The following is a 576,716-nucleotide window of genomic DNA, read 5'->3' as shown; positions in this document are numbered from 1 at the left end:
CTTAGCATAAAATTTCCATTTTGGTGTTTGTGATGGAAATCTTTCACTCCAATGCATTGCCTCCAGTTTCTTTTCCTGTGGTTTGTAGAACAAGCATACTTCATTTGCTGAACCTTTTCAATTGTAGGAAAATACATACAGGGGAAGTGTGCACTTCTAAGATTTTTTTTTAAATCTCAAAGAGATTTTTTTGAGAAATAGAAAATAGAAAAAAGCATTACAGGTTCCATAACATTTTTTTTGGGTATACACACCTTGAATTTGTATCATGAATTTGAATCATGTAACATCAACACACCTGGCATCTATTATATACGCTCATAGACTACTAATGCCTGAGAATACTCATTCAAATGCAGACAGAGTAAAAAATAACCATTAGTGATGTTTATAGAAGCCTATTCATAATTAAATCCAGTGGAGACAGTCCCGTAGTGTCAAGCCATGGAGCCCATAATTTTTTAAACTTACTTGAGCATCCTCTATGTTGATAAATGAGGCGCTCAAGTCTAAGGGTATCACCCATTCTTTTAATGCGGGTGGGTCAGTGAATTTCCAATGTTTTAGAATCAATTTGTGGGCCTGAAAGAGTGCCTTACTATGTTGTGGGGAAGCCTTCAGCAGGGACAGGGAAGCTGGACAGAGTTGATGGGAAGATGGATGGAGCCAAAATACAGGGCAATCTTAGAAGAAAACCAGTTAGAGTCTGCAAAAGACTTGAGACTGGAGCAGAGGTTCACCTTCCAGCAGGACAACAACCCTGAACATACAGCCAGAGCTACAATGGAATGGTTTAGATCAAAGCATATTCATGTGTTAGAATGGCCCAGTCAAAGTCCAGACCAAATCCAATTGAGCATCTGTGGCAAGACTTGGAAATTGCTGTTCACAGATGCTCCCCATCCAATCTGACAGAGCTTGAGCTATTTTGCAAAGAAGAATGGGCAAAATTTTCACTCTCTAGATGGGCAAAGCTGATAGAGACATCCCCAAAAAGACTTGCAGCTGTAATTGCAGCGAAAGGTGATTCTACAAAGTATTGACTCAGGGGGGCTGAATACAAATGCAAATTTCAGATATTTATTTGTAAAAAAAATGTGAAAACCATTTATCCTTTTCCTTCCACTTCACAATTATGTGCCACTTTGTGTTGATCTATCACATAAAATCCCAATAAAACACATTTACGTTTTTGTTTGTAACATGACAAAATGTGCAAAATTTCAAGGGGTATGAATACTTTTTCAAGGCACTGTAGCTTGTGTTGGGTGCTCTTTGGCCTGAATATCATTTAGAATACCCAGGGTACGTTGTTTGGGGTCCTCTCGAATTGCAACCTGAAAGACCGTGTTAAGGGTGTTGATAACCCCTAGCCAATAGGAATGTAATTTTGGGCACTGCCATCAAAGGTGTATCAGATCACCATGGTGTCTACAGCATTTCATACACATTGGACCATTCCACACGCCCCTTACAATTTCAGAGTAGTGAAGTGAACTCTAATGCTGGCCATACATTATACAATTTTCTTGTACAATTTTCCTTTAGGCCCTTGTGCTACATAGTTGAAGGTAAATCTAAAGGAAATTGAACAAGAAAATTGTATAATGTATGTACAGCCTAAGGAGAATATAAAGTTGTGGGAGGCGCTATGTAACATTGAGGGAGCACTGCTGCACCACCTGCATTGCCTCCTCCCACTGTTCATCCTTAAAAACTCCAACATCCTTCTCCCATCTAGCTGCTGCCCTGAAGGGGTACTTCCAAGATATTTACTGCAATATTAATTCCAACATGGCTAAATTATTGCAAACAATACTGTTAGGCTTGCCTTAAAACTCTTGGGCTTTGTATGAGCACTTTCAGGTCTACATAACATTGCAGCCTATATTTATCAATCAGATATTACCATAGCCATATCAATTATTAGATGATCAGTTTCACTTCACTTAATTTTTCTCTATTACTCCTGTCTCTCCAGCTATGATGCTTCTGATAACTAAAAATGAATACATTTGTTGTTTAATTCAGAAAATGAAAGACCATCTGAAGTACCATACACAGACAAAAAGAAAAGAAAAAAAAAACACGTAATCAAAGAAATTGTTTTTGAACATCTCATGTCGAGGAAATAAACAAAACATCTGCAAATATGATCCAAATCACTTGAGAAAGTTCATTGATTTTGCTATAAATCTGTAAGTACTTCACTTCAGAGTAATTGTTCCCTTCACGCTCTTCAGGCTTGCACTTGAGCGGTAAGTAGGAACAGGTCAGGGCCGCACTGGGAGAGGAGACGCAAAATAACAAATAATCCTGGCTCAAGAGATACTTAATCATGAGCTAATTTGCAAACCAAAGCAAAACCAAATCATTTCATCTAAGATTATTAGAAGATCTGAATTCTGGGCTCAAATTACTTATTTTATACCATGAAAAATCCATTAGTTGGATAATTACATTTTGTGTTTTTTATTCCTTTATTAGTGATACACACATTGTAAGTAGTGGGTTAAGGTACTGCATATGGAATCAAACAACAAATCCCAAATTATCATATATACAAAGATTTCTAAACTAGAAATGTAATCTTTCTAGGAACAGGGAAGCCTCGTGTATACAATTACTTGTTTTTTTAACACTAGAACCTCAAAGCGGAATGCCATGAAACCCCACCAAATAAGCTTATCTGCTTTCCTTTTTTATCACATAGTGTTGTCATACTGTATGTCCAGTTTAAAACCAGATGGTTCAGTTCATGTTCTAAATCGGGAGTCTTCAACTACAACCCACAAACCACATCCTTCCTGCGACAGCCAAGGTCAGTCACTGTGATGGACTGCCAGGCACCCCGCCTGGGTGCCTCTACTAAACAGTGCCTCCTGACCTTCCAAACACTTTCAGCAGATCGAGCGCTAATACCAGCCCATTACCTCAAGAATCATACACAGACAAGATGTTAAGGTAAAAACCAAAGGAATAACTTTATTGAACAGAAATACAGGTTTTTATACACATCGAAAATTGGGGCAGTCACCACATGAACAATGCAAACTTCAAACAGTAATCCAATTAACAACTAACAGTGATCTAATTAAACAGTAATCTAATTAACAGCTAGGCACCTAGACAAGTCTTATCCATATGACTGGCAGGAATTCCCAACCCCAGACAGTCCAGAATCAGTTCCCCAGCATTCAAGAAGACCCAGCGCTGTCCAAATCTCATTAACCAGCTTTCTTTTCACATCCATCTTCTCACTGAGTTTCAAGTTGACGGAGACCATCATGGCTTCCTTGACTGTTAAATATGGTAATAACATGTCATCTTGCATTATATATATATTTTGCTGAAGGGAGATACTTGACTGAGCACCCTGGAAATTGGGAACCTCAATCTTATCAAAGGGATGTTTATTCTCCAAGGATGCTTCAAGGAGGCAACTGTTGTCAACAACCGGAATACGTGTCTAGACCTATGGGTCCAAAAATTATAATAGGGGAGATCAACTGTTTTTTCCCGGGGCTCCCAATCTAAAAAGATCAATAGATCAAAAAGGGGTTCCCGAGGGAGGAGGCGGATCCTCCTCCTTTCAGTAGAGGAAAAACGTGTTAAATCATGGCCTTAAGTTTGCCCCCTCCAGACCATTAAACAAATTCCAAACTTTCATTGACCTTCATAAATTAACATCAAAAGGTATATGATCACCAATCCCTTTAGGTCTTGTAGGATGGCGTCCACTGATGTCAAGTACACTTCACTGTCTAATGCATCCTTGTTCAGTCAACCAGGGACTCTGGCTCCATCTCTTACAGTCTTTCGGGATTTGGTGACCAAGGATTTGGAACAGTTACGCATTAGAAATAGTAGAAGTGACTATATGTTTAGAAAGGGTCTTGGCAGCCTGAAAAACCATAATGACATTGTGGTACGACCCGCCGATAAAGGTGGAGGAATCATGGTTTTGGATAGGGCAGCTTACCAGGCAGAGATGCTTAGATTGCTATCTGATCAGGAGACTTATATACCATTAAAAAAAAGAAATCCTACTATTAAATTTAAGAAGGAATTAGTGAGTTTGGTGGAGGAAGGTTTTGGTAGGAATTTGGTTTCTAAAAAAGAAAAGCTTTTTTAGATTCTGGTGGCTCCAAGGGTGCCTGTGATCTATTATCTGCCAAAGGTCCATAAGGATCCTGTGCATCCTCCCGGTAGGCCAATTGTGAGTGGTATCAATTCGATTACCTCCAGGGTTGGCAGATACATGGATCACTTTTTACAGCCCTTGGTTGCCCATACCCCATCCTCTTTAAGAGATTCCACTCTCACACAGGTTATAAACACCTTAAAATCGGTTAAGTGGAAGGAGAGCTACATATTGGCCACGTCAGATGTATCATCTCTTTATACTACTATCTCGCACCAACATGGCCGTGAGGCAGTGGAGTATTTTTAAAGCTCAGATGACCTGTCAAGTGTTCAGGGGGAATTTTTTATTAAAGCTCTTGGACTATGCGATGGGCCATAATTATTTTTGATTTGTAGGTATTTATTATTTGCAGAATAGAGGTGTGGCCATGGGGCAAAGTTTGTGCTGAGCATGGCCAACCTCTTTGTGGCCAAATGGGAGGAGGATGTCGTCTATCAGAGACCCAGACCGGAGTTGATCCACTGGAAAAGATATATAGACGACATCCTTCTTTTATGGGATGGCAATGGCGATTTGGAATCGTTGGATTCCTATATGAATGAGCTAAATGTTAATGATAGAGGTATCGTTCTGAAACATGAGGCTAGTAAGTACGAAATTCATTTTTTGGATTTATATATTAAAATTGTGGAAGGAGATATTATTACATCCGCGTACTTTAAAGAAACTGACAGAAATGGGTTCATCAACACCAACAGCTGTCATCATGCTGCTTGGTTGAGATCAGTGCCCAAGAGTCAATTTCTGAGATTCAGGAGAAATTGCACCAACAGGAGTGATTTTCTCTGGGAGGCCTCAACACTCAAGCTGAAATTCCTGGAGAAGGGCTATCAGGTACAGTATCAGAACTAGATGATGCAATAAAAGGTGCTGATGAGAGAGCCAGAGATGATCTGCTGGTCCCTAGAATTAGGGATCAGGTTGACTCTTTCAAGTTTGCCCTCTTCACTACCTATTCCAACCAACATTTTTCTGTTAAGCAAATTATGAGCAAACATTGGAGTGTACTTCACAATGATAGAGTTTAGGGGCCTCATCTCCCTGAGAAACCCCAAGTGGTGTTCAGAGGGGTCCCTCCAATATTATTGAACCCCCTAAAAAAAGTTTCATTTTTTCAGAATATGGGGGGTTTCTTTCCCTGCAGGAAGTGCCCCATATGTAAAATGAATGCACATATCTGTAGAAGGACAGAGTCATTTGAGTCCTCTTCCACCAAGGAGCAGTTTCCCATAAAACCCTTTATTACCTGTACATCTAGGAATTTTGTTTATGTTGTGTCCAGTATATTGGCCGCACGATACGGATGCTACATATGAGATTAAGTGAACTTGTGGCCAATATAAGAAAAGAGTTTGCGAAGCATAGCCTATCAAAAAATTATGACTTGTGTCATAATCGAGACCCTAAAGGCACTGTGTTTCTTGGAATTGATAGGTTTACTGGTAACTGGAGTGGTAGTAATAAAGTAAGAGAAGTATCACGTCTAGAAACAAAGTGGATTTATCAGGCAGGTGCTATGCCCCACTTGGTATGAACAAAGAGTGGGATATTAATTAATTTATCAATAATAGCTAAATATTTTATGGTATAACTCAATTCTGTCTCCTCCTCGCAAACACACTTAAATGTTCTTCCCAGTGTGTATGAAATGTTATGATTTATGTAAATTATTATCAATAACAGTTTGATTTTACATTGGTTTATGTATAATAAATTTGTACCACAAGATGGCGCTGCTTCCCGGTCTTGGTTGCTGTAGATTATAAATTAAAATAACCAATATGACCATCAACTTTAGGTTTTAGATTTTAATACCAGAGACAGGTGGTTACCAAGTATGGTGTACTCTTATGTAAAATTATCTAATGGTTCTATCTGCATATGGAACTCGAAGTTTTTTCTTTCCTATTGTTATTCAGATTATGCTTCCTGTCAGCGGAACGCATAGTACTTCCTGCTTCCTGCTTTTGGAATGCAAGTAATGTCTGCCCATCAATAAGCCATCCCCTATATATACTGAGCATAGCGCATGTCAAGCCACGCCCCTGATGACGTCATTGATGATGAAACGCGTAGGGAGACGTGTGAAGCAACTCGTATGCTGGGACAGAGCGGTCATTTTGTGGGTTGGAAATGCTGGACATTTCCTCTATTGTCTATATATCTCGCCAAAAATGTGAGTGGAATTGCTTTTTGCTGTTTTAATAATAAAACTACTGTCTGGATGTCTGCACTATGAGGAGTATTTTTTCTCTTTTAACTGGGTATTGAATACTGTGGAGGAGCTGCAGAGTATATCTCTGTGCTGCTGAGGAGCTGTCATTGATTCATATCTATGCTTGCTAATATCTACCTAAGGGTAAGAGGCAGTGTGTTTGGGTGATGGTGGCGGTCTCTTCACATACATGATACCTCAAGACACATCCTTCTGTTTCATCTATGGACTTTTTAATGTGAACTATACATACATGTTTATGGCAGTTGAATTAGTTTCAGCATTTTGCACTAGGTTCGGGTTGGACTTTTATAATTATTAGTGCTACACCATTTTCTATATATTTGTTTGCATCTTTCCATGCATATAGTGGTAGCTGCTTTTATTACTAATATTGATTTATGGTTTAATATTTGATCTCAGCGCAACTAATTTTGGTTTTTCTATATCTTGCCTTATATAACAGGACATATTCTTGAATGCTCGTAGTTCCCTAAAATGCAGTCCCCTCCAAAATACCCTGTCCCAGTTGGGTCTGTCACAGTAACGTATCCTTAATGTGCACACATTGAGGATTAAGGTCAGTAGAGGCTGTGTCAGGGTCTAGACCTGAACCCAGGACCTCTGCTGTATCTGGCATTAACTCTTCTCGCTGATATGAGATGCTGGACCAGCACCCTGTCTAATTCATTGGACAATCCGTCCTTGTGCCTTGTTTCCGCTGAACTTTGAACTCCTTGCTCCTCCCATGAACTTCCTTTTTAAGCCATGCCTTTGCACTTCCTGTTTCCCAGATTATTGTGCTATCACCAGCCAATATCGCTCTTGACACTCCTGTTGCCATCTGTATCATTGCTACCAGTTGTTACCAATCTTTGGCTTGTTGCTCGACTATACTTCTGCTTGATCCCAACCTGCAATCGCTCATTATTACTGACCTTTAGCTTGTTTACTGAATACGTTTCTGCTTATCACTACCTGCTATATGGGCTACTGGACCACAGCTTGCTCACCTTCTGGTGGGACAATCCTGAATACCGTGACTTGGTACTAACATGCAGCAAAACTTCTCCACCATCAGAAGCTCTCTTGAACACCGGCTAGCACTTAGGCTTAATGTACACGGAACATTTAAAACCTCTCCTGTATGATTTAACTTGACAGATATTAACTGACGTTTAAAAACGTCTATTTTGCCACGTTTACATGCTGCATTTAGCCGCGTTTGCATTTAGAAGCATTTTAAATTTTTTTTGCAAATAGTCAAAAATGAAAAATGCCTGTAAACGAAACGTGGCTAAACGTGAGTTACCGCATTTACACATATTTACAAACTGTTACAGGCATTTGGCGTTTCAAATGCCTGTGAACATCCATCCTCAACGCATTTTTTTACTTTCCAAAAAATGCTTCTAAACGTAACTGCCTAGAAACTACTATAAACGACCCTGTCTACATGTACTGATTCTTAACATAGAGAAGAGTTCAGGGGCAGCTGAAAAATACTCCCAACTGCTCCTAAACGTCCGCTTACCAGCAGCAGTGTACATGAAGCCTTAGACTCTGCACCTCAGATGAGCCCGCGTCATCTGCCAGGGTGACCTGCTTCTGTACTTACTCAGCTGGTTGGTGGGTGCCTTTCTTCTGCTATAGCTACTGGCCTCCAAGCCTGACTCCAGACTGTGACAGGCTGCCTATGGTCTTCAGCTCAATCTCCCCATGTAATAGGGTACTCTGTTGTAAGGGCACTCTGATGGAGACCCTGATGTAAGAGAAACTCAGATAGGGACCCTGGTGTAGGGAGGACTCTGATTGTGGATTCTTATGTAAGGAGGGCTGTGTTGGGGATATATGAAATATTTGTAAAATACTGTATGATGTGGCCCTTATACTGAAAAGTTTGGAGATCCCTGTTCTAAATCAAGTATTCTGAAGGTAATGACATTGTTGAGGAGGTCTGAGAGTTAGGAACTATTTTCAAAAGTAGAGAAAAACCAAAGCCATACCTGCAAAGAAATTATTCATTATTATCCCGATTGCCAATGCTTTCTTCAGAAGCTATGTTGGTTTAAACATTTTCTGCATTCAGCACAATTTATGCCCCATTCACACGATCAGACTTTCCGACGGGAAATGTTGGGTATGAGCTTGTTGGCGGAAAGTCCGACGTGTGTATGCTCCATCGGACAATTGTTGTCGGACTTTCGGACAAGTGTTGGCTAGTATGTTCTCAAATTTTCCGCCAACAAATGTGTGTTGTCGGACTTTCCGATCGTGTGCACACAAGTCCGTCGGACAAAAGTCCAAAGTAAAAACACGCATGCTCGGAGGCTGAAGCTGTTGGTCTTGTAAACTAGCATTTGTAATGGAGAATTAACATTCGTGACGTGGCAAATTATGAAATCTTCAAATGCAGCGCACAATTCTCTTCTTTTTTAACCACTTCCGGACTGCCGCACGCCGATGTATGTCCAAAGTTTGCTGGCGGATATCGTTGTTATGGCAGCAGCTAGTTGCCATAACCCCGGTATCCCTGTTTTCGTGCGGTGGCCGGCTTTCTGATAAAAGTTGTCCCTGTGGCGGATTCGCTGCGAGATCACTTTTATCGGTGGCGGGAGAGGGCACCCCTCCCGCCGCGATCCAGTGCCCTCCGCCGCTTACCAGAGCCGTCGGTAGCGCCGGAGGCGATCACGGCCATCTCCCTTCTGTGCCTAGAGACGAGTGAGGCTAAGATGGCGCCCACTCGACTCCATGACACTGCTGACATCAAAACGTCACTTCTGCCCATGCCTCTTAAAGGCATATTTTTTTCAATGTCATTTTTTTAAATGACTTTTTTTTTTTTTTATTGCATTCTAGTGTAAATATGAGATTTGAGGTCTTTTTGACCCCAGATCTCATATTTAAGAGGTCCTGTCATGCTTTTTTCTATTACAAGGGATGTTTACATTCCTTGTAATAGGAATAAAAGTGACACAATTTTTTTTTTAAACAGTGTAAAAATCAATAAAATAATGTAAAATAAATAATAAAAATAAAACATTTAAAAAAAAAAAAACCCCTGTCCCGACGAGCAAGCGTGCAGAAGCGAACGCATATGAAAACGGTGGTCAAACCACACATGTGAGGTATCGCCGTGACCGGTAGAGCGAGAGCAATAACTCTAGCCCTAGACGTCCTCTGTAACACAAAACATGCAACCTGTAGAATTTTTTAACGTCGCCTATGGAGACTTTTGAGGGTAAAAGTTTGACGCCATTCCACAAGCAGGCGCAATTTTGAAGCATGACATGTTGGGTATCAATTTACTTGGCGTAACATTATATTTCACAATATAAAAAAAACTTTACTGTTGTCTTATTTTTTAATTCAAAAAGTGAATTTTTTCCAAAAAAAGTGTGCTTATAAGACCGCTGCGCAAATACGGTGCAAAAAAAAGTATTGCAACAACCGCCATTTTATTCTCTAGGGTGTTAGAAAAAAAACCATATATAATGTTTGGGGGTTCTAAGTAATTTTCTAGCAAAAAAAACTGTTTTAAACATGTAAACACCAAAAATCCAAAACGAGGCTAGTCCGTAAGTGGTTAATGGGATAATAATAAAGCGGCTTTCCTGGGGATACTGATGGAGTTATTGCAAACAAATTTTCAAAGGTTTTTTTTTCTAGTGATATCAAGAATATTATTATTATGGGTTTTTTTTATTTGTGCATTAAAAAAAAAATTAGACATGCTATCTGCCAATAGAACTTAACCAAAAAGTGCATTCTATGCATCCAAAAATATAGAAAATATACCAAATCAAATCATTATTCAACCAAAAAAATAATGTCAAAGCAATAACTCCAAGGCCAATAATAAATAACACGCTATCTCCTCCGATTCCGCAACATGTGTGGTTGACGAACGGCCGCTCAGAAACTAACTGATAAGCACGAAATGAAAAACACGAAAAGAAAAGCGAGAATCAACACTCACCAAACTTCTACTAACACGAAATTAGCAGAAGAGCCCAAAGGGTGGCGCTAAAGAGCTGAAAAACCACGTAGTACGTCTAGTACATCACTGCGTTCATAATTGTTGGGCAACATTTGTGTAACCGTGTGTATGCAAGACAAGTTTGAGCCAACACCCTTCGAACAATATTCCACAGTTTTGTTGTCGGAAAGTCCGATCGTGTGTACGGGGCTTAAGAGTTTTGCCTATTTTCTGGCTGCCCACTGGGTTTGTAAAAACTCTGTACTACTACTGTATCCTGTAGTAATGTAGGGGCTGCAGAAAGGAACCACTGCGTTGGAGATGGAACCAGGCCTACATTCTGAGCCAATGTAGATACTGAAGACTGTGGCAGCCATGGCGTGGTAAGTCATTACTCTTCTTATTTTGCACGCATGGCTTTTGTTTGGGATTTGAGAATAGTCACAGGGTCTCTTTAAAGTAGAATTTTAGAAGATTGTTTACTAAACAGGTTCACAGTTAGAAGCAATGATGCCAAAGGGGTTCAGGATGACGAAATCATGCATATACTACAGAATAATGAAAAACTGTTTGAAGATAGTTACATAGTCAGGTTGAAAAAAGACACAAGTCCATCTAGTTCAACCAATAAAAAAAAATAAAATAAAATTATAAATCATACAATCCCATAGACACTATCCTATACCCACAGTTGATCCAGAGGAAGGTGAAAAACCCCAGGAAAACATGATACAATTTGTTACAGCATGGAAAAAAATTCCTTCCTGATCCCTCGAGAGGCCATCAGATTTTCCTTGGATCAACTTTACCTATAAATGTTAGTACCCAATTATATTATGTACATTTGTGAAGGAATGTGATGTAGATAAATAATAATAATAATCTGAAAATGTCTATTTTCTTATGTGCATACATATTTTTCTCCTTACTCATTATATAAGTATACAGGTTTGCTCTGTTCCTATATTTTTCTCAAAATGGCGGGTACCCCCTACATCCCACACATCAGAAGAACGCGGAACTGAAGATAAAACCAAGGACAGCCAAACCTCGTTATGAAGATTCTCCATCTTCTTTTTTTATCTTAACCAATGAGATGTACCTATTAGACTAACATAGCAATGACGTATTTTTGTGTATAAAACATTAGCACCGCCTTGAATAAATTAGAAGTGTAAGAAGTAACGGAGCTGAGCGTGTCTCAGAGTGTTTACTTTTATATGCATGCATATCCACACTTTTCAATTAGAGACAGCAGCAGATAACCTTGGGCTCGATTGGAGCTCTTAATCATTTCCATAACAGATGGTGCTGAAACCCGGGACCTCAGGCTACAGTCGAAGCTATACCGCGATAAGCATTCGGGCGTTAACTGATTGATGAGACGGGGGTTTGCGCAGCCCTAACAGTACCGGTAAGTCTTATTTATATTCTTACCACTGTACGACTTTCTCATCTTTCGGTTGACGGCTGGATTCTGTCGGTATGCTGAGACTGTCTTAGAGGCAGGTATTTCCTCGCTTGAGGTTGTTTTAACGAACCTGCCAATGGGTTTCTGCTGTCTGTATTTGTTCACTGTCTGCCATTCTTTGGGCTACGAAACTCAGCAGTCTAAAAGTGCTACATGTGTGTTCTCATCTCCAGATGAGCTGTCGGCCTCTGGAATGAGATGGGTTATTGTGGCAGTCGGTTATGGGACGGGTTACTCATTGGTTTGTCGAATCTTTGAGGGTTATCTCAGCCGCTGGCTTTGCAGTCTGAAAGCGTTACAGATGTCTCACCCCCAGATGAGCTGTCGGCCTCTGGGAGTAACTGTAATGACGGCCTTTAACTGGGTTTAAGGGGAGTTGTCTGCCCCTGGGGTTATCTTAGCCTGCTGAAATTTTGCAGTTCGAAGAGTGGCAGGTGTAATGTCCTGTCGTGAGTGTATTTGTGGTTTACTGTTTGCTATACACGAGAGGGGTTGGGGAATGGTTAAGGTCGGAGGGGGGGCTGCCTGGGGGATCTGTTGGTTTGCGGGCCGTTGCTCCTCACTACCCCTGACGTGTTTGTTCTTGTTCTGAGATTAACCGTACATTACAGGGTTATAGCAAACAGTAGAAGCTAGGAGCGCAGTCTTATGTGCCCCCACCGAAGGAATTTGTTGATAAGAACACTGAGAAAGAATATTAACCCCTTGGTTGTATGTATTCTTCTCTCAAGCCGTTAGCCGAGAAACAGAGAGAGAAAAGAATGTGATAGTAAAGAGGAGATAAGATGTTGAAATAGTTAACAAAGTTGAAAGAAGTGGCGAAAGTTATGTTGCTAAAGAAACAGGGAGAAAAATCCTGTGTGATAAAGAAAATTGGATAAAGGAAGTTAAGAAAGATGGCGATTGTATTATGTATGTGTATCACAGAGCTGATGATATGTTGGAACTTGAAACAAAGGAGGGGAGGGACAGCACTGCCCTCCGTCTAACAACCACTCCTTTCTCACCACCCAAGCACAACCCACTGTGACAACTCAGCCCGGCGGCCATCTTAGTGCACCCATGCCTTCACTTTCTACCCAGCCCAGTGCACTTCCTGCCGGCGGCCATCTTGGTACACCCAGTAAGCTTAAACAGCCTGTACCCAGCCCTCCCTGTTTTAAACCAAGATGGTTCATACCACACACCTGTCTTCCCCAATACGGGAGCATCACATTCCCAGGCCGGATATGTTAATGATGAAGAAGCGTCTGAGTGGGAAGCCCAACAGCAGGCAGCAAGGCCACCCACTGATTTAACCCCCAAGCCGGCTCCAGACTCACAGTTCCGAGAGGATCTCAAACACATGCTGGCAACCGTAAAGAACAGTGCCCCTTGCCAGATTTAACCCCCAAGCCGGCTCCAGACTCACAGTTCCGAGAGGATCTCAAACACATGCTGGCAACCGTAAAGAACAGTGCCCCTTGCCAGACCCCGCCCCAACAACAGTCTCGGTTACCAGAAGGGGCACCAGTGATGTATGTCACTTTTACTCCATCACAAGCAGCGGCCTTAGTGACAAGTCTGCCTGACCCAGAGAAGCAGCCAATTCCCTTCTACCACAGTATAGTGCAGATACAAGAAACTTACTCAGCTGCCTGGAGAGACTTGATCAGCCTATGCCGAATCAAAGCAGGACATGTCTTTTGGCCAGTCATGCAGCCGGCCTTCAATGATGCCAGCCTGACAAGTGCCACTTCCTACGCCTCAGGCGTGGAGTTCTGTGCACAACTCCACGACTGGGCAAAGGAGAAGTTGACGGATCAGAAGACCACAATCCAAGATATTACCCAAGATAAAGGGGAGTCTGAAGAAGTATCATACTAGACTAGTACAGGCCTTTGATGATCTGAGTTTCTCCCACTATGAAAAGAGACACACACGTTTCCTGCGTGGGAGTGGATGGGGTGCTCCGCTCCAGTCCATTTGTAGAGCCACTCCATGTGGGGACACTTCCTGATTTGCTTGCCAGATTTGTGGTGTCCCTTGAATCTACTAGGAGCTGATGTGTTGTCCGGACTACAGGTTTCAATCAGGACACGCCTGAAGGGGGGATGAAGTTACATACTCCCCTATCTTTAGAAGACTCATCTGCCTTGTGTTCTCTGCCTCTCCTGACGACACTTCATAAAGCAATAACTTCAAGCTCAATACTGCAGGAAGTACTTGACAGAATCCCTGCGTGCCTATGGTCCACAGGACCGGAAGACAACGGTCACTTAAAGGTGCCACCAGTTTCAGTCAAGCTAAAAGAGGGCGCTTCATTGCCCCGGAAACCACAATAACCCCAAGAAGAGAACCCCTAAAGAAGAACCAGGTACCTGCTGTAGATGCCTTTGACTGCAAAATAACTCACAGAGGTGGACCTTACAAACGTTTTCTTCAGTGTCCACCCTCACCCCTCCTGCTGGTACCTTTTCACATTCATCCACGGAAAGAAACGGCAACATACCTAAACAGTTGTGCCACAAGGGGCACAGAACTTTCCAAGCCAGTTTGCAAAAGCTATGGCTATCATCCTTGCCACATGACAAGAGGAACACCCGGAAGTGATTCTCTTCCAACATGTTGATGACCTTCTCCTTTGTGCAGCTGACTTACCCCCTGTTGAAGTCACCTCAGAAAGCCTGTTGTGCTATCTTGCCAACCAGGGCTGCAGAGCCTCAAAGCCCAAATTACAGTGGTGCTCAACACCTGTCATTTTCCTTGGACTAATTTCCTAGTCCAGTGCATGGATTCCAGAAGCCTTCCTACTGATGCTCTGCAATCAGATCCTTCCAGATGTCTCCTGAAGAATTATCTAAGTTTGAGGCCCTCAAGTGTGCCATCTCAGGCGCTAGGGCTCCCAGACTACGACAAAACGCTCAAGCTCTTTGTATCCGAACGTCTGGGACATGCTGCAGGTGTACTCACCCAATCACACGGCATCAGCCTACGCCCCGTAGGATATTATTCCTGTCGGCTGGATGCGGTAGCAAGAGGAGGCCTATTGTGTCTGCGAGCTGGCTTTGCTATACAAGCCTTGCTTGACAAAACTTTGAACTTGGTCCTCGGACACTGCCTCGTTCTGCTTACTCCCCATGACGTTGTTGCCATATTCAACCAAGATCCAGCCGAAACACTTGTCCACTACCAGACACTTGAGACTCCTGTGTTCCCTCCTACTGGACAGCATTACTCTATTATGTTGTCAAACACTGAACCCTACCACCCTTCTTCCACTTCTCGAGGGGGGAAAGGAGGAGTAGAGTCTTGACTTGTCACCCCATGACCACACAGAACACGCGGTCACCACTGAAAACACTGTTCTACAAGCTGAAGCCTTACCACCGGTGATGTCTGCACAGGAGGCAGAGCTGTAAGCACTTACTACAGCATGTAAATGGGCAGAGGGAAAAAGAGCCAACATTCATATGGACTCAAGATATGCTTTCAGCATTGCCCATGATTATGGTGTTATCTAGGACAGAGGATTCCTGACGGCTGCAGGAACACCTGTGAAAAATTGATGCCTTGCTTCTCCCAACCCAAGTGACTATTCTGAGTAAAGCACACGACAAACTGAACTCAAAGGAAGCTCGAGGCAATCATCTAGCCAATTCAGCTGCCAAACAGACAGCTGGTGGTCCACGGGAAGTGGACAGCAGGGTGGTAGAAGAAGACCACCCCATGCTTACCTTACAGACTTTCCCAGTGGACAGAGTTTATCTAAAATAACTACAGGAAACAACAAGTCCGGATAAGAAGGAAAGCTGGAAACGGAGAGGAACAACTCTCAGAAATGGACTATTTGAGTGCAACAAGAAGAATTGTCTACCCAGGAGTATGTACCCAGCCGTGGTGCAATGGGCACATGGAACTGCCCACTTGACAAAGATTTTTATGAACTCTCTTATCAACAAGTGTTGCACCAAGAGTTACTCCACTGACCGACAACTTCTGCAGATAATGCATTATCTGCACCAAATGTAACCCAGGACGCACAGAAAAAACACAGAAGAAGCACCTGGCAAAAGCCCTATACCCCATTCCAGAGGATGCAAATTGATCATTCTCAAGTGCCAAGAAGTGGCAGATTCGAAAACGCCCTAGTGGAAGTGGTCATGACTGCCAGGACCACAGCTAAGAAACTACTGAGTGAGATAGTATGTAGATTTGGGGTCCCAGAAGTGATATTGAGAGATCAGGGACCAGCCTTAACAGCAACCCTTACTAAAGAGATTTGGGCAGCACTGGGGGTTCAGTTGGCACTATACATCCCATACCACCCTCAAAGTAGCGGGAAGGTAGAAAGGATGAATGGGACACTAAAAACAGGATGTTAAAGATGGCCCAAGAGACTAACATGAGTTGGCCCATTGCCCTGTTCAGTGTCAGACACACCCCCGGGGGAAACATGCCCTATACCCTAATGAAATTTTGTTTGGTTCAGCTCCCAGACTTGGTTGTTACTTTCCACAACAGTTACAGTTGCAGTCTGATGTGTTGACTAATTATGTAACCACATTATCACGAGAATTAACCTGAATGCATGTCCAGGTGTTTTCTTCCATTCCAGATCCTGAATTAGATACAGGAACACACCAACTACTGTCTGGAGATCCTTGAGCCAAGTTATGATGGTCCATTCCAAGTTTTGCTGACCACAGCCACCTCAGTCAAGTTGGCCAGGAAGAACACCTGAATACACGCTTATCACTGCAGGAGAGCGTGTTTTCGGGTGCTGCATATCCTTTTTCTGTTTGATCTGGGGGGGAGGGGCCCAGGAGGTGGCCATCACAAAAATGATAACATAATTACGTTTTGGTGTAACTCTTCAGGTACACATGTGACCACCTTTACCTTAGATTACTGTGACATAGTACCTTGTCCGTTTGACCCTTCATGGAGATGCCATTGGTACAGTGATATCCCTGATGGTAAGGACATATATGTATGCCACACAGACAGTTACTGGGGACAGAGTTGTGGTTTCTGTGGGGGCCAGTGGGTTGGAACACAGGGCCAGACTGGGCGACCACAGAGTGCATTAGACAAAAAAGATGAAAATAGAAAGCCCCCATATCCTAACCAAAGATACCCCTGATACATACACTGACCCAGCACACAGTCAGAGGAGGAAGCGAGCAGCTCTCTCCGGAAGCTTTGACCCTCATGTATACACACATGTCATAAGGGTTACAAGGGGGGTCCCTGATCAGTTTAAAGCCAGGGATCAGGTAAAAGCTGGTTTTGAGTCTTTGATCCCCATAACAACTGTCAGCAAGAATGTAGATTGGATTAACTACATGTCATGGTTATGCAATAGAGTTTGTCGATCAGCATACCTGTCTCCATGTGTTCATCTCTAGAGACCAGCTGACCCTCACCTGACTGCTTTTGTAACCTCTCCTCTAAGCATGGCCCCACCCCAGGCCCTATCAGGGAACCCTATATTAACCTGTGCACTGTAAGCCAGCAGTGCTGATCAACCATTGTGTTAGCCTCTGTGTGTACTTGCTGTGTTTCATACATCTGATTCCTGTTACCGACTTTGGCGTGTTCCCGACCATCCCTGTTTGCCTGTGACCCTGATGTTCCAGCCTGCTGCCTCCTTCCTCTTCTCCTGTAGTCTACCGTGAGCGTGAGCTGTGAGACCCCGGGGGCCGCGACCTGGAGCCAGACTGCAGCGCAGTCCATCCTTACCATTAAAGGCTCTGGTGAACACCTGCTGGCTCTTAGACTCCGCGCCCTGGGGAATCTATACTCTAGCTCCCAGTGGGATCTGTGTCAGTGATCCAGTAGACCTGCTTCCCGAACCTCCCAGGGTTCAATCCGCAGCAGTCACCCGTAGGGTCCACTATCTTGCGGTGCACTCCTGATCCCAACGGTGTGCATCTGTCACCCAGCCTCTAGGTGACCTGACACTACACATATTATAATCAACAGAGATTTGTAAATTACACTAAAGATGCCCTCCAGGGAATTGCTGACCAGTTATCCCCCACTTCCTACATGACATTCCAGGACTGGATGGCCTTAGACATGGTGCTAGCTGGGAAAGGAGGTGTTTTGTAAAATCATAGGAAAAAACGGGAACCTGTTGTACATACATTCCTGATAATATTGGCCCAAATGGTAAGGTTACTCTAGCTATAAAGAAATTAGAAGATCTGTCACTGGAGTTGAAGAAGAACTCAGGTATCACAGACCCATGGGAACAATATTTTAGCTGGATGAGTGGGTGGCAGAAGGTGCTCGCCCAGATACGGGTAAGGGTATTAATAATCCTGGTTCTTTTAGCCCTGATTGTATACTGTATTCTACCTTTCGTAAAAAGTTAATGAGCAGGGCTGTAGACAATAGCACACCTACATTTCTCCACCAAGAAGAAGAGGACCCCCTTATGATGGAAGATGACAAACCCTTCACTCCTCTACAGTCACTCCCTGTCCATAATCTCACAGTCCTATAGGGTTTTAGGGATAGATAGCGCCTGACTGCACCTCTCCAGCTGTATCGAGGAGGGAAGTGAACAGTTGCTGCCCAATTCTATATACAGCCTAAAAGAGTTGCTGAGGAGAAGGGCCAGGCCAAAGTGGGACCTTTAGTATTAGGGACAGAAAAGAGAAAATAGTCATTTTAGGGGGGATTGTGAAGGAATGTGATGTAGATAAATAATAATAATAATCTGAAAATGTCTATTTTCTTATGTGCATACATATTTTTCTCCTTACTCATTATATAAGTATACAGGTTTGCTCTGTTCCTATATTTTTCTCAAAATGGCGGGTACCCCCTACATCCCACACATCAGAAGAACGCGGAACTGAAGATAAAACCAAGGACAGCCAAACCTCGTTATGAAGATTCTCCATCTTCTTTTTTTATCTTAACCAATGAGATGTACCTATTAGACTAACATAGCAATGACGTATTTTTGTGTATAAAACATTAGCACCGCCTTGAATAAATTAGAAGTGTAAGAAGTAACGGAGCTGAGCGTGTCTCAGAGTGTTTACTTTTATATGCATGCATATCCACACTTTTCAATTAGAGACAGCAGCAGATAACCTTGGGCTCGATTGGAGCTCTTAATCATTTCCATAACACATTTAGGAAAGATTTCATGCTTTTTTTAAAAACAATCTACTGAGCTGGCCAGAACCATCTCTTGAGGGAGTCTATTCCACTTTTTCACAGCGCTTACTGTGAAGAAACCTTTCTGTATTTGGAGATTAAATCTCTTTTCCTTTAGATGTAAAGAGTGCCCCACTGTCCTCTGTGATGACCTTAAAGTGAATAACTCAACACAAAGTTCACTATACGGACCCCTAATGTATTTATACATGTTGATCATATTCCCCTTAATTTCCTCTTCTCAAGAGAAAATAAATTCAGTTCCTCTAATCTTTCCTCATAGCTGAGCTCCTCCATGCCTTTTATCAGTTTGGTTGCACTTCTCTACACTTTCTCCAGTTCCCCGATATTCTTTTTGTGAACTGATGCCCAAAACTGAACTGCATATTCCAGATGAGGTTTTACTAATGCTTTGTATAGGGGCAAAATGATATCTCTCTCTCTGGAGTATATACCTCTCTTAATACAAGAAAGGACTTTGCTTTGGAAACCACAGCATGGCATTGCGTGCTATCATTAGGATTATGATCTACCAAAAACTCCAGATCCTTTTCCACTATGGATTCCCCCAGTTGTACTCCCCCTAGAATGTATGATGTATGCAAATTCCTAGCCCCCAAGTGCATAACTTTACATTTATCAACATTAAACCTCATTTGCCACATAGCTTCCCAATTAAACAGTGCATTGAGGTCAGTAAAAAATGCACCAAGCTCTGCTGTAAAAAAAAGTTCTGAAGCTTCTTTGGGACGATTGCTGCATGTAGGGCAACACATTCAGGTGGATAAGCTGCCCTATCTGTGATGAGTGAAAATGCTCCAAAACGCTCCCTCCCCCCAAAGAAAAAAAAAACGCATGTGGGAATGCAAGTTCCCGCTATGCAGAGATGTGAACAGGGTTTGACAGCTGAGAGTTTCTGTCCACTCCCTTCTATGTACTTGTATAAAGATGGCCATACACTATGCAATCTGATTGTGTGGCAGGTTGGCTCCCCTGGGCGAACCGACGTAACTGTACCGCGGTTCTCCTTTTGACCACTAGGGGGCGCGTGCTCACCGCCGTAGGTGTGCGAACGCACCTGCGGCTTGATGCCGGAGCCGATGTGTGTGCCCAGTGGTCGTGATGACCACTGGGCACCCACAATCGCTCCACACAGAGACAGAACAGAGATCTGTCAATGTAAACAGACAGATCTCCGTGCTGTCAGGGGTGAGGAGAGCAATCTGTTGCTCATACTAAGTATGAACAACTATTGCTCTCCTCACCCAGTCAGTCCCCTCCCCCCACAGTTAGAATCACTCCCTAGGGAACACAGTTAACCCCTTGATCGCCCCATAGTGTTAACACCTTCCCTGCCAGTGACATTTACACAGTAATCAGTGCATTTTTATAGCACTGATCACTATATAAATGCCAATGGTCCCAAAAATGTGTCAAAAGTGTCCTATCTGTCTGCCATAATGTTGCTGTCACGATAAAAATCGCAGATCACCGCCATTACTAGTAAAAAAAAAATAATACTAAAAATGCCATAAATCTTTCCCCTAATTTGTAGATGCTATAACTTTTGGGCAAACTAATCAATATACACTTACTGCGATTTTTATCACCAAAAATATGTAGAAGAATACATATTGGCCTAAACTGAGGAAAAAATTAGCTTTTTTTAAACAAATTGGGGATATTTATTATAGCAAAAAATACAAAATATTGTGTTTTTTTTCAAAATTGTCGCTCTTTTTTTGTTTATAGCGCAAACAATAAAAACCGCAGAGATGATCAAATACCACCAAAATAAAGCTCTATTTGTGGGAAAAATAGGAGGTTAATTTGTTTTGGTACAACGTCGCAGGACCGCGCAATTGTCAGTTAAAGCAATGCAGTGCCGTATCGCAAAAAATAGCCTGGTCATTGAGCAGTCAAATCTTCCGGGGCTGAAGTGGTTAAACTCTCCAGTATCTTCCTGACTATAGAAGTTAAACTAACAGGTCTATATTTACTTGGTAAAGACTTTGATTCCTTTTAAAATATGGGCACCACATTGGCCCTACGCTAATCTAGTGGTACTATTCCAGTCATTAAAGAGTCCCTAAAAATGAGAAGCAATGGCTTTGAAATTACAATAATTATTTTAGGATCCGTGGGTGGATACCATCTGGCCCAGGTGCTTTGTCCACCTTTATTCTGTCTAAATATTTCTGGACCATGTCACTTTTGAGCCATTGTGGATCATTTGGGGCTGTGTCAATACCCTCCCCATTATAGACATAAGTTCCCCCATGCTCCTTTGTATACACAGAGCTGAAGAAAGTATTTAATTAATTTGACTTCTCTTTGTCCCTAGTCACCCACTCGAGTTTATTTTGTAAAGGGCTTACATGCTCAGACCTGACCTTTTTTACTATTAATATAGTTAATTAATATAGTAATATATTAATATTGAAGAATCTTTGGGGGTTTGTCCTACTATCTTTGGCAATCTGTTGTTTGTTTTGAACCCCCCCACCCCATTTCATGTAAAGATATAGGGATGGAGGTGTATGGCTCTATATGCATCATTTAAAGTCCCAAAAAAACCTTTTCATTTTGAATTTTAGCATCCTTGATTTCCTTTTTACATATTCTGTTATATTCTTTGTAACATTTAAACGATGATAGTGTTCCTTCATTTTTATATTTTTTAAAAGCTCTTTTCTTATTATCTATAGCTTTTTTAACTTTGGCCGTGATCCACAGGTTTTATTTTTAGCCTTTTAAACTTTTTGCCCATGGGAATATACTTTGCAGTGAGTTACAGTCTTTTTCAAGAATTCCCATTTCTGTTCTGTGTTCATCAATGTCAATATTCCCTCCCAGTCTAAGTCTTGGAGAGCAGCCCTTATCCTTGGAAAATTTGTCCTTATACTTGCAATTATCCTCATAAACAGCCTCCCTCATAGTGAAGTCCAGGGTAGCTTTGGTAACACAGATGGATAGCTTGAAGGATCCAAAGCCCAATGGCAAAGGGCCACTGGGACTGAAGTACTCTGGTTGCAATTGGAAAAAGGGCTTCACACAGTAGCTGGGTCTTCTGGAGAAGCTGCATGCTAATAGGCTTCACCTACCTGTGTGCATGTTCTGACAGTGAAGGGTCTCTCACCCGGCTGCAGATTACTTGCTTGGCTACCTCTGCCAAATCGGATGTGGCCTCTCTGAGGCCACAGGGAGTTGTGAGAAATGCATTTGTTGGCTTGTTCCTGCACTTGGGCATGGTGAGTAAATGGGCACTCTGCTACAGAACTATAAGAGCAAGAAGAAAAATTACATATTTACTGCAGTCTGTCAATAGCAATATAATGGAAGTTTTTGTTTTTCTGAGTACCCCATTTTTCTACGTGTTGATCTCTGGTATTCCGGGTGATGTCAAAGGTCAAATATGGTCATGACCCTTTTTATAATTCTTTTTTTTTTTTGAGTCCTCCTTTAAATCCATATCAGACCCCTATCTGCAGGGCAAGTGGACTAGTATGTTTCAGGCCACGCTGGCTGCATGCCTGAATAATGGTCCCATATGGATTTTGAAGGGGACCCTATGCAAGAATTTTAAGGGTTACAAGCCAAAAAAGAGAATTGTGTGGGGTCCCCCCAAAATCAATATCAGACCCTTATTCAAGGAGACAAGAGCCTCATCCCCATATCCCTAGCCCTGTGGATGTGGGGATCTGAGAGGGAAGACTCACCAGAATCTTGAAGCTCTCTTGAAGTTAAGGAGACCCAAAGATATTTGGCTCTCCCCCTATGTGAATGAGTAAGGGGTACTTAGTACCCCTTGTTACTCATTCACAAAAAAATTGAATAGTAAGGAAATACACAATACACAGTGAAAAAGTTCTTCATTCAGATAATTAAATAAACATGGTCCTCCAATGTAAATTTATGTCAATTATATCATCCAGTGATGTAGATCCACATCTACAGTATCTCACAAAAGTGAGTACACCCCTCACATTTTTGTAAATATTTTATTATATCTTTTTATGTTACAACACTGAAGAAATTACACTTTGCTACATTGTAAAGTAGTGAGTGTGCAGCTTGTATAACAGAGTAAATTTGCTGTCTCCTCAAAATAACTCAACACACAGCCATTAATGTCTAAACCGCTGGCAACAAAAGTGAGTACACCCCTAAGTAAAATTGTCCAAATTGGGCCCAATTAGCCATTTTCCCTTCCTGGTGTCATGTGACTTGTTAGTGTTACAAGGTCTCATGTGTGAATGGGGAGCAGGTGTTTTAAATTTGGTGTTATTGCTCTCATTCTTTCATACTGGTCACTGGAAGTTCAACATGGCACCTCATGGCAAAGAACTCTTTGGGGATCTGAAAAAAAGAATTGTTGCTCTACATAAAGATGGTCTAGGCTATAAGAAGATTGCCAAGACCCTGAAACTGAGCTGCAACACAGTGGCCAAGGCCATACAGCAGTTAAACAGGACACTCAGAACAGGCCTTGCCATGGTTGACCAAAGAAGTTGAGTGCATGTGCTCAGCATCATATCCAGAGGTTGTCTTTGGGAAATAGATGTATGAGTGCTGCCAGCATTGCTGCAGAGGTTGAAGGGGTGGGGGGGTCAGCCTGTCAGTGCTCAGACCATACGGCGCAAACTGCATCTAATTGGTCTGCATGGCTGTCGTCCCAGAAGATGATGTACAAGAAAGCCCACAAACAGTTTGTTAAAGACAAGCAGACTAAGGACATGGATTACTGGAACCATGTCCTGTGGTCTGATGAGATCAAGATAAACTTATTTGGTTTAGATGATGTCAATCGGAGTACAAACACAAGTGTATCTTGCCTACAGTCAAGCATGGTGGTGGGAGTGTCATGGTCTGGGGTTGCATGAGTGCTGCCGACACTGGGGAGCTACAGTTCATTGAGGGAACCATGAATGCCAACATTTACTTTGACATACTGAACCCAAGCATGATTCCCTCCCTTCGGAGACTGGGCTGCAGGACAGAATTCCAACATGATAACAACCCCAAACACACCTCCAAAACAACCACTGCCTTGCTAAAGAAGCTGAGGGTAAAGGTGATGGACTGGCCAAGCATGTCTCCAGACCTAAACCCTATTGAGCATCTGTGGGGCATCCTCAAACAGAAGGTAGAGGCGCGCAAGGTCTCTAACATCCACCAACTCCGTGATGTCGTCATGGAGGAGTGGAAGAGTACTCCAGTGGTAACCTGTGAAGCTCTGGTGAACTCCATGCCCAAGAGGGTTAAGGCAGGGCTGGAAAATAAAGGTGGCCACACAAAATATTGACACTTTGGGCCCAATTTGGACATTTTCACTTAGGAGTGCACTCACTTTTGTTGCCAGCGGTTTAGACATTAAAGGCTGTGTGTTGAGTTATTTTGAGGGGATGGCAAATTTACAGTGTTATACAAGCTGTACACTCACTACTTTATGCTGTAGCAAAGTGTAATTTCCTCAGTGTTGTCACATGAAAAGATATAATAAAATATTTACAAAAATGTGAGGGGTGTACTCACTTTTGTGAGATACTGTATGATGATAAGCAAAGTCCTGAAGACCTGTGCAACAATGATCTTCTCTTGCCATAAACCTGTCACAAATCAAAGTAAAGTCAGCATCTCTGGCTACTTTTTTTTACACTAACCAGCTGGCCATGGATGCTGGCTGATGTCCTTGACTACATATGGTCATGACCATATGTGGTCAGTGATGTTACCCGGTTTGTTTACCAGCAGAAGAGAACAGGGAAGGAACTTTCATTTAATGACAATAATTTTGTTTGTCACTTTTGCTGGAGTACATCCTAGAGGTTTCTAAAAGCTTGCAAACTGTCCTTAAAAAAGGCCAGAAAAAGTAACAAAGTTTGGCTTCCATAGACTTCAGTGAGCTCTGGGAACTATGTTTGAGGTCCGTGAGGTTCGTACTTCCTCCACAATCATTGACTCATGCTTGGCTCACAGAGCATGCACCTATGAGCCCGATAAATTCTGTGTCCCCTGGACACAGCGGATCACTTGTTTAGGCAGGTGCAGTCTATTTTCTCCACTGTAGGTGGCACTCAACCGCAGCAGCAGTGCAGAGGGAGAGGAAGTCAGGAGGGACCTGGTTCTTGTATGGTTTCCTGGGTCACCGGGGCAGTTATCTGGATTGATGCGAACAGCCAATGTGATTCTGATGGCCATTTTGGGTCAGGCAGAGTTTTTTTTAAGACTCTGGCTCTTGGGTTTGGGGTGCATTTAGCATGTGGATGGTGTAGGCTCAGGTCACCTATCTGTCAGGGACAGTATTAGCAGCAGGGAAATGTTCCAGACAAGTAGGGAAAGCATAGAGATCTGATCTGCTCTCTTCCTGGAAACCTCCCCACTTGGGCTTGGACTGGCTAGGTGGCATTCTGCCCTTGATGACAGATGCTGACACATATCTTGGAGGTGAGCCTGATGTGCAGAGGGAGACCTCTCATACAGCCCTGGTTCCGGGATCACTGGAGTGGGGACAGTGACCGTCGGAGCACAGTGAGGTATGAGGGCCTGCAGGGTTCACTTGGCTGAAGATGATGTCTGCTGGCAGAGACAGGAACAGGCTTGATTGCTCTGGATGCAGGTAAGTGGATGCAGGTGCGCTGAGGAGCAGCAGATGCAGATGCGCACAGATGCAGGACAGCAAGCAGGAGCAGGTTCAGACTAGTCAGGTCATAAACAGCGGATCAATCAGACAGAAGTGGCAGGCAGAGAATGGTCAAAGTTCAGGTCAGGCAAATGGACAGACAGAGCAAGGTCAAGGCAAGCCAAAGGTCAGGACTGGAGAAAGCAGCGAGGTCAGGAAGCCGGGTAAGTACTGAATCAGATGCGGGTTCAGGATCAGGTCACAGGATAAGCTGCAGATCAAACAGCAAGCATCCATTCAAGAGAAACCGTTTTAAAGGTCACTGGACGCCAAGGCAGCGTCACAGTGCGCGAATGCACAATCTCCACGATCTGCACACGCGCATGCTCATTGGCGCAAGTCTGTTCACCGCTGGATGCCCGTGAGCTGGAACACGTCTCAATGAGCCTGTGATCCGTTGCAGCGCTATGCGCATCACGTCCATGACAGACGCTGTCAGCTTGGCTGAGACCTGCTCTGCTACACGCTACTGTCATCTGTGAGTATTACCGGTTGAGCCTCCTTCCACCTTTACTTTGTCTTCAATACAAGTTCCTTCAATTTCATGTTGTGATCACCACCACACCCCCCATGAGTACACTAGAGAAGCGAAAAAGAGGGTGCACCATCCTAGTGCATTATCTTTTTAAACTCTTAGGCTGGATTCACACTGCAGCATGGAGGGGCTCACAGCAGGAGTCCGGGCCGTCCCCATTCACTTTTTCAGGTCCAATTTCAGCCCAAATTTTTGGCGTAATTCAGACCTGAAACAGACTAGAAGACCCACAGGATTCCTGTGCAATTCGCACCAGAACCGCTCTGGAGATGTATGAACCGGCTCCATAGAGAGCCGGTCACAATCTCCTGACATGCAAATTGGATGTGGAGAAATCCGCATCCAATTCGCAATAGCATGAACCCAGCCTTAAACTACTAAAAAGAGCAAGATAGTTGTATACTTCCAAAGACTGTGTACCACAAGCTCATCAAAATCAACAAAAGACAAATGTTGCCCGATCCACTGCTCACAGTCCTTGAATTGGGAACATGCCATCTGGATCTAATTTGCTTATGCATTTCGAGTGTCTCTTGCCCCTCCCTCCCCCAAGGGGTGGGCTAGGCACAATATTTTTGCATTAGCGTATAATATATATATATATATATATATACATATATATATATATATATACAAGGGGGGCGGAAAGTATTCAGACCCCTTAAATTTTTCACTCTTTGTTATATTGCAGCCATTTGTTAAAATCATTTAAGTTCATTTTTTTTCCTCATTAATGTACACACAGCACCCCATATTGACAGAAAAACACAGCATTGTTGACATTTTTGCAGATTTATTAAAAAAGAAAAACTGAAATATCACATGGTCCTAAGTATTCAGGCCCTTTGCTCAGTATTTAGTAGAAACACCCTTTTGATCTAATATAGCCATGAGTCTTTTTGGGAAAGATGCAACAAGTTTTTCACACCTGGATTTGGGGATCCTCTGCCATTCCTCCTTGCAGATCCTCTCCAGTTCTGTCAGGTTGGATGGTAAACATTGGTGGACAGCCATTTTTAGGTCTCTCCAGAGATGCTCAATTGGGTTTAAGTCAGGGCTCTGGCTGGGCCATTCAAGAACAGTCACGGAGTTGTTGTGAAGCTACTCCTTCGTTATTTTAGCTGTGTGCTTAGGGTCATTGTCTTGTTGGAAGGTATACCTTCGGCCCAGTCTGAGGTCCTGAGCACTCTGGAGAAGGTTTTCGTCCAGGATATCCCTGTACTTGGCTGCATTCATCTTTCATTTCATCGATTGCATCCAGTCGTCCTGTCCCTGCAGCTGAAAAACACCCCCATAGCATGATGCTGCCACCACCATGCTTCACTGTTGGGACTGTATTGGACAGGTGATGAGCAGTGCCTGTTTTTCTCCACACATACCGCTTAGAATTAAGGCCAAAAAGTTCTATCTTGGTCTCATCAGACCAGAGAATCTTATTTCTCACCATCTTGGCATCCTTCAGGTGTTTTTTAGCAAACTCAATGCAGGCTTTCATGTGTCATGCACTGAGGAGAGGCTTCCATCGGGCCACTCTGCCATAAAGCCCCGACTGGTGGAGGGCTGCAGTGATGGTTGACTTTCTACAACTTTCTCACATCTCCCGAATGCATCTCTGGAGCTCAGCCACAGTGATCTTTGGGTTCTTCTTTACCTCTCTCACCAAGGCTCTATTCCCCCGATAGCTCAGTTTGGCCGGACGGCCAGCTCTAGGAAGGGTTCTGGCCCAAATGTCTTCCATTTAAGGATTATGGAGGCCACTGTGCTCTTAGGAACCTTAAGTGCAGCAGAAATTTTTTTGCAACCTTGGCCAGATCTGTGCTTTGCCACAATTCTGTCTCTGAGCTCTTCAGGCAGTTCCTTTGACCTCATGATTCTCATTTGCTCTGACATGCACTGTGAGCTGTAAGGTCTTTTATAGACAGGTGTGTGGCTTTCCTAATCAAGTCCAATCAGTGTAATCAAACACAGCTGGACTCAAATGAAAGTGTAGAACCATCTCAAGGATGATCAGAAGAGATGGACTGCACCTGAGTTAAATATATGAGTGTCACAGGAACGGGTCTGAATACTTAGGACCATGTGATATTTCAGTTTTTCTTTTTTGATAAATCTGCAAAAATGTCAACAATTCTGTGTTTTTATGTCAATATGGGGTGCTGTGTGTACATTAATGAGGAAAAAAAATGAACTTAAATGATTTTAGCAAATGGCTGCAATATAACAAAGAGTGAAAAATTTAAGGGAGTCTGAATACTTTCCGTCCCCACTGTGTGTATATATATATATATATATATATATATATATATATATATATATACTGTATATATTTTTTTCTACCAGAAACTCACCTTTATTCATTTCAAATATTTATTTATTCATTTTTTTATATCCTTGAATGATTTCCACCATTTGTGCTATGGCTTGATTTTTATCGCATTATGTTTCTGTGTATATACTGTTGGGCTATTGATATGGTGTACCCATATACGAGGCGGATTTGGATTTTGAGGGAATTTCAGGGACCTGGTTCAACAGCTCTTATGATTGGCTGGCAACCATTCAAGGGTATACCCTTTATCGCAGGGATAAAGAGGGTAAAAAAGGGGGAGGGGTATGCTTATATATCAAGACTAATGTAGAAGTGAATGTGAGAGATGACAAGATGACATCACTAAGGGAGCTAGGGAGGAGGTGGAATCCTTATGGGTAGAGCTAAAAAGGGATGAAGCCAAGGGGAAAATAATACTGGGAGTATGCTATAGGCCCCCTAATCTGAGGGAGGAGGGGGAGACATATCTCCTATCACAAGTTGGATTAGCAGCAAGAATGGGAAGTGTTATTATAAAGGGGGTTTTTAATTATACAGACATAGACTGGGCGGAGGGAATCACGCATTCGTCTAAGGCTCGCCAGTTCCTAAATGTCTTGTAGGACAATTTAATGGTTCAGATGGTAGACGCACTAAGTAGAAATAAAGCGTTACTGGATCTACTGATTACCAACAATACAGACCTGATCACGGATGTGGAAATACAGGGCAATTTAGGAAACAGTGATCACAGGTCAATTGGCTTCAGTATAAATCACACAAATAGGAAACATAAAGGGAATACAAAGACACTGAATTTCAAAAGAGCCAACTTCCCTAAACTATGAACCTTGCTAGAAGGCGTGAATTGGGATAAAATCTTAAGAACAAAGAACACGGGGAGAGATGGATTTGCTTTAAGAGCATATTAAATAAGGGCATTAGCCAATGCATCCCATTGGATAATAAATTTAAAAGAGCGAACAAAAGTCCTGGATGGCTTAACTCCAATGTAAAAATGCATATAAAAGCATATATCCAAAACTGCAGTGTTTATCCTTATGACACATCACAGGAAGCACCTCCATGGTTTACAGAGGACAGAATTAAAATTAGATTTGGGAAACTTAACATAAATCACCGGGACCAGATGGCTTGCACCCGAGGGTACTTAGGAAACTCAGTCAAGTAATTGCCAGACCATTGTTCCTAATTTTTACTGACAGTCTACTGACTGGAATGGTACCAGCTGATTGGAGAAAAGCCAAATGTAGCACCAATATTTAAAAAGGGCCCTAAATACATCCCTTGGAATTACAGGCCAGTTAGCCTAACTAATAGTTATTAGCCTATACCAGTGATGGCGAACCTTGGCACCCCAGATGTTTTGGAACTACATTTCCCATGATGCTCAACTACACTGCAGAGTCTATGAGCATTATGGGAAATGTAGTTCCAAAACATCTGGGGTGCCAAGGTTCGCCATCACTGGCCTATACTAATAGTATGCAAGCTCTTGGAGGGGATGATAAGGGACTATATACAAGATTTTAGTAATGAGAACGGTATCATTAGCCATAATCGGCATGGATTCATGAAGAATCGTTCTAGCCAAACCAATCTATTTACCTTCTATGAGGAGGTGAGTTGCCATCTAGATAAAGGAAGGCCCATAGACGTGGTGTATCTGGATTTTGCAAAAGCATTTGACACAGTTCCCCATAAACATTTACTTTACAAAATAAGGTCCGTTGGCATGGACCATAGGGTGAGTACATGGACTGAAAACTGGCTACAAGGGTAGTTCAGAGGGTGGTGATAAATGGGGAGTACTCTGAATGGTCAGGGGTGGGTAGTGGGGTCCCCCAGGGTTCGGTGCTGGGACCAATCCTATTTATTTTGTTCATAAACGACCTGGAGGATAGGGTAAACAGTTCAATCTCTGTATTTACTAAGCCACGCAGGGCAATAACTTCTCTGCAGGATGTGGAAACCTTGCAAAAGGATCTGAACAAATTAATGGGGTGGGCAACTACATGGAGAATGAGGTTTAATGTAGAAAAATGTAAAATAATGCATTTGGGAAGCAAATATGAATGCAATCTATACACTGGGGGGAGAACCTCTGGGAAAACCTAGGATGGAAAAGGACCTGGGGGTCCTAGTAGATGATAAGCTCAGAAATGGCATGCAATGCCAAGCTGCTGCTAACAAAGCAAACAGAATATTGGCCTGCATTAAAAAGGGGATCAACTCCAGGGATAAAACGATAATTCTCCCGCTTTACAAGACTCTGGTCCGGCCGCACCTAGAGTATGCTGTCCATGCCTGGGCACCAGTCCTCAGGAAGGATGTACTGGAAATTGAGCAAGTACAAAGAAGGGCAACAAAGCTAATAAAGGGTCTGGAGGATATTAGTTATGAGGAAAGGTTGCGAGCACTGAAATTATTCTCTCTGGAGAAGAGACGCTTGAGAGGGGATATGATTTCAATTTATAAATACTATACTGGTGACCCCACAATAGGGATAAAACTTTTTTGCGGAAGGGAGTTTAACAAGACACATGGCCACTCATTAAAATGAGAAGAAAAGAGGTTTAACCTTAAACTGCGTAGAGGGTTGTTTACTGTAAGAGCGGCAAGGATGTGGAATTCCCAGGCGGTGGTCTCAGCGGGGAGCATCGATAGTTTCAAAAAACTATTATGCTGCGTACACTTGATCGGAATTTCCGACAACAAATGTTCGATGGGAGCTTGTTGTCGGAAATTCCGACCGTGTGTAGGCTCCATCGGACATTTTTTGTTGGAATTTCCAACAACAAAAATTTGAGAACTGGTTCTCAAATTTTCCGACAACAAAATCCGTTGTTGGAAATTCCGACCATGTGTACACAATTCCGATGCACAAAATTCCACCCATGCTCGGAATCAAGCAGAAGAGCCGCACTGGCTATTGAACTTCATTTTTCTCGGCTCGTCATATGTGTTGTACATCACCGTGTTCTTGACGTTCGGAATTTCCAACAACATTTGTGCGACCGTGTGTGTATGCAAGACAAGTATGAGCCAACATCCGTCGGAAATAAATCCAGGATTTTGTTGTCGGAATGTCCGATCGTGTGTACTCGGCATTAGATAAGCACCCGAAGGACCACAACATACAGGGATATACAATGTAATACTGACATATAATCACACACATAGGTTGGACTTGATGGACTTGTGTCTTTTTTCAACCTCACCTACTATGTAACTATGTAACTATAAGTATACATATTAGAGTTGGGCCGAACACTCCCTGGTTCAGTTCACGCCAGAACTCTTGAACATCGCAAAATTTCGGACCCAAACTCTGAACCTTGTTAAAGTCTATGGAACCCAAACTTGATCAAAAGTGCCCATTTTGAAGGCTTATATGCAAGTTATCGGCCATTAAAAAGGTATGGAGGCCCAGGTACTGCCCTGGGGGACATGTATCAATGCAAACATTTTTGAAAAAGATAATTTTTAAAGGAGCAGTGGTTTTAATGATGCTTAAAGTGAAACAATAAAAATGAAAAAATCCTTTAACCTCTTGCCGACCAGCCTCCGCAGTTATACTGCGGCAAGCTGGCTCGGCTGCTTGAATCGCCGTAGGTGTATGTCGAAGGGAGAACACAGGAAAGTAGCTGTAAACACTCACAAGAGGAAGTAAAAACATAGGCTGATCTGTAATTGGATGGTGTACAGGCCTCTAGAAGGAGCTGAGCTCCGAGCGCGTAGCCTGTCTGCCCATCCCATTGAACTGTAACAGCGATCCTGGAAGTAGCCCAGCTGCCTGTGACGTAATTTCTGTGCGTTCTACGCTGGTTCCGGTCACATTCCTGGTGGCCACAGGACGTGCTGCTGATTCTCCGGCCACATTGGAGCCCATAGGATCCCTTCTTGGACACCTGGAGCCCCAGGATCCCACTACACCATCAGAGTACAGATGAGCCTATGTTTTTACCTCCTCTTGAGAGTGTTTACAGCTACTTTGCCATAAAAATTTGCTTGTAATACTGTACTTAGGTGGCGCTTCCTGTGTTCTCCCTTCTTTTCTGCATACAGAGTTAGCCCCCTCGGGGGACAGCAGCCGCCTTATCATACCACCATTCCGTCCTTCGGACTGACGAATCACCCACAGATTGTATGTTATTGATCCATCCTTATGTCCAGTCACTACGTTTTTTGAGCTAACAGTAAATTGTTACCATTGTTTGTACGTGTACGTTGGTTCATGCACGAGGTTCTGTGGGCCGATTGGCCAGCGGGGGAGCCAATCAGCACGTCTGGCTAACTCAATGTCCGAAAGCTGCCCGCGATTGTTCCCTGCAGAGACAGAGCAGAGATCTGCTGAAGCAAACAAGGCAGATCTCCGTTCTGAAAGGGGATGACACAGGATCTTGTGTTCCTGCTATATAGGAAGACGGATCTGTGTGTTGTCCCAGGCAGCCAATCCCCCACACAATTAGAAACACACAGAGGGAACACAGTTAACCCCTTGATTGCCCTTGATGTTGACCCCTTCCATGCCAGTGTCATTAGTACAACGTTAGTGCATATTTTTAGCACTGATCACTGTAATAGTTTCACTGGTTCCCAAAAAAGTGTAAAAAATGTCAGCTAGGTGTCCGATCTGTCCGCTGCAATGTTGTAGTCCCGCTAAAAATCACTGATCGTCTCCGTTACGAGTAAAATAATAAAAATAAAATAAAAATGCCAAAAATCTATCCCCTATTTAGTAGACGCTATAACTTTTGTGCAAACCAATCAATATACGCTTATTGTTTTTTTTTTTACTAAAAATATGTAGCAGAATACATATTGGCCTAAATTTAAGAAGAAATTAGATTTTTTTTTGTTTTTTATTGGGTATGTTTTATAGCAGAAAATAAATAATATTGTTTTTTTTTTCAAAACTTACAGTCTTTTTTTTTTATAGCGAAAAAATATAAAAACCGCAGAGGTGATCAAACACCACCAAAATCAAGCTCCATTTGTGGGGAAAAAAAGACATACATTTTACTTTGGTACAGTGTCGCATGACTGCGCAATTATCAGCTAAAGTGACGCAGTGCCCTATTGCAAAAAATTGCCTGGTCAGGAAGTGGGTAAATCCTTTCCGGTCCTTAAGTGGTTAAATGTAGTGCCTGGGGGTCTCCTTAGTCTGCCCGTAAAGTGACGTATCTGTACTGTGTATAGAACCCGCTGCAGCAAAACTGACATATATAAAGAAAAAAAAAAAGACGTTTAAATTGATTTTCCCTACAAGCTTTCTTTATTTTATAGACAACAGCTTGGAGAGCCAGGCTGTATCATGAGGCCACAATTTAGTGCACTTGGAGCAAGATTAGAGATTTTTTGGATAAATTCTGTTGTTTCTTTGGCAGACTTTGGATGGAAATAACAAAGTTTTGCATCACAGTGAGCAAGCCTTATGTGAAGAAGTCAAATTATAGTACACTCAGTCTAATGCCCTGTACACACGGTCGAATTTTCAGATGGAAAATGTGCAATCGGAGCTTGTTGTCGGAAATTCTGACCGTGTGTGGGCTCCATCGGACTTTTTCCATCGGATTTTCCGACACAAAGTTTGAGAGCAGGCTATAAAATTTTCCGACAACAAAATCCGATTGCGTCAATTCCGACCGTGTGTGGACAATTCCGACGCACAAAGTGACACGCATGCTCAGAATAAATTCCGAGACGGAACTGCTCGGTCTGGTAAAATTAGTGTTCGGAATGGATATAGCACTTTCGTCATGCTGCAATGTTTTAAATTGTTTAATGCAGCGCACTCTCTTCTTCTTTATAATGCTAGAAGAATGAAGTAGTTTTGCTGCTCATATTCACACAGACTTCTCACAAACTTCTTTCTTTATTATTTCTCATGATTTCATCAATAAAATATTTTTATTTGTCACATCTCCCGAAAAAATAATCTTTTTGGGATGTTTTTAGATTAAATAATTTTTTTTAAAGCCTGATCTTGTGTTTTATTTATCTTTTTTTTTTTTTTCTCCAGAATATTTTTGGGTGTGTTTTGTGTGTCAAGTTACCACAACACCATTATTATCTTGTATTATTTAATCTCAAGGAGATTGCTTGGTGTTGGTGTCTCTTGTTAATTTCACATTGTATTTTTTAAATGTACCTGCCTCCTCACAAAAAAAACTGTCCTTTTTGAAGGAAAACACACATAGGCGAGTATAATTTTAAAAAATCCCTTTATTAAGGGCTCATAACCAAACAAAGAGGGAGGCAACGCTGGATAAACTGCAGAAATTGGCGAAGCCTTTGGCCCCCAGGCACACATCAATTATTTTACTGCAAAATTGGTGGCCTGAGGAGGTCCATATATAAGGGAGTACAATCTGGTCCACAAGTCCAAGAGATCATGAACAGCAGCACATGACATGTATGTTCCCAGGCTGTGGTCATACAAGAGCCTGCATCTTTTGCCAGACCAGACTGAACCCAGGCCATCACTCTCTGGTCTTCCTTCCACGCTTCCTTCCTGGCTGTGGCTCTGGTGTTGGAGGTGTGGCAGGAGGAGGAGTAGGACCTGGAGGAGGAGGAGGAGGAGGACCATGGGTGAGCTCACAAATGTGGCTTTGGCATGTGAGTTGGCCCCTCAATCCCTTATTTAGTGCTTCTAAAATGAGAAACTCACATAAGAGGCGTTGGCCCTCCTCCATTTGCAGCATTTTGCATGCTGTTAGGTCAGCAAAATCCTCTTCAACACTGTGGGGGGTTCTGAGGGCCTCAGTAGCCTTCCAAAATAGGCCAATTGATGCCTCCTCCAGGTTACTCCTCTTCCTGTCACTTTTTGTTTGAAGGCGGAGGGGAGGGACCTGGGTATCGGGCAGCCTACTTGGCCCGGCCACCTCCTGGCTGAGACTTTCCTGTGTATGACAAAGGGACATTGTTTTAGTTTTTGGTTCATCAATCACAATCATAAATTAGTACTCCAAACTAACATAGATTTAACATCATTCATTTGACAACCAGAAATATTTAGAAGAATGCTATACCTGGCTCAAGCTGGGCTCCTCCACATGTTGCTGCCTGGAAGGCCTAGGTTGGATGTCAGAAGCCTCAGTTGAGGGGGAAGGAAGCGTTAAAGAAAGAGTGGAGAGTGCTGGCCTGGGTTCAGTCTGGCCTGCCAGAAAATGCAGTCTGTCATAGTACCACAGCCTGGGGACATAAATGTCATCTGCAGCTCCTGATCTCTGGAAATCCTGGACCTTCTTGCACTTCCTTAGATAAGTGCTCCTCATGCCACCAATTAGGGCCATCAAATATGTGATGTCTGCCGTGGGGATCACCGGCTTCACAAATTCCAGTAATTGATCCAGCGCTGCCTTCCTCTTTGTTTGATTCTTATAATGCGAGTGGTTTACCTGCCACAGACAGGGCAGCTCCCTGAACATATCAATGAATATGGTGATAAAGTCCTGATCCCTCAATATATCCATCTTCTCTGCAAGACACAACACAAGACAAACCCTAATGTCAGGCTAAACTCTCCTAATCTTGTCCCAATATAGGCCTCAATCTCTAAGCAGTATAGGCCCAAGTTTAAATGTTACCTTCGTTATCACGACCGGCGCTTCCTATACTCCTTCCTCTGCTCACAGATCGTACGTACGACGCACGTGTGTTACGCTTTATATACACTGTGCATGCGTGAAACTCCGCCCACCCCTGACGTTCTTTCTAGTCTATTCCCCGCCCTTTCTCGTTCCTCGCAGTGGGGGAGAGCACATGGCGGAGACAGAGCAGATGCGTGCTAATTACAACAACGAGGAGGAGGAGGAGGAAAGCCCGGAGCCAGAAACATCACGATTAGGGATGAGCCGAACACCCCCCTGTTCGGTTCGCACCAGAACATGCGAACAGAAAAAAGTTTGTTCGAACACGCGAACACCGTTAAAGTCTATGGGACACGAACATGAATAATCAAAAGTGCTAATTTTAAAGGCTTATATGCAAGTTAGTCGACTCAAACCTCAGCTGTTCGCAAGTTCGCGGAACAGCGAACAATTTGGGGTGTGACTTTAAAAGTCTATGGGAGAAATCAAAAGTGCTAATTTTAAAGGCTTATATGCAATTTATTGTCATAAAAAGTGTTTGGGGACCTGGGTCCTGCCCCGGGGACATGGATCAATGCAAAAAAAGTTTTAAAAACGTCAGTTTTTTCAGGAGCAATGATTTTAATAATGCTTAAAGTCAAACAATAAAAGTGTAACATCCCTTTAAATTTCGTAGCTGGGGGGTGTCTATAGTATGCCTGTAGAGGGGCGCATGTTTCCCGTGTTTAGAACAGTCTGACAGCAAAATGACATTTCAAAGAAAAAAAGTCATTTAAAACTACTCGTGGCTATTGCATTGCCGGTCCGACAATACACATAAAAGTTCATTGATAAAAACAGCATGGGAATTTCCCACAGGGGAACCCCGAACCAAAATTAAAAAAAAAAAAAATGACGTGGGGGTCCCCCTAAATTCCATACCAGGCCCTTCAGGTCTGGTATGGATATTAAGGGGAACCCCGGCCAAAATGTAAAAAAAAATGACGTGGGGGTCCCTCCGAAATTCAGGTCTGGTATGGATTTTAAGGGGAACCCCGCACCAAAATTAAAAAAAAAAACGGCGTGGGGTCCCCCCAAAGGTCCATACCAGACCCTTATCCGAGCACGCAACCTGGCAGGCCACAGGAAAAGAGGGGGGGGACGAGAGAGCGCCCCCCCCTCCTGAACCGTACCAGGCCACATGCCCTCAACATTGGGAGGGTGCTTTGGGGTAGCCCCCCAAAACACCTTGAAATGTCATTTTGCTGTCAGACTGTTCTAAACACGGGAAACATGCGCCCCTCTACAGGCATACTATAGACACCCCCCAGCTACGAAATTTAAAGGGATGTTACACTTTTATTGTTTGACTTTAAGCATTACTAAAATCACTGCTCCTGAAAAAACGGCCGTTTTTAAAACTTTTTTTTACATTGATCCATGTCCCCTGGGGCAGGACCCAGGTCCCCAAACCCTTTTTATGACAATAAATTGCATATAAGCCTTTAAAATTAGCACTTTTGATTTCTCCCATAGACTTTTAAAGTCACACCCCAAATTGTTCGCTGTTCCGCGAACTTGCAAGCAGCTGAGGTTCGAGTCGAACATGAGTTCGACTCGAACTTGAAGCTCATCCCTAATCACAATCCCGGAGGAGAAGATTTAAGGCATCAAATATGGCCTTTGTGGAGATGGTGGAGATGGTGGACATCTTGAAAAGGGACGACTATGAAGGGATGTATGGACCTTACCCAAAACCAAATGTCAGAAAGGCCAAGATCATGGCGAAAGTTGTGAAGCGTCTGCACAGAAATGTTGGGGTACGGCGATCCAAGGATCAACTCAGGAAGCGGTGGTCGGACCTCAAATTAAGGGAGCACGATCAGTATAGAAGGATCAGGAGAGTGCTGCAAAAAAGTAAGTAGTTGTCCTGTGTTCCTGTTCTTTATTTTTATTACGTTCATGCTGCTCCATGTGCTTTTCTTTACTGTTGTACAGTTTAAAATGGCAACTTTCATGTTCATGGACACATTATTCGTTCGTAGGAAACATTGTTCGTTCGGCCAATAAAACACCATGTTTTGTCCAGATGCAGTTCAATACATTTTTTCTGGCCTACGTCTCTTAAAATATTTTTGGTGTCTAGATGGGTTTGTAACTAGAATGAACTGCAGACTAGATTCTGTGTAAGGAGAGGACACTCTGGATGCTGGAGCACTAGTGTGGGACACCAGAACACCCTTTTTATTAGGGGGCCCCACACAGGTGCTCCAGTGTATACTGTAGGGGTGTCTCCATCTGTGAAGCTTGTACAAAACAGGTAAGTATTCAAGCTTGACAAAGGACAAAAATATTTCTTCATCTTGGAACTCTGCCAAAACAGACAATTGTACCCCACTTCCAAGCAATGTTTCATATTCCTATTTCTGCCATGAAATATCTGTGTGCTAAGTATACCTATTTTTTTTACATAGGGGAGAAAAGACTCGGAGGACACCACTCATCAGAGAAGACCACAGACCCCCCACCTCATGAAGAAGTGGAAATCCCACAAACACAACCAGAGGAGGAGGAGGGAGACGTGGTGGAAATTGTCACCACAACAGGTGAGTGTCTGCCACCACAGGCTCAGGTAAGAGATGTATGCCAGCATATTTATAATACATGGTGTGTTTTTTTGTTATATATTTTTAGGTGATCGTGATGTTGTGGATGAAGGATGAAGTGAAAGTGCCCAGATCCTGATCGGGGAGAACATCAAGCAAAACATCAATGATGTTCAAAACAAAATGAAGAACATCATTGATGTTTTAGGGAGAATTTAAAACCTCTCGAAATTCTGAATTATTTCAGTTCTTTTGTTCGGAAATGTTTTTTAACATTTTTTGACATATTCTCAAAAAGCTAAATTTTGAAGATGCACACAGTGTGTCATCATGTGCTATCTGCCATCACGGGAGATCAATGTATGCGTTTTGGGGGTGCAACCCCAACCTCAATAATAAAGTAGCTGAGAGAAAGGGGTTGCACTCACAAAACACGTCCCTTGATCCCCATGATGGCAGCTAGCACATGTTGACATTAGGCAATTTGTGTGCATCTTCAAAATTTGGCTTTTCCAGAGGTGACTTCACCCCATCTGCTGAACGCAATATCAAACACAGTTTATAAGTACTCATGTCTGATATTGCCTTCAATTTCTATAAAAGTTGAACTTTGTAAGTTGCAGATTTGTGTATTGTTGGTTTGAAACATGCCTGTTTTACCTTAAAAGGCAATTTCTACTTTTATTAACCACTTGACAACTGGGCACTTAAACCCCCCTCGTGACCAGACCAATTTTCAGCTTTCAGCGCTCTCACACTTTGAATGACAATTACTCAGTCATGTAATACTGTACCCAAATGAATTTTTTGTCCTTTTTTTCATACAAATAGAGCTTTATTTTGGTGGTATTTGATCACCTCTGGGTTTTTTATTTTTTGCGCTATAAATGAAAAAAGCCCGAAAATTTTGAAAAAAAAACGCATTTTTCTTTGTTTCTGTGATAAAATTTAGCAAATTAGTAATTTTTCTTCATAAATTTTGGCCACAATTTATACTGCTACATATCTTTGGTAAAAATAACCCAAATTAGTGGATATTATTTGGTCTTTGTGAAAGTTAGAGAGTCTACAAGTTGTGGTGCAAATCATAAAAAATTGATCACATCTGAAGTACTGGTGGCCTATCTCATTTCTTGCCACCCGAACAAGTCAGGAAAGTACAAATACCCCCCAAATGACCCCTTTTTTGAAAGTAGACATTCTAAGGTATTTAGTAAGATGCATGGTGAGGTTTTTGATGTTGTCATTTTTTCCCACAATTCTTTGCAAAATGAAGATTTTTTTTTTTTTTTCCCCACAAAATTGTCATTGTAATAGGTTATTTCTCTCACATGGCATGTGTATACCACAAATGACACCCCAAAATACATTCTGCTACTCCTCCTGAGTATTACGATACCACATGTGTGAGACTTTTTCACAGCCTGGCCACATAGAGAGGCCCAACATGCAGGGAGCGCCATCACGTGTTCTAGGAGCATAAATTACACATCTGACTTGTTAACTACCTATTACACTTTTGAAGGCCCTGGAGAACCAGGACAATGACATGTGACACTGACGTGGCAACTGATGACAAATGGCACTGATACGTGGCACTGATGTGGCACTGATGACAGATGGCACTGATACGTGGCACTGACACTGATGTGGCACTGATGACAGATGGCACTAATACATGGCACTGATGACAGATGGCACTAATACATGGCACTGATGACAGATGGCACTAATACGTGACACTGATGACAGATGGCACTAATACGTGGCACTGACAGATGGCACTAATACGTGGCACTGATGACACGTGACACTGATGACAGATGGCACTAATATGTGGCACTGATGACATGTGGCGCTGATGACAAATGGCACTGATGACAGATGGCACTAATATGTGGCACTGATGACACGTGGCACTAATGAAAGATGGCACTAATACATGGCACTGATGACAGATGGCACTAATACGTGGCACTGATGACAGATGGCACTAATACGTGGCAATGATGACACTGATGACAGATGGCACTGATACGTGGCACTGATGACACTGATGACAGATGGCACTGATACGTGGCACTGATGACACTGATGACAGATGGCACTGATACGTGGCACTGATGACACGTGACACTGATGACAGATGGCACGTGACACTGACAGGTGGCACTGATGACAAATGGCACTATGTGGCACTGATGACAGATGGTATTTATACATGGCACTGGGGACAGATGGCAGGACAGATGGCAGGGGCAGATGGCAGGACAGATGGCAGGGGCAGATGGCAGGACAGATGGCAGGACAGATAACAGTGGGGACACTTTTATTTTTCTTTTTTTTTTTTTTTTTACACTTACCGCAGCAGCGGTTCGCTCTCCCTCCTCACACGCTGTCTCTGTGTGAGGAGGGAGAGCCGGCGATGAGAGATGATCTCATATGTTTATATATGAGATCCTTTCTCATTGGTAGAGCGATCGCACTGTAAACGGCCGCTGTCATTGGCCGTTTACGGTGATCTGTGACTGGCCGTGTCCGAGGGACACGGCCAGCACAAAACTTCCACGTTGCGCGCCCGCGGGAGCGCGCAATGCGGAAGTAAACAGGAGGACGTCCAGGGACGCCCTCCCGGCAATTGGAGTCCGCGCTGTAGCCGTCTTTCGGCTATAGCGCGGGCGCCTAGTGGTTAATGTGACCTAAAAATTTGTTATACAACAAACATGTTGGTTTGTTTTAAAAACCTTTTAGAAATGCACATGTGATTGTGTTTGGATTAAAAAGATTGATAATCAACAATGTGTGGCTTCTTCTTTCAATCCTCATAAACATTTTTTGTGGTAAAATTGGTGTTTTCAGTGACAATGGGGGTTATTTCCTAAGGGAAAATCCACTTTGCACTACAAGTGCAGTTTCAGTGCAGTCTCAAGTGCACTTGTAGTGCAAAGTGTCTTTGCCTTTAGTAAATAACACCCAACAATGCTTTATAATTTTACAGAATCACGCCATTTTCACGACTCCCCAAATTTCAGTCAGGGTCAGCTAAAAGAAAGACAAGCAGTAAATGTAAGCAAATATTTGTTCAGTTTAAAAAAAAAATTTATTTTAAAAATGTCTCAGAAATTGTCTGGCATATTGATGGCTCCCCTACCCGCAAACTATTCCATGTATCTTATACGGACCTCGCAGGCACTCTGGGGGGCAAGCCAGGACGGCCAGCTTGGTTCATTGAGATTAATTCCGGCGTCAGGCCCAACTAAGCCAGCATAGTTTACAGAATTTCTCCTTAAAAAGTTGTGGAGAACAAAGCAAGCCAGGATGATGTGATTGAGTTTATATTCCGCCATGTGTATCAGTGTAAGAAATAGGCGCAACCGGCTGGCTATTATTCCAAATGTGTTCTCCACCACTCTTCTGGCTCTGGCCAGCCGGTAATTAAAAACCCTCTGGTCCGGGGTGAGGGTCCTCATAGGGAATGGCTGCATAAGATGGTCCCCCAGCATAAACGCTTCATCCGCAACGAAGATGAATGGGAGTCCTTCTGTATTGTCTTCTGGAGGTGGCAAGTCCAAGCTGCCATTCCGGAGATGCCTGTAGAACTCCGTGTGGGCAATGACTCCACCATCTGACATCCAGCCATTCTTCCCCACGTCCACATACAGGAACTCGTAAGTAGCTGACACCACCGCCAACATCACAATACTATTGAACCCCTTGTAGTCGTAATAGTATGACCCCGAGTTGGGTGGTGGGACGATGTGGACGTGTATCCCATCAATTGCCCCTCCGCAGTTAGGAAAGTCCCACCGCTGGGCAAAGTGGGAGGCCACAGTCTGCCATTCCTGTGGGTTGGAAGGAAACTGTGGAGTCAAACAAGAAAAAAAAATTAATCATTTTGCACATTAACATGGAAAGCAGATTAGACACAAACATTCTTGGCCAAACTTCAGTATAACATCTATTTTAGGGAGTATTTAAAGACAAAGGTATAAGGTCCACCGATCAGATCCCCCCCCCCCCCTCTCATGGGCCATTTAAAAAAATTTATGGGGGGGAAATGTTTTGGACAGGTAACCCTCTCCACTTCATTGAGAGATGAATGCCTAAATAATGTGTATTACTTTGGCCAGCTCCTCCTTATTTACACTAATGGCAGCCCACTGGACAGGTAAAAAGTGTCATAATACAAAGAGATAAATACACACTGTACACATTTTAGCACATTTTTACATTCTGCTATTACCTATCAAGATAATAATAGGATACAAAAACTTTAAACAGTACCATTTGAAAGTATTCAGGCAAGCCCTTGCACTACATGCTTTGGGGAATTCATCCATAAATCTGACCACAAAAGAGGTGGGTATAGTGTGTATGGGTTTGGCAAAGTCAGCAGATAGAGGATTGGTATCAGCTGAGTTAGCAGTTGGGGGGAGGGAGGGTTAAGCCTTTGGCACTCTGCCTGAATTTAAAGCACACATCACAATTTTCAACATTTTAGGGGGTATTTAGGGTAAAGCACTACTATGGAGCTGACAAAATACATTGTTAAGTGACTACACGAGGTGAATATAGGCCCAGGAAAGCATGCTGGGGAGGTAAGTGAAGGCAAATATGTATGAAGGACAAAAAAAATTACATAAAAATCCAGCATGCGTGAGGACAAAGGTGACATTCACAGCATATTACAATCATGGTAATTAGGGAATGAGGAAAGAAATACAATACATTATCAAACATGAAAGACAATAAAATGTGATGTTAAAGGATAAAATTCTTACCTTAATATACTCCTTCTGCAGGACCTGGATGATGGCAGCACAGGTCTCTGTGATAATGATCCCCAGAGCCTGGAGGGAGATGCCTGTCCAGAACTTGAGGTCCTGCAGTCTTCTCCCTGTCGCCAAGTCCTGCAGGGTGGCGACTAGCCTCTGCTCCGGAGTGATGGCTTGCCTCATGCAGGTATCCTGCCTGCTGATATAGGGGGTCAGCAAAGCCAACAAACGGTGAAATACGGGGCCCGTCATCCAGAGAAAGTTCCTGAAAACGTCAGGATTATTCTCACGGATCTCACGGAGCAAAGGCATGTGACAGAATTGGTCATGCTGGAGCAACCAATTATTGGTCCATGAACTCCTCTCCACCCTGTTCATGGACTGGGCTTGTGTCAAAGTAAGGACCCCAACACCAAGCCGCCGCACAGCACAAACTCTACGATGAGTACGTATACGCAACATGGCTAGAAAACGGTCGGCTGCTCAGAACGAAGTAACAAAACGCACTGAAGAACAGCAAGGCCTGTGAAGAGCGACCTGAAAATCAGTAATGAACAAAGAACACAATGACAAGTCAATGGTAACTCGCTGCATGCACTGAAGGACAGATACAAACCCACAAGCACAAACTGAACAGCAGAAATACGATCTGAAAACTACGTGTCTGAAAAAGCGAGAATCGTCTCTCACCAAACTTTTACTAACACGAGATTAGCAAAAGGAGCCCAAAGGGTGCCGTGCTTAGTACTGAACTGCCCTTTTATAGTCTCATCGTACGTGGTGGACGTCACCGCGTTCTTGCCGTTTGGAAATTCCGACAACTTTGTGCGACCGTTTAACGATTTTTTAAACATAAAGTCTGGTGCAGACTTTGGATAGAAGTAACAGGTGCAGAAAAACTGGGCCTTGTGTGTTGATGGTGCCTTCACACCATAACTCTTCACAGTTATCCTTGACAAAGACAGGATTGGATTTTGCTCTTAAAAATGTCACACAGGTGCGGGAAAAATTGGGCCTTGGGTATTGGTGGTGCCTGCACCCTGTAACTCCTCACAGTTACTCTTGGAGGTCGCAGGACTGACACTGTGTTCAAATATATCAGCTGACACCTCCATGCATTATGATGGGACTGTGGCAGCAGTACACGTGGACAAGGAGGCAGAATAGGCCATTCTGTCAGCTGCGGTGGACTGCAAACTAATGTCAGCTTGGGTGATAGAGGATGAGGAGGATGAGGAAGCCAGTCCACCACCTCCTCTGTATCCTGTGCCTGGATAGCACAGGCAACATCACTAAAGAGAGAAAAATGTGCCCTGCCTGCTAATGGACTACGGCCCGCGCAGCCATTACTTTAAGCACTGCTGTACTGCAGGGGTGGACTGACCTATCGGTACTGTGGGTCTCCATGACAGCCTCTGCAACACTAGTAATGGAAGTGACTGCAATAGGACCTCTCACAGCGTGCTGTTCCTCGCCGGCCCCCCCTTCCCTCCCGTCCACCCCAGGTGCTTGTACATGACATCATCCAGGACAGACGAGAAAAGCAGAGGGGCCGGCAGAGTGCAGCGCACAATTGAGAGGTCTTATTGCAGGCATCGGGTGAGGCTGTGTACTATCGCCATCACTGGGGAGGGGAGAGCAGAGGCAGCCAGTACAGATGTAGGGGCCCAGGCCCCAACAGGATCACAAGAGACCCCATGACACTCTTCTGTTCCCCCCCTACGCTGTCCCCCTCTGTCCTCCACCCCCATGCTGTCCCCCTCTGTCCTCCACCCCCCACCACCCACGGTGTCTACCTGTGTCCTCCACCAACCACGGTGTCTCCATGTGTCCTCCACCACCCACGGTGTCCCCCTATGTCCTCCACCCCCACGGTGTTCCCCTCTGTCCTCCACCCCCCACTGTGTCCTCCACCCCCCCACAGTGTCCTGCTCCCCCCCCCCACGGTGTCCCCCTGTGTCCTCCACCCCCCACGGTGTCCTGCTCCCCCACGGTGTCCCCTGTGTCCTCCACCCCCCATGGTGTCCCATTGTGTCCTCCTCCCCTCACGGTGTCCCACTGTGTCCTCCACCCCCACTGTGTCCTCCACCCCCCACTTTCTCCCCCTGTGTCCTCCACCACCACTGTGTCCTCCACCCCCCACTGTGTCCTCCTGTGTCCTCCACCCCCACTGTGTCCTCCAACACCCACCGTGTCCCCCTGTGTCCTCCACCCCCCACGGTGTCCAACTGTGTCCCCCCCCCAGTGTACCCCTGTGTCCTTCACTCCCCCCACTGTGTCCCCCTGTGCCCTCTACGCCCCCACGGTATCCCCCTGTGTCCTCAATTGCCCACGCTGTCCCTCTGTGTCCTCCACCCACCACTGTGTCCCCCTGTGTCCTCAAACCCCCCCCCCCCAACAGTATATATACTGTTTTTGTGTGTATTTGCAAAATTAAAGTGAGCCAGTCTGGATAAAGTCAAGGGCCACATTTCTGTCACAGTCCAGCCCTGGGCATGGGAACGTCTGCCTCTCCTTGTTGGCCTCCCAGAAATGATGGGGGGATTTAATAGATACTGGTAAATGTGTAATTGAATGCACTTTATTGAATAAACAATGGTGTTTGGTGGTCTTTAAATTGAGGACTGCTACTGACAGAAATGTAAAAACTATTAAAAAATTATAAATAAAGAAAGGGAAACAATAGTGTCGCAGTCAGAAAAACTGCGTCTGCCAATTTAAAAAAAGTGGGCACGGGACAGACCCCACCAAAAAAAGCAGCAAAAAAAAAAAGGGGGGTACACAGCACTGTATACAGCACATGTTATGTAATTGTCATGGTTTGGAGTCAGGCTTAGAGGCCAGTAGCTATAGCAGTTGAGCAGCACCCACTGACAAGTGGAACAGATATTCACACAGGTCACCCTGGCTGATGACATGAGTTCACCTGAGGGTCTAAGTTCTAACTGGTATTCACCAGAGCTCTGTCAGGGCTGGGCTCAGCCCTTCATCCTCAAAGCTGGCCGCTCAGATGTCGGCTAATTGCCAGCTCCAATCTCTCCACAGTGACTCACCTGTTGATGATATACTGCTTGTCAGTCCTGCCTACTTAAGCCGTCCAGCCCAGATGATCTTTGCCTTCGCCTTGGTCACATCCCTAGAGACACTCTCCTGTGTTCCTGTTAAAGACTTGCTTGGCTGCCATTCCTTCTGGCTCCAGATCCTGCTTGCTGTTCTACTACGCTCCTCTCTGGCTCCCTGACGCTTTGGCTTGTCTGACTATCCGTCCCGGTTCCTGAACTCTGGCTATGTTTTGACTACGTTTACTCTATTTACCTTTTTTTTATTATTATTAAACAAGTGTGATTTAACTGTTCTTCTGTCTCAGTCTGATTCATGGTTTCTGACAAGCTCCTGATGGTGGAGATGGGCTTTGCTGCATGTTAGTACCAGGTCCCGGTCCTCGGGATAACCCCACCAGGAGGTGAGCAAGCCAGGGTCCAGTAACAGATATAGCAGGTAGGGATCAAGCAGAAGCATAGTCTAGAAACAAGGCATATGTCGGTAACAAATAGTTGCAGGTTGGGATTAAGCAGAAGCGTAGTCGAGGAACAAGCCTAATGTCGGTAACAGATGGTAGTGAAGATACGGTCGGTAGCAGGAGAGACAAGAACGACATATTGGCTGGTGAAGGCACAATATTTTGCCAACCAGGAAGTGCAGAGACATGGCTTAAATCAGGAAGTTCATGGGAGGAGCAAAGAGTTCAAAGTTCAAGGCAAATAAGATTCAAGGCAGGATCATTCAAGGAATTGTTATCAGGGCATCCCCAGTCCTAAGAGGCCTGCAAAGCGTGGTGGCCTTGTTTATTTGGAGAAGTGGGTGAGTAAGAATATCGGGGTCTGAATCACACTTGTGCTCTGGAGATTGTTAAGTGGCCGGCTATGCCTTCCTGAACAGCTCCCCCATTCATAGCAGCTGTACAGGATGAAACAGGATCTATGAATGGAGAACAGCCAGGTGATTGAAAGGTCAGGCCCCCTTAATTCATAGATCATGTTTCATTCATAGAAGCTGTAGTACAGCTGGGCCATAGTAAGGCACTCTTGATGAGCACAAATGATAGTTCCCTCGGTTCTATTAAGCCCAGCTGCAGCAGTAAGACAACGGTAGCAGGGGTTGGGTGGGAGTCGATGGAAGATTATTTCATGGAAACCAGGAGTCTGAAGTAAAGGGACACAGCGCATTAATAGTAGTGTCATGCTCCTTTCTTGTGTTTTTTTTACATTTTGATTATACTTAGGCTTTGAGGAAACTGTTATGGTATGGACACCCTGGCCGTAGAACCATCTCCCATCGTGCCTCCATGCACCAAATTTATGTAAATGTTTGCAACTTGTACATGAATCCGTCTCAACTGGCGCTATTTGTCGCATCAACAAGAGACAGTTTTTAAGTGACTGTGATGCTCTTTATGAATTCTAGTGAATGGGTCTACCAATCTCTGTGACAGTTGGCAAGAGCCCACCTATGTTTTGCAGTGTACTGTATTACTGTGTTCAGTGATAAATTATAAAAGGGCGTGTGTCTCAGACTTGTATACAGTATATACAGAATTGGGTGCCATCATCCTAATAATGGTATATTGTGTGTGGCTAGGGACAAACCCTGCTGAGAACGGTATGGGCCATCTCGGTACCCAAGGACTAACATAATTATTTGGTAAAAGATTTTTCTACAATTTTATTGGTACAAAATCGTTAAATTTAGGACATAAATCCGTATATAAGAATGAACATAAATACAATGCTTGCCATAACATGTAATATTGTTACATCAATAGTGCTGGTAGAATAGTAACCTCAGGTGATCCTAAGGGTAATTGGTATGGGGCAAAATAAGTTTTGCGGTGACAACCACTTCTTCAGGAGGAATCAATTACTTTATCTACAATAAAGACAAAACATCATAATACCGTACATGCACAATTTTGAGAAAAGATTATTGGGAGAGGAAAAAGGGGTGAAAAAAACATATATTTTCTCAAAAGACATATTGTTGCTTACCCACGGAATACCAGCACCCGGAATAGGTGACAGCTGCAGGAGCACCTGAAGGTACTTCAGTTCAGCTCAGTGATGATGATGCCTACTTCTCATCAATGTCCTCTGACTTGAGTGGAAGCATCCTCCACAGTCTCCTCGGTGGTGCAGAAAGGATCCCACCAAAACCCTTATGACTGAAAACACTTAAGGTATAGGAGATTTCATTTTGTTGTGTTCAAACTAAAACATCATATTTCCAGGAAATACATGATAAAACTTAATTTTTTCCCTTACTCAGTTAAACTTACATTACAGCAAAGAAATTCATATCCATTACAGGTAGATAAAGCAAGGAACAGGTTGGAAGACTCAACATTGTCATAGGCCTTGTGAATAGAGGACAAAAGAGGAGCATTAACTGCTGAAATGTCCAGGCCTTCTCTCTTAGAGGAACAACAGGTGGAAATGGATAGACAGTTGACCTCAAGTGCTTGAGTTCTCCTGTTCCGCATCATTCACTGTTAGATAATGGCAATATTTTAATACAAACAAGTACCTGTTTATTATGACAGGGCAATTTCATTGGTCAAGGTAACATTATCTCTTTTCTTATTCAGACTGATCTGGGAAAACATACACATGGACACAATATAGTGAACAGCACGCTTCCCTTATTGTCATATCTTGCATTATGGAAAACTTTTTTTTTTTATGAATCAGTCTCCACTCACCTGAGAAAATGTATTCATCTGCGATAAAAAAACACAATGTCTAATTTCACATTTCCATTGTCCAAACCATTTAAAAAAAAAAATAAATAAATATATATATATATATATATATATATATATATACATATACACACAGTGTATAAAAAAGAAAGGTGTATTTGGTTCTATATAACATTGTGTACATAGCAAATGTGAGATGGTGCTTCAAGGTGATATAACGTGTATAGTTTATTCAGTCATCTCTTGAATAAAGACTTTAGTGCTCTATTATTATATATTTCTTATTTGTGTCTATTTATTGGTGCGTGTGTGTAATAGCCATCAGTGAGTACATGGTGCCAATCTGGGTATCAATTTGGTCTACTTAAATTTAGACTTTTTTCGCAAGGCTTTTAAACTTTTGTTTTACATCTTGATAAGTACGACCCACATGCCAACCACAGATTATCTTGCCGATGGCCCGCCGTCGGCGGCAGAATGGCTCCCCTGCGTGAATTGCCTTAGCTGTATGGCAGCCACTTTAAAGGGTATAGGGGGCACGCGCGTGCCGCCGCGGTACTGAGAAGCCGATGCGTGTGCCTGGCAGCCGCGATGTCAACCGGGCACACGTGGTCACTCCTGAAAGAGCCAGAACGAGGATCTCTGTGTGTAAACATAGGAACACTGATCAGTCTCTTCCCTCATTCAGTCCCACCCCCCCTACAGTTAGAACACACCTAGGGAACACATTTAACCCCTTGATCGCTCCTTAGTGTTAACCCCTTCTCTGCCTTTGACGTTTATACAGTAATCAGTGGCTATTTATAGCTCTGATCGCTGTATAAATGTCACTGGTCCCAAAAAAGTGTCAAGATCATCCAATCTGTCCGCCGTAATGTCGCAGTCCCAATAAAAATCGCAGCCATTACTAGTAAAAAAAAATAAAAAATAAAAATGCCATAAATCTATCCCCTATTTTGCAGACACTATAACTTTTGCGCAAACCAATCAATATATGCTTATTGCATTTTTTTTTACCAAAGAAATGTAGATTACATATCAGCCTAAACTGAGGAAAAAATTATTTTTTTTTAAAATTTGGGGATATTTATTATAGCAAAAAGTAAAAAATATTTAGTTTTTTTCAAAATTGTTGCTTTTTTTTGTTTATAGTACAATAAATAAAAACCGCAGAGGTGATCAAATACCACCAAAAGAAAGCTCTATTTGTGGGGATAAAAGGATGTTAATTTTGTTTGGGTACAGCGTCGCATGACCGCCCAATTGTCAGTTAAAATGACGCAGTGCCATACCGCAAAAAATGGTCCAGTCAGGAAGGGGGTAAATCCTTCCGGGGCTGAAGTGGATAAATTGTAAATTTTTTTTCTCTTTTAAAAAAAACAAAACAAAAAAAAAAAAGATTTTTTTTTTTTTTTTATTTATATTATCCCCTTCAGAGGATAATATTTAATGAAAAAAAAATGTATTGTATTCTAGCGCAACTGATGATGATATAGCACACCTTAAAAAAGAGTCCAGGTAAAATCTATATAAATAAGTGTATGATAAGTAGACCAAGTACTTACAATATCCATGAATAAAGGGAAGGCATATATAGGGATAAAGGAAAGGAATTAGGAATCATCTGAATGATGGCACCTACCAGCTGCCATAATCCATAATATGGGTGTTGAGGGAATCCAGCTGACAAGTAAGTAGAAACACAGATACAGGGCACAAACTGGGATAAGTGGTGATGAAAGCTTTAGTTATATGATAAAAGAACAATATCTACTTGTAGTCAGGTGCAGTCTGTACTCCCCACTGCAGGTGGCACTCAACCAAAGCAGCATTGCAAAAGGAGAAGGAAGTTGTGGGTAATCTAGCTCCTCCATGACTTCCTGTGACTGTATGTGACTCCGGCATCCATCTTGGGTGAGGCAGAGTCAATTTATTATCAAAATAGGGACAGGATCCATTTCTGGTCGGGAAAGCGCTTACAGGTAGAGAAAGGTTTCAGAAGAGTATGGACAGTGCAGGGACAACACCTATCTCTCTTCAGGAAACCTCCCCCTTGTATGTGGAGCAGCCAGGATGCATTCCACTCCTCATTGCAGATGCTGTCTTTTTCATTGCAAGTCTTCAGACCGCTGTCACTGTTCATAAGTGGCTCCAGGCAGGTGGGCCTACCCGCCGGGCCTGAATAAGTTGTGTTGAACGTTTGTACAATATAACTTTATTAAAACCAGTGAAAATGAAATATATATACCAAAGTGCATATATAGCAAAATTCACAGAAGCGCAACAATAACACCTAATTAATTCAGTGTTCGATACAAAAATGTAATGAACAAATAGATATAATATTTCATGTGCAAAGAAATTATAAAAAATAAAAGGTAATAAAATTAAAATGTCATAAACGAAAAAAATAACAAAAGTTCAATAGCAGTCCTCTTTAAACAAATTAAAAAATGTGTTGATATTCCCAATGATGTCCTAGTTAAGAAAAAACAACGTAAAGTATCCACCACCATATGTGTCGCATCAGACCCGTTCCCATCAGGTGGAAACTCACCAAACTTTTTTGCCTACCACTCTCATGGTTAGGCTAGTAAGCCAAAAGAATCAGTTGTTCAAAGATTTGTTAATAAGCCAATCCACTTCTCCACAGTTCCTTGTAGAAAAGGTGCATATCCATGGGTACATGAAAAAGAAAGGCTCCACTAATGTAATATTGTAAAGATCAATCTTTAATCTAAAAACAATACCCAGTCCACTCACATTTAAAACATTGTATAGCTCATGATCTAATTGAGCGATCCCCTTCAGTCTCACCACCTCCACGCTGGCTGACTTAAAAGTACTTGCGGCTAAATTTAATTTAAAGAGCGCCCCCTCTTTTCCTGCGGCCTGCCAGGTTGCGTGCTCGGATAAGGGTCTGGCATGGATTTTTGGGGGGACCCCCATGCCATTTTTTTTATTTTGGCGCGGGGTTCCCCTTAAAATCCATACCAGGCCTGAAGGGTCTGGTATGGATTTTGAGGGGGACCATCATGCCATTTTTGTTTTAAATTTTGGCGCGGGGTTCCCCTTAATAACCATACCAGACCTGAAGGGCCTGGTATGGAATTTGGGGGGAACCCCCATGCAATTTTTTTTTTAATTTTGGTTCGGGGCTTCCCTTAATATTCATACAAGATCCAAAGGGCCTAGTAATGGACTGGGGGGATCCCATGCCATTTTTTCCAATTACTTATTTTATCTGTATTGTCGGGACCGACAATTCATTATAGCCGCGAGTACTTTTAAATGACTTTTTTTCCTTTAGAAATGTAATTTTGTGCAAGGACTGTTCTAAACACAGGAAACATGCGCCACTTTAAAGGCATACTATAGACACCCCCAGGTACAAAATTTAAAGGAATATTTCACTTTTATTGTTTCACTTTAAGCATTACTAAAATCACTGCTCCCAAAAAAACTGCCATTTTTAAAACTTTTTTTTGCATACATGTCCCCTGGGGCAGGACCCAGGTCCCCAAACACTTTTTATGACAATACCATGCATATAAGCCTTTAAAATTAGTGCTTTTGATTTCTCCCATAGACTTTTAAAGGGTATTCCGCGGCTTTCGAATTTGCCGCAAACACCCCAAATTGTTCGCTATTCGGCGAAAACCCTATGTTCGAGTCGAACTTACATTCGACTCGAACATCGGGCTCATCCCTAATTGTCATCAGCCAGCATGGAGTTGGTGAGACTAAAGGGGATCGCTCGATTATATCATGAGCTATACAATGTTTAATACAAGATGTTATAAATGTGAGTGGACTGGGTATTGTTTTTAGATTAAAGATTGAGCTTTACAATATTACACTAGTGGGGCCTTTCTTTTTCATGTACCCATGGATATTCACCTTTTCTACAAGGAACTGTGGAGAAGTGGATTGGCTTATTAAGAAATCTTTGAACAACTGATTCTTATGGCTTACTAGCCTAACCATGAGAGTGGAAGGCAAAACAATTTGGTGAGTTTACACCTGATGGGAGCAGGTCTGATGCGACACATAGGGTGGTGGATACTTTACGGTGTTTTTTCTTAATTAGGACATCACTGGGAATATCAACACATTTTTTTTCGTTGTTTAAAGAGGACTGCTTTTGGACTCTTGTTTTGTTTTTCTTTTTATGACATTTTAATTTTATTATCTTTTATTTTTTTATATTTTCTTTGCACATGGAATATTATATACATTTGATCATTACATTTTTGTATTGAACACTGAATTAATTAGGTGTTGTTGCGCTACTGTGAGTTCTGCTATATATGCACTTTGGTATATATATTTCATTTCTACTAATTTTGATATTTATGGTTGTAAGTAGCAGCTTTGGTTGTAAATCTTCTATGTAATTTGGAGCGTGGGAGATCACTATTAACTATGACTTTATTTCCTGACCTGGACACTGAGTGTTTACTGCCTGCCACACCAAGTTGCAACTTGCGCACATACTTACAACATAGTTTAGTTGAACTGTGTACAGATAAACCTCCAGGAAGGTACCAGGGGATCTTTAGAGCACTGTACAGATGCAGGTATCATGGCCATCTGACAGACCCTCTGCTGTGAGATCAAAGGTTGGTTCTGGCATGCTAAGGTGCAGCAGAACGAGCTACCTGGAGATACACATGAAGGGAGTGGGTGGTATGGCTTTGCATTTCAGGGCTATCTGTCCCTTTCTCAAGCCTCCGAAATGAGTAGCCATACCGTGCACTCCCTCCACGTGTGTCTCCATGTAGCTTGCTCTGCTCTATCTTTCTCATGAGCTAAAGAGAGGAAAATTTAAAGTTATTTACAGAATAGTTATTGAATTTTAGTTTGATTTTGTACATCCAGTGATGTGCATGTCTTTTTTTGTTGAGCAGATCATTATTTTCACCTGATGAAGCAATTGTTGTGGTGAAACATATTGGCACGTTTTGTGGGATTTGGGTCACTTACAGTATCTGTAAATAACTTTTATTGCTATGCTGCCCAGAAGGTTATAATGTCAATATAAAAAAAGGGATTAAAATTATTATAATTAGCAGCAGTAAGGGGTGTAGGAACAGGAATCATTGCAGTAGCAGCTGCATCTAGTTCCCAGTTCCATAGGGACTAAGTGGGTTCCCAATTTTGGGTTCCCAAGCAATGCAGATAGGCAGGACACCCCAAAAAAAATGGGAACACTGCTGCCCGAAGAGGACAAACAGAATAACTGCACTGTATAGTTATAGAGCCAAAGCAAAGCCCAATGACACTTCCCTATGCAACCCCTATGCTTGGCTATGTGATTTTTGGTGGCCAAAAGAAGGCGACACAAAAAATTGACCTAGTTCTCTGCACAGGCTTTGGATTTTCCATGCACAGCTCTGTTGATCATGTCGTAACATGCTTAGGCAGAGCTTCTCCCAACTCCGTTGGCAAACTCTACATTATTGCTAATTTTATTCTGGGACAGCAGAACAGCACAGGGAAGTGAGGGGTGCACACAGTAAAGCGGAAACAAGTAGCGGACCCAGCAAAGGGGTTTTGAGGGCTGTATCCTACTCTTCTCTAGCATGTTCCCCTGCCTGCAAAGGGGACTTGTGTGGACATAGGGAGGTGAAGATGGCTGCAAAGGACGTCGCTGGAACAAACATACTGTAGGTAAGAGGAAAAGATAAAGTGACTGCTCAAGCATTTTAATGCCTGTTTATTCAAAAAGGTGCAATCAAACAGCTCAGTCACAGTAAATATAAATGTGAAAAACATAGATTAGATAGAGTATGAACAAATGCAAAAAATGTGAAAAAAAAAACTTATCAAATTACCAAGTGGTAATGTGTGTATCACATCAAGCTTATATCCCAGCACTATAGTGAGCCTTATTTTGTAAGTGGCTTTTCATTATTAGGAGGAATTAATATTTTAAAATAGAGTACACTATTGGTTGTTCCTTTATCTTTTATAAGTGATTCCTTATGTAGCACACTCTAGTGTGCTACTAGTGTGAGAGTAGTCAAACTTCATCCTGACTCATGATTAATCCAGTGAGTCGGTAATTGGGTCAGGGTTATTAGAGTTCAGGGCAGCATGACTCATGCAGACAGCTCTCTGGTGCTTCCCCCTGATTCTAGAATGTTGGAGAATGTTCTGGATACTAGAAGGCGGAGGCTAGAAGGGACTGTTCTGCATATTTGGGGGCCCTTAGCCAATCCCCAGGAGGTGGGCCTTGCAGGAGACTAAGTGAGCCCTTAAATAGACATGAGTCATGCTGGACAGAATCGAGTGGAAGATGGAGATGCAATGCTAAGGAGGCTGTCAGTTGCCCTTGAGGTGAACCCCCTAGTCTGGGGGATGTGCTCTGCCTTGGGCTGGAGCTCAGGTGCTGGCCTGGAAGGATCCTACCACAGGAGAAGTTGGAAGGAGGCTTTCCTGAGAGGCAGAGGGAGCAAGGAGAGACAGAGAAAGTACAGTACAGTGCAGGGACTGACAAGGGGAGAGAATGCCACATGTAGCAGGTGAGTAGAATTATAGGGGTCTAATAATGATGAGTATATATATATATATATATATATATATATATATATATATATATATATATATATATATATATATATATATACTATCACTTTAAGAATTGGTATTTTACTTGTTTAATATTTACTCTTCTAGATGTTCTCTTTTTTTTCTTCCTTCTCTGGTTTCAATTTCTTGGAAAACAAAACTACAGGATGCTGATAAGAACCCAGAATGCTGCTAGAAATGACTTCCTTATCAAAACTAGTCTGAACCGACCAAATATTGTTGAATTGTCTGTTTTTGAGAGTCACATGATGTACACAACCATTTAACTGTTCCCTTGCTACTAAGAAAATATGGACTTTGATTGGACTAAACTATATGATCACACCTATAGCACACCTAGAATACACTTAATACCCACCCACATCTTATGCATATTCATACGTATATATATATGTATAACCCGTAGATGTAAGTTCAGAGAAACTTTCACTTTTGCTCGCTTATAGTAGGCGAGAACTGTGTTGTATTTCTCCACTGAAGTGAATAAAAGCAGCTACTTATCTTATCTTAAGATCTGGACTCACTATCTCATCATCTTGTCTTGTTTGGAGACCCCTAAATCAGATTTAACAGCTGGTGCCTGAGCTCGGATTCGGAACCGGTGGACTTCCGACCAGAGAGACGGGAAAACCCATGGTGGGCAGAACCAGTGGCCATGGTAAGAAATTTTTATTCTTACTTATTCTGCCTACCACGGCAAGTACCAGTCGGTGTCTGAATTCTATTGGCTGACGTCTGATGTATTTGTTTTTTTCTTTTGATGAGTTGGTGAGATAAAATGAATGCAAACCAGAGTAATGTTAATGCTACACAGTTTGACTCAAACAACTCCTCTACTTCACTTGCTGCAGAAATAATAGAGACAATAATAATTATTGTTGGTGGATTGTTGGTGTCAATAGATTTATGAGACTTGTGAGAAGGTTTTCCCAGAGGACTGTAGTGGTATAGTAGCCTGTGTGTGACTACGTGACCTGTATGGCCAAGTGTAATAAGTGCCATTTGACGGCTACTGTGTGTAGCCCAGAGAAATATATATAACATTTTTGGGTGACAACCCACAAATTGATAGAGACTCGAGAGTGAGGACTCCAAGAATGGGAGCACAGTTCTCCTGTGGACCTCTGCATAGAGGGAGAGGTAAAAAAAAATGGTACAAGTAAATTAAGTCCTCTGACTGAAATGACAGACAGATATGGATAGTGGTTAAGAAATGACACCAAAACTATTATAGCCTGAACTAAAAATAGAGCAGATCCAATTCCAACTGAAGGAGGTCAAGTTGGGTCTCTGTGTATGTTAATTTTCATAGCAGATTGGCAGAGTTGGATAAGGGCATTAAATGTGTGCAGTATTGGATTTTTGAAAGTATGCAACGTGATGAAACCTTGACTAGTCATGAACCTGTTAAGATTTTTCTAACGCATATCACTGATGGGCCTAGCAAAAAGAAATTAGACCAGGCAGTCCAAGTTTTATCTAAATATTTAAGAAATGGAAAGATATGTGAATGAAATCTGACAGCGATGGTTGAAGCTTTACATTTGTCCTGGGACAATGCAAGTCTTAGATGAAGCAAGAGAGGCAAAGGTAAAAGGAAGGGGAAGAAAGCTAAGGAAGAAAGTGAGGATGAGGACAGTGATTGTGACCAAAAGGATATAAGAGAGACAAAGACCCTTCCTCTGTCTAAAAGGCCACCCCAAGCATCACCCTCTTATTCAGCTCCTCTTACTCCTCCTCCTAGTTACCAGCCGCACCCTGCACCTACAATTGCTGGGCAAGGACCTTATAGGGGGGCAATAGGGGACCTAGAGGTTATAACTGCACAGGAAGAAAATGAAGCTGAATTTGGCTTAAGATACAGTGCCTATCCTGTTCGCATAATTACTGATACAAGACAAGGACAGGAAGGTGTACAACCACCAATGATTACAACAAACACAAGTTACCAGCCCTTTTCTCCAGGAGAGATGCATGCTCTTACAAAGGACATTGCACACCCTTCTAAAGACAGCGCTGTCTTTATGCAGGAGATGAACAATTTGAAAGAAATTCAGGATATATGCTGGGCAGATATGGCTCAGATTAGTCCTTGGGTCTGCTGACTTAAACAAGGTTTCACAGATGACAATGCCAATGCCACTATGTGCCTCACAGGCAGGGGAAACTTTCCATTTTGGGATGAAGATAAGAACACAGATGTACTAGAAAGTACATGAAAATATGATGTAGGACGTCTACAAGTCCCTCCGGTTAAAGTCAAAATAAACGCAGGAGCTCAAATCCCACGCATTCCACAGTATCCACTGTCACCAGATCAACTCGCTGGTGTACGAGTACAAATAAAAGAATTACTTGAAGCAGGTGCCATAAGGAAAACAGAAAGTAGAGCACAGACCCCATTGTTTCCTGTAAAGAAAAAAGTCAAAAAGGGAAAAAAGCCAGTATATCGAATGGTACATGATTTAAGGGCCATCAATCAAATCATAGAGGAAGACACCCGTGTTGTCCCAAATCCCAGTACATTACTCAATGACATACCTATAGGAACACGGGTGTATACCGTAATAGACCTAGAAAATGTTTTCTTTAGTGTTGACTTGGATGAAGAAAGCCAAGAACTTTTTTCTTTGAAGGCGAAATGTATACCTTGACAAGAATTCTGCAAGGAATGATTTCATCTCCAAGTGCATTCTCAAAGACCATGATGACAATCCTAAACGGGTGGCAACCAGCCCATACAGGCACAGGCACAGTGAGCAAGGTGTACATTGACGACATCTTACTTGTGCAGATACACAAGAACATTGAACAAGACTCTCTTTCTCTGTTGAAATATCTCAGTGAACAAAATTGTAGTGTCAAAGGAAAAGGTACAATGGTGCAGACCTCATGTGAAATTTCTTGGTCACTGTCTAGGCCCTGGAACCAAACACATTGACATTGAAAGAAAACGGACAATAAGAATTTATCGGAAATGGTGTCATATGTGAGACAATGGATACCAGATGCTAACACCAAGTTGAAACCCTTGTACACTGCCCTGACTACACCCTTTGAATGGACAAAGGAACTGGGGGATGTCTTCAATCAGTTGAAAGCTGATATCAAGGTCGCACTTGCCCTCAAATTACCTGACCAAAATAAACCCTTCCAACTATATTGCTCTGTAAAGGGAGCCACAGGCAATGGAGTTCTTACACAAAGGTCACCATCAGGAACACACATAGTGGCCTATGAAAGTGTACAACGGGATCCAATCCTCCAGGGAACAGCAACCTGTGTAAAAGCAGTTGCAGCTGCTGCATTACTGGTCAAGAAGGATGCCATTTTAAGGATGAATCAGCACATGACAGTTTATACAACACATGCGGCAAATGAAATCTTGGAAAGAGCAAGGACCAAACACTTGTTATCGGCAAGGCTGAGCAAGTATGAAGCCATCCTGCTGGAATCAGGAGAAATAGAAGTGAAAAGATGCACCACAATCAATCCTGCCAGCTTTCTCCCAGAGAGAGAGGAAGACCTCGAAGAGGAGGGTGACCACAATTGCTTGGAACTCATGAAAGAAGAAATGCAGCAAATCTCTCCAGTAAAGGACACTCCTCTTGAAAATCCCGATCTGATCCTGTTTGTAGACGGTTCACGCCTGTACAAAGATGGAGTCCCAAAAATAGCATATGAGGTGACAACATTGGAGGAAGTGATTGAGACCCAACTACTCCTTTCATCACTTTCAGGTTGCAGGTTGCCGAGTTGGTAGCACTCACCAGAGCATGTGAGACCGCAAAAGATCAATCAGCTAACATCTATACTGACAGAAGGTATGCACTAGGAGTAGTCCATGATTATGGACCCATATGGAAGAACAGAGGATTCATAACTGCTGCAAGAGAACCGATTCAAAACTGGAAATATGTACAAGAACTTTTTGAAGCAGTCACCCTCCCAAAGGAAGTAGCCATTCTGAATGTCAAGGCACATGCCGAAGGACAAACCATGGAAGAAAAAGGAAACCAGCTGACTGATTATACTGCCAGGAAAACTGCTGAAACACCAATGGAAGCAATCATGACCTGTGTCACCGATTTTGCAAAGGAAGAAGAAGAAGCCTGTAAATTATTGAAGGAGAGAAGAGAACAAATACAGAAAGCAAAAGAACTGATTAAGAAATTACAAGAATCTGCACCCGATGACTGGTTTAAAATCATGGAAAGGAACGGAGCAAAGAAGGACCAAGATGGGCTCTTGTACCAGGAGAATGGAATATGTGTCCCACCTCAAACAGAGAATATGATCATGCAACTAGCACATGGCCCAGGTCATGTAGGCCCTAAGGCAATAGGAAGAAACATTGAAAAGGCTGGATGGTTTATACAATACTCCAGAAACGCATGTCAAGACTTTGTTGAGGGATACATAATCTGTGCTAAAAATAACCCAGGAAAACCCACCAGAGTAACACAAAGACATTTGGCCAAGCCAATATTCCCTTTCCAAAACACACGTGCTACTTTTTTAAAAGGACTGAAAGTTCTTAGCCTGTAAGGGGTCGCTGCTAATCTAACAGAGACTGTTGGTTTCCAAAATAAGTAAATCAAGTGGAGCTGTACAGAGGATCAGGACAAGTTGTGCAGGAGGATCAAGTGGAGCTGTATACAGGGCCGTCTTTAGCGCAGGGCAAACGGGGCACTTGCCCTGGGCCCAATCTTTGTTGGGGGGCCCGTGCTAGCCATGAATTGGGGCCCCGATCACAGCTTTGCAGAGCGCACAGAGGACACGGGAGGATGTATTCCTCGCTAGTCAGCTGAGAGGGGGCTGGGCCGGGAGCTCCACTGACGCTCTGACCCCGCCCACGTGCAGCCTGTGTACTCGGAAAAGAGCTTCTGTAGTGAGAGCCAGTGATCGGAGTGCGAGTGTCAGTGGAGCTTCTGGCCCCGCCCCCTCTATACTGGCTGGTGAATACAGATGTCCGGGGGCGGGGCCGGGAGCTCCAATGACACTCCCACTCCGATCACTGGCTCTCACTACAGGCGCTCTATACCCAGTACACAGGCTGCACGTGGGCGGGATCAGAGCGTCAGTGGAGCTCCCGGCCCCGCCCCTCTCAGCTGGCTAGCGCGGAATACATCCTCCCATGTCCTCTGTGCGCTCTGCAAAGCTGTCATCAGGGCGACAATTCACGGGTGATGTGGGCCCAGGGCCCACCCAACAAAGCATCAGTGGAGCTCCCAGCTGCTTTAGTGACAGCAGAGAGTGGAAGCCCCGCCCACAGTCCTGAATGTATGTAGTGAGTTTGGCTGGCCAGGTATGTCCTTACAACCATAAAATGCCTGACTGTTTAAATCCTGAGCTGTGTTATTTAACTGTAAAGCTGTGCATTGCTGAAAGTTCTCTGACCATCTCCTGTATAATGTCTGCAGTCTCTGATTGTCTCCTGCAGTATGTCCGCAGCCTCTGAGTGTCTCCTGCAGTATGTCCGCAGTCTCTGATTGTCACCTGCAGTATGTCCGCAGTCTCTGGTATTCTCCTGCAGTATGTCCGCAGTCTCTGGTATTCTTCTGCAGTATGTCCGCAGTCTCTGAGTGTCTCCTGCAGTATGTCCGCAGTCTCTGATTGTCTCCTGCAGTATGTCCGTAGTCTCTGATTGTCACCTGCAGTATGTCCGCAGTCTCTGATTGTCACCTGCAGTATGTCCGCAGTCTCTGATTGTCACCTGCAGTATGTCCGCAGTCTCTGATTGTCTCCTGCAGTATGTCCGCAGTCTCTGATTGTCTCCTGCAGTATGTCCGCAGTCTCTGATTGTCACCTGCAGTATGTCCGCAGTCTCTGATTGTCACCTGCAGTATGTCCGCAGTCTCTGATTGTCACCTGCAGTATGTCCGCAGTCTCTGATTGTCTCCTGCAGTATGTCCGCAGTCTCTGATTGTCTCCTGCAGTATGTCCGCAGTCTCTGATTGTCACCTGCAGTATGTCCGCAGTCTCTGGTAATCTCCTGCAGTATGTCCGCAGTCTCTGATTGTCTCCTGCAGTATGTCCGCAGTCTCTGGTAATCTCCTGCAGTATGTCCGCAGTCTCTGAGTGTCTCCTGCAGTATGTCCGCAGTCTCTGATTGTCTCCTGCAGTATGTCCGCAGTCTCTGGTAATCTCCTGCAGTATGTCCGCAGTCTCTGAGTGTCTCCTGCAGTATGTCCGCAGTCTCTGGTAATCTCCTGCAGTATGTCCGCAGTCTCTGAGTGTCTCCTGCAGTATGTCCGCAGTCTCTGATTGTCTCCTGCAGTATGTCCGCAGTCTCTGAACCTCTCCTGTAGTATGTGTATTAATGTGCCCCTTTACTTGCTCAATTATTTGGGATTGCTCCACTGCTCAGTGAGAGGTAATGATGTGCATGAACCTCTAGCAACCAATCAGCAAACAGTAGTGATCTGCTTTAATCTCTAGCAACCAATCAGTAAGTGCTAATGATGTGCTGTAACCCCTAGCAACCAATTAGTGAGCGATAATAATGTACATTAACCTCTAGCAACCAATCAGCAAGCAGAAATTATGTGTTTGTAACCTCTAGAAACCAGTCATTGAGCAGTAATGATAGGCTGTAACCTCTGGCAAACAATTGCAATCGCTGCGTGATCTGCTGCAGTAAACTGATTTTGTGTCAACCTGCTATTTTTTGTATGTCTCAGAATGGAGGGGGGGCCCCAAGAAATTGTTTGCCCAGGGCCCAATCAAAATTAAAGACGGCCCTGGCTGTATATAGGGAGGAGGTTGTCCCCGGGTTTTTGTGTTACTGTCAAGTTTGGGCATCCCATAATTCATATACCCATCCAAGTTATTATCCCCTTAATAAAACAACAAAAATAAAGCTCAGGGACTGTTTTCTGTGTCTGGATGCAAGTTGAAGATGCTATGTGGCTGGCTGTGCAGCAGTGGGGAACCCTGTCACTTGCAGCCCCTACGTGGATAGTGCTACACTTATGTTTGAGCTTCTGAGTGGAGGAGAGCAGGATACAGTTTGAAGTTTAACCCGTGAAAGGGTTTAATGTGTATTTGACCTACCGTAGGCTCAGTGGTCATATTCTGGAGGTGAGCATTCACTCACTATTTTGGTGACACAAACTGGTGTTATTTTATGAAGAATATTTTCACTAATCAATTCACCCTGGTGATTGGACTTTTTTAATTAAGCTTATCTATGGATTGCTTTTGATTCATGGACATTTACTATAACTCATGCATTTGGCTGTGCTGCACTATTTATGTTTGTATAATTCCTATTTATTGCCACCATTGCCTGTTTGTTGCTCATTTATTGTAGTGATTACTGTTTGCTGTACACATATTGTGTCAGATGCCTGTTTGTTGTCCACATATTGCCACCATTGACAGAATTATTGCTCATTTCTTGTCATGCTTGTAAATTGTTGCCATGTATTGTCATTATTTCCAGTGTGTTGCCCATGTTTAATAAATCAATTATTATGATCAAGATAAGTCTTGTTACTACAGATGAGGTTCTGGGAACATCTACAGTTTGTGAACTTTCCCATCTGTTGATGAAAGAAAGTTGTTCCCAGCTACTGGGAAGGAATTTTCGGGCTGCATTTACACTCGACCTGAACTTCTTTGCTAATTTTACAAGCTTTTTTCAAGCATTTGTACAGGCGTTTTTGAGCATTTTTGGGGGCATAAAGCTTGAGCATTTTTAAAAATACTTTTAGTTAATAGAAAGTTAGTTAGTAAAGGCGACCTCGTTGAAATTTATTAGGGCCAATGGGGCCTCAATGTTAGTGTTAATGTACGTCCTGCTGCAGCTCATACTTTTTTTTTTCTTTTTTTTTTTCTTTTTTTTCCCTTTCCTTTTTCTTTTTTTTTTTTCTTTTTCTCTGGGGAGAGGGCACCTAACCCCATGTCCAAGTATGGCGTGATTTCATACCAACAAACCTACCCTATCCCCAAGTTACCTTAACATGGCCGTTTTATATACAATATCCATTTTATCCCAACCCTGCCTTCCAACCCTTCCCCCCCTCCCACCCTATCCAGGATCACACATTCTTTCAACTATTCCTTGCAACCAATGCTTATCAACCAGGGGTTCCACATATTTTTGAATATTTTTAGGTTCCCTCTTCTAATATATAGGGCTCTCTCCTTCCAAACTGTCTCGTTTACTGTTCTTGCCCACTCCTCAACTGTCGGGGGTGCTACTGTTTGCCATCTTTGCATGATCGTCTTCCGGGCTTGATACAGACACCTCAAAACTGCTATTTTTAGTACTAACTCCTCTGATCCCCACACTCTGTATCCCAGGATGCATAATCTGACCTCTATATCCAAAGATAAACCCCACCTGTCATTGATGGCTTCAACTACCTCCCTCCAGTATCTAACTAGCTTGGGACATCTCCAGATCATATGGATCAAGTTCCCCTCCTCACCACATCTGGGGCATTTAGCATCTGGTCTTAATCCAAATCGAGATAATTTTTTTGGGGTGTAATATGCTCTATATATCAGCATTAGATGAGAGACTCTCTGTGCAGGGGATACTGAGACTAATTGCCCGGTCTCCAATATTTTCCTCCACTGTTCATCTGTTAATTTCCCAACATCCGCCTCCCAACCTTTCCTACAACCAAGATGTTCTGGCCTTGTGATACTTTTGCTACACAGTTGCGCATATATTCCATATATAAAACCTTTTATTTTCTCAGATTTAACCACCTTTTGGAGCAGAGCTGCTTCATTCCATACTAAGGGGCATATCCTAAACTGGGCATTCAACGCCGATCTCATTTGTAGGTATCTAAAAAAAGTTTGCCTCTGGATCCCATTTTCAGTTTGGAGTTCCTCAAAAGATTTTAATACGGTCCCTTTGTATAGCTGGGATAGTCTATTTATACCCCATCTCTCCCATTCTTTAAACTCCCCCATGGCCACCACTTCCTTTAGATTCTTATTATGCCACAAAGGGGCATATTCAGTAAACCCAGCGTATCCCATTAGTCTCTTTGTTGCCTTCCATACCTTTGTTATCATCCTACTTGTGGGGCCGCTGTCAGGGAGGGAATCTGCCTCCAATGCCTCCACCACTATTTTGTGTGGAGCCTCCAGAGTCAACAACCCCATATCTGCACTTCCGCCTCTTATATGCTGCAGCTGTGCCGCCAGAAAGTAACATCTTGGGTGCGGGAGTGCCATTCCTCCCTCCTTGACTGGCAATTGCAGACTCTGGAGGCTGATCCTAGCCTTGCCCCTCCTCCATATCAACTCCCTAAATAGTGTGTCAATTTTCTTAAACCATTTTTTATTCACCCACACCGGTGAGTTATGTAGCAAATACAAAAGCTGAGGTAGCCAAATCATCTTAATTAAGTTGCATCTCCCTGCTGCTGTTAGGGGGAGCCGGGTTCCAAATATCTATTTTGCGCTTAAATTTAACCAGTAATAGAGCTAGGTTATCCTCGATATACTGATTGGGATCCTTTGTCATGTTTATACCCAGATATTGTATTGTTGTAACTACTTTTAATTGGGGGATTCCCAGTGTCAGGGAGTTATTGGGGATGTCTATTGGCAGGAGTGCCGACTTCCTCCAGTTCACCACTAGTCCTGATAGGTTACCAAACCTCTCCATTGTATCCATTACCTGCCCAAGGGAGCCTGCAGTGTCTCCCAGAAACAGCAGGACATCATCGGCATACAGGGCAATCTTCTCCTCTCCTGTTCTTCTAATAAACACCCTCACCCCTGGGCAGGACCTGATATAAATTGCTAGTGGCTCCATGGCAAGGGCGAAGAGCAGGGGGGACAGAGGACATCCCTGTCTCGTCCCTCTTTCTAAACAAATTTTTTGTGAGCTCTCGTTATTAACCTTAACCCTCGCGCTCGGGCCCTTATACAGTATTTTTATCCATTTAATAAAGACGGGACCTAAGCCGAACTCTTCCAGAACCCGCCAGAGATAACTCCACTCCAGGCTGTCAAAGGCCTTGGTTATGTCTAGTGACACAATGGCTCTTGACCCCATATTCTCTGTCGGGGTCTGGAGATTCATGTAGGCCCTCCTTATGTTCATGCTGGTGGTCCTGTGGGGGATAAATCCCGTTTGGTCCGGGTGTATTAATTTGGAGATAATTTTGTTAAGTCTGGACGCCAACACCCTTGCCAGAATCTTGGCGTCCGCGTACAACAAGGATATTGGCCTATATGCCGACGGTTCTAGCGGGTCCCCCCCTTCTTTGTGAAGCAGAATAATAGTAGTTTCAGTCATAGAGTCGGGCAACCTCCCTGCCTCTAGTGCCCAGTTCAGAGTTTTAAGCAGTTCTGGTAACAGGATTCTCCCATACTGCTTATAGGTCTCAATCGGGAGTCCGTCGGGCCCCGGTGATTTTTGGTTTGCCATTCCATTCACTGCTTGCCTTAATTCAGCTAACGTTATTGGCGCGTCTAATCCCTCTTTATCCTCCACTGTAATAGTGGGGACTAGCATGTTCCTAAAAAATTTATCCATGACCTCCTCTCCGACCTTCCCTTGAGACCTGTACAGATTTTTGTAATACTTCCCAAAAGCATCCGTAATCTCTGAACTATGGGAAGAGATCTCACCATTTAGGGCCCTAATTGGAGGAATTGTCGAGGAGGAGGAATTGGTTTTCGCTAAGTAGGCCAACATGCGTCCCACACTTTCTCCTTCCCCAAAGACTCGTTGACTCTGAAAGAGTTGCCTATTCTCCCCCTTCCTCAATACTGCTATTCTATAAGACTCTTGTTTGTCCTCCCATAGTTTCTGCCTCACTGGCGTTGGATCCTCCAGAAATTGCCTCTCTGTCATCTCCAACTCCCTTCTAATCCCTTCCTCCCACTCTCTTGCTTTTTTCTTAACCCCTGCCACCCCCTGGATCAGTATGCCCTTAAGGAATGCCTTCAGGGTATCCCATTGTATACCCATTGTGGTTGAGCCTTCGTTAGATCTTACAAAGTCTTCTAGCTTTGTTATTATCCTCGCTGGTTCCCCCAATAACTCCAACCAGTATGGGCTCAGTTTCCAGAATCCCCGAGCCTCCCTACCCCCTATATTTACTGAGACTACCATCAGGGAATGGTCCGAAACCCCTCTCGGGAAGTATACTACATCTTTTATTATCGGTAGCGCTTCTACATTCCCCAGGGTTAAATCTATCCTAGAAAGGGTGGAGTGAGAGGCCGAGAAGCAGGAGTATTGCCTTATTCCTGGATTCCGAACCCTCCATGCATCTGTCAATCCTGCCTCTACCAAAAACTGGCCTAAGCGACCTTCTGCCAGATTAGATGTTTGAGCTCTCGGTGGGAATCTATCCAGAGCTTTGTTCAGCACCTCATTGAAGTCTCCCACTACTATTACCGGAATATCCGTTTTATCCAACATAAATTCCATTAGTTTATACAACACTTCAAGTTTAAAAGGTGGAGGGATATAGATGTTAGCTAAGACATACATTCTATTTTCTATTGAGCAATTCAAGAAAATATAGCGACCCACATCGTCTATACTGGTCTGCCGACAGGAAAACACCACACCTCGTTTCACCAGTATGCTCACCCCTCTAGCATACGTGGAGTAGACCGAGTGATATTGGGCCTGAAATCTCCTATTATGAAGATATTTCGTTGTTTCCTTTGTCAAGTGGGTTTCTTGCAAACAGACCAGCCCCACCCCCCTCATTTCTAGAAGCGAGAAGATGGCAGATCTCTTGTTTGGGTTCCCCATCCCCCGTATGTTCCAGGAGCCTATCTTAAAAACCCTAGACTGCATCGAGAAAACAAAGAGCAAGAAGTGGCACCTAAAGACCCTAGAGATCCAATAGTGCAAAAACCAAAAAGAAAAAAATAAAGAAATAAAAAGTTATCCAGTTTTAAGCTTAATACATTATATTGTGCAAAATACCTCCACACCCACTGTGACTCCATTCCCGTTGGGCAGCTAGCAAAAAATCCCACTTCTAGTTCCGTGAGGTGCATTAAAAAAAAAAAAAAAAAAAAAAAAAAAAAAACACCGGGGGGACATATCTATAATTGCACTCTGTGCTTTGATGTGCTTTGAAGCCTATAGGGCTTACCCTACTATTCCTCTTATTACTCTCTTATTACTATACATACTAGTGGATAACCCCAAGTGTTCCCCCTTAACTTGCATTTCCTCCTGCTCCCCCTTTTTATTTCCTTCCCCTTCCTTCCTTTTACCACACTTGTGTTCAATCCTAAATCCCCCTTATTTCATTACGTGATGTCCCCAATACTAAATCTGTGCTACTTTTGCTCTGTTTTAATTTTACTACCCCCCGTTCACCCCACCTCCCAGGTACGCCCAAGGGGCTTTAACCGTGACCGCCTCATACACTCCTGGTGCCATGCCCATTCCACCCATATTCCCCTCAACCACCCCTAAAGTGTACTCCTGTACCACATTTTTAGATATAATACTATCCCCTTCTCTCACTCCTATTAACCATACAAGTTCCCCAACCACCCTATGACAGGTCCAAAGTCCTCCCAACGTCCCAAATCATCATGATGGGTATCTTAACTCTCTTGCCTCCTCTCCTTGAATTTCAGTCTCTGTTTGTTTATTTCCTTCGAGCCAGCGTGTTGCTCCTGTCGGGGAATCAAAAAAGAGAACCTCCCCCATTGCCTCTACTCGCAACCTAGCTGGGTACAGTAGAGCGTACTTAACTTCATACTTTTGTAGGGAGCGCTTGATCTCCACAAACCCCTCCCTCTGGTGAAAAGTCCGAAAAAAACGAAATTTTAGCTCCTTTATAAGAAATAAACCCCATCTCCCTAGCTTTGCGCAATAATGTTATCTTGTCGCAGTGGTTCAGGAACTTCATTAATAGAGACCTGGGCCGACCTCCAGAAGGCGAAGCCCTGAAGGGGACATGATGGGCTCTTTCAATCGCATATTGTAAAGAGAATACATCTCTTCCGAACACTTCTATGAGCCAACCTTCCAAAAAAACATTAGGAGTGTGTCCCTCACACCCCTCTGGAAGCCCCACTACCCTTACATTGTCCCTTCTTAAACGGTTTTCCATTTCATCCATTTTTTCAGTAATTTTGCCCAATTGATCCTTCATGATTTTTACATCTTGCTGTAGTGGGAAAACATCATCTTCCATTTGGCTCACTCTTTCCTCCAGAGCTGTTATCCTCTCTACTGCCTTCTGCAATTCTTGCTTTATTGCTAACAGTTCTTCTTTAACCTCTTTAATTTGACAGCTTAGACCCTCCAGTGAAGTTTTACACGCATTGACTGCTTGCAGTACTTCCCGCAAGGTGGGTTCCGGATCTATGACGGGAGCATTGGGTGGTAACGATATATGTTCTTTTTCCGCCAACCCTATACCTTTGTTGTTATTGACACACTTAAGCCCCACTCCTGCTGCAGCTGATGAGGCCTGACCCTGACTTTTCCTATCCCCTGGTGCTTTGACTTGCATTGCTTGCCCATTTTTTGTGGGGGTTTGTTCAGGGGTATGTGCGAATTTCTCCAGCTTTATTGCTGCTGCCGCCTGACTTCCCTTTTCTTTTGCAGATTGCAGTGATTGAGGCCCCAGATTCTCCATGTTACCTGATTCCTCCCCTCTCTTCCTTGACATCGTTAACTTAAGATATTGGGTCACCCAGGAGGAAAAGAAATAAAAAGGGGGGGCACCGTGTGTAGCAGAACCCAGAGTGGTCACAAATGGTCACAAATGGCAGATGTCTGTAATAGCAAAAACAGTTCAAGTTCGAGTAGCACTGTGATGTTCAATCAGGCTATATTTAACTGTGGAAACTGTACCACAATTGCCCCCTCACTCCTCAGTCCCCTTGTCTTGTAATACAGGGTCACTTGCAGGGTCACTTGCACACCGTCCCTTAGCAGCAAAAACAACAGGCAGCAAAGAGCAAACTGTCAGGGACTATGCCCTGTTTCAAAAGTCCCGCTCACCTGTCCTCTCTGATCCCCAGACTTCAGTGGCGCAGCGTCTATTTACCAGCCAGCTTCTGTGAGGCTCCTCGGCTGACTCCCGGCAGGGACCCCCCCACTTTCGCCTCCAATGCTCCCAGAAGTTTCTGAGTACCTCCGTGTGCTTACAGCTCCCCGGGCTCCGGTTGTGCAAGCGCAGTAACGGCAGCAGCCTCAGCTTTCAAGTCGCGGGCGCCGGTTCCTCCGCCGGGGGATTCTTCCACACCCGTCCACTGCAGTATAGGGGCACCCCGCAAGGCACCGAGCAGTCTGGCGATGCCGGCCGTGTACTCCGTCAGCGGTACTAAGCCACAGGAGGTTCCCAGACCGCCGCTCGCTCACACTCCACACTCCAACGCTCCAACCACATCCGCATCCGGTCACGCCCCTCGGGGTCATGTATTTTATGTCCGCAGCTCATACTTAAAGTAGAACTTTACCTTTGTAAGCAAGAAGGCTTTTTATTGCAGAAGAAACATCAAGCTTCTTGTCTCGTTGTCCAGTCACAGGCTGGTGGCGGGACAAGACCTGTACTTGATACTTTAAGAGACATTGTGCTCCATTCACAAAAGGAACTTGCATGTGTTATTTAGGTATTTGGACACATTTTGCCTAAATATCACATGCGATCCTGTAACTGTCAATTCACCATATCGCTATGCGGTAATTACAGCAAAACAATGAAAATGCTTGGTAAATGCCGCATTAACAGGCGTTAAACCCAATTCACAGAAGGAAATAAATAATTAAATGAATGCAGTAAATAACCACTTACCGACTGGGCCATAGCCAAATGACGGCTACAGGGCAGTTGGATAACTCTGGGATGGCATACTATGACGTCCGTCCAGAACAGCACGCACATGGGGCTGTCCGTGCTCGCCGGGTTCACGGGACCTGGCGCATCACGGATCACGGTAAAGGGCCAATGACAGCGGCCCTTTACCATGTGATGCTCCATCCAATTACGGAGCAATCAATGTAAACAAACCAGCGCAACGTCCTGTTCTCTCCTCTGCTCACACCGATCGTGTGAGCAGAGGAGGGAGAAGTTGCAGCGTGAGGCTGCTTGAGGTTTTTTTTTGTCTTGTGCAAGTGCCCAGCAGTGCCCCATCTGTGCCATAGCAGAGCCCAGCAGTGCCCCATCCGTGCCATATCAGTGCCCGGCATAGGCCCCATCTTTGCTATATCAGGGCCCAGCATTTGCCCCATCGGTGCCATATCAGTGCCCAATCTGTGCCATATCAGTTCCCAGCAGTGCCCCATCCATGCCCAGCAGTGCCCCATCCATGCCCAGCAGTGCCCCATCCGTGCCACATCAGTACCCAGCAGTGCCCCATCAGTGCTCTACAGTGCCCCATCAGTGCATATCTGTTCCATGTCAGTGCCCAATTAGCGCACATCTGTGCCACAGCAGTGCTCTAAAGTGCCCCACAGTGCCACATCTGTGCTACATCAATGCCACATCTGTGCTTTACAGTGCCACTAAAATGCCCATTAGTGCCAATACAGTGCCCATCAGTAAGTGCTCATCAGTGCCACCCCACCAGTGGATCCTCATCAGCACCCATCCGTGCAGTAAAAATAAAATGCGTAAAAAAATGCGTAGAAAAATGCGTTTTCATTTTCTTTCCACATTTTCCAAAAACATGTTGAAAAAAGATAACATATTGAAAAGACTCATTATGCCTCATAAAATATACTTTGGGGTGTTTTATTTCCAAAATGGGGTCATTTTGTGAGCGTTTTCATTGTCCTGGTGCTCCAGGACCTTCAAAGGTGTGATAGGTTGTCAGGAAATTAATTGTATAATTTATGCTTCTAGCATGCCTGACGGTGCTCCGTGCATGTTGGGCCTCTGTATGTGGCCAGGCTGTGTAAAAGTCTCACACACATGGTATCGTCATACTCAGGAGAAGTAGCAGAATGTGTTTTGGGATGTAGTTGTAAGTATGCATATGTCACGTGAGAGAAATATCCTGTTAATATGACAATTTTTTGAAAAAAACAAAAATCTTAATTTTGCAAAGAACAGTGGGAAAAAATTACAATGTGAAAAAGCTCACCATGCCTCTTACTAAATACATTGGAATGCCTACTTTCCAAAAAAGGTGGCATTTGGGGGGCATTTGTACTGTCCTGACTTGTAGTGTCTCAAGAAATGAGATAGGCCGTCAGTACATCAGGTGTGATCAATTTTCAGTAATTGGCACCATTTTGGCCAAAATTTATGAAGAAAAATTAAAAATTTGCTAAATTTTATAACAGAAACAAAGAAAATGTTTGATCTTTTTATAGCCAAAAAATAAAAACCCCAGTGATGATTAAATACCACCAAAAAGAAAGCGCTATTTGTGTGCAAAAAAAAGGACAAAAAATTACAGGTACAGTGTTGTATGACTGAGTAATTGTCATTCAAAATGTGAGAGCACTGAAAGCTGAAAATTGGTCTGGTTAGGAAGGGGGTTTAAGTGTCTAGTGGGCAAGTGGTTAAGTAGTGGTCCAGGTATGCGGTATGTGTGGAATGTGTACTGGCTGTTAAGGAGCAGCCATCCGATGGCTTCTTAACAACCAGTAAACAACATGGTTGTTAAGGAGTGGGCAGTCGCCACGTCCTTAACAACTGATAAACCATCATCGCTGACGGCTGAAAGTTAAAAAAAAAATCACAATGAAAAAATATGGAAAAAACAGTGTGGGGTTCCCCCCTCAAATCCATACAAGCCCTCCTGGTGTGGTATGGATTTTAAAGGAAAGCCCCAGGCCAAAATTTCTTTAAAAAAATGGCGTGGGGCCCCCCAAAATCCATACCAGACCCTTATTCGATCATGCAGCCTGGCATGTCAGCAAAGGAAGGGGATGAGTGAGCGCCCCCCACCCCCCTCCTGAACCATACAAGGTCACATGCCCTCAACATGGGGGTATCCTTTGGGGCAGGGGGGCTCTACCTCGCCCCCAAAGCACATTGGCCCAATGTTGATGAGGACAAGGGCCTCTTCTCCACAACCCCGCTGACAGCTGATGACTCATCGGTTGTTAAGGATGTGATAGCTGCCCGCTCCTTAACAACCATGTTGTTTAGTGGCTGTTAAGGATGCTAGCTGCCGCCCTTTTAACAATGCCTATTACTGTTAATAAATACGCCGGCTACCGCCAGGTGTTATATTACTGCATGTTTTCACTGATAAAATACTGCATGACTTCATAAAATAACTCATGCAGTATTTTAGTAACGTTTTTTAGTAAATACCGAAAAACCTTTTGAAAAATATTGTGTGGCATCTTACCACATAGTCGGATGCGGTAAGATACTGCTTTGTGAATGGAGCCCCTTATCGTCCTGCCTACATAGGGCAAAGTGACAGGCCCCTTACCCCCTAAACTGCATACAGCTTGATTCTCTGCACAAAGCAGTTTCATCTCTTGTGAAATCATTTCAAAATCTTGCAGTCTAATTCACATGCTCGTACACGGTGAATAGGCCGTTTGTTTATGTGTCCCGAGCTGGCAGGTACTGTATGAAGGCGGCTAATGCAAGTCTATTATGATGCAGCAGCTGTGCAGACACACGCGAATGCAACATTTTGAGATGGGAATGAGGGACACCTACTTGCAAACGTATGTAGGCATAAGACACGCCCCCCCGACACACACCCTTAAAAGGAGAATTAACCAAAAAAAAAGGTTAATTAAGTCCAGAAGGACTTTTTTTACCACTACTATTTCTTTATATTTTAAAAATTACAAATGTAGCCATTTAGAATTTGGATGAAAGGTTTAGCACTGGGAAACACTTTTTGAAAAATAAAAAGTGCATTGTATATACAACTATATAGATCAGACCAAAATGAGATGGAAAGAGGGACAGAGGGACATTGCTCCAAATCAGGGACAGTCCCTCGAAATCAGGGACAGTTGGGAGCTATGCGCTGTTGTGTCCTAATAGACTTAAATAGGCTACCTACATGCAGCACTCCTGACAAGGGATGCATAAACAGCCCATTTGTGGGTGGGTGCAGCATAAACTCTGGAATATGTGTATTCCAGAGTTTAACAATCAGCAGCTAAAGATACTCCAAACACCTGGTGTTAGCGCTTCAGTCATCCCGGCACCATGGTTGTTATGGTGTCAGGATGATTGAAGCGCATTATTTCTATTATTACATTGTAATATAAAATTAAATCATTCAACTCACCATAATGCAGAATCAGTGGGACCCCTGAGCGTGTCACCTGCCACGTCGCCTGCCACCAGCAGAGTCCACCCTTGCATCAGGTGTCCCCAGCAGAGTCCGTCCTTGCATCAGGTGTCCCCAGCAGAGTCCGTCCTTGCATCAGGTGCCCCCAGCAGAGTCCGTCCTTGCATCAGGTTCCCCCGGCAGAGTCCCTCCTTGCATCAGGTGCCCCCAGCAGAGTCCCTCCTTGAATCAGGTGCCCCCCAGCAGAGTCTCTCCTTGCATCAGGTGCCCCCAGCAGAGTCTCTCCTTGCATCAGGTGCCCCCAGCAGAGACCCTCCTTGCATCAGGTGCCCCCAGCAGAGTCCCTCCTTACATCAGTTGCCCCAAGCAGAGTCAGTCCTTACACCAGTGTCCCCAGCCTTAGTTCTTACTTCAGTGTCCCAGGCAGAGCCATAGTTACCCCCTTGTACATAGTTACCCCCCCTGTACATAGTTATCCCTCTCCCCCTAGTTACCCCCCTGTACATAGTTACCCCCCTGTGCATAGTTACCCCCCTGTGCATAGTTACCCCCCTGTGCATAGTAACCCCCCCGTGCATAGTTACCCCCCTGTGCATAGTTACCCACCCTGTACATAGTAACCCCCCTGTACATACTAGTTACCCCCCTGTACATAGATAACCCCCCTGTACATAGTAACCCCCCCTGTACATAGTTACTACCCTCCCCCCTGTACATTACAGTTACATTGCTGGTGGCCTGTCCTGGGCTTTGGGAAAAGAACAGAGCAAACTCCATGAGCGGTGCCATGTGTTCAGTGGAGAGGGGAGGGGCCAATCTGTGCAGCTAACCCCAGCTTAAGAACTGTGAAGAGAGAAGCCGATTCATTGACTGCACGGATCAAGCCCCCTCCCCTCTCCACTGAACACAAGTGGAACAATCTAGCGGAGCCGGCGGCCATTTTGTTGGAGCTAGCTGCTGCAGAGCCAAACATTCCCGATTTCCCTGGACAAAAAAGGCAAAATCCCGAATCGGGAAGGCCTCCGATGGGGACGAGGGTCCCAAAATCGGGATTGTCCCAGGAGAATCGGGATTGTTGGCAACTATGAACCTGGGGGGAGAAGACCCACCCGGAAGCACTCACGAATACCAACAGTGTGAAGCGGAGCGGGTATCAGCCAAACTGACAGTGTCTGTCTGGGGGGCAGAATGCGGCCTGGCCTTCTCGTACCCTAACAGGAAGTTGTCCAAGGCAGTTGCAGGGACTAAGCTTTCCCTTCTTGTCTGGAACCTCTCCATGCCACTAATACCATCCCTGACAGACGAGTGATCTGTCCCTATACCATCCACACACTAAATGCATGCCATACCCAGGAGCCAGAGCCTTTAAAAAACTATGCCTGACCCAAAATGGCTATCACAGTCACACTGGCCGTCAGCATCCAACATTGTCCCAGTGACACAGGAAACCATACAGGAACCAGGTTCCTCCTGACTTCCTCTCCCTCTGCACTGCTGCTGCTGTTGAGCGCCACCTGCAGTGGGGAAAATTGCCTGCACCTGTCCCTATACTACTCCTACGCGAATGCGCCCTAAAACTTATGGAACGGGGACTTTAAAAGACTCTGCTGACCCAAGATGGCCGCAAGGATCGCCTGGATGCAGCATAGCGAACCTGGAAAGATGCCACCAGGAAACCACAGAGAAACTGAGTTTCCCTTGACTTCATCTCCAGGCTGTTGGGTGCCACCTACAGTGGAGGGAGCAGACTGCACCAGCCTATACGTTCACTATATAGGGGTATCAGCGCCTGTGTGAACGAGACCTACAGATTAGACACGTACAGTTCTCTGCAACTGTTCTTATTAAACACTGAAGCTGACCATTTTTCCAAAAAGGCACTGATAAAGCCTACATCAACTTTTCTAGGACAGTTTCAGGCTAAAATCTGCATTCAAGTTTTTTTAAATGCTTGCAAGATTTATAGTTTGTCTATAGAAGATTATTTTATTTATGTATTTATTTATTTTTTTCTTAACAAAATTAGGGGTTCACTTTAATTTATCCAAAGCTTCAAACAAAAAGGAAGAAAAAGTATATTAAATTCTAACCGAAAGATGATGCTAGGTGTTTTCTTAGGAGACATTGGTATTTTAGGTCATATATAATCAAACACCCGATTTACTGTCATGACAAATTGCAGCTCGTTAGATGAAATAAAAAAAAAAAAAAAAAAAAAGGTTTGTCAATGGCTGTAGAAAAAGAATTCACTCTTTTTCTTGTATCTTCTAATGATCTTGTATTGTCTGGGAGAATAGTCTTTTATTCCAGGGAAGACTTTTCCAGCATTATACCTGGCTTGGTGGCTTTTAATATGTTTTAACTCCAACCGGTAACAAAGGCCAAATTAACCCTTCTGTCGCTAATGACCGTATTAACGCAATTATCTTTTCACTGCGGTGGGCTGATGGACAGCAATTAGCTTTGCAGGTAAAGGTTGATTAAGTTGTATTTTTATGGGGCTGCATTATCAGAGCTGCTTGTAATGGCTATTGAGTAATTACGGGTGATGTTATTGATAGCTGTGTGTGATCCACGTGCTGGTTACACTGTAGCAGTGTTTAGACTTCCTTTAGTGTTAACATATTGGCAAGCAAAACGAGGAAAAGAACCCACGGCCGCTGACGGCTGATGCTGAAAAATGGAGCGCGGGTTGATGTATTTATAGAAATGGATGTGATATAATATAGTAAATGAAATTAGCCATATTTATGTGTGGCAAAATGGAAACCAGAAAGTCCCATTTGTTTTACGTTTTAAATCTGAAACAAATAGGGAGCAAAGGAAAAAGTTTCCTGCACCTCTTTCAAATCAGAGCCACAAGAAAATCGAATGGTGCTTCTGCACCATGCGATTTATCGCACCTGAAAATGTACTGCATTATCAGATGCATGGGAGTGAAAAAGTGAGCCTCAAGGCAGGCTGCTACTGCTATGATGTGTTTTTGGCTAACCTGTAACGTTTCAGTAATCCTATGCGCAGGGCCAGATTTACATCTCAGGAGCCTATAGGCAGAGAATTCTGAACCCACCCTCAAAAAAACAAACAAAAACAGCACTAATCATTATGCTCACCCCTAAACATAAATTCCCTCTGCAAGTTAAAGTTCTCCCAAAACAAAAATTCTCCATCCTCACAGTCCAAATACCCCTCCCAGCAGATATCTTTGCCCCCCAATCCAACCTTTCAGCTCAAATTCCCCGCAAATCACTCCTCCAAACACATGTCCTCGTTCCTGCCAAATCCCCCCTCCTGGCATAAATTCTCCCCTCAAATGTCCCCTCCTAGCAGAAATCCTCTCCCACAAATCCCCACCCCTAGCACAACCCCCCCCCAAATACTCCCCCTAGCTTAAATCCTCCCCCCAATTCCCAGCGTAAACCCTCCCACCAAATCCCAACTTCTAGCACAAATACTTTACCCCAATCCCCCCTCCTAGTACAAATTCTCTCCCTCAACATCCTCTACCCAAATCCCCCCTCCTAGGGTAAGTTCTCCCCCAAATCCCCTCTCACAGTACAAGTCCTCTCCCCCGAATCCCCCCTCTCAGCACAACCCCCCCACCAACCCCATCCTAGCATAAACCCTCCCCCCAGATTCCCACTCCTAGTGTAAGTTCTCCCCCAAATCCCCTCTCCTAGTACAAGTACTCTCCCCCAAATGCCCCCTCCCATCACAACCCCCCCCCCAACCCCCTCCTAGCATAAACCTTCCCCCCAAATCCCAACTCCTAGTGTAAGTTCTCCCCCCAAATCCCCTCTCCTAGTACAAGTCCTCTCCCCCAAATCCCCCCTCCCAGCACAAATCCTCTCAAATCAGTCCTCTTAGTACAATCCCCTCAAAATTACCCTTCTCCCCTCCTATCACAAATCTTCCCTAACTCTGCCCCTTAACACATGCGCCCCCCTCCTCATTCCTCCTTCTAGCACAAGCCCCCCCCCATTACCCTTCCCTTTCCAGCATAAACAGCCCCCCACTCCAATCTTACAGGGGTAGTAAGGAGGCATGGGCTCTCTGTGCCCCCCCCAGGTCAGCCCTCCCTTGAACATTGTACCCACACCCCCTGCAGGTCCGGACGGGAGAAGTGTCAGTGAGGAGAGAGCTGGGATAACAGTTCTCCTCCATACAACAGATAACACAGGATCCTCTTAGATAGGATGGTATACGGCTTAATTACCCATCCCCTACCTCCTCCAGGGACTGCACATCTCCCAGAAATGTGGGTAGGGGGTCTAAGTCTAAGAGGATCCTGTGTAATCTGCTGTATGGAGGAGCGCTCCATGGACAGGAGCGGGGAGAGCACAGAAAGCCCACACCTCTTCCTAGCTCTCTTCTTGCTGACTTTTCTCCTGTCCAGGCTTGCAGCGGGCAATGGTACAATGTTAATGGGGCGGGGGTGAGACCTGAATAGGCACAACTGAAATTTGGGGCAGTGCAGCCCACAGAAATGCTCTCCTGCGCTCGGGTGATATGCTTTGAGGCTAGTTTGTATCAACTCTTCATCAGCGCCAATATGTTTTGCTGCCCCTTCAGGACAATGAATATCCTTATATACAGTGCAAAACAACAACACAGAGAGGGCGCACCGACCTAGTGCATTACCTTAATAAAATGTATTGAGAATTGAAAAGCAACAGTAATTATACTCATAAACACATGACATAAACAGGCATGTCATGAAAAGCAAAGAGATTGTTTCCAGGTCTGCTATGAAAAACTGGCAAGGGAAGACCAGATAGCATCCTTAGTTACTGACACATTTCAAGGGAGAACACTCATTATCAGAGTCAAACAGCCCATCCCAGCACCCCCTAGATCCGGCCATGTACAGACGGGCGCCTGTAGGCACATGCCTACAGTGCCTAATGGCAAACCTGGCCCTGTCTATACAAGGTGTTAAAGCGGTATTAAACCCAAAATCAAAAATGTAATATATTACATCTTACCAATCATCACATGTGGTGACTGTCTTCGTTTTTCATTTCTTTAGGCTTTTTTCCCCTCTGTTTTCACCTGATGATCCAATCAGTAACACGCCTCCTGTATTAGAGTGCCTCCACTTTAGATGAAGGATCACAGGGGCACATTTGAAATACAGCGTAGTCAGTCTGGCGGAGGGGAGTGTTAGATGCACTAGTGGATTTAGAAACACAAAAAAATTTAAGCTGGTGGATGTTAGAGACCTTGCGCTCCTCCACCTCCTGTTTGAGGATGCCCCACAGATACTCAATATGGTTTAGTTCTGGAGACATGCTTGGCCAGTCCATCACCTTTATCCTCAGCTTCTTTAGCAAGGCAGTGGTCATCTGTGTTTGCGGTCGTTATCATGTTGGAATACTGTCCTGTGGCCCAGTCTCGGAAGGGAGGGGATCATGCTCTGCTTCAGTATGTTACAGTACATGTTGCATTCAAGGTTCCCTCAATGAACTGTAGCTCACCAGTGTCGGCAGCACTCATGCAGCCCCAGACCATGACACTCCCACTACCATGCTTGACTGAAGGCAAGACACACTTGTCCTTGTATTCCTCACCTGGTTGCCGCCACACACGCTTGACACCATCTGAACCAAATATGTTTATCTTGGTTTCCTCAGACCACAGGACATTGTTCCAGTAATCTATTTCCTTAGTCTGCTTGTCTTCAGCAAACTGTTTGCGGGCTTTCTTGTGCATCATCTTTAGAAGAGGCTTCCTTGTAGGATGACAGCCATGCAGACCAATTTGGTGCAGTGTGTGGCATATGGTCTGAGCACTGACAGGCTGAACCCCCCACCCCTTCAACCTCTGCAGCAATGCTGGCAGCACTCATACGTCTATTTCCCAAAGAGAACCTCTGTATATGACGCTCAGCATGTGCACTCAACTTCTTTGTTCAACCATGGTGAGGCCTGTTCTGAGTGGAACCTGTCCTGTTAAACCGCTGTATGGTCTTGGCCACTGTGCTGCAGCTCAGTTTCAGGGTCTTGGCAATCCTCTTATAGCCCAGGCCATATTTATGTAGAACAACAATTCTTTTTTTCAGATCCTCAGAGAGTTCTTTGCCATGAGGTGCCATGATGAACTTCCAGTGACCAGTATGAGAGAGAGCGATAACACCAAATTTAACACACCTGCTCCCCATTCACACCTTGTAACACTAACTAATCACATGACAGAAGGGAAGGAAAATGGCTAATTGGGCCCAATTTGGACATTTTCACTTAGGGGTGTACTCACTTTTGTTGCCAGCTGTTTAGACATTAATGGCTGTATGTTGAGTTATTTTGAGGAGCCAGCAAATTTACACTGTTATACAAGCTGTACAATCACTACTTTACATTGTAGCAAAGTGTCATTTCTTCAGTGTTGTCACATGAAAAGATATAATAAAATATTTACAAAATGTGAGGGGTGTACTCACTTTTTGTGAGATAATGTATATAAAGGATAACAAAAAATGCTGATATAATTTAAAAACCTATATCCTTAGAAATAAAGTAAACATTTTTGATCTATAAACATGCGCAGCAACTGTCATCTTTCAAGAGATCCTGGAACTCTGACATGCAAGTTGAACTGCCAGACTCAGATAAGGTTGTTAACCCTAAACAAGGTAGGAAATACACACTTTTCATGAGTAAGACTGTATAATTTTATTAAGTGAGGACTGAGGATATCTATTATGCATATGCTATAAATGGCCCTTTTGAGGGCTTATTTACTTTCTTCCTGGCACTTAACACACATGTAATAATGCGTTATGTTACGTGCTAAATTGTGTTGCATTAATGCATTTAAATGAACGAGCCGAAAATCAAACTTGACCTTTTTTTTGTTAGGCAATGCACTACATTGTGTTAGCATGTGTTGCAGAGTGCTACAATACAGGGAGATTGCTTTACAATGGAACTAAACCCCCCCCCCTATTAATTATGGCCAAGGAAGCCATCCTAACTTCTTTATGATCTGCAGTTGCCATGGTGTTGCACTTGTGATCGATTATGACATCGTACCAGCAATTTGATGGCTTCACAGTTCATTTGAGAGCAGCTGGGACAATTATAATTTGTGTAATTCCTTGAATATAACTGTTTTAGGCCTGGTTCACACCTATGCAGGTTGCAGTTTGCATAATCCAGGTGCATTTTGCATTTTTCAATACACGTTTTTGATCCATTGAAGTCTATGGAACCAAACACCAGAAAAGGTCCCTGGCCCTTTCCATAAAATGCACAAATGTGAACATGACCCATAGGAAACCATGTTAAATGGACTGTGATGTGTTTCTGCAAAACTGAAAATGCGTTAAAAAATGCATAGGTGTGAACCAGGCCTTAGAAAACAGTTAAATCCTTTTTTTTTTTGTTCACTTGAATGCATTGGGGTGCCATTCAAAATGAATGGTACTGCAATACAGTATTGCATGATATATGCATTATAGCACACTGCAGTAATGTGTGTTACCATGGCACATTAGGGCAAATGAACCCTTAAAGTGATTGTAAAGTCCCGTTTAAAAAAAACAATAAAACATGTTATACTTACCTCCACTATGCAGTTGGTTTTGCACAGAGCAGCCTGGATCCTCCTCTTCTCGGGTCCTTCTCTGCTGCTCCTGGCCCCTCCCTCCTACCGAGTGCCCCCACAGTCAGCAGCTTCCTATGGGGACACTGGAGCCATGTCACAGCTCTGTGTGTCCATTCAGACACGGAGCCCCGACCAAGCCCCACACCCTCTCTCCCCTGATTGGCTGACTGACTTTGACTGACAGCCACGGGAGCACATGGCGTTGCTGCTGTGTCTCAGCCAATGAGCAAGAGTGTCCCTGACGGCTTAGACAAGAGAGATGGGGCTCAGATAAGTAATTAGGGAGTTGCTGGGGTGGCTGCTACACACAAATGAGAGCCTGTTGAGCCCCTCGGGAAAGAGAGCCCTGACTGATGGGGGCATGGCCAGGGAGGAGTTACACTGAACTTGGTCTAACTCAGGATTGGTACAAGGGGGGACAAAGGGTTGGGCCTGAGCTCAGGAGTTTGGCACCCCAGGGGATTATGGTCCCTTTTCGGACGGAAGCATGGAAGAGCTGCCCACCCTCCCGCCCTAATTTTTGATGGTATGTCACAGCGTGTTGCGGTTTTGGTGACCTTGCCAGCAAATATGGAACCCCTTTTTTATGCCCTGATGGTAATTGGGAGATTGACGACCGGTCCAGCACTTATGGTAAGGACAGGCCCCTCCTTCATCTCCCTTTTACATTTGTAATTGAGTGCTCACACGTGCAACTGTGACTGGCACAGTCTAAAAGAGTTAATGTTATGTTTGAGTTAAATAAAGCTGTGGCCTTGCCCTTTCCAACGTTAATGGTTGTACGTGGTTTTTATTGGATGGGAAGAAGGGGTAAGGTACGCTAAGCGGTATGGTAAGTTGGATGGGACCTGGGCTTATTGTACCTCAGCAGTCAAGGTTTTTCATCTTAATGCATTGAATGCATTAAGACAAATAACCTTCTGCCTTTACAACTCCTTTAAGTGGAACCAAACCCTCCCATGTTTTTCAGGCAAAGAAGCTGCCATCTTAGCCTGTGTTTGATCTATAACTATTTGTAAAAACTGTTAAATCAATGGGTTTTGTTCTGCCTTAAAGCAAACTTATGGAGGAAAGAAAAGGAAGTGGAACTTGCAGCAGTTTGCAAGAGTCAACAAGTACCTACAGATGTTTGCGTGTTATCTTGCATCTGCAAAAAAACATTCCAGAACCCAGAGTATGCTGCTAATAACTGACCAAGCTTCATCTTCGTTGTAATGGTTAGCCTTGCTAAAAAATAGCTAAGCATTGCACTCCACCCTCATACCATTACACAAGCTATCCCCTATTCAATCTATTATGAATGCTGCTGTCCGACATTTCCATCTCACCAACCATCAAGTGTCCACAACCCCTCACTGCCAAACTCTTCACTAGCTTCTGATTGCCCAAATAATAAAATTCTAAATATTAATATATGAAAAAGAAGTGACCAGTAGCACAACCAGGTATCACTGGCATGCTTCCATCCCGGGTTAATATATAAAAAGAAAAAAGGGGGGCAAGTGGGACTTTAAATGAAGCATGTCAATGGAAAGTAAAAATGATGAATACATGTGAGTAGGTAAAATGATTTGGATTTAATTTAAAGTCAATAACCCCTAGGGGTAGTCCATGATTTTGATGCATACAGTAATGATAAAGTAATATAAATACAGATATTGTCACAAAAACTGATATATTGACAGTAACAATCATCAAGGAAATCAAGAATGCAAACAAATCAATGGACATACATGAATGCAGTTCATAACAGAAATACATGAATTAAAATTGCCAATCCAAATCATGAAATCACATGAAATAAAAACAAACTTGATAGAAAAAAATTGATGAATATCAGGAATAAAATTAGGCTTGATAGGGCATCCTTAGTTAAAGAACCTGACGCGTTTCTTGGCTTCTTGCCAGTCATCAGGGGTGGGATGCATAATTTTACTGAGAAAAACAAAAGAATATCATGAATATTGATACACGTGGAACCTCAGGCTAATAGAGAGAAAATATCAAAATTGTCCGCTTATTTGGAAAAGCTAGTTACAATATAGCCCAAAAATCAAGGAAAGTTTCCAGCAATGGGATCTGTTAAGGTCTAAGATATAACCGTCTCAACCGGGGTTGAGGCAGGGTTCCGACCATCCTCGCGACACATTGGAGGGCGGGCCTGGAGAAACAAAAGCCGACTGATTCCTAAGCCCTCAAACACTGATCAATGGGTTGTAAATGTAAAGGTCTGTAAAAGTGAAGAAAAAATTGTAATGTGTCAAAGAAAGTGAATGTAAGGTTGAAAGTATTGAATTAATGAAAAATTAAAAAAAAAACCTGAAAAGTGTATGTACTAAATACATTGAGGAAAGTAAAATGTGTGGGAAATGATAAAGTCAATAACCCCTAGGGGTAGTCCATGATTTTGATGTATACAGTAATGATAAAGTAATATAAATACAGATATAGTCACAAAAATTGATATATTGACAGTAACAATCATCAAGGATGCAAACAAATCAATGGACATGCATGAATGAAACGCGTCGGTTTTTTTAACTAAGGATGCCCTATCAAGCCTAATTTTATTCCTGATATTCATCAATTTTTTTCTATCAAGTTTGTTCTTATTTCATGTGATTTCATGATTTGGATTGGCAAATTTTAATTCATGTATTTCTGTTATGAACTGCATTCATGTATATCCATTGATTTGTTTGCATTCTTGATTCCTTGATGATTGTTACTGTCAATATATCAATTTTTGTGACTATATCTGTATTTATATTACTTTATCATTACTGTATGCATCAAAATCATGGACTACCCCTAGGGGTTATTGACTTTAAATTAAATCCAAATCATTTTACCTACTCACATGTATTCATCATTTTACTTTCCATTGACATGCTTCATTTAAAGTCCCACCTACCCCCCTTTTTTCTTTTTATATATTAACCCGGGATGGAAGCATGCCAGTGATACTTGGTTGTGCGACTGGTCACTTCTTTTTCATATATTTCTATAATTGGGTGGAAGACATCCGCTCCCTCGGTGACCAAATTACACCATCATTAACTATTTTTATCCTTAGTTAAATATTTCATTGTATTTACATCCAAATTCAGTTATAATCTCCTAATTTAGTCTCAGTTATAATAGCCCGTGTCTATATATATTTTTTTACATGTGCTCCCTTGAGTTATTGAGAACTATATTTTATTTGTTCCAGGGTTATCCCTGGAATCCACCCATTGATTCAATCCAGCATATGGGCTGTGGTTTTTGGATATTTTGCGGTCTCATTTTCCGGGGTTGCGATGCGTTCAGCTCCCTCCCCACCTCCCCTCATTCATTTCGGGGTGGTTTGGGGTTCGATCTCAACGCATCGGCGCCATGCCCAAACGGGCCCCTCGAGCGGCGTCAACAGACGCCGCAAGGCAGGAGTCTGTTTATTTCTTTTCCATCTGATGCCTGCAGCTGAGATGGGCGGGCATCCATTGAGGTATGGGTTATCCTCAGCTGTGATTGCTCTCTCGTCTTTCAGCTGCTATAGACATCACGCATGACGCTGGCGGGGACCCGCCCATGGGCCAGGGTACATCAGCTGGGACCGACAGACAGACGGTTCACTCCTCCACTGTGCCTCGTTAGGAAGGGACCACAGCATTCAACACATGGCTAATAGAGCCCTATTCATTTCTTTTTTCCTTTTTATGTACACACATTCTTATCCTCTCATACATTCATCGAGCGCACCACACATACATTTCTATACATTTCCCATCGGATGAGTTTGAATTTCCTTTTTCAATCCATTTCCACTTGCATTACATTTATCCAGTTCACTCCAATTCCCTCTTACTATTTCCCCCGTATCATTTCCCACACATTTTACTTTCCTCAATGTATTTAGTACATACACCTTTCAGTTTTTTTTTTTTTAATTTTTCATCCATTCAATACTTTCAACCTTACATTCACTTTCTTTGACACATTACAATTTTTTCTTCACTTTTACAGACCTTTACATTTACAACCCATTGATCAGTGTTTGAGGGCTTAGGAATCAGTCGGCTTTTGTTTCCCCAGGCCTGCCCTCCAATGTGTCGGGAGGATGGTCGGAACCCTGCCTCAACCCCGGTTGAGATGGTTATATCTTAGACCTTAACAGATCCCATTGCTGGAAACTTTCCTTGATTTTGGGGCTATTTTGTAAGTAGCTTTTCCAAATAAGCGGACAATTTTGATATTTTCCCTCTATTAGCCTGAGGTTCCACATGTATCAATATTCATGATATTCTTTTGTTTTTCTCAGTAAAATTATGCATCCCACCCCTGATGACTGGCAAGAAGCCAAGAAACGCGTCAGGTTCTTTAACTAAGGATGCCCTATCAAGCCTAATTTTATTCCCGATATTCATCATTTTTTTTCTATCAAGTTTGTTCTTATTTCATGTGATTTCATGATTTGGATTGGCAATTTTAATTCATGTATTTCTGTTATGAACCGCATTTATGTATGTCCATTGATTTGTTAGCATTCTTGATTCCTTGATGATTGCTACTGTCAATATTTCAATTTTTGTGACTATATCTGTATTTATTGTACTTTATCATTACTGTATGCATCAAAACCATGGACTACCCCTAGGGGTTATTGACTTTAAATTAAATCCAAATAATTTTACCTACTCACATGTATTCATCATTTTACTTTCCATTGACATGCTTCATTTAAAGTCCCACTTGCCCCCCTTTTTTCTTTCTAAATATTAATAGCTTACAAAGCCAACCACAACTCTACCCTCAGCAATGCACTATATTACCAAAAGTATTGTGACGCCTACGTTTACATGCACATGAACTTTAATGTCATCCCAGTCTTAGTCCATAGGGTTTAATATTGAGTTGGTTCACCATTTGGAGCCTTTAATAGCTTCAACTCTTTCGGGAAGGCTGTCCACAAGGTTTAGGAGTGTGTCTATGGGAATGTTTGACCATTCTTCCAGAAGCGCATTTATGAGGTCAGGTACCGATGTTCCGCTTGAATTCATCCCAAAGGTGTTCTATCGGCTTGAAGTCAGGTCAAACTCACTCATCCATGTCTTTATGGATCTTGCTTTGTGCACTGTTGCACAGTCATGTTGGAACAGGAAGGGGCCATCCCTAAACTGTTCCCACAAAGTTGGGAGCATGAAATTGTCCAAAATGTCCTGGTATGCTGACACCTTAAGGTTTCCTTTCACTGGAACTAAGGGGGTAATCCCAACCACTGAAAAACAACCCCACACCATAACCCTCCTCCATTAAATGATTTGGACCAGTGCACAAAGCAAGGTCCATAAAGACATGGATGAGTGAGTTTGGGGTGGAGAAACTTGACTGGCCTGCACAGAGTCCTGACCTCAACCTGATAGAACACCTTTAGGATGAATTAGAGGGTGGACTGCGAGCCAGGCCTTCTCTTCCACATCAGTGCCTGACCTCACAAATGTGCAAAGGTTGGGCCAACTCAATATTGAACCCTACAGACTAAGACTGGGATTCCATTAAAGTTCATGTACTGTGCATGCATCCTAATACTTTTGTTAATATAGTGTATAATTAACCTCATTTCAAAATATCAACCAAACCATCCTTTTCATTCCTTCTGATATATCCTGCTCTCCATCTTCCTTGTCACCTCCTCTCATGCTCGCCTCCAGGACTTCTCCAGAGCCTCTATCCTTCTTTGGAACTCCCTACACCAACCTGTTTGGCCATCTTCTACTTTGTCCACCTTTAGGCGATCCTTGAAAACTCATCTCTTCAAGAAAGCCTATCCCACCTTTACCCAACAACTACATTTTATTTTTCCGACCAACTTATCCCCCACACATTTATTACCTTTTGTATCACTTGCACCTCCCTTTTGATCTGCTTCTCTCAACCTTTTTATCCCAGAGGAACCCCTAAGATTATTTTAAGGTCTCTGGGAACCCATACTAAATCCATTTCATCACAGGTCAAATGGGAAAATGCCCCTTACATTGGTGGTCAGGAGGAAGGCTGCAACCCTTACACTCGTGGTCAGAATGGCACACTTAAAGACAGCCAACAAAAAACATTGGTGTCATGCTGCTTGCTCTGCCAAGTGGCAATGGTCCTGGAACTAGGCAGGCACAATCAAATAAGAGATCAGTTTACATCTCAAGGAACCCCTAGCAATGTCTGGAGGAACCCTGGAGCTCCTTGGTGCTGTGAACAAGGCTAAGTGCGAAAACACCTCAGCTGTCACATTTTAACTGCTTGCCGACCAGCACACGCTGATTTAGGTTGGCAGAATGGCACTGGTGGGCAAAAGGGCGTACAGGTAGGTTGCCTTTAAGAAGCGGCACTGCGCGCTGCGTTCTCCATGACCGTGGGTCCCGCGGACTCGATGTCCGCCGGGTGCCCGAGATTGTGTCTTGGAGAGGTAGAATGGGGAGATGCTTTTGTAAACAAAGCATTTCCCCGTTCTGCCTAGTGACAGGACAAAGATCACTGCTCTCGGTCATCGCTGTCATGTGTGTTGAAGCCCCCCCCACAGTTAGAATCACTCCCTATGACACACTTAACCCCTTCATCGCCCCCTAGTGATTAACCCCTTCACTGCCAGTGTCATTTACACAGTAATCAATGCATTTTTATTGCACTGATCACTGTATAAATGACAATGGTCCCAAAATAGTGTGAAAAATGTCTGATGTGTCCGCCATAATGTCGCAGGCCTGATAAAAATCGCAGATCGCCGCCATTACTAATAAAAAAAAAAAAAATTATAATAAAACGGCCATAAAACTGTCCCCTATTTTGTAGACGCTATAACTTTTGCGCAAACCAATCAATATACGCTTATTGCAATTTTTTTTACCAAAAATATGTAGAAGAATACATATCAGCCTAAACTGAGGAAAAAAAAAATTTTAATATATTTTTGGGGGATATTTATTATAGCAAAAAGTAAAAAATATTGCGTTTTTTTCAAAATTGTAGGGTTTTTTTTGTTTAAAGGGGAAAAAAATAAAAACTGCAGAGATGATCAAATACCACCAGAAGAAAGCTCTATTTGTGGGAAAAAAAGGACATCAATTTTGTTTGGGTGCAACGTTGCACAACTGCAGTTAAAGCGACGTAGTGCCGAATTGCAAAAAGTGCTCTGGTCAGGAAGGGGGAAAAATCTTCCGGGGCTGAAGCAGTTAATGGTCATGTTATAGTAAAAGATTACAGAAGAATTTCCAGAGTTGCAGGCATTTCGCTTTCTATTCTCAAGTATCTTAGTTGGATGGAAGGAGGACATCCCAAGGCTGAGCACCTGGAGTAGGTGTGTCGGTCTTCTATTATCTCACCAGAGGCTTCACAGTCATAGCGGTGGTTCTCTTGCATGCAGACGTAGAGCTCCATGGAAGCCTGGTTAAGAATGGCTGCTTAAGATTGTAAGCTCTCATGAGCTCCTACGCATATTGTATTGGACTGAATTGTAATAGTACTGTCTCCCTTTATTTTGTAAAGTGCTGTTCAAGTTGTTGGCCCTATATAAATCCTGTTTAATAAAAATAATAATAAAAAAGAACATTTAGCAGGAAGGTTCAAAATCAACCAAACCATTCAGGACTGCTGTAACCTGAAAGTTTTAGAGGAATTAGTGCATTTCCCAAATATTGTTTCCTTACTGAATAAGATCAATGCTGCTTACTGGAGTTTTTCTTTACATATTCTTCATGGAGCGCATACAGCCAGCTCTCTGCAGCTGATTCATGCGGCTTTCCTAGTAACCACAATTCTATTTCAATAGACCAGCTACGACCGCGACATTAAAATAATCTTGCAAATTACTTAACTTCTGATCCGTCCTTTGACACTGTTTTCATCACATGGCACCCAGTGACTCTGGGAAACTAAATGTGTAACTCAATACAAATCAATTTCTAATTAGATTTATGTCTAAATTAATAAATCAGTCCTATTCAGCTTCATGTTCTGATGAATAATTTCTATTATGGCGAATACAGTTATTAGATTTGGAATGTAATGAACCATATTGTTCAATGAAATTCTTGTAACAATTGGGAATAATGGAATATGTTAACCTATACTCCTCTCCTTGCGACACTACATTAGATGACAAATTGAGAGCTAATGGTGAGAACACCTTCGTGATTAGCAGCAGTGTGCTAGGATTCTGATCTAGCACATTATCAGTCATGTGGCCAAATGTTCAAAATGGTTTTGTTTATGATATAGGAACAACCTATGAATAATTTGAATCCCAAGTTATGTTTTTATTTGTTACTTATTGCAAGCTTTTCCCCTAAGTTATTGTAGTGCAGAGAGAGAGGGGTTGGGACTTTGAATGAGACACACGGCTTATATCCCTATTGGTTGCAAAAGAGGAAAGGTTGGGACTTTGAATGAGGTGCGTGCTAAGCAGTAGATACGTAATGAGTGTGGGACACATGGGATAACTATATGTATTAGGTCATACAGTGATTCAATGCAAAGTATTGATGTTAGAAAATGTTTAATAGTAAACAGCCTTAATAAAAAATGTTGAATTTGTGTTTACAAATTTCATACATGTATTAAACCCTTAATAAAACACTCAATGCAATCGTAAAAAGCTATAGCATGTAAATATAGAATTAGAGCTAATAATATGCGTAGATGAAACAATACAATAAATACAAAATGCGTGTGTGGATGTCAGACATACAACGCATCTTGATGATGAAATGTTTGCATCTAAAGACTCGACGCGTTTCGTGGGGATTTCCACTCATCAGGAGCAAGTGCATTCTGTGGAACTATAGAAGGTATAAAATAGTATTATTATTATTATCTCATAATTGGACAAACATGAATTCAACATTTTTGTTAAGGTTGTTTACTATTAAACTTCTTCTAACATCAATACTTTGCATTGAATCACTGTATGACCTAATACATATGATTATCCCATGTGTCCCACACTCTTTACGTATCTACTTAAAGCACGCACCTCATTCAAAGTCCCAACCTTTCCTCTTTTTTGACCAAAAGGGATGGAGGCTCTAGCCCCTATGTGCTGTGTGTCTCAAAGTCCCAACCCCTCTCTCTACATGATACAGGGATGGAGGTGTAAATCTGATGATGACCTATTGGCCATTATCACAGGCAGATCCCACATACAAGTGAGGATATATATATATATATATATATATATATATATATATATATATATATATATATATATATATATATATACACACATACATACATACATACATACATACATACACACACACACATACATACACACACACACACACACATACATACACACACACACATACATACACACACACACATACATACACACACACACATACATACACACACACACATACATACACACACACACACATACACATACATACACACACACACACATACACACAAATACATACATACACACACATACATACACACACATACATACATACATATATATATATATATATATACACACACACATATATATAACACATATACATATACATACATACACAATATATTTAATATACATATTCATTGTGTGGGCCCCTTATAACTTTTTTTAGACTCTACAGTATATCCTTCTACGTGTCACTATCCCTTTAGATACAATTCCATGGTCATATGTGGTTGTCATGTGCGGGGCCCTCTGGGTTAATTTTTGCTTCCGGGAACTGCGATGCGCTTCAGGTGCCCTCCCCTTCTCCCCTCCCGTTATTTACAATCTATTGCTTTTTACGATTGTATTGAATCTTATATTAAGGGTTTAATACATGTATGACATTTTTAAACATGAATTCAACATTTTTGTTAAGGTTGTTTACTATTAAACGTTTTCTAACATCAATAATTTGCATTGAATCACTGTATGACCTAATGCATATGGTTATCCCATGTGTCTCACAATCTTTATGTAGCTACGGTTTAGCGTGCACCTCATTCAAAGTCCAAACCTTTCCTCTTTTGCAAGTTATTGTAGTGCTACCCCCGTGAGGGCCGCTTAAAAGAATTTGTGCCCCACTAGTTGCCCTGACCTTGCAACTCCTCCGACACCTCTGACACTCTGGGTTCAGACATTCCTGGGATGACCAAAGACAACTATGCCCTGTACACACGATCGGACATTGATCGGACATTCCGACAACAAAATCCATCTGATTTTTTCAGACGGATTTTGGGCCAAACTTGTCTTGCATACACATGGTCGCACAAAGTTGGCGGAAAATCCGATCGTTCTGAACGCGGTGACGTAAAACACGTACGTCAAGACTATAAATGGGGCAGTAGCTGATAGCTTTCGTCTCTTAATTTATTCTGAGCATGCGTGGCACTTTGTGCATCAGATTTGTGTACACACAATCGGAATTTAAACAATAAGATTTTGTTGTCGGAAAATTTTATATCCTGCTCTCAAACTTTGTGTGTCAGAAAAAGTCCGATGGAGCCCATACACGATCGGAATTTCCGACAACACAATCCGATCGCACTTTTTCCATCGGAAAATCCTACCGTGTGTACAGGGCATTAGAGACACACACAATCAAGTGAAAAAGTTGAATCTTGTCTACTGTATATACTATACTATATTAAGAGCTCTAAGATTCAGTAGCATAAACTTGTCACTTACTGAAAGTTTACTATGACAAATAACATGGTTAAAAAAAGTCAGAAAGAAACAGTAACTCATTGCAGTATATAATGAACACTCACAAGTGATCAAAACTCTCAAAAAAGATGTCTTGTTTTTTTACTGCCCCACCTCCGGGTCACCCACCTACACTTAGCTCCTGGTGGAAAACCCTTGCTGTGGTCACTCGCAGCATCTGAAATCTAGATGTCATCTCTTTTAACTGCTTCTTGTGGCCTTGAGTTGTATCCAATTTACTTCTGCGTGAGTATATTTAGTCATACATTTTCTGGACTCTATCCACTGAAACTTGATGAACCGTTTAATCTAACTCTTTCTTATTTTACTATTTATCATGTTTTTCATCTATTGGCTATGTTGCTGGTGCATTATTTATTATGTGCACTAATGTCTATCATGTTATTCGTATTACGATGTGATCTACTAACCATGTTTTTCATAATTCTGTATCGTACATATTGGTCTACTATTAATGCTATCTATTGCACCATGCCCAATTGTGTTAATAATAAATTTCCTATCTACTATTTTTGTTTGATTCATTCTACCCAAGTGTTGTGTCTCATATAAAGTCCCATTCTCCCTCTATCCCCCTTTTTCCCCCCCTTATCATTATGTTCTCCATTAACCACTTCATCCCCGGATTTACCCCCTTAATGACCAGGCCATTTTGTTGTGTTACGGCACTGCGTTACCTTAACTGACAATTGCCGGGGCGTACAACGCTGTACCCAAATAAAATCGATGTCCTTTTTTTCCCCACAAATAGAGCTTTCTTTTGGTGGTATTGGATCACCTCTGCGGTTTTTATTTTTTGCGTAATAAACAAAAAAAGACTGACAATCTAAAAAAAAAAAAAAAATTTACTTTCTGCTATACTTGTTGTGATTGTAGCCGTATTAGTGCAATTGTGACAGAGAAAATGGAGTACTATCCGTGATACTTTTTATTTGCACTAACATACAATTTTTCAGGACAAGCTTTTGGGGTATGTCCCCTTCTTCAAGGTCCAAGCAGTACTGATTCACACATTTTTAAGCAGAATGTTAAAAAAAAAACAAAAAAACAAACACATCTCTGAGGGAAAGGAGGGAGAAAAAAAAAAGAGAAAAACAAACACATACAAATCAATGGTAATAAAGATAGCAGCAGAGTTAGTGAGATAAGACAGAGGGAGAGCTATAGACTGGAGGGGGGGGGGGGGATGCTAGTCACAGAGGGGGTCATAAAACTTTAGTATAATGGGTAAGGAAACCAATATCTAAATTCAGGCCATTATTTTTTGTGTCAAAAAGAATTATCATTCTTAGTTCAAACGTTTCCCTTTCATGGATAGTTCTGAAATTCCCTTTAAGAACTAAAACATTGAGGTCTTTTATAATGCGGTCCGGTTGTGAGAAGTGATGTCCCACAGGTGTGCATAAACTTATACTTTCTGCTATAATACATAACCAAAAATCTATCCCATAGTTTGTAGACGCTATAACTTTTGCGCAAATTAATCAATATATGCTTCATGGGATTTTTTTTACCACTGATTAGTTTGTGCAAAAGTTATAGTGTCTACAAACTATGGGATAGATTTATGGATTTTTCATTTTTTAAAATGTTTTTAATGGTAATAGCGGGGATCAGCGGGACTCTGACATTGCGGCAGACAAATCTGATCCTAAGTGACACTTTTTGGGGACCAGTGACACCAATACAGTGATCAGTGCTAAAAACAATGCATTGATCACTGTGTGTAAATGACACTGTCAGGAAAGGGGTTACCATCAGGGGCTACCAAAGGGTTAGGTGTGTTCCCTGCTAGTGTTTTCTAACTGTGTGGGGGATTGACTGACAGGTAGAACACAGAGATCGCTGTTCCTGATTACTAGGAACAGAAGATCTCAGTGTACTTCCCTGTTAGAACGGGGATCTGCCTTGTTTACATAGGCAGATCCCCATTATGCCTCTCTGCAGAGCGATTGTGTGTGGCCAGTGGACATCGGGTCCGTCGGACCCATGGATTGGCTCCTGCGGCATGCAGCGGGCACACACGCCCACAGTATCTAGTGCACAAAATGACATACAGGTACGTTGTTTTGCACAATAGAGCAACCCTGCCATAGTATATATGCGGTGGGCGGTCTTTAAGTGGTTAACTGTTGAACACAATCTCAATTCATTTACAGACTGACGTGTTTTTTTTTTCCATAGATGCACATACAAACCAACTGTAACTCTCTCCTGATGAAATGGGCGCTGTCCCACGCACTGAATAGAGAGTACAGTGTCTGCAAATGAAAATTGATTCATGAATTATGTTGGCATCCTGAATGTACATTGGCGAAACGGTGACCTTACTTTTGCACAATGAATGTGAACATGTCCCTGTTTTTTTATGTAAATCTATATAAATGTTGTATTTTTATACATTTGCTGTACTATTTTATCGAGCACCACTCTCTAAAGTCCCTTGGACAAAATGTCTTTTGGTTGTTACAAAAGATCAAAACTCTGTCTAGGTTAAGATCTATGGGTACAGGCAGAAGAAGGGCAGGGGAATGAACCTCTTTTATGTCAGACCACTCCCTTTTGTCAGCACCACAGGTCCAGAAAAAGATATAACACTGTAACTAACCACTTCAGCTACGTAATGTTTACTCCCCTTTATGACCAGCCCATTTTTTTCAGTACAGTGCTGCATTACATTAACTGACAATTGTGACGCCGTACCCAAATAAAATTGATGTCCTTTTTTTTCCCCACAAACTTTTGGTGGTATTTGATAACCTCTGCGGTTTTGATTTTTTGCGCTATAAACAAAAAAACACCAAAAATTTTGAAAAAAAAAAAAACAATATTTTTTACTTTCTACTATGAAACACATCCAATAAATGTAAAAAATAAAATCGAATTTCTTCATCAATTTAGGTCAATATGGATTCTGCTACATGTTTCTGGTAAAAAAAATCCCAATAAGCATATATTGATTGGTTTGTGCAAAAAAGTTATAGCATCTACAAACTATGGGGTATTTGTTTATTTATTTTTTTACTAGTAATGGCGGTGATCAGCGACTTATAGCGGGACTGCAATATTGCGGTGGACAAATCGGACACCAAACTGACCCATTTGACACTTTTTAGCGACCGATTACATCATGGACGATCAAAGGGTTAACTGTGTGCCTAGGGAGTGCTTGCTAACTGTGTGGGGGTACTTGTACTGTGGAAAGGCAGAGATCCATGTTCCTGCTTAGCAGAAACACAGGATCTCTACCTTCCCTTGTCACAGAACGGCGATCTGCCTTGTTTGAGCTATCGGCGCGTCCTGGCGGGCATCGAATCCACCAAACCCACCGATTGTTCAAACAAGGCAGATCGCCATTCTGTGACAAGGGAAGGTAGAGATCCTGTGTTTCTGCTAAGCAGGAACGTGGATCTCTGCCTTTCCACAGTACAAGTACAAGCAAAATGAAAAAAAAGTTTTGCCCATAGTTCTACTTTAAAAAGAAACTTTACTTTTAGGGCCTATTCAGACTATGGTTTAGTAGCAATGCTTGGTGTGATGGGGTACCATTCAATCTAAATGGCACCCCAATGTGCCACAGATGTACTTTGGTACGCTGTTCGAAATGTGGCATGCATTGGCAGCCTATTTGAAATGAACAATTATGCATGATCTGAGGTCCTGAGCGGTGTTATCAGTCTGAGGTCCTGAGCGGTGTGAAACAGGTTTTTATTGAGTAAAGCTCTATACTTTGCTCTATGCAGCTTTCCCTCAACCCTGGCCAGTCTTCCAGTCCCTGCTGCTGAAAAAAAACCCCACAGCATGATGCTGCCAGCACCATGCTTCACTGCTGGGGTGGTATTGGGCAGATGAAGAGTGGTGCCTGGTTTCCTCCAGACATAACATTTAGAATTGAGGCCAAATCGTTCAATCTTGGTTTCATCAGAACAGAGATACTTGTCCCTCACAGTCTGAGAGTCCTTCAGGTGCTTTTTTGCAAACTCCAAACGATCTTTCATGTGTTTTGCACCATCGGGTTCTTGGTTTACCTCTCTAAGGCCCTTCTACACCAATTGCTCAGTTTGGCTGGGCTACTAGCTATTGGAAGAGTTCTGGCTGTGCCAAACTTCTTCCATTTGAGAATTATGGAGGCCACTGTGCACTTGGGAACCCTCACTGCAGCAGATTTTTTTTGTAGCCTTCCCCAGATCTGTGTCTTGCAATAATCCTAACTCTGTGTTCTGCAGGCAGTTCCTTTGACCTCATGGCTTTTGTTCTGATATAGTATTCATTGTCAGCTGTGAGGCCTTTTATAGAGAGGTGTGTGCCTTTCCAAATCATGTCCAATCAATTAAATTTACCCCAGGTGGACTCCAATCAAGGTGTATAAACATCTCAGCAACGATCAAGAGAAATGAGAGGCATCTGAACTAAATTTCAAGGGTCTGAATACTTATACCAATGTGATATTTCAGTTTCTCCTTTTTAATAAATGTACAGACATTTCTAAAATTCTGTTTTCACTTTGTTGTGATGTGGGTACTGAGTGTAGAAAAAAAAAAAGAATTTAAACATCTGTAGTATTGGGCTGCAACATAACAAAATTGAAAAAAGTTAAGGGGGTCTGTATACTTTATAAATGCACTGTATATGTACATGACCGAAATAAATTGGATACAATTTGTGATTTCTGTAGATTATCAGATGAACAAATAAATACGGTAAGTACTTTATGTTGTTATATTGGCACAGAGTCTGCTGTTTCTATCTTTCTATTACTATGTTGCTTTACTGCACAGCACACTACCACGGTACTGCGCAGTTGAGAATCATGAGAGTATTTACATCACTTTACAATTATTCAGCAGTCGAAGCCATTCTATATATATGTGTTTGTATATTTAGCTCTAGGGATGGTGTGGCTTTTTAAAATATTAGCTCAAACTGTCCTTGAAGAGCACACACAAGTGCTACCTATGTCCTTGTCTTTCTCTATGAGATTATACTTGTTCAACTTTACAAAATGACACAATTTGTTTTGGTTGATTAGCTCTCTTGGAATTTTATCAGGAATTAAACATAACGCAATAAGCTAAAGGATTTAGCAGAACAAGATAAGGAGGTTACCTTCAACAATCTCTTAATTTCAACAACAAATAAGGATTTCCTTCATCTTTGAGAATTTACAGTCAACTGTTTTCCTTTTTTAATGTACTAGTTTGTAAGGTGGCAAAAACTAATCCACAGTTTATATATTATTATGTATGGGATTTATTCTGTTTGCTCAAGATGGCCAAATATGCGATAGACTTAATAATTCCGACAAATATTTGTGGAAACTATTAACTGTTTGTAAGATTTTTTGGAAGCCTTTGTCTAATGAGACTTAAAGATGGAACAGAGAATGTTATCTTGTGGAGGACTAAAAAATGTGTTCATAACCAGCAGTGACTATACACTATATTACCAAAAGTATTGGGACACCTGCCTTTATACGCACATTAACTTTAATGGCATCCCAGTCTTAGTCCATAGGGTTCAATATTGAGTTGGCCCTCCCTTTGCAGCTATAACAACTTCAACTCTCCTGGGAAGTTTGACCATTCTTCCAGAAGCGCATTTGTGAGGTCAGGCACTGAAGTTGGACGAGAAGGCCTTGCTCTCAGTCTGTGCTCTAATTCATCCCAAAGGTGTTCTATCAGGTTGAGGTTAGGACTCTGTGCAGGCCAGTCAAGTTCCTCCACTCCAAACTCGCTCATCCATGTCTTTATGGACCTTGCTTTGTTCACTGGTGCACAATTATGTTTCAACTGGAAAGAGCCATCCCCAAACTGTTCCCACAAAGTTGGGAGCATGAAATTGTCCAAAATGTCTTGGTATGCTGATGTCTTAGAAGTTCCCTTCACTGAAACTAAGGCAAACCCCTGAAAAACAACCCCACACCATAATCCCCCTTCAACCAAATAATTTAACCATATAAACATAGTTTGCACACAAAAATAGACTTTCAAAATTGACATATACTTACCAGAGGATAGAGTGGAATATCCATTCAGACTGTCACAGAAGGCTTCCAGACTTCGCTAACTTGGTTAACTTGATCCAAGGCAGCAGTCACATAGGCTGGTCAGTAGCAATGGTTGCAGTGGATGAGAGTACAAGAAAAGCTACCTGTACAAGAGCAGTGAAAACCCTAGCATGAGACTTATAGTAATGAAAAAATAAAACAAAAACTACAACAAAAAACTAAAAAAAAGTACCATAAAATGTAGCTGTATACTCAGTCCTGAGACTGTCACGAGAGTTTGTAGCAGTGTGGCTTATCGGCAGGCAGTTGACTGCACAAATGCAGTGACTTGTTTCAAGAAGGCAGGGAACAAGCAGGCTGGTCAATAACAGTGGATGAGAGTCCAGGCAAAGCTGCTTATACAAAAGAACGAGAAGAAGAAAAACCTAAAATGATAACATTGCAACAAAATATTGGAAAAAGAATACCAAAACAAATTGTGTACTTACCATAAGAGCTGTATATTCAATCCTAAGGCTGTCACTAAATGTTTCAAGAGTTTGCGAACAGCAGTGGTGCTTGTAGGCAGACATCTGAGTATTCTTGATGCAGCTAGCTTGATCCAAGGTGACAGTTAAATAGGCTGGTCAATAACTGTGGCATTAGTGGGTGAGAGTCCAGGAGAAGCTAACTGTACAAAGTTGGAGGAGGAGAAAAACCCCAGAATAAAATGTAATGCTAACTAAACCACTCAACATTCTTTCAAATATGAAGACAGATTTTCGTCAGTTCAACACAACACCTCCAATCTCTACCACCCTGAGCTGCGACCTGCAGACAAGTGAGGTCTGGCTGCTCCAAGGCTCCATCAATCTCCAATAGTCCCAGTCTTTTCTTCCTTGCCCCATGGACACAGTGACTGAGCAACTGTTTCCACAGAGAGATCCTAAGGCTGCCCCTGCCCCAAGAGTGACTGTCCCCACAGACCAGCTACAGAGACTCAGAGAAACTGTCCCATACTGCCCACACAGAGAGAGACTGCTCCACATTGAACCCACAGAGAGAGAGAGAGAGAGAGAGACTTCTCCACATTGTCCCCACACAGCGAAAGACTGCCCCATATTGACACCACGGAGAAAAACTGCTCCTCATTACCCACACATGGACTGCTCTACATTGCCCCCAAAGAGAGAGACTGCTCCACATTGGCCCCACAGAGAGAGTGACTGCTGCACATTGCCCCCAGTGAGAGACTGCTCCACATTCCCTCCAGAGAGAGAGAGAGAGAGAGACTGCTCTACATTGCCCACAGAGAGAGCGAGAGACTGCTTCACATTCCCTACAGAGAAAGAGAGAGAAAGATTCTTCACATTGCCCCCAGAGAGAGAGACTGCTTCACTGCCCCTTTCCTGCCACTGATAAAAGTGATCTTGCGGTAAATCCACCACAGAGACCACTTTTATTGTAAAGAGAAACGCACGCCGTTCCTGAAAATACCTTGGTTATGGCAGCTAGCTGCTGCCATAATCCCAGTATTTAACGTCAAAGTACCGACGTACAGGTACGTTAGTGTAACAAAGTGTGGCGCTAAACTAATAATACTCTACGTGTACTTCATTAGGCAGAACCAAACAGAATATCAATCTGAAAGGCAGTATGCGAAATGAAACGAATTAATGAAACACAAAAATGTTGATGTAAAGGCTGTTAGTTGACCCTAACAGAAGAAATTTAAAGACGTGGAAAATTGTGTCCTGAAGTGACTAGCTGAGGACAAACTAAAATGTTATATAATAAATAATAAAAAATAAATAAATAAATAAAAGGTGGAGAAAGGTTGCATGTATGTCACTTTCTCATGGACCAGTATTTGTATCAAAGCAATAACCCACTGTTAAATATGTGAAACAAAAGTGTAAAAATAATAGAATAAATAAGTGAATACAAAAATGGTGACAGTAATGTGATTATGAGTGACTGAAAAAGTGAAAAATGTCAACACTCAAAATCTCAGTAAAACAATATGCCTGACATAAATTGTGTACTGCTGATAAGACCACAAGTCCAACATGAATATAAGACCACAGATGGGTTTGTAGCTGGAACAACCGGCAACGACCAGGATGAATGGTGTGGCGTCCTTGACCCCAGGAAGGGCATACACAAAGTCTGGAGTAAAACAGATGTATGAATGGAATAGGCAAATGCACCCTTACCGACAGTGGTGGACTCACTAGCCAGCGGCTTGGGAGTCAAACAGGCTTGCAGTACGGCTGAAGAGATGGCCCGCTATCACCAACAACGGACAATGGAGGAGGGCTGCGGCACTCACCAAACAAACTTCTCTGGTCTCATCAGTAACCGATATCCATGGCATGGAAGGGGGACTGCTCACAGGGATCCAGCTTCATATGTTGGAGGTAAATCCTCAAATATAGTAGGGCTTAAGAAGAAAAGAACTCCCCATAGTGTGAATCAGCTAATTATGAGCTTTTATTAAAAACACGACAATAAAAACAAGCTTTGATTCCAGGAAAGGGAGCCAAGTATAAAAAGCGCTTGAATCAAATGGTGGCAGGACAGGCAAAACAACCCGACGCGTTTCGTCCTATGGGACTTCAACTGGGGTATGTGCCTGTCTGCCACTTATGCCTGTATATATCACTATTCTTATAATGACCAAATAATTACACCTGTTTGCGCCATATATCGCACCACTTCCGGGTAGCCGAAAGAAGGCCATTCCTTTGGAATGGAGATGTGACGCCCCTGGATATATTAATTGGGGAGTTGAACGCCAATGATAGGGGTATTGTTCAACAAATTTCCATAATTTTTATCATAGGTATATTTTAAATGATAGAGATGATCCAGAAAAAACACATGATACAAATGTTATAAATTGCAGTGAGTAAAATAAGTATTTGATCCCCAAGAAAAACACAACTTAGTACTTGGTGGAGAAACCCTTGTTGGCAAGCACGGAGGCAAGACATTTCTTTTAGTTAGTTACCAGATTTGCACACATCTCAGTATGGATTTTGGTCCACTCTTTTTTACAGATCTTCTCTAACTCCTTAAAGCGTTTGTTAACCCAAAAAAAAAATTGATCCTGTTTCTTTAAAGCATGTTATATAGCACAGTGCTTGTGCTCTTTAATTTGGCCCTCCAATATCACCTGAAATATCTGGGTGATCCTGCCTGGCTATAACCTCCCCCTGTAAATTGATCACGATAATCAGGGCTGCTGAGCCTGACACCATGGTCAGAGTACGCAGCCTGCTCTCCTGTGTCTGTGTCTCCCTCTGTCCTCCTCCGCCTCCCCTCTCTGCCTGTCAGCTCCCTGATCCGCCTAACCTGCTCTAAATATGACAGCGTTTTTCTTCTATAGTTCCCATAACTAGATAGATAACACTAAGCTCCCCAGTGCATGTCATTAATAAAGATATGCTGTATAATAGTTTACTTCAGAGCACCATTTGGTGCTCATGTGACTGGCCGCCGGTCTCCTCCCCTCTCCTCGTCTCAGCTGACATCAGCGGGGGTTTCCCAGCACCTCTCCCTGGAACTATTGCATTGGAAGAGGAGACCGGCGGTCAGTCAGCTGAGCACTGAACGGCGCTCTGAAGTAAGCTATTATACAGCAAATTTTTATAAATGACATCCACTGGGGCGCTTAGTGTTATATATCAGCGGGAACTATAGCAGAAAAAAATGTACCTTAACAAACACTTTAACCACTTCACACAAATTAACGTACCTGTACAAAAAAATCTAAAAGTAATAATGCGCCAACCAAAAATTAAGGAGCAGCCAACACAACAATCAGACAAATTGCAAAATAATATAGTGTAACAAAGTGTGGCGCTAAACTAATAATACTCTACGTGTACTTCATTAGGCAGAATTTCAATCTGAAAGGCAGTATGCGAAATGAAACGAATTAATGAAACACAAAAATGTTGGTGTAAAGACTGTATATATGTTGGTGTAAAGACTGTATATATATACACACATACACACACACACAGTACATACTGTTTATATATTTATATAATGTAATAATGTATATGCGCACACACAAAGATATACCTTGCATTTCTATTTTAAACAAAATGGGTTGTTAAGATTCATTTCAATTTTTTTAAAAAATTTGCTAATTGGTAGATATTTGTTGGTAGAGCAGACTTTGTTTGCCTCTCCTACCAAAACACTTTTCTTATTCTTCTAGCAATTGTTTTCTGCACTGCCTTCCAGTGCTGCAGTGGTTAATACAGCCATTGGACTTGTCATAGGCACTTGTCAAATGTTCCAACTATGCCTGCCCTTTATGCCCCTCCTGCATTTCTTAGAAGCTGCACTACAGATTCCATTATTGAAAAACAATCTACGAACAGAAGAGGTGGACCTTTCAGTTATCTTCCCACCCTTCGTTCATAGAGTGATTTTCACTGATGGAAGCTATAGTTCAATTTCTATCAACGGAGGAGGGGGCAGAAAAGGCGGGCATAGTCGGCACTCTTAATGAATGCCTATGGCAGGTGTCTGTATTAACCACGCAGCATCGGAAGATTAGCGTTGGGGGGGTGGAGGTGAGGGAGGGTGTGGCAGAGGACCTAGATTTCAACTAAGACTGAAGCCACCAGCACAAGGGGCACTCATAATTAAAAGTATCGCCCCTTTTGCTGATTAAAAAAATAAATAACTGTTGGCTTTAATTTCATGAAAACCGTATGTTTACAGTTGGAGTAAAAATGGTAGCAGAGGGTGTTACATATGACTAGGATATTAAATATGGCTTGTCTATTCTGCTCAGACCTTCACCCCATCATATTTCCAAAAAAAAAAAAAAAACACACCACAAGTTGGAGTTAAATGGCCATAGCAGTCTTTTATTAACCAAAATATAAATAACATTTTAATAACTTATAAAACACTTAATACCACAGTGTAACAAAAAACATGGAGCCCCCAGGTCCTATTAGGCATCACGAGAAAGGAAAGTAACTGCATATCACGTAATCAGGCCCCCAGCTGCAAAACCACCAACTTGGAGACAACAAGCAGATACACATCCCAACAACTGGGAGCTGTACCTCAGACGGGCCCCTACAACATATCTTTATACCCACCCTGACCTAAAAAGGACCTTATACCCCCTGCTGCATGACAGAGAAAAACACAAAAACACAAAATTCTCCATGCCGCAAAACCACAATTACAAGGCGGGAGGGCGGGAAGATTTCCCATATTCTTCAGACGACTGAAGATCTTCCCAGACCAACTACCAGACAACCTCCTGCAACTCCACCCAACCCTGACCTTGACCCAATCAACTAAGTTCTGCCGCCTATATTCTTTCAAACTGCAACTGAAACCCCCACCTAAACCCAAGCCCCTTTAACCCCTGTCATGCCGGCCCTCCATCCATTTTCTTGTGCATTTTACTCTGGGCCTCTCTGATTTAGTGCTATAAGCTAGGGCTCCTTCACACCAGCCTGCATGCTAAAATGAGGGGGTGAGGGGCCATGCTTTGCATTTTTACAACACAAGGCACTGTTTACCTTGTTTAACTACTTTTAACTTTATTGACGTGCAGCATGTCTACTTTTACTCAGCATACCCCAACACATCGCTGTGGTGTGAATAGAGCATGATGTTTTCTATGTGCCCTCTCATTGAACTTGTGTTTATTGATGCAGATCAACACAGCTCAACGGAGAGTGCACACGCGCCTTTATTCCACATTTTGGGAGGTATGCAAACACAGCCCAGTTACTGCTCAATTATTTCCCCCTATCAAATACAGTGTGGGTGGTCTACAAGGTTTAAAAGATTCCTTAATATACAAAAATATCAACGTTCCTCTCTTTCCGCATCTAACAAAGCTTTACTCAGAAACACATTTACCTGTACAAAAACTCTGTTTTCAATAACTGTCTTCTAACATGCCTAAAAAATATCTACACTCATCAATAAAAGGTTAAAGATATATACGTGAAATGTCAGGTAACACACAATTATTCCTGCGGCTTGCGTAATGTGTACTATGAATTGTTTGTATTAAGGAAAATATTTGACTTATAGCCAACAGGTCCCAATATTACTGCTGAAAACAGTAATCTTTGTCATTTAAAAGGCAGCTCCATTAAGGGTCCTTGACATATTCGTAGCATTCAGAAGCGATGCCTTTGTATCCCACTTTCCCATTTGTTCAGAAAATTCATAGACAAATGGCGCATTCGTGAATCTTCGGCATTGCTTAGTACTTACCCTGTAATTCAAAACAAAGCCGGTTTTGTACTAATAGGTTTCGTCTTTCTTGTTTGACAATAGTGTCTGATGATTTCTAGAGACCCTATTTGACTTACCTGTAAGTAAATCGTACATGCCCACCCCAAATGCCATACAATATAGTTTAAGAGATGGAAAAGTCAAGATTGCAACCAGCTGTTCCCTAAGCTCTCCCGTAAGATGCCTCTTTCATGCAACATGTATTTCAATTGCTGTGGCATATTTGTAGACAATGCAGTTAGACACACTTAGCATTTATGGCGAATCTGGCATTTTGCTTTGAAAAGTAAGGAAAACCACATTTATCAGCAAGAGAATTATGTTTTTAGTTTGGCTCCTGGAACCCCTTACCTCAAAGTGGAAAAGTAGTGACTTGTCAGGATTTTAAAACCTGTCTGATTGAAATTTCATGCTAAGAGGGATGAACTGGGGATGACTTCCATATGATATAATTCCCCCCCCCCCCCCCCCCCCCCCCCAATGTTTGATATTTAATTTCAATGGCCAGCTTTACCCAATCTCTTGCCTTTTTGTTGCTACAAATTTCCCTTTACATTATAAGCTTGTAGGGTCAGAGCTTCCTTACTGTATCTTAAATAGGGATGAGATGAACTGCCCTGGGTTCAGTTCAAGCAGGATTCCACAAACTTCAAAGAAGCTTGGATGCTGAACCCTAACCTTATTAAAATCAATGGGTGCCCAATCTGTCAAATTAAAAATGCCCATTTTATTGGCTTATAAACAAGTGGGTGTCAAAAATGGCTTGATGGCAGGCACTGCCCTGGGGAACATGTACCAAAGAAAAGAAAAAAAAACAAGATTAAAAGTTCCATTCTGCCAGGAGTAGTGGTTTTCTAAATGCTTAAACATTAACAATGACAATTTCCTGTAAATAACATGCCTGGGGTGCCCTAATCCTAATTCCCTAAGGAGCATATCTGAGCAATGTACAGAAAGTGCTGCAGCAGCACTGACATTTATAAAGCAAAACGTGATAAAATTGCTGGCAAATTACATTTAATGAACAGCTTCTTTGAAAAAAAAAAAAAAAAAAAAAAAAAAAAAGCACGCAGACCCCTCCAAGGATCTGCTATGCATTTTGGGGATCTTTTTAAGAGGATAGCAATGAATTTCATATGCCAGCAATGTTTACTCCACCTCTGGACCTCAAGATGCCTCCCTGCTACAGAGGTAAGTAAGAAGCCGTAGTGGGTGTCATTAGTGCAGGTTAGCTCAGGAAAGATGGATTAGAGGACTTCTTTTTAGAGCTATAGTTGTCTGTTAAGAGTGCAACATGGTTAAAATAGCTCTGAAAAAAACAAAACAAACCCATTAGAGAGATAGCAAAAACATTAGGTGTGGCCAAATCAACTGTTTGGAACATCCTTAAAAAGAAAGAACGCACCGGTGAGCTCAGCAACACCAAAAGACCTGGAAGACCATGGAAAACAACTGTGGTAGATGACCGAAGAATTCTTTCCCTGGTGAAGAGAACACCCTTCACAACAGTTGGCCAGATCAAAAACACTCTCCAGGAGGTAGGTGTATGTGTGTCAAAGTCAAGAGAAGACTTCACCAGAGTGAATACAGAGGGTTCACCACAAGATGTAAACCATTGGTGAGCCTCAAAAAGAGGAAGGCCAGATTAGAGTTTGCCAAACAACATCTAAAAAAGCCTTCACAGTTCTAGAACAACATCCTATGGACAGATGAGACCAAAATCAACTTGTACCAGAGTGATGGGAAGAGAAGAGTATGGAGAAGGAAAGGAAATGCTCATGATCCAAAGCATACCACCTCATCAGTGAAGCATGGTGGTGGTAGTGTCATGGCATGGGCATGTATGGCTGTCAATGGAACTGGTTCTCTTGTATTTATTGATGATGTGACTGCTGACAAAAGCAGCAGGATGAATTCTGAAGTGTTTCGGGCAATATTATCGGCTCATATTCAGCAAAATGCTTCAAAACTTATTGGATGGCGCTTCACTGTGCAGATGGACAATGACCTGAAGCATACTGCGAAAGCAACCAAAGAGTTTAAGGGAAAGAAGTGGAACGTTATGCAATGGCCAAGTCAATCACCTGACCTGAATCCGTTTGAGCATGCATTTCACTTGCTGAAGACAAAACTGAAGGGAAAATGCCCCAAGAACAAGCAGGAACTGAAGACAGTTGCAGTAGAGGCCTGGCAGAGCATCACCAGGGATGAAACCCAGCGTCTGGTGATGTCTATGAATTCCAGACTTAGGCTGTAATTGACTGCAAAGGATTTGCAACCAAGTATTAAAAAGTGAAAGTTTGATGGATGATTGTTAATCTGTCCCATTACTTTTGGTCCCTTAAAAAGTGGGAGGCACATATACAAACTGATGTAATTCCTACACCGTTCACCTGATTTGGATGTAAATACCCTCAAATTAAAGCTGAAAATCTGCAGTTAAAGCACATCTTGTTTGTTTCATTTCAAACCATTGTGGACCTGTATAGAGCCAAAAAGATTAGAATTGCGTCAATATTTATGGACCTGACTGTACATAAGACAGTTGTAATGAGCAATATATCCTAAAATTATACATACCACTGCTCACTCCCCAATTCTTATGAAAAGAAAGGAGTAAAACTAATGCCGCGTACACACGGTCGGACTTTTCACCTGCAAAAGTCCGACGGACGCCGCCGGACCAAGTCCGGCGGACAATCCGACCGTGTGTGGTCTCCATCGGACTTCCGACGGACCGTTTCAGGCGGAAATCCGACGTACTTTAGATTTGAAGCCTGCTTCAAATCTTTACGTCGTACCTCCGCCGGACTCAGTTCCTGACGGAAAGCCCGTTCGTCTGTATGCTAGTCCGAAGGACCAGATACGACGGAGGAGCAGGTTACTGCATCTCGCGCTCGCTGCAATAGGAAAAACTAATTTTCCCATTGCGGCGAGCGCGGGGGGCATCCCAGGCCCTTAGGTCTGGTATGGAACTTTAAGGAGAACCCCCTACGCCGAAAAACCGGCGTGGGGGTCCCCCCAAAATCCATACCAGACCCCGATCCGAGCACGCAGCCCGGCCGGTCAGGAAAGGGGGTGGGGACGAACGAGCGCCCCCCCCTCCTGAACCGTACCAGGCCGCATGCCCTCAACATGGGGGGGTGCTTTGGGGGAGGGGGCGCCTTGCGGTGCCCCCCCACCACAAAGCACCTTGTCCCCATGTTGATGAGGACAAGGGCCTCTTCCCGACAACCCTGGCCGTTGGTTGTCGGGGTCTGCGGGCGGGGGGCTTATCGGAATCCGGGAGCCCCCTATAATAAGAGGGCCCCCAAATCCCGGCCCCCCCACCCTATGTGAATGAGTATGGGGTACATGGTACCCCTACCCATTCACCTAGGTAAAAAGTGTCAATAATAAAACACAACACAGGTTTTTAAAATAATTTATTAAACAGCTCCGGGGGGGGTCTTCTTCCGTCTTCGGGGGTCCCTCTGGTTCATCTTCTCCCGGCGTCCGGTTGGTTCTTCTCCGCTCTCCGGCCTCTTCTCCCGGTGTCCCAGGTCTTCGGCCGGCCCCTCCGCTGTCTTCAGGTAGCTCTATTGCCAGCGGAGGTCCGGACTTCTTGGCTTCTTGGCTTCTTGTGTTCTCATCTCTTCTCTTCCCCCAGATGTTGACACGACGCTCTCTCCGGCTGGACTGGTCTCTGAGGGCTGCGTTGTGACTTAAATAGGCGGAGACCCCGCCCCCATATGATGTCACAGTCCCTGGGCATGCTGGGACTGTGACGTTTTAGGAGGCGTGGTCGACCACGCCCCAGGTATCACCCAAAAATAAAAGAAAGCGAGCTTCCCATAGTGTAATACTTGTATATACGTTTAATAAAAAAAGTAGAAAACACACTTACAACAAATGGAATTTCTAACAGCATGGATAGCCGGCCGGCTTGCGAACGCCCGTTCGTTCAGAAGATCAAACGCGATGACGTCAGCACGTCCTGTCCACCCGACGCGCGTTTCATCATAAAATGACGCCGTCTAGCGTGCCCCTAGTTAGGGGTATCAGAGTAAAGAGGGCTAAATACAAATGCACGCCACACTTTTCAGATATTTATTTGTAAAAAAATTTGAAAACCATTTATCATTTTCCTTCTACTTCACAATTATGTGCCACATTGTGTTGGTCTATCACATAAAATCCCAATAAAATACATTTATGTTTTTGGTTGTAACACGACAGAATGTGCAAAATTTCAAGGGGTGTGAATACTTTTTCAAGGCACTGTACGTGGATTATCCTTGACCACAAGTTCCTCTACAGATGCTGGTTCCATTGATTAACAGGAGGCTGATCTACTGTCACACTGGTGGAGAAGGGGGCAAACACCATTCCAGGGCTTCCTGAGCCAAAATAGCTATATATATATATATATATATATATATATATATATATATATATATATATATATTTATATATATCTTCTGCCATATTGGCAAAAGGTGGAAAGGAAGGGGAAGGTGCAGCCGGGAAGTAGTTACTGAACACACAGGTTGAAGCAGATTACAGATGTTACTGTTTGTGGGTTCCATCTCACACAATGCCATACACTGGTTATTCTGGAAAAGGTTGTTGCTCATCCCGGAGACTAACACATCCCTTACCTCTGCATTCCTTTTGCCGTAGCGTGTCTGAGAAAAGTGCTCCGAGACAAGGTTGCCGTTTTAGCATCCCATTATCTTCCTGGCTGTCGTTGGTTTAGCTATGGCAGGTGGGGAGGCAGGTCGGACCTCATAACTAGATTTAGAAAGCACTTAGTAACATGGGGCAGAGTACTACATCTAGTTTGTTACATAGAAGACAAAAAAGCAAAAATAAAAATATGATAAATCTTTCTTTAAGGCTTTTAAAATTGCAGTTCTTCGTAAACCTTGCAGGCAGCTATAGGTCCTAATGTGATATATAATTAGCAGTGCACAGGACAAATCTTTTTTTTCACAAAGTGTCAGTACTGACTGAACTCGAAAGTTTTGTCATAAACTCTCTGCCTTTTTCTACCTTGTTCTTAGAACTCTTTAGCTCAATTTCTTATCAGCAGATGCTGTCCTCAGAAATGTAATTGGATTTGAAGGCAGCAGGAGTTCCCCTTGCCTTTCCTATGATCAGTACATTCTGTTTTCTAAGATGAACAATAATCTGTCACGTTACTTTTTCGGTTAACAGTTAGTAACAGCTCAGCATAAAGTTTTTAAAGCCCTTTTTCAAAACAGAATAGTGAGTTTAATTTTTTTTTAAATATATGTTGTTGTGTCCTTTATATCCCAACTCTGAGCTCCATGCACCCCCAAAATTGCTCCACTGGTAGCATTTTTTGATTTTTGTGTTTTAATACTTACCTTTTCCAAAGTCTTCAGGCCCATCATCTGATGCTGCAGGGTCCTCTTCTTCATATCCTCTTCTTTGGGATGGATGGCCCTTACTGATGCAGAAAGTGTCACTGACCTAATGATGTCAAACCCTCTGCACCAGTTGTGAATGAAGTGTGCCATGTCCCTCAATACAGTTATCTAGAGTAGCAACCACAGTGCAATCAAATATACACTATATTACCAAAAGATTTGGGATGCCTGCCTTTACATGCACAGAAACTTTAATGGCATCTCAGTCTTAGGCCATAGGGTTCAATATTGAGATGGCCCACCCTTTACAGCTATAACAGCTTCAACTCTTCTGGGAAGGCTGTCCACAAGGTTTAGGAGTGTGTCTATGGGAATGTTTGACCATTCTTCCAGCAGCGCATTTGTGAGGTCAGGTACTGATGTGGACAAGAAGGCCTGGCTCGCAGTCTCTGCTCTAATTCATCCCAAAGGTGTTCTATCGGGTTGAGGTCAGGACTCAGGCAGGCCAGTCAAGTTCCTCCACCCCAAACTCGCTCATCCATGTCTTTATGGACCTTGCTTTGTGCACTGGTGCACATTCATGTTGGAACAGGAAAGGGCCATCCCCAAACTGTTTCCACAAAGTTGGGAGCATGAAATTGAGCAAAATGTCTTGGTATGCTGATGCCTTAAGAGTTCCCTTCACTGAAACTAAGGGGCCAAGCCCAACCCCTGAAAAACATCCCCACACCACAATTCCCCCTCCATCTAATGATTTGGACCAGTGCACAAAGCAAGGCCCATAAAGACATGGATGAGTGAGTTTGGGATGGAGGAACTTGACTGACCTGCACTGGCTTGGCCCCCTGAGTCCTGACCTCAACCTGATAGAACACCTTTGGGATGAATTATAGCTGAGACTGCGAGCCAGGCCTTCTTGTCCACATCAGTAAATGACCTCATAATTGCACTTCTGGAAGAATGGTGAAGCATCCCCATGGACACACTCCTAAACCTTGTGGACAGCCTTCCTAGAAGAGTTAAAGCTGTTATAGCTGCAAAGGGTGGGCCAACTCAATACTGAACCCTGCGGGCTAACACTGGGATGCCATTAAAGTTCAGGCAACCCAATACTTTGGTGTATGCATGAAAATAATAGAACAATGAAAATACATATAAATAAATAGGTATGCATCATCAATCATAGAACAAACTCATTGCCACTCAGTGCCCTCTACACACAAATGTGCGATTGAGGGCAAAAACATTTATGAAATGTCAAACCAGCATAAAAGACAAATACACTGCTAAATCCAGTACAGATAACAAGCTAATTTCAACTAAAGTGTGCCTGTTCGTAGTGTATCCCAACTGCCCACATCTGCCAGTGCTACACACCAGGCATTCCAATATAAACATGAATATCAGTAAAATAAATATTGTAGAATCTGCATAGATACTAATGTGAAAGAGGCAAGACCTGGAATCTGCAGCCATGGATCACATAGCTTGTGAAAATTGGGAGGAGTGCTCCGATCCGGATGTATCTGAATCTCCGAATGAAATAGTAAGGAATGTTTGTTGAAATTCATTTAATTTATTCATTTTCCCCTCCTGAACATACCAGGCCACATGCCCTCAACATGGGGGGGGAGCTTTGGGGCGGGGGGCTCTTCCCCACAACCCTGGGCTGTGGTTGTGGTGGTCTGCGGGCGGGGGGCTTATCAGAATCTGTAAGCCCCCTTTAATAAGGGGGCCCCCAGATCCCAGCGCCCCCATGTGAATGAGTATGGGGCACCCATTCACCAAAAAGGTGAATAAAGACAGTACACGTTTTTGACAATTTGTTTAAATAATTAAAAGCAATGTCCCCCGATGTAGATCCCTCGTCAATCACCGCCTGACCCGAAAAACAAAAAAACCTCCGGCCAAGCGAAGGTTCCCTGCCGGCTGCCTGCTCCCCGCCCCCTTGTGACGTCATTGAACCAGCATGCCCTGGTCGGTGCCAGCAAGCAGGCCAGAGTTTTTTGTTTTTTTCTTTTTCGGGTCCAGCGGTGCGGCGGGCAGTGTGATTGAGGATGGATCTACATCATGGGACATTAATGAAAAACAATGTCCCATGATGTAGATCCATCCTCAGTCACACTGGATCGGGGGACATTGTTTTTTATTTTTTAAACAAATTGTCAAAAACATGTGTACTGTCTTTATTCAATTTTTACATTTTTTTGGTGAATGGGTAGGGGTACTCTGCACCCCATACTCGGTCACATGGGGGGCCAGGATCTGGGGGCCCCCTTGTTAAAGAGGGCTTCCAGATTCCGATAAGCCCCCACCCGCAGACCCCTACAACCACAGCCCATGGTTGTGGGGAAGAGGCCCTTGTCCCCATAAACATGAGGAAAAGGTGATTTGGGGCGGGGGGGCAGATCCTCTGCCCCAAAACACCCCCCCTATGTTGAGGGTATGTGGCCTGGTATGGTTCAGGAGGAAGGGGGTGGTAGCCCGCTGATAGCTGATTATTCATCAGTTGTTAAGGATGCTGTGGCCAGCTTCCTGGCCCCCTCCTTAACAACCGGTTATTCTTCACACAGAATGCAAATCGGTCGCTAATAGGGATGAGCTTCGAGTTCGAGTCAAACTTATGTTCGACTCGAACATTGGCTGTTCGCAAGTTCACCGAACAGCGAACAATTTGGGGTGTTCGCGGCAAATTCGAATGCCGCGGAACACCCTTTAAAAGTCTATGGGAGAAATCAAAAGTGCTAATTTTAAAGGCTAATATGCAAGTTATTGTCATAAAAAGTGTTTGGGGACCTGGGTCCTGCCCCAGGGGACATGGATCAATGCAAAAAAAAGTTTTAAAAACGGCCGTTTTTTCAGGAGCAGTGATTTTAATAATACTTAAAGTCAATCAATAAAAGTGTAATATCCCTTTAAATTTCGTACCTGGGGGGTGTCTATAGTGTGCCTGTAAAGGGGCGCATGTTTCCTGTGTTTAGAACAGTCTGACAGCAAAATGACATTTTGAAGGAAAAAACTCATTTAAAACTACCCGCGGCTATTGCATTGCCGACAATACACAAAGTTCATTGATAAAAACGGCATGGGAATTCCCCAAAGGGGAACCCCGAACCAAAATTAAAAAAAAATATGACGTGGGGGTCCCCCTAAATTCCATACCAGGCCCTTCAGGTCTGGTATGGATATTAAGGGGAACCCCGGCCAAAATTTAAAAAAAAAATGACGTGGGGTTCCCCCTAAATTCCATACCAGACCCTTCAGGTCTGGTATGGATTTTAAGGGGAACCCTGCGCCAAAAAAAAAAAAAAAAACGGCGTGGGGTCCCCCCAAAAATCCATACCAGACCCTTATCCGAGCACGCAACCTGGCAGGCCGCAGGAAAAGAGGGGGGGACAATAGTGCGGCCCCCCCTCCCTCCTGAACCGTACCAGGCCACATGCCCTCAACATTGGGAGGGTGCTTTGGGGTAGCCCCCCAAAACACCTTGTCCCCATGTTGATGAGGACAAGGGCCTCATCCCCACAACCCTGGCCGGTGGTTGTGGGGGTCTGCGGGCGGGGGGCTTATCGGAATCTGGAAGCCCCCTTTAACAAGGTGATCCCCAGATCCCGGCCCCCCCCTGTGTGAAATGGTAAGGGGGTACATAAGTACCCCTACCATTTCACGAAAAAAGTGTCAAAAATGTTAAAAATGACAAGAGACAGTTTTTGACAATTCCTTTATTTAAATGCTTCTTCTTTCTTCTATCTTGCTTCATCTTCTGGTTCTTCTGGCTCTTCTGGTTCTTCTGGTTCTTCCTCCGGCGTTCTCGTCCAGCATCTCCTCCGCGGCGTCTTCTGTCTTCTGTCTTCTTCTCCTCGGGCCGCTCCGCACCCATGGCATGGGGGGGAGGCTCCCGCTCTTCTCCTCTTCTCTTCTTCTCTTCTTCTCTTCTTCTCTTCTTCTCTTCTTCTCTTCTTCTCTTCTTCTCTTCTTCTCTTCTTCTCTTCTTCTCTTCTTCTCTTCTTCTCTTCTTCTCTTCTTCTCTTCTTCTCTTCTTCTCTTCTTCTTCATTTTCTTCTCCGGGCCGCTCCGCAATCCATGCTGACATGGAGGGAGGCTCCCGCTGTGTGACGGCGCTCCTCGTCTGACAGTTCTTAAATAACGGGGGGGCGGGGCCACCCGGTGACCCCGCCCCCCTCTGACGCACGGTGACTTGACGGGACTTCCCTGTGGCATTCCCCGTGACGTCACAGGGAAGTCCCGTCAAGTCACCGTGCGTCAGAGGGGGGCGGGGCCACCCGTTATTTAAGAACTGTCAGACGAGGATCGCCGTCACACAGCGGGAGCCTCCCTCCATGCCAGCATGGATTGCGGAGCGGCCCGGAGAAGAAAATGAAGAAGAAGAGAAGAAAAGAAGAAAAGAAGAAAAGAAGAAGAGAAGAAGAGAAGAGCGGGAGCCTCCCCCCCATGCCATGGGTGCGGAGCGGCCCGAGGAGAAGAAGACAGAAGACGCCGCGGAGGAGATGCTGGACGAGAACGCCGGAGGAAGAACCAGAAGAACCAGAAGAGCCAGAAGAACCAGAAGATGAAGCAAGATAGAAGAAAGAAGAAGCATTTAAATAAAGGAATTGTCAAAAACTGTCTCGTCATTTTTAACATTTTTGACACTTTTTTCGTGAAATGGTAGGGGTACTTATGTACCCCCTTACCATTTCACACAGGGGGGGGGCCGGGATCTGGGGGTCACCTTGTTAAAGGGGGCTTCCAGATTCCGATAAGCCCCCCGCCCGCAGACCCCCACAACCACCGGCCAGGGTTGTGGGGATGAGGCCCTTGTCCTCATCAACATGGGGACAAGGTGTTTTGGGGGGCTACCCCAAAGCACCCTCCCAATGTTGAGGGCATGTGGCCTGGTACGGTTCAGGAGGGAGGGGGGGCCGCACTCTCGTCCCCCCCTCTTTTCCTGCGGCCTGCCAGGTTGCGTGCTCGGATAAGGGTCTGGTATGGATTTTTGGGGGGACCCCACGCCGTTTTTTTTTTTTTTTTTTGGCGCGGGGTTCCCCTTAAAATCCATACCAGACCTGAAGGGTCTGGTATGGAATTTAGGGGGAACCCCACGTCATTTTTTTTTTTTTAATTTTGGCCGGGGTTCCCCTTAATATCCATACCAGACCTGAAGGGCCTGGTATGGAATTTAGGGGGACCCCCACGTCATTTTTTTTTTTAATTTTGGTTCGGGGTTCCCCTTTGGGGAATTCCCATGCCGTTTTTTATCAATGAACTTCTACGTGTATTGTCGGCAATGCAATAGCCGCGGGTAGTTTTAAATGAGTTTTTTCCTTCAAAATGTCATTTTGCTGTCAGACTGTTCTAAACACAGGAAACATGCGCCCCTTTACAGGCACACTATAGACACCCCCCAGGTACGAAATTTAAAGGGATATTACACTTTTATTGTTTGACTTTAAGCATTATTAAAATCACTGCTCCTGAAAAAACGGCCGTTTTTAAAACTTTTTTTTGCATTGATCCATGTCCCCTGGGGCAGGACCCAGGTCCCCAAACACTTTTTATGACAATAACTTGCATATAAGCCTTGAAAATTAGCACTTTTGATTATTCATGTTCGTGTCCCATAGACTTTAACGGTGTTCGCATGTTCGAACGAACTTTTTTCCTGTTTGCATGTTCTGGTGCGAACCGAACAGGGGGGTGTTCGGCTCATCCCTAGTCGCTAATATATCGACCGATCCAAATTCAAATTGTTCTGAAAATGTAAAAATCGTTAGAAAATTTTTTAAACAAAGCGAAATTAAATAAAACTAAATGAAACTAAATTAATTCTGAAATGAATCAACAAAACAAAAATTAGTAACATAACAAATCAATTTGAAATTAAATTAAACTATTTTTTTCATTCTGCACATGTCTAATTTAGGGCATTTCCAGAGCATGTGTATCAGATCCGCAAGGGATCCTCCACATCTATGATAATCCAGACACTCTTTACGGTGCCATTGAAATAGTTTATGTGGGGTTCTAAAAGTCCTATAGAAGACAAATAGATAGGACAGTCATTGTGTTGGTGATAGACGGGGGATACAGGTAGTACCTGTTCCAACACAGCTTGCCATCTCTCCATCTTAAACCAGCAATATCCCATCCTTTCCTGCCAGGAAGCTGTTGATTACCATTAGAACTATCCAGTAATGATTTATACATTGAAGAAATGAGGCCTCTATGGTATTAGCTAACATTTCCATAAGTGGTGTAGCAATCAGTCTAATGCCCCGTACACATGATCGGACTTTCCGACAACAAAACCGTGGATTTTTCTTCAAAGGGTGTTGGCTCCAACTTGTCTTGCATACACATGGTCACACAAATGTTGGCCAACAATTACGAACATAGTGACGTACAAGAAGTGTGTGATATCACCATTACGAACGTTAGTTTTACAAGACCGAGCGCTTCGGCTCTTCCTTGATTCCGAGCATGCGTGGACTTTTGTGCGACAGACTTGTGTACACACAATTGGAAAGTCAGACAAACATTTGTTGGCAGAAAATTTGAGAACCTGCTAGCCAACATTTGTTGGTGGAAAGTCCGACAACAAATGTTCGATGGAGCCAACAAGCTCACATCCAACATTTCCCATCGGAAAATCAGATTGTGTGTACGCGGCATAAGAGTAGTCTGTTTAAAAATTGGACTGAAAGGGCATGACAGTTGGAGATATTGGAAAAACCTATGAGAGAGGATACCAAAATTCCCGTTGTATATCTTGGAAGGATTTTAAGTGGTCATTAGCATATAATTGAAAAAGGAACTGAACACCCCTAGAGTACCAGTCATCAAAACCCTGCAATTTATTTATTTTCTCTAAACCTCTTCCCTCCTAAATGGGTAAATAATGCGAGATTCCATCATACCTCAATATGGTAGGATAATGAGGACAGTCCCAAAGTCCGCCCACCTCCAATTGCACCAATTGTTTCACTCCGCCCCCAGAGGCTAATCATGATTAAGCTTCGGGGCGGAGTGAAATGCGTTAGAGGCATGGCCTGGATGGAACCCGAGCTGAGACTGTCATACACCTCCTTAAAGGGTTTTGCTGTGATGTGTGACTTTTAAGACTTACTTTCCCTACTGGATGTTTTGAGCTGGGATGAGGTCTGTCCTTGTTGGTACTCCCAGCGGTTTGTCATGCAAGAGGACCTAGTGGAGCCTTGAGCGGCACCTGTCATTTTTATTGAGCCTAACTCCAGAAATGCTATTCCAGGAATTATTTCCTCTATTGCTGGAGTTAGGTTTTAATAGAGATACACCACCACTGCATGCAGGTTCAGAAGAACAAACTGTACAACAGTAAACCTTGGGTCCCTATGCAAACAATTGAAGCACATGGCCACAGCAACATATTAAAGAAAAAACTATTTTATTAAGCATAAGTACACATAGAAATGATACAAATATATACAACCTGTCCAAGGACATTTATTACAATATGAAGTGTGACCCTGACCCATAAAATCAATAAATAAAATAACAAGTGCAATTCAGATATACTGCTCCCAGGCTATTCAATACATATGATTGTATGTCTTATATTAATATCATAATAATAGAAGCGAGAACTCTATAAAATTGGACACAAATATAAAAATGATCTAAAGCATCAGAACAATAAGGGGTGAATCATTCCTCTCAGTTATTCAAGCACCACATTGATGAAGAACCAGGGCCCTATGTATAAATCACAAAAGACAGTGCAGATATTCATTACTCATAGGTGTGCCCAGCCTATTGCATTAGGGTGTGCACCTCAAAGCTCAAACATATTTGCGTTTGTTTGCAGGTGTATATACAGTATACTGACTGTCACGGAACGTCCCACACTCCGCTTGAGTGTTTCCATCAGTATACCACTTCCTTGTAGTCTGGATACAGATATCAGATATTCCAACCGCTCATAAGCACAAAACAAGACGACACTTGTTTCACTGCTAACATGGACTAACTCTTTATTTGAGATCTCACACAAATATATACACAGCAGAATGACTAAAACCTAACCTAATTAACATGAGCTAATTATCTAATCCTTTATACAGCCTAGGTGACTGAGACATGAACTTTTGCCCAGTCTTGTGGTCACCGAGCTTCACACAGTACATTATACTCACAATAGCAGGAGCTAATTACAATTAACAATACAAACAGTGTTCTCCCCCACTCCTCAGCCTAGTCATCAAGAACTATAGTAGGAGTAGACTGTTCGTCTCCTAGCCAGTCCTGGAGGCTAATGTGATCAGCTCACTCAATTAACATGTTGAGTTCAGAATCAAACAAACCAATAATAGTCTTTACATATATATCCTGGGAGATATTGGGGATAAATATTACTGTCCCATTTAAAGCAATCCAAGACATATTTTCTCACTCACCCTGTGCCAGGATAGCACAGGGTGACTTAGACATAAGAGGTGTATGGGGAGCTGAAACATCCCCTACTTTCCAAGGGATTCTGAGTTCCATGGGCCCTCCCGTCACACTGACAGTGTCAGAAGAGCAGTGGATGGTGTCAGTAGGGCAGAGATTAGTGTCAGTAGGGCAGTGGACAATGTCAGTAGTTTTTATTTTTATTATTTTTTTTACAATATTTTTAGGAGTCCCGTTAAGAGGCTTTGGATAAAATATCAGGGGTCTTAACAGGGGGAATCTGCACCACACCTGATGATTAGCGTGTACCCAGACACACCTGGCACACCCTGTGCGCAAGCCGATGACATTACTGTATAAGCAAGAAATATAGTGCATGAAAGACATAACCGATAGGTATGAAAATACTAAGTGCAATAATAATTTCCTGACAGACTCCATGGCAGCATGGCAGCCACTCCTCCCCTATAGCACCCTACTACCATAAATCTTTGCTCTGAGCTAGAGGCCACGTTTCTTTTTTTGTCCTCCTAAGGACCAGAATGGTTGAAGTCTTACCTTGGATAAAGTGTCCACGATCGAGGCCTGTTTGTTCAGCAAGCTCTGCCCCAGTACACAAGTGGAGTCTCCAGCTATTAGTGGGGTGGAGAAGGGCACTGGATGCGGTGCCATGTGGAGTCTCCAGCAGTCCCCAGTTATTAGCGGGGTGGAGGATGGCGATGGATGCGGTGCCATGAAGAGCTTAAGCCTGGCCATTGGCAGGCAAAGCAGAAGTACAGCCAAACATCCCAGCTATTAGCGGGAGGCCATAAATGCCCTGGGCCCTTGCAGCAGCCTCTTCTGGATCCAAGTGTGGTCGTGGGGGATGCCATGTGCGGTGATGTATACTTTTATAGTACAGTTTCCATGGCAGCAGTTTTGTGTGTTTGTCTGTTTTCTTCCCTGGCTCTAGTGTTTTTCAGCCTATGGCAGCTGGAGCACATTTGCGTTCCAAGCCGCTGCTCTCTCTTCCGGCCCGGCGTCCCTGGGTTATTCCTGCGCTGTGGGCAGTGGAATCATTGCAGTGGAGAAATACATTCAGCGGTCAGTACTGCTGATATTGGGTTTTCTCTGTGGGCAGCTTGCAGCAATTTCTCTAAATGCTGTGTGCAATCATCACAGGTATACTGTATGTTCTGCTGCCTGTGTGTGCTATAATTTGATCACCTGTGCCCCCTCTTGTGGCCAGCCCTTGTGTAGCAAGTATGAGGTGGTGGGCTTGCTGACCTGGCTATGCTATTTTGAGTTTATTAATTTCCTTTCTATCCTATTTTGTTTTCTTTTTTTTTTTTTTAGCCCTTCTAGGTCAGATTGACAAGACATGGCACGAATTGATAAAGACCTCATTAGTTCACAACATTCCTCTTCCAAATGTTTTTGGCATATGGTACCGTCAAGGTCCAGCCTTCATAGTAGAAGCTATGAGTCCTCCTTTAGGCACCCACCACTATGTCAGCTGCTCCAAAAAGGGAGCCTTCTGGGGATGTGGGACTCCGGTCTCAGAGGGCAAGTTTCTGTGGGAGCTATGCTAAGCCCAGGCAGTTGGAAAAGGAGATGGTGACCTCAAGCAAATGGAATCTCTGGTGAGGCACGTGGTCCAAGAATCCCTTAAAGAGTGGAATGCAAGCCACATGCAAAGTTCAACAGCCATTGTGGCATATTCTTCTGCTAGGATGACCAGGAAGAACTGGAACTGTCCCAACCAAGCCATCCATCTATGAAGACCTCAGACAGTGAGGCAGAGGGAGATGAGTCTCTTTACCCTCGTAACGCCTTTTGGTTAAGGCAATGAGGGGTGCATTTACATGGATGTAACCTGTAGATTCTCCTGCAAAGCAAGAGGAAGTTCTGTTAACTACTTGGGCTTCGTTTTCCTCTAGTGCAACTTGTCATGGAAGGTTGCAGCAACTCTGGAAAGATTCCGGCAATACTTTGGTCCGACCTTTGATGCAGCTTTGATCCAGAGACTGCAAAGTTGGTTCGGGGGCTGCACTCAAAATTGTATCAAGGTCGCACTCCAAAGATGCACTCTAAATCGTGCGACTTTGGGGTCGCAATGGTGGAAGACGTAGCCTTAGAGAGAGTGTTCTATTTTCCCCATTTCCAACTAGGGGACATCATTTTGGATGAGTGGAACAAGGTCGGGAGGTATACCTTCCATCTGAGCAAACCTGTCGCTTTTTCTTGGAAGATGCACTGAATAGCACGAAAGTCAGCTTGGGCTCTTGTGGCCATGTTGAAAAGGATGAAAATGTGGATGGAGAATGTGGATGCAGTATTCAAGAGCATTTTTAGAATCTCTAGTTCAGGAGCTGGTGTCGGTTTCCATAAGGGCGGCTCCAATTGACATCATCCGCATAGTGGTGCGGGTTATGCTCTCGTCATTTACGGCAAATGAGCGCTATGGCTGAAGTCTAGGCTTGCTGATCTCACCTCTAACAGGCATAATATAGCATTCCCTTTGATGGAGCTTTATCTTGGCCAAGCTGGATAGCACCCGGACCACAGTTGGCAAGTTGGGGTCCTGCCCCAGAAGACGACAGTCTAAAGAATGAAGTTTGGAGCGTGCGTTTTACAGACCAGGTTCAGAAGTTTAGGAAGAGCTGGTGTGGAGACCAGACTTCCCCTCAGAAGTATGTTAGAAGCTTGAACTCGAATATAAGAAGCTACTGAGTTTGGGCCTCAGACTATTGGGTCGTCAAAATGGTCTTTTGGGACATGCATTGTCCATCATATGTCCTCCTTACCTAGGATTCATTTCAATGGTGGTTTCCTCACTCTGAGATAAGGAAGCTTATACTCATGCTTTACGTAAGTCACTGGTGTCGCAAAGTGCTGCCGTGCCAGTCTCTGAATATGAGAGATTTCAGGGCAGGTATTCGCCCCTCTTAATGGTCGTGAAGAGGAACAGCTTACGGAGGCCAGTTTTAGACCTTGCGCACCTGAGACAATTTTCAGCAAAGGAGAAGTTCAAGGTGTAAACATTATTCCTGACTCATAGGGGGTCCAGCCATGTAACTGCCTTGTTTCCAATAGACATAAAATGCTTACTTTCCGGTGCCCATTGTAGAAGACTTCCAAAAGTTCGTCCAGTTTACTGTAGGTCAAGACCATCTCCAACTTCAGCCATTCAGCTTTTAACTTCACCCCGTGTATTCTCAGGGTCTTATTGGTTGTTATTGTCTTTATCAAAACAAGGCGCATACGCCTGCATGGTTACATGGATGTCCTTCTCCTACTGTCCCAAAACAAAGGGGAGATGCCGGAGACCAGAGCTCAGGTCTTCGTAATGCTCCTCAAATTCGTATGGCAGCTCAGTCTCCTGTGTGCCTCAGGGCTCAGTTTAATATAATCAAGAGGACCATTGCCTTGACTCTGGAACAGAATACTCCTGGCCCTGTCTTCCCACCTGCGCACCTTTCAGTGTCTAAAATGATTGCCACTATGGGGTCTACAGGTCCAAGGGTCAAGTGGAAGCCAGGGAAGGTGGCCCTTCCAGACGAGGTTCCTCCAGCAGTGGGAGCCAGGAAGCAGAATTCAGGTCATCTACATAACCTCAGTCATGAGAGCGAGTCCCCTGGTGGCTGCAATCGAAAACTGGCTCATTTGCCATTCCATTGCCCCATTTCCTGGTTCACAATCACGTCTAATGCTAAGCAATATGGAATGGGGGGGGGGGGGGGGCTTGCTGCCTGTTGGGGATAGCTCAAGGCAGGCAGGGCTGTCAATTTCACAGATTGTGTTGAACATTCTGAAACTACGGGCAGCCTTCTGCACCCTACAGGCCTTTCACCATATAACAAAGGGAGTATCAGTGCTCTTAGGTTAGTCAACACTGCGGCGGTCTCCTACATTAAGACAAGGGGGGACTCACAGCCTGTTCTCTATTACAAGAAGCGGAGCCGATATGGTTAACCCAAGCGGTTAACCCATACGTATGCTGCCATGGAGTCCACCAGGAAAGGAAAATTTTAGTAAGTATTTGATAAGAAATTTTCCGTTTTTATACCTAGAAATCTACTGTGTCCTACCACAATTCTTTGAAAGAGGGTTGAAACAAACCATTTAACACTAACGGGTGCTTGTGCTTGACAATGGTCAGCATTTCTTCCTTTATGTAGGACCTTTATCCCCAAAAAAAGAAGAAAAAAAAACAAACTGCTGCTGTAACTGCTTAAAAGTGTTAGCTGGAGTTCAACTTCTATTTGTTAGTCAAGTATCACTAAAACTGTAAGTCTAGCAGTACCCTCTCCCCAGACTGACAATGCTGCTGTCCAAAGGTGTCTCTGTGACTCCTCCATCCAAAGGGGAGACACCCCAAGACAGGAACTGTATAACTGGCTGGTTTACCCGGTGAAAATAAAGAAAAAAAAAAAAAACACAGGGCCAAACACAGTGGTCCTATGCCATATGATAGCTGTGGCTAATCACAACAATCACAACAGTAAACCATGGGATCATAATTGGATGCCATTCATGACAATAACATGATTGCTTATACAGTGATCATCACTGTAATAAACACTCATAGTGTATAAAAAAAATCCTGACCACGCCCTCGGAGTAGTATAGTGTCTATGGTGACACTGCACTATTCTGGTGACACTACTGTATGTAAAAAAAATTGTAAAATAGTTTTTTACTTTTTTTTTTTTTTCTACATACTGTCAGCATGTCACCCTAATTACCTCTGCCCCAGTTACAGTGTGCCTGATCACCGCCACACCAGTCCCAGTGTCCCTGTTCACCGTCACACCAGTCATATTGTCCCTAATCAATGTCACACCAGTCTCAGTGTCCCTGATCACATCCATAACAGTCATAGTGTTCCTCATAAGGACTTGTTCACATGTGCAATGCTCTCAGAAGAGCAATCCATGTTCGAATCACTTTTCAGTGAGCATATGACAGGCACAGCGGAGGCATTGTATCGCCTCCTAGTGTTGGGAACACCAAATTTGCAGGGTGTTCTGCGAAAAAAAAAAATTGTGACAAAAAAATTACAACTTCAAAAAAAACTCACCATGCCTCTTTTTAGATACCTTGGACAATCTACTTTCCAAAAAGGGGGCATTTGGAGGGGTATTTGTACTGTCCTGGCATTTTAGGGCCTCAAGAAAGAAGATAGGCCATCAGGATTGATCAATTTTCAAATATGCAGTATGTATCATAGTTTGTAGACACTATAACTTTCACACAGACTAAATAATATACACTTCTTTGGGTTATTTTTCACCAAAAAAAGGTAGCAGAATACATTTTTGCTTAAATTTATAAAGAAAAGATTATTTGTTTGCAACAATTTATAATAGAAAAGTTTTTTTCAAAATGTAATTTTTTTTCATTTATATAGCAAAAAAAAAAACAAAAACAAAAAAACTGTGGTGATTAAATATCATCAAAAGAAATATCTATCTGTTAAAAAAATAAAAAATACAATTTCATTTGAGTACAGTGTTGCATGTCTGAGTAAGTGTCATTCAAAGTGTGACAGCGCTGAAAAATGGCCTGCGGAGGAAGGGTGTGAAAGTTTCTGGTATCGAAGTAGTTGCTTACATCTTTTTTTTTTTTTAATCACTTCCCGCCTGGCCTATAGCAGAATGATGGCTGGGCGGTGGTTCAGTTATCCAGACTGAGGCCCAGCGGGGGCGCGCATCGCGGCGATCAGTGGTGTGGTGTGTCAGTCTGACACATCGCTACACCAATCTCGGTAAAGAGGCTCTTTACCATGCGATCAGCCATGTCCAATCACGGCTGATCACGATGTAAACAGGAAGAGTCATTGATCGGCTTTTCCTCACTCGCGTCTGACAAAAGCGAGTAGAGGAGAGTATATCGGTGGCTCTCCTGACGGGGGGGGGGTCTGCGCTGATTGATTATCAGCGCAGCCCTCCCCGCGGGTGCCCACACTGAACCACCAGAGACACCACCAGGGATGCCCACAACAGATGGATGACCAGGGATGCCACCCTAGACCCCCAGGAATGCGAGTAAGTACCCAAATAATGCCAATCAGTGCCCACACATCTTGCCAGTCAGTGCCAGTCAGTCAGTGCCTGCCAGATGTCTCCTCATCAGTGATGCCCAGCACTGCCATCTATCAGTGTCCATCAGTGCCACCTATCAATGCCCATCCGTGCCCACCTATCAGTGTCAATCAGTACCTACCCGTGCTACCTATCAGTCCCACCCATAAGTATCCATCAGTTCCACCTATCAATGCCCATCGGTGCTGCATACCAGTGCCACGTATCAGTGCTGCCTATCACTACCCATCAGTGCCACCTATCAGTGCTCATCATCAGCGCCCATCAGTGCCACCTCATTGGTGCGCCTAATCAGTGCCCATCAGTGAAGGATAAAACTTGTTTAATTTACAAAATTTTATAACAGAAACAAAGAAAAACTTGGGGGTTTTTTTCAAAATGTTTGGTCTTTTTTTATTTGTTGCGCATGAAATAAAAATGTCAGTAGTGATCAAATACCACCAAAAGAAAGCTCCATTTGTGGGAACAAAATGATAAAAAATTTGTTTGGGTACAGTGTAGCATGACCGCGTAATTGTCATTCAAAGTGCGACAGCGCTGAAAGCTAAAAATTGGCTTCGGCAGGAAGGGACAAAGTGCCTGGTATTGAAGTGGTTAAATAACAGACATGCAATACTTAACTTTTGTTTTTGAGTTTAATGCCACTTTAATATGGAGAAGTGGCACTGCAGGGCACAATTCCGGATTAAAGGCAAGGCTTTGGTGCTTTTTTTAATACTGCCTGGGGACCTTTCTAAGAAACAATTTGTAGCCGGGTGCTGCCGTCTATTTGTCTGCCCGCTCCCTCTCCTGCCAGGTGTGCTGCATCTGCTGGCTTGTTCATCCCCTGCCGCCCCACCCACTGCTGTGCTGGTGAGTGTTATCTACCTGCTCAGTCACATCAATACCTAAACCAACCACCTGATAAATACTTTGGGCTAATAGCAAAACAGGACTATACTGGGAACATGCGAGTATCCTATGACTGGTTGAATGGATGTATGCGCAGCTGTGATTCCTCTTTTAATGACAACGTTGTCTTTTTAATAATTGCTCTGAAGGGTATATACTTAGATTTTTTTGCTAATAACATGGTGTGTTTTTTCTACAAATAAAATTTAGGGAAATTAACCATAAGTGTCCTGCAGTAGTGGCCTTGGAGAATCCTTCTCTTTTTGTACCTACACTGGCTCCCGATCGCCCAGTGAATTAAATTCAAAATACTAACCAAAACATACAAAGCCATTCACAACTCTGCCCTGAGCTTCAATCTTGTCTCCAATATCACCCAAACTGTCCCCTTCATTCCTCTCAAGACCTGCTACTCTCAAGCTCTCTCATCTCCTCCTCCCATACTCATCTCCAGGATCTCTCCAGAGCCTCTCTCATCCTCTGGAACTCGCTACCTAAACCTGTCTGGCTATCTCCTACTCTAGCTGCCTTCAGGCAATCCCTGAAAACTCATCTCTTCAGGGAAGCCTATCACACCTCCTGCTAATTTTTTATTACTTCCATCAGCTCATTCCCCACAGTTACAACCTTTTGCAGCACCCTATTAGTTTGTAAGCTCTTCTGAGGAGGGCCCTCTTAATCCTATTGTATTGTATTGTAACTGTATTGTCTCCCTTTTAGATTGTAAAGCGCTGCGTAAACTGTTGGCGCTATATAAATCCTGTATAATAAAAAAAATAATACCCTCCAACAGGTTTACAAGAACCTTACTGGGCGTGTGTACGGGTACCTGACTATGCTTTGTACATCCTCATGGCTCTTTGTGCAGTCTTACTGAATGTTTCTTATAATGAGAATAGAATATCAATAGAAAATGTTTTCACTTTAAACCTGAGCTCTATATTTTATGTATTCCCCCGTTTGCATGGGAGGGGCCACAAAGCGCCAACAACAGCCTTAAATCAGAGCTTTAAACTATGTTTCAATGATGTGTCTATTATCCAGCTGGTGTTTGAATACATTTAATATTCAGATCGGCAGAGAGCGTTCTGCTGTTGTGCAAACAACTGTCAATTGAGGAAACAATGATTACTAGGCAATATCACTTTGAGGTGTATGGAGAGCTGCTTTCACCTCTACAGTGTGTACTTTAAACATCACAGAAAACAATGCACTGGTGACTACTTCCATGTCTGCCTTCGATGCTTGTATATAGCACTACGGGAGCATTTGTCAGATTGCTCACTAAGCTCTTGTTTCTTTCTTGGTTTCTGCAGACCTGCCCTGAATACAAGCAATCTCTATTATGTTCTTGTATGGCAATTTATTGGTAAATTTGTCCTCAGTGCCGGGAGCGTGTCGCTGGTGATTTTCGCCACTGGTATCCTAGGGCTGAGAACCAACATGATAAGTGTAGCTGGTGGGAAGCAATGCAGCAACAGTTTGCAACAATCCTGTTGGAAAGACTGCACAACCAAGTGCACTTACAGTTATGCCACGTACACACGGCCGGACTTGCCAATTGGCTAAACTCCGTCGGCATTTTCGAGGGAAAGCTTTATGCAGCGTACACACGACCATTATATGTGAAAATATATATACTAAATATATACGCTCACGCTACTGGTGTATCAAACAACAAAAAAACCGTAAAAAAAATTGTGAAAAATTGCAGCTGCTATACACAAAGTGCTAATCAGTTGAAAAAACATATAAAAATAAATATAGCGCTCGCAAACAATAATAAGTGAAAATTTGTTGACCAAAAGAAAGTCCAAAATACAATAAGTGGAAATAAATTCCAACTATATTGACTAAAGGTGCTCCAATCCATACACCCACAGCTCCATTTTGAGGCTTGTTTTTATCATACTTGTTGTAAGTACCCACTCCCTTCTTTATTAAAACCTTTTTAATGGTACTTCACTATCAGTTTCCTTCTATTTTTACTTCTGGGTACCTGCTGTGTTATGGCTGAGAAACATTAAAGGATTTCTGGACCTGAAGGCATATCATCTTATCCGCCATCCCAGGATTCTTTACCAAGCTTTAAATGACCCACCAGACTGAAAAGCTGGGGGTCGTTGTGATCTGGTGAGTGGGGATAGATGAGGGCGTGATGCACACCTGAATTTCTCTGAAGCACTTTATATTTACTTCACTGTGGATTGGAGCACCTTTAGTCAATTTATTTGGACTTTATTTCCACTTATTGTATTTTGGACTTTTTTTTTTGGTCAACAAATTTTCACTTATTGTTGTTTGTGAGCGCTATATTTATTTATATATGTGTACACACGACTGAGTTTCAGAATAAACTCCGAAGGTTTCTCCGACGGAACTCCGACGGAATTCCATTCAAGCGGTCTTGCCTACACACGGTCAAACCAAAGTCCGACTGTCCAGAACGCGGTGATGTACAGCACGTACGACGGGACTAGAAAAAGGAAGTTCAATAGCCAGTAGCCAATAGCTTCCGTCTCGTACTTGCTTCAGAGCATGCGTCGTTTTTGGTCCATCGGAACAGCACACAGAGGACCGGTTTTCCCGATAGGAATTGGTTCCGTCGGAAATATTTAGAACATGTTCTATTTCTAGGTCCGGCAGAATTTTCGAAAAAAAAAAAGGTCCGATGAGGCGCACACACACACACACACACACACACACACACACACACACACAATTGGAATAGATGATAAAAAGCTTCTGTCGGACGCCGCCATTATGACGTCCGACGGAAAAAAAAATATATATACTTTTTTTTTTTTTAAATGTTTTATTGCTTAAAATGTTTTTTTAAATGTTTTATTGCTTTTAAGTGTAAATGTGAGATCTGAGGTCTTTTTGACCCCACATCTCACATTAAGATAGCTGCCATAACCCCGGTATTTTTATTCATGGCGGGTAGTCCGCTTTAAGATAAAAGTGGTCTCCGCAGCAGATTCACTGCAAGATCACTTTTATTGGTGGTGGCAGAGGTCTCTGCTGCTTTCTGGAGCCGTTGGAAGTGGCTGAGACGATCTGGTCCTGTGGTCCGATGGGCAGGAAGTCAAGTGAGGGCATGATGCCCCCACTCGGATCTATGCCCTTGGAGGACCAGAGTGACGTCAAACGTCACTTCCGCCCAACGGCCTTAATGAGACAGTTTTTTTTTAATTGAAAAAAAAATATACACTTTTTTTTTTAAAATGTTTTATTGCTTTTAGGTGTAAATGTGAGATCTGAGGTCTTTTTGACCCCATATCTCACATTAAACATGTTTACATTCCTTGTAATAGAAATAAAAAAGTAATCCAAATTTTTTTTTTTTAAAGGGACAGTCCCTCTGTGATCAGGTGCAGAAGCAAACGCATACGTAAGTCGCGCCCACATATGTACACTACACATGTGAGGTATCCTGACCAAGACATTTGTGCATTGCAATAAACACATGATCACTTTGAACTTTTTTAATCATTATTAAAAAAAGAAAAAACATTTTTCAAGCTTCAATCGGTGGTCATTTAAATAGATTATTACGTTTTTTTAACATGTAACACTGTCTACGGTACCAGTCAACATTTTGTTCTATTTACAGTAATGTATAGAAGGTAGGGCCCAAAAGTGACTCAAGCCCAGGGGCCCCCAACACCCTAAGTCCTGCCCTGCCTACACCCCAGATGTTTTGGAACTACATTTCCTGTGATGCTCATGCACTCTGCAGTGTAATTGAGCATCATGGGAAATGTAGTTTAAAAAACATCTGGGGTGCCAAGGTTCACCATAAATGGTCTATGGGATGTGTAGTATGCATAGAGCAGTGCCCATGGCCACAAACATGCACTGCACATTCAAAACAAATGGAAGGGAGGGAAAAAAAAGACTGGAGAGGAGCTCACAAAAGCATAGTCCTAGTAAGCTGCAATATATTAGTATATGTGGTGGATGCATTTGTTATCTTTTGTTGTCTTTTTCCTTCATTTTCCCCAGGTGGGGATGTCCATGAGCATAGCATAAGGGGTTGCAGGGGTCACAATCGCAACCCCGCCCCCTAGCTCCGGGGGGCCCATGCAGCCTCCCTGTCATATTATAATATCGTCCACAAACTCCAGCTCCGATCTGCCCTAGGGCCCCACAGCCACGCTCCAATACTGGGCTTCCACTTTGCCTTCCACAGTCCACACCCCTCTGTTCTCATTGGCTGGGGAGAAGCTGTGAGCCATTTCCTGAATGGAGAGGAGCACGGGGTGAGAACAGCCCAGGATGGGGAAGTGTCTGTGCTGTGTGCCGGCAACATGGAATGGTAACCGAGTTCAGCAAATTAAGAGGAGAAGAGTGCCATCCTGTAGCCACGATGGGACGGATGTTACTGGCGAGGTAAGATACCGCTCAGCGTCTCCTAGTCACCAGCTGGGATTCTTTGTACCCCCCACCTGGAGATGTCTGCTTACCCCACTTCCCTGACAACTGGGGAAAAGACACACACCTCTGGGAGCTGACCTTCCCCCAATACCTGACAACACTGACAAAGAAACCTTCAGAAATTGCTAAAACAAATCCCTTAACACCTTCTGAGGGGCCCCTGAGGGGCTGCAGGCTCCAGATTTTGTGTCACATGGCTTTGCCCCCCCCAGATCTAAGTTGCGCCCCCCCAAAGCCCCCTGACCACCCCCTCTGCCCTGGATGCTATGCCCAGTTGCTGAGCTCCTTTCCCATTACGGCACTGTATACTGCTCCTCCTCCGCAAGGGCTGAATTCACATTCATTTACAACACAGCCAGTCAGCCACAATCTTCACAGGATGTATCTGCCTATTGCAACTACACTGCCGTTCCGACCAGAGAATTTCACAGGTCAGAACAGCAACATAAAAGCCAGATACACCGTGTGAAGGCTGACAGGATGTGTGTAAAGGAATGTGATTCCAGCCCTGTGTAGTGGGGGGGGGGGGGGGGGGCTGTATACAGTGCTGGGATGTGAAAGGAGCTCTGCCAAGTGACCTGCTAGGGGTTCTTGTCCTCTGATTCTCCAGCGGTGATACCTGTCCTCTGATTCTTCAGCTGTGATCCCTGTCCTCTGATTCTTCAGCTGTGATCCCTGTCCTCTGATGTAAGGAGGAACTCTAGGAACTCAAAACTCTTAAAGCGGAGTTCCACCCAAAAATGTAACTTCCGCTTTAAGCACTCCTCGCCCCCTTACATGCCACATTTGGCATGTAATTTTTTTGGGGGGGGAGTGGGGGCTACGTTAGGAGGGTGGACTTCCTGTCCCACTTCCTCCTTCCGCCCAGGGACCGCCAAGGCGACTCCTCCTTTCGTCTTAGGCAGCCCCTTCCTCTAGGTGATCTCCTGGGACACGTAACAGGTCTCAGGAGATCGTCTGTCCAACCCGGGAGCACAGCACGCCTCGCGCATGTGCCCTGCTTGCCCAGCCATAAGGCCAAAAGCTGTCACGGCCGGTGCCCAGAGTGGCAATGGAGGAGAGGAAGAGGAGCGACGCTCCAATCGGTCGCATCACTGAACCGTGGAACAGGTAAGTGTCTGTTTATTAAAAGTCAGCAACTACACTTTTTGTAGCTGCTGACTTTTAATAAACATAAAAGCCTGGAACTCTGCTTTAAGCCACTTTGATAATCTTGGCATGCGGTGGGTGTATCTGCAGGCACGGTGGAAGTGATGGGTGGTAGTGGGGGGGCCCATGTCAACAGCTGTGCCTCTGCTTCTGTCCTATGGTGACGGCTCATACAGCTCACCAGGAAAAAACAGGGGGGGGGGGGAGATGGGAGGCACCGACCTGAGTGTAGTATTAAAATGATGACTTTAGTAGGATGAGATTAAAAACACTTACAAGATGATAGAAGATGCATGCTCATCAAAGTAAAGTGCAGTCCCGGCATTCCACATGGCTCTGTGGGTTCCAACGCTGTTCCAGATAGCTGGAGAGGATTGAGCAGCTGGCTGGAATGGATCACAGTGTTTCTCCAGGAGCAAAGGAACCAAGCAGCTCCACACAGACCAGCATGGACTGTGGAACAGGAAGTGATGTCACCGGCGTCTGATTGGACCTAAGCAGGGCTGGAATCTTTCAATCAGGGCTGCGGTGATGACAGGCTACGTGTTCTTCAGAGCTGACTGCTCCTTCTATTGGCCTGCTGCCATCTAGAGGAGGACAGCTATATATACACAATGGAGAGCATGTGGGTGTGGCCGTGGAACTGGAACTTCCAGCAGACCAATCAGTAAACAATAAATTATAGCAAGGGGCAAGGTGAAGCAGGGGTTAACAGTCTCGGATTGACAAAAAATAAAAAAATATATATGTAATTAAAAATCATAATAATAATAATACTATATGTATATATATAAAAAAAATTATATAAAATAAAATAAAATTGAAAAAAAAAAGGAAACAAATTTTAAAAAAGAGACACGTGAAAATATTTGAAGCATAGTTCTCTTCTATATGTATAGAAGCCCATTAAAGAGGTTAATGATGTATGAAGGGCCAACCAAGTAAAATAGAAAAAAAGGGGGGTTGTATGCACGTAAACATGAAGAGGTGATGGAGGGGGAACAGGCTGTAGTGTAAAGAATTAATAATAATAATAATGAACAGTAAAGATAAAGTTGGTGCTGTGTTCCCCCTAGTTAGTATACAAGGGATGTATATGTGTGTGTGTCCCCTCATGGTGTGGATACCAAGTGGGGTGCACCTAATGATGGATCATGCAACATGCATATATGTCTGCACATACACATACAGTATATACATACACACACACACACACACATACATATATATGAAATTAATATAATATATTTACTATACCACTCCCCACCGGTAGTGCAGAGACAGACCTGTTTATGGGGGGGGGGACAGGGGGTAAGGGGAAGGTAGGAGAAACAAAGCAGAAATGGGTGTGTGATCTGTTATAACAAGGTGTATGCGTCTAACTCCTCATTGAGTCCCTATGGCGAGAAGGAATTGAGGGAATATATCCAGAAAGTCTCCCGCTGGCAGAGTAGTTTTAAACGCTCCGCAGCAGGCAAACCTCAGGAGATGGCCTCTATGACCCACACCTTCAGGCCTTCAGTGGACTTTTGATGTTCAGTCAAAAAGTGTCTTGGCACACTGTGCTCATCACATCCCTGTTCGATGAACCGCCTGTGCTTACCAAACCGTTGGCGGAGGGGATGGATGGTTCTGCCAACATATAGGAGGCCATAAGGACAGGTCAAACAGTATACTACATGATTACTGGAGCAATTGTGAAACTCTTTTATAGGGTAAGTTTTTCCTTTTGTAGAGAAGCATACTGAATCGCATGGAGTGTGGAGCACCTGTAAATTGGATCAGTTTGAACTTTGGACAGTGCACTTAAGCACTTTTCTATAATTCCAGTATTTGGATCTATTTAGATTTTCACGGGCTTATTTGCTTTAATATTTTTTATCACTATATGAATGCACATTGTCACTTTATTATTTGGCTATTAAGCACGTGTCTTTTTATATATTTTTCATCATATATTTAATACATTATTATTACCAAGGTGTAGAGGATGTATTTTACCAGTTCTGGGGCTTTTTGCTTATACCTTTGATAGCGCTGCGTTTTCAATGCGATTGTAGTACTTTTACATGGTTTATGAGACATGTTTATCGCTTGCTGCTGATTCAAAGACAATTTAATGGTTTATTATTGTTAGTGGAGGCTCACAGGACGTTTTATATAATTTTAATACCTCCACCCTTGTCTGCAGCTTTAATGATGATGTCCTCATTGTTGGCCAGAGTGTCTAGTGCTGTTCGTTCAGCCTTGGATAGGTTGGATATTTTCTTGGAGTTTGGGTTGGTTTGGCACATCTTGATGAGGTCTGCATACACCACTTGATAAAAGGTGTGTACGTAGGGACCTTTTTTGTGTACTGGGTTGAATATTGATTTTGGTTTGAAGTGGGTATGTTGAACTGGGGGGGGGGGGGGGGGGGGTGGTAGGTAAATGCTGAGTGAGACAATCCAATTTTAAGAAATGGCTCTCATCATAAAGTTCTGCCAGGTCATTGGTGATAGAGAGATCACTGAGATCTAGCAGTGGGGTATCCTGGTGTGGGGGTTCTTTGCCAACTTCTGGGAGATGCAGGTTTTTTGAAGACTGTATGTTGTAAAACCTCTTCACTGTGAGATCCCTGATGAATTTTTTTAGATCTTTGAATAATGTGAATGAGTTGGGGTGGGTGCAAAGGTGAGACCCTTGCTGAGGAACGAGGAGTCTTGTAGCAACAAGGTGTGTGAGGAGAGGTTGAAGATTTTGATAGTCTCTGCATTTTTTCTTTTGGGGTGTCTTCCTCTGCCCCCCTCCTTTCTCTCCTGTGTGTTGTCTTTTCAAAATGCTGGATGGAGGGCATACAGTGGGGATGGAAAGTATTCAGACCCCCTTAAATTTTTCACTCTTTGTTATATTACAGCCATTTGCTAAAATCATTTAAGTTGATTTTTTTTCCTCGATGTACACACAGCACCCCATATTGACAGAAAAACACAGAATTGTTGACATTTTTGCAGATTTATTAAAAAAGAAAAACTGAAATATCACATGGTCCTAAGTATTCAGGCCCTTTGCTGTGACACTCATATATTTAACTCAGGTGCTGTCCATTTCTTCTGATCATCCTTGAGATGGTTCTACACCTTCATTTGAGTCCAGTTGTGTTTGATTATACTGATTGGACTTGATTAGGAAAGCCACACACCTGTCTATATAAGACCTTACAGTTCACTGTACATGTCAGAGCAAATGAGAATCATGAGGTCAAAGGAACTGCCTGAAGAGCTCAGAGACAGAATTGTGGCAAGGCACAGATCTGGCCAAGGTTACAAAAAAATTTCTGCTGCACTTAAGGTTCCTAAGAGCACAGTGGCCTCCATAATCCTTAAATGGAAGACGTTTGGGATGATCAGAACCCTTCTGGCCATCCGGCCAAACTGAGCTATTGGGGGAGAAGAGCCTTGGTGAGACAAGTACAAAAGAACCCAAAGATCACTGTGGCTGAGCTCCAGAGATGCAGTCGGGAGATGCGAGAAAGTTGTAGAAAGTCAACCATCACTGCAGCCCTCCACCAGTCGGGGCTTTATGGCAGAGTGGCCTCTCCTCAGTGCAAGACACATGAAAGCCCTCAGTTTTCTAAAAAACACCTGAAGGACTCCAAGATGGTGAGAAATAAGATTCTTTGGTCTGATGAGACCAAGATAGAACTTTTTGGCCTTAATTCTAAGCGGTATGTGTGGAAAAAAACAGGCACTGCTCATCACCTGTCCAATACAGTCCCAACAGTGAAGCATGGTGGTGGCAGCATCATGCTGTGGGGGTGTTTTTCAGCTGCAGGGACAGGACAACTGGTTGCAATCGAGGGAAAGATGAATGCAGCCAAGTTCAGGGATATCCTGGACGAAAACCTTCTCCAGAGTGCTCAGGACCTCAGACTGGGCCGAAGGTTTACCTTCCAACAAGACAATGACCCTAAGCACACAGCTAAAATAATGAAGGAGTAGCTTCACAACAACTCTGTGACTGTTCTTGAATGGCCCAGCCAGAGCCCTGACTTAAAACCAATTGAGCATCTCTGGAGAGACCTAAAAATGACTGTCCACCAACGTTTACCATCCAACCTGACAGAACTGGAGAGGATCTGCAAGGAGGAATGGCAGAGGATCCCCAAATCCAGGTGTGAAAAACTTGTTGCATCTTTCCCAAAAAGACTCATGGCTGTATTAGATCAAAAGGGCGCTTCTACTAAATACTGAGCAAAGGGTCTGAATACTTAGGACCATGTGATATTTCAGTTTTTCTTTTTTAATAAATCTGCAAAAATGTCAACAATTCTGTGTTTTTCTGTCAATATGGGGTGCTGTGTGTACATTAATGAGGAAAAAAATGAACTTAAATGATTTTAGCAAATGGCTGCAATATAACAAAGAGTGAAAAATTTAAGGGGGTCTGAATACTTTCCGTCCCCACTGTAGGTCTAAAAAATCATCTGGATGGGAAGTGGGGGGATGGGTGGCCGCAGGATCCGGTAGTGGGTATGAATTGAATGATGTCTCTGTCAGGGCTGGGCTCAGCCCTTCCTTTTCTGAGCTGGCCGCTCAGCTGTCGGCTAATTGCCAGCTCCCATCTCTCTCCACAGTTACCCAGCTGTTGTTGATTCTGCTCGTCATTCCTGCCTACTTAAAGTCGTCCAGCTCACTTGATCTCTGCCTTCACCTTTGTCAACATCACAGAGACTTTCTTCTGCGTTCCTGTCGAAGACTTGCTTGGCTGACGTCCCTTCTGGCTCCTGATCCTGCTGCTGTACTACTACGTTCATCTCTGGTTCTCTGACATTGACTTGGCTGACTACCCGATCCGGTTACTGAACTCTGACTTGTTTTGACCACACTTACTCTGTTTACCTTTTCATTATTATTATTAAACAAGGGCTGCAGTGATGGTTGACTTTCTACAACTTTCTCCCATCTCCCGACTGCATCTCTGGAGCTCAGCCACAGTGATCTTTGGGTTCTTTTGTACTTCTCTCACCAAGGCTCTTCTCCCCCAATAGCTCAGTTTGGCCGGATGGCCAGAAGGGTTCTGATTGTCCCAAACGTCTTCCATTTAAGGATATTGGAGGCCACTGTGCTCTTAGGAACCTTAAGTGCAGCAGAAATTTTTTTGTAACCTTGGTCAGATCTGTGCCTTGCCACAATTCTGTCTCTGAGCTCTTCAGGCAGTTCCTTTGACCTCATGATTCTCATTTGCTCTGACATGTACAGTGAACTGTAAGGTCTTATATAGACAGGTGTGTGGCTTTCCTAATCAAGTCCAATCAGTATAATCAAACACAGCTGGACTCAAATGAAGGTGTAGAACCATCTCAAGGATGAACAGAAGAAATGGACAGCACCTGAGTTAAATATATGAGTGTCACAGCAAAGGGCCTGAATACTTAGGACCATGTGATATTTCAGTTTTTCTTTTTTAATAAATCAGCAAAAATGTCAACAATTCTGTGTTTTTCTGTCAATATGGGGTGCTGTGTGTACATTAATGAGGAAAAAAAATGAACTTAAATGATTTTAGCAAATGGCTGCAATATAACAAAGAGTGAAAAATTTAAGGGGGTCTGAATACTTTCCGTCCCCACTGTAGGTCTAAAAAATCATCTGGATGGGAAGTGGGGGGATGGGTGGCCGCAGGATCCGGTAGTGGGTATGAATTGAATGATGTCTCTGTCAGGGCTTGGCTCAGCCCTTCCTTTTCTGAGCTGGCCGCTCAGCTGTCAGCTAATTGCCAGCTCCCATCTCTCTCCACAGTTACCCAGCTGTTGTTGATTCTGCTCGTCAGTCCTGCCTACTTAAAGTCGTCCAGCTCACTTGATCTCTGCCTTTGCCTTTGTCAACATCACAGAGACTTTCTTCTGCGTTCCTGTCGAAGACTTGCTTGGCTGACGTCCCTTCTGGCTCCTGATCCTGCTGCTGTACTACTACGTTCATCTCTGGCTCTCTGACATTGACTTGGCTGACTACCCGATCCGGTTACTGAACTCTGGCTTGTTTTGACCACACTTACTCTGTTTACCTTTTTATTATTATTATTATTAAACAAGTGTGATTTAACTATACTTCTGTCTCGGTCTGATTCATGGTCCCTGATAGTCTCAGATCTTATGAGGTGCAGAGGGATTGGAGTGGGGGACACTGGGGGAGAGGGGGATTGTTGGTGAAGAATTGGGTGGGGAATAAAGAGTAAAAATCATCTAAAATGTTACAGCTCACCAGGCCTGGACTGGGACAAAAAATAGGCCCGTGCATTTTGGATTGAGCAGCCCATGACAAGTTAACTGGCTCCTTCCCCACTCTCCACCCTGACAGAACCCCTGAGGAGGGGGGGGAACCCAGCAGAGGTGTGTGTGGGGGGGGGGTGAGGTGGGACCAGGAAAGAGAATGGGGGATGGAGAGCACAGGGAAGAACCTTGAGAACATGGGGTAGGGCAAGAGCACAGGGGAAAGGCAGAGAACACAGGGAGGAAGAGGAGAGCACAGGGGGGCAGCGGAGAGCACAGGGGGAAGGTGGAGAGCACAGGGTGGGTGGCAGAGAGCATGGGGGGAGGTGGAGAGCACAAGGAGGGCAGCGGAGAGCTTGGGGGGAGGTGGAGAGCACAGGGAGGGCGGCGGAGAGCATGGGGGGAGGTGGCGAGCACTGGGAGGGCGGCGGAGAGCTTGGGGGGAGGTGGCGAGCACTGGGAGGGCGGCGGAGAGCTTGGGGGGAGGTGGAGAGCACAGGGAGGGCGGCGGAGAGCATGGGGGGAGGTGGAGAGCTCAGGGTGAAGGGCGGAGAGCATGGGGGAGGTGGAAAGCACAGGGGGGCAGCAGAGAGCATGGGGGGAGGTGGAGAGCACAGAGAGGGCGGCAGAGAGCATGGGGGGAGGAGGAGAGCACAGGGGGGCGGCGGAGAGCATGGGGGGAGGTGGAGAGCACAGGGAGGGCAGCGGAGAGCATGGGGGGATGTGGAGAGCACAATGGGGGCAGCGCAGAGCATGGGCAGATGTGGAGAGCACAGGGAGGAAGCGGAGAGCGTGGGGGTGATGTGGAGAGCACGGGGGTGGCAGAGAGCATGGGGGGAGTTGGAGAGCATGGGGGGAGGTGGAGAGCACAGGGGGGCGGCAGAGAGCATGGGGGAGGTGGAGAGCACTGGGGGGGCGGCAGAAAGCATGGAGGGAGGTGGAGAGCACTGGGGGGGCAGAGAGCATGGGGGGTGGTGGACAGCACTGGGGGGGGCAGAGAGCATGGGGGGAAGTGAAGAGCACAGAGGGGCAGCAGAGAGCATGGGGGGAGAAGGAAAGCACAAGGAGGCAAAGAGTATGGGTGGGGTGGAGAGCCCAGGGGGGCAGCATAAAGAAGCAGGATAGGAGGAGCAGTGGGGGCGGCTGCATATAGAAAAATCATTCTCTCCATCTTCCTCCTGCAGTCCTGGAATGCCTGCTTCTCCTCTACCTCTCGCAGGCATTCTGATACTGCAGGAGGAAGATGAAGAGAATGTTTCTTCTATATGCAGCTGCCTCCCACTGCTCCTCTTATCCAGGTTACAGGGGGGGCTGCACTCACGTTTTCTGTTATCCCGAAGGTGTCTGCAGCAGGTGTCTGCTCTGGCTCCTCCCCCTTCGCAGTCACGCCCCCCGGCACCGACGGCTGACCTATACGGGCGCCGTGCGGCCGCAGAGAGGCCGAAGATGTCTCATCTAGCTCCTCCACGCGGCGCCGATGGCTGAGCTTAACTGGCAGCCAGGCAGCCACGGAGAGGCTGGATGAAGAGCGCAGGCTCAAAAAGCAGCCCAGCTGCCTTGGGCCCCACAAGGACTTGCAGCCTGGTGGCCCTGGCGGCCGCGACCCATGGCCAATCCGGTCCTGCAGCTCGTATTTTGCTTTATTTTAGTGTTATTATTGTTATGTGCACAAGACATTCCTATTAAATAGAGGGATGAATCCCCCCAGTAGGAACACAAGCAGCAATATAAACTTACAAACATTCTGGATAAAATATTACAGCCAGTGGCGGCTGATGCTCAAAATTTTTGGGGGGGCGCAAACAAACTGAAAAATTAAACTGTTAATAATGCAGGGCTGTAAATAGCCATTTGTCAAATGATTATGTATCACTACTGCTAGATAAAACTGTGTCCATCATATGCAGCCTCACTGTGCCCATCATCATATGCAGCCTCACTGTGCCCGTCATATGCAGCCTCACTGTGCCCATCATATACAGCCTCACTGTGTCCATCATATGCAGCCTCACTGTGCCCGTCAGTTGCAGCCTCACTGTGCCCGTCAGTTGCAGCCTCACTGTGCCCATCAAATGCAGCCTCACTGTGCTCATCAAATGCAACCTCACTGTGCACATGAATTGCAACCTCACTGTGCAAGTCAATTACAGCCTCATTGTGAAAGTCAATTGCTGCCTCACTGTGCCTGTCAAATGCAGCCTCACTGTGCCCATCAAATGCAACCTCACTGTGCACATCAATTGCAGCTTCACTGTGCCCATCAAATGCGGCCTCACTGTGCCCATCAAATGCAGCCTCACTGTGCCCATCAAATGCAGCCTCACTGTGCCCATCAATTTCAGCCTCACTGTGCCCATCAAATGCAGCCTCACTGTGCCCATTAAATGTAGCCTCACTGTGCCCATCAATTGCAGCCTAACTGTGCCTATCAATTGCAGCCTCACTGTGCCCGTCAAATGCAGCCTCACTGTGCCAATAAAATGGAACTTCACTGTGCACATCAAATGCGGCCTCACTGTGCCCATCAAATGCAGCCTCACTGTGCCCATCAAATGCAGCCTCACTGTGCCCATCAATTTCAGCCTCACTGTGCCCATCAAATGCAGCCTCACTGTGCCCATTAAATGTAGCCTCACTGTGCCCATCAATTGCAGCCTAACTGTGCCTATCAATTGCAGCCTCACTGTGCCCGTCAAATGCAGCCTCACTGTGCCAATAAAATGGAACTTCACTGTGCACATCAATTGCAGCCTCTCTGTGCAAGTCAGTTGCAGCGTCATGGTGCCCATCAATTTCAGCCTCACTGTGCCCGTCAAATGCAGCCTCACTGTGCCCATCAAATGCAACCGCACTGTGCCCATCAATTGCAGCCTAACTGTGCCTGTCAGTTGCAGCCTCACTGTGCCCATCAAATGCAGCCTCACTGTGCCCGTCAAATGCAGCCTCACTGTGCCCATAAAGTGGAACTTCACTGTGCACATCAATTGCAGCCTCACTGTGCCCATCAATTGCAGCTTCACTGTGCCCATCAAATGTAGCCTCACTGTGCCCATTAAATGCAGCCTCACTGTGCCCATCAAATGCAGCCTCACTGTGCACATCAAATGCCTCACTTTGCCCATCAATTGCAGCCTCACTGTGCCCATCAATTGCAGCCTCACTGTGTCCGTCAATTGCAGCCTCACTGTGCCCATCATATGCAGACCCACGTTGCCCCAGCCATGTTCATTGCACAAACTTGCAGGGTAGTTGTGGTGCACCCTATTCATGGTGAAATGCCATTTAATTTTTGCCATTGAACAGCACTGAGTGGCTGCATCTCTTTTCAGGTGGGGTGGTCGGGGGGGGGGGGGGGGGGGGGGGGTGGTAAAACTTCGGCTCAACTGCCTGCTTGTACTGCACAGCTGTGTGAATGAGCCCCTAAGATCTTCTTTACAAGTGTGGTCTTAGATCTGGGCATTCCTCTCTAAGGGTCCACATATTGACTGTCTGCCTGACACCCTTTCCATCCCAGATTACTTTTTATCTCTTTTATCTGTTCAGCAGCTCAGTACATTCTCTGCACTCATTTAAGGTGGCCATAGAATAGATGATTCCTTTAATTATTTCATTCCTAGTATGGCCACCTTAAATGACTGCAGAGAATGTACTGAGTTGCTGAACAGGTAAAAGAAATAAAAAGTAATGTGGGATGGAAAGGGTGTCATCCAGTGATGGAAATGGTCAGATCTGACACCTGAGGATGCAAGATGTGTGGGAGCAGTGAAGATATATGTGAGGGGAGAGCAAACAGCAGAAAGTGAAGGAGGGGGGAGAGGGGATGATCGGTGTGATTGGGAAGGTGTACAGACTTCCATTACAGTGAGAGAGGGGGAAGAAAAGTTGGAGGTGAAAGGTGTTGCTGTAGCAGGAGTCAGGACAGTGACAATAGCATAGCAGGTGCCCCCCCCCCCCAGTCCTGGCCCTGCATGTACTGTACCTTCTCTGTGTGTTTCCAGGGATCCCTCTGTGTGCACTGCTGGCTGCCGAGTCTGTCACAGGGAGATGGATGGAGGACATGGACTGCTGCACGGACCTGAGCCTGCCACCATTCTTCTCCTGCTTATTCCCTCAGCACTTACTTGCTGAAAGAGGCAGGCCATGTGTGAGCCGATTCACTCCTCCGCCAGCAGCAGAGGGACTGAGAGAGCCAGGACTTTAAACTTACTATCGGCAAATGCGGCCAGTGTAAATCCGCATAGGAGCTGAAATAGAAAACATAGTCCCTCCAGTTACAGTCTCCCCGGCTCTCCCGATGAACTGATGCCCCTCTCCCCCCAGCCCAGGGGTCCCCCCTTATCAGCAGCCCTGGCTAGAGCACTGGATGGATGGCAGCGATTGCCCTGGGCACTCCACTGTCTAATCCTGTGTTCTCCGGGCTAGTTAGCAGCAGGCAGGGAGGTGTACAGGAGTGTCTGATGGCCGGCCAGCCGACTCAGAGAGGCTCAATCCTTTTGTTCCACCACCATGGGACCGGGAAAAGTTGACCAGCTAGACTGGAAGTGAAGCAGTTCAGCTAAAAACACCGCCCTATGTTCTCCACGGCTCTGCCAATCACAAAGAATAATTGTATAGTGGGAGTATTGGGGTGCACGGCTCTGCGCCCTGAGGAAATAATAAAGTAAGCCAATCAAGCTTCCCAGCTGCAATCACATGACTGCAGAAACATCATGCTTCCCATAGACACCTGTGTGTCCGGTGCCCGCAGGCACTTAAAGGAGCTTTTTTGATTTTTTTTTTTTTTGATCACTAGCTTTGGGGGGGGGGGGTGGCGCCCCTGCACTTTTGGAGGGGACTAAATGCCAGCCTCTTGCCTACCGATTATGGGCCCTGGCATTTGGGGGAACAGTGCTCTTTGTGAGCTGTATGCCTGGGAACCCTGGAGGTGGTGTTACTTTAGATTCAGGTCCATGTCCCCAAGACACACAGACTCTGGGGACCCTGGATATGCCATTGTGACGGGAGTCACTAATAGGGGCACAAGGTGAATGAGAATCCCACTATGATCTGTGCTAGTCAGACTCAATGTTGTATGTATGTATATATAATGTGTGCTGTCTCATTATGTTGTGTACTATTTGCTGTGATGGTTGGAGTGTGACTGTATTCTATTGTCCATTATGGCTGTCTGCTTCAACTATTATGGGATGTCTAAGTGTCTTGCTGTGAGGAAAGAGGGAGGGGGGATTCCTCCAGCAGCCCCCTGTTAAGACTGTTTACTGATGAGAAGTTAAACACACCTGCCCTGTGTCTCCATTGTCATTGGAGAGTTTAACCCGCCCTGTTTTCCAAGGGTGGGGGGAAGTGTTTTGAAGTGGGATCTGTATAACATGTGTTCTAATAAAGATTCATTCCTGCTTGAACCTCAAGACAGAGCCTCGTCTCGACTTGGAGGAGAATTATTTGTATGGGTTCCTTGTTCGGCTGATTGAAGTGTTCGGTAGCTGCCTTTGTGTTTGGGTATGGAATGTCCTAAACGACTTTAACCCCTTTTCATTACAGTGGTCATCTTGGAGGTGTGTTTGGGGTCATTATCATGTTGGAATATTGCCCTGTAGCCCAGTCTTCGAAGGGACAGGATCATGCTCTGCTTCAGTGTGCCACAGTACATGTTGGCATTCATGGTTCCATCAATAAACTGTAGCTCCCCAGTGCTGGCAGCACTCATGCAGCCCCAGACCATGACACTCCCACCACCATGCTTTACTGTAGGCAAGACACACTTTTCTTTGTACTCCTCACCTGGTTGCCGCCACACGCTTGACACCATCTGACCCAAATAAGTTTATCTTGGTCTCATCAGACCACAGGACATGGTTCCAGTAATCCATGTCCTTAGTCTGCTTGTCTTCAGCAAACTGTTTGTGGGCTTTCTTGTGCATCATCTTTAGAAGAGGCTTCCTTCTGGGATGACAGCCATGCAGACCAATTTGATGCAGTGTGCGGTGTATGGTCTGAGCACTGACAGGCTGACCCCCCACCCCTTTAACCTCTGCAGCAATGCTGGCAGCACTCATATGTCTATATCCCAAAGACAACCTCTAGATATGATGCTGAGCATGTGCACTCAACTTCTTTGGTCGACCTTGGCGAGGCCTGTTCTGAGTGGAACCTGTCCTGTTAAACCGCTGTATGGCCCTGGCCACCGTACTGCAGCTCAGTGTCAGGGTCTTGGCAATCTTTTTATAGCCTAGACCATCTTTATGTTGAGCAACAATTCTTTTTTTCAGATCCTCAGAGAGTTTATTTGCCATGAGGTGCCATGTTAAACTTCCGGTGATCAGTATGAGAGAGTGAGAGCGATAACACCAAATTTAACACACCTGCTCCCCATTCACACCTGAGACCTTGTAATACTAATGAGTCACATGACACCGGGGAGGGAAAATGGCCTATTTGGGCCCAGTTTGGACATTTTTACTTAGGGGTGTACTCACTTTTGTTGCCAGCGGTTTAGACATTAATGGCTGTGTGTTGAGTTATTTTGAGCGAACAGCAAATTTACACTGTTATACAAGCTGTATACTCACTACTTTACATTGTATCAAAGTGTAATTTCTTCAGTGTTGTCACATGAAAAAAAAAAGATACAATAAAATATTTACAAAAATGTGAGGGGTGTACTCAATTTTGTGAGATACTGTATGTTTGAAACCACATATATACAATACCTGTGGGATCCCCCTGGAAGCTGGAAATCAGGGAAGTAGACACAGCTACTCCAGTGATCTCCACTTCTTCTGGGTCCCTTTCTGAGTGGCTGCCCTGCTACATTTGGGATGGGAATGAGGGACATCTATTAGCAAAAGTATGTAGGCATAGGACACACCCCCTGGCACACCCCCTTAAAGCAGAATTATACAAAAAAATGATTAGTTAAACCTACAAGTGATTATTTTTACCACTACTATTCTTTTTTACTGGCTTTTGAAATTTGCAAACGCAGCAATTTAGAAATTAGATGAAAGGTTTAGCACTGGGAAACACTTTTTGAGAGATAAAAAGTGCATTTTATATACAACTATATAGATCAGACCAAAATGAGGGACAAATGAGGAGGAAAGAGGGACTTTGTTCCAAATCAGGGACAGTTGGGAGCTATGCTGAATGTAGCAGAGCAGCCACTTGGCACGGGACCCTGCAGTAATTGGAGATCACTTTAGTATTGGTGTCTACTTCAGTGATTTCCAGCTTCTGGGGGGGCGCTCAGCCAGGTATGGTATATACTAAATAACTAAGGTATATACTACATTAGTCCAAGCTAGACTAATGTAACTGTATATAAAATATCCATACCTGGAATTCTCCTTTAAATGTGTCTGGTTAGTGGGACTGGTCCTGTTCTGGTTAGGCGGTTCTCATCTTTTTGGGACTTTGCAGGGTACCCTAAGTAGAATCCTATGGTGAAGAAAGTAATGTCATTGGCCATGTGACCATTTTAAGGCAATGATGTCATGAGCAACTCCGCCCCTTTATACACATGCGGCTGCAGGCCCCGCAATAACAGTTTAATTGGATTCTAAACGAACTTAAGCTCATCTCTATTTCCTACTTGTGTTTCAACTGTATTTGACTGTTGGCCTTAGGTTGCCCTTTACTTTTTTTTTTTTTTTTGTGTTCCATGATGTCCTGGCATCACAATTTGGTGAGTAATCACCAGAGGTATCAGAAAATGAATATGGATTTAAGGACAAAAAAGTTCAAGTCTTGTTCTGAAAAGATGTTTTTTCCCCAGAGATGGTTTTGAAGATTTTCTTGAAGGACTAATTTGGTAAACGACGGAAGATTACATAAAAACAAATGGATTAAAGTGCCCTAATTAAACAATGACTCACCGAGCAACAAGAATTCATATTATATGACACTTCTTCCCCAGTCTTAATGTAGGTGCTCAAACTGTTGTTTTTCCATCAAGACGAAAGGATTAATTGTGACCATGGTAACCAGGAGGGGTCATATGGAAGCTTACACCAAGATGAGGACACACACGCACATTGTGTACTTGTAGGACACAAAAGTCTTCAGTAAAAGGCTCAGAGAAGCTCCCCATCTTACATAATGCAGCTAATAATTATATATACTTGTTTTGTTTTCCATTTTTGAGTAAAAGCAGGATCTATATCGGTAAATACTGTATTTAGAAAACATTTTATTTATCTTCTTTGCAAGCTAGATGTTAAAAAATGTAAAATAACTATCATTCACATACTCTGTATGACTAAAAGCAAACCTTCCATCAACCCAGCGTAAAAGTGTATGTGCATCCTAACAATGAACATCTCTTATGCACCATTTTGATCTGTTATATACACTATTGAAAATGTTTTATGATATATCTGTTCAGTTCAGTGCAAAACAAACTCTAGTGATTCACTAACTTCCTGTACAGTCTGCTTGTGTTGTTTCCAGCTATCATGGTTCCCATCTCTCTCTGATGACCACAGAACACCTCCCCCATTGTTATGGAGGTAAGGAAAAGGGAGGTGGCTTGTAGTGTTAACACTCTTCCAGTATTACAGAGACAATGTGGCTCCTGCATGGATACAGTAGTGAGAACATTGTGACCACTTTAAGACCAGGCCTTCTTCTGACACTATTAGTTTACAAGTTCAAATCAGAATTTTTTGCTAGAAATTTACTTAGAACACCCAATCATTATATATATATATATATGTAGCACTAACTCACGGTGGAGCTGCTGGTTTAAAGCGGGCTGTTACCGTCACCTTTGTTACCTCAATTTCACTGGAACCGGGTCTAGGGTCCCGTTGAGTTTAATACCAAACAGTGTAGACACCAGACACTTGAGTATCTTTTGCAATGCTTTAATAAAGAGTAACTGAAGGAAGTAGCAGGAAAGAGGTAGAAGGCAAGTTTGCAGGGAAGTTCAAATACCTTTTCTTGATGTAATATTAGGAATTGGAATCTTGTAGATGAATGTACTCTCCTTTTAGAGTTGAATCTTTGCTCGCCCGGAGAGGTTTCTCTCACTAACCTAGCAACCGGCACACAGCACGAACAAAAGTCTCTGCCACAGACTTGAATGGAATAGAAACCTGTACGATCCTCTGCCACAGGATGCAATGGTTTACGATGGATAGCACACACAGCACTAGAACCTTTAAGCCGACCCGGCAGTACTATGCGGTATGTTAACTTTAGGATGCGTCCTCCAACTGAGTCACCAGGCCCCTCTCCAGACCAGCACTCTGCATGATCCTTCCATGACGGGTCCTCCTCTGGGATCTTCTCAGTTGTCCAGCTTCTTCCCGTAGGACAGACAGCACAGGACCATTCCCCTGCCGCTGTGGTAGGCCCCAGACAGGCTTCTGGCCCACCCACACGCTGCAGCAACGTGGTCCTCCCGGTTGGAGGACCACGCGGTAGTACTCCTAACACATACCTGTCGGCCAGGAAGGCCAGCAGGTGGAACGAAAAAGACCTTAAAACATGGCGTCTGTCCCATAAATACCCTCCCCCAGAATGCAACTCGGAGGACCACCTCCACCGAGTTATCTCCGGGACAGAAGAGCACCCATACACTTCAGCACATTGCCTTTCCAACACCGACCTATGGCGACAACGACACCCACAGGCACAGTGTGAAACTACATGCAACACAGCCAAACTGGAACAGAGGCAAATCTGACTATGTATGAAACAGATAACCCACTAAATTTACCTATAAGCGGTAGATGAAAATCTACCAGCGCTACATATATATATATATATATATATATATATATATATATATATATATATTTTAGCAGAGACCCTAGAGAATAAAATGGCGGTTGGTGCAATTTTGGTAGTGCACTTGGTAGGGCAGTCACTGTAGATCCGAGGGGGACATGCAAGGAAAATAAAAAACAGCATTTTTGCTTGTACATGATTGGATGATAAAATCAGCCAATCTTCCCCTCATTTCAGATCAGATCTTCCCTTCAGATTTACAGTGACTGCACTTCTTGTAGTGCAGAGTGGATTTGCCTTTAGTAAATCAACCCCATTGTATTTGTTTTCCAAACGCAATTTCATTTTATTTTTTAAATACACTTCAATTTTTACATTTTAACCACTTAAACCTCGGACCATTTGGCTGCCCAAAGACCAGAGCACTTTTTGCGATTCAGCACTGCGTTGCTTTAACTGACAATTGCGTGGTCGTGCTTTCTTTTGGTGGTATTTGATCATCTCTGCGGTTTTTATTTTTTGCGCTATAAACAAAAAAATAGCGACAATTTTGAAAAAAACGCATTACTTTTTACTTTTTGCGATAATAAATATCCCCCCCCCCCAAAAAAAAAAAAAAAAAAAAAATATATATATATATATATATATATATATATATATATATATATATATAAATTGTCCTCAATTTAGGCCAATACGTATTCTTCTACATATTCTTGGTAAAAAAATCGCAATAAGCGTTTATTGATTGGTTTGCGCAAAAGTTATAGCATCTACAAAATAGGGGATAGTTTTATGGCATTTTTATTAATGTTTTTGTTTTACTATTAATGGCGATGATCAGGGATTTTTATCGTGACTATGACATCATGGCAGACAGATCGGACACTTTTGGCGCAATTTTGGGACCATTCACATTTATACAGCGATCAGTGCGATTAAAAATGCATTGATTACTGTGCAAATGTGACTGTCAGTGAAGGGGTTAACCACTAGGTGGCGCTGTAGGGGCTAAGTGTGTCCTAGGGAGTGATTCTAACTGTGGGGGGGGGCTATATGTGACACGACACAGATTACAGGGAGCTGTGATCAGTGTCAGTGTCATTAGGCAGAACGGGGGAAATGCTTGTTTACATCAGCATTTCCCCGTTCTTCCTCTCCGTGAGACGATCACGGGCCCGCAAGCCGCTTCTTAAAGGCCAACGTACAGGTACGTTAATCTGCCTGTACGTGCCCTTCTGCCGACGTATATCGGCTTGAGCCAGTCGGCAAGCGGTTAAAGGAAAAGTACAGCCAAACGAGCCTTCTCCTGTTGATCACAGTTAGTTCTGCACTCCTGTGACCCGTTTTCCCCGCTAAAGCCCGCTGTCAGCTGATGTCACAGAGCCAGTCCGGGCTTGGGAAAGATTGCGACCATATGGTAGGGATCCGCCCACATGCCTGGACTGGCACCTGGTTCAGCCTCTCATCAAGCCGCTGAGAGCCTGAGCCGGCCGCAACGGCCCCCTTCACAGCACAGTGCTTCAGTGCGCTCTGGAAGGGCAGAGCAGACAGTCACCAGCTCTCTGCTCAGGGAGCTCTAAGAAACAAATGATTGTTGGTGTTTGCCTGTCCCCTGCCAGCATACTGCAGAGAGGGACTTTTACTCTCTGTGTGGAAGCAGTGGTCTCTCTGCAGATGTTTGACATGCGCCCCTGCTAAGTGTAATCTCTCCAATCAGCAAAGCTCATGTTTCCACTCATTGGAGAGTTCTGGCCTTAACTCAGCAAGTGGCATGACAGATCTTTGTAAAAAGATACCTGCTTTTACACAAATAGCAAGGTTCCCACCCAGATGAATTTTGGCAAGGGACAGGATTATTGGCTCCGGCTGTGGCTGCTTTCTAAAGAAAACCAAGCAAAGCTCTTGGAACGTATCGCAAGGATAGAGAGGGTAAAAAAGGGGGAGGGGTATGCCTATATATCAAGAATAATGTAGAAGTGAATGTAAGAGAGGACATCACTAAGGGAGCTAGGGAGGAGGTGGAATCCTTATGAGTAGAGCTCCAAAGGGATGAAGCTAAGGGGAAAATAATACTGGGAGTATGCTATAGGCCCCCTAACCTGAGGGAGGAGGGGGAGACAGATATCCTATCACAATTTGGAATAGCAGCAAGGATGGGAAGTGTTATCATAATGGGGGATTTTAATTATCCAGACATAGACTGGGCGGAGGGAACCGCGCATTCATCTAAAGCTCGCCAGTTCCTGAATGTCTTATAGGATAATTTTATGGGTCAGATGGTAGACGCACCAACTAGAAATAAAGCGTTACTGGATCTACTGATTACCATCAATACAGACCTGATCACGCATGTAGAAATATGGGGCAATTTAGGTAACAGCAATCACAGGTCAATTGGCTTCAGTATAAATCACACAAATAGGAAACATAAGGGGAATACAAAGACACTGAATTCCAAAAGAGCCAACTTCCCTAAACTTCCAACCTTGCTAGAAGGCATAAATTGGGATAAAATATTAGGAACAAAGAACACGGAGGAGAGAGAGGTTTTCCCCTTCCTCAGGCGGTGGTCTCAGCGGGGAGCATCGATAGTTTCAAGAAACTATTAGATAAACACCTGAATGACTGAAACATACAGAGATATACAATATAATACTGACATATAATCACACACACAGGTTGTACTTGATGGACTTGTGTCTTAAGAGTTTAATTGGACTTTAAAGTGGTTCTAAAGTCAGAAGGTTTTTTACCTTAATGCATTTTATACATTAAGGTAACAAAACTTCTGGGTACAGCCCTCCCCCCCTTCCTTAAACCTTACCCGAACCCCATCTCGATTCAACGATGTGCAAGAGAGCAGTGGCCCTTCATTGGCTCACACAGCAACAGGAGCCATTGGCTCCTGCTCCTGTCAATCACAGCCAGTGAGCCAATGAGGAGAGAGCAGGGGGTGGGGTGAATGTCCATTCAGAGAATCCAAAAAATACCCTTTATGAGATGGGAGTATTGTAGACACAACATATGTGTGAACTCGTGAATATAAAAATGATGTAAATACCGTATATACTCGAGTATAAGCCGAGTTTTTCAGCATATTTTTTTGTGCTGAAAGTGCCCCCCTACTCGAGTCAAGCACTTTTCTGCAGCAAAAAATTTCATTTTCCGAACTGAATTTGGGGCCCCGTATCTTGGGGCCACTTGGTGCTAGGAACCCCAAATTTGGTGTGCAAACCCAGTGGAACTAGTACCACAACATATCCAAAGCTGGTGTTCTTAACACTAAGTGGCCCCGAGATACGTGGCCCCAAAATCAGTTCAGAAAATGTCATTCTCTGCTGCAGAAAAGTGCTTGACATTTTCTGAACCGAATTTGGGGCCCCGTATCTCGGGGCCACTTGGTGATAGGAACGCCAGCTTTGAATATGTTGTAGTGCTAGTTCCACTGGGTTTGCACACCAAGTTCCTAGCACTAAGTGGCCCCGAGATACGGGGCCCCAAAGTCAGTCAACTGTGTCCATCTGCAGCAATGTCATTTCAGGACCCTTTGGGTCCAGAGACCCCAAATTTTGGCTGCAGGTAGGGGGTATCTAGGAACCCTTAATTACTGAGTTTGAAGTTCGGGGGACCTATGGCTGCAAATGGGCACAGTGAGGCATGCAAATGGGCACAGTGAGGCTGCAAATGGGCATTGTTGACCCTCTTTTCCACTTACAGTAGCTGCGCATTTCTCACCCTAGGCTTATACTCGAGTCAATAAGTTTTCCCAGTTTTTTGTGGTAAAATTAGGTGCCTAGACTTATATTCGGGTCGACTTATACTCGAGTATATACGGTAACTATATTGATAAAAACACATAAAAAAATTAATGTAGAATACAGTGCCTAGGATGCCTAGCATTTACTAATTAATGGTCAAGGTTGATGTCTGTAATCACTGCTATGTAATCTACACATGTATAATGTAGCCACACTGTATTTTATATAGATTGTTTTATGTGTTTGTATCAATAAAGTTATTTACATAATTTTTATATATCGTTTTTATATACACATTTTTCCTACAATAGTCCCAACTCATAGAGGGTATTTTTAAAATGTTATGTTAAGGGATGATGGCACTTTGCTACCATAAGCTAGATTTAGGTTGATCATAGACAGTTCTGAATCTCGGCCGGTTCAGCAAGAACTGGCCGATATTCGAACCATGTGTGGGCAGGCTGAATGTACCAAGTTGAGCGATTATCGATAGTGGCTGCTATAGACGCTAGCAATAATCACCGTCTTCTCCCGGAGGGGATGGCTTCCCCCACCCCCCTGACGGGAGCAGCCAATAGCTTGTCAGGTGAGATTCCCCTGTCAGCACTGTAGTTGTGTAGAAAGATCTGGACGGCCGCACACCGGGATAGGCAGATAAAATCTTCTTTATTCAATAAATGGAATAATAAAGTACATGACACCGCTGGAGTGAGCTATGAGTAAGCGCTCTGTATGAGTGTGAAACGCATTAGCGGCTAAGCTGTATAACTCCAGCGGTGTCATGTACTTTTTTATTCCATTTATTGAATAAAGAAGATTTTATCTGCCTATCCCGGTGTGCGGCTGTCCAGATCTTTCTACACTACTACATTTGTACCAGCAATTGCCAGCACCTGGGGCTCTCTCCCTTTCTTTGCATGTGGAGGAAAAGAGATTCCAGCTTGGCTTGTCCGGAGCGGTGATAACTATTCCCCTGTCAGCACTGTCTGTGCTGATGGGGGATTTGTGCAATTTTCTTTCCTGCAACCCCCTTGCTATTGGAGGCATTCGGCAGGGGGGAGAACCTGGACTATCGATGGGGGACCCAAGCAGAAGAAGATAGGGGCTGCTCTGTTCAAAACCATTGCACAGATCAAGTAAGTATAACATGTTTGTTATTTATTTATTTTTTTTACAACCTTTAGAATTACTTTAAATATTACATAAACCATGATGTGGGATGCCCTAACCCTTTTACCTTTTACTAAGGCACAGGGTAGACCCTGTAATGGCAGTAAATACAGGGAGTTTACAGGGTACATTACATTCCTAGAAAAAATATAAAAAAGATTTGCGCTAGGTGCATGTGCTACAAGTGAAAATAATTAATATTGTAAATATATTATAAATAAAAAACCGTGATGGGAATCCTGCCGCTGAACACTATAACCCCGATATAAGGGCACAAATAATAAATATACAAAGAAAATTGCAGCGCTGGAAATGTATTTTAAATAAAATGTGTGAATCCAATATGTCAACACAAAATATGATAAATGATGAGTTACAATATCAACAAGTGATAAATACCAGTGTACAGTTGATTAAACCTATTAAATAATATAACAGTGAAAAATGAGTGAAAAATTATTTTTAGAAGTCCCAAAAAATATTTTAGTCCCAAAGAATAGTGAGATTCCAACATAAAATCCTGGTTCTGTATTCCACCGCAGGTGCTGCCCACCACCTAAAGAGTAATGTTGAAGGCTTACCAGACAGCCTGCGACCGCCCTTATTCAGGGGGGTCAAAACAGGCTCAGTAGAGATGTGAATCTCAAAAGGTGTCCCGCAGGAAGCTCCGTGGATGTTCCTCCGATTTGCAAGAAGGTCAGCCTGCAATGCCCCGGCGCTATCCGGGAGCGTTCCTCTTATGGCAATCCAAATTCGCTCTCCAGCAAAACACAGCAAGAGTTTTCAATGGGTGCCAAAAAAGAAAAAACTCCAATAGTGCAGAAAGACCTTATTGTTTTATTAAAATTCCGTACAAAACAAATAGAAAATATCTGTAAAAACTTCTTGGCAGGGAAAACGAAAAACAAACTCCACCGCCGTTTAAAATAGAATCGCGCATGCGCGATACGTGCTTACGTTGTGACCCTACGGCCGTTTCGTCACAACTGACGTCATAACTGATGGATAGCGCCGGGGCATTGCAGAATGACCGTCTTGCAAATCGGAGGAACATCCACGGTGCTTCCTGCGGGACACCTTTTGAGGTCCACATCTCTACTGAGCCTGTTTTGACCCCCCTGAATATGGGCGGTCGCAGGCTGTCTGGTAAGCCTTCAACATTACTCTTTAGGTGGTGGGCAGCACCTGCGGTGGAATACAGAACCAGGATTTTATGTTGGAATCTCACTATTCTTTGGGACTAAAATATTTTTTGGGACTTCTAAAAATAATTTTTCACTCATTTTTCACTGTTATATTATTTAATAGGTTTAATCAACTGTACACTGGTATTTATCACTTGTTGATATTGTAACTCATCACTTATCATATTTTGTGTTGACATATTGGATTCACACATTCTTATTTAAGATACATATCCAGCGCTGCACTCTTCTTTGTATATACATTCCTCACTTCTGTTTGTCCTTTAACTGTGCAGAAAAAAATCAGAACATCAACGTGAACTTTTATTGTTGGTAATAAGTTCAATAATGGAGACTTACTACTCCCCTAGATTCCAGTCTTGTACAATGCATTGTTCCTATCTGCAATTTCATTTGACATGTCAAAGAGCATAATAACTGTACAAAGGATGAAGAACAGAACTGCAATAAAAGCCTGGTAAGTTGTAGGGAAGTTTTAATTTCTAGACATCAAAAAAGAAATCTGACATGAAAAAACTGAATACAGTATTGATCATATGAAGCAAAGTAGAATCGGGGTCCCAATTGTGAATGGAGTGTTGGATCTTAAAATCGCACACAAGTCAGACAGCGTACAAATTCAACATATAATCAATACATTGTTTTTATATTTTATATGCACCTGTGTGCTTTTGTTTTATCTGGTCCTTTGAGTGCAAAATGGATGTTTTCTCTTCCGATCATATGTGTTCTGTACAGGCACATTTACAAAGTTGTATCATCATTCAGGAGCTATTATATGTTTCAGAATAGGTAGAATTCTGTTGAAGATGTTTTATAGCTTCAGATTACTTCTGGAGCTGAAGAAGCGGCTTGGAGAAACTATGAAACCTGAATAAATGAGAACTTTGAAAGCCTTGAAATTTTCCAAATTTTGTCATGTTACAACCAAAAAAGTACTGTATTTATTGGCGTATAACACTCACTTTTTCACCATGAAAATCAGGTGCAAATATCGTGTGCGTGTTATACGCCAATACTTCAATTTCAGCTGCCTCGGAGGGGACAGGGAGGGGGGCGGGACGAGCGCCGTCAGATTACATACAGTGAGAATCTCCTGTTTACTTGGCGGCCTCTATAATAGGAAGTCCCGTCTCTTGGGCTGCCTTTGGACCACTGTCTATCATAGGAAATTCTCACTGTATGTAATATGTCGGCGCTCATCCCGCCCCCCTCTAGGCTGCAGATGGGCATCGATCAGGCTGCATTGTTGGCAATGGTGAGGCTGCTGCACTGATGGAAATGGTGAGGCTGCTGCACTGAGGCAATGGTGAGGCTGCTGCATTGATGGCATTGGATTGGTGAGGCTGCAGATGGGCATTGATCAGGCTGCATTGATGGCAATGGTAAGGCTGCTGCATCGATGGCAATGGCGAAGCTGCTGCTTTGATGGCAATGGCTAGGCTGCAGATGGGCATTGATCAGGGTGCATTGATGGCAATGGTGAGGCTGCAGCTGGGCACTGACCCTTATTTTGCTTCAAAGTTCCTTATTTCAAATTTTAAGTTTTTTCCTGAAACTTTCCTCCTAAAATGAATGTGAGTGTTATACGCCTGTTCGTGTTATACGCCGATAAATACGGTAAATGTATTTTATTGAGATTTTATGTGATAGACCAACACAAAGTAGCACATAATTGTGAAGTGGAAGGAAAATAATAAATGGTTTTAAGCATTTTTTACAAATAAATATGTGAAAAGTGTGGCGTGCATTTGTATTCAGCCCCCCTTAATCAATACTTTGTAGAACCACCTTTCACTGGAATTACAGCTGCAAGTCTTTTTGGGGATGTCTCTACCAGCTTTGCACATCTAAAGGATGAGATTTTTGCTCATTCTTCTTAGCAAAATAGCTCAAGCTCAGATTGGATGGAGAGCGTCTGTGAACAGCAATTTTCAAGTCTTGCCACAGAATCTCAATTGGATTTAGATCTAGACATCGATTGGGCCATTCTAACACATGGATATGCTTTGATCTAAACCATTCCATTGTAGCTCTGCCTGTATATTTAGGGTCGTTGTCCTGCTGGAAGATAAACCTCCACCCCAGTCTCAAGTCCTTTGCAGACTCTAACATGTTTTCTTCTAAGTTTGCCCTGTATTTGACTCCATTCAGCTTCATGTCAACTCTGACCAGCTTTCCTGTCCCTCCTGAAGAAAAGCATCCCCACAACATGATGCTGCCACCACCATGTTTCACGGTGTGGATGTTGTGTGTTTTCTGTCACACATATGCCCCGTACACACGGTCGGATTTTCCGATGGAAAACGTCCGATCGGAGCATGTTGTCGGAAATTCCGACCGTGTGTGGGCTCCATTGGACATTTTCCATCGGATTTTCCGACACACAAAGTTGGAGAGCAGGAGATAAAATTATCCGACAACAAAATCCGATCGCGTCAATTCCGACCGTGTGTGGCCTGTTCCGACGCACAAAGTGCCACGCATGCTCAGAAGAAATTCCAAGATGGAACAGCTCGTTCTGGTAAACTTAGCGTTCGCAATGGATACAGCACTTTCGTCACGCTGCAATGTTAAAAATGGTTTAATACAGCGCACTCTCTTCTTCTTTATAATGTGACAAGAATGAAGTAGTTTTGCTGCTCATATTCACACACACTTCTCACAAAGTTTTATTTTTGTTTTTTTATTGGTATTCCCTGAATATATTGTTATTAGTTGTCACATCTGACATAATTTTTTTTTTTTAATTTAATTTTTTTGGGGATTTTAAGCCTTTTTTTTTTTTTAATTTAATGTTTGTATTTTTTCAAAGGCTGATCTTTGTTCAATGTTATTTTTATTTTTACTCCAGAATATTTTTGTGTGTGTTTTATGTGTCAAGTTACCCCAACACCATTGATATCTTTTATTATTTAATCTCCAGGAGATTGTTTGTTGTTGGTGTCCCTTGTTCATTTCACATTGTATATTTGAAATGTACCTGAATCCTCACAAACAAACTGTCATTTTTGAAGTAAAACACATAGGAGAGTATAATTCAAAACAAAAATCCTTTATTAAGGGCTCAGAACCAAACAAAGAGGAAGGCAACACTGGATCAACAGGAGAAATTAGCGAAGCCTGGGACCCCCACGGCAGACATCAATTCTTGAACATCAAAATTGGTGGCCTGAGGAGTCCATATGTAAGGGAGGGCAGTCTGGTCCAGAATTCGCAGAGATCCGGATAGCAGCAGATGACATGTGTGTCTCCAGGCTGTGGTACTACAAGAGGCTGCATCTTTTGGCCGACCAGACTGGATCCAGGGTCCTCACTTTCTGGTCTTCCTTCCACGCTTCCTTCCGGGCTGTGGCTGTGCTGTTGGAGATGTGGCAGGAGGAGGAGTAGGACCTGGAGGAGGACTGGGAGGACCTGGAGGAGAGGGAGGACGAGGAGGAGGACCTGCAGGAGGAGGAGGAGGACCATCGCAAAGGTGTGTCTGAGCTGTAATTTGGCCCCTCATACCTTTGTTAAGAGCCTCCAATATGAGGGACTCACACATGGCTTGTTGTCCCTCCTCCATCCTCTGCATTTTATATGCAATGACGGCAGCAATGTCCTCCTCCACGGTGTGTGCTGCTCCCAGGACCTCTGTAGCCCTCCAAAAGAGTCCTCTGGCAGCCTCCTCTAGGGCACTCCTCCTCCTGCCACTTTCTCTTTTCAGGGGGGGTGGAGGGACCTGCAGATCAGCCAGCCGGCTCGGCCCGGCCACCTCCTGGCTGAGACTTCCCTGTGTATGAAAAAGGAACATGGTTTTATTTTTTGCTTCATCAATCACAATCCTAAATTAGTACTCCCAACTAACATCTAGGTAACATCATTGATTGGACAAGCAGAAATATTTAGAGGAATGCTATACCTGGCTCAATCTGGGCTCCTCCACATGCGGCCTGGAAGGTCCAGGTTGGGCATCAGAAGCCTCAGCCGGGGGGGAAGGAAGCGTGGAAGGAAGACTGGAGAGTGCTGGCCTGGGTTCAGTCTGGCCTGCCAGAAAATGCAGCCTGTCATAGTACCACATCCTGGGGACATAGATGTCATCTGCTGCTCCGGATCTCTGTAAATCCAGGACCTTCTTGCGCTCCCTTAGATATGTACTCCTCAGGCCACCAATTAATATCTTTAAATAGGTGATGTCTGCCGTGGGAATCACCTGCTTCACAATTTCACACAATTGCACCAGTGCTGCCTTCCTCTTTGCTTGGTTCTTGAAATGGGGGTGGTTAATCTCCCACAGACATGGCAGCTCCCTTAACATATCTACGAATACTGACATGAAGTCATTGTCTTTCAGTAGCATATCCATGTTCACTGCAAGACACAACACAAGACAAAGCTTAATGTCAGACAAAACTCTCCTAATCTTGTTACAATATAGGCCTCAATGTAGAAGCAGTATAGGCACAAGTTTGTCTCTTACCTTCATTCTTACGATCGGCTCGTCCAATGCTCCTTCCTCCGCTCACAGATCGTACGTAATACGCACGCGTGTTACGCTTTATACACACTGCGCATGCGTGTAACTCCGCCCACCCCTGACGTTCATTCTAGTCTATTCCCCGCCCCTTTTCGTTCGGCGCAGTGGGGGAAGAGCACATGGCGGAGTCACAGCAGGTGCGTGATAATTGCAGGAACGAGGAGGAGGAGGAAAGCCCGGATCTGGACACGTGCCGATCCAGAAGGAGACGTTTTAAGGCCACAAATATGTCCTTTGGGGAGATGTTGGAGATGGTCGACATCATGAAGAAGTCCGACTATGACGGGAAGTATGGGCCTTACCCCAACCCCAATATCAGAAAGGCCAAGATCATGGCGAAAGTGTTCAAAAGTCTTCACAAGAATTTCGGGGTACGAAGATCGAAAGATCAGCTCAGGAAGCGGTGGTCGGACCTGAAATTAAGAGCCAGAGCAGTACAGAAAGATCCGGAGAGTGCTGCAAAAAAGTAAGTAGTTGTGCTGTGTTCCTATTCTTTCTGTCTTTATTCCGTTCGTGCTGCTCCATATGCTTTTCTTAATTGTACAGTTTAAAAGGGCAACTTTAATGTTCATGGGCCCATTATTCGTTCGTATCAAACATTTTTCTTTCGGCCTCTAAAACACCATTGTTTAGGCCATATGCATTTTCCCACATTTTTTTTGGGCCTACTTGGATGCCAAATATTTGTTTGTGTAGATGGGTTTGTTACTCGAATGAAATGCAAACTAGATTCTGTGTAAGGAGAGGACTCTGAGCAGCTGTTTTCACATCTGGACACTGGAGCACTAGTGTGGGACCCCAGAACACCATTTTTATTAGGGGGCCCGCACAGGTGCACCAGTGTATACTATAGGGGGGTCTCCATCTGTGAATCTTGTACTAAACAGGTAAAGTATTGCAGCTTGACAAAGGGCAATAAAAAAAAGACATCTTGGAACTCGGCTAAAATAGACAATTGTACCCCACTTCCAAGCAATGTTTCCTATTTATAGTTCTGCCATCAAATATCTGTGTGCTAATTATACCATTTTTGTTTTACATAGGGGAGAAAAGACTCGGAGGACACCCCTCATCCGAGGAGACCACAGACCCCCCACCTATGGAAGAAGGGGAAATAACACCAACCCAAGCTGAGCAGGAGGAAGAAGAAGATGTGGTGGAGATTGGCACCACAACAGGTGAGTGTCTGCGACCACAGACTCAGGTAAGAGATGGATGCCGGCAGATTTTTGATACCTGTTTTTGTTTTGTTTCTCTCTTTTTAGGTGATCATGATCCAGATCCTTTCACATCAGAAAGTGCCCAGATCCTGATCGGGGAGATCATGGGGTGTAATGTAGAACTGCAAAACATACAGCAAAAAATCAATGATGTGATTAAAAAAAATAATAATAATTTAAAACCCCACAAAATCACTTTTTGGATTGTGGTCCAATCTTTTAAAACTTTTTGCAATGTTTTGAAAAGCCAAATTTGGAGGATGCACACAGTGTGCCAACATGTGCTATCTGCCATCACGGGAGATCAATGGACGCGTTTTGGGGGTGCAACCCCTTCCTCAATTATAAAGTAGCGGTGAGGAAGGGCTTGCTGCCCCAAAACACGTCCCTTGATCCCCCCTGATGGCAGCTAGCATATGTTGACATTTGTAAATTGGTGTGCATCTTCCAAATTTGGCTTTTCCAGGGGTGATTTCCCCCCATCTGAACGCTATATCAAACCCAGTTCCTAAATACTGATGTCTGATATAGCCTTCAGGTTTTACCTAATGTGAACTTTGTAAGTTCAAGTTTTTTGGCTTTCTTGTTGGTTTTACACAGGCCTGTTTTATCTTAAATGGACATTTCGATTTTTGATAACGCCCCCCCAAAAATTGTTATACAACAAACATGTTGGTTTGTTTTAAAAACCTTTGGTAAATGCACATGTGATTGTGCAGGTATAAAAAAGTTGGTTACTCAAGAATGTGTGGATTATTGTCTCAACACTACAACACTTTTGGGGTGATGTAATTGCTGTTTTCTGCAAAAATGGGGGTTATTTCCTAAGGGCAAATCCTCTTTGCACTACAAGTGCAGTTTCAGTGCAGTTGCAAGTGCACTTGTAGTGAAATGTGTTTTTGCATTTAGTAAATAACAGCCAACAGAGCTTTGTATAATAAGGTTACACAATCACGACATTTTCTGGACTCAACACATTTCTGTCAGGGTCAGCTAAAACAAACACAAGCAGTAAATGTCCATAAAGAATTTCTTTTTTTTTTTTAATTATAAAAAGGCTTCACAGATTGTCTGGCATATTGATAGCCCCCCTACCCGCAAAGAACTCCAGGTAGCGTAACCGGACATCATGGGCACTCAGGGAGGGCAAGCCAGGACGGCCACTTTCAAGCGCCGTCAGTGTGGTTTGATGTATCATTTCGGCCTCAGGCCCAACTGAGCCAGCATAGTTGGCCGAATGTTTCCTTAAAAAGTTATGGAGAACACAGCACGCAAGTATAATATGGTTCAGTTTATACTCCGCCATATGGATGGGTGTCATAAATAGGCGGAACCGGCTGGCCAGGATTCCAAATGTGTTCTCCACCACTCTTCGGGCTCTGGCCAGCCGGTAATTAAAAACCCTCTGTTCCGGGGTGAGGGTCCTCATTGGGAATGGCCGCATCAGGTGGTCCCCCAGCGCAAACGCTTCATCATCAAAGAACACAAATGGGAGTCCTTCCACATTGTCCTCTGGAGCTGGCAAGTCCAAGCTGCCATTCTGGAGACGCCTGTAGAACTCCGTCTGGGCGATGACTCCACCATTCTTCCCCACGTCCACATACAAGAAGTCGTAATTAGCCGACACCACCGCCAACATCACTATACTATTGAACCCCTTGTAATTATAATAGTACGACCCCGAGTTGGGTGGTGGGACGATGTGGACGTGTTTCCCATCAATTGCCCCTCCGCAGTTAGGAAAGTCTCACCGCTGGGCAAAGTGGGAGGCCACAGTCTGCCATTCCTGTGGCGTGGAAGGAAACTGTTGAGGAAAAAACAATAAACATTACTATTTTTACTCTGAAACATGGCAAGCAGATTAGGCACAAACATTATGGGGCAACCTCCAGATAGCATTTATTAAGGGGAATTTAACAACGCCAAAGTATAAGGTACACCTATCATATTCGCCCCCCCCCCCCCCCCATGGGCCATTTCTAACATTATAGGGGGTGTGTGGAAATCTTGGACAGGTAACCCTCTTCACTTCATTGAGAGATGAATGCCTAAATAATGGGTATTACTTGGAACAGCCCCTCCTTAGTTACACTATTGGCAGCCCACTGGACAGGTAAGAAGTGTCAGAATACAAAAGGATAGAAATACACACTGTACACATTTGAGGACATTTGGAAATTCTGCTATTACCTATCAAGATAATAATAGGATCCCAAAACTTTAAACAGTACCATTTGAAAGTATACAGGCAGGCCCTTGCACTACATGCTTTGGGGAATTCATCCATAAATCAGACCACAAAAGAGATGGGTATAGTGTGTATAGGTTTGGCAAAGTCAGCAGATAGATGATTGAGGATAGATAGAGAATTGGGATCAGCTGACTTAGTAGTTGGGGGAGGGAGGGTTACTAAAAATTATTTGGGGACACCACAAAAAAAAAGCCTCTGGCACTCTGCCTGAATTTAAAGCAAAAATAACATTTCCAAACATTTTAGGGGGTGTTTGGTGTAAAGCACTACTATGGAGCAGAAAAAATACATTGTTAAGTGACTACATGAGGTGAATATAGGCCAGGAGACACCATGCTGGGGAGGTTATTGAAGGGCAAATATGTATGAAGGACCTAAAATAATAATTACATAAAAAACCAGCATGCATGAGAACAAAGGGGACATTCACAGCATATTACAATCATGGTAATTAGGGAATGAGGAAAGAAATACAATATATTAGCAAACATTCAATACAATAAAATTTGATATTAAAGGATAAAAATCTTACCTTCATATACTCCTTCTGCAGGACCTGGATGATGGCAGAACAGGTCTCTGGGATAATGATACCCAGAGCCTGGGGGGAGATGCCTGTCGAGAACTTCAAGTCCTGCAGACTTCTCCCTGTCGCCAAATACCGCAGGGTAGCGACGAGCCTCTGCTCCGGAGTGATGGCTTGCCTCATGCAGGTATCCTGCCTGCTGATATAGGGGGTCAGCGAACGGGGTCCGTCATCCTGAGAAAGTTCCTGAAAGTTCCTGAAATCATCAGGATTATTCTCACGGATCTCACGAAGCAAAGGCATATGAGAGAACTGGTCACGCTGAAGCAACCAATTCTTGGTCCATGAACTCCTCCCCACCCTGTTCATGGACTGGACTTGTGTCAAGGTCAGGACCCCAACACCAAGCCCCCGCGCAGCACAAACTCTACGAGGAGTACGCATACGCAACATGGCTAGAAAACGGTCGGCTGCTCAGAACGAAGTAACAGAACGCACTGAAGAACAGCAAGGCCTGTGAAGAGTGACCTGAAAAACAGTAACGAACGAGCAAGAATACAATGACTACTTAAAGTCACGCGGAACTTGCTGCACGCACTGAGGAGCAGATACAAACCCACAAGCACAAACTGAACGGCAGAAAACAATCTGAAAGCCACGAGTCTGAAAAAGCGCGAATCGTCTCTCACCAAACTTTTACTAACACGAGATTAGCAAAAGGAGCCCAAAGGGTGCCGCGCTTGGTTCTGAACTGGCCTTTTCTAGTCTCGTCGTACGTGGTGTACGTGACCGCGTGGTTGGCGATCGGAAATTCCGACAACTTTGTGCGACCGTGTGTAGACAAAACAAGTTTGAGCCAACATCCGTCGGAATAAAATCCTAGGATTTTGTTGTCGGAATGTCCGAACAAAGTCCGACCGTGTGTACGCCCTAATAGCGTTTTGCTTTTAGGCCAAAAAGTAAAATTTTGCTCTCATCTGATTATCTTCTTCCACATGTTTGCTGTGTCTCCCCCACATGACTTCTCGCACAATGCAAACAGGACCTCTTATGCCTTTCTTTCAACAATGGCTTTCTTATTGACACTCTTCCATAAAGGCCAGATTTGTGGAGAGCACTACTAATAGTTGTCCTGTGGACAGATTCTCCCACCTGAGCTGTGGATCTCTGCAGCTTCTCCAGAGTTATCATGGGCCTCTTGGCTGCTTCTCTGATTAATGCTCTCCTTGCCCGGCCTGTCAATTTAGATGAAAAACAACAACAATACCCCAGCGCTAGTATGTGGAAACCTGAGGAGCTAAACTAAAACATGTACTAGCCAGAAGGGGGAATATGAAACCAGTGCAGCTGGAACAAACCGTAACTGGTGGAAACAGATTGAGAACAAAAACAGAAAAAGTTTTTGGATGGTCGCCGGGACATGTAGCATAGTGTCATGAACAGGTGTGACCAGATTGTGTGGACTGCAAAGAGGAAACCAAAACGCATGTAAAGTGAAATAAGAATAATGTTTATTTAAGATAAGTAATATAAATAAACAAACACCCCAAATACAAATAGTGCTCAACCAACCGACAGAAACCCACAGACAACAGATAATATATACAGCAAGGGGCAATACTGGAATCACAGATGTCAGCCAGGCCAGGGTCATACACAGCAGGTCAGCAGGAACAAGGGATATACCAGAAACATAAACGTAGCCAAGTCAAGGTCATACACAGGAGATCAGCAACTGAACAAGGGCAGGTTGGGAAAGGGAGATAATGGATGGGATAGGATACAGGCTCAGGAACAGGTGCAGGGTCCGATACAGGTTTACAGGATAACAGGTCAGGGCGCAAGGAAGAAAGATACCAAGGCAAGCATATGAGGGCTTGCCAGGTATTTATAGGACTGACTATAATTGACCTCATGTCACAGCTGATCGCAGAGTGTGCTGTTTGCTCCACACTGCCGGAGTGCACCCGTTGGTGGACACCGGTACTACGGCCCAAGGATGCAACAGTGCCACCAGCAGGAGAGACCTCTTACTGCAGGTCCCAGGTGTTGGAAGACACCCGCTGGTGGACACTGGTACTGCGATCCAAGAGGCCGATAGCGCCACCAACGGGTAAACCCTCTCATGACAGCACCCCCCCTAAAGGAGCGGCCTCCGGACGCTCTAACAAGGTGCAATTGTCCAAAGTTCATGGCCTCCAACCGAACAGATGAGGGCACATCAGGCTGGGCATCGGGTATATCAAACTGGACAGTGGGTACATCCGAGATGACAGCAGGCACATCCGAGATGACAGCAGGCACATCCGAGATGACAGCAGGCACATCCGAGATGACAGCGGGCAGGAATACACCAAGCTGGGCAGCGGGCACTTCGAGCTGGGCAGCAGGTGCATCAGGCTGGGCAGCAGGCACGGGCACTTCGAGCTTGGCAGCAGGCACTTCGAGCTGGGCAGCAGGCACATCAGGCTGGGCAGCGGGCATGGGCACTTCGAGCTGGGCAGCAGGCATATCAGGCTGGGCAGCAGGCATGGGCACTTCGAGCTGGGCAGCAGGCACATCAGGCTGGGCAGCGGGCATGGGCACTTCGAGCTGGGCAGCAGGCACATCAGGCTGGGCAGCGGGCATGGGCACTTCGAGCTGGGCAGCAGGCACATCAGGCTGGGCAGCGGGCATGGGCACTTCGAGCTGGGCAGCAGGCACATCAGGCTGGGCAGCGGGCATGGGCACTTCGAGCTGGGCAACAGGCACATCAGGCTGGGCAGCGGGCATGGGCACTTCGAGCTGGGCAGCAGGCACATCAGGCTGGGCAGCAGGCATGGGCACTTCGAGCTGGGCAGCAGGCACATCAGGCTGGGCAGCAGGCATGGGCACTTCGAGCTGGGCAGCAGGCACATCAGGCTGGGCAGCGGGCATGGGCACTTCGAGCTGGGCAGCAGGCACATCAGGCTGGGCAGCAGGCACTGGCACTTCGAGCTTGGCAGCAGGCACTTCGAGCTGGGCAGCAGGCACATCAGGCTGGGCAGCAGGCATGGGCACTTCGAGCTGGGCAGCAGGCACATCAGGCTGGGCAGCAGGCATGGGCACTTCGAGCTGGGCAGCAGGCACATCAGGCTGGGCAGCAGGCATGGGCACTTCGAGCTGGGCAGCAGGCATATCAGGCTGGGCAGCAGGCATGGGCACTCCGAGCTGGGCAGCAGGCACGTTAGTCTGGGAAGCTGGCACGTCAGTCTGGGAAGCTGGCACTGAGACATCAGGCTGGAAGGCAGGCACTGGGACAATAGACTGGGAAGCTGGCACATCAGACTGGGAAGCTGGCACATCAGACTGGGAAGCAAGCTTCGAGACATCAGGCTGGAGGGCAGGCACTGAGACAACAGACTGGGGAACTGGCACATCACACTGGAAGGCAGGCACATCCCACTGGAAGGCAGGCACATCACACTGGAAGGCAGGCATCGAGGCATCAGGCTGGAAGGCAAGCTTTGAGACATCAGACTGGGAAGCTGGCACATCCGTCTGGGAAGCTGGCACATCCGTCTGGGAAGCTGGCATATCCGTCTGGGAAGCTGGCACATCAGACTGGGAAGCTGGCACATCAGACTGGGAAGCTGGCACATCAGACTGGTAGGTAGGCATCAAGACATCAGGCTGGAAGGCAAGTTTCAAGACATCAGGCTGGGAGGCTGGCACATCAAACTGGGAAGCTGACATGTCAAACTGGGAAGCTGGCACGTCAAACTGGGAAGCTGGCACGTCAAACTGGGAAGCTGGCACGTCAAACTGGGAAGCTGGCACGTCAAACTGGGAAGCTGGCACATCAGGCTGGTAGGCAGGCATCGAGACATCAGGCTGGGAAGCTGGCACATCAGACTGGGAAGCTGGAACATCAGACTGGGAAGCTGGAACATCAGACTGGGAAGCTGGAACATCAGGCTGATAGGCAGGCATCAAGACGTCAGACTGGGAAGCCGGCACGTCAGACTGGGAAGCTGGCACATCAGGCTGGGAAGCTGGCACATCAGGCTGGGAAGCTGGCACATCAGGCTGGAAAGCTGGCACATCAGGCTGGAAAGCTGGCACATCAGGCTGGTAGGCAGGCATCGAGACATCAAGCTGGGAAGCTGGCACATCAGACTGGAAGGCAGGCATCGAGACATCTGGCTGGAAGGCAGGCATCGGGACATCCGGCTGGAAGGCAGGCATCGGGACATCCGGCTGGAAGGCAGGCATCGGGACATCCGGCTGGAAGGCAGGCATCGGGACATCCGGCTGGAAGGCAGGCATCGGGACATCCGGCTGGAAGGCAGGCATCGGGACATCCGGCTGGAAGGCAGGCATCGGGACATCCGGCTGGAAGGCAGGCATCGGGACATCCGGCTGGAAGGCAGGCATCGGGACATCCGGCTGGAAGGCAGGCATCGGGACATCCGGCTGGAAGGCAGGCATCGGGACATCCGGCTGGAAGGCAGGCATCGGGACATCCGGCTGGAAGGCAGGCATCGGGACATCCGGCTGGAAGGCAGGCATCGGGACATCCGGCTGGAAGGCAGGCATCAGGACATCCGGCTGGAAGGCAGGCATCGGGACATCCAGGTGGAAGGCAGGCATCGGGACATCCGGCTGGAAGGCAGGCATCGGGACATCCGGCTGGAAGGCAGGCACATCAGACTGGATAGCAGGTGCATTAGACTGGAGAGCGGGTGCATCAGACTGGAAGGTGGGCACATCAGACTGGAAGGTGGGCACACCAGACTGGAAGGCAGAGACATCAAGCTGGAAGGCAGAGACATCCGGCTGGAAGGCAGGCATCGGGACATCAGACTGGGAGGCAGGCACATCAGACTGGAAAGTGGGAGCAGGTTGGGTTACTGGCAGAATTGTGTGAGTGGGGAAGAACTTCCGTTTCTTCTTTGGCTTAACTGCTGGAGATCTGTAGGTGGCTGTAGGACTGTAGACAGGAGGTGAGGCATACTGAAAGGAAGGGCTGGGATATGGCAAGGAAGGGGGAAAAGTGGCCAGAGGGAGTTCTTGTGGGGAAGTTGCAGGTATTAGAGAAGAGGCAGGTGGGTTAAAGGCAGGATAGGTACAGGAAGTAGAAACAGGGCATTGATACTTGGTGGGGAGCAGGGTATATTGGACTGCAGCTGAGGTTGCCAGGGGTGATGGGAGAAAGGACATCTGAGCAGGCAGGTATTTAGTAGCAGGTCTGGTTTGTGGAGAGCTGACAGAAGCTGGGCATAACAGGTCTAACCATGCCTGAAGTACAGGTAGCACAAAAGTGGCCTCACATTCCCTCTGTCTGACCAGCGACTGCACTTCATCTATACAATCCTTCAACAACTGTTTGGGACAAACCGAATAATGCTCAAAAAAGGATGCAGAGTCATCCTCCAACAGCCATACTAAGGACGCAACCTGGTTAATGCTGAAGGGGGGAGAAAAGTCATCATGGCCCTTTGGGATACAAGGCAGAGCCAGCTCTGTACACATTCCAATCAAAGGCTGAACATCCTCAAACCGTATACTGCCCTGATCGACCACAGAGTGAGCTAAACGGATAATCTCCAGCAGCTGATCACTGGACCACCCTTCCAATGTATGGCGGAGATATTTAGAACTCTCTGTTGCCAGCAGAGCATAATAAGCAATTATATCTGAATTCATCCCAGTAATGTGCAACAGAACCGAGATGGTTCCCCTGTGCAGCCACTTCTGGTCAGAGATGGCCTTGGTATACTGTCATGAATAGGTGTGACCAGATTGTGTGGACTGCAAAGAGGAAACCAAAACGCATGTAAAGTGAAATAAGAATAATGTTTATTTAAGATAAGTAATATAAATAAACAAACACCCCAAATACAAATAGTGCTCAACCAACCGACAGAAACCCACAGACAACAGATAATATATACAGCAAGGGGCAATACTGGAATCACAGATGTCAGCCAGGCCAGGGTCATACACAGCAGGTCAGCAGGAACAAGGGATATACCAGAAACATAAACGTAGCCAAGCCAAGGTCATACACAGGAGATCAGCAACTGAACAAGGGCAGGTTGGGAAAGGGAGATAATGGATGGGATAGGATACAGGCTCAGGAACAGGTTCAGGGTCAGGGTCCGATACAGGTTTACAGGATAACAGGTCAGGGCGCAAGGAAGAAAGATACCAAGGCAAGCATATGAGGGCTTGCCGGGTATTTATAGGACTGACTATAATTGACCTCATGTCACAGCTGATCGCAGAGTGTGCTGTTTGCTCCACACTGCCGGAGTGCACCCGCTGGTGGACACCAGTACTACGGCCCAAGGATGCAACAGTGCCACCAGCAGGAGAGACCTCTTACTGCAGGTCCCAGGTGTTGGAAGACACCCGCTGGTGGACACTGGTACTGCGATCCAAGAGGCCGATAGCGCTACCAACGGGTAAACCCTCTCATGACACATAGTCAGACCACTAAAAAAGAGTTGCCTTGACGACCCCTTTTCGCGCTCCAGCGCTTTATCACTATGACAAAGCACTGGAGCGTGAAACGTGTCATCAAGGCAACTCTTTTTTAGTGGTCTGACTAAGCTACATGTCCTTGCGACCATCCATCCACCCTTGGGACCCCCACACTGTCTAGCATTGGCAGCATTTATCATCCTTTTTTGTGAAAAAGGTAAATATATGTTAAAGGTGTAAAAATATTAACAGACAAAGCAAATAAAAAAAAGTTTTAATTATTATTATTTTTAAAAATAGAAGTGAACAAAAAAAAAAATCAGCAGGAAAATAATAATTAAATGGAGGAGAATAAGGAGTTAATTAAGGCTGATTAGAATAAATTAAGGGACGTAAGGGGTTAAACAGAGGAACAAAAACAGAGGAACAAAAACACAAAACATTTTTTTTTTTACTTGAAAGGTTGCTTTGATCTGTAAATGTAGAAACAGAAAGATACAAAAAGAAACAATATTTCTTTTTATCATAGAGTTTCAGTGGCTGAGCAATGTTGTTGATAAACTACAGTTAAATAATAAAGCCAGGTCATTTTGTTTCCTCAGCATACGACTGGACAATGACTGAGCAGCAGCAACTCATCACTCTGACACGCTCTTTTCCCCATCCAGTCAAAATGTTCCTTCCGTCATTATACTGCGGCAGGTTGGCACGATCCTGCGAGCCTGCGAGCCGTCGTAGCTGTACATCGGCTCCTTTAAGCGGGATAGCAGGCGCTCGCATGTGCCCGCAGTGAAGCAGGCGCGCCCCGCCGCTCACGATGACCGCCGACCATGAGCAATCGCAGGCACGAGAGACAGAACAGGGACATGTGTGTGTAAACTCACAAATCCATGTTCTGTTCTGAGAGGAGATGCAGATCACGAGTTCCTAATAGCTAGGAACTATCTCATCTCTAAGTCATCTCCTATAGTCAGTCCCCTCCCCCTACAGTTAGAACACACAGTCAGGGAACACAGTTAACCCCTTGATCGCCCCCTAGTGTTAACCCCACCCCTGACAGTGACATTTATACAGTAATCAGTGCATTTTTATAGCACTGATCGCTGTATAAGTGTCAATCGTCCCAAAAATGTGTCAAAAGTGTCTGATGTGTCCACCGTAATGTCGCAGTCACAATAAAAATCGCAGATCGCCGTCATTACTAGTAAAACAAAAAAATAATAAAAATGCCATAAATCTATCCCCTATTTTGTAGACGCTATAACTTTTGCGCAAACCAATCAATATACGCTTATTGCGATTTTTATTACCAAAAATATGTAGAAGAATACATATCGGCCTAAACTGAGAAAAAAATTAGCTTTTTTTAAAAAAAAAATTGGGGATATTTATTATAGCAAAAAGTACAAAATATTGTGTTTTTTCCAAAATTGTCGCTCTTGTTTTGTTTATAGCGCAAAAAATAAAAAAACGCACAGATGATCAAATACCACCAAAAGAAAGCTCTATTTGTGGGAAAAAAAGGACGTCAATTTTGTTTGTATACAGCGCCGCACGACGCAATTGTCAGTTAAAACAACGCAGTGCCTACTGCACGTGCCCTCCATTCCTCTAAGCCTTTACCGCAAATCAGTTCTCCCACAGCTCTTAAATGCTGCCCGGTGTCTGATTCCTATACATTGGAAGTCGGCCTATGTCCCGGGGCGACCCAACTGGGTTTGTTTGCTCAAATCTATCATGGCGGCGGAGGAGTGGATGGCAAAGTGCAAGGACAGGTATGATAAATTTTATGCTATCTGGACCACTTGGATACATTATACGTCTAATATGACGCAGACACCATCTGCTGCCACCCCTGGGCAGGCAGATTAGTGGATGATGGTACATAGTTTCTTGGAGGATAAGACCTACACACCTCAATCCCATAGGTTTTCTACAACAGTTATTGACCCACACCTACTGCTGTCGCACTGTTTGATCGTTCTGTTCTTTGTTCTCAGGCATGCCCATCCCCCCTTTCCCTTTTTTCCCACCATTTCACTTTGGGTTATGTCGGATGCAACGCGTGAGGTGTTGTATCCTAAATATATCTATATCCTGATTTGATACAATGGTCAAAGCACAAGCCCCCATGTGGTTCGGGTTTAACTTGATGAAGTCATATGAGGCTAGCTATCTGAATGTATCAGGGGTTTCTATACGCTTGTAACCCATTGCCCTCTCTGGTCCCCATAATTGCCCCTTGGGCATTTACTGTTTTTTTCTTTTTTCTCTGCTTTGTTGTATTTTGCTTTTCTCAAAGTGTGTTATTTTGAAAATAAAAAAAAAAAGATTATACAAAAAAAAAAAAAAAAACGACACAGTGCCGTATTGCACAAAGTTCTCTGGTCATTGAGCAGCCAAATCTTCTGGGGCTGAATTGGTTAATAACACTAATTGCAATCATATATACATTTTGCTAATAAATAAATGACTGCATTCATTGGTGTTTTTTTAATCTGCCTGTAATTCAGTTACAATATGAGAATTATGCCGCGTACACACGAGCGGACTTTTCGACCGGACTGGTCTGACGGACCGAGTCCGGCGGACAATTTGACCATGTGTGGGCTTCATCGGACCTGCAGCGGACTTTTTCGGTCGAAAATTTGACGGACTTTAGATTTGGAACATGTTTCAAACCTTTACGTCGGAACTCCGCCAGACCCAGTTCCTATGGAAAAGTCCGCTCATCTGTATGCTAGTCCGACGGACAAAAACCGACGCTAGGGCAGACATTGGCTACTGGCTATGACCTTCCTTATTTTAGTCCGGTGTACGTCATCGCGTACGAATCCGTCGGACTTTGTTGTGATTGTGTGTAGGCAAGTCCGTTCATTCGGAAAGTCCGTTGGAAGTCCGTCGAAAGTCCGGCGGATAGTCCGTCGGACCAGTCTGGTCGAAAAGTCCTCTTGTGTGTACGCGGCATTAAGGAAAGTCATGAGATTCCAGACAAGAGAACTATGATTCCAGACAAGAGGAAGAATCATATATGCATACAATATATACCAAACAGCGAACAGTTTATAAAGATAAAGGGTCACTCCACTCAAAACTGATACTTTAGTTATAGGTGTTGTGTAGTGAGCTGAGACACTTTCCAAGTTTCTGCCCACTTTGGTGGTTGGATGTTCCCACTCACGTTGAGGTGTTCTTGCTGCTAATGCTGCATTCTTTATAATACAAAATAGTTACAAAAATCCAAGAGACTGAGTGGGACTTTTAATAAAAATGTGGTTTGGGTGCACTGATAGAGGCGAGACTCAGTCCCAGAAACATTGGATTTCTGTGCATAAAGTGAGTGCCCATGGGACATTTAAAAAAAGCAACCATGAATATATAAAAAGTTTTACATCTTTATTATTCACATTCCATATTGGACAATTAAAAAAACTGAATATACATTACATTTAAACAAGAATAAAAAAAAGTATAATATCATATAGCATTCTGTAATTATCATAGCAGCAAAAGTATATGCTGTAAACCAGACACTGATATAGTATTTCTCGATGTGTTTTGTGAAACAAAGTTCACTTCCTCAGGAGACAAGCGGAATTAAAGCTAAAAGGCAACATCTGTGGAGAGACCATGTCATTAAGGCATACAATATTGAAACTAGTGTGCCCAAATAAGGGAACACAGCAAATATATTCCGCTCAGATATACAGAGATTGCTTATCAATAAAAAATATGGTATGAAAAATTCTACTTACACACCATTCACAAAAAAGAAGGGATTGGGAGCATCTCTCACAGAAAAAACAGGTGCAATGGATGGGCACCCCTGAAGCATTCTTGCCTGGAAGCTGTGGGTGAAGCGAACCGCCAAGTGAAGGACGCACAAAGGGTATAGCAGAGGGGCCAGTTGATATAGTGAAAGTGGACTGTGACCTATATATAAATGAATTGAGTATTAAAGTAAGGAATTCTAATAGAACCTTGTATGAAATATCTTTACATATCCACTAGGGTGATAAAGTCAGTCCCAATGAAAAAAAAAGGGAAGTGGGAGCTTAGATGTAAGAAAGGTTGCAATGGGCATAAAAAGAGAAATACCACTTTTTTTGTGATTGGTGTGTAAGTATAATTTTTCATATTATATCACTGCCACTGTCACTACTCCTGTCAGCCTTGGAATAGAAGGAAGATGCCCCCATCCCTACAGTAAACCATTGTGCCCAGGGCATCCTCCCCTCCTGGCCACCCCTTGTCCCGGCCCTGTCTGAAGTGTTCAAGTGTAAGAGGTTTAGCCACAGATTAAGTCCTGCCTTAATGTTGATTTCACATGATCGCAGCTATTACCTGCGATTCAAGCATTAGCGAGTGTAGTTCCGCAGTGTCCCCACTAGAGTTCCTTAAGCCCTGCCCACAAGTGAGTTTACTGGACCCCATTTATTTGCTGGTTGGGAATCCCTAGCCATGTAAACAAGGGGGCATGAATAATGGCTGACATCATTGCCCAAATGTAGCCACTTTCATGTATGGGGGTGGTTTCTAGGAGTCCTTCCTTTTTTAAAGATTCTGATAAGCCCCACACTGGCAGGCCCCATTAACCCAAAGACCAGGTTTGTGGTGAAGAGGCTTTTATCTATATCAACATGGGGAAAAGGTGCCCTATATTGGGGGTGTGTGGCTTGGTATGTTTTTTTTGGGGGGGGGGGCGCACGTTTGCTCCCCGTTTCCTTGATTGTCAGGCTGCATGCGAGTGACATCTATAGGGAATGGGAACTCCATGACTTTTTCTTTTGGAGTCCCCCTTTAACATTTATAGTAGACACTAATCTAGGATAAGAGTCTCGTATTCTGTTTCAAATACTGTTTCATGCATTGATATACCTCAGTCTGTCTGAACAGTATGGTTGCCTGCTGACTGGGCACTATCCACAGTCAGCATAACTCTTCAATAAGATGCAGAAATTGAATTCAACATAATTTTACTATAAGACCCCTTTTACACCGGGGCGTTTTTCAGGCGTTTTAGCGTTAAAAAAAGCACCTGTAAAGCGCCTGAAAGAAGCCTCATCTGCAATCCCAAAGTGAAAGCCCGAGTGCTTTCACACTGAGGCGCTGCGCTGGCAGGGCGTCAAAAAAAGTCCTGCAAGCAGCTTTTTTGCAGCGCTTTAGGAGCGGTGAATACACCACTACTAAAGCGCCCCTTCCCATTGAAATCAATGGGAAGCGCCTGAAAAGCGCCTTGGCAGCGGCGCTTTGTGGGCGCTTTTAACCCTTTATTGGGCCACTAGCGGGGGTTAAAAGCTCCCCGCTAGTGCTTGAAAAACGCTGTTAAAGCGCCGCTAGTGCTGGCAGTGTGAAAGGGCTCTAATTGTTTACATACATAATACATTACATTTACCTACATAATACATTACATACATACATAAATGTGCTAATTGCAGTATAGAGAATGTTTTTCCAGTCTTTTTAAATGAGAACTTTCCTAAGCCCTGTCTCTGCAAAGTGCTATAACTGACAGAGGGAACATAGAAGAATAGATAGAATAGAAGAGAGAGTCTAACTAGGACTGAACTAATACTACACAGGAGGGGAGACCAGAAGGAGAAACCAATCAATTAAACTTTGTTGTAGTGGCCCACTAGATGTAAACATACATCAAAGCAATGGTAACTTGCAGTTGGAAGCAACTTGCTTGCGACTTCTATGCAACTTTGATGTTTTGAGAATTGGGCTTTGGCCAATCATAACAATACAGAGTGTGACACATATTGAACTTACAAAACCCTCTGATGTTACAAACAAATGAAAAACAAGTAAATTTGTTGTTTTCGTTAGGATTTATTTCAGATTCATTGAAATGTGTTACTATTATGATTTAGAGATTGGGATACATCCGAATCTCCGAATAATGAAAATTTTGTCCGAGTTTCAATTTGTAACAAAACAAATTGCACATGTCTAACTAATAATAATAAAGGCTGAAAATGGAATATTTTTTTATTACATATACACTACCGTTCAAAAGTTTGGGGTCACCCAAACAATTTTGTGTTTTCCATGAAAAGTCACACTTATTCACCACCATACGTTGTGAAATGAATAGAAAATAGAGTCAAGACATTGACAAGGTTAGAAATAATGATTTGTATTTGAAATAACATTGTTTTTACATCAAACTTTGCTTTCATCAAAGAATCCTCCTTTTGCAGCAATTACAGCATTGCACACCTTTGGCATCCGTCCACAACACTTTTTTCCAGTCTTTCTCTGTCCAATGTCTGTGTTCTTTTGCCCATCTTAATCTTTTTCTTTTATTGGCCAGTCTCAGATATGGCTTTTTCTTTGCCACTCTGCCCTGAAGCCCAAAATCCCGCAGCTGCCTCTTCACTGTAGATGTTGACACTGGTGTTTTGCGGGTACTATTTAATGAAGATGCCAGTTGGGGACCTGTGAGGCGTCTGTTTCTCAAACTAGAGACTCTAATGTGCTTATCTTCTTGCTTAGTTGTGCAACGCGGCCTCCCACTTCTTTTTCTACTCTGGTTAGAGCCTGTTTGTGCTGTCCTCTGAAGGGAGTAGTACACACCGTTGTAGGAAATCTTCAATTTCTTTGCAATTTCTCGCATGGAATAGCCTTCATTTCTAAGAACAAGAATAGACTGTCGAGTTTCAGATGAAAGTTCTCTTTTTCTGGCCATTTTGAGCGTTTAATTGACCCCACAAATGTGATGCTCCAGAAACTCAATCTGCTCACAGGAAGGTCAGTTTTGTAGCTTCTGGAAGGAGCTAGACTGTTTTTAGATGTGTGAACATGATTGCACAAGGGTTTGCTAATCATCAATTAGCCTTCTGAGCCAATGAGCAAACACATTGTACCATTAGAACACTGGAGTGATAGTTGCTGGAAATGGGCCTCTATACACCTATGTAGATATTGCACCAAAAACTAGACATTTGCAGTTAGAATAGTCATTTACCACATTAGCAATGTATAGAGTATATTTGTTTAAAGTTAGGACTAGTTTAAAGTTAGCTTCATTTAAAAGTACAGTGCTTTTCCTTCAAAAATAAGGACATTTCAATGTGACCCCAAACTTTTGAACGGTAGTGTATGTGATGTTTTTGTTTTGGTAAGCAGTAAGCAGTGGTTACGGTCACAGCATTCATGGAGATCAATGTAGATGGTACGCAAATAACCAGTAATCCATTTTGTAAAAATAAAGGAGTTAAGACAATGGTACATATTCAGTATTGCATTTTCTTATTACAACTGATAATGTAATTTGCTCTATTCAAGGAAGGATACAGATATTTAAATCACCATGTGTAAATGAGGAGAGTGTAAGGGTTCCCATCTTCTCAGGGGTCATCCTTTACCTAGACCTGGGCAGATAGGTATCAAGCAAGAGGGTTGGGGGGGGGGGGGGAGGGTATCCCTACCAGGGTATAAGGAGATTCAGCAAGAGCTTTGGTTGTACGTGTCCTATGGTGAACACTCGTGTAAGTGAATAGTACTCAACATAGTGAATTGTGGTGGTCCTTTGGTTCCAATCCCTACTCCAGAGGCAGCTGCTCCTCTTGAACCCAGGTCGCCCAGACCTTATCAAATTTTTTGGGGCAATTAGTGTCCCAGATAGGTCAGCTTGTAAAATGGAAGGGACGCATTTATTAGGGTTCTCCACTGCTGTATCGTCTGAGAGGAGGATCCCTTCCATTGTAGCAAAATCGCCTTCCTGGCATAAAAGGCCACATAGAATATAAATAGTTTCTTGGATTGGGGTCTTCCAATGTATTGACTATGCCAAGTAATAATGGTATCGGGTCACAAGGTACTTTTAGTTTACTTACAGAATTAATGTAATTGACGACTCCCTTCCAGAAAGTTTGTATATGCTGACAGGACCAAACAACATGAAAGAAAGAGCCCTCCTCCGAAGCGCATTTGGGACAGAGCGAGCTTCTATTAGGATATATTCTAGCTGGCCGCTGTGGAGAAAAATATGCCCTATGCAAAAACTTAATTTGAGTGAATCTGTCTCTGGCAGAGATCACCAGAGAGAGGTATTGCTGAATGCCCTCTTCCCAGTCATCAATGGCCAGTGTGAGAACATCTGCCTGCCACACTGAGAACAGCTGCAAAACTTTAAAGGTGTCTAGTCCCGCCAGGGCAGAGTATAGAGTGGACAGGGCTTTAGCTACATCCACCGCTCTCAGTAGCTGTTCGACACCAATGATCTCCAGCACAAGAGGTAGAGGGAACTGGGACTAAAAAGCATGGTGAAGCTGCAAATATCTAAAAAACATGTGGTTAGATAGCCCTCGTTCCTGTTTTAAATCATCAAATTGAATAAGCCATCTTGGGACACTATGTCCTCCGGTGTTTTAATTTCAAAGCTGGCCCACAGCACAGAATCTGGAATAGACTGGAAATGCGGCAACTGCAGATTCCCCCACAGCGGAGTGCTGGGGAACCATCCGTTGGGCTTCTGGACCTTGGCCCGAACAATTTCCCAAACCCTTAGGGTGGTCCGCATTGAGGGAATGATATTTGGGTTGGACCTAGGACCATGGTGTATTAGATTCTGCAATTCAGATTAGGAACCAAGCAACGCCACCTCCAACCACCATCTGAGCGTGACAAGAACAGCAGCCCAATAGTATTTGAGAAAGCAGGGTAGGGCAAGGCCTCCCAAGGTGAAAGGCAGCTGCAGAGTGGATTTGGCTATTCTAGGGATGCTACCATTCCAAATAAATGAGGTAATCAAGCTGTCTAATTTTTTGAAGAACTTCGGAATATGTACCGGAGTCTGTCTAAAGATATACAAGAATTTAGGCAGCGCAGACATTTTAACAAGGTTGACCCATCCGACTTGGGTAAGGGGCAGTGTTTTCCAAGCAGCGCATCTCTGAGTCATTAGGGACATCACTGGGTTCAGGTTGAGAGGGATGAACTGTGCTAGGTCCCTATGGATCACTACTCCTAAATACCTAAATTGTGAAACTCATTGTAGAGGGGTATCTGCTTGTATCGAAGCCTCCGAGGAGTGCAACGTGAAGATAACAGATTTTCCCCAGATAATGCATATGCCGGAGTATCTACAAAAGGTGTTGATAATTGATAGGGCAGCCCCTGGTGAATTTGAGGTGTTCCTAAGGTACAGCAGGGTATAATCCGCGTAGAGGGATATTTTCTCTTGGACATACTCGCTGACTAAGGGGGAGGAGCGCATGAGAGTCGCCATCGGCTCTATGGCCAACGCGAAGAGCGCAGGCGACAGCGGGCAGCCCTGTCTGGTACCCCTGTGTAGGCGGAAGGGTGGAGATAGAGTCGACCCAGTGCATACCCTAGCCTTGGGGGACTTATAGAGAGTCTGCACCCAGGATATACAATTAGGGTCAAAGCCAAACCAATGCAGGACCTCCCATACGTAATTCTATTCCTCCGAATCGAATGCTTTCTCCGCGTCCAGGGAGGCCACTGCATCAAATTGGGACTCCTTGGGACTGTATACAGTCTGCAGAGGTCTATATCCGTCCCCTTACCGAGCATGAATCCGGTTTGGTATTCATGTATCAGGGTAAGAATAACCTCATTAAGTCTTCTAGCTAGAACTTTAGTAAGAATCTTAGCATTTGCATTAAGCAGAAAGAAGGGTAGATAGGAGGTGCAGAGTTCAGGGTCTTTACCTGGTTTGGGGAAGACGACAACGATTGCTTCCATCATAGAAGCTGGGAGAGTGGTGTCTTTCTGGGTTTGGACTATCATCTCGTGTAGTCTGGGTGACAACTGTTCCCCATATTGCCTATAGAATTCCAGGGGGGAGACCGTCCACATCTGGAGTTTTCCCCGCCTGTAATTCACTGAGGGCCTGCTGTACCACCTTTTCAAGGATGATTGTACTGTCTAGATGAGTACGGGCCTCGTCACTAAGAGTAGGAAAGGCGAGCTGCCCAAGGAAGAAATCCAGTTCCTCCGCTGAGTAATCCGCCTTGGAAGAGTAAAGGGCACTGTAATATGAGGCAAATTGTGCATTGATGGCTACCGGATCTACCACCGCCACCTTTTCTGCATTTTGTATACGGGCAATGGTGGCAGTGGGTTGTTGTTCCTTAGCTAGCCAAGCCAGGAAACGTCCAGTTTTCTCCCCCTGCTCAAAGATGCATTGTGTTTGTGCCAGTTGCTGCTTTTTAGACCTTGCCATCCGCAGAAGCATTGCTTCTCGGTAGGCCGCCTGCATATCCAATTAGGTGATTGGGTTCTGAGTCAGGACATACTGGGATTCCATACCTTGAGCCTTGGTCTCGGCCTCCTCAATAGAAAATTTGGCATTATGCTGAGTTCTTGAGATAGAGGATTGGTAACACCCCCGATATATGCCTTGAAGGCATCCCACCTATTGTGCAAGGGAGTGAATCCAGCATTTGACACAACAAAGTATTGGGAAAACCGGGCCCATGGAAGGAGGGTGCGGAGCAGGGTCTCTGTAAAGGCTGTAGGATCTTGACCCTCGGCTCCCTCCGGCAGTCCAACCACCTTCAGGTTATTCCTGTGGCTCCTGTTCTCACTGTCTTCTGCCCAGGCCTTCATTTTCACCTGCAGGGTGTGAATGGAAGCACGGTGATCTCGGATGGAGTCCTCTGAGTCGCCCACGCACTGCTGTGCCTCACCCAGCCGATCCCGCATTTTATCCATGTCCCTTCGCATCAGCTCGAAAGCCGTTTGTAGGATGTCAATTTTCGCTGTCAGAGTTGTTTGGCAGCCGGAGATGGCCTGCATGAGGGCCTGGAAGCGATCCCCCTCCATCGTCACCGGATCTACAGGCGTAGTTTGGGACGCCATGTACAAAAAAAAAAAAATCACCTTTAAACTGGTTGTCAAGCCACTCTAACCTGTATAAACCATCAGCACTGCCTCCTATTGTAGTATCCCCTGTGTGTGTGTGATTTATAAAAATAAATGCTGCAAATACCTAATTTCACTGCTGAGATTGCAATCACATGACTTGCCAACTTTCTCTTTTCCTCCTCTGAGAGATGCAGCGGGCAGGGCTGAGATTCCTCTACTGATGTCAGTCTGGAGGGGAGGAGGAGAGAGCTGGCTGGTCATGTGATCACAATCTCAGCTCTTAAGGTATTTACAGTATTTATATTTATAAATCATTCACAGAGAGAGACACTGCAATAGGAGGCAGTGCTGATGGTGTATACAGGATATTGTGTTATGAAAGCAGCAGGAGGGGGGAGGGGGTGACTCACACACAGACAGAGAGGGTATTGGGGAGGAGGGGGGAGGAGGACACAGGAGCAGAGAGAAGAGCAGATAGCAGGCTGCTGATGACAGAGGCACGTAAACTGACCACGGTGTCCAGGGCTCAGCAGCCATGATACACCATGGTCAGTTTACAGAGGGGTGGGTAGAAACTGGCAGGATCAGCCAGGTTTTTAGGTGTTACAGGGGGCCAAATGACACAGGACAAGCACTGTGTCATATAACATGCTTTAAAGGAGCAGGATCCATTTTTATTTTTTGGGGGTTAACAAATGCTTTAGGTTACATTTATGCTTGCAAAGTACCTGCCCAGATAGCTAGCAATTGTGCTGCAAGTTTAAAAATGACTTGCTAAGCTATTGCTAGACTTGCCAAGCTTCACATGTTTTTTTTTTTGAACAATTGCAGCTAGTCCGCATTGCATGACTCCAGATCATCTTTCTTTGCCAACATTCTGCAAGTCTGCTGCAAGTTCTGGTTCAGTTATGTTGTGCAATAGTCATCCCGCCACAGGTGTCACTGTGGTTGAGTTTTCATGTTCTAGACTTACAGAGCTCTTGCTGTAGACTCATCACTGCAACTTTGCTCTTGCTAGAGACTTGCCACGCAAACTGTCAACTAGAACTTGTGCTTCAAGTGCTCTGCAAGTGTACAACTTGCCAGTGAAAATGTGCAGCAAATTAACAGACTGACAATTCAACACTGCCACAAATTTGTGGCAAGTTATACTTGCTATCTGGGTGATTGAATTCAGATGCGAGAAGCCCAGCGGGGTTTCCCAGCGATTAGCTGTGGGAGACAGCCCTATTGAAGGCTATGAAAGGCTGCCAGATCGCGAGTGCTCACATGTGATTGTATGAGCATGACTGATTAGATGTGACTGGTCGTGATTAGTTGCAGGAGCTGACAGCCCCCCATTGCTTTCAATTGCATTACCTCCTGCAGCTAATCCCCGGGAACCCTTGCTGGGGTTCCTGCATCTAAATGCTTTTGGGTGCATTCACAACAGTAAATGTACCCTTAGCCCATTGTTAGGATAGTGTTCAGGGCTGGATAATGGAGTTCTGTAGGCACCTTTTAGATCATCTTTCTAATGCCGCGTACACACGATCAGACTTTCCGACAACAAAACCGTGGATTTTTGTTCGAAGGGTGTTGGCTCCAACTTGTCTTGCATACTCACGGTCACACAAATGTTGGCCAACAATTCCGAACGTAGTGACGTAGAAGACGTACGTGATATCTCCATTACGAACGCTAGTTTTACAAGACCGATCGCTTCTGGCTCGTCCTTGATTCCGAGCATGCGTGGACTTTTGTGTGATGGACTTGTGTACACACGATCAGAAAGTCTGACAACAAACATTAGTTGGTGGAAAATTTGAGAACCTGCTAGCCAACATTTGTTGGCGGAAAGTCCTACAACAAATGTTCGATGGAGCTTACACACACATAAAACATGCTAAAACACATAATACAAAACGTGTGAATGTATCCTTGTCCTCATTTTTACAGCTCTTCACTTGGTTGTGACCCCACCACACACAAACACTAGACATGCACAGTGCAGCTCATAGTTGCCTTTCATTTCAAAGGTGCAAAAGTTAACTTGCATTTGAAGCATGTTTTACTTATTTATTGTTAACCGGCATTTGAATGCAGTAGGAGTCAGTTGTCTATGTATTCACTGTGTAAGCAGCTTCTTCGAAGCCCTTAGGCCGAATATGTAAATAGGATATGATAAAATCATTTATTCAATGTCTCAGCGGGATAATGCTGGAAGCATATGAATGTCTTCTATATTAAGGAAATTGTCCTGTTGCATGGGTTACTCACATACCTATTTTTCCCATTTTGTGAACATAATTCTTTAAAAAGGAAACATTAATAAAATAAAAAGTACCAGTTTGGATAATGTATCTTCTTATAACAATAAACAATGTTTTTAGGAGTAGGTATCGCATAAGGATCCTTTCACACGGGTGTTCCATATGTCTGTTTTTCCTCCATCCGTTGGTGGATGAAAAATGGACATACAGTAATAACTTGTAATACATAGCACTAGTATATCAAAACGAGTTTCCCCATAGGAAACTCAGATAATCCGTTCCACAGCCACTGCAGGTCTATGCAGTACTTTATGTGGCCAGAGGTGCGGGGGCGTCAGTGTATGCAGTTTCCTTGTTTCCTTGTATGCATTTGTCGGTGAGGCAGAGGGTCTAGAATGTGATCCGATTCTTTACGGTTAGCCAATGTAGGCTCCTCAGGGAAGGGGAGATGGATTCACAGGGTTTTTTTTCTGTTACCAGTCTTGCTGCCGTGTTTTGGATGAGTTGTAGATGTGCAATCTGATATTGAGATAATCCTATGTAGAGGGAGTTTGCGTAGTCGAGTCGGGAATTAATGATTGTTCCAACTACTGCTGCTTTGTCCTCTTCTGAATGAAGGGGATGAGTCCACGTAGCAGGCGGAGGAGATGGTGAGATCCGCTACTACTGATCCTATTTGTGCATCCATTGACATTTCTGAATCAAAGATGACTCCGAGACTCTTGGCTTTGGTGCTTGGAGAGATGGTCTGTCCAAAGATGGTGGGAGGTGTCCATGGGATATTAGTTTCAGAATTTCTGTTTCTTTGTAGGAGAAGAAGCTCTGTTTTTGATCCGTTGAGTTTGAGGGACTTAGTGGTCATCCAGTCGTCTATCAATGTGAGGCATTTTTCTAGTCGCTGATGATGGTCTTTTTTGTCCAGTGATGTGAAAGTAAAGTTGAGTGTCATCAGCGTATGAGTGGAAGCAGGGGTCCGATTTTCTGATGATTTTGAGGAGTGGGCGGATGTAGATGTTGAAGCGCACTGGTGACAAGGGTGAACCTTGAGGGACTCCACAAGAGATTGCACGGGTTTCAGAAGTGAATGCTCCTAGTTTCACTGTCTGTGAACGATTTCCTAAGGAGGATGCGTACCATTGTAGATCTGAATCTGTGACTCCTGCTACTTCTGTGAGGCGGATGAGTAGAGTATTGTGGTCCACTGTATCAAATGCTGCACTGAGGTCCAACAGTACCAGGAGACATGATTCTCTGTTATCTACTGCTTCAAGGGCGTCGTCCCATATTTTGAGAAGTGCCATTTCTGTGTCATGGCCTGGGCGGAAGCCTGATTGCAGCGGGTCCAAGAGTTTGTGTGTGTCCAGGTGGCATTGTAGCTGTTGTACTACTGCTTTCTCCATAACCTTTGAGATGGTGTTAAGGCTTGTTATCGGTCTGCGGTAGTTAGGGTCCTTAGGATCAAGGTTGGGTTTCTTTAGGAGGGGTTTGACGATGCCTTGCTTGAGGGAGATCGGAAGAATCCCTTCTTTGAACGACTGATTTATGACTTGTGTTATAGTAGGAGCCAAGATGTTATTCTTTCAGGAGTTTTGTGGGAATTATGTCGTTTGGTGCTGTCTCGGAGGCTTCTGATGATGTTTTTGCTGGTGTTAGTGGTGATTGGGGTCAGAGAAAAATTCGGTGATTGTGTGATGTTCATGTCGATTTCCTCTTTTTGCTTTAGTTGAATGAGGTTGGTTGTTTTTTTCTGTTGAATTGTTTTCCGAATGTTGTCAATTTTGTCGATGAAAAAATCTGATAACTCATTGCAGAATTCTTGAGTTTCGTTTGCTGGGGGCTCTAAGCAGGTAGGGTTCATCGTCTGAGTGACTATTTTAAAAAGTTCCCGAGGGTGGTTTAAAGCAGTTGAGATGGTGTTCGAGAAATGTTCTTTTTTAGCTTTGAAGATTGCTTTGTAGTATCCAGGGCCAATCCTCAGCGCTGCAATCTGCTGATTTAGTTGACTGACTGCACTGGTTGCTCACTTGCTAGAATCGCCGGCCGTCTGGCGTCTAGCTAGCAACCAGTGACGTCAGTCAGAGGCCGCGGCCGCCCCAGCATTCATAGCGTGCTGCCCCAGCTGCTAGTAAACAAGCTCTGCCCACCTCTGCCATGTTCTTCAGACAGCGTGGAGAGGGAGCGGAGCGGAAAGACGGCCCTTGATAGCTGGCGCTGCCTTGCTGCTGTGAGTGACACACTGTACTGCACCAGGCCGGCGGCCGCAAGTAAGTCTAACACTGCCTACTTAAGTAAGTTCAAGTTGTGCATCAAACACAGCCACTGTCTGTGCCCCTCAAAAGCTGCAACTGTGCCCATCAAACACAGCCACTGTGCCCATCAAACACAGCCACTGTGCCCATCAAAGCTGCCACTGTGCCCATCAAACAGCCACTGTGCCTCTCAAAGCTGTCACTGTGCCCATCAAACACAGCCACTGTGCCCATCCAAGCTGCCACCGTGCCCATCAAAGCTGCCACTGTGCCCATCAAAAGCAGCCACTGTGCCCATCAAAGCTGCCACTGTGCCCATCAAACGCAGCCGCTGTGCCCATCAAACGTAGCCACTGTGCCCATCAAAAACTGCCACTGTGCCCATCAAACACAGCCACTGTGCCCATCAAAGCTGCCACTGTGCCCATTAAACGCAGCTACTGTGCCCTTTAAACGCAGCCACTGTGCCCATCAAACACTGCCACTGTGCCCATCAAACTTGTGTTATATTGTCCAAAGTTATGTTAATGTTTAAACACTGATTTTGTTGGAAGTACCAAGAAATATAGCCTTATTGATAATTTGCATTTTTATTCTCGTGCGTGATTGTGTAGACAGGGCCCCAGTGCACTGTATTGCCCAGGGGCCTATAATGCTCTTAAGATGGCCCTGCTGCGTGTTTCTGTTTCTGGGGGGTGGTGTTGGTAGTGATTTTGAATTTGATAGCGTGGTGGTCCGTCCATGGTAGCTGTATGTTGTTGAATATGTTGATGTCCATATTTTGTTTGAAGATGAGGTCCAGAGTGTGTCCTGAACCATGCATGGATACATTTATCAGTTGCTGAAGACCTAGTTCTTCCAAGTGGTTAATGCAGGCGGTAGCGATGGGGTCTTGGGTAGAGTTTGCCCAGAGGTTAAAGTCCCCAAGTACCAGAAAGTTTTTGGTTTTCAGGGTGTGTATTGAAATGAATTCAGTTAGGGGTGTAAGGAGATTAGTATTCAGTCCTGCTGGTCTGTAGCATAGTAGTATGTGAATGGTGTCTTGGGGTGTTGTTTGAAGATGTAGAGTGAGTGTCTCCATGAAAGGCACTGAGTTCTGTAAAGCTAATTTGATGAACACAAGGTGAGATTTGAAGATCACTGCTAGGCCTCCTCCTTTTTTTCCTATTCTATGCTCATTTAGGATACTGTAGTTCTCAGCCACCAATTCGGTTAGGGTGGCATTGCAGTCGGGTGTTAGCCAGCTTTCCGTGATGAAGAGGCAATCTATGATGTTTTGGGTGATGAAGTCGTGGACTTCCAGTCTGTGCTTGACTGCAGATCTGGTGTTGATCAAGGCGCATGCTAATTGTTGTGGTTGAATTGGTGTCTTCCTGTGTTTTAAGGTTGGTTGTAGGTTGGTCCTTAGTAATTGTTCTTTTTGTAGTATTATTTGGATGGAGGTTGCTAATGTTGAGGTGGTATTTCTTAGCCTGTGGAGAGCGTCCGCTGAGTATTTGAAGTTGGACATGGCAAGGAAAAAAAGTTGATGGTGATAGGATTAATAACTATGATGATACTGATGTAGTGCCGATGATGTTGCTGAGAAGAAGATGGTCCTGAAGGATGCCGCTGGTAACAACGGTGCTGATGACAATGCGAATAGTCCTGGTGGTGGTGATGGATGGGGGGGCCCGCTGACACAACCGCCCTATCGTTAATCCAGAGGAAGGCGAAAACCCCCTAGCTGTGCTGGCCAATTGTTGCAGTAGAGGGAAAAAATTCCTTCCTGACCCCCAGAGGCGGTCCGGCCTGAGGACCCTGGATCAACTGCTAATGGGTGATGCCCCGAAGTGCTTACCTGACCAGAGATAGTCCAGAGAAGAAGAGAGAGAAGAAGAGGAGAGATGGGGGGGGAGGAATAAGAAGGGGAGGGCGCTAGGGGACCTAGGCCACTACTCACCAGTACTGCAGCAGCGTCTGGGTGGATCAAGATGGACGCCGGGGTTAGGCCTGAGCCGTGGTTATCCAGGCTCACTGTGTCACCCGGTGCCTCTGCAGTGAAGTCCGATAGCGAAGGAAGGGGTGTTCAGGGGTAGGAAAGGGCACGCTGGCCTGCTGAAACAGAAAGTGGAGGTGAGCTGGGAGGTAGGCCGACGCGGGCTGGAGCTAGGCCGCAGCCGCGGTCTGTTCCTCGTGTCTAGCTGGCTAGAGCAGAGGCGACCAACGGCGGCTGTGGATGGTGCCCAGAAGAGCTGGAGGCTGAGTAGGGGTGGGGTGGGACCGGGTCCCGGCTGTCTGGATCTTGGACTCCCAGGTGCTGCTATGGTCCCGTCCGTGGATGGTGGGTAGGGTCCGGTCGGTGTGGGTCCCAGTTAGAACCTGCTGGGGGGACGGGGGATGAGCTCCGGTGGCTGCTGGAGTGCTGCGGCCGCGACTGGGAGGACCAAGATGGCCGCCGTGCTAGGCCCGAGCCGTGGGCTGTCCGGATCTCGGGCTCCCCAAGAGTGCCCGGCCTGCCGATGAGGGCTGGGGGGGTGATGCTGCAGGCTGGCACTGGCCGGAGCTAGGCCGGAGCTGCGGTGAGTCCTGTGAGACTGCCCTAGAGGCTAGTGGGCTGGAATCAAGGCATCCAGATGGCGGCGGACGGTGCGATGGGAGCTGGGAGCTGGGCTAGGCGTGTGGGGTCCGGGGTGGTCCAGGGTGATCCCGTTCCTGTTCTTGGTACACGTTGCTGGGGGGGTCCCGGTTCAGTGCTGCTGGGGGTCCGGGGATAGTCCTGGATGGCTGGATGGCAGGATGGCCGGAGCTTCTGACGGAGCTTCTGACAATACGTCCGCTCTCTGCTCTGACAACCTCGCCTATGTTTTACAGAACTTCATTACCTTCATCTTTTTATGTTCAATCAACATCTCTGTTGTGTTTTACCTTGTAATAAAAAAAAGAAAAAAAAAGTGACTGGCCTGAACTAAAAAACTGAACGCCCACGTGAAAGGACCCTAATGCTGCGTACGCACGATCGGATTTTCCGACAACAAATGTTTGATGGGAGCTCGTTGTCGGAAATTCCGACCGTGTGTAGGCTCCATCTGACATTTTTTGTTGGAATTCCTGACAACAAAAATTTGAGAGCTGGATCTCAAATTTTCCGACAACAAAATCCGAGCGTGTGTACACAATTCCGAAGCACAAAATTCCACGCATGCTCTGAATCAAATACAAGACGGAAGCGATCGGTCTAGTAAAACTAGCTTTCGTAATGGAGATAGCACATTCGTCACGCTTCAAATTTTGTAATCTTTCAATGCAGCGCATTCTCTTCTTCTTTATAATGCTAGAATTATAAAGTTGTTTTTCAGCTGATATTCATACATAGTTCTGACAAACTGATTTCTTTATTATTTCTTGTGATCTCATGAATACATTTTTTTTTCGCCAGATCTCCAGAATAATGTTTTTAATTTATTTTTATAGTGATCATTTTTTATTTATTTTTTAATGAAGATCGATATTTATTTATTTATTTTTTTATGAAGATCTCCATTTATTTTAATTTTTTTATGAAGATCTCTATTTTTTTTATAGTGATCTACTTATTTTTTTTTATCAAGATATCCTGGTTTTTTTTAGATATTTTTTTTCTACTGATCACCATAATATTTTTTCGTTGTTTTGGGTGTCAAGTTACCACAACACCATTATTAACTCATATTTTTTAACATCAAGGAGGTTGTTTGTTGTTGGTGTCCCTTGTTAATTTGACATTGTATTTTTGAAATGTACCTGCCTACTCACAAACAAGCTGTCCTTTTTGAAGTAAAACACATAGGCAAGTATTTGTGAAAAAAATAAATAGCCATTTATTATGGGTCATAACAAAATAAAGAGGAAGGCAACGCTGGATAAACTGGTGAAATTGGTGAAGCCTTTGTACCCCAGGGCACACATCAACTATTTTACAGCCAAAATTGGTAGCATGAGGAGTCCATATAATAGGGAGCACAATCCGATCCAGGACTCCGACAGATCATGAACAACAGCAGGTGACATATATGTCCCCAGGCTGTGGTCTTACAACAGCCTGCGTCTTTTGTCAGACCAGACTGAACCCAGGCTATCACTCTCTTGTCTTCCTTACACGCTTTCTTCCAGGCTGTGGCTCTGGTGTTGGAGTTGTGGCAGGAGGTGGAGGAGGAGGATGGTCGAACTCACAAACCTGGCTTTGACTTGTGAGTTCGTCCCTCAACCCCTTATTTAGGGCTTGTAAGATCACTTCCTCACAGAAGAGGCGTTGGCCCTCCTCCATTTCCTGCATTTTGCAGGCTGCCATGCAGGCATAGTCCTCTTGAATATTGGGGGGGGGGGTTCTGAGGGCCGCAGTAGCCTTCCGAAATAGCCCAAGTGCAGCCTCCTCCAGGTTACTTCTCTTCCTGGGCCTTTTTTTTTGAAGGCGGAGGGGAGGGACCTGGGATTCGGGCAGGCTACTGGGCTCGGCCACCTCCTGGCTGCCACTTAACCCCGCCACCTCCTGGCTGCCACTTTCCACGGCCTCCTCCTGGCTGAGGCTTTCCTGTGTATGAAAAAGGGACATAGTTTTAGTTTTTGGTTCATCAATCACACACACAATTTTCAGCTCATGACTGTTCCAAATTGAATGTTAACAAATAGAAAATACTATCATTCTGACCCCAGCATTTTTCATTCTTGTCCCAATCATTTGTGGCCACTACTGTTTATTGATATGTAAAACACTTTGTTAAATCAGAAATTAGTGATCAATAATAACATCTAGTTAACATCATTATTTTTTGAATGGTAAGGTGTAGAAATGGCGCTATTCTCCTCTTAATAAAGTGCCTAATAATTTGACTGTATCTTTGGTTTAACACTAATTCTATGCAGAGATATTAAGATGTCAAAATATAAGATAGAAATAAGGATGAAGTGAAGCTGTAAACCCAATGTTGTACCCTCTGACTTATAGGGTCAGGCCCTAAGCCAGAAAGATTTATGCAGTGGTGTTACTCTCCTTGGAAAAAGTGATAAACTCGGATTTCAAACCAGCTTTAAAATCAGAAGATTTGGTGTAAGGTGTGTTACACCCCCTGCCTGTCACAAAGTTAGTGGATGTGTGCAAATGATGTTCCTAGTAAAATTAAGTTGTGTGATAAACTAAAAAATAAAAATGTACGCCAAAAATCACAATTAAAAAAGTGTGTTACACCCTCTGGTGGGTGTCAAAGTGATGAATTGCACCCATGTACTAATCATGCAGCAAACAATTTAATGTTCCTAGTAATATATAATTGTGTGATGGACTAAAAAAAAAAAATGTACGCCAAAAACCACAAATTGAATAGATGTGTTACACTCTCTGGTGGGTGTCAAAGTGATGAATTGCACCCATACAATAATCATGCAGCAAACATGTAAAGAAACAAAAAATGATAATAAACTAGAAGTGTTACACCCTCTGGGAATAGAGGATGTTTAAAGAAAACACTTTTTGCAAGCAAAGTAATAAGTGTGTTTGATCCTCTGTATCAGAATTCAAACCATAAACATATAACCACAGATGTAAATAGTGAATTATCCATAATAAACAGTTAGATATTGAATATAAAATACTAAATATGAAAAATAAAAAATAAAAAAATAATAGATATTAAAAATAAAAAATGTGGAAAAATAGTCCAACTGTTTTAAAGTGACTTTGTGCTTCAAACTGTGTTCAGTGACTGTTTAGGTTTAGTGCTGATTATTTTCTCTCAGGTGACAATAGTGCCAAGTGACTTTTCGGTGCTGGTAATATATTGCACTCACCAGATAGCACTACCCTCCAGGGGTATTAGACATTCACAGTTTTAGCCACTGTGTAGCTCTCTGGAGTGTGCTGGATGGTCTGCACATCAAAAACTGTCTTTCTCCCAAGTTGTCACATGCAGGTGAGAGGAATGCCCATAGCGTGATATTGTTTTATAAAAACCTTTATTTTTAATATAGGTATATAGATATATACTCACATTGGGTCAGTAATTTACATGCAGCATTGAAATAGGATAAAAATGGAGCCGGCGGTGTATACAAACGATCGCCGCTCCGACCGGAAGTGATGCAAAGACGTACGGTACCGCTCTATGCGTTTCGTCATCAAGACGTCATCTGGAGCATGATGCAGAGGATCAAACACACTTATTACTTTGCTTGCAAAAAGTGTTTTTTTTAAACATCCTCTATTCCCAGAGGGTGTAACACTTCTAGTTTATTATCATTTTTTGTTTCTTTACATGTTTGCTGCATGATTATTGTATGGGTGCAATTCATCACTTTGACACCCACCAGAGAGTGTAACACATCTATTCAATTTGTGGTTTTTGGCGTACACTTTTATTTTTTAGTCCATCAAACAATTATATATTACTAGGAACATTAAATTGTTTGCTGCATGATTAGTACATGGGTGCAATTCATCACTTTGACACCCACCAGAGGGTGTAACACACTTTTTTAATTGTGATTTTTGGCGTACATTTTTACTTTTTATTTTTTAGTTTATCACACAACTTTATATTACTAGGAACATTAAATTGCACCATTTGCACACATCCACTAACTTTGTGACAGGCAGGTGGTGTAACACACCTTACACCAAATCTTCTGATTTTAAAGCTGGTTTGAAATCCGAGTTTATCACCTTTTCCGAGTAACACCACTGCATAAATCTTTCTGGCCTAGGGCCTGACCCTATAAGTCTGAGGGTACAACAGCTTCACTTCATCCTTATTTCTATGTTATATTTTGACATCTTAATATCTCTGCATAGAATTAGTGTTAAACCAAAGGTACAGTCAAATTATTAGGCACTTTATTAAGAGGAGAATAGCGCCATTTCTACACCTTACCATTCATTTTGTATACTTCCCCAAGGTGGTAGTATTATGTAGAGGCAGCAATTCTCCTTTCTCCTTTATACATCTTTTTATATATCTCCTATCATTTTTTTATAACTGGGGCATCCAGTTACTGGACCTTACTACTAGGGCCACTTCAATTTGCTTGATAGATACCGTAGCGCAGGGTCAACTACTATTTCTCATCATTATTTTTTGGACAAGAAATATGTTGAACAATGCTATACCTGGCTCAAGCTAGGCTCCTCCACATCTTCCTGGCTGTAAGGCACAGTTTGGATGTCGGAAGCCTCAGCTGGGGTGGAAGGAAGCATTGAAGGAAGACTGGAGAGTGCTGGCCTGGGTTCTCTCTGATCTGCCAGAAAATGCAGTCTGTCATATTACCACAGCCTGGGTACATAAATGTCATCTGCTGCTGCTCCTGATCCCTAGGAATCCTGGACCTTCTTGCGCTCCCTAATATAAGTGCTCCTCATGCCACCAATTGAAGCCTTCAAATAGTTGATGTTTGCCATGGGGATCTGCGGCTTCACGAATTCCAACAATTGATCCAGCACTGCCTGCCTCTTTCTTTTATTGTTATAAAAGGGGTGGTTTACCTGTCACAGACAGGGCAGCTCCCTGTACATATCAATGAATATGGGGACAAAGTCCTGATCATTCAATAGATCCATTTTCTCTGGAAGACACAACATAAGACAAACCCTAATGTCATGCTAAACTCTAATAATCATGTCCCAATATAGGCCTCAATCTATAAGCGGTATAGGCTCAAGTTAAAATTGTACCTTCCTTATCACGATCGGTGCTTCCACTACTCCTTCCTCCGCTCACAGATCGTACGTACGACACACGCGTGTTACGCTTTATATACACTGTGCATGCATGAAACTCCGCCCCTGACCTTCTATCTAGTATATTCCCCGCCCCTTGTCTTTCGGCGCAGTTGGTGAGCACATGGCAGAGAGACAACAGGTGCATGAAGACAGCAGCAGCAACGACGAAAGCCCGGAGCCACAAACATCCCGATCCTGGAGGAGATTTAAGGCCTCTAATATGTCCTTTGTAGAGATGGTGGACATCTTGAAGAGGGCTGACTATGACGGGAAGCATGGACCTAACCCAAAACCAAATGTGAGAAAGGCCAAGATCAGGACTAAAGTTGTGAAAAGTCTGCAGAAGAATTTTGGGTACGGCGATTGAAGGATCAACTGAGGAAACGATGGTCAGACCTCAAATTGAGGGAGTAGGATCAGTACAGAAGAATCAAGAGAGTGCTGCAAAAAAGTAAGTATTTTGTCGTGTGTTACTATTATTATTATTATGTTCGTACTGCTCCATGTGCTTTTCTTTACTGTTGTACAGTTTAAAATGGCAAGTTTCAGGTTTGTGGGCACAGTAATCGTTCGTAGTAAACATTGTTTGTTCGCTCACTAATACAATGTTTTTGGCAGATGAACATTTGTTCAGGCCTATTTATATTAAAAGAAGTTTAGTACAATGTTGTCTAGATGGGTTTATAATTAGAATGAAATGCAAACTTGATTCAGTGTAAGGAGAGGACACTCAGCAGCTGTTTACACATCTGGACGCAGGAGCACTAGTGTGGGACACCAAAACAAACTTTTTAGGGTGTCCCACACAGGTACTCCAGTGGATACTAGGAGTGTCTACATGTGTGATACTTTACCAAAAAAGGTAATTATTCCAGCTTTGGAAAGGGAAAAAATCATGTCTTCAGCTTTAAATTCTGCCAAAACAGACAATAAGACTGTAGGCCACACCACCCAACTACAACCTAAACCCATTAAACCATCATAATAAAAAACACCAAACATTGAATTATGGCAAAAATATGGCCGCAGCACCTTTATTGGTTTAAACACATAAATATTTATTACTCTTTTATTAACAAACAATAACATCATTGATCAACCAATATTAGTTTATTATCTGCTCAGTTATCAGAACTCGAGCAGCCATCCACAATATGATATCAATAACCAGTCCCCCCTGACTTCCAGGGTGACCCTACCACATAAAAAGGCTCGCGACAAGGGCGGGCGGGAGGGGGCTCCTGTCTTCTCAGCTGGTTTCCCGGAAGAGGGAGAATTCCTTTGCGTAACCCCCTTATATAGCCTCTTCAGTATTCCAGAACCTTCCCTGATTTCTTATTGGATCCTGCGAGCAATCTGCTTTTCTTATCCTTAAAGGGGCAGTATCCTTCCTATACCTTTCATCCTATTTAGCTCTCATCCAAGTGGGCCCATATTGTGCCCCCTTTTCATTGTACGACACTTCCAAGCAATGTTTCATATTCCTATTTCTTGCCTCAAGTGGGCGAAATAGTGACCACAACAGGTGAGTGTCTGAAACCACAGCTTCAGGTAATAGATGGATGCCTGCATATTTATAATACATGGTGTGTTTTTTAATTTTAGGTGATGTGGATGTTGTGGAAGAAGAAACACATTTCACAAGTGCAAGTGCACACGTCCTCATTGGGGAGATCATGGTGAGCAATCGGGATTTACAGAAGATCAAGACATCAATGATGTTGAAAAAAGACTCAAACATCATTGATGTTTTAGGCAGAATCGAAAACACACCAACATTTATCAAATTGTTTCTATTTTTCTAACTTTTCTCAAAAATTTTTAAAGCCAAATTTTGAAGATGCACACAGTGTGTCAACATGTGCTATCTGCCATCACGGAATATCATTGTACGCGTTTTGTGGGTGCAACCCCGTCCTCACAACTCAAGTAGATGAGAGGAAGATGTTGAACCCCCGAAACATGTCCATTGATCCCCCATGATGTTAGCTAGCACATGTTGACATTAGGCATGCGATCAGGAGGGAAATCCTCATTTTGACTCTCAATTTGTGTGCATCTTCAAAATTTGGCTTTCACAGGGGTGACATCACCCCATCTGCTGAAGGCAAGATCAACACAGTTTGGACATACTATAATGTCTGATATTGCCTTGAATTTCTCAAAGTTGAACTTTGTAAGTTCCTGAGTTGTGTATTGTTGTATGGTTTAAAAACATGCCTGTTTACCACAAAAAAAGGATATTTCTACTGTCAAAAAATATATATGTTTTAAAAATATGTTGGTTTATTCAAAAACACTTTTCTAAACGCACATGTGAATGTACACAGAGTAAAAATTTTTCGACTCAACAATGTGTGGCTTCTTCTTTCAATGCTCAATAGCAGTTTTTTGCTTAAGTTGTTGTTTACAGTGACAATGGGGGTTATTTACTTAAAGGAAAATCACTTTGCACTACAAGTGCACTTTCAGAAAGTGGATTTTACTTTAGTAAATAACACCTACAGTGCAAGATAATTTGCATTAATCAGGCCATTTTCGTAACTCCAAAAAATAAATTCATGGTGCAGAAAATGATGAATATTTAAAGCATTAATGCATTACATACATTAACAACAAAAACAAGGTGTGCGTGTAGCAGACCCACAACTGAAGAAGAGATTGTCACCTCATGTATCAAAGAAATTACATTTGCACTATTGAAGAAAATGGGCAAAAAAACCCCAAAAACATTGGATATCCTAGGAGACAGTTAAAAGAAACACAAGCAGTAAATCAAAGGAAATATTATTTAATTTTAAAATACAAATTTATTTAAAAAAGGTTTCTTAAACATTTTCTGGCATATCAATAGCTCCCCTACCTGCAAAGTACTCTTGTATTCTAGTATTGTGACGGACCCCGTGGGCGCTTTGGGGGGGCAAACCAGTATGGCCAGCTTCAAGCGCCGTCAGGGTTTGGTCTTGAAATCTTGCCTCAGGCCCAACTGAGCCCACATAGTTCATACAATTTCTCCTTAAAAAGTTGTGGAGAATGCAGCATGCAAGGATTATATGGTTAACTCTATATTCCGCCATGCTGATTGGCATAAGGAATAGGCGGAACCGGCCGGTAGTTAAAAACCCTCTGGTCCAGGGTGAGGGTCCTCATGGGGAACGGCCACATCAGGTGATCACCCAGCCCAAATGCTTCATCAGCGACAAAGACGAACGGTAGACCAGCCACGTTGCCTTCCGGAGGTGGCAATCCCAAGCCACCACTCTGAACTCGGTCTGGACGATGACTCCACCATCCAACATCCTGCCATTCTTCCCCACATCCACATAGAGAAAATCATATGTCGCCGACACCACCGCCAACATCACAGTACTATTAAACCCCTTGTAGTTGTAATAGTATGATCCTGAGCTCTGCCGCAGTTGTGAAAGTCCCACCGCTTGGCAAATTGGGAAGCCACAGTCTGCCATTCCTGTGGTGTTGAAGGAAACTGTAGAGTGAAACAAGAAAAAAATTAATTAGGACTTTTGCACATAACATTACAAGCAGATTAGACACAAACATTCTTGGCCACCATCAGTATAACATTTATTTGAAGGAGTATTTAAATAAAAAAAATCTAAGGTCCACTTATCAGATTACTCATCCCCTCTGATGGCCCATTGTAAAAATTTTAAGGGGGGGAGATGTTTTGGACAGGTAACCCTCTCCACTTCATTGAGAGCTTAATGCATACATAATGTGTGTTACTTTGGCCAGCCCCTCCTTACTTACACTATTGGCAACCCACTGGACAGGTAAGAAGTGTCATAATACAAAAATATGAATACACACTGTCCAAATTGAAGAAAATTTTTACATTCTGCAATTACCTATCAAGATAATAGGAGAACAAAACTTTAAACAGTCCCATTTGAAAGTATTCAGGCAGGCCCTTTCTCTACATGCTTTGGTGAATTTATCCATAAATACGACCACAAAAGAGGTAGGTATAGTGTGTATGGGTTTGGCAAAGTCAGCAGATAGAGTATTGGTATCGGTTGACTTAGCGGTTGGGGGGAGGGGGGTTCCAAATGATTTTGTGACCCCCAAAAAAAGCCTCTGGCACTCTGCCTGAATTTAAGGACACAAATAACATTTGTACATATTTTAGGGGTGTTTAGAGTAAAGCACTAATATGGAGGTGACAAAATACATTGTTAAGTGACTAGGCTAGGTGTGTATGGGCCCAGGATAGCATGCTGGGGAGGTTAGAAAAGGCAAATATGCATGAAGAACAAAAATGGAGCATTAAAAACTCCCAGCATGCGTGAGGACAAAGAGGACATTCATAGCATATTACAATCATGGTGATTAGGGAATGATGAAAGAAATACAATACATTAGCAAATATTAAATACATAAAATGTGATGTTAAAGGAGAAAACTTACCTTAATATAGTCCTTCTGCAGGGCCTGAATGATGGCAGAACAGGTCTCTGGAATAATGATTCCCAGAGCCTGGGGGGGAGATGCCTATTGAGAACTTGATGTCCTGCAGACATCTCCCCGTCGCCAAGTACCACAAGGCGGCGAGGAGCCTCTGTTCAGGAGTGATGGCTTGCCGCATGCAGGTGTCCTGCTTGGTAATATAAGGGGACAGCAAAGCCAACGGGGTCCGTCATCCTGAGATAATTCCTGAAATCATCAGGATTATTCTTACAGATCTCCCGCAACAAAGGCATGTGAGAGATTCTTCGTTCATGAACTGCTCCTTGCTCTGTTCATGGATTGGAGCGGACAAGAACACACTGAAAATCAAATACGTACTATAAATAGCAAGCACTAAAAAACAGATGCAAACTGACTACACGCACTGAAAACCAGATACGAACCCACAAGCACAAACTGAAGAGCAGTAACGATCTGAAAAGCACGAGGCTGAAAAGTGCGAATCGCCTCTCACCAAACTTCTACTAACACAAGCTTAGCAGAAGGAGCCCAAAGGGTGGCGCACTGGCTATTGAATTTCCTCTTTATAGGGCCGTTGTATGTGTTGTACGTCTTGACGATCGGAATTTCCGACAACATTTGTGCGACCGTGTGTATGCAAGACAAGCTTGAGCCAACATCCGTCGGAAATAAATCCCAGGATTTCGTTGTCGGAATGTCCGATCGTGTGTACGCAGCATAAGTATTTTTAAACTCAAGAACAAACATGTACTATAGTCTAGCTTACCAATCCTTAGATGTGGGTGTTGCATTATTTTTTTTTTAGACTTTTTCCCTTTGTTTTTAACTGGTGATTCTGTCAGGAAGTCTGTTTTTTTTTCCTACTTTCTTTAACCGCTTGCTGACCGCCGAATGTAGATATACGTCGACACACTGGCACGGACAGGCAAATGGGCGCACAGGTACGTCGCATGCACACCATTGGCAGCGCGCGCCAGCCACAAGCTCTGTGAGTGTGATCGCAGGTCCTGCGGACTCGAAGCACTTCCCCGTTCTGCCTAGTGACAGGACACTGATCACAGCTCCCTGTAATCGGGGTTGGTGATCAGTGTCGTGTCACACATAGCCCCTCCCCCCCCACAGTTAGAATCTTTCTCTAGGACACACTTAACCCCTACAGCGCCACCTAGTGTTAACCCCTTCACTGCCAGTCACATTTACACAGTAATCAATGCATTTTTAATCGCACTGATCACTGTATAAATGCGAATGGTCCAAATAGTGCCAAAAGTGTCCGATGTGTCCGCCATAATGTCGCAGTCACAATCGAAATCGCTGATCTCCGCCATTACTAGTAAAAAAACTAAATATTAATAAAAATGCCATAAAACTATCCCCTATTTTGTAGATGCTAAAACTTTTGCGCAAACCAATCAATATATGCTTATTGCGATTGATTTTACCAAAAATATGTAGAAGAATACGTATCGGCCGAAACTAAGAAAAAAAATGTTTTTTTATATATTTTTTGGAGATATTTATTATCGCAAAAAGTAAAAAATAATGCATTTTTTTTCAAAATTGTCGCAATTTTTTTGTTTATAGCGCAAAAAATAAAAACCACAGAGGTGAACAAATACCACCAAAAGAAAGCTCTATTTGTGGGTAAAAAAGGACGTCAATTTTGTTTGGGAACCACGTTGCATGACTGCGCAATTGTCAGTTAAAGCGACGTGGTGCCGAATCGCAAAAAGTGCTCTGGTCTTTGGCCAGCCAAATGGTCCGGGGGTTAAGTGGTTAAAGTGGAAGTAAACCCTTTTTTGGCACTTGTACCTACAGGTAAGCCTAAAATAAAGCTTACCTGTACGTACAGTGAATATCTCCTAAACTTGCACTGTTTAGGAGATATTCACACTGCGTGCAGCCGGTGACATCACCTGCGCATGCACTCTGAGTGGACAGCATACCCGTGCCATCCCTTCAAAGCTCCGTGCCGCGGTCCGTCAATGCAGCACCGTGACCACGAACCTGGAAGGAAGACTGGGTAAAGATGGAAGCTCCTTCAGCGGTAACAGCGCCCCGCTGGAGGGCTTCGTTCTAAGGTAAGTATTTTATAATGTGTTAGTATGCGGCACATACTAGCAAATTATGCCTTTACCTTTCAGGGTTTAAAAAAAAAAAATTGGTGCGGTTCACTACCGCTTTAACAGACCAAGCTTTCCAGCAAAAGTGGCAGTTAGATGGGGTTAACACTGACAGGAGTGCGTACAATGATCAGCTTTTATCAATTTATGTAAAACCTTTTTACCAAAAGGAAAAAAAAAAACTGTTTGCTGTAACTATTTATAAATTGTTAGCTGAAGTTCAGCTTCAATTTGTTAGTTCATCAAACATTTTACTATCAGTTATACGTTTGTGAAATGGGCATCAATCTTAATTTAACCCTTTCATGACTAAGCCTATTTTTGAAATGTGGTGTTTACAAGTTAAAATCCGTATTTTTTGCTAGAAAATTACTTAGAATTCCCAAACATTATATATATATTTTTAGCAGAGAATCTAGAGAATAAAATGGCGATTGTTGCAATATGTTATATTACACGGTATTTGTGCAGCGGTGTTTTAAACGCAAATTTTTGGAAAAGGGACACTTTCATGAATTTTTAAAAATCCAAACAGTAAAGTTACCCCATATAATGTGAAAGATGATGTTACACTGAGTAAATAGATACCAAACATGTCACCCTTTATAATTGCACGCACTCGTGGAATGGCGACAAACTACAGTAACTATGAATTTCCATAGGCGACGCTTTAAATTTTTTTTATGGTTACCAGGTTAGAGTTACAGAGGAGGTCTAGGGCTAGAATTATTGCTCTCGCTCTGACGATCGCGGTGATATCTCACATGTGTGATTTGAACACCGTTTACATTGTGGGCGCGACTTCCGTATGCGTTTTCTTCACTGCGCGAGCTCGCGGGGACGGGGGCGCTTTAAAAAAATTTTTTTTTTTAAATTTATTTTATTTTTTTTATACTTGTAAATTGTGTTTAAAAAAACATTTTTTTTTTTAATTTTATTGCTGTCACAAGGAATGTAAACATCCCTTGTGACAGTAATAGGTGGTGACAGGTACTCTTTATGGAGCTATCGGGGGTCTAAAAGACCCCCGATCCCTCCTCTGCACTTCACAGTATTCAGATCGCCGAAAACGGCGATTCTGAACACTGTATATTGTTTTAAAACCGGCGCCATTGGCAGCCGAGTAAACGGGAAGTGACGTCATGATGTCGCTTCCGTGTTTACATTGAGAAGGCTGGAACGAAGCCGCCCACAGCTTCTTTCCAGCCCGCCCCCAGCCGCCGAAGGTGGCCGATTGGACACCGGGCTTCCCGATCGCACGGGAGGCCCGGTAAGAGCGGCGGGAGGGGGGATGTCCCCTCCCGCTCCTCCGGTATAACAGCTGAGTGGCTTTTAGCCGCATCGGTTGTTATATACGGGTAGCCGATCGCCGGCTCGAAACAACGGTACCGGGATGATGCCTGCAGCTACGGGCATCATCCCGGTATAACCCCGGAAAGCCGAGTACGCAGATGTGCATACGGTCGGCGGGAAGGGGTTAATTTTGATTTCTATAAAACAAACATTGACTTGACATGGAGTTGCCATTTCTCTGCTAGATATTTCATAAGAAATCCTTCCTGTGTCTATGCGGACACATTTTCTCTTTGGTATGCCAAGTAGTAGCAAATGCTAAAGAGAAGTGTAATGGCACTAGGTCAGTTTTTTGTTGTTTTTATAAATACCATTGTCTGGGCAAAAAACAAAACAATAAAACTGCAGCTTTCTCCATGCAAAGAAAAATACTGGTTAATATGTCAGAATTCCACTTCTAACTTCCTGTTGTGGGCTGACAACCCTGCCTCTGCAGCGCTGAAATCCCAAGCAGTGTTGTCTGCCCTGCCTGCTGTATTACAGTGCCCCACCTATCCCTGCCCCTCCCTGTCTCTCCCCATCCCTCCCCACATGCATACATTGATTTCTTTCCCAGCAAAACAATGCTGCTGCCTTAAAAGAGAAGTATAGCCCAAACCTTTTTGGCCATACTTCTCCTCTGATTCACGGGAGTGCACTTACTTTCTTCTCCTGTGACCCAGAGTCAGCTTATAGCAGACTATTGGATGCACCAGCCTAGTCGATTATCCCAAGTATTTTTATTGATAAAAACAAAGTTAAGAACTATTCAAACATGTGGAGAAATATCACTTATAAAGGCCACTTATAAAGGCCACCTATTCGTGGCAATCAGTCCTGAAATTGACAGTCTCCAGATGGCAAAGGAGAGGATGTCAGGGCCACTGCTGGCTGACGCGTTTCAAAGGAATACCTTCTTCCTCAGAGGCTCTCCCTCTTCCTTCAATACATGTCAGCCAGCAGCAGCCCTGATTTCTTCTCCTTGACCATCTGGAGACTGTCGATTTCAGGACTGATTGTCACGAATAGGTAGCCTTTACAAGTGATATTTCTCCACATGTTTGTGAGTAGTTTTTATCAATAAATACAGTATCTCACAAAAGTGAGTACACCCCTCACATTTTTGTAAATATTTTATTATATCTTTTCATGTGACAACACTGAAGAAATGACACTTTCCTACAATGTAAAGTAGTGAGTGTGCAGTTTGTGTAACAGTGTAAATTTGCTGTCCCCTCAAAATAACTCAACACACAGCCATTAATGTCTAAACCGCTGGCAACAAAAGTGAGTACACCCCTAAGTGAAAATGTCCAAATTGGGCCCAATTAGCCATTTTCCCTCCCCGGTGTCATGTGACTCGTTAGTGTTACAAGGTCTTAGGGGTGAATGGGGAGCAGGTGTGTTAAATTTGGTGTTATCACTCTCACTCTCTCATACTGGTTACTGGAAGTTCAGCATGGCACCTCATGGAAAATAACTTTCTGAGGATCTGGAAATAAAGCTCTACATAAAGATGGCCTAGGCTATAAGAAGATTGCTAAGACCCTGAAACTGAGCTGCAGCATGGCGGCCAAGACCATACAGCGGTTTAACAGGACAGGTTTCACTCAGAACAGGCCTTGCCATGGTCAACCAAAGAAGTTGAGTGGACGTGCTCAGCGTCATATCCAGAGGTTGTCTTTGGGAAATAGATGTATGTGTTCCGCCAGCATTGCTGCAGAGGTTGAAGGGGTGGGGGGTCAGCTTGTCAGTGCTCAGACCATACGCTGCACACTGCATCAAATTAGTCTGCATGACTGTGATCCCAGAAGGAAGCCTCTTCTAAAGATGACGCACAAGAAAGCCTGCAAACAGTTTGCTGAAGACAAGCAGACTAAGGACATGGATTACTGGAACCATGTCATGTGGTCTGATGAGACCAAGATAAACGTATTTGGTTCAGATGGTGTCAAGCGTGTGTGGCGGCAACCAGGTGAGGAGTACAAAGACAAGTGTGTCTTGCCTACAGTCAAGCATGGTGGTGGGAGTGTCATGGTCTGGGGCTGCATGAGTGCTGCCGGCACTGGGGAGCTACAGTTCACCGAGGGAGCCATGAATGGCAACATGTACTGTGACATACTGAAGCAGAGCATGATCCCCTCCCTTTACATTGTAGCAAAGTATAATTTCTTCAGTGTTGTCACATGAAAAGATATAATAAAATATTTACAAAAATGTGAGGGGTGTACTCACTTTTGTGAAATACTGTTTACTTGGGATAATTCACTAGGCTGGTGCGCCATCTTTTCTTCATTTTTTCTGTGACTATTAGGATATCCCCTATCCTGGAGGGCATCAAGGCCAGAGAAACCACCCCTTGAGTAATAGACCACCCAGACATCACACCAATGCGCATGAGTGTTTGTTTGCTCTTATAGCAGACTATTAACTGCTATTAGCTGACATTATGGAGCCACTCTAAGCTCTTGAAGGATCCCAGACAAAAAACACAAATCTCAATATACAGTCCTCAGCCGATCGATATATATATATATAGTAGTTGAATAAATCACATGATGTCTCAGACGCTGGATGCTCCTCCCATCCATGGGAGGGTACATTCAAACATAAATCCAGCCTCAAAAAATGTACACACAAGTGCTGACATATACCATATTGTCAAAAGTATTGTGACACCTGCCTTTACACGCACATGAACTTTATTGGCATCCCAGTCTTAGTCCGTAGGTTTCAATATTGAGTTGGCCCACTATTTGCAGCTATAACAGCTTCAACTCTTCTGGGACCGCTGTCCACATTGCTTTAAATACAGTAAAAGATAATATAAATAATATGATGATGAATAATGGGAATAATGTGTATGGTCAAAATGTACCGTTACAGATCATGAAGTATAGGGCCTGGCTGTGCAGTGTAAATGCCACCAAAGGATCCCAACTATATTATATATATTATTATATTTGATCCACCCAGCTGTCTAAAGCTAGCTGCACCCACCCCATACCCAACACAGTGCTCCAGTCAGAGCTGGAGGAGCATAGTGGAGAGCAGTGATTGGCAGTCACCAGCTCTCTGCTCAAAGTTGACCTAGAACTGGAGGCTTGGAGTCAACGGGGGACAGCTGCAGCATTCGATCGATGCTGCAGCATGGAGGTGAGTATGAATGTTTATTTTTTTATATAGCCCAGACTTTTTTTTAACTTCCAAAAGGCTGCCCGAACAATTAGTGTAGGAAAAATGGTTTTTGGAAGCTGTGGCTCTAAAGGGCATGCCTACATTGTTTGTAACTGACATAGGGTACCCTGCTGATTCCTCCTCCCTGTAAGATTTTTACTGCCCTGGTGATGATGTCACAGATGTAATAAAAGATTTTTTTTCACAACAAGAACAAGGTAAAAGATAACATTAATGGTTGGACATATTGTAGCGGATGATGTTTGGGGTTGCAGCCCTACTCCAAGTTCGTTTTTAGGCTTCACAAGATAAGGGGAAGAAAGTCCCCCAGAGTGGGACTTTAAATTTGGGTCATTCTTAGATATTACCTTTAAAGCATATTTACACATTTGCATTCAAATTTAAGAAAACCCCACTAGACATTAGATATGTGTTCTAATTCACACAACATGCCTAAAATCATTTTTAAAAAAATACTTCTTAGCTTTCAGATGTTACTCAGGAGGAGGTATCATGGCGGACTACAGGGTTTTTAGAACAATGTCAGAGTAAGCCTGTCCCAAGTCTGTTCTCATTAACATACACTGCAAGCAAGAAGCCCAGCCTCTACACCTTTAACCCTTTGTTAGAACAGACAATGTTCAAAGCTAGTAACAAATTTATATTGAAAATCTGCCTGCACGGGGGGCAGGAGGCGGAGCCTAGCAGAGCAGACATGCATTGTTAGAGCTCCACACCGCTGAGGAGAGAAGAGAAGGACAAAGCGGAGCCTGCAGGCTCAAAAGGTATCCATTTGAACCTTTTTGCCCCAGGGAACAAACTGTGAAAGTTTGGGCAGGAAATATGGTACTGGGAGGAAACCGTGGCAGAAATAAAAATCACCTCACAAAGAGCTCACAGGCACTCACTGCAGCTGAAGCAGCTCCAGTCACCTCACAAGATACTGCATCAGGGCACTCTCACAGACAGAAAATGTCACAGCAAGACTCTCCATTTGAGTCAGATACAGAACAAATCCTCTCACAAACTTCTCCACAAGCCTCCTCAGTATCCCCAGTAATATTATTACAATTTGAAAAGATGCTTCATAAGGCTTTAAAACAAACCTCAGACCAAATAACAAAAAGCCTAACCAAAGAAATAAGAGAGCTGGGAAACCGCACCGCAGCCTTAGAAATAAAAATGGATGAAATTGAAATTACAACCCAAGAAAATATAACAGAATTGGAACAATTAAAAAAAGAGAATTTAATACTTCAAACTAAGCTCGAAGATTACGAAAATAGAGCCAGACGTTCAAACTTGCGCATAAGGGGAATACCTGAAGCTGTGACAGACCTGCAATCTACTATTACTGCTCTATTACAAGAACTAAAGCCAGATATCCCTATTGAACGTTTAGAACTGGACAGAGTACACAGAGCCCTCACAGCCAAAAAGAAAGACGGACCCCCACATGATATAATCACAAAATTTCATTATTACAGAACGAAAGAACAAATACTAATTGCTGCAAGAGAAAAAAAGGAACTTAATTTTCAAGGACACAATTATCTAATTTTTGCTGACCTATCCCAACTTACTATTACTAAAAGACGATCCATGAAACCCCAACTAATGGAACTGCAACGCCACAACATTATGTATCAATGGGGCTTCCCCTTTTCAGTCAGATTTAACTACCAAGGTACAATTTACAGAAGCAGATCAGCAGATGAACTACAACAAACCCTTTTAAAATTAAATCTGACAGAACCCACAAGCAGCAACACTCCCACACGCAGAAGAATGGCATCATCTTCACCTTCAGGCAGCACCCAGAAAATTTCAGAACAAAATGGGAATCATCATTCTCACAAAAGAGGCCGTTATGCCACATCATCCATGGACCAAGAAGATTCAATGGACTGACATCCTAATTCCTGATATCTCTTCATTTATTATACTAAGAGATGGTTCTCTATAAAAAACCTATATTTATAACTGAATGTAACTGCATTCTGATAGTCACACACTGTGTGGGATCATGTTACATTCCAGTTATATTTCTTATTACTTCTGATTCATATAGCCTTAGAATATATAAGTGAAATAAGGAAATTCTTGTTCAGTTATATATTATCAGATAATAACAATAGATTTATTACTTTTTAGGACAAATATGTTCAATAATCCAGAAGTAATGGAAGCTTTTTATTTCTTTTCTTAAAACAAATATATTATTACCTAACTAGTTCCTAGAATTATGTGTTTGTTTATTCTAATCTGAAGCAATACAACCTCAATTTTATGAGTTAACATATCTAAACAGTTACATATGAATAAAATATGTAATTGTTTACTCTAAAAGGGTTAAAATCCCAAAATAATTCAAACTATCTTCATCAATACCAAAGTTATTCACAGTACCTTTCTAACTGAATTATTTAGCCTAGGGCAAGACTAACCCTATACAACCACCCTGGAATAAATAATTTCAACAAAAACTATATTCTGCACTCCAATTAATGAAACATCATTTTGATGTCTTTTGACATAGCACTTCTCTCCTGTAAGCGGAAGATCCGTGTACCCCCATTAGCCCTCCTCATTCTCCCAACCATATTATGTGGGAGTGTGACGAAGGCACTTATTCCCCTGAGAGAGATATTTATTCTCTTTCACGGGTAAATTGTGATTACTTGCAAAAAATAATTTATACAATGTATCATCTAATCTCATATGTTTTTTGTTTACACTTTACTCCAGAATTCACTGGTTTCTTTTCTATCTATTCATCTCTTCAGTCCACACAGGTTGATCTGCGCAGTCAGCTCTGCATAACAAAAAGTAAGTCAAAACTATTTGATCTATTGCCATGGCACCACTGAATATACTTTCCCTGAATGTTCAGGGAATAAATGTCCCTCAAAAAAGGACCAAAGCCTTCCGTACTTTCCATAACAAGAAGGCTCACATAGTATGCCTCCAAGAAACACACTTCACCAAAGATTCTACTCCAAAATATATTTCTCCTTTTTATCAACAAATTTACACGGCTTCTGCCTGTACCAAACAAAGGGGTACTCTAATTGCATTTCACCGATCCACACCATTCACCTTATCATCAGAAATTAAAGACCCAGAAGGTAGATACCTGATACTCATGGGTTATATAATGGATACAGCAATCACAGTGATTTCCTACTACGCTCCTAACAAACAACCTACACCATTCCTCTCACATATATTACAAGTGATTAATACACACAAAATAGGAACAGTGATAATGTGTGGGGATTCGAACCAGGTCCTCCTCCCATTTCTAGATAAATCACCTTTTACACCATCCAAAATAACCTCTAGATTACCTTTTTCTCAAATTCTTTCCAAATACAATCTGGTAGATTCATGGAGAGAAAGTAACCCAATGAAAAAGAAATTCACTTATTTCTTGCACCCTCATCAAACCTTCACCAGAATAGATCATATTTTTCTAACAATAGGAATGATACCAGAAATTATTGCATCAGATATAATTCCGATTCCGTGGTCTGACCATAATGCAGTATACACTACTATAGCCTCAGCCATACCAAAAGCGCATGACCCAACGTGGTACTTACCGGACATAATGCTCAAACACCCACTACATCAGATGGCCATTGAACAAGCTTTAAAGGAATACATATCAATTAATAATACAACAGACATCTCCCCAATAACACTGTGGGAAGCTCATAAGCTTGTCTTGCGTGGTACAATACAAAGACAAATGGCACTATTTAAACGGGAACGCAAAAATCTAGCAAAAAAACTAGAACTCAATTTTAATGCAGCCTACATATCATTTCAAGATAATCCATCTCAGAGTACAAAATCTCATCTGGAAAAATCTAGATTGGAATACGATCTATTTCTCACTGAGTCAGTTGATAAATCCCTCAAACGCTCCAAACACAATTTCTACATGAATACAAACAAACCAGGTACATATTTGGCTCGGGCATTAAATTCAACTAACAAATCTTTCAAACCAATACGTTTGAAATTATCAAAAAATGTTTACACTTGTAATCCAGTTAAAATAGTCCATAAATTTCACTCACATCTCGCAACTTTATACAAGACAAACAATGAATTTAATCCTACAGAGGCTGAATCCTTCTTCTCAAAAATAACCTTACCTGAGTTATCTCAGAATCAAAAAAGCAGTTTGGATGAGCCTATAACTATAGATGAAGTTGCTAACGCCATAAAAGACCTAAAACTTAACAAAAGACCAGGCCCAGACGGCTACTCGGCTTTATACTATAAAACATTCTCAGAAATACTCTCTCCCATTCTCACTGAAACTTTTAACAAACTTCTAGATGGACATTCTTTTCGGCAAGAAACACTAATGGCAATTGTTTGTATGATCCCAAAACCCCTTTCTGATGATACTTCCTGTGTGAATTATCGGCCTATCTCTCTGTTAAACCTCGATATTAAATTATTAGCAAAAATAATAGCAAAACGCCTCAATAGCATTATAGGAAAATTAATACATAGAGATCAAGTAGGCTTCATGCCAAATAGACAGGCAGGCGATAATGTACGCAGGGCAGTATTATTGGCACATATTGCTAAAAAACGGAAAATCCCTTTATGTTTTCTATCTCTCGATATTAAGAGGGCATTTGACACAGTATCCTGGCAATATATGCAATATTCATTACAAAAATGGGGTTTTGGACCCCATTTTTTAACATGGATCAAAGCATTATATAATAAACCCAAAGCCTATATAAAATATGCTGGATACAAATCTGAAGCCTTTAATATCGAAAGAGGTACCCGACAGGGTTGCCCATTATCTCCCTTATTATTTGCCCTTATACTCGAACCCATGGCCCAATACATCAGAACAAACCAAACTATAACTGGCATTGAAGTAGGAGGTATTACACACAAATTATGTATATTTGCAGACGATATATTACTTTTTCTATCATCACCACAGGTCTCTGGTCCTAACTTAATACCAGCTCTTGATGGATTTGCAGCCCTATCCGGCCTTATGATTAATCCTAAGAAATGCCTAGTGCTTAATATTTCACTCACAAACATGGAATTGATCACGGCTAGGGCTGCACTCCCATTCACATGGGCAGAAAAATCAATCCCATATCTTGGAATTCATTTAACAGCATCTCATTCTGACTTATTCTCAACCAATTATCCTCCTGTATTAAGACAGATCACAAATCTAATAAAACAATGGTCGCAACTTCCTTTATCCTGGATAGGGAAGATTAATGCAATCAAAATGACTATTCTACCCAAATTGCTTTATCTATTCAGAGTCCTCCCTATTCCAGTTCCTTCCTATTTTTTGAGAATAGTACAAAAAAGAGCAACTTCGTTTATATGGGGCTCTTCTAAACCACGTATACCTATACACACACTACATCTTCCCAAAAATAAAGGAGGCCTGGGATACCCTAATTTTACTAACTACTACAGAGCAGCACATTTGGCCAGTCTGTCCAAATACCATGCAAAACAGGAAATCCCATTATGGGTATTTATAGAGGTTTCAGAAAATGACCCTCTATTAATATCAAATTTATTATGGCTTGATCCTAAAGACCGCTTTAAAATTCATAATCCCATAACTAAACACTTCTTATCTCTCTGGGATAAACTAAAAACCAAATATCAGTTACAATCTCCACACAATCCTCTCCTTTCTTTTATCAGAAATCCGGCCTTTTATCCGGCTTGGATCTACCCAAATTCTTTTAAAGCTTGGACAACATCAGGCATTCAGACACTAAATGACTTCATAGCATCTAAATCATTCCTTTCATTCCCATCGCTTAGAGAAAAATATGATCTACCAAACTCTGAGATATTTAGATATCTCCAAATCAAAAATTTCTATACACCATTCCTAAAGGGGGATACACCATTATCCCAATTATCCATTTTTGAATCAATCTGTACAAAAGATCCATTTGCTAAAGGTACAATTTCATCACTTTATAATCAATTATATGGAGTAGCAAATCTTAATAGACCCTCTTACGTTCAGAGGTGGGAGGAGGACCTGGGACGAACTTTAGAAGACACGGACTGGTCTAACATATGGCTCACATCTAAGTCATCTTCACCCAACATCTTAGCACTGGAGACAAATTATAAAGTCCTAACTCGCTGGTACCTTGTACCCGCTAGAGTGGCAAAATATTCACCTAATACCTCAGCTCTTTGTTTTCGAGGATGCCCAGAAATAGGCACATATTTACACATATGGTGGACGTGCCCAGTAATCCAAACCTTCTGGAAGGAAGTCTTCGTGATTGCATCTAAAATATTTAAAAAAATAATACAACCAGATCCATATTTAACTTTACTTAATCTAAAACCGGAATGGTTAACACTCTCTCAATTCAAACTTATGATCCAACTAATAACGGCTGCAAAACAAAAAAACAAACAGTGGCCAAGGCATGGAAATCTCCTACATTGGTACTAGCAGAAACAATTCACAGAATGAATAATACAATGTCCCATGCTAAGATGGTAGCCATCGATCAAAATCAAATTCCAAAATTTGAAAAACTTTGGCATCCTTGGATAAAACAACAGTTCCTGTCAAACTTCAATGACTCTGTCCTGTTGCCATGGTAACAGATTAAATGACTTACAGAGACACCCATTCTAAGGCTTCAAAGAGAACTAAAAAGAATAATAAACTGACGAGCGGGACAACCTTGTGGACCATACCTCTACCTTTCAACCCTTTTTCTTCTTTCTCTTTCCTTTTCTCCACCTTACGATTAAAGCTCATTATCAGAATTTATTTGACCTATATACACTCTACTTGTAAACAATATGTATAGTAGGTATAAATCATTTAAATACCTACAAAAGTAACTAAGGAAATGATATATATCTTTAATTTAGGTTTACGTGAACCCAATGTTTAATATTTGAAATTTCATGATATTTACCTATATAAACACTACTGTAAAACAATGAGCTTACTTTATAGATCCTGGTAAACTTACTTTATGTATCTTTATAACATTGTATACTCAATAAACTTCTTTTGACAAGAAAATCTGCCTGCACAGTACACACAAAATGAATTATGACAAACACAGCCCCCCTCATAAACAAAAAGAACTATGTAGTATTTTTCTTTGCTGGAGGACCGGAATAGAGCACTCAAAAAGATACACTGCAATATTTAAGTTATGCTATCTGAATGGAAACATGTACAGTGCCTTGAAAAAGTATTCACACCCCTTGAAATGTTCCAAATTTTGTCATGCTACAACCAAAAACGTAAATGTATTTTATTGGTATTGTATGTGAAAGACCAACACAAAGTGGTACATAATTGTAAAGTGGAAGGTAAATGATAAATGGTTTTCAACATTAAAAAAATAAATATCTGAAAAGTGTGGCGTGCATTTGTATTCAGCCCCCTTTACTCTGACAACCCTATCTAACTATCTATTGGAAACAATTGCCTTCAGAAGTCACCTAATTAGTAAATAGAGTCCACCTGAGTGTAATTTAATCTCAGTATAAATACAGCTGTTCTGTGAAGCCCTCAGGGGTGTGTTAGAGAATCTTAGTGAACAAACAGCATCATAAAGGCCAAGGGACACACCAGACAGGTCAGAGATAAAGTTGTGGAGAAGTTTAAAGCAGGGTCAGGTTATTAAAAAATATCCCAAGCTTTGAACATCTCACGGAACACTGTTCAATCCATCATCTGAAAATGGAAAGAGTATGGCACAACAGCAAACCTACCAAGACATGGTCGTCCACCTAAACTGACAGGCCGGGCAAGGAAAGCATTAATCAGAGAAGCAGCCAAGAGGTCCATGGTAATTCTGGAGGAGCTGCAGAGATCCACAGCTCAGGTGGGAGAATCTGTCCACAGGACAACTATTAGTCATGCACTCCACAAATCTGACCTTTATGGAAGAGTGGCAAGAAGAAAGCCATTGTTGAAAGAAAGCCATAAGAAGTCCCGTTTGCAGTTTGTGAGAAGCCATGTAGGGGACACAGCAAACATGTGGAAGAAGGTGCTCTGGTCAGATGAGACCAAAATTGAACTTTTTAGCCTAAAAGAAAAACGTTATGTGTGGCAGAAAACTAACACTGCACATGACCCTGAACACACCTTCCCCACTGTGAAACATGGTGGTGGCAGCATCATGTTGTGGGGATGCTTTTCTTCAGCAGGGACTAGGAAGCTGGTCAGAGTTGATGGGAAGATGGATGGAGGCAAATACAAGGCAATCTTAGAAAAAAAAACTGTTAGAGCCTGCAAAAGATGAGACGGGGTGAAGGTTCACCTTCCAGCGGGACAACGACCCTAAACATACAGCCAGAGCTACAATGGAATGGTTTAGATCAAAACATATTCATGTGTTAGAATGGCCAGTCAAAGTCCAGACCTAAATCCAATTTAGAATCTGTGGCAGGACTTGGAAATTACTGTTCACAGACGCTCTCCATCCAATCTGACAGAGCTTGAGCTATTTTGCAAAGAAGAATGAGCAAAAATGTCACTCTCTAGATGTGCAAAGCTGGTAGAGACATCTCCAAAAAGACTTGCAGCTGTAATTGCAGCGAAAGGCGGTTCTACAAAGTATTGACTCAGGAGGGCTGAATACAAATGAATGCCACACTTTTCACATATTTATCTGTAAAAAATTTTGAAAACCATTTATCATTTTTCTTTCACGTCACAATTATGTGTGTCTCATAAAATCCCAATAAAATAAATTTACATTTTTGGTTGTAACATGACAAAATGTGGAAAATTTAAAGGGATATGAATACTTTTTCAAGGCACTGTAAACCCACTAAAAAGTCCACTGTAAGCAGTATTAAACTTAAAAATAAAAATGTTATGTATTGCAGCTTATCAATCCATAAAGAGGAAGTAAACTTCCCTGGATTGTTTGTACCTATAGGTCAGCCTATAATAAGGATTATCTATAGGTACTGTAAATATCTCCTAATCTTGCCTTGTTTAGGAGATATTTACTGTATATGCCACCGATGGCATCATCGGCGCATGCGCTCTAAAGGAACGGTCAGCCCTGTGCTGTGACCGGTGGCAGTGGCTTCGGCCAGTCACACAGCCGGAGTCTGCAGACCCAGAAGGAAGACAGGCAAAGATGGATGTGGCCTCCAGCAGTGACAACGATGGCTTCGTTTGCAGGTAAGTTTCACAAAATGTGCTAGTATGCGATGCATACTAGCACATTATGCCTTTACTTTGCAGGCCAGCAAAATAAAAGAAAAGCATTGTTTACTTCCTCTTTAAATGTTGGGTCCCCCCCCCCCCCCCTTTACTTTCACCTGATGATCCAATCAGTAAACCACTTTCTGTCTTAGGGTGTCTACATTCTGGATGGAGGAGACACCTTTGGAAAGTAGCATTGTCATTCTGGGGGGGGGGGGGGGACAAAGTCCCTCTTTCCCTTTTTCCTGCTCATTTGTCCCTCATTTTGGTCTGATCTATATAGTTATATAGGTATATAGTATGCACCTGTTTTCTTTCAAAAAGTGTTTCCAAGTGCTAAACCTTTCATCCAATTTCTTAATTGTTGCATTTGTACATTTCAATAGCTAGTATAAAGGAATAGTTGTGGTAAAAAAAAAATATATAAATAACGTGTGGGTTTAAAAAAAAAAAAAAGTCAGCAACTACAAACACTGTAGCTGCTGACTTTTAATAAGGGCACTTACCTGTCCAGTGAGCCCGTGATGTCAGCCCCCCGAGGCTGATCTGTCCATCGGATCGGGTGCCGGTGCCGCCATCCCAAATAAGGGAAACAGGCAGGAGCCTTGCGGCTTCACTGCCTGTTTCCCTACTGCGCATGCGTGAGTCGAGCGGCGCTTTGTGAATGGCCCTGTGGTTTTTCTGGGACACACACATGTCCCAGAAGACAACGGGGCAACTCACCGAAGAGGAGGAAGTGAAGGAGCAGCGCCGCGGAATAGGAAGAGGCAGATTAGGAAGACTGCCTAGCAACAGGCAATTTTAGGGTGGACCTCCGCTTTAAGGGGGAATTTTTGGAATAGATACACGTTAATGAATTTTAGTGAACACAAGCACAGTATAATACCCATTTTTTGTAAAATATAGAAGATGATGTTATGCCTAATAAATAGATACCAAACATGTCACAATTTAAAATTGCGCATGCCCGTGGAACAACAGTAAACTATGGTACATTAAATTATTTATAGGCAAAATTTAAAAGCCTTTACAGGTTACCAGTTTAGAGTTACAAAGGAGGTCTGGCCCTACAATTATTGCTCTTGCTCTGATATCATGGTGATACCACACATGTGTGATCGTCATTTAAATATGTGTGCAGGACCTGTGTGCACATTCGCCTTTGCACATGAGCATAGGGGGTAATTTTTTTTTATTATTATTTATTTTATTTACATTTTTTTACACTGTCTCTTGTTTTTTTTTTTCTTTTATATACTTTATTTCTATCACAAGGGTTGAACAACATCCCTTGTGATAGCATGAGCCAGGGGCGTTGCTAGGTGGTAAAAAGACCAGGGGCTTCAGCCCGAAGTCCAAGGCCGGCACGGGGGGGGGGCCTCTAGTGGCGCTGGATTTTTTTGGTTGGGTGGTTGTGTGGTGGGGGTAGGCTGACTTGCTGGTTGCTGCCTGGCTTACCAGTGCCCATCAATGCTGACCACTAAACTGACCTACCTGACATACACTGACCTACCTGACATACACTGACCTACATGCACTGACCTATCTGACACACACACTGACCTACCTGACACACACACTGACCTACCTACCTGACATACACTGACCTACCTGACACACACACTGACCTACCTGACACACACACACTGACCTACCTGACACACACTCTGACCTACCTGACATACACACTGACCTACCTGACTTACACACACTGACCTACCTGACATACACACACTGACCTACCTAGCTGACATACACAGACCTACCTGACACACACACTGACCTACCTGACACACACACTTACCTACCTGACACACACTCTGACCTACCTGACACACACACTGACCTACCTGACACACACACTGACCTACCTGACATACACACACTGACCTACCTGACACACACACTGACCTACCTGACATACACACACTGACCTACCTACCTGACATACACTGACCTACCTGACCCACACTGACCTACCTGACATACACTGACCTACCTGATACACACTGACCTACCTGACATACACTGACCTACCTGACACACACACTGACCTACCTGACATACACACATTGACCTACCTACCTGACATACACTGACCTACCTGACCCACACTGACCTACCTGACACACACACTGACCTACCTGACATACACACACTGACCTACCTACCTGACACACACACTGACCTACCTGACATACACACACTGACCTACCTACCTGACATACACTGACCTACCTGACACACACACTGACCTACCTGACATACACACTGACCTACCTGACATACACACACTGACCTACCTGACATACACACACTGACCTACCTACCTGACATACACAGACCTACCTGACACACACACTGACCTACCTGACACACACACTGACCTACCTGACATACACACACTGACCTACCTACCTGACACACACACTGACCTACCTGACACACACACACTGACCTACCTACCTGACATACACTGACCTACCTGACCCACACTGACCTACCTGACATACACACATTGACCTACCTACCTGACATACACTGACCTACCTGACACACACACTGACCTACCTGACACACACACACTGACCTACCTGACACACACATTGACCTACCTACCTGACACACACTGACCTACCTGACACACACACTGACCTACCTGACACACACACTGACCTACCTGACATACACACACTGACCTACCTACCTGACATACACTGACCTACCTGACCCACACTGACCTACCTGACATACACTGACCTACCTGATACACACTGACCTACCTGACATACACTGACCTACCTGACCCACACTGACCTACCTGACATACACTGACCTACCTGATACACACTGACCTACCTGACATACACTGACCTACATACACTGACCTACCTGACACACACTGACCTACCTGACATACACTGACCTACATACATTGACCTACCTGACACACACTGACCCACCCACACTGACCTACCTGACATACACTGACCTACCTGACCCACACTGACCGACCTGACATACACTGACCTACATACACTGACCTACCTGACCCACACTGACCTACCTGACCTACACTGACCTACCTGACTCACAATGACCCACACACACTGACCTACCTGACCCACACTGACCTACCTGACCCACACTGACCTACACTGACCTACCTGACCTACACTGACCTACATACACTGACCCACACACACTGACCCACACTGACCTACCTGACCCACACTGACCTACATACACTGACCCACCCACACTGACCTACCTGACATACACTGACCTACCTGACCCAGACTGACCTACCTGACCTACACTGACCTACCTGACTCACACTGACCCACACACACTGACCTACCTGACCCACACTGACCTACACTGACCTACCTGACCCACACACACTGACCTACATACACTGACCCACACACACTCACCCACACTGACCTGGTACCTGCCATACACACACTGACTGACCTACCTGTGTCCAGGTCCTGCAGCAGCTCAGCCTTGGTGCTGGTGTGTGAGGCAGCCAGAGGAGAGGAGGAGAGCCGCCCGCCCGAGCGCCAATCGATGTCGCACGGCGGCCAAATTGTAATTGCCGCCTTCTTCCTCTTCCAGTCACAGCGTGCTGGGAGAGGACTGATAGGTGGAGTACAGGCTCTGGGGATGCTTCTCAGGGTTGCGGTGTCTTCTCGCTCTCCCTCCTGGGCTGCTCCCAGCTGCCCAGGTATCCCCATCCCTGCACTCCATGGTGCCACCAGAGGGCCGCTCCAGTCCAGAAATGGCAGGCCCCATGAGCACTAGCGCAGAAGGAGGAGGAAGTGCAATCCTCCTCCGCTTTGAATGCTGGGCAGTGTGGACACAGTGGGCAGTGACGTCACTGGTTGCTAGCCGCTAGGCGGCTATAGCAACCAGTGACCAAGAGTAGAGTCAGGCGGGGGCGGAGCTGGAGCCGGAGCCAGCGCTACCACGGCTCAGTCCGCCCCTGTCCCCTGCATTCAAGGACCGGGACAAGAGACTCGGGGCTATTAGCCCCAGGCTCGGGGCTTTAGCCCCAATAGCCACCCCCTGATGACGCCTCTGGCATGAGCTGTGACTGGTCCTGTTTATGGAGAGATCTGGGGTCTATGAAATATTTCTCCTCTGGACACCAAAGCAGCCGATCAAACAGGGATCGGTTTCATCGTCCACTTTACAAGCCAGTAACTTCTGTTCCTTACACTCTTCACAATACTCCAGAGTGGTTGTCAGTCCTGGGCTCACTGGTGGGATGGGTGAGGCTGGGAAAGGCAGTGGTGGTGGTGGGGGGGGATTGGGGGGGGGGGGGTTGTAATCAAGAGGCTATACAACTGCATGGATTACATTTACCTTTGAGAAAATCACCAGCTGCATATTGATACGAAGATCATGGCTGTAGTTGCATCCATGATCCTGGTATAATGCCTCTATACAGGGCTATACATATATACCCACTTCCCACCCGGCCACTGCACATAAACAGCCGGGAGGGAGCTCCCTCCTTCTGAGTGGACGTTCCCGAACGTCCTTCAGAAGGAGCAGGATCGCGCTGCCGCGCGATCCCGATGCGCGTGTGTCCTCCGGACACGACGCATCTCAGAACGCCAGGAGGGCAATGTGATTTGCCCTCCTGATCCGCACGATGGCTGTGTCTAATCACAACCATTGTACTGTAAACAGAGGGGGAGGGGTGGCATCTGAAAGGGGGTCACGCCGCCACTTGTCCGCGCAGCTGCGCAAACCTGATCTGCCTGTGCTCCCCAGAGATAGGAGAGATGTACAACACAGGAGGGCTCTGTGATTGGCCCTCCTGATCACATGACGACTGTGTCCAATCACAGTCGTCATATAATGTAAATAGAGAGCAGTTGTAACTGCTCTCATCTCTTCCTCTCCTCACACAGAGCATGTCAGTAAGGAGAGGAAGAGAGATCTGTGCTGCAGCCGGGAGATCAGTGAGTTTTATAGCTGTTTGTCTGCTGTTTACCTGATGATCACCCAGCTAGTGTCCCCAAAACTGTGTCCCCAGACACAAAACAGTGAAAATGCCTGTCATACAGTGAACATCTGTCCGCCAACAGCTGGCACATCTGTCCGCCAACAGCTGGCACATCAGCCCGTCAACAGCTGGCACATCAGCCACCCGCCATCATCAGGCACATCAGCCACCCGCCATCATCAGGCACATTTGCCTGCCAACATCAGGCACAGCCACCCACCATCAGGCACATCTGCCGCCCACCATCAGGCACATCTGCCGCCCACCATCAGGCACATCTGCCGCCCACCATCTGACACATTTGCCGCCCGCCATCTGACACATCTGCCGCCTGCCAACATCTGGCACATCTGCCACCTGCCATCTGGCACATTTTCCACCCGCCATCTGGCATCTGCCCGCCATCAGGCACATCTGCCCGCCAACATCAGGCACATCTAGCCGCCAACATCAGGCACATCTAGCCGCCCACCATCTGGCGCATCTGCCCGCCAACATGACGAAAGGATCGTACAGCGCAAAGGAGGCTCTCCAAATACTCCAGAGTATGTCGGACAAGAGTAGCGGGGAACTCTCTCCGTCAGACTCAGATAGCGACTATGAGCCAGTGGAAAGCAGTGGCTCGGAGTTGGAAACAGGCGCAGACATCCACCAGCAGCGCAGCACTCCAGGGCATCCTCCAGCAGGCATCCACCAGCAGCACAGCACTCCAGGATGATATGCAGGCATCCACAAGCAGCGCAGCACTCCAGGGCATCCACCAGCAGGCATCCACCAGCAGCACTCCAGGGCATCCACCAGCAGCGCAGCACTCCGGGATAGGCAGGCATCCACCAGCAGTTCTGCAACCTTCCTAGAGGATAGGCCAGATGCTAGCAACGGAGCATCCCATCAACAAAGCAGTGCCCATGTTCTACTGTATCCAACATGGCTGCCCGATACGTCAGTAGAACCTGTAATTCCCCATTTTACATCCCAGCCAGGCCTTCAGATACAGACGGAAAATATAACCGCACTTTATTATTTTCATTTATTTTTTACCAATGATCTCCTAACCTACATTGTGGAGCAATGTAATCTATACGCCAGCCAACATATAGCCAAGAATACAAGTTCTTCATATGCCCGTCCTTTTGTTTGGAAACCCCTCACCGTGGAAGAATTAAAAATTTTCCTTGGCCTAACCCTCAACATGGGGCTGACAAAAAAAATGTGACCACCTCATTTAAAGTCCCAGGGCAACTCTCTCTTTTTTGCATATATATATATATATATATATATATATATATATATATATATATATATATATATATATATATATATATATATAGGGATGGAGGTGCATCACTGGTGACTGCAGACCTTTCATTTTATTTTGCTGACAAAAAAAATGAACTCCATTCCTACTGGTCTGCCCAACCTATCCACCACATGCTGGTCTATTCGTCATTGATGCCCAGAAATCGTTATGAGATGATTATGAGATTTTTACACTTCAACAACAATGCCCAATGCCTCCTCGAAATCATTCCAGTTACGAAAAATAATTCAAAATTCGGCCCCTAATCAATTTTTTTTGTGCGCCAGCTTCAAGCAGATGTTTACCCCTGACATAAATATTTGTGTAGATGAATCCCTAGTACACTTCACCGGAAGACTTGGAATAAAGCAATACCTCCCCAGTAAAAGAACCAGACGTGGGGTAAAATTTTATAAGGCATGTGACAGGGCCACGGGTTACACATATGACTTTATCATTTATGAGGGAAAAGACAACTAAACCCCCCTGGATGCCCTACCTACATGGGAACAAGTGGCAAAATTGTCTGGCAGCTGATCCAACCATTGCTTGTGAAAGGTTATCACCTATACGTAGACAATTTCTACACTAGTCTCCCACTTTTCCGCCATTTGTACCAAAAGAACACTGTGGCCTGTGGGACAGCACGGACTAACCGCAAAGGCTTCCCACAGAGATTGGTCGCCAAGAAATTGAAGCAGGGTGAAATGGCCAGTATGCGGACTGAAGAGGTACAAGCGGTGAAGTGGAGAGATAAAAAAAGAGATGTCTACATCCTTTCCACAATGCATGATGACACCTTGGTGGAACTGCAAAGAAGAAGAGGCCGAATCCAGAAGCCAAAATGTGTGCATGAGTACAACCTATACATGGGGGGTGGGAGGGGGGGGTGTATATGAACGACCAGATGATGCAGCCCTACTTGGCCCCCAGGAGGTCACTGTTTTGGTACAAGAAAGTCGCCATTTATTTGATGCAACTAGCCCTGTTCAATTCATATATTATTTTTCTAAGTCTAACCTATCTAAAACTCCAAGAAGACGTTGTCACAGCCCTTCTCTATCCCGATGACCAAGTCCCTCAACTAATTTGCTCCGATTCATTAGCCAGACTCCATGAAAGGCACTTTCCCAAAATCCTCCCTCTTACCCAAACAGGTCGCAAGCCCCCAAAAAGATGTTGTGTGTGTGTTCAAATAGAGGAATTCGCCGTGACACTACTGTCCCCAATGTCCCTCCCAGCCAGGGTTCTGTATTGGAACTTGCTATTGGAGCTATCATACTTCACTAAACTATTAGTAAAGTAAAGATGATTTTTTTCCAGTTTCCACTATCTGCCATTTCTGTGAATGACCCGGAATGTTAATGACTATGCCTCTGCCAAACATGTTTCTGCCTTCAACGTGAATTGACCAGGACTGTTAAATGACCATGCTTTTTGCCTGCCTTCTGAACTGATCATTTGCCACTGTACAGCACAGGTGTCTCACATATGTGAGGGGTTCCAGAAAAGGTTTTCCGAGTGGAGAAAACATTTTTCTCTGGGTTTTTCGTTTTCTCGGATTAGGGTCTGGAGACTCTGAGGCTTCGTAGAGATTTGGGTAGGAAGAAGTCTCTACCCCTGTGCTCAGGTCTTACCTGACCAAGGCCCAATGTACAACGTGCTGCCTACTGCCACCTGAACTGGTCATGCCTCCGCCTGCCACCTGAACTGGCCATGCCTTTGCCTGCCACATTAACTGGCCATGCCTTTGCCTGCCAACTGAACTCGCCATGCCTATGCCTGTTACCTGAACTGCCTGCTAAACCCTGGACTGTACTGAACTATGTTCATACTTTTCCATATCTGTCTGCTGCCTGGACAATTCCTGGACATTTCCTTTGGCTGTCTGGACAAATGCTTTGACAGCTCTGGAACGGTATTCCTGCCTGCTAAAACCACAGGTGAGCTTTTTTTTACCCTTTGCTCAGCAGAATGTATTTTGAGGTGTAATTCTTGGTGTGTACATGCTATGTGTTAGAAGCCTGGAGGTGCTACTTGCATGTTGGACCTCTGTATGTGGCCAGGTAGTGGAAAAGTCTCACACATGGGGTATCGCCATACTCAGGACGAGTAGCAGAAAGTATTTTGGGGTGTCATTTTGGCTATGTACATGCTATGTGTAAGAAAGATCTTCTAAATTGACAACTTTGTGAAAAAAAATAGGTATTTATTTTCTTTCCACATTTTTCAAAAATATGTGGAAAGAAATGACATGTTCAAAAGACTCATTATGATTCATAGAATATACATTGGGTTGTTTTCTTTCCAAATGGGGTCATTTTGTGGGTAATTCCATTGTCCTGGTGCTCCAGGGCCTTCAAAAATTGATAGGTACTCAGGAAATGAAATGGATGTTGGGCCTCTGTATGTGGCCAGGCTGTGGAAAATTCTCACACATGGGGTATCGCCATAATAAGGACGAATAGCAGAATGTATTTTGGGGTGTAATTGCAATTATGCCTGCACCGTGTGTGAGAAATAACGTGTAAATATGACAATTTAGTGAAGAAAAATTTATACCGTATTTATCGGCGTATAACACGCGCCGGCGTATAACACGCACCTCAAGTTTAGGAGGGAATTTTAAGGAAAAAACTTTTAGGAGTAAAGTTTAAGGAAGAAAAACTTACATTAAAATGCCCATCAATGCAGGGTTATCAGTGTCCATCTGCAGCCTTGTTAGTGTCAGTGCAGCCTTTTCAGTGTCTATTGCAGCCTTGTCAGTGCAGCTTTGCCCCAGTGCAGAATTGTCAGTGCAGCCTTGTCAGTGCAGCTTTGCCCCAGTGTCCATCGCAGCCTTGTCAGTGCAGCTTTGCCCCAGTGCAGCCTTGTCAGTGCAGCCTTGTCAGTGCAGCCTTGCCCCAGTGTCCATTGCAGCCTTGTCAGCGCAGCTTTGCCCCAGTGCAGCCATGTCAGTGCAGCCTTGTCAGTGCAGCCATGTCAGTGCAGCTTTGCCCCAGTGCAGCCTTGCCCCAGTACAGCCTAGTGCGATCGCCGCGATCCCTGCCGACATACACAGCCGTGTGTAAATTCAAATATGGCGCCGAGACTGCAGGGACTCAGCGGAGCCGAGATACACGTACCAGAGTGTCTTCGGCTTTTCTCGGCGCCGCTTACAGTCCCGCCCTATGATGGACATCACACAGGTCCAATGGCGGGACTGGGCGGGACTATAAGCGGCGCTGAGAAAAGCCGAGGACTCTCGGGTATGTGTATCTCGGCTCTGCCGAGTCCCTGCAGTCTCGGCGCCATATTTGAATTTACACACGGCTGTGTATGTCGGCGGTGATCGCGGCAATCACCGCGATCGCTCCGATCACACAAAATTGGCGGGGATCGGCCTATAACACGCACCCACGATTTCCCCTGATTTTCAGGGGAAAAAAGTGCGTGTTATATGCCGATAAATACGGTATATATACTGTATATATTTCTTAATTTTCCAAAGCATTGTGGGGAAAAAATTGCAACTTTAAAAAATTCACTATGCCTCTTACTAAATACCTCAGACTGACTTCTTTCCAAAAAGGGGTAATTTTGGGGGTTATTATACTGTCCTGACATTTTAGGGCCTCAAGAAATGAGATAGGCCATCAGTGCATTAGGATTGATACATTTTCAATAATGCGTAGCATGGCTTGTAGACTCTATGGCCCCTTTCACACGATCGGACCGTTCAGGTCCGCCTGTCAGTTTTGACGGCGGACCTGAACGGGCGATCCATGTTAGCCTATGGAGCGTCGGATGTCAGCGGAGACATGTCCGCTGACATCCGACCCCGTCCGATCCGCTAAAAGCAGACGGATGGCTCTACGTCCAGATCCGTCGCTGGCGGATCGGATCGGGTGAGATCTGGTGAAAACGGACACGCTGTCCGTTTTCCTCCGATCCCTCCATAGGCGGCAGCGGCGCCTGACAAGCCCCTCCCCGCTCAGTGAGCAGAGAGGGACCTGTCATCCGCCTGCTCAGCGGAGATCAACGGACAGATCTCCCGCTGAGCCGGCGGACCGAGGCGGGCTCCGTAGAAACGGAGTCCGCCTCATGTGAAAGGGGCCTATAACTTTCACACAAACCAATGATCAGGCACTTATCAGGATTTTTTTTTACCAAAGACATGTAGTAGAATACATTTTGGCCTAAATTTTCCACAAAATTTTATTTTTTTTGGTTTCTTTTAAAAGAGAAAGTAGAAAATGTTGTTGTTTTTTTCAAAATATTCGCTCTTTTTTCGCTTATATAAAAAAAAATAAAAAATGAAGTGGTGAATAAATACCATCAGAAGAAAACTCTATTTGTGTGAACAAAATTTTTATTTGGGTACAGTGTAGCATGACTGAGTAATTGTCATTCAAAGTGAGAGAGCACTGAAAGCTAAAAATTGGTCTTCGAAGGAAGGGGGTGAAAGTGCCCAGTATTGAGGTGGATACACTATATTGTCAAAAGTATTGTGACGCCTGCCGTTACATGGACTAAAGTCTTAGTCTGTAAGGTTCAATATTGCGTTGGCCCACCCTTTACAGCTATAACAGCTTCAGCTATTCTGGAAAGGGTGTCCACAAGGTTTCGGAGTGTGTATATGGGATAGTTTAACCATTTTTGACCATTCTTCCAGCAGCGCATTAGTGAAGTCAGACACTGATGTTGGACGAGAAGGCCTGGCTCGCAGTCTCCACTCTGATTCTTCCCAAAGGTGTTCTAACAGGTTGAGGTCAGGCCTCTGCAGGCCAGTCAAGCTCCTTCCCCCCAAACTCGCTCATCCATGTCTTTATGGACCTTGCTTTGTGCACTGGTCCAAATCATTTGGTGGAGGGGGGATTATGGTGTGGGGTTGCTTTTCAGGGGTTGGGCTTGGCCCCTTAGTTCCAGTGAAGGGAACTCTAAAGGCATCAGCATGCCAAGACATTTTGGACAATTTCATGCTCAAAACTTTGTGGGGATAGTTTGGGGATGGCCCCTTCCTGTTCCAACATGACTGCAAGGTCCATAAAGACATGGATGTGCGAGTTTGGGGTGGAGGAACTTGACTGGTCTGCACAGAGTCCTGACCTCAACCCGATAGAACAATTCCCATAGACACACTCCCACACTCCTAAACCTTGTGGACAGCCTTGCCAGAGTTGAAGCTGTTATAGCTGCAAAGGATGGGCCAACTCAATAATGAACCCTTTGGCCTAAGACTGGGATGCCATTAAAGAGATTATATATATATATATATATATATATATATATATATATATACGGCAGGCCAAGTCACTGGATTAAAATAAAGGAAAAACAATCTATAAAGAAAACTAATGCAGCCAAACGCAATTCATAATTGGTGGTGCAATATAATAATTTTTTCTTTTTGGGTTTATTGTTGCTTTAAATACAGTGAACATTAACTGCAGAAAGAAAGAACATAAAGGAATGTCTCCTCTGCTATCAAAGTAGGATAAATAATTTAAAATAATGCAGCTTGTGGATTATCTCCAGGTAAAAAGCGGCAGAGATCACAGCAGAGCAGCCATATAATGGAATGAAAAGGATAGAAACAAAAGCTGTTGAGTGGGCCTTGCATTACATGCCTGGCTGTAATGACAAAACAAAGTGCCTGATTCTGGGATGGTCTGTCCCACCATCATCATTTCAGGCAAGTCAATTGTGCTCCTATGATATGCACTTTAGAGATCATGAAAGACAAAACATGCAACTTTATGTTGGTCTAACTGAGAAATAAAGCCATAGCTGAAAACAACAGATGTATTTTTGACCTTTTATGCTTCTCTTACTTTAAAAGTCTATGTCAAGGCAAAATAAATAACAAACATATGCCATACATCCTACATCAATACACCCACATTTCCCCATGTGTTATCCCTTTAAAACCATGCAAAGACGGAAAAGTGCCTGTGGATCATTCAGAAATGCACATAGATCCTACATCCTCTTGTGGGCTTGCAACACACTGTACTTTTGAGAATTAAGTAGTGTTAGGCTTGCTTCTCTAGTCAAACTACTCAATCCCACCTACTTAAGGCCAAGACTATCGGTTATTCAAGCAGACAGCACAACTGATACTGCCTGTTTTGAGCCTGGCTTTGTCTGCTTGAAACTTCAGTCTGAGAAGAATGCATTCATGTAATGAGTTCTGTAAATGACACTTATTTTACATCAAATAAGCAAATGGAGAGCCTAGAGATGTGAAAGGCAGCCCAAAACTCCATCTGCTGGTCCACAGAACTTTTGTCAACTAAGTAGTGTCAGCCTTGCTTCTCTAGTCAAACTACTCAGACCCACCTACTCTCCCATCTGCACAACATAAAGGCTACGACTGACCATAGACAAGTGGGATGAAAAGTAAAAAAAAAAAAAAACAGATTCTCCCATCCACAGAAACAAGGTGGATAGAGGATCCCCCCGCCATGACATGGTATTCTGACAGTGGGATCTGCGGCTTTCAAAATACACTGATAAGGGGCTGTAGCCACTGATCAAAACATATCTGGATATATAAACTTTTGTACTAATAAAATAGTACTATATTATTTAATCTACTTTGTATGACGTTCACGGGTACCGTTATAGCCCATTTTCTCACTATTCTGGCGACCACTGGGGTTGACTCCAGCCTTTTTTCAATGTTCTCTAGTATAATTAGCGCTATCACAAAATATTGGTCTCCTGAAATACATTAATACCTTTAATTCTGACATACATCATGTAAATATGCAATACGTGTAACTAGTGTCACGCTGACCAAGCTATCGTAAACCAAAACGCACTTAAAAAAAAAATCATACAATGTATATAAAATCACACAACAACATGATAACTTACATAAGTAAAAAATCATATAGAAAATAGACAATAATAATCAGTTCTGCTTAGTAAACAATCTCCAGCGACCACCAATCCACACATGCTCCACCAATACTGTACAAACAGTGCCCTCGCCTTCCAACTGTGACCCACATCACATAGGTCTAAAGCACTTGAGGACACCTCCACTACCATTAGTTTTTTCAGGTCCTCTTCTCTCTTCCCCAATGGTGTCTACACCAATCTGGGTGTCTGCCCCTTTAAGGATTTTCAACTGTATGCACCCAGTGCCTTAAATTAAGATCAGTAAAATGCTCCCATAGTGTAGTATTAGAAAAAATAACCAAAATGTATTAAGTTAACACTCACATATATAAAAATTGTATAAGCTTATCTCATAGTACTGCATCAGGCTCAAGGAAAATGGTGGTACCTCCACTTCCGTTCATGGTGCGCAATGACGTCACCAGGCTTCTCCCTGCACGTTACGTCACAACCACATGACTTCTCTATTGATTATTATTGTTCACCAGTGAGCTGATTTAAAATGGACACATCACCAATAGACATTATTATAAGGACTCTTTTTTTAATATGATTTATTACTATTATGTTGATGTGTTATTATGTATACACTCTATGGGATATATGATTTTTTAAGTGGATTTTGGCTTAAGTTATCATGTTGGTGTGTGATTTTATATACATTGTATGATTTTTTTTTAAGTGGGTTTTGGTTTACTATAGCTTGATCAGCGCGACACTAGTTATACGTATTGCATTTTTACAATATGTATGTCAGAATTAAATGTATTAATGTATTTCAGGAGCGCTGAATATACTAGAGAACATTGAAAAAAGACCAGAGACCACCCCAGTGGTCACCAGAAAAGGGAGAAAATGGGCTCTCTCGGTACCCGTGAACATCATACAAAGTGAATTAAAACATATAATAATATTTTATTAGTACAAATGCTAAAAGTTTATATATCCAGATATCAAGAAACATAACATGTTCACGAAGATAGATTTATACATAAAACCACATAGCACCAAAGATGTGACACCCTCACTAATACATAGAACAAGGGTGTATAACACATTGGGCTCCATTCACAGAACCAATTGCATGCAATATTTAGGTGTTTTTCCAAATACCGCAGGGGATCCTGAAATTGTAAATCCGCTACTGCTTAATGCAGTATTTACCACATAAATCAAAATTGCATAAAACAGGAGTGAAAAAAAAAAAAAAAAAAACGAGAAAAAGACTGCATGGGATCCCCCCAAATTCATGCCAGGCCCTTCAGGTCTGGTATTGATTTTGCAGGGAACCTCCACGCCATTTTTTTTTTTTTTTTAATGGCGTGGGCCCCCAAAATCCATACCAGACCCTTTTTCGAGCATGCAGCCTGGTAAGTCAGGAAAGGGAGGGGACGAGGGAGCCCCCCCTCCTGAACCATAACAGACCACACACTCTTACAACATGGGGGGGTGCTTTGGGGCAGGGGGGCTCTGCCCCCCAAAGCACCTTGTCCCCACTGGGGCTTCTTCCTCACAACCCTGGCCAGTGGTTGTATGGTCTGCGGGTGGGGCTTATCGGAATCTGGAAGCTCCCAGATCCTGCCCCCCCAATGCAAATGAGTAGGGGTAGTGTATAAGAAGACATTAGACACCTTTTGACAAGTCTATTATTTTTCTGCCGACCATTGAGGTGGTCTCCGGTCTTTTCCAATTGTCATATTGTAATGATGGTAAACCCCCCTTACTGCTTATTGGATTTATCACCTACTTTAGTGGCCTACAGTTTATACTAGAGAACATGTCATCATTTTTGAATTCCTGCATCAATGCAAACTCTGGCCTCATATGATGTTTTGCAGTCCCTCGTTCCCATATGTTCCTCCATTTCAAACTTTCCTAAAGTCTCTGAACAGCTTGGGCATGCACTCCTATGTCTGTTTGACCTTGAGTTGGTTGAATGCTCTCTCCTACAGTTCACCCAGAGCAGTAGGCCCTCCAAGAATCAGTATAAAGAGTGGACTCCACTTTAATGTTCTCGGTTATATGGTGGAGGAGGATAGTCAGGGATCTGTTGGAGACTTGAATGAAGAACCATTCCCCCAAAAAACTTCTGCTTTGGGAGCAAACTGCATTATTTTTCATTTCTATGATTAGATTTGCTTCTCTTATTTTCTTCTCAACCTTACCACAAAGTTCTATGACACACACTTGACTCATAGATTTCCTTCATACCCTGCAGTCGTGTGAATCATCTTCGATAGCTGCTCTCATCTTGCTATGGAAATTACCTCCTGCCACCAACAATAAATAATCCTCACTGTTGTGATGAAGGGTATCTTACTTCAGTTACCCATTCTCATTCTCACACTGGACCTGCAGGTCCTCAAGTGATACCTCCTTACGAGAGCTTCTTGGAGATCAAATGTCACTGGAAATATCAAATGGAGGATCAAATGTGATGGCACAGGGGGCCCCTTTAATTGTTTGTACTTTTTTTTTACAGATCTGTCTAGCAACTTCTCATTGGTTATGAATGGCTCAGCCTATAACCAATGAGCTAATATCCTCAAGTCTACACGTGCTTGTATCAAAAAGGCAAGAAAAAGAGGAATTCTTTAGTGAGGAACATGCAGTAGACAGTTTTATGAATGTAAATTATTTATTAGGATAATCACAATAATCACCAGTCCAAAAAATGTACTGTGAAGACAGGTACCATCACCAATTAAAAAGACAATATTGTCAAAGACATGCGCAGATGGCCACCTCACTCAGCCACAGATTCAACCCAAGCATATGAACTTCATTCATAAATGATGCATAATAGGTAACAGCAAAAAGATTTAGATGCGCCAGTATGCAAAAAAGTCCTTAGTAATCAAAGGAGGGCAGCTGGTTGGGGCATGTAGACTGAGCTTGGGCAATATAAAAGTAAAGAAACCGGCCTGTTTGTAAAGGTAGATGCCTGCTGAGATCAGGAGAAGAGGAGAAGATGCTGGGGATGTAGGGGGTCTGTAGTAATAAACCACCGGATCGTGGGACCCCAGGCTGGGGAACAGCATTAATGGTGAATATACACGCCTGTATGATGAATGTCTCTCTAGCTAGCTTATCGCTAGAGATGTGAGAGGCAACTTGCACCTAACCCGAAGATACACAAAGTAACTGATTCAGTAGAGTGGATGCAGTAGACAGACTCAGGATGTATTAATACAGTGGCAATCCTGTAGCTGGGATACATAAAGGTTAAATCTCACCCGGTGTCAGCTGCTATCCTCTTCAGGGATGGAGGGTGATGATAACTTTCACCATCTCACACGTGTAGATTACGGGTTACTGGGTCTTCCGCAGGGTCAATTAGGGTGCAGAGCCGTTGACAGTCCCATGGGAATCAGAATAGTAATTGTCCTGGTGGGGTGTCAGGTGTACAGGCAATGATATGCTTCCTCTTTTCTTCCGTTACTCCGAATATGTGCAGGTAAGCGTGGTAATGCAGGCCGGAGGTTTGAAGAGGCTGGTGGGTGGTTCTACGCCACTGCCAGGACGCTATAGGCAGTGTGATGAGCATGATAAGCATGACGCCATCACGCTGCCTATAGCGTCCTGGCAGTGGCGTAGAACCACCCACCAGCCTCTTCAAACCTCCGGCCTGCATTACCACGCTTACCTGCACATATTCGGAGTAACGGAAGAAAAGTGGAAGCATATCATTGCCTGTACACCTGACACCCCACCAGGACAATTACTATTCTGATTCCCATGGGACTGTCAACGGCTCTGCACCCTAATTGACCCTGCGGAAGACCCAGTAACCCGTAATCTACACGTGTGAGATGGTGAAAGTTATCATCACCCTCCATCCCTGAAGAGGATAGCAGCTGACACCGGGTGAGATTTAACCTTTATGTATCCCAGCTACAGGATTGCCACTGTATTAATACATCCTGAGTCTGTCTACTGCATCCACTCTACTGAATCAGTTACTTTGTGTATCTTCGGGTTAGGTGCAAGTTGCCTCTCACATCTCTAGCGATAAGCTAGCTAGAGAGACATTCATCATACAGGCGTGTATATTCACCATTAATGCTGTTCCCCAGCCTGGGGTCCCACGATCCGGTGGTTTATTACTACAGACCCCCTACATCCCCAGCATCTTCTCCTCTTCTCCTGATCTCAGCAGGCATCTACCTTTACAAACAGGCCGGTTTCTTTACTTTTATATTGCCCAAGCTCAGTCTACATGCCCCAACCAGCTGCCCTCCTTTGATTACTAAGGACTTTTTTGCATACTGGCGCATCTAAATCTTTTTGCTGTTACCTATTATGCATCATTTATGAATGAAGTTCATATGCTTGGGTTGAATCTGTGGCTGAGTGAGGTGGCCATCTGCGCATGTCTTTGACAATATTGTCTTTTTAATTGGTGATGGTACCTGTCTTCACAGTACATTTTTTGGACTGGTGATTATTGTGATTATCCTAATAAATAATTTACATTCATAAAACTGTCTACTGCATGTTCCTCACTAAAGAATTCCTCTTTTTCTTGCCTTTTTGATATATGTTACTTGAATTCAGAGGAACACACCCACACTCTGCAGGTGATAGCAGTAGCCCTATATTTATACAGACTCGTTTGATATCATTCTCAGTCTGTCTTACTAATATTTGCGCGCAGAGATCATACTGGTTCCCCTTTTGCTTTTTGTTTGGAAATCTACACGTGCTTGCCTGTCATTTATACAGCTTAAGCTTATGACCATTATTTCATTCCAGAGGAGTAGCCGATATGAAAGGACTGCATCACCAGTGAGCTTCCTTCCCTTTAAGATTGCTTGGTTATGTTGTGGGATTTATAAGTGTGAATTAATATCTAGTCTTATGCATGATGGATTAATTAAGATATTTTTGTGTTTGGCTTTAGGTGCTATTTATTGGCCTGAGTTGGCTAGCTAAGCTTTTGATTTTGCAGTTGAATTATTTATTAAAATAATTTTTTTGGATTACAATTTATTTGAATCACCTTTTAATAAAGCACTGCAGTCTTTCGGCCACTTTGAATCACATCTGTGTTGTCTGGATATTTTATTTATTTATGATTACTCTTGTTATTTGCACATACCATGTTCCATCCCATGTTATATTATGGCCCTTGCTGCAAATGTCCTGGATGAGACATACGGCTTCCTGTTCTGTTTTTGATAGGTCCCAAATTGAAATTCCATCATTAGAAGAGCACCTAAGGGCAACAGAAACAATATTGTCGCAATTACTAGAAAACTCAGGGGTCAAAATGCGTCAGTTATGGAAGTGACAACAATATTTGCCCGTCAGATTGTGCAGATTGGAGTTATTTGGGAGAAGTGACAGGGTCTCTAACAACAAGAGTGGGAAATTCTTCTTGCCAGAGGCTAAAGCTGACTCAGACATCAAAACCAAGCCCCTCTATCCCTCAGCATCCTCACTGATTCTAGAGGCAAGGGCTCACCATTTGCAGTTTTTACACCACCCAATCAGATGAAGAAAGTGGTAACCCATTATAAGATCAATGTAAATGTTCCCTCAAAAATGGCTTGTGGATAATGAAAAAGTACCGTCCATTGTTAGAGTTTACATACACTTTATGAGAAACAGTCACCTTATCCATTCAAGGCAAAGCGATGGTGTCTTTGCAAAGAGGTCCCCTGTTCGCTTATACTCACCTTGCCTGCACTTTCTGTCTGCTTTTTTCTCCATCTAAACTGGCAACAATACTTGGGTGTGAAGGAGCATGTGACAGCCCCAAAATGTGCCAGTACTGGGGTTTAGCAGCCAATTGCCAGACCCAAACCCCATCACATGAATGCTCCCCCTAGTGTCTGACACCAGTTAGCACTGAAGATTTTAGTGGAAGCTGCAAAAAAGGAGGCAGCAACGGATGAGCGCTGACAAGATGAGTATCAGTGGCCCAGAAAACCAGTTTGCAATAATGCTGTCACTTTGCCATGAATAATGCAGGTGAAAGTGTCGCATTAAACAGAACTCCAGTCAAGCAGCTATGTATATATGCTTTACAGCTGAATGATAGTTATAATTAGGGATGAGCCAAACACACCCCACACCCCCCCGGTTCGGTTATCAGCGGAACATGCGAACAGGCAAAAAATTTGTTCGAACACACAAACACCGTTAAAGTCTATGGGACGCGAACATGAAAAATAAAAAGTGCTAATTTTAAAGGCTTATATGCAAGTTATTGCCATAAAAAGTATTTGGGGACCCGGATCCTGCCCCAGGGGACATGTATCCATGCAAAAAAAAGTTTTAAAAACGCCTGTTTTTTCGGGAGCAGTGATTTTAATAATGCTTAAAGTGAAACAATAACAATGAAATATTCCTTTAAATATCATGCCTAGGGGGTGTCTATGCCTGTATGCCTGTAAAGTGGTGCATTTTTTACTGTGTTTAGAACAATACCACAGCAAAATGTCATTTCTAAAGGAAAAAAAGTCATTTAAAACTGTTTACGGCTGTAATGTATTGTCGGGTCCCGGGAATATAGATGAAAATCATTAAAATAATGGCAGGGGTTCCCCCCTCCCCCCAGTCCATTACCAGGCCCTTTGGGTCTTGTATGGATATTAGGGTGAACCCCACACCCAAATTTAAAAAAAAAATGGCCCCCAGGCACAATATACTCTGAACAACAGTATATATACTATACAGCCTGCCCTATATACTCTGCAGAAAATTTGGCCTTAGGCATTGGTGGTACCAGAACACTGTAAGCCCTCACAGTTACTCTTGGTGAGCGCAGGAACGGGCCCTGCTGTGAAATACTATATCAAAAATTGTAATTACATGCCCCTGTTAAACAGGGGCAGAAAAATTGGGCCTTTGGTGGTGGTGGTGCTACCAGAACACTGTAAGCCCTCACAGTTAAAGTGATTGTAAAGGTTCGAGTTTTATTTTTTTAAATAACAAACATATACTTACCTCCACTTCCACTTGCAGTTTGTTTTGCACAGAGTGGCCCCAAACACTGTCTTCTGGGGTCCCTCGGCGTCTCTCTTGGCTCCTCCCCACATCAGATAACCAAATAGGAGAAGTGCTCTCCCGGGGGGGGGGGTGTTTCTTTGTCCATAGACACCGAATGCCGGACTCGGCCCCGTGCCCCGGAACCCGTGCAATTGGATTTGATTGACAGCAGCGGGAACCAATGGCTGCACTGCTATCAGTCTATCCAATCAACAGCTGAGAAGCCCGGGCAGAGGAAGAGCGTGTCTCCGGCTGGGAAATTCCAGGCCTCAGGTAAGTAAAACGGGGGGCTGAGGGGTCGGTCACTGCCAGGTGTAGAAAAAGGGTTTACAACCCCTTTAATCTTGTTGGGTGCAGGAATGGGCCCTGCTGTGAAATGTTATATTAAGATTTGGAATTACATACCCCTCTTAAACAGGGGCAGAAAAATTGGGCCTTTGGTGGTGGTGGTGGTACCAGACGACTGTAAGCCCTCACAGTTAATCTTGTTGGGCACAGGAACAGACCCTGCTGTGAAATATTATATCAAAAATTGTAATTACATGCCCCTGTTAAACAGGGGCAGAAAAATTGGCCTTGGGTGGTGATGGTGGTGGTGCCACAACACTGTAATCCCTCACTGATACTCTTGTTGAGCACAGGAACGGGCCGTGCTGTGAAATATTAGATAAAAAATTGTAATTACATGCCCCTGTTAACCAGGGGCAGAAAAATTGGGCCTTGGATGGTGGTGCCGTAAACCAAAAATAATGTTGAAAGGTAGCATCATCAAGATTGAAGAGGAATAGGATATGCACCTTACTGCTGACTGCCCTGTCCAACGAGGCCAAAACATTGCTTTCCACAGAGAGCCAGAATGGCCTTCCATGAAAGGAAATGGTGTTTTGGAACCTGCCACTGAGGCACAGCATATTCAACAAATTCATGAAAGGGGGCAGAGTCTACCAGCTGAAAAGGCAGCAGTTGCAGTACTAGCAATTACTGAGCATGTGGATGGCTGGGACCGAATTTCTTTTTACGGTTCAGCAACTGGGGTAGGGAAATTTGCCTGCTAAAATCAGATGGTGGTGTACTGCTAGCAGATTGGCTGCAAGTACTTGGGACACCTATTGCTATACCTTCTTTCTTCTCAGTGCAGATTTTTGAGAGGGCTGGAGGTATAGTAGGGTTGGAGATCCCAGATGAGGAGCAAGGAGAAGTCCGCCTTTTTCTTTGATGTGGGTCTTTCAAGTGCTGTTGCCAATGGACTGCATGGCAGGTCATCATATGTCTGGTCAAGCATGTGATGCCCAAGCGGCTGCTGTTTTGGCCATGCTTGATCCTCTTCAGACATAGGTTGCAAACAGCAATGGTGCTATCTGCTGCTCACGTGTCGAAAAAGGCCCACACCAAGGAACTTTTAAAAGTCAGCAGGGAGTCAGCAGCGCCCTGCGCCTGCAGAACTCTGCGGTGTGATGCAATAGGGTGGCTCCCCGCAAGCTGCCCTCTAGAGGACATCCTGCCTCATTGAAATTATGCCTCCTCCTCCTCTCTTCTCTCAGGCACCCAAGTAGAGTCAGTGACCTCATCATCCCCTCCCTCCTCGTCACTGGAGACTTGGCAGTATGCTGTAGCTGGGGGAACATGACTGCCAGTTTCTTGTCCTTCTTGGGCACCCCCTCTCTCTAGGCTCATGTTACTCCCTTCCTCAACCTGGAACAAACATCAGAGCCTTCAAATCGCTGCGCCTCCTCCAGCAGCATGTACCCGACACTGTGGTTGAATAGTTCTGGGGACTCCTCCATGCATGATGGTGGAGCTACGGAAGGAGTGACTGTAAACAAGGAGTCGGTGGAATGGGTTGCTTTGGCAGCTGAATTGGAAGGCAGTAATACAGTACACTGCCTGCACTGTATTAGCAACTGTATTACGTCTGCACTGTATTTTATACTGTGTACACCACCAGAAGTGTAGTAGAAACTATACACACTGTATTAGGTACTGTGTACACCACCAGAAAAGTAGTAGAAACTGTACTACAGCTGCACTATATTGTGTACTGTGTACACCACCAGAAGTGTAGTAGAAACTGTACACGCTGTATTAGATCCTGTGTACACCGCCTGCAAGTATTAACAACTGTACTACGGTTGCACTGTATTGTGTACTGTGCACACCACCAGAAGTGTAGTAGAAACTGTACACACTGTATTAGATACTGTGTTCACCACCAGAAAAGTAGTAGAAACTGTACTACAGCTGCACTATATTGTGTACTGCGTACACCACCAGAAGTGTAGTAGAAACTGTACACACTCTATTAGATATTGTGTACACCGCCTGCACTGTATTAACAACTGTACTATGGCTGCACTGTATTGTGTACTGCATACACAACCAAAAGTGTAGTAGAAACTGTACACACTCTATTAGATATTTTGTACACCGCCTGCACTGTATTAACAACTGTACTATGGCTGCACTGTATTGTGTACTGTGTTCACCACCAGAAGTGTAGTAGAAACTGTACACACAGGCAGGCAGACAGGCTCATGTGTCTTGCACTGAGGAGAGGCTTCCGTCGGGCCACTCTGCCATAAAGCCCGGACTGGTGATGGGCTGCAGTGATGGTTGACTTTCTACAACTTTCTCCCATCTCCCGACTGCATCTCTGGAGCTCAGCCACAGTGATCTTTGGGTTCTTCTTTACCTCTCTCACCAAGGCTCTTCTCCCCTGATAGCTCAGTTTGGCCAGACGGCCAGCTCTAGGAAGGGTTCTGGTCATCCAAAACGTCTTCCATTTAAGGATTATGGAGGCCACTGTGCTCTTTTCTTCCTTGGTGTAGACTATAAATAGATGGTTGTGTATTAGATAGACTTTCAACTACTCACCAATAAATGTTGTTATTGTGTTAAAGCTTTCACTCATGGTCAAAGAACTCTCATTTAACCCAAATCATATCTGAGAGATATTAGAGATAGGAGAGATAAGAAAAAGACTGCATGGGAGGTCATCATATGTCTGGTCAAGCATGTGGTGCCCAAGCGGCTGCTGTTGTGGCCACGCTTGATCCGCTTCAGATATAAGTTGCAAACAGCAATGGTGTGATCTGCTGCACATGTGTCCAAAAAGGCCCAAACCTAGGAACTTTTCAAAATCAGTGGGGAGTCAGAAGCACCCTGCACCTGTGGAGCTCTGCGGTGTGATGCAGTAGGATGGCTGCCCTTAAGCTGCCCCCTAGAGGACATCCTGCCTCATTGGAGTTGTGCCTCCTCCTCCTCCTCTATTCTATCAGGCACCCAAGTAGAGTCAGTGACCTCATCATCCCCTCCCTTATCGTCACTGGAGCAAACTTAGCATTATGATGCAGCTGGGGGAACATGACTGCCAGATTCTTGTCTTTCTTGGGCACCCTCTCTAGGCTCACGTTACTCCCTTCCTCAACCTGGGAACCAACAACGGAGCCTTCAAATCGCTGCGCATCCTCCAGCAGCATGTACCCGACACTGTGGTCGAATAGTTCTGGGGACTCCTCCGTGCATGATGGTGGGGCTACGGAAGGAGTGACTGTGGACAAGGAGCTGGTGGAATAGGCCGCTTTGGCAGCTGCATAGGAAGGAAAACTACTCTGAGCCTGGGTGACAGAGAATGAGGAGGATAGGGACGGCTTTGTTATCAACTCCACCAACTCTTCTGCATGTTCTTGCTCAATAACACGGCCAGCAGCAGAAAAAAGGACAAGTCTGCAGAGGATGCACCATGTCCATGACCAGCACTGTTGACTGTAGACACAGAGCCTGCTTGCCCTCTTTTAGTGGCCTGTGAGCATCTACCTCTCCTTGGTGACCTTCTGGACATGATGTATATTTTGTTTTGCAACACTGCACTACACTGTATTGTGTACTGTGTACACCACCAGAAAAGTAGTAGCAACTGCACTACGGCTGCACTGTATTGTGTACTGTGTACACCACCAGAAAAGTAGTAGCAACTGCACTACGGCTGCACTGTATTGCAATTTTTGATCTAATATTTCACAGCAGACTCATTCCTGCGCCCACCAAGAGTATCTGTGAGGGGTTACAGTCCCTATCTTGTTTGTAACCCGGGGACCACCAGTATACTGCTGTTCAGAGTATATAGGGCCTGGGGGCCCCACGCCTTTTTTTAAATTTAGGTGCGGGGTTCCTCTTAGTATCCATACCAGACCCAAAGGGCGCGGTAATGGGCTGGGGGGGTGGGAGAGGCAACATTACATTACAGCTGCAAGCAGTTTTAAATGACTTTTTCTCCTTTAGAAATGTCATTTTGTCCAGAGACACCCCCCAGGCACGATATTTAAAGGAATATTACACTATTATTGTTTCACTTTAAGATTCTTAAAATCACTGCTCCCGAAAAAATGGCCATTTTTTAGAACTTTTTTTTGCATTGATACATGTCCGCTGGGGCAGGACCCGGGTCCTCAAACACTTTGTATGACAATAACTTGCATATTAGCCTTTAAAATTAGCACTTTTGATTTTTCACTTTCGAGTCCCATAGACTTTAATGATGTTCGCGTGTTCGCACAAATTTTCTGTCTGTTCGCATATTCTGCCGCAAACCCAGCCCGGGGGGTGTTCGGCTCATCCCTACTGTAGACACAGAGGCTGCTTGCCCTCTTTTAATGGCCCGTAATGATCTGCCTCTCCTTGGTGGCCTTCTGGACATGATGTATATTTTGTTTTGCAACACCACACTACACTGTATTAGATATTGTGTACACCACCAGAAGTGTAGTATAAACGCTACATACTGTATTAGATACTGTGTGCACCGCCTGCACTGTATTAGCAACTCTACTGCGGCTGCACTTTATTTTATACTGTGTACACCACCAGAAGTGTAGTAGACACTGTGCACACTATATTAGATACTGTGTACACAGCCTGCACTCTATTAGCAACTGTACTAAGGCTGCACTGTATTTTATACTGTGTACACCACCAGAAGTGTAGTAGAAACTGTACACACTGTATTAGATACTGTGCACACCGCCTGCTCTGTATTAGCAACTGTACTACAGATGCACTGTATTTTATACTGTGTACGCCACCAGAAGTGTAGTACACACACAGCACACTGTATTAGATACTGTGTACACTGCCTGCACTGTATTAACAACTGTACTATGGCTGCACTGTATTGTATACTGTGTACACCACCAGAAGTGCAGTAGAAAATGTACACACTGTATTAGATATTGTGTACACCACCAGAAAAGTAGTAGAAACTAAACTACGGTTGCACTGTATTGTGTACTGTGTACACCACCAGAAGGCTAGTAGAAACTGTACACACTGTATTAGATAATGTGTACACCGTCTGCACTGTATTAGCAACTGTACTACAGATGCACTGTATTTTATACTATGTACACCACCAGAAGTGTAGTATCGCTGCGCATCCTCCAGCAGCATGTACCCAACACTGTGGTCGAACAGTTCTGGGGACTCTTCTGTGAATGATGGTGGGGGTACGTAAGAAGTGACTGTGGACAAGGAGTCGGTGGAATAGGCTGCTTTGGCAGCTGCATTGGAAGGCAAACTACTCTGAGCCTGGGTGACAGAGGATAAGGAGGATGAGGACGGCTTTGTTATCCACTCCACCAACTCTTCTGTATGTTCTGGCTCAATAACATGGCCAATAAATAAAAATAAAGGACAAGTCTGCCCCACAGCCACCGGCAGAGGATGCACCATGTCCATGACCAGCACTGTTGACTGTAGACACAGAGGCTGCTTGCCCTCTTTTAGTGGCCTGTGAGCGTCCGCCTCTCCTTGGTGGCCTTCCAGACATGATGTATATTTTGTTTTGCAACCCCACACTACACTGTATTAGATACTGTGTACACCACCAGAAGTGTAGTAGGAACTCTACACACTGTATTAGATACTGTGTACACCACCTGCACTGTATTAACAACTGTACTACGGCTGCACTGTATTGTGTACTGTGTACACCACCAGAAGTGTAGTATAAACTGTACACACTGTATTAGATACTGTGTACACCACCAGAAAAGTAGTAGAAACTGTACTACAGCACACTGTATTGTGTACACCACCAGAAGTGTTGTAGAAACTTTACACTCTGTATTAGATACTGTGTACATCTCCTGAAGTGTATTAGAAACAGTAAACCACAGTATGCACTGTAGAGATAGGCTACACTGGATGCAGAGTATATATATATATATACACACATACATACATACACACACACACACACACACACACACACACACACACACACGAGACTGTATATATATATTAATACACCGCCTGAAGTGTATTAGAAACAGTACACCACGGGGCTGTTGTGTAGGCAGCCTGATATAACTTGGGGTGTGGACTTAGTCCCCCCGAGCCATGATTGGCCATAGGCACCCTGCCTTTGGCCAATTATGGCTCTCCTAGCAGAGGGCGCTGGGATTTGCCAAAGCATGCAGGTCAGGTGCATGCTTTGGCCAATCATCATACAGCAATGCACTGCAATCTCGCAGTAAGTTTAAAAAATGAAGTAAACAGGTTCCACTAGAAATACTGCAGCAGCACTGTCCCCCAAAGATTCCTTGCTTCATAAGACAAGCAATGCTCATTGCTAGCATCATTCAACCCCCTTCTGTAATCTATGATGTTGGTCTGGGCTCTCAGTAACATACTGCAGAGAGTAGCACTGACAACATGGAAAATTGCCCATTGCCACTGCAACAAGAAGGCCCAAGGTGTCATACGACTAAAGACTCCCTGATTTTAGAAAGGTGTATTGTAAAAATAGGTGCAGGGAAATTAGGTTGTTTTTTTTAAAGCCAGCTATGCTTTAAAAGCAAATATTGTTACTGTTTTAGCTGCCATTGGATTTGTTAATAAAGCATCAGTATAGCTAAAAATCAGCACAAGGGACACAACTTACAGTCAGAAGGATGGGTCCCTTGTCCTGATTCCTCTTCTGTTAGAAATCTTATGCCGCGTACACACGACCGGACTTTACAGCATACTTTGTCCTGCTGACTTTTTGACGGACTTTACAACGGACTTTCCGAATGAACGGACTTGCCTACACACGATCAACCAAAGTCCAACTAATTCGTACGTGATGATGTACTGTACGACCGGACTAAAACAAGGAAGTTCATAGCCAGTAGCAAATAGCTGCCCTAGCATCGGTTTTTGTCCGTCGGACTAGCATAAAGATGAGCGGACTTTTCGACCGGACTCGAGTCCGTCAAAAAGATTTGAAACATGTTTCATTTCTAGGTCCGTCAAACTTTTGGGGAAAAAAAGTCAGCTGGAGCCCACACACGATTGAATTGTCCGACGGACTCCGGTTCGCCAAGTATGGCGTAAAGTCCGATTGTGTGTACGCGGCATTAGGCTTTAATCGTGTTTACAAGTCACATGAAGGGTGGACAAGCTTCTTCTAGGGGGCAGGCCCACTGCATACTTTTACTTATTGAACTGGTAAGTGGTCCTTGGAAAAACATTTTACCAGTTCACTTAAATGGTGTACAAATATCCCAATCACAGGAAGACCATACAGACTCCATGCAGATATCATATCTGAGGAGAAAGCCAGGATACTTTAAGATAGTCCTCAAGCGCCTTCTACATAAATACATATTTACATAGCAGTAAATATTCCTACTGAAGACCTCCAATTGCTGGGAAATTCTTTATCTATTGGAGCCAACCAGGAACCTTGCATGTCTTACCTTTCAAGGTTGTATGTAAATGAACACTTACAATCTAAATGACTTAATCCGCAAGTCCCATTGACTTGGATTAAGTGCCTACACAATGTAGCAAGCAATACATAATGTTGAATTAGAATGTTCTTCATTGTAGCTGAACAATAGCGTTCTCAATGCAATTCCGTCCCAACCATCTCAGCGCATTTGAAAAAATCTTACATGTTAGAATCTAGGCAATAATTAGCAAACAAAGCTGCACATCACAACAACATCGTTGTGGACTGAGAGACAAAAGACAAATCACCCATATGGCTGCGGATGTGTCGCTTCTGTTTATTGAGCGAACGTTTGTGGCGAACATAACTATCTATTGATATGGTTGGAAAAAAAAAAAAACATAAAGATCATACGATAACTGAAACATTCTTTTCTCCCACCTGTTCCTATGTATTATACAAGGGAGTAGAAAGCTGGGTCTTCATAGATTACTGCAGCTGACAGATGTTTTTTTAATTAGAAGAATTCAGGTATCATAATGAAACGACAGAGAGAAAAGGGAAAAGGAACAAAAAACAGTGAGCCTTGTCACATTACAGCTGTTGTCTGATGGTCCTGTGCTGGTCGCTGATCTGTAGATTAAAAGCAGCACAGGCTAAAGTTTTTTTTGGGGGGGGGGGGAGAGTATGTATAGATCCAAGTTTTATGTGAACTTGGAAACTTCACTTTTTCGAAAATCATCTCGATGCATTCTGATCAGGATAAAAAAAGGAAAAGAAAAATGAAGGGAATGACCCTAGGAAAAAAATTAGCACCACAAATATATGCAACCAAAGAGATTTCTAATCCTGCTCACCTATCAGTGTTATAAACTCATTTCATGGCTTGCCGTTCTGCTGCATACATGCCCTTTGGGCTCTCCATGACGTAGTTCAACTACATCGCTTATGAACATTTGAATGGGACAGTTAGAAAGTGACGACCTCTTTGTGTATTTTGGCAGGGAAGCAAAACTGCTGGAAAAACTGGCAGTAGAACAACTGCTAAAAATTATATCTATAGATATATATATATATATCTATATATATATATATATTTACAATTCTAAACATTATGTCTGGAGGTAAACCAGGCACTGCTCATCATCTGCACGATACCATCCCAACAGTGAAGCATGGTGGTGGTAGCATCATGCTGTAAAAGTGTTTTTCAGCAACAGAGACTGATCAGGGTTGAGGGAAAGCTGAGTGGAGCAAAGTTTAGAGATATCCTCATTGAAAACCTCTTCCATAGTGCTCAGGACCTCAGACTTGGCCAAAGGTTCGCCTTCCAACATGACAACGTTCCTAAGCACACAACCAAGACAACACAGTAGTGGCTTAGGGATAATTCTGTAAATTATGTTTTCACTGTGTTATCAAAAAGTGGGTGCACCCCTCACATTTATGTAAAATTTTTATTATATCTTTTCATGTGACAACACTGAAGAAATGACACTTTGCTACAATGTAAAGTAGTGAGTGTACAGCTTGTATAACAGTGTAAATTTGCTGTCCCCTCAAAATAACTCAACACACATCCTTTAATGTCTAAACCGCTGGCAACAAAAGTGAGTACACCCCTAAGTAAAATATGTCCAAATTGGGCCCAAAGTGGGAATATTTTGTGTGGCCACCATTATTTTCCAGCACTGCCATAACCCTCTTGGGCATGGAGTTCACCAGAGCTTCACAGGTTACCACTGGAGTCCTTTTCCACTCCTCCATGACGATATCACGGAGCTGGTGGATGTTAGAGACCTTGTACTCCTCTATACTCTGAGGATGCCCCACAGATGCTCAATAGGGTTTAGGTCTGTAGACAGGCTTAGCCAGTCCATCACCTTTACCCTCAGCTTCTTTAGCAAGGTAGTGGTTGTCTTGGAGGTGTGTTTGGGGTCATTATCATGTTGCAATACTGCCCTGCGGCCCAGTCTCTGAAGGGAGGGGATCATGCTTGGCTTCAGTATATCACAGTACATGTTGGCATTCATGGTTTCTTCAATGAACTGTAGCTCCCCAGTGCCGGCAGCACTCATGCAGCCCCAGACCATGACACTCCCACCACCAGGCTTGACTGTAGGCAAGACACTTGTGTTTGTACTCCTCACCTGGTTGCTGTCACACACGCTTGACACCATCTAAACCAAATAAGTTTATCTTGGTCTCATCAGACCAAGGGACATGGTTCCAGTAGTCTTCAACAAACTGTGGGCTTTCTTGTACATCATCTTTAGAAGAAGCTTCCTTCTGGGACGACAGCCATGTAGACCAATCTGAGGGAGTTTGTGCTGTATGGTTTGAGCACTGATAGGCTGACCCCCACCCCTTTAACCTCTGCAGCAATGCTGGCAGCACTCATACGTCTATTTCACAAAGACAATCTCTGGATATGATGCTGAGCACATGCACTCAACTTCTTTGGTTGACCATGGCGAGGCCTGTTCTGAATGGAACCTGTCCTGTTAAACCTCTTTATAACCTTGGCCACCATGCTGCAGCTCAGTTTCAGGGTCTTGGCAATCTTCTTAAGCCGCGTACACACGGTTGGACTTTCCGACTGGAAATGTTCGATGTGAGCTTGTTGTCGGAAAGTCAGACCGTGTGTATGCTCCATCAAACATTTGCTGTTGGAACTTTCGGCCACAAATGAGAGCAGGTTCTCAGTTTTTCTGACAACTTCACTTGTTGTCGGAAAGTCTGTGTGTACACAAGTCCGTTGCACAAAAGCTCACGCATGCTGGCAGAACTGGCACTAGCTATTGAACGTCCCTTTTCTAGTGCCGTCATATGTTTTGTTCATCACCACATTCTTGGCGATCAGAATTTCCGACAACATTTGTGTGACCGTGTGTATGCAAGACAAGTTTGAGCCAACATCCGTCGGAAAAAAATCCACGGTTTTGTTGTCGGAATTTCCGATCGTGTGTACGCGGCATTATGGCCTAGACCAGTGATGGTGAACCTTGGCACCCCAGATGTTTTGGAACTACATTTCCCATGATGCTCAACTACACTGCAGAGTGCATGAGCATCATGGGAAATGTAGTTCCAAAACATCTGGGGTGCCAAGGTTCACCATCACTGGCCTAGACCAACTTTATGTAGAGCAACAATTCTTTTTTTCACATCCCCAGAGAGTTCTTTGCCATGAGGTGCCATGGTGAACTTCCAGTGACCAGTATGAGAGAGTGAGAGCGATAACACCAAATTTAACACACCTGCTCCCCATTCACACCTGAGACCCTGTAACACTAACAAGTCACATGACACCAGGAAGGGAAAATAGCTAATTGGGTCCAATTTGAACATTTTCACTTAGGGGTGTACTCCCTTTTGTTGCCAGCGGTTTAAACATTAATGGTTGTGTGTTGAGTTATTTTGAGAGGACAGCAAATTTACACTGTTATACAAGCTGCACACTCACTACTTTATAATGTAGAAAAGTGTAATTTCTTCAGTGGTCTCAAATGAAAAGATACAATAAAATATTTACAAAAATGTGAGGGGTGTATACTATATTACCAAACAGTATTGGGACTCCTGCCTTTACACCCACATGAACTTTTTCTGGAAAGGCTGTCCACAAGGTTTATGAAGCATATGCTTCAATACATTGGAATATGGGCTAACATGACATGTGGATCAACACTTTATGTGACCATCCAACAGTGGCTATAAAAAACACTTTTCCAGAGCTTCTCCCTGGTGAATGCCACTCGCCAGGGCTGTCCCGTCCTCCTCTTATTTTATACTGACTTTGGAGCTCTCCTACCTGGTAGATTGCTCCCAAAGTGACAGCATATGCCCTTGACTTACTCTTTTTTCTCACTTCTCCAGAAGCGATAATTACAAATTTTCTAAGCTAGACCACTATTCCCTACTTTAGACTACAAAATTAACCTCACAAAATCTGAGACGTTCTATGTCTCAATCCCCTCAGATAGACTATGAAATTTGAAGTAGGCATAAGGGAAACTCATATACTTGGTTGTCTACTTTACACTGTTATACAAGCTGCACACTCACTACTTTACAATGTAGAAAAGTGTAATTTCTTCAGTGTTGTCACATGAAAAGATATAATAAAATATTTACAAAAATGTGAGGGGTGTACTCACTTTTGTGAGATACTGTGTATATATATATATTTATTTATGGTTGAAGCCCTATAGCCAATACAGATATGAGCAACATAGACTTACCATAAGACCTGCAACATGAAATGCGCCCTGGTCTGATGGATGGTATGCCAAAATAAGGGGGCAAAAACATTCAGGTAACGGTGTAGTTTTATTAGTTTTAGCTTTATTTATCTCTGGGTTTCTGCTGAAAAGGGAACAGTGCGTCTGCTGCGAGGTTGCCCTAGCTTGGAATGAATGTACAGTGGACATTAAACTGGTGCTGTAGCGATAATTGTACCAGCCTGCGTAGGAAGGACATAATAAAGAGCGACTTGGGCCTGCCTTTACTAACAAGATCGGCCTTGGCCTGGTTATCTTTGGTGAAAGCCATGGTTTGTCCTGTACAGATATGACCCCAGAGTTGAGTGGCTGCCACGACCAGGTATAGCTCGAAGAGGGAGGAAGTCCGGGTAAACCCGGGGTTTAGGAGTATCTCTGGAGGCCATGGTCCTGTAAACCAATAGTGGCCAAAAATTGCAGCGAAGCCTGTGGAAGCTGCGGCATCTGTCACTACCAGGGGTGATAGGGGCGATATTGATGGTATAAACATTGATATAACGTTCCACGTAGTACGGAACCCTCCCACATTGATAGATCCACTACTGCCGCGGTGTCTAAATTAAGGATCTGATCGGGGTCCTGTGTCTGGGAAAGGAAGACCAGGAGGTGTGACACAAAAAGATTGACCCTGAGGAATTATCCATATTACAAAATTGAGCATTCCCAAGAGACACTGAAGCTGCTTCTTAGCACACCCCCGTGTATGGGTGAAGTCTTGGAGAACTGCCTGATGCAGGTCAGCTTGTCAAGGGGGAGGCTGGCCTGCATGGAGTTGTTAGTTTGAAAGAAGTTAATGTAGACCTCGGGTCTGAATTGTTGAATTTTGGAGACCGCAAGCTGAAGGACGTAATGGTTTTAAAAGCGAGTCAGCTGGCTGCCAGTGCCACTAAAGGTGAATTCGCTAGGCCGTAGAAAACCGTAGAGGGCCAGGTAGATGGCCGCTTGGATGACTAGACTGGGGAACGTGCAAGGATTTTTGACATGTCCCTAAAGATGGCACTTGTGTTGAGCAAGCGTTTGCCATTGGCTATGGGCTAATGCTTCTGGATGCCACATAGAAGGGATCTTACTGTATGGGCCGTAAACACAGACGGCTCTCCGGGGTCCTGTAAGAACAGGAAATGCTGGATGCTGGCTAGGTATAGCCTGATAGTGTTACGAGAAAGAGCCAGCTGCGTGTGGCAATACGATACCTGGTGCAGGATGGAACCTGAACTCAACTGACCTAAGGGAGAAATGACAATCAGAAAACGATGAGTGGCTCGTATGAAAATGCCACTGGAGACAAGTGGCCGATTAAGAGCCACTAAAAAATGATGTGTGGCTAATTGTGTGCCACTGGGAATGTGCTTGCAACGATTGCAAGAAGTTATGCTAAGATGTGTGCCTTGCAACAATCGCAAGAGTTGTGCTTAAATGTGTTCTTGCAACGATTGCAAGGGAGTTTATGTCACTGGAGATGTGTTTGTAGTGACTGTGAGAAGTTCATATTACTGCATGTGTTTGCAAAGACTGCCTGAGTTGTGCTTGAATGTGTGCTTGCAACGACTGCAAGAAGTTATGCTTGGATGTGTGCTTGCAACGACTGCAAGAAGTTGTGCTTGGATGTGTGCTTGCAACGACTGCAAGAAGTTGTGCTTGGATGTGTGCTTGCAACAATTGCAAGGAGTTATGCTTGGATGCATGCTTGCAACGATTGCAAGAAGTTGTGATTGGATGTGTGCTTGCAACGATTGCAAGGGAGTCCAAGTCACTGGAGATGTGTTTGTAGTGACTGTGAGAAGTTTGCGTTACTGCATGTGCTTGTAACGATTGCAAGATGTTTGTGCTGCTGGAGGCGTGCTTGCAACGATTGCAAGAAAGTAACCCACTGATAGGCGAAAACAAGGATAGCAGAAAAATTGAATGTGTATGAATGAACTGTGACTCTAACCGTTTGTACCTGTGCTCAAGAGTGTAATAAAGTAAATCCGATTCGAATCATTGTGCCGCCGGTGCGACTGGATTCGAATCACACTGTGATGGGTATGAAATGGATCCAACAAGAATTGTTGTGGAGTGTATGAAAATTAATCCGATACGAATCGGTTGTAAAGTGTATTAAATTAATCCGATACGAATCGGTTGTATGAAATGAATCTGATACGAACCGGTTGTACAGTGTATGAAATTAATCCAATATAAATCGGACTGTGGAAAGTATGAAATGGATGCGATACGAATCGCTGTGCCGCCAACGCAACCAGATCTGAATCAGGCTGTAGCGTGTATGAAATGAAACCAATACGAATCACTCGTAAATTGCATGCAACGAATCCTGACACAAATCGGTTGTAAAGTGCATGAAGTGAAACCAGCACGAATTGGACTGTGCGACTATAAGGTGAAGTAGCAGTGAGGCAAAGGTTTTAACGAATGAGTTGAGACCATGATCGACTGAACTTCGAAGGAAGACAGGGCGTGCTTTTTTTTTTGTGTTGTAGAGGCGTCTGAGGTCGAACATCTGTGGAGTCGTGTTTAAGAAAATAGAGAATGCATGAAAGACTCGATATGAAGTGACTGCCGGACCTGGGGGGAATGATAGGCAACATGCGAATGATACCTGTAAGGCTGAAATGATAGGTGCGAATCGATGCATTGTTGGTTTGAGTGGATTCGACTTAAAGCGACAGGTGTGTAAAATGAAATGAGTGAAATGTTTTGCCGTGATATAGGCACGAACCGGTATGCTGCGACTGTGACAAACAATGAGTTGGACTGTGGAGCACAGAATTAAATTAGGCCAAGACAATTGGGGCATCTCGGAGGCTACTGGATTCAAATCGGAGCGTGGTACGTGACAGTGAAATGAGTGAAATGATTTGCCATGACAGAGGCACGAGTCGGTTGTGCCGCAGCTGCGACTGACAACGAATCAGACTCTGGAGCATGTACTGAAATGAGGCCAAACAACTGGGGCACACCGGAATGAATCGGTGCATCACGGATGCGACTGGATTCGAATCAGAGTGGTACACGGAGAGTGAAATGAGTAAAATGAATTGCCATGACAGAGGCACGAATCGGCGTGCCGTGACTGCGACTGTCAATGAACCGGACTCTGGGGCATGTACTGAAATGAGGCGGAAAAATACCTGGGGCACGCCGGAACGAATCTGTGCATCACGGATGCGACTAGATTTGAATCGGAACATGATACGTGACAGTGAAATGATTTGCCATGACAGAGGCACGAATTGGTGAGCCGCAAACTGCTAATGACAACAAACCGGACTCTGGAGCATGTACTGAAATGAGGCCGAAAAATAACTGGGGCGTGCCGGAACGAATCGGTGCATCACGGATGCGATTGGATTCAAATTGAAACGTGATACGTGACAGTGAAATGGGTGAAATTATTTCCCATGACAGAGGCACGAATCGGTGCACCGTGACTGCGACTGACAACGACCGGACTCTGGAGAATGTACTGAAATGAGGCCAAAAAACAACTGAGGCGCACCGGGACGCATTGGTGCATCACGGATGCAACTAGATTCTAATCAGAATGCGGTACGTGACAGTGAAATGATTGAAATGATTAGCCATGACAGAGGCACGAATCGGTGTGCCGCGATTGCGACTGACAAGGAACCGTGGTATGGACATGAGGTAAAAAACAACTGAGACATGCCTGAATAAACTGGTGCGATACGGATGCGACTGGATTCGAATCAGAGTGAGGTACGTAAAATGAATGAAATGTTTAGGCATGATAGAGGTACGAATCGGTGGCTAAATACTACAGCTACGTGCAGGGTTTCTTTAACGAATGACTCGCAAGTTCTGTATCGGAGTTTGGGTGACACCAGATGTCTAGCAAATGCTGATGCATGAAATGAAATGTTTATACGAAACCCTACCTGCGACAGCCGAGCCAGACACTTTGTACGAAAAACTGCGAACGGAACCGAAAGCCTTGGAAAGTTTCAAACACGCAACTCACGAACGCCAACGAGTTGGAAGAGTCAGCCTAGTGACGTAACATATCGCGCACAGGAAACCGACATGGACCAAAGGCAAGCGGGCTGGTTAAATACCCCCCGGGCTCCTCCCATCAATTCAGGCCACCATACTGGTCTTCTTATCTTACACACATATATATATATATATATATATATATATATATATATATATATATACCCCAAATTTCCACACTTTTCAGCAATGGGAATTGTGGAATTAAAGTGGCTTTTGGTGATTTGTTGGGTTGAAGATGGCTTTAAACAGCTTCAGTGGTTTAAAGAAGCTCCTTAACCACTTCTCGCCAAGCTTCAGCATCCCTTTATTGTATAGATCCCAACAGTCCCTCATTTGGAATGACTATTGCTATTTTAAGACCAAATCCCTCCGTCCCTTGAACAGCCTCAGTTGTCCCTCTTTTTGGTCTGATGTGTGTAAGGGGTAGGCGGATGATGGCGGACCTTCCTCTATGTTCCCCATTAAATCGTTCTTCTGGGCTACACTAGGCACCTGTAACAGGGTCATTCTTTTCACACATAGGGCACCTTTGTTTTTGTTGGGGTACCTTGTTTCTTGTTTCCATCAATGCCCCGGGACAAGGCTGAGGCCGCCGTGGGGGAATATTCAACCTTAAGGTGGGTCTCTGCTTTCAGAGATGAACATACACCATGTACACTTGCACAACAACTGTCCTCTAGGTAATTCTCCCGTTTCTGTGTCAATGTACACCTCTCACTGTTGATTGCATTTAGAAGGGACAGGCTGAGCTTCATGTCCACATCTACCTGTCCAGCATTTGCCACTACCTCTCCCCAGTAGCAGAATGGGGCACTGCCACATGCCTAACACGGGCTCCATGTTTGCACTCACTTAACTCTTGACTTCCCTACCTTTCTTCAGGATGAGAACCTCATTGCTATGGGAGACAGACTGCTTGCGGAAGGAATATAGACAACATATCCCTCACTGCTAGAGGCTGTCCCACCTGACATAGGTACACGCAATCTAAAGGGTGCTTTATCTGACTGTAGACTTCCGTTGCCCAAGGCAACGGAAAGGTAATACTGCACGAGGATGACTCTTTAAGTGCTGACTCTTCATACCCCAATGTGCCTTGTGACCCGCTAACTGGAGACTATGAGCGTGATTTACTAAAGGCAAATAGACAGTGCACTTTGCAAAGTGCATTTGCACTCTGCAAGAGTAGTTGTTCCAGAGCTTAGTAAATGAGCAGCAGCTCTGCTGACTTACATCATCCAATCATGTGTCAGCAAAAATTCTGTTTTTTTTTTTTCATTTTCCTTGCACGTGATTGGGTATTCTTTGCAAAGTGAAGCTTTACCTCATTTACTAAGCTCTGCGAATTTGCTTTTGCAAAATGCACAGTCTATTTGCATTAGATAAATCAACCCCTATGTGTGGTAACGCTTACTTGCATTACACTCCTTTAAGAACTTCAGACCAGACAGAAGGCAAAGTTGAAAGCTTAAAGGGGGTAATTTACTAAAACTGGAGAATGCATAATCTGGTGCAGCTGTGCATGGTAGCCAATCGGCCTCTAACTTCAGCTTGTTCAATTAAGCTTTGACAATAAAACCTGGAAGCTGATTGGTTTCTATGCAGAGCTACACCAGATTTTACACTCTCCAGTTTTCTCAAATCAACCCCAAAGTGTTTGTTACCCCAATACTTCATATTCCTGATATGTGCCTGCTGTACCATGTACTTGTATGAGAAAGTATCCTGTTCTCTTTGTATTGCTTCCTTTGTGTGAAATCCCTGGTATTCCTGCTAGTCCCCTTGCTTTTCTATTAAAAACTGACCACACTAAGCAGGAGAGCACACTGTGGTCAGTTCTGTAGATGTGCTGGGAATTCAGTATGCTCTCCTCCAATGATCAGACTTGTCCTGACATGCCCCCGCTGCACAGCCATTCACTGGGGATCTCAGTGTGCTGCTGCTTTGCCTCCCCCAGCTCTTATGCAGCTGAGAACAGAGGGAATGTGATCACTTATAAAAAAAAGAGAAAAAATGTATTTATAATGTTTTTTTTTATATCTATACAAAAATGTTTTGCATTTCATTTATTTTTTAAGCTGAATGGGTTGTTTTATAAGGTGATCATTTACAATCACTCTAACCTCCCTGGCGGTATAATTATTTCAGATTTTTAATGCTGAAAGCGGTATAATTATTTTGCATGGAAATTTGGCTTTTTATATTGTAGGCCTGTTATTCTTAGGAATAACTCACTTAAATCTGTCCAAACAAAAGTCTACTAGACATCCCGGGTATAATAATGTTTGAAAAACGAAATCATAAATTATAATATAATAAATAACTATAAATAATTATAACAAATAATAATATAAAATTAATAAAAATTATTCAATAATGTAATCAAATCAAAAACACTGAAATTTGCTCAGTTGCAGAATTGTCGCTGTCATTACTGGTCTAAAACAACTTTTGATGTAAAGGGACGGTTTTGGTTGCTATGGACAATCTCCAGTTTCCAGGCAGAAAGAACAGTATTTATAATATAAAACTGCATGCAGGGCACTGGACAGACCACTAGGGACAAAGGGGATGTGAAATAAATGTATACAGTAATGTAATCTGTAAGATTACAGTGTACTGTATATGTATTGTGTGTTTTACTGTTTCAACTTGGTGCCATTCTCCGTCCCCATGCGTCCATCCAGTTGAACCATAAAAAAATAAATAAATAGAATAAAAAATATCGTACAATCCAATATACCCAATTCTATACCCACAGTTGATCCAGAGGAAGGCAAAAAAACCCCAGCAAAGCATGCTCCAATTTGCTACAGCAGGGGAAAAAATTCCTTCCTGATCCCCCAAGAGGCAATCGGATTTTCCCTGGATCAACTTTACCTATAAATGTTAGTACCCAGTTATATTATGTATATTTAGGAAAGTATCCAGGCCTTTCTTAAAGCAATCTACTGAGCTGGCCAGAACCACCTCTGGCAGGAGTCTTTTCCACATTTTCACAGCTCTTACTGTGAAGAAACCTTTCCGTATTTGGAGATGTAATCTCTTTTCCTCTAGACTCTTTAGTGCACCCTTGTCCTCTGTGTTGACTGTAAAGAGAATAACTCAACACCAAGTTTACTATATGGACCCCTTATATATTTGAATATGTTGATCATATCCCTTCCTTATTCTCCTCTTCTCAAGAGAGAATAAATTCAGTTCCTCTAATCTTTCCTCATAGCTGAGCTCCCCCATGCCTCTCATCAGTTTGGTTGCCCTTCTCTGCACTTTCTCCAGTTCACCTATATCCTTTTTGAGAACTGGTGCCCAAAACTGAACTGCATAATCCAGATGAGTTCTTACTAATGCTTTGAACAGGGGCAAAATTCTATCTCTCTCTTTGGAGTCCATACCTCTCAATAAAAAAAAGGACTTTGCTCGCTTTGGAAACTGCAGCTTGGCATTGCATGTTATTATTGAGCTTATGATCTACCAAAAACCCCCAGATCCTTCTCCACTATGGATTCCCCAAGTTGTACTCCCCCTAGTATGTATAATGCATGCATATTCTTAGCCCCCAAGTGTATTACTTTACATTTCTGAACATCAAACCTCATCCGCCATGTTAGATGCAGTTTTCAACTTAACTGCTTCTAGTTTATTTTGCTTTGCCAAATTTAGCTCTATTAAAGAAGTAAGACACAGAATCAGGAGTATCTGTATATCAGCTCCGAGCCTTAAAGGTCCCGTACTGTCAACTGCCCTGTCGGCTCTTTATTGGGGCTTTTTATAGACTGGTTACAGGATCGCATATTTCAGCAAATTTCCATATAAGGTAACAAGCAGTATAATTTCAACATACATGACGCTAGACACATCTGGAAAGACTTAAGCTACGTCTTACAACTGACACGCACACATTATACAGAAAAATGGAAAACAACTTAAGTAGAACTCCAACCTATTATTTCCAACCTTATCAATTTCCCCCTTTGACATCATCCCCTCCACGATTCTGGGTCCTTGCAAACAAGTGAACAGCTGATACTTCAAAGAGTACTATCCCTGACCGCGGGTTGTCAGAGGAGGATAAGTCTTCTCTATTTATCCTCATCCCTCAAATCCATACCTGCATCTTATAAGCAAAGAGAATAGAAAAGGGGTGATGTCAAGTTACCCTTTTTGTCATTAGAGTTCCTAATACCTTTCTCTTTCCATTCTATCTGTTCGTGCCTTAATCTTCCTATATAAGTAACAGTTTATCACGGTAAGCAGTACAAAAACTAAAATTAGAATAAGTATCGGATTGAGCATCCAATTAAAAATTGCCGTAGCAGTGGGTGACCATCCAGCAAATACATCATACCAATGATGTGTTGTTTCATCTCTTATTTGTGAGGATAAATGTATTAATTTCCCTTTATCTATAACCGCAGATATTAGATTATTTTGAAGGGTATGTTCTTGTGTCTCTATGTGTTTTCTAAGTATTTCGGACTCATTAAGATTTGCTGTAAGGGCTCTAATGATATTATAAAAGGAGTAGTATCAGTAAGATTATCTACCGTCCATTCTAGATTAAATATTCTATGTGCATCTGGTTCAAAAAGGAAAGTGTCATTTTGCCATTTAAGCATTTTAACATTCTTTACGCATCCTGAAAAAGGGGCCGTTTTATTTAAACTTTCCATAGTTTCCTGATCATTTGTGACTAAACAAATATGTTGTGGTCCTATCTCCATAAATCTGTTTCCTACACCTGCTGGTAATCTCTGAAACTTACATATGTTAGATTGATGTTTCAATAAGCAAGGTTCATAGACTGGAGAACTTCTTCCACAGACTATTCCCTTATTAGTTTTAGCACATAAACTTAGATCATGAGTCATGTTTTGTGTATCTACATAGTGTCCATAAATCTCAGGATACCAAAATTCAGGTAGATCCTTTCCTATCAGGAGTGGCATCACTATTAACTTACACATTACCTGAACCTCCTCCACTTTGTATATATCAAACCTTCCAGCACACCATCTTTCCTCACATTCAACTTCTTTTCCTGGTACTTCAAACCATGTACTTTCTAAATTTAAACCCTTGAAATAGTTCATCCAAATGCGATAATTCCCTAATCGTAGCTCATCTCGAGCTCTATTAATTTGAATGTGATAAGATAGTGTAGAAAAAGCACATTGAGTAATGTTTATGAACTCCTGATTTTCTTTCCACAACTCCAGACTGGCTAGTGCTGTGTGATTAACCATAATATTGAGATATTTAGTTAATTGTACCTGGCTAATTTGTGTTTCGAATGTTGTAGGTAACCATTTGCTTGTAATTATTAAACTATCAGCTATGTGACTTCCTGCACGTTTCCACTTATTTTGTATCATTTCCATCTGTATCCCATTCATTATTCCCATTCCAGTTCCTGCAGCTCCCAGAACTGTATCATACCATTATCGGCGATACCTACATTCTGGTAGCTGGGGAAAAGTTACATTAAATTTGATTTTTGTTTTCTGTTGTGATACCGAAACATTTATGCAAGATCTAGGAATAGGAGTTAATACAAAGGATTCGAAGATGGTGGGTAGAGCGTCTTCTATTTTTATATTGAAACCATAATGTTGCCATTGTATATATCCTCCTGTTGTGTTTTCCCATTTCCTTACTGGTACAAAATACCATGCTGTACAAATAATAGTTGCAGATTGATTGGTACTAAGAGGACCTATTAGATTGAATTGCCCACTTCCCCTTGCTGGTCTAGGACCTTTTCCCTTCTGTGCTATCTCATATTCTTTTGAATTCGGAGTTCTAAGTAACTGTAGTAATTTGTCTTTTACTTCTCTCCATGTTTCAGATGGACCTAACTTATGACATTTATGCGGTGTGTTATTAAAGGGCCATGTTAAATTGTCCCTCCAATGGAAAGTTATGTTTACTTGTGCTTGTGATTTAGCTTTTATCCACACTACTGGTGATTCCATATTCTGCATCATCTAAAAAGGACCCTCCTGTCCTGACACCGTTAAGTTTCCTACCGTATACCATTCGTGGTAAGGATATTGTGTTATACTCTTATCCTGATTTACCCATCTAAGATCAGTACTATTTTCATGAACTGTTACATTGATACCCGGAGTCCATGTATAAACAAACATTTGAAAACATTCAAGCACTATTATCATAGTTAGAAGGATCTTCATTCTGTTTCTCTCGGTTCAAAACTCTTTTTGCAGTGTGATGCGTGGATCCAGGCTGCTTTTCCTTCCAATTTCACTGAAGTGGCTGTGGTCAAAAGTACTTGATAAGGACCTTCAAATCTAGGTTCCAATGTCTTTCTGGTGTGTTTCTTAACATATACATAATCTCCTGGTAGCAGTGTATGTGTACCTGCTATTGAGTTAGGGTCTGGAAGAGAAGAATACACACTTTTGTGGATCTTAGTTAGACGTTGTTGTAATTGTATCACATATACAGTCAAACTATCACATTGCATACTCTGTGGAAAGTATAGACCTAATCTAGGTGCATTCCCAAAAAGTATTTCATATGGGGACAATCCTGTTTTCCCTGTTGGAGTGTATCTTATAGAGAACAAAGCCAAAGGCAGGCATTCTGGCCATGGCTTGTTTAACTCTTGCATAGCTTTTTGTATTTTCAACTTTATTGTCCCATTTACTCTTTCCACTGATCCTGAACTCTGTGGATGATAAGGGGTGTGGAAACTTTGTTGAACCCCTAACATGGTCATCACATTCTGCATGATTTCTCCTGTAAAGTGTGTCCCCCTATCTGATTCTATGGTTTCAGGAAGACCAAACCTAGGTATTAACTCAGTGATCAGTTTCTTGGCTGTGGCTTTTGCTGTGGCTGATTTTACTGGATAGCTTTCGGGCCAACCTGAGAATAAATCGATACACACAAGGACAAATTCAAAGGGGCCGCTCTTAGGCATTTGTATGTAGTCAATTTGCAGTCTCTGGAAGGGGTATTGGGCCCGAACCTGGTGTTTTCGTGGGGTTTTTACTCTCTGTCCTGGGTTACTCAGGAGACAGATTTGGCAGGCTGCACAGTAGTTTCTCGCAGTACTACTGAATCCTTGGTTCACAATCCTATACATGGAATTGGAACTGACGTGTGTGGGTAGGTGAACTGCCGCTGCCATTGCTGGGTACAGAGAGGCAGGTAGGCATACTTTGCCTCCTTCCCTCCATACATTGTCAAGGTCTGGTGCTGCTCCCATCCTGATCCACTTATCTTTCTCGCTCTCCCCTGCTTGCTCCTGTAATTTACTCAGCTGCTGCCATGTTGGTTCTGGGATACTCACCTCTACCGCTGCTAAGGTCTCAGGGCTTCCTTCCCCTAGAGCTGCCTGTTTTGCAGTCAAATCTGCAAATGCATTTCCTTTTGCCTCAATTGTTTTTGCTCTCGTGTGTGTCGCTATCTTCATAATGGCCACTCGTTTAACCTTTTGAAGATTGTTCAGGACTCTCTTAATCCCTTCTCCATGTTTTACAGGTGTACCTGCTGCTGTCAGATAACCTCTAGCCCTCCATATGTGGCCATAATCATGCGCTACACCATAAGCGTAGGCAGAGTCAGTGTAAATATTCCCTTCTCGTCCTTTTAAATATTCTAGGGCTTGTTCTAAAGCTTTTTATTCTGCTTCTTGTGCTGACATGTGGGCTGGTAAGGGCTGTGCTTCAATCACCTGTGTATCAGTCACTACAGCATACCCTGTGTGATATTTACCCTTGTCATCAGCAAACCTACTACCATCTATGTACAAAGTGTGCTCAGCATTTAAGATTGGTGTATCTGTAACATGTGGGAATCCCATTGTCTCCTGTTCCATGAGCTGAAAACAATCGTGCTCATCTATCTCTTTAAACAGAAGGGTGTCAGTTTCCTCATCTCCTTCCTTATTAGCACTATTATTCCCCCTTGCCAAATCTGGTGACTGAAGAGGCAAAAAGGTGGCCAAATTTAAGGTTGTACAGCGCTGAAAAGTGACATTTGGAGGTAAAAGTAAAGTACACTGTAACCTTAATTGCCTAGCCATTGAAATGTGTTTGGGCTGTACTTGAGACAAGATTGCATGTATGTCATGTGTAGTGTGCACTACAACTGGATTGTCTAGATCAATCTCTGATGACTTATCTAGGATTATCGACACCGCTGCTACCGCCCGTACACAGGACGGTGAACCTCTGGACACTGGATCTAATGCTGCTGAAAAGTAAGCAACGGGTCTTTGTTTTACATGTGCCTGTGTCAAAAAACCTGTGGCGTGTCCAGTGATTTCAGCAATGTACAAATGAAATGTCTTGGTGTAATCTGGAATACCAATAGCCGGGGCAGAAATCAATAACCTTTTCAAAGTGACAAACGACTCATAAGCTACTTCTGTAAGCATATACGGTACAATTTTCAAACAATCGTATAATGGCTGCATAAAAGCGCTAGCATGTGGTATCCATTGTCTACAATATGACACAATACCTAAAAACATACGCAATTGTTTGAAATTCCGTGGGGGTAACATTCCTTTTATTACTTGGACCCTCTCCTCAGTGAGATGTCTTGTACCCTGTGATATACAATGTCCCAAAAAGATAACTTTTTTCTGACACACTTGCAACTTTTTCTTATTAACCTTGCAACCTTTTTCTGCCAAAAATCGCAACAAATTAAGGGTGGTAGCCAAACAAGTTTCCTTGTCCGGGCAGCATAACAATAAATCATCCACATATTGTAACAACACACAGGAATCTGGTGGTACCCATTCTCCCAACACCGTTTGCAATGCTTGCGAATACAAGGTAGGTGAATGCGCCATACCCTGAGGTAGGCGTGTCCAGGTTAGTTGTCGATTTTTGAGGGAAAATGCGAACCACGGTTGGCATTCTTCCGCAAGCGGGACAGAAAAGAAAGCGTTGGCCAAATCTATAACCGTAAAGTACATACTGGTTGATGGTATTTGTGACAGTAACGTATGTGGATTGGGTACTAAAGGTGTCATCGGGGCTAGTATTTTGTTGACTGCTCTGAGGTCTTGGACCATTCTGTACTTAACCGGACTACCGGCTACTGTTTTCTTTTTAACTGGATACAAAGGAGTATTCGCCGGTGATTTTACCTCTTTTAGAGCTCCACTTTTTAACAAGGATTGGACCTGCATTTCTATGGCCGCCTCTTGGGGTGCACTGAGTGGATACTGTTTTTGTTGGGGAAGCACTGCTCCTGGAATCAGCTGTAGGGTAACCGGAGGTATGGGCAAAAGTCCAACATCAGCTGGATGTTTCTCCCATAGTTCTTCCGGAAGGGATGACAAGATCTGATCCAAATCTGGAGGAGATGGACCAGACAGTTCCGATTCCTCCTCCAGGTATTGTATCAGGTTACACATCTCCATGTGTTCTTGATTATCCCCTATAGCTAAGGTGACAGTACCATCTGGGTGATAGGTAATGTTAGCTCCTATTTTCTGCAAAATGTCAGCTCCTAGCAAATTAGTGGGGGCTCCTCTAGATACCAGAAAACATGAAAGGAACATGTGGTTCCCTATTTTAACTTTTAGAGGTTTTGTCAGCGGGGCGTCGGCTAAAATGCCATCATATCCAGTTATCAATATAGTGTCAGGTGATTCTTGCTCAGGGAGTAGTTCAGAATCAGAAAGTAACGAGCGTGAAGCTCCTGTGTCAACTAAACAAGAAATTTTCTTATTACCAACCGTTATAGTGGTCTTAAGCATCTTTGTTTGGATCTTTCTAAAACCGGGGCGAGTCATGCCCGTGGATCATCTCCCTGTCGCCTTATGTCACCATTATTGTTATTGCCCCTGGGCTGGTTTCTTCTCTGATTAACTGGAGAATCAACACCTTCATCTCCTTCATCCCTTATTCTTTTCCTGCAGTGGCCTCTGATGTGACCAATCTTGTTACAGTAGTAACAGGTAAGGGGTTTGCGAGAGGAACCTCTACCTTGCTCTTGGGGACCCACAATCGCATTGATTGCATGATGTTTCCTCCCTTTGGTTTCTGCTAAGTCCACCTCTATGCCTTGTGCCTTCTGTAACAACGACCCTCTATCTCTAATTGCCCTCCACTCTGGTGTGCAGGCTTTCAGTCTTTCACTTATCTGTGGATTTAATCCTTCCATAAACTGTCTATTGAAGGCTCGGATCGTGACTGGCAGAGCCAAATCCAATCCCTCATCTGCCATCATACTTTCCATAGATAAGTAAAATTCCGATACAGTCTGTCTTGGCATTTGTTTTATGGGTGATATTGACCCCCTCTCCTGTTGTTTTGCCTGACAGAAAGCTTCTAATCTAACAGTAAAAGGGGCCCTTGAGTCTATGTGTCTGACATGTCCTGCCTCTAGATTGCCATCCCCGTCAGCTCGGTCTGCAGGTCGGTGCGGACCTATTTCAGTCATAAACTGGTTAAACAGGGTCAGAGTCATTTTATGTCTGCATAAATCCTCCCCATCCTGCCAGGTTGCTTCATGTGTATTCATTAACTGTGTCACAAATCTACAAAAAGCAGCTGGCTTTGCTACCGGGTCTGGGGCGCTCTGTATTAATGCCATAAGGGTGTCTGCTGACCAAGGCTTCCAAGTCCTTATTTGCATCCTACGAGTAATAGTAGGTGGGGCGTGTGGATGGGCTACTTGTCCAAATTCTGGATTATTTACCTGTACAATGCGTGTATCAGTGCGTACGGGGGCTACAGTTTCTGAATGAGGTTTTTGTGCCCCACAATGCACACATTCTATTGCCCATTCTGGATTCTGGGTTCCACAAACCTGACAAACCCATCCTCTCCCCTCAAGTACAGGATATAACCCTGGCTTATGCGAATTTTGCTCTATGTCAGTGTATGGGGGTGGGATGGTTGAACTAAGATTATTTAAAATTTCAACATTTTTTGTTCTTCTATCTTTCATATCCCAACCATCACAATCTGGATTATATTTCAACCCCTCTTCTTTCGCTCTATTTGAGACCTTAATTAAGCATTGAACCTGACGCATCCATTGCTTCTCTAACACCTCTCCTTGTCTGTCCCTTTTTATTTCACTCCATACATCCGGGTCTAAACCCGCTGCTCCTTTCACCTTAAATTTACGAAGGACATCCTTTAAGTCCCGCGCTTCATCTTTCCCATAGATGTTTTTAATTATCTGTGGCACCGTATAATGCGCCACAATTCCCTGACGGGGTTTTGTGTTCTGCTGGCCCATTCTGACAGTCCGTGCCTAGGTAGCGTGTGGGACACATAGTGTACAGTACTAAATACTAAAAAAAGCTACACTAGTTCCTCGTTGCCTTCCTCCTAGGGTGCCAGAATACTAAAAACCTCTCCAGGATGAGATTTCTGAAATCGAATTACTTTATATGCTAGCCAACTAACAAATATTATGACCAGACTGACAGCTACAACATATACAAGCATTCCTATAAGTGACCAGGTATCCGACTAGATCTCCGGGCTTTATGGAGACCTCATTCCCCCCCGTATCTGGGATCCCTCTCATACACTCTTATCCCTGCTTTATGGAGCAGACAGGGCTTATACTTTCAACCCGTCTATGGTTTATGAATTAAATTGAATATCAAACTTAAGCGTCAGACTCCCAAACTCATCATGTGAGGTAAAGGCGCATTCTGTTGCTCATTGGGATGATATTCTTTCAATTCATACCAACCTTGGCAAGGCTCATTCACTTTCTCAACAAGACAGACAGACAACAAACAACAAATAATTCCAGCAATATAAACCAAAATATGCAGTAATTCTAGACTCACCACTACAGAGGCTGGTGTTTTAAAACCAGGAGAACCGTAACTGCCAGAACGGATAGGCACAAATCAGGGGAGCACAGAGTATAAGAAAAATAAAGCTTTTTCTTACCTGGCCAGGTTTTCAATCTGTGGTTCCCGGAATGCCTGTCATTTTGTTCCGTCAGTCCAATTCATCCACCTCTTGAAGTATCATCGGTGTGTCCCTGTTCGGGCGCCAGAATGTTAGATGCAGTTTTCAACTTAACTGCTTCTAGTTTATATTGCTTTGCCAAATTTAGCTCTATTAAAGAAGTAAGACACAGAATCAGGAGTATCTGTATATCAGCTCCGAGCCTTAAAGGTCCCGTACTGTCAACTGCCCTGTCGGCTCTTTATTGGGGCTTTTTATAGACTGGTTACAGGATCGCATATTTCAGCAAATTTCCATATAAGGTAACAAGCAGTATAATTTCAACATACATGACGCTGGACACATCTGGAAAGACTTAAGCTACGTCTTACAACTGACACGCACACATTATACAGAAAAATGGAAAACAACTTAAGTAGAACTCCAACCTATTATTTCCAACCTTATCAGCCACATAGTCGCCCAATTAGACAGTGCATTGAGGACGGCTCGCACACAGTGCGGGGAGACATCGCAGGATCCTGGGAACAAGGTAAGTAAGCTGTACCTGGATCCTGCGATGCAATCCCAAGTGTGGCTCAGGGTTACTGCTTTTGGTGCTGAAAATCCACCCCGAGCCACACTCGGGATTACCGTCGGGGAGGTTAACTTAGAAAGGTGCAAAACATGACAGAGTTCACATGCACAAGAAACTATGTTTACCCTACATCTCTACTCCCCAACTCAGGCTTGTGTGCTGTCCCCACATGTCCATGTTGATGTCTTCAGGAGGACTACAGGTCTCAGCAGCTCCATAGATGTTGGTAGGCTTCTCACTGCAGGCATACTTCAGTGATGACAGATACATACCTCCCAACTTTCTGAGATGGGAATGTGGGCATAGGATACACCCCCTGCCACACCCCCTTAAAGGACAATTGTACAAAAAAAAAAATGATTGCTTAAACCCCCAAGTGCTTTTTTTACCACTACTACTCCTTTATACTGGCTTTGAAATGTACAAATGCAGCAATATAGAAATTGGATGAAGGGTTTAGCACTGCAAAACACTTTTTTAAAGAAAAGTAGTGCATTTCATATACAACTATATAGATCAGACCAAAATGAAGGACAAATGAGGAGGAAAGAGGGACATTGAACGAGGGACAGTCCTTCTAAATCAGGAACAGTTGGGAGATATGCAGATAGCAGAGAAGGTAGCTGAAAAAGAGAGAGCAGAGCCCCCAAGGGCAGATTGTGTGCTAGACGATCAGTATACATGGTAACTGTCAGCCATTCCTTCATCCAGGTGGCTGGACATGTCTGAGCAGAGCTCCCTCCTGATTTAATATGCACAGGGAGGGGGCAAAGCCCAGCAGCAGCCTGCTAAAAACAGAGACCCAGGAAATAAGTTAACCCTTTCCCTCCCTGCCGGGCAGCAGCTAACTAGCACTTTCTAACCTGCTTCCATGTGTACATCGCTATACAAAATGTGCTATTTTACTACCAAAATTGTTATGCTGCACTTAACTTTTTATAGAACCTCTATAAAACGTTGGTTTATCCAACCTCTATAAAAAGAGGTAAAAAAAAGCACCTTTGTGCTTTAGCCAATAATTTTTCGCAAATTAGATCTTTGTGGTCCATGTAACCAGGGCTGTAGCAGGGACATGTTCTTTGCCTGCATACTGTGTGCCAAAGTATAAACAGAAAAGTCAGTGCTACTACCCATACACCACACAGACAGCAGAGCTCCCAGGTGCTCGATCCATCGTCGCTAGCCGAGTAGAGTAATGTAGAAAAAATTATCCGCACTCCGGTTGTTGCTCTTAAAATTTCTTCATTTTTTTGAATAGCCACAGTGAACAAACGCAGATTAAGTCAGTTGACGCATTTCAGCTTATAAGGCCTTAGTCATAACCATTATCTCTATAAAAAGAGGTAAAAAAAGAGCACTTTTGTGCTTTAGCCAATAATTTTTCGCAAATTAGATCTTTGTGGTCCATGTAACTACATACTGTGTGTCCCTCTTTTTCCTTTCACAAAGTTGGGAGGTATATTTAATAGGGTCTATATGCCCTGGGTGGTGGGATTGGCCAGTCATCTGACCACTGTGACTGACTATCACAGTGGCCACATGCTTGGCAGCCAGTCCCGGCGACTACCGAAAATTAGTACAGACTAAGGGTTGTCTTAGACAGCTTGAACGGTGTGCTGGGAGAGTAGCATGCTCTCAGCACAGAAAGCTTTGCTGCCCGTGGATGCATTTGTGCGGTGTGTGGGCGTTGAAGTCCACCCTCTTTGCCGTTGCATCTATGTGCAGCCATTCAGAGTGCTGCACATACAGCCCGTGCAAGAGGGACCACTGTCAATTACCGCTGTAAAGGTAAGACGTGCCATTTGTTCTGTGCTCCTCTAGTGCTGGCTGGGTGTGGGGTGCTCTGAGAAGCTGCACACAGGTTTATGGTACAGAGCTTGAGCATATACTCTACCTTGAGGAGACGCATACAAACACTTTAGTACTTGGCAAGTACTACTAGTGGCACAGAGAACAGGATTGTAGCAGGACAGCCAGGGGACCATGGCTAAAGAAAGCTCTTAGAAGGAAATTTAGAAAAATCTTTAAATGCATATGTGTGATGTTACTTTGATCTAATTTAGAAAAACATTTGGTTTTAACACCATTTCATTTCTAGCGATATTGGCAATTTTTCTGCAAAATCGCTTAATTTATCCTCACCATTACTACCTCTGCAATACTGAAATATCAGTTTTACTTTAAGCTGTCCTTGATATGACAGAGAGAAAGAGCACATGTTCCACAGGAACAAATCAGATCCCAGCTCTTGTTTTTTCCAATACAAAATAGCAACAGAAATAATGAATTTTACTGTGAATTGTGGGTAACATTTTTCTGTTAAATTTTTCATAAATTAACTCAATGTATGTAAATGGTTTAGTCTGCTTCACCAAATTAATCAGTCAATAAAATGGTCAGTCATTGTCCCCTTGGCATCTTAACCATCAATGTATATCTATATAGTGTGTTACTCTACCCCATGTGACTCCTTCATGTGTCCTACTTACAGTCACACATTTCAGCTTAATTAATTTCCTTCTTCACATTAAACAGCATATTGCAGCCATTGATTATTGGTTTTCTGTCCTTAGCCGCCAGATTGCCCCTCAATAATTATGACAATATGCATTCTTTGCTTGACTTAACCAGGTCAACTTGAAGAACAAGTAAGATGAGTACATACTGAATCAAATGACACTGTCATCTCCATCTTCTATAAAGATCCATGGCATATGATAACGTGACTGTTGTATGTAGTTATTTCAAACTGTTGTAGAACATTAGGGAACAGAACAGAAAATGTTGTGTAAAAATAGATCTGTTGTCACCAATATTAGAAGCTGGTAATTTACTGAAAAATATACAATTTTTAGTGCATAGACGTTTTCCATCCAAATCTAACATTTTAGTATTTGCATGCATGCATGCATATATGGCTGGATGTATCGTGTCTAGGTTCTTTAAAAAGGCATAATTATAGCCATAGCACCCCAAGAGGATGTTAGAAAATCTGGGGTTGTGGAAAGGGGCTGTCGGGGCCATAATTAAGTCATTCTTTGCTCTATTCAGTTCCACAACTACCCCTGTAAAAAAGATAAAGCTTGCTTTGCAACGTAAGGGATCATTTCTGTGCATTAATTTGCCAACTTGAGCTGGCCATAGATGGTTCAAAATTTGTCCAGATTAGCAGGAACCAGACAAATTTCGATACATGTGTGGCCATCCCTGTTTGACAAAAGTCGATCTTTATACTGATTTCTATCAAATGGGAAAGGATAAAAACTTATGTTGATCAGTCAATGGGCTGCAGCAGCTGATCAGTGTATTCTGACAGCAGAGAGTCCCACTCCTAAAATACAGTGTTCCGGAGGGGTGATTCCTACATCCACCTCGTTTCTGTGGATGGAGGAATATTTTTTTTTTTGTTTTTGTTTTTTCAGCCTGCTATAGTGGGGCCAGCTTTAGATCCATAAAGGAGGAGTGGGACACATTGGCACATGATACAGTAAGCAGTGGGATATAGCACTTCAGCCAGTGACGGCTGGTGGTATATTTTGGGGGAGGGCATGTAGATTAGGGGTCAGGCCCATGGATTAGGGGGGCGCTGCCCCTGCACCCTGTATGGACGGGCCTCCGCTGACTTTAGGTATGTTAGAGTGGGATGAGATGGTGAAGCTATCTCATTACTGATGCTGTCCACTATAGCATGCTTCGATGAATCAAGTCAAATATCTGTTGAAGGATAACTAAATCCAAGAACAAAAAATTGGATATTTTGAATCTTACCAGTCATACAATGGGGTGGCTGCATTCATTTTTTTCAGGCTAAGAACATTAGAAAGAATAAAGCAAAGGAAGAGCAATCTTATCTTCCATCTGTAAACTACCAATACCCTATTCCACATGAAAAAAAAAGAAGGGAGAAAGACATGTTTGAATTCCAGCCTAAGTGGCAATCATGGTTCTCTCCAAAGATACAGCAGAGGAGTTATTGTAGCTATTCATGGACAGGAAGTGTATCATTCACAAAATTACCAGGTGAAAATAAAGGAAAAAAGCCTGAAAATAAACACAAACGCAACCACCTATCTATCAACTCATAAGCAACAATATTCCAAGTCTGCTGGAGGATGCGTGGCAGGGAATATTGAGTTCTTCTCTTCTAGGGATAAGGTAATCCAGGTAAAATATTTTCATTGTATTTATTATATTTCACATGTATTGTTCAGAATGGGCAAATCACCTTTCCCTGCATGTCCCAAGAGTGTATTTGATCCTGGAACTTTTTTGGTTTGAGATTGTCCAATCATATGGGCCATACGGTCTAAAATCTTGATTTTCTAGTCCTTTCTTCCAAATTTACCCAAAATATGCAGCCTTGCTAGATGCCTATTTTGTTATATAGGAGATTGAGATCTTCCCAACAACACAAAACTTATCTTACGTCTATTATTTTTCCATATCAAAAAAGTAATAGCCATTCAGTGGAAATCCCCTGATCACCTGAAACTTACCCATTGGTTTAGACTTATTAACCAAGTGATCCCCATGTAAAAACTGACATATGAAAACCAAGGTTGCCTGGAAAAAATTGACAATCTCTTGTCCCCTTGGCTGGAAACGCAATCTACTCTAGTTTATAAAGTAATATAATTTATGTAATTTTACTTGTACTTTATGCACTGTATTAATGCCAGATACGGAAAATAACATGTTATTCAATCATGAAACTATAGCATACTTCAAAAATATAATTAGCGGCCACAGTGTGGATAGTATAGTATAAATAATGTAGATCTTTCCTCTATGATACCATTCCTAATCCTGATTAATGCTCCTGTGTGTTCAATATTGTCTAATACGTATGTAAGTTTTAGGACAGGGGGAGTACGTAATTCTGTAAAGTAAAGATGCTTTCAGAAATAGAAGCCCTATGGACTCGGCGGAGCTGAAGGAGTCCATAGCCATGGTGATGCGCGCGCATGCGCAGTGCAGCCTTCACGTCTGCATCCAGTCCCACGGACCGGATGGATGGTATAAATAGCCACTATTAGCAGCATGGAGACGCTGCAGGATTCCTGGGACCCATGCAAACCATTACTCTCTATTCAGGTAACGATTACATGCTAATTTATCCTAGGTTCTCTTGGCAAATGTGAAAGCTAGTTATAATATTCCCCTTCTCCTCTTATTAGTTTTTGAAGACTATGTCTCTGTCCTGCTGGTGCTTATACGGTGGACTATTTATTCATTACTGCCCTATTTTTTTACTAGATATGCTTGTTACGTGAGTCACTATCTGATGGTGTTTTGGCCCCTGGCTTCAAGCTAGCTGCTACATTTGCTCCTGTAAGTTCCTTTTGATTTTTTCTGCTCCTATGTCTGAAAGAAAATTCCATCCTTTCCTCAGATATTAGGGGTTAGTATTGTGTTTTTTTCCGTTTTTAGTTGGTCTTTTCTACTGTCTACGATCGCCTGTAGTACATGGATGCTTTGATGTAGCAGAAACCATTAGTCATCCTGGCAGTAGCAATAAATCCCATAGTCATAGGAGATACGGGTAAGCAGCAGTGCCCTGGTCTTGGGAGACGCATATGCATAGATTTGGTTGTAAGACTTGTAAATTGTGTATCATCTGTACAGACACCTGAATCGTTCGAATTGTTTATTTATTCCTGTTAGAAGGCACTGTATCGTGCATGTGACCAGCATCCCCTGAAGAAGCCCGTTTATAGGGGCAAAAACATGTCGGGAAGTCCATCTTGTATTGCTGTATCACTGTTACTGTATTGAACTGTACTTGCCATAAGTATTTTCTATTCTGTGCTTTTATTGGATGAATTTCTATTTTTCAAATTGTTTTTATATAATTGATACTTCTCTTTAATTGCACCTTAAAAATCCCAACTTCCCTCTATCTATTATCTTCATTTATGGGATGTGGTGCTAGTTGAAATTGCGAGTATTCATGTTCAATAATATTTCTAGAAGTGTTAATAGTTTATTTTTATCAATTAACAAAATAGAAGGTAAATGATCAGAAAAGAAATCCAATTCAAATCAATATTTGATGTGACCACCCTTTGTCTTTGCCCAAAACAGCATCAATTCTTCTAGGTACACTTGCACACACTTTTTGAAGGAACTCGGCAGATAGGTTGTTTCAAACGTCTTGAAGAACTAACCACAGATCTTCTGTGGATGTAGACTGCCTCAAATCCTTCTGTCTCTTAATTTACCATCTGGAAGGTATGTGATTGGCCCCAAATTTATGCGGCAGGACAATGACCCCAAACATACAGCCAATGTCATTAGGAAGTATCTTCAATGTAAAGAAGAACAAGGGGTCTTGTAAGTGATACAGAGCCCTGATCTCAACATCATTGAGTCTGTCTGGGATTAAATAAAGAAACAGAAGATTTGAGACAGCCTACATCCACAGAAGTTCTGTGGTTATTTCTCCAAGATGTTTGGAACAACCTACCTGCTGAGTTCCTTAAAAAAAAAAAACAGAAGAATTGTTGCTGGTTTGAAGCAAAGGGGTAGTCACACCAAATATTGATTTGCTTTAGATATTTCTTCTGTTTGCCCACTTTGCAATTTTTAAATAGATAAAAATAAACAATCAAAATATATACTTTTGAAAGCATTCTTACGTTACAACATTTTTTCACACCTACCTAAAACTTTTGCACAGTACTGTATATATTGTGGGAAGATTAGCTCGTGGGGATCACCTTTTCTGAAGGACAGTCAGCAAACAGGCACTTTGTAAAAGTCTGGCGGATGCCTCTGCAAACTGCCGGTTCATTTCCTGCTGGGCCGCCTGTTGTGCTGCAGCAACCGCCTGTTGTGCTGCAGCGGCCTCTGCGACTTGGCGTTACATTTCCTGCTGTGCTGCAGCGGCCTCTGCGACTTGGCGGTTGGTTTCCCTTTGAGCTGCATTGGCCTGTAGCAGGGCTTTTAATATTTCCTCCATCTTCAGAAAAGTGAATCCACCACGTGTGGGAAGATTAGCTCGTGGGGATCACCTTTTCTGAATTTAGCAAACGGGCACTTTCTTAAAAGTCTGGCAGATGCCAGGTTTATTTACAAGGAGGTTTGCAAAATGAAAACAAAACAGTAAAGTAAATCCTTGCCGCTAACTAAACAAACAGTCTCCTCTCTAGACAGTGCGGGGCTGGTCCTCGTCACCCACAAAACATGCGGTAAAGCAAACCTTACAGTCCAATAGCCAGAGCTCCTCTCACTCAGGTTCCTTCCTGAGTCTCAAAACCAGAGTCCTGCTGTGCTCTCTTCCTGGATATTTAAAGCATCGTGGGATGTGTAGTCCAGTGTGCTGGGGTTTTACTGCTAGAAGTACTGGTTTGAGCTAAAACTACCAGCCAGCTGGAAGAGAAGAACAGACTGCTGGAAGAGGATATAAAAAAGGCTTGTCTAGGCCTAGATCACTCTCTTGGGACCCAGGCCTAGATCTGCAAGCAGAAACTCTGTCTGTGTGTGCTGCTGCAGCTGAATTGCGGCCTGTGCAAGAAAGAGGCCTCAAGCGGGTATTGAGAGGAGCATCTGCAGACAGCATCACCTCCCTATCTGGCAGCAGCCTAGAGGTTGCTCCTGCTAAAGATATACAAGCTCATTTAATCACATAGACACTGTATACAGACACCAGTGCTTTGTTCACATCGCTGGCATCTGTAGTTCCACAGGGTACAATACCTGTTGACCAAGGAGTCACAGTGATTACTTTGTACTCAAATTACACAGAAAGACTCTGCGTCCTCTTGTGGCTAACAACATATCAGATAAATTGCTCTGCCCTACCAACCAGGATTGTCTCATCCACAGTTCTTTAAGTGCTAGTTGAAGACCTGCAGATTCCATCTTTACTGCGGAGTTACCTTTAAACCCCTTTCTTCCCTTCTCAGGGACCAGGGACTGTTTATTGTTTAACTTAAAGGGTTTCTTTCAGCTATCTGGGACTCTGTTTAAAGGAGCCAGTCATTCTGCAGATTCAATAGTTTGCTACATGCCACTTTTCTATTTGTCTTAGTACTGTGTGCCTCTGGGCTGAGGTACAGAAAGTAGTGGTCTGACAGTTCAACAGCCTGTCCCCTACCTTTCTTCTGCCTGTTCACATAGGTGTCAATTGAATAAACAAGAGTTTGACTGTATTTGATTATATTGTGCCTCTTTGCAGTTATTATAACAAGTATCCTTAGCCAGCATAATTACATTGATTACAAATTATTTGTTACCTAAGATATTCACATGACATACAAGTTTATGTTATTCACTTCTATATGCCATTCTTGCTACAGTAAACAAAGCTAAGCCGTTTCATCAGTACTGTGTAAGTGTCTTATTACTGGTGTCAATGGGTAATTATGACTGAACCCAGGGTGTCAGAGGACTTGCAGAGTTGGGGCAACCAGTGGGGTACAGATTCTACCAGCGGCCCTCACAAGGGTAGTGTTTACAGTATATATAGTTGTTTCAGTTGAGATACGCTTTAAGCTGAAAAATTGAGTGCTAGTACGTTAAACCCAAATGCAAAGTAAAACATCTCTATATTTATATATCCGGTATATATGTAGATCTCTAAATATAGTCTATTAGCTGCTTTGTCTGAGTGCCTGAAGCAGGGAGAGTTGCCAATATGCAAAAAAGTGTGTAGCGCTACCCCTAAAGGAGCCGCTTAGTAGATTGCCCAGAGTCCTTTCCCCAGTATTTGCTCTGCAGCCAAGTACACGATCACAGTCACTCTTTGGCTCAATGAACAGCCCAGGGGTTTTATTTTTGGTGCTTTTATTTTTGGCTAATGTGGAGTGGGAATAAGTGTAATTGAGTGGGGTACATCAAAATATACAAATAGTACCCATTTTCCCAAAGAGATTAACGGCTTACTCTGTTTTTTCTACAATAATCTGTACAATTTACCTTCTTGCCTGACTACCATATCCCCAGAGGTCCATATGTCTAGAATAGCAGACTATGCTGCTAAGACTGCCCTACCCACCATTCCTGCAGAGACAGTACAAGACCTTGAGCGGCCCTTTATGGAGGAAGAACTCACCCTTGTGCTCTCCTCCCTTAAGCACAATAAGAGTCCTGGCCCAGATGGGTATACTGCCTACTTCTATAAAACATTTCAAGGCCTTCTCACCCCGTTCATGACCAAAACATTTAATACAGTTTCTACTGACTCTCCTTTCCTGTCACAGGCACTCGAAGCTCATATTACTGTATTGCCCAAACTGAGTAAGAACCCTACTTTGTGCGGTAGCTACAGCCCTATTTCCTTAACTAACATAGACATTCGGATGTATTCTAAAATGATTGCTAATAGGCTTACACCACTGATTCCTGATCTTATAAATCTTGATCAGGTGGGCTTTACCCCTGGTAGGGAGACTAGGGACAATACCCTTAAAACAATAGCCCTAATGGAACATGCCCAGAAATGCCATATTCCAGCCTGCCTAATATCGGTTGATGCCGAAAAGGCATTTGACCGGGTTCACTGGTCCTTCCTACAACAGACGCTTCAACAGATTGGTGTTGGCCCTAAGTTAATGGTGAAAATTTTATCTTTATATATGGGCCTTTCTGCAAAGATCCGTTCCAATGGTCTCCTCTCAGATCCTATCTGGATCCGCAATGGCACACATAAGGGGTGTCCTCTCTCTCCATTGTTATATATTCTTACCATCGAACATTTAGCGATTGCATACATCAACACCCTTATATTCAAGGCATTACTGTAGGTCAGCACCAATACAAACTTTCCCTTTATGCAAATGACCTATTGACATACATTAGCAATCCCCTTGTCTCTATTCCATCTCTTATTCGGACATTTGCGGAATTTAGCGCAGTGAGTAATTTTAAGGTAAACTATGATAAGATGGGAGCCCTGAATATCACAATCTTCTGTAGCTCACTTTTGGCATAACTTTGCCTTTCAATGGCAACATACGGTTATCAAATATCTAGGCATCAAAATTCCATCTCTGTTGTCCACCATAGCGGACCTTAACTTTTCGCCACTTCTCCAACTGGTACGTACTTGTCTTAAGTCCTATGATAAACCACATATCTTGTGGTTTGGTCGCATAAATACCACCAAAATGAACAGCTTACCAAAATTTAAATTTAAATGTATCACCACAGGATGGCGTTGTGGATACAGATAGGTATGAGCGTGCCAACATCCTAAATATATTGAAAAATGTATTCAAAAGAAGGAAACATGAACTTTAGAGGCACATCTGTAGTGTTGAAATACAAAATGAACTTTTATTAATCTTTAAAATTCACATTATTGACATGGCATATTAAAAACAAAACATGGTGTTTGGTAGGGATGAGCTTCGAGTTCGAGTCGAACTCATGTTCGACTCGAACATTAGCTGTTCGCAAGTTCGCCGAACAGCGAACAATTTGGGGTGTTTGCGGCAAATTCGAATGCCGCAGAACACCCTTTAAAAGTCTATGGGAGAAATCAAAAGTGCTAATTTTAAAGGCTTATATGCAAGTTATTGTCATAAAAAGTGTTTGGGGACCGGGGTCCTGCCCCAGGGGACATGGATCAATGCAAAAAAAAGTTTTAAAAACAGCCGTTTTTTCGGGAGCAGTGATTTTAATAATGCTTAAAGTCAAACAATAAAAGTGTAATATCCCTTTAAATTTCGTACCTGGGGGGTGTCTATAGTATGCCTGTAAAGGGGCGCATGTTTCCCGTGTTTAGAACAGTCTGACAGCAAAATGACATTTGGAAGGAAAAAACCCATTTAAAACTACCCGTGGCTATTGCTTTGCCGACAATACACATAGAAGTTCATTGATAAAAACGGCATGGGAATTCCCCACAGGGAAACCCCCGAACCAAAATTAAAAAAAAAAAAATGACGTGGGAGTCCCCCTAAATTCCATACCAGGCCCTTCAGGTCTGGTATGGATTTTAAGGGGAACCCTGCGCCAAAAAAAAAAAAAAAAAACGGCGTGGGGTCCCCCCAAAAATCCATACCAGACCCTTATCCGAGCACGCAACCTGGCAGGCCGCAGGAAAAGAGGGGGGGATGAGAGTGCGGCCCCCCCTCCTGAACTGTACCAGGCCACATGCCCTCAACATTGGGAGGGTGCTTTGGGGTAGCCCCCCAAAACACCTTGTCCCCATGTTGATGAGGACAAGGGCCTCATTCCCACAACCCTGGCCGGTGGTTGTGGGGGTCTGCGGGCGGGGGGCTTATCGGAATCTGGAAGCCCCCTTTAACAAGGGGACCCCCAGATCCCGGCCCCCCCCCTGTGTGAAATGGTAAGGGGGTACTTACCCCTACCATTTCACTAAAAAACTGTCAAAAATGTTAAAAATGACAAGAGACAGTTTTTGACAATTCCTTTATTTAAATGCTTCTTCTTTCTTCTATCTTCCTTCATCTTCTTCTTCTTCTGGTTCTTCTGGCTCTTCTGGTTCTTCCTCCGGCGTTCTTGTCCAGCATCTCCTCCGCGGCGTCTTCTATTTTCTTCTCCTCGGGCCGCTCCGCACCCATGGCATGGGGGGAGGCTCCCGCTCTTCTCTTCATCTTCTTCTTCATCCTCTTCTCTTCTTCCTTCTTCTCTTCTTCATGCTGGCATGGAGGGAGGATCCCGCTGTGTGGCGGCGTCTCCTTGTCTGACGGTTCTTAAATAACGGGGGGCGGGGCCACCCGGTGACCCCGCCCCCTCTGACGCACGGGACATAACGGGACTTCCCTGTGGCATTCCCCGTGACGTCACAGGGAAGTCCCGTCAAGTCACCGTGCGTCAGAGGGGGGTGGGGTCACTGGATGGCCCCGCCCCCCGTTATTTAAGAACCGTCAGACAAGGAGACGCTGTCACACAGCGGGAGCCTCCCTCCATGCCAGCATGGATGCGGAGCGGCCCGGAAAAGAAAATGAAGAAGAGAAGAAGGAAGAAGAGAAGAGGATGAAGAAGAAAATGAAGAAAAGAGCGGGAGCCTCCCCCCATGCCATGGGTGCGGAGCGGCCCGAGGAGATAGAAGACGCCACGGAGGAGATGCTGGACGAGAACGCCGGAGGAAGAACCAGAAGAGCCAGAAGAACCAGAAAAAGAAGAAGATGAAGGAAGATAGAAGAAAGAAGAAGCATTTAAATAAAGGAATTGTCAAAAACTGTCTCTTGTCATTTTTAACATTTTTGACAGTTTTTTAGTGAAATGGTAGGGGTAAGTACCCCCTTACCATTTCACACAGGGGGTGCCGGGATCTGGGGGTCCCCTTGTTAAAGGGGGCTTCCAGATTCTGATAAGCCCCCCGCCCGCAGACCCCCACAACCACCGGCCAGGGTTGTGGGGATGAGGCCCTTGTCCTCATCAACATGGGGACAAGGTGTTTTGGGGGGCTACCCCAAAGCACCCTCCCAATGTTGAGGGCATGTGGCCTGCTACGGTTCAGGAGGGGGGGCCGCACTCTCGTCCCCCCCTCTTTTCCTGCGGCCTGCCAGGTTGCGTGCTCGGATAAGTGTCTGGTATGGACTTTTGGGGGGACCCCACGCCGTTTTTTTTTTTTTTTATGGCGCGGGGTTCCCCTTAAAATCCATACCAGACCTGAAGGGTCTGGTATGGAATTTAGGGGGAACCCCACGTCATTTTTTTTTTTTATTTTGGCCGGGGTTCCCCTTAATATCCATACCAGACCTGAAGGGCCTGGTATGGAATTTAGGGGGACTCCCACATCATTTTTTTTTTTAATATTGGTTCGGGGTATCCCTGTGGGGAATTCCCATGCCGTTTTTATCAATGAACTTCTATGTGTATTGTCGGCAATGCAATAGCCGCGGGTAGTTTTAAATGGGTTTTTTCCTTCCAAATGTCATTTTGCTGTCAGACTGTTCTAAACACGGGAAACATGCGCCCCTTTACAGGCATACTATAGACACCCCCCAGGTACGAAATTTAAAGGGATATTACACTTTTATTGTTTGACTTTAAGCATTATTAAAATCACTGCTCCTGAAAAAACGTCCGTTTTTAAAACTTTTTTTTGCATTGATCCATGTCCCCTGGGGCAGGACCCAGGTCCCCAAACACTTTTTATGACAATAACTTGCATATAAGCCTTTAAAATTAGCACTTTTGATTATTCATGTTCGTGTCCCATAGACTTTAACGGTGTTCGCGTGTTCGAGCAAACTTTTTTCCTGTTCGCATGTTCTGGTGTGAACCGAACAGGGGGGTGTTCGGCTCATCCCTAGTGTTTGGTCTAAACGACGCTTACACCACCTAACACAACCAATTATTACCACAGTTGAACAGATCGATCCATAATGATTCAAAATAAGATGATGTCCTACCCGGACCCGCCACCATTTCTTTCTAAATGGAAGCAAGAATTGCAAATATCGGCAGATGATATGGAGTGGGACAAAATACTGGCTGTTACATATAAACAATATAAACATAAACAGCCACCAGAAAGTTTATTTGTGTTGGTTAGAAAAGCACTCCTCTGATTCTAGTTTCACTACTAGGGGCTCAATTCCATCTATTATGGGGTTAAAGTTTATGTAAACCCCTGCAAGTAAATAAACTGATCACTTACTTAAAACTTCCCTATAGTTACCTCACTGAAAATAATTAGACCTAAATCTCCGAAATACCTTATTATTGATTTATATTGTAGAGGCCATGTGACCTGGTTGGGTTCTGAATTCCAAGAGCTGACAATGACCCAAAGCACACAGCAAAATGACCTCACAGTGGTTGTAGGAGAAAAGGGTGAATGTCCTTGCATGACCTAGTCAGAGCCCAGACCTAAACCCCATTGAAAATCTGTGGAATGACTTGAAGTATTAATAAAGTCTACAAACCGTCACCATCAAATTTAACTTAACTTGAGCAGTTCTGCAAAGAAGAGTGGGCAAATATTGCAAAGTCTAGATGTGCAAAGTTAGTAGAAACATATCCCAGACTAAAGGCTATAATTAAAGCAAAAGATGGTGCAACAAAACATTAACACAAGGGGGTGATCCTTTTTTCAACTCAGTGATGCTTTTTTTGATTTTTCTTTTTTTTCTGACATGTTGGTTTTTTATCTTTCACTTGGATGTTAAAAGTTGCACTAAGTAAATACAGCCGGATAAAATAAAAACTGTCTGTCTTCATTTCAGCCTGCAAAGCATCAAAATGTGATTATTTTAAAGGGGGTGATTCTTTTCTATACCCACTGTATATCAAAGCCCTTTCTTCATCTGGGAAAGTCCAATTATTTTCTGTTTTGCCTAGCTCCTTGACCCCTCCTTTCACCTCTTTGCATAACCTTTTAGATAGCTGCTAATGGAGGTACATAAAAGTGACAGCTCTGAGTTTGCCGGAGATTTTGACATTACAACCAAGATGGCGGGGATCAGCAGTTTCAGGGCTTTTGGATGTCCTTACAAGCGGGGCTTTTACTGGTAAATATCATGCCTAAAATATAAAAGAACAAATAATCTTATGGGATGATTGTGAATTAAAATGGAATAGTCTAGTGACAGGGTCTCTTTGGAATCATTTGTTCCTGTTCAGACTCCAACACTGATTTCTCGAACGTGCTGAAAAGGAAAGAATAGCATCTGATTTTCTGAATTCCTCCACGTCCTATTTTTCCGAAATTTTGCTGGGATTATGTTATATATCTCCAGTTTACACAACAATAACGTTTCTCAGAGTGTTTCTTTAACTGTGAATCACTTATGATTCTATTGCTGTACAAACATATTTAAAAAGCAAGTATAAAAAAAGGGTAAACTATTTTTTTTAGCAAAGAAAAATGAATAAACAAAAACTTGATAATTTTTCACTTATGGTCCACACTAGGGTGAGCGGATCAAAATTCATTTTTAATTCAAGGACATTTCACTTTTAGCCTAACAGTACACTTAGCACTTAAAACCTTGGAAGACTTGTCAATACATTAAAAATTCTTTTGCAATACGTACATTAGCTGTTGTTCGCCTGCTTTCTAACAGAACAGATTTCTTAATGGTGTCTTTGTTTTGTTTTATGTCACGAATGAGTAGAACAACACTTGACCGAACAAAACTCGGAGAGACCTACCAGGACCTGTACTCCAGCACACCAATTTTCATTATCGCCATAGTAATCACTGTGTTATGTTGTTGTCACAGTATTAAAGTCCTCACAAGGGTCAAGGTTTCCAGAAGAGAAGATATCTCTAAATTAAAAAAAAAGTTTTCAAAATGCCTTCTTGAATTTTTGTCTCCTGGTACTGGAATGTTACAGATGCACATTTCAAAGTAATGACAATGCCAAGAAGACCTTCAATGCTTTCACAAGAAACTGAAGAATTATCTATTATAATTCCGAACATATTTGAATTGTCTCAATGGTTACATTCTTATTTGAAATCTTTATGTTTTTCTATTTCTTCCTCACGCACGGGTTCCACTCTGATCCTCCCTGACCAGAAGGTCAAGTACGCCAGTGTGCCCCCGCAGATTATGGTTTCCTTGGGCTGGTTCTATGATGTTTCCATATGGCATTTCTGTTCAGGAATCTTCATTTGCCATTGACAGCTGCTGGCTTTGATTGTTTCTGTTCACACTTTTTGAGTCTGTTCTTTTCCCTAACTAATGTGGACGTATCAGTTCCTATCAGTGAAATTAGAATGGAGGTGGAATCATACTATACACTTCCCAAGCCAGATGATAGCTTGACCCACCCCCTCCTACTCCAGTTGACTGGCTATCCTTAAAATTGAACTGAACTTAAAAAGTGATCATTTGATAGGTTATAGAGATCATCTACAAATGTTGTGCCTAAAGTTGGCCATAGACGGATGGAAATATGTTCAGTTCAGCAGGGATTGGTTATATTTCAATCAGTGTGTGGCCGTCCCTGCTCAACAGAAATTGAACGCTTGTTTGACTGCTCTTGAAAGATCAAGCTGGAAAACTTTTGTTTTTCAGCGGCCACAGCTGTTGGTCAATGTATTCTGACAGCAATAAATGGAATTATCCTCTGCGCTCATCTGCTGTTAAGTTGTCGCTACTTGCGCTATAATGTTTTTCTCATATCAATATGAACTAAATAAAGTACAAGTCTGATCAATGGAGGAGCGCACACAGAGTTCCCAGCATAGCTAGAGAACTAACCACGCTGTTTTCTCCTGCTTAGTGTGGTCAGTTTTAATAGGAAAGCAGAGTGACTGGCAGGAACATCAATGATTTCACATAAATAAAGCAATATAAAGATTACAGGAGACTTTCTCATACAAGTACATGGTACAGCAGGCACATATCAGGAATATGAAGTTTTGGGGTAACAAGCGCTTTAACTCTCGGTTTTCCGTGACAATGTACACCTTCTCTGTTGTCTGCATTTAGGAAGGACACACTAAGGCTGGGTTCACATATGTATGAATTGGATGTGGGTTTGCCCGCATCCAATTTGCATGACATGCGAGTGTGACCGGCTCTCAATGGAGCCGGTTCACACATGTCTGGGGCAGCCACGGTCCACATTCCAAAAGGGTCCTGTACGTGTTTGGGTCCGGTTCAGGTGTGAATTCAAGCAAAAATTTTGATCTGATTCGCACCTGAACTGGTGAACAGGAATACACCCGACAGCACCCGACGGCATGCTGGGAACTGTGGCCGCACAAATGTGAACCTGGCGTGAGCCAATGTCCACATCCACCTGTCCAGCGTTTTGCACTACTATTTCCCAGTAGTACTTATCTCTTGAACCTCTGTACCTTGCTACAAGGGGTAACCTCTGCTGCACAAATCCTATGCCACTCAAATACTTTCTTACCCCAATGTGTTAAGACCCACTTAATAACTATGTGTGTGCTGGTTTTAGCAATACCCCTCTTTCAGCAACTTCTGACCAGGCAAGAACTCTCTCTCCTTGTGACCTTCCCTCTTAGGCTGTCCGTGGGGAAAAATCCCAGAACTCTCCCCACATGGTCGTATACGTGGGGTTCTCCACATATATAACGACCACTGTCCTATTTTTATATATCACAGGATTGGAGTGTAAAAGGCATTAACTCCTACCCTCCTGTCTGAGACAGCACCTGTCTAACTATTTCAACATGCCCATATGCGCAACACCTTTGTGTCTCAAAGTTATTACCCATATTTGGCTATTGTGAGTGTTCCAATAATAAATTAAATAATGAGTAAATAACACTACTATAAATCAACAAAAATTCTCAAAACAACTGAGCTCACTGTTGCATTCATCAAATAATAACACGTGCACCAATTTACATTGGTGAGTGATAATCACACTTATTATTGTGACAAAAATAATACAAATCACATAAACATGTCCATCGCATAAGTCCATTCAATTGTGCCTTCTCCAAAGTGATGAAAAATACTTCTTTAATTCTTCACATGCATCAACAGCACAAGTGTGTCCCACCACCAATCATCATGTGCTCTCACCTGAACTCCTATTAGTGTAAGCAATAGGTCAAAAGCACCTTCCCTTTTAAGGGGTTTATTCCCAGGTATTTACCACTCTCCCCCTGCTGGGTATCTCTCCACTGAGTCCTGTGTGAATCACCACCAATATGCAGCCTCCATTTGTTCCTCCGCTGGAAAAAGAAGGAATCCCATAGTGCTTTATCATTATAACACAAAATCCCATAATTAGAAAACTTCAAGTATGTACAGAACACTCACAAGATAGGTGCACTCAAATAGCAGTGCACAACTTTAAACGCTTGCCACAATATTTGGGTACAATGTCCCTTTAAGGCTAAACCTCAGCATCACCTATTTCCAACAATCCAGAGGTACTTCCAGGTACTGAAGACGCAATGACTTTATAGGCCCCACCCTGACATGTTTCGTCACGCCTACGTGACTTCATCAAAGGGTTATTTCCAGTAGGAAATTAAGGGCACACAGGCACCGCCCCCTCTCTCCTGCCACCCCCTCTGTGCACTATGGATAGATTCATGCATTGCACAAATCTATCCATGGCTGCCGCGGCCACCCCCCATTCAAGTGTCCGGCCCCTTACAACGGCTATAGGCTCTAATAGGTCTGTTACCTGTCACCTGATTGGCTGAAATGACAGGCAGCGCTATTGGACACCTATCAGGAGGAGAGGACAGGATTCGGGAGATGAGGATGGCAGGAGACGGTGGCTTGAAGGACCCCGCTCGTTGCCGTCAAAGTAGTAACTGGTCATTTGCCCTCTGCCTGACTTTTTTGGCACTGCTTCCAGACTTCAGTTCCTCTTCAAAGTAAATATTAAGCCAATACATGTTTTTAGTTTATGTGGGGGCTTTTAAAACCTTTGGGTTTTGTTTTTTTGCTAGTTTTTTTTGCTGTTTGTGTCCTTTTGATGAGATTTCCCTTCCCTTCCTGTAACAAGACACAACATAAAGTGAGTGGAAATCTCTCTAAAGGAAGAGTAAGTACGCCAATTCTAACAATTCAAAATTCTAGATACTCTCTCTGTGATCATCAGGTCAAATAAAGAGGGTGAGGATTCTCAGACAGCAATAACACCCAGGTTGTGAACAAGCACGAGTTACCCGTGTGAAATTTTTTTTAATGGAAGAGCCAAGCTGAAAAACCTTCAAGGGAAACGTAATGATTTTTGATTTTTAGAGCTGTGTTGCGCTTACTTTTAATACAATTGGAGCAGAAAATTCAAATAAAATTTATTGTGGTAATGCGCTAGGTTGGTGCACCCTTCTTTTGCTATTGTCTTAAGTCCTAAGGATACCCATTGTCCTGAGGGGGGCAGCAAGGCCTCTGGCATGGAAGAACAAGATTCACACTATATACCTCCAAGCTTATCTATCACTCGAGCGCTGGAGAATAGTTTTTTGACACTGCACCATATCCTAGCCATCCTTGTAGAGTGCACTCTAGTTATACGTTGTTGTATTATTAATATTCACACTGTTTACTGCTGACTTTGCTCATTCATTAGTTAATTCCAGTCTAGTGGTATAGAACTCTATTCTAAATTACCTTGGCAAAGTGATTATACTGTCTAGCTGATTGTGTCTAAACCTTCCTTCTGTGTGTTCATGTATGTTCAAACCATCATTTAATCTATCCCCCCTCTAGTCTTATATCTATTTCCCGATGCTAATTCACAGTCATGTTAAAGGTATCCACACTGGTCTTCCTATAAGTGCTTGCAGTAATTTTCACTTAACCAGATTTACCAGGATGCTAGGGTTGTTCTTGGAGCTGAAGTGCAGAACAGAGAACCCAAATTATGAAGCAGCTCTTTCAGGTGTAGCACTACATCGGTGCTGCTGATCTCCTCCAGGCTCTTTCAATCATGTCCTGTCTTTATGCACTACAGCACCTGCTGCAGATAACTGCTCTGGAACAGCTTGTTAACTGTAATAACACAGGACCATGTTTGAGCAATATGTGTGTAGCAGTACCCTCTTGAGGGCTGCTGAGTGTTGTAGTCCGTCTGTCATCCTGCCCAGCTAGGCACACAGTTCTCATTCACCCTCAGGCAGAAAACCAGTCCTTGAACTTTGTTTTTATTTTTATTGAGGGAAATAAACTTGGATGGGGATGGGATTATCATGAGATGCCCAAACTGATTTGCAGAACAATATATATGGGACCGACTATATAGACTTCTGGTATATACAACTCCAATCTTCAACTCCTGTAAATCACTTGCTTGCAGACTATCTCTAATCAACATCTTCAGCATATCACTTGCTTGCACTTCCCAAACCAGCTAGCACTGATTTGTAGGCCTGACACTGGCTCAGCCAGGCCTAGGGTGAATGCCATTTGCAGGCAGGGACCGCGGGCCCCTTTAGTGTAGCAAAAATATGGTAGTCCTTAATGCTAGCTGTCCACGTGGCTACTGAGCCCAGCACCACATCTTTAGGCCCTGCCAGCTGTCCTGGCTGCAGCCACCTCTCTCTCCACTGCCCATAACACCACAATCCATCCTACTGGCTCTGCACCCATCTCAGACTGCAATCTTCTCCCAGTCCTCTCAGGTGCGCCTCCCCAGTCCTCTCTCGACTGTGCGTCACTCACCAGCCCTCTTGGCTGTTGTTCCTCTCCTGGAGACTTTGCCTAGCAGTGCTCTACCGCTGTCCTCTCTTGCTCCCATGCCACCTGTCCAGGACACCTCTGTATGTCGTGAGAAGGGTCCTGTCCACAACTGAGCCCCAGGCCCAAGGTCAACCCCCCCAGACTGGGGAGCTCCCTCAAAGGCCCTGACAGCCTGACACTCCATCTCCAGCTTCTGCCTAAACAACTCCTCCCCAACTGGGCTGACTCTAGGTATTTAAGGAGGCCTGCCCCCTGTCAATCCAGATTGGGGATTAGTCAGGGCTCCTTAGAACACCACAGATAGCACCACATCCCCTCTCCTCCTTCCTTTCCAGAAAACACTAGAACATTCTGGAAAGAAGTGGGAGGTATTGGTGATGCTGCCTGTGATTCCCCAAGCTCTACTTTGAGTCAATCTCAACCCAGATCAGTGTGCTAGAAGTATAGTGTATGTTTTTTTGTGAATGTAGGTAAATTCCCAGGCTTGGCTGCCTGGAAATTTACCTACTTTCACAAAAAACATACACTATCACTAGAGGGTGCTACATGTGACAGCATGATCACTTGTAGTCTCAGTAAGTGATGGGGTGATAATGCAGAAGCACGATTATATACAGTATAGTGTAGATGTTTGCTGTATTTCTCTAGTCAGGCTTTTCATGACATACAGCTATCTCATGTCAGAGTTCCCATTCTCTGCCACCTCACTTGCCCCTTATTTTGCCCTTCTTGGGAAGAATCCATTTCAGTCAGTCCCTATCTTGACCCTTGGAGGTTCTCTGGTAATAATGAGATCAGTCATTTGGGAATGGTACCCCACTCACATACTTGTCTTTCTGTGACCTTGATAATGACAGAAGTCTAAAGATTTTTGGGGGAATCAATAAAAAGTGTCTGAGACAAGTGCTATCTCAATTGGTGCTGTTGCCCATAGCAATTTTTGACCTTTTATCTTTCTTTTTTTTTCACACAACTTAGAAAATGAACAATTACAGCCGTTTGACTGCGTTCCAGATAAGTTTTTTCAGACACTTTGTTATAATTGATTCCACCTTTGTGTCTTTTTTAAACACTCACTGGCGTGATTAGGGCTTCCCCTTTCAAAGGAAAGGTGGTGTCCTCTTTCCCTGCTCCTTCTATGTTGAAATGTCCCACTACCATCTGCCAAGCAAATGAGAATGCTCTTCTGTGGGCTACCAACAGGGCTGAACTGGGACAAAAATTTGGCCCTGGACTTCATCCAGACTGGCCCACTTTGACAGGTCTCTCCCATGCCGGCTGGACACTGAGAAGCCGCCTCCCCCGGCCTGCCACCCAAGCCCCCCCCCACTAGCCATTAGCCGTTCTACATTATTTCTCTTATAGGCAGTACCAGTGGGGAAGCTAGACATTATTTCACCTGGGGCAAAGAATCAGTTTGGTGCCCCCCCCCAATGGGACAAGATTAGGCAGGAAAGTGAGGCCACCCTCCTTCCGGATCATGTGATGAGCTTCTCAGTGTTGACTCATGAGCATAATGTCTGTATTCAGGCGTGCTGCATAACTAGCCAGGGAGAGGAGGTGAGCACTGCGGGGGGGACAGAGGACCGGAGGGAGGCGGCGGTCCACTGTCACTGAAATCGGCCCACTGAGCCATCGGCCCACCGGGAAACTCCCTGTAGTCCCAATGGCCAGTACATGCCTGGCTACCAACCCCAAAGACAGTGATGCGCAGAGTCACCAAAAGGCCACAGTGTAAGAACAAATTTTAGCCCCTCATGCTACTACTCATAATGTAAGATTACTTATTCACTTATTGATTGACAGCTAGATAGAAGAGACACATCTAGGTATACATGACCGTGGGGTAAGTATCATTACCTACTTGAACAACATTTAGTATAAACGGCTGTTAAGTCACAGAGGGCCCTTTGTTTAGTTACATGGATGATATGGCTGTGCAAGCCTTGGACTGCAGACTACTTGTCTAACAGATAACTCCAAAGCTGAGTATACAGCAGGGTGTGTGTGCCCCCTCCAAACACCCCCCCCCCGTTCAACAGAAGATGATCATTAGATTGTCTTCTCTCGAATGGACCTCCTGGAAAACTTTTAGCAACCAACTGGCTGGCACTGATCAGTGTATTCTCAGAGTGGAGATTACCTGCTGTCAGAATACAATGTCCTGACACAAGGGATTCCTGTTTCCACCTCACTTGTGTACACATTAATAGTGTGCACCCAGTTTTACATCCTTGGTGTTTGTATTTTTCTCTGCTGACTGACCATGAATCCATATCTCTAAAAATGCAAAATATGTTCCCTGATTTATGTATTTTCCATTCTGCTATGGCCTTGCCCATGCATACTAGTGCAGTGGTCCCCAAACAGTGGCCCGCAGACCAGACTAGATGTTTTTCTTGCCTTTATCTGGCCCTTGGGACACTATACTTCCTTTAGACACCAATAATGAGACATAATTGTTCCTACTGACACCAGTGATCGGACATAATTCCTTCCACTGACACCAATGATGGGGCATAATTACTCCTGCTGAAACCAAAAATGCATACAACACCAATAATGGGGCACAATTCTTTCCACTGATACCAACAATGGGGGCTATTCTCTCGACTAACAACAGCAACAGGGAACTATTACTTCCACTGACACCAACAATGAGGCACTATTCTCTTCACTGACACCAACAATAGGACATTATTGCTTCTACTGACACCAACAAAGAGACTCTACTCCTCCCACTGTCACCAACAATGAAGCACTATTCTCTTCACTAATGTCAACAATTGGGCACTATTCCCTACATTAACACCAACAATGGTGCAATATTCCTCCTCACACTGACCCCAGGAGCTAGGTCAATTCTTTTCCTCCCACTGACCACTAACTCTGGTGCATTTTTTCCTTCCACTGATTACAAAAGCCGAAGGCATTGTTTACTCCTGCTGACCACTGATGCATTTTCTACATCCACTAGCCACAGTCTGGCTCCCCTGAAGTTTGAGGGACATTGAACTACATACGTAGTTCTCTTCTGCAAGGTTGAAGAAGTACACCCAAAGCTCATTTGGCTGTACTTCTCCTATGGGTCACAGGAGTGCAGTTCCTTCTGCATTTCTATGACCTGTTTTCAAGCCCGCTGTAGGCTGACATCACAGAGCTGGTTCAGGCTGGGGAAAGATCACAACCATATGGTTGGGATCCACCCAGGAGCCTGGACCAACACCTGGCTCAGCCTTTCAGCTGCACCACAAGGAGACTGAGCCAGCCGCTCCCTTCCCAGCCTGTCGCTCCAGTGAGGACTGGAGGAGCAGAGCAGACAGTGGTGACTGGCAGTCACCGCTCTAAGCTCAGAGCAGCGGTCAGCAGTGTTTGATTGCTCAGTTCTCAGCCTTAGAGCTGGGGAATAGATGCTAAATCCACCTAGGTAAATATGATTTAATTTTTTTTTCCAAACTTATCTTTTAACTAATGCCCTTATGGCAAGGGACATTTTAAATGAAGACTTATAAAGTTGTATTGCAATCATAAAGGGGTAGAAAATGTGGGGACCCCAGTACTAAATAATGTAAAAGAGATTGTAAAAAACATGATTCTGTAAAAATAGGCTGAGGTCATTCTGGCTGCATTGCATGTATAAAGCTAAGACTCTCTGCTGTTAGTACAGTTGCAATGTGCCCTTGATAGCGTTAGAAGTTACAGATGATTGTTAACTTATCTCTGCATGTTAGCGAACACTGGTGGCATTATAACACATCATAAATCTGCACATTACAGCAAGTGGTTAACATCAGCACCATGCTACTTCTTAAAACCATCCCCACTTTCTCCTATAAAATCTTTTGCAGTGTCTCTTGACCTTGGTGTGTCTGACAACACTCAATATCAGCCAGCTATATAAAAGTCATATCTCGCAAGTGTCTGACATTACCTTACAAGAGAGGTTCCACGACTCCGTGAGATGACAAATGGCTTTGTTAGACAACAGGCCCAGACTTCATTTAAATTAGCAACATGGAGATTAGAGGTGAATGGCAGACAAGCTAGAGGATCAGTCACGAGGACCCTTACGTCTGAGATAAAGCTGGGTTAACTGTCATTTCTTCTTTACTTACTAAGTAATAAAATTTATCCTTGGTAACTTAAAGAGGAATTCTGTTTTATATGATTTTTTTTTCAGTCAATACAAGTGCCAGAATTACTGTGCTGCAATGTACTGTATCAGTTTTAAAAACTGAAGCTGTTACAAGGTTGTTGGACTGATTAATGACCGGGGATCTAGTTGTTAGTGATGAATGGAGTCTTGAGGCTGACCCCGCTGGAGTCTGGCCAACACTATTTGACCTGGTCTGCCAGCACAAAATGCTCTGATTGTATTTGCCCCTAACCTCCCCCCCCTCAGTCTAGATCATGCCCCAACATCATATTTTTCTTTTGCGTTGTTTCTGTAGCCAGAAGAAGATTTTATTACTTCCGGTGACAAAATTCTTGCAGAGGTAGATGCTAATAGGTCAGAAATCAGAGAGAGAAGGCTGGGGAATAGCCAGAGATTTGTATTCCAACAGGGCTGATAACAAAGTTTGAAACTGGAGAAAAGGCACCATTTTGTCAGCCCTAAACAGGATGTCAAGAGTACACCGGAGAGCAATAATATATTAAGTTTGCCATTATTATTTGGTTTGGTGCCTGTTTTCCTTCACATAGCACTACTATTGGGTATTGAGTATTACTTTCAGTGAATTCCTGTGATGTTTTATGTTTGTACACTCAATCTGGTGTGTCAGAGGGACTGAAGTTCTTGAGAAGGTGGAGGCAAAGAGCAGAGGAAACATGCTATCCAGTGGTTGCTACGGGGGGTAGCACTACCTTAGCAATGGAAAAAGTGGCCCAATCAAACAATATAAGGTAACAAAACCTGGAGTTATGCCGCGTACACAAGACCGGACTTTCCGGCAGAAAAGGTCCGATGGAACGAATCCGTCGGACATTCCGATCGCGTGTGGGCTTCATCGGACCTTTTCTGTCGAAAAATCAGACGGACCTTAGAAATAGAACATGTTTCAAATCTTTCCGACGGACTCGATTCCTATCAAAAAAAAGTTTGTCTGCATGCTAGTCCGACGGACCGAAAGTGACGCAAGGGCAGCTGTTGGCTACTGGCTATTGAACTTCTTTTTCTAGTCCAGTCGTACGTCATCACGTTTGAAATGATCAGACTTTGGTGGGATTGTTTGTAGGCAAGTCCGTTTCGTCAGAACTCCGTCGAAAAGTCCTTCGGAGTTCAGTCCGACGAGAAGTCCGCTCGTGTGTACGCGGCATTAGACTTAAACATTTAAACAACAAATTTACCTTTAATATAGATGAACTTTAATAAGTCCTCTCATCCCCAGCTGGGTTAATAGGCAAAACTTTTATTCAGTTTTTGATTAGAGTGTAGAGGGATTAGAACACCTGTGGATTTTAAATCCTAAAATTTTGAGTGGTTAGCAGGACTGAACTGGAAGAAAAATCTTTGAAAGGGAACACTAGTGCTAGTGAGGGATTTCCCTCACTTTGGAAGGATTTCCTCTTAATTCCTGTTACAAAGTTACATAGTTTGTCTGGTTGAAAAAAAGATAACCAATAAAAGGGATTTTTTTTTTTAATTATACAATCCTATATTCACAATCCTATACCCACAATTGAAAAAAAACAGCAAATCCTGATCCAATTTGCTCCAGCAGGGGAAAAAATCCTTTGATCCCCCAAGAGGCAATTGGATATTCCCTAGATCAACTTTAGCTATAAATGTTAGTATTCAGTTATATGTAGCGCCTACCCCGATTTTCCAGGAGCCTGATGGTGACTACCGGAGGTAGGAAGGGCTGACATAATTCCTCAGGGTGTAGGATATTAGGCATGGTGGGTGATGAAGAAGAAAGTTGGGTGCTAGTCACTTTTAAACTTTAAACAAGAGAGGTTTATTTCTCAAACAGAAAAAATGTGGGAGAGAGGGGATCGGGCACAGGACACCTTTAGTAACTATCAGCAACAGGCAGATTGGCAGACTCCTTAGACAAAAGTTGGAGCCGCAGCCCTGGGTGGGAAAACTAACGACCCCCCTGACTTCTTTTCATTAAATAGCTTTTCCCAGCGTGCACAGCAGCAAATATGATTGGCTGAAAAAGATATGTTTATCCATAACTTGAATGTACTGTAGCTCATCATACTAATGTCAAAGGCAACAGTGCCACCTACTGACAAAAGGGAGAAGCCAAAACTAAATAGGATTTAGAACAGAAGTCATTTGGCCACTAAACACTACAAATTAGTCAGGATGGCTACCACCCAGCTTAACTAAATTTACCTGTAGCCCTATTCTAGGACGAGGGTGCTACATATATTCTGTACATTTAGGAAATAATCCAGGCCTTTTTTAAAGTAATCGACTGAGTAGCTCAGTGGTGTAGTTAGTAGCACTCTCGCCTAGCAGTAAGAAGGGTCGCTGGTTCAAATCCCAACCACAACACTACCTGCCCGGAGTTTGCATGTTCTCCCTGTGCCTGCGTGGCTTTTCTCCGGGTACTCCAGTTTCCTTCCACACTCCAAAGACATGCTGCTAGGTTAATTGGCTTCTGTCCAAAAAAATTGTCCCTAGTAGATAAATGTGAGTTAGGGACCTTGGATTGTGGGCTCCTTGACCAATGTGAGTGTGCAATATATGTGTGGAGCACTGTGTAAATTGTTGGCACTATATGGGTACCTTAAATAAATAGTGGTAATTGTAGACACGCACCCACACTCACTGAGGATGGACTAGTGTCTTTATTCAACCTTACTAACCATGAGACAAACAGAACCAGCTCTTGAGTGAGTCTATTCCACATTTTCACAGCTCTAACTGTGAAGAAACCTTTCCATATTTGGAGATGAAATCTCTTTTCCTCCAGATGTAAAGAGTGTCCCCTTGCCCTCTGTGATGACCTTAAAGTGAATAACTGAACACCAAGTTCACTATATGGACCACTAATGTATTTGTACATGTTGATCATATCCCCCTAATCTCCTCTTCTCAAGAGAGAATAATTTCAGTTCCTCTAATTTTTCCTCATAGCTGAGCTCCCCCATGCCTCTTATCAGTTTGGTTGCTCTTCTCCAGTTCCCTGATATTTTTTTTGTAAACTGGTGCCCAAAACTGAACTGTGTATTACAGACTGTTATCTGCCTAACTTGTTCTTAGGAGCACAATCAGTCAATAAGAGGGACAGAGAGGGGAGAAGAAAAAAGGAGAAGGGAAGTTGAGCAGGTGCGGTGTTCCCAAAAAGAGCCAAGCTGCTGATTATCTATTTGTGACAGGGTGAATGTCCCTCTCATGCTAGGGAAGTGCTGGTATTTCTTTTATCTGCACTTGTGCTAGTCAGACCTGTGAGAGTACACAGGTGTTTTATAAAAATTGGTTATATATAATTTGGTTTTATTTATAATGTGATTTTTATATTTGGATTTCGGAATATGTTTACCTATTTTTAGAATTTTATCTCTGATTATTTTTTTCTGTATATTTTATCTATGACATTATTGTTATTTTATATCTGAATTATAATGGTCCACAATGAGATATATAGACTAGGGAATACCTTTACAGCTGGATTGGTAATGCCACACAGTTATAAGCACTCAGGGAAAAGGGTACTGAGGCAAAAATAATAAGGGTCATACACAGCCAAACTATCCCCTTGAGAAAGTCATCCTATGATGAAATGCGTTGGGACAGATTCATGCAGAGTCATGCGTGTGGAGTGTCAGGGTGTGAGGGAATGCCATGAGTGACTTTGCTTTGTAGAGTGGCCTGCTGCTAGTTAAAGCGGTAGTAAACCCGCTGACACTTTTTTTTTTATATATACACCTGTAAGGTAAAAGGCATAATGAGCTAGTATGCACTGGGGGCAAGGAGGTACCTCCAGAGGCAGCTAACATTCACCCCAGGGCTGAGTCCATGACTATAATGGGAAGTTAGAACAGAAAGTGGGCGCCAGTCACTTTAGATATTTTTCTACTCTTTAATAAGGAACTTGAAAATAGTAATAGGAGAGAGGGTTAGGAGAGGTTTCAGATACCATTTGCAGATCACTTACAGACTCCTTGAATCCAAAGGTAAAACAGCTTTCTCTTTTAGCTGATCTTGAATACCTGGATAGGCCTCTTACACAGACCTAGCAGCCAGTAGAATTTCTGGACAAGCCTCCCTCACAGACTTAGCAGCCAGTAGAACTCCTGGATAAGCCTCTCTCACAGACTTTCCTTCTCTGCTGATTGTTCCATCTGTGTCAGGGGGATCATCGCCTAAGCTCCCAGGCTGATGATCAGCCCGGCCGGCCCTTGCCCCTGGCTGCCTGTGCCCAGACTCATGTTTGGTCTGTAAGTATGAGCGGAGGGTTTGTGCCTGTACTATTCTCTCTTTATAATACCCAATCTAATATTTATCTTATTACCTTTATAGACATCTACATCGCATCTGCTCCTGAAGAGTGGCAATATAGCCACGAAACGCTTCAAGCTTTTAGATGCCCCTCATACTACTTTTATACATTATCTAGAATATGCTCTTTTGGACTCTACTAATTTCTATTATGTTGTTACTGTGGAGACACACAACAATTACCCTATTACTATTTAGTATGTTATGCAATTAAAGTTTCCTTGTTTTACTATATTATATTGTATATATTTGGTAATATGCAAAATATGTGGTCACTAATATGGTTTACCCACCAGACATCATCATTAGTGTTATTATGTTGTGTTGTCTCCCTGATTGCATGCTTCACACAAAGTCCCGAACCTTTTTTCTCATATATCCGAATGTCAGGGATGGAGGTACATTCAAAAACCATTTCTTCTCTTCTTTTCACTCTCTCACAGACTTAGCAGCCAGGGGCTAGTTACCACGGTTTAGATTGTAGAATAGGACTCAGCTTCACAGTGTCAGAACCTTTAAGCCATCTGGCAGCACTGAAAGAACAGTTTAGGTATAGGTGCGTCCTAGAGTTGCCACCTCATTCTTTTAACCCCGAACACATATGAATTACACAGGTTATAAGGCTAATTTAGTACAAATAAGGCACCAAGTGAGTTTAATTACCACCTTAATTAGCCACAGAACCTGTGTAATTAATATGTGTTCGGTTTTAAGGGGATTTGGTGGCAACCTTAGTGCGTCCTCCAAATCAGGCCCTCCTGAGAGACCAGCCTTCATCCTGGCTCTCTCCAGCAAGGGTCCTCCCCTGGATCTTCTCAGCTTGGCTCGGCCTCTTCCACCCAGGCAAGACAGCCTAAGGACCACCTCAGAATTAGTAGGCCCCAGACTGGCTTCTGGGCCTGCTTGCAGAACTCACAGCAACACATCCTCAGGCCAGGAGGGCCCGAGGTGAGAGAAGAGAAAGAGCACATGGCCCTGCCCAATACATACCCCTTTCCCAGAACGCACAGCGGCCAGGAACCTCCTCTCGGCTGTTCTGGAAAAAGAATAATTATTCATAGCTCAACCCAGGGCCGTTTGAAGGAATTTGGGGGCCCCAAGCAAAATGGACATGGATGCCCCCCCAACCCCCCCACGCACGCACGCAAAGCCTACAGGAATCACAGTATAGCGATACAGTTCATCAACACTTTATATAAATAAAAAAGGTTTACAGTGCAAATACTGCTGTTGCATATAATGTGCATAAAATTTTAACATTTTCAACATTTGCAAAAAAACACCACTGTACCATAAAATCAAATATACATTAAAAAAGTGCACAATAACTAAACCCAACATACTTAAAACACACACACACACACACACACACACACACACACACACTCACATTAACATTTTTCAGTTCTTACAAACATGTGCAAATTATCTAAAACTGCTGTTTGCGAGCCTTGTTTTCTGCAAAGGCAATCACAATGTCGTCCATGTCCAAAGACTAGCGAACATCACGCTCAGTTGATGTAAGTGCCAGTCCTGTGAGCCTTTCTTGGCCCATGGTGGACCCCATGTAATTTTTTATCAGCTTCAAAGCTGAAAAGCTCCTCTCACCAGAGGCCACTGACACAGGGAGAGTCAGGAGTAGACACAAAGCAAAGCAAAGCAAAAAATAAAGATTTACCATAGCTTTACCAAAGAAACAATTACCATAGCTTTCTTTCCATTTTCTTTCTTTACCATCCCATTTGCATCTCATTGCTTCTTTTTTGAAACAGGTATTATTTATTAAAGCTTTTTGCAAAAATGTACAAAGCAGAGAAAAGACTCTACAATAGAGTGTACTTTAGAGTCTTTTCTCTGCTTTGTAAATTTTTGCAAAAAGCTTTAATAAATATTACCTGATTCAAAAAAGAAGCAATAAGATGGAAATGGGATGGTAAAGAAAGAAGAAAATGGAAAGAAAGCTATGGTAATTGTTTTTATTATGGTCAGCAAGCTACCATATTTTTATTACTGAATGGGTCTTGATGACTGCCCCCCCCCCTTACTACTCCCCCCCCCCCCGTGTTCTTTTTAACCCCCCTCCCTACCATGTACCGCGGGGCAGGAGATTCAGTTTTCTGTTCCCGGCCGGCCGGACTGACAGGAAGTGAGCACTCAATGTGTGCACTTCCTGTCAGTCCGGCCAGGAACAGGAAACTGAATCTCCTGTACCGCGCAGACTGCAGGAGGAAGGAAGAGGAGCTCGGCCACGCTATGGGCTGCAGCTTATAGGAAGCGGCGGCCCGGCGGTGCGGCTGGGGCCCCAGGCCAGCTCGAGGCCCCAAGCAATTGCTTGTTTTGCCTGTCCTGTCACGACGGGCCTGGCTCAACCTTGCTGTAATTCTCATACTGGCCTGTGGAACCAGTGAGAAATGCACAACTCAGTTGAGATTAGAGAAGAAACCAAATAAACTATACAATCAGTCTGGGCTGTTTACAGCCAAAAAACTAAATTTACACTATAACCCCAATTTTAGGAACAACATAGTACCTGTTACAAAGTAAGATATTTGTTTAATACAAGCTCCAACAGGTCCCAACTTTGCAGGTTGTGGACATTTAAATATCTTTTTGTATTTACAGTTCACTGGCCAGTGACAAAAGTAGAGACCCATTTACGTCTCCTTCACCATTCACACTGCTATCTCAATTTCTAAGGTTCATTGTCTATGACTGTTGTATGTATTTACCATTGTTATCACTGTTAATGTATGTTTGCATTGGGTTGTCTAGTCACTAACAGGTTCTCTCCTAGCGTGTCAGCTAAATTGAAAAAAAAAATTACTGAAGCTGATATGTCAATTTATTCTAGGTACCATAGGTTAAAAAAAATCCAAAAAAATGTTTTTAAATATATTAACAGTAAGAACGCAAGGTCAAAGCATATAGGCCCCATACAAATGATCAGGAGAAGTTGGTTACAAATGACAAGGAGATGCAACTGTACTAAATGCATTGTTCTCCTCAGTTTTTACAAACATAAAGAAGGGGTAGAGTAATTAAGACTGGATCTTTAGTAATGCAGCACAGAATGTACCCTTGTGGCTAATGGAAGCCAGTGTCCAAAAAACACTTGAAAAACTTGATGCAAAAATTTACCGGGACCAGATGGCTTACACTCAAGAGTTCTCAAAGAACTTAGCCAGGTAATAGCCAGACCATTATTCCTAATTTTTATGGACAGCTTAAGGACTGGAATGGTACCAGGTGATTGGCGTATGGTCAATGTTGTACCAATATGAAAAAAAAAACTGCAACTATATATACCTGCAAACTACAGGACAGTCAGTCTAACATTATAAGTTTGTAAACTATTGGAGGGGGTATAAGTGATCAGCATGAATTTATGAAAGATCATTCTTGGCAGACCAATCTGCTAACATTCTAAGAGGAAGTGAGCTGCCATCCAGATAAAGGAAGGCCTGTGGACGTATATGTATTTTGCAAAAGCATTTCATATAGTTCCCATAAATGCTTAGTGCAAGAAATTGTGGTCTGTTGGCTTAGACCGTAGGGCATGTACCTGGATAGAAAACTGGCTACAGGTACGCAAACAAAGAGTGGTGATAAATAGTGTGTACTCAGAATGGTCTGGCGTGGTAAGTGGGGTACCCCAAGGACTCTGTCCTGGGACCAGTTTTGTTTTATTCTTTCATAATTGACAGATTATATAAATAGCTCAATCTCAGTGTTTGCTGAAAATACAAATCTGGGCAGGGCAATACCTTCACAGCTGAATATAGAAAGCTTACAAGAAGACCTCAATAAAATAATGGGGTGGGCAACTACATGGCTAATGAGGTTTAATGTTGAGAAGTGTAAGTAATGCACTTGGGGGCCAAAAACAAGAATGCAAATTACTCACTAGAGGCAGAACCATTTGGAGATTCCAGAATGGAAAAAGATCTGGGGGTCCTAGTAGATCACAGGCTCAACCCTCCAGTTCTGGTCACCAGTCCTCAAAAAAGATGAGCTGGACCTAAAGAGAGTACAGAGAAGGGCGAAAAAGCTTAAAAGGGGACTGGAGAACCTCTGTTATGAAGAACGACTACAAGCATTAAACTTATTTTCCCTTGAGAAGAGACACTTGAGAGAAGATATGATAGCAATATACAAATACCTCCATGGTGATTCTTACATAGGGTGGAAACAAATCAGTTTTAGGAAGATTAAGAAGACATGTGTCCACTCAATGAATTTGGAGGAGAAGCAGTTCATCTTTGCACTACATAGAGGGTTCTTTACATTTATGCCCTGTACACTCGATCGGACATTGATCGGACATTCCGACAACAAAATCCATGGATTTTTTCCGACGGATGTTGGCTCAAACTTGTCTTGCATACACACGGTCGCACAAAGGTGTCAGAAAATCCGATCGTTCTGAACGCGGTGATGTGAAACACGTACGTCGGGACTATAAATGGGACAGTAGCCAATAGCTTTCGTCTCTTAATTTATTCTGAGCATGCGTGGCACTTTGTGCGTCGGATTTGTGTACACACAATCGGAATTTAACTGATTGGATTTTGTTGTCGGAAAATTTTATAGCGTGCTCTATGTGTATCGGAAATTCTGACGGAAAAAGTCAGATGGAGCTCACACACGATTGGAATTTCCGACAACACAATCCGATCGCACGTTTTCCATCGGAAAATCCGACCGTGTGTACAGGGCATAAGAGCGGTAAGGATGTGGAACTCCCTTCCACAATCAGTGGTGTCAGCGGGAAGTGTCGATAGTTCAAAAAAACACTTAGTTGGTCATCCTAGCGAATGCAATATACAGGGATATGGGAAATGGTATTGACATAAACATATACACACATACACACCTACACAGGTTGAACTAGGTGAACTGGTGTCTTTATTAAATCTTACCAACTATGAAACTATTTGGGCTGTCTCCAGATAGTAGAAGGACCCTACAATTAAATCCACCAGCTCTTAGTAGAGTGGGCTACACTAGGCTAGCTTTCAAGGGGCCTATCAGAATGAACACATCTTGAGATATACCTAGGATATATTATTTCATATAATGCACAAGACCGTTGCGTCTTAAAGGGTATTTCCACTTTAGTAGTCAAATTTGGGAAGAACCCCACCATCTGTTTGTTATGTTTTCCCATTTACAAAGCATGCCTAATTCTTTTTAAAAAACATATATTTTTTACCATCATCAATGGCTTGCGTGCATGTGTGGTGAGGTGGTGGTGGTTGGTCCATGTTGCGGCATCGCTGATTGGTCGCTGCCTATCTCTGTTGATTTCCGCCTATGCCAAGCATTGGTTTTGACTGTGGACAACAATAACAGCATGATTTACATGCAACATCTTTAAGTACTGACAAGGGACCTCAGATGGAAATACATTGGCCATTGGCCCACTCTATCTATTTATACATTTTCATTGACTACAAATTGAACTAAAGACTATATCAACTCTGCAAATCCTGCCACCATCTGAAAGCTATATTCTTAATGCGATGTGCCATTTCTCTTTGCTACTAAGTTAAAGAGGTCCTGAGGAAGCTGGTTGTTGTGAAATGCGTCAACCTCTTGGATCATACAGCAAATAACATTGTCGTCATAATCAGTCATAGTTATGGCTTACACTGCATTTCAATATTTTGCTATGGTTTTAAATTTTTTTTTGGAAATTTGTAATAAATATATGATTTTAATATCTCTGTGGCCGTCTCTCTCTGGTACCGGTAAAGTCCGAAACTAAAAGGTTTTTTGGTAGATGGTAATATATATGGATGAAGTACCCTTTAAACAAGCTGACCACCCTTTATAGTTGTAAATATATTTCTTACCTTTTATATGTTTCTAAGGAGAAGGTGTCATGGCTAAGTCTAAGAATTTCTGGACAATCTTACAGTGTCTTTGTCCCTATACAAACTCCAGCTATACCTCATTAACATAAAATGCAGAAGGGTGGTTTCTACATTTTTAAGCTTTTGTTAGGACAGACAGTGTTCAAATCTACAGATGATAATGAAGAACCGCAAACTTAGTACAGACAGGGTTCATTATGTTAAACTACACAGCCCCCTCCTAAACATTACTAAGCAGGGAGAGCATGTAAGGAATTTTATCAAGTAAAAAGCACTTAAAAAGGTAACCAGCAATTTTTGAATATTTTTTTATATTATGCTATGTTAATGGGAACACGTAACAAACATAAAGTCGGTGTTATTCCAATTTGGCTGTAAAAGTGGAAAAACACTTTAACCTCTTGACCTTCCTCCCACCGTATTTCCTTTTTGCACATGGCTCAAGTAACGTTATTGAAGGTCTGTCCTGTATAGAAAGAATAGTTTTGGTGGTTCATTGATTTAACCAGCAATAGTTAAACTTTTATTTTTATCACAAAGATGCATTTCTTTAATGTTAAGAACATTATGAATACATTTTGGACATTTCTAGCTAACAATACAATCCGCTAAGGTTTTGCCTTTTTTTGTTGATTTTTTTTTATTTTATTGTGCTTTCTATATTCTGAAGTTTCTGCTTTATCCTTGAAACTTAATTAAACTACTGGCCATGGCCAGGCACAACTAATTGTGGCTTTCTTTCCCATTGTTGCACTGGAAACATGCTATTCTTGTGCGTCCTGCAGCTTAGAGGGCTTGTAGGTGCTAAGAAAACATCAAATGAAATGATTTTAGTTCTCTTTTATTGCTCGGCTAAGTCGCATAGATCTGAGGGAGGACCTTCTGACTTTACTTCCATTAGAGTGATCTTACGTTTGCAGCACATTGTGTAGTGCCGGGGTTTGGCATACAAACAATAGTATATTGCATTGCAAATTATTTCTGTAAGTCGATAAGCGCCATTGTTCAGGATCTCTATTTTTCAAGCCTTGCTGTAATGTCTTTGTGCAGTGATATTATACTTATTCTAGAAGAAAAAAATACTGGCAAATGCAAATTAATTTGATAGAAGGACCCACCCCAAACAATAATGTTTTTTAAAGTGCATGTAAACCCCAAATCTGTTTTTCAATGTGTTTAGCATCATGCCCAACTGTATACAGTTTTCTTGATGTGACCTCATCACCACAGGGTCACTTATAAAAAGGGAGTGGCCCTGTAATGCCGATCTTTCTTGCCTTTCTAGTAGCCCCTGACTTAAAGCTCCACCACTTCATTGCTCCCCAGCTGCTGAAGGTTTTCCACCCTGGCCAGTGGGTTTATTACCTGCTTCCCCCTGCCCCACTCAGTGGTTCCTTTGGTTGGCTTGTATGCCACTACAGGATATATGAGCATGTGGGACAACTAGCTGTGCCGGGGGAGCAGGGTGAAAATTTGCAGTGGCTGGATGCAGTTAAGTGATGGCATTTTAAGACTGCCGGAAAGGTAAATATAGGTGTTCTTCTTTACAATAATGCCTTTTTATGTGACCCTGTTGAAACTGTTGCAAAGGTTTACATGGAGATCCAGCCAGTAAAAAGCACTTCCTGTTGTAGGATGGCAACACTAAGCTGCTGCCCACCTTTTGTGACATCAGTGTCTGTTCATTTCTCTGCTGCATTTAAAAACAGGAGCTTAGCTTCTGTTTACATCAGACTACATCTGATCCACCACATTTAGGTCTAAAAATACAGAAAGGGATGCAAGCCTATATGTTTAATCCTGTACTCTGTCTAACAACCCCAAGAACAGACTCAAACCCTCTGGCACACCTGTATAGTGATGTTAGTGTGAGACCTAACAGTGAGGAAAAACACAGTAATGGTACACTACACAGTATATTTACCATATACTTGGAACCCGTCACTTCACTGGTTGCAGTAATAGATATAGTCTTACACCAATTGTTTATTAACCACGTAAGAAGTTTACTGAGAAGATACTTAGCGCAATGTGGTAACTTAGATATGGAGAATGACAGTAGATAACAGTCAATATGAACATGGAACGGATAATTCAATAACCAACATAAAGATGTGCATGCAGCACAGTAAGACAGACGCCCAATATCCTCAAACACTTATACTTCCCACCGACCTCAAAGCATATGCACCAGTTCTGCAATAACAGCTATGAACATGCAGTTATATAATATAATAGATATATCCTGTGCTCAAGAGCTCCCCCTAGATTGCAATGCAATGTTCCCAATGCAAGGTGCTTTATGGAAGATTATAGAAGTCCCTTGTCTTATTTCTTCAGCTAGCTCAAGGTATTAAACTGCAGTATTTGTAAATCCAACAGAGAGACAAGTAGACAGTAGACTGTAGATTGAATAATGTGCTAATAGTAGTGTACTTGTGACAAAAGGCACTTGTAATAATTCCTCCTTAGCGGTGGATGTGTTGCAACATTAACTTCACAGCACATGGAGAGCAATCATGCAGTTCCGTTGTATGCAGGCTATATGTAAGTGAGAATACTTCTGTGGGACTACAAGTCCCACCAGCAGTCTGTAGCTATGTAACACAGCAACAGTACACTATATTGATCTGGGCAAGTGCCCGCTCACCACAACAGGCCCAGATACTTGCAAGGTTCCTTTACTGGTATGTCAGTCCCGATCCAAGCTGGCGCCGTCACACCGCACCGATCCTTCTAAAGGCTGATATAACTGTAATGCAGGAACCCTTTAGGAATCTTGGATCCTCTGGTCCATTCGCACACTGGTCCAGCTGACTGTACTCTGGAGCTCCTCAGAGGCCAAACGATTCCACTCCACGCCTTCCAGGCTGCAGTTTGTCGGTCACACACAGACCTCCCTGCAGGCAGGCTTTGAATGGCGTCCCAAGAGGCCGGAAACATGCCACGCCTGTCTCTTTTATCTGCTTACCCAGCAGGCTGTTCTGTGACTTGGGCTTGTGGGTAGGTGAACTGGGCATTGTGGGTCAGTAGTTCACAGACTGAGTTTTAGCACATGGGTCACTTCCTCATGCACTACATCTCCCACAATGCTATGGAGCATGGCTTTAATGAAACCAAACAAAAATTTTAATAGCATTAAATAGAAAGGACACTAGAGGGAGCAAAACTCTTATTGAAAGAATACCACATATCTAACATGATAACTTGGGTGTGAAACCCCTGCACTACATAAATATTTTATTATATCTTTTCATGTAACAACACTGAAGAAATAACACTTTTCTACAATATAAAGTAGTGAGTGTACAGCTTGTATAACAGTGTAAATTTTCTGTCTCCTCAAAATAACTCAACACACAGCTATTAATGTCTAAACCGTTGGCAACAAAAGTGAGTACACCCCTAAGTGAAAATGTCCTAATTGGGCCCAATTAGCCATTTTCCCTCCCCTGTGTCATGTGACTCATCAGTGTTACAAGTTCTCAGGTGTGAATGGGGAGCAAGTGTGTTAAATTTGGTGTTATCACTCTCACTCTCTAATGCTGGTCACTGGAAGTTCAACATGGCACCTCATGGCAAAGAACTCTCTGAGGATCTGAAAAAAAAAATTGTTGCTCTACATAAAGATGGCCTAGGCTATAAGAAGATTGCCAAGACCCTGAAACTGAGCTGCAGCATGGAGGCCAAGACCATACAGCGGTTATAACAGGACAGGTTCCACTCAGAACAGGCCTCGCCATGGTTGACCAAGGAAGTTGAGTGCACATACTCAGCGTTATATCCAGAGGTTGTCTTTGGGAAGTAGACATATGAGTGCTGCCAGCATTGCTGCAAAGGTTGTAGGGGTGGGGGGTCAGCCTGTCAGTCCTCAGACCAAATGCCGCACACTGCATCAAGTTGGTTTGCATGGCTTTTGTCCCAGAAGGAAGCCTCTTCTAAAGATGATGCACAAGAAAGCCCGCAAACAGTTTGCTAAACACAATCAGACTAAGGACATGGATTACTGGAACCATATCCTGTGGTCTGATGAGAGCAAGATAAACTTATTTGGTTCAGATGGTGTCAAGCGTGTGTGGACGCAACCAGGTGAGGAGTACAAAGACAAGTGTGTCTTGCCTACAGTCAAGCATAGTGGTGGGAGTGTCATGGTCTGGCGCTGCATGAGTGCTGCCGGCACTGAGGAACTACAGTTCATTGATTAAACCATGAATACCAACATGTACTGTGACATATTGAAGCAGAGCATGATCCCCTACCCTCAGAGACTGGGCCGCAGGGCAGTATTCCAACATGATAACGACCCCAAACACACCTCCAAGACGACCACTGCCTTGCTAAAGAAGCTGAGGGTAAAGGTCATGGACTGGCCAAGCCTGTCTCCAGACCTAAACCCTACTGAGCATCTGTGGGGTATTCTCAAAAGGAAGGTGGAGGAGCTTGAGGTCTCTAATATCCACCAGCTCCGTGATGTCGTCATGGAGGAGTGGAAGAGTACTCCAGTGGCAACCTGTGAAGCTCTGGTGAACTCCATACCCAAGAAGGTCAAGGCAGTGCTGGAAAATAATGGTGGCCACTCAAAATAGTGACACTTTGGGCCCAATTTGGACATTTTCACTTAGGGGTGTATTTACTTTTGTTGCCAGCGGTTTAGACATTAATGGCTGTTTGTTGAGTGATTTTGAGGGGACAGCAAATTTACACTGTTATACAAGCTGTACACTCACTACTTTACATTGTAGCAAAGTGTAATTTATTTAGTGTTGTCACATGGAAAGTTATAATAAAATATTTATAAAAATGTGAGGGGTGTACTCACTTTTGTGAGAAACTGTATGTATATATATATGTACGAGCACTGAACTTATTGTCTCTGGAAAAGAGACGCTTGTGAGGGGATATGATTTCAATGTACAAATACCGTACTGGTGACCCCACAATAGGGATAAAAGTTTTCCACGAATGTGAATTTAAAAAGAAACATGGCCATTCACTAAAATTAGAAGAGAAGCAGTTTAACCTTAAACTGCGTAGAGGGTTCTTGTCAGGGCTGACTTTCTTTCTCTGAGCTGGCCGCTCAGCTGTCGGCTAATTGCCAGCTTCTATCTCTCCACAGTGACTCACCTGTTGATGATATCCTGCTTGTCAGTCCTGCCTACTTAAGCTGTCCAAGGCAGATGATCTCTGCCTTCGCCTTGGTCACATCTCTAGAGACGCTTTCCTGTGTTCCTGTTAAAGACTTGCTTGGCTGACATTGCTTCTGGCTCCAGATCCTGCTTGCTTTTCTACTACACTCATCTCTGGCTCTCTGATGTTTTGGCTTGTCTGACTATCCGTTCCGGTTCCTGAACTCTGGCTATGTTTTGACTACGTTTACTCTGTTTACCTTTTTTTATTATTATTAAACAAGTGAGATTTAACTGTACTTCTGTCTCAGTCTGATTCATGGTTTCTGACAGTTCTTTACTGTAAGAGTGGTAAGGATGTGGAATTCTCTTCCACAGGCAGTGGTTTCAGCGGGGAGCATCGATAATTTCAAAAAACTATTAGATAGGCACCTGAACGACCACAACATACAGGGATATACAATGAAATACTGACATAAAATCACACACACAGGTTGGACCTGATGGACTTTTTCAACCTCACCTACTATGTAACTATGTAATACTATGTAACTATGTAAATTTTCTGTCCCCTCAAAATAACTCAACATACAGCCATTAAAGGTCTAAACCGCTGGCAACAAAAGTGAGTACACCAGTAAGTGAAAATGTCCAAATTGGGCCCAAAGTGTCAATATATTGTGTGGCCACCATTATTTTTCAGCACTGCCTTAACCCCCTTGGGCATGGAGTTCACCAGAGCTTCACAGGATGCCACTGGAGTCCTCTTCCACTCCTCCATGACAACATCACCAAGCTGGTGGATGTTAGCGACCTTGCGCTCCTCTACCTTCCATTTGAGAATGCCCCACAGATGCTCAATAGTGTTAAGGTCTGGAGACATGCTTGGCCAGTCCATCAACTTTACCCTCAGCTTCTTTAGCAAGGCAGTGGTCGTCTTGGAGGTGTGTTTGGGGTCGTTATCATGTTGGAATACTGCCCTGCGGCCCAGTCTCCAAATGGAGGGGATCATGCTGTGTTTCAGTAAGTCACAGTATATGTTGGCATTGATGGTTCCAGCACTCATGCAGCCCCAGACCATGACACTCCTACCACCATGCTTGACTGTAGGCAAGACACACTTGTCTTTGTACTCCTCACCTGGTTGCCGCCACACATGCTTGATGCCATCTGAACCAAATAAGCTTATCTTGGTCTCATCAGGCCACAGGACATGGTTCCAGTAATCCATGTCCTTACTCTGCTTGTCTTCAGCAAACTCTTTGCGTCTTTCTTGTGCATCAACTTTAGAAGAGGCTTCCTTCTGGGACGACAACCCTGCAGACCAATTATATGCAGTGTGCAGCGTTTGGTATGAGCATTGACAGGCTGACCCCCCACCCCTTCAACCTCTGCAGCAATGCTGGCAGCACTCATATGTCTATTTCCCAAAGACATCCTCTGTATATAACGCTGAGTACGTGCACTCAACTTCTTTGATCGACCATGGCGAGGCCTGTTCTGAGTGGAATCGCTACTGGTAAACTGATGTATGGTCTTGGCACCTCAGTTTCAGGGTCTTGACAATCTTCTTATAGCCTGTGCCATCTTTATGTAGAGCAAAAAAAATTTTTTTTAGATCCTCAGAGAGTTCTTTGCCATGAGGTACAATGTTGAACTTCCAGTGACCAGTATGAGTGAGTAAGAACGATAACACCAAATTTAACACACCTTCTCCTCATTCACACCTGAGACCTTGTAATACAAATGAGTCACATGACATCGGGCAGGGAACATGGCTAATTGGGCCCAATTTGGACATTTTCACTTAGGGGTGTACTCACTTTTGTTGCCAGTGGTTTAGACATTAATGGCTGTGTGTTGGGTCATTTTGATGGGACAGCAAATTTACACTGTTATACAAGCTATACTCTATAAAAATAAACAAAAATGCAGCGCTCAATGGGACCAGTAGTAAAGAACTATTGCTGATGGTATAATCAATAAAGTTTATTTATTGGATGCATGCTGAGATTTGATATTAAAAACAACTGTCAATGAAAAAAATGAGATGATAAAATTATTAAACTTCATAAGCACAACTCATTATCATGGTTGAAGTAATCCAAAAATTAATATATACGATACCACCATGACTTCCAGATGACAAGGAGTTAATGTCAGCAAGTGTGCTCCAAGCTCCGATCCTAATTGTCAGACCCAATGGCTCAATGTACAGGGAGAAAAATAGTGGTGGAGAGACACCGCTCTCTAAGGTGCACTTAGTGGCTGTATTCCGGATATCAGACTCGCTGTGATCCAGGAGGTGTATTGTAGATCGCACCTCTGAACAACCTCGGTCAAGCTGGCTGATCAGGCTGGCTGGAACCTGGCATGCTGGAGGGAGCTCTGGATGTCGCGCACTGAATCCGGAAGTCGGGAGACAGGGTCAGGACCGGAAACGGAGAGTACCAGGAAGCTAAGCGGATTGCAAGCTCAAAGTAGCCGTGGCGGACGTGACTTACATGTTTCACGCTCCTGCGCTTTATCAAAGTCCTTCCAGAAGTTTGCAGCTGCACTGGTATCCAGCTATTCCTTGCACAATTGTTATGACATGACAAAAGTTTCTAATGACTGCCAGTTTTAACACTTCAAAACTCTTTTTTTTTACAAGTTGTACACTCACTACTTTACATTGTAGCAAAGTGTCATTTCTTCAGTGTTGTCACATGAAAAGATATAATAAAATATTTGCAAAAATGTGAGGGGTGTATACTATATTACAAAACAGTATTGGGACTCCTGCTTTTACACCCACATGAACTTTTTCTGGAAAGGCTGTCCATGAGGTTTATGAAGCATATGCTTCAATACATTGGAATATGGGCTAACATGACACTTTATATGACCATCCAACAGTGACTATAAAAACACTTTCCCAGAGATTCTCCCTGATGAATGCCATTCACTTGCCAGGGCTGTCCCCTCCTCCTCTTATTTTATACTGACTTTGGAGCTCTCCTACCTGGTAGATTGCTCCCAAAGTGACAGCATATGCCAATGACTTTTTTCTCACTTCTCCAGAAGCGATAATTACAAAGTTACTGAGCTAGACCACTATTCCCTACTTTAAACTACAAAATTAACCTCACAATATCTGAGACGTTCTATGTCTCAGTCCCCTCAGATAGACTATAAAATTTGAAGTAGGCATAAGGGAAACTCATATACTTGGGTGTTTACTTTACTTGAACAACACTTGTTGGGAAAACTTGCTACCATTCACCAAGGCTTAAGACGGTGGCCCTCCTCTTCACATACATGGCTTGGCAGAAATAGTATATTGAAGATGAATGTCCCTCCATGATTGCTGTACCTCTTTCAAACCTTGCCCATAACCATCCCTGCAAACTTTTTACACCAGCTTAGATGGGAATTTGTACATTTCCCCCCCAATCAAAATTGACACACTTATCTTATCTAAATGTGTGGGAAGGCTTGGCTTTCATAACCCTATCCAAGTACCACCAAGTCACACATCTGGTGAGGATCCTAGACTGGTGCAAACATACCACCTCCAAGAAATAGGTGGCGTTGAAGTAGGCCAGGTTACCCATCTCCTTAAGGTTGGGTTCACACTTCTGCCAGATGTGGCTCACAGCAGGGGTTCGGTGCGTTCCTGTTCTCCATTTCAGAGACGAATCAAGGCCAGATTTTTGCCTGAATTCGGCCCTGAAACGAAGCCAAAGATGCACAGGACCTCTGTGCAAGCTGCTCCGCAGCCACCCCGGAGATATGTGAACTGGCTCCATAGAGAGCCGATCACAATCTCCTATCATGCGAATTGGATGCGGGGAAATCCACATTAAATTCACACTTGTGTGAACCCAGCCTAAAGGCCATTCCTTGGCTGACAAACTCTTGCCCCTCTTTGGTCATCCACTCCTAGGTACCACTTACAGAATTATTCTTAGGATTTCCCCAACTGTCCTTCACCCAGGCCCAGATTCTTTGATGTCATCTTTCACAGGGAACTCAGATTTCCTACCAGGACTGTTAGATACCAAATTTCGCCCATTCGTGATGGCTAATAAATTTAAGCTCTTGGACTTCTGGATGGGAACTGGAAATCAGCCTCCTCAATCAAGGCAGTTGTATTAATTGTTACTCAGCATTGATTGGCCTCTTTGCAGTATGTAATATGTATCCTTTCCATATTATGCGGTTTGTTTTAATTTTTTTCATATGCTCCGTTGCCAAAAAACAAACCAAAAAAACTTTGCACATAGCAGGTAGGTTGTTTAAATGTACATGTTTACTTTTTTATTTTTTTTATTTTTTTAAAGAACCTTTAAAAGCACTTTAATGCCCCGTACACACGGTCGGATTTTCTGACGGAAACTGTGTGATAGGACCTTGTTGTCGGAAATTCCGACCGTGTGTAGGCTCCATCACACATTTTCCATCGGATTTTCCGACACACAAAGTTTGAGAGCAGGATGTAAAATTTTCCAACAACAAAATCCGTTGTCGGAAATTCCGATCGTGTGTACACAAATCCGACAGACAAAGTGCCACGCATGCTCAGAATAAATAAAGAGATGAAAGCTATTGGCCACTGCCCCGTTTATAGTCCCGACGTACGTGTTTTACGTCACCGCGTTCAGAACGATCGGATTTTCCGACAACTTTGTGTGACCGTGTGTATGCAAGACAAGTTTGAGCCAACATCCATCGGAAAAAATCCTAGGATTTTGTTGTCGGAATGTCCGAACAAAGTCCGACCGTGTGTACGGGGCATTAGACTAATTATTTATAGACTTTATAAGCCCAGCTGTGGCTGAAACTCTTCAAGTAAAATTCTGCGTGATAACTACTGCATACCTTACAGACACACAGATCATTGTGTTTTCAGTCCATCCACATGTTTTTTGCTGCCCTTCCAGTTCTCACGTCTGTACCTGTGAAAAGCATGCACAGCTGAAATTCACAAAGTTTTGATTTATGCCAGTTAAATGCGATGATAAGTGTAGCAATAACTTGTCACTCTAACAAATTAGTGAAAGCAATAACAAGACCGCAAAGAAATAATGAGGCCAGCACTGCTCCCATGAAATTCAATACTGCAACAGCAATGAAACTTGACACAATTTTTGTTACGCGTAATGTATCGCTATTTACAACTCATAAATATTCCCTTCCCTTGTGGACAGCTGCTGGGACCTAAATTTAGAACCTCAAAGTCAAGAATCCACTATTTCCTGCTGTTTTAAAACATTGTGTTACAAAACATTTATTTGGGTTTATTTTAGACTTTAGATCAATTGGAAAGGAGCTGATGCTGACAGAACAGTTTTTTAAAAAAACCTTGTCTGATTTGTATGGTTTTTACTGAATAAACTATCCTTGGAGGTGTCTACAGAGCTCTTCCCTCATAGCTGGCCATACACTGTTATGCCCTGTACACACGATACGATTTTCCGATGAAAAATGTGTGATAGGACCTTGTTGTTGGAAATTCCGACCGTGTGTAGGCTCCATCTCACATTTTCCATAGGAGTTTCCGACATGCAAAGTTTAAGAGCTTGCTATAAAATTTTCCGACAACAAAATCCGTTGTCGGAAATTCCGATCGTGTGTACACAAATCCGATGCACAAAGTGCCATGCATGCTCAGAATAAATTAAGAGACTAAAGCTATTGGCTACTGCCCCGTTTATAGTCCCGACGTACGTGTTTTACGTCACCGCGTTCAGAATGATCGGATTTTCCGACAACTTTGTGTGACCGTGTGTATGCAAGACAAGTTTGAGCCAACATCCGTCGAAAAAAAGCCATGGATTTTGTTGTCGAAATGTCTGATCAATGTCCGACCGTGTGTACAGGGCATTAGACCCCTATCGCACAGAGGTGCTTCTAAACTGCCAGTAAAACACTTTAGTGCTTTTGAAGAGCTTTTCAGGCACTTTTGAAGAGCTTTTCAGGTGCTTTTGAAGAGCTTTTCATTTATTTCAATGGAGAGGGGCGTTTTTTCACCACCGTGCCAGAGCACTGCCCCAGTGTGAAAGCATTCATTGATTTTAATGGAAATAGGTTTCGTGAGCTTTTCAGGTGATTTTTTTTTGCGTGAAATCGCCTGAAAAGCGCCTCAGTGTGAAAAGGGTCTTTGACTTCTTTTGTTCAGCCTGTGGGTCGAAACATTTTCAACAAGTTCCTTCAACAAAAGTCAATTGAACTATTGAATTTTGTCATACAGAGCCAACCAACCACTAAGCAAATTTTTTAAAATCTAAATGTATTAATTTTCATACAAAAAAAAATATACAACATCAGATAGTATACGTATGCAAAAAACAATCAGATAAGCATACTGCAATAAAAAAAAATGTACATAACATCTAACATATAACATATAAACATCCCACAAAAAAAATGTTACCCATATGTGGCATGCACTCATAAAAATATTGTTGGCCATAGTAAACCAGTGCAAAAAAACAGTTTCTAGTAAAAAAAAAATTTCTACACTGAACTATTCAGATTGTTGGGCCATATTCGTGATATAGCCATGTCAAGTACCTTCAGCACCAAGATTGTAGTGCGTTGTCCACTAATCCCAATCCTTGATGCCTGCAAAAGTACATCACACGGAAAAGATAGGTAGGAAAAAAGAAAGAAAGAAAGAAGAGAAAAGAAAAGAAAAGAAAAAAAAAACACAAATAAAAATACAAAAAATACAAAAATCAAAAAGATAAAGGAAAAACATAAGAAGGGGGAAACATAAAAGAATAATAAGAATATAGCGACCCGACATAGGCACTCCGACCTCACCTTACTCATCCCAACTCTGCACCAGGTTCAAATCTTATGACGAACGAGCAAGGACATTTTGCATTTTGGTAGATTCCCTGAACAACTTCCAGGGGAGCCAATTTTAACATCATTGTTTGTGTCCAGTTCTTGTGACAGGAGTGTCTCCATCCTCTCAATATGGTCCATCTCTATAACCAACTCAATCAGGGGAGGAGCATGTGCCTTCTGCCAATGGCGAGGTATAACCGTTCTTGCTGCTGTCAACCAATGCCTAAGCAGATCTTTTTTATTACATTTAAAGGAGTTGGGTAGAATAGATAGCAGAGTAGCTTGTGGCGTATTGGGGACAATCACTCCAGTTACCCTGGTATAGAGCTGGAAAATCATATCCCAAAAATCATGAACAGGTGGACATTCCCACCAGATATTTAGTAATGAGCCCTTGGCAGAATGGCAATGCCAACATAAATCTGAAACATTCAGATAAATCCAATTAAGCAGAGTTGTGCATCTATACCAATGAGATAGAAGCTTGAAATTCATCTCATGTGCCTTAGTTGCTAGTGACATACAGTGAGTGAGGGTTGGACATTCAAATCTAATGCCCATTTATTTGTAAATTGTGGAAGGTGTGGATGAAGTTTCAAAATTAGAATCCTATATACCACTGAGAGAATATGTTCTGGTCTAGTGTCTTGTAAGAGCAGAGACTCAAAAGTATCTGGTTCTTTATTATTAGGGATGAGCCGAACACCCCCCGGTTCGGTTCGCACCAGAACCCGCGAACGGACCGAAAGTTCGCACGAACGTTAGAACCCCATTGACGTCTATGGGACTCGAACGTTCAAAATCAAAAGTGCTCATTTTAAAGTCTAATTTGCATGGTATTGTCCTAAAAAGGGTTTGGGGACCCGGGTCCTACCCCAGGGGACATGTATCAATGCAAAAAAAACTTTTAAAAACGGCCGTTTTTTCGGGAGCAGTGATTTTAATGATGCTTAAAGTAAAAAAAAAAAGTGAAATATTCCTTTAAATATCGTACCTGGGGGGTGTCTATAGTATGCCTGTAAAGTGACGCGTGTTTCCCATGTTTAGAACAGTCCCTGCACCAAATGTCATTTTTAAAGGAAAAAATCTCATTTAAAACTGCTTGCAGGTTTAATGTCATGTCGGGTCATGGCAATATGGATGAAAATCAGTGAGACAAACGGCATGGGTACCCCCCAGTCCATTACCAGGCCCTTTGGGTCTTGTATGGATATTAAGGGGAACCCCGCACCCAAATTAAAATAAGGAAAGGTGTGGGGCCACCAGGCCCTATATACTCTGAACAGCAGTGCAAACAAGACAGGGACTGTAGGTTTGTTGTTAAGTAGAATCTGTTTGTAATTTTGAACATTTTTAACGTGTTTAGCTCCAGCCAAAAAATCTTTTCTAAGCTTTTTGGAAAACATAGGGAAGGGTTATCACCCCTGTGACATTTGTTTTGCTGTCTTTCCTCCTCTTCAGAAGATTTCCCCTCACTTTTTTGTCCCAATGAAAAATGTTTTTTGAAAATTTGGGTTTTTTTGTGGAACAAGGATTGGAAAGCATCAGTGGAAAGGAGAAATTGTTTTCCCATATTAACTCTTACAGGAGAGAATTTCCCTTCCTAGGGGTAGATTTCATCTCACTTCCTGTTGTCTCCTTCCGTTTGCAAGTAGGAGTCGTTTGTAAGTTAGATGTTTGAAAGTAGGCTCCTGCCCTATATACTCAGCAGAAATTTGGGCCTTAGGTGTTGCTGTGGCCACAACACTGTAAGCCCTCACAGGGCCCTGCTGTGAAATATTAGATCAAGAATTGTAATTACATGCCCCTGTTGAACAGGAGCTGAAAAATTAGGCCTTAGGCACTGGTGCTGGTGCCACAACACTGCAACCCCTCACAGACACTCTAGTTGGAACGCAGGAACGAGCCCTGCTGCAAATTATTGCTTCAAAAATTGTAATTACACGCCCCTGTTAGACAGGGGCAGAAAAATTGGGCCTTAGGCACTTCCGCATGTTGCGGCTCAACACGGCCAGCTGCCGAAAAAAAGGCCAAGCGTGTCCCATGGCCACGTGCTGATGAGGATGCACCGTCTCCACGACCAGCACTAGACACAGAGCCTGCTTGCCCTCTCTTATTGGCTTGTGACTGTCTGCCTCTCCTTCTTGGCCTTCCAGACATACTAATGGCCTGTAGCTGCACTAAGCTGGGATAGAACACCTGTAATTTTCTTCAAGTAGCTTTATATACTGTAACCAGACAAGCCTGCCTGTCAGTAGGAAGATAACAGGAACGGATCTAGCTGAACACTGTGAGCAGGACGCACTGTACTAAATGTAAATAGTCTAGCTGCCTGACCGTGGTACTAATAGGATCAAATAGAACACCTGTAATTTTCTTCAGGTAGCTTTATATACTGTAACCAGACAAGCCTGCCTGTCAGTAGGAAGATAACAGGAACGGATCTAGCTGTACACTGTGAGCAGGACGCACTGTACTAAATGTAAATAGTCTAGCTGCCTGACCGTGGTACTAATAGGATCAAGTAGAACACCTGTAATTTTCTTCAGGTAGCTTTATATACTGTAACCAGACAAGCCTGCCTGTCAGTAGGAAGATAACAGGAACGGATCTAGCTGTACACTGTGAGCAGGACGCACTGTACTAAATGTAAATAGTCTAGCTGCCTGACCGTGGTACTAATAGGATCAAATAGAACACCTGTAATTTTCTTCAGGTAGCTTTATATACTGTAACCAGACAAGCCTGCCTGTCAGTAGGAATTTAACAGGAACGGATCTAGCTGAACACTGTGAGCAGGACGCACTGCACTAAATGTAAATAGTCTAGAAGATAACAGGAACGGATCTAGCTGAACACTGTGAGCAGGACGCATTGCACTAAATGTAAATAGCAGGAACGGATCTAGCTGAACACTGTGAGCAGGACGCACTGCACTAAATGTAAATAGCAGGAACGGATCTAGCTGAACACTGTGAGCAGGACGCACTGCACTAAATGTAAATAGCAGGAACGGATCTAGCTGAACACTGTGAGCAGGATGCACTGCACTAAATGTAAATAACAGGAACGGATCTAGCTGAACACTGTGAGCAGGACGCACTGCACTAAATGTAAATAGCAGGAACGGATCTAGCTGAACACTGTGAGCAGGACGCACTGCACTAAATGTAAATTGCAGGAACGGATCTAGCTGAACACTGTGAGCAGGACGCACTGCACTAAATGTAAATAGTCTAGAAGATAACAGGAACGGATCTAGCTGAACACTGTGAGCAGGACGCACTGCACTAAATGTAAATAGCAGGAACGGATCTAGCTGAACACTGTGAGCAGGACGCACTGCATTAAAAGTAAATAGTCTAGATAGAAGATAACAGGAACGGATCTAGCTAAACTGAATACAGTGTATATATATATATGCAACACCTGGGATGCATATATATACACAATACACTGTAAGTGCAGCTAACTGACTGACTGTTCTGCCTAATCTATCTAACTCAAATCAAATGACACTGTCTCTCTCTCTCTCTATCTCTCAGCACACCGGAACACACACTACACAGGGCCGCCGTGCAGGCGGCCTTATATAGTGTGGGGTGTGTACTAAATCCCCTGAGCCATAATTGGCCAAAGCCACCCTGGCTTTGGCCAATTACAGCTCTCTCTACTGACGGCGCTGTGATTTGCCAAGCATGCGGGTCATAGTGCATGCTTGGCCAATCATCAGCCAGCAATGCACTGCGATGCCGCAGTGAATTATGGGCCGTGACGCGCCACACGAATTTAGCGCGAACGGCCCATAACGTTCGCAATTCGGCGAACGATCGAACAGCCGATGTTCGAGTCGAACATGGGTTCGACTCGAACACGAAGCTCATCCCTATTTATTATATACATCTCCTAAAGAAAAGAAGGGTAGAAAAGATGATAATTGCCAATATTCCAACCAGTGTGTAATTGATGCCTGCTGCATAGGAATCAGATTTGACAACGGTGGGAGATTTCCCTGACACAAGATTTGGGATATTATGCGTATTGACTTCTTGTTCCAAGACAAAAAATGCGCTCAAACCTCCGCTGGAGGGAACCGGGGATTGCCAAACAGGGGCGTCAGTTCCACTTTACGTGAAAATCTCAATTTTATTTGCAATTTGCCCCAGGTGCGTACTAGGTGAGCTGTGAGAAAGGGTAGAGAGGAAAGTGGACCTCTAGCAGATATCTCTAACCAGGGAAGTGCCTGGAGATTGTGCTCAACTGCTCTATATGAACCCATTGTTTAGAATAGGAATGATGAAACCAATTCACTAGCCTAGTTAAAACTGCTGCAGCATAACAATATAAGTCCAAAGCTTCTACACCTCCCTTCCCTTTAGAGAAGGATAGAATTCTCCTCTGTAGTCTAGGTTTATTACATCCCCAAATAAACTTTGTAAAAGCAGATAGTAAAATAACAAAGAAAGAGCAGGGGACCACAATAGGTATAGTTTGAAAGAGATAAAGAAAACATGGTACTACATAGTTACATAGTGGGTATGGTTAAAAAAGGACACAAGCTCATCAAGTCCAACCTATGTTTGTGATTATATGTCAGTATTACATTATATATCCCTGTATGTTGCGGTCGTTCAGGTGCTTATCTAATAGTTTCTTGAAACTATCAATGCCCCACGCTGAGACCACCGCCTGTGGAAGGGAATTCCACATCCTTGCCGCTCTTACAGTAAAGAACCCTCTACGTAGTTTAAGGTTAAACCTCTTCTAATTTTCAGTTCAGTGCGCGTAACCTTTCCTCATAACTAATAGCCTCCAGACCCTTTATTAACTTTGTTGCCCTTCTTTGTACTCGCTCCATTTCCAGTACATCCTTCCTGAGGACTGGTGCCCAGAACTGGACAGCATACTCCAGGTGCGGCCAGACCAGAGTCTTGTAGAGCAAGAGAATTATTGTTCTATCTCTGGAATTAATCCCCTTTTTAACGCATGCCAATATTCTGTTTGCTTTGTTAGCAGCCGCTTGGCATTGCATGGCACTGCTGAGCCTATCATCTACTAGGACCCCCAGGTCCTTTTCCATCCTAGAGTCCCCCAGAGGTTCACCCCCCAGTGTACAGAGTGCATTCATATTTTTGCCACCCAAATGCATTATTTTACATTTTTCTACATTGAACCTCATTTGCCATGTAGTTGCCCACCCCATTAATTTGTTCAGATCTTTTTGTAAGGTTTCCACATCCTGCGGAGAAGTTATTGCCCTGCTTAGTATCGTCCACAAATACAGAGATTGAACTGTTTACCCCATCCTCCAGGTCCAACCCTGTATTTTTTGAAGGCCTTCTCCTTTGCTTTTATATGCATTTTTACATTGGAGTTAAGCCATGCAGGACTTTTGTTCGCTCTTTTAAATGTATTACCCAATGGGATGCATTGGCTAATGCCCTTATTTAACATGCTCTTAAAGCAAACCCATCTCTCCTCTTCCTAAGATTTTATCCCAATTTATGCCTTCGAGCAAGGTTCGTAGTTTAGGCAAGTTGGCTCTTTTGAAATTCAGTGTCTTTGTATTCCCCTTATGTTTCCTATTTGTGTGATTTATACTGAAGCCAATTGACCTGTGATCGCTGTTACCTAAATTGCCCCATATTTCCACATCCGTGATCAGGTCTGTATTGTTGGTAATCAGTAGATCCAGTAACGCTTTATTTCTAGTTGGTGCGTCTACCATCTGATCCCATAAAATTGCCCTGCAAGACATTCAGGAACTGGCGAGCTTTAGATGAATGCATGGTTCCCTCTGCCCAGTCTATGTCTGGATAGTTAAAATCCCCCATTATAATAGCACTTCCCATCCTTGCTGCTAATCCAAATTGTGATAGGAGATCTGTCTCCCCTTCCTCCCTCAGGTTAGGGGGCCTATAGCATACTCCCAGTATTATTTTCCCCTTAGCTTCATCCCTTTGGAGCTCTACCCATAAGCATTCCACCTCCTCCCTAGCTCCCTTAGTGATGTCATCCCTCAAATTCACTTGTACATTATTCTTGATATATAGGCATACCCCTCCCCCTTTTTTACCCTCTCTATTCTTGCGATAAAGAGTATACCCTTGAATGCTTGCCAGCCAATCATGAGAGCGGTTGAACCAGGTCTCTGAAATTCACACAAAATCCAAATCGTCCTCGTACAACAGTATCTCTAGTTCACCCATCTTGTCCGCCAGGCTCCTGGCATTGGTGAACATTGCCACGTAGTTTAGACCGGTCACATATTATCCTCTTATTGGGTGTTCCAAGATTGCAACTAGGACTTGCTACTATACTTACCTTGGGTTTATATGCTTTGGTCAACCTACCACTAATGCCCCCAATATTACCCTCTGGAATATGTTCCATGCTGACTATCTCTACCTCTGGACCCTCCCCTCCATCGCATAGTTTAAAAACCCCTCTAACTTTTTGGCCATCTTCATTCCCATTTGATCTACACCCTCCTCATATAGGTGCAGTCTGTCCCTTCTATAGTACTGGTTATCGACTGAGAAGTCGGCCCAGTCTTCCAGGATCCCAAACCCCTACCTACTACACCAGCTCTTCAGCCACTTGTTTACTTCCCTAACCTCCCTCTGCCTTTCTGGTGTGGCTCGATGTACCGGTAGTGTTCCTGAGAATACTACCTTGGAGATCCTTTTCCTCAATTTAGCTCCCAAGTCCCTAAAATCGTTCTTTAGGACACTCCATCTGCTTCTGACTTTGTTGTTGGTGCCAGCGTGCACCATGATAGCTGGGTCTTCCCCAGCCCCTCCCAGTAATCTGTCCACCAGATCCTTGATGTACCAAACCCAAGCGCCCGGTAGACAACATACTGTTCGGCGCTTCAGGTCTTTGTTACATATCGGCCTCTCTGTCCTTCTAATAATTGAGTCCCCTACCACCAGAATCTTTCTTTCCTTTCCCTTCGATCCCCCCCCCACTCTCGCTGAAGGAGTTCTTCCCCGGCAGCTAGGAGAGTCCCTCAGCTCCAGCAGTGCTGGTCCCTGACTGGTTTCACCAATGTCACTCAATGGAGCGTACTTAATGGAATGCTCCAGCCCTGGATTGGCTTCCTTGGTACTTCCCTCTCTACCCTTCCTGACTGTCACCCATCTACTCTTTGCTAGTGCCTGCACCTCTTTGTCTCCACCCGCCTCTGTGCTGGCTCCTGCCGGCACCTGCCGTGTACGTTCCTGGCTCTCCTTTAGTATGGAGGGACTTAGTGCTGACAGTTGCTTCCCCAGATTCAGAACCTGGGCTTCCAGGGAAACAATGCGCTTACATTTTGCACAGCAGTATTCCCCCCTTGATCAGATGATCAAGGAACGCATACATGCCGAAAGATGTACGAGTCACCTCTCCACACCCGCCGGGCATCGTACCTATTAAATTTAATGAGATTTGGGGCAACAACTAGCTTCCTGTCCATTTTTAATATATTAATCCTCCCGACCATGAATGTTGGACTCTATCGTACTTCTTGAGATCTTGTATTGTACGCTGCATAATAGAATACGTTTCCACGTACAATTTAGTAGGATCGGAGGGAATTCAAATTCCCAGATATTTAAGCGTCGAAGTGCAGATTTTAAATGGGAAATTATTCCCAAGAGCCTGAACTTGATGTGATGACAGAGATACATTAAGAGTCTCTGACTTAGCCAAATTTATTTTAAGGTTACTCAAGGCTCCAAAACGCTGAAATTCATACAAAATAGAGGGCATAGACACATGCGGACTGGTGACATAAAGTAGTAGGTTGTCAGCGAATACCGCCAGTATCTCCTCCTGTCCGTCTGTTTTTATCCCACTAATCGAAGGATTTTGTCTAATGGCTGTTACTAGTAGGGATGAGCCAAACACCCCCCCCCCCGCTTCACAGCAGAACATGCGAACAGGCAGAAAATTTTTTGAAACACGCAAACACCGTTAAAGTCTATGGAACACGAACGTGAAAAATCAAAAGTGCTAATTTTAAAGGCTTATATTCAAGTTATTGCCATAAAAAGTGTTTGGAGACCCGGGTCCTTCCACAGGGGACATGTATCAATGCAAAATAAAGTTTTCAAAATGACAGTTTTTTCGGGAGCAGTGATTTTAATAATGCTTAAAGTGAAACAATATAAATAAAAGGTTCCTTTAAATATCATGCCTTTGGGGGGTCCTTAGTATGCCTGTAAAGTAGCGAATTTTTCCAGTGTTTAAAAAAATACCACAGCAAAATTACATTTCTAAAGGAAAAAATGTCATTTAAAACTACTCGCGGCTGTAATGTATTGTCGGGTCCCGGCAATATAGAAGAAAATCTGGAAGATGCATTTTTTTGCGAAACGCAGCGTAGGGCTGAGCGGTATCATCGCGCCACCTCCCACTGTCGCTGTACATCTAACAGGACGAGCTATCTGTAGGCATCCGGCCGGTGCCACAGTCTGTTCTTCCATCTGATGATGCTGATTGTCTTATTTTACATGTGAGTGTCTATACTTTTTTCTATAATAAATTGCTATCGGATTTTACACTATGGGAGCCCACCCTTTCTTTTCTCCTATGATGACATTGCTTTGCTGAGGGCTGAGCCCCCTTCCTGTGGACCTGTCCATCTCCATCCCAGCATCTGATGTCCCTTCCAGTTTCCATTTCCATCTCCGCTCCTGGAAAGTTCGGACTACTAGGATCTCAAAAGCCCTCTTAGACCCTCTGTAACGGGGGGTCATGGGGTTCTGGTAAGCGGCCAGGCTCTTACTGTCGGTGGTGGTTCCACACATCTGAGGCTCCATGCGGTTGAAAAACCCGTGATTGCTATCTCACTATTTTTGGGTTCTTCTTATGGACTATTTTTAATCATTCACAATGATTTTCTAATATATTCATTTAGTTTGGACTTTATTTTCTACATCTGTTTGCACTGATTGTGATATACTATTGCACACATGGTTTATGCATTCACTTACACAGGTTGCATTTAGTGGTTTTGGTGTGACTATTTGGCCACACATTCACTATTTTATATAGCGCGAATCATCCAATTTTTTCTCATTTTAAAAAACGGCATTCCCTTTGGGTCTGGTATGGATATTAAAGCGGAGGTTTGCTGAAAAAAAAATATTAAAAGCCAGCAGCTACAAATACTGCAGCTGCTGACTTTTAATATATGGACACTTACCTGTCCAGGGAGCCTGGGGTGTCAGCAGCCAAAGCCGATCCGTCCTTCGGCTCTCGGCTGCTGCCGCCGCCATCCTCGGTAAGGGAATAAGGAAGTGAAGCGGTGCGGCTTCACTTCCTGGTTCCCTACTGCGCATGCGCGAGCCGCGCTGCGCGTCCTCACGGGTCCCTGCTGTATTCTGTGTCTCACAGATTTGATCAAAAATTGTAATTACATGCCCCTGTTAAACAAGGGCAGAAAAATTGGGCCTTGGGTGATGGTGGTGCCACAACACTGTAACCCCTCACAGATACTCTTGTTGGGCTCGGGAACGGGCCCTGCAGTGAAATATTAGATCAAAAATTGTAATTACATGCCCCTGTTAAACAGGGGCAGAAAAATTGGGCCTTAGGTGGTGTCTAAACCAAAAATATTGTTAGAAGCTAGCATCATCAAGATTGAGGAGGAATAGGATAGTCAGCATAGGCAGTCTCCAATGGATCACACATCCATAGCAAATTTAATCAGTTACATCAGCATCAGGTGCTTGATAGCTGCTGATCCAAGACTGATTTTTTTTCATGAATGTGAGCCTATCAACGGAGTCTGTGTACAGGTGCACTCTTTGATCCGTTACAAACCCTCCAGGAGCACTTAATGTGCATTCAGAATGCACGCTGGATGAAGGACAGGCCAGTAGCTCAATTGCATATTGAGCTACTTCTGGCCAGTGGTCCATCCTCAAGACCCAGTAACCCAGTGGATGCTCTGTTGGAAAGGTCTCCAAGTCTGCTCTTGCCCCTAGATATTCCTGCACCATGTAATGTAGATGCTGGCGATGGTTGCTTGAACCGATCAGACCTTGGCACTGAGGACTGAAAAATTGTTTAAAGGCATCGGTCGTCCGGCCACCTTCTTCACCGCTCTTCTTCTGACTGAACGAAGCCTCAGCAACACGTTGTCCAGCACCAGGAAATTGTAACCTCCCAGGGTCTGGAAATGGGTCGCACAAAACTTTTTTCAAGGCTTCCTGAAGATGTTTCATCCCCTGCTCCCTCTGCAAAGGCAGGATGAGTTCTGCAACCTTACCCTTGTAACATGGATCAAGAAGGGTTGCGTGCCAATAATGATGCCTCTCCTTGATACCACGAATCCTAGGGTCCTTTCGCAGGCTTTGCAGAATCATGGAGGCCATGCAGCATAAGTTTGCAGAGGCATTTGATTCTGAGTCCTCTGGGTCACTAAGGATCACATTACCTTCCACATGCTGTTAGAGAGCCGGAAGTGCAGTGCTAGCAATTTGGCCAAGCTAGCATTTAGACATTGAGCATGTGGAGGGCTGGGACCAAATTTGCCTGCTAAAATCAGATGGTGGTGTACTGCTAGCAGATTGGCTGCAAGTACTTAGGGCACCTATTGCTATACCTTCATTCCTCTCAGTGCAGGTTTTTGAGAGGACTGGAGGTATAGTAGGGTTTGGGATTCCAGATGAGGAGCAAGGAGAGGTCCACCTTTTTCTTTGATGTGGGTCTTTCAAGTGCTGTTGCCAACAGACCGCATGGCAGGTCGTCATATGTCTGGTCAAGCATGTGGTGCCCAAGCAGCTGCTGTTCTGGCCATGCTTGATCCGCTTCAGACATAGGTTGCAAACAGCAATGGTGTGATCTGTTGCACACGTGTCAAAAAAGGCCCACACCAAGGAACTTTTAAAAGTCAGCGGGTATTCAGCAGCGCCCTGCACCTGAGGAGCTCTGCAGTGTGATGCACTAGGGTGGTTGCCTTTAAGCTGCCCCCTAGAGGACATCCTGCCCCTTCCCCCCCTTTCCCCCGCACGTTAGGGGACAGGGGGCGGGACTGCTTGCTGCGCATTGGTGTCATGCTGGAAGCTTCACGCCAGATGCCATTCTGACGTCATGATGTGTGCGCCCATTCCACGCTCTGGCTGATTTATAGGGGGAGTCCTTGGCGGCATCACGGACGGCTTTGCTGCCCAGAGGGGGGGCATCTCCCCTCCTCTATCATGCCTAGCGTGACGCTGGAGGCTATCTTCGGGTGGACTGGACGCCCCAAGCACGCTCTTCTATTCATATCTTCCACACCATTGGCTACACCACACTACATGCACCATTTGTCTTATGATATTATTTCACATGAGGTAACTATTTTGACACATCTGAATACCTTTGCTGTGCACAGCTCCCAGTTGGCTCTCTCACTCCTCCTACACCCCTGGCTGATATATACAAATGACTGCCATATATATATTTTTTACCACTTGATCCACTTATTGGGATATGGTTCTATGGTTCCACCGTTCTTAATGGTACTCTTAGTTTTCTTTTACCACCATCTTTAAACTTTCTCCTTCACTGGCTACTGGGCTCATATTTGCTTCACATTATCATCACTATTTGAGAGTTCTTCATAGTATACCCTTTTTCTACAGACTCCCTTTGGAGCCCCATCTTGTGCTACCACATACACTATATGGAGAATTCAATTCATTGGGGACTTGTGTTTGGGCCTTCACCCCATACGTGGTTTCGCTTCCTCAGCTACCGTGACAGACGACCTATCCTAGCGGTTCCTTTCCAGCGCAGTATCATATACCTCTGTTTTCCAGGCCCATGTAAGTAACCAGACCACATTAATTTTCATTCCCTCTCCCTTGATGCTGGTGTTCTTACCAGAACTTATGGGTATCTATATATATTTTTTTTACAGACTAACGGATGCTTCCGCTTCCTGATGAAGTGTCTTTACACGAAACGCGTTGAGCTTTTCCAGGATGCAACCTTGTTTTAGTCAGTCATCATTGTAACTTTTTACCACCCCCTTTATTAACTGTTTTCTGATACAGAGTATTCACTCCTTACATTGGTAACTGGAACGTGCTGCTATTTTAGTGTTTATGAACTGTACTTTATTCAACAATCACTTTACACATCACATTAAACTCATTAAGCCAATGTGTATGTATTTTTCTGTTCAATTGCCATTTGCCTCACATAATGTCCCAATTTCCCATTTACATTCCACATAATTAAAGGTGTTGTTTTTGGTGGGCCACTTTGGCAAGTGGATGGAGTCTGGGTGGGACCACCTGGTCACTGGACGAGCCTGAGGTGGACTGTTGACAGAGCCTACTGTGTTCAGGGGACCGGGACTGTGTTGGTAAGTATGAAGGTTTCACCTCTAATTCTATTCTAGTGACAGCTCAAAATTTTAGATGTTCTCTGACTTTCAGTGCCAATGACACTGGTCACCATGGTCATTATACCTTGTGAGAACACAGAAAGCAGTAAAAACAAGACAGAGATTCTTGCCTTTTCCTACTCTACTGAAAAAAAAAGGTCTTGGCTTAAGATACATTTTTATGTGATTCTGTCATGAAAAAGGTATGGGACTGCCATTGGTAAACTATTCTTCTGAGAATGAGAATGTTAACAACCTGGTTGTCAAGCTCAGGCTTTGGTTTAAACGTTGTCATAGTCTTGACCTGGAACAAGCATAGCAATAAGCAATAAAGGGTTTTAACTGCTAAGTTAGAGAATGTGCGTCATTATCACCACCTGATTGGTCTTTTAAAAGAGAAAGATGCACCCCTTGTGCCCTTGAGGCTTGGGAGAGACACACATAAAAAGTGTGACAACAAAAGTAGAAATCCAGTTGCTTGGGATGCATGAGACCAGACTTCAAGCCTCTGGGAAAAGCAGAAAGTCAATCACATGAGCAAGAAACTAGATTCCTAGGAGCATTCCAGACACAAACAACATGACCCCCAGGGTTTTTATGGTTGCAAGGAATTTATTTTTTGGCAGTTTTAGAACACCATACCTGGTTGCAGATTGAAATAGAAAGGGAGTTTTCAAAAATGCTTAGTTAAAGCATCCCTGTCTACATAATTTCATAACATGTTGACGTTAAAATAAATAATAATGTTAAGGTAATTATGGCCTAACGTTGTAAACAGGGAAAAAAATACATGCTTAAGACAGGGATTTGATGGGTTTCTTGAGAGTAATTTGCAAACGTGGGCTGAGCTCTGACTTGTTTAGACTGTATACTGACTGCATACTGACGTCAGGTGCTGAAACACCCCAATCAACAGTTTGATCACCATCACTTTGCTGGAGATTTCCCAGCTAGACATTCAGACTTGTTCTGGGATAAAGTTTTCTCCATCGGTAGAAAAGACTGAATTTGGAAGATACTGGACCTTTGTTTATGGGGGATTTCATAGATTCCCTTGCAGCTCTCACTGATTCCTTCTGCCGACCTCCATATCACTGCTATATTCTGTAACCACATGGAGGTCAGCAGGAGGCACCAGTGGGAGTTGTGGGGGCACCAGGATATCAATACTCCCGGAAATGAGTTCAGCGCCAGGGACGGTGGGGAAAGGTAAATATTTACAGTCTTCTTTTATAGGAACAATATCTCTATTTGGCATTTTCTTTATTTTGATAATAAGATCAATTTAAACTGAATCCTTATCTTCGGATAAAGTAAGAATTGGTTAGGAATACTGTCAGGTTATTTTGGGTTTTTATTGTTTTTTTGGGGTTTTTTTTGGATCTGCGTGCCAATTTGGGAGATTCTCCCTCTCTATTTGTCCTTGTGACAACTGTCATTGAGGCAGGACATGCTGGGAAATCCAGAATCTTAGAGTTGTCCATGAAGGTGAGGAGAAATCATCCAAGGGGTCCTAATGACAAATGTCTAGGAGAGTATTCCCCTCCCTTTGGAGATATTCTCTCTCATATCCTGTTTTGTTTACAGAACAGGAAGTGAATTAAAATACCCCCACAAACAAAACATATGTAGCGGGTGCCACTCAGCCACCCGTAGCCCACACCTCCCACCGGCCACATCAATACTAACACTGACAGGCTCACAGGGACACATGAGCCTGTCAGCAGTAGCAAGGGAATTCCCCCTCCCACCCCTCACACTGTACAGCATGCCAAGTGGTGCTCACAGGGACCCAGCCACCTGCTCTGTTATCTTCTCTGCTTCCTTATTAGCAGGGGGGAGCGGACCAATGGGGGGGCAGGACGTCAGGAGCAAGGAATTATGGGACATGTAGTCCCCAGCACCAGTAATCCTGACACTCTTCAACAGTCCACCCAACTGAAACTCTGAAAATCTCCCATAAGACTTAAGCACTCCGCTGTCTGCAAGAGAGACCTGGTACCTGTGGCAGTCTCTCTCCTTGTCTGTCCCTGCACTGTGCTGATGTACTCATGCTGTCCTTCCTTGCTCCTGCTGCCTCTCAGGAAAGCCTCCTCCAACTTCTTCTGTGGTAGGATGCTTCCAGGCCAGCCACCTGACCCCCGGCCCAAGGTAGAGCCCCTCTACGGCAGGGGTCCATCGAGGGTCACCGACAGTGACCCACTGCCCCACTGTAAACCCACTGTAATCCTAAGGGGGCAAAACTACACAGCCCAGCCTGCCCTCAGAAGGGGGAGACCTTTGGGCATTGGTCGCAGGATTGGTGAGTGGACACTTGCCAAATCTTCCACAAATCAGGAACACTGCATGCAGACACCAGTGTTGTCTCTCCAATTTACCCATTATGAGTTCCACACTTACACTCAGCTGGGCAGTCACATTATCCGCCTTGCTTACCTGAGTACTGCCAGCACACTGTACACCACTCCTGCCAAAAAGGACACCAAGTGCACCAACTCAGAGCTAGCTGAATACATATGCCTTTCTTTTTTTTTTGAAGGACTACAACCCATTTCCTCTCAAAGGATTGGTACTGTTGGTGCTTTGTGGGGCCCACACCTACACTCAGGATTCTGTAGTGTCAGGCAGAACTGACAACACAGCTTGGGATTTCAATGCAACAGAGGCACTATGTTGTCAGCTCACTACAGGAAGTCGGAGCTCATTTTCTGGTAAGATCAACAGGTATTTTTCTTTACTTGCAGTTGTTTTAAAGAGGCAAAGTATACAAATATAAATGTATTACAAAGATGCACTGAATATGTTTTCATATTATGTACTGTATATAATGTATATATATATGTATATAATATGTTATCATTCTGAATAGGCTGCCTTAATGCAATGTATGTAAATGCCGGACAAACCAAGTGTAACAGGTACCTCTCCAGGCTGATTGAATCTACGAGGGAATCTACGAGGGGCTCCCCCCCCTCCTCTCCTCTCCTCTCCTCTCCTCTCCTCTCCTCTCCTCTCACACACACAGACACACAGTACTGTTTACTTTGTAGCCTCCCTATTGGAAGAGACTGAGAGCCAATCAGAGAACAGCAGCAAAGAACTGTGGAATATGAAGTCCCAGCACAAGGCAGCCTGACTGACTGTGTGAGGGGGCAGGATAAAGTTGCCACTTTTACTTCAAGTCAAACCGGAACACTTTAGTGATGCACAGCAATTTTTTTTATAGTATAAGTTATACATGAAAAACGTTATGTGATACTGCGCCACGGAATCCACAAACACAATGGAGGAATAAAAGAATGTAAAAAAAAATGTAGATGGGCAAATGGGTGCCCTAGTGTTTCAAAATGAATTGCTGCCTCTACAAAATGCTACCACCTTAGTGGAGCAAAGGAAAAAGTATTACAAAGGTGTAGAAATGGCACTATTCTTCTCTGAGTATAGGGTCAAAATGAATATGAATGTGACATAAATATAGAAAAAATGTAGAAATAGAAGTGGAATGATGGTATGAATTTGTTGGAGATCTACCCTGCAGTTGAGGTTAAAATAATAATTAGAAAAAATTCTTTGTAATCAGTGAGAAAGGCCTTGTAGTCAAAATAGAAAGGCGGGACTTTGTGTGCTATACCCTCTACCTTTTACAGATGAGAGGTTCAGGGGGAGGGTGAATAATAGGGTGAGCCTTTATGGTGGTGAAAAAAAAATGTATGTTTAGAGAAAAAACTAAATAAATTGTGAGTGTGTTACACCCTGTGCCTAATAAAGAATAATTCACAATATTATGTTTTGACAGCATAAAAGTGCAAAAAACACAAAAAAAAACCACACAAAAAACAGACAAATGTCCAGATGTATCCAACTAATATATTACACCCTCTGGGATGTCCAATTGGTGTGTTATACCCTCTGGGGTATGCAAACTATTAACTTCAGTGTGTGCTAACATACATAAAATGTATAGAGGATAGAGGACCTATGTCCCTCTGTGTATGTGAAGTGACCAGTGCGGTTAATCCTATCTCACAAAGACCATTACAAAAAACATATATTCACTATGAATGAAAATATTAAATAGGATTACAAATGAGAAAGTGAACAAAGTTGCATAAAAAAACTATGAAATACCAATAAAAATGAAAAGTAAAGATCTCTGTGATAAACCAAAAAAGCCAACCGAAAATATATAAAAAGAAATTAATTTAAACGATACATGATTTGCAATAAGTCCACTGAATAAAGTGACTAGTGCTCGCAATAGTGTCCAGTGCTTCATCAAAATTGGTGCTGGTTATTCATTTATGTGACAGTAGTGCCGAATGATGTTATCCGTATTTGGTAATATGATTGCACTCACCGGATCCCTTTACCCCCCCCGGGGGTATAGTGCCTTCACAGTGCAAGCCACTGTGCAGCTCTCTGGGGTCCTCCGGGCGATCTGAGGATTGTTTCACTGACTTTCCACCAAGGTGTTACATGTAGAAGAAAGGGGGGCCCATAGCGTGATATTGCTTAAAAAAGGTTTTATTTCCAAAGAATATAAAAGATATACTTTCATTTCAACCAGTTTTAGCATACATAAATTAAAAATGGAGCCGGCGCTTTGTAAACAAAGGAGTCACTGCTCTAGACCGGAAGTGACGCAAGGACGTCCTACGCATTTCGTCATCAAGACGTCATCTGGAGCTGGAGATGGCGGACCAGGCAGAGAGGCCTTGTTTCCTGGATCCCATCCAGCCCTCTGTTGCTGTGTGAGGGGACTGCGGCCTACCAAGGGGCACACAGTCTGCAGCTCCAGCCCAGAGGAACAGAACCCGCATGTTTTCAAAAGAACACTCCACAGCAGCGTGGAATGTCATGGGAATCGGCCGATACAAAGGGTCAGAGACTGAAAGCCATCGCGACACATCTGCAGCCAGGAGAATCGGTTGATCGCTCTTTGGAGGGCCGCTGAATGCATACAGGATGCATACAGGATTGGTGAGTGGGCTTTGCCCAGGAATCGTATTGCCTTCCATAAAACAGCACACCTGAATACTGTGCACAGACAACTGTTATCCGGATCATGTAGAGGAGTGCTATATCACAGCACCAGCTATTTTACATTCCTTCTCATTACCCTGTTACATTGGGGGACCGTTGTCCACAGAGCTCCTACATGCCGGTGAAGAGAACAAATGCAAAGCTTTGCTCCTAGAACATTATTGTTGTTGCTCTTAAAGGGGACACGCCACTGGTGTTTGTATTCCTTCATTGTGTGTGTATTGGAGGTACTATAGGCCGGCCTGGGGTTCCCCTTTAGCCATAGTATTCTACATCAATCAATAGCTTGTTTGGGGAGACCATTTAATCTGTGTATGTTGCTATTATTCTTTTATTGAAGATCAAAGTATAGGGAGTGGCGCTGTGTTTAAGGGTGTGGCTTGTAAATTAAACAAGTGCTCAAGTGTATAATATAATTACTATTTTGAAGTGAAAAGAATTTTAGAAGTGAAAAAAATGTTTTTGTTCTGATTCAAAACTACCAAAGACAACAACAATATATCCCTATTTTAGTGAAAGATCCTTATTTGGTGATAAAGAAAATTTGCTACTGTATGTGCAAAGGATAACACAAATATTAAATCAACACCATTATATAACATATATAAATCTTCTAATTAATAAATATAAAGTGACAAGTGCAAAAAGCTGTGGTTATCAAACCATAGTGCATTGGTGTGCAAAAACCATTTACAATAATCAATCATTAATAATGTGTAAAAACCACAACTATATATCAAAGAAAATCCCATATACTATTTGATGCAAAATGTTCATAATAGTAATATAATGTGCCATGCACCAAAACCCCGTAGAAATCGTGCAAAGAGTTCTTCTTTAACCACTTGAGCCCCGGACCATTATGCTGCCTAAGGACCAGAGGTCTTTTTCCAATTTGGCACTACGTCGCTTTAACTGCTAATTGCGTGGTCATGCAATGCTGTACCCAAACGAAATTTGCGTCCTTTTCTTCCCACAAATAGAGCTTTCTTTTGATGGTATTTGATCACCTCTGCAGTTTTTATTTTTTGCGCTATAAACGGAAAAAGACCGAAAATTTTGAAAAAAAATGATATTTTCTACTTTTTGTTATAAAAAAAATCCAATAAACTAAATTTTAGTCATACATTTAGGCCAAAATGTATTCGGCCACATGTCTTTGGTAAAAAAAATGTCAATAAGCATATATTTATTGGTTTGCGCAAAAGTTATAGCGTCTACAAACTAGGGTAGATTTTCTGTAATTTACACAGCTTTTAGTTTATGACTGCCTATGTCATTTCTTGAGGTGCTAAAATGGCAGGGCAGTACAAACCCCCCCCAAATGACACCATTTTGGAAAGTAGACACCCCAAGGAAATTGCTGAGAGGCATGTTGAACCCATTGAATATTTATTTTTTTTGTCCCAAGTGATTGAATAATGACAAAAAAAAAAAAATATTTACAAAAAGTTGTCACTAAATGATATATTGCTCACACAGGCCATGGGCCTATGTGGAATTGCACCCCAAAATACATTCAGCTGCTTCTCCTGAGTATGGGGATACCACATGTGTGGGACTTTTTGGGAGCTTAGCCGCGTACGGGGCCCCGAAAACCAAGCACCGCCTTCAGGATTTCTAAGGGTGTAAATTTTTGATTTCACTCTTCACTGCCTATCACAGTTTCAGAGGCCATGGAATGCCCAGGTGGCACAAAACCCCCCCAAATGACCCCATTTTGGAAAGTAGACACCCCAAGCTATTTGCTGAGAGGCATATTGAGTCCATGGAATATTTTATATTTTGACACAAGTTGCGGGAAAGTGACACTTTTTTTTTTTTTTTTTTTTGCACAAAGTTGTCACTAAATGATATATTGCTCACACAGGGCATGGGCATATGTGGAATTGCACCCCAAAATACATTTAGCTGCTTCTCCTGAGTATGGGGATACCACATGTGTGGGACTTTTTGGGAGCCTAGCCGCGTACGGGGCCCCGAAAACCAAGCACCGCCTTCAGGATTTCCAAGGGTGAAAATTTTTGATTTCACTCTTCACTGCCTATCACAGTTTCGGAGGCCATGGAATGCCCAGGTGGCACAAAACCCCCCCAAATGACCCCATTTTGGAAAGTAGACACCCCAAGCTATTTGCTGAGAGGCATGGTGAGTATTTTGCAGCTCTCATTTGTTTTTGAAAATGAAGAAAGACAAGAAAAAACTTTTTTTTTTTTCTTTTTTCAATTTTCAAAACTTTGTGACAAAAAGTGAGGTCTGCAAAATACTCACTATACCTCTCAGCAAATAGCTTTGGGTGTCTACTTTCCAAAATGGGGTCATTTGGGGGGATTTTTTGCCACCTGGGCTTTCCATGGCCTCCGAAACTGTGATAGGCAGTGAAGAGTGAAATCAAAAATTCACGCCCTTAGAAAGCCTGAAGGCGGTGCTTGGTTTTCGGGGTCCCGTACGCGGCTAGGCTCCCAAAAAGTCTCACACATGTGGTATCCCCGTACTCAGGAGAAGCAGCAGAATGTATTTTGGGGTGTAATTTCACATATTCCCATGGCATGTTTGAGCAATATATCATTTAGTGGCAACTTTGTGCAAAAAAAAAAAAAAAAATTTGTCTCTTTCCCGCAACATGCCTCTCAGCAAATAGCTTGGGGTGTCTACTTTCCAAAATGGGGTCATTTGGGGGGGTTTTGAACTGTCCTGGCATTTTATGCACAACATTTAGAAGCTTATGTCACACATCACCAACTCTTCTAACCACTTGAAGACAAAGCCCTTTCTGACACTCATTGTTTACATGAAAAAGTTATTTTTTTTTGCAAAAAAATTACTTTGAACCCCCAAACATTATATATTTTTTTAAAGCAAATGCCCTACAGATTAAAATGGTGGGTGTTTCATTTTTTTTTTTCACACAGTATTTGCGCAGCGATTTTTCAAACGCATTTTTTGGGGAAAAAACACACTTTTTTAAATTTTAATGCACTAAAACACACTATATTGCCCAAATGTTTGATGAAATAAAAAAGATAATCTTAGGCCGAGTACATGGATACCAAACATGACATGCTTTAAAATTGCGCACAAACGTGCAGTGGCAACAAAATAAATGCATTTTTAAAAGCCTTTAAAAGCCTTTACAGGTTACCACTTTAGATTTACAGAGGAGGTCTACTGCAAAAATTACTGTTCTCGATCTGACCTTCGCGGCGATACCTCACATGCATGGTGCAATTGCTGTTTACGTTTGACAACAGACAGCCATTTGCGTTCGCCTTAGCGCGAGAGCAGGGGGCGACAAGGGTGCTTTTTTTTTTTTTTTTTTTTCTTTATTATTTTTTTGCTTTTTTATCTTATTTTTAAACTGTTCCTTTCATTTTTTTTTTTTTTTAATCATTTTTATTGTTATCTCGGGGAATGCAAATATCCCCTATGATAGCAATAGGTAGTGACAGGTACTCTTTTTTGAAAAAATTGGGGTCTATTAGACCCTAGATTTCTCCTCTGCCCTCAAAGCATCTGATGACACCAAGATCGGTGTGATAAAATGCTTCCCCAATTTCCCAATGGCGCTATTTACATCCGGCGAAATCTAAGTCATAAAATGATCATAGCTTCCGGTTTCTTAGGCCATAGAGATGTTTGGAGCCACTCTGGTCTCTGATCAGCTCTATGGTCAGCTGGCTGAATCACCGGCTGCATTCTCAGGTTCCCTGTTGAGACAGGAGAGCCAGAGAAAAACACGGAAGACGGTGGGGGGCATTCCCTCCCACGGCTTGTAAAAGCAGTCTAGAGGCTAATTAGCCACTAGGATTGCTTTTACATGAAAGCCGACCGCTGGCTGAAAAGAATGATACCAAGATGATACCTAAACCTGCAGGCATCATTCTGGTATAACCATTCAAAATCGTGAATGGTGTACCTGAAGACAAAAAAATGGTTAACAATAAAGCACAGTAAACGGTAAAGTATAAAAAATTGCATACCTGAAAAGCAAACATGATAAAACATAATAACAATAAAACATTGCAGAATAGAATACAGTAAAAAAGAGCAGAACAAGAGAGAGAGAATAGAGAGAGAGAGAACAATAAAACGACAACTATTTTTTTTTATTTTATATATATTTTTTTTTTTTTTACACTTTTTTTGTAACTGTAACTTTTATAACGGTAACCGGTTCCAGGTTCGGGTCTCTCAAAATGCGATGGCATCTTGGGAGACCCTGTGAAAGTGTGCCTAGTCTGTGCAATGCTGTACCCTACGCTAATACTCAACTAGTGTATGGTAGCGTTCAAAACATTCACCAATGCAAAGACCAGGATTGTCAGGACAGGAGGGACAATAATAGCGGGTGTCACGCCTATATCCGCGCTTGCTGCAGACACGAAATCTTTTTTGGGGGGGTTCGTTGGGTAGGGGTACTCGGGAGGACATAAAGAAAATGCCTCTCATGCAGCCGACTGCATTTGGTTGGGGATGTGAATGGGGGAAGTACGGGCGCTGCAGAAGCGGTGGGTTCCCAATTAGGATTGGCGAATGCAGCAGGAAGGGCACTATGGGCACGACGGGCCTGTGTTTGTCTTCTTGGTGGCAGCGGGACACTACTTGTGCTTGCCACCTCACCAGCTTGAACTGCACTTATAGGACTCGCCACGTCACCAAGTGTTACTGCAGTGCTGGTTTGACTACGACCGGGGTGTACTAGGTCGCTGGCGCTTGCCAGTTCAATAAAAAGCTACCAAAAAAACTGTTAGCGATCGCAGGGATCAGGCCTGACTCTGCGAACGCTGCAGTTATGTGTTAAGTGTTTTGTAAGTGACAGTGATCGATCGATACTGCACTTGGGTGGGCTGGGCTGGGCGGAGGGGCAAAATGCAGGTGCTAGCAGGTATCTGGGCTGATCCCGCTAACACTGCGTTTTTGGGAACCCTAAACTGCTGGGGACGCCAGTATAGATCTGATCGGATCAGATATTGATCCGTTCAGATACTGTACCACTAAGGGAGGTGTACGGTGCGTGCGTGGGTGTTAGCGGTACTGGCGCTAATCTGACGCTGCTTGGGGCTGGTGCTTGCCAGTTCACCAAAATACTACCAAAAAAACTGTTAGCGATCGCAGGGATCAGGCCTGACTCTGCGAACGCTGCAGTTATGCGTTTAGTGTTTTGTAAGTGTCAGTGATCGATCGATACTGCACTTGGGTGGGCTGGGCCGGGCCGGGCGGAGGGGCAAAACGCAGGTGCTAGCAGGTATCTGGGCTGATCCCGCTAACACTGCGTTTTTGGGAACCCTAAACTGCTGGGGACGCTAGTATAGATCTGATCGGATCAGATATTGATCCGATCAGATACTATACCACTAAGGGAGCTGTACGGTGCGTGCGTGGGTGTTAGAGCTACTGGCGCTAACCTGACGCTGCCTGGGGCTGGTGCTTGCCAGTTCACCAAAATGCTACCAAAAAAACTGTTAGCGATCGCAGGGATCAGGCCTGACTCTGCGAACGCTGCAGTTATGCGTTTAGTGTTTTGTAAGTGACAGTGATCGATCGATACTGCACTTGGGTGGGCTGGGCAGAGGGGCAAAACGCAGGTGCTAGCAGGTATCTGGGCTGATCCCGCTAACACTGTGTTTTTGGGAACCCTAAACTGCTGGGGACGCTAGTATAGATCTGATCGGATCAGATATTGATCCGATCAGATACTATACCACTAAGGGAGGCGTATGCTGCGTGCGTGGGTGTTAGCGGTACTGGCGCTAATCTGACGCTGCCTGGGGCGACGCATATCACCGCCGGGCGATCAGGGGGCTAAACCTTTATTCGGTAATAAACGGCGGATGCCCTGACACTATAAAAAATAAACAAACTAACCAGCGTCACCCGTAACAGTTATACGGTGATCAGTGGTGAAAGGGTTAACTAGGGGGCAATCAAGGGGTTAAAACATTTATTAGATAGTATATGGGGGTCCCTGTTGCTATAAAACGCTGACGGCGAACCTAAATATTTACCTCACTAACTAGCGTCACCAGCGACACTAATACAGCGATCAGAAAAATGATCGCTTAGTGACACTGGTGACAGGGGGTGATCAAGGGGTTAAAACTTTATTAGGGGGGGTTAGGGGGGTATCCTAGACCTAAAGGGGGGTAATACTAACTGTCCCAACACTGTAACTGTCACAAACTGACACCAATGCAGTAATCAGAAAAAAAAAAAAAAAAAAAACTGCTGGTGTCAGTTTGTGACGGGGGGGGGGGGGGGTGATTGGGGGGGATCGGGGGGCGATCGGGGGGGGGATCGGGGTGTTTTGTGTGCCTGGCATGTTCTACTGTGTGTGTAGTGTTTGTGCACTCACATACCTGTCTTCTCTCCTCGGGCCGGAACGGAAATTACCGAGCCGAGGAGAGATGACATCATTTCCTTTGCTGCTGTTTAGCATACAGCAGCAAAGGAATGTTCTCATTGGCCGGCGGCGATCGCGAGGGGGGGGCCACGAACGGATGGCCTCCCCCTCATCTCCGATCGCCGTGGGAGAAAAGACGACCGCCTCGGGCACCCGCGGAAGGCAAATCACGTATATGTACGTGATTTTGCCTGTCCGTGCCACCTTGCCGACGTAAATCGGCGTGAGGCGGTCGTCAAGTGGTTAATGGTAAAGAGCCGTGCTGTAATTACTGGTAGTCACCCCCCAATGTGGTTGCACTCACCGGAGCACCCCACCCCTGCAGGGGTACGAGTGTGTGATGTTGATCCTGTCACTCCGGTTGTGTGGGTGCCAGTTTTCTTCCACACGTCCCAATCCTAAAGGCAGCTGCTTGCATACAAGGAGGTGGGGACTTCCTGTCCCTTGATGTAGTAAAAATCCCCACTAGGTATCCACACCACCAATATAACCGTCATCCGTGTTGTGCCTTTTCCTAAATCTTCCTCTTCCTCTTCCTGATGGCCGGCAAATGAGCAGCACCTCCTCTTTACTAAAGAGACCTCACCATGTCCACCTAGATCAGTGGTTCTCAACCTCTCTAGTGCAATGACCCCTTGATAAAATTTCCCAAGTTGTGGGGACCCCTAACAGTAAAATTATTTCGTAGTGTGGGTTGTCAGCACCCAAGGCAAGACAAGTAATTTGCACCCCTAATGGACATTTACCGCTTCCTGAGTCCCTTCCACTCGTACAGTATTGAAACCCCTTATGGTACATTTTAGGATGTACCACTCTTTCTCTTTGTTTTCCTTTCTTTCTCTATCCTAATTTCTTGTTTTTTCCCCATCCCTCTCTCTCCCTCTTTTTTGTTCTTTCTCTTTGTTCCTTCCCCTTTTTCCTCTCCCTTCCATGTATTCTCTATTCCTTCTCTTACTCCTTGGTGGGGAGTGGGGGGAATGGGATGAGTGGCAATGCTGGCTGGTAGTTGGGAAGCGTAGCAATGCTGGCGGGGAGTTCTGATCAGCCAACTTAGGTGATCTTGAGCAAGGTCATATGCTGATCTGAGAACTGTAGTGGGAACTTTTAATGGCAATTATAATCACAGGTAGTGTTACTCACTGTGTCTCCGACTTTGTGGTGTCTCCTAACAGTGACACCTATGCCAAAATCAGGAGATAGGGTCTCCTCCAGCCCCTCCCACTTCACATTCCTCACCAGTCAGCTGACCTCTAGTTTCTGTCCCCCAGCCATGCCGTGAACTGAATGGGTGGCCGCAGGCTCCAGGAACAGCCCTGCTGGGCAGCCACAAAAAGGCTGGGAGAACAGTGCGGGCTTCAGGAACAGCCCAGGATTTGGTGACCCCTGGCAAATCATCATTCGACCCCCAGGTTGAGAACCACTGACCTAGATGGAGATCCTGACCAGCACAGGAACTTCCAGGCGCATACAATGACTAATTTCCGGGTCAGAAGGTGATTTGCCTTTAGGATTGGGACGCGTGGAAGAAAACTGGCACCCACACAACCGGAGTGACAGGATCAACATCACACGCTCGTACCCCTGCAGGGGTGGGGTGCTCCGGTGAGTGCAACCACATTGGGGGTGACTACCAGTAATTACAGCACGGCTCTTTACCATTAAAGAAGAACTCTTTGCACGATTTCTACGGGGTTTTGGTGCATGGCACATTATATTACTATTATGAACATTTTGCATCAAATAGTATATGGGATTTTCTTTGATATATAGTTGCGGTTTTTACACATTATTAATGATTGATTATTGTAAATGGTTTTTGCACACCAATGTACTATGGTTTGATAACCACAGCTTTTTGCACTTGTCACTTTATATTTATTAATTAGAAGATTTATATATGTTATATAATGGTGTTGATTTAATATTTGTGTTATCCTTTGCACATACAGTAGCAAATTTTCTTTATCACCAAATAAGGATCTTTCACTAAAATAGGGATATATTGTTGTTGTCTTTGGTAGTTTTGAATCAGAACAAAAACATTTTTTTCACTTCTAAAATTCTTTTCACTTCAAAATAGTAATTATATTATACACTTGAGCACTGGTTTAATTTACAAGCCACACCCTTAAACACAGCGCCACTCCCTATACTTTGATCTTCATTTTTTTGGGGGATCACTTAGGTGTCCCTTCACACATAGGGGGCTGCAGGTGTAAATTAGTCTGTAAGCGCGGATCTGTTGATATATTTACAATTATTCTTTTATTGTTGCAATGTGTTATTGACTGTTTTGAGAACTGTTTCAACCAAGTCCTGGCTACTTGTACAGGACTTGGCTAACTAATATTACTTTAAACTTTTCCCTGGTCCAAGTAAACTTGAGACAGCAGAACTGAGTTTGTGTGTTATTACTGGGCTATTCCATTACTCACATTGCTAGGTGTGCCAGAGAGGCTGGGACAGTTATTTGGGTTTGAGATGCAGAGTAACGAACTGAACAAACAAAAGCAGCTCCTTTGGGGGTATCACTATACATGCATACACACAAAAAAGTAAATGGGCTCTTAAGGTGTATGTAAAGCCAATTGTTTTTATGTTTGTTTTGGATAGAGTAGAGGAAGGTTAAAACCCCTACAAGCTGATTTTTTGCTGTCTATCATTGGGGATTTCCTTTTTTACTTAGTGTAACACCCTCTAGTTGTGTGCTACTAGAGTGAGAGTAGGCAAACTATACTCTGACTCCTGTGAGACTGTAATTGGGTCAGGGTTATTCGAGTTTTGGACAGCATGATTCATTCAGACAGCTCTCTGGTGCCTTCCCCTGGCTATGGAAAGTTGGAGAATATTCTGGAACTAGTGGGCGGAGGTGAGAAGGAGCTATTCTGTATATTTTAAGGTCCTTAGCCAATCCCCAGGAGTTGGGCCTGAAAGGCAACTAAGTGAGCCATTAAATAGAGATGGGTCATGCTGGGAAGGGAGTCAGGTGGAAGATGGAGATGCAGTGCTGAGGGAGACTGTCGGTGACCCTCGATGGACCCCTGCCGGGGAGGGGCTCTACCTTGGGCCGGGGGTCAGGTGGCTGGCCTGGAAGGATCCTACCACAGAAGAAGTTGGAGGAGGCTTTCCTGAGAGGCAGCAGGAGCAAGGAAGGACAGTGTGAGTACATCAGCACAGTGCAGGCATATTCAAGGGGAGAGACTGCTGCAGGTAGCAGGTCTCTCTTGCAGACAGCGGAGTGCTTAAATGTTATGTGAGATCTCCAGAGTGTCAGTTGGGTGGACTGTTGAAGAGCGTCAGTAGGGTAGACTGGGAAGAAGAAGCAGCCAGGTGGGCTGGTGAAGAGGCAGCCAGGTGGGCTAGCATTTCCTTCAGAAGTAGAGCTTGAACCAGTGTCTACAAGGGAGTGGAGGTGCTTTGGATGCAGTTCACAAACACATGTGCTACTTTCCTAAGGGACTAAGAGTTCCTAGCCTGTAAGGGGCTGTTGCTAAGCTAACGAAAGACTGTTCGTTTCCAAAAAGGAGTAAATCAACAGAGCTGTACAGAGGATGAAGTCAAGCTATGCAGGAGGATCAATTGGAAGCTGTAAATAGGGAGGAGGTTGTCCCTGGTTCTTTTTGTTAGTGTCAAGTTGGGCATCCTATAATTCCCATTCCCATCCAAGTTATTATGCCCTAAAAAAACAACAAAAACAAAGCTCAAGGACTGTTTTCTGTGTCTGGATGCAAGTTGTGAATGCTATGTGACTGGCTGTGCAGCAGTGGGGATCCTTGACATTTGCAACTCCTATGGGGTAGTGTTACATTTTTGTTTCTGAGACAGCAGGGAGATAGAGACAACAGGAAGATCGAGAAACTCTCGATTGAGGGAAATTCCTCACTTAGGCCCCTTTCACACACACATGTCCGTTTTGACGGACTCAGCATGCTCAGCAGGGATTGCTCTATTGATCCCCGCTGAGCCGGCGGATGACAGATCCGTCTCTGCTCACTGTGCAGGGACCTGTCAGAGCTCCGCTCTCCTCTATGGGGGATCGGATGAAAACGGATACGCCTGTCCATTTTCATCCGATCTGATCTGCCAGACAGATGGAAAATAGGGTTTCCATCTGTCTGGATTCAGGGGATTGGAGCGGATTGGATGTCAGCGGACATGTCACTGCTGACATCCATCGCTCCATAGACCTGCATGGAGCGTCCGTTCAGGTCCGCCTAAAAAATTAACAGGCGGATCTGAATGGTCCGCATGTGTGAAAGGGGCATTAGACAGTTGTCTTTGGAACAGCTGTACCCATTGGAAGATTTACCCATACCTCTTGTTCTGGGGCCAACTCAAAAAATGTTCCATCTGTGTCTCAGTGGCAATGGTCACCAGAAAAAAAATGAGAGGCTGTCTGTACCTAGTGGGGGTACAGACAGCCTCAGTCTCTCTCCAAAATGATGTTAAACCCCAGTTAGGGTCCATTAACACCTGTCCATTTCCCTTTCTCTTGTTCGGGGACAATTCAGAAATGTGGGATTTCTTCTCACTTTCTTTCTCAGTGACAATGATCACCAGATCAAATAGAGGGGTAAACCCTTCCCATCCCCACTTTCTCCAAGAGGAAAAAAAGGGTTTTGCCTAGAGATACAGTTTAACAGTCCCTTACGTAGAAGAAAAAAAAATCATAGAAGAAAAACTGGCACATCTTTAGTCTGTTCCTACTTGAGATTTTTGAAGGATTACTTGCCCTGATATTTTTCCTAACAGATGCAGCTGATTGATTAATAGCATTCCATGTTTAAAGCTGAAAAGTGTCAGCAAGACCCTCGGCCGGCTGTGCCATTCCCTCTTAGAACAATAGACTGAGATACCAGGGGATCTGTGCCAAGTATTCTTGAGGATAAGAGGTCATGTGTCGCTTTATGCTTGGAGACAGATATATAAGGACAGGGAAAAGCAGGAGTTTGAGGTTGGAAGGCTCATTGTGTTCTAATAATAGGCAGATCACATGAAGCCTAAGTCACCTAGAACAAAGCTTAGTCTGGGGAGGTGAATCAAAGTACTAGGAATTAAGAACATTTCTTCGACTATCCTCTGGTGGCCAAAAATAGTCCAAGAGAAACACACACGCGATGAAAACAGAAGTGACACAGCTTCGGAAAGAAGTTTCATCCTTGCCTTTCAATACAATGCCTTTTTTTCTGGAAGCCTATCAGAGCATTATATGCATGCTTTGCATTAATTGACTCCGGTTTTATGAGGATAGGTTTGATAAATAGATACTGCTTATTGTTGTTAGGGAACAAACACAGGGGTGGAACTCAGTTACATAGAAGATGTTCATAATGGAAAGAGACAAGTTCTGACCACATAGAGCAATGGCCTGTCAGGCCAGTCATGCCCTCTAAGATTGTGATGGTGGTAGGGGATGCCAAACTGTAGTAAAAAAAATCCAGGCTTTGGAAACACCTATTTCTTCAGAATAGAGATATTTAATTATATTTAATTTTAGGCTACAGAGATGCCCAAACTCACTACAGTACATGGTATAAAGGAGTGAGTAAAATTGAGTGATTTCATTTCTAAAAATCTCAGGTAAAAATTGGAATTGTTTTGAAACTTCACCATTTCTGTGAGGTAAATTAAGATGGTCTTGGGTGGTTTATAAGGGTGCAGTGGCCTTTAAATAGCTTTTCAGGGTTGCTGAAGCTCCTTTCAACTTGACCTGTTCTTGTGCCAAAATATGGCCCCTCATTAATAACCCTTTGATAAAGTCACGTGGGAGTGATGAAACATGTCTGGATGGGGCCTATGACATCGCTATGACATCATCGCAATATCCTGGAAGTGCCGTTGGAAAAAGAAATAGGTGATGCTGGGATTTGGCCTTAAGGGAACATTGTACTTAGATATTTTGGCAAGCATTTAAAGTGTGCACTGCTATCTGAGTGCACCTATCTTGTGAGTGTACATATTTTAAGTTTTTTAATAAGGGGATTTTGTGGTATATATAAAGCACTATGCTATACCTTCTTTTTTTAGTGGGGACTGCAAATTGGTGGTGATTTATACAGGAGTCATAGGAGAGATCCCCAGGAGGGAGAGAATGGTGAAGCCCTGGGAATAGACCCCTTAAGGGAAGGCACATTTAACGTGCTTACATTGATATGTCAACAAGTTCAGGTGAGAGTAAATGATGAAAAATGGTGGGACTATAATCTATGAATGGAGAGGGTGGACCTTTGAATAATCCACCCGTTCTCCATTTATAGATTCTGTTGCTTTTATAGAAGCTGTAGCACAGCTTTTATGAATGGAGCAGCGTGGCAGAAAGGGTGGGCATAATCGGGCACTTTTGATGATACCCTGTAACAGTGCCCACAGTCCTATTAAGCTCCAAGTGGGCAAAGTCCTGCACTGTGAGCTTTGCCTAATCAGAAAAGCCCTTCAATTGAGCATAGAGGGGACAATATAAGCTGCTATGTGTATATATATATATATATATATATATATATATATATATATATACTGTATATATGGGCAATTATGTATTTATGTATATGATAAAAAAAGTAGTACCTCTTTAATGTAGCATCATCCAAGCTTAGAATTTTAAAACAACTTGGGGACTTTCAGCACGCTCAGCATCAATTTGTGAACATAATTCTTTAAAATCCCATTATTCCCAAATTAGCATAAAATCCATTTGATAAATACTGTTGTACAACATATCAACCCAGGATTTTTGTGTAACCTGCATACATGTGATTATCCCTATCACATGTACACCATGTCATATATGATCCACCAAAATATCAATAATTCTGTGCCCAGTAATCCAAAGGTGGATATTGTTACATCTTAGTCGGTGGAATTAAAAAAACTGTATGCGTTTCAGATCTACTTCCCCAGGAGATATGGAAGCTATGTGTTATGTCCTATCTGAGCACTAAACACCCAATTTATAAAAAAATATTTCATAGAACAGTGATCTGTGGCAAAAACATGGAGAATTGAGTGGGACCATAATGAGAGAAAGTAAAGCCACTCTTTTCCCGATATATAGAAGTCTAATATAGTAGTTTCTTAATTTTCTTAGTGACAAAAGATGGACAGACACTCGGCAGCTTAAAGGTATGATCTCCAGGATATCTAATCTGGTCCAATGGGACTTTGGAGCAGATGCGACCCAAAACAAAGCAAAGCAATCCTGTGCACAGAGATGCCTAGATATTATATGTGCTTTAGGCCACTTTCACACTGGGGCGTTGGCGGCGTCAGCGGTAAAGCGCCGCTATTTTTAGCGGCGCTCTACCGTCATTTCAGCAGTGCTATTTGGCCGCTAGGGGGGTGCTTTTAGCCCCCGCTAGCGGGCAAAAAAGGGTCGAAGCCGCCGGCAAATCGCCGCAAATCTGCGCTTTGGCGGCGCTGCCCATTGATTTCAATGGGCAGGGGCGCTTTAGGATCAGTGTGTACACCGCTCCTACAGCGCTGCAAAGATGCTGCTTGCAGGACTTTTTTTACCGTCCTGCAAGCGCACCGCTCCAGTGTGAAAGCACTGGGGCTTTCACACTGGAGTGAGGGGAGAGGCTCTTTACAGGCACTATGCAGGCGCTATTTTTAGCGATATAGCGCCTGTAAAGCGCCTCAGTGTGAAAGCAGTCTAATTTTGATTGACAAAGTCGCTTTAAGAGTCCATACACACTAGGAACCTGAAAAAAATGCCAGGACCTCTGGCAGAAAAAAGCTGCAGAAAAAATGCTCATAATGGCTAATATTGCACACGTGTTTATGCATGTTTATGTGCGTTTGTGTTTATAAGCGTATTTTTCAAAAACATTCCCCCATTTTTCACTATATTCAATTTACACTTGAAAACACTTTTTAATGCGCATCCTTGAACATTTATGCATGTCAAGCAGTTTTTCTGCCCAAAAGCTCCTCTCAAAAACATGCCTGTAAATATTCAAATGTACATAGGCTAAAATAAAGTTGTTTTTACGGGCTGAAATAAAAAAAAAGCCAAACGCCTGTATAAGCAGCATTTTTTATGCCCAGTGTGCATGAGGCGCAGAAGCAGCTTGGTTTGTAACATGCTATATCTAATCTGGAAAGTGGATTTTCACAAGTGATCAGATTCGTCTGATTACATGACATGGGGAAGTGTAGCAGGTAAATTTCAGAAAACAGGGTTAAACAAGGAACTGCCCCATATATTTGTTAAATACTGAGTAATGCACGGCATCAGCATAGCAAGTAAATGTAATACAAGCCTTTACATTGCTAATCAAGGCAGACATGTTACAACAGATGACACGCTTGCTCTGCTGACCTCATGTGATTTCCTAATGCTCGGGAGGCTTAGGGCTGCAAAAACTTCCAGCGAGGCAGCAAACCACTAGGGGACTCCTGATTACTGCTGTTGAATTAATTTCCAGGAAATTGTAGTCTCCTAAAAAGTACATTACGATTAGAGAAAAAAAAATTAAATAATAATAATTCCCTGCCTGCAAACCAGGCTGCTGTCACAGTGTTCACAAAGGACAGGGAACAGTGGCGAATAAGCAAAAGAAAGCCAAATAAATGCCGAAGTAATAATACATCTTAAGGTCCGTGTGATGAGGCCGGTCTGCTTTTCATTTCATTTCCATCTGCTCCTGTATTAGAAATCAAGCATTGTACTTAGCACATTATTCTGAAGCGCTAGCAATTTGTTCTGAAAAATAAGATTCGGCTCTGGAAAACATTTCCGATTACTTTAGCAGAAGCACAAGGTAGTAGTAAGATGTTTTTCAAGTAATATATATATTATATGTCATATGCAATGCCTTGTAAGTTACAGTGGACATAAACCTGAACATTGAACGCTTCCCATTTGTTTTCGTGTCTGTTAAATATAGCATTATACACTGAGTAAAATTATAAACGCAACACTTTTGCCTATGCTCCTATTTATCATGAGCTGAACTTCAAGATCTACGACTTTTTCTATGTATACAAAAGGCCAATTTCTCTCAAATATTGTTCACACATCTGTCCAAATCTGTGTTAGTGAGCACTTCTCCTTTGCCGAGATAATCCATCCACCTCACAGGTGTGGCATATCAAGATGCTGATTAGACAGCATGGTTATTGCACAGGTGTGCCTTAGGCTGGCCACAATAAAAGGCCACTTTAAAATGTGCAGTTTTATCACACAGCACAATGCCACAGATGTTGCAAGTTATGAGGTAACGTGCAATTGGCATGCTGATTGCAGGAATGTCCACCAGAGCTGTTGCCCTTGAATTGAATGTTCATTTCTCTACCGTAAGCCGTCTCCAAAGAAGTTTCAGAAAATTTGGCAGTACATCCAACCGGCCTCACAACCGCAGACCACGTGTAACCACACCAGCCCACGACCTCCACATCCAGCATCTTCACCTCCTAGATCGTCTGAGACCAGCCAACCAGACAGCTGCTGCAACAATTGGTTTGCATAACCAAAGAATTACTGCACAAACTGTCAGAAACTGTCTCAGGGAAGCTCATCTGCATGCTCGTCGTCATCATCGGGGGCTCGACTTGGCTGCAGTTCATCGTCATAACCGTGTTGAGTGGGCAAATGCTCACATTCGATGGCATCTGGCACTTTGGAGAAGTGTTCTCTTCACGGATGAATCCCGGTTTTCATTGTACAGGGCAGATGGCAGACAGCGTGTATGGCGTTGTGTGGGTGAGCAGTTTTCTGATGTCAACATTGTGGGTGGAGTGGCCCATGGTGGCGGTGGGGTTATGGTATGGGCAGACATATGCTATGGACAACGAACACAGGTGCATTTTATTGATTGGATTTTTTTTTTTGTAATCATTATTTTATTTTATATAAGAAAACACATAACAAGACATGTCCAATATTCTGTAAAAAAGAAAACAGTAACATTGACCTCGCAGGGTCTCTTATACAGAACTCGTTCGATTAGACTAGTGGAACAGAAATATAATCACAAGGTCAAAAGCATCGGACCTCACGTTAAGTAGCCCAATGGAGCATACCGGATGGGGGAATATTCGAGGGTTTAAGGGTAGCAGAGTCTAGAATAGCTGTGGAGACATGTGGTCTTATTAGAATGTATCAGCCTGTCATGTCACGTGTAGCACATACATCGGTCGTAAGCTGAGAAGGTAGATCCCCTGCAAAAACATCTAAGTAGACGGTCCCCTGGCCTGCGATCGGGGCGGAGGGGGAGGGGCTTCACGGCCTCCATCAAACCACCCCCCGCCCCCCACACGCCGGAGGGACCGAAAAAGATAACGGTGTGTATATCTGACGGGACCACCTATGATCTTGTAACATTAGGGGCTGATCTCATGCGTATAGGGGCTTTCCGTGACAATGGCTATCAACAGCGGGTTGTTTATTTACCCAACCGGTAGCAGTAAATCAACAAAACATTTAACTTTGTTAGAGTACATAAGATGAACAAAAGAGAAGAAGAAGGGAGACGAGGGAGAGGGGGAGAGGGGGGTTAGGGGGGGAGCGAACCAAGCGTACCTGTGATCCATAATGATGATTCGTCCATGTCCACATCGGGTGCACCGCAACACGAGCATCTATCCCGCCCGTCCGGACTCATTTGTAGTAACTCATCAGGATGTGAGGCTTCTATTCTCTAGGGTTTCATTGGTCTGCGGGTTTTGAGGGAGGGATCTGCTAACTCTAGTAGGGCAGTGTCTAAGCTGGAGGGAACCCAGTGTGGGTCGGAGACAAAGTCAATCCAGGGTGCCCAAAATGCTGAGTATCTTTCACGAGATCCTCGGCAGGTCACTATCCAGTCCTCAGTCTCTCGTATCGCATTTACCCCATTGGTCCACTGTTCCCGGGTAGGGATACTGGATCTTTTCCAGTAGGTTGGGAGTAGGCGCCTTGCTGCGTTCAGCAGGTGGGGCAGCACACTTTTTTTATACTGGCTCAGTGAGGTTGTGGGTACATGCAGAAGAAAGTGCTTTGGAGAGAAAGTAACCTCCGTCCCTGTTATGTTTTTTATCTGGTCTCGTATATCTTCCCAAAAGGGTTTGATTAGGGGGCAGTTCCACCATATGTGTATAAGAGTACCTCGATGCCCGCAGCCACGCCAGCATTGTTCTGATATGGCTGGATAGATACGTGGCTTCATGAATTTGCCACAACTAGCATTTCCATCGTCCACCCATGGCTCAAAAAACGCCATCTGCTCACCTGGTTGGAACCACTGGAACCCAGCTAACGGGGACATAGGGGGGGCCAATTACAGCAATAGGTTAATTTTATCCCAAACCGACAGCACCTGAGCCGTCAGTGGGGAGGTCGTTTCAGAAAGCCCCTATATTCCCACAGCAACCACGGTGCATAAGCCAAGTTTCTACCTGCCAGGCACTTCTCTAGGGTGACCCAGAGTTTGGAGTGCGTGTGGAAATGCCAGTTAAGAATTCTCTGAAGGACTATAGCTCGATAGTAACGTTTTATATCTGGGATTCCCAATCCGCCTTCCCGTTTCGGGTGCTTTAGTATTCTTAGTGCTATCCTGGGTTTGCGTGTGTTCCAAATGAAGTCGGAGAACATGTTGGACAGACGGTCAAAGAAGGCTCTGGGTAGGGGGATCGGTAACATCTGTAAGTAAAAAAGTATTCGGGGCAAGACATTCATCTTTATAATGTTTACGCGACCTAACCACGCAAAGGCAGTCAGTGTCCATCGCGAAAGGTCCTCTTTGACCGTGGTCAGCAGCTGGGGATAGTTAGCTGTATACAAGGTGTCGAAACGATCCGTGAGTCGTATGCCTAGGTATTTTAAAGATGATGTGGTCCAGGTGAAAGGGAAGGCCGCTTTAAGGTTCGTAGCTAGTTGGGAAGACAAGCAGATAGGGAGAATCTCTCACTTTGTGAGGTTAATTTTAAAGTTGGAGATCGACCCAAAGAGCTTCAGTTCCTTCATTAGGTTGGGCAGTAAGAGCAGGGGATCTGAGAGGTGGAACAAAACGTCATCGGCGTATGCCGAGAGCTTGTGCTCCATATTTCTGACCTGTAGTCCCTTGATGTTCTGATTGGCTCTCACAGTGCGGAGTAATGGCTCCAGCACTAGAGCGAACAATAGGGGTGAAAGGGGACACCCCTGCCTCGTGCCGTTTCCAATGGGGAAGCGAGATGAGAGTGTCCCATTCACCTTAACCTGTGCGCAGGGCATAGAGTATAAAGCTAAAATTGATGTCAACATTCGTGAGCCTAGGCCCAAAGATGTAAGTACCGCTGTCAGATAAGACCAGTCAACACGGTCGAAAGCTTTTTCCGCGTCTGTAGATAGAAACAGATAAGGCTGTGGATCTGGGCGGGTACGTGCCCAGTGTATGAGTTGGACCGCTCTAAGGGAATTGTCTCTGGCCTCTCTGCCTGTTATGAATCCCGTCTGGTCGAGGTGGACAATTCCTGGTATGAGGTGTTTAAGTCTGTTAGCTAAAATTTTCGCTAGGATTTTTATGTCCACATTGAGAAGGGAGATGGGGTGATAGCTCTGGGGGACGGTGGGGTCCCTGCCCTCCTTCGGATCATAGTGATGTGAGCTAGAAGGGCTTCTGAAGGGATATCTTTACTCCCTGCTATAGAATTGAAGTATTTGCACATAGGTGTTGCTAGTAAGGGGAGGAAAGTCTTATAGTATTCCTTGGTGAACCCGTCCGGGCCAGGGCTTTTCCAGTTGGGCAATGACTTCACTGTTGCCCCAAGCTCGGTCGTAGTAATTGGGAGTTCTAAAGCTGAAGATTGATCGTCAGTGAGTGGGGTAAGGCCAGCCGAGGTAGTTTTGTATCGCGCGCTGTCTAGCGTCTTGCGTGGTAGCAGGGGACTCAGAGTCTAAATTATACAGTTTAGTATAATAGTCTTGGAACCCCGAGGCGATCCTGGAGGATTGGACTAGCAGCTCTCCTGAGGCTGATTGCAATTTATGTATGCATAACTGTGCTTGTCGCTTCCTAAGTGCCTGTGCTAGCATCCGTCCGCATTTGTTCCTTTGCTCGTAATATTTGTGGGACATATAGCGGAACTGTTTCTTAGTTTGTCTATCTAGGAAGCGTAGGAACAACTCCCTCATGTCAGTAAGCTTTTTTAACGCTTCAGGACTCCCATTAGCTTTATGTTGGTGTTCAGCCTTTTGAAGAGCCTCGTGCAATCTTAAACAATCAGCCTGTCGTTCCTTCTTAAGTCTGGTCCCATGGGAGATTAATTCTCCTCGGGCCAGGGCCTTACGGGCCTCCCACACTACTCCCTCACCCACATCGTCAGTCAAATTCTCCCTAAAGTAATGAGTCAGAGTGTCAGAAACCCTCTTCACCACCACCTCATCGTCCAGTAGGTTGCCATTCAATCTGCACGTCCAGGTCCTGTGCCCACTCGAAAGTAGAGTAAGAGCTACATTGACCGGGGCGTGGTCTGAAATAGAGATAGTCCCAATAGATGCTTCTTGAAGGAATTCCAACGTGGTGCGATCCACATATATGTGGTCAATGCGAGTGTAGACATCATGTACCTTAGAGTAGTAACTAAAGTCAGGTCTGAAGGGTGTAGTATCCGCCAGCAATCTATCAATAGGTGAGATTGAATGGTCTTACGGAAATGTTTGAGGAACGCAGAGGAATGAGGGGATCTCGTGTGGGACGTATCTAGTAAGGGGTCTAGGCTTACGTTGAAGTCTCCTCCGAGAATCAGAAGGCCTTCTCTAAAGTCCGCTAGAAGTGTTAAAGTAGAGTCAATGAAAGTGAGCTGGTCAGTATTAGGGGCGTAGATTGTCGCAAACGTATATGTCTGCCCGGCAATACTACCTTTTAGAAAAACATATCTACCCTGGGGGTCTATTTTGTTGTCTAAGGGTTGGAAAGGACATGATTTGTATATTGCGATAGTTGTACCTTTAGATTTTGATGGTGGGGAGGTGCTGACAAACCACTGGTTAAAAAGATGTGTAGGCAACCTGGGAAGTGATTGGGGTGTAAAGTGGGTCTCCTGAAGGAAGACCACCTGAGTCTTTAACCGTTTTAGTTCCCTCCATAATTTACTGAGCTTATGTGGGGAGCAGAGACCGCTGACGTTATATGTGCTTACCTGCAGTGTAGCCATGGGAAGGAGTGAAGGAGGACGAGGAGCCCAGGCCGGCGGCACACCCGATGCGGATGACGATATGGTATGTCGCTCCTATGAGAGGAAGGGAGGGGAGAGGGGAGGAAAGGGAGATAGGAAAGAAAGAAAAAAAAGGAGCATGTGACAAATATGAAAATCATCATAAATAAAACAGTCTATAGGCCATGTTTGGGACTCTGTGCCCTATAGGGGAGGGGGGCACGAACCTCAGCTCGAGATCCCAATAGGGATCAATACCCTAAAATAAAGAAGGGCGGCCTACGGGGGGGGGGGAACGTGGACCAACAATGAATAGGGGCGGAAGGGTCCCTGACTCCACTCACCACATCTAACAGTGTGTGGCGTAAGGGGGGATCGGGTATTCTACCCCTAGCTGGGGAAATTTAGAGGATAAGGGGATATTTAAGACTATGGTAAGTGATTAGAGTGCAAGCCCTATGCTGTCAAGCAGGGTTTTGTTTACAGAGCAAGATTATTGTGGCAGGGCGAGTGAAAATAAACTTGGCGATCAACCAGCTATGTAGAAAAGTCTCGGATGTAGCAATCAAGAGAGGTGTCTCTCCATCTGAGAGATTATGCCACTAGTCTCTAACGGAGGTAGGGCCGGCTGAAGTGTCAGATGGATGCCGTCTGCGATCCCGTCTGCGACTCTTGCGTTTGGCGGATTGCCATGGCTGGGGTGGTGGCAATTTGGCCACAGATAAATCAGGCATTCCCCTCCAGTCTGGGAAGTCTACTGGGTCAAGATCCAGGAAGTTCAGTAGGTCATCTTTGGTACGGAGAGTCACAGTCCTGTCTTCCTTGGTGACTTGGAGAAAGAAAGGAAAGCCCCAGCGGTACTGTAGTCCTGCGTCTTGGATGGCTATCAGGAGAGGGTGAAGAGATCTGCGCTGCATTAAGGTGCGACTTAAAATGTCCTGATTAAAGGCCAGATGTGCTCCATCAAAATTGAAGTAGGGCTTGCCTCGCATTTTCTGAATTATATGGTCTTTGAGTGTATATCTTTGCAGCTTGCAGATAATGTCTCTTGGATTGTTAACATCTTGGGAGGGGGGCTTCAGGGCCCTGTGAGCACGATCAATTTTAATGGTAGCTGTGGCAGGCAATTCTAGTATTTCCCTAAAGATCCCTTCCAAGGTGGGAATAATGTCCTTAGCCCTAGTTGCTTCGGGCAGGCCTCGGATTCTAATGTTGGCTCTGCGACTGCGATTCTCCATATCATCTAATTGACAAAGTAGGGCCTCAATCTGATGGCTCTGTGTGGTGCATTTGTCCTGCAGCATAGAGATGACTGGGAGAGCTTCCTCAAATCTCTGCTCCAAAGATTCCATTCTGCCCCCTAAGTGAGACGTGTCAGCTTTAAGCTGTGCTATGTCCTCTTTGGGGGCTTTTTCTACCCTGTCGGCAAAGCGCTCCAGGTCTGCTTTAGTAGGTAAAGACCAAATATGGTGCCTGATGTCAGTCTCATCCAGGGGGTCTGGAGCTTCAAGATCACCATCTGGAGATGAGGGGGCATCTGGGGAGGTCGGGGGGATCGACTCACTTACCAACCCAGGGGATGGTATGGGTGAGCAGGCCAGCCGGTAAGTGCGAGCAGCGGCGTTCTGTGAGGCCTTGGAAGTTTTCTGGACCTTCGCGGCCGGTGCCATCTTTGGAGCCTCGCGGTTTCGCCCGCTGGTCCCAGGGAAGAAGGATTCCAGCTGTCCCTATCTCGTGCAGTCGTTCCGCAGTGGCTGCGAGGATGCCCGGTTCCTCTGTGACATCCTTAGCGGCGGATGAAGTAAGATTCTCCCCCGTAGCTGTGGTTTGGTGCGGCGGTGAGACGGAGCTGTGAGGAGACACGTCTTCACCCCTCCATAGCCAGGACACGCCCCCTATTGATGGCATTTTGAATGCACATAGATACCGTGACGAGATACTGAGGCCCACTGTTGTGCCATTCATCTACGACCATCACCTCATGTTTCAGCATCATAATGCACAGCCCCATGTTACAAGGATCTGTACACAATTCCTGGAAGCTGAAAACATCCCAGTTCTTGCATGGCCAGCATACTCACCAGACATGTCACCCATTGAGCATGTTTGGGATGCTCTGGATCGGCGTATACGACAGTGTGTTCCAGTTCCTGCCAATATCCAGCAACTTTGCACAGCCATTGAAGAGGCATGGACCAACATTCCACAGGCCAAAATCAACAACCTGATCCACTCTATGCGAAGGAGATGTGCTGCACTGTGCAAGACAAATGGTGGTCACACCAGATACTGACTGGTTTTTGGACCCCCTGGACCCCCCCCCCCCCCCCCCCAATAAAGTAAAACTGCACATTTTAGAGTGGCCTTTTATTGTGTCCAGCCTAATTCACACCCATGCAATAATCATGCTGTCTAATCACCATCTGGATATGCCACACCTGTGAGGTGGATGGACTATCTTGGCAAAGGAGAGGTGCTCACTAACACAGATTTAGGCAGATTTGTGAACAATATTTGAGAGAAATAGGCCTTTTGTGTACATAGCAAAAAAGTCATAGATCTTTAAGTTCAGCTCATGATAAAAAGAGACAAACACAAAAGTGTTGAGTTTATAATTTTGCTCAGTGTAAGTGCTTTTTTACACTATGTTGTTAAAAGTATTGAGACGCCTGCCTTTACACGCACATGAACTTTAATGGCATCCAAGTCTTAGTCCGTAGGGCTCAATATTGAGTTGGCCCACCCTTTGCAGCTATAACAGCTTCAACTCTTCTGGAAAGGCTTTCCACAAGGTTTAGGAGTGTGTCTATGGGAATGTTTGACCAATCTTCCAGAAGCGCATTTGTGAGGTCAGGTACTGATGTTGGACGAGAAGGCCTGGCTTGCAGTCTCCGCTCTAATTCATCCCAAAGGTGTTCTTTTGGGTTGAGGTCAGGACTCTGTGCAGGCAAGTCAAGTTCCTCCACCCCAAACTCGCTCATCCATGTGTTTATGAACCTTGCTTTGTGCACTGGTGTGCAGTCATGTTGGACCAGAATGGGGCCATCCCTAAACTGTTCTCACAAAGTTGGGAGCATGAAATTGTCCAAAATGTCTTGGTATGCTGACACCTTAAGAGTTCCCTTCACTGGAACTAAGGGGCCAAGCCCAACCCCTGAAAAACAACCCCACACCATAATCCCCCCTCCACCAAATGATTTGGACCAGTGCACAAATCAAAGGTCCATAAATACATGGATGATCGTGTTTGGGGTGGAGGAACTTGACTGGCCTGCATAGAATCCTGATGCCATTTTGCACAAACTCTGCCCCCTTTTGTCACATGTAATTTTTTTTGGTAAACATTAACACTAGAATGTGCTATTGAAGGCAGCTTGTGGTCTGTTTTATCTTCTCAGATACTTTTTGAACTGTGTGCATGTCACCAAATAAGATAAAGAGATGGGGTCATGCTTTCTGAACTACAGTGAGGCTCCTGACTCCTCTAGACATTCCCTGCACTATCTTCTCCCTGAAGTGGAGTGCCCATTTACTCACCATGCTCAGATGCAGGCGCAGGCATATTTTTTCTCCTTTTCACACAACTCCTTGGGTTTCTAGACACGCTCGAAGAAGATACATTTTTCAGCTTCCTTCCCGTAGCAGCTCACCTAATGGGCATAGAACTAGCCTGTAGGTAGTTGGGCAGGAGCCTAATTGCATGCAGATTTTCTGAAAGACCCTGCTACTGTGGGCATCGTCTGCCCAATTGCTACCAGAGTATACCCCATGTTTCTTTGGATGGCTCCAGCTGTTTCCCTATGTTATCAGAGCTACCTTGGACTTTACTGAGAGGGACACTATTTTTGAGAATAAACACAAGTAGCTGTTTGTGTTCTGGATTACATTTACTGAAGTAGTGGTAGTCAGCAAGACTTATGGAGTCTATGCTATGCAGCCACATGTTACCCTGAGTGAGTCACAGAGACATTGCTGTTAAGAGTCGATATTCGTGCAGCTTTCATATTCTGTGTTGTATTTAGGGTTGCCACCTTTTCTTCAAGTCAAACCCGAACACTTTAGCGGCACACAGCACTTTTTTACATCTGAATCCACAGATTTCCCCTTTTACATCTGAACTCGCAGAGTTCCCTTACACTGTAAGGCGGGACTCTGCAGACTCTGATGTAAGGGAGAACTCTAATATTAGGGATGCTCTAGGAACCTTGATTTAAGGGGGAACGCTGAGAACTCTAAATGTGCGGAGAGGCTCTGATGTAAGGGGAAACACTGTGGCCTCTGGTGTAAAGGGGAACTGTGATATAAGGGGTGCTCTGAGAACCCTGATTAATCTTAGTGTACTCACTCAGAGGCAGGAGAGAGAAGGGGGGAGACTTCGGTCACAGACAGGGATGGATGGTGAGTTCACTCAACCCTTGGCAGTCAGCACCTCTCATCCAGATGTATCTGAGGCTGCTGGACTTCAAATTTCCGGCCCCCACTTTCCTTTTCTGAGGCATAGTGCCGGGAATTTGAATGTGGGCAGACACAGAGGCCTATCCATCTGTGTCTGCCCACACTCCAATCCCCGGCACTGTGCCTCCTATCGGCGGAACAAAGAGGAGCAGCTCGAGCCCTCTCTTCTCTCCCATCTGTATGTGGAGGGATTGTTAGTGCTGGCTTTGGGCAGTGTGAAAGAGAGCATAACGAACACTCTCAGCTCAGATAACTGGAGCCAGCAACCCTGCTGGGAGGCCATAGTCCATTCTGAATAATGTGTCTGGGTTTCTGGCAGTTTGAAACCCAGACACATGATTTCAAACCCGAACTGTCCGGGTGAATCCCGGACAGATGGCAACCCTAGTTGTATTATTCTGTAGTGTATGCTTGTTTTTGTGCTATCCTGAACCTCTTTTGCATTATTGCTTCTAACTTTGATTCTGTTTAGTAGACTGCATGTTACAAATACTCATCTCATCTGATAATTCAGCCAATTACACATCCTGTTACTCTTGTCTACCAACAGGATTGACCACTTTAGACAATGGTGATGGTAGTAGTACTATTTTTTGATGGAAGCAAACAACAAAGTGATATGGTCCAGAAATATTTAGACAGAATAAAGGTGGATAAAGCACCTGGACCTGATGACATCCACCCAGGGATCCTAAAAGAATTGAGCTCTGTAATTTCAAAGCCATTGTATCTAATTTTTAGGAACTCATTAATGACGGGAATAGTACCACTGGATTGGTGCAGGGCGAACGTGGTGCCTATATTTAAAAAGGGATCAAAGTCTTTACCAAGTAACTTTAGACCTGTTAGTTTAACTACAGGCATACCCCACTTTTAAGTACACTTCTGCATAGAAACCAATGAGCTTCCAGGTTTTATTACCAAAGCTTAACTGAACAAGCTGGGGTTAGAAGCTTATTGGTTTTTATGCAGAAGTGAGCCTGATTTTGCACTTTACAGCTTTAGTAAATAAATCCCATTGTGTACTTAAAAGTGGGGTATGCCTGTACTATAGTCGGGAAGATACTGGAGAATTTAATAAAAGACCACATAGATGAGTTCTTGCTGGAAAAAAACATTTTAAGCAACAGACAGCATGGATTCATGAAAGACAGAAGTTGTCAGACAAACCTGATTTCTTTTTATGAAGAGGTAAGTAAAACCTTGGACAGAGGGGTGGCTGTGGATGTGGTATACTTGGATTTTGCAAAAGCGTTCAATACAGTTCCGCACGCTCATGTGTAAGTTAAAGTCTACAGGCTTGGAAATATCAGTTTGTAAATGGATAGAAAACTGGCTAAAAGACAGAATTCAGAGAGTAGTGGTTAATGATTCTTACTCAGAATGGTCTAAGGTTATCAGTGGTGTACCCCAAGGTTCAGTGTTGGGACTCTTACTCTTTAATATCTTTATAAATAATATTGGGTCTGGGATCAAAAGTAACATTTCTGTCTTTGCAGATGACACCAAGCTATGCAGTGGAATAACGTCCTTACAGGATGTCTCCAATTTACAAGCTGACCTCAATGCACTGTCTGATTGGGCGTCTATGTGGCAGATGAGGTTTAATGTTGAGAAATGTAAAGTTATGCACTTGGGGGCTAAGAATATGCATACATCATACATACTAGGGGGAGTACAACTGGGGGAATCCGTAGTGGAGAAGGATCTGGGGGTTTTGGTAGATCATAAGCGCAATAATAGCATGCAATGCCAAGCTGCGGTTTCCAAAGCCAGCAAAGTCCTTTCTTGTATTAAGAGAGGTATGGACTCTAGAGAGAGAGATATCATTTTGCCCCTGTTCAAATCATTAGTAAGACCTCATCTGGAATATGCAGTTCAGTTTTGGGCACCAGTTCTCAAAAAGGATATCGGGGAACTGGAGAAAGTGCAGAGAAGGGCAACCAAACTGATAAGAGGCATTGAGGAGCTCAGCTATGAGGAAAGATTAGAGGAACTGAATGTATTCCCTCTTGAGAAGAGGAGATTAAGGGGGTATATGATAAACATGTTCAAATATATAAGGGGTCCATATAGTGAACTTGGTGTTGAGTTATTCACTTTACGGTCAACACAGAGAACAAGGGGGCACTCTTTACGACTGGAGGAAAACAGATTTCATCTCCAAGTACGGAAAGGTTTCTTCACAGTAAGAGCTGTGAAAATGTGAAATAGACTCCCGCCAGCGGTGGTTCTGGCCAGCTCAGTAGATTGCTTTAAGAAAGGCCTGGATACTTTCCTAAATGTACATAATATAACTGGGTACTAACATTTATAGGTAAAGTTGATCCAGGGAAAATCCGATTGCCTCTTGGGGGATCAGGAAGGAATTATTTCCCCTGCTGTAGCAAATTGGAGCATGCTCTGCTGGGGGTTTTTGCCTTCCTCTGGATCAACTGTGGGTATAGAATTGGGTCTATTGGATTGTACGATTTTTTTTTTGTTTTTTTTTTTTGTTTGTTTTTTTTGTTTTGTTTTGTTTTTTTATGCTTGAACTGGATGGACTTGTGTCTTTTTTCAACCTGACTAACTATGTAACTATGTAACATACTTCCCCCTGCAATAATGGCCCCCCATTCCTGCCAGAACTTCTGCCCACAACATTTACCCAAGTTAACAGGACCAGTTCAGGACTTCAGGTATTGAAAAAAAGAGATCATATAGGATTCTGCCTGCTCGACAAGCAGAACTGGCCATAATTATCTTAAAGGGGAAGCAAGGAAGGTAAGCCAGTGGAAGACCAGGATTCCCTCGACTAGATAGTTACCATAAAGAAGCAATGTATAGCAATTCATTAACATTAAAGGACCTTAGGACCCACTTCATTGGTGGGAAGTGGGAGAATTCACTCTTCAGTACTGACTGGAATTACAATATGTAGTAGCAGAAATACACTACATGAAAGGAGGCCGAGTAGGATGGCCCAACAAGGGTGATGCAGACGGATGGCTAACATAACAATTTGTAGATTGACTGGTGTCTGACAAGGTCAAAGAAACCTTGCAAGGGAGATATAGAACCCATATGAACTGTTAGAAGCAGTCATGAACATACAGGCTTGGATGCACCCATGGCCTGACTCACCTGCAACCGATCTGATGCCTTCATTGGAGGTGGCTATCAGGAAATTGACAGAGGGGATGGCTCAGCTCCAAGCAGATTTAGACATTTTGAAGCGCAGACAGAAATCCTCTTCAAAGGGGTGAGGTGGGTACGCTTCTTCATAGAGAAGGCAAGCATCTTCTCAGGGGAGCTGTTGAGCTGGGCCATCTCCAGAGATACTGCCCCTACCATACACAGAAGAACCTGTTAAACTACAACTTCCCACTGCCAGAAATCAAACAGTGGAACAGCAAAGTGCAACAACTCCCTTTACAAGAAATGCAGATGTGGTGGTTGAATCTTCTCTTGTGCAAAAATGCTTTGATGGCCAAGCAATTGAATGCCTTTTAGATACAAACTTGAAGTTACTACCCCACCAGAATCGATGTTCCAGCAAAACTTTCTTAAGAAGAGCATTGACCTGACCAAAGTAGAGCTGTGGGGACAGGATCTCGGCCAGAAGACATAGTGGTCACATGTGCCTCCAAGAGGGAATGTCCGCAGGGCATGAATGTCATCCAGGGATTGGGGGCTGATATGATAAAGGGGTGCCCTTTACATTTGGGCCCATCTAAAGAAATCAGCAACTGTTGCATGTTCTGAAAGCACTGGTATAACTGGGCAGAGACACAGGAAGAGGATCCAATTCCCCCCTAATAGAGCTGGAATGTCACTTAATGTCATATAAAAAAAGACTTTATTTAGGTATCTCCTAAGTCCAATTATTGGTACACATCCATACAGTACTTGAGGTGAAATCCTGCTTCAAGACCATATATGTAAGTTAAGTATATGTAAACCCAATTTTTCTCAAGTTTTATACATTTTAATATGTCAATATCATTTTAAAAATCATTGTCAATATTTTTTTAAATGTTCAACTGTCATTAAAATAATACATAGTGATCCTTGTGTAATCAGGTTGCCAGCTAAAGGTATCCATACTGGTGTTCATATAACTGCTTTCAGCACATTTCATTCAACCAGTTGTGCCAGAGGGGCTGAGGTCATTCACTGAGTCGAGGCAAAGACAAGAGAACCTAATCTACCAAGAGGCTCCCTCGGGGGTAGTGCTAACCTTCCATGAGGGTCCTTGGTCAGGTATTTTCTTTTATAGGGTGCCAACATTCGGTCCTTATTTCCTAATAATGCCGCTGTGTTGTCAAACATGTCATAGAGCCATTTAAACACATAGGCATGGTCCACTGTTGTCACTATCACGTCCTCAACCAGTTTATACCTCCAACATGTTCCTTAGATCAGTGTCCAAAAACCACAGCAAACACAATGACCACTGCTGATCTGAAGTTATTGTTGGCTGGGAATTCATTGAAAGAGGGACATCATAAGCCAGGAATATAGAAAGCTCTGTACTAAACATGCATAACATGCAAAACTTTGAGATACACTTGTTCATTCGCTTAAGGTTTTTTAATTGTTTTAGGTGAACCGATTATATCTGAACCCCTAAATCACTTTACATTTCAAAGTATGTGGCTAAGGCTGCTAAAAGAGACCGGCCTGTATTTTTGAAGGCTAAGAGTTAGACTTTTCATTAGATAAGAATACTGAAAACTATATGGAATTACACTGAACAATGGAGGATCATACTTTTAACAGAAAAATTTCCCACAATTCCAGCTGCAATAGATGATTGACAACAAACTTGCCTTGCATCTTTGATTGAGGTAACTAGAAGCATGATCACGCGGGCACTAGATACACTTTGATCCATCCTAAAGCGCTGATCCAGAACAATTGGCTGGCTCGATACTGCAAGGTCACCTCTAATTGTTCCCCTCCAGCCCTTTCCTTCTGTCTCGTAGGGACACACACGCAGAGGAATCACCTATTATTGTGTCTGTGTCAAGAATGGCTTCATTGGCACTAATTACTTTGGCTCACTAACCTAATTAGCACCAAACAGCTCTCGCAACCTTGCAGCTGATCAATTGACATGACAGTTTAAGATATTGCATGGACTGATCAATATGAGTTGATGGTTAACGTATTAACGGAAAGGTTCGCTCTAACAAGACTTAAGTTCATGGACAAGAGCTACTTAAATTGAAGCACTAATGATAATTAAATGATAGCGGAAGAAATTAAATTGCCCGTCAGACTTTTTAACCGTTAGTTTAACCTGTATTTTAATTTGTGCCGTATAATCAAATATTTCAATGTGTATATTAAAGGGGTACTGTAGTCTTTTACATTTTTTTTTCTTTTTAAACTTGCATGCGAAAGAGATCCACTTAACTTCAAGTGGATATAATAGACATAAAATAGTGCTCTATGTTAATGAATAATAATAACAATAATGTGCAGCGCCTCTATACAAACTTATATACAGTATATATGAAAAAAACAAAACGTGTATATGAATCATGTGTAAAGCAATAAAGTCCTAGTAACTGTGATGATATATTGAATCAAACAAGTCCCAAGTGTATTCCAATGAGAAAAAAATGTATATCAATGAGACTAAAAAGGTGTATTCCTATGTTCAAAGAAAACCTTCCACCTTGAATCTTATCACACCACCACTTGTTCTCAGTGCTAATAACGCACCCACTAGATTCTATCAGTGGTGGCCCATCCATTAGGGGCTCCTGGGCTCCGCCCCCTCTCTCCATGCCACCCCTATATGAATAATGGATAGATGCATGAATCTATCCATGCCTGCTGCGGCCACCCCCAATTCCGGTGTCAGGCCCCTTTCAGGATGCCGGACTCCTGAATTACAGCGGCTCTAAAATGCTTCAAAATAGGGTGGGCTCAGGGCACAGAGAATTGCGCCATGAGCTCACCCAGGGGTTACAACAGCGAATGAACATTCACTGTTTTAACACTGATCCTCAATCCTGCCAATCAGAAGCAGGTCTGAGACCCGTTTTCCGATTGGCCAAAAAGAAAAGAGTCCCAATTGGCCGCCGAAGAGGAGGGAGGAAACTAAAGCCACCGATGCCCATGGAGAGCAGGGGAAGGGAGAGCAGGGGAAGGGAGAGCCGTCGCTGCCGCCGAGGAGCGAGGGAAGCTGCCAGTGAAGTGCTGCATAGATGGGGTAAGTGCATCTGACCCACCAACCGTCCGTCCACCGGGGGGGTCCCGTTTACCGCCCCCTCCCAAAAAAAAATTACCACCGGCCGCAACTGGATTCTATGCTGCCATTAGCAGCAAGCAGTGTTTTAATATCAGATAGAAACTCCCAGGCTCTCATACATGACCAACCAACTGCTAGATAGGTTCACAGGTGTCCAAAGTTCCAATGTTTGCCAGAGGGAAGTATCACACTTTGCATACAAGGGCTGTATGGAAAGCGGGTACTCACCACATAGCCACACCAGAGGGTCTAATATAGTGTAGTAATATATTAAGATGTAAATGATCCATATAAAATCACATACTTCCAAAAGGATAACATGGCATATAAAAACAATTCAAATCAACTTACTAATCCACTGGACAGGGTCAGGGGAGCTTGGCTTCTTTTTGACACGCCAGTGGCTACTGATCAAGGATGCATGCACTGTCCTGTCATCATTTGAGGAGGCCACAAGGACAGTGAGCAGTGACAATGAATGCATCAGTGACACTGTCCCTCTAGGCTTCCTGCTGGAGCAAACGCTTTGTGGAATTGAAGCAGGCATTGCACCTGAAGGTGGTGGGTCACCAGAAGAACCGTGAAGATACATGAACTGTCACTTCATTACACAGTGGTTTTTACTATTTATTTGGGACTTTTCAGATATATGTTGATTTTTGTTCACATTATTATATGGTGTTTTTGATCACAAGTCTAGAGGAGTGTTGTTTGATCAATGAGTTGACTTCACATGTACATTGTATTATGGTACACTTCTCTTTAGCACTATAATTTTAATTTTGTTTTTGTATAACATACTTGCACTGCACTTATTTTATATTGTAATTGATGTGGCTGGTTTGGAGATAAGGAGAGGCAGTCAAGGTTTCTTACCGATGGTTATGATCATTGCCCATTCTAGAGATAGAAGGTCAATAAGATATGGCAAACGCCCTTATTATCAGAGGTGGTGGTATTCACAAAAGGTTCCCCTCATCACTTGAGGTGTTGAATTTTTAAATGAACTTTTAAAGAAGATTTCTTCATCATCTTTCACCATTTCACGTGGACTTTATTATATTGCATTTTCACCTAAACATATTTGTATTTAGCGTGGCTTTGTTGGTTTATACTTGCTTTCACTGTGTTGATATCACATGGTTAAGATGCTGCTTTACACTGTTCATTTTTAATTCTAGTTACTTGGTTTCCACGCTAAGATTTAAGAACATGCTCAGCGAATGCAGAAAGCACAAACAACCTTATCTATAAAACACTTATCCCATCTACTCTCATGTATGTAATAAAGATAATTAAAGTACTGCCAAGGTGGCAACCATGGCTCATTTCATAGATATAATAGAAGGATGAATGTAGCCACTCTAGGATATGAATTATGTTATTTGCAGAATTGGGAGAGCATGTGGCATGGTGTCTTACAGTCAGGAGATTGTGGGTATAAGGAGCTGAGCACCATCACCTCATAATTTGAAATCACCAAACAAGGACCTCCATATCAATATCACCATCTGTTTTTGTCATGAAAGCTAGCAATAAAAATAAAAAATAGGGAAAAAAAGAGTTTGAATAATTTCAGGGGCCCAGATGCACAGATCTTTATCCCAAAAATCTTTTTAGGGACAAATATCTGTTCACAACATTTGATTGATAGCTAGTTTTATTCAACACATCAACACATCTGCAGTACTTTTTAGTGAATTGGGGTATGTTACTGTTGTTTTAAAGATCATAACTTTATCTGGGGTGATTAGAGTGCATGAGGCAGTTGTTGCTATCAGTCTGTTCAAAAGCTGCCACTTTTTTGCTGTACCTCACTGCACTGCCAACTATGCCTGCCAGGGCAGGACGAGCAGCCAATGGCTGCATGACTCCACATTTAATGTTTGCTACTGCCTGCCTGTATTAGATCCCATTGTGTTCGGGATTGAAGAGTGACCATCCAATAGTGGTTCCCGTCTTGAATGTCCTAAATCCTGGGATCTTTGAGCAGGCGTTAAGCATAAAAGACCCTAATAGCCACAAATTACCTGCAACAGAGGACCCTCGGTCCTGCCCAATCTCACCTTACCCACATACAAACTCCCAGAGTTTGGGATGGGTGAAATATCTCCTTGAAGCCTGCCCCATTCCTCCCCCTCACCAGCACCCCAACCAGTGGTGGATGCTCCATTAGGAAATCCATGGACGCATGGATTTCAATGGGGTTTTTTTTTTGTTTGTTTTTTAACCACTTAAGGACCGAGCCTCTTTCTGAGATTTGCTATTTACAAGTTAAAAACATTTTTTTTTGCTAGAAAATTACTTAGAACCCCCAAATATTATATATCTTTTTCCTAACACTTTAGAGAATAAAATGGCGGTGATTGCAATACTTTCTGTCACACCGTATTTGCGCAGCAGTCTTATAAGCGTACTTTTTTTGGAAAAAATACAGTTTTTTTAATTAAAAAATAAGACAGCAGTAAAGTTAGCCCAATTTTTTTTATATTGTGAAAGATAATGTTACACGGAGTAAATTGATACCCAACATGTCACGCTTCAAAATTGCGCCCACTCGTGGAATGGCAACAAACTTTTACCCTTAAAAATCTCCATAGGCAAAGTTTAAAATATTCTACAGGTTGCATGTTTTGAGTTACAAAGGAGGTCTAGGGCTAGAATTATTGCTCCTGCTCTACCAATCGCAGCGATACCTCACATGTGTGGTTTGAACACTGTTTTCATATGCGGGCGCTACTCACGTATGTGTGCTTCTGCACGCGAGCTTGTCAGGGCGCGTTTACATTTTTTTTTTCTAATTTATTTTAGCTTTTATTTTTTATTTTTACACTGTTCTTTTTAAAAAAAATTGTGTCACTTTTATTCCTGTTACAAGGAATGTAAACATCCCTTGTAATAGAAAAAAAGCATGACAGGGCCTCTTAAATATGAGATCTGGGTTTTAAAAAGACCTCAGATCTCATATTTACACTAAAATGCAATAATACAAAAAAAAATTATATGGAGACGGGTGGGAGCCATATTCCCATCACTCGTCTCCATGTCACACAAGGGACAACACCCGATCGCCTCCGCCGCTGCCGACAGCTCCGGAGGCCACAGAAGCGCAGTGGATGGGGTTATGGCAGCTAGCCATAACACCGATATACCCCTTCAAAGTACCGACGTATAACGATGGTGAGCGTGGGCGGTCTGGAAGTGGTTAAGCACATAATTAGAGCCTGAAGCTTGAATTGGCTTCAAAAAGGGGTGGTCTCGGGGCGCAGAGCACTGTGCCCTGAGCCCGTCCAGTTGTGTGACATTAGCAAATTAATATTCGCTTATGTCTTCCTGCTTCTCCTACCGGCCAATCAGGAAGCGGGTCCTGAGACCCGATTGGCCAGGGAGTCTTAGGACTCCCAGCCAATCGGGTCTCAGGACCCACTTTCTGTTCAGCCCGTAGGAGAAGCAATGCCTATTCGGCCGGGAGGAGAAGCAAAAGCCCTGGCTCTTCCCTCAGCAAGCTGGAGCGAGAAGAAGCCTCCTAAGGTAAGGCCAGAATTGATCGCTGCCTTCCTGTCCATCTCCTGTGGAAGGGGGTGGTGGCGGTTGTGTGAATGAGGAGGGCAGGTTTGTTTGCCGCCCTCCAAAATATTGAGCACCAGCCACCACTGACCCCAACCCTCCTACTCTTCATATGCCTCCTGTTGCCTCTGACCCACACAGATTTGGCAAAGGGTCCTGGCAGCCCTGAGACAGCAGAAAGCCTTCCTCTTCCTCCTGCTGGGCCTCCAGTTCCCTGTCTATCAGGCCACAGAGTGTATATTCTAGAGGAAACCTCATAGGTGAGTCGGTTGGCAGACAACTGATATTTTTGCATTTGTGACTGGTGCATGGCCACCTATAGTGGTCAAAAACCCTTCTAGCCAGATAAACGGCCTGCGGGAAAGCAGGGTACTTCATTATGAACCACTCTGCCACACCACCAGGTTTAGAACATGTGCCAGGCAAGGTACATGTATGATTTTTTGCCAGGCAGAGGGTGGTCAGCAAGTTTGTGCCATTTTTACACGCAGCCTTGCCTGGCTGAAAATAGAATAGAGTCAATCACCTCTCAGGCATTTACCAGGAGAGCTTCTAGCAGTTCTGGGCCAATGTGGCTTCTGTCCCCCAGACATAATAGCTGCAACACAGCATGGCAGCATTTAGCCTGAGACATTGCATATGCTCTGGACCCTTTTTACTGCTTGATGTGGTTTTTCCTAAGCCTCTGAAACCCTTTGTTAGACCTCTTTCCTTGTCACTAGAAGCTGCAGATGTTGCTTTGGCTTTAGGAAAGGAGGAAATGTGGAAAACGAGAAACAAGGAGGAGGAGGAGTAGCACGGGCCTCTTTCTACAAACTTGCCTCACTGAACTGCTACTCCTGCAGAGCTCTGTGGTGCAGAGTCATGTGTTTCTTCATGCATGTGGTGCCCAAATGGTTGGCACTTTTACTATGACTTATATGTTGCAGGCAGAAGCTCAACAGTGCAACTGGTTGGCAGCAGATATGTTAAAAAAGGCCCACACTGCAAAGCTCTAAATTTGCTGCCTATTCAAGTGTTTGCCGGGAGGACGTACATGGACGTCCTTCTGTGATTGTCTTTTGGACTCAGCTGATCACAGATCGGGGTAAAAGGGCCAATGACAGCTGATCACGGAATAAACATAAGCCGGTTATCAGCTTTTCTTTCCTCAATCTGACAGAGACAAAAAGAAGGGTCGGAACCTTGCGGACTTTACTGGTACCAGAGAAGGATGGTGAGACAAGATTAAGTAAAAATATATATTTTTTACAAACATTGTAAAAAAAAACATCCATAAAACCATATATGGAATGCTTAATTGGATAATATTAGCCATACAGTCAAAACTGCAACAGTATTTCTTTGCTATCTATTGCTGGAGGTAGACTCATTTCACAAAAGACTGCTTCCTCAGGACCTCATTATTTTGCTAGCAAAGAGCATTAGGCCTATATCATCAAGAAAAGCACAACAATCATTACTCAATAAATAACAGAGTGTCATCATTGCAACAACATGCTGTGTCCATCGATTGTACTTACATGCACTCCCAAGAGCCCACTATTAAGATTGCAGTGTGCTGCATGGCGCAAAGCACAAACACAGCTATCACAGTATAGTGCAATCGTCCACACAATGTAGTGCACTTGTCCTACACAGAAGAAGTAGAGGTGATTAGGCGGCTTATCAGCCAATAAGCCTATCACTAACATTAAAAACAGTGTGACAGAGTGAGGAGAGAAAAAGAGAGCTGATAACCAACTTGTGTTAAAGGGACATCGACACTGATAATCAGTGTCCTGATTATAGTGCAGTCCCAACAGTGCCCACCAGTGCTGCCAATCAGTGTTCATCAGTGCTCATCCGTGCTCATCAGTGCCACCTGCCAGAGTCCATCAATGCTTCCTATCAGTGCCCATCAGTGCCACCTATCAGTGCCCATCAGTGACACCTACCAGTGCCCATCAGTGCCACCTACTAGAGTCCCTCAGTGCTGCCTATCAGTGCCCATCAGTGTCACCTACCAGTGCCCATCAGTGCCACCTACTAGATTCCCTCAGTGCTGCCTATCAGTACTCATCAGTGCCACCTATCAGTGCCCATCAGTGCCGCCTATCAGTGCCACCTATTAGTACCCTTCAGTGCCGCCTATCAGAGCCCATCAGTGCCACCAATCAGTGCGCATCAGTGCCAACTATCAGTGCAGCCTCATCAGTGCCTCATAATCAGTGCCCACCAGTGCCGCCAGATCAGTGCCCATTAGTGCCACCTATCAGTGCCCATCAGTGCAGCCTCAACAGAGCACATCAGTAAAGGAGAAAAATTACAGTCTTTTTTCGTTTGTTTATCAAAAAATAAAAAACCCAGTGGTGAATACCACCAAAAGAAAGCTCTATTTGTGTGAAAAAAATGATAAAAATGTCATATGGGTACAGAGTTGCATGACCGTGCAATTGTCATTCAAAGTGTGACAGCGCTGAAAGCTGAAAATTGGCCTGGGCAGGAAGGGGGTAAAAGTGCCCAGTAGGCAAGTGGTTAAAGCCAGCAGAAGGGTTGTTATGTAGTACAGATCCACTAAGGGAAAGAAGCCAAAATAAAAGGTGAATATCCAGATAAAAGTCGAGAGCGGGTCAACATTTGCAAGACGGTTATTAATCCAGGAAGGGGCATTCCATTATGTTATTTTCAAATGAAACAAACGTGCTATAATAACTGAATGATCATAATTACAATATGCCGCTTACAAAAAATGAACAAACCAGATCAGACAAAATCTGATCCAGATTGGATTGTCTTGTATTATTACATTTTTTATTTGAACTGTGTATTCTTTAAAATTTTCCAGTCCATCGTACCAATCACTATTGTACTAATCAACAAGCCAGGCATATTGAACACATCCACCCGGAGAAGCTAATGGCTGTTTTAATGGTCTTTTTGGAGATGGGGGGGCCTTTGCTAAGATTCAATCATCACTCACTGCTACCTTTGCAGACATTCAGACTTTGTAACCCGGGGCTGTCTGATTCGTAACATGGAAACTCAATGTGGAACAAGAGTGAAGATGCTTCTGTCACACTTCAGAGGCTAACCAGAACCATGAGCTCCATGTTGATGAGATACACTGTCCTGGTTCAGTAAAGTCAGTGTGATACAATACTTTAAAACTCAGTAGGTGGCGTATTCATTTACAAAAAGGCTGGTTAAAATAGAAATTACTTTAAGCAGATTTAAACCCTATTTAATGCTTAATGACATTTAGTTTGCTAAAGCACTGTTTATAATACACAATTGCAATTGAGAAAAAAAATCTTGTTTTTACCTTATAAACATAAAAGCCTGAAGGAGGACCTTCATAGAAAGATCAACAGGAATTATTTTAATGAGAGCTTCAGATTTAAAAATATTGAAAACCATTTTTGATGTTACAATAACATCAATATGAAATTTTAGTAAATGGGGTTACTTTAATTTCACTTTTGACTTATGTGTATCTTAGAAAGTGCACTTGAGACACGTCTAAGAGGACATAATTCTAAGTTGTTTCCCTTGTTAAATGATGGGCATGGCAAGTCACTTGGTGCTATGTCTATACATACACATTCTTATAGCTAGGAAGTAAGTCCCACAGGGACCTCATGAATGTTGTCAATGCTTCTACTGATATTGCCGCCCAAGGGAAATGATACTTGACTTGTTATTTTCCAGCCATTATTTGCATCACAAGGTCAAAGGTCTCACCATGCAGACAAAACAGGAAAAGTTATATATGTGCACATATTCTTTTAGCAAAATCTTTATATCTTTTTAAACAAATGACATGCAAATGTTATATTTATAAAACCTATTTTTTAGCTTGTTCAGGTTTTTACGGTTACCTTCCCCGTGTGATGAAAGAACACACAAGAAATCAAGATGCAATATCAGTTTTGTAAAAAAAAAAAAAAAAATGCGAAAGTACTTCCAAGGCTGGTTCACACTTGCTCCTTTGAGACGCATTTTCAGAGGGCGCCCCCTCACTGCCTGTTTCAACCCTTAAAATACTGACCCACCAAACAGCAACTGAATAAATGGGTCACGGTACTGTCCATTAAATGTGACATGATGTCTAATTCTTGCTGTGGTCATGAAGTAAAAGATTGCAGCCATGGCATGTGTACAGCCCTGAGTTCCTGCATTTCCTAATTTAGGGGGGCAGTAAAACCATGGCTTAACCCCCTGCCCCCCCCCCTTCTTGCCCATGTGAGTGAGCTCTTGGAATGAAAAATAAAGCTTTCTTTGAAATCTAACTACTTGATTTTCTTGCATCATATTTGCTGTATAGAAGTTATATTTAGGATCATTTGCATCTGACTGCTATTAATAAGGAACACCAGTGAAACCTGCCAGCAAAAATTAGCTTTTTTTTTAAAACAAAAACTGTCTTTTATTGATATTTGCAACACAAGGAATACATTAGAAGCATGGTACAGATAATATTCAGTATAAGCGTACCAATAACTCAGCAACATCATTTCTGACAATATAAAAAGTCAATTATATTTTGAAAATTATTGTAATAGATTAAATCTTCAGATAATTCCTGAATTATCGGGAATATCAAACAGCTCTAAACTAAACAAAAACTTAAACAACTAAGCACTTGCACATATAGTAATGCACATTAGAAACTTGAAGACAAAAGTCTCATTACTCAGGTACCCGCATAGAAATAAGGTTTCTAAGCCTCATTGAAACATATTAAACCCACTACACTGCCCATACGTCGTGAGTCCAAATCACAGGTCAGGGAATACACAGGTATCAGAAAGTTCCGTCCACTGGCCCCAAATTTTCTCAAGTTAACTAAGACATCCCCTAGCTTCATAGGTCAGTTTATAAGTTGGCAATACCTGATTAATCAAGGTCTTCCATGGATTGAGGAATATTGGTGTGGAATATATCCATTGCAAAACACAGTTTTCCTGGCATTAAACAGTAAGAAGCGTAGGAATTGTTTTTGATATGAGCGTAAATCTACGTCCTTAGCACTGCTAATATACACCACTTTGAACTGCACACATTGGATACATTAATATTAGTAGCTATAAAGTTGGTTACCTGTGTCAAAAATGGTCGTATTGTTTTGCAGTTCCAAAGCATGTAAAGTAAATTACCCGTGTTCTTGTGACATTTGTCAAACAAAATATTTTTTTGCATGTGTGCACTGTAATATTTTTGTTCTTGTGACATTTGTGACATGTTGGACTGTCCCTTTTGTGCATTCGGAAGAGCCTTAATGGAGTATAATATATTCTAAGAAGGGTATTGTAGTTGTATCATTCTGTCCCTAGCGGCAATTATGGTAACAAATTATGTACTAAGAAGTTCTTCCCAGTTTTCGTCAGAAAGATTTGGGATGTTCAAGAATGAGCTTTACCTGCATACAACAAACAAACCTATTAGCCATTTTACACATATGTGAATGACAGCCACCCTTTAAGTTGAGAATAGCCATATTTAAAATTCCATGGTTTGTTCATATTGAGATAGTTAATATTAAAAATTCCATCCTAAGGTATAATAACTATGTACTTATTTCTGGTTTTAAATCTGGCATTCATGTGAATGCCTTGCCAATTAAATCCCCAGCTCTACTGACCAAGCCTGCAACTAACCGAGTTCTGGCTAACAGTATGCGTTAAAAACAGGGTTTAGTTTGCACACATTTGCAGATACATGCATGAAGTGGCTCTGCAGCTTACGGATGTATTTGCAAATGTGTGCAAACTAAACACTTTTTTAAGGCATACTGTTAGCCAGGATAATTCAGTTGGTTGCAGACTGGTGGGTAAGTAAAGCTGAGAATTTTCTTTGGTTTTGTTTGACATACGTCACCCTTCCATGTGCTCCTTGGTGGGGGCAGGGGCCATTTGTTTTCATCATGGGACCAATCCCCGTTGGATGTTTACCCACTTTTTAATCACAAAAATAAAAAAATGTATTAACCAGATCACCATTAATCCCACTCTCGCACTCAGGTGTGACCAACCAAAAAAGCTTCAAACCAGTGTTGCAGCCTTCACTATATCAGGGTTTTTGCAGCCATCCCTTGAATTGCCAAAACAAGGTCTGTGGACAATCTATACAAAAAAAAAAAAAAAACAATAGACCAGAGAAGAGTATGCCCTAGTTGTGCAATAAACTTATTTTTTAAGCAATCCACCTTCAGAAGCCCTGTAAGAATGCCACTAGATGTAATCCACTCGGCTAAAGGCTCCTCACTCTGTGTCTCTGTGTTAGGAAAGAAAGAGAAGAGCGGGGAGTCAGCTGCAATAGCAGCTTTTATATAACTTATGGAGGACCAGTAATCATTCAGTAGAGTTCTGTTCATCCGAAGGAGGCTGTGCATATTGGGAATGCGGGCCACGTCAGACAGCTCCACAGACCACATTTGGCCTGTGGACCACTGGTTGAGCATGCCTGCCTTAGGAAAAAACTTGTGGACACTGAAGAAAATGTTCAGTTGCACTTTACATTGTGGTTTTTTTTATACACTACATACAATCTTTGTTTTCCAAATAAACATTAAAGAGGAGTTCCACCCAGGGGGTCCATTAAAAAAAAAAAAAAATTAAAAGTCAGCAGCTACAAATACTGCAGCTGCTGACTTTTAATTGGACACTTACCTGTCCCTGGGTCCAGCGATGCGGGGGATCGAAGCCCCGCTCGTCCCCCCCTCCGCTCGTCGGCACCGGCATTTCAACTGTGGGCGCCGGGCTGTGGCTTCACAGCCTGGCACCCACTGCGCATGTGATTGGCCACTCAGTCACCTGGGACCTGTAATGGGTCCCAGATGATTGACAGGAGGGAGGGAGCAGAGCCGAGCCCTTCCTGTGCCGAGGGGGAAGTGATGTCACCAGCCCAGGCAAAGGAAGAGGCAGACTACGAGGGACCACCTAGCAACAGGCATTTAGAGGTAAGTAAAAAAAAAAAAAAATCCAAATGTTTTTTTTTTAGAATTTCTCAGGTATTTTTGTTTTTTTGGGTGGAACCCCACTTTAAGTACATGACAAAGATTTCCCAGAGTACTGAGGGTTATCTAGAGAAAGCAGATACAATAGAAGAGGAGAGGAAATCTCCTCAAACTGAGGGGCAAATCCCTTCAAAGGCCGGCCATACACAGAGCAAATTTATTTTCTGCATCAACGGGTTGCAGGAAAGAAATTCACTTGATTCCTCCATCAACGCAGACAGTGTTGACAGGGGAATCCCACCTGCTGAGCATTTGTCTACTCCCTGCCATCCCCGCTGGGAGAAATTTGTCTACTCCCTGACATCCCCGCAGTGATTATCGCTAGCGGCTATAGCGACCACTAGTGATAATGGCAAGAGAATCCGACAGGCTGGTTGTACCCACGTTGATTAGTTGATCAACTTGGTGCATTCAGCCTGCCAATTAATGGTTCCTGCTGAACCGGCCCAGATTCAAACTGTGTATGGCTGGCCTAAGACAGTTGTTACTGGAAAAGGTGTCACCCATGTAACTCTTCTCATCTATTCCTGCTCTGGTGACAACTGCAAAATTGTAGATTTCCTGATAACTTCCTATCCTTGTGACAACAATCACCAAAACAAATAGAGAAGGTGAATACATATAACTTAACAGTCCACTGACTGATCTTCCTTGTTGCCCAGAGTCATCCTTCAGGTTGAGTCCTTGCATGTTTGGAATTCCATCTGTACTCTTATCGCCTTTTCCTTCTCTCATTTTATCAATTCTTTTTTTTTTGTCTTTTTTTTTGTCTCTGACTACTGTCCCTTTTTGTTTAGTTTGACCTTGCACACTGATGACAAGGCTGCTTTTCCTGCCAAACTAATCAATAAGCTAAACAGACAGAAGATGAGTATTTAGAAAACGCGAAGCCGAACTCAAACACAGATAGGTTATCAGCCTGGCCCAGAGAGGACTTCTAAGCAAATATTTCATTAACATTTTTTTCATGACAACTTGAACGTAACAAATAAAAAAATAAAAAAATGTGCGGCGCAGAGAGGATAATAGCAAAGGATGAGCGTCGGAGCTTTGAGGTTTATAATCAAGTGCGAGGATGTTGTTGTAAGTTACCCAAAGCTTCATGCCAGGTCTATGGGGAATAGAGAAAAAGATGGTGCACCCTAGATGGTTTTCCAGCATAATGATATTGAGTGTTGTAGTGTTGCAAAGTGGATGGTGTCATGCTATCCGGAATCATCAAAACACCACGTCTGACCAGCACATTGCTTGCTCAAAGCAGAACTATTTATTGATCACAGTGTAAAGTAATGTTTTGGAAAACATAGGGGTTGATTTACTAAAGGCAAATAGACTGTGCACTTTGCAAAGTGCAGTTGCACTCTACAAGAGCAGTTGCTCCAGAGCTTAGTAAATAAGCAGAAGCTCTGCTGACTTCCATTATCAAATCATGTGCAAATAAAAATGCTGTTTTTTATTTTCCTTGCATGTGATTGGGTGGTCTTTGTAAAGTGAAACTTTACCTATTTACTAAAGCTCTGGAGCAACTACACTTGCTGAGTGCAACTGCACTTTGCAAAGTGCACAGTCTATTAGCCTTTAGTAAATCAACCTCTTAATCTCTTCCTTAGGCACACAGTGATGTCACTCGGTGATGCCTGATTTGTTGGGATCCATGGAGAAATGTGCAGAATCCCAACTTGTACCTTGTAGCTAACCATTAGGGCTCATTTACACTTGCTTCAACTTCAACACACATTAAAGCGCCTACTGCTTCAACATGCTTTTTTTATGTGTTTTTGATGCTTCTGCGATGCTTCTGTGATGTTTGGGTGGTGCTTCAAAGATGCTTGGGTGGTGCTTCCATGATGCTTCCATAATGCTTCCATGATGATTCGGTGGTGCTTTTTTGGAGCTTTAATGAAGCTTGGCAGATGCCCTTTGTGTGTTGATATCTCATACCTGCAATTTCTCCAAAACAAAGCAATGCTAAGCTGAATAAAAGCCTCTCAAAAGATTCAGGTGCTTTGAGCAAGCTTTGTTATAGACTTCTATGGAAGCTTTGAAGATGCTTTGAAGCACCACTAAAGTGACATGGGGTATCATTTTTGAAGCGAAGCAAAGCAAACCATACGCAAGGTGTAAACAGGACTGTAAGCTAACGATTTTATTTAGTGACAGGTGTTTAGACTCACGTTCAGAGAGTTTTAAAAAAGCGCGTGTGAAGCCATGTTTTGAATCAAGTGTAAATGAGCCCTTAGTTGTCTTCTTCAGCTTTTTAACAAGAACATTGATAATCCTGACTGTATAGTGATGTCCTGTGTCCTGAACACATCATGGATGGTGACTGGAGCCGTGTGTTCATTTGTTGTTGTTATTTGCTGTAGTTAGTTGTTCCAGTCAGGGGCTGGTTAAGGTGAAAATGAAGGGATAAAGGGTTGGCCTATGAGTAGGGGGTGTTAAAATTGGTAGAAGGTGCTAGAGTGTAAGGATTGAGGATTATGCTATGGCCTCGTGGATAACTTAGTTCTCAGTATGCAAATGTTCAACAAGAGAAAAGTCTCCTCCCACCTGCTCATGTTAGAGGTGCTGGAATTTTGTAATGGGACGTTTAGCATTGCCACAAGTCATGGCAGCCAGGAGGCCAGGGGATACAAGTATTCCTGTCACTGATAGTACTCATCGAGGCCGAGATGCCGAGAGCGGTTCGCCCTTGCGACTAAGTGCAGTCCTCCCCCTGGAGGTGAGACAGGGAGGGAACGGCACGAAGAGGCACAGGCTACCCCAATGGACTGTGGGTGACTTGCTTGAGGGGGCTCGGAAGAGAAGAGCCGCTGTGCAGGTACTGGTAGGCAAAGGTGCAAACTGGAAACAACAGGTAGAAAGTCCAGAACCAGGCTGAGGGTCAAACACCGTAACAGTGATATTGAGCTGCAGGGTTTTGCAGAGTGGTATCTCAAGATACTGGTAGTCCGGGTGTAGGCAGGAAGTCAAGCTAGGAGACAGAAAATAGTCCAGGTAACAGGCCGAGAGTCAAACACAGGAGACTAGTGGGAAATCCGATAAACAAGCCGAGGTCAGGTCCAGGAGAGAAGCAGAGGAATCCAAGGGCAAATCCGGGTCACAACAGGTAGTCAGGCAAAAGATACAGGATACAGGTTCAGGTAACACAGGAAGCTGAGACAAACCAGCAACTTGTTTGATTCTCTGAGCGCCTTTTATAGGCCGCCCAGAGGATCACGTTGGGTGTGCGCTAGTGCGCATGTGCGAGCGCCGTAGCGAATGCGCATGCGCCGGAATGCTGTTCTGCCGCGCATACGCGGAACTACACGGCCAGGACAGAACAAAGGCTTCTTCTGACAATTCCTTTGACTAAGTTTATTAACCAGTTTGTAGATTAGCTTTCTTATGAAGCAGTGTCGGTAACTCGTAGTGTCTAATTCTCTCTTTGCTTGCTGATTTCATATCACAGCTGGTGGTATCCCTTTGCGGGCCAAAGCTACAGGTTGGTTGATGGAGTAACGTAATTATCTGTGCTGACAACTAGAGCTGATGCAATTCTACTTTGACCATGTACTCACTGTTTAGTATTAGCTTATTGAGTTATCAATGGCAAAAAGCCCACGTAAACCCCTGAGCTCAACCTTTGCAGCTGTGGGGCTGAAAGGATTAGAAGTATGGTCGCAAGGTAGTGTTGGACAGGTACCCCTAGCGCTGCAAAGAGATTTTATATTCTTTCATATTTCTGTGTTTATTGTGATTTATACATATGATGCTTGTTGTTTTTTTTTTTATTATATATCTATACTGTTTTAAAAACAGATTTTTTTTTACATGTTATGCAGACTGTATAACTGAAGAAGCCATTTTTATCATTTTAACGTTATGCTTATGCTTCGTACTGTAAACAAGGTCAGGAGCACACTGGAAAGCCAGACCCCGCTGTGACAGACTGCCTAGCACCCAGCCTGGGAGCCTCGGTCAAGATACAGCTTCCTTCACTGCGGAACCAGGAACAAAGTATTATAGCTGAGAATTACCCCCAAGAACTAAACAACACTAGCTTAGGTGCAAATTGGAACTGACTTTAATGTAAATTCAAAAAGAATACAATATATGCCAGACAAAATCAGGTAAGGGCTTGATCACATTACCCTAAACAATGCAAACTGTAAACAGTAATATCAGTACAATAATGAACAGCTAACATAAACAGTAATCTAATTAACATAAATATATAAACATCCCACAATGGTTCGGTAACAAGGTAAAGTGGACACAATGCTAGTCACATCTCCAAGAGGAATAGCAGGCATACAGAAACAATAGGTGACTTAATTAACAATGAATGAATGAATACCCCCCCCGTGTAAGTGTTGAGGGACTTTATAGGCAACGAAAAGAAAAATTTATCAAAAAATGTATAAAGGTATAAATTATATTTATTTTAAAGAAGTTATAAAATTATTCAGGTGCAAACATCACCAAAGAGTATATTGAATAAAAACAACAAGTTTCAACAGTAAATCATTAGTGCATGGTAGTTTTGTGGATATTCATGCCGACGCGTTTCAGGACACTTGAGGTGTTCTTTCATCAGGGGCGTTCAAGACAAGGTGAAAACTACCATAGCATATTCTAAAAACAAAAACAGAAAAGAAATATAATAGTAATGATAGAAAAACAGACAGAAATAGAAAGCGGCAAAAACAAAATCCAACATGGACGAGGGTCAAGAGAAGAGGAGCATCGTTGAGGCCGAGACTGGGAGCTCACCTACTGAATATGTAAACTTGATACTGCATACACCTCCAAGCAGCATGCCAATTGATGTCATGCGGCCATAACAACACAGCAAATGTAGCTAAAATATAAAACAAACAATGACATAGCTGATACATGTTAAAGTTGAAAATTAAGGAAATTGTGGGGTCTGGTTATTTTAATATAATTTAGGAAGAGAGAGAAATGAATGGTACACCAGTCATGTACATTCTACAAGTTTGGTGTCACTACTTCACAAAACCTTTCTATTGTTATTTTATTTGAATTGCGATGATAGGGTATGTGTGTGTGTTTTTTTAATCTTAATACACACGATTTTGAAGAGTACAATGGGAAATGTGAATCAAGTTCATGGCCATGCTGTAATCTGCAATGATTTACTCATTGCATTAAATTGCAGTGATGACGATCACCCAGCCTGTTGTACACCATCAAAAAGTAAGTCCTTGAAAGTTCAAATTAGTCCATTGTTTAGGTTTAGGATGTTGAAACTAAAGGACATGATTCGAAATGTGATATTTATCGTAAAGGTTAAGATGACTGGATGCAATCTGTGGTGTGTTAGGCTAATGCTGTCTGTAAAGTTAGGTCTTCCTGGTCAATTGCTATTGCTTCCCAGAATTGTAGTGAGGGTATCGGTATTGTGCTCAAAGTGTATATCTGAGCAAAACAAAACAATATACATTCAGTACATCTCTGCAATACTTAAATATAGTGTTTCCCCTATAAAATGCTGCAAAGTACTGAAAAATATCTGCTGTTTCTGCTAGAAAATCCAGTGAGCTCATAACTCCCTGTAATGAGCTGACCACGCCTATGCTGCTGCACTGAAATCCCAATCAGAATAATCACCAGAGACTAAGCAATCTACCATCCATGAGTTTAATTGAACACCAAAACTTGATTTTTTGTAAAGTCAAAACTGGGCAATAAAATGGCAATGTAGTTTATTGCTAGAATGAAAACAAAAAAGACTAATGCCTCGTACACACGATCATACTTTCCGCCAACAAAACCGTGGAATTTTGTCCGAGGGGCATTGGCTCAAACTTGTCTTGCATACACACGGTCATACAAATGTTGGCCAACAATTACGAACGTAGTGACGTACTAGACGTACTACGTAGTTTTTCTGCTCTTTAGCACCACCCTTTGGTCTCCTTCTGCTAATTTCGTATTAGTAGAAGCTTGGTGAGTGTTGATTCACAATTTTCTTTTCGCGTTTTTCATTTAGCGCTTTTCAGTTTCCGCTTTTCGTTTTTGTGCTTTTCAGTTTGTTTCTGAACGGCGGTTGGTCATCCAGATATGTGGTGGAATTGGAGGAGAGGAGTGTTGTTTATTATTGGCCTTGGAGTTATTGCTTTGACATTATTTTTTTGGTTGAATAATGATTTGATTTGGTATATTTTCTATATTTTAGGATGCATGCACTTTTTGGTTGAGTTCTATTGGCAGATAGCATGTCTAATTTTATTTTTTTAATTTTTTTAATGCACAATAAAAAAATTGTGGAGAATAATACTTGGCTATGTGTTTTACTTCAAATGACAGTTTGGGAGTAGGCAGTTACATTTTAAAAAATACAATGTAAAATTGACAAGGGACACAAACATAGTTGTATCTTTGATTTTAAAAACTATGGGATAATGGTGTTGTGGTAACACAAATAAAAATGAAAAAAAAAATCTTAATAATATTATTCTTGATATCACTAGAAAAAAAAAAGCCTTTGAAAATTAGTTTGCAAATAACTCCATCAGTATCACCAGCAAAGCAGCTTCATTATTATCCCATTAAAGAAGAAAAGAATGTTGTGCTGCATTTGGAGATTTCATAATTTGCCACATCACGAATGTTAATTCTCCATTGCAAACGCTAGTTTACAAGACCAACCACTTCTGCTTCCGAGCATGCGTGTTTGTACTTTGGACTTTTGTCCGACGGACTTGTGTACACGCGATCGGAAAGTCCGACAACACACATTTGTTGGCAGAAAACATGCTAGCCAACATTTGTTGGCGGAAAGTCTGACAACAATTGTTCGATGGAGCGTTCACATGGTCGGATTGTCCGCCAACAGACTGACATCCAACATTTCCCATCGGAAAGTCCGATCGTGTGTACGGGCCTTAAGACAATCTCACTTTCAAAAGTGATTTTCCACCAGATGCAATCAGGCATGTTTGTTCACATCTCTTTGTAGTTGATCAAAACCACCATTTTATGTCTTAAACTGCTCTGCAATTTTGACAAAATAATAAAGTCTGAACGCTCTATAAATAGACGATCGGATTTTCCGCAGGCAAAACCTCAGACTTTTGTAAGAAGGGCATTGGTCCCAAACTTGTCTTGCATACAAATGGCACACAATTGTCGGCCAACAAACATGAACGTAGTGATGTACTACGTGGTTTTTCAGTTCTTTAGCGCCACCCTTTCGGTTCCCTCTGCTAACTTCGTATTAGTAGAAGTTTGGTTAGTGTTGATTTGTGCTTTTCATTTCGTGCTTTTCATTTCACGCTTTTCATTTCGGGCTTTTCAGTTCGTTTCTGAACGGCCGCTCGTCAACCAGCCATATTGCGGAATCGGAGGGGATAACATGTTATTTAATATTGGCCTTGGAGTTATTGCTTTGACCCAAGTCCAGTCCAGGAACAGGAGGAGGATTTCTTGGACCAAAAATTGGTTGCTTTATTAATCGTGACCAATTATGTCATATGCCTTTGCTGCGGGAGATCCAGGAGAATAATCCAGATGATTTTCGGAATTATCTCCCGGTGACGGACCCCTGCTTTCACCAACTCTTGGCATTGTTGACCCCCTATATTAAGAAGCAGGACACATGCATGAGGCTTTTATTTTATTTTTTTGGTTGATTAATGATTTGATTTGGTATATTTTCTATATTTTTGGATGCATAGACTATGCTTTTTGGTTAAGTTCTATTAACAGATAGAATCTCTATTTTAAAATATATTATTAAAATATATGGAAGTATAATTGTTAATATATTTTGGAAGTGCTGTTATTTTAATTTTAACTTTTATTTAATAATTGCACAATTATTTTAAAATAAATTATTTGTATAATATGATGCACTAGTTAACACACGGGGGGTTTATTTACTAAAGGCAAATCCACTTTGCACTACAAGTGCACTTGAAAGTGCACTTGGAAGTGCAGTCGCTGTAGATCTGAGGGAAAATAAAAAAACAGCATTTTTGCTTGCACATGATTGGATGTTAAAATCAGCAGAGCTTCCCCTAATTTCAGAACTTCCCCTAACATCTACAGTGATCTACACTGACTGCACTTACAAGTGCACTTGCAGAGCACTTGTAGTGCAAAGTGGATTTGCCTTTAGTAAATAACCCCCACAGTGTTTATGAGGTAAGCACTAATTAATTTGTATTAGGGATGAAATGCTGTAAACTAAGAATGCTTTCAAAAATATATATTTTAATTGTTTATTTGCATCAATTTACAAAATGCAAAGTGAGTGAACAGAAGAGAAATCTACATCAAACTACCCTTTGGCTTCAAACCAGCATCAATTCTTCTATGTACACTTGCAAACAGTTTTTGAAGGAACTCAACAGCTAGGTTGTTCCAGACATCTTGGAGACCTAACCGAGATCTTCTGTGGATGTAGGCTGCCTCAGATCCTTCTTCCTCTTCATGTAATCCCAGACAGACTCCATGATGTTGAAATCAGGCCTCTGTGGGGGCCAAATCATCACGTCCAGGACTTCTTGTTTTTCTTTACCCTGAAAATAGTTCTTAATGACATTGGCTGCATATTTGAGGTCATTGCCCTGCTGTAGAATTCATTTGGGGCCAATCACATGCCTCCCTGATGGTATGGCATGATAAATAAGTATCTTCCTGTATTTCTCAGCAATGAGGACACCATTGATCAGGTAACGCAGATGCAGTGGTTGGGCAAGAAAACAATGCAGGAGATAAAAGACACATCACGCTTACATCCCTTTGACATTGGAAGATGTCCAGCAGTTCCATCAGCAAAGAACTGGAGGAAACCAGTAGGACCCAGGTACACCCATCTACTGTCTGGAGAAGTCTGGCCAGAAGTGGTCTTCATGGAAGAATTGCAGTCAAAAAGCTATAACTCCGACGTGGAAACAAGGCTTAGTGACTCAACTATGCACAAAAACATAGGAACTGAGGTGCAGAAAATGGCAGCAGGTGCTCTGGACTGATGAGACAAAATCTGAAATATTTGGCTGTAGCAGGAGGCAGTTTGTTAGCGAATGGCTGGAGAACGGTACAGTAATGAGTGTCTGCAGGCAACAGTGAAGCATGGTGGGGGTTCCTTGCAAGTTTGGGGCTGCATTTCTGCAAATGGAGTTGGAGATTTGGTCAGGATCAATGGTGTCCCCAATGCTGAGAAATACAGGCAGATACTTATCCATCATGCTATACAGGGAGGCGTGTGATTGGTCCCAAATTTATTCTGCAGCAGGACAAGCTGATAACATTGTTTGAGATAGCTGTTCAGTGCACAGCAAGTTACAATTACATTGGAATTCTGACAGGTATTTATCAAATACGGTAGTAATTATCTGTACTACCAAAAAAAAAATGGATTAGCCTTAAAAAAGAAAACTAAAGCTAACAACACAGTTACAACTATATATTACATTTTTGTTCTTGGACTTAGATATACTTTCATTAATTTACCTAAAGTATTTACGTTTTAATAACCATAGTTGTTACTGCATGTAGTGTGTACTCTTCATATCCATATGGAGAGGATGGCTTCATCATACACTTTATGAAATGAAACAGACAAACCTAGGACAAAATGTAGGAGTCTTAAGCACTAGAAACAGTTATTATTTCTGTAGCAGTAATCCATAACTATAATCCTGGAGCAATTCTCCAGGAATATCTGGAAGCAGCAGCTGGATTTGAATATTTTCCTTCTCCCAGATGTTTCTCTAAATTGCCATCAATCTGAGCTGCAATATTCTGTGTGGGTAATAATGACTGCTTTATGGCTGTAATCTTTAAACCTCCTTTGCTGAATGAAGCAACATATGCAGTTTATGTCGATGGTTGGTAATACCACGATCTAAAATAATAATTCTTCAGTCTTCAATTTATAGATGAATTTTCCTCTGCGGTTACTGTTACAAGAGATTTCAAAGTAAATGTATTAAAACGGTCTTTTATTTACACGCTCAAAAGTCATTAAATCGGCTATCAGTTACCTGAAATCTGCTTTCCATTGGGTTTGCAGTGTGGGAGTTTGCTCTATAAGCTTCTAGCCTGGATATCTCTCTGCTGTGGTTACTCTGTTCCAAGTACACTTAGTGGTAATATGTCAACATTTTAATTGGGGCAAGAGCATAGTATGACTTCTCTTAACAGTAGATGAGTATAAAAGGGTTAACAGGTAGAAAATGTGGTCATGTAAAGTAGATATACTGTGTAAACCCTAATTGAATTACATTTCTTTTTCAAAATTGCTGTGTATGTTACCTAAATGCCATTCCTTTTTTGTATTAAAATACTAATTTTTATCTTTTTTTGTTCTTTATTACATCTCAGTTCTGCTGATCTGCCTTGGTCCCTTTGTGGCCATTTCCTGTTTACAAGCATGCACACCAGCAATGGCTGAAAGGCAATTTTCAGGGAAGGTTTCCTGATTGAGACAGCAATAAACCATGCCTGCATGATTTGTGTTTAACCATTCGTAGTTCCTTTCTGAAGGCCCTGTGTCTGTTGGAAGAGTGTCTTAAGTTGGTGGTCAGAGGAAAAGGTGACTCCTTACATTGGTGTTCAACAGGGTTCCCTTACAAAGGTGGTAATGGTGAAATATGCTCTATAACATGTGGTGGTCAAGTTAGTGCCCCCTTACCTTGTTGACCAGTAGGAAGAATGTTCTACTATACTGGAAGCAAGTAGGCAAAATGTCTCTTTAATAGAAAGAGAGGCTCTACTGGTCCCACACTGCTGGCTCTACCAAGGGAAATAGATAGTGGGAACTTTTGCACTGTGCTCACTGCTTAAGGAACACTAATGCCGCGTACACATGACCGGACTTTCCAGCAGAAAAGGTCAGACGGAACGAATTCCGATCGTGTGTGGGCTTCATCGGACCTTTTCTGTCGAAAAATCTGACGGAAGATATACTAATTAAGAAAACCGCGCTAGGGAACCTGAATGAAGAAATAAGATTGTAGCTGCACCAATAAAACACCAATATCCGTGCAAAATATTCCAATAATTCTAAAAGGTGCGCTTACAGTTTGTATGCACAGGTGATGTCATTAAATAAAAACATGTGTATAAATAAATTGAATTTGCATGAAACAAAATATTAAAGAATAAAAAAATAAAAAATAAACATCATATGAAGTGTACATTATCGTGCCAAAATACACATGTGAAAAAACTCAAATATCAAAAATGGTCACAACGGTTAAACATCAATCAAGAAAAGGTGTGACAATGATGAAAGTATCTATTAGTGGTGAAATAATGCAAAGGTAGTGAACATAGTCCATATAATAAAACAGCAAGAAAAAGTTCATGAAAATAGGGAAACACATCCACTTTCCATCAGGCCGTACTCCGTATGATTGAAGAAAGAAAAAAAGAAGTGACTTCCTATTAAAGTGAATCAGAGAAAAAGTGATAAAGGTGGACCCTTACCCTCGATGGTGGACCCCCCTATTAGCGGGGTCTTGCGAGTGAGCAGATTTAGCCCTCTGCAGGGACCGTGTGGTGATAGCGTCCACAGCAGCTCACACGTCCAGCATCTCCAATCTGGTCTGATCCAAGTCGTATGCCTGGAGGGGGGAGAAACGCCCACTGAAATTCCTCCTCAGTGAAGCTACCAGATCCAGACCAAAACAACTTGCTGTTTTATTATATGGACTATGTTCACTACCTTTGTATTATTTCACCACTAATAGATACTTTCATCATTGTCACACCTTATCTTGATTGATGTTTAACCGCTTTTGATATTTGAGTTTTTTCACATGTGTATTTTGGCACGATAATGTACACTTCATATATTGTTTATATATTTTTTTTTATTCTTTAATATTTTGTTTCATGCAAATTCAATTTATTTATACACATGTTTTTATTTAATGACATCACTTGTGCATACAAACTGTAAGCGCACCTTTTAGAATTATTGAAAAATCTGACGGACCTTAGAAATAAAACATGTTTCAAATCTTTCTGACGGACTTGATTCCTATAAAATAAAAAACGTTCGTCTGTATGCTATTCCGACGGACCGACGGGGGGGGGGCAGGAGATCCATAATCCTGAGTGGTGAGGATAATACCTAAACCTGGTCAATAACCTACCCCAATATACACTCCACCTATTTGGTACTCCAGGTCTGGGTTTGTGCTTCTCCTCTGGTTTCTACTGTGCCATCTATCTTCATGTATATGAACCATTTCACCCCGAGAGTCTCCTGAAGAAGCCTAACCCGCGAAAAGCATTGAGACTAACTATTCCTTGTACCATCTGTTTAACGCCAATTTTTTCCTATTGTGTACCATATTTAACACAAGTTTATTGGGGTGTTTATATGGTGAACAGGTTATTTAACCACTTGACAACTGGGCACTTAAACCCCCTTCCTAACCAGACCAATTTTCAGTTTTTGGTGCTCTCACATTTTGAATGACAATTACTCAGTCATGCAACACTGTATCTTTATGAAATTTTTGTCCTTTTTTTCACACAAATAGAGCTTTCTTTTGGTGGTATTTAATCACTGCTGGGTTCTTTATTTTTTGCGCCGTAAAAGAAAAAAGACCGAAAAATCTGTAAAAAAATACATTTTTCTTCATTTCTGTTATAATATTTTGCAAATTAGTAATTTTTCTTCATATATTTTGCCCAAAATTTATACCGCTACATATCTTTGGTAAAAATAACCCAAATCGGTGGATATTATTTGGTCTTTTTGAAAGTTATAGAGTCCAAAAGCTATGGTGCGAATATCTGAAAATTAATCACACCTGAAGTACTGACGGCCTATCTCATTTCTTGAGACCCTAACATGCCAGAAAAGTACAAATACCCCCCAAATGACCCCTTTTTGGAAAGAAGACATTCCAAGGTATTTAGAAAGATGCATGGTGAGTTTTTTGAAGTTGTCATTTTTTCCCACAATTCTTTGCAAAATCAAGGTTTTTTTTTACTTTTTTTTTTCCCCACAAAATTGTCATATTAGCAGGGTATTTCTCACAGACCGCATATGCATACCACAAATTACACCACAAAACACATTCTGCTATTACTCCCGAGTATGGTGATACCACATGTGTGAGACTTTTACACAGCGTGGCCACATACAGAGGCCCAACATGCAGGGGAGCACCTTCAGGCGTTCTGGAGCACCCAGGCCAATTCTGACATTTCTCTCCTACATGTAAAAATCATCATTTATTAGCTAGAAAATTACTTAGAACCCCAAAACATTATATATGTTTTTTTAGCAAAGACCCTAGAGAATACAATGGCAGTCGTTGCAACTTTTTATCTCGCACGGTATTTGCGCAGCAATTTTTTTAACGCGTTTTTTTTGGAAAAAAAACAGTTTTGTGCTTTACAAAAACCAAAACAGTAAAGTTAGCCCAATGTTTTTGCATAATGTGAAAGATGAAGTTACGCCAAGTAAATAGATACCCAACATGTCACCTTTCAAAATTGCACGCGCTTGTGGAATGGCGCCAAACTTTGCTACTCAAAAATCCCCATAGGCGATGCTTTAAAATTTTTTACTGGTTACATGTTTTGAGTTACAGAGGAGGTCTAGGGCCAAAATTATTGCCCTCGCTCTACCAATCGCAGCGATACCTCACATGTGTGGTTTGAACACCGTTTTCATATGTGGGCGGGACTTACGTATGCGTTCGCTTCTGCATGCGAGCACACAGGGACAGGGGCGCTTTAAAAATTTTTTTTTTTTTTTATTGTTCATTTTACTTTATTTATTTTAGTTTGATGTTTTTTTCCAAAAAAAAAAAATTTTGACCACTTTTATTCCTATTACAAGGAATATAAACATCCTTGTAATAGGAATATGGCATGACAGGTCCTCTTTACAGTGAGATAGGGGGTCAATAAGACCCCACATCTCACCTCTAGGCTGGGAAGCCTGAAATTTAAAAAAAAAAAAAAAAAGATCCTGGCTTCGATCGTAGCGGTGAGTCGGTAGAAGCACCGCAAGGCGGCGGGAAGGGGGGACGTCCCCTCTCGCCTCCCGTAAGAATGATCAAGCAGTGGAACAGCTGCTATGATCATTCTCATGGTGTAGGGAATCGCCGGCTGAAAAAGCTGATATCTGAATGATGCCTGTAGCTGCAACCATCATTCAGATATCTCCGCACAAAGTCAAGGACGTTGTATGACGGCCAGCGGGCGGGAAGTGGTTAAAACGCTTTTTTTTTTTTAACACAAAGTTGTCCATTTATACAATATTTCTACCACATAACATGTACATGCCAAAAATGACACCCCAAAATAGATTCTCCTGCTCCTCCTGAGTACGGCGATACCACATGTGTGAGACTTCCACAGCCTGGCCACATACAGAGGGCGAGTACAGCTGAGCATGGCTCAGCATGGCGGGGTATGGCGGAGTACTGCGGGGTATGGCGGAGTATGGCGGGGTATGGCGGAGTATGGCGGGGTATGGCGGAGTATGGCGGGGTATGGCGGAGTATGGCAGGGTATGGCGGGGTATGGCGGGGTATGGCGGGGTATGGCGGAGTATGGCGGGGTATGGCGGAGTATGGCGGAGTATGGCAGAGTATGGCGGGGGCATGGCAGAGTATGGCGGGGGCATGGCAGAGTATGGCGGGGGCATGGCAGAGTATTGTGGGGGCATTGCAGAGTATTGCACAGCATTGCAGAGTATTGTGGGGGCATTGCAGGGTATTGCACAGCATTGCAGAGTATTGTGGGGGCATTGCAGAGTATTGCACAGCATTGCAGAGTATTGTGGGGGTATTGCAGAGTATTGTGGGGGCATTGCAGAGTATTGCACAGCATTGCAGAGTATTGTGGGGGTATTGCAGAGTATTGCACAGCATTGCAGAGTATTGTGGGGGCATTGCAGAGTATTGCACAGCATTGCAGAGTATTGTGGGGGTATTGCAGAGTATTGTGGGGGTATTGCAGAGTATTGCACAGCATTGCAGAGTATTGTGGGGGTATTGCAGAGTATTGTGGGGGTATTGCAGAGTATTGCACAGCATTAGTAGTGAGGGATGGCTGAGCATGGATGGATGGATGTCTCTGTGCAGCGCTGTGGGCACTACACATCCAGCCCACAGCGCTGCAGACATCCATCCACCTCCCTCCCCGCTCACTGTGTACCGATCGGTACACAGGAGGGGAGGAGAGGAACCGGCGTCATCAGATGACGCCGGTCTGTTTACATGTGATCGCGCCGTCATTTGACGGCTCGATCACATGGTAAACGGCCGCGATCAGCGGCCATTTACCGGGATCCGTGATGCGCCGGGTCCCCTGGACCCGGCGGTCACGGATATGTTCGGGTGCGCGCCCCAGGGGGCGCGCGAGAGGGGAATTCTGGGAGGACGTCATAGTACGTCCACCCAGAGTTATCCAACCGCCCTGCAGCCGTCATTCGGCTATGGGCCGGTTGGTAACTGGTTAAGGAGTCAAAAATGTATAAAAAGACACCCACGCAGACCGTTAATTAGTTGATGCACAGGGTGGCTCAAGGTCAGAACCGTATCCTTATGTTGGGGCTCCCACCTAAATTAACAGGTGTGGTTCCCTAAGGTCATTCATAAACTGCAAAAATTGGGGATTGAAGATCACCAAGAAACCTTTTTAAGGAACACTCTGGACTTAAAAATCAACTTTAATGAAAATGGTTAAATTAATTGATACAAAAAACGACCACTAGTGCAAACATTAAAAAATGACAACGTTGTCAGATATCTCAGATATCTGCCGGCAGCACATCTCATACACCACCACACACAGTCCACAGTGCAAAAAGTCTATGGGGATACATGGGCTCATCCACAGACAGTGGTATAAAAAGGATGAGATTATTCCAATAGTAAATCACTCTATCCACAGAGACCAACCCTGGAAATTCATTTAATCATTTTCATTAAAGTTGTTTTTTAAGTCCAGCGTGTTCCTTAATAAGGTCACTTGGTGATCTTCAATCCCCATTTTTTTCAGGATATTTAAGGAGGTTTCCTATGACGATGGAAGTATTATTTTCCATATATGGATTGGTGATTTGACAATTCTCTTGTATTTTAAATGGTTTTAAAATAATTTCTGTGAGATAAAATATATGAAGTTTTAACACCTGATTGGCATCTGGTCAGCTGACTGGTGTGTTCTGGCAGAAAGGGGAGGGGGGGTGGTCTCCTTTAAAAACAATATTTAAAAAAACATTTTTTTGCATTGATACATGTCCCCCAGAGCAGTACCCGGGCCCCCATACCCTTTTTATGGCCAATAACTTGCATACAAGCCTTAAAAATGGGTATTTGAGTTCAGGTCCCATAGACTTTAATAGTGTTCTGGGTTGGGGTCCGAAGTTCGAGAGTTCTGGTGTCGAACCAAACCAGGAGGTGTTTAGCCCAACACTACTCCATACTAATCAATGGCCGGTGCCACCACTGTTCACATGTAACTGCTTATCTCATAATGCAAAAAGAGCCTTTGACTGACCCTGGACACAGACAGTGTGCATCCAGCTGCAGAGTTTTGGGCAGCAAACAAACTGGCATGCTGCTAGTTGGCAAGTTTGTGTAGTGCCAAAGCAAAGAGTGTAGCTGTATCCAGAGGGGGCTTTTAGCCAACACTGAATGCAGCAAATGATCGGTCCCCTTCTACCCATGTGAACGTAGCCTTATACACAGGGTTTACTTTGTTTTCTGACTGGCTGGTAAGTGTGCAGTCGATGTGCACCTTAAAAAATAGTTATTGATTGCTAAGACACACTGCAGATCTTCAGCTGCCTTTCGGCTGAATGCCTGTTTGTTGCCTGCATATTGTCCATTTGCCAGTTTGTAAATGTCTGTTATTATAGGGGTATATTTCAGGCCTAACATCTTTTGAAACAGAGCAGATCAGTGGCAGTATGTCAGAGTTCAACAAACCAGGTCTCAAACAACTGTCTTTGCTGTGCTGTCTCTTTGGCCTAAACTGCTGGCTAACCCATAATGCTCTGTGTATCCTTTTCAGAGATTACACTTGGTGGAGGCTAAGTAGTTGAAACCTTGGGGCCCGCCTTGCAGGTTTCTGGAGGTTTCTTGTGCGTGAGCTCTAGTAGGATAACATTAAACTAAGTAGTGTGCATGTCATAATCAATACTGTGCAGTATCCCTGCATAGATCAGGTAGGTATAAAATCGTTTTTATTGTAATTTTTAAAAAAATAGCCTTAAATATCTTTTTAACTGACCAAATGTGAACAAATAAGAAAAGTTGATTGTTGAGTTTACATGCACTTTAATAGCTAGTCCCAGACAGCAAAATAAATAAAGATGAAAGAGAGGAACTAAAAAATGCTGGTAAAAATTAAATAAAAAAATACAATTGTTTTTCTTTTCTTTTTCTACAAATTGATAAATGGGGAGTAATTCCTTGTTATGTTTAAAGTCTAACTACATCAATTGTACTATAATAGCAGTTACAGCAAGAATATTTGTTGTTGTATAAATTATTTTTCAGACTTTACTTGCAGTTGGATTTAAATATATAATGAGCAACAATTGCTTTTAATATTTTAGAAACTAAATTGTCATAGAAAAATCTTTACACGGGAGCCCTGTGTTCAGGAAACCTGCCGCATCATCCTGGAAGCTGGAAGTCGTTTTTATTGCACAGAAACTGCGTATTCTGATTGTTCAGCTGCTGAACAGCTGCCGATCCCATTATGTTTTGTCTTCTGAATTGTCATTTATGTCTGTGATGTTTAATGAAATATTGTCTGAGGTTGTGCAAACATTATTCTAAGACAACAGGCTGGTATGTCATTTAATGTCAAGAAATTATACATATGGCAAAATCCAGTTTAAACACTTAGGACTCTTTCACACATTGAAAGTGTGGTCATGAATAACATTTTGATACAGTTCTATTCGCTGCAACTGAGTTGTAATGCAATAGTTTGCGTCCTAATTCGCTGTGCTGAAATAAAAGTACTGCGTGCAGTAGCCCCAAAGCGTATATAGGTTAATTTGCACATTGCAGTAATGCTTGGTAAACTGCACGTTACCACAATGTTTCCACAATTTCACTGTGCATACATTAGAGCACTGCGGTGCCATTAATTTCAAATGGCACTCCAAAGCACCTCCAGAATACAGCTGCATTACAGGGCATTGTAGCAACCCACAATGTGTGTTGCATTGCATTACACTGCAAAAAATGCCACAAGACCTCTTTTTCAAGTCTTGAGGTATGTTACATCCAAATTATTTTATGGCACATTGCATTCTGGTATAAATGGGCACTAAGGTAGTTCTGTTAAAGAAGTCGTATGCAAGCCACGATGAAGTCGCGCATGGATGTCAGATTCAAAGTCATGTGAAAGTAGCGCGACTTTGAAGCCGTGGCAATGTGAAAAAGGGCTTATAAAGTGCATAGGATGGTGCAGTCTGTACTCCCATGGCAGGTAGAACTCGACTAATGCATCAATGCAGAAAGGGACGAAAGGTTTGAAGAACTTGGTTCCTCTATGACCTCCTCCGGTCACAAGGAGACAGATGTCCGATTGGACACTGGCGCCCCATGTGACTCCAGATGCTTGGGTCAGGCAGAGTCAATTAAAACCCTAGCTCCCGGGCTTGGCATGCTTTAAGCATTATGTAGTAACAATGCTTAGAGGTAGGGAAAGTTTCCAAAGGAGTAGGCATAGTGCAAGGACTATTTCAACATCTCTTCAGGAAGCCTCCCATTTGGGTGTGGACCAACCAGGCCACATTCCGCTCCTCGTTTCAGATGCTAACGGCATCTTCAAGTCTTCAGACCGCTGTCACAGTCCGTAAGTGGCTCCAGAAGGGTGTGCCTACCAGCTCGGCTCGAATAAGTTGTATTGAACCTTTCTACAATATAACTTTATTTCCTAACTTAGACTCTGTGTGTTTACTGCCCGACACTCCAAGCTGCTTCTTGCTTACATGTGGTAAGGCCATACCATTGCTTTAAAAAAATATATCTTTAGGCACAGCCATAAAGCTGAACATAGTGCTTTATCGGTGTGCCCTCTGCATGAGGACTCCAAACCAAGAGAAGCCTCATTCACTGTAATAAATGGGAAAGGAAAAGTGTCAGGGAGAGCTAAAGAAAACATTTTTCGTCACCCCTAAAAACCAATCAGCTTCCAACAGTTGTATCTGTATGTGACGGGAGGGCCCGTGGAACCCAGAATCCCTTGGAAAGTATGGGAAACCCATGTTTCAGCTCCCCATGCACCTCTTATGTCTAAGTCACCCTGTGACTTAGAGTGAGTGAGAAAATATATCTTGGATTACTTAAAATGGGACAGTAATATTTATCCACAATATCTTCCAGGATATATGTAAAGGCTATTCTTGGTTTGTTTGATTCTGAACTCAACATGTTAATTGAGAGAGCTGATCACATTGGCCTCCATTATTATTATTATTATTATACAGGATTTATATAGCGCCAACAGTTTGCGCAGCGCTTTACAACATGGGGCAGACAGTACACTTACAATACAAATCAATACAGGAGGGATCAGAGGGCCCTGCTCGTTAGAGCTTACAATCTAGAAGGGAAGGTCAAGTGGAAACAAAAGGTAATAACTGTGGGGGATGAGCTGATGGAAAAAACGAAAATACAGTTGTTAGGTGTGGGTAGGATAGGCTTCTCTGAAGAGAAGGGTTTTCAGGGATCGCCTGAAAGCTAATAAAGTAGGAGATAAGCGGACAGATTGGGGTAAGGCATTCCATAGGATTGGAGAGGCTTTGGAAAAGGCCTGGAGACGAGCATGGGAGGAGGTGATGAGGGAGCTAGAGAGCAGGAGGTCTTGAGAGGAACAAAGAGAGCGAGTAGGTTGGTGTTTAGAGACTAAGCTAGTGATGTAGCTGGGGGCGAAATTGTGGATGGCTTTGTACGTAGTTGTTAGAATTTTGAATTCAATTCTTTGGCTGAGCGGAAGCCAGTGGAGGGATGGCCTCTAGAACTGGGTAGGAGCCGGACAGTTTACTCTTACTATAGTTTGTTGCCTACTAGGCTGAGGAGGGGGGGGAGATCACTGTTTGTATTGTTAATTGTAATTAGCTCCTGCTATTGTGAGAAGGTGTCCTGTATTTATACTAATGTGTGAAGCTCGGTGACCACAAGTCTGTCCTAAAGGTCATGTCTCTGAGTCACCTAGTCTGGGTAAATGATTAGATAATTAGCTATATTTAATTAGGTGTCTGTTTACAGGTTGTATTTTCATCCTGCTGTATATATTTGTGTGAGATCTCAAAATAATAGTTCATTCCTGTTTGAACCTCAATACAGAGCCTCGTCTCGTACTTTGGGGAGAATTATTCGTATGGGTTTCTTGTTCAGCTGATTGGAGTGTCCGGTAGCTGCCTTTGTGTTCGGGTATGGAATGTCCTAAACGGGTTTAACCCCTTTCATACTCGGGGTGTCGTTACACTATGATATCGACTTCATAATGCAGCAAGGATTCTAATGGTTTGCCACAGGCAACAAGAAGTACAACCACACTTTTCATAAGCAACTAAGCCCCTTAAATTTGTTGTTGTTGTTTATTTTCCCTTTTATGTTGGTTTTCCCCCATACTCTGTCCCCCTTCATGTCTGTTTTCTATTTTCTTCTACCTCTCTATTATGCTTATTCTCCCTTGCTTCGTGTAACTTTTTTTTGTCTTCTGTATCGCTTCTCTGTGCCGGTTCCCCCATCTTTAGTGTACATTTCCCTAAAAAAATTGCTCTTCTCATGCTAGTTTCTCCTTGTCTATCATTTTCATAAACAGGACCTTGAGTCATAGTCAAAGGGGCTCTTGATTGGTGGAAGTGAATGGGCAAAGTATTTTTGTTTGGCTAAAGCTGGCCATAGATGGATTAAACTTCGACCAGTGCTACAGGGATCTGACAAATTTCAAACTATGTGTGTCTATGCCTGTTCAACAGAAGTAAATCATTGCATTGACTTTTGTTGTATGGGTGTGTTGGAACGTTTTTCTCAATCAACCAGTTGCAGCCGCTAATCAGTGAATTCTGACAATGTTTCTGACAAAGAGTCCTACTGTCAGAATACACTGTCCTGTATCCACCTCACATGTGTGGATAAAGGAATCCATTCATTTTTTTTAAGTAAACAAGTAATCTATGAGCAACTTTAGGCCTGTTATTCCTATTCTTCTCAACAGTCATTCTATAATTTGTTACAGATATGTATATAGCACCAACAGTTTATGCAACACTTTATATCGACATTAGTCCCTCTCCCCAAGCTTACAGTCCAAAGTCTCTAAATCATGTACATACTAGGCCCACTTTAGACAGGAGTCAATTAACCTACCAGCATGTCTTTTGAATATAGGGGGGGAAAGCAGAGTATTCGGAGGAAATCCACACAAGCGCGGGGAGAATGTGCAAACCCAATGCAGGTAGTGTCCTGGCTGAGATTCAAACTGAAAACCCCAGTGCTGCAAGGCAGGAGCACTAACCACACTAAGCCAATGTGCTGTCCATTGTTCTTTGTATTTTGTCTGCCATCGTCATGGCAAGCTCTCATTTTATCTATTCTGTCCTTCCCATTCCAGTTCCTGCTTGTCTTCAATATGCCCTATTTATGCTAGTCCTTCCTCATATCTAGTTCCTGCTTGCCTTTTGTCTCTCCTCATGCCAGTTCTTTTAGGTCTCCCATCTGTTCCCCACATGCTAACGCTCACTTTGTTCCTTTAAGTCTCCCATCAGCTCCGTACACTGCCAATTTTCACAGTTGTTTCTCACCTTCTATCTGCCAAACATATCTCATATCCTACCTCTTTCATATTCTTCCTTGCCTCATTTGCCTTTATCATTGTCCTTTCTTGCCCCTGTCTTGATCTTCCTTACTTATCTCTTTAATGCTTTCTTCATCTCTATCATTGTTTTCTGCCCGAGTTTCTCCCTGTATGTCTGGTCTGCCACCATCATGCAGAGCCTTCATCTTTGTCCACCTCTACATGCCAATCCACCCTTGTTCAGCACTTACTTCCTGTTATATTCTAGTTACTTTTTAAATTTTAGCCTCAGCATGTCAGTTTTTCTTTGTACTTAATGACAGTCTACATATGCTTACTGTTTACCTTCCATATTCTTGATCTGTCTCTTGACTGGTCTGGCCCGTAGATGCCAACTATTTATTGGCTCCTGTATGTCCCGATTATGGTCTTTGGCTGCGCTTCTCGTGTCAGTTATCTCTTACCTTAAAAAAAAAGGGATGGTTATGGTGCAAAATTGTGATTACCAATGCTGAGGTGGGAGTAATAAGACATGAGGAGATGAGAAAAGTCTTGAATTAAAGTTAACGGGATGATAAGACCCTGCAGAGATGGTGGACATTCCAGAGCTCAGGGCAAGCCTCTTGAGGGAAGTAGAAGCACACTCCAGGAACATGTACAAAAAAAACAGAGATAGAGGTGCCTTCTAAGTGTAGACTGTGTAACATTTATTGGACAAAGCTACCACTCACATTTAGATGAGTAAAATCAGGCACATCGGGTAGTCCTGCAGAGGTGAGTCCCTATACACGCTGGTCTGGGCAGTGTCCCGTTGTTTCCCTTGCAAGAGTCATCCGCCGACTCTGTGTGTAGATCAGACGAGGATGGAGGGCTGGAACACACTTGGACCGCAGCGGCGGGCGTGTGATGTCACTGTTAATGACTGCAATGCAGTTCTGAGTGTGTTCACTGATGTTGACAAGGACAGGCATGCTCCTTTCTCAAGTGACTGCTAAATACCTTTTCTCATCAGCAGTATATAGGCAACACAGGAAGGGGACAAGCTTAAAAAATTAAGCAATCCTAGTGTGTCACCAGGGTCACCAAAACCAGTGTTCCCATTGGAACATTTCCCCTCTATTAGTGTCTTGATGCCAACCCAAAATTTGGGATTTTCTTTTATTTTCACTTTTGATGATAACAGTCAACAGGACTAAACAAGAAGGTGACTCTCCCTCAAGGGGGCACAAACAGCAATAAAAATCCCTCTATGCTCTATCCAAAGCTAAAAAAAGTTTTGCTACTAGTTACACTTTAGAAAAGGTTGTAATTTTTTTTTAAATGCAGAACATAAAACTGCCTATTTATATTCTTAAGAAATTATACTGTAGATCGTAGATGCAGAGAGCAGTGGTGGCATGTCCATAAAGGGCGCAGGGGCGCTGCCCCCCCAATACATGCGTCTGGCCCCTAATCTCCATGCAGGGTGCCGAAAGCATGGATTTCAATGTTTTTTTTTTTTTGGAAGCACATGATTAGAGCCCGAGGCTCTAATTGGCTTAAAAAAAGGGGGGGGTCGGGGCGCAGAGCACTGTGTCCTAAGCCTACCCAGTTGTGTGACAATAGAAAATTCATATTCGCTAGTGTCTTCCTGATTATCCTACTGGCGAGTGAAGGGGTTATGGTTTGTTTGACACACCAGCCGCCACTGGCAGAGAGTATACAATCGACTTAAGACTGAAGACAGAGCCGGGCTGTAACGAGCCCCTCTGCTCGCTCTATTCCACTCTCCCGACACTCCTCTGCAGCTACAGAATCAGATTGCAGATCGCAACAATTGATTGTTTGGTCATCCAATGCTCCGGGATTAGAACTACAGCTCTGTGCCGTTCTAGTCCAGTTGTGATAGCTCAGAACAAACACCAGGCAGGCTGTATGTAAGTTCAAACAGGAAAACTCTTTTATTGCAATATATAGGCTCTTTTATACACTAAAAGTGGAGGTGCATACCTCCGACTCATATTACTCTAACAATACAGCTGTAACCTAATTAACCTAATTAACATGAGCTAATTAACTAATCCCTTTAGACAGCCTAGATGACTCAGACATGACCTTTAGGCCAGACTGGCCATCTTGCAGTTCAGAAAATCCAATCAACATTAAATAGCAGAGTTAATTAAACACAAACAACAATGGGATCTAATGACTCTTAGATCCCATACTAGAGACTTATTTACAATACACATTTTAGCAGACAACAGACAGGTAGCTGGAATTGATGACATTAGCATTTAACAGTAGGAGTCCCAATGGTATGAATCAGTCACTATTCCAATATGGCAAATCCAGGGTCCCCAGAGTCTGTGTGTCCTGGGGGACTAGGACCCGAATCCACAGTAATACCACCTCAAGGGTCCCCAGGCATACAGCTCACAAAGAGCATCGTTCCCCCAAATGCCAGGGCCCATGATCGATCGGCAAGAGGCTAGCATACAGTCCCCTCCAAAAGTCTCTCTCCCGGCTAGGTCTGTCACATTTCTCCCCTTTCGGCAGGAGACTAACACAGGAGGAGACCCCAGACGGGTTGACGCCGAAGTTAGTCAGTAGTTCCAGTCCTCTAATGCCTGTACCCACACAGTACCCCAAACAAATTGTTCCAAACAAAGCATTACTCACCCAGCCAACCTCTGCCTCTCTCAGAGAACATATCTGCCGCTGGGGAGAGGCCTGGACTGTCCCTTCTCCCTGGAGTCCTTTCTGCTGCTGGAGAGAAGACAGGGTGTCTGGGCTCACTCCGTCATGCTGTTGGGGATCTGGGCCGACTGCCCAGCATCCCTGGGGTATACAGGTGGAGACTGACGTCCCATCCACCTTCACAGGAAATCCATCCTCTGTTAGTTGAGGGCAGAGTCCAGCAGTACTCGGCCCTGTTGCCAGCCCTTCGGCTGGAAACCCCACACCATCTGCTCCGGCTAACTGTTGGGGAGGGACAACACACACCTCCTCTCCCATCTCCCCCTGTATCTGCTGCTGGGAAGTGATTGCCACCTTCTCACCCTGAGCCTCCGAAACTGCCGCAGGTGTAGGGCAGAGGTCTTGGACCCTCTGTCCGGTTGCCAGCGCTTCAGCTGGGGAAGTTCCTTGTAACTTCACAGATACTTCTGTTGGTGCTGGGCAGAGCACAGTGAAGTTTGGTCTTAATAACAGCTCCTCTTCTGCTGGAGGCTCACCAGGTTGTTCTTTCTCAGCAGAAAATTCTATCAAATCCCCTGTCTCTGCAACTGGTGTCTGGGGATAGAGGTTCACCATCTCCTCTCCGTGGAACCCAGAAGATGCTATCAGTGCTGGGCAGAGGTTAGCAGAGCTCTGCCCTGTTGGCAGCGTCTAACAGCTGTTTGTAGGCGATCTTCGGCTCCCATTCCTGAACGGCCAGAAACTCCAAATCTTCCAGTGCCCAGTGCACTTCTGAGACATTCAGTCTTCGCTCTCTGTGCTCCATTATTTCCTCCAAATGCCACTCCCGATCACTCCCAAAGTCAGGGTCCCTGGACAGCCTCCAGTATAACAATCCCAGGCCATCGTAGTCAAAGCCTTCCATGGGGCTGTCATCCGCTGTCCACGGGCACACCTGGGCTACATACCACTGGAGGGCTCTGTAGCTCTCGTCCAACCGCATTTCTGCCCAGATCAGCCTGCTTAACTCGGCTGTCAACTCCTGGTTCGGCCGTTCCCCCAAAAACAGCATTCGCACCTCATACTGCGACCAGTACCTCACATGGATGGAGGGGAGAACTTTTCCCTGGTGTCGCTGCTCACGGGCTAGCGCTTCCTTCCAGAGTTCACAGCGGATAGAATCAAACCATCCTAGCAGGACCTGCTCTGATACTGGTCCTCTGTGCTGTATCTGCTTCTCTTGCAACCTCCTTCTGAATTCCTCATCCATGGTGGCTGGTATCTCTCCTCTCCTGCTATCTGGACCTTGGATCCAGGTGATGGTTTGGATGTGTTCACGGCAAGGAAGCATGATCCCACCATTCCCTTCATGGCTCTCAAGTAAGTCTTTCAGCCTGGCTCTCCTGCAGGCTGGTTTGGAGTGTCCCAGTAACTGGAGAGCAAATCCCACTGCTGCCACCAATGTAACGAGCCCCTCTGCTCACTCTATTCCACTCTCCCGACACTCCTCTGCAGCTATAGAATCAGATTGCAGATCCCAACATCTGATTGTTCGGTCATCCAATGCTCCGGGATTAGAACTACAGCTCTGTGCCGTTCTAGTCCAGTTGTGATAGCTCAGAACAAACACCAGGCAGGCTGTATGTAAGTTCAAACAGGAGAACCCTTTTATTGCAATATACAGGCTCTTTTATACACTAAAAGTGGAGGTGCATACCTCCGACTCATATTACTCTAACAATACAGCTGTAACCTAATTAACCTAATTAACATGAGCTAATTAACTAATCCCTTTAGACAGCCTAGATGACTCAGGCATGACCTTTAGGCCACACTGACCATCTTGTAGTTCAGAAAATCCAATCAACATTAAATAGCAGAGTTAATTAAACACAAACAACAATGGGATCTAATGACTCTTAGATCCCATACTAGAGACTTATTTACAATACACATTTTAGCAGACAACAGACAGGTAGCTGGAATTGATGACATTAGCATTTAACAGTAGGAGTCCCAACGGTATGAATCAGTCACTATTCCAATATGGCAAATCCAGGGTCCCCAGAGTATATGTGTCCTGGGGGACCAGGACCCGAACCAACAGTAATACCACCTCAAGGGTCCCCAGGCATACAGCTCACAAAGAGCACCATTCCCCCAAATGCCAGGGCCCACGATCGATCGGCAAGAGGCTAGCATACAGTCCCCTCCAAAAGTCTCTCTCCCGGCTAGGTCTGTCACATTCGGGCAAATTGTGGCCCCAGGGCCCTTTGGCTGTCCCCATCTGGCCCTCAATGCCTGCACTGTCAGAATGACTCTCTGAGCTTGTCAGCCAGAGTTGCCAACCATTCGTAAATTTATGGACAGTGTGCGGACTTTGGCTGATTTACAAGCTGTCCATAAATTTTCATTTCGGGTGGCGGCTGGCATAGAAAAAAAAAAAAAAAAAATTCGGCCCACTCTGAATATGTGCATGCACAGTTCCCAAGCCGGCTAGGATCGGGCGAGCCTGGCTGACCTTGCATGTGGTGATGTCATGGAGTTGCTTGGTGCCTTTTATGAATCACAGGCACATCAGCAGCCAGAAGGACTGGATGGAGAAGCTGCCCACCGGGACTCTGGGAGTCGAGTCGTATGTGTGGATCACGGTGGTTGTCTTCGTATGTGCTCCACTTTGCCTTTACCCATTGTTCGACTCCTTCTCTCCTCACTTGTCCTTTGCACCTGTTTCTTCTCCTCCTTACCTGGACTCCTTGCCTGTCATCTGTATCTGTCTCATGCCCTCCTTGCCTGTCCCCCACAACCTCCTCACTTGTCCTTCTCTCTGCAAGTGATGAAAGATTTAGGCTTCAGTAACAGCACTCCAGTCAGGAGGAGTCTCAGCAATGGACCCCCCACCAGCCCCCTTTTATCTGAGAGCACACAGATATAAGATTGGCCATACACAAGTCATTTCCTTTCCTTCAACTCAATGGTTGAAAGAAAGAAAATTACTCAATTCCCCCATCCACACACTTGATGTCACTCACGCTGAGGTATTGTATTTTGACCATGGTAAGACTTCCCTGTTGTCAGAATGCAGTGATTAGCACTGCTAGATATAGCTGTCGGTGCTGATCATGTAAAAATATTTCAACAGGCTGGTTATACAGAAGTTGATCGGTAGATCGACTTCTGTACCAGCAGCCTGCTCATACATGGATCGAAATTCATCCAGTCCTTGCTGAACTGGCCCAATTTTGATCCATGTATGACTGGCTTAAGTTCTGCCCTCTACAATAGTCACAGTTTCTTATGTGGCCTCTTGGGAAAATTCATTGCCCACCACTGCCTTAGGAAATTAGTAAGGATTTTTTTTCCTGTTGTATTAAATTGGATAATTATTTTTTGTTGCTTTTATATTGGACCTGCTTTTTACAAGATTTTTTGCTTTCTTGTGGATAAACTGCATATTAGAATTCTGAGGACAGAGGAAGCTTGTTTGGCTTGTTCGTTCTGCAATCCTGTGACCCATTTTCAGCAGACCGTGGGCCGCTGTTGGCTGATGTCACAGAGCTGGTCGGGATGCACCCAGATGCCTGGACAGGCACCCAGCTCAGGCTCTCAGCAAGCCACTAAGAGCCCTCTTCACAGCCCAGCGCGCCAGTGAGCCCTGGAGGGGCAGAGCAGACAGCTCTCTGCTCACCAAGCACTGAGAACCAAGCAATCAGTGGTGATTGATCGCTCAGTTCTCAGCCTTAGAGCTGGCGGGGGATAGATGCAGCATCAAATCGATGCTGCATCCACCTAGGTAAGTATGACTTCTCTAAAAAAACAAAAAAAAAAACAACAACTAAAATGGTGTAGTAGTCTCAAGACACATTAAATGGTGTAGTCTTGAGAAATGGTATGGTCTTGAGTGTAGTTTCAGCTTCTCTTTACCTTTGATATTGGACTTGGTTGCAAATCATTGAGCCGTCTCTCTATTCGTGTGAAACACTACCTGTATCATCCTAGTTCTAAACCTAACTATTTGTTGATTGCACTTAATGCATCAAATTTTGGCCTTAATACATGTTTTACAGTGACTAGTCATGTAAAACTTCTGATTGCACTTGCTTAGAGAATGTGGAGATTCTTCTACTCAATATTGAACAGTGTCCTTTTTTCGGTAGACTCACTTACATTTTGAAATAAGATTCTTCTCTTATGACACAAATTTCTTTGATCAAATATTTATCAAAGGAGGTTCTTAAGGCAACTTTCAGTGATTCAAGTCCCTTTGACCAACTGTTGTTTTAGGAATGACCTCTCACACTGTGAAGAAGCAGATCCTATTAAAGAAGCCTGGTTTCTGCCTGGTCTGAAAATTCACAGTTCTAAAATTCTGCAATGCATTCAGCTGATGTTCAGAACCAGGATAATCCATTCAAATGACAACAATGTGTACCAGCTGTGTTTATATACAGCAACTCCTTGCTCACCCAAAATCTCTCTAATCTGGGTATCCATCTACATAACCTCTTAGGTCATTGCTACATATTGTGATGTTTCTTAAATCTGGGAGCAATTGATCAGATTTCTTTAAGATTTGGCAGTAGAGTTGTTCGTACATTAACTACATAATAACAAAGAGTTTTTTTTACAGTGAGCAACATTCACACAGGGCCGGCCCTATCATGGGACCCGGTTGGACCATGGGTACCGAACAGCACTTTCAGGGGGGTGGCAAACTGACGCCCGCCAGCCTGCCCGTTCTGCCTGCTGCGCTGTCTATCCCACTGTGAGGGAGCCCGGCGCTGCTGTTGTTAGTGCTGACAGGAGTGGGCAGGCAGAACACTCGCTGCCTGGGGGGGAGCAGTCAGCCCGCAAGTGAGCTGGCAGGGGAGCAGAGAGAGGACATCATCTCTCACTGCCCGCTCTGCCTCACTGCAGTTCTGCCCTCACTGTGCAGTCACAGGCAGCAGAGAGATTAAATCATCTCCTGCCTTCACTCAGCAAGTGACAATCTGCAACGTGTGGCAGGGGACGTTGTGGCAAGTGACAATCCGCAATGTGTGTCAGGTGACGTTGTGGCAAGTTTCATTCCGCAATGTGTGGCAGTTGACGTGGCAAGTGACAATCCGCAACTTGTGGCAAGTGACAATCCGCAACGTGTGGCAAGTGATAATCCACAATGTGTGGCAAGTGACAATCCACAACGTGTGGCAGGTGACATGACAAGTGACAATCCTTAACATGTGGCAAGTGACAATCCAAAACGTGGGGCAAGTGGCAATCCACAATGTGTGGCAAGTGACAAGCCGCATCTGGTGGTGGAGTCTGAATCCAAACTGTAAGTACAAACACACATCACAAGTTGTTTGAGACATGAAAGCCTGAGAGGGACCTTACCTTTCCCAGCCCTGATTAACCACTTAAGGACCAGAAGGATTTGCCCCTTAATGACCAGGCCATTTTTTTGCGATACGTCACTGCGTCGCTTTAACTGACAATTGCGCGGCTGTGAGAGGCTATACACAAATAAAATAGATGTCCTTTTTTCCCTCAAATGGACCTTTCTTTTGGTGGTATTTGATCACCACTGCGGTTTTTATTTTTTGCTATAATAAATATACAAAAAGCAAATAAAAAAAATAAATTTCTTCATCAGTTTAGGTCAATATGTATTCTTCTACATATTTTTGGTAAAAAAAACGCAATTAGCGTACATTGATTAGTTTGCGCAAAAGTTATAGTGTCTACAAAATAGGGGATAGATTTATGGCATTTTTATATTTTTTTCTTTACTAGTAATGGCAGCGATCTGCAATTTCTTGCAGGACTGCGACATTGCTGTGGACAGATTTGATACTTTTGACACACTTTTGGGACCATTGACATTTATACAGCAAACAGTGCTATAAAAATGCACTGATTATTGTGTAAATGTCACTGGCAGGGAAGGGGTTAATGCTAGGGGGCGATCAAGGGGTTAAATGTGTTCCCTGGGAGGTGTTTCTAACTGTGGGGGATGGGACTGACTGGAGGAGGCGATAGATCGCTGTTCCTAATCACTGGGAAAAGCAGATCTGTCTCTCCTCCCCTGTCAGAATGGGGATCTGTCTGTTTACACTGACAAATCCCCGTTCTGGCTCTTCGTGGGGCGATCATGGGTGGCCGGCGGACATCGCAGCCGCCAGCCATGCACAGGTCCCTATATACTTCTATATACATGTATAGAGCCCTGACAGGTCGTTTTATGCTCCTATATACATGTATAGAGCCATGACAGGTCCTCTTAATACTCTTATAAACATGTGTAGAGCCATAACAGATGCTCTTTATATTCCTTTACATGTATACAGCCATGACAGGTTCTCTTTCTACACCTATATACATGTATAGTGCCATGACCGGTCCTCTTTATACTCCTGTATACATGTATAGAGACATGACAGGTCCTCTTTATACTCCTATATACATGTATAGAGCCATGGCAGGTCCTCTTTATACTCCTACATACATGTATTGATCCATGACACGTCCTTTTACACTCCTATACACATGTATAGAGCCATGACAGATCCTCTTTATATTCCTATATACATGTATAGAGCCATGACAGGTCCTCTGTATACTCTTTTATACATGTATAGAGCCATGACAGGTCCTCTTTAGTTATCATGATATAAAATAATGAATGTGGGAGCCTTTTGGTGGGCGTGGGGGGCAGCATTTCATTCTTGGTCCCAGAAAGCACAATATCTTGGGCTGGCCCTGCAATCACATATATAAGGAGAGGTAAGGCTAGTGTTAATACATTTACCTATGTGCATACCTTAAATATGTAGTTGCATCTTGCTCCAATGAATTGCACTGATACTGGTTATCTCCAGGATCATCCAGCTGCTTTTGAATTAATCAGGCCCATAAGATTTTATAAAAAGAAATATATGTATGGTTTTCTACATAGGCAGCCCGGCAGAACTTAGGTGCAGATCTATGCTTTTTCCCAGCCTTAAAAACATCCAATTCCATCCGCATCCATCCATCCATCCAGAAAGAAAGAAAGAACCCTTCCTTCATTCCAAATTAGCACAAACCACATGACAAACTGCTGGCATGCATAATCTGATTACAGTGGACAATGCATCAGAGCATTTAATGGTGTCCTGTGCTAATTTGGAAAAAAAAAATTACATTTTAGTTGACATTGTGTATAAATTTTATAGCATATAATATAGTTTTTTTCCCTTTTAAGAAAGTCACATGGGTGTGACGAAACGCATCAGTGGCGGAGCAATGTGACGTCATCGCACAAACCAGGAAGCCAATGGTATATTTTATGGTGGGATTATGGTTTTTAAGAGGGAAATATAGGACATTTAAATCCTGTTCCTAAACCACTGGAAGTGAGTGCGCTTTGCTTGTAAGTGTATTTCTTCTATAAAATAAAGGTAATTGGGCATATTATAATATATGGTGATGGCGCTTTATTATTTTAGAGCTAAAATTGGCTAGTGGAAGAGCCATTGCAGATTAGCTGGATACCTGGTGAGAGGAGACATGAGGCTGTTATAGCTGATGATACATTTGGAGATAGAGTTAGAGATATCCACAAAGGCTAAAGGCCTGAATTAAAGGGCAAGGCGCATTATGATCTGTATGTATACGAGTCAATATCTAGAGGTGAAAAGATTGTATGACTGGTGATGGAGCACAGCTGGTGACGGTTTGGAAATTGTTCAGATTTTTTTGGGGTTTCAATCTAAGTTCCTCTTGAAGAACATTCATGACTCTGAGTGAATCTAATCATATTGCATTTGGCCTTCCTACTTTTTGCTTCACTCAAAACACTCTACAGGCTATTCCAAAATTTCCAGGTAGATGGTGGACCAAATGATAAGCCTCAGAGCTGCCTAAACTCAGTATTTCGAGAAGCAAATCAGTGGATGAAGAAGGTTGGTGGACATCAAATGTTGCACTAAAGCCCCCACTACCACCACCACCGCCGCCTCCTGCTTGTACACTTCATATGCAGATAGCTTTATTAATAAGTAATTATAATAGAACCAATAATAATAAACATTTTGGCAGGTAAAGGAAAGGAAATTTAAATATTGATTCTAGGCATCAGGACATCTCTGACCCGTGGTTTGATGTGCAAACATGCTCCAGTACCAAAGGAAAAAGAAAACAACCAAACACGAAAGAAACATGAAACACAAGAAACGGCATAGGGCTGGCCTTGTTTGCGCACTTCATTTTGAAATATTGTCCATAAAAGCCCTTTCTTCTCCGGTGCTTTTGTCTAGGCCTCTTGTAAATTCACTTTTATCTTTCAGGCCCGTCTTTCTTTTCTCTCTGATTGCTTCTTAAGGACGGTCCGTTAGCTCCTTGTGTGATTTACATTTCCACGTTTGTTTACCTTATCTTTTATTTTCCTTTCAATTTTACCTTCCCTATTCAGCCTCAACAAATAGACGGAAACAAGGAGCTTTCTTTCTGAGAGTCAGATCACGCTCCGCTCTCCCACGACATATGGATATCTTCCCTTTCAAGAGGCTCGGGCGGCCAGGTGAACATCTGTTGCTCTGTGTTTTTCTGAATGGGCAGCAATAACTCAGATAAACTCAGCTTAAGGAGAGAGCTTTAGCCATTCTCCTGTAAGGAGGTAATCAGTTTTCCTATCGTCTTTGGGCGTACCTTGTTGCCTGTTTTATGCCGAGATTCCTAGCTATGCCATTGACAGATGTATTCTCACTTGACTTGACATTTTAACCCATTCTTTTACCTGGAAGTACAAGCAGCAATGTCTATTTACAATAGATAATCTGAGTATGTACAGTATGTATTTAAAGTGCAACTTTAGCCAAAACAACTTTATAAAACATTATTCTTTAGCAAGGAACATACATTCCTTATTGATAATTATGCTACCAAAATTAGGGTGTGCTGTAAATCGCATCCAGCATTGTTCCTGTTTCTGCTTGGAGGCTGCCATTTTGCTGAAGCCCAGAGCCCCTGAGCAGCAGTAAATCTTCAGGCTGTCAGCAGAACGGCCTCTACATTTCCGGCACAGAGAGCAACTGAGCATGTGCAGAGCAGGGTGAGACCATTTATTATTGGATTTTAAACAGTATAGGCAATTATTTTTAATGTTTTACATAGCTATAGCAAAAGGGGCCAGCCTGAAGTGATCTAGCAAGAATACATTTTCTCACTAAGGAAAAGCCCTGGAGCAGAAGGAACTGTAGTGTAGGTGCTGAATGACTGGGGGGACGCTGTAAAAAGATGCACCAGGAACTAGTGGGCAGGAAGGGGGAGGCATTGCTGTGGGTTCAGGGGGTGGTCCCACAGTCTTTTACTAAGCACGAGGGCAGGGTGGAGCTTACCAGTCAGGCACAGCGATGGAAGAAGTAACACACAAGCTTAGAGCTTGTCTGCTGTTACCTCTTAATGGAGAAGCTGGACAGGATTCTAGAGCAGCTCTGCTCTGCGGCCATGGTACACGGGTCAGAGTGGTTTGCTGCTCAGTTGGCTGAGCTGCTGCTGGGGTCGAGCCAGTCCCCCCCCCACAGAACTGATGAAACGGGCGCGGGCCACTCCCCCAGGGCGGCCATCGATGGTGGAAGCAGAGGTCCAAGGGGTGACGGCGTTGGTGCCAGAGCGGCTGCTGCTGGCAAGCAGAGGGCTCTGCGTGGGAGGAGCCCAAAAGCACAAAGTCATTGCCGCCTGTGAGTGCCTGGCCCCTGCAGCTACCACAGCATCCCCTGCTGGCCAGGAAGACCAGCGATCGGAGGGAGAGCTGTCTGAGTTGGATTCGGAGGTGCCAGAAATGGCGGCGAACCTGTCTCTACAGGGATCTGGAGTGGCAGCTGGTCAGTCAGTTTCCCCTGGGCAGCCTGCTAAGTCCTCTTCTTTTTCTTTACCTTTATCTTCTCCTGTGTCCATGTTGTCTGTGTCTTCCCCCCTCTGCCATCACCTCCTCTGGGGAACAGAGTAGGGACCTTGGGTGTGGGCAGTGTCCCTGGGTCTGGGGAAGGGTTGCTGTAGCAATTTATGGTGTCGTTGTTAGCGTGCTGCAGAGATAGGGTGAGCAGGGGCGTCAAATCGGCGCCCGTTTCTGCCGTGATCTCGCCAGCAGCGGCATGGGTGGTCGGGGAGGATGCACGACCGGTCACCTCTCCCCCTGCCGACAGTCCGCTGCAGTGGGTCCGCAGGTTTTGTCGGTTCCCTCGGCAGTGGTGGGGGCCCCGCAGGTGAGTACAGGGGTGGGAGCCACCCCTCTGGCAGCAGCAGGAGCTTCTAAGGTGAGTTCGGGGGGCGAGTGCTACTCCCCCAACAGTGGCTGGAACCTCCAAGGTGAGTACAGGGGAGGGCGCCACTGCAGGGTCGCTGAACGCAGATGGGATTAGGCTGGCAGACGCGGCTCGCTGCAAGGTCTATGTTTGCTACGAGGGCCCCCTGGGCGCTCACTTAAAAGCAGAGGTGAGGGAGAAGATCTGGAAGGGTGACTACGTGGAGATCTTTTTGCTGCTGTCGCTTGAGAAGTTTAATTTAGATAAGGTCCAGCCGGATGAGAGCAAAAAGGAAGAAGAAGAAAAACGGCGTTATCGCCTTATCCCACGAATATTTGCAAATTTGATGCAAGCCTTTAACATTTTAGCTAGTGTTATTGGAGAGAAGGCGCCAGAAAATTGTTCGGCCCTATTCTGCTATCTTGATTCTATTAGTGAGGCCCAAAGAGTGTATGCGGGGGTGGCATGGCTGTGCTACCATGAGCAGTTCCGGCAACGGAAGGCAGTGAGACCAACATTGCGTTGGGATCACAAGGACATTGGTTTGTGGATGAAGCTCATGACGCAAGCCAGGGTCATGCGCAGCCCTTTCATGGGGGGCCCAAGCCTCTTTACCATTGGCCAGTAAGCGCAAGGGGTTCTGTTGGCAGTTCAACGAGGGCACTTGCAAATGGGGGATCATGTTGTTTTCAGCACGAGTGTTCGGGTTGCGGAGGAGCACATCCCTTGTCAAAATGCTTCAAGAGAGGAAAAAAAACGGGCGATGCTTGAAAAAGGGATGACACTGGTGAAGGTGGAAAAAATGGCGCCGTACTTAAGTAGGTATCCAAAGAGGGAGGCGGAGCGGACGCTGTGGTTGGGCTTTAAGAAGGGCTTCCCGATTCCCAGCGAATTGGCAGAAGTCCCTCCCGTCTCGGCCAACCTGCGATCAGCATATGATCACCCGGATGTGATTTCTAGTAATCTGAAGAAGGAGGTAGCATTGGGTAGGATAGCAGGTCCATTTGCGGTACTGCCAGTTTGGGACTTGGTGGTATCGCCGCTGGGGGTGGTCCCTAAGAGAGAACCGAATCAGTTTCGGTTTATTCATCACCTTTTCCACCCAAAGGGGGGGTTGGTGAATGACGCAATTGATCCAGTGCTTTGCGCGGTGTCTTATGCCTCCTTTGACGAGGCAGTGCGATGAGTGCAACAGTTTGATAGGGGGGCGCTTATGGCAAAGACCAATATTGAGTCGGCCTTTCATTTGTTGCCGGTGCATCCGGATAGTGTGTGTTTATTGGGGTGTAGTTGGGAAGGGGAGTATTTTGTGGATAGATGCCTGCCTATGGGTTGCGCTATCTCCTGTTCTTATATTGAGTTGTTCAGTTCATTTCTGGAGTGGGTGGTCAAGGATTTGTCGGGCCTTCGCTCAATTTTGCACTATTTGGACACATTTTTGGTGATAGGCCCTCCGGACAATCGTTCTTGTTTGATTTCGTTGGCCACCATTCAGCACGTTTTTCAAGTTTTCGGGATCCCGCTGGCAGAGGACAAGACGGAAGGTCCGGTACCAGTATTGAAGTTCTTGGGTATCATTATTGATACTGAGCGGACAGAGTGCTGGCTGCCAAGTGACAAGCTGGAGGATGTTAACAGAACGGTGGTGGCTGTGGCTCGCCGGTCCAAGGTACAGTTGTGGGACTTCTGGTCATTGTTGGGGAAACTCAACTTTGCGTGCCGCATAATGCCGATGGGGAGGGTGTTCTGCAGGCGATTGGAGGCGGCTACAGCTAGGGTCAAGGCCTTGCATCATTTTGTTTGTCTGGGACGGGACCACAGGGACAATTTAAAGGTTTGGGCAAAGTTTTTGGAACAGTACAATGGTAGGTCTTTTTGGCTTGGGCACAGGAACTGGAGTTGTTCACGGACACAGCGGGATCTATGGGTTTCGCAGCTTACTTTCAGGGGAGGTGGTGTGCAAAACGATGGCCGGAGGAGTTGGCGGGGTCCCCGTTGATTAGGAACTTGATGTTGTTGTAATTGTTCCCTATTGTGTTGGCAGTTGAGCTTTGGGGGACGGAGTTCAGGGACTGGAGGGTCCGTTTTCATTGTATTATATAATTCACTGTCGGCATCATCTTTGCCGGTGGTACAATTGTTGCATCATTTGGTGTTACGTTGTCTGATGTTTAACATTGTTGTGTGTGCCGTGCATATCCCGAGAGTTGAGAATAAAGTGGCTGACGCACTTTCTCGCTTACAGTGGGACAGGTTCCAGCAGTTGGTTCCGTAAATGGAGCACCTTGGGGTTCCGTGCCCCAGTTGGTTATGGGATCTTGTGCTGGCACCGTAATGGCGCTGGTTCAGCAGTCAGTCACGGAATCTACTTGGAGGTCGTACGAGCGGGTTTGGCGGGAGTGGTATGAGCTGGTGAGTAGCATTCAAATAATGCACAATAAAGAAACAAATTGTGTAAGTGATCCAGCGCAATACCTCTAATATAAATAAACAAAATAAAAATAATATTAAATCTCCAATATTATTGGTGTGTATAATAAATGAATATTCCTCAAAATAATAAATGTTTCCACAGCTGATTAGTGAATCATTAATAGTCCATAAGTGCTGGTTAAACGTGAATAAAGTGCTTTTATAATAGATACAATGTGAACCAACACAGTGAACATGAGTTGATAGATGATCTTGTGACTTTCGTGATAACCACACCACCGCTATGTGCTCACAGAACTCTCACCTTAGTGGCACAGTAAATATGCCTGTGTGTATCCTTTAAAGATGTAATCCTCGTAGCCGGGATAGTGGTGTTGATCCGTTCCTCCCTGTGGTTGGTGGACTCCACATATAAAATAATGATAAGGCCTCCAATAGGGTAATAACGTAATGCCAAAGAAATTTATTAAAAAGTAGCCGCTTACATTACAGTAAACACTGTTGCGCCAAACATTGTCACTTCTGGTCCGCGATGTGTATTTCTCGGTTACGTCCTACGCATTACGTCATATCACATGACTTCCTCAGGGAACCGGATTGGTTGATTCCTTTGTTTATTTATATGGTTGGGACAGGAAGTGATAGAATCGCCATTTTGTTGTAGACCAAGTATTGTTAAGACGGCGGCCATCATATAAGAGATGGACACATAATATTGTTATAGATAAAGTTTATTGATGTTTAAAAATAAAAAATAAAAAAATATTACAAAGAGGGAATGTTAACCCGTAGGTGAAAGTCCACTCTGCTGAATTTAATTAGGGGATACAATCGCATTGCACATTCAGTGGTTGAACGCTAGGTGTGTGATTACAACCCGTGACCGATATAAATATTATAATACAATCCATGGATGAGTGATGGTGAGTAGCATTGGTGGTTGTCCTGGCAACAATGACAGGCACCATGCGTTGCTTTTTCTTCTTGGTCGAAATTGCGAGGAGGGAGTGTCAGTAGCTTCTTTGAATTGTAAGGTGGCTGGTTTGGCTTTTTTGTTCAAGTTGGGGGGTGTTGAAGATGTTACTAAGGCTTTCATTGTGTGTAAGGCGTTACAGGGTTACAGGAAAGGGCGGGCGAGACCTTATTCTAGGCGCCCGGTGTCATTGGGGATGTTGGAGGTTTTACCCCAGGTATGTTTCTCTTCATTTGAAGTTCAGCTGTTCAAAACGGCATTTGTGTTGGCCTTTTTTGGGGCGTTGAGAGTGGGCGAATTAATCAGTCCATTGAAGTCGGTGGCTGGGGGTTTAGACGTCTCAGACGTGTCAATACAGGGTGATACAGTGACGCTGGTCATCCGTAAGTCGAAGACGGATCCGTTAGGAAAAGGGACCCGGGTTGTTCTGGGGAGTGTTCCTGGCTTGGCGCTATGTCCGGTCACAGTGCTTCGGGAGTGGTCGGGGTTACGGCCTCCTGGGGTAGGTCCACTTTTGATTCATGAAACGGGCTTGCCTCTGTCCAAGTATCAATTTGTATCGGTGTTCAAAAGATGCCTGGAGGTAGAGGGGTTCTCTGTGTCAGAATATTCGTCCCATTCGTTCAGAATTGGGTCGGCAACAGAAGCATCGCGGTGGGGTTTGAGTGATCAAATCTTACAGTGTATTGAGCATTGGGAATCTCATCGGTTCAGGTTGTACGTCCGCCCTCACCTCCTGTAGGGGGGGGGGGGTATGTCCCGTTTGGTGTGTTCTTTGTGTCTGTGTTTGTTATGTGGGCTGTCTTTCTGGGGTATGTGCATGCTGGGAGTGTGTTTGGTGATTGTTCCCTGGGTCTATGTCCTGTTTGTTTCTTTCTTACAGGCCCGGTGTGTCTGATGTGGATCCTGGGCCATTCGTACGTGCACTGGGGGGCAAAAAGGGCTTTGGTCAGGCCGGAAGGCAGACAGTTGGGTTTCCCCCGGGCGAAGGCTATGGTACAGAGGATAGAGATCCCAGGGATGCTGTGGTCCAGGGTGTTGCCGGAAATCCAACGGTATGCTCGTTTGGACAGGCCCCTGGATGTGCTGTGATGTTGGTGGCAATGATCTTTGCCTCAGGGCCTCCAGGGAGCTCATCAGAGATGTTAAGTGGGATTTCCTCCGTCTATTGGGAGGGTGGCCTGACGGGGGGCATGGTCGGTGGAACGTGTTAACAAAGCCAGAATAAAGGTTAACAAAGCTGTGGCTAAGTTTGTAGTAGTTAAATGTTTTTGGTTATAAATATGTGTTATATATATATATATATATATATATATATATATATATATATATATATATATATATATTGAAATAAAAAGTTATTTTTATACAATTTTGTTGTTTGGAATCAATAAAGGGGCCATTGTTGGCCATTTAATCCAGACAGTGTTACGTGTTTCATTGCTAAATTAAGATTAAGTAAGGGGGGGGGGTTTGTAAATGGGGTTGGGTCAGGGCAGCTGACATATCAGACATACACCTGGCTGGGGGAGGCATTGCTGTGGGCTCAGGGGGTGGTCCCACAGTCTTTTACTAAGCACGAGGGCAGGGTGGAGCTTACCAGTCAGGCACAGCTTTGGAAGAAGTAACACATAAGCTTAGAGCTTTTCTTTCCCTCCCTCCCTATAGGCAGCTGTATGGATGTGTGTTGTGTTTTTCTGTGTGTTTTCTTTTTATTTCAGGTTTTGGTGGCAGGGGTCTCTGGTTCCTGAAGGTCAGAATGGTGATGGTATATTTTCATACAATTTTGTTGTTTGGAATTAATAAAGGGACCATTGTTGGCCATTTAATTCAGACAGTGTTACGTGTTTCATTAGTAAATTAAGATTAAGTAAGGGGGGGTTTTGTAAATGGGGTTGGGTCAGGGCAGCTGACATATCAGCCTTACTCAAGTTCCACTTTAAATAGACATGATGCGTGCCTGTAAGATTCTGAGCTGATGTGCTTTATACGGTGAAACCAAGATGCCCACAATAAACTATGTGGTTGATTTACTAAAACTGGGGAGTGCAAAATCTGGTGCAGCTGTGCATAGTAGCCAATCAGCTTCTAACTTCAGCTTGTTCAATTAAGCTTTGACAAAAATAAACCTGGAAGCTGATTGGTTTCTATGCATAGCTGCACCAGATTTTGCACTCTCCAGTTTCAGTAAATCAACCCCTGTATGTCAGAGAAAGATAAAAAAAAATTGCAGTATAAGGTTGATTTACTAAAGGCAAACAACCTGTGCATTTTGCAAGGGAAGTTGCACTTTAAAGGATATTTGCCCCCAAGCTTAGTGAATATGGTGAAGTTTCACTTTGCAAAGAATATCGAACCCGGTGGAAAGAAAAAAAATAATTAATTTTTGCCATTGGATGATGGGAATCAGCAGAGCTTCGCCTCATTCATTAAGCTCTGGGAGAAATTCCCTTGCAAGGTGTAACTTCCCCTGCAAAGTGAACTGTCTGTTTACCTTTAGCAAATCAATTGTGTTGCCAACTCAGTTGAAGGAAGTTAGAAGCTCAGTGGATTTCTGGCAGGTCATCGGCTGTATATACAGTTGTGCTCATAAGTTTACATACCCTGGCAGAATTTATGACTGCTTGAACAATTTTTCAGAGAATATGAATGATAACACAAAAACTTTTCTTTCACTCATGGTTAGTGTTTGGTTGAAGCCATTTATTATCAATCAACTGTGTTTACTGTTTTAAAATCATAATGACAACAGAAACTACCCAAATGACCCTGATCAAAATTTTACATACCCCAGTTCTTAATGCCGTGTATTGCCCCCTTTCAATTACAGCTTGAAGTCTTTTGTGGTATTTGTGGATGAGGCTCTTTATCTTCTCAGATGGTAAAGCTGCCCATTCCTCTTGGCAAAAAGCCTCCAGTTCCTGTAAATTCTTAGGCTGTCTTGCATGACCTGCACATTTGAAATCTCCCCAGAGTGGCTCAATGATATTCAGGTCAGGAGACTGAGATGGCCACTCCAGAACCTTCACTTTATTCTGCTGTAGCCAATGACAGGTTGACTTGGCCTTGTGTTTTGGATCATTGTCATGTTGGAATGTCCAAGTACGTCCCATGCGCAGCTTCCTGGCTGATGAATGCAAATGTTCCTCCAGTATTTTTTGATAACATACTGCATTCATCTTGCCATCAATTTTGACCAAATTTCCTGTGTCTTTGTAGCTCACACATCCCCAAAACATCACTGATCCACCCCTGTGTTTCACAGTAGGAATGGTGTACCTTTCATCATAGGGCTTGTTGACTCCTCTCCAAATGTAGCGTTTATGGTTGTGGCCAAAATGCTCAATTTTGGTCTCAACACTCCAAATGACTGTGTGCCAGAAGGTTTGAGGTTCGTCTCTGTGCTGTTTGGCGTATTGTAAGCGGGATACTTTGTGGCATTTGCGTAGTAATGGCTTTCTTCTGGCGACTCGACCATGCAGCCCATCTTTCTTCAAGTGCCTTTTTATTGTGCATCTTGAAACAGCCACACCACATGTTTTCAGAGAGTCCTGTATTTCACCTGAAGTTATTTGTGGGTTTTTCTTTGCATCCCGAACAATTATCCTGGCAGTTGTGGCTGAAATTTTAGTTGGTCTGCTTGACCGTGGTTTGGTTTCAACAGAACCCCTCATTGTTAGCATTGTTATGATTATTCAGGATTTCACTACAGGTCAGACTTGTTGTCACCGAGCTTCACACATTAGTATAAACACAGGACACCTTCTCACAATAGCAGGAGCTAATTACAATTAACAATACAAACAGTGATCTCCTCTCCTCAGCCTAGTAGGCAACAAACTATAGTAGGAGTAGACTGTCCGGCTCCTACCCAGTTCTAGAGGCCAATGTGATCAGCTCTCTCAACTAACATGTTGAGTTCAGAATCAAACAAACCAAGAATAGTCTTTGCATATATCCTGGGAAATATTGTGAATAAATATTACTGTCCCATTTTAAGCAATCCAAGACATACCCTCCCAGTCACCATTTCCAATATGGCATACACAGGGTTCCCAGAGCCTGAGACAAGGACCCGAATCCAAAGTAACACCACCTCAAGGGTCCCCAGGCATACAGCTCACAAAGCGCACCGTTCTCCCTAGGCTAGCATTCAGTCCCCTCCAAAAGCCTCTGTCCCGGGTGAGTCTGTCACAGATACCAATATCTATACCTCTATCTGCTGACTTAGCAAAACCCATACACACTATACCTCTTTTGTGGTCATATTTCTGGATGAATTCACCAAAGCATGTAGTGCAAAGGCCTGCCTCTATACCTTAAAATTGTACTGTTGAAAATTTTTGTCTCCTATGATCTTGATAGGTAATTTATGAATGTCAAAATGTGCTTCAATTTGGACAGTGTGTATCCATATTTTTGGATTATGACACTTCTTACCTGTCCAGTGGGCTGCCAATAGTGTAAGTAAGGAGGGGCTGGCCAGAGTATCACACATTATTTATGTATTCAGCTCTCATGGAAGTGGAGAGGGTTACCTGTCCAAAACATCTACCCATTACTCCCCCCCCCCCACCATAACATTTTTAGAATGGGCCACCAGAGGGAGTGAGGAATCTGATAAGTTGATCTTATACTTTTGTCTTTAAAAACTCATTTAAATGTTATACTTATGTTGGCCAAGAATGTTTGTGTCAAATCTGCTTGCAATGTTATGTGCAAAAGTAGTAATTTTTTTTTCTTTTTTGACTCCACAGTTTCCTTTCAACCCACAGCAATGGCAGGATGCTGCAGCCCAGTTCCACCATCAGTGGGAATTTCCCAACTGTGGTGGGGCTATTGATGGCAAGCATGTCAGGATTGTCCCACCACCCAACTCAGGCTCCTATTATTTCAACTATAAGGGCTTTTGCAGCATAGTCATGCTAGCGGTAGTGTCTGCCAACTACGAGTTTCAGTACCTGGATGCTGGGAAGAATGGCCGCAACTCTGACGTAGGAGTGATTCTGCAGATCGAATTCTACCATTGGCTCCAGAATGGCACCTTACATTTGACACCTGCTGAGGACAATGTCGAGGGTCTCAATTTTGTGTTTGTGGCAGATGAGACCTTTGCTCTGGGAGAACATCTTATGAAGCCCTTTCCTATGAGGAACCTCACCCTAGAGCAGAGAATCTACAATTACAGGCTCTCTCGTGCCAGAAGGGCTGTGAAAAACGCCTTTGGCATACTCTCCAGTCGGTTCAGGCTGTTTCTAACCTGAATTAACTTGGCCAAATATAAAATCAACCATGTGGTATTGTGCTGCTGCATCCTCCACGATTATTAACAGAGGAATGCAAGCAGCTACCTTGCCTCACTGCAAAGTGAGGTTGAACTTGCAGTGTCAAGCCCAGCTGATCCTAGCGTGATGACGGCTCTTGAAACTGGCCATGCTGGGTCGCCCTCCCAAACTGCCCTAGATGTCTGGCAACAATATATGGACTATTTTGTGGGTAGAGGGGCAGTGGCTTGGCAGCAAACTAGCTGATCATGAATAAATCTTTGATTTGATCCTAAACTCATATTTCATTTGAACTACTGTTTGTGTTTCTTATCTGTCTCCTAGGTTTTCAAATGGCCTTAATTTTGCCAATTTTCTACAATAGTGCAAATGTACCTTATTTGCTACATGAGGTGACAATCTCTTCTTCAGCTAACTGTTATGTTGTGGGTCTGCTACACACACACACAATGTTCTTGTTGTTAATGTATCTAATGCATTAATGTTAAAAAATATTCGGACTTTTCAACTCCTTTAATTAATTTCTTTGAGGCCATAAAATTGCCTGAGTTTGCCATATTAGCACATTGTCACTGTAACTACACCAACTTAACAAATACACTGGTATTGAGCATTGAAATAAGAAGCCACACATTGTTTAGTAAAAAACACTTTTCTCCAAGCACATTCACATGTGCGTTTTAGGGTTTTGAACAAACCAACATCTTGGTGTATAACATGTATGTTTGCCATTATTTTGCCTTTTTTTGGGGCTAAACAGGCATGTTTGAAAACATAACATACAAATCCCCAACTCACCAATATGAGACATTAGTATCCCAAGACCGTGTTGATGTTGCCTTCCTCAGATGGGGTGATCTCCCTCTTAAAAGCCAAAATTTGAGGCCACGTACACGTAGAGGCATAACTGTTAAATGTCCTTATGATCCCCTGCCTAAAATGTGTGTAGGTACAAACAGGTTAGTTTCTAAAGCCCCAAAACACAGAGTGTGTTAACATGTGCTATCTCCCATCACGGGATATCAATGAACGCGTTTTTGGGGGCGCAGCCCCTTCCTCAAAACTAAAGTAGGTGAGAGGAAGGGGTTGCTCCCCCAAACCACATTAATACCTCACGATGGGAGCTAGCACATGTTGACACAGTGGGGGTTATTTCCGAAAGGCCAATCCACTTTGCACTACAAGTGCACTGCACTTGTAGTGCAAAGTGGATTGCCCTTTCGGAAATAACCCCCACTGTGTGTTTTGTGGCTTTAGCAAACTAGATGTAGGGAAAGACACACATTTTAGGCATGGGATCATGAGGTAAATAAGATTTTTTTGGCCCAATTTGTGTGCATCTTCAATTTTTGTCTTTGCGATTCCTAAAAACACAGAAAGATTACAAGTAAAACATTACCTTGGGCAGTGTTTCCCAAATCTCCTTCTCCAAATGCATTTCCAGGTCATGTTTTCTATATTTTTTGTTTTTGGCACAGGTGATGATGTCATTTTCGAGGTTAGTAATTCACACAGTCGTTTTTCTACTGTGGAAAATAAAGAAAACAGGACCTGGTGGTGCACCTAGAGAAGTGGAGTGGCTAAACACTGACCTCAGACACTAAAGCCTAGGTTCACGTTTGAGCGATTTGTCACGCAATTTAAGCAATGTTACAATTGGCGCAACACCGATTTATCGGCGCCGCACCAATTTGCAAAAGTAGTTCCTGCACTACTTTTTCCAATTTCAGGTGCGACTTCAAAAGACATCTGGGGATGAAGCCACAAAAATGTCTATCAAGTAGCACATGAAATTGCACTGGCCTTGCTACTTAAAAATCGTGCTACTTCAAGTTAAGTAGTGTGATTTCAAAGTAGCATCAATGTGAACCAGGAATTAAAATTTAAAAAAACATGTGAAATCTTAAAACTGCAAACAGGAGCCAACAAGTGGAAGAAAACTTCAGGCCAGATAAACGTAAAATTTGGCAAGCATGTGAACATAATCAAGTATTCTTCTCTGTAAAGCAGTGGCAGCCTCCTTTATTTGCTCAAGAGCAATCAAAGCCTGCATCATAGCTGCACTCATACGGCCAATTGTGCATCTTGGAAGTTTATGTCCTTGTAAGAAGAGAAAAAAGTATTAAGGGAACGATGGTGAAGTGGCTGAGGCCCTACATAGTGAATTATGGTCAAGTTACTAGTCAAATTGGGAAAATACTTACCTACCCAGTCTATTGTTGCTTGCAAAATTCTTGCCCTTCAGACACCTACAATACTAGGAATGTACACACTGCAACTACTCTGTAATCTTGGCCATGGTGCCTGGGTCTACAAAACTGGGGTACCTAGCAACACTGCCAGCTCCTTCCACCTCTTCCTTCTCCATGCTAATGTTAAGGCACTACATACTTTGCTAATGTGTGGAGTGGGTGTTTGTTTTGGACATCTAAACACTTGACATGTATACACATTTGAAGCCAGATTCAAAGAATACTTACTTGTGCAAACAAGAGGCTCACAAGTGTTTTTCTTCCACTTCTGGGTCTCTTTGGGCCTCTGTTTGACTTGCGTCAGGGGATGTTACATCAACAAGTGGGAAGGTCTGTGCTGGGTCCAGGTGTTATATCCAACGCCACAAAAGCAACATCCTGGTTCAGCTGAACACACTCACTTTCCTCTAAAAAGAAATAATACACCATTCATTAACTACTTACTGACCGCGCCATAGTCGAATGATGGCTACAGCGCGGCTCGATAACTCTGGGAGAACGTACATTGACGTTCTCCCAGAATCACGCTCCCGCGCGCCCCCTGGGGCTCGCACCCGGGAATATCCGTGACCTCCGGACCTGACGCATGATGGTAAATGGCCGCTGACAGCGGCCGTTTACCACGTGATCGATTCGTCAAATGATGGAGCGATCACTTGTAAACAAGTCGGCTTACTGTCCCGTTCCTCTCTCCCCTCTCTGTACTGATCAGTACAGTGTGAGTGGAGAGGGGAGAGATCAGGTGCTGCAGCGCTGTGGGCTGGATCTGTAGTGCCCACAGCTCTGATATGTGACAATTCCAGCCTCATCCAGCCATCCAGCCATCCATGCTCAGCCATCCATCCCTAATCAACAATAATCATCCATGTTCATCCATCCATCCATACTCAGCAATACTCAGCCATCCATCCATACTCAGCAATACTCAGCCATCCATCCATACTCAGCAATACTCATCCATCCATCCATACTCAGCAATACTCAGCCATCCATCCATACTCAGCAATACTCATCCATCCATCCATGCTCAGCCATCCCATCCACCCCCATCCATACCCAGCCATACTCAGCCATACCCAGTCATACTCAGCCATACCCAGTCATATCCAGCCATACCTAGCCATACCCAGCCATACCCAGCAATACTCAGCCATACTCAGCAGTACCCAGCCATACTCAGCCGTACCCAGCCGTACCCAGCCGTACTCGGGCCGTACCCAGCCATACTCAGTTGTACCCAGCCGTACTCATTCGTAACCAGCCGTACTCGGCCGTACTCAGCCATACTCATTCATGCTCAGTCATCCCATCCATACTCAGCCATCCCCATCCACAGCTCATCCATACCCATTCATGCTCATCCATGCCACATCAGTTCTCATCCATGCCACATCCATGCCACTAGAGTGCCTCACAAAATTGTAATGAATAGTCAAATTAGATTTGAAACTTATGCCCCTAGAACACCAGATGGCGCTCGCTGCATGTTGGGCCTCTCTATGTGGCCAGGCTGTGTAAAAGTCTCCCACATGTGGTATCGCCGTACTCAGGAGGAGTAGGAGAATCTATTTTGGGGTATAATTTTTGGTACGTACATGCTATGTGTTAGAAATATTGTATAAATGGACAACTTTGTGTAAAAAAAATGCGTTTTCATTTTCTTTACACATTTTTCAAAAACTTGTAGAAAAAAATTATATGTTCAAAAGACTCATTATGCCTCATAGATTATACACTGGGTTGTTTTCTTTCCAAAATGGGGGCATTTTTGGGGCGATTCCATTGTCCTCGTGCTCCAGAGCCTTCAAAAGTGTAAGAGGTAGTCAAGAAATTATATGTGTAATTTATGCTCCAAGAACGCCTGATAGGACCCCCTGCATGTTGCGCCTCTGTATGTGGCCACGCTGTGTAAAAGACTCACACATGTGGTATCACCATACTCAGGAGGAGTAGTAAAATGTGTTTTGGGTGCAATTTGTGCTATGCATATGCTGTGTGTGGGAAATAACCTGCTAATATAACAATTTTGTGAAAAAAAAGAAAAACAATCTTGATTTTGCAAAGAATTGTGGGAAAAAATTACAACTTCAAAAAAACTCACTATGCCTCTTACTAAATACATTGGAATGTCTACTTTCCAAAAAGGGGTCATTTAGGGGGTATTTGTACTTTCCTGTCCACCTTCTGTCCACCCTCTGTTGACTTTGACACACATATACCTATCTCCTGGAGAGTGTTCTTGATCTGGCCAACTGTTGTGAAGGGTAGGCATGTGCATTTCGTTTCGTTCCGAATCGAAATTCGGACGAATTTTTCATTATTCGGAAATTCGGATGCATCCGAATTTCCGAATGACAAAAGTAAAGAATTTAAACGAATCCGAAAAAAAAACGAACGAATTCGAATCGAATTCGAAAACATATTCGAATCGAATTCGAAAACATATTCGAATCGAATTCGAAAACATATTCGAATCGAATTCGAAAACATATTCGAATCGAATTCGAAAACATATTCGAATCGAATTCGAAAACATAATCAAATTAAAAAAAAATAGAAAACGTTTTTCTAAAAAAAACAATAAGGTAGAATATAAAATAATAAAGCAATAGAATATGTATATATATATATATATATATATGTTTTTTTATGCTTTTCTTTTCTATTATTTTATATTCTATAATAGTATTTTCAATTCAAATTCAAATTTATTCTATACGAAATTCGAATTTCGGAACATGGCTTCTGAAGTTTGAATTTCGTATAGAATGAATTTGAATAGAAATGATTAGAACAGAAAATAATAGAAAAGTATAGACTATAAAAACAATAGAACAGAATAGAAGAAAATATATATATTATATTTTCTTCTATTCTGTTCTATTGTTTTTCTAGTCTATTCTTTTCTATTATTTTCTATTCTATTCTAATCTTTTACATTCAAATTTGATTTCGGTCTATATGAAATTCGAATTTTGGAAGATGTTATATATATATATATATATATATATATATATATATATATATAATTTTCTATTCTGTTTCATTGTTTTTCTATGCTATTCTTTTCTATTCTATTCTAAACTTTTCTATTCGAATTTAAATTCATTCTATACGAAATTCGAATTTCGGAAGATGGCTTCTGAAAGTGGAATTTCGTATAGAATGAATTCGAATTTGAATAGAAAAGATTAGAATAGAAAATAATAGACTAGACAAACAATAGAACAGAACAGAATAAAATATAATATATATAATTTATTCTATTCTGTTCTATTGTTTTTCTAGTCTTTTCTCTTCTACTCTATTCTAATCTTTTCTATTCAAATTCGAATTCATATTATAAGAAATTCAAATTTCGGAAGATGGTTTCATATATATATATATATATATATATATATATATATATATATATATATATATATATATAATATATGTGTGTGTATATGTATAATATATATATATATATATATATGTATAATATATATATATATATATATATATATATATATATATATATATATATATATATATATATATATATATATATATATATATATATATATATAAAACCATCTTCCAAAATTTGAATTTCTTATAAAATGAATTCGAATTTGAATAGAAAAGATTAGAACAGAGTAGAAGAGAAAAGACTAGAAAAACAATAAAACAGAATACAAAAAATTATATATATTATATTTTATTCTGTTCTATTGTTTGTCTAGTCTATTATTTTCTATTCTAATCTTTTCTATTCAAATTCGAATTCATTCTATACGAAATTCCACTTTCAGAAGCCATCTTCCGAAATTCGAATTTCGTATAGAATGAATTCAAATTCGAATAGAAAAGTTTAGAATAGAATAGAAAAGAATAGCATAGAAAAACAATGAAACAGAATAGAAGAAAATATAATATATAATATATATATGTATATTATATTTTCTTCTATTCTGTTCTATTGTTTTTCTAGTCTATTTTTTTCTATTATTTTCTGTTCTAATTCGAATTCATTCTATAAGAAATTCAAACTTCAGAAGCCATGTTCCGAAATTCGAATTTCGTATAGAATGAATTTGAATTGAAAAGACTATTATAGAATATAAAATAATAGAAAAGAAAAGCATAAAAAAACAATAGAAGAGAATAATACAAAAAAAGGACCGTATTTATCGGCGTATAACACGCACCCCAAGTTTAGGAGGGAATTTTAAGGAAAAAAAAACTTTTAGGAGGGAAGTTTAAGGGAAAAAAACTTACATTTAAATGCCCATCATTGCAGCCTTCTCAGTGCAGCCTTGCCCCAGTGCAGCCATGTCAGTGCAGCCTTGTCAGTGCAGCCTTCCCAGTGTCCATTGCAGCCTTATCCCAGGGCAGCCTTGCCCCAGTGCAGCCTTGCCCCAGTGCAGCCTTGCAGCTCGCAGTTTGAAAATCCTGTGATCCCCTGCGATCCTGAGCTTCAAAATCGCCGACCGCGATTTGAAAATGGTGCCGCCGGCGCCAAAATACACAGAGCCGGTCCTCGGCTCTTCTCGGCGGCTCTCGTTCACTTTCGGCTCCACTTGTAGTCCCGCCCGGGATGGGCGTGACTGTGAGCGGAGCTATCTGATCCTAGCCGAGTACACTCGGCTAGGTTCGGGCGGCACTCGAGTGAAGCCGAAAGTGGCCGAGAAGAGCCGAGGACCGGCTCTGTGTATTTCGGCGCCATTTTCAAATCGCGGTCGGCGATTTTGAAGATCTGTCAGCTCAGGATCGCAAGGGATCGGCGTATAACACGCACCCATGATTTTCCCCTGATTTTAAGGGGAAAAAAGTGCGTGTTATATGCCGATAAATACGGTATACATATTTATATATATTTTTTTTATTTTTATTTTTTTTCTATGCTGGTCTATTGTTTTTCTATTCTTTTCTATTCTTTTCTATTTTATTCTAATCTTTTCTATTTGAATGCAAAATCATTCTATACGAAATTTGAATTTCCGAAAATGGTTATACAGAAACAGAATGAAATAGAATGAAATCGAATTCTAATAGAAAAGACTAGAACAGAAAAACAATAGAACAGAATAGAAAAAAAAATATATATATATATATATATATATATATATATATATATATATATATATATATATACACATATACACACACATCTTCCGAAATTGGAATTTGGTACAGAATGAATTCAAATAGAAAAGATTAGAATAGAACAGAAAATAATATAAAAGAATAGCATAGAAAAACAATAGAACAGAATAGAAAAAAATATAAAATATTCTATTCTAATCTTTTCTATTCGAATTCATTCTGTACCAAATTCCAATTTCGGAAGATGGTTTTATTTATTTTTATATATATATAAAATATTTCTTTCTATTCTGTTCTCTTGTTTTTCTATTCTATTCTTTTCTATTAGAATTTGATTTCATTCTATTTCTATATAACTATTTTCTGAAATTCGAATTTTGTATAGAATGAATTTGAATTCAAATAGAAAAGATCAGAATATAATAGAAAATAATAGAAAAACAATAGAACAGAATAGAAAAAATATTTTATATATATATATATATATATATATAAAACCATCTTCCAAAATTCGAATTTCGTATAAAATTAATTTGAATAGAAAAGATTAAAATAGAGTAGAAAGAATAGACTAGAAAAACAATAGAACAGAATAGAATAAGATATAATATATATATATTATATTTTATTCTGTTCTGTTCTATTGTTTTTCTAGTCTATTCTTTTCTATTCAAATTCAAATTCATTCTATACGAAATTCGAATTTCAGAAGCCATCTTCCGAAATTCGAATTTCGTATAGAATGAATTCAAATTCGAATAGAAATGTTTAGAATAGAATAAAAAAGAATAGCATAGAAAAAAATATATATATTATATTTTATTCTCTTCTGTTCTATTGTTTTTCTAGTCTATTCTATTTCTATTCTAATCTTTTCTATTCAAATTCGAATTAATTCTATACGAAATTCTAATTTTAGAAGCCATCTTCCGAAATTCGAATTTCGCATAGAATTAATTCAAATTCGAATAGAAAAGTTTAGAATAGAATAGAAAAGAATAGCATAGAAAAACAATGGAACAGAATAGAAAAAATATATAATATATATATTTAACCATCTTCCAAAATTGGAATTTGGTACAGAATGAATTTGAATTCAAATAGAAAAGCTTAGAATACAATAAATTATATATTTTTTTCTATTCTGATCTATTGTTTTTCTATGCTATTCTTTTATACTTTCTATTCTATCCTAATCTTTTCTATTGGAATTCGATTTCATTCTATACGAATTTCAAATTTCGCAAAATGGTTATATATAGTTTACTTTTTCAAATTCAGTTATTGTTTTTTTCGAATTTGATAGTTTTTTTCGAATGTGGTAGAAATTTTTCGAATTTGACAGTTTTTTTCGAATGTGGTAGAATTTTTTCGAATTTGACAGTTTTTTTCGAATGTGGTAGAATTTTTTCGAATTTGATAGTTTTTTCAAATGTAGTAAGAATTTTTTCGAATTTGACAGTTTTTTTCGAATGTGGTAGAAATTTTTCGAATTTGACAGTTTTTTTCGAATGTGGTAGAATTTTTTCGAATTTGACAGTTTTTTTCGAATGTGGTAGAATTTTTTCGAATTTGATAGTTTTTTCAAATGTAGTAAGAATTTTTTCGAATTTGACAGTTTTTTTCGAATGTGGTAGAATTTTTTCGAATTTGATAGTTTTTTCAAATGTAGTAAGAATTTTTTCGAATTTGACAGTTTTTTTCGAATGTGGTAGAATTTTTTCGAATTTGACAGTTTTTTTCGAATGTGGTAGAAATTTTTCGAATTTGACAGTTTTTTTCGAATGTGGTAGAATTTTTTCGAATTTGATAGTTTTTTTCGAATGTGGTGTAATTTTTTCGAATTTGATAGTTTTTTCCGAATGTGGTAGAATTTTTTCGAATTTGACAGTTTTTTCGAATGTGGTAGAATTTTTTCGAATTTGATAGTTTTTTTCGAATGTGGTGGAATTTTTTCGAATTTGACAGTTTTTTCGAATGTGTTAGAATTTTTTCGAATTTGATAGTTTTTTTCGAATACGGTCGAATTTTTTCGAATGCGGTCGAATTTTTTCGAATTCGAATACGAAACGAAACGAATTCCGAAAACGAATGTAATGAATGCAACAAATTTAACTAAACGAATTAAGTTAAATAACGAATCGAAACGAAACTAAACTAAACGAATTTTTTCATCCTGCACATGTCTAGTGAAGGGTGTTTTCTTCACCAGGGAAAGAATTCTTCGGTCATCCACCTCAGTTGTTTTCCGTAGTCTTCCGGGTCTTTTGGTGTTGCTGAGCTCACCGGTGCGTTCTTTCTTTTTAAGGATGTTCCAAACAGTTGATTTGGAAGCACCTAATGTTTTTGCTATGTCTCTGATGGGTTTGTTTTGTTTTTTCAGCCTAATAATGGCTTGCTTCACTGATAGTGACAGCTCTTATGATCTCATATTGAGAGTTGACAGCAACAGATTCCAAATGCAAATAGCACACTTGAAATGAACTCTGGACCTTTTATCTGCTCCTTGTAAATGGGATAATGAGGGAATAACACACACCTGGCCATGGAACAGCTGAGCAGCCAATTGTACCATTACTTTTGGTCCCTTAAAAAGTGTAAGGCACATATACAAACTGTTGTAATTCCTACACCGTTCACCTGATTTGGAAAAAAAACCCCTCAAATTAAAGCTGAAAGTTTGCAGTCAAAGCACATCTTGTTTGTTTCATTTCAAACCCATTGTGGTGGTGTATAGAGCCAAAAAGATTAGAATTGTGTCGATTTCCCAATATTTATGGACCTGACTGTATATGGCCCCATCCATCGTCCCTTTGATTTGGTGAAGTTGTCCTGTCCCCTTAGCAGAAAAACACCCCCAAAGGATATTTTTTCCACCTCCATGTTTGACAGTGGGGATGGTGTTCTTGGGGTCATAGGCAGCATTCCTCCTCCTTCAAACACGTGAGTTGAGTTGATATCAAAGAGCTTGATTTTGGTCTCATCTGACCACAACACTTTCACCCAGTTCTTCTCTAAATCATTCAGATGTTCATTAGCAAACTTCAGACGGGTCTGTACATGTGCTTTCTTGAGCAGGGAGACCTTGCGGTCGCTGCAGGATTTCAGTACTTCACGGCGTAGTGTGTTACCAATTGTTTTCTTGGTGACTATGGTCCCAGCTGCCTTTGATCATTGACAAGATTCTCCCGTGTAGTTCTGCGCTGATTCCTCATCGTTCTCATGATCATTGAAACTCCACGAGGTGAGATCTTGCATGGAGCCCCAGACCGAGGGAGATTGACAGTTATCTTGTGTTTCTTCCATTTGCGAATAATCACACCAACTGTCGTCACCCTCTCACCAAGCTGCTTAGCAATGGTCTTCTAGCCCATTCCTGCCTTGTGTAGGTCTACGATCTTGTCCCTGACATCAGCTCTTTGGTCCTGGTCATGGTGGAGAGATTGGAATTTGATTGATTGCCTCTATGGACAGGAGTCTTTTATACAGATAACACGCTGAGATTAGGAGCATCCCCTTAACCACTAAGCCACCGCCCACCGTCATATGACGGCGGGACGAGGCTTCTGTTGTTCTGGGAGGACGTCATATGACGTCCTCGCCTTCCCGAGCCATTAGGGGGCGCGCGCGCTGCGTCGCTCGGGACCCGGTGCGCGTGCCCGGCGGCCGCAATGTCCGCCGGGCACCCGCAATTGCCGGGTAACAGAGCAGGAGCATGGATCTGTGCATGTAAACACAGATCCACGTCCTGTCAGAGAGGAGAGGAGACCGATGGCGTGTCCCTTGTACATAGGGACACCGATCGGTCACCTCCCCCAGTCAGTCCCCTCCCCCCACAGTTAGAATCACCTCCTTAGGTCATACATTAACCCCTCGAGCGCCCCCTAGTGTTAACCCCTTCCCTGCCAGTCACATTTACACAGTAATCAATGCAATTTTATAGCATTGATCGCTCTATAAATGTGAATGGTCCCAAAAATGTGTCAAAAGTGTCCGATGTGTCCGCCGCAATATCGCAGTCACAATAAAAATCGCAGATCGCCGCCATTACTAGTAAAAAATAAATAAATAATAAAAATGCTATAAATCTATCCCCTATTTTGTAGACGCTATAACTTTTGCGCAAACCAATCAATATACGCTTATCGCAAATTTTTTTTACCAAAAATATGTAGAAGAATACATAATGGCCTAAACTGAGGAAAAAATTTGTTAAAAAAAAAAAAAAATTGGATATTTATTATAGCAAAAAGTAAAAAATATTGTGTTTTTTCAAAATTGTCCCTCTTCTTTTGTTTATAGCGCAAAAAGTAAAAACCACAGAGGTGATCAAATACCACCAAAAGAAAGCTCTATTTGTGGGGAAAAAATGATAAAAATGTCATTAGGGTGCAGTGTAACATGACCGCGCAATTGTCATTCAAAGTGCGACAGCGCTGAAAACTGAAAAATGGCTTGGGCAGGAAGGGGGTGAAAGTGCCCTGTATTGAGGTGGTTAAAGAGGATGCTCCTAATCTCTGCTCATTAGCTGTATAGAAGACACCTGGGAGCCAGAAATCTTGCTGATTGATAGGGGATTAAAACTGCAAATCAATTTATAACTTTTTGAAATGCGTTTTTCTGGATTTTTTTGTTATTATTCTGTCTCTCACTGTTAAAATAACCTACCATTAAAATTATAGACTGATCACTTCTTTGTCAGTGGACAAAGGTACAAAATCAGCAGGGGATCAAATACTTTTTGCCCTCACTGTAGGGTTGAGACAAACCTTTTACCACTAACAGTGGTGCTTACAATGATCAGCTTTTATTTATTTATGCAAAACTATTTACCCGAAAGGAAAAAAAATGTTTGCTATAACTGATTCTGTCCTCTTGCACGGCTTGAAAAAGCTCAGTAAGCCCTAGTTCACATTGATGCTACTTTGAAATCGCGCTACTTCACTTGAAGTAGCGTGATTTCAAAGTAGCAAGGTCAGCGCAATTTCAGGTGCTACTTAATAGACATCTGTGTGATTTCATACACAGATGTCTTTTGAAGTTGCACTTGAAATCGGCAAAAATAGTGCAGGAACTAATTTTGCAAATCTATTGCTGCCAATAGGCTGCGACTTGTCATGCGATTTGATCTCTCAAATCGCATTAAAAACTGCTCCAATGTGAACCTAGGCTAAAGTCTTTTTTTTACGGATCTAAAATGCAGTCCATTGTTTTCTTGTACACACAGGTGCGTAAAAAAGCGCTGCGTATTCTTGAGTAAAAAAATATAGAAAAATCTGTGTTCTCGGTCAGTATTTTGTGCCCGTACACACAAATGCGTGCAAAAACACACAAAAATGCACATATGAGCATGAATATTAAAGGATTTTTGTGAAGAAATGTATTGTACGTGTGAATGTGCATACGTGTGAATAGGCGCAAAACAAACGTCTGAAATTACGTCCACAAATGCTGATGTATCAAACATGCTGAAACATCAGTATTGTGTGCAAGAGGCCTATAAAGTGTTAGCTGGCGTTCAGCTTTCATTTTTATAGTGCATTTAAAAGAGAAGTATGGGATTATTTTTTATTTTACAATCATACTTACCTAGATGGATGCTGCATCTGTCTCCCGCAGGCTGTAAGGCTGAGAACCGAGCCACCAAACACTGCCGATCGCTCAGTTCTCAGAGCTCCCTGAGCAGACATCCGGTGACTGTCAGTCACAGCTCTCTGCTCTGACCCCCCCCCCCCTCGCTCACTGGAGTGCTGGCCTGTGGATGGGGCAGAAGCGGCTGGCTCAGCCTCTCAGCAGCTCGCTGTGAGGCTGAGCCGGGTGCCAGTCCAGGCATGTGGGTGGATCCCGATCATATGGTTGTGATCTTGCCCAAGCCTGGACCAGCTCTGTGACATCAGCCGACAGCGAGCTTTGGCCCGCTGTCTGCAGAAAACGGATCACAGGAGTGCAGAACAAACTCCACTCCTGTAATCCACAGGAGAAGTACAGCCAAACAAGCTTTGGCTGCACTTCCCCTTTAAATCTGCTAGTGCATCTGATACTCCCATCCTCCCAGATTAGCAGTGCTTCTGTCCAAAAGTGCTCCTTCATCCAGAGTAGAGGCACTCTAATACAGGAGGTGTGTTACTGGCCAGATCACTGGTTGAAAACAGAAGGAAAAAAAGCCTAAAGAAAGGATGCAGCCACCACATCTAATGAATGGCAAGTTGCAATATATTCCATTTTTGGTCTTGGGTTTAATAAACTTAGATCACCTCTCTTTCCATTACAGTGTTGGGGTAGCCTAGTACGGGATAGGACATCTGGTTGTAGACTTGTCCCCTGAATAAGTTTCCTATTGTGACACATCTTCCTTGGCTGTCCTCGTGTTCCATTGATCTCCTGTCTGCCCGAGGAGGTTCATCAAAACATGTTATCCTGCAATTTTCCAAACAATAGAAGTGCATTATAGAGGCAAGAAAGAAGAGGACGGCTCTACCCGGCAATACGTTCTCCTGTACCGATGCTGAACCTTGCGGATCAAAGGAAATTGTAAAGATGTTTTATGCAAATGTTTGCCAGATCTTTTTTTAAAGAAAACCTCTTATGTTTGTATGAAGACTAAGGAGTCTTTAGCAACAAAGGTGAGCAGCCGTCCAAATCTTTGATCTCTTTTCCGCGGGTTCTTTATGTGCAGAATGAGGAACTGACTGACTAATACATAAAGTGAACAAAACACAATTACATTTGAATTGCTCCTGTATAAAGTTCTGATGTTTTATTAATTATTGTTTTATTTTTTTTTTTTTTTAGAGCTGTGTCTTTAACCTCTTCCCAGCCACTGAGCCTGATAATTCCAGGTACACTAAAGCCAGCAGACCATGGACGGCGATCAGACATGCTGGAACTAATCTGAGCGCGGTCCAAATGCTGAAATATGATATTTGTACAAAGGATCTTTCAACACATGCTTGGATCACCCAGTCAGGACAACAGAGAAGAAACACACCTGTAGACACACAAGACACTGGATTATAATGTGGGAACACATCAACCAGCAGTGAAATCCTGATCCTATTTTAGTCACATATGGATGGTTTCCTAAAAAAAGGATCTTTTCCCACAGTCTTTTCAGATAGTATTGCTATTGTTTCAGCATATCCCCCCAACCATCCCAATTTCCACAGGACTATCCCGGATTTGAACCACATCCATGGTCCTGCAGATCCACACCATGTCTCCACGCCAGGTGCTGGAATGGTGTCAGTAAACCTATCCCCATTTTCTGTTTCTGGTTATGTGACATTATTGTCACAAGACTCAGAGCCACAAAGGAAGTCTAATGTCTAAGTTTGAATGTTAAGAGGGACTGATCTGAGGTGTGAATTTTAAAGGGAGGGGGATCTGAGGTCTGAAACTGAGGGGGGCTGATCTGAGGTCTGAATGTTAGGGGGCTGATCTCAAGTCTGAATGCTAAGGTCCAAATGTTAAGTTGGGGCTGATTTGAGGTCTGAATGTTAAGTGGGACTGATATGGGGTCTAATTATTGAGTGGCTAATCCAAAATCTGAATGTTAAGGGGGGCTGATCTGGGGTCTGAATGTTGGGGGGAGGGGGTGATCTGCAGTCTGAATGTTAAGGGGGGCTGATATGGGGTCTGAATGTTAAGGAGGGCTGATATGGGGTCTGAATGTTTAGTGGGACTGATCTGAGGTCTGAATGTTAAGGGGGACTTATATGGGGTCTTATTGTTAACAGTGGCTAATCCAAAATCTGAATGTTAAGGGGGCTGATCTGCGGTCTGAATGTTAAGGGGGGCTGATATGGGGCCTGAATGTTTAGAGGGGCTGATCTGAGGTCTGAATGTTAAGGGGAACTGATATAGAGTCACATTTTTAAGAGTTGCTAATCCAAAATCTGATTATAGGGGGGGCTTATCTGCGGTCTGAATGTTAAGGGGGGCTGATATGGGATCTGAATGATAAAGGGGACTAGTCTGCAGTCTGTATGTTAAGGGGAGCTGATATGGGGTCTAATTGTTAAAATTGGCTAATCCAAAATCTGAATGTTAAGGGGGGCTGATCTGCGGTCTGAATGTTAGGGGGGCTGATATGGGATCTGAATATTTATAGGGGCTGATCTGAGGTCTGAATGTTAAGGGGGGCTGATATGGGGTCTGAATGTTTATCGGGGCTGATCTGAGGTCTGAATGTTAAGGAGGACTGATATAGGGTCTAATTGTTAGGAGTGGCTAATCCAAACTCTGAATAAAAGGGGGGCTGATCTGCGGTCTGAATGTTAAGTGGGGTTTGATATGGGATCTGAATATTAAGGGGGGCTGATCTGCGGTCTGATTGTTAAAGGGGCTGATATGGGGTCTGATTATTTAGAGGGGCTGATCTGTGGTTTGAATGTTAAGGGGGACTGATATGGGGTCTAATAGTTAAGAGTGGCTAATCCAAAATTTGAATGTTAAGGAGGGCTGATCTGCAGTCTGAATGTTAAAGGGGGCTGATACGGGATCTGAATGTTTACAGAGGCTGATCTGAGGTCTGAAAGTTTAAGTGATAATAAAGGCTTAGGTTTTAAAAAAATAAAAAATAAACAAGTTATACTTACCTGCTCTGTGTAATGGTTTTGCACGGAGCAGCCTTGATCCTCCTCTTCTTGGTTCCCCCACCGTTGCTCTTGGACCTTTCCCCTTGCCGAGTGACCCCATAGCAAGTTGCTTCCTATGGAGGCACTCATGAGTGCTGGCTCCCAAGCCGCCTCTGTATGTCCAAAAGACTTTCTCCTCACTGCCTGTGATTGGCAGCAGCGGGAACCAATGTTGTGCTGTGTCTCAGTCAGCGAAGAAGGAGAGACCCGGGAGAGCTGCAGGTAAAAAAAAACCTTCAGCCTTTACAGCAGCTTTAAGGGGGGGTGATCTAAGATTTTAATGTTAAAGGGGCTAATCTGAGGTCTGGATGTTAAGGAGGACTGATATGGGGCCTGAATGTTAATAGGGGCTGGTCTGAAGTTTGAATGTTAAGGGAGCTGATCTGAATTCTGAAAGTTAAAGGGGACTGATCTGAGTTCTGAATGTAAAGGGGGCTAATCTGGGTTCTGATTGTTAAGAATGGCTGATCCGAGGCCTGAATGTTAAAGCAGAATTCCAGGCTAAACCTAATCAATCTTACCTCCCCCGCCTATCCTGCCTATCCTGTTTAAAAATGATGTACAATGGGGGAAATATTTATTTGAGCCCCTGCAGATTTTGTAAGTTTGCCCACTTACAAAGAAATTAAGTGTCTATAATTTTTATCATAGGTGCATTTTAAATGATAGCGACAGAATATCAACCAAAAATCCAGAAAAAACACATGATACAAATGTTAATGTTATGTAATGTTATAAATTGAGTTGCAGTTCAGTGAGTAAAATAAGTATTTTATCCCCTACCAACCAACGATAATTCTGGCTCCCACAGACTGTCTACAGCAGGGCCAGATTAAGAGCAACATGGGCCTGGTGCTAAGGATTTTGGTGGGCCTTTTTATGAAAATAAATAAAATGAAAACGCAAACAATTTTTTGTTGAATTAAATTAAAGAGAGAGAGGGGTGTGAGAGAGAGAGGGGGGGGGGGGGGTGATAGCGAGATAGGGGGCTGAAAGAGAGGGGATGAGAGGGAGGGGAAAAGAGAGAGAAAGGCATTGAATGAGAGAGATGGGGATGAGAGAAAGGGGGTGAGAAAAAGGGGAATAGAGAGAGGGTGAAAGAGAGAGAGGGTGGTAGGAAAGAGGGGGTTGAAGGGGGCAAGAGAGAGAGAATGGGGGATGAAGGGGGTGAGAGAGAGAACAGGGTAAAAGAGAGGGGATGGAGAGAGAGGGGGGTGAAAGAGGGAGAGAGGGGGGGTGAGAGTGAGGGGGTGAGTCTCTGGGGGGCACAGCATAGTACATTACACGGGGGGGGATAGCACAGTACATTACATGGTTGGCACTACACATTACATGGTGGATACATGGATACAGCACATTTAATGGTGGGCGAAGTACATTACATGGCGGGCACAGCACATTACACTGTTGGCACTGCCCAATACAGCACATTAAAAGGTAGGCACAGTACATTATATGGTGGGCACAGCACATGACATGGTTGGTACTGCACAACACAGCACATTGCATGGTGGACACAGCACATGCACACGGTGGGCACAGGACCTTATATGGTGGGCACAGCACATGACATGGCGGGCATAGCTGAGCACATTACATGGTGGGCACTGCACATTACAAGTGGGCACTGCACAGCACATTATATGGTGGGCACAGCATATTATATGGTGGGTACTGCACATGGCATGGTGGGCACTGCACAGCACATGGCAAGGTGGGCACTGCATGACACCACAGGATATGGTGGGCACTGCATGACACAGCACAGCACATTAATTGGTGTACACCGCACATGACATGGTGAGCCCTGCATAGCGCATTCCATTGTGGGTACTGCACGGCACATGCCATGGTGGACAATGTACAGCACCTTACATGCTGGGTACAGCACATTACATGGTAAGCACTGCATGGCGGAGCATATGACATGGTGGGCACAACACAGCACGACAGGTTGGGCACTGCACAGTAATTTACATGGTGGGCACTGCACATGACACGGTTGGCACTGCATGGCACAGCACATTACATGGTGGGTAGAGCGCATTACATGGTGGGCACTGCATGGCACAGCACATTTCATGGTGGGCAATGCAACTGCACATTACATGTTAGGAACTGCACATGACATGGTGGGCACTGCTGAACAGCCCAGCACATTGCACAGTGGGCACAACACACGGCAGGGTGGGCACAGCACATGACATGGTGGGAACTACACATGACATGGTGGGCACTGCATGGCACATCACATTACATGGTGGGCACTGTACATTACTTGGTGGGATCACTGCATGGCACAGCACATTACATGGTGGGCACTGCAATGTACAGCACATGACATGGTGGGCACTGCACATTACATAGTGAGCACTGCAATGCACAGCAAATTACATACTGGGCACAGCACATTACATGGGGGGCACTGCAATGCACAGCACATGACATAGTTGGCACAGCACATTACAAGGGGGGCACTGCAATGCACAGCACATGACATAGTGGGCACAGCACATTACATGGGGGCACTGCAATGCACAGCACATGACATAGTGGGCACAGCACATTACATGGGGGGCACTGTAATGCACATGACATGGTGGGCACAGGCACAGCACATACATGGGGGGCACTGCAATGCACATGGCATGACATGACATGGTGGGCTCAGCACATTACATGGGGGGCACTGCAATGCACATGACATGACATGGTGGGCACAGCACATTACATGGGGGCACTGCAATACACATGACAGTGGGCACAGCACATTACATGGGGGCACTGCAATGCACATGACATGACATGGTGGGCACAGCACATTACATGGGGGGCACTGCAATGCACATGACATGACATAGTGGGCACAGCACATTACATGGGGGCACTGCAATGCACATGACATGGTGGGCACAGCACATTACATGGGGGGAAGCAGCAGTCTTTCCCCTAGCACAATAAAACCCCTCCCTAACAAATGTACTAACCTTATCTCAACAACAGCATGTAAGATGTCCTTCCTCCCGGGCTCCTGCTGGTTAGAACATCAGCGCCCCTCCCCCAGACAGCTCCCAGGCACTGAGGAGGATCTGTGTGAGTGGAACAGATCCTGACAGGAGTCAGGCATCGACAGAGACAGGACTCGGCTGCACTAACACTTGGCTCCTCTTCCTTCAGGAAGGCACACAGATATTCATAAGCCACTGGCATGGGCCTATATTGAGGGAGGGGCCTGGAGCTTCAGCTCCACCAGCCCCTATGTTAATCCGGCCCTGGTCTACAGTATAGGCTCATGTGATACACAGATTAGTCTTCTCAATTTAAGAAGGTTTTTCTAAGGACACCTGTCCACAGAATCTCTTTCTTCCATTGAAACCTCACAATCATGGGCAAGACCAAAGAGCTGTCAAAGGACATCAGGGACAAGAATGTAGACCTGCACAAGGCTGGAATGGGATACAAGACCATCAGCAGGAAGCTTGGTGAGAAGGAGACAATTGTTGGAGTGATTATTCGCAAATGGAAGAAATACAAAATAACCACCAATCGCCCTTGATCTGGAGCTCCATGCAAGATTTCGCCTAATGGGGTAAGGATGAGCATGAGAAAAGAGAGGGATCAGTCCAGAATTACACGAGAGGAGCTTGTGAATGATCTCAAAACAGTTGTGACCACAGACACTAAACAAATCATTGGTAAAACAATACACCACTATGGTTTGAAATCCTGTAGCACCCGCAAGGTCCCCCTCCTCAAGAAGGCACATGTACAGGCCCGTCTGAAGTTTGCTAACGAACATCTAAATGATTCAGAGAAGGATTGGGAGAAAATGCTGTGGTCAGATGAAACCAAAATTGAGCTCTTTGGCATTACCTCGACATGACGTGTTTGGAGGAAGAAAAATGCTGACTATGACCCTAAGAACACCATCCCTACAGTCAAGCACGGTGGTGGAAAAATTATGGTTTGGGGCTGCTTGTCTGCTAAAGGTACAGGCCAACTTTGCCGCATTGAGGGGCCAATGGGCGCGGCCATGTTTTGTAAAATCTTGAATGAGAACCTTCTTCCCTCGGCCAGAACACTGAAGATCATGGATGGGTCTTCCAGTATGACAATGACCCAAAACAAACCACCAAGATAACGAAGGAGTGGCTTAAGAAGAAGCACATTAAGGTCATGGAGTGGCCTAGCCAGTCGCCAGACCTTAATCCTATAGAAAATGCATGGAGGGAGCTGAAACTTCGAGTTGCCAAGCGACAGCCAAGAAACCTCAAGGATTTAGAGAAGATCTGTAAAGAAGAGTAGACCAAAATCCCTCCTGAGATGTGTGCAGATGTGGCCACCAACTACAAGAAACGTCTTACTTCTGTGCTTGCAAATTAAGGGGTTCTCCACCAAGTACCAAGTCATGTTTTGCTTGGGGACCAAATACTTATTTTACTCACTGAACTGCAACTCAATCTATAAAATTTGTATCATTGAAATGAAACATATGCGGCACTCCTTACGCCTACAGTGTATGAATCAAAACAAAGTGCAAAGATAAATAGCAAAATATTAATAATACAAGCCAAACAACTCATATAAAGTGCAATGCGACTCCACCAAAAGGCATGGAAGTATGCAAATAATCATAAGAGCCCGTGACTCACACATAAAAGTGATAAATATAAATAAATAACATTCAATTGTGCATAAATATCATACATATTAGAAATATTAAATTAAATACTAATCAACACTAAAATAAGGATAAATTCATACAAGGTGAAGTGCAATTCACTAAAGTACATAAGTGTGCAAAAAATTCATAAAAATCCGTGAATCACAAAAAAGTGTATTAAATGTCCAAATAATTAATAAGTGAAAAAATGTGGTCCCAACGTCATGCAATGTAACTCCTAATATCAGCAAAGACAAATCTTCTGAACATATAGGAAAGTGCAAGTGCAGTGGACAATTGCTGTGGCAAGAAGTGACCAAAGTGGATGTGCGCAAAGTGGATGTGCGCTTCCAATCGGGTTCCGGGGTGCGACACCTGTTTTCCCCAGCCTCTCACCTGTAGCAGCGGTCCCCAATGGGCCAAGTCGAGCATTAGCCAATAAGCGGTAAAGATCTCCACAGGCAAAGCAGCTTACGGTGGTAGTCACAGCTCTTGGGGACATATGATATCCAGCCAGCAATTACACTCCCCCCGTTCAGTAGGTGTAGGCAGATGGGTAGTAAAAGAGAAGAGATGGCTCTATAGTGTAGTAGTTAAGATTTATTAATAAAAAACAAGTAGTAACTTACATAAAAGAATCGGTAATAGCAGCAGTGAAATCGAACGCCACCGGATTCGGCCGTACCCAGCAGCAGTGGCACCTGGCTCCCCCCTGACGCGTTGCATCACAACACACGTGACTTTCTCAAAGGGTGTTCACCCTTTGAGAAAGTCACGTGTGTTGTGATTTGATAACTGAAGAGTTGTAAAAGTGGATGGAACTCCACTTTAACCCTAAACCCCTGGCCATCAAATTTTGAAGAAAATGCCAATCAGTGGCGGCTGGTGTTTTTTTTTGTGGGGGCGGCAAACAACCACACTCCCCAGTTGGATGGATGGTCGGCGGAACCCCCCCTACCCCGGCACTTAGCCCATTAGTTACAGGCGGGCGGGCTCCTATGAGCAGCAGGTTGCGGGCTCCTATGGGCAGCCTGCAGAGGCTCCTGTGTCCTTTCTGCATCACAGCGTGCGTCTCCTCCCTCCTCCACATAGGCGTCCAATAGGATTGCCTGTCCTTTTAGCCAATCAGGTGACTGGTATCAAAACCCACTTCCTGATTGGCCGGGAGGGGGATCACTGTTACAGCAGCAAATATTGATTGTGTAACACACCTATGTGGGCTCGGAGCGCACTCTCTGCGAGCCAAGCCCACCCTATATTGAGCCCCTCCGCATTGGAATCCATATGCTGGTGTCCTGAAAGGGGCCGGACGCATTGATAGGGGGGTGACGCCCATACTTCCTTAATGGACGGGCCACCCCTGATGCCAATCAACCAGTTTCAGGCAATTGCTAGTTATTTATGTTATTTACTAAAGCCACACAGAGACTAATTACAACACTCATCTATATGCAGCAATGTATGTGGGTGCAGACATCTATGTACGTAACATGAATACAGAACAGTTCAGCAAAGTTTACAACATGTCATCATTATTTATATCAGAGTACACATGGAAGCCAATATGTTTAGATATTTTTCATATTAAAAAGATGCATCTTATTATTGTTTATTTATGTTTTAAGTATTTATGGCTGCTTTCATATTAATTAAGTTTAGAGGTAATAGTAACACTCTGCTGGGATTAACTGTTGTAATGGTTTACTTTCAGTATGAGTGAGATGTGTTGGGAGGGAGAATAAGTTATCAGGATATCTAATGTTCTATGAATGATACATTAAAAATGTACCCCTGAGCAAAATTTAAAAAATGATATATGCATATGGTAAAGACCGTCACACCCAGCAGTTTTTTGTATTTCTTCCTTAAAGTGATACTGAAGCATCTTTTTTTTAAAATAAATAAACAAAAATTTAAAAAAGATAAACCTTCGCTTTCCTGCTCTTCTGGCAGTCCCTGTTTGTGCTGTCGGCTCCTCTGTCCTTATGGTGCCTCCTGTAGAAAGCGAAGTGCCAAGGAGTAACCCCTGTGTGAGCAATCCCATTGGGTCCCGAGCCAGGCTGTGTGCGTCCATAGTTTATGGAGGCAGGGTGGTGACATCATGCTCTCCACCTCTTCCAATCAAAAAACACTTTGTGCGTCCATAGTTCATGGGGGTGGGGCGGTGACTTTATGCTCTCCACTTTTTCCAATCAGAGAACAATCTGTGCGTCCATAGTTTATGGAGGCAGGGTGGTGACATCATGCTCGCCACCTCTTCCAATCAGAGAACACTTTGTGCATCCATAGTTCATGCAGGCGGGATGGTAACATTGTGCTCTCTACCTCTTCTAATCAGAGAACACTTTGTGCGTCCATAGTCCATGGGAGTAGTGACTTTACGCTCGCTACCCATTCCAATCAAAAAACACTTTGCATTCATTGAGAAAATGCAAAGCATTCTCCGAATGGCGCCCATTGTGGCCAACCTGCTGTGTACACAATGCATCAGGTCAGCCACTCATGAAAGGACCTGGAAGCAATTAGAGCTCACTGGAGTAGTGGTGTCTGCTTTAGTGATTTCCAGTTTCCAGGGGCATCGGCCAGGTATGGTATAGTCATAGTTATATTGGTCCAAGCTGGTCCAATGTAACTACGCATAAAATATCCATACCTGAATTTCTTCTTTAAAATTGTTTTAGAAACCAGTAACCCTGCCAGTAGATCCATTATTTTTCCATTTCCTGTAGTAGGGTGACAACCAGTGGCATACCAACGGGGGAGGGGGGGTTTTGGTGAGGGCGGTCCACACCGGGTGCCACACATTGGGGAATGTCAGGCTATCGCCGCTTTAGTCAGGGGTTCTGCTTCCCTTTTCGAGCATAGGAAGCTTTGACCTCTAGTAGCAGTCTCCACAAAGATGGCGGTGCCCCGTGGAGGTGAAATTACACATACGGTGGCAGGAAGTGCCCACTGGCCCCATTTCCTGGTCCCTGTGGTTGGCGTCTTCCACATTGCAGAACCACACTTTTCTTCATGCTTTGCACCCCGGCGAACACCCCAGAAACATTTACATCCTGATTCCACTGTCACAAAGCGCATCATACCACACCTTCTTGTCCTGCAATCAATGCAATCAAGCACCCCTGTGGTAAGTGTGTGCACAGCGGTACTTCACTAATATTATTATTGCCGGATGGGGGGGGTTGTGCCAGATGGGAAGGGGGGTGCCAGATGAGGGGGGTGCCAGGGGGGTGCCAGATATAGGATCCGTCCTGGGTGCCAAATGCTCTAGGTATGCCCCTGGTGACAACACTTTATTTTGCAGTGAAATTGCACAGAGAGTTTTAAATGGACTTTAAGTAAAAGGCAGAGTGAAGCCTAAACCCAGTTAACACCTTTTAGACCAGGTTTGCAGAGGTACGCTGCGTTTTGGCCACAGTGCAGGTGTATAAACGGCATCTGTGCATTTTATACACATTTTACCCATAGTCCCATTGACTTCTATTAGGTCACGCATTTTTACCACATTTTTCGAAAGCGCTCCAAAAATCCTACATACTGTATCTTTAGTGCTCTTTCAGAAAATGCTGCAAAAATGAGGGACCTAATAGAAGTCAATGGGACCACGACTAAAAACGCACACAAACCGCATATACAATCGCCAAAACACAGAGCACCAGTGTGAACCCAGCCTTAAGCAGGTGCAGCAATAGTTTTGTTCTTTTTGGGTAATCAGTCTATGGGGGATGGGAGGGAGATCGCGAAAACAAAAATTGCTGTGTTAATGCTATTGACAGACTGCATCATATCATGTCATTTTTAATTTTGCCCATATTTACACTTTAACCTGACTAAATACATAGCAGGTGGTCTTGTTGTTCCTATTGAGAAAAAGGTATTTTGCTTATCATCTAGTAAAGATAAAGCACCACATCCCTTGATAGATGAATAGAAATTCGAGAATGTATTTGGGATTTTAAAGGTGCACAATTATAACAAAAACATTTAAAAAAGTAGAAATTTATTGGAACATTAAAAACAAACATTCAGAAAGTAAGTATTGATATTACAGTACTAATACAAGTGCAAGCTGATTTCATCTCTACATGTTTCGCCTTGGTAATTGGCTTCTTCAGGAGAATTTATTGATATCAGGCACAGTAAGCACTAAAAGTAGAGAGAATTTTTTAGAAAGATAGAACAATAAACAGTCACAAAATATCAAAAATACATCATCAAGTATAGCCATAGAGGGGGATGTATCTAAAGTACAGCCACTGGTAATGGTCCAGAAACTAGAAGGAAGAGTGATGAAAACAATTAGACATGAGGAAATGAATAATCCCCAATCAATTTTAATTCCCAACTCAGGAAATTTGAATATAACTTATACCCTATACCAGGAATCCTTTAATAAGTTCCAAGGCTTGAAAGTTGATTATTCACCTCCAATTCCAAAAAGGAATGGACACAAATGCAGAAAATGATGAAAGAGATAAGATGCGCTAATTTCTGAGTTACTGGTCCTTAGGCTTTGGAATATTTAATTATTGATTGGATTTCTTATTATCTTTCTGATACAGGGGCCATGATATGACTTTGTAAAAGTTCATCACTCTGCCTTCTAGTTTTTGGACCATTACCAGTGGCTGTACTTTAGATACATCCCGATCTATGGCTATACCTGATAATCCGATCTTTCATATCCCTATGACCCTGGAGCCTCAATTTACAAATAGTTTTTGAATATACAGGTAATCAATATGACCAATTATGGCTTTGGCGCAATGCATTTTGCCAATACATGAATGATTTCAATTTGTAAATTAATGTTATGTATTCTTGATCTTGTGTGACTGTTTATTGTCCTACAGTATCTTTCTAAAAGAAATCTCCCTACTTTTAGTGCTTACTGTGCCTGATATCAATAAATTCTACTGAAGAAGCCAATTACCAAGGCGAAACATGTAGAGAGGAAATCAGCTTGCACTTGTATTAGTACTGTAATATCAATACTTACTTACTTTTTGGATGTTTGTTTTTAATGTTTCAATAAATTTCTACTTTTTATAAATGTTTTTGTTACAATTGTGCATCTTAAAAATCCCAAATACATTCTCAAATTTCTTGTAGTTCCTATTGTTTTATTGCAACCATGAAATTAGAATGTTCTCTAAGGGAACATAAGGATGGAGAGTAAAAGCAGGCACATGTCACACACACACACATATACATATATATATATATATATATATATATATATATATATACAGTGGGGACCGAAAGTATTCGGACACCCTTACATTTTTCACTCTTTGTTATATTGCAGCCATTTGCTAAAATCGTTTAAGTTCATTTTTTTCCTCGTTAATGTACACACAGCACCCCATATTGACAGAAAAACACAGAATTGGTGACATTTTTGCAGATTTATTTAAAAAGAAAAACTGAAATATCACATCAAATATCAATATAAGTATTCAGACCCTTTGCTCGGTATTTAGTAGAAGTACCCTTTTGATCTAATACAGCCATGAGTCTTTTTGGGGAAGATGCAACAAGTTTTTCACACCTGGATTTGGGGATCCTCTGCCATTCCCCCTTGCAGATCTTCTCCAGTTCTGTCAGGTTGGATGGTAAATGTTGGTGGACAGCCATTTTTAGGTCTCTCCAGAGATGCTCAATTGGGTTTAAGTCAGGACTCTGGCTGGGCCATTCAAGAACAGTCACTGAGTTGTTGTGAAGCCACTCCTTCGTTATTTTAGCTGTGTGCTTAGGGTCATCGTCTTGTTGGAAGGTAAACCTTCGGCCCAGTCTGAGGTCCTGAGCACTCTGAAGAAGGTTTTCATCCAGGATATCCCTGTACTTGGCTGCATTCATCTTTCCCTCGATTGCAACAAGTCGCCCTGTCCCTGCAGCTGAAAAACACCCCCACAGTATGATGCTGCCACCACCATGCTTCACTGTTGGGAATGTATTGTACAGGTGATGAGCAATGCCTGGTTTTCTCCACACATACCGCTTAGAATTAAGGCCAAAAAGTTATCAGACCAGATCATCTTATTTCTCACCATCTTGGAGTCTTTTTGTTTTTTAGCAAACTCCATGTGGGCTTTTATGTGTCTTGCACTGAAGAGAGGCTTCTGTTGGGCCACTCTGCCATAAAGCCTAGACTGGTGGAGGGCTGCAGTGATGGTTGACTTTTTACAACTTTCTCCCATCTCCCGACTGCATCTCTGGAGCTCAGCCACAGTGATCTTTGGGTTCTTCTTTACCTCTCTCACCAAGGCTCTTCTCCCCCGATAGCACAGTTTGGCCGGACGGCCAGCTCTAGGAAGGGTTCTGGTCATCCCAAATGTCTTCCATTTAAGGATTATGAAGGCCACTGTGCTCTTAGGAACCTTAAGTGCAGCAGATATTTTTTGTAACCTTGGCCAGATCTGTGCCTTGCCACAATTCTGTCTCTGAGCTCTTCAGGCAGTTCCTTTGACCTCATGATTCTCACTTGCTATGACATGCACTGTGAGCTGTAAGGTCTTATATAGACAGGTGTGTGGCTTTCCTAATCAAGTCCAATCAGTATAATCAAACACAGCTGGACTCAAATGAAGGTGTAGAACCATCTCAAGGATGATCAGAAGAAATGGACAGCACCCGAGTTAAATATATGAGTGTCACAGTAAAGGGTCTGAATACTTAGGACCATGTGATATTTCAGTTTTTCTTTTTTAATAAATCTGCAAAAATATCAACAATTCTGTGTTTTTCTGTCAATATGGGGTGCTGTGTGTACATTAATGAGGAAAAAATGAACTTAAATGATTTTAGCAAATGACTGCAATATAACAAAGAGTAAAAAATTTAAGGGGGTCTGAATACTTTCCGTCCCCACTGTATATATATATATATATATATATATATGTATATATATATATATATATATATATATATATATAGGTATATATATATATATATATATACGGCATAGTGCATATTTTTAGTACAATAAATATGCAAGTATGTGTGTATAGTCAGTTTTTTATATCTTCCTGATGCCTATAATGGTATACCTTTAAACTTTAGAAATAAACTTGCACATATTCCTTACAGCTGTGTCACCTTCAAGCAGGTCCTTTGTGATCTATTTTTCTTCACGCTCTTGTTAAATACAACCCAAGATTAATGCTAGTTTAGCTTCAACGTTCCATACGATTCATCTTCTTTATCCATCTGGGCATTCAATTAATTATTAACTGCATTTCTTTGATGGACAAGGGTCATATTTATTCAATATATTATGCTAATAGTTTTACATAAAGCGTTATTCAACTTGATGAACCAAATGATCTTATATTAGGAACACCGTGTGTTCCAATTGACTGACATTAAGTTTAAAAGCTGAATTATACTACAAGCAAGGATTGAAGGCTGAATATATAATATTTGCAGTACTTGCAGTGTCAGTATAACGGCACGTTACTTTCCTTTGCAGCAAGCTGAGCGTAGGATATTTGGGTGAGATCACTGTGCTTCACTAAAATTTAAGGCTGACCATACACAGAGCAATTTTCTTTCCTGCAACCTGTGGAAAATTGCTTGATTCCCCCATCAACACAGCCACATAGCTCCCAACTGTCCCTGATTTCGAGGGACTGTCCCTGATTTGGAGCAATGTCCCTCTGTCCCTCTTTCTCCCTTATTTGTCCCTCATTTTGGTCCGATGTCTATAGTTGTATATAGTATGCACATTTTTTCTTTCAAAAAGTGTTTCCCAGAGCTAAAACTTTCATCCAATTTCTAAGTTGTTGCATTTGTAAATATCAAAATCCAATATAAAGGAATAGTAGTGGTAAAAAAAAGGACTTGTGGGTTTAACTAATCATTTTTTTTGGATAATTCTGCTTTAAGGGGGTGTGGCAGGGGGCGTGTCCTATGCCTACATACTTTTGCTAATAGGTGTTCCCTTTTTCCATCTCAAAAAGTTGGGAGGTATGCAGTCACTGTTGATGGGGGACTCCCTCCCGTGGAGCCATAAGGGTTGATTTAGTAAAGGCTATTTGCACTGTGAAATGTTGCAATTGCACTCTGCAAATTCAGTTGCCCCAGAGCAGAAAAATGAGCAGAAGCTCTGCTGACTTCCACCATCCAATCATGTGGAAGAAAAAAATGCTGTTTTTTTAATTTTCCTTGCACGTGGTTGGGTATTCTTTGGAAAAGTGAAGCTTTACTTCAATTACTAACCTATGGAGCAACTACTGCAACTTTGCAAAGTGCCCAGTCTATTTGCTTTTAGTAAATCAATCCCATTTAGTGGGGGGGTTGCATGTCTTGGCCAGGAGAACACAGTAGATATTACTAGTGGCTATGACTGCCACTAGTAATCGTAGAGAGTGACAAGGTGTCCCAGAAGCTGCACATCAAGTAAAGACCTGCTGTATGATAGTGAATGGCAGTCTCAGCCAGGCCATGCCCCCAATGCATTTCACTCTGCCCACTGGAGCTTCCCCATGGGTAAGCTTTTGTGATTTTGTGATTAAGTGCTTTTTTGGTTAACGGTGTTATAAGTCTCTTTTATAGGTTTATATCGTATAACCTGATTTTTATATAATTTGTACAAAATTCTTCTTTTATCAAAATGGTTAAGACAATTTGCTTCCACGCTTCATTGTGTGCTCTATGGAGATTTATTAAAACTGGAGCACTCACGATCTGGTGCAGCTGTGCATGGTAGCCAATCAGCTTCTAACCTCAGTTTGTTCAATTAAGCTTTGGCAAAATAACCTGGAAGCTGATTGGTTTCTCTGCAGAAGTGAGCCTAATTGTGCACTCTCTGGCTTTATTAAATAAACCCCTATGTGTTGGCTGTCTAGCTCTGCATTAGCTCTGCACTTGTTGACTGCTCCTGCTGACTGAAGATCTAAATCAGGGTTCCATGGAACTCTAGGGTTCCTCCAAAAGTTGCTAGGGGTTCCTTGAGCAATGAGATATTTCTACCTCTCAGATAACTAACCACTGACACCCAGGGGCATATTTATCACGGGGCAAACAAGACATTTGCCTGGGGCGGCATTTTTCAGGGGAGTGGCATCTGTACAGGGATGATGCCCGCAGCTGGTTGGCTCTCTTGTAATAGCAATCGGAGCGGCTTACTAGCCTTACTAGCTTCCTCGCCTCTCCCAGGCTCTTCCGTTCCACCGAGAGACCCGAGTGACCAACCAGCGCATCCGCCGGCTTGCCAGACAGCCAAGCAAACACCCCCCCTCCCCGTGGGTGGTCCGGCACTTACCCACTCATGTGGCGGGGCTTTGGTTTCCTCTCCTGGAGTGCGGGTAACGCCCGCGGCATCTCCGGTGTCATCTCCTCCAGCTTCCTCCGCCGTGTATCTCTTCTGCCAAATCACTAGGCATTCAATAGGAACACCTGACGCTTTGGGCAATCGGGAAACAGGTCTCACAGACCTGCCTCCTGATTTGCGGGAAGGAACTTTAGTGTGATAATAGCAAAAATGAATTTGCTTATCGTCACTTAACAGGGTGGGATCGGACCGCAATGCTCTGCGCTCCAAGCCGACCCTTTTTTGAAGCCTATGAGAGCCTCTGGCTCTAATCAGGTGCTTAAAAAAAACCACCCCGCGGCATTGGAATCCATGGTCCGGCGCCACTAATATGTAGATCAGGGGCCGGACGCATGGATAGGGGAGGCGGCGCCCGTGTGCCCTCTATGGACAGGCAGCCACTGATGACATCACTTCCGGTTTACCCGACACCATTTTTAAAAAAAGCATTCAAAAACATTAATCTTGGTGTTTAGAATGCTTTTAACGGCAGAGGCGGGATCTAGGGTTTCATAGACCCCAGATCTCTCAATAAAGAGTAACCGTCACATGCCTATTGCTGTCACAACGATGTTTACACAATAAAAGTGATAAAAAGATATAAAACACTAAAGCAACAGTGTAAAAAAATAATAAAATAAAATAAATTAATTGTTTAAAAAAACCTTCAAAGTGCCTTGTCCTCCCATGCTCGCATGCAAAGGTGAACATGCAACTCGGTCCCGCACGCAAACAGCAAACGTCCCACAGATGTGAGGTATCACCGCAAACATAAATCTAAAGTGGTAACCTGTAAAGGCATTTAAAGCATCACCTATAGATAGTAAAATTTACGTTGTTTGTCTCCATTGCAATGGCGTGCGCAATTTTAAAGCGGCTGGGGTGAGACAAATTTAGATGGGGGGGGGGGGTGGGTCAACTGTTTTTAGTCTTGCCTAGGGCAACACAAAATCAAAATACACCACTGCTGACTCCATTGATCTTTTTAGCTATCTATAAGGGGTAATTCTTTCCAATGACCACAAGTGTAAGGAGCATTCTTCCCACTGACCATCACACTAATGTATCATGAGATGTAGATATAGTCATTTTTAGCAGGGGTTCCTGAGACCAGAAAGTTATTTCAAGGGTTCCTTTGTATTGTAATGGTTGAGAAAGGCTGATTCAGATGATGTTGTCTAGGAATGCGGGTGGGGGGGGTACATGCTTTGTCAAAATGAAATTTCTGTGGAAGGAGCACTAACAGTAAGAATGAGTATCATTATCAGTAATGTTTACACTTATAGGGCTCATTAACACAGACGTATTCAAAATACAGTATATCACCAAAAGTATTGGGACACCTGTCTTTACACACACACATGAACTTTAATGGCATCCCAGTCTTATAGGGCGTACACACGGTCGGACTTTGTTCGGACATTCCGACAACAAAATCCTAGGATTTTTTCCGACGGATGTTGGCTCAAACTTGTCTTGCATACACATGGTCACACAAAGTTGTCGGAAAATCCGATCGTTCTGAACGCGGTGACGTAAAACACGTACGTCGGGACTATAAACGGGGCAGTGTCCAATAGCTTTCATCTCTTTATTTATTCTGAGCATGCGTGGCACTTTGTCCGTCGGATTTGTGTACACACGATCGGAATTTCCGACAACGGATTTTGTTGTCGGAAAATGTTATCTCCTGCTCTCCAACTTTGTGTGTCGGAAAATCCGATGGAAAATGTCCGATGGAGCCCACACACGGTCGGAATTTCCGACAACACGCACCGATCGGACATTTTCCATCGGAAAATCCGACCGTGTGTACGGAGCATAACTGAAGCAATGGCACGTACGTGCCATTGCTTCAGTTTGCTTCAGTGCACATGTGCTGATGACGTCGGTACATGCAAATACAGGTGATAGCTCCTAAACCATTCAGGTTTAGGAGATATCCTGGGTAGCTACCGGTAAGCCTTATTATAGGCTTACCTGTAACAAAAAGTGTGTTGTAAAGGTTTACAAGCACTTTAACTGGAATCGTCCATGTCCTCAGCCGCGTCACAACAGGCTTGAAGACATTTCGACATCACACATACTTCCATATTCCCCTACCCCAGGGGACCTCGCTCCTGGGAGAACCACCGCTAACCGGGCCCCACACTTTTGTAACCATGTAATTACTATATATATATTTTTTTTATAAACTCAATGACAAACTTGAGACATAAAAAACACCACCACTACCTATCCACCGCGGTAACCCCTAACAGGATGGGTGGGTGGGAAGTTGCCACTTCTTCTGACTCCTTGGAATGTGATAGAACTACCTAATCGCAAAGACCCTCTCATCTGAACCCTGCCCCTTCAACCTTTGCCTCCAATCGGATAGTGGCTACACCCCCACCAAACACACTGACCTAGCTGACCGTTCCCTGACCCTGATCCTCCTTTGTCATGAAGCCCCTCCGTCTATTTTCTCCTCCAGGTCTCACTTTACATGTGTACAGCGTAAAATACAGATGAAAAAACAGCCCCTGATGCAGCTGTGTCCTATTTTTTTTTTTTTTTACACTGCACCTGATTTCGAGGGACTGTCCCTGATGTGTAACAATGTCCCTCTGTCCCTCTTTCCTCCTCATTTGTCCCTCATTTTGGTCTGATCTATATAGTTGTATAAAAAATGCACTTTCAAAAAGTGTTTCCCAGTGCTAAACATTTCATCCAATTTCTAAATTGCTGCATTTGTAAATTTTAAAGGCCACTATAAAGGAATAGTAGAGGTAAAAAAAAAAAAAAAAAAAAAAGCAGTTGTTGGTTTAACTAATAATTTTTTGTCTGTAGTTCTTCTTTAGGGGGCGTGGCAGGGGGTGTGTCCCATGCCTATATACTTTTGCTAATAGGTGTCTCTCGTTCCCATCTCAAAAAGCTGTGAGGTATGCTATGAGCAGTGGAAACAGCAGGCATGGTGGAGAGGCGGGACGGTGACATCACACTCTCCACCTCGTCCAGTCACAGAACTCTTTGCATTCATTCAGAAAAAGCAAAGCATGATTGCAGGCTTGTAAATTAAAAAAAAGAGAAAGCTGTGCTTACCCTACCCATCTAATAAATGCAATATAGAATCTATTTAAACGTGCAAAACAAATATTGTGCAAGTCTTCATTAAAAACTGTAGTGGGTTCTCCATGCAGTTTAAATTCATTCCACTCCCCTTCAAGTATTCATTCATGCCCCCAGCGGGATGCCAACTCACCAGAGGTTGTTGACCCCCTAGGCTTATGCCGAGGGAAGTCAATGAAGGCTTTAAAACCCAGCTCTGCTGTGAATGATACGTCAATCAAGATGACTACTCTATCCTCATAATAGTTCCCGTCATCCAGAGAAAAAAACAAGAGAGGGATTTCTTAAGGTACTACCATTTTAATAAAACAAATACAGCTAAAAACATATATTACACTCACAATTCTCAGTGCCCATCTTGGCACTCAGAATGATCTGCCAATATGTTGTGTAGAAACGCCTCTGCTTCGACCCACATGGGATCCGGCATACGTTCCAGTCTAGGCAGAAGCAGGGTAGCCAAAATTCCTGCCCCTACGTGTTTTGTCACTTCTGGAACACCACCAGGAAGCGTGCCACGTTGCCATAGCACAGAAACTAAACAAGAAATGCTTAAAGTGTTTGTAAACTTAAATAAAGATTACTGCCAGCCCCCTGTTCTATCCAGCTATACTACACTGTGTACATGTTTGTATAAAATGATGCCTCTAAAAACCTTAATTCAGTTTGTTTCTGTCCAGTCACGTGACCTCCGGCTGCTTCCTTCCCCAACCTAAGGTCTACAGCGGGAGGGACAGAAAGCCCCTCTGACATCAGCCAGGGAGGTCACGTGATCGCTGTGCTGTCCGCTCAGCCCCTCGCGCTGTAGCCCTTAGATCGGGGGAGGAGAGCGGCCAGAGGTCACGTGACCGGACAGAAAAAAACTGAAATAAAGTATTTAGAGGCATAATTTTATACACACATGTACACAGTGTAGTATAGCTGGATAGAACAGAGGTGCTGGCAGTAACCTTTCTTTAACTTTTATTTCAATAACTTTAACTTTTATTTCAATAGCTGTATGTTCCCCTGCCACGCCCGTCACATAAGCCCCTCCCCTTGTCCGGGGAACCTTGATACACATCACATCCTAGGATGGGTGATCTGTCTATCAAAGTCTCGGAAAAAGAGGAGGGGCTGTATGTGATGACACGTGGTGGAGGAACATACAGCTATTGAAATGAAAGCTGTGATGTTCCCTGCTCTGATCATCCAGCCGGCGGCTCCCCTCTCTTCCCCTGAACAGGTAGGCTGCATTGTGGGTACAGGCTGCATTGGACACAGGCTGCATGAGACACAGGCTGCATGGTGGGCATAGGCTGCATGGTGGGCACAGGCTGCATGGTGGGCACAGGCTGCATTGGACACAGGCTGCATGGTGGGCACAGGCTGCATTGGACACAGACTGTCCACCCTCTCTTCCCCTCTGTGATCAGTGGTGCTAGCCCCCCACCTCCCCCAGCCCTTCTCACCAGCCCTCAAAATCCAATTGCAAAATGTGAACGGGTGAGTGGAATTTTTGAGGGCTGGTTTAGCTTAATGCATTACTCACATTAAAGTGATTGTAAAGTCTCGTTTTCGTTTTTGTATTTAACAAACATTATACTTACCTCCTCTGGGCAATTGGTTTTGCACAGAGCAGCCCAGATCCTCCTCTTCTTGGGTCCCTCTTTGCTGCTCCTGGCCCCTCCCTCCTATTGAGTGCCCCCACAGTCAGCAGCTTTCTATGGGGGCACTGGAGACAAGTCACAGCTCTGTGTGTCCGTTCAGACACAGAGCCCTGATGTGGCCCCACCCCCTCTATCCCCTGATTGGCTGATTGACTTTGATTGACAGCTGCAGGAACCAATGGCGCTGCTGCTGTGTCTCAGTCAATCAGGAGAAGTGTCCCGTACGGCTTAGACATTCGTGGACATCGCTGGAGAGAGATGGAGCTCAGGTAAGTAATTAGGGGGTGCTGGGGGGCTGCTACATAGAATGCATGAGGATAAAAAACCTTCTGCCTTCAACTCCTTTAAGGTAAAAAATGTTTAGGGTAAAGTCAGTGTAGACCAGTGCTTAATATATTCGGGGGGGGGGTGGCAAACTAACACCAAACCCCCCACCCCACATGGGAGACAGCCAGCAATGCGCCGATTGCACCCCCCCAAAACTGACGTATATGCAGTGATCAAACTCCCCCCACCATCCGCGGGAGACAGACGGGAATGAAAGCCATTGGATCTCGCTGCTGTCAGTAAAATCCTATGAGGAGGGAGCAGGGTGAGGCGGGGCTTGGCCTCATTGTCTATGTCATTGGAGGCAGGCAGCACAGGTCGGGATCAAGCCTGCAGGTGTGCCACCATAGGAAGCGGCTTCTTATGGTCGCACACCGAGAAGAGGAGGAGCCAGAGGCGCCAGTGGGAGACCTGAAAGGAGGAGCTCTTGACTGATTTTGGGTAACAGGAGAGCAAAAATAAGTGGCTTCTTGTAGGCTTTGGGCAAAGCATTCATGTGTAGCGCATCCCCCGTAGGAGCCGCTGGTGAATAGGGATCCCCCACCCTGCACATCCAGGCACACCGAATTTTCCACAGGTTCACTTAGACAGGAAACAGTCTATGCAGCTTTGCTTTGTATTGTTATTGGGCACTTGACTGGAACAAAGTCTTTTCAGGGACACTCAACTATATACATTCATTATGTACACTCCTCTTCCTCCAGCACATCACTTGTTTGCAGAAACACTCAGGTCCAGCTGGAACACTATTTGGGTGGAATCTGACAGGGCACCCTCCCAGACTAGGGGGCTACCCTCAAGGGCCTCCAACAGCCTCCTCAGCACTCCATCTCCAACTTCCACCCAATCTCCACTGCCCCTGCTGGACTGACCCAGAGTATTTAGGAGGTCCCTCCCCCTGCCAGCCCATTTGGCCAGGGATTGGTTGGGGCCCTCATCAATACTCCAGGCAGCTCCTCCTAACCTCCCACCCATTCTTCTGGAAGTTTCTTCAAAGATCCAGTAAGTAGGGGGAGGTAACAGAGGTGCTGCCTGATGAGCCATCCAGCCTACATGAGTCACTCACCCTGACCCAGATGCCAGCCAAAGCCTAAACAATTTAACTACACTACAGAAAAAAAACTATGCACATTACCTAGCACTACACTAGAGGGTACTACACGTGCCTTACATATGCCTGAGGCCTCTTTCACACAGGTGGACCGATCGGTCAGTTTTTTAGGCAGGCCCGGTCAGATGATCCTTTTTCCTTTATGACCTGGAAAATGTATGTGTGCCACTCAGGCTCGATGAGGAGGGGGTATGTAAGTAGTGCATCTGCAGCTGCTGCTAGAGTGCTGACATGGGATGGAGCCCATCCTAGCTCCTGCAAAAGTTCTAGGAAGTAACGGAGTGACCCCTGGAAGTCGCACATCCATGGTGTCCTACAGGGATGAATGGAGTGGCAACCTCAGCCTGGACTCCGACGTCCCCTATGCCCTATAAGGAGTCGTGGGTGTCGATGGACATGTGTCCATCGACACCCGCCAACATCCAATCCTATCCACCAAAAACAGATGGATGGGGGATCCGCTTCCCATCCGTCCGACAGATCGGATCGGATAGCCGTTGGGTGTTACGATCCGATAGACCATAGATGAAAGAAGGCTGTCACAGACAAGCCATCTGCCTGCTCAGCAGAGATCATTGGACAGGTTCCCCGCTGAGCAGGGGGACTGTTGGCGGTGTTCACCCCATGTGAAAGGTCCCTTATGTTACAAATATTTTTGGTTCAGGAAGCAGTTCCTTTCTATATTTTTCATCTTCTTTTTTACCTTTTTGACTACAGCTGCCCTTTAAATTATCTGACTTTTATAATAACTGAATATAATTGCTGAAAAAAAAAGCCTGAGAGCCTTTTAAGCCACGGATGTATTAACAGTCTCTTTGTCCCATCGGTGCATTTTTTTTTTTTTTTCTTCAACAGTGATTCTTACATTCTGGGAACAAGAAGCTCGCTATGGGCTGGTTATTATTTAACAAGTCAGTGCTGATTAGTTTCCATTTCAATGGCAACTTGCTTTGACAATTATGAACAGTTTTCTCACGACTGAACTGGACGTCGTAGCGAGAATGAGAAAAGAGAGGATATAACTGGGAAGGGAATAATAATGAAAAAAAAAAAAATAACGCAACAATCATATTGTTTCAGATATGTTTTACAAGTTGCAGCTTTCATTTAATATACAATAAAATAATATTGTGTTTAACCTATTTGGAGACTCTTCCTTGAGTCAACTTACTTAACATTTTTTCTCTTGATACATTGCAAGCTTTTGCCAGTGTCATTGAAACTTTGTAGGATAGAAAGAAAAAAAAAAAAAAAAAACCTTCTTATTGTATTCTGATCTGTGTACACCTTGGCAGACAATACCGCTGCAAATAAATATATAATAATGAACCATAGAAAAACGAATCCTGCTCTAATCGATGACTCTATGTGCTAAAAGGATGTGAGAATAGCGCACAATGGCCGGAAGTGTTTTTTCTTTGTACGGCGTCTATAAGAATATGTCTGAACTATTTGGCCTCCGTTTTTCCCTGCTACTTAGTGGGTAACATTGGCAGAAAGTCATGGTAATGGTAGATTAATGGTCTCCCACTTCAAAAACACAATAGCTTGTGATTTTATCAAAAAACAAATGTCAAGGTAGCACCACAAAGTTTATTATCAAAACATTAGACACATTTTCTGCGATAACAGGCTCTTTCATTAGTACGGAGGGTGAAATGGCTCCAGGCGTAGCTGATATAAGTTTTATAATCAAGCTGCTGGGTGTACATGAGAATGGATGTGAAGGTAACACTTACGGAAACAAAACGTTGGTGGATGTGCCGTAATTTCCAGTTGTTTCATCTTTTATGGATCTTGTTGTCTTGAGCTGCTATAAATTGGTGCACCCTGTACAGGTGCTTAACCACTTGCCTACTGGGCACTTTCACCCCCTTCCTGCCCAGGCCAATTTCCAGCTTTCAGCGCTGTCACAATTTGAATAACAATTACGCGGTCATGCAACTTTGTACACATATTAACATTTTATCATTTGTTTTCACACATATAGTCATTTCTTTTAGTGGTATTTAATCACTGCTGTTTTTTTTATTTTTTGCTAAACAAACAACAAAAGACAAATTTGTCATAAAATTTTGCAAACAGGTAATTTTTCTCCTTCACTGATGAGCACTGATAGGCTGCACTGATGAGGCGGCACTGATGGGCACTAATAGGTAGCACTGATGAGGCGGCATTGATGGGCACTAATAGGTGGCACTGATGAGGCGGCACTGAAGGGCACTGATATGTGGCACTGATGGGCACTCATGGGGCGCATTGGTGGGCACTGATCAGGAGGCACTGATGAGACTGCACGGATGGGCACTTATAGGAGGCACTGATGGGCACTGATAGGCGGCACTGAGAGGTGGCACTGATAGATGGAAATGATAGGTGGCACTGATGGACACTAATGAGCATTGATAGGTGGCACTGATGGCCACTATTAGGCGGCACTGATGGGCACTGATAGGTGGCACTGATGGGCACTCATGGGGTGGCATTGGTGGGCACTGATCAGGAGGCCCTGATGAGACTGCACTGATGGGCACTTATAGGTGGCACTGATGGGCACTGATAGGTGGCACTGAGAGGTGGCACTGATAGATGGAAATGATAGGTGGCACTGATGGGCACTAAAGAGCACTGATAGGTGGCACTGATGGGCACTAATAGGCGGCACTGATGGGCACCGATAGGCGCTGGCACTGATGGACAGCACTGATAAGTGACACTGATGACAAGGCACTGATTGGCAGCACTGATGGACATTGATAGATGGTGCTGGTGGGCACTGATCAGCGGCACTGGTGGGCATTGAGGGGACTGAAGTTCCTGTAACAGAAGCTGGTTAACGGCTTTCTTCTTTTTTTCCTCACACTGTCTGGATGAGGAAAAATAAATCTAATAGCCGGGTTCTGTTTACTTCCATGATCAGCTGTCATTGGCCCTTTAACCTGATCTGTGATCAGCCTAGACCCGAGGACTCAGCGATCACAGAGCATGCCACCCACGCACCACGGGGGATGCACGGGCAGAGCGAGCACGGGACGGGCGTCCATGAACACCCTTCCTGCATTTTAAACACATGCTGTAGCCGTCTTTCAGCTATAGCGTGCCAGACACACCTGGCACACCCCCTGCACACGCCAATGCATGTAGTAAATGTGTGGGAGGGCCACTAACAAATAATGACACTGACTCACGTCTGCAGATGGCAGCGCCTTCCCATGTGGTGTGGGCATAGGTGTGCACATGGGATGTGCCTTGGCACACCCTAATCATCCTGTGCAGTGCATATTTCCTCAAAGTCCACTGCACTACTGACACGTCTGTGTTTTAACATGTTTGTTTATTTATTTTTTTAAGAGTGTTTGTGTGTATATACAGTATACTGTATATACACTCACCAGCCACTTTATTAGGTACACCTAATACCTAAGGCTAGTCCCAGATTGGACCCCCTTTTGCCTTCAGAACTGCCTTCATTCTTCGTGGAATAGATTCAACAAGGCGTATAAACAATGCTCAATTGGTACTAAGGGGCCCAAAGTGTGCCAAGAAAATATCCCCCCCACCATTACACCACCAGCCTGATGGCATTCTGCATACCTTGCTTGTAATGAGTGGTTGAGTTACTGTTGCCTTTCTATCATCTCAAACCAGTCTACCCATTCTCCTCTGACCTCTGACATCAGCGAGGCATTTTCCTCCACACAACTGCCGCTTACTGGATATTTTCTCTTTTTCAGGCCATTCTCTGTAAACCTGAGAGATGGTTGTATGTGAAAATCCCAGTAGATCAGCAGTTTTTGAAATACTCAGACCAGCCAGTCTGGCACCAACAACCATGCCACGTTCAAAGTCACTTAAATCCCTTTTCTTACTCATTCTGATACTTGGTTTGAACTTCAGCAAGTCATCTTCACCACGTCTAGACGCCTAAATGCATTGAGTTGCTGCCGTGTGATTGGCTGATTAGCAATTTGTTATCAAGCAATTGAACAGGTGTACCCAGTAAAAAATAATTTTGTAGGAAGCTGAGAGCAACAGAAGAGACTTTTTAAATGAAAGTGGTAGTAAACCCAAAATAAAAACATTTATTATTAGATTATATTTATTTTATTGCAGCTTACCAAGTCTCAGATGTGATGGGTGCATTAGCTTTCATCTTTTATGGGGCGTACACACGGTCGGACTTTTCAGCTACAAAAGTCCGACAGCCTGTCCGACAGACTTTCGACGGACTTTCGACGGACTTGCGGCGGACTTTCTAACGAACAGACTTGCCTACACACGATCACACAAAAGTCCGTCGAATTCTTACGTGATGACGTACACCGGACTAAAATAAGGAAGTTGATAGCCAGTAGCCAATAGCTGCCCTAGCGTGGGTTTTTGTCCGTCAGACTAGCATACAGACGAGCGGATTTTTCGACCGGACTCGAGTCCGTCGGAAAGATTTGAAGCATGTTTCAAATCTAAAGTCCGTCGGATTTGAGGCTGAAAAAGTCCGTTGAAAGTCCGGAGAAGCCCACACACGATCGGATTACCAGCCAGCTTTAGTCCGTCAGCGTCCGTTGGACTTTTGTAGACGAAAAGTCCGACTGTGTGTACGCGGCATAAGTCTTTCTTTCTGCTATTTTTATCTGGTGCTCTGGCCAGTAAGTCTGTTGTTTTTCAAAAGAACGAGCTATCCTGCAGATTGTTTCAGCTATACGGTTGAGACAAACTATTCAACACTGACAGGGATGAATAAAATGATACGTTTTATTTATGTAAAACTTTTATCCCAAAAGGAAAAAAAGGCTGTTTGCTGTAGCTGTTTATAAAGTGTGAACTGGAGTTTAGCTTCAATTAGTCAGTATATTTAAATCTACTAGTACATCGAAACCCCCCCCCCCAGACTAACTATGCTGCTGTCCAGGGGTGCCCCTGTGCTCCTTCATCCAGAGTCGGGGCACTCTAAGGCTCCGATCACACCTGAGCAATCTGCAGCTGCTTTTTTGTTTTTGAGTGAACCGTTTTTGGATCAGCACCATTCATTTGAACGGGCCTCCCTCCGCTCCAAAAATGCTCCAAAGAAACTCATGTACCAAATCTTGACACAGCCAAGCCAGGAGCGTTTGCGGTTGTGATTGTGCTGTGATTGTAGTGTCGATTTGTCGATCGACAATCACAGCAAAATCGCCCCGCGTTTGGGGTGCCTTTAACAAATGAGGGCATAGCAAACGCCTTCCGAGTTTTGCCACGTTTCTGTAATTGCGGGCAGAGTCGCGGCGATTCCGCCCACGATCTGGATCGCTCAGGTGTAAACAGAGCCTAATACAAGAGGTGTGTTACTGGCCAGATCAGCAGGTGAAAACAGAGGGGAAAAGCCAAAGAAAAGAAAACAAATGCAGCCACCACATCTAATGATTGGTAAGCTGCCATATATTACATTTTTGGTTTGGGGTTTAATACTACTTTAACCACTTGCTGACCGCTGCACGCCGATATACGTCAGCACAATGGCAGCGATGGGCAAATGGGCGTACCTGTACGCCCCTTTAAGAGGCGGGGAAAGCAAGCGCGTGCGCGCGCTCCTCCGCGTACAGTGTGACTGTGCCTGTGGGACCCGGGCACAGTCCCGGCGATCGTGTCAAGGAGCCTCAGAACGGGGAAGTGCCTATGTAAACAAGACATTTCCCTGTTCTGGCTTGTGTCATGACAGAGATCACTGTTCCCTGTCATCGGGAGCAATGATCGCTGTCATGTGACTAGTAGCCCATCCCCCCCACACTTATGCCCTGTACACACGGGAAAAGTGCGATCGGATTGTGTTATCGGAAATTCTGAACGTGTGTGGGCTCCGTCTGACTTTTTCCGTCGGAATTTCCGACACAAAGTAGGAGAGCAGGCTATAAAATTTTCCGACAACAAAATCCGATCAAATAAAAGAAAAAATTCCTACGAGCCACACTGAATCCAATGCTAAGTGTAAGCACTACTCAGCCGCATACAAGAAACACGCCTCGTATTACGTGTAGATAGCAAATAAATAAAGTGATGCGCTAGAGTGTGCTAGGTGTGCCCATGTGATGACACAACGAATTGTGTATCAAATATATGTGAAAGTGTATCCAACACTAAATATTGTAAATAAATTAAATAAATGTAATCACAAACTTAATAAGTATTAAGTGCGTCCGCCCCAACACCGGCAGCGATCGCTGCCTAACACTCGTCCTGGCCCCTCCCCTAGGGAGTGTTAGGCAGCGATCGCTGCCGGTGTTGGGACGGAGGCATTTCCTCGCTGCTGTACCTATATACATGCTTGTTATAGGGTGGTGCACTGACGCACCCTGGAAATGTGAGTACCCCCTCTTAGGGTGAGTGTATTTATCTGGTTTGGAATAAATAATTTAAAACGTATTACGCTATATGGTCCTTTCTTCTCATCCATTAACTGTTTCTGCGCTGGAGCCTGTGATCCTGTAACCTGCACAGAGCCCGGGGTGGCTCAAAAGCGCTTTCTGACTTTGTCTAGCGACTTAGTCACAGACTCTGAGGTGAGTGCATTACCTTGGGGGGGTCACCTGTATTGCACCATCGTATGATTTGTGGCACGTGGAGATTTAAAGTGGTGTTCCACCCTAAAAAAAAAAAGTCATGATTGTGCCTAAAAAAAAAAAATAAAAAAAAACATTTGGATATTTTTTTTTTTTTTTTTACTTACCTCTAAATGCCTGTTGCTAGGGGGTCCCTCGTAGTCTGCCTCTTCCAGTGCCTGGGCTGGTGACATCACTTCCCCCTCGGCAAAGGAAGGGCTCAGCTCTGCTCCCTCCCTCTTGTCAATCATCTGGGACCCATTACAGGTCCCAGGTGACCGAGCGGCCAATCACGGCGCGCGGAGGCGCTCGCGCATGCGCAGTGGGTGCCAGGCTGTGAAGCCACAGCCCGGCGCCCACAGTTGCAATGCCGGCGCCACTGAACGGAGGGGGAGACGAGCGGGGCTTCGATCCCCCGCATCACTGGACCCTGGGACAGGTAAGTGTCCAATTAAAAGTCAGCAGCTGCAGTATTTGTAGCTGCTGACTTTTAATTTTTTTTTTTTTGACTGGCGCTCCTCATTAAGCACATTTTGCATATACCACCTATGAAGATCTTATAAAAGCACTTTATTATCTATGCGCAGGACTGTTTACATGCTTAATATATTTATGTAGTATTTATGTAGTTCCATAAGATCTATTGTGTAAATGTATCGTGTGGCACTCAGCACTTTACAGTTTGTTTGGCACATGGTACTTTTTGGTATTTGTTTTCAATTATGATGTATGTTTAAAGCAAATGTGGTTTTTGTTTGCCGTATTTGCTTATGCACTTAATATTTATTAATACTTATTAATTTTGTGATTATGTTTATTTAATTTATTTACAATATTTAGTGTTGGATACACTTTCACATATATTTGATACACAATTCGTTGTGTCACCACATGAGCACACCTAGCACACTCTAGCGCATCACTTTATTTATTTTTTAACAAATTCCGATTGTGGGTACACAAATCCGACGCACAAAGTGCCACGCATGCTCAGGATAAATTAAGAGACGAAAGCTATTGGCTACTGCCCCGTTTATAGTCCCGACGTACGTGTTTTATGTCACCGCATTCAGAACGATTGGATTTTCTGACAACTTTGTGGACCGTGTGTATGCAAGACAAGTTTGAGCCAACATCTGTCGGAAAAAAATCCTAGGATTTTGTTGTCGGAATGTCCGATCAATGTCCGACCGTGTGTACAGGGCATTAGAATCACTCCCTAGGACACACTTAACTCCTTCATCGCCCCCTAGTGGTTAACCCCTTCACTGCCAGTGTAATTTATACAGTAATCAGTGCATTTTCATAGCACTGATCGCTGTATAAATGACAATGGTCCCAAAACAGTGTCAAAAGTGTCCGATGTGTCCGCCATAATGTTGCAGTCCTAATAAAAATCGCAGATCGCCGCCATTACTAATGAAAATAATAATAATAATAAATGCCATAAAACTATCCTCTATTTTGTAGACGCTATACCTTTTGCGCAAACCAAGCAGTATACGCTTATTGCGATTTTTTTTTACCAAGAATATGTAGAAGAATACATATTGGCCTAAACTGAGGAAAAAAATGTGTTTTTTTTATATATTTTTGAGGGATATTTATTATAGTAAAAAGTAAAAAATAATGCGTTTTTTTTTTTAATTTCGCTCTTTTTTTGTTTATAGCGCAAAAAATAAAAACCGCAGAGGTGATCAAATACCACCAAAAGAAAGCTCTATTTGTGGGAAAAAAGGACATCAATTTTGTTTGAGTGCAACGTCACACGACTGCGCAATTGTCAGCTAAAGAGACGCAGTGCCGAATCGCAAAACGTGCTCTGGTCAGAAAGGGGGGTAAAATCTTCCGGGGCTGAAGTGGTTAAGAATACATACTTGAATATAATTTTTTTCTTTTTTAAAACAGAGTTTAGTGTCCATGTATTGAACTTAGTGTTGAGTTATTCACAGAGAACAAGGGGGGCACCCCTTAAGTCCAGAGGAAAAGAGGTTTAAAGTGTTTGTTACCCCAACATTTCATATTCCTGATATGTGCCTGCTGTACCATGTACTTGTATGAGAAAGTATGAGAAAGTATCCTGTTCTCTTTATATTGCTTCATTTGTGTGAAATCCCTGGTGTGCCTGCCAGTCTCTCCACTTTCCTATTAAAAACTGACCACACTAGGCATGTGAGCACAGCGTGGTCAGTTCTGTAGCTGTGCTAGGAATGAGGGAATGTGATCACTTATAAAAAAGGGGGAAAAAAGTTCCTATATTGTTTATTTTTATATCTATACACAAATGTTTTGCCTTTCATTTCGAATTTATGGGTTATTTTACAATGTGAGGGTTTACAATCACTTTAATACTATAATGCCCCGTACACACGGTCAGATTTTCCGATGGACAATGTCCGATCGGAGCGTGTTGTCGGAAATTCCGACCGTGTGTGGGCTCATCGGACATTTTCCATCGGATTTTCCGACACACGAAGTTTGAGAGCAGGCTATAAAATTTTCCGACAACAAAATCCGATCGCGTCAATTCCGACCGTGTGTGGCCTGTTCCGACGCACAAAGTGCCACGCATGCTCAGAAGAAATTCCGAGACGGAACAGCTCGGTCGGGTAAAATTAGCGTTCGGAATGGTTACAGCACTTTCGTCACGCTGCAATGTTCAAAAAGGTTTAATACAGCGCACTCTCTTCTTCTTTATAATGTGAGAAGAATTAAGTAGTTTTGCTGCTCATATTCACTTCTCACAAACTTATTTCTTTAATATTTATCGTGATTTCCTCAATATATTTGGATTTGTCACATCTGACAACATTATTTAGTTTTTGTTTTTTTTTGGTTTTAAGGCAGATTTTTTTTTTTTGGTTTGTCTTTTTTTCAAGGCTGATCTTTGTTTTATTGTATTTTAATGTTTACTCCAGAATATTTTTGTGTGTGTTTTGTGTGTCAAGTTACCACAACACCATTGATATGTTGTACTATTTAATCTGTAGGAGATTGTTTGCTGTTGTTGTCTCTTGTTAATTTCACATTGTATTTTGAAATGTACCTGAATCCTCACCAACCAACTGTCCTTTTTGGATGAAAACACACATAGGCGAGTATAATTTTCCAAAAAATTTAATTTATTAAGGGCTCACAACTAAACAAAGAGGGAGGCAACGCTGGAGAAACAGCAGAAATGGGTGAAGCCTTGGACCCCCAGGGCAGACATCAACTATTTTCAAGCAAAATTGGTGGCCTGAGGAGTCCATATATAAGGGAGTGCAGTCTGGTCCAGAAGTCCCAGAGATCCGGAAAGCAGCAGATGACATCTGTGTCCCCAGGCTGTGGTCATACAAGAGACTGCATCTTTTGTCAGACCAGACTGAACCCAGGGCCATCACTCTCTGGTCTTCCTTCCACACTTCCTTCCACGCTGTGGCTGTGGTGGTGGAGTTGTGGCAGCAGGAGGAGGAGGAGGAGGATGGTCCAACTCAATCACGTCGATCTTGGGTGTGATTTCGCCACTCACCCCCTTAGTTAGGACTTTATAAATAAGTTGCTCACTCATGAGGCGTTGACCCTCCTGCATGCCCTGCAGTTTTGTGGCAGCCATGCAGGCAAAGGCCTCTTCAGGAGTGGGTAAGGCTCTGAGGGACGCAGAAGCCTCCTGAATGAGCCTGAGTGCAGAACCCTGAACGTGACTCCCCTTCCTGGGTCTTTTGTATGGAAGGCGGAGGGGAGGAACCTGCGACTTAGCCCCGCCTCCTCCTGGCTGCCACTAATCCCCGCCTCCTCCTGGCTGCCACATTCCACAGCCTCCTCCTGGCTGAGGTCTTCCTGTGTATGAAAAAGGGACATAGTTTTAGTTTTTTATTCATCAATCACACACAATTTTCACCTCCTGACTGTTGCAAATTGAATGTGAACAAATATAACAGACTATCATTCTGAGCCCAGCATTTTTCATTCTTGTCCCAATTTTGGGTGCCCACTACTGTCTATTGATATGTCAAACACTTTTTTCAATCAGCAATTAGTGATCAATAATAACATCTAGTAAAGATCATTTCTTTATTGACAAGAAATCTGTAGAAGAATGCTATACCTGACTCCAGCTGGGCTCCTCCACTTCTTCCTGACTGGAAGGCCCAGGTTGGACATCGGAAGCCTCAGCTGGGGTGGAAGGAAGAGTGGAAGGAAGAGTGGAGAGGGATTCCCTGACTTTAGTGTGGTCTGACAGAAAATGAAGTCTCTCATAGTACCAGAGCCTGGGGACATAAATGTCATCTGCCGCAGCTCCGGACCTCTGGGATTCCGTGACCTTCTTGCGCTCCCTAAGATATGTGCTCCCCAGGCCACCAATTTTGGCTTTTAAATAAGGGATGGTTGCTGTGGGGACCACCGGCTTCACCAACTCCAGCAGTTTCTCCAGTGCTGTCTGCCTCTTTTGTTTATGATTATAATGGGGATGTCTCACCTGCCACAAACAGGGCAGCTCCCTGTATTTGTCTATGAACAGGGGGAGGAAGTTGTGGTCATTGAAGCCATCCATTTTCTCTGCAAGACACAACACAATAAAAACCCTAAGGTCAGGCCAAACTTTCCTAATCTTGTTACAATATAGGCTTCAATTTCGAAGCAGTGTAGGCCCAAGTTTAGATCTTACCTTCGTTATCACGATCGGCGCCTCCGATGCTCCTTCCTCTGCTCACAGATCGTACGTAATACGCACGCGTGTTACGCTTTATACACACTGCGCATGCGTCTAACTCCGCCCGCCCCTGACGTTCTTTCTAGTCTATTCCCCACCCCTTTTCGTTCTGCGCAGTGGGGGAGAGCACATGGCGGAGACACAGCAGGTGCTTGCTAATTACAGCAACGAGGAGGAGGAGAAGAAAAGCCCAGAGCCTGAAACGTCTGGATCCAGAAGGAGACGATTTAAGGCCTCAAATATGTCCTTTGGGGAGATGTTGGAGATGGTCGACATCCTGAAGAAGGCCGACTATGACGTGAAGTATGGACCTTACCCCAACCCCAATGTCAGAAAGGCCAAGATCATGGCGAAAGTGGTCAGGAGTCTGCACCGGAATTTCGGGGTACGACGATCGAAAGATCAGCTCAGAAAGCGGTGGTCGGACCTGAAATTACTAGAACACGAGCAGTACAGAAAGATCCGGAGAGTGCTGCAAAAAAGTAAGTAGTTGTCCTGTGTTCCTATTCTTTTTCTGTTTATTACGTTCGTGCTGCTCCATGTGCTTTTCTTAAAAGTGTACATTTTAAAATGGCAACTTTCATGTTCATGGGCACATTATTCGTTCGTATCAAACATTTTTATTTCGAACTATAAAACACCATTGTTTTGGCCATATGCATTTGGCCACATTTTTTACGCCCTACTTGTATGAAACTAATTTGGTTGTGTAGATGTGTTTGTTACTAGAATGAAATGCAAACTAGATTCTGTGTAAGGAGAGGACACTGAGCAGCTGTTTACACATCTGGACGCTGGAGCACTAGTGTGGAACACAAGAACACCATTTTTATTAGGGGGCCAACACAGGTGCTCCAGTGTATACTATAGGGGTGACTCCATCTGTGAAGCTTGTACAAAACAGGTAAAAAGTATTGCAGCTTGACAAAGGACACTGAAAATGCTACGTTTTGGAACTCGGCCAAAATAGACAATTGTACCCCACTTCCAAGCAATGTTTCCTATTTATAGTTCTGCCATCAAATATCTGTGTGCTAAGTATACCATTTTTATTTTACATAGGGGAGAAAAGACTCGGAGGACACCCCTCATCCGAGGAGAACAGAGACCCCCCACCTCGGGAAGAAGGGGAAATACCCCCAACCCAAGCAGAGCAGGAGACGGAAGAAGATGTGGTGGAAATTGTCACCACAACAGGTGAGTGTCTGCGACCACAGGGTCAGGTAAGAGATGGATACCGGCATATTTTTAATACCTGTTTTTGTTTGGTTTCTCTCTTTTTAGGTGATCGTGATGTTGTGGATCCAGATCCTTTCACATCAGAAAGTGCCCAGATCCTGATCGGGGAGATCATGGGGTGTAATTTAGAATTGGAAAACCTCAAGAAAAACATCAATGATGTTATTCAAAAAACTAAAAACATCATTGATGTTTTGGGGCGAGTTTAAAACCCCTCACAATCCCTTTGTTTTTTGTGTGCTACAATCTTAAAAATGTTTGAGCGATTTTTATAAAAGCCAAATTTGGAGGATCCACACAGTGTGTCAACATGTGCTATCTGCCATCACGGGAGATCAATGGACGCGTTTTGGGGGTGCAACCCCTTCCTCAATAATAAAGTAGCTGAGAGGAAGGGGTTTCTCCCCCAAAACACGTCCCTTGATCCCCCGTGATGGCAGCTAGCACATGTTGACATTGGCAAAATTGTGTGCATCTTGCAAATTTGGCTTTTCCTGGGGTGACTTCACCCCATCTGAACGCAATATCAAACACAGTTCCTAAATACTCATGTATGATATTGCCTTCAAGTTCTACCAAATGTGAACTTTCTAAGTTCAAGATTTGTGTCTTTCTTGTTGGTTTTACACATGCCTGTTTTATCTTAAATGGATATTTATATTTTTGATAATGCCACCCCAAAAAATGTTATACAACAAACATGTTGGTTTGTTTTAAAAACCTTTTCGAAATGCACATGTGATTGTGCAGGTATTAAAAAGATTGTGAATCAAGAATGTGTGGATTATTGTCTCAACGCTACAACACTTTTGTGGTGATGTAATTGCTGCTTTCTGTGAAAATGAGGGTTATTTCCTAAGGGCAAATCGTCTTTGCACTACAAGTGCAGTTTCAGTGCAGTTTCAAGTGCACTTGTAGTGCAAAGTGTCTTTGCCTTTAATAAATAACAGCCAACAGTGCTTTGGATAAGGTTACACAATCACGCCATTTTCAGGAGTACCCACATTTCAGTCAGGGTAAGCTAAAACAAACACAAGCAGTAAATGTCACCAAAGATTTATTTTTTTCTTTTGTTTTTATTTGATAAAGGCTTCACAAATTGTCTGGCATATTGATGGCCCCCCTACCCGCAAAGAACTCAAGGTATCTTAACCGGACATCACGGGCACTCAGGGAGGGCAAGCCAAGACGGCCACTTTCAAGCGCCGTCAGGGTTGTTTCGTTTAGAATTCCGGCCTCAGGCCCAACTGAGCCAGCATAGTTGGCAGAAGGTTGGCGTAAAAAGTTATGTAGAACACAGCACGCCAGGATTATATGATTAAGTTTATACTCCGCCATATGGATGGGTGTCAAAAATAGGCGGAACCGGCTGGCCATGATTCCAAATGTGTTCTCCACCACTCTTCTGGCTCTGGCCAGCCGGTAATTAAAAACCCTCTGGTCCGGGGTGAGGGTCCTCATCGGGAATGGCTGCATAAGATGGTCCCCCAGCGCAAAGGCTTCATCCGCAACGAAGACGAATGGGAGTCCTTCCACATTGTCTTCTGGAGGTGGCAAGTCCAAGCTGCCATTCTGGAGACGCCTGTAAAACTCCGTCTGGGCGATGACTCCACCATCGGACATCCGGCCATTCTTCCCCACGTCCACATACAGGAACTCGTAATTAGCCGACACCACTGCCAACATCACAATACTATTGAACCCCTTGTAATTATAATAGTACGACCCCGAGTTGGGGGGTGGGACGATGTGGACGTGTTTCCCATCAATTGCCCCTCTGCAGTTAGGAAAGTCCCACCGCTGGGCAAAGTGGGAGGCCACAGTCTGCCATTCCTGTGGCGTTGAAGGAAACTGTAGATGAAAACAAAACAAACTTAATATTTTTGCACATAAACATGGAAAGCAGATTAGACACAAACATTCTTGGCCAACATCCAGATAACATTTATTAAGGGGAATTTTACAACACCAAAGTATAAGGTACACCTATCATATCCCCCCCCCTCTCATGGGCCATTTCTAACATTATAGGGGGGGGAATCTTGGACAGGTAACCCTCTTCACTTCATTGAGAGATGAATGCCTAAATACAGGGTATTACTTGGAACAGCCCCTCCTTAGTTACACTATTGGCAGCCCACTGGACAGGTAAGAAGTGTCATAATACAAAGATATAAATACACATTGTACACATTTGAGCACATTTGGACATTCTGCTATTACCTATCAAGATAATAATAGGATACAAAAACTTTAAACAGTACCATTTGAAAGTATACAGGCAGGCCCTTGCACTACATGCTTTGGGGAATTCATCCATAAATCTGACCACAAAAGAGGTGGGTATAGTGTGTATGGGTTTGGCAAAGTCAGCAGATAGATGATTGAGGATAGATGGAGAATTGGTATCAGCTGACTTAGCAGTTGGGGGGAGGGAGGGTTAATAAAAATGATTTGGGGACACCACAAAAAAAAAAGCCTCTGGCACTCTGCCTGAATTTAAAGCACAAATCACATTTCTAAACATTTTAGGGGGTGTTTGGGGTAAAACACTACTATGGAGCTGATAAAATACATTGTTAAGTGACTACATGAGGTGAATATAGGGCCAGGAGAGCATGCTGGGGAGGTAAGTGAATGCAAAAATGTATGAAGGACTAAAAAAATAATTACATAAAAATCCAGCATGCATGAGAACAAAGGGGACATTCACAGCATATTACAATCATGGTAATTAGGGAATGAGGAGAGAAATACAATATATTAGCAAACATTATATACAATAAAATGTGATATTAAAGGATACAAATCTTACCTTCATATACTCCTTCTGCAGGACCTGGATGATGGCAGAACAGGTCTCCGGGATAATGATCCCCAGAGCCTGGGGGGAGATGCCTGTCGAGAACTTCAAGTCCTGCAGGCTTCTCCCTGTCGCCAAGTACCGCAGGGTAGCGACGAGCCTCTCCTACACAGTGATGGCTTGCCTCATGCAGGTATCCTGCCTGCTGATATAGGGGGTCAGCAAAGCCAGCAGGCGGTGAAATACGGGGTCCGTCATCCTGAGAAAGTTCCTGAAATCATTAGGATTATTCTCACGGACCTCACGGAGCAAAGGCATATGACAGAACTGGTCATGCTGAAGCAACCAATTCTTGGTCCATGAACTCCTCCCCACCCTGTTCATGGACTGGACTTGTGTCAAGGTCAGGACCCCAACACCAAGCCCCCGCACAGCACGAACTCGATGAGGAGTACGTATACGCAACATGGCTAGAAAACGGTCGGCTGCTCAGAACGAAGTAACAGAACGCACTGAAGAACAGCAAGGCCTGTGAAGAGCGACCTGAAAAACAGTAACGAACAAACAAGAACACAATGACTAATCCAAGTCACACGGAGCTTGCTTGCGCGCACTGAAGAGCAGATACAAACCCACAAGCACAAACTGAGCAGAAAACGATCTGAAAACCACGAGTCTGAAAAAGCGCGAATCGTCTCTCACCAAACTTTTACTAACACGAGATTAGCAAAAGGAGCCCAAAGGGTGCCGCGCTTGGTTCCGAACTGGCCTTTTCTAGTCTCATCGGACGTGGTTGACGTCACCGCGTTGTTGGCGATCGGAAATTCTGACAACTTTGTGCGACCGTGTGTACGCAAAACAAGTTTTAGCCAACATCCGTCGGAAAAAATCCTAGGATTTTGATGTCGGAATGTCCGATCAATGTCCGACCGTGTGTACGGGGCATTAGTGTGTAGTGTGGTTTGGTTGGCCTTTTGCTGCTATGTTTGTCAACATTATAGTGCAGACTACACTGAGGCAGAACAGACCAGGAGGAGCCCAGAAAGTTGAGATATAAAAGGAAATATTATGTGGATTCTGTTCTTTTGTATCTGTCTTCATTTATGAACAGTGGATTTGACTGATGATAATGCTTAAGCCAAGTAGAGGCAGTCCAAATAAACACAGCAAATTGGAAGGTAATTTGGATAGTATGGCTGCGATATATCTGGTTGGTTTACTATTCCTCTGCTCTGTCTCCCTCACTGTCCCCAGGTCAAACTTCTGCCAATACCTATTTTTGGACATTAAAGTGGTTATAATCCTTAGCCATGAAATATGAACAAAGCATATCCTTCTATAGTGTGTACTTGTCTCAATTAAGAGCACTAATTGTCATTTCTGTCTGCTGCGTCGTCCCTCTGCTATTAGCATGAATCACTTTTGACAAGTTTTCCTGACACCAAGAGAAAAAAGGTGACAGGGGAGGGAACTCCAGCACACAGCCTGCGATTGATAGCCTCAGCTCTTTTCCTGTGTGCTGTGTGAAAGGGGGTGTGTCCATTCCCTCCCCCAATCAGCTCTCAGAGCTCTCCTTACTGAGCTCAGCAGTGTATAATTTCAGCTCTACGCTCCCTGTTTTCTGACAGCTCAGACAAGATTTAAAAATTCGGAATTTTGAATGGATGCGGAGAGGAGAAGACTACAGATAAACAGGTACAACGTATCCCTGCCTTTCTCTCTTCCCCCCCTCAGGGTATCCCCCTGAGCGGATAGCTTATAATCCTCCCACTCTGTTCTCATCTTAGTCCAATGTACCATTACATTCTGTAATCGTTCTTCTTTATGCATGCACGTATTTCTCTGTATTCATGTTTAAATGGAGCCGGCCTCCTCACTTTAATACCATCTGTTCCGCTTATCTGTTTTCTATCTTAAAATTTCAACAAAGAATATTGAAAAAAAAAAGGTATAACTTATGTAGAATGATTTGTTTCATCTCTGTGTATCCACTGAGGCCAGTCAATTCACTGGGTACAGTGGAACCCTGGTTTGCGAGTAACGTGGTTAACGAGCGTTTCGCAAACCAAGCACTATATTTCTAAAATTCCTAACTCGGTTTGCGAGTGTTGTCTCACAAAACGAGCAGGATTCAGGCCCAAAGCGGTGTTTTTGGCCTGAGGTGGGGGGTGCTGGAGCCGAGCAGAGCCGAAGGTCGCTGAGCGGCGCCGTGCGGAAATGCACAGAAAGGCCCGAGGACAGTTCAGCTGACCTCGGCAAACCTCGGAAATCTTTCTGAGGTTTGCCAAGGTCCACCGAAGTGTCCCTCGGGCCTCTTCGGCAGTTTCCGAGGCTCTCCGGTGCCCCCCGCCTCTGGCCGCATGCGGTATTGCATCCCATTGAAGTCAATTCGGAACAACTTATTTTCGTTTCCATTGACTTCAATGGGAAAACTCACTTTGATATGCGAGTACATTGGATTATGAACATAGTCCTGGAATGGATTATGCTCGTAATCCGAGGTTCCACTGTATATGTAAGGGTTTACAACCACTTTAACCACTTCAGTCCTGGAAGATTTGGCTGCTCAATGACCAGAGCACTTTTTACAATTTGGCACTGCACTGCTTTAACTGGTAATTGCGCGGTCATGCAATGCTGTACCCAAATAAAATTTGTGTCCTTTTTTTCCCCACAAATAGAGCTTTCTTTTGATGGTTTTTGATTGCCTCTATGATTTTTATTTTTTGCAATATAAACGTAAAAAGACTGAAAATTTTGAAAAAAAATAATATTTTCTACTTTTTGTTATAAAAAAATCCAATAAACTCAATTTTAGTCATACATTTAGGCCGAAATGTATTCAGCCTCATGTCTTTGGTAAAAAAAATGTCAATAAGCGTATATTTATTGGTTTGCGCAAAAGTTATAGCGACTACAAACTAGGGTACATTTTCTGAATTTACACAGCTTTTAGTTTATGACTGCCCCATTTCTTGAGGTGCTAAAATGGCAGGTCAGTACAACCCCCCTCCAAATTGCTGGGAGGCTTGTTGAGCCCATTAAATATTTTTTTTTTTGTCCCAAGTGATTGAATAATGACAAAAAAAAAAAAAATACAAAAAGTTGTCACTAAATGATATATTGCTCACACAGGCCATGGGCATATATCACGGTTTCGAAGGCCATAAACTGCCAAGACAGCACAAAACCCCCCAAATAACCCAATTTTGAAAAGTAGACACCCCAAGCTATTTGCTGAGAGGCATGTTGAGTCCATGGAATATTTTATATTTTGCCACAATTTGCGAGAAAATGACAAACTTTTTTTTTTTTTTTTTTTTTTGTACAAAGTTGTCACTAAATGATATATTGCTCAAACATGCCATGGGCATATGTGAATTACACCCCAAAATACATTCTGCTGCTTCTCCTGAGTATGGGGATACCACATGTGTGAGACTTTTTGGGACCCTAGCCGCGTACGGGGCCTCGAAAACCAATCACCGCCTTCAGGATTTCTAGGGTGTAAAATGGTGATTTCACTTCCTCACTACCTATCATAGTTTCGGAGGCCATGAAATGTCGAGATAGCACAAACCTCCCCCATATGACCCTATTTTGGAAAGAAGACACTTCAAGCTATTGACTGAGAGGCATGTTGAGTCCATAGAATATTTTATACTTTGCCACAAGTTTCGAGAATATTACAGTTTTTTTGTTTTTTTTTTTACACAAAGTTGTCATTAAATGATACATTGTTCAAATATGCCATCATTATATGTGCAACTACACCCCAAAATACATTCTGCTGCTTCTGCTGAGTATGGGGATACCTCATGTGTGGAACTTTTTGGCAGTCTAACAGTGTACAGGACCCCGAAAACCAATCACCACCTTCAGGCTTTGTAAGGGTGTACATTTTTTATTTTTACTCCTCACTGCCTATCACAGTTTTGTAGGCCATGAAAAGCCCAGATAGCACAAACCCTCCCAAATGACCCCATTTTGGAAAGTAGACACCCCAAGCTATTTGCTGAGAGGCATGTTGAGTATTTTGCAGATCTCTCTTTTAGTCACTAAGTTTCGAAAATTGAAAAAAGAACAAAAAAAGTTTTTTTTTTTCTTTTTTCATTTTCAAAAACAAACAAATTTACCATAATGTAATTTTTATAGAAGGATGCTCACTGTGGTACAGCTAGGGCATAAAGATGCCCCCTGACTTCCGGCTAGAGATTTTAGCTCAAGGTACCCCCCTAAGATAAGGAATAGGCCAAGACATCCCCCCACCCACCCCCCCAGGATGGTTCCATTTTGTTTTAACTAATGTGTTGTGGTTAGTAATGGCTTGCTTGCACTCCAGGGCCGTCTCTCTTGTAATTTTGTCATGGTGTGAATGGCTAAGTAACCAGAAATGGACATCAGCGTAAACAGCCGGTGATTCCAATTGATGGATCGCGCCGACTGTATTTAAAGACTCACGCCAGACGTCCGTGCATGCTCTGAAGAAACGCGGGTCACGAGTGAAACGCGTCAGCATGATGTCAGCACGCCTTCTGATGTGAGGGCACGGACTAGCCACCATCCAGACCACCCCCTCTGTGTCGGCCTGTCTCTCCTTGAAGATCCCGCAAGGACTCACAAGACCTCCGAACATACCCCAGCTGCCTCACAGTGATAACACACTGCACTATGCACTGTCTGCTCAGTAGACAAGCGGACTCTGGAGGAAAGTGTCCCCCCACCCTTTAAGGCTCAGACTTAGCCCAAGACGGCTGCATCGTGTATCCTGAATCAAGGACCTGGACGAGGTGGATCTTGAAGGAATGGTGAAGTGGTGAGACCTTTCCAAAACTCCTCTGGATTTATCTATAAACACTTATACTCACCTGTATCCGTTACAGAATCCATTAGCCTGTCCCCAGCCGCTATTGATAGGCTACCCACTTATGTATCCATCTGATATTTAAGGGGGGAACCTCCCTATTGTACCCTACTGCCAAAACTAAAGCGGACTGTGTGATTAGGGGTATTGCTCTGCATGCCAACTCTGCTACTGGATGGAAGTCCATAGTATTGACTCACCTCTGCAGTCCATAGTATTGACTGAGTGGACAGTCCTGCTTTTTTCATGCTCATCCCCAAATTGTGTCTGGAATTAGGATTCAATACAGAGACTCAGCTGTGTATGATATCATAGAGGCCTGTATGTCTGTTTGTGGTGGCTACCTGTGTCCTTAGACAATTGTCTATTTTTAGATGTATGTGGTGGAGGTTTGATTTATTTATACATTTATAAATTGTCATTATGTGGATTTTTCAATAAAGAATTTTTTTATCTTTGAACACTGTTAGTTCCTTCTTGAAGAATTATTTGGGAAACCTCTCCTTTCCCCTCCATTTTGTATGCTTAACTCAATTCAGAGGAACACACCTCTATGGTTTATTACAATCTAATCCCTGAGGAGACGGTATGTTATGACTACTATGGGGATCATCCAATTGTGAATATCCCCACCTCAGTCTTCTTCATCGGGATGTAGCCGTGGTGTAATTTTTTTTCATTTTTGTTTTTTTTGACTAAAACACACTATATTGCCCAAATGTTTGATGAAATAAAAAAGATGATCTTATGCCGAGTACATGGATACCAAACACAACATGCTTTAAAACTACGCACAAACGTGCAGCGGTGACAAACTACATACATTTTTAAAAGTCTTTAAAATCCTTTACACGTTACCACTTTAGATTTACAGAGGAGGTCTACTGCTAAAATTACTGCCCTCGATCTGACCTTCGTGGTGATACCTCACATGCATGGTGCAATTGCTCTTTACATATGACACCAGACCGATGCTTGCATTTACCTTTGCACGTGAGCATGGGGGGGCAGGGGTGCCTTTATTTTTTGCTTTTTATTATTATTTATTTTGCTTTTTTAAACTGTTCCTTTATTTTTTTTTTAATCATTTTTATTGTTATCTCAGGGAATGTAAATATCCCCTATGACAGCAATAGGTAGTGACAGGTACTCTTTTTTGAAAAATGTGGGGTCTATTAGACCCTAGATCTCTCCTCTGCCATCAAAGCATCTGACCACACCAAGATCGGTGTGATAAAATGCTTTCCCAATTTCCCAATGGCGCTGTCATGAAATGCTTGTAGCTTCCGGTTTCTTAGGCCATAGAGATGTTTGGAGCCATTCTGGTCTCCGATCAGCTCTATGGTCAGCTGTCAGAACCACCAGCTGCATTCTCAGGTTCCCTGTTGGGATAGCAGAGCCCGAGAAAACCATGGAAGACAGTGGGAGGGGAGGGGACCTCCCCTCCCACTGCAGGTAAAAGCAGTTTAGAGGATAATTAGCTGCTAGGATTGCTTTTACATGAAAGGCGGCCACTGGCTGAAAATAATGATACCAAGATGATACCTAAACCTGTAGGCATCATTCTGGTATAACCACTCATAACCAGTACGTTGCTGGCCCTTTTTGGGCAAATATTGTAATGTTCTTTTTTAAATGCAGCCTGTGGGCTGAACGAAAAAAAGAGATTAATCAGTGGGTATGCCCACCATTAGAATACCGCCCTTCATTCACCCACTTCTAATGATGGGCATACAGGTACCATTTTTTTTTTTAACTGTGGTGGTGAAATCACCTCCCACAGCACTGGAGTCACGGCTTCACGTGGGAGCAAACGCTGTTGCTGTCAGAATAAATAAACCCATGCTGCAGCTGAATGGCGTACCTGCTAAGCAAATGATGGTTAACAATAAAACAAAGTAACATTACAGTACAACAGTAAGACATACCATACTTGCAAAGCAAATACAATAAAACATAGTAAAAATAAAGGATTACAGTTCGAAAATACAGTGACAATAGAGAGAGAACAATAGATATAGAACAATAGAGAGCAAACAATAGAGTGCGAACATGAGAGAGCAATAGAGAGAGAAAAAAAATAAAACCTCAACTATTTTTGGCTTTTCTATTTTCTTTTTTTTGTGTTTTTGTGTGTTTTTTTTTTTGCCAATTTGTATAAACTGTAAACTGTAAACATTCCAGATTAGGGTCTCTCAAAATGTGATGGCCATCTCATCTTTCGAGACCCTTTTGAAACACTGGTAATCAGGCAGGTGCAAGTATAGCAAAGTCCGTGAGCCACGCCAGGGGTCAAACACTGGTAATTAGGCAGGTGCAAGTACAGCAAAGTTTGTGAGCCAAGCCGGGGGTCAAACACTGGAGAGGAGATCAGAGCAGGTCAGGAGGCAAGCCAAGGTCACAACAGGAATCACTTGGAAGTATAACACAGGAACAGGGAAGAGATGAAGACAATCCAGCAACTTGGGTCAGACACAGGCAGCCTTATATAGGCCAGCAGGGGGAACCATCCGTCACATGATGCGCCTATGGCGACCATTTCTTCTACTGGCAAGATTGCCAGTACTTCCACGGTCTATTCCCTGACACTATTTCTCTGACGGGAATATTTTCTTGGTACACTTTGGACCCTTAGTACCACTTGAGCATTGTTTAACCACTTGCCGACTGGCTCACGCCGATATATGTCAGCAGAATGGCTCTCCTGCGCAAACTGACATACCTGTACGTCAGTTCGCAGAAGCATGATAGCGGACGCGCATGTCCGCCGGGCCGCAGGAGTGTGTCCGCAGGTCCCGTGGACTCGATGTCTGCCGGCGGCCCGCGATCGCAGCGAGGAGAGGCAGAATGGGGAACTGCCTATGCAAACAGGGCAATCCCCCGTTCTGCCTACTGACATGATAGGGATCTACTGCTCCCGCTGAACACACCCAGGGAGCACACTTAACCCCTTGATTTCCCCCTAGGATTAACCCCTTCCCCGCCAGTGTCATTTTTACATTGATCAGTGCATTTTTATAGCACTGATCAATGTAATAATGTCACGGGTCCCCAAAAAGTGTAATTTGAGGTCAGATTTGTCCGCCGCAATGTCGCAGTCCCCCTAAAAATCGCAGATCACCGCCATTACCAGGAAAAACATTTAAAAAAATAAAGGTCCCTAAATTGATCCCGTAGTTTGTAGACACAATAACTTTTGCGCAAATTAATCAATTTACACCTATTGCGATTTTTTTTAACCAAAAATATGTAGAAGAATATATATTGGCCTAAACTGATGAATAAATTCTTTTTTTTATATTTTTTTTTGGATATGTATTATAGCATAAAGTAAAAAAAAAATTGTCACTCTTTTTTTGTTTATAGCGCAAAAAATAAAAACCGCAGAGGTGATCAAATACCATCAAAAGAAAGCTCTATTTGTGGAAATAAAAGGCCGCAAATCTTGTTTGGGTGCAAGGTTGTACGACCGCGCAATTGTCAGTTAAAGCGACGCAGTGCCGTATCACAAAAAATGTTCTGGTTATTAAGGGGGTAAAACCTTCTGGGGCTGAAGTGGTTAAACACCACGGCCTATCTGAGTACTGTTGCTGACCATGTCCATCCCTTTATGACTCCAGTGTACCCATCTTTTGATGGTTAAACATCCTGTTCCAAATTATTATACAAATTCTATTTCAGTGTCACAAAGATTAAGTATTTTGTTTTTCAGTTTAACTCATAGATGGCATTGTGTCTCAGGGCTCTTTTGATCACTGAAAACAATCTCGGCAATTAAAAACTACTAAAGGAGGGTGTTCCACATTATTAAGCAGAGCACCATTTTCAAGCAATATGGGGACGAAAAAGGAACTCTCTGCTGCCGAAAAGAGTGAAATAGTTTAATGCCTTGGACAAGGTATGAAAACATTCGATATTTCACGAAAACTTAAGCGTGATCATCGCACTATTAAGTGATTTGTGGCTGATTCAGAGCACAGAAGGGTTTTGTGCAGATAAAGGCACATTGAGGATGATTTCTGCCATGCATCGGATCAAGAGAGCAGCTGCTAAAACACCATTACATAGCAGCAAACAGATATTTGAAGCTGCTGGTGCCTCTGGAGTCCCTCGGACATCAAGGTGTAGAGTCCTCCAGAGTCTTGCAACTGTGCATAAACCTTCCATTCAGCCACCACTAACCAATGCTCACAAGCAGAAATGGCTGCATTGGGCAGAAAAATACATGAAGACTAATTTTCAAACAGGCCTGTTCACTGATGAGTGCCGTGCAACCGTGGATGGTCCAGATGGATGGAGTAGTGGATGGTTGGTGGACAGCCATCCTGTTCCAACAAAGCTGCGACGTCAGCAAGGCGGTGGTGGAGTCATGTTTTGGGCCGGAATCATGGGAAGAGAGCTGGTCGGCCCCTTTAGGGTCCCAGAAGGTGTAAAGATGACCTCTGCAAAGTATGTGGAGTTCCTGACTGACAACTTCCTTCCCTGGTACAGAAGGAAGAACTATGCTTTCCGTAATAAAATCATCTTCATGCATGACAATGCACCATCTCATGCTGCAAAGAATACCTCTGCATCAATGGCTGCTATGGGGATAAAAGGAGAGAAAGTCATGGTGTGGCCTCCATCCTCCCCTGACCTCTATTGAGAACCTTTGGAGCATCCTCAAGCAAAAGATCTATGAAGCTATTCTGACATCTTGCAAACAAATTCAAGCAGAAACTGTCCAAAAACTCACAAGTTCAATGGATGCAAGACTTGTGAAGCTGCTATCAAATAAGGGGTCCTATGTTAAAATGTAACGTGACCTGTTAAAATGTTTAAAAAGTTAAAATGTTGTTCAAAGTTTGATTGAAATAGTTTTTGATTTCAGTAAATATGCTGCAAACACAACAAATGACAATTTTCAGTTCTTTACGACCTATAAAGTGTTTTGAAACTTACTGTGCGTAATAATTTGGAACAGTGCATTGTAAGTTTTTTATTTTGAAAATAAAAAAAACTGTTATCATTAGGAGGTTTGTTCAATAAAATTTGAATTGTACTCTTAATAGTTGATAACATGAGAATTATGCTGACTATTGTTTACATCAATTATTTAGGTAAATGAGAAAAATATCATTGGCATAATAATTTGGAACAGGGTGTAGACATGACTGCTGAAAAATGTATTAATTTTCGTTTCATTTGTTTTTTCGTTTTTCGGGTCATTTGTTATGATCGAAATTCGGTATTTCGCATAAATACATAACTTCGGAAAAATTTTAATTCGTTACGTTCCATTAGTTTAGATGCTGTATTCGTTATTACGATAATTCATAAAAATCTGAAATTCGCAAATCTGAAAATAAGAATGAAAATCCAAAAATTCGAAAGAAGGAAAATCCGAAAATAAGAACGAAAATTCTAAAATCTGAAAAAAACGAAAATTAGAAAATCCGAAATAATAACGAACTAGCTAATAATAACTAACTATTAAATTATAGGTATTGGAATTTCCTTTCAAATATGGCTGTTGTTGAAAGTAATGAATCCTTCCAAAGTTACAAATTATCCGAAATAACGAATGCCGCATCTAAAAGAATGGAACACAACAAATTAATATTATTAAATGTTAATAATAATTCAAAAAATGTATTATTACTACTATTATTATTATTTATTATTATTAATTTGTTACGTTCCATTATTTTTAGATGTGGCTTTCGTTATTTCGGATAATTCGTAACTTTAGATAAATTAGTTTTCGTTATGTTCACTAACAGCTTTGAAAATTTGAAAGGAAAATGCAAAACCTATAATTATAGTAATAGTTAATATTAGTTAGTTATTATTTAGGATTTTTGGGTTTTCGAATTTTCAGATTTTTTCAGATTTTTGTTCTTTGGAATTTTCAGATTTTCATTCTTATTTTTGGATTTTTGAATTTTCGAATTTCCAAATTTCGTTCTTTTGAATTTTCGGATTTTCGTTCTTATTTTCGAATTTCAGATTTTCGAATTGCAGATTTTTGTTCTTTCGAATTTTCGTTCTTTGGGATTTTCGAATTTTCGAACTTTTAAAATTTCGGAAAAATGTGTTCAATGGGTTTTCGTTAATTCGAATATTTCCAAATTAATGATTTCATCGAACTTTTGTTGAAAAACGAATTCGGAACGAAACAAATTGCACATGTCTGATGGCTCCTTCCAGCAGGATAATGCACCACGTCACAAAGCTCAAATCATCTCACCACTGGTTTCTTGAACATGACAATGAGGTCGCTGTACTCCAATGGCCTCCACAGTCACCAGATCTCAATCCAATAGAGCACCTTTGGAATGTGTTGGAACGGTAGATTCGCATAATGGATGTGCAGCCGGCAAATCGACAGCAACTGTGTGATGCCATCATGTCACTATGGACCAAAATATCTGCCACGAAGAATTAAGGCAGTCAAAAGGGCGTCCAACCCGGTACTAGCAAGGTGTACCTAATAAAGTGGCCAGTGAGTGTATATTGTGTATATATACAATGTGTGAGATGGTGTTACACCCTGATGTAAGAAACTATGGAGTATTCATTTCTTTCATAAAGTCTAACTGATAACAGTGCTGTACAGGAAGTTATCTACTGAAAAGACTTCTGGCAGGATCAGCTGGTATACCAAATATAGCATAATGCTTTCAATTGTATATTTAAAAGATAAAAGAGGACTAAATAAGAGAATTTGACTGTTAAGGATTACAGGATCTTTAAATACCTGAACTGACATTTCTGCCACAAAATGCGGTCCTAATAGCCTGAAACAAAAGTAGAGCAGACGGGACCCCTAAATCTCATATGTTCACAATACCCACCAATAAAGTCTAAAACGACTTCTGTTCTTATGTCGTTTCCCCAGCTACTTATTTACTTCTAGAAGCCATGAGCAAACATGGGTGACGGATCGTTTCCTGTCTCACTCTCTATTTTTTTAGGGTATGTGGAAAGGAACCGCGTTTTGCAAGAATTTGGTAGATGATTAAGTCATATTATCTTGGTTCCCAATCTCTCTGTCAATAAGGAAAGGCTTTCTGTAACCTTGTAAAAGCCACAAACAGGCAGATGATTTTAAGGATACCTCCGATTCTAATGAAAGAGGGGTGATTCCAAATGTTGGGCTTCTGTAGCAGTGTCCTCAACAGTTAAAGTGTTACTAAACCCACAACAGTAAAATCAGTCTGTATATGTAGTAAAGCATGCTTGTTATACTCACTGTGGGACCTAAGGGGTTAATCATGCGCATTGTGTAAAAAGACTGTTTGATCCTGTCTTCTTTGATCCTCCCCTTCTTACACTGTCCCCAATCCATCTGCTGATAGAACAGAGCCTTGAGGACACTCTGCACATGCTCTGTTTGGTGTGTATTGTTAGAGTTTATTTTTTCTTGGGAGAGCGCGTGTGATCAGCACAGGGCCAATCAGCACTGTCCAGACAGAGGGTCAGGGGTCCTGCAGCCACATGGGGCAGTCAGAGGAGAATGAAAACTCCTCCTATAAGCTTTAACCAGACACTGATAGAAGTCACAAGACTCCTATATACTGCTGATGAAAAAAGGTATTTAGTAGTTTATATTTACTTAAATATGTGCATTTCCATGTTGTGCGTACTGTGGGTAGGGTTGCCACTTGTCCAGGATTCACCTGGACAGTTCGGGTTTTGAACCATGTGTCCGGGTTTCAGTCCGCCTGAAACCCGGACACGATATTCAGACCGGAATGTGGCTCAGAACAAGGCCTGATAGGAGGGCCACGGGGTACTATACACGCCACATTACTATTCTCTTTGGAGCGCACAAAGGTGTCCCAGGTCTGTTACAATCCAATAGTGTATGCTAAAAAAATGTTTTGTTTTTTTTTGCTGTACACCGCTAAAGTTTTCGGGGTTTAGCTTGAAGAAAAAATGGCAACCCTAACTGTGGGAGACCAGATATCGTGTAAGCAGGGTCCTAGGTTTGCCGGTAGTAACAATTTAAGGAATTTGTTGTATTTTTACAAGGTTTAGTTGCAATTGTATTTAAAATGCACATTCAATGCACTTCATTCTCAAAAATCAATCCTTATAGATTACAAGTAATTTAAAAGTACAACAAGTAATTTAAAAATTAAACTTAAGCAGGCCATACATGGTCAAATTTCCAACTAATTTTCTTTTAAAAATCAGAACGTTCTTTTTTTTTGTGATCCGATGGTGCCACCATTGATTTTCGATATTCGGTCGACCAAGCCTTCAATTTCACCTTATGTTGCTACAGAAAAGACCGGGAATCTTCTTTTCTCTCTGTAAATTTTCTTTTCTTGCACATGCGCATTTTTTTTTTCTTATTACATTTCTCGCAGGATTCTCCCATCATTGATTAGAAAATTTCCAACATGTCCGATTCTTCAAATTTGATTGCCGCATGAAAATCGGCCGTTGCTGAAGCCCACTAATGGTGCGAAATTCGTACGAAAATTCTTAGATACGATTTTCGAAAAAAGAAAATTCTTTCGAAATTCGAACCGTGTATGGCCGGCATAAGTCTTTAACCACTTCAGCCCCGGAAGGATTTACCCCCTTCCTGACCAGAGCACTTTTTACAATTTGGCACTGCGTCGCTTTAACTGCTAATTGCGCGGTCATGCAATGCTGTACCCAAACGAAATTTGCGTCCTTTTCTTCCTACAAATAGAGCTTTCTTTTGATGGTATTTGATCACCTCTGCCGTTTTTATTTTTTGCGCTATAAACGGAAAAAGACCGAAAATTTTGAAAAAAAATGATATTTTCTACTTTTTGTTATAGAAAAAAAATCCAATAAACTCAATTTTAGTCATACATTTAGGCCAAAATGTATTCGGCCACATGTCTTTGGTAAAAAAAAATGTCAATAAGCGTATATTTATTGGTTTGCGCAAAAGTTATAGCGTCTACAAACTAGGGTACATTTTCTGGAATTTACACAGCTTTTAGTTTATGACTGCCTATGTCATTTCTTGAGGTGCTAAAATGGCAACGCAGTACAAAACCCCCCCAAATGACCCCATTTTGGAAAGTAGACACCCCAAGGAAATTGCTGACAGGCATGTTGAGCCCATTGAATATTTTTTTTTTGTCCCAAGTGATTGAATAATGACAAAAAAAAAAAAAATTACAAAAAGTTGTCACTAAATGATATATTGCTCACACAGGCCATGGGCATATGTGGAATTACACCCCAAAATACATTCTGCTGATTTCACTCCTCACTACCTATCATAGTTTTGAAGGCCATAAAATGCCAAGATGGCACAAAAACCCCCCTATTGACCCCATTTTGGAAAGTAGACACCCCAAGCTATTTGCTGAGAGGCATGTTGAGTCTATGGAATATTTTATATTTTGCCACAAGTTGCAGGAAAATGACAAACTTTTTTTTTTTTGCACAAAGTTGTCACTAAATTATATATTGCTCAAACATGCCATGGGAATATGTGGAATTACACCCCAAAATACATTCTGCTGCTTCTCCTGAGTACGGGGATACCACATGTTTAGGACTTTTTGGGAGTCTAGCCGCGTACGGGGCCCCGAAAACCAAGCACCGCCTTCAGGATTTCTAAGGGCGTAAATTTTTGATTTCACTCCTCACTACCTATCACAGTTTTGAAGGCCATAAAATGCCAAGATGGCACAAAACCCCCCCAAATGACCCCATTTTGGAAAATATACACCCCAAGCTATTTGCTGAGAGGCATGTTGAGTCCATGGAATATTTTATATTTTGCCACAAGTTGCAGGAAAATGACAAACTTTTATTTTTTTGCACAAAGTTGACACTAAATGATATATTGCTCACACAGGCCATGGCATATGTGGAATTGCACCCCAAAATACATTCTGCTGATTCTCCTGAGTACGGGGATACCACATGTTTAGGACTTTTTGGGAGTCTAGCCGCGTACGGGGCCCCGAAAACCAAGCACCGCCTTCAGGATTTCTAAGGGCGTAAATTTTTGATTTCACTCCTCACTACCTATCACAGTTTTGAAGGCCATAAAATGCCAAGATGGCACAAAACCCCCCCAAATGACCCCATTTTGGAAAATATACACCCCAAGCTATTTGCTGAGAGGCATGTTGAGTCCATGGAATATTTTATATTTTGCCACAAGTTGCAGGAAAATGACAAACTTTTATTTTTTTTGCACAAAGTTGTCACTAAATGATATATTGCTCACACAGGCCATGGCATATGTGGAATTGCACCCCAAAATACATTCTGCTGATTCTCCTGAGTACGGGGATACCACATGTGTGGGACTTTTTGGGAGCCTAGCCACGTACGGGGCCCCAAAATCCAAGCACAGCCTTCAGGATTTCTAAGGGCGTAACGTTTTGATTTCACTCCCCACTACCTATCACAGTTTTGAAGGCCATAAAATGCCCAGATGGCACAACCCCCCCCCCCCCCCCAAATGACCCCATTTTGGAAAGTAGACACCCCAAGCTATTTGCTGAGAGGCATGTTGAGTCCATGGAATATTTTATATATTGACACAAGTTGCGGGAAAGGGACATTTTTTTTTTCTTTTTTGTTTTGCACAAAGTTGTCACTAAATGATATATTGCTCAAACATGCCATGGGAATATGTGAAATTACACCCCAAAATACATTCTGTTGCTTCTCCTGAGTATGGGGATACCACATGTTTAGGACTTTTAGACACCCCAAGCTATTTGCTGAGAGGCATGGTGAGTATTTTGCAGGTCTCATTTGTTTTTGAAAATGAAGAAAGACAAGAAAAATGTTTTTTTTTTTTCTTTTTTCAATTTTCAAAAGTTTGTGACAAAAAGTGAGGTCTGCAAAATACTCACTATATCTCTCAGCAAATAGCTTGGGGTGTCTATTTTAAAAAATGGGGTCATTTGGGGGGGGGGGGGGGTTGTGCCATCTGGGCATTCCATGGCCTCCGAAACTGTGATAGGCAGTGAAGAGTGAAATCAAAAATTTACACCCTTAGAAAGCCTGAAGGCGGTGCTTGGTTTTCGGGGTCTCGTACGCAGCTAGGTTCCCAAAAAGTCCTAAACATGGGGTATCCCCGTACTCAGGAGAAGCAACAGAATGTATTTTGGGGTGTAATTTCACATATTCCCATGGCATGTTTGAGCAATATATCATTTAGTGACAACTTTGTGCAAAAAAAAAAAAAATTTGTCTTTTTCCCGCAACTTGTGTCACAATCTAAAATATTCCATGGACTCGACATGCCTCTCAGCAAATAGCTTGGGGTGTCTACTTTCCAAAATGGGGTCATTTGGGGGGGTTTTGAACTGTCCTGGCATTTTATGCACAACATTTAGAAGCTTATGTCACACATCACCCACTCTTCTAACCACTTGAAGACAAAGCCCTTTCTGACACTTTTTGTTTACATGAAAAAAATTTTTTTTTTTTGCAAGAAAATTACTTTGAACCCCCAAACATCACACAGTATTTGCGCAGCGATTTTTCAAACGCATTTTTTTGGGAAAAAACACACTTTTTTAAATTTTAATGCACTAAAACACACTATATTGCCCAAATGTTTGATGAAATAAAAAAGATGATCTTAGGCCGAGTACATGGATACCAAACATGACATGCTTTAAAATTGCGCAAACGTGCAGTGGCGACAAACTAAATACATTTTTAAAAGTCTTTAAAAGCCTTTATAGGTTACCACTTTAGATTTACAGAGGAGGTCTACTGCTAAAATTACTGCCCTCGATCTGACCTTCGCGGTGATACCTCACATGCATGGTGCAATTGCTGTTTACATTTGACGCCAGACCGACGCTTGCATTCGCCTTTGCGCGAGAGTAGGGGGGGACAGGGGTGCTTTTTTTTTTTTCTTTATTATTTTTTGCTTTTTTATATTATTTTTAAACTGTTCCTTTCATTTCTATTTTTTTTAATCATTTTTATTATTATCTCAGGGAATGTAAATATCCGCTATGATAGCAATAGGTAGTGACAGGTACTCTTTTTTGAAAAGATCGGTGTGATAAAATGCTTTCCCAATTTCCCAATGGCGCTGTTTACATCTGGCAAAATCTAAGTCATGAAATGCTCGTAGCTTCCGATTTCTTAGGCCATAGAGATGTTTGGATCCAATCTGGTCTCTGATCAGCTCTATGGTCAGCTGGCTGAATCACCGGCTGCATTCTCAGGTTCCCTGTTGGGACAGGAGAGCCAGAGAAAAACATGGAAGATGGTGGGGGGGGGTCATTCCCTCCCACTGCTTGTAAAAGCAGTCTAGAGGCTAATTAGCCACTAGGATTGCTTTTACATGAAAGCCGACCGCTGGCTGAAAAGAATGATACCAAGATGATAACTAAACCTGCAGGCATCATTCTGGTATAACCACTCAAAGTCCAGCAACATACCAGTACGTTGCTGGTCCTTGTTGGGCATATATTGTAAACTTTTTTTTCATGCAGCCTGTGGGCTGAACGAAATAAAGATATTGATCGGTGGGTATGCCCACCATTAGAATACCTCCCTTCATCCACCCACTTCTAATGATGGGCATACATGCACCGTTTATATATGCTGAAGCATGGGGGCATCCTCCCGCAAAAGGTAGGAGCAAATCGCTCCTCCACCCACTGCTGCCCCCACGCTTCGGCATATATGCTGAAGTATGTAACTGTGGTGGTGAAATCATCTCCGACAGCGCTGGAGTCACGGCTTTATGTATCGTGGGAGCAAACGCTGTTGCTGTCAAGATAAATAAATCCGCGCTGCAACTGAATGGCGTACCTGCTAAGCAAATGATGGTTAACAAAAAACAAAGTAACATTACAGTATAACAGTAATACTTACCATACCTGCAAAGCAAATACAAAAAAAACATAGTAAAAAATAAAACATTTAACGCAACCTGTGCCTTCTTAAATATATATATGCCGAAGCATGGGGGCATCCTCCCACAAAAGGCAGGAGCAAATCGCTCCTCCACCCACTGCTGCCCCCACGCTTCGGCATATATGCTGAAGTATGTAACTGTGGTGGTGAAATCACCTCCGACAGCGCTGGAGTCACAGCTTTATGTATCGTGGGAGCAAACGCTGTTGCTGTCAAGATAAATAAATCTGCGCTGCAGCTGAATGGCGTACCTGAAAACAAAAAAATGGTTAAAACACAGTAAACTATAAAAAAATTACATACCTGAAAAGCAAACATGATAAAACATAACAATAAAACATTGCAGAATAGAATACAGTAAAAAAGAGCAGAACAATAGAGAGAAAATAGAGAGAGAGAGAACAATAAAACGACAACTATTTTTGTTTTTTTTATTTTATATTTTTTTTGTGTATTTTTTTTTTTTTTTTTTTTACTTTTTTTTTTATAACTGTAACTTTTAAAACTGTAACGGTTCCAGGTTTGGGTCTCTCAAAATGCGATGGCATCTTGGGAGACCCTGTGAAAGTGTGCCTAGTCTGTGCAATGCTGTACGCTACGCTAAAACTCAACTAGTGTATGGTAGCACTCAAAACATTCACCAATGCAAAGACCAGGATTGCCAGGACAGGAGGGACAATAATACCGGGTGTCACGCCTAAATCCGCGCTTTATGCAGACATGACATTTTTTTGGGGGGCTCGTTGGGTAGGGGTACTCTGGAGGGCATACGGAAAATGCCTCTCATGCAGCCGGCTTACTGCATTTGGTTGGGGAAGGTGAGGTGGAGCACCGTCTGGATACAGAAGGGCTCTGACGATCTCTTCCTGGAATTTAAGGAAGGATCCAGTCCGTCCTGAAGCTCTGTATAGCACATGAGCATTCAGCAAAGCCAACTGAAATAAGTATACAGACACTTTTTTGTACCAGCGTCTGGCTTTACGGGCAATTAGGTACGGCGCCAACAACTGGTCGTTGAGGTCCACCCCTCCCATATTTTGGTTATATTCGTGGACACAGAGGGGTTTCTCCACAACACCAGTCGCCGTAGTAATTTGGACGGTCGTGTCTGCATGAAGGGAGGTAAGAACGAAAACATTCTTATTGTCCCTCCACATCATAGCGAGCAAATTATTACACTGCAAGCAGGCTCTCTCCCCCAGCCTAAGACGGGAATCTACAAGCCGCTGGGGAAAGCCCCGGCGATTAGGTCGCACAGTGCCACATGCTCCAATTTGATGATCAAAAAGGTGACTAAAAAGTGGCACGCTCGTGTAATAATTGTCCACATATAAATGATACCCCTTTCCGAATAAGGGTGACACCAAGTCCCACACTATCTTGCCAGCGCTTCCTATGTAGTCAGGGCAGTTTGTCGGCTCTACGTGACTATCTTTGCCCTCGTAAACCATAAAACTACATGTATAGCCTGTGGCCCTGTCACAGAGCTTATACATCTTGACCCCGTATCTGGCACGCTTGCTGGGAAGGTACTGTTTGAATGACAAGCGGCCAGAAAATTTAATCAGGGACTCATCAACGCAGACAACTTGATGGGGAGTAAACAAGTCTGCAAAACGTTGGCTGAAGTGGTTTACGAGGGGCCGAATTTTGTAGAGCCGATCGTATTCAGGGTCTCCACGAGGACGACAGAGTTCATTGTCTTTGAAGTGCATGAACCGCAAAATCTGCTCGTATCGTGCCCTGGCCATGGAAGCAGAGAACACGGGCATATGGTAAATTGGGTCAGTGGACCAATATGACCGCAACTCACTCTTTTTAGTTATGCCCATGTTGAGGGATAGGCCCAGAAAGAGCTTAAATTCGGAAACCGTAATTGGTTTCTAATCTCTGGCAAGGGAGGACTGGGGATTAGCGGCGATGTGTTGACCAGCGTATAAATTGCTTTGGTCCACAATAGATCTATAGAGATCTTCGGTGAAAAATAGTGAATAAAAATCCAGTGGCGTAAAATCAACTGTTTCCACCTGAATTCCGGGTTGGGCAGTGAATGGGGGCAGTACGGGTGCTGCAGAAGTGGTGGGTACCCAATTCGGATTGGCGAATGCAGCAAGAAGGGCACTATGGGTATGATGGCCTGTGTTCGTCTTCTTGGTGGCAGCGGGACACTACTAGTGCTTGCCACCTCACCAGCTTGAACTGCACTTATGGGACTCGCCACGTCACCACGTGATACTGCAGTGCTGGATGTACGACCAGGGTACTAGGCCGCTGGTGCTTGCCAGTTCACCAGAAGGAATAGTGGCGCTAGTACTTCTCTGCTCCATACGAGGGACCTGCGGTTCTTGCACTTCAAGGACAGAAGAAGAAGATTGGGGTCTGGTACGCCTGACCTTAGCAGGGACCACAACTCCGTCGTCAGAGCTATCTGTCATGGAGCCACTGTCCTCCACAGGATCATATTCTGAGCCTGAATCTGACAGATGTGTGACTTCCTCTTCTCTATCTGTCATGCTCAGAAACGTGTAGGCCTCTTCACTAGTGTACCTTCGATTTGCCATTTTGGGCTCTAAATTTAGGGGTACACTAGTGAGACTCACAGGCAAAAAAGCTCCTGACTGTCAGCGACTGATTCAAAATGCTACCAAAAAACTGTTAGCGATCGCAGGGATCAGGCCTGACTCTGCGAACGCTGCAGTTATGTGTGCTTAGTGTTTTGTAAGTGTCAGTGATCGATCGATACTGCACTTGGGTGGGTTGGGCAGGGCTGGGCCGAGGGGCAAAACGCAGGTGCTAGCAGGTATCTGGGCTGATCCCCCTAACACTGCATTTTTTTTGGGGACCCTAAACTGCTGGGGAGTATAGATCTGATCAGATCAGATATGGATCCGTTCAGATACTATAGCACTAAGTGAGGTGTATGCTGCGTGCGTGGGTGTTAGCAGTACTGGCGCTAACCTGACGCTGCCTGGGGCGATGCAGACCTTATCTGACCCTAAAAACGTAACTTATATCACCGCCGGGCGATCAGGGGGTTAAACCTTTATAAGGTAATAAACGGCGGGTGCCCTAAAACTATAATAAACTATAATAAACTATAATAAACTATAATAAACAAACCAACTAACCAGCGTCACCCGTAACAATTATATGGTGATCACTGGTGAAAGGGTTAACTAGGGGGCAATCAGGGAGTTAAAACCTTTAGTAGGTAGTATATAGGGGTCCCTGTCGCTATAAAACACTGACGGCGAACCTATATACTTACCTCCCTAACTAGCGTCACCTGTGTCACTAATACAGCGATCAGAAAAACGTTTGCTTAGTGACACTGGTGACGGGGGGTGATCATGGGGTTAAAACTTTATTAGGGGGGGCTAGGGGGGTACCCTAGATCTAAAGAGGGATACCCAAGACCTAAAGGGGGCTAACCCTAACTGCCCTAACACAGGAAGCCCGTCATTGGCCAGGAGCGATCACGAGGGGGGAGCCAAGAATGAGTGGCCTCCCCCTCACCTTTGATCACCCCTGACCTGAATCCGACCGCCGCAGGCACCGGGGGGAGGGTCCGATTGGACCCCCCACCCGCGGGCAGGCAAGGACGTACCTGTAAGTCCTTTTGCCTGCCCGTGCCATTCTGCCGACGTACATCGTCGTGCGGCGGTCGGCAACTGGTTAAACTGAGATTCAGTCAGTTTCTAACAGTTTCTCCACAATGCCTATAGATACAGAGATGAGTGAGTGCTCTTACTGCTTGTTCAGAATATGTAAAAAAAATTGTGTGCATGATCTGGGTGCTTGTTCACTTTGAAGGATTTTTATTTTAAAGTATAACTAAAGGCAAAACTTTTTTTTTTTAACTTTTGGACAGAGTGGAAATGGATTAGAATCCCCGACCATTTTTATTGCTGTCTGTGTCCCTGTTAAAGGGTAAGTTCACCTTTACAGAAAAATCTGTAAGGTGAACTCTTACACAGGACCCCCTCCTCACCCGCACCCCTCCCTCAGTCCCGTTGACCTGGATTATGGCGATCTCCCGTTCTGAGCCCGGTATAGCCGCATCAGGGCATCAGAGCTGCGGGAATACTGTCCAGGTCATCCCCACAAGCTATGCCCCGTAGCCAGACACACCGGCTAATTCACACAGTTCTTCAATAGTCAGTCTAGGGGAGTAGTTTGTGTTGTTTTTATTTTTGGAGAACTTGGATAGGGTTGAGGGAATTGGGTGGGATACTCCAAAAACAGGAACTATGTACAACTTGAGGACTTAGGTATTCTTACAGTACAAGCTATAATAAAGTCTGTGGTTGTAGCAAACGGTAGACTTCAGATTTACGGTAGTAGCAGTAGTAGTAGTGGTTCCTATAAACTTGTTTCTTAGAGCCCAGGGGCATAACTAGAAATCACAGGGCCCCATAGCAAAATGCAAAATGTTGTTGCATTGGCCCCTCCTGCAACCCCCCCCCACTAAAAAAATGAACTAATGCCATTGAACAACAGATTACCACACTCACATATATTAAGAGCTTTAAAGTGCTGGTGTCAGTGCTCCCTTATCTTGGTGCTAGTGTCAGTACTCTCTTATCTCAGTGCTGGTGTCAGTGCTCTCTTATCTCAGTGCTGGTGTCGGTGCTCTCTTATCTCAGTGCTGGTGTCGGTGCTCTCTATACCGGTGCTGGTGTCGGTGCTCTCTATCCCGGTGCTGGTGTCGGTGCTCTCTATCTCGGGGCTGGTGTCAGTGTTCTCTATCTAGGTGCTGATGTCGGTGCTCTCTATCTCGGTGCTGGTGTGGGTGCTCTCTATCCCGGTGCTGATGTTAGTGCTCTCTATCCCAGTGCTGGTGTCGGTGCTCTCTATCCCGGTGCTGGTGTCAGTGCTCTCTATCCTGGTGCTGGTGTCTTGGCCCTCTATCCTGGTGCTGGTGTCGGTGCACTCTATCCTGGTGCTGGTGTCGGTGTCCTCTATCCTGGTGCTGGTGTCAGTGCTCTCTATCTGGTGCTGGTGTTGGTGCCCTCTATCCTGGTGCTGGTGTCAGTGTCCTCTATTCTGGTGCTGTTGTCAGTGCTCTCTATCCTGGTGCTGGTGTTGGTGTCCTCTATCCTGGTGCTGGTGCCGGTGTCCTCTATCCTGGTGCTGGTGTCGGTGTCCTCTATCCTGGTGCTGATGTCGGTGTCCTCTATCCTGGTGCTGTTGTCTGTGATCTCTATCCTGCTGGTGTCGGTGCTCTCTATCTCGGTGCTGGTGTCAGTGAGGGAGGTAGCAGCGGAGAGGCCAACAAGCTGGCAGAATGCGGAGCACCCAGCCCACCATGGCAGAGGATCAGCCCTGAACTGGGACCTCCCAACCCCCCCAGTGGAGCCCTGCATAGGCAGGGGTAAGGGCAGGGTGGAGGGAGGGGTCAGGGGCTGTCAATCACAGGTGGACACACTAGGACACTGGCACAGGACTGAGCTGTCCTTACTGTTAGTGACACATGATCAGGAAGAATGGAGTGGGGGGGATGGGGCAGGGGTGGATATAAAGACCCGTCTCTCGCTGACGGATGCTGCAGGAACATGAATGGGGGGGTGGCTCTCTCTCATTAAAAAAAAAATGTTGTTGGTCGCTGGCTGCAGAAAAGGTTGTGGCATGGTGGTAGCTTTGCCTCTCCCTGCAGCTGGAGCCCCTGATTCCCCCCACACTGATTGACAGCTCCAGAGAGGGGCAGCCCAGACACCTCTTCTCTCCTACCTTCCCTTTGGTCGGATCGGCTCCATACAGCGCTCGTGAGGCCTCCTCCGCTGTGCCTCCCTCTTCCTCTCCTCGTCAGCCAGATGCCTCCTCTGGGGTGTGCGGAAACCGCCGCTTCGCTGAGCACTCCAGTGATGGGGGGGTGACGGCTGGGAAGAGGGGGGCGCAATCTGTGTCTCCCCAGCAGAGGGAATTGTGCTCACTGCTCACGCTGCTGGAATCTCCTCCCCTTGTCTTTCTTAAGAGAACACAGTGCTGGCCCCGCCTCCTCCCCAAGACAGCCACGCTCCGACCCCTCTCTCCACTGCTTGGCCGTGCTTGAAACTGCTTGGAGCTCACAGGCAACCCGCTGCTGGCCGGAGGTTAACGCCGCACCCATGGCGACATTTTTCAGCAGAGGCGGCTCTTCAATTAGCCTAATTGCTGAATTAGAGAGCCGCCTCTGCCGGGCCCTACGCGGCTGCGGGCCCCATAGCGCCCACGTGGGTCGCTATGGCGGTAGTCCCGCCACTGTTAGAGCCACAAGAGCAGAGTCCCTTTAGGTAGATAAGATGGACAAAGCTCTTCAAGACACCAGCTGGTATTCCTTTTAACTAGACCCACAGCTGACTCTCTAACACCAGAGGGGTGACAAAAGCACAAAGGTCCCCAAAATCTCTTAAAGCATCTCTACTCACTCAAGGCCCAAAGAACAGCTGGTTGCCTCCTTCCAACTGCCAAGCGACACCTTACTCTGGTGATACCAGATAAGATCTTCAGCAGACAGCCTCCCCTGAGTCAGCCTTCTCTAGCTCCAGGGTCTCAGCATCCAGGCCCTCAGGTCACCCACCTGAGGCCTCACAATAACAGTGCCTGGAAGGGCAGAGTGCCCTCCAGGCTGGACTAACCCTCCTCAGGAAAAGACTTCAAGCTCAGTGTGCTCACAGAATAGATACAGTCTCCAAGCATGCCTTCAGAGCCTGCCTCTCTGGGATAGGCCAGGGCTTATCAATCTTCATGCTGCCATCTACATAGCTCCAAACCTGTCGTCCAGAAACTTCTCAAACTTTCTAGAGCAGCTGAACATACTGAGCAGACCTGACTAGCTACACTGAGTACAGTAAGCAAACTATGCTTTCGCCTAACAACCAAACAAACACAGCCACCCTGGCTGCAGGGTGGCAACTAAATGTACCTATTAAAACACATACTAATTCTATCTATCTAATCCTAGCACCTACCTAGGAGGGTGTAGAAGAAAAGGGGGGAAGGCGGGCATTTTGGGACTTTAATTGAAGAACATCAACTGATGTGCCTCCATCCCGGATTCAAGTACAAAATAAGGGGTATTTTGGGACCTTAATTGAATCAGTTGACTGGTTGGGGTCAAAAAAGAGACTAAGCAGATTGAATGCATGAGTGTATTGTATTAGTAAATCATACATAAACAAATGATGCATACATATGCACGTGAAAATGACAAGTATCAATCAATATGTGTAAAAACAATACAATGACACATGATAAGTTAGTTAGTATCAAGAACATCATAAAATGTGTGTAAATACAATGCAATGAGCAGCACGTCCAGAGAGCTGCCGCCAGCGTCACGCTGGCCAGACAATGCAAGGGGCGGGCCGGGGTGGTGTGCCAAAACCCGCCCACAGCTGATGCCGAGCGGTCCAGCTGTCGGCTCGGGTGGATAATGCACACTTGCAGCACGACGTACAAGAGTGACGTCACACGGAGGAGCAGTGCGTGGTGCCGATGCGCCGTGAGTGCCCGCCCAATCCCCCAAACAACACCCCCGCCCTAGGTTGGGCAGAAGTGAGGGGAAAGGAAGGGCACCCAGAGCGCATCACAGCTCCCGGGTACGGATGCGAAAATGGCCCAGGATACCCACAAATGTACATCAAGCTAGATTATCTGATTTGACTATACTCTGTCGTTTCAGATATCCTATAGCATCCGCCCCTGAGGAAGTGTTTTTAAATGAAATGCGTAGGGCTCAAAGGATGTAGCTACATGCGTTTATAGGACTTTTTTAGATATACTTTATCTTTTTATGACCCATACAGTTTTATACCCATATTACATCATGTTACTATGTGCTGCTCATTGCATTGGGGTCAGATCCAAAATGAAAAAAGTTTTGCATATAGTTCTACTTTAAGTTCTCAAATTAATTCTGGTTGTCAGACAATAAACTGAAATCAGATGAATAAAAGTAAATATAAGTAAAAGAAAAGAAGCCAAGTCATTCTGCTCCTCATATATACTGTATACGTCCTTGGATCACAGCTGCAGCAATGATGGAGATATCATTTTTCAGGGCCAGCGATTCTGAGTGGCTTTACAGGCACAGGAAGAGGGGGGGTTGCAAACCAGCAGTTCTTCACTTTCTGAGTGACGTTCCACTTTGGGAATATATACTGTAAATATTTGAATGTCCAAAGCCTGGTCATAGTACTACTACTTGAAGTCACTCTAAATACAAGATATTTCAGTTCCACTTGTGTTCTTCTTTATCATAGCAGACGCTGTACACAGAAATTATGCATACACAACCTCTATTGTCTATTTTACATGTAACTTGGTAACCTCAGTAAAGTACTGTATTTAGTGTAGAGAAAACTGTATATTCGGCTTTGCCATTTTCTGAACTTCTTCCTCAATATGAGTGCCAGATTTTACTCTGCAAATACACAAGAAAATTACATTATTAATGCCCGGAAATAAGAATATATCTTAATATTGATACTTAAAAAATGCATTATTTTTGTTGAGGCCTCCAACAGTGGCTGTGATTTCTCATTTGAATTACCAATGTTCCGATAAAAAAAGAATTGCCCTGACCCAGTCAAAATTTGGGAAAAACTGAAAATGATGTGCTTTTACTGCTAATTTTCTACCAAGGGAAAAAGGCTTCTAATTTAAAATGAATAGTTCTGTTTTGGTGCAGTATGCTTTTTATATTAAATAATAATAACAATAAAAATAATAATTTTGAGATTTGGCTCCCCATTCTCAGTAAATGTGCAGAGTTCATAGTGGTTTTTGTGGTTTGATTACGTTAAACATTAAGATGGTTTGGAAAAGCCTATCTTAGAAAAAAAAAAAATTAGATTTGTTTTTTATGTTTGTTACTGTTTTGTTCTAGATAAACAGCTGAAATGTGAAGACTTTCCTTTAAAAACTTTTGTTGTAGGAAGTGATATTTTGGGGCTTTCATGTATTTTAGGTGTATATTCATTCTTATTTTACGTTGATAGAGCCTTTATTTGAGGTTAAATTCTTTTCTTTTCTTTTTTGTAGCAAAGTTTGCTTTAAAAAATGAGTGGTATTTGAGATATTCATTTCTTTTTTGTGTGTTTTATTTTGCGTTCATAGGACTTTTAGTTAAAGTGTTACTAAACCCAGAACCTGCATTCACTATATCTGGTCTCCCACAGTACACAGAACATGAAAATGCAATTATTTTAGTAAATATAAATTGATAAATACCTTTTCTCATCAGCAGCATATAACAGCCGTGTGTGACTATAAGTTCCTAATAAAGCTTGTAGGAGGAGTTTTCATTTTCCCCTGATCCTCTGTCTGGACAGTACTGATTGACCTTGTGCTGATCACATGCATCCTCCCAAGAAAAAAACAAACAAACTCTAAAATAATATAATAAATCAAACCTAATTCCAGAACTGTGTGCACAAACGACCTCACATTATATCCCTGAAATAGCGCTAACTCCCGTAGGAGCCAATGGTATTTTGCCCAGGTCTTCCCAAACTTCAGCCCTGCAGCCAGGCACACAGTGTTTCCCACAGCTAGGCACACACACACATCTGTCCGTTTCAATAACAATTAGACATGTGCATTTCGTTTAGTTCCGAATCGAAATTCGGACGAAATTTTCATTATTTGGACATTCGGATGCATCCGAAATACCGAATTACAATACTAACGAATTTAAACGAATCCGAAATGTTTCGAATCGAAAACCCACGGACGAAATTCGAATCGAATTTGAATCGAATTCGAATCCAAATTCGAAATATATTCGATTCGAAAACAAATTCGAAATCTATTCAACTCGAATTCGAAAACAAATTTGAATCGAATTAGAAAAAATATAAATTGATTTCTAAAAAAGAATACAATAAAATAGAATATAAAATAATAAAACAATAGAATAAACATAAAAGAATTGTAAAGAATAGAATAGAATTTAATAGAATTTATTAAAATACAACAGAATATGACCATCTTCTGAAATTCGAATTTCGAATAGTATAAATTCGAAAATAGATTGGAAAATAACAATTTATATATATATATATATATATATATATATATATATATATATATATATATATATATACATAGATAGATATATTGAAATGGTACCATATATATATATATATATATATATATATATATATATAAAACCATGTCCCGACATTCGAATTTCATATAGAATGAATTTGAAAAGAAAAGAAAATAGACTAGAAAAACAATAGAACAGTATAGAATAAAATATAATATGTATATTAGATTCTTTTCTGTTCTATTGTTTTTCTATTCTAATTTTTTCTATTCGAATTTGAATTCATTCTATATGAATTTCGAATTTCAAAAGATGGTTATATATATATATATATATATATATATATATATATATATATATATATAACTATTTTCCGAAATTCGAATTCCATATAGAATGAATTCGAATTCGAATAGAAAAGATTAGACTAGAAATAGAAAATAGACTAGAAAAACAATAGAACAGAATTGAGTAAAATATAATGTGTATATGTATTATATTTTATTCTATTCTGTCCTATTTTTTTTCTATTCTAATCTTTTCTATTCAAATTTGAATTCATTCTATATGAATTTCGAATTTCAATAGATGGTTATATATCAATAAATATAAATAAAAAATTTCCGAAATTCGAATTTCATATAGAATGAAATTGAATTGAAATAGAATAGAAAATAATATCTTAGAAAAACAATAGATCAGATCAGAAAAAAAAAAAAAATTATATATATATATATATATATATATATATTAGAAAAAAAATAGTACAGAATAGACAGAATAGAATAAAATATTATATATATATATATATATATATATATATATATATATATATATATATATATATATATATATAATATTTTATTCTATTCTGTTCTATTGTTATTCTATTCTATTCTTTACTATTCTAATCTTTTCTATTTAAATTTGAATTTATTCTATATGAATTTCAAGTTTCAGAAGATGGCTATATATATATATAAATAATATATATATATATATATATATATATATATATATAATATATATATATATATATATATATATATATATATATATATATATATACACACATATATATATGTAATATTTATATATATAGCCATCTTCTGAAATTTGAAATTCATATAGAATGAATTCAAATTTGAATAGAAAAAAATAGAATAGAATAGAGTAACAATAGAACAGAATAGAATAAATAATAATATATATATATAATTATTTTTTTTTTTGTAAACGCTATAACTTTTGCGCAAAGCAATCAATAAACGCTTATTGCGATTTTTTTTTACCAAAAATATTTAGAAGAATACGTATCGGCCTAAACTGAGGAAAAAAAATGTTTTTTTATATATTTTTGGGGGATATTTATTATAGCAAAATCTAAAAAACAATGTGTTTTTTTTTAAATTGTCGCTCTTATTTTATTTATAGCGCAAAAAATAAAAAACGCAGGGGTGATCAAATACCACCAAAAGAAAGCTCTATTTATGGGAAAAAAAGGACTTCAATTTTGTTTGGGAGCCACGTCGCACAACCGCGCAATTGTCAGTTAAAGCGATGCAGTGCCGAATCGCAAAAAGTGCTCTGGTCAGGAAGGGGGTAAATTCTTCCGGGGCTGAAGTGGTTAAAGACTTGTAGTTTTATTAGCTGTTTTTTTTTTTTTTTGACAGGGGCGCAGTTTCAGTGCTTGCCATAGGTGCCATTTTCACTAGATACGCCTCTGGGAGACACAGAGAGAGAATGTAATCATTTTTATTCACCAATGATGGATGCAGTCTGGGGTGCGCTCAATCCCTCTCACAGCTTTTACTGCCATGGTGACGCAAAACCATGCAGCGTTCTTCTGGTTTGCTGAAGAGGAATATTATCTGAATATTATCTGAATATTATCAAATTCGAAAATAGAAATATTTTCGAATGCGATTGAAATATTATCGAATATGATTGAAATAATTTCTAATACAATTGAAATAATTTCGAATGCGGTTGAAATATTATCAAATTCGGTAGAAATATTTTCGAATGCGATTGAAATATTATCGAATCCGATTGAAATAATTTTGAATACAGTTGAAATAATTTCGAATGCGGTTGAAATATTATCAAATTCGGTAGAAATTTTTTCGAATGCGATTGAAATATTATCGAATACGATTGAAATAATTTCTAGCAGTCCTTAGCCAGGACCCTTTAGTGTCCCTTCTAAACAAGAAGATACCCAATATCACGAAATACAAACAGAAATTGATTCACTTTATGCTCCTTGGAGCTAAAACAACGATTGGGCATTCCTGGAAATCTCCCTCAGTATCCTTTCATTTAACTAAACAAAAAATCACCTGGATTATGATTCAGGAGAAAACCTCCAGTATTATTCTAGATAGATTCGAATCATTCAAATGCATATGGGAACCCTGGGCCCAACATATTGGCACCTCCTTATAACTTACGGCTTTACTACTTCTTTAGCAACCCTTTCGACCTTCAACTCCCCGTCAACATCGAGCCATTGGTGAGTAGCTCCTGGATCCCCTCTTTCTACTTTCTTTCTGTATCTACCTTTCTCTCTTAACTGTTCTTTCCTTTCCCTGTTTGGCTTTTCTCTTCTTTATACCCCATTGGATCTATCTAATGGGGATTCTTGATTTAATTAGTAACATTTAACCAATTCATTCTACTTTGTATGCCCTTACATTTACTCAATGTTCTATATGATACAATATTTCAATAGGACATCTTGCCCCTCTATATTTTTCATCTTTGTACCTCTAATTTTTACTCCTAGTAAGTTTTAAACACTTTATGTTTTCACCCGGGGGGATGCGGGGTTGGTCTTCTGCCCATGGACACAGATTGCTCCCATTTGGGGTGTCAGTGGGCAAGGGTAGACCTCGTGTAATACCCCGTGTTACACATTATACTCTAACTTCACATTGTTACACTTTGTATTTTGTATAACTTATTTTATTTTACTCTGTTTGAACAAGCTCGATTGTTTTGGGCAAGAACCTATATTTTGTCTTTCAATTTGATTGTACCCCTCCATCACCCCTGCGTGGGTGTTTTTCTGCACTATTGTTGCACTCTTTGTTTGAAATAAAGCTCTTTTGAAACTTAAAAAAAAAAAAAAAAAGAAATAATTTCTAATACAGTTGAAATAATTTCGAATGCTGTTGAAATATTTTCGAATGCGGTTGAAATAATATCGAATCCGGTTGAAATATTTTCGAATTCGAGCGATTTTCGAATTCGGTCGAAAACTAAACTGATTTGAAAAACGAATTTAATGAATTTAACGAATCTAACTAAACTAAATTAATTAAATAACGAATTAAAAAACCGAAACGAAACTAAACTAATTTTTTCATTTTGCACATGCCTAATAACAATCTAGGGGATGTTGTTTTTTTATTTTTGGAGGGATGAGGGTAGTGGTGAGATACTCCAAAAGAACTATGTACGCGGAGGACTTAATCTTTCTTTCTTTCTTGCTTCAGTAGTAGTAGAACTTGTATAGCAAAGTCCTTTTTCTTAGTGGACAATTATTGGACAGAGCTCTTTAGGACCACCAGCCTCTGTCACCTTTAAATAGGCCCACAGCTGACTATACTAGGCACCAGAGGGGTAGCTTAAGCACAAGGTCCCCAATATCCAGCAATATCTGTACTCACAAGGGCCAAGGACAGATGGATGCTGCCTTCCAATCTTCCAAGTGATGTCCTCCAGTGAGACAGATCTATGACAGACAGCTCCCTTCAGTTAGCTTCTTTATAGCACCCAGATCTCTGCATTCATCCCCTCAGGTTGCCCACCTGAGGCCTCATTCAGCAGCTTGTGTACCTTCCCCAGGCTTGACTCCTCCACTCAAGACCCAGAGCTCTGTGGGCTCTAAGAATATATGCAGTCTCCCAGCCCACATTCAGAGGATAGGCCACTGTCTAGGATAGGCTAGGACTGCATCAATATTCATGCTGCTGTCTACATAGCTCCACACCTATTGTCCAGAAACTTCTCCAGTCTCTAAGATACAGAGGAAGCTTATGCAGACTGGCAGCAGCAGAGCACACAGATCAGACTTAACTAGCAGATTGTAGCTGCATGGATTTCCTTGAGCTAGAATATGCTAATGCCTATCAGAAATTATCCATACTGCCTACAGAGTGGCAACTAAATTTACCTATCAAAACAAAACTAAAGCCAACCTATCTAATACCTAGCACCTATCTAGGGGGATGCTACACTGACATTCAATGCACTCCTCTATCATCATAGATAAAGTAAAAGTTTGGCACATACCAGCTAGGCCTATTATCCCTAAGTAACACTGTTCCCCTGATGGCCAATTTTACACTGCTGTATCCTCTTCAGTTTTTAATTCATGTAGTAAAGTCCCAGCCAGTGCTCCTTGTCTCTAGTAAATTTGGGCCTGTCCTTGCTTTTTAAAAGTGTCCTGCTGCTGGCTGTTTTTTTCACTGCTGGCTATTTTTACACTGTAACCATCTGTGGTTTCTTAATTCTAAATGAGAGCTTGATAAAAAATTGTACAGTGGCAGGACAATTTTGCAGCAGTGAGAACAGGGGCTACCACAGTGAACTACTGATCAGCTTCTATCTGCCGATCAAAGCAAGTCAATTACTGTTTCGTGAAAAAGCATGTGTTGTTGCCATTTTTTTAAAACTGAAATGAATCAGATTGGGGTTCTGCTGCTGTATGCAAGTCATGCTAATTGTAAAAGAAAAATAATAATTCCGCAGCCAAATATGTACTGGCAATATCACCAAGACTATCTGTGAAAATTATACGGTTTCTTAATACCACTAACAGCTTTATGGCATGTTATTCAAAGGATTTCTGTATTTTGAAATTAGTCCTTTGAAGCATCATGAAAATGCCCTCTCTCCACTATATGGTATTTAAAGAAAAAAATTGCATTGGTACATGTGCCACATTGCAGTGCCCAGCTTCCAAAAGCGCTATTTTTCATAGTTTGCCTATTACCCCCTTTGGACTTGCAATTTGCCTCTAAATTTGAGTTCACAAAATTTCAAATAAGTTTCGGCAAACCCTTGAGGAATTGATCCTGAGCAGATCCAATCATTTTTAATAATGAGTGAAAATTTGGGTAATCACAGATTTTATTCTCTTGAGTATATACATCACACAATTCATGAATTATGATTGCATGAACTGCACAACTCTGCAAAGATTAGAGGGCTCCGCATATAAATATTTAAATGAATCAACAAATCATAAATCAGTGATCAATAATTTTATCTGACCATCCCTAGTCACTTGCAAATCTCCCCTGTAGCAGCTCCTGCTGTCTGACTGGTTAACACTATAGAAATACAGAAAGGAGCTCCAGACCAAAACTGGATAGAAGAGTCCAAGATAATTGTAATTGTTGGTAAGAAAAGTCATATAGAATAAAACATCCAACATGGAAATATGGGCCTTTCATGGTATTTATTATCTACATCATTTGTTTAGGTCGCAAGTTCTCAAAACATTTGACCAGTTAGAAAGGCAATTTACACTCCCCAATGGCATGTTTTTTTGGTATTTCAAACGAAGGCATGCCATGCATACCCAAATCCCCACTGCCTATCCACCACCCTTGCCAAATCCCCTTATAGATGTGCTCCTGGGTAAAGAGCCCCAAAAATTAATCTCCACCTTTTATGGTATATTATTAACACCCCTAGCTACCAATCTGACTTTTCAAGCAAAGGTGCAGTGGGCAGTGGATATCGTAGATATAGATGATGAACACTGAGGCGAGGTTTTGGACAACTGTAAATCAGTTTCCCCCAAGTTTTCTGACTGGCTAACGCAATTGTGTACTGCACAAAGCCTATTTAACTCCTATTGGTTTGTCCAAATTTCGCCTGGATCGTAGCTCACTTTGTTCCATGTATTCTTCAGCCCTAGGTAAATTTAATCACCTACTCTTGGCCTGCCCCATTATACAGGGCTTTTGGAGACAAGTGGTACAGTTTTTCCATGACACTATGGGAAGTCCACTATCTCTACACCCCACGTAATGTCTATTGGGGCTTTTCCCCAACCATGATATAGATAAATTTACTAAAACTTTCTTACAGGAAGCTTTATTTATAGTAAGTAAGTTTATAGCCCGGGGTTGGATGAGGCCTTACTGCCAACACCTGGTTCTTGGATCCAGGACATTAATGCTACCCTACAATACAAAAAGTAAATTTATGTTCATAGGGGTTGCCCCTCTAAGTACAATAAAATCTGAGATTGATGGCTATAGCATCCGGGCACATGTTAGTGACCCCCAGGGCAGTGAGTTGTATTGGATCAATGAAAGCTTCTTAGCCTTTTCCCTGGTTTGACCGACTGATCGAGTCTAAGTCTTCGTGTTAATAATAATAATCTGAGACTCCTGGCCTCCACTGTTGCCTCTACTGTTGCACTATCCACTCCATTCTTCCTGATCTACCCTAGGTAAAGACAGTCCAATCCGCGGATACCTGGAGGGCACCCTTGATATATGATTTTGTATGTTAGTCTCCTTACTAGATGAACTTCTGTATGGATTATTTTTCGATGTCCCACACCGTCAGATTGTTTTTTTTTTTATTCCTATATGTTTTGTATAATTTGTCTATTAATGTAAGGTTAGAGCAGCACAATTTTTGTGTATTGTTTGTAGCATTGGGTATCAAAGTACTGTGCAGGCGGCTTTCTCTTAAGTGATTGTAAAGCTTCACATTTTTTTATCAATAAAATAACAAAATATGTCATACTTATAGTACCTGCTCTGGTGCTATGGTTTTGCACAGAGCTGTGACAATCCTCCCCTTCTTGTGTCCCACTGGTGTCCCATTGGCACTCCTCCCCCCTGCCCAGTGCCCCCATAGGAAGCTGCTTCCTAAGGGGGCACCCGTGTGGGCTTGCTCCTCGGCTGGGCTGTGTGTCTCTTGAGACACACAGCCCGGCTCAGGCCCACCCCTGCTCTCTGCTCACAGGCTTTGACTGACAGCAACAGGACCCAATGGCTCCCATGGCTCTCAGAAAAGCCTATTAGAACAGAGAAAGGGAAATGAGCTGCTGCAGACATGCACAGCACTAGTCCGAGATCGTGCTCGGCCAGTAATTAGGGGGAGGGGGGGGGGCTGCACTTAAAAGGTTTTTAATTGTAATTTATTTTTTTAGAAATCTTTTTATTTGAAAAGGTTTTTTATTTTAAGCGCTTGCCCTCTGGATGATTTACCCCCTTCATGACCAGGCCATTTTATGCAAAACAGCACCGCATTATTTTAAATGACAATTACGCAGTCGTCTGATCGCTGTATCCAAATAAAATTGATATCCTTTTTTTCCCACAAATAGAGCTTTCTTTTGGTGGTATTTGATCACCTTTTCAGTTTTTATTTTTAGCTCTAAAAACAAAAAAAGGCTGACAATTTAGAAAAAAAGACAATATTTCTGCTTTAAAACGTATCCAATAAAACAAATTAAAATGTCTTAATAAATTTAGGCCAATATGTATTCTTCTATATATTAGACATGTGCAATTCTTTTCGTTCCACATTAGTTTTTCGACTAAATTCGACAAATTCGTTAATTCGGAAATATTCAATTTATCGAAAACCCCTAACTTTTCCCAAAAAATCTACTATTCGGAAATTCAGAAATTCAAAATTTGAAAATTCGAAAATTTGAAAATCCGAAAATTTGAAAATAAGAATGAAAATCCAAAAATTCAAAATGAACGAAAATCCGAAAATAAGAACGAAAATCCGAAAATCTGAAAATTCAAAAGTCCAACATAATAACTAACTAATAATAATAACTAACTATTAAATTATAGGTATTGGAATTTCCTTTCAAATTTGACTGTTAGTGAACGTAACGAATACGAATTTATCCAAAGTTATGATTTATCCGAAATAACGAATGTCGCATCAAAATAAATGTAACGTAATAAATTAATAATAATAAGTAATAATAATAAAAACTTTTTATTATTATTATTACTTTGTTTAGATGCGGCATTCGTTATTTCGGATAATTCGTAACTTCGGATAAATTAGTTACGTTTACTAACAGCCAAATTTGAAAGGAAATTCCAATACCTATAATTTAATAGTTAGTTATCATTAGTTAGTTATTATTTCAGATTTTCAAATTTTCTGATTTTCAAATTTTCTGATCTTTAGTTTTTTCGAATTTTTGGATTTGCGTTTTTATTTTTGGATTTACGGATTTTCGAATTTCCGAATTTAAGGATTTTTGAATTTTCAGATGTTCGAATTCTGGATTTTTCCAGATTATCAAAATAACGAATACCGCATCTAAACAAATGGAACATAATGAATTAGAATTTTTACGAATTTATGGATTTATCCGAAATAACGAATTTCTATCATAATGAATGACCCGAAAAACGAAAAACAAAAAAACAAATGAAACGAACATGAACAAATTTTTCGGCAGTGCACATGTCTACTACATATTTTTGGTAAAAAAAATCCCAATAAGCGTATATTGATTGGTTGGCGCAAAAGTTATAGAGTATACAAACTGTGGGATATTCTTATTTTATACTAGCAAAAAGCGGGACTGTGATATTGCAATATTGCGGAAAACAAACTGGACATTAACTGACACTTTTGACACTTTTTGGGGACCAGTGACACTAATACAGTAATCAGTGCTAAAAAATATGCACTGTCACTGCACTAATGACACTGGCTGGGAAGGGGTTAACATCAGGGGCAATCAAAGGGTTAAATGTGTTCCTAGTCAGTGCCTGTGTACTGTGGGGGAGTTGCTTTTACGTAAGGAAAGGCAAAGATCCGTGTCCCTGCTTTGCAAGAACACAGGATCAATGGCTTCTGTCCTCACAGAACAGCAATCTGCCTTGTGTACATAGGCAGTTGGCCGGAAGGGTTCTGGTCGTCCCAAACGTCTTCCATTTAAGGATTATGGAGGCCACTGTGCTCTTAGGAACCTTAAGTGCAGCAGAAATGTTTTTGTAACCTTGGCCAGATCTGTGCCTTGCCACAATTCTGTCTCTGAGCTCTTCAGGCAGTTCCTTTAACCTCATGATTCTCATTTGCTCTGACGTGCACTGTGAGCTGTAAGGTCTTATATAGACAGGTGTGTGGCTTTCCTAATCAAGTCCAATCAGTATAATCAAACACAGCTGGACTCAAATGAAGGTGTAGAACCATCTCAAGGATGATCAGAAGAAATGGACACCACCTGAGTTAAATATATGAGCGTCACAGCAAAGGGTCTGAATACTTAGGGCCATGTGATATTTCAGTTTTTCTTTTTTAATAAATCTGCAAAAATGTCAACAATTCTGTGTTTTTCTGTCAATATGGGGTGCTGTGTGTACATTAATGAGGAAAAAAATGAACTTAAATGATTTTAGCAAATGGCTGCAATATAACAAAGAGTGAAAAATTTAAGGGGGTCTGAATACTTTCCGTCCCCACTGTATCTAAGGGGTGTTCTGTACACCATCTGTGTACAGAACACCCCCAGGTAGCCCTATTGCATTGCATTTTACAGAAAATTACAATGCTGCAGATTGAAAAGGAAAGGTCATTTTTAATAACATTAAATTACAATATGACTTGTGTATAAATTGTATATGCTATATTATATTTCTTTATTTGCTATTTTTTTCCCATTAAGGTGAAGTTACCCTTCAACACAGCTGTCAATCAAAAGGTAGGATCACCTACTTGTAGTACATTTTCCAGTAATAGAAGCTGTAGAGATCCTGGAGGGGAGGAGACATAGGGCAAGAAATTGGGGGGTTGGGTACAAAGGTGGGGTTATGAGGTTTAGAGGTTCTATATGTCACTCAACATCGCTGGCCCCATCGTACATTTTTAGAATCAATAATTGTGTGCTAGTTCTGATTGGGTTAACACAATCGCCTTTGTATTTTTCTTGTGTAGACAGGTTCACCATTTTTGACTTTTTTTTTATTTCCATCAAGTGTGACAAACAGCCCTTTGAGGATTCTCCAGTTGTTCTATGATGTCACAAGAGCAAAGGTTGACTAGTTATCTAGACAGAGCAGGAAATGAACAGCCAACTGAATAGAAAGAATAAAGAAATAAAAGACCAAACTTTTCTTACAATATACATGAATGCCACATAAAAAACAAGCTGGGCTGTGAACTTTGCCACGTGTTGCTGGTGAATGTCATCATGTCTGTCTTGTCATGTTTGTCTCTGTATACAGCAAAAAATAAAAAATAAATCAATTCATTTCAGTTATATTTGTACTCAGAGTCTCTAATAGACTGTATTTAGGAAAGGTATGAAGGGAAAACAGGAAGTTACCTGGGGTGTGCCGTCGTCACGTGGTCAGTATGCCTAAAGGGGGCATACCCAAGTATAAGTAAAAGAGAAGAAATAGAAAGAAATGGGAAAGGGCGGGTGGGACACGAGAGAAACGTCAACAGGAAATGGAGGCTAGAGGGCGGGCTTGAATACAGCCCGACTCCTCCTACAAATTCAGCCTTCTCACTTGTACTTGGAGTCTCTAGTAGACCATATTTAGGAAAGGTATGAACGGAAAACAGGAAGTGACCTGGGGTATGCCATAGTCACGTGGTCAGTATACCTAAAGGGGGCAAAAATAAAGACAGTAGGATGAGCTAGTAAAACAGATTTATTGAAAGTCACTGTATGCAGCATAAAATCAGCCAAATGCATGAATGCCTGTGACATCCGGAACCGGGATCTATATGGAGAAACATTCTGAATTCCACCTACCTAACTTCTTAATAACGTGAACAGGGACCCTTTGGCGAGAAGCAGCGGAAGCCGCCCCTACCGTGAAAGAATGGCTGGAATAACCTTTGGGGACCAACCTAGGTTTGACAGCAGGGTGCCGCAATGTTTCATGAACTGTGCTGTGGAGAGGGGAGTACTAGGGAAAGGTAAAAGTGAACTATCCCTGGGTTTATCTGCAGTGATCACCATGAGCTGATATAAAACTGTGACCGAGCACCAGGTATTGCTGATCTCGAAAAATCTAACGTCAGTACCGGCTCCTGTCTGCTGTGTTTTGCAAGCGTCCAGATGCAACTGAAAATGATCGGTATACCCAACTAACTGGTAGATCAAGAGTATGCGGAATCTTGTCCCCGTAGGAGTAAACTCACCTGGCCTGAGGAAACCATAGAAAGACAGATACATGGCCGCCTTGAGGACCAAGCTGGGTATCAGCCCGAAAGGAGACCTGGAGAGTAAAATGGACATGCTCCGGAAAATATGCCCTGTAATGGGGAGTCTGCTAACCATGGTAGGGGGAGTTACTCTTCTGAATCGCCTTGAAAATGGCCTAGATGGGATGCGCTGCAAAAATGGATGGCCTATTAGGGTCCTGCAAGGCAACAACCTGCCAGATATATCTTGATAGTGCTGTAGGATAGCTTGAGCTGTGAGTTGCAGAAAGCAATGAAAGCAAGTACATATAGAATGTTGGGGCAATCACACCTAGGATACCTAGACTGAAAAGCCTGGAAGGTATTTAAGGCCATGTCATAAGCCTTCCTGGAGTTAACTGACAATGACTTGTTGATCAAAACTGCTGTGTTGACCCAGTGGGAATCTAGTACATTGTTAGCAGCGAGAAAAGCGCTCGGAAAAGAGCGGGTAGTTCAAAACGAGACAGAACATCTGCCGCTGTATGCTCTACACCACAGATGAACCTACAGTGTATGTGGAAATGGAACTGAAGGGACAGCCAAATGAGCCTACGTACATAATGAGTAAAGACCTGGACCTGCCTTGTTAAACAATTCTGATTGTCCATGGAGAAAACCACTGTTTCATCTATCCAATGCCTGTGCTGCCAACACTATGGGGTAAATCCCAAATAAAGCTGATATCTCTTCAAACCCTGGGATATCCAAGATCTCCTCTGGTCATGGCCCAGCTGCCAGTAAGAGCCAAAAATAGCCGCATAGCCTTTTGTGGCTGCTGCATCACTCAAAACCTTGAAGAGAAAAAACAACTCTGCAAGGATGAACATGGCAAACCCGTTCCACTGTTGAAGGAACTCATCCCACATACGCAAGTCAGATAGAGCCGCAGAATCTAACTTGACCCGAGAGTCTGAGTCAGGGCCAGGAAAAACTCTGGTATGGCTTACGGTTGAGCCTGTGGCCCCTGGACTTTACAACCACGGAAACGTCACCACGGCTACATCATGGGCGGCAATTAAGAGGGACACCAAATTAATGTCTTTGCCATCTGAAATATCTTTTTTGATATTCCCAGGAATTAAGTGAGCCAGGGTAATGGAGGGAGCACTTGCAATTTCTTTCCTAAAGCTAAAGGCCTGGGGCTTTGTGCCCAGGGGGACCTGGAACCTGCTGATGTTCCTGGAACGGCAGGATCTGCCGGGCCAGATTTGAATGGCTCTCCAAAGCCTCAACCCCGGCCCGCAACTCCTGACAGGAGGTTGCCAGTGAGCTCAGGATGCATCTGTGAAAGGGACGAGGCGACAGCCGTAGTGTAACCTGCTCAGCATTAGAGCCTGAAGTACAGGGCAATACTAATCTTAATAGTTCCGCTTTGCAAGCCGGAGTCGGGTACGAACTACCCCTGCGTCACAGTTCTGCCATGAATCTCGGGACGGTCCAGGTTCTTAAAGTAGGGCGTTCTACCCAGTTTAGAACCCCCTGGCCGGTGTAGGAGGGATAGAGGCAAAATCTTCGATATTCGCTGCCTGTGATATGACCTATGCAACTGAGAACAAACTGTCATAAGCAAGAGTTATAACCCAATGAACCCCGAACTTACTCTAAGGAAAGGAAAATCTCTTTACTTTTTTTTTTTTTTTTCATTCAACAACCTCCCAACAGTGATCTTAGTTAATGACAAAGTATACATTGTGCAGGACTGAAAACGTGTCAGTCTCAAGAACTAACAAGGCCGAGTTACCTGAGGCATATCAGGCAAATTAAAAACGTTAACTCAGGCCTATGAAATCTGAAGACGTGTCAGGCAAGTGATATGGGCAGTGAGATGTAATTAGGTATGAAAACGTAAGGTAAGCCTATAAGAAACAGATGAGGAGGCTTGCCACCACACAGGTCAATTAGAAACGATCATCTCAATCCATTGGTACCCATAAACGTGATAGGTAAACCTGCAGTGGAGTGTTGGCGTAATAACTACAGTGTGAAGATAAGATCATGTACCGTGTATGCGATGGCAATGTACCTGGTGTTAGGTAAAAATGAAGAATGCGTTATAAGACTAAGAAAGTGTTCACCGTATGAATTACGGAGGCCGGGTAACCTGAGGTGAAGCAGGCCAATTAAAAACGTAAACTCAGCCTACGAACCTGAAGGGGTGCAAGGTCAAATGTAGTGAGTAGTGCAATGACAACAACGTATGAAAACAGTCTAACGTCTACTGTATGAGAAACAGGTGAGAAAACTTGTCACTGCACAAGCCAATTAGAAACGATCACCTCAACCCGCTGTTACCTATAAATGTGATAGGTAATACTGCAGTGGTGAATGCCGTGACCTTAAAACGTGAAGGCAAAACATGTACCAAGTATGAAATGACAACGAGACACCGGTAAGCGGCGAACCAAAAGTACCGATATCTGAGCAAGAATAGTACATCAAAAGCAACAATAACTTACCTTTGACCTAGATATCCTCTCTTATCCTTTAAGGCCTGCACCTGGTGACCGAGGCCAACCCTGAAATACAATGTATGAGTAGGACTGAAAACGTGTCAACCCCCTGAAATGGAGATGCCGAGCAACCTGAAGCAAGGCAGGCAAATAAAAAAATAGCTCAGGCCTAAGGAAAACCTGAAGACGTGTCAGGCAACTATATGATTGGTGAAATGTCATGATGCATGAAAACGTAACATGAACCCTATGAGAACATCTAAAAACGAACATCTCAATCCGTTAGCACCCATAAATGTAATGGGTGACCTCCGTAGAACTCCGTAAGGCCTAATACATGAAGAAATTATCACATTATGTATGAGCTTAGCAAGCGGCATCAGGTGAAGCAAACAACACCTAACTGAGCTGAACAGCTACCACCCGAATGATGCATGGATTGTCGAAGTCAGGTTTGGACATGAAATCTTCATCACGATGAACCATTGTATGACTAGTGGAGTAGTGGACACAGTGGGGTTGATTTACTAAAGGCAAATCCACTTTACACTACAAGTGCACTGAAGTGCAATCATGTACAATCGTGTACAAGCAAAAATGCTGTTTTTTATTTTCCTTGCATGTCCCTTTCAGATCTACAGCAACTGCACTTCCATGTGCACTTGCAGTGCACTTGTAGTGCAAAGTGGATTTGCCTTTAGTAAACAACCCCCAGAGAGTGACCTCTGAGTTGAGAAAGTCCGGATAAGACATGCACCATGTGACCCCTGCCAACCGACCTGTGAGATGCCTATGTACAACTGGCAGGTGCCCTTACTAGCTACTCCCCAGTGAAGTGGCGGAATGCGAGCCGTGCCGACAGTAGGAGCAAGGTGGTAAGCAGCACTGCCCCAAAATATCATATAGGCTAACTGAGGCTCAAGCAACCAACCAATAACTGCGGCAACAAGCCATGCTCTGAGGACCTGAAAAAGTATAAAACCCATATTGCTGGGTAGCGCTGGTAGATTTCTAATCTACCGCTTATATGTAAATTTAGTGGGTCATCTGTGCTGTACATAGCTCAAATTGAATCTATGGCTAAATTAGCCTCTGTTCCGGCATTGGCTGTGTTGCATGCAGTTCCGCACTGTTGCCTGTAGGTGTCGTTATCACCATAGGTCAGTGTTGGAAAGCAACAAGCTGAAGTATATTGAGTGCTCTTCTTTCTCGGAGGCAACTCGGCAGAGGTGGTCCGCTGCTGTGCACTCTGGGAGAGGGTACTTAAGGGGCAGATGCCATTTTTCTTTCTCTTTCACCTGCTGGCCCTCCTGGCCTAAAAGTATGTGATGGGGAGTTCTATCTCGTGGCCCTCCAGGCCGGAGGGTTGCGTTGCTGCAGCCGTGCAAGTGGGCCCAGAAGCTTGTCTCGGACCTACTACTACGGAGATGGTCCTGTGCTGTCTGTCCTGCGAGAAGAAGCCGGACAATTGAGAAGACCCAGGGGAGGACCCGTCTTTGGAGATGACCGAGCGGAACGCTGGTGTCTCAGGAGGGGCCTGGTGACTCAATTGGAGGATGCATCTTAATCTAATCTATTGCACAAGTACTGCCGGGTCGGCTTAAAGGTTCTGGTACTGTGTTGCTGTTCATCTAAAACTACTACGTCCTGTGACAGAGGATCGTACAGTTAAATTGTTCTTCTCAAGTCTGTGGCAGAGACTTTTTGTTCGTGCTACACTCTGGCTGATAGGTCAGTGATAGAAACCTATCCGGGTAAGCAAAGATTTAATCTTGGACTGAAGGTATATTCGTCCCCAAGATTTAAAGTCCTCAATGATATAAAGAAAAAGGTATTTGAACCTCCATGCAACTCTTCTTCTACCTCTTTCCTGCTACTTCTTCAAGTTACTTCCTATTAAAGCATTGAAAAAGTACTAAAGTGACTGGTGTCTACATTGTCAGAGACAAAGCTCAACATGGACTCCAAGTTCTGGTATTGGTGAAACTAAAGGTAAAAAGGTGACGGTAACAGCCCGATTTAACTCAGCAGCTCCTAAAGGAGTAGTTGCTACAGCTGCAACAACACCCACCTCACGTGAATATGGACAATGTGACCCTGTAAGGCTCTATCAACACAACCCCACAACAATCTCCAAAGACCCATACCAAACCCTGCCCAATGTCCTACCTCCGCCTAACACCTATGCGACTATCACCGTGGGGAAGCGTGTGCTCTAACGCGAACACACAGAAAATGTTGATCTGAGAAACTCGAACCATGTATGACTGATAACATTACACTCACTGAGCTCACTAACTGAACACTGATTGGCTGATCGCATACACACTCCAACCAGAAACCTCAAAAATAAACAGATATGTGTGAGATGCAGCCGATATAAGATGTTTGGATACCACTTAGAGCCGTGAACTGCAGTAAGAGTACTCAAAATAGGGGGATATAGACCTATGAGGCCAATTGCATGACTCCCCACCTAACACCAAAACAAATACCCTACCTACAGTGTGTGGTTATGATATTTTTGCTGCATCTGAACCACAGCCAAAGAAGGAGAAGTGGTAGACGGCGTGAGATTGGATGGGGATGATCCGGATGCAGTGCGTGCACATATGACCCCCTGAACCATGCTAGGTGTGTGGTGTGCCTAGGTGCTGAGCACTGGGAGGTACCCTTGCACTTAAGCCAACCCTAGGTATCCCGTGACCGGATGTGGGCTGCTCCTGAGCCATGCAGAGCGGACCTTGCTCTGCCTCCCCCCCCCAATGGCACACCAAGATGCAGCAGCCCCTCCCCTGCCTGTAGTCCCCCCACCCGATACCTGTAACCCCAAGCGAAATGCCTGCAGAGGTGCCAGGATCCAGGAGAGACCGCCGCACCTGCAGCCAGCAGAACCAGCAACCTAAGGCCATTGTACCAGGACAGGAGCTCAGCACCCATTCAGGACACAATACACTCATCTCCAATATACTATTTATACCCAAACCAGGACTGGGGGAGTACTGCTGATCAACAACATATCTGGACTGGGGCAAGATCAGCATCAGAAGGACTACGGCTGATTAGAACCAAACCAGGACTGGGAGGTACTTTTGATCAGCCAGGCACTGGAGGAGATCACCAGGACTGGAGGAGCCATAGAGGAGTACAAGAGTCACCCAGTAAGCGTAGCACTCTACGATCTATATCTTCCGATAGAGGAGTAGAGGATCATTTACCACCCCTGTTCATGATACACCAAGATGCGGGTGGACCTAGCTCTGCCCCTCCCCCGCCCGTACTGCCGCCAACCGATATCTGTAGCCCTGAACGAAAGAGCGGGTGGAAGTGGAGCCTGCAACAACTGCGCAATCTCCCTGTTGAACTAAAACTCGGAAGTTACATCAGCAAGCCGCCCAGAAATGATGCCTGTCGACCGTCCACAAGAGAAACATCATCAGGAAATGGAGGCTAGAGGGCGGCCTTAAATACAGCCCGACTCCTCCTACAAATTCAGGCTGACCTGCGGTCAGCCTTCCCACTTGTCTTTCTTTTTCTTCGTCACTTTCTTTTTCTCCTTATTTCTTTAGTACAACGTCACTGACTATCTTTAAAGAACAATGATGACACACCTGTACAGGTGTGTCATCATTATACAGTACAGTATTATACAGTATATTTCTAATTTGTTTTTTTTTATAAATTCATTATTTAACCCCTTGCCTACTGGGCACTTTTAACCCCTTCCTGCCCAGGCCAATTTTCAGCTTTCAGTGCTGTCACACTTTAAATGTGCGGTCATGCAACGTTGTACCCAAACGAAAATGTTATTTTTTTTTTTTTACACAAATAGAGCTTTCTTTTGGTGGTATTTAATCACCACTGGTTTTTTTTATTTTTTTGCTAAATAAACAAAAAAAGACTGAAAATTTTGAAAAAAAAAAAAAAAAACTTTTTTATAGTTTGTTATTAAATTTTCCAAACAGGTAATTTTTCTCCCTTACTGATGTGCGTTGGTGAGGCTGCACTGATGGGCACTGATAGGCTGCACTAATGAGGCGGCATTGATGAGGCGGCACTGATGGCATTGATGGGCACTGATGAGGCGGCACAGGTTGGCACTGATGAGGAGGCACTGATGAGGCTGCACTGATAGGCAGCACTGATATGTGGCATTGATGGGCACTGATAGGCAGCACTGATTGGCACTTATAGGTAACACTGGGCACTGATAGGCAGTACTGATGGGCACTGGTAGGCCGCACTGATAGGTGACACTGATTAGGAGACACTGATGGGCACCAATTGGCAGCACTGATGGGCACTGATTGGCAGCACTGGTGGGCCCTGATTGGCAGCACTGGTGAGACTGCACTCAGTGCCCTGATTATTAGTGTAGATGTCCCTTTTACAAAAAACGATTATCGGCTCTCTTCTCCTTTCCTCATGCTGTTGGCGTATACACAGTGGTAAATGACAGCCCACTCCCTCCCTCCCTCCTCCATGCTCAATAACCAGCTAAACATAATGGGGGCGGGATATTACATAAAGACGTGACGGACTGCCTGGCACCCCGCCTGGGTGCCTCCACCAAGATACAGCTTCCTCCACTCTGGAACCAGGAACAAGGTATTAAAGCTGAGCATTGCACCCAAGAACTAGATGACACTAGCTTAGGTGAAAACTGGAACTCACTTTATTGTAAATTCACACAGAATTTATACCACACAAAATCAGGTAAGAGCTTGATCACATTATCCTAAACGATGCAACTGTAAACAGTAATATCAGTACATCTAAAGGACAGCTGACATAAAGAGAAAACAGTAAGCTAATCAACAGCTAACAACTAACAGCTAACAGTGATCTAATCAAACAGTACTATAATTAACATAAACATCCCACAATAGTTTGGTAAAGAGATGAAATGGAAACAATACTAGCAGTCAGACAGAAACAATAGGTGACTCAGTTAACAATGAGGATTCACACCTAGGAGGCACACAATGGGGAAATCATATGATGATAGAAAGACACCTTAGCCACTTGTCTACGGGGCACTTAAACCCTCTTCCTGCCCAGGCCACTTTTAAGCTTTCAGAGCTGTCGCACTTTGAATGACATTTGCGCGGTCATGGAACGCTGTATCCAATTTAAATTTTTTAATTATTTTCACACAAATAGAGCTTTCTTTTATTTAATCACTGCTGGGTTTTTTTTTTTTTGCTAAAAAAAAAATGAAAGAAGGCAGAAAAAAAAATAGTTTCATAGTTTTTATAAAAATTTGAAAATAGGTCATTTTTCTCCTTCATTGATGTGCACTGATGCGGCTGCACTGATGGGCACTGATAGGCTGCACTGATGGGCACGGATAGGCTGCACTGATGGGCACTGATAAGCTGCACTGATAGGCACTGATAAGGTGGCACTGATGGGCACTGATAAGGTGGTACTGATGGGCACTGAGAGGTGCACTGATGGGCACTGAGAGGTGGCACTGAGAAGTGGCACTGATGGGCAGCACTGAAGGTACTGATAGGTGGCACTGATAGGCGGCAATGATAGGTGGCACTGATGGGCACTGATGGGTGGCACTGATAGGCAGCACTGATCGGTGGCACTGATGATGAGGCACTGATGGGCATTGATTGACAGCATTGGTGGGCATTGATAGGTGGCACTGGTGGGCAAAGGTAGGTGGCACTGTGGGCACTGGTAGGTGGCACTGGTGGGCACAGACAAGGCTCTCTGTGTGAGGGACCAATGTCCCTTTGACAGAAGCCGGTGTTCAGCTTTTTTTTCCCCCTTACGCTGTCAGCGTGAGGGAAAAAAAAAAAGATTACTGATCTTCTGTTTACATCAGGTGATCAGCTGTCATTGGCTGACAGCTGATCACGTGGTAAGGGGCCGAGTTCGGCCCCTTGCTCCAATCTGTGATCAGCCGAGTCTCATAAACTCGGTGATCACAGAGCGAGCCACACACACCCTGAAGGGACGCACAGTCAGTGCATGCTGGGGGGGGTGTCTATTGATGGCCTCCCGGCAATTAAGGCCCACGCTGTAGCTGTCATTCGGCAATAGTGTGGGCGGGAAGTGGTTAATAAACATATTACACATAGCAGCAGGAGACAGCAGCATCAGGTTGTTTTAAAGTGGAGTTCCACCCTGAAAAAAAAATGCACCAAAAAATACCTAAAGAAATGGAGGAAAAGAAAAAAAAATTTTTTACTAACGTGAAATGGCTGTTGCTAGGCAGTCTTCCTAATCTGCCTCTTCCTACACCGCGGTGATCTTCAGTCTTCTGCTCCCCGCATTGTCTTCTGGGGAATGGGGCGCGGTGTGTTACGGGAACTGTGTGTGTCCCACAACACATCGCGTCCCATTCACAAAGCGCCGGGCTGTTCGCGCATGCACAGTAGGAAACTGGCAGTGAAGCTGCAAGGCTCCACTGCCTGTTTCCCTTACCTAGGATGGCGGTGCTGGGACCCAAGAGCCGAGGGACGGTTCGGCCTCGGGCGGCCGACATCGCGGGCACTCAGGACAGGTAAGTACTTATTTAAAGTCAGCAGCTACAGTGTTTGTAGCTGCTGACTTTTACATTTTTTTTTTAATGACAGAATCCCGCTTTAAGCTCATTATAATCTTCTGCTTATAGTCTCTGAGTCTGGGGAGGGTTTGAAGCAGTCAATGCTGGTTTGGTCACAGAGGCCCCAAATCTGTATCTAGATTCTAGGTTCCCAGAGTCTGTGTGTTTTTGGGGAGACATGGATCCGAATCAGAAGTAAAGCCACTTCAAAGGTCCCCCAGGCACACACCTCTAAATGAATAGAGCCCCCTCAAAAGCCAGGGCCCATAGTCAGTTGGCAAGACTAGAGGCTACCCTGCAGTCCCCTCCAAAAGCCCTTGTCCTGGTTGGGTCTGTCACAGAAGATTAATGGAGGCTTTACCTCCCTGTTATTCTAAGATTCTAAGACACAGGCTTGAGGGAGTGTGACACAGCCTGTGACTGGCAGAAATCCACCCACACCATGTTATTTCCACAGAATAATAAAGATTTACCATATTGACGTATAACACGCACTTTTTTCACCTGAAAACAGAGAAGACGGTATTTCTTTTTTTTACCAACGGGGGGGGGTGTCAGGGATTGGGCGGTGTGCCCCAGGTGCCACACATTGGAGGGGGAGGGTGTCATGCCGGCTGCCCCACCTCTCCTGGCCCTGGGAAAGCCCGTCAGCGTATTCTAAAGTTAAAAAAAAAATCACTGCCAGCCCCTTCACATAGATCCTTTGTAAACTGTGTAAGTGTCATAGTAAACGGAAGCCCGCAAATACCTAACTCTCGCCATTCTTTCCGGCTGCTCTCCTCCTTCTGCCCCTCCTCCGAGTGTAGCTTTAGATTGGAGGAGGAGAGCGTTCACATGAAACATCAGAGAACAGCGATCATGTGACCAGCCGGAAAGAATGGAGTTAATGAGGTATTTGCAGGCTTTGGTTTACAATGACAGTGACACAGTGTAGAAAGAATCTATGAGAAGGGACTGGCATTGATTCTTTTTAAACTTTAGAGTACGCTGGCAGTGCTGTCCCAGGAGACAGGGGGGCTGTGCAATGTGCAGGGGTCTGCATAATGTAATTACAGGGGTCTTTGTAATGTAAAGGGGGGTCTGTGCAATGTGCGGGGGGGTATGTGCAATGTGCAGGGGGTATGTGCAATGTGCAGGGGGATCTGCATAGTGTAGTTGCAGGGGTCTGTGTAATGTAAAGGGGGGGCTTGGAAAGTAAAGGGGTCTGTGGAAAGTTTTTTCCTGAAACTTCCCTCTTAAAATTAGGGTGCATGTTATACGCCTGTGCGTGTTATAAATATAAATACGGTAATTTAAAATGTATATATTTGTATGACAATTTAAAACAGTTTTTTTATATTAAATTATTTCATTTTACTCTGTATTCCAAATGCTGTTTGTTTTTTTTGTTTGTTTGTTTTTTAATATCTTTTATTATTCTTAAATTTTGGTACAAAAAGAAAGAAATTCCAATACAGTTTAATAACATAAGTTTCATCACCCAAAGACTTTCTTTTCTACAACTAGATACAAATTGCCTCTAAACTTTTTAAACCCCCCCCCCATACTATCCTATCCAAAGGCTGTTTGTTTTTATTTTGAACATGTGACCAGCAGCAGAGGACTAGAAGCTCCTCCTGTTTATGTTTCCCTGCAGACAGGCTAGGAAAGAGCTGGGACATATATATCAATTAGGAAAAGGGTACTTAGATTTTTTTTTTTTTAAATATTAGAGTAATGATAGTGCCATCATCCATATACAGAAAGAGAAGGGACAATGTCAATCGAACAGTATGGGGTTGATTTACTGAAGGCAAATAGACTGTGCACTTTGCAAGTGAAGTTGCTCCAGAGCTCAGTAAATGAGGTAAGGCTTCACTTTGCAAAGAATACCCAATCACATGCAAGGAAAATTAAAAAAAAAAAAGCATTTTTGCTTGCATATGATTGGATAATGGAAGTCAGCAAAGCTTCTGCTCATTTACTGGAGCAACTGCAAAGTGCACAGTCTATTTGCCTTTAGTAAATCAACCCCTGTGTATTTAGTATTATTTTAAACAAGATAGAAGGGAAGAAAAAGGAGAGAAGGACAGAAGTAAAAATCCGAAGAGAAATATAGAGAGGGAGCAAAGTCCAAATAATTGTATCGCTATTGATATTATACAGTAGCTCACATTATATATATATATATATATATATATATATATATATATATATATATATATATATATATCAAATCAACTAAAATTTCTAATGTCTTTGTAATAGAATAACCAGCACAATACAACACTGTCTGTAAATATGAGCTCAGGCTGCCGGAGGATTAATCCTATGTAAGTCGTATTGCCGTTACGTGACCATGAGGCTTCGGTATGAATGTTATACAAGACAAGCCAGGGATGCCGAGCACCAGGCTAAATAACTAGAGGTAAACTTGATATTTTTCCGCTTCGGTGAGCACAAGCTCTCTTGTCTGCTCTCTCTCTCCTCCTTTCTGGTGCAGGCAGCTGCAGGTGCCCCAAGTCAGCCGGCTCTATTTGTCTGCAGTGCCATCCATGTTTACTTGCGGCAGTGGACTTTAGATCCTGTCAGCGTGCCAATCCAACGGGCCGCCAGGCACTGCAGCTGACAGTCAAATCTGTACCGCTGAATCCTTCAAGTGGAAAAAAAAAGGGCTAAAGAGGTTAATACACTCAAGTAAGGATAAACTCACCAGCTGTTGTAGCTTCTAATATTTAATGTCATTAGCAAATAAAATAACTCCTAAGAAATAAAACGCTGGGCCTTCTGCGGTGCCCTGGACCAGCTCGACCTAAAAATAAGGCGAAATGTAGCCGACAAAGGAGATGGGTCAGAAATGCGTGTTATTTTATTCTGCTGCTGTTTCTAGGAAAGGACATTATTTGCGACCTATTATTTTGCTAGGTTTACCCGCTTTAGCCCCGGAAGAGATTTTACCCCCTTCCTGACCAGAGCACTCTTTGCGAATCGGCACTGCGTCGCTTTAACTGACAATTGCGTGGCTGTGGGACGTTACACCAAAAAAAAAAATTGATGTCCTTTTTTTTCCACACAAATAGAGCTTTCTTTTGGTGGTATTTGATCACCTCGGCGGTTTTTATTTTTTGCGCTATAAACAAAAAAAGAGCGTCAATTTTGAAAAAAAGCAATATTTTTTACTTTTTGCTATAATAAATATCCCCCAAAAATATATAAAAAAACAAATTTTTTCCTCAGTTTAGGCCAATATGTAATCTTTTACATATTTTTATCGTATATTGATTGGTTTGCTCAAAAGTTATAGCATCTACAAAATAGGGGATAGTTTTATGGCATTTTTATTATTAATTTTTTTTTATTAGTAATGGCGGCGATCTGCGATTTTTATCGTGACTGCGACATTATGGCAGACACATCAGACACTTTTGACACTATTTTGGGACCACTGACATTTTTACAGCGATCAGTGCTATAAAAATACATTGATTACTGTGTAAATGACACTGGCAGGGAAGGGGTTAAACACGAGGGGCCGATCAAGGGATTAAGTGTGTCCTAGGGAGTCATTCTAACTGTGGGGGGGATGGGCTACCACTGACATGACAGCGATCACTGCTCCCAATGACAGGGAGCAGTAGATCCCTGTCATTTTACTAGGCAGAACGGGGAAATGCCCTGTTTACATCTCCCCGTTCTGCGACAGCGTAACAGTGCCCGTGGGTCCCGCGGACTCGATGTCCGCCCGCTAGCCTCACCAATAAAAGGGGATGTACAGGTACGCCCATTTGCCCACCGCTGCCATTGTGCCAATGTTCATTGGTGTGCAGCGGTCAGCAAGTGATTAAACAAAAAATGAGCGCAGACAAAACAGTTTGCTGCTGGTACACACATGAGGGATAAATCCATACAAAAAAAGTCAGCACCACAGCAGGATCTTACAAAAGTTCAACAAATTATTGACACATCAGGTTAGAATCCAACATAGCAGACCTGCTAAGGCATTTCAGCCACACTAACATAGAAAAGTGACGGCAGAAGAAGACTGAGTAGTCCATTGAGTCTGTCCATTTTTTATTTATTTTTTTGTTTTTTTTGTTATTGTTTTTTGTTACCTTTATTGTCAGAGAGGCCCGAGACAAAAAAATTTTAAAAAATAGGCGAAGGGCAGGCATTACTTGGCTAGCAGGGTAGTAAGGCAGTCAGTGGATTAATAATAGTAGGGTCAGTATTTAGATTAAGGGGTCGAGGCATGTACTGGTGGAGGTAATGCTAGGGATGGGCAATAATGGTGTGGAGGTGGGGCCGTGAAGTCTGAGGGGCACTTCGATGCAAATGGACAATGAACAAACTCCCTCCCCTTCCGCCCTGTGGATGTTGGACTTGTTGGGTGGTTTAAGGGGTTTAGTGGTTGGGGTCCTTGGAGGAGTCCAAATTTTTGCTGTGTAATATCAGAGTAAGGACCCATTTATGGTATGGCGTCTATGGCTAATCCCAGTTAATGGTGGTTTAACTGAAATTGGTGGAAATGGAGGTGTCAGTGGGAAATTTGGTACTGTCCTCGAGCCGGTGTTCTACGGCTGAAGGCCTTCAAGTGGTTCCACAGATACAAATTTTGTGTTGGTTTGTTAGTGCCTCCAAGGATCGGCAACTTGAGGTCTTGCTTGGTATTGTTCTATATTTCTGTTCTAAGGAATGTTGAGATGTTTTTTATTGTTAATAAATGGCCGCTATGGCCCATTTCACTCCAAAGTGTGTCGGTCGTATCATTTTAGTGTTAAGTGGGAAGTGGGGATTCTGGGCTGTAAAGGGCTATGGGACCTCATTTAAAACTACCTCTGTTATGCCTTAGACATGAGTATAGATCTATTTTTGTCCCAAGCATGTTTGAAGCCATTTAAGCTATGACTAAACGAAGGCCAGTGTGATTGAAACGCAACGGTTAAAATCTGGTATCTCTGGTCTGAGATACCAGATTTTAACAACTTCCAGACCGCTCCACGAATATATACTGTGGCAGGGTGGCCCTTCAGTGTGAAATCATGTATCTGTACATGATTTCTTTCTTCAGGTTGAGGACACCCATGCACGCCACCGGCGACCCGCTCCCGCTGTGATTGGACACAATGGGAGCCAATCAGCGTGTCTGCTGGACCCAATGTCCACCGGAACCTGCCGATTGTCCATGAGGCAGACAAAACGGCGGTCTGCCAATGTAAACAAGGCAGATCAACGTTCTTTCAGAGGGGAAGATGGAGTTCTTGTGTTTATGCTAAGCAGGAAGACAGATCTCTGTCTTCCCCCCAGTCAGAGCAACCCCCACATAGTTAGAAAGCACTCCCTAAGAGAAAATGCAACCCTTTGATCGCTCCCTGATGTTAACCCCTTCCCTGCCAGTGTCATTAGTACAGTGACAATGCATTTTTTTAGCACTGATCATTGTATTAGTGTCAATGGTCCCCAAAAAGTGTCATTTAGTGTCCGATTTGTCCTCTGCAAGTGTCGGGGGGTGTCTATACATGGAAACGTCAGTTGGGATACACATATTACATATCGCTGCGCACACTGGAGTGAAAGCAAAATTTCTAGCACCAAACCTCCTATGTAACACTAAACTATGACCTATAGGGGGCTTTTAAAGTGTCGCCTATGGAAAATATAGGGTACTGAAGTTTATTGATGTTTGACCACACATGCAAATTTAAGGTTTGGCATGTTAGGTATCTACTTACTAGGTGAAAACTCATATTTTTTTACCAAAAAATTGGGTATTTTTTTTGCGTTTGAGTGCCTAGAAAATTAACTGTAGTTATTTACCTTTGCAGTAATATCATGTGACATAAAACATTCAAACTACCACCATTTTATTCTCCAGGGTGTCTGATTTCAGACAATATATAATGTTTGGGGGTTTTGGGTAATCTTCAGGCCTAAAATGATTTTCTAAGCAAGTGTGCAAAAAATGCAGCTGGCAGCGAAAGGGTTAATGTGTATCCTTATTGCAATGTTAATTTAAAGCAGAACTCCAGCCAGAAATAGCAAGATGAAAAAAATAAATAAATAAGCACATTAAAAGATAAAATGACAAAGTCAGCTTTTGTTGCAATATTTAGTTTCAATCCAGAAATACCCCCTCTTTCCACTAAATATCCTCAGTCTGATGTCCAGCATCATTTAATCTACTTCCCCTGAGCCCAGGTAATCCCAGACCTGCTCCAGCCTATGACTGAACAGTGAAAGGAGAAGCAGCACAGTGATGAACTCATCTTTCTGGCATCTTGGTTTCTCCTCCTATCAGCATGCTTCTTGTCAGCACATGAACTGTTTGACTCCTTGTACTGCTTCTTCTTGTCACGCTCCAGATCGACTATACAGGGACTGCAATAAGCTGATACCAGGTCAAATTCAGGTACTTACAATACTTGCAAAAAAAACAATTATCAATATATTAATGGTTACAGAGCTGCAGTCATTTCTAAAAACAAAAGACAAAAAAAAATGTTTTTTTGCTGCAATGCCCATCTTGAATGTAGAGCGGTATTACACTGAAACCAAATTTTTAAGCATTTCTAAAAGACAAGTTAACTGTTATATATTTTCCATTCTTGCTTTTTCCACCCCAACCCTAGTGCAGAACTCAGTTCAGTTGGCAACCTCCTTTACCTACTGCAACCTACATTGGCTTTGACAGTCCCCAAGTCAAGTTTTCGATGTTGCTGCACCATGGCATATGGTAACATATTTCTTATTTATTTTCTCCTTTGGCTCCAGTAGAGATGAAGTGAAGGAGATCATTAGATGATCTGTGTTCTATAGTAGGGAGTATAAAAGGGATGGGATGGCGTAAGTATGACAAAACAACTTTTACAAGTTATGTAACTGGATTCTAAGGCCTTGTTAGCTTGCCACATTGTGATATGCTGGCAAAGAAGTGACAGGTACTCTTGACAGTTGGATCTTGGGTTTCTGCCTTGCGTGCAGCATGCAACCCCTGGGGTGGCGTATGCAGCCTGGCACCTCCCTTGTGTGAGCACCGCCTGTCACCTCCAGGGGGAAGGTGTGCGTGCAGCCAGTCACCTTTAGCGGGGGGCGTGTGCTGGTGCAATCTGTCACCTCCAGAGGGTGTGGGAGCATGCAGCCTGTCACCTCTGGGATGGCTCTGCTCCCCTCCCTCCTCTTCTTCTTCTCCCCCTTCCCCTTGGTGGGAAAGGTGACCATACCTCCCAACATTTTGAGATGATAATGAGGGACACCTACTAGAAACATATGTAGGCATAGGACATGCCCCTGCCACACCCCCTTAAAGGAGAATAAACTAAATAAATGTTAATTAAATTCAGAAGGGATTTTTTTGCCACTACTATTCCTTTATATTGGCTTTTAAAATTTACAAATGCAGCAATTTAGAATTTGTATGAAAGGTTTAACACTGGGAAACACTTTTTGAAAGATAAAAAGGGCATTTTTTATACAACTATATAGATCAGACCAAAATGAGGGACAAATGGGGAGAAAAGAGGGACATTGCTCCAAATCAGGGACAGTCCCTTGAAATCAGGGACAGTTGGGAGCTATGGGTGACCGTAGAGAGGGAAGGGAGTAGTGGTGCTAGAAGAAGGGGGGCGGGCTCCCTCTGGTGGTGGGAGGGTGGCAGTGCAAGTTGTGCTAGCCCACCTGCCATCCACCCCCAGCAGCATGGCCCAGTTCCCAACAGGCAATAGATTGGCACCAGTACATGGCCCAGGAGTTGAGGACCCTTTGGTAGTAGATGACAGACACAGCAATAGCATGCAATGCCAAGCTGCAACAAGCAAGGCTTGAAGACTATTTGCATGCATTAAAAAGGGATAAAACGATGATTCTGTCTACCATTTCACAAAACTCTGGTTTGGCCACATCTTGAGTATGCCGTCCAAGAAGGAAGGATGTGCTGGAACTGGAGAAAGTCCAGAGATAGCCAACAAAACTAATAAGGGGCGTGGAGGACATCAGTTATGAGGAAAGGCTACATACATTAAGCTTATTTTTCCTGTAGAAGAGACGCTTAAGAGGAGATATGATAGCAATATATAAATATCTAATGGTGATTCTAGCATAGGGAGGAAACTATTCAGTCTCAGGTCACTCAATAAGACATTCAATAAAGCTTGATGACAAGCTTGTTCAACCTTAAACTGTGTAGGGGGTTCTTTACTGTTAGAGCAGTAAGGACGTGTCATTCCCTTCCACAATTGGTGGCGTCAGTGGGAAGTGTTTAAAATTTCAAAAAACTTTTAAATGGGCATCTTGGTGAACCCAATATACAGGGATATGGAAAGTAGTAGAGACATGAATGTGTACACACACCCACACAGGTTTCACTAGATGGACTGGTGTCTTTATTTAACCTTACCAACTATGTAACTATATAATCCCATGTATCACACCCCATGTAATACATGTATATTTACCAAGGAATGCAGTGGGTGTGTGGGCAAACAACTTTTCATACTTCAAGGGTAAGCCCCTGAAGAAGAAGGCAAAAGGAGGCCATTTGTGGAGGGGAAATAATTTTCCGGAAAGGAACAGGATAAGGGAGAGCCGGAAAATAATTACCGGCTGGTGGAGGTTAGGTAGGGTCATCAAGGGTGGGGGTGTCTGATGCAAATTTATACCATTTAGCCCAGGTTCACACTGCCCACAACTTCAAAGTCACGCGGCTTTGAAGTCAAGCCGGCATGGGACTTCTTTAACAGAAGTCAATGCAAGTCGTCCCAAAGTCAGACCAAAAGTAGTGCAGAATCCTTTTTCTAAGTCACAGTGACTCAGTTCTCTCAGATTAGAACGATTCCATGGCACTGAATGGGGTCCGACTTCTGATGCGACAAATGCTCCACAATCAGAGCATTTGTCACGTCAGTGTGAACCGGGCCTAATGAGAAATAATATTTTTTTCAAAACACATCTAGAAGTGAATATATAAAAATTGTATTGTATATAAAAAAATTCACAGAGCTGTCTGTCCTGTGAAACTGCATACATCGTTCTGTGCAAATGCCAGCAACACTGTACGTTACTAGGCTATTGTACTTCTAGATCAGATGTTCTTCATCCATAAGAATAGCGTGAATCAGGACAGTACTGCATAATGGCCACCAGATGGAGCCGATGATCATAGAAAATAAATATTTATTTACTATAATCGTCATCTCAATCTAGTGGCTCTAATACAGTATTTTCCCCAAATCACTCCAAAAAACACCCCAAAAAGTCTAGTAACATTTTTTTTTGCTGACATTCGCACCAAATGAACAGTTTTACGGTTTTCGCTTTACAAATAGCGCTGCAATTTTTCTTTTTAAATACACCCACAACAGGCATACCCCGCTTTAAGTACACTGACTTTACGTATACTCGTGAGTTCGGACATACCCGTGAGTGTACGTAAAGTACCTCGCAAGTACAGACATCCCGTGCAGTATGGCCTGGAAGAGGCGGAGCCGCCGCCCAGAGTTGTCGCCAGTGAAGGGGCCGCAAGTGAAGAGGCACAGTTCCGCCAGCCAGCCCAGAGTTGCCCGCCAGCCGTGCCCGCCAGCCAGCCCAGAGTTGCCCATCAGCCAGCCCAGAGTTGCCCATCAGCCAGCCCAGAGTTACTGCCTAAACGTAAATGGATTACTGTACAGTAATGTACAGTGCTATAAACTTCACTCCCTGACCCCCCCACTACAGCCCTGTCCCCCCTCTACAGCCCTGACACCCCCACTACAGCCCCTGACTCCCCCACTACAGCCCCTGACTCCCCCACTACAGCCCCTGACCCCCCCACTACAGCCCATGGCCCTCCACTATAGGCCCTGATCCCCCCACTTCAGCCCCTGTCCCCCCTGACACATGCTCTGGTCCCATTTTGTACTTAAAAGTGGGGTATGCCTGTATGTAATTATCCAAATATATATGTAAAAAAATTAAAAATACCCCCTGTAATTTTAAAGCAATCTATGCTCAAGTTGCTGCATTGAAGGGTAGGGGAGTAAATAAATACATACGGAATATAAATAAAAAAATTATAATTACTATTTTTTTTTAAAGCAATCCCATCACCCCTCATACATATACCTTATAAAAAGTACACTTAGGGTGAACACAACACGTGTATGTAAACATCCATTTCACCCCACATGTGAGGTATGGTACAATTTTAAGGCTTGACATGTTTGGTATCTATTAAGTCAATGCAACCCATTCTTTTGGTAAAAACGGGGGTTATTCCTGCGCTACCAGATTGGAAAAAATGTTATATAGTCGTATAATCGACTTTTGAACCTGTATGCAACCTCTATCACTGGGCAGCTGCATGCACCGAAAACAAGGGCTCAGACACAAACCCAAATCTAATGGTATAAAGAGAGAGGGGGGGGGGGGGTGCCGCGCTATCCAAAGGGGTCTCAGCTTATAGGTGTTGATAATAGTTCCTAGTATTCATAGGTCACGAAGTTTTAAATAATCATAAACGTAAAACAATCGTAAAAAATCGCATGAATTGGAGTTGAGATTATGCGTAGATATAATGACTCAAAAGTAGATGTGTTGATCCAACAAGGGATATAAATATAAACACTGATGCATATGTTGATAAAAAAGTGAAAAAATATATATATAGATAAAAACCCAATTTCTGCATGTGTTAAAGTATTACAGTACAATATATCCAAAGTGCTCGTGCTCTTGTGTCTTAAATAAGAAGATCAAACTTATACATATGCTAAAGTGCAAAAAATAAACAGATCATATCCCCTGAAGAAGTCACGTGATCGGTGACGTCAAGCATAGGGACGGAATAGGCTTGTTTCGTTTTACCTTCTTTGCTGAATACATTGCGAGCTCGCTGCTCGTAGGATACCATGCTGTATGAAAATAACTGCTAATGTGAGTACTCTGTATATTGCATATGTGAATAAAGTGACCCTAAAGAAACATACTTCACTATCTGGGTACCTTGTCCTATATTTTACATACACTGGAGACATGATGTGGAGGAGGAGCTAGGAGCCGCACTGTCCTAGGACCCCAGTTAGGACCACTACTAGACATATCCCAGCCCCCAATAGGATCCTGTAGAGTCAGCAAGTCCGGACACAGAGACGCAGGAGAGACCCAGGACTCCGGGAGTTAACAACTTATATGCGGTTGACCTAGCACCGCTAGGTAAGGGGCCATTACCTACACTAGTGCATGCTGCATGAAGAGGACATAGAGTGTCTGATCTGCATAGCAACACCCCACTGTCATTTGATTATTGTGTTTGAGCACTGGTTTTTGAACACTATTCATTCTTTTGGACACTTGAATTATCAATTTATTTTGGACACTAACAATTAGAGTGGGTTTATCTACTCACGTTGACCATCCACACTATATTTGCACTGTCGCACTGGTCGCAACACGAGGATCAGGCGACCATATCTCCTTTCTTGTTTGTTTCACTTGATTTTTGTTTGTTTCACTTGATATATGATCTGTTTATTTTATTGCCCCATTTTTTGCACTTTAGCATATGTATAAGTTTGATCTTCTTATTTAAGACACAAGAGCACGAGCACTTTGGATATATTGTACTGTAATACTTTAACACATGCAGAAATTGGGTTTTTATCTATATATATATTTTTTCACTTTTTTATCAACATATGCATCAGTGTTTATATTTATATCCCTTGTTGGATCAACACATCTACTTTTGAGTCATTATATCTACGCATAATCTCAACTCCAATTCATGCGATTTTTTACGATTGTTTTACGTTTATGATTATTTAAAACTTCGTGACCTATGAATACTAGGAACTATTATCAACACCTATAAGCTGAGACCCCTTTGGATAGCGCGGCACCCCCCCCCCCCTCTCTCTTTAACCCATTCTTTTATATTTTACAAAAAATTGGTTATTATATTGTGTTTTTTGGGAGTTTTTTTTTGCACTAAACAGCGCAACATAAAGAAATTGCAATTACCACAATTTTATTCTCCGGGGTTTCTGCTTTTAGAAAATATATACTTTCTTTGGGGGGGGGGGGGGGGCAGTATTTCTAGCAAAAAATGCTGAATTTAATAGGTGTGCAAAAAGTTAAAAAGTTGCTACTGTACACAAGTGGTTAAACTACACAGAAAATTTACATAACTGAGTTTTATTCCCTATTGGAATTTGGACACTATACATGCACAGTGCCAAATCTTTTTTTTATCATAATGTAACTTTGTTAGTTTGATGGCCATTTAACATATTGACAATTGAAGCACTCTTAGGACAACTTCATATAAACAGCTACTAGTATAGTATATTACCAACTCTGCCCTGCAAGTGTCAGTGGAAATCGAGAGTTTGCATCTTAGCGATTAATTAGTAACCTGCAAGAGTTAGCACGGTGAAGGAAGAAGTGGAAATGTCTCCAGTCACATGGGAGCTGAAGACTGCATCATGTGCCTTCCTCGTGGGCTGAAGACAATAGGAGGTCATTTGGTTTGCTGTAGAGGGGTCAAGGCAGGTAGTGAGCAGGAGACGGTAAAAAAAAAAAAAAAAAGGTATGAGACTCAAATGTATTCAGTTTTCCAAACACAAATACTCATTAAATAGCTTTTGTATAGTGAAGAATGCAAATGCATTTTAGATTTTTTTTTTTTTCATTGCTTCATTCAGAATTTTGCCAATAGCCGCCTGCAACCTTCAGAAGTCGATAAAAATTATCTTTTTTTCTTCCAATGCTTTCTTTCACGGGATACTTTTGAGGGTCATATCAGAATGTGAAGCTTTGGATGCCATTTTGCATACTTCCTGAGAGGGCGCTATATTAACTAAGATTTGACTTGAGACCAAACCTGTTACAATTTGCGCTTTTTTTCTCTCTTATTTTATTGATGATAGTGTTTTGTGTTTTTTTTTTATCAATAATTACTGCAAAGTCAGTAGGTGCTGGCAGAACTTTTTTCTGTAGCCTCACCTAAAAAGAAGTCACCCAAACCCACCCACCCAAAAACCCCCTAAAATGTCCCTAGCAAATCAACCATCAGTCACAATACCCACAGCCTTCCAACTTACTGATATTAAAAGCTAGATGAACCCGATGGTGCATGACCAATCCCGATGGTGCTACTTGCCGAATGACAGCTATAATAGGGACAGGGCAGGAACAGTAGTGATATCATTGGCCAGTGACCATACTGCGGCTGTGAAGCCATTGCTATGCTCGCACCTTTGCTTACATGGCCAGGGATTCTGGACCATGTATAGTATGTCAATGTGCTGGTGACGGTGAAGGTTGCTAGGGAAGCTGCTGCTCCCTTAGGAACCACTGACAGTGGGAATGTCATAGAGAAAAGCTGTAGAAAAACCACTTTTATATATTATGCTCAGCTCCCACCAAACAGTGAGGCGAATCGGCAAACATTAGAACCGAACCATAACTTATCCCTACTAGGCAGCCCCTCATACCAGGGATTCTCGACAATGTTAAGTATGCCAATGTGCTGGAGACGATTGCTAGGGACAATGCTTCTTCCTTAGGAACCATTGACAGTGGGAAGCTGTCATACAGAGAACAGGTATGATGCTCAGCTCCCAACAAACAGGGGGCCGAAGGGGCAAAGTTTGGACCAAACCATCAGCTAATCCCTACTAGGCACCCTCTCATACCAGGATACGCACTGCTATATTTGATAATTAATTTAAGGCTTCCTCTGATTCGCCAAGGTGGGGAGGTGAGTGGATCATATCACAATTTCCACCTTACCCTTGTATTCACTCAGCGCGAGTCTTTTAATTCTGCCAGCAGATGGGAACTCGCCTGTACTGCTGTCAGAACACAGTGCTGCCATACTGTATGTAGCTAATGCTACTACAGTATATTACAGTGCACAAAGCAGCCACATATTGGCCCAAAAAAGTGATAGGAAAGTTGGAATTCTATTTTAAGCTGGCTATACACTGTTCGAAGTTCGCACAGTGGGTGGCCCTGTCAGTCCGACGTAAAATTTTCAGGTTAACAGCAGTTTCATCCAAACAGATGCTACCACTGTTCAAGTATTTTGACAGATTACCTATCTGCTATAACCCTTCAAATGTGAACTTCAGTTATCAGTTTTTTTCTGCATGTATTTCACAATAAGCCATTAGACTGGTTCCTCAACCCAAGGGTGACCAATTGGTAGATTTGACTCTCAGGCTGCCACTCTTTCAACCACCACTACCAACCACAACTATCACTGCCACTACTGAGACCTTCTAGATGACAGCAGGCTTGAGGTTAGTTTTAAAAGAGAAATATGTGAATTAAAAAAAATAAACATTTATACGAACCTAGGTGGATGCAGCATTGGTCCGATGCCTCAAAGATTGAGAACCAAGCAATCAAAGACCACTGATTGCTTGGTTCTCGGACTTCAGTGAGCAGAGAGCCCCTGACTGAGTCAGCGGCTGTCCCTCCAGAACTCACTGGAGCGTCAGGCTATGGAGGGGGCAGAAGCAGCCAGCTCAGTCTCTCAGCAGCAGGCTAAGAGGCCGAGCCTACTGCCGGTCCAAGCATCTGCATGGATCCCGGCATGAAAGTCAGGATCTCTCCAGAGCCTGGACTGGCTGAGTGACATCAGCTAACAGAGGAATTTTGCCCACTGTTGGCTGAATAAGGGTCGCAGGAGTGCAGAATGAAGTGAACTCCAGTTACCCACAGGAGAAGTACAGCCGAAAGACCTTTGACCGTACTTCTCCTTTAGGGTAGAGTAAAGTTTATTTTTAGTAAGTATATTTTTGAATTTTTTCTTCAGTGTTTCACATTATCCTTACAACAAAATCTTATTCCTTATCACATGACTAGGATGTCTGGACTGTCTTATCACTTTGGAATTCTCAATGACGTCTTGAGATCATGGACATGGAGATGGAGTGTTCAGGGTCAGGCTCTTTACATCCCAATATAATTTTCTACACATTTTTCCATTTTACTTTACAAATGACAAATCTGTGATCTATGTACCCTATTAGGATATCAGTTGTCTATGTACCTTCAGGTTTTAAGATTATTTGTTTGTAATGACAAGAACTGGATGAGATCGGAGTTCCCTGCTGAGATGTGGATTTGAAATCCTTATACTGAAAAAAAGAAGGTTATATATTTGTTCATGGTGTTTTATGACTGTCACAGTATGTGATAGACAGTAAGGAGCCTGATGTTCACTTACTGATATTTCTCCCTGTTTAGCAGGAAGAAGGTCAGCTGGACGAAAAAGATCATGAAAGGAGAATAAATATGAAAGTTTCCAAAACAGTCTCAAAATAAAGTGTGTTATCAGTGCTGACCACCGCTTCCTAAAATCTGAATATTCTATGGAAAAATACCACCACTTTTCTGCTCTTGTAGAATGGAAATAGTTATTCAGAGTCTAATTTAAAAATGACTTGATGCCTCTAGTCCACTGAGCTCCGCCATTAACTGGGAGCCAATAGTGAATAGGTCTAGTAGGGGAGTTAAAGTGGAACTCTACCTGCTCATTCAAAAAACAAAACATTTTATTGTCATGTGCTCACAAATGTATTTAAAAGGGCCGTGTAAGACACTGGTGGGCCCAAGGGCGAACTACAGGTTTTGTGGAACTACAATTCCAGGGATGTTGATTAATTTTATGCATTGGAGATTTCATTTTTTTGTTAAGAGTTGTTAACAGAATTGTAGCAGAGATACTAGTCCCCCACTGTAGCAGATAGATATACCCGATATCCACTGTAGCAAATATAACAGTCCCCCCTTGTAGGAGATATAACAGCACCCCCCCACACACACACTGTAGCCGATATGGTAGCTCCCCCACTGTTGCAGATATACCAGCCCCCTTACTGCAGGAGATATAACAGTTACAATATTGTAGCAGATATAATAATCCCCCCACTGTAGCAGATATAACACCCCCCCCATAGGAGATATAACAGCCCCCACCCCCCACTGTAGCAGATATAACAGTCCCCCAACTATAACAGATATAACAGTCTCCCAACTGTAGCAGATATAACATCCCCCACCCCGCTGTAGCAGATATAGAAGTCCCCCCACTGTACAAGATATAACAGGCCCGCCCCCCCCTTGTAGCAGATTTAACAGCCCCCCCCGTAGCAGATACAACAATCCCCCTCCCCCACTTATATAACAGCCACCCCCTCCACTGTAGCAGGTATAGAAGTCCCCCCCACTGTAGCAGATATAACAGTCCCCCCCCCCTTGTAGCAGATACAACAATACCCCTCGCCCACTGATAAAACAGCCACCCCCCCACTGTAGCAGATATAACAGTCCCCCCCCCTTGTAGCAGATATAACAGCCCCCCCTCCACTGTAGCAGATATAACAGTCCCCCCTCCCCCACTGATATAACAGCCACCCCCCCTCCACTGTAGCAGATATAGAAGTCCCCCCCAGAGTAGCAGATATAACAGGCCTCCCCCCCCCACTGTAGCAGATATAACAGTCCCACCCCCCCTTGTAGCAGATTTAACAGTCCACCCCTGTAGCAGACACAACAATCCCCCTCCCCCACTGACATAACAGCCACCCCCCCCCACTGTAGCAGACATAACCAACCCCCCCAATTGTAGCAGATATAACAGGTCCCCCCCCCCCCCGTAGCAGATATAACAATCCACCCACTGTAGCAGATATAAAAGCCCCCCCACTGTAGCAGATATAACAGTCCCCCACTGATATAACAGCCACCCCCACTGTCGTAGATATAGAAGCCCCCCAGAGTAGCAGATATAACAGCCCCCCCACTGTAGCAGCAGATATAACAGCCCCCCACTGTAGCAGATATAACAGCCCCCCCCCCACTGTAGCAAATATAACAGTCCCACCCCCCCCTTGTAGCAGATTTAACAGCTCCCCCCCCCCCCCGTAGCAGCTACAACAATCCCCCTCCCCCACTTATATAACAGCCACCCCCCCACTGTAGCAGATATAACAGTCCCGCCTCCCCTTGTAGCAGATTTAACAGCCCCCCATAGCGGATACAACAATCCCCCTCCCCCACTGATATAACAGCCCCCCCCCACTGTAGCAGATATAACAGTCCCCCCCTTGTAGCAGATACTGTATAACAGCCCCCCCTTTATAGCAGATATAACAGCCCCCCCACTGTAGCAGATATAACAGCCCCCCCCCCACTGTAGCAGATATAACAGCCCCCCCCCCCACTGTAGCAGATATAACAGCCCCCCCCATAGCAGATATAACAGCTCCCCCCCACTGTAGCAGATATAGAAGTCCCCCCCACTGTAGCAGATATAACAGCCCCCCCGTACCAAATATAACAGCCCCCCCCTCACTGTAGCAGATATAACAGCTCCCCCCCACTGTAGCAGATATAGAAGTCCCCCCAGTGTAGCAGATATTACAGCCTCCCCCACTATAGCAGATATAACAGCCCCCCCTTTAGCAGATTTAAAGCGGAGTTCCACACAAAAATTGAACTTCCGCTTTTCGGAACGCTCCCCCCCTCCGGTGTCACATTTGGCACCTTTCAGGGGGGAGGGGGGTGCAGATACCTGTCTAAGACAGGTATTTGCACCCACTTCCGGCATAGACTCCCATGGGAGTCTATGCCTCTTCCCGTCCCCACCTCGCTGTCTGCTGGGAACACACAGCTCCCAGGAGAGAGCGGGGACCACTAGGGACGCGCAGCGCAACTCGCGCATGCACAGTAGGCAACCGGGAAGTGAAGCCGCAACGCTTCACTTCCCGATTCCCTCACCTAGGATGGCGGCGGCAGCTGCCGAGAACCGAGCGGGTTCTAGGCGTCCCCTGCCGACATCGCTGGACCCTGGGACAGGTGAGTGGGCATGTATTAAAAGTCAGCAGCTGCAGTATTTGTAGCTGCTGGCTTTTAATATTTTTTTTTTTTTTTGGCGGTGTGGGTGAACCCCCGCTTTAACATCCCCCCCCCCATAACAGATACAACAATCCCCCTCCCCCCACTGATATAACAGTCACCCCCCCCACTGTAGCAGATATAGAAGTCCCCCTCACTGTAGCAGATATAACCAACCCCCCCCCCCCCCTCATTGTAGCAGATATAACAGTCCCTCCAACTGTGAACTGTGATAAAACAAACCATTTAATACTAGCAAGGGTGCTTACAACAATTGCTCTATTTATTTATCCCAAAAGAAAAAACATCTTTTTGCTGTCACTGCTTTATAAATTACAGTGCCTTGAAAAAGTATTCATACCCCTTAAAATTTTCACATTTTGTCATCTTTCAACCAAAAACATAAATGTATTTTATTGGGATTTTATGTGATAGACCAACACAAAGTGGCACATAATTGTGGAGTGGAAGGAAAATGATAAATGGTTTTCAAATTTTTTTACAAATAAATATCTGAAAAGTGTGGCGTGCATTTGTATTCAGTCTCCTTTAGTCTGATACCCCTAACTAAAATCTAGTGGAACCAATTACCTTCAGAAGTCACCTAATTAGTAAATAGCATCCACCTGTGTGTCATTAAATCTCAGTATAAATATAGCTGTTCTGTGAAGCCCTCAGAGGTTTTTGGGAGAACCTTAGTGAACAAACAGCATCATGAAAGCCAATGAATATAACAGACAGGTCAGGGATAAAGTTGTGGAAAAGTTTAAAGCAGGGTTAGGTTATAAAAAAATATCCCAAGCTTTGAACATCTCATGGAGCACTGTTCACTACATCATCCGAAAATGGAAAGAGTATGGCACAAATGCAAACCTACCAAGACATGGCCGTCCACCTAAACTGACAGGCTGGGTAAGGAGAGCATTAATCAGAGAAGCAGCCAAGAGGCCCATGGTAACTCTGGAGGGGTGCAGAGATCCACAGCTCAGGTGGGAGAATCTGTCCACAGGACAACTATTAGTTGTGCACTCCACAAATCTGGCCTTTATGGAAGAGTGGCAAGAAGAAAGCCATTGTTGAAAGAAAGTCATAAGAAGTCCCGTTTGCAGTTTGCGAGAAGCCATGTGGAGGACACAGCAAACATGTGGAAGAAGGTGCTCTGTTCAGATGAGACCAACATTGAACTTTTTGGCCTAAAAGCAAAACACTATTGCCCCGTACACACGGTCGGATTTTCCGATGGAAAATGTCCGATCGGAGCGTGTTGTCGGAAATTCCGACCGTGTGTGGGCGCCATCGGACATTTTCCATCGGATTTTCCGACACACAAAGTTGGACAGCAGGAGATAAAATTTTCCGACAACAAAATCCGATCGCGTCAATTCTGACCGTGTGTGACCTGTTCCGACGCACAAAGTGCCACGCATGCTCAGAAGAAATTCAGAGACGGGACAGCTCGTTCTGGTAAACTTAGCGTTCGCAATGGATACAGCACTTTCGTCACGCTGCAATGTTAAAAATGGTTTAATACAGAGCACTCTCTTCTTCTTTATAATGTGACAAGAATTAAGTAGTTTTGCTGCTCATATTCACACACACTTCTCACAAACTTATTTCGTTACTATTTATCTGGATTCCCTCAATATATTTTGATTTCTCACATCTGACAACATTTTTTTTATATTTTATTTTTTTTTTTTCTTTAATGTAGATTTTTTTTTGTGTTTCTCTTTTTTTTTTTTTGGTGATTTTGATTTGTACTCCCGAAAATGTTTGTGTGTGTTTTTTGTGACAAGTTCCCACAACACCATTGATATGTTGTTCTATTTAATCTGTAGGAGATTGTTTGGTGTTGTTGTCCCTTGTTAATTTCACATTGTACTTTAGAAATGTACCTGAATCGTCACCAACAAACTGTCCTTTTTGGATGAAAACACACACAGGAGAGTAGAATTTACCTAAAAAATGTTATTAAGGGCTCACAACTAAACAAAGAGGGAGGCAACGCTGGAGAAACTGCAGAAGTGGGTGAAGCCTTGGACCCCCAGGGCACACATCAATTATTTAAAAGCAAAATTGGTGGCCTGAGGAGTCCTTATCTATGGGAGTGCAGTCTGATCCAGAAGTCCCAGAGATCCGGAAAGCAGCAGATGACATCTGTGTCCCCAGGCTGTGGTTATACGAGAGACTGCATCTTCTGTCAGACCAGACTGAACCCAACTCATCACTCTCTGGTCTTCTTTCCACGCTTCCTTCCACGCTGTGGCTGTGGTGGTGGAGTTGTGGCAGCAGAAGGAGGAGGAAGAGGATCGTCGATCTCAATGACATCCGTCTTGGGTGTTAGTTCCCCACTCAACCCCTTACGTAGGACTTTATAAATCAGGTCCTCAGAGAGCTTGCGTTGACCCTCCTGCATGCCCTGCAATTTTGTGGCAGCCATGCAGGCAAAGGCCTCTTCAGGACTGGGGAAGGCTCTGAGGGACGCAGAAGCCTCCTGGATCAGCCTGTACGCTGAATCCTGCACGGGACTTGGAGTCGTCTTCCTGGCTCGTTTATGTGGCAGGCGGAGGGGAGGGACCTGAAACTCAGTCAGGCTGCGACTGCTCCCAGGCTTCTCTTGGCTGACACTTAGCCCCGCCTCCTCCTGGCTGCCACTAATCCCCGCCTCCTCCTGACTGCCACATTCCACAACCTCCTCCTGGCTGAGGTTTTCCTGTGTATGAAAAAGGGACATAGTTTGAGATTTTTAGTCATCAATCACACACAATTTTCACCTCCTGACTGCTGCAAATTCAATGTTAACAAATATAACAGACTATCCTTCTGAGCCCAGCAGTTTTCATTCTTGTCCCAATTTTGGGTGCCCACTACTGTCTATTGATATGTAAAACACTTTTTTTTATCAGCAATTAGTGATTAATAATAACATCTAGTAAACATCATTTATTTATTGTCCTGAAATCTGTAGAAGAATGCTATACCTGACTCCAGCTGGGCTCCTCCACTTCTTCCTGGCTGGAAGGCCCAGGTTGGACATCGGAAGCCTCAGCTGGGGTGGAAGGAAGAGTGGAAGGAAGAGTGGAGAGGGATTCCCTGACTTCAGTCTGGTCTGACAGAAATCGCAGTCTCTCATAGTACCACAGCCTGGGGACATAAACGTCATCTGCTGCAGCTCCGGATCTCTGGGAATCCGTGACCTTCTTGCGCTCCCTAAAATATGTGCTCCTCAGGCCACCAATTTTGGCTTTTAAATAGGGGATGGTTGCCGTGGGGACCACCGGCGTCACCAACTCCAGCAGTTTCTCCAGCACTGCCTGCCTCTTCTGTTTGTGGTTATAGTGGGGGTGTCTCACTTGCCACAGACAGGGCAGCTCCCTGTACTTGTCTATGAACAGGGGCAGGAAATTGTGGTCTTGAACCCATCCATTTTCTCTGCAATACACAACACAATACAAACCCTAATGTCAGGCCAAACTCCCCTAATCTTGTTACAATATAGGCTTCCATTTCGAAGCAGTATAGGCCCAAGTTTAGATCCTACCTTCGTTAGCACGATCGGCGTCTCCGATGCTCCTTCCTCCGCTCACAGATCGTACGTAAGACAAACGTGTGTTACGCTTTATACACACTGCGCATGCGTATAACTCCGCCCGCCTCTGAAGTTCTTTCTAGTCTATTCCCCGCCCCTTTTCGTTCGGCGCAGTGGGGGAAGAGCACATGGCGGATAGACGCATGATCGTGATAATTGGAGTAACGAGGAGGAGGAGGAGGAAAGGCCGGAGCCTGAAACCTCCCGATCCAGAAGGAGATTAAAGGACTCAAATATGTCCTTTGGGGAGATGTTGGAGATGGTGGACATCCTGAAGAAGGCCGACTATGATGGAAAGTATGGGCCTTACCCCAACCCCAATGTCCGAAAGGCCAAGATCATGGCGAAAGTGGTCAGGAGTCTGCACCGGAAATTCGGGGTACGACGATCGAAAGATCAGCTCAGGAATTGGTGGTCGGACCTGAAATTACGAGAACATGAGCAGTACAGAAAGATCCGGAGAGTGCTGCAAAAAAGTAAGTAGTTGTGCTGTGTTCCTATTCTTTATGTTTATTACGTTCGTGCTGCTCCATGTGCTTTTAGGAACTGTTGTACAGTTTAAAATGGCAACTTTCATGTTCATGAGCACATTATTCGTTCGGATCACACATTTTTCTTTCAGACTATAAAATACCATTGTTTAGCCCATATGCATTTGGCCAGCATTTTGAGGTCCTATACTTGTCTTCAAAGAATTGGGTTGTGTAGATGGCTTTGTTACTAGAATGAAATGCAAACTAGATTGTGTGTAAGGAGAGGACACTGAGCAGCTGTTTTCACATCTGGACACTGGAGCACTAGTGTGGGACCCCAGAACACCATTTTTATTAGGGGGCCACACAGGTGCTCCAGTGTATACTATAGGGGGGCTACATCTGTGAAGCTTGTACCAAACAGGTAAAGTATTGCAGCTTGACAAAGGCCAATAAAAAATATACATCTTGGAACTCGGCTAAAATAGACAATTGTACCCCACTTCCAAGCAATGTTTCCTATTTCTAGTTCTGCCATCAAATATCTGTGTGCTAATTCTACCATTTTTGTTTTACATAGGGGAGAAAAGACTCGGAGGACACCCCTCATCCCAGGAGAACACAGACCCCCCACCTCTGGAAGAAGGTGAAATACCAACAACCCAAGAAGAAGAGCAGGAGGGAGAAGAAGATGTGGTGGAGATTGGCACCACAACAGGTGAGTGTCTGCGACCACAGGCTCAGGTAAACGAGATGGATGGTGGCAGATTTTTGAGACCTTTTTTTTTTTCTTTATCTCTTTTTAGGTGATCATGATGTGAGGGATAGAGAACGCTTTACTTCTGAAAGTGCCCAGATCCTGATCGGGGAGATCATGGGGTGTAATGCCGAACTGCAAAACATCCAGCAAAAAATCAATGATGTTATTATAAAAAATAATAACATCATTGATGTTTTGGGGCGAATTTAAACCCCACAAAATCACTTGTTTTATTGTGGTCCAATCTTTTAAAATTTTTTGCAATGTTTTGAAAAGCCAAATTTGGAGGATGCACACAGTGTGCCAACATGTGCTATCTGCCATCACAGGAGATCAATGGACGCGTTTTGGGGGTGCAACCCCTTCCTCAATTATAAAGTAGCGTTGAGGAAGGGCTTGCTCCCCCAAAACACGTCCCTTGATCCCCCCTGATGGCAGATAGCACATGTTGACATTCGTAAATTTGTGTGCATCTTCCAAATTTGGCTTTTCCAGGGGTGATTTCCCCCCATCTGAACGCTATATCAAACCCAGTTCCTAAATACTGATGTCTGATATAGCCTTCAGCTTTTACATAATGTGAACTTTGTAAGTTCAAGTTTTTTGGCTTTCTTGTTGGTTTTACACAGGCCTGTTTTATCTGAAATGGATATTTCGATTTTTGATAATGCTACTGCAAAAATTGTTATACAACAAACATGTTGGTTTGTTTTAAAAACCTTTGGTAAATGCACATGTGATTGTGCAGGTATAAAAAAGTGGCTTACTCAAGAATGTGTGGATTATTGTCTCAACACTACAACACTTTTGGGGTGATGTAATAGCTGTTTTATGCAAAAGTGGGGGTTATTTCCTAAGGGCAAATACACTTTGCACTACAAGTGCAGGTTCAGTGCAGTTGCAAGTGCACTTGGAGTGAAATGTGTTTTAGCATTTAGGAAATACCAGCCAACAGTGCTTTGTATAATAAGGTTACACAATCACGACATTTTCTGGACTCCACACATTTCTGTCAGGGTCAGCTAAAACAAACACAAGCAGTAAATGTCCACAAAGAATTTATTTTTTTTTTATTTGAAAAAGGCTTCACATATTGTCTGGCATATTGATAGCCCCCCTACCCGCAAAGAACTCCAGGTATCGTAACCGGACATCATGGGCACTCAGGGAGGGCAAGCCAGGACGGCCACTTTCAAGCGCCGTCAGTGTTGTTGGATGTAGGATTCCGGCCTCTGGCCCAACTGAGCCAGCATAGTTGGCAGAATGTTTTCTTAAAAAATTATGGAGAACACAGCACGCCAGTATTATATGGTTCAGTTTATACTCCGCCATATGGATGGGTGTCAGAAATAGTCGGAACCGGCTGGCCAGGATTCCAAATGTGTCCTCCACCACTCTTCGGGCTCTGGCCAGCCGGTAATTAAAAACCCTCTGTTCCGGGGTGAGGGTCCTCATCGGGAATGGCCGCATCAGGTGGTCCCCCAGCGCAAACGCTTCATCAGCAACGAACACAAATGGGAGACCTTCCACATTGTCCTCTGGAGTTGGCAAGTCCAAGCTGCCATTCTGGAGACGCCTGTAGAACTCCGTCTGGGCGATCACTCCACCATCGGACATCCGGCCATTCTTCCCCACGTCCACATACAAGAAGTCGTAATTAGCCGACACCACCGCCAACATCACTATACTATTAAACCCCTTGTAATTATAATAGTACGACCCCGAGTTGGGTGGTGGGACGATGTGGACGTGTTTCCCATCAATTTCCCCTCCGCAGTTAGGAAAGTCCCACCGCTGGGCAAAGTGGGAGGCCACAGTCTGCCATTCCTGTGGCGTGGAAGGAAACTGTTGAGGAAAAAACAATAAACATTACTATTTTTTCACAGAAACATGGCAAGCAGATTATACACAAACATTATGGGGCAACCTCCAGATAGCATTTATTAAGGGGAATTTAACAACGCCAAAGTATAAGGTACACCTATCATATTCCCCCTCCACCCCTCTCATGGGCCATTTCTAACATTATAGGGGGGGGAACTCTTGGACAGGTAACCCTCTTCACTTCATTGAGAGATGAATGCCTAAATACAGGGTATTATTTGGAACAGCCCCTCCTTAGTTACACTATTGGCAGCCCACTGGACAGGTAAGAAGTGTCATAATACAAAGATATAAATACACATTGTACACATTTGAGGACATTTGGACATTCTGCTATTACAAAAACTAGAAACAGTACCATTTGAAAGTATACAGGCAGGCCCTTGCACTACATGCTTTGGGGAATTCATTCATAAATCAGAGCACTAAAGAGATGGGTATAGTGTGTATGGGTTTGGCAAAGTCAGCAGATAGATGATTGAGGATAGAGAATTGGGATCAGCTGACTTAGCAGTTGGGGGAGGGAGGGTTACTAAAAATTATTTAGGGACACCACAAAAAAAAGCCTCTGGCACTCTGCCTGAATTTAAATCAAAAATAACATTACCAAACATTTTAGGGGGTGTTTGGGGTAAAGCACTACTATGGAGCAGATAAAATACATTGTTAAGTGACTACATGAGGTGAATATAGGCCAGGAGACACCATGCTGGGGAGGTTAGTGAAGGGCAAATATGTATGAAGGACCGAAAATAATAATTACATAAAAATCCAGCATGCATGAGGACAAAGGGGACATTCACAGCATATTACAATCATGGTAATTAGAGAATGAGGAAAGAAATACAATATATTATCAAACATTAAAGACAATAAAATGTGATATAAAAGGATAAAAATCTTACCTTCATATACTCCTTCTGCAGGACCTGTATGATGGCAGAACAGGTCTCTGGGATAATGATCCCCAGAGCCTGGGGGGAGTTGCCTGTCGAGAACTTCAAGTCCTGCAGACTTCTCCCTGTGGCCAAATACCGCAAGGTAGCAACCAACCTCTGCTCCGGAGTGATGGCTTGCCTCATGCAGGTATCCTGCCTGCTAATATAAGGGGTCAGCGAAGCCAACAGATGGTGAAACACGGGGTCCGTCATCCTGAGAAAGTTCCTGAAATCATCAGGATTATTCTCACGGATCTCACGGAGCAAAGGCATATGAGAGAACTGGTCACGCTGAAGCAACCAATTCTTGGTCCATGAACTCCTCCCCACCCTGTTCATGGACTGGACTTGTGTCAAGGTCAGGACCCCAACTCCAAGCCCCCGCACAGCACGAACTCTACGAGGAGTACGCATACAAAACATGGCTAGAAAACGGTCGGCTGCTCAGAACGAAGTAACAGAACGCACTGAAGAACAGCAAGGCCTGTGAAGAGCGACCTGAAAAACAGCAACGAGCAGGCAAGATCACACAGGAAACTCCGATACGAACTGACTGCACGCACTGAAGAGTAGATACAAACCCACAAGCACAAACTGAACGGCAGAAAAAGATCTGAAAGCCACGAGTCTGAAAAAGCGCGAATCGTCTCTCACCAAACTTTTACTAACACGAGATTAGCAAAAGGAGCCCAAAGGGTGCCGCGCTTGGTTCTGAACCGGCCTTTTCTAGTCTCGTCGTACGTGGTGTACGTCACCGCGTTCTTGGCGATCGGAAATTCCGACAACTTTGTGCGACCGTGTGTAGGCAAAACAAGTTTGAGCCAACATCCGTCAGAAAAAATCCTAGGATTTTGTTGTCGGAATGTCCGAACAAAGTCCGACCGTGTGTACGCCCTATAAGTGTGGCAGAAAACTAACACTGCACATCACCCTGAACACACCATCCCCACTGTGAATCATGGTGGTGGCAGCCTCAAGTTGTGAGGATGCTTTTCTTCAGCAGGGACAGGGAAGCTGGTCAGAGTTGACATGACGATGGATGGAGCCAAATACAGGGCAATCTTAGAAGAAAACATGTTAGAGTCTGCAAAAGACTTGAGACTGGGGTGGAGGTTCACCTTCCAGCAGGACAACGACCCTAAACATACAGCCAGAGCTACAATGGAATGGTTTAAATCAAAGCATATTCATGTGTTAGAATGGCCCAGTCAAGGTCCAGACCTAAATCCAATTGAAAATCTGTGGCAAGACTTGAAAATTGCTGTTCACAGATGTTCTCCATCCAATCTGACAGAGCTTGAGCTATTTTGCAAAGAAGAATGAGCAAAAATGTCACTCTCTAGATGTGCAAAGCTGGTAGAGACATACCCAAAAGACTTGCAGATGTAATTGCAGTGAAAGGTGATTCTACAAAGTATTGACTCAGGGGGGCTGAATACAAATGTACCCCCCACTTTTCAGATATTTATTTGTAAAGAAATCGAAAACCATTTATCATTTTCCTTCCACTTCACAATTATGTGCCACTTTGTGTTGGTCTATCACATAAAATCCCAATAAATACATTTACGTTTTTGGTTGTAACATGACAAAATGTGGAAAATTTCAAGGGGTGTGAATACTTTTTCAAGGCACTGTATCTCTCTCTCTCTATCCATCTATTTAATATCTATTTATTTATCTATCTATCTAACTATTCATTTAATATCTATCTAACTATCTGTCTATTTATCTATCGTTCTCTTTCTATATCTATCTATCTATCTATCTATCTATCTATCTATCTATCTATCTATCTATCTATCTATCTATCTATCTATCTATCTATCTATCTATCTATCTATCTATCTATCTATCCATCTATCATTCTCTTTCTCTCTAGCCATCTATTTAATATCTATCTATCTATCTATCTATCTATCTATCTATCTATCTATCTATCTATCTATCTATCTATCTATCTATCTATCTATCTATCATTCTCTTTCTCTCTAGCCATCTATTTAATATCTATCTATCTATCATTAATATCTATCTATCTATCTATCTATCTATCTATCTATCTATCTATCTATCTATCTATCTATCTATCTAATATCTATCTATGTAATATCTATCTAATAACTATCTGTCTATTTATCTATCGTTCTCTTTCTATCTATCTATCTATCTATCTATCTATCTATCTATCTATCTATCTATCTATCTATCTATCTATCTATCTTCTATCTACTTAATATCTATCTATCTATCTATCTATCTATCTATCTATCTATCTATCTATCTATCTATCTATCTATCTATCTATCTATCTATCTATCTATCTATCTGCAATATCTATCTAGATACAATTATACAATCCCTTGGTTCTATAATTTAAACACAGAAAAATAATAAGTTCATACAATACTGAATATGATCGTTTTCTTTCTCTCTATCTATCTATCTATCTATCTATCTATCTATCTATCTATCTATCTATCTATCTATCTATCTATCTATCTATCTATCTATCTATCTATCTAGATACAATTATACAATCCCTTGGTTCTATAATTTAAACACAGAAAAATAATAAGTTCATACAATACTGAATATGAAACCCTACAGTAGTAAAAAGAGGAAAGGCAGGCCTGCCTGTATGAGCGATGCCGGTATACGTCCGCCATATGATATTCAGTAACATTTCCATGTGATATTTTTCCGGCCAGAATACCATGAATAAAATCCTATTTGTGAAGCTATTTTAGGTGAAGCACTAATTTTTTTTTTTTATTTGTGCTCGCTGTTTTCTGAATAACTTTTCACAGGACCCCAGACACTGCGTGGTGACAGCTCCACCAAGGAGCATCGGATACCCTGCAATTGCTCTACAACCAACCTTGCCACCGGCCCTTTTTCGCTGCACAAAAGCCCGCTCTATCTTTGTATATTGAGTGAGCTAAATCAATGTTAAACGCCTGGCTCTTTTTACAGGACAGTGACCAGGACCGCTGCCTCATCCTTCCCGCCGTGATTGACACTTGAAACGTTGACTAGGAATCAGCCAGAGGCACCGCTACGAGCCTGAAATCTCTTTTGGGGATAACAACTGGTGACATCTGCAGATAGGGCCGACAAAAGGCAGTTGAAAGCCGTGTTTGTTGCCTTCCCCTCTCAGATCTAGTTTCTTTCATACGGCTCCTTCTTCGCTTTAATATTATGATTCAGCACCTGGCTCTTTTGAACCTTGCTTTAAACTTCAAACGACCGAGGTGGTATTAACAAACATGAAACACAAAAAAGTGGCAGTAGCTTGATTTACCGCTGTCGTCTTATCAAGGGGGATTTTTGTCACCAGCTGCCACATTCTGTCATCTCCGTAACCATTATCATTTTCTCGAAAAAATCTGAAAGACTCCACTTAATGGCGGCTTTGATTGCAGGCAGAGCGCGCAACTTACAGCGGCAAGACCAGCAAATGAAGGGAAAGGGGTTTTTTTTGGGGGGGGGTAAAAAGAAAAGCAAATAAAAAAAATAAAGGATTAGCACAAGTGACCCCGATTGTAAAATGAAATATTTAAAGTCAAAGTGCACTTTAAAGTCCCATTCTGCACTTTTAGCCTCGCTGACACTTTGTTTTGGAAAAAGCTCCCTAAAGTGAAACTCCGCCCTTTGACAAAAAAAAAAAAAAAATTAGAAACGTACATACCTGTATGCTTTTTTTTTTTTTTTTTTTTTAAAGGTCACTATATACTGTACATTACAATCTGACCCTAGATTATCCAAAACCAATATAATATGAGGACCTTCCCAACTTATCCAATCAATTTGTATCCAATGACCAAGGTGCTTACACAACATACTGTAGATGTTGGTAGCTATAAAGGAGATAGTGCAATCAGATTGTAAAGTATGTTTTGAGCTTAAAGTAGTATTAAACACTCAGAGTTTTTCAGTTTAATATGTTGAGCACAATAAAATTAAAAATATAAGTTAAAATTCTTCAACACGGTCCATAGCTTGCACTTTTAAACTTTGAACAATCTCTCATATTTAGCCCGTAAGTTGCTTTACATTAAAGTGGTTGTAAACCCATTACAACCACTTTAACCTACAGGTAAGCTTAAATTAAGGCTTACCTGTAGGTGCAAGAAATAAGTTTGGGAGATATTTTCAGAAATAGCGGCACCGATGTCTACGGCGCAGGCACACTGAGCGTGCCGTTTCGAACGGCGATCGTGCCGTTCATGGCGGCACCAGCGCGCAGCCGCGGGAGTGACGTCATTGCGGCTCCGGCCAGTCACAGCGCCGGAGCCGTGATACCCAGAAGTCACTCCGGGATAGATGGCGTCAGAGGAGGAGGTGAACGAGGGCCGATGCGGGGGCTTCGATCTCAGGTAAGTAATTTATAATGAGCTAGTATGCTATGCATACTAGCTCATTATGCCTTTGTCTTGCAGGGTTTATTTTTTTTTCAGAGGCTTTACTTCCCCATTCACACTGGGTCTGCGGCTGCGTTCTTGGTAAAGTGCAGCTCATTTTAGAGGTGCTTTACCGCTGTTTAAGCAGGGTGCTTTTAACCCTGAAAAAGGTGTTACATACCCCCCCCCCCCGTTTTGCGGCAAATTGAAAGCGCTTTTAAGGCGCTTTGAAAGCACTGCCCATTCATTCCAATGGGCAGGGGCGTTCTTCCAATTGCCCCAAAGATGCTACTCGCAGGACTTTTTTTCCTGTCCTGCAAGCTCACTGCCCCGTGTGAAAAGGCACACTGGAATGAATGGGAGGCGATTTTCAGGCGTTTTCTAGCGCTAAAGTGACTAAAAAGTGTGAAAGGGGTCTTAAGGTTCAACTTCTCTATCATAAGAGATGAGATTAGCCCCCCTGCATAAGGTTCTTGTACTGCAAACCAGTTCTCACCAGCTGTAGTACCTTTTTCTCTGATTACCACTGTACGATTACCGTTCAAGCTATTTGTATGTTCTACTTTCTTGTTCTAAATAAAAGTTATTATGGTTCTACTTTCTTGTTCTAAATAAAAAAAATCATGGTTCTACTTTCTTGTTCTAAATAAAAAAAATTATGGTTCTACTTTTTGTTCTAAATAAAAGTTCTTAACCCAGCACTTGCAGTTAGCAACTTTCAATGCTGCTTGGTCCTGCTCCCTCAGTGCTGCTTCCCTGAACTTCACAGGAAAGGGTTGCATAGCCAAACCTGCATAGCCATTCTTCCAGAAAATCTGGATGTTCATTTGTTTTGTGCGAATTGGGTGGAAACAAATGTTCTTCAGGCTATTTTCCCTTCTGAATGAATGTTCTTCTATTATGGGAAGTAGTGAAATACTGCATTATGGCCACTAGATGGACCGGAAAAGCTGCTCCTCAGCTCCATCTTGTGGTCATAATGTGTTATTTTACTGCTGACCATAATACAAGGAATATTTGTTCAGAAGAGAAAATTGCCTAAATAATGCTGAATGACAACTAGATATGCACGTTTTTTTATAAATAGAAGTCTTAGTGTATCTAGATTCCTTTTTTTTTTCATAATAATTTTTGAAACAGTGAATGGGTACACAGATTGAGATTTTTTGTTATGCCACAAACACGGGGAGTAAGGGGATATGGGGGTGATGAAGAGGGGAGGATAAGTGGGTGGGGGGGGAGATATGGAGAGCAAGGAATAGAACATCTAGATTTTTCTTAGTGGGGAAGACCAGTTGGAGTTTTTGCATCTGGATGTGGGGTGCCCCCACCTCTTACATTATCTCTTGCCTCCTTCATGGGGAAGAATTGCGATACATATTTTTAATGATAGGGTCCTTGAAGATACACCTTTTATAAATGTTTGTCAGTGTATTTATGGTATGTTGTGGAGGGCAGACATGACAGGGTTTGCAGTATAGGACATTATAAAAAGCATGGGTTAAAAGGTTAGTAGCGGGTCAAAAGTTGATAGGAGGTTGCAGGGGTAGAGCAGGTATAGCTTGTACAGGAGTATAGGGGGCGGTATTAGTCCAGCAGGGCAGTTGGCATCTGGACAGCGTTCATCGAACTTCTCCAACCCTCCCTCCCTTAATCAGTCCTTTTGTTTCCATTCTTTTGGGGTTACAGACAAGGTTCTCATGGGGAATAGGGGAGTGTTTGAAAATGGTTGTTGCCATAGGTGTGCGCAGCCTCTTGCATTAGGGTGTGCACCCCAAAGCTCAAATACATATGCATGTGTACATGTACTGATGGTGTCAGTAGGGCATAGGACAGTGTAATTTTGTTAATTTTCTTTTCCCAAAAATTTTTGGCTTGTGTAACATTTTTGGGGGGTATGAAATATCAGTGGTCTAAACAGGGGGAATATGCAGCACACAAGGCAATTAGGGTGTGCCCAGGCACACCTGGCACACCCTGTGCGCACGCCTATGGTTGTTGCATAGGGTAGGCTGTGTGGGGGGGATTGTATATGTTAGCTGGAATGTCGTAGCAGTCTGCATGAGTCTCAGGGTCTTGGAAGGCAGTCATGGAAAAATTAGGAGAAGCAGGGGTGTTGCCCATCTCAGGTATAAGTGTACCTACCCTGGTAAATTTAAGCCAGGAATGGTTTAAAGAGGCATTTGGCTGTATCGCGGGTATCTTAATAATGATAGTCCTCGAGCTGGTGTAGTTGTGGCTGAGGGCCTTTAAGTCTATTTTGATGGTGGATACAGCCAGTCGGCATGATACAATTTTGCCTTCTAAGATCCTAGACTTTAATAGTTGAATTACTGTAAGAGGATTGGGTATTAATGTTCAGATATGTGAAATAAAGAATAAAGTTATATTTTGGTTAAAAGTTGTATTTTATATATTTAATAAAGCGGCTGCTATGGCCTTTTAAACCCAAAAAGAGAGTTGGTGTTGTCTGATTGTTTGGTGGGGGGTGGTGGTTTAAAAAGGATAAGGTTGGGTAATGGAAAAGCAGCCCAAATATTTGCACATACCCCAGTCAAGATTCTCAGACATTCCAAAACTAGTTTTACCTGGATTTCAGAGCACCTCAAATCAATATTACTGAAGGACTCAGTCACTATTGGACAAGCACAAGTCACTTCAAATGTTGCCACTTTTTGCACTACTAAAAGACTGAACTTATATCAACCACCATTTTTATATGTTTTTTATGTGTTTTATTCTATGGATAAATTCTTTATAATATAAGTTTGTTGCTAGTTGCTGAGAAAAATTGTTTACGATAAAATCTGATAAAAATTTCTGATTGGGCGGGAACACCCAATATTACTCTAAGCACATTCACTTTATATTGCAGACTGACATGTCAGCTTGCAATCAGTGTCACGATTAGGGATTTTCTTATTTGTATTTTATTAATTATATTTTTTGTATAAACCTGCTTTAAAACAAAGTGGGAACACTCGTCAAACGTTTCTCTTGTGTGGGAACAACCACACTACTCAGCACCCACCACTTAAGAGTGATTTATTGTGGAGGTTTACCCTCAGGTGTCGGCAGTATTTTCCCACCCAGTATGTTTTTTTCACTTACTTATTGCACATTCACCTGGGAAGAGTGACCCATTGGAGTAGCACTCTTCAGGTGATGGGCAGCGCCACCCACCCCTATTTTTATACACTTTTACTATTGGTACTCCGGTTGGAGCCCCTTGGGGGAGGCAGCAGCCTAACTTACACCTAAGCGTGGAATCTAACAAATATTATAGAGTGGAACACTGTCCACGGTTTTTGATACCCTGATATTTAGTGGTATTATGGAATTATGTTCATGTTTGTTAGTATGTGTCTCTCCGCTGTGTTGTGTAGCATTGTTCTGTTCTATTTTCTTCCCCCTTTCTCTGTTTGATGTACTCACAATTATGTCTCATGTGGAGCTCAAGCTCCTTATCCCATGTACTATTTACTTGTATTGCTTTAAAACCTAATAAAAAATCTATTAAAACGAAAAGAAAAAAACAAAACAAAAAAAATGCTTACTGTCGCATTCCCATCTTTCCAGAGCATCAACACTACCTGCATTTTTCTGTTGGCACACAACACTAGTTTGTAGCTCTTCCCTTTGGTCTGTCCACTGCACCCCCCAGTATTCACCAAGGTGCTAGCCCTGTTGCTTGCTCGTTCCCATTGTGGAATATTTTCACAACCTCCTGCTAAGAAAACAGCCAGCTCAGACCTTTGTAGTCAATGTTCAAAAGACTGTTAAGGCTCTACAAAGATTCAGTTGGATCCTTAAACTTTAGAAATCAGCACTCAAACTGACTCATTGCTTAGAGTATCTAGGTCTTCTAGATAATGCTCAATCCAAGGTTTTTCTTCCTTGAGACAAACTCCTCACTACCTGCTTAGTATTTGGAATTTGTAAGCCAGGTTTAGGTAAATTCTCTGCTTTGCATGAGAGTTATGGGCTTTATGGTGACCTCTGTTGAGGCAGTAACATATGTCCAATTCTACTCCAGACCTGGCTGTGTGGGACAAAAAGGTGCAGTCTCTCTATTAACTGATTTGGCTGACACTTAGGACACGGTCGTGTCTGGCCTGGTGGCTCATGAATCCAGCCCTAAAGTCAGAGAAATCCTCCCTTCCACTATAGGATTCCCTGCATCTTAGAGATTCTAGACTGACAGACTGGAGAGAAATTCCAGACACCATTTCGGTACAAGGGACTGTGTCACCAGAAGAAGCTTGCCTCCCAATCAACATTCTAGAAGAGTAATTTTGATTTTGTTATCCATTCAGCACTGAACCTCTTGACTACAAGGTCACCCAATCCGGAATCAATGGACAATGCCATGTCAGAATATATCAATTATCAAGGAGGAACTGGAAGTCTTGCAGCTCATAGAGAAGTTGATCATCTTCTAACTTAGGCAGGACTTCATTCTTCAGCCCTGTTAGCCCTGTGTGTTCCAGGTGTGGAAAATTGGCGTCCAGACTACCTTAACTGACAATATCTGGACTAATTGGAATGGCCTTTACCCAGAAGTGTTTGACGGACCTCTGTCGTGGGTGGGGAATGCTGGACATGGACCTCCTGACCTCTAAATTGAACAATTAACTGAGCAAGTGTTTCCAGGTCCAAGGGTCCTTTAGGCATAGTAGTAGGTGGTCTGGTGACCCCCTGAGATTAGTTCACTCTTATCTACAGCTTTCCTTCTCTGAAGCTCCTGCCTCGCCTGCTCTGCAGGATCAAGGTGGAGGGCTACAGAAAATTCTTACTACACTGAATTGGCCCAGGTGGATGTGGTACTCTGATGTCATCAGATTCCTGGCAGACACCCTGTAGATTAAGGCCATACCAGTGGTTCTTATTGCACCAAATTTGCCCAGGCAGATGTCATATAGACACCTCATGGGCTCTTCCAGATCATCTGGATCTTCTGTCCCAAAGACCAGTTTACCACTCTGCTTCACAGCTGGCTTGATGGCTTGGTTGTTGAAGCCCAGGTCCTAAGGGATAGAGTCCGATCTGATTTTATTATTTCTACACTCCTAAAAGCTAGGAAATCCACCTGCTAGAAGATCTACCATTTCTATTGGAAATAACATTTGGCATGGTAAAGGGCAAGGCAGGTTCATCCCAGGGTGTACTCTATGGGTCACATCTTGACCTTTCTCCAATCCAGTTTGAACCAACTCTTGGCCCTAAGTACCATCATGGGACAAATTTTGGCTCAACCAATTCTTTTTCAAAAGACTGCTTGCCTCTACCAACTTGGTAAAGGCATTTGTACAGGCTGTAGCTCATATAGTTCCATCTGTACATCAATCTTTGACTCTGTGGGATCTCAGCCTGATCCTGTTGGCTCTTCTAAAACTCTTTGAACCTATCAGAGATATTCTTCTGTCTACTCTCACTCTCAAGGTGCCCTTCTATATTACTATCACCTCTGCAAGGCAAGTTTCTGAAACAGCAGCTTTGTCTTGCAAAGAACCTTCTTGTTCTACACAGAGACAAGGTTGTTTTAAGGAATACAGCCTCTATTCTCCCTAAGGTGGTTTACAGATGACCAGTAAAGGGAGGATTCACAAGGCTGTGGATTAAAAAACTGACTAAATTTAGAACACCAAAGCAAGCGCAAAAATCACATCAAATGTTATATTCAGATACATGTTACAATATTAGCCTAAAATATGTCCTTGAAAAAGGAACATTAAACACTTTAAAAATAAATATTATAAGCAATTCCATTCCCTCTATTCTTTATCTTACAGTGTTTGGTGTGGTTGGCTGGTACTTGTAGTTGATCCTCGTCAGCCGGAGGGATGATCCATGCCTGCTTTAGCCTCAGTTGATCTGTGGATGGTGAGCAGCGAAAGGCTTCCCCAGAACGTCTCTATTAACTTAAGATGACAGCAGATGTTGCTTCGCATTCGTCAGAGCTTTAATCACTGTGCCTTGACACAGCACAGTAGGTCAGTGATATTGCCTCACAGAGACTGAACTCTATACTGTGCCTTAGCCATTTCTTCAGTCTACCAAGATACAGTAACATTTCAGTGAAATATATATATATATATATATATATATATATATATATATATATATATATATATATATATACAGTGCCTTGAAAAAGTATTCATACTCCTTGAAATTTTCCACATTTTGTCATGTTACAACCAAAAATGTAAATGCATTTTATTGGGATTTTATGTGATTGACCAACACAAAGTGGCACATAATTGTGAAGTGGAAGGAAAATGATAAATGGTTTTCAAATGTTTTTACAAATAAATATGTGAAAAGTGTAGCGTGCATTTGTATTCAGCCCCCCCGAGTCAATACTTTGTAGAACCAACTTTCGCTGCCGTTACAGCTGAAAATCTTTTTGGGTATGTCTCTACCAGCTTTGCAGAGAGTAACATTTTGCCACTTCTTCTTTGCAAAATAGCTCAAGCTCTGTCAGATTGGATGGAGAGCGTCTGTGAACAGCAATTTTCAAGTCTTGCCACAGATTCTCAATTGGATTTAGGTCTGGACTTTGACTGGGCCTTTTGAACACATGACTATGCTTTGATCTAAACCAGGGGTAGGCAACCTTGGCCCTCCAGCTGTGGTGAAACTACAAATCCCATCATGCTTCTGCCTCTAGGAGTCATGCCTGTAATTGTCAGGGTCTTGCAATGTCTCATGGGACTTGTAGTTTCAAAACAGCCAGAGGGCCGTGGTTGTCTACCTGATCTGAACCATTCCATTGTAGCTCTGGCTGTATGTTCAGGGTTGTTGTCCTGCTGGAAGGTGAGCCTCTGCCCCAGTCTCAAGTCTTTTACAGACTCTAACAGGTTTGCCCTGTTATTGGCTCCATCCATCTTCCCATCAACTCTGACCAGCTTCATAGTCCCTGCTAAAGAAAAGCATCCCCACAACATGATGCTGCCACCACCATGTTTCACGGTGGGGATGGTGTGTTCTGGGTGATGTGCAGTATTAGGCTCAAAAATCTTGAGCCTTTACAACCACTTTAATTCTGGGATACCAAGTACAAGAGAAATAAAGATTGACTGCACAAAAACAGAACCACATAGAAGGACCATACACGTTTCATTTTTTCATCCTTTGATTTTAAAGATTCTAGTCCAAACTAAAAATAACAAAAGCATCTGTGGGCTTTTTTTTCCAACTTTAGGTTGAATGGAAAAGTAAGTATCTGAACAGGTTGGAAATTGTCTGGGTTTTGATGTGTGTGGTAGAAATTAACAAATTTTAACACAAATTTATTTTTTATCCCCTTCCCACCGGCTGTATGCATATATGTGGCCTCTCAGTGGGTGTGCTTTAATGACGAGAGGACACATATATGCGGCCCTATGTAAACATTGTCTGTGCTGAGAGTGTGTGCCCTGTGCCCTGCATGCCTGGGACCAAAAAGCTCCCGATGCATATCTGTGATCGGAAGCTTTCCGATCATGTGACCGATGTGACAGCCAATCATAGCAGTCACATAACCTGAATGGTGGCCTCCGCCTCCCGGCATTTAAAATTTCTTAAAGGGCTGGGAGGTGGCATCGGGAAGGGGTTAAAGAATTGAAAATGAAAGCGGTTCTAAAGTCCATTTAGGTAAAAAAAAATTCAGCTAACTGTTCCCCTCCTGTGCCCCCTTAAACACTAAAACTGGCCATAGACGGATCAAAATGTGGCCTGTTCAGCAAGAAGCGGCTGCATGTCGATCCATGTATGGGCAGGCTGGTTGTACTGAAGCTGATCCAACGGTCGACTTCAGTACAACCAGTCTGACGTATTTTTTTATGTAATCACTGCCGGCAGCTATAGTCACAAGCAGTGATCATTGCATTGTAAACCACCCATTGTCAGAATACAAGAGCTCCACAGGAGGGATTCCCCCATCAACACTGACTGTGTTGATGGGGGAATCGAGCGATTTTCTTTTCCTTCAAACCGTGGCTAATGTATAGCCTGCCTTACTCTACAGCTCTTCTCTCCCCTCTTCCAGCTCTTCTAAGCTTCACTGACGGTAGTGGGATGCATTGGCTCCTGCTACTGTCAGTCAAATACTGTGAAGAGGGAGCTGGGGGCGGGGCCCAGCTGTGCTGTGTGTGTCTGTGGATGCACACAGCCCGACTCGAAAGCGCACATGTGCCCTCATCGTACACAGCTTGCTGTGGGGGTGCACGCAGAAGAGGAGGAGTCAAGAGCGTCGGCTGGGGACCCCAGAAGCGAAGGTAAGAGGCCAATCTGTGCTGAAACGAATGGGCTGCAATCGCACTGCACAGAACTGCATGTGAATCACACAGGAATGCACTAAAGAATCAGGGGGGGAAAGAAAGCGGCGCCTTCTAAACGTAGTATATTAAAATTTAATGAATTCAATGTAAAAAAATAGAGAATACACTCACAAACAGATGAGAAAGACAGGCATGTATAATGGGTGTCATCCGCACTTATCCAGAGGATGCAGGGCTGGGACCGGTGTGTACCGAGAAGCAGAGAGAGGGTATCTGTTAACACAGGAACGTCCTGCTGCGATGTCGTCACTTCCAGATTAAAGTTCAGCGGGAGGGTGCGCGCGTTCGAAGCATGCATGCTTCTTCCTCAGGCTCTGATGGGGCCATCTTAGAAATGGTATATATTATGCTCCCAGTCACATGATAAGCCAGAGATAAACCACACTGACCACTAATGGAGATCAGGCTTGTTCAATTAACACAATCAAAATTAATATAGACAACTATCATCTATGCTAAAGTGAACTGGTGATGAAATGAGACTATGATGAAAAATTAAAATTAAATGACAGGTGGTGAAAAAAACAAAAACCATGATAAATGAAGTATAAAGTATAAAAGGTAATAATGGAAAAAACGGAACACTTATGCCCTGTACACACGGTCGGATTTTCCGATGGAAAATGTGTGATAGGACCTTGTTGTCGGAAATTCTGACCGTGTGTAGGCTCCATCACACATTTTCCATCGGATTTTCCGACACACAAAGTTTGAGAGCAGGATATAAAATTTTCTGACAACAAAATCCGTTGTCGGAAATTCCGATCGTGTGTACACAAATCCGACGGACAAAGTGCCACACATGCTCAGAATAAATAAAGAGATGAAAGCTATTGGCCACTGCCCCGTTTATAGTCCCGATGTATGTGTTTTACGTCACCGCGTTTAGAACGATCGGATTTTCCAACAACTTTGTGTGGCCGTGTGTATGCAAGACAAGTTTGAGCCAACATCCGTCGGAAAAAATCCTAGGATTTCGTTGTCGGAATGACCGAACAAAGTCCGACCGTGAGTACGGGGCATTAGAATGATAAAATAAGAAAAACTGAGCTATAGTAATTCCATCGATGCATCGATCGATGACAGGAAATGTGTATGGGAAAAGGGAAAATGTATTCCTAATATGACTGTATGAAGGTGGCCAATCGTTGGAGATGGGTAATGTATAGAGAAGGGGAAAAGAAAATACAAAAATAAAAATAAAGATAAAAATAAATGAAAAATAAAGATGAAAAAATAAATAAAATAAAATAAAAATTGATAATGAAAAAAAATAAATAAAAATTTTGTAGAACCAAAAGAATCAGTCTGATATTTTAGTGTTTGATAGATGCTGTTGAGGTAAGCTTGTGATATCGTTGTGATATTTGCTTTCCACTTCCTGGGTCTGCATACCTGCTGTGTCTATTATGAGGGCTTCTGCTCTCACTAATGGATTTATATTTATTTTATATGATGTAGAATCTAACAGGAAAATCTGGAACACATAACAGTGTGCTGGAACTCACAAAACTCCCAGTCGAGCAAGAATGGAACTTGAAATTAAGGCCAGGAGATCCCATTGCTGGAATATAAAAAATATAACTAAGGTCAAAACTTTTTAGCATTTGTATAGAGTGGAGAGTGATTAGAACACTTTTTAGGTTTTTATTGCTATCTGTGCCCCCATTAGGGAGATTCACCCCCTCCATTTATCCTGTTTATCATTGTCATCAAAAGTGAGAGTAAAAGAAAATCTGAAGATGTTGGGTTGTCCCTAGAATAGAGGGGAACCCTTGCAACGGGGACACTAGTTCTGGTGACCTGGGGGTCCCCCATGGATTCCCTTAATTTGCAGGGATTTCCTCTCACTTTCTGTTTTTTCTATGGGGCAGGAAGTGAAGATAAATCTCCCCAATGGGACATGGATGGGACAAAACATAATTTGTGGGACGACATTGTTTTTAAGACTAAAAGTAGACTAAGATAGAGTTACATTCTAACTGGGTTGCATTTAGTTTATAAAAGCACTGTGTATTTTAAACAATTCCCAATTATTTGCTTCATAAAATACTGTTTTTACCTTTTTAATTCTGTTTTTGCATCTCAGGACTGCTGATGTCCTCCAGTCTCTTTCTGACACTATGGCGGTTATTTACTGAAATGGAGCGTGCAAAATTTGGTGCAACCAAGCAGCTTCCAGGTTTTATTTATTGGCAAAGCTTAATTGAACACGCTGAAGTTAGAAGTTGAATGGCTACCATGCACAGCTGCAGCAGATTTTGCACTTTCCAGTTTTAGTAAATCTCCCCCTGTCTGTCTAGATACACTGGTTCCAGTATTGGCTGCACAGCATTGCTTTTTGATAGTGACAACAATGAACCATTCCAGCACAATGTGTGTCAACTCAGCCGCTTGTGACAAGGTGACAACACAGGAGCACAGTTGGGATTCAGTTGTCATTGTTTTACAGGAACGCATCAACTTTTGAAATTAAATTAACATTATAAAGATTATTATATGAGATTTTAATGATGGCTTTTCATCTACTTTTAGGCTTTTCTCATTGATACCTGCAGACTTGACTTTTTTGGGCAATGGCTGTCTATAATCACAGTAGAAAGGGTAAGGAAACAATAATCTATAAAGTTTATGGAGGACATGTTATATTTTGTGACCTTTTCACCATTTCTGACATTAGTAGGGTAAGGAGGACATTGTGGCTTATGAACACAAAAAAATTGGTTGTTATGTTCTCCTGTGGATAATAGCAGACAAAGTCCTTCTTCAAACAACTTTCAACTCCAGACATTGTCAGGTGGAGGAATAAGTTCTGTTCCGGGTCAGACAGAGTCTGTGTTAGTACGTCTCGGAGCTTGTTGTTCTTTCCTGTTTTTCATGGTATTATGTGTGGATATTTCCTTTAGGATGGAATCCTGACCTTATATAGACAATTGATCAGTTTCCTTGTCAAGTCTTTGAACCTCTAAAGATATTAGGTCACACTTTCTCTTCTCTATCATATTGTAAGGGAAAGTCTGGGATAAATAGCAGGAAAGAAGGTAACACATTAGACATATAACCTCTGGCTCATATTGAGAAGCATTTGACACCAGAGGATAAAGTGTATCTGTAATGACTTGAATGGTATTACACTGCCATACAAGAGGTGGTTTCATATAGCATCTGTTTTCTCCATGAAAATTACTGTAACCCAGGGGTCTCAAACTGGTGGCCCTCCAGCTGTTGCAAAACTAGAAAGTCCCATGAGGCATTGCAAGACTGACAGTTACAAGCATGACTCCCACAGGCTGAAGGATGATGGGACTTGTAGTTTCGCAACAGCTGGAGGGCCGTCATTTTGAGACCCCTGCTGTAACCCGTTATGCGGGAACACAGTGTTAAATACTAAAACTCATCAGGCTGGTTCTGGCCAGCTACCTGCTGCCTCCCTAAATGTGTTATTAGCCAGTGAGTCTGCTCATCTCATTAGGGGACCATTGGTGATAGGAGGCAGGAGGGGAAGGGCAGGGCCAAGGCTGACCTTTCAAGCTCCTGTAGGTATTTTATTGTTAATAGAGTGGCCCAGACTGCTCTAAAAAAATACTGATACTATGTTAAAATTACAAAGCCAGGCCATGTTGCATTCTGATGGATGTCATTGGGCAGTTTGCAGACATTTATTAAACTAGAGATAAAACAAGCAAAGCTAAAAAACTGAAAATCGGAATAATGAAACAAGAAAACTAAGTGTATGGACTGTCGTATTGGTGGATGAAAGAAATTAGGAGAATACATTCGAATTTGAAGCAGCGCTGTAACTCAACCACCTTCTAAGGGTTAACATATATTACCACGCTAATCCCAAAATACACCCTATGTAATCACACGTGAAAAAGTCCACATTATTCTGTGTAAGGCCACTATTCCGTCACTTCCAGAACAGCGTATGACATCACTTCTTACTACCGTACAGCCACACCCCAATGAGGAGTGGATGGTGGATGGTATGATGTTCCCGTTGATACAGCGAGAGTGGTTTTCATTCTAAAGCGCTATATGCCTATCATAATATGAGAGCCATTGCATTCTGGTGAGTGTGTGGCCTGTGAGGAATAGAACTTCATGGATTTTGTGGAGGATTGTTCAACACAGAAGATAAGTTAATGTCAAGTTGTGGACATTAAGATCTTTAAATGTGGACTTCTTCGTGTGTGATTTGAGATTAGCATGATATTATATGTCATCCCTTAGAGGGTGGTTGAGTTACAGCGCTACCTCAAATTGGAATGTTTTAATTCTTGTTTGTGTTATGTTTTGGAATTGAAGTATAAATGGTGGCAGCAGTGACACGGATATAATTTGACGCATAAATAGTGTCATAGGTTCCTCTTAAGCAAGGAGTAGATTTGTTGTGTCTAATTGGTACAACACTTTTAATTTCTTTACATTCAAGGATAAATACAACTTTGTACTCTCTAGCTTCACCAGCATCCCAACCGCAAGATTTCTATTGCAGAGCTTATCCAAAATGAGTTTAACATTGGATAAGCATTGTATTGAACAATAATATGGCAAATCTGAGCCTGTTATTGTAGATGTACTTAAATTGTTACTATACTTGTAAGGGACCTGGATTGGGCAGTGGTTCATGCCAAGCTGTCCCAGGTCCCACCCTGCTTCTTCTTGTGATTAGACACGTGCAATTTGTTTCGGTCCGAATGTAAATTCGGATGAATTTTTGGTTATTTGGAAATTCGGATGCATCCAAATCTACAAATGAAATTGTAACAAATTTTATTGAAGGTTGTTAAGGAGCGGTTTTTAAGAAAAAAAAAAATTCTATTGCTGGAGTTCTTTTGTTTACCTTTCAGCTCTCAGCGGGGAAGCCCACTGACAGCTGATGAGTCATCGGTTGTTAAGGATGCGACAGCCAGCTATCCGGCCCGCTCCATAACAACCAGCTATTTTTCACCCGATCATTTTTCGACTGATCCAAATTTGAATCATTCCGAAAATTTGGAATTCCTTAGAAAATTAATAAACGAAACAGAAACTAAACTAAACTAATTCCGAAATGAATCACAAACAAAATTAGTAACATAATGAATCTATCCAAAACTAAACAAACTTTTCCACATGTGTTCTTGTGATGAGGCAACCACACGCCTGTCTTTTAGGAGTGACTTCACCATCTTGTGTCACATGTCTACTGGCTATAGGCCAACATACTGCATTCCTGGCCTGAGTCCACTCTTTTCCATTTAAACACTTTACTGTAGCTGTTAAACTCTTTATGTACACATCTCCATTACAGCATAATATCACATCCGACTTACTAACAGGGTCTTGCAGTGGAGAACACCAGTATCATGAAATTACATTCTGATTGTAGTCCTAGACAGTATGGGACACTGGTTATTTAATCTCAGCCATCGTTCCACTCTTTTCTAGCAAATCCCACTGAAGTTGGTACAGCTCACTATAAAGATCCTTTTTCCTAGGCTCTGAGGCCCTTCCGCACCAATCCACAGTTGAAGGTCAAAGGTGGCAAGGTCTCCCTGCATTGTGCCAAATCTCCCCACTTAGCAGCTCAGCCCTGCCAGGCTCCCTTACTCTTGGCCAGGGGCGTTGCTAGGTCTACAAAAGATCTGGGGTTAGAGCCCATAGCAGCATAGTAAAGAAAGTCAAGCACTTGGGCGGGGATATATATATATACATATGTACATGTGTGTATGTGTGTATATATCCTCAGAGAGCCCCCCCTTACATTAGGGAACCCAGAGAGCCCCCCAATTACATCAGGGCCCCCAGAGAGCCCCCACTTACATCAGGGTTCCCAGAGAGCCCCCCACTTACATCAGGGTTCCCAGAGAGCCCCCCACTTACATCAGGGTTCCCATAGAGCCCCCCACTTACATCAGGGTCCCCATAGAGCCTCCCCTCCCCTTGGGGACCCCTGCAGAGACTCGGGGCTATGGGCCCCAGATTCGGGGCTATAGCTCCAAAAGCCACCCTCTAGCGACGCCACGTCTCTTGGCTCCAGGGTCCTGCTCTACATGTTGCTATCCAGGATTAACCTGTTCCCATACTCCCTCCACCTGGACTCCACCCACAGCTGACATTTATAGGAGCACTATACCCACACAACAGCTGGAGCTGACATCTTCTCCCCAGCTTCTTTCAGGTCCGGGGTCTTCAACCAACATGACTGGCTAGGCCAGCATGATTGCGGGAGTCCATTCATCCCAAATCCCAAATGATATTCTGGTAATGTACACTAAGCTGTGCATGCTATAAGTGCTAGGAGTAACAACCAAATGACTTCATTGTAGCAGGCACATTTTTATTGAATCTCTCTTTTAATGAACCTTCATCCCCATTGTTTGACTTTATAAAATAATGCTCAGAAAGCTGAGGCTGCTGGGGTCACATTTATTTTAGAGTTGCAAAGCTCTAAATAATATAAGGTAAACATTAGATAATCTGTGCAAGTTAATCCCTTTTGACTTTTGCATTTTTAGTTTTTGCTACTTTGTTCTTCCCCTTCTTCCTTTTTCTTAGCTTTTTTCTCCCATCTTTTCCGTTTCCCTTTTGATAAATACATCTTTTATAATCTATACACTTGAGGAACGGCCTCAACTTTTTTTTTTTTCTTGACTGCCTCTGAATTTAAATTGGATCGGGCGTCTTGCACATAAGCAGTACGTTCTCAAAGACATCTCAACCTTGACATAATTTTTCCTCTTTGTCAAACTTGATTTCCTCTAGCAGGCCACTTGTCTGGCACGCTCCCACCTCGAGTACAATTACAGGAATAATAATTAACAGGCTCCCGTTAATTTGGGATCAAACAACACCCCTTAACAAAGGCAGGAGCGGTCAATGTGATCTCTTAAAGAGAGGCGTATGCTTTTCTTACACCTCGTGCCACCTCGTCGAGTGAGCCCATTAGACTCACTCAGATGGCCGTTTTAGGCTGGCATAACATTGAGTCAAGGGCAGTTAATGGATGCCGAAGCACAAACAAGAGAGCTCCAAGCATGTCAGTCAAGACTAACCTGAGGCGAAAGCCTCAGAATTCAGGTTGGAATTCTGACATTCCTGCAGGCTCTATACGCCTCGCCAGTGAATTTTTAAAGTCAATATCCCCCTTCTGCTGGGGAAGGCTTTCCGTCTGATGAGCAAATATAATGTCGAGCTGATTGAACTCTGACTAAAGTGTTACTTAAAAGGCAGCCAAGCCAGACCCTACTTTTTAAAACCTTTTTTTTTTTCCTGTTTGTCTGTGATAGTAATTAAGGCATGTATCACAGGTTATCAGATGCCGCATTTTTGGAAAGCATGATTAGAAAGCAACATTAATACAACCACAGAATGCGTTCATTTATCATTTGTATGTTGTTCAATGAGAAGTGACAGTCAACAGTGAGCTAGCATTTTCTTTTACTGTTTTTTTTTTCCTTTTTATGGGAATTCTCACAATTTACAGTAAAAAAAAAATACTCTTGCTAATGCAAGTACTAATAAAAACAAAATATAGACAATGAAAGGTATACAATACTGTTCAAATATATGTATATTTTTGTATAATGTTTTATACAACGAAATGGGGTTGATCTACTACAGGCAAATAGACTGGGCTATCTATCTATTTATGCTTACCATACAAGGTTTATTTTTTTTTGTTTAGCCAGTTGGATGAAAAAAAAAAAAAAAAAGATTCCTCCACCTGTACAAACAAGGTGCATGGAGGAATCCTCCCTGGGGTACTGGACGCTGTCAGAATACATTGATTTGCTGCTGCAGTTGAATGGCTACAGCCACTGATCAATGGAAATTTTTCCAACATGTCCCCTTGACATAAATTGATTAAACAATAGTCTTCTGTTGAGTGGGGGAGGCCACAATGTTGGAAATTTGGTCGGTACTTGCTGAATTTCAATCCGTATATGGCCAGCTTTAGGCCTGTGTCAGCCATTCCCTGGGGAATGATCTGCGTCTAGGTCACTTTTCAGAGGTAATTGACAGGCGGTATGGTGATAAGGATCTGACACCTCCTCAACACTTGTATTAACCCCCGTTTTGCTGAATAAATGCGTGGCAACCATGTGCTTTGCTGCCCATTGAACGCAACATGTTGGATAGTTTTTTGCCAAAGCATTGTAACTGCAGCATTTAAACACCTCCTTCTGTTGCCATTGCAGCTTAAACCGAGGGGGGGGAGGGATTGGGGGACTTTAAAAACGCAGCTTAACTGGGCATTTTCAATGCTCCCTGCAAGCAAACATTTAAATAAGACCATAGTCTATCTTTATCTATTATTTTTTCTCTCTTTTCCCTTATCTCCTATCTAACTCTTTATCGCTCTCTCAGTTTATGTCCCTCTGCCTAGCTCTCTTTCTCCAGTGGGTTGAACAAAAGAAAATTACCCGATCGAGTTTCTGGATGGGAGAATCTCTCCCGCTGCGCTATTGTATTCTGACAGTGGAGAGACACCCCCCACGTCAGATTACACTGATCAGCACTGCCGTCTATAGCCTGTGGCACTGATCGACAAATGTGGTTTTCAACAGACTGGTTGTACACAAGACAAACAATGGATCTAGCCATCTATCTATTATCTATCTACCTGAAAATGTGCACTATATTCATCATGGTCAGCACTCGCATAATTGCTCACTTATAAAATTACATATTCATTTTCATTTTACAAATTCAAATGTTTCAAATGTATTCATAAGTTAACAAAATAAATTACAAAAAATGTGTATTTATGTGTATATAAAAAGTCTACACACCCCTGTTAAAATGTTTCTGTAAAAAATGAGATGTAAAAAAATGAAACAAAGATAAATAATTTCAGAACTTTTACCACCTTTAATGTGACCTATAAACTGTACAACTCAGTTGAAAAACAAACGTAAATCTTTTAGGTGGAGGGAAGTAAAAATAAAAAAACTATAATAATATGGTTGTATAAGTGTGCACACCCTTAAACTAATACTTTGTTGAAGCGCCTGATTTTATTACAGAACTCAGTCTTTGGGTATGAGTCTATCAGCATGGCACATCTTGACTTGGCAATATTTGCCCACTCCAAAACAAAAACACTCCAAATCTGTCAGATTGTGAGGGCATCTCCTGTGCACAGCCCTCTTCAGATCACCCCACAGATTTTTAAGCGGACTCAGGTCTGAGCTTTGGCTGGGCCATTCCAAAACTTTAATCTTCTTCTGGTAAAGCCATTCCTTTGTTGATTTGGATGTATACTTTGGGTCGTTGTCATGCTGAAAGATGAAGTTCCTCTTCATTAAGATGACCAGATTTTTAAAATGAAATATTTTTTTTTTACTAGTAATGGCGGCAATCAGCAACTTATAGCAGTACTGTGATTTTGCAGCAGACAAATCGGACACTAAGTGACACTTTTGACACTTTGTGGGAACCACTGACACTAATAAAGTGATCAGTGCTAAAAATATGCACTAATGACACACAGTACTAATGACACTGTCTGGGAAGAGGTTACTAACGGGGGCGATCAAAGGGTTAAATGTGCTCCTAACCAGTGTTTTCTCACTGTGGGGGAGGTGCTTTTACTAAGTGAAGGCATAGATCCATGTCCCTGCTTTTCAGGAACACAGGATCAATATCTTCCATACTGACAGAACGATGATCTGCCTTGTTTACATAGGCAGACCGCAATTCTGCCTGTGTACAGAACGATCAGCGGGTACCGGCAGACATGGAGTCCGCTGGACCCACTGATCGGCTCCGATACCTAGAAATGCAAGATCACATATATATATGCATGATCTTGCACAGCACGACCGACCTGTCACCGCCGCCCGTCTTACAGCCTCTCAAGTCTCACTATCCGGGCCCTGGCTACTACTGGGTGGGGAGCTGAGCGGAGGAAGATCACTCTGCCAGGGAAGGCAAGGAGATAGGCAGGCAAGTGGCTGGGCGGGACTTGAGCCAAGGCAGAAGAACATGCGAGCAGGAGCGGAATGGGCATGCGCCCGAAACTGAAGAAATGGTCTCATCACTCCGACAGCACACGATCTTTAGAAAGGGGCACAGATAATGGAAAAAATACACCCCCTCTAAGCTAGTAGGAGCGGTGGAGCACAGGGGGGTTTAATTCAGAATAGTTTTTTCAATTCTGCACTGACTGTTCCAATCCAATCCCGGGACAAAACCAGGGACAAACTTGGTCCGGGGACAGTGTCCTCAGTCCAGGGTCTGTCCCCGGAAACTGGGGACGTCTGGTCACCCTACTCTTCATGTTCAGCTTTCTAGCAGAAGCTTGAAGGTTTTGTGCCAATACTGACTGGTATTTGGAACTGTTCATAATTCCCTCTACCTTGACTAAGGCCCCTGTTCCAGCTGAATTACAGCCCCAAAGCATGATGCTGCCACCACCATGCTTCACAGTGGGTATGGTGTTCTTTGTGCAGTATTATTTTTGTGCCAAACATATCTTTTGGAATTATGGCCAAAAAGTTCTTGGTTTCATCAGACCATAACACATTGTCCCACATGCTTTTGGGAGACTTCAGATGTGTTTTTACAAAATTTAGCCGTAAGAAAAAGCTTCCGTCTTGCCACTCTACCCCATAGCCCAGACATATGAAGAATATGGGAGATTATTGTCACATGTACCACACAGTATGTATTTGCCAGATATTCCTGCAGCCCCTTTAACCATTGCCAACCAGCCTCCTCAGTCATACTGCGACAGGTTGGCTCGGCTGCGTGAACCACTGTAGGTGTACATTGGGCTTGTACGCGGCTTTCTGTGGGGGCGCGCACCAATTGGCCAGCGGGGGAGCCAATCAACGGGCCTGTGGACTCGATGTCCACTAGCCACCCGCAATTGTTCCCCGCAGAGATAGAACAGGGATCTGCCAGATCTGTGTGTTGTCCCAGGCAGCCTATCCCCCATACAATTAGTAAACACACCCATGTGTGCCCCTGATGTTACCTTCCCTGCCAGTGCCATTAGTACAATGTCAGTGCATATTTTTAGCACTGATCACTATAATAATGTAACTGGTTCCCAAAAAAAGTCAGTTAGGTGTCCGATCTGTCCGCTGCATTGTTGCAGTTCCGCTAAGAATCCCAGATCACCGCCATTACTAGTAAAAAAATTATACAAATGCCATAAATCTATCCCTTATTTTGTAGACGCTATAACTGTGCTGTATCATAAAAAATGGCCTTGTCATTAAGAAGATAAATCCTTCTGGGGCTGAAGTGGTTAATGTTGTTGTAGGCCTCTTGGCAGCCTCCCTGATGTTTTTCTTCTCACCTTTTCACCAATTTTGGAGGGATAATAATTTTGGAGGGAAATACCACCAAAGGAAAACTCTATTTGTGGGGAAAAAAGGACATACATTTTGTACAGCGTCGCATGACTGCGCAATGGTCCATTAAAGCGGCGCAGTTGTGTATCGCAAAAAATGGCCTGGTCATTAGGGGGGTAAATCCTTCTGGGGCTGAAGTGGTTAAAGGTGCCCAGTACTTCAAACTAATCTTCAAAAAAATGCTTTATAATCTAATCCCACCCCCAACCTCTCTGAAGTGGTGAAGATGGTGGACCAAAGTTATACCTTTGAACGCCTCCTGGCAATCGATGCCCTGCAAACGCCACCTTTGCCAAGTCATGGAGTATATGGAAAAGGAATAAGTGAAGTTTTCCATTTAGATTATACAATGAAGTTGTTTCTAATCTGTACTGGAATTCTTTGTACTCTGTACTTCGTGTTTAGTTTTTCTTGTTTTTCTTTGTTTTTCTTATTTTTCTTCAAATGTTTGTTATTCCATACAATTTTTGATAAACCAATAAAAATTAGTGGAAAAAAAATGCTTCATCATTAAAAATTAGAGCATTTGTGAGCAGTTTTCGTATGCTGAAATAGTAAAGCTGCTCACATAAAAACCAAAAACAATTTGAAGGATGGATGAAAAGGCAGTATAAAGGAATAGTAATCCTAAAAAAAAGAATATTGTATAATTTTCCTTTAAGGGGGCGTGACAGGGGGTGTGTCCTATGCCTACATACTTTTGCTAATAGGTGTCCCTCATTTCCATGTCAAAAAGTTGGGAGGTATGTATGAAGCTCTGGGAATGCTTATGTGCATCTAAACCCAAAGACAAAAATGTAATATATTGCAGCTTACCAGTCATTAGATGGGGTGTTTGCATTTGCTTTATTTTTCAGACTTTTTTTTGTTTAGTTTAATCTGGTGATCCTACTTGTATGACACTTCCTGTCCTAGGGTGACAACAACAAGGGCCTGGTATGGATTGGGAGGGGGTGGTGGCACGCTGTTTTTTTCTGAATTTTTTCCATTGCCGGTGTTCTATCGAGAAATGTCTTCCGTCGATCAACATATCAGCTGTAGTGACGTTTTGTACTGCGCATGTGCAGACCCATCAGATGCATTTTTTGATGGAGGGCATTTCTCGATAGAACACCGACTTTATTTTGTTTACATTTCATCTTTCAGTAGGGAAGCCCACTGACAACCAATGAGTCATCAGTTGTTACCAGAGAAGTATGGGATTTGTGTTTATTGCAGATTCATACTTACCTAGGTGGATGTAGCATCGGTCCAATGCTGCATCTGTCCCTTGCTGGCTCTAATATTGAGAACTGAGCGATCAAACTCCGCTGATCGCTTGGTTCTCACAGCTCCCTGAGCAGGGAGTTGGTGACTATCAGTCACAGCTCTCTGCTCTGCCCCTCCTCACTCACTGGAGCGCTGAGCTGTGGAGGGGGCGGGAGCAACTGGCTCAGGCTCTCAGCAGCTCGCTGAGAGGCTGAGCCGAGTGCCGGTCCAGGCATGTGGGCGGATCCCGACTTCATTGTCGCGATATTGCCCAATAAGCAATAATGAAAGAAGCAACACGGCTCCAGGTGATATCATCACTAGGCTGAGGATCAGGTGCTGGTCTAGTCCGTGAACTGAGTAGCTTGAAAAGATATGCAAAGGAGATGACTGCACTCCAATCTTCAGAAAAATGTGTAACTTTATTCCATAAAATCCATATCAGACATCAAATGAACAAGATACAAGAGGACAAGAGCAGCCTGGTTAACACGTTTCACAAACAAATTTGCTTAATCATAACCCTCAAAGCACATGTGAGATTAACTCTTATATATCCAAATAACAGCTGAATCAAATAAGTGCTTAAATGAGACAAAAGTTAGGAAAACAAATACAAAAAATGCAAGAAACATATCTAGAAAGTTGACTATACAATAAATATATAAAAAACAACCACTGTAAAAAAGAATGTAGCAACAATCAAAGAGTTTGTCAAAAAAACGACATAAATTCAGACAACGGAAGGAGACATACAGGAAACCACCATGAAGGCTCTGAAATGACCATAAACGAAGGCTCTGAAACGACCAGTCATACTGAATTGTTTTATATGTATACATATGAATGATGTCAAGCACAATAAAGTAAATAACTTTAAAGAAAGCTGACAGCTAAACACATATAAGCTGCCAAAACCTTTACATATTGTTATAGTATACAATATACAATATACAATACATATAGGTATAGTGGAAACAATAATAATCCATACATGGAGAATAATGAAAAAAATGTACAAAATAACTAATCCACACGTATGGTCAATTTAAATAAATAATGCGATCTTGCCCGAGCTTGGACTGGCTCTGTGATGTCAGCCAACAGTGAGCTTCAGCCTGCTGTCTGTTGAAAGCAGGTCACAGGAGTGCAGACCAAACTGCATTCCTGTGATCCCCAGCAGAAGTACAGCCAAACAAGCTTTGGCTGTACTTTACCTTTAAGGACGAGGCGGACGGCTTCCCAGCCCGCTCCTTAACTCCCTAAAATTTGAGGCAGATGATCAATTTTTCGACCGATCCGAATTCAAATTGTTTGGTAAATTTGTAATTCGTTAGAAAACGAAAATTAAATGAAATTCTTTACTATTTTATTTGTAGATTTGGAAACATCGAAATCACCAAAAATCTGTCCGAATTTATATTTGGACCAAAACCATTTGCACGTCTCGTACTTATATAGTGCCCTCAATTTATGCAGAGCTTTACATATACATTATATATTGTACATCCACATCAGTCTCTGCCTCTGTCTGACTCTGTTTTGCATAATTTATCAGACGTTTATTGATTTTGTATGTTGCAAAAACAGGAACAAAACATGCAATACCAATTATTGACACCCAGCAGGTAGACAGTGTCCCCGGGTCTGTTATAATGAACACTCTTAATAGTTGACAGAATTGTAGCTTTGAAATCATTTCTAGGAATAATTTACTACTGGGATGATGCGTCCTTTCCAGTGGTGTTTTCTAACCCACAGATTAAGATGTACCCAAATATGAAATACAGACATTGAGGTCAGAATCTCGGATCTATATATTTTTTTTCCAGGTTGGTTCAATGAAGCCATCGGATCAGCATGAGGACCAGCCAGTTGCAGACTGTGAGGTTAGCATTGGTAGCCTATTTATTTCTTCAATAACAAGTTTCCATTTTTATAGATGCAAAGGATTGCAGGCCTGTCCTTTCAGTAATTCCCTCAAATGAAACACTGGACTGAGTGACAGTTGGTTAAAATAAAGCTTTTTTGAGTGAAATTACCCCCAAAATGAAATATCTGGAATGCACTGGAATGCATACAAAATGCATCAAAAAAGCACCAGAAAGCATAAAAAACACACCAAAAACGCATATGCAGAAACACTTCCGGATTGCATTTTTGCTTACAGTTCCATCCACAAAAGCGCAATCCGGAAGCGTTTCTGCATATGCGTGTTTGGTGTGTTTTTGATGCGTTCTGGTGCTTTTTTGATGCATTTTTTATGCATTCCAGTGCGTTCCAGATATTTTATTTTGGTGGGGTAATTTCACTCAAAAAAGCACCTGGAGTGTTTTTTTTGTGGTGTGAACCTGGCCATAGAATCCAATAAAATAAAATATGGTGATAAATACAAATAACGGCATAATAAATTAACATTTTTTTGGAATATGTAACTACCGTGAAGTATCTGGTTGCAGTAACAATGTGAAAAAAATGAACCTAAACCCTTGTCCTTAGCTATACCTAACTGCCTTAAAGACACGCTGTACCTTGCCCATGCAGGGGCAGTGACAGTTTTTCTGCAAAGGGCATCTCCCCATCTCCAAATACTCACCTTACCAGCTATCCCTCACACCTGCTTGATGTCATCAGGTGCAATGCAGGGCCAATAGCCCTGCATTGTACTGTATGTGAGGTTGGCAATGGCCTGCCCACATGCTAGAACTGGGAAGAGCACTGGAGACTGCCAGGGCAAAGAGTAGGGTATTATACCTCTCTTAGATTGTAAGCTCTAACAAGGAGGGCCCTCGGATTCCAACTGTATTAAATTGATTAGTATTTGTACTGTCTACCCTCAAGTTGTAAAGTGCTGCGTAAACCGTCAATGCTATATACAGTTGTGCTCGTAAGTTTACATACCCTGGCAGAATTGATGATTTCTTGGCTATTTTTCAGAGAATATGAATGACAACACAAACACTTTTCTTTCACTCATGGTTAGTGTTTGGCTGAAGCCATTTATTATCAATCAACTGTGTTTACTCTTTTTAAATCATAATGGCAACAGAAACTACCCAAATGACTCTGATCAAAAGTTTACATACCCTGGTGATTTTGGCCTGATAACATGCACATAAGTTGACACAAAGGGGTTTGAAAGTGAGACCTGGAGGAGAGAATGGATGGATGGGGCTTCATTACAAAGGGAGGAACAGGGTCAGGGAACGGTCAGCTAGGTCAGTGTGTTTGGTGGGGGTGTAGCCCTTACCTGATTGGAGGCAGAGGTTGAAGGGGCAGGGTTCAGAGGAGATGATCTTTGCGGTGAGGTAGTTCTCTCACATTCCAAGGAGTCAGGAGGTAGATAGGTGAGTGATTGTATTTTTATGTTTAAAGTTTTTATCGAGTTTATATAAAAAAAAAAATAATAATAATAAAAATAAAATAAATAAATAAAAAAAATAAAAATAATAAAAATAATAATAATAGTAATAAAAAAAAAGAACAATATATAATAATAATTTGACAAATGGTGTACGTTGCTCATTTTGTCACAGCAGTTGGCGGATCAAGGGGTCTTTGGTGGGTCAGTAATTACATGGTTACAAAAGTGTGGGGCCCATCTAAGGTATGGCGCTTCCACTTGGTTAGCGGTGGTTCTCCCAGGGGAGAGGTCTCCTAGTGGAGGGGAATATGGAATTATGTGTGATGTCGGTTGGGGTGCGGCTGAGGACATGGACGATTCCAGTTAAAATTGTGCCTTAAGGACACCCAAAGACCTCTTGTTGGGCATTACATTTTTGAATTTGCACTTATTGGTATGTTTTAATGTTATGATATTTTATTCTTTGGTTAATAAAATTGGCTGCTGTGGCCGTATAAAACCCATGTCACTCAGTCTGTGTCTTTATTCTAAATTTGTAAGGACCCAGGTTGACAAATCCTTTAGTCATGGCTATTAAGAGTCGGTTCACACGACTTGCAGCGCGCCTGCCTCAGGCAACTTAAACACGACAGCTGCGGCGACTTGCAAAACGACTTCTATGTAGAAGTCAATGCAAGTCGCCTCAAGTCGCCCCCAAAGTAGTACAGAAACCTTTTTGCGTCGCTCCGATTAGAGCGGTTCCATTGTATAGAATGGGACGCGACTTGTCAGGCGGCTAAGTCGCCTGATAAGTCGTCCTAGTGTGAGCCGGCTCTTAAGGTAACCATCCTCACCTGTGATCTGTTTGCTTGTAATTAGTGTGTGTGGGTATAAAAGGTCAATGAGTTTCTGGACTCCTGACAGACCCTTGCATCTTTCATCCAGTGCTGCACTGATGTTTCTGGATTTTGAGTCATGGGGAAAGCAAAAGAATTGTCAAAGGATCTGCAGGAAAAGATAGTTGAACTGTATAAAACAGGAAAGGGATATAAAAAGATATCCAGGGAATTGAGAATGCCAACCAGCAGTGTTCAAACTCTAATCAAGAAGTGGAAAATGAGGGGTTCTGTTGAAACCAAACCATGGTCAGGTAGACCAACTAAAATTTTAGCCACAACTGCCAGGAAAATTGTTCAGGATGCAAAGAAAAACCCACAAATAACTTCAGGTGAAATACAGAACTCTCTTAAAACATGTGGTGTGGCTGTTTCAAGATGCACAATAAGGAGGAAAGATGAAGAAAGATGGGCTGCATGGTCGAGTCGCCAGAAGAAAGCCATTACTACGCAACTGCCACAAAGTATCCTGCTTACAACACGCAAAACAGCACAGAGACAAGCCTCAAACCTTCTGTCACAAAGTCATTTGGAGTCATGAGACCAAAATTTAGCTTTTTGGCCACAACCATAAACGCTACATTTGGAGAGGAGTAAGGAACCTATGATGAAAGGTACACCATTCCTACTGTGAAACACGGAGGTGGATCGCTGATGTTTTGGGGATGTGTGAGCTACAAAGGCACAGGAGATTTAGTCAAAATTGATGGCAAGGTGAATGCAGTATGTTATCAAAAAATACTGGAGGAACATTTGCATTCATCTGCCAGGAAGCTGCGCATGGGACGTACTTGGATATTCCAACATGACAATGATCCAAAACACAAGGCCAAGTCGACCTGTCATTGGCTACAGCAGAACAAAGTCAAGGTTCTGGAGTGGCCATCTCAGTCTCCTGACCTCAATATCATTGAGCCACTCTGGGGAGATCTCAAACGTGCAGTTCATGCAAAACAGCCCAAGAATTTACAGGAACTGGAGGTTTTTTGCCAAGAGGAATGGGCAGCTTTTACATCTGAGAAGATAAAGAGCCTCATCCACAAATACCACAAAAGACTTCAAGCTGTAATTGATGTTAAAGGGGGCAATACACGGTATGTAAACATATGATCAGGGTCATGTGGGTAGTTTCTGTTGTCATTATGATTTAAAAAGAGTAAACACAGTGGATTGATACATTTTTATAACAAAAACTAAGGACACCTCTTTTTTCAGAATTTTCGGTCTTTCTTAGTTTATTCAGCAAAAAATAAAAACCCCAGTGGTGATTAAATACCACCGAAAAAAAGCTCTATCTGTCTCAAAAAAATTATAATAATTTCATATGGGTACAGTGTTGCATGATCGCACAATTTTCATTCAAATTGCAACAGCGCTGAAAGCTGAAAATTGGCCTAGGCAGGAAGGGGTGAAAGTACCCGGCAGTGGTGGTGCATCCATTAAGGGCGCAAGGGCGCTGCCCCTTCTGTCACGCCTCCCCCCTCTGTGTAGAATGGATAGATTCATGCATAGCATGAATCTATCCACGGCTGCCGTAGCCACCCCCTATTCAAGCATCCGGCCCCTTTTTGGACGTCGGGCGGCTGAATTCCAGCAGTAGGGGTGTTTTTTTTGTAGCTCCTGATTAGAGCCATAGGCTCTAATATGCTTCAAAAAAGGTGGACTGCGAGCGCAGAGCATTGCACTCACAGTCCACCCAGGTGTGTTAGCAAAGCAAATGAATATTTGCTTTTCTAACACTGAACCGCCTCTCAGCCAATCAGGAGGCGCGGATCTAATACCCATCACCTGATTGACTAAAGGCACAGGCACCCTGATTGGACGCCTAACGGAATGGAAGAAGACACACACGGGAGGACAGAGAACCATGGAGGACATAGGAGCTCAATGCCGTCACCCGCTGCCTGACCTGCCACCAGGATGGGGTAATTGTGTGCTGGTCAGAAGGCGAGTGGGGGGTCACAATGGCTGCATATGATGGGCACAGGCTGCATATGATGGGCACAGAGGCTACATATGATGGGCATAGGCTGCATATGATGAGGCTACATATCATGGGCACAGAGGCTGCATATGATAGGCACAGGCTGCATATGATGGGCACAGAGGCTACATATGATGGGCACAGAGGCTGCATATGATGGGCACAGGCTGCATATGATGGGCACAGAGGCTACATGTTATGGGCACAGAGGCTGCATATGATGGGCACAGAGGCTACATATGATGGGCATAGGCTGCATATGATGAGGCTACATATCATGGGCACAGAGGCTGCATATGATAGGCACAGGCTGCATATGATGGGCACAGAGGCTACATATGATGGGCACAGAGGCTGCATATGATGGGCACAGGCTGCATATGATGGGCACAGAGGCTAAATATGATGAGCACAGAGGCTGCATATGATGGGCATAGATGCTGCATATGATGGGCACAGAGGCTACATATGATGGGCACAGGCTGCATATGATGGGCACAGAGGCTACATGTTATGGGCACAGAGGCTGCATATGATGGGCACAGGCTGCATATGTTGGGCACAGAGGCTGTATGATGGACACAGGCTGCATATGATGGGCACAGGCTGCATATGATGGGCACAGAGGCTGCATATGATGGGCACAGGGGCTAAATATGATGGGCACAGGGGCTACATATGATGGGCACAGAGGCTGCATATGATGGGCACAGAGGCTGCATATGATGGGCACAGAGGCTGCATATGATGGGCACAGAGGCTGTATGATGGGCACAGGATGCATATGATGGGCATAGGTGCTGCATATGATGGGCACAGTGGCTGCATTTTATGGGGCACAGTGGCTGTATTTTATGGGCACAGTGGCTGCAATTGATGGCACAGTGAGGCTGCAATTGATGGGTTTTTTTTCAGTATTTTTCAGTTTGTTTGCGCCCCAAAAAATTTTGAGCACCAGCCGCTACTGGTGCCCAGTATTGAAGTAGTTAAAGGATGATAAATGGTATCTAACATTTCAAAACATTTTTATATTTCAGTTTTTATAATATATAGATCTGAAAGCCAAGCGCATAATTTCTAGGGGTTAATCTTTATAATCTAGGACGGTCCCTGAAAGTACAAGGACAATTAGTCACTGTGATTGAGCAATGGTCTGGACAATGTTTGTATACAAAGACATTTTCAAGACAAAAAGTTGACACCCTCAAATGGAAACTTCCTAGAGAGTTAGATAAAATCATTCCTGACAGCTTCTAATAGCAGGGAACCAAAACCCATGTTACATGCATTACTGAGAAATTAATAAAAAGCCATCATCATGTTATAGTGCAGCTCGGTGGAATAGTGACACATACAAGGCAAAGCCCTCCAGTAATGATAGCTTTAGATAAATTAGATGTCATCTGAGAAAAACTGCCAAACTTATTATATTATTTTTATTATTATAGCCCCTCGCTGTGCTGTACTTTCTGCTTTTCCCAGCCAAGCGTCAGACTGCATTGAGATAACCTGTGATTGGTAGACATGTGCACACTGAAATATTTTGTTTCGGAATTTCGTTTTCGTTTGAAAAAAAAAATAAATTTAGTTACTCCCGAAATTCGTTTTTATTTATCTTGTTTTGTTAAAAAATGCATTCGTCTGAAAATCCAAAATAATTAAGGTTGAATCTCTCATTGAAGGCTGATGGTGTCTGTCGAAAGTTCTAAGAAGATTTGATGGAGCAGCTAAACTGTACGACGCCGCAATCGTACAATTCCGGTCGAATGTTCTGCCTACAAGCTATAGTAGAATTCTAATATTGTATGACACTAGTAATAATTATATTTATTAATTATTATTACTAGTCAACTAACATTAGAATTCTTCTATAGCCTATGGGCGGAGCATTTGACCATAAATGTCCGCTCGCGGCAACTGCTTCGTCGAATCTTCATGTTGAGTCTATTCTCTCTATGTCGAATAATCTTGGACTAATAGAGTTAGGTTAGGCACATTCAACCTTTTTTGCTATTGTCTCTATAATGTTGAATCTTTTCTCTCTATGTAGAATAATTTTGGACTAATAGAGCTAAGGTTAGGCACATTCGACCACAGGTTTGATGGACACAGATCGCTATTGTCAGCGTCATGTCGAATCTCCTATCTATATCGAACTGTTGTTTGAAAACAAAAATAAAGCATTTGTTTATGTCGGATCTTTCGGTTTTCGGATTCTGCATGTTCGTTATCGTTTATTAAAACGATAACTAAAATACCCAAAATTAGGACGAAAATGCATTCGGAAGAAAACGAATGCCCATGTCTAGTGATTGGTGAATAAAGCAAAGTGCAATTATATGCAACAGCCAATCAGAAATGATCTAACTATAGCAGTTGCTGTGCATTGCATATCATTACTGCTCACTTTGCTGTCTTTTAAAGTTGTAATGTTTTGGCTAATTCCAAAGGTGGAGGCAAGGGAGGATAGCCAGTAATATTTATTGTCTTTTGGCGTCTTTTGGTTTAATGACTCACTAAAGGATGATACTGAAGAAGAATTCCAGGTATGGATATTTAGACGTCGTTACTTTGGTTCAGCTTGGACTAAATGTAACTATGTATACACCATGCCTTTGTGATCCCTATAAAAGCTGGAAATCACTGTAGTAGACCCCGTTACTCCAATGACCTCCATTTGCTTCCAGGTCCGGTGCTGAGCCTCTGCCCTGTTGCATTCTGAACATAGGAGGTTGGCTGCTAGTCACGGGCGCCATACAGGGAACACTTTGCATTTTCTCAATGAATGCAAAACATTATCTGGTTGGATGAGTTAAAATGCAGAGCGGCAATGTCATGATCTCCAACATGTCCAATCAGAGAAATCTTTGCATTCATTCAGAATATGCAAAATGTTCTCTAAATGGTACTTATGCTGGGGCAAGTGACCTCCTGTGTTCAGTAAGCAGCAGGGAAAGGATAGAATCCATGCATAGAGAAGAAGGGTGGATGCTGAGAATTACACCCAGCATATGGGACAGAACAAGTGACACGACACTATATTACCAAGAGTATTGGGACACTTACCTTTACATGTATGTAATTTAATTGCATCTCTGTCTTAGTCAGTAGGGTTCAATATTGAGTTGGCCCACCCTTTGCAGCTATAACAGCTTCAACAGCTTCAACAGCTTCAAATCTTCCACAAGGTTTAGGAGTGTGTCTATGGGAATGTTTGACCATTCTTCGAGAATTGCATTTGTGAGGTCACAAATGCGCTTCTGGAAGAATGGTCAAACATTCCCATAGACACACTCCTAAACCTTGTGGACAGCCTTCCCAGAAGAGTTGAAGCTGTTATAGCTGCAAAGGGTGGGCCAACTCAATACTGAACCCTATGGACTAAGACTGGGATGTCATTAAAGTATATGTACGGTCCATACATAATATGTTCTGATACTAAGACATACATGTATCATACAGGACAAGAGAAGTAATACTGTAGATAAGTAGAGAATAGATAATAGAAGTAGAATACTGTCCATAAAATAAAAAAAAAAAACAATAAATACAGAGAATCATACCCAACATACAGAATTACTGAGAATTACACTCAGCATACAGGACAAGAAACGTGATACTGTGCAGAGTCCATACATACAGCATAGGAACAGATACTGAAAAGTACACTTAGCAAACAAGGCAGGAAAAGTTCAACATAGCCCTTACATATAGAAGGCAGATAGAGATTAAAAAAATGCAAAGTTTTCCCTGAATGGCACTTGTGCTGAATCAAGCGACCTACTGCATTGCAAGAAGCAGGACAAAAAAAGAACACTGTGGTCGCTGACTGTGCCACCTCCTGATTGTTGGGGAGAACACCGTTGTCACTGACTTTGCTGAGCCGTTGACGGAGAACGGATGAAGAACAATTAATTAATTAATTAAAATGTATTTGCTTGTTGTATTATTTTGTGTGTAGCACGGCCCCCTAGAGGACTGCTTAGAATTACCTGCTCATCTGCACGGCTATGACCTGGTGAACGTTCCAACCCACCTGACACTCTGGGTTCAGACATCCTTGTATCACTGTAGAGTAAAAATCAGACAACTCTGTGTATTTAGGTTCTATGAATATTTTACTTGAATCATTAATGGGAAATGTTGTCACTAAGAGGAGGTAACAGATCTGCTGAGTTCTGAGCAACAGCGCCCACTCAGCAAAGGAATTCATCTGAACTACACAATACAAATATTAACAATTGCAATATTATATATATATACTTATTTGAGAGATAATGTTACCACCCTAGATGGATATTTCTGATAAATGATTATATTGCCATTCTGTAGAAGATGGCACCTGGCCAGCCTATATTGCTATCCTGAGAAGGGAGAGCAGGTCTAGAAATGATAACATAGGGGCCTTTCTATCAGTAATGGCAAGTCTGCGTTGCAGATCTGATGTTCTTCACCGGCATGTAGGAGCTCATTAACTGTAATCAATTAGGTGTAGTGGGAAACAGTCGATTTCTTATTGTGAGGAGGCTAAAGATGTCTAAGCACAGTGTTTAAATAAGTGTAGTAAAGTATTCCTGGAGTAGAGAGGTCTGTGCAAAGTGTCTCAATGTAACTGTGACAAAGATAGGATAAAGGTCGAGCGATTTGCCCTCTCACCAATGACCAGACCGCTCCGATGTCTTCCGGACAGCAACTCATGTAGCGACACTCGTGCAGCAGATCCGCTGTCTCAATCTCCCAATGTAAAGCTTGACACACACCGACGCAGGCAACCGGAGTGGTGCTAGAGGGATGTCTGACAGCAAACGGCAGAGCTAGGCCTCCCAGGTTACGGGTTGGAAGGTGGTACTCCACTTGATAGGCCGCGACCTCTCTCTCCCTGTTGCACAGAGAGGTCCGTCTTGCATCAAGCCCGGGAGGAAAAGAGCTACGCGCAGGCTTTTGCTTCTCTTATAGCTACTCCCAGCTTTCCTCTGATGGCAGCAAAGAACCCTGGGACATGTAGTCCTGGCAAATAATTGTGCAAAGCAATTATCTGATGGAAGGACTATTCATCCCACAATCCTTTTGTTTGGCCCACAAATATGATGTCACCTGATACACTGGTCACTAGAGGGACAGGCGCTACTTTGGAAGGTACGGTGCTTTATGCTTGTAGTCCATATTGCTACACGTATGTTGTTGCAATAGGGATCCACCCTTCAGCCCTGGTGTGTCAGAGAGTGTGGTGCTGCTTGCAGGTTCGTGGGCTTACGGGAACAGGGGACCAAAGAAAACAGTGGCTCTGTTGGGGGTAAGCGCTACATAAGTCCCTGGTAAATGAGAAGAAGTATGGCAGATTAGCACAGAATGAGATAAGTAAAATCAGGGTGACTCCCGGGGTTTTAGGGTGAATTGACATGGTAGACTTTTGGATACCTGCTACTAAGAACTTACCTTAGTTGCATATTGCTGCACTGGCATTATCTTCATATGAAACTTTGTCTAGAAATAATACATAATTTTTCTTTAACACAAGGTCCACTGTAGGTTAACAAGCAATCGCAACTTTAGCTACAACCTTGAAAGTTCACATCGCAGAGCTCGACAAGGGACTTATGCAGCACATGTAGACCCGCGGAACACAACTCCTAACCTCTCCTTTGTGATAAACGCAGCACCACATGGCTTTTGTTAGAACTTGTTACATTTATTGAAAAGACAGGAGGGAACGGCAGGGGTGTAAAAGTTGCCTAAAGCATTTCAAAAAATGTAATCTTTAATTAGTCCTAATGCATAATCCTGGATAACTTTGTTAGTGTTCTAATGAGGCTCTGTTCGTTAAATCCATTTGTTTTCTATTTGAATTGAATGTTAAAATGTATTTCTAAAAAAATCGTGATCTCTTTTGGTTGTCAGTATCCCGCCATGGAAAGACCGACTCCTTCTTGTGTTAAAACCATCTTATCTTAAAATAATGATTTTTTTAATAGTAGTGTTTGTGTAATGACATTGCACTGATATTCCTCAGACAGTGATATGCTTAAAGTGAACCTGCGATTTGACTCATGCCAATGCACTGCCTGGGAGCATATACTTACGTTTATTTTATATTATAAGTACTCGTGTTCGCCACAGCTCTTTTCAGCCCCCCAGAGTGAAGGGAAAGACCTGTGTAAGTTATGCCCTGTGATTACCCGGTATTAGCTTATACAGGGCTGTGGACTTTCTTTGTGGTCGTGCTAACTGGCCCAGCGAATGAAGCGTGGGAAATCCTGAGCCCAGAGTTGGGCTTTATAACAAACCTGAATGGACAAAGCTCAGGTGTTCTTTAAAGCAAACCTGCCATGGGAGAAACATGGTGGCTATCATTACTGACATCCTGCTGAAAATGCTAATAGCCTGGCTGCTCTTCCCTCAACAGTTTGCACCACTGACCAGCATCAAGACAAGGACTTCTGACTTTCCTGCTCTGCCTACTTGCTTAAAGCTGAAGTTTAACCACTTCAGCTCCAGAAGGTTTATCCCCCTTCAAGACCAGGGCATTTTTTCTGATACGGCACTGCGTTACTTTAACTGACAATCGCACGGTCGTGCAACGTTGTACCCAAATAAAATGTCCTTTTTTCACACAAATAAAGCTTTCTTTTGGTGGTATTTGATCACCTCTGCGGTTTTATTTTTTGCGCTATAAAAAAAAAAATAAAAGACTGACAATTTTGAAAAAAAAAACAATATTTTTTTACTTTCTGCTATAAAACATATCCAGTAAAAAAATCTAATTTCTTCATTAATTTAGGTCAATATGTGATCTGATACATATTTTTGGTAAAAAATAATCCCAATAAGCGTATATTGATTGGTTTGCACAAAAGTTATCGCGTCTACGTTGCTCTTAAATTTACCTGCCAGGTATAGTTGCCTTGGCTAATTGCTAGAGATCAATTGATTTCACCCTAAGTCTGGAATTGCTGCACTTCTCTCTTCTGTCGCCGGTGGCCAGATACCTGGTGACATTAGATAAGACAAGGGCAATGCAAGGACAGATTAGGAGTATATGGGGTATCTCAGCCAATGGGTAGGGGTTTTCTTAAATCCCTTGGTCTGCTGAGAGAACCTATATATTTGGGTGGAGTCAGGTGATTGGGGTTCTGTGCCACCTGGGTGGCTGTCTGGTTGGACATGTGTTGCGCTGCCCCGGGCTGCTAGGCCAGAGTCCGAGGCCTATCCCGGGGACATCTGGCTGCTAGGCTGTCTTAGGGCCTATCCAGAAGCAGGACAGCAGTGCAGGGTTGGGATTGCGGCTTGCAGTCCAACCAGAAGTGACGTGGTCAGAGGTAGAGGGGACACTCTCGCCACTAAGGGACCAACCGCCTTATTACCAGGGACCACAGTGAGTAGCTGAAGCAAGTACCAGAGCAACATTCTCACCAACCAGGGAAACTTCAGCATATATATATATATATATATATATATATATATATATATATATATATATATATATGTATATATATATATACACACTGCTTGTTTATTTGTTATGTTTTTTACTTTATTTCAGAGCAAATATATATATATCTATATCTATATAGATATATCTATATAGATATAGATATATATGTATATATATATATCTATATATATATATAGATATAGATATATCTATAGATCTATATCTATATATATAATCTGCTTTGAAGTAAAAAAATTAACAAGTGTATATGCTGACAACTCACCAAAGCCCCCCAAAAATATTTTAAAAATTCTAAAAAAATTCAAAAGTGTAAAAAAATAAAATAAAAAACTACTGACACCACTCTCCCCTGCCATACCAACACTGTCCACTGCTCCAACCCCCTCCCCCCAAAAAGCATTGTGAAAAAAAAATAATTTAATTAATTTTAATTAAAATTAAAATCAATTATTAAAAATAAAAAAAACTACTGACACCGTCCACTGCCACATACCACCCACCCCCTTCCCCAGAAGCACTGTGGAAAAATCTTAAAAAGGTGATTTAAAAAATATTTTGCCGTTGGGGGGTGCGGGCGCGAAACGTCACCTCCCTGAAATGAGTTTTTGCAGGTTGGGATGTCTGTTTAGAGGAAGTACAGAAGTTTGTTGCAACTTGTGTTAGAAACTGTTATAAGACTGTTGCCATAGGAGACAGCGATCCTACACATGCAGATATGGTGTCCTGCTGGGTGCCTTTCCCTGCATGGCTGTCTACCTATAGAAGTCTCGGAGTCTGCTAATTCACATTGCATCTATCTAAGGATGTCCTGGCCCTAAACCCTCTCTCCCACAGTTCTGTTCAAGAGAAAAATAAATCTCTTTGCATCCAATAAGTGTCTGGCGCCCATGAATCTACCTTGCATTACACCCACCATGCCTTGTAACCCACTCTACACAGAAGGATGTCACCTGTCCCTAACTCTGGAGGTAACTATTAGGCCTAAAGAGGCCCAGGACCTTGCTACCTTTTTTTTTACTAGTAATGGCGGCAATCATCGACTTATAGAGAGACTGCGATAATTCAGGGGACAAATCGGACACCTAACTGACACTTTTGACACTTTTTGGGGACCAGTGAGCAGTGGTAAAAAAATATGCATTGTCACTGTACAATATCAGTGCCACCTATCAGTGCCCATCAGTGTGGCCTATTAGTGCCTCCTCATCAATGCCACCTAATCAGTACCCATAAGTGCCACCTCATCAGTGCCCATAAGTGCAGCCTCATTAGCGCACATCAGTGAAGAAGAAAAACTTTTTTTTTTAAATGTTTCATTTTTTTTGGTCTTTTAGTAAAAAAATAAGAACCCCAGCAGTGATTAAATACCATCAAAAGAAAGCTCTATTTGTGTGAAGAAAATTATTAAAAATTCATTTGGGTACAATGTTGCATGACTGTGCAATTGTCATGCAAAGTGCGACAGAGGTGAAAGCTGAAAAATGGCCTGGGCAGGAAGGGGGTGAAAGTGCCCGGTATTGAAGTGGTTAAATAATATAGATTAAAAACTTACATTTTTTTTTTAAAGCGCCCCCCCCCCCCCCCCCCCCCATTCTCACGCACAAATGTGCATGCACACTTAGGTCCCGCAGGCATATGTGATACAGTGATGGGACCACACATAAGAAGTTTTACCACTAATGTAATTTTTTGCATCAAGTGAAAAAATATATATGACAATCCTAGTCTAATGATAAAATTACATACATAAAAAAAGAGATGTGAAAAATAAAACTTTCTGAATAAAAATTTCTGTGAAAAATAAAATAAAATAAAATAAATGTGAAAACAGTGGATTTATTTAGAAATTTTTATTTTTCACATTTCTTTTTTTATGTATGTCATTTTATCATTAGACTAGGATTGTCATATATATTTTTTCACTTCATGCACCTTATATACACACTGGGTGTTATTTTAGATTGCTGTTTGGAATCTGTGGCATTGATGCACTTTACCAGTGATCTAGAGAAGTGTAGAGAAGATTTGTTATTTTTATTTTTACCTGCACTTGCCTATTCTGTTCTACACGCTTACTTGTCAGGTGTGTGAGCGGTTCTATTTAGTATTTATATACTTATTGATTCATTTCTGCACTTTAGTTAGCGCCACATACTTCACTTATTCGTAGATTGCCCACCATACTATCACAGTCCCACTATAAGTCGCGGATAACCGTCATTACTAGTATTAAAAAAAAAAAAAAATCCAATATATATCCCATAGTTAGTAGACGCTATAAATTTCGCGCAAACCTGTAAACAAATATACGCGCAAACAAATATACGCTTATTGGGATTTTTATACCAGAAATATGTAGCAGAATACATATTGGCCCAAATTAATGAAGAAATTTTATTTTTTTATTTTATTGAATATGCTTTATAGCAGAAAGTATAAAATATTGGGGTTTTTTTATTCAAAATTGTCGGTCTTTTTTTGTTCATAGCGCAAAAAATAAAAAACGCAGAAGTGATCAAATACCACCAAAAGAAAGTTCTGTTTGTGGGAAAAAAATGACATACATTTTATTTGGGTACAGAGTTGCATGACCGCGCAATTGTCAGTTAAAGTAACGCAGTGCCAAAAAGCAAAAAAATGGCCTAGACCTGAAGGGGTAAAGACTTCACCGGCTACTTGCTTGTTTGGGGTCAGTGATTTAGAAAGTATTGAAATCAAAGGATCAATTTGACAGCCAGACAGCTAGAAGTTTCAGAAGGAGTTCAGCAATGGCAGCCTACATATATACACTATATTACCAAAAGTATTGGGACACCTGTCTTTACGCACACATGAGCTTTAATGACATCCCAGTCTTAGTCCGTAGGGTTCAATATTGAGTTGACCCACCATTTGCAGATATAACAGCTTCAACTCTTCTGGGAAGTCTGTCCACAAGGTTTAGGAGTGTGTCCATGGGAATGTTTGACCATTTTTCCAGAAGCGCACAAAGCAAGGTCCATAAAGGCATGGATAAGCGAGTTTAGGGTGGAGGAACTTGACTGGCCTGCACAGAGTCCTGACCTCAACCAATAGAACACTTTTGGGATGAATTAGAGGGGAGACTGTGAGCCCGGCCTTCACGTCCAACATCAGTGCCTGACCTCACAAATGTGCTTCTGGAAGAATAGTCAAACATTCCCATAAACACGCTCCTAAACTTTGTGGACAGCCTTTCCAGAAGAGTTGAAGCTGTTATAGCTGCAAAGGGTGGTCCAACTCAATATTGAACCCTACGGACTAATGCCCCGTACACACGGTCGGACTTTGTTCGGACATTCCGACAACAAAATCCTAGGATTTTTTCCGACGGATGTTGGCTCAAACTTGTTTTGCCTACACACGGTCACACAAAGTTGTCGGAATTTCCGATCGCCAAGAACGCGGTGACGTACACCACGTACGACGAGACTAGAAAAGGCCGGTTCAGAACCAAGCGCGGCACCCTTTGGGCTCCTTTTGCTAATCTCGTGTTAGTAAAAGTTTGGTGAGAGACGATTCGCGCTTTTTCAGACTCGTGGCTTTCAGATCGTTTTCTGACGTTCAGTTTGTGCTTGTGGGTTTGTATTTGCTCTTCAGT

The sequence above is a fragment of the Aquarana catesbeiana genome, linkage group LG04, assembly GCF_042186555.1.
Source record: "Aquarana catesbeiana isolate 2022-GZ linkage group LG04, ASM4218655v1, whole genome shotgun sequence".
NCBI classification, from domain to species: domain Eukaryota; kingdom Metazoa; phylum Chordata; class Amphibia; order Anura; family Ranidae; genus Aquarana; species Aquarana catesbeiana.
The sequence above is the reverse complement of the archived record's forward strand: the minus strand, read 5'-3'. Positions refer to the sequence as shown.